This window comes from Strix aluco, chromosome 16 (genome assembly GCF_031877795.1).
Source record: "Strix aluco isolate bStrAlu1 chromosome 16, bStrAlu1.hap1, whole genome shotgun sequence".
Lineage (NCBI taxonomy): Eukaryota > Metazoa > Chordata > Aves > Strigiformes > Strigidae > Strix > Strix aluco.
This window is the reverse complement of record NC_133946.1, coordinates 16,998,429-17,523,100: the sequence shown is the minus strand read 5'-3', so window position 1 is coordinate 17,523,100 and position 524,672 is coordinate 16,998,429. Positions and strand designations below refer to the sequence as shown.

Sequence of the window (524,672 nt, the reverse complement as noted above, 5' to 3'; positions counted from 1 at the left end):
GTTTGGCCTCTCTATGGGTATGCATTAGCTTGTGCTCATGAGTTTCCTTTGGTTTTAGACAGACACCCAGCTCTGAGGACACGGGAAGAGGGAGCAGCCTAAGGCCAGGCGATTACTTATGGGGCTGGGGAGCATCAGCCCCTGGCAGCAGCAAGAAGCCTTTTGTGCTGCTCTCCATCCTTCTCTGCCCACGCACGGCTCAGGCCTTGCTCTGCCAGCATGAACATTAATTTCTCCTGAGGCTTTACGTGGGGCTCACCGCGTGCCTGTGGGTGGCCTGACCACAGCTTGTTCACGAGCCAGGGGAGCTTTCCCACGCCTGCTCCGACAGCTTTTTCAATATACTGCTCAGGCAGGATTGCATGTGAGCAGGGCACAGCTTTGCACAGCAGCAGAGGGCTTCTGCAAATCGAGCTTTTCACTACCCGGAAAAAATCTGAGTTGCTCAGAGAAGTTGTGAAAAGCACAGGTTAAGCAATTTACTGACCCTCTAGAGGGGTTTGGTGGTGAGGAGAGTGGGAATCTTTCAGCCTGCTGGTGTGCTGGCTTGGTTCCAAAATGTTTTGCTGTTTCCTGCCCTATTGACTGTGTGTCTGCTAGTTCCCACTGCCCTCGAATACAACTTCCTCATGCAACAGCCCCTGTGCTGTGCAACTCTGAGTCATACCTGCAGCAAGCTCCTAAAGGAGATGCTGCTGAGCAAGTCCTTCCAAAACCGTCTAAGTTGGCAACTTTGGGTGGACCTTTGCAGCACTGGGGTGGTAGGGAAGCCATCTCCTGCCAAGGTAAAGCTGCATTTCCAAGCTGCAGACATAGGAAATAATTTTTTGAATAAATAGTTCATAGATGTATTTTTTTTAACAAGACGCAGAAGCAATGCGTTTGCAAAAGCAGCTGGCTATAATTCTCTAGAAATGCAGCCAGAGGTGGTAGATGCTCCATGCAGGAGATCTCCGCCAGCACCACTGAAGACAGGTAATATCAGAACCTGCTTTGAATGCGTGGTCAGATCACACATGCCACACAGCTCTCACATGAGGTGTCTGCAGTTCTCTCTTTTAGTAAAATGCTATACTGGGGTAAGAAGAGATTTTTTTTTTCTTAACTGTGTAGTTCCTCTTCTGGGATGGTGAGCAACTGGCAGCGAGTATCAACCCTGCCTGCTGGGAGATGTAGCACTGGGTGGGACGGTGGAGGAGAGCACAGGAGCGAGGAGGGGGAGCCCCAGAGCAGCCTCTGAGGCTGTTTTGGAAAAACACAGGCAGTGCGTATCTTGCAGCTTTGGACCGTAGCTGCCAAACCCGTGACCGGTTGCAGGCCCGCTGGCGAGGCTGCTCCCCTCCCTGCCATGCTGGCCCTCTCACCCCCAGCCCAAACCCAGTGCTGGCTTTAGTCAAACAGTGTTTTGGGGGTCCATCAAACAACTTAATGCCTGGAGTCAATCTGCACATCTACCCCTGCCAGGAGGGCCTTGAGGAAAAAATACCCATCCCTTTATGTGGAAGAGACACAGGGTGGTCGCTCAGCTTGCAAGGAATTGGCACATCTTAGGAGAAATACTTTCAGCTAAGGTGCCCACCCACAGCTAATACCCTCCTGTCCACCAGATGCTATTCCCAAGCGAAAAGGAAAGGTCTTTCCCAGTATTTTTGCCAGGGAGATGCAGATCCCTGCGTCGCTCTCCCTGGAGCCACTGGCAGCGGCTAGCTGGGTTGTTTATGTTCTCCCAAGGCAAAATCCCCCCTCTCTCCCCTCAGCATCACTAAGTGCTATTGTTTAACCCCTGTGTGCACCAGCTTGCTCACGGACGTGCTCGCTTTCTTTTTAGCCCCGTTACATCAGCAATAAGCTATTCCAGTCTTTATTCACCTACTAATGAATTATACATTGATTATACAATAGAAGCTCTCTGCATCGATGGGCTGGGCTCTTGCTCTCCCACATGGCATCTCGCAAAGCTCAGCTAAGCCCAGCTGCAGCTTGGCCCTCTCCAATGCCCGGAGAAAAACGAATGTGCGCTTTTTGGTCTCATGAGCTGCAGAGCCTGAGCTGAGAAGAGGGAGAGTCTGGGCTGGACGAGGAAACCCACTCGGGTTTGCTCTCCCTCTGCCCTAGCTCCGGTGGGATCCGATGCTGTCCTTCCCCACCACCCCCCGCTTCCTCCTTTTCTTTATATAACCTGACCCATCACCATAGATACGTTGACATAAATATTTAAAGATGGCAAAGAGACAGACCACGCAGACCGGAACCATTTGTTGAGTTTATTAGAAACAGAAACTTCAGGCACAGCTACAGGTCTCTGCCTGCCGCATCCCCCAAAAAGGCTGCAAGGCAAACACAACCCCTGGGCTGTCAAGGGGCTTCAGCTGAATTTGCAGAACCGGGCGCAGGGATTTTTGGATGAGCAGGCACCAGCTACTCCCTCCGGGGCACAGAAAAGATATTCTGGAGATGTCCCCTTAGATACATGAATGAGATTCTTAATGCTATTTTTTCTACTCAAAATGAAGACGTCAGCTGGCTTTCCAGGGGTACAGGTGGGCCTCTCCCGAGGCGATGGAGCCGCACCTTCCCACTGCCACAGGCCAGTCCGTGCCCTGCAGCTTGCCCTTGCTCAGCCCCTGCCTTGAAAATCAGTATTGCAGGGTGTTGGCTGCCTAGGAAGTTATTCTTATGCACTCTGGGACTATTAGCCTCCCACAGGATGAATTTCTGAACTTCTTTTCATGCATCTCCAAAATGTCCTATTTAAAGATTTTTGGTGATGCTGCTGTTGGTTTGGGGTTTTTTTAACACCACAGGTAAATTGGAAATCCAGGCTATTTTTGTCATATTTTCCACAGAAAACAAGATGTGGTGGTTAAAAGCTAACTAGGACCTCACCCGCAATATGATGTGCATTTTACTCCCATGGTTTGTCCATCATTTTTGTGCCGGTGTGAGGAGGGCAGGGGCATTGCCACACAAGCCCAAGCCATGCGGCTGGGGTACCACCTCAGCAGCCATCCCGTGGTCCCCAGTGGGCGAGGGACTGCCACCTGCTCTCCCAAATCCCCTGGGCACCCTGGGTGCTAGGTGTTTAGAGCCTGCCTAGATGCTAATCATTTCACACCCTGGTCGACAGCTCTCCAGGCACGCGTATGAGGTGGGGAGGGCGCAGATCCATTGCTTTTTATAAAACACAAGGGGTTTTAAGGTGGAGCTGCTGGGAAGCTGGTGGGCATCTCCCAGGAAGAATCAGGCTTGAAGTCCCAGGGATTGGGTTCACTGAGTCCTGCTGGTAGGGGCCTGTCTGCTAAACCCGGGCAGGGAGGGAGCTCAGCCACACCTGCTCTAACAGACCCTTGTGAGTCATACCCGTACAAGTCAGCTACATCAAAACCCACAGGCATGACACTGACTTTTATAAACAGGTTCACAAAAAACCCCCAACAACCCATGCTCAGCAGACAGAGGAAAAGCACTGTAAGCGCTTCTCCTCTCTTCTGCTTCACTCTGTCTGCAAACCCAACTGCGAAAGCAAATTCAAAGCGGGGCAGGGAGATTTTTTTAATTTGGAGTTCCGGGGCTTTTCTTTTTCTTTGCTGTTGTAGAGTTTACTTTTTACTTTCAGTGATGCAAGGCTTGGGGGGTAGGCAGCTTCTTCACAGACCTGCCTGCAGCTGGCTGCTCGGGAAACAGCTCTGCGTTAGCATGGTGCACTGCTGAGCACTCGAACCCAGCCCGTCCTCCTAAAGAGGGAAGTCATCAGCCCTATTCATAGCGCTTACACTCGATACCGGCATGTGACACTGATACATGAACTGAATTTGTGCAAATTAGTTTTACTTATTTATACCGCAGCATTTTATAAAGAGCTGATAAAGCCACTGAGAGTCTTTGAAATGCAGTTCTGGCACTTTACGGACTGTACAGCAAGTAGTACAGAATGACAAATGAATATACAACATCTGAAATCACACATAATTTAGGAAACAGTATATGTTATCTTGACGCTGTGCCATGGTGGTGTTTTTTTACTTTCTGTACATTAAGGTCAAAGTTTTCAAATGTACCCAGTTGAGCTGCTTAAAAAGAGAAAAATCAAAATAAAACTAAACAAAAATTGGACAAAGCTTGAAATCCTTTTCCACTTCCAAGTTTTGGTGAGGACTTCGGTGGTACAGCCAGATGGGTGAACCCAGTTTAGACCCAGTAGGCTTTAGCTTGTAACTGGGAGCTTCTTGATGGTGGTGCTGTACCCCTGCTCCTCCTGCCAGAGCCACGTCTGTACCTGGGTCCTGGGCAGCACGAGCTCCAACACAGCCTGGAGGAAGGTCCCAGAAACCTGACTGTCTCAGGTCCAAACTAAATTGTTTACTAAAACACTTTTTGGAGGGTATGAAGAGGTTTATTTCTCATATTTCATTTTCCTGCACTTCCCAACATAAGAAAAAAAAAGGCAAAAAGAAAGAAAAGAAAAGCAGCAGTGACAAAAAAAAAAAAAAAAAAGGCAATCCTGAGCTCCCTAGAAGCAGTTTCAATGCCAACTTTGTGTCGGTGGTTGCAGCTGGGGTTGCCTGCTCTCCAGTGCACAAAAGTTGATTTGAGAGTCATTTTCCTTTGTCCCTGGCGGGGCTGCTGCTGCTGAAGGCCTTATCGGTTTGCAGCTGGTTCCTTCCTCTCCCTCGCACAGACTGTCCAAGCAGTGCCTCGAAAAGTTTCTCTGGAAACAGCCACCTAAGTGCACGAGAGGCTCCTTGGTTTGGATAGCCTCCTATCTTCAACCTCCCCTTTTGTTGGGGGGGGGAGGAGGGTATTTTTCTTTTAATATTTATAGCTAGAAAGGATGAAGGTGCAGAATAAAAGATGTTGTGGGATGTTATGATGTAGCAAGTGAGCAGCTTCGAGATCCTGCCATTATCCTTTGGATTGATGAGCAGGAGCCACACAGGATTAAAGCTATTGCTGTAACCAGATGGGTCGTACTGATAATTTGGGATAGTAGTTACATGCATAAATAACCTCATGAACCTCCAGCTTCGTTGGTAAGGCTGGATCAGTGACTGTGGCTTAGAGACAAAGGGTTTATGCATCCATGGCAAGCCCGCAATCAGGGATGTACTCAGCATAAGTAATCGGGGAATGGGGCCAACTTCTATTCATCCCCGGTCCCCACCACCACGAAGCACCGTGGGCTGTGACTGAGGGGCAAAGAAGGGTTGGATGAACACAAGGGAGCCCTGGACCAACTCATCCCCGAGGACAATGGATGATTTTGGAACAAGCTGACTGATTTTCAGCGTACGTTTGTAGGAAATGTGTGCTTAGCTAACAGCACATTCCTGCTTACGGGATGCATGGCAGGGAAGACTCCGAGTGTGAAAAGGTTTGGCTGAGAAGCTGCTCCCTGGAATACTTTCACTAGAGGAAAGTGCCAAGGCAGAAGGAGGGCAGGTTTCCACGTACGACGCTGCAGGCGGGTGCTGAGATCATATCTATCATGGTAAGGTCCTGACCTTTGCTGGAGCTGTTAGCTGCTGCCTTTACCAGAAGTCCTCTTACGCTCTGCCCTGAGAAGAAGTGAATGAGCTTGCTGGAAGCATAAGGTGGGGTGAGAGCAATCTGTATTTCTAGGGATGAGCAAGTGGGCCCAAGGGGGTTTCCACCAAAAGATTGGGAAATGCCATCGTACTTCTGTTGCACAGCTTTAGGGTTTTTTTAACGAAAATTTAACTAAAATTTCTAAGCCGTAATGTGAGGTTTACTTGACCTGCTGACACGTGTGACCCAGATCTCTTTGGTGGGCAGCCCTGAAGACCCCCAGATGCTCATACGACCCAGTAACTGAGTGAAAACATCCTGATGGTTCTGCTGAACTTGGTGCAATTGCTTGCAGTAATAAAGCCACAAGCTTAGGCAAAAAGTGTCTGGCAGATCAGAGCTTAGGCTAAAATAGGAGGGGGAAACGATTGAGGAAATGCTTCTCAGAATTTCAAACTGCAAGTTTTAATGTAAAAATCCTTTTCTCTTTTTCTTTGGGGGGGGAGGGGGGAACCCTCATGGATGCATCCTAAAACTTCTGTATATAGAAATACAAATTCTGCTGCATCCTGCGCCCGTTCACGCGGCTTCTCCCTGCACCCCGGGCTGCCTGGTGAGTTTTAGGGGACAGCAGCGAGGTTTAAGGGGTGGTGGTCAGGTTTAGGAGCAGTTGGTGCTACAGCTCCCCAACACCTGACCCCGTGGCTGCCACTTGTGTGTAGGGAACTAGTTGTTGTGAGCTGCCCCTGGTGGGTAGGAAAAACAGGAGAAGAAGGGGAAAATAAACAAACAAAAGAAAACCACCCTGAAAAAGAAAAAGGAAAGAAAGGAATTAAAAAAAAGGAAAAAATTTTTAAAAAAGGAAGAAAGAAAAAATGAAAAAAAAATAGGAAAAAGAAAAAAGGAAGAAAGAAAAAAGGAAAACAGAAAAAAAGAAAAAATGGGAAAAGGGGAAAGAGAAAAGAAAAAAGGAAAAAAGAAAAAAGGGGTAAGGTAATAGAAAAAAGATAAAGGGAGAAAAGGAAAAAGGGGGAAGGGAAAAAGATAAAAGGAAGAAAGAAAAAAGGAAAAAGTGGGAGAAGAAGAAAGGGGGAAGAGAAAAGAAAAAATAAAAAATAAAAAAGGAGGTAAGATAATAGAAAAAAGATAAAGGGGGAAAAGGAAAAAGGGGGAAGGGAAAAAGATACAAGGAAGAAAGAAAGAAGGAAAAAGGGGGAGAAAAGAAAAAAGGGGGAAGAGAAAAGAAAAAAGAAAAAAGAAAAAAAGGGGGGAGATAATAGAAAAAAAGAGAAAAAAGGAACGGGAAGGAGAAAAGAAAAAGGAAAAAGGAAAAAAGGAGGGGAAGAAAAAGGAAAAATGAAAGAAACGGGGAAAAAAGCAGGCGGGCGCAGGTGGGGGGGCGGGGTGTGCCGACCCCCTCGCGGGGCGGGCCGGGGGCGGGCGGGCGGCGGGGGGCGGGGCGTGTTTCCTCCGCCCGCGCCACCGCCCCAGCCCGGCCGCAGAGACTGGGGAGAGCCGGCGCCGCTGCCATGGGGGTGGAAGGCTGCACCAAGTGCATCAAATACCTCCTCTTCGTCTTCAACTTCATCTTCTGGGTGAGCCCCGGGCAGCGGGGGGGGGGGGGCTGGGGGCGGCTCAGCCACCCCAGCGCTTGAAATATCGGGGCTCCAATATGGCTCGTCCGCTGCGCCTGGCTTTCACCTCTTCCCCCCCCTCCCCAGCATTCAGACTGGCTGCCTTAGGGGTTGCTTTTTGGGGCGGGGAGCTGCTTATCCTTTGCTTTTTTTAATGCATGCATATATATATTTATTTATTTGCACATGTATGTGTGTTTTTTTAATATATAGATAGATATGTATAGAGAGAAATGTTTATCCGCCTCCTTTCCGAGCGGGAGGGCAGGGGGTGCCTTGCCCCTGCGCGGGGGGCAGAGATGGGGTGGGGGGGCTGTCCCCAAGCCCCCTCTCGCCGTGGGTCTGTGCTGGGGAAAGCGGCGTTTCTCCGCCAGCCGAGGAGCGAGGGATGGAGGGAGAGAGGGAGGGAGGGAGGGATGGATGCTGCCAGGCAGAGGGAGAAGAGGTGCTGGCCCAGCCGTCTGCAGGAGAGGAGCCCGAGAGGAGAGGGTGTCCAAAAAATATGGGTGATGGGGGCTGGTTTTGCTGTCGCTGCCCCGGGAGCTGGCAGGGAGCGCTCGGGGCTCGACGGCTCCGGCGCCGTGTCGGGAGCTGGTCTCGACGCCTGCGTTTGGGTCGAGCCCAAACTGGGGGTCGCTGCCTCCTGGGAAGTTATTTTAGGATGTAAATTTTAGCCAGGCTGGAGAGGTTGCCTTCCCTGAGAAAGTTTCTCATGAAATAATCCCTCCAGACATGTGGCTAATTTAGGAAAAAGCGGCATATCCTGGTTTTCCTGCAAACGGGATTTGTCCTGGCTAGAAACACCCTCCGGCAGTGAGGGGCTGGTGTGGCAAGAAACGCTCTCCCAGCTCCTGCACCCTGAAATGTGCCCAAGCAGGCTGCTTTTTTTATTCTTTAAATAGGCTACTTTCCATTCCCCAAAATGCTGTTTTTCCCACAAGCAAGCCCAGCCCCACCCCGTTGAGCAAGGCACCACTGGCTGCGTGGTCAGGATGTGCCCCTTGTCCGACCCCCCGCTTTGTTGACAAGGAATTTGGGGTTTCTCTCAATGTTTGCTTACGGTGGTGGGGAGGGGAGTGATGCCTTCCTGAGCAAACCCTGCCCCAGAGCTGCTCGGCCTGGCTGGAGCCTCGCCTGCCGCCTTCTCCCCAGTGAGGGGGGCACGGTGAAGCTTTTGGGGGGGTCCCCACCTCTGGGAGTGGACGGCTTAACCGCTGCGTGGGAGCGAGCGCTGTCAAAGCCGGCCTGATTTCAGGCCTCTTCGCCTTGTTTCTGGGTATACACTGACCAAGGGGGAGATGACGACAGCGGTGTTAATTGATACCTGATGCGTTGCCAGCTGCTAGATGAATGCGGGACAGTCCTGGGTTTGGTGGTTTTTTTTTTTTTTTTAACCTCTTCCTCCACCCTTAAAATGGCAGGACGGAGGCGGGGAGGCTGTTCTCTGAAGTGTTGTTCCTTCCGAGTTACCACGCTTATCCCGGGGCTTTTTCTTCCCTTCTGGTCCCAATTTCCTGCCATTCTTGTCGCTGAAGCCGCCGGGTGTGGATGCGAGGGAGGAAGGGTCTCCTGGGCGGCAGGAAGGATGCTGGGGGCTCTGCACAGCCACCGCTCCTGAGCTCGCTCACCCCAATCTGCGTTTGCAAAACAGCCTATCTTTTAGAAATGGGCGTTTTGCTTCCAAGAGGAACAGCCAATCTATTTAATTTCCATGTTAGGACTTCTGGTGCCTTGTCCTACCCCTCGGAGGGAGCCTGACGCCCGCTCCCTGCGAGCGCTGGGGGGAGATGCTCCAGCTCCTCCCAAGGAGGGGTGTCTGTGAGCTGGGACCCACCGGCTCCCCAAAACATGTCCCAGTGCTGGGCTCGCCCGCAGCCAGTCCCCTCGGCCCACCTCCTGTGCACATGGGGAGCCTGGGCTTCGTTAGAATTAACGATGCTTTCTGCGAGGCTGGCCAGCTGAAGCATGGTTGAACACCAGGTCTCACGGTTTTTTCAAGCCCTTTTGTGTTGTTTTTCAAACCAGTAGTCGAGGGGAATTTTAGGTTTACCACCAAGCGAACACGGTTAGCAGCCAACCTGGCATCCCCAGCTGGGGAGGGATGCCTCGGTTGCCACTGAAGCGTGAAGGTTCTTTTCACGGGGTGACATTTAAAGGCTGGATGTGGTGCTGAGCACCCTTGCTGCAGGGTGGCCTTGTCAGGACCCCAGGGAGGTGTGAGATGGGGCGCTCGCAGCCCTGTGGTCCTGCCAGCTGGTTAGCATGCAAAAGCAGCTGGGCTCCTCACGCTCATTTGCTTCTCATTTGCCTTGTGCCCAGCCGAGGTCAGGCGCTGGGGATGAAAACAAGCAGCAGGCAGAGCCTGAAGTTTGGCATCGTGCTGCACGGGAGCTTGCTCCAGTGCCTGAGAGGAAGAAAGGAAGCAATTCTCAACCTTAATGGTGTTAACAAATAAGAAAGAAACTCTGATAACTTCAAGTAGCCCTGCTGTCCTGCCGGAGTGTAAATAAGCTGACACCCCTCTAGCTTCCTCCACCTTCCTTCCCCTGGCAGCACAGGGGGAGTTTCACAAAGCTCCTGTGTTGAAAAGCAAAAGGAAAAGGTGGCCCTGCTGCCAGCTCCTCGGGGCACCTCGGCAGCCCTCTCTGTCCAAGATGTTTCAGTTTTATTTTATTTTCTCGGGTTGTTTTTCCTTTGTGCGTGCATTTTTGAGAAGAAGATGCCAGGGTTACGTGCTTGGTCCGGGGTGGCTCTCAAGGAGGGAGCAGCGGCTGCTGCACGGACCGTGTGTACAAATGGGTGCCTGTTCCAGGAGAGAAAGGGTCCCCGCGTGTGTCACAGCAGCATCCACCTACTGAAGCGGTGGAGGAAGCCAGGGGCAGCACCTGGGGACCTCACCCGGTTAGCAAAACACAGGGCTGGTAGGAGAAAAGCTTGTCTGTGCTGCAAACTTGTCCTGCAACCTTGGGGTGGCTGGTGGCAAGGGGATGCTCCGCTTCCCTGCCCTGCGAGAGGGCAGTGGGTAGCAGCACCCGTTACTGGGGAGTTTACTGGTGCAGTGGGCAGTCCCAGCTCACCCCACAGCCCAGAGCGGGGCTGCGCTGGGTGCGTGGTGGTGTGGAACTGCTTCTCCATCCCACTTACAGTAGATGACCCGACTTCAACTGCTCTCCTGAATTATCCAGATGCGATAGCAGGGCTCAGTGCGTGGGGCTGAACTGACCACCATTGCAAAGAGTCCCTGGAGAGGCCAAAGGAAGCCAGAGAGCTATTTTAAAATGTAATTAAAGATAACCAAGGAGAAATTGGCTTGCTCAGAGAAGAATAGCCCAGGTTATTAGCTAATACAGCCTGTGGCAGCCTTCCAGGTCTAGAGCACTGCTGACTGCCCTACCAGAGAGGTGTCTAATTAAAAGGAAGAGCTTGCTCCTAATGCTATTTTCCAGTCACCACATAACTCTTCTCTCTTACTTGTGTTGAGGGGATGTGGTGCAGTTGGGGTGCAAAGGGGAAGAAGGGCAAGAGCAAAGGGAAGGTGGAAGTGAAAGTCTGTCTCGACAGTGGTGATTGGAAGGGCAGAGGTGGAGGGGTTGAGTATTTGCTTGTGCAATGCTGGAAAGTCTGTCGGCTGTCCCTTGGAGTCCAAAAAGCGTGCACAGAGATATTTGGCTTTGGTAATGAGAGGTGATGGTGGAGGGAGGTGGCAGCTCTCTGTGGTGGTGGCCCCACAGTGACAACTCTGCTGAATGCCTTGTGACCCTCTCGATGTGATGATGAGGGTGGCTGGGTACCACTATTCACAGCTTGAACGGAGAATGGAAAAGCCAGTGGTTCATGCGGCACACAGCTCTGAAGCACAGGTTTGAAATAACTCCCTGGACTCACAAAGCAGCTTGTGTTTTGTTTCGGGTGCAGGCTTGCACTGAGCGCTGCTGAAATGCTGTTAGTGGTAGTGGCTAGCAGGCTGCTCTGCTGCGGAGCATGAGGCTCTGGTTGCTGATCTCCCTGGGAATCGCAAAGAGCCTTGTGAGCAGCAAGGATGTGACACTGGCCCAGTATCTTCTTCCACCAACTTTGGGTTTGGTGTCCTGGGACAATGTACAGGCAAGCCTATTTCTGTGTGTGTTCCACCCTCCAGCTATTTAATGCCTGTCTTTGAAGGGCAAGGGAGAGGTTTTCTTAGCAGGCTCAGTACTTGGACCCAAGTTTTCCTGCTGATAGCCCTCTGGGCTGTGCTTCTGGACTCTCTGTCAAGTGAACACAGTCCTACCTATCACCTACAAACATTTTCTGAAGTCTCTGCTTGCAGAAGGTTAAGTGGTCTTTCGAAGGGACGGGTGCTCTGCCCTATGGGGGTACCCGATTGCAGTTGATGGGCTGGGCTACAGTTGCAAGGCAGGAGCATCGACTGGCTGGAGGGAGGATTTCTCCATTTTCCTGAGGTTATTCTATCAACCACTGTAATGCTTATCTCCTGCAAGAGCGTTAACCCATGTATGATGCCTTGAGAAACACTTTGATCCTGTACTGTGCGAGTGCCTTTCACTGTATTATTAAAAAGGGAAAGCGGTTGTATTACCCTTGTAGCTTAATGCTTATGTATGGGGCCAAATTAATTTTAAAGCAATATCTGAAATTATTTTCCTTTCTGCTGATTGAACCCTGCTGGTAGGTGTCAATGTACAGTGATACTTCTATCCGCAGCGGGGATCAGGCTGTGACGGGGGGAGCAGCCTGCAGGCTCCGTGCTCCCGTCAGAGGACCCCGCTCCTGGATTTTGGTGCCGGATTCCCACTCTCCTCCATCCATCAAGCTTTATTTGGCCTCTGGCGCGCTGCTCCTCCAGCAGTGTTCCTCTGGAGCTTGTTTTGAAAAGCTCCGCAGTGTTGTGGGGCTGGTAACTATAGGCACCAGCGGAGAATTTCACCCCGGCCAGCGGCTCTATTAATAGCTGCTGCTGGAAGGTGGCGGCGGCTGCGCTGCTGGGAGCGGAGCAGGGGCTGCAGGCTGCCTCCCGCCGCCTGCCTGCACAGCACCGGGCTCCTCGCAGACGCCCTTTCTGCAATTCCTGGGCAGGCCTTGCCTGCAAACTTTCAGCCTGACCTGTGTCAGCCATCGAGCACAATCGATGCGGAAGGCAGCGGAAAGGCCTCGCCTGCACTTTCCAAGAAGGGCCCTCCCTATCAATCGCTGCGGTTTGCCAATGCCCGCGCCGAGCTCGGCGGAGAAGCTTTTCCATTGTGAGGCTGTCAAACCGCAACCACATTAGTCTGATTTAAGTCACTTCCCCTGCTTACACCCTCCCGAAAAGCCTTGCAGGGGTCCTGACGTGTTGGTGCTCCAGGGCATCAGTGCGGAGGCAATCTGTAGCGCTTCTCACCTCGAAGTTTTACAGGAATTCTTGGCATGAAGTCCCGTCATCATACCATGATAATATCCTGTCATCATAACATTTGGCCACACCTCGAATACTGGGTTCAGTTTTGGGCCCCTCACTCCAAAAAGGCCATTGAATGACTCGAGCGTGTCCAGAGAAGGGCAACAGAGCTGGTGCAGGGTCTGGAGCACAGGTCTGATGGGGAGCGGCTGAGGGAACTGGGGTTGTTTAGTCTGGAGAAGAGGAGGCTGAGGGGAGACCTCATGGCCCTCTACAACTCCCTGAAAGGAGGGTGCAGAGAGCTGGGGATGAGTCTCTTCAACCAAGTAATGAGCCATAAGACAAGAGGGAATGGCCTCAAGTTGCGCCAGGGAAGGTCTAGACTGGATATTAGGAAGCATTTCTTTCCAGAAGGGGTTGTTGGGCGTTGGAATGGGCTGCCCAGGGAGCTGGTGGAGTCCCCATCCCTGGAGGGGTTTAAGAGTAGGGTCGACATAACGCTTACGGATATGGTGTAGTTGGAAACTGTCAGTGCTGGGTTAACGGTTGGATTAGATGATCTTCAAGGTCCTTTCCAACCTAGATGATTCTGTGATTCTGTGAACATGAAGACTGTCGCAGCATCAAACCAAAGTTCCAGGGTTCGTGGGCTGCCGTTCAGCTGCCAGCCCCTTGCTGCACCCCGAGCCCTTTCAGCACTTCTGCAGGATGCATCTATTTGCAGTAGAAAAGAAATTCCACTTCTGCTTTCCAGAAAGCGAGGTGCAGCGCACAGGCAGGCTCGGCACTGCCTGTACACGTGTCTGCCACCAACGGCCACATGCCCGCCTCGGTCCTCAAGGTGGTAGTGCAGAACCTGTAAGAAGGTCCTGGCACGCATCCTGTAAGGGCTGGTATTACCCTTTCAAAGGTAATTTCCATCAAGATATGAATCTCTAGCTCTTTGCTTTTTTCCCCTCACTCACGCTAGGTGCGGTGATAAAATGATGTTTCATTATTTACGCTGCACATAACGTATCTGCTGCTCCACCCAGAGACCTACAGATGATGTGGGAGCAAAGCACTGAACCCCAAATTAGCAATTCATTCCTGGCTGCGTGAGGGGCTGCTTGCATGGCAAGATGCTTCAGCCTTGCCAAACCATTTTGTCCTTCTGTGCCCCGGTTCCCTGTGCCTAACAGGAGGGGGATTTGGTTTTACTCCATCCTGGCTGCTTTGCAGGTTGGGCTGGAGAGGAGCTGTGGGGAGCCCTGGCTGGGCTCCCCAGAGTGGGGTCTGGGTGCTGCCCCCACAAAGGGCGCCGTTCCCAGGCGGTGCAAGGGAAGCTGCAAGCCTGTGCAGCATGAAAACCTGTTAAAAATCCCTAATCATCTACCTGAATCATAAAACAGCTAAAATCCATTAAGCTTTCTTGGCAGCATCCTGCTTCTTGCTAGTAACTGTGGTATTTCACAGGCGTCGAGGCGCGGGCTCTGCCGGCAGCATTTTTGCAGCAAGGTGGGAGCTTCTCCCGGGCCTGGCGCTCGGGCGGGTTGGGGAGCAGCATCCCGGCAGCGGGACCCGCCGTGGCAGCGGGAAGCGGCGCTGCTAAAAATACAACATTGTGAAACTGCTGGCACCTCCGCTTCCCTCCGCCACCGGCTTGAGCCGCAGGATGTCTGCTTCACTTTGACATGCCCAGCAAGCTGCCCTATAGCCAGGACTACTTCCTCCTCCTCTTCCTCCTCCCCGCCAGGAAACCTATTTCAGAGAGGGGCAGGGGGAAGGGAGCAGGAGGAAAAGGGTTGGGGGTGGTGGAAGGGATGGGAGGTGATGCACGTCCTGGCGTACGCCGGTGTCTGGGGGGCAGCAGGCGAAGGTGGGGGCAGCTCGGATATGGGGTGTCCTGCATTAAAGGGGGGAACGGGGCCATTCCTTGCCCCCGTAAATCATGGGATTTTCTTACGGAGGGGAGGAGTGACTAAGCCAAGAAAGATGGGCTTGTTCCTGTGCCCCACAGCTGATCCTGGGAAATTTTAGGGTGAGCAGCATATCAGTCGGTGAGGCTCAATCTGGGGGGAGCCCTGCTACGTGCACGGTGGATGGGGCAGCAAACTAGGGCTGCACACCCACCAGCATCGTGGTGCTCAGACAGTGATACCCCATCACATCGGGTACTGCCCCATCACCTCTCAGGGGGCTGGGGGGCTGCCTTTTTCCTCCCTGAGGCAGCATCCGAGGGGGGCTTCCCCCCACTGTGCCAAGTGGGAACGGCGTCCCTGTGAAAAGCAAGCCTTGGGCAGGCAGGATCCAGCTGGAAAAGTCTGGCTGTCTGTGGAAGAAGCAATAAATCTCTGGAAGCTGGAAAATAGCGGTAAAGAGGAAACTCCGGAGCCTGCTGCTCCACCTCTGCTGTGCTGACAGGATGCACAGGGTGCGATCCCCCCGTCCTGGGGAGCACTAGTGATGCACCTCTGCAAGTGCTGTCGTGCTGGCAGGGGAACGGCCGGCTTGTGGAAAGCAGATCTGAGAGTGATGCAGTGCTGGCGTTGTTGAAGTTGCAGCTTTTACATGACTGCTTTCATGAAAGCAGTCCCCAAAAATTTAAATGGAGACCTGTGCTGGGCACTTGGGGTATATCTGCAACGAGTGACGGCCCCAGTCTTTGAGACATTTCCGTCTGATGAGCTGGGCAGTCAGAGAGCAAGGGGGTAACCTGCATGAGATGGCAGATACCTACAGCCAGGGATATTTAATACATGCGGATATGCAGCCTAGAGATGAGCATGACACTGCCATCAGTGGTTGGAGCTCTTCTGGCTCTACTGTTGGCAAACAGCAGTGGTTGTAGGACGCGAGGGGAAGAGAATACAGAGTTTATATCGGGAACAAGCTATTGTATTAAAAATGAGATTATCCCAGGCAAGGTACAGTGGAAGTCGGGGTTACTGTTGCGAGCTGACAAGGTTTTCTCTCTCTTGTCTTCTTTCCTTTGGGATGAAAGATGCCTTAATTACATTCTGTGCTTCTTGGTGGTGGAAGGATGTATGGTTTTCATGGAAAAAGTTATTCATTGTAGCCTAAACCCTGTTTTCATTAGTAAGCGAATGTCGTTTTCTCCTCAGAAATCCAGCTGCTATTGGATTAAAACTTCCATTCGGAGGTCCTCCGTGCTCTGTTAAAAGAGCAGATGGAGTCAGGCAGCGCGGGAGGGACATGGGGTGTTCCTGGGGTGCATTCAGGATGAAACTGGGACCATCTGGAGATGGTTCAGCTGGCTGCCGTAGGCAGAGCTCACCACTGGGGTGCATTTGATGAGTTGAAGGAGGCTCTATCTCTTCAGCTGATGCTCCCAAATGATTAAGAAAGATCTTGAGGATAGCTTGCAGCCTGCTTTCGGTTCTGTCCGGTGTTTTAGTGCAAATTTGACTGGAAAGCAGCTGCCGCTCCTTGCACGTGTCACCCCAGCCTCGCCGTGGGTGGCAGGGGGTGCTGGGGTGGGTACTGCTGGGCACGGAGGATGGTGTGTGGGGCAGACCCCTCCTTGCAGGGAATAAAACAAACCAGAAAAGACTGCAGCCTTTTCTTCGCCTATCCCAGCCAGCACAGGAACCCAGATCTTCCTTGGGATCTCTTCCACTGAGAGACCTTTACTTTAAGAGTGGCACTGATTAATTTCGGGACATTCTCCTTCTCCTGAGAAGATAAACATGGGTTTCATTAGGCCTTCAGACAATGAACAAGCCATGCCAGGCTGGATTTGGGTAACTTTCTGCAAAGCCACGAGCTGCCTTATTTGGACCTGGATTTGAGCACAGATTGGCTTTTGTGACTTTTCTCCATAGGCAGTGTTCGGAGAACTTTGGGCTCTCCCAAGTGCGAGAGGGATGAGGGGCTGTGCTGGCAGGGAAGTTGCATTAGTTGCTGTGGGAGAAGTGTTAAAAGCTGATTATTCTGGTGGCAAATTGGAGAGAGACTTGTAAAATCTTCCCTCCCTCTCCAGGAAGCTGGTGGGGATTTTCTCCCTCCATTAAGTGGAAAAGCCCTGAGGTCAACTTGCCCTGTGGGTATTGCACAAATTGTGTGGTTTTGCCCCTCTGTAAAAATCTCTTGGCTGGGATTTGCAGAAATGAACAAGGAGGAAAACCACCAGCTTGACCTCTCAAGGGGCAAAGCCAGACTCTCACCAACAGCCTGTCTTGCAGATCCCGGTCCTCGTGTGTTCGCTGAGGCTCTGCTGCACTTGCACAACTGGAGACTTTGCACTTCTACTGAACAAACTCTCTTTTTTTAATGTGACCTTCATGGTGCCTCTCATGCCTGTGGCTGACCTGACCCTTTTGAAAAAAATCATGTTTCTGCTTCTGTACTCTGGTAGTTATCTTCCCTTTTTCAAGATGAGTGGCTTTGAGGATTTAGGATGCTCAAAATTAAATCAGCATTTGAATAGGTGCTTCCAGCCTTTCATAGAAGTGGTATTGAATTCTTAAGGGTTTTTGTTTTTTTTTTTACATGTGTGTTTATTTTTTTCCCCCTTCTCTCTCGTGGTTTTAAATGGAAGGCAGGGGGTCATGGAGAACACAGCAAGTCCTGCTGGAAATTCTCCAACTCAAGTTCCTTTCAGTGACACCTTCCCCGCTGCAGTGCCCTCAATGTGTCCCCGTCCTCCGCTGCCATTCCCAGCCCCTCCCTGAAAGAGAAAACAGTGAGGAAGTCAGTCATAAAACTTGCCATTATTTGGACATGAATATTCCAGTGGTGAGCTGGGATGATGCTCCATCCACAGAACATTTCCTTCCGTGTTTGAAGCGTGTTTTTATCCTTGTCCTGGGGTCTCTGTCACACGTGTGCACGTGTCTGCACGAAGGCTCTGCTCTTCTGCTGGACAACGGCGTGGGCTAGGAGCGGTTTCAGCCTCGTTGGCTCACAGAGCTGCTCAGCTCTGTTGAGCATCTTCGTGGCAGCCTCCAAAAGCGTTTTGGTTGTGCCTTTGCTCTGCTTCAATCCCTGTGTTAGGACATTAAGGAAAGCTGTACGTGCTGGAGGAGCGGGAGAGTGAACCGAGCAGTGGCAGTGATGGTTCCCGTGCTCATGGGACACCTTGCAAGAAGACTAGCTATTAATCAGAGCGATGCTGTGAGGGCAGCTGGTGTGAATCCTTGTCTGTCGCTCCTGATGTGGGACATCCCTGAGACCCACAGGGAGGGGAGTAATGGGATATAACACAAAGATGCTGCTGGAAATGTTACCAGGTCCTACTGACTGTGGTTTGTTAGTCATCTGCATGCTCTTTAAACACTGAGCTTGCTAAATGTCAAGATGTGGACATCATGAAGAGTGTGTTTTGGTGGGGCTGAAGGTGTTTTGGATCCCCTACAAGTGGGTGTGGCAGCAGTTCAAAGCCATGATGTTTCTGCTCTTGTTCTGCATGACTAGCAGTTCTACTGCCTTTTGGGGTTGTGTTGGCTGGACAAGTCTCCCCTGAGGCAGAGCAGCTTTGGGGGTGCAGAAAGCTCTGTCCTGCTAGGTCTGCTCAGACTGGAAGCCTGACCCTGGATGGGAAATAATGTGCATGTGAGGCTGGGGGCAGAGGGAAAAACTGATGGTCTCCCCACTTTCTGAGCTGCAGTCTCCCCATCCTTCCTAGCCAGTTCTCAGCAGATCAAAGAAAACCCAAAACCCTGTTTGTACATCACAGAGAAATGACATGGGGTCATAACAGCCTGTTGGGAAAAGGGAGTAATTGGGGCTGATCTTAACTTCTGTTAAAAAGCTCTCCTAAGAGCCTCGGTCGCACATCTTGTGCTTCTTGTGTAAGGCTGAGCCTTCCATTTTAATAGAGTAATAAAATAACTCTTAGGAAAGAAATCACCTGCAGGAACTGGAAAGGGCTTTGCACATCCCCGGAATGAGGGGTCCTCTCATAAAGCAGGGAAGATCGTGTAGTATGGGGCGCAAAGCCTGTTGAAGGGGTGGGACGATGGTTAGGAAGGATGTTCTTGTATGTGAAAGGAGTAAATCAGAATTTGCAGAAAGGTGAAAAGCAAGCCTTCTGCTCCCACCTGAAAACTGCTGCCCTGGGTCTGGCACGGCCGGAGCAGTGGGTAACGCCTGCTTCCCTCTGCTTTCTCCCCAGCTGGCTGGAGGCATCATCCTGGGAGTGGCCCTGTGGCTCCGGCATGACTCGCAGACAACGAATATCCTCTACCTGCAGCTGGGGGACAAGCAGGCCCCCAACACCTTCTATGTCGGTAAGTAGCTCTGGGGATGCTGGCGTCGCTGCGCGGGGGTGTCGTGCCCCTCGGTGGGCTGCAGCGTGCCCAAAAGCTGGGCGGAAAGCTCCAGGCGAGCAGCAAGGAGGTCAGACTAAAAATACCTCCCACTCCCCCCGTACTCCCCAGAATATCCCCTGCCGTGCCAATCAAAGCATTCATTAAACGTTGGCTGCGGCCCAGGTGCAGAATCCAAAGTCACGGCAGCTAAAAGCGCAAAAAGACGTGTCGCGGCGTAGTGGGTTTTCTCCAGCGCCGTTCTGCGCTGCGGGCTCCCCCGGAGCACATTTGGGAAGACGGGGGACTTCTGGGAAGCGTGTCTTGTTCCCTAGCCAAAGGGATGTTAAAAGTAGCCGACGGAGCGGCTGGCAGTGGAAAGTGAAGCTCAGCAAGCTCGTGACTCATGTTCTCCAGGAGGGGCAGGTGGAGCCTCTGTGTGTTATGGTTAAGCTTAGCATGATTTTTATTAATTTGACAGCACGCTGGCTTGCTGGAAGATGAAAACCCCTATTTTTTTCCCTATTCTCCAATGATCCCTCGCAGACAAGGGGGAGCAACTTGCAGGAGGGGATGGCTTGGAGTGCAGGCTGCCAGGGCTGGGGTGAGGACCCGTCTGATCCGATGTCCTCTTCCCACCTGTAGCTGAAATTACCTTCTGGAAAGGGTTTTCCTTTGGTGTTCCCTGCTTGTCCATGGAACAGCATGCCTGAGCCCTCTCCCTGGCTGTGCCTGGTTACAGTAGATGCTCCTGCTGTACATAGTGGTGGGTTTTCCTCTCTTGCTGTCTCCCCTCTCTTGCCTCACGCCCTGAGCTGTATTTACAGCATTTCCCCTTTGTAGATTTCAATTTTAAAAAGAGAGAAGGGAACCCTTAAGAAGTTAAACTCTCCCCTTCCAGGAACCAGCCCAAACATGTCCTTCCTTCTGGGGCCAACAACCGATGTCTCCCAATTAACACATTTCTCCCAAAACCTGGAGGACCTGGAGCACAGGGGCTGAGTGCTCCCCTCCCACTTGCTGGGCATCTTTGGCTCTTCCACCCCTCTTTGTTTTGTCTTTGTCCTCAGCCTTTGCTATTTAGAAGGCGATGGGGAACAGACTGCAGGTCCCACCACTGCGCTGGCTTTCTGACGCCCATGAATGGCCCATGATTTGAGGCTGGCTGTCTTTTTAAAGTTATATTCAGCAACAGATCAGCCTGGATTCCTTCTGGCGGCTGTAATTTCCATGCAGTAATAACGGCAGAGCATTTCTTTCAGCTGCTGCCTCTCCCAGCCAGCCCTCTGGAGTCTGAAGGCTGGGATTTCTTTTTGCTCTTTCTTTTTTTTCCCTTTTTTTCCCCCCCCTACAACTGATACTCCCTCCTTTTTCTCCTCTGGCATCCAACATACACATGCACACGATGTTCCTGCTTCGGGAGCAGGAACCTCTCTGGAGTTGGCCTCCAGAACTGTTTTTTGTTTTTTTTTTTCCCCTTACAAACCACTTTTTGGTGTCTGGCATGGGGCGCTGGTCCTGGGATTTGTCAGGAGGCTTTTAAAAGCTGGCCAGGCTTTGCTGTGGTGCTGCAGGACAGGAGGAAGCAATAAAAGCTGTTGGGGGAGGAAAACTTGCACCGTGGCGTTTGTACTTAGTGAGGATGGGGAGTAGGAAAGCTTTGGTGTCTCTTGGTTTCCCTCCATGTCCTTTCCCCTGCCCCAAAGTTGGAGCTGTTTTGTTAAAGGCTGTTTTCCCAGGGTGTCTGTGTGTTGTGGGAGAGGAAAAATAATTAGCACAGCTGGTCATTGTGTGGGATTTGATAGCAATGGGGAAGTGGAAGAAGGAGGATGTGGGAAGCCAGGCAGCTACCAAGGTACCAGGTGTGATGTTTATCTGCCTCCAGCCTGCTGCAGGAGCAGGAGGTGAGCAGAAGTCCCTGCTGGCAGCTTCCCCTGCAGCCAGACCAGACTGGACCACTGCAGCAGCCACTCCTGTAGCCCCCACGGGCGTGGGCAACTGTTTCCCTGCTCACCTTGCCAGCCCATGAGGAGGAAGCTCCTGGGGTTGGGGTTTCCTGCAAGCAGCGCCCCCCATCCCCATGCCCCTCCCGGCACTTTGGCACTGCATCCAGCCAATCGTCTTGTGGGCTGCCTGGGGAGGTTGTTAAACGAGCTCTTGTTCACAGGCTTTTCCTCAGCACAGCTCGCAAACCATCTGATCCCCTAACCACTTGTTGCAGTCTTGGCTTTTGTGCTTCCATTTTGGCTGTGGACCCAACGCTCCAGCAAATGGCAAGTTAACTGCTTCAGCACTGTAAAGGCCCCCCCCCCCCACCCCGCAGTGATGGGGACAGCTGGAGCACCATACTTTCAAGTTTTTGTGACTATAAAGGAAAATACTTGCTCTTCATCTGAGCTAGGCTTATAGTCTAATATGCGTTTATTTGCTTTGTTTGTGGTTGAAAAACTAAAATCCTTCTTGCCTGCTGCCCTTGCATAACACTGCATCTGAAGTGCTCTGTGCGTCTGGAGGCTGAGCAAGGCGTTGGTGGCAGGTCAGAAAACATCCCTCAAGAGAGCTAGAGGCATTGATAACTTGGATGCTAACAACTGGTTAACCACTTCTTAAATGTTTATTGACCCTACACATAAAGTACCATTTTTTAAAAAAAAATCAACCTGTGATTAAATGAGTTATGAGAGCCCCTGGGAAAAGGCTGAGCTGGTCCAGCTCTGCAATACCAGTACAAACTGGAGCAGTCTGATCTCTCCACAATAAGTTGGTGCTGCGGTGTCACTGGTTTTAAGAGCCCCTGGGGATCTTGAAGAGGCAAGTGCCTCTGGACTTACTGCTTTTGCCCCATCTTGGAGGGGTGATAGTGAAGATGTGACAGGGGAAAGCCCAGTTCCCCATCCTTCAAGGATTTGGTTATGTGATGCCCAGAGACAGCCGCTGCGGGTGAAATGCTTTCAGCAGGGTGGGGACAAAAGCCTTGGCTCTTGTTGGCCTTAAATCCCCGCCCCCTGGATTTCACATTTACCCCCCTTGCTGGGCCACCTGGGTGCTGGGAGCATCGCCAGGCACTTGTCCCTGCTGCCCGCCCTTCCCGTGCTTTCCCCGAAGCTGCCCGGTGAGGAGTGGAATGTGGCAGCTGGATGGTCTCAGCTCCTCTCTCTCCTGCCGGATCCAAAATAGGAAATCTGCCTCCAGCTGCTCACGGCAAGTGACAGGGTGACACGACCCGTGGCTCTAATTAGCTCGGTGCTGGGAGCGGGGCCAGGCACGAGGAAGAGTGCAAAGGCATCCAGAGCTGGGGTGCGGTTTTCCGTGTAGCTTTGGGGATAAGGAGGGGGTTGGGTTTGCTTCTGTTTAGTTTTTTTGTGTCTTATTAGTAAATCCTCTGCTGGGCAGTGTCTCCTCCCCGGAGCACAGCAGCACCGGCGCTCCTTGGGAGGGGTGGAAGGTTTTGGAGAGGCGTACAGTGGTGGGTGAAACTTGGCCACCGAGCCTGCTGCCACTGCTCCCTTTCCCCGCCGTCCCGCTGGGTATCGCTGCCCCAACAGAAAGGGTTGAGGTTTTTTTTATTTTTTTATTTTTGGATTTTTTCCCTAGCAACCAGGCTGATGAATGTGGATCTAGCTCCCAAGCAGGTCAGGCAGCAAAGCCTGTGGGAGACAAGGCGGGGACAGCAGTGGCTTTGGGCTGATTTTAAGGCCGTGAGCGCGCCTGGGCAGCGGCGTGCGGTGGTGGTGCTGGAGGGGAGCCTGGCTAACAGGAGCGCAGGCTTTCTAACAAGGTGAATCACAGACTCCCTTCGCCATCCTGCTCTGTACAAATACAGTCCAGGATGATGATTTCTGCTCTAGAAATGAGTTCAAGATGCTTTTCACACAGGCTGGGCTGGAAGAAATGGGCCAGAATGCACAAGGGTGCTTTGAAGTCTTTCTCACAAACGAGTATGCATCTGAGTCGAACCGCAATTGCATCTGCACGCTTCTCCTTGAAGCCAGCACAACATCCATCGCTGGCTGGCTTTCCTGGGTGTCCTCAGGATTTTTGGAAGTACTGTCATGAAGCTTCGCTGGCCTCAGGGGGTCTGACCCTTGCAGAGAGGAGGGACTGCCAAGAGGCAGTGCATATGTGGGTAGGGCTCGGGACGCCTGCCTGAGCTTCCCCAGGGCCCGCCTGCTGTCCCTAAGGCCTGGGAGGATGCTTCTGCTGCTCTTGCCGTGGGTCCCAGGTGGGGCCGGCAGTGCTGAGCATCCCAGCACATCATCCAAACGGACTCGAGTTGGCTAAGCAGTCGTGGAGGAGCTGTCCCTTCTATCCATAACAGCATCTTGCTTTCTTCATTAGCCTCTTCAGGACTGCCTTGGCCAAAAAGCAGTGATTTCCAGGGTTTCAGAGAGGTTTTCATTGCAGAGGGGGTTGCGCTCAGCTCCGGTGTGTTGTTGCAAAGGCTCTGGAAGCCAGAAGTGCTACAGGGAGCGTGGTCCTGCTGTGAGCAGTGGGGTGTTCTTGGTTCCTCTTCGTGCTCCCATCCTTGTCCCCATCCCTCCAGAAATATTAAGCATCTTTTAAAGGTGGTGCCAACTTCTGTATATCGTGGGGTTAGACTCAACAGCAAATCTCTTGCTAAATTTGTTGTGAAAGGGCTAGAGAAGAGCCCAAGAGTTGTGGTCTCTAGGTCCTGTAATAAACACTAGCAAAAAAACACCTTCAGTTTTGGCATGAGGTGCTGCAGCAATCCCCGTGGGTACACACAGCTGGTTCAGCGTGGGGTTCTTCTCTCACCCGTTTCTGCTGTACTTTCTCAAGGCTCTGTGTATCGGTGGTTTGCCAGTAGAGACACGAGCTGTGGCCAGGCTTGCATGCTTGGGAGTGGAAACCAAGGTTTGCATTTGGCCTTGAACCGCAGTGAGCAAAACAGATTCTTTAAAAAATATTGTATATATGGATTTTTTTTAAAAAAATAGAAGTACCTGCATTTTTCTCTCTTGGAAATAAACTTATTTACAGTTAAGGGCAATTTAATTATTTAGTCCCTTACAGAAAAAAAAAAAAGCTGAGATTTACTAGATTTGCTGGTTCGAGATTTTCTTCTAATCAATGTCAGATCAACTCCTTCAATAATACTAGAATTCTTTTAAAAATAGTAGTTTTGAGGCAAAAGTCAGTACTTCCCTCTAAGTATCTGGCTTACACCATATATCTGACAATACAAACAATCGTTTTTTGTATTCTTATAGAATTAAATTTCTATTAAAAAAGGAACTTGTATTTAGCTGCAATTCGATCTACCTTCATCGTGACCAACTCCTGCAGTTCATTTACTCTGCAGACTAAAATTGATTATGACTTAAGGCCATAAATTGGTACCATCAATTTATTTTGGGTTCAGATCTATCCAACTACAAATAACGTAGCTGTCCTCCTCCTTTGTCCCCTCCCGTTGGCTCTGCCACCAGGGACCTGTGCCAAAGGTGGCTTCTTGCTCTTCAGAGCTGTTTAAACCCGTCGCTTTGACGGTTTTCCTCTGAAAACCTGACGCGTGCTTAGGCGTGCAAAGCCCACAAGAAATCCTCCAGCGGGATTTGGGCTCTGTCAGTGGGGCAGACCCCAGGGCACGTCAAGATGTCCAGAAGCGGTGTAGGCTGGGGCCGCAGAGGCTGGGCTGGCGTGTTCCAGCCTGTCTCTCCTGTGCTGCGCCACCATCATCCATCCCAGTCCTGGAGATGTGCAGCAAACCTCCTCCCAGCTCTCATGGGTGTGCTGATGTTACAAAACTCCAGTCTTCTTCCAGTGTTTTCTGTGTAGGTAGAAGAGAAGAAATCTGATTGTGGCATCTCTGTGGGGAGTCGTTTTGGGTACAGGTGTGTGCACACAAAGATGTTGTTTGGGGCCTTCTCCACCTCCCCTTTGCTTTCCTTACAGAGGTGTGTCCTTTGCTTCCTTCTTGCCTTGTTCTTGCAGACAAGGGCAGCACGTACAGCCTTTCATCTCCCCGTGTGAGCTACGCAGCCCCAGGAGAGCTCTCCGTGCTTTGTGACACTGTTGCTCCATCTGAAAGTCATTAGCAGCCACAGAGCAGCAATGTTTTTCTTGGAAAAGGGGGTGGAGGGGAACAGAGGGGCTTCCCAGTTATCGTCTTCCAGCAAGCCCTCTCTTTTTCCGCCCCCTCTCTCTCACCCCACTTCCAAGAAAGTGCTCTCGGCTCTGCTGGGCCAATTCCACCAGGCACCTGGACAAAAATACCCAGGAGACCCTCCCTTGCTGGCTGGCTGGTGCAGCCACCCCTTTCCTGCTCCTACCCCATCCTGGAGGGACTTTCCACTCCTTGCCTGTATCTTGCCCCCTTGCAAGGAAGTATGTCATGGTCATTTTTTTGGGTAGGGAGAGGGTGTTCTTCCAGGATCGGTGGTGTGGGTAGGACGGAGTCTCCTTCCCACCACCATCTGCTGGTCCCACCCTGCCCTGCAGCAGGGCGGTGGCGAGCCCCGTGATGTTCAGCATCTCCAGGCCAGGAGCCACAGCTCCCTCGGAGGCTTGCAAAACTCTTGGATGTGAAGAGTCCCCCCACCAGGAGCCTGCCTGCTGGGAGAGTAAACACAAAAATCTCCCTTCCCTCCAGTCTCAGCCCCTTTTTAAAGCACATCCCGCGGGGAGAGCAGGCACGGTTTGGAGAGCTGCCCAGGCTTCCTGGGAAACATGGTGTGATGCTGGGGGGATTCTTTTTTTTTTTCCTTTGTTGTCTTTTGGAAACATTGCCATGGTGACCTGGGGGAAAAGACTGGCTTCCATTAACTTAACGAGTTAAAGCTGCTGGGAGAGGATCAAAATGGGGGGGAGAGGTAGGGCACAGCCAGGAATGCCCATGCCTGGAGCTGCACAGCATCTCTGATGGGGATGGTGGGGCAGGGGAGGAGGGCTGGCCAGAGCTGGCCTGCTCTCTGCTTGTTTTAGAGGGACTCTGCTGTGCTTGTTCCTCCTTTTATTTGTTTTTCATCATGTCCCTTTTTAAAGTTTGTTTTTTCTACTTGTTTTTTTACTCCTCAGCAGGGGCAGGACATGGGTTTTACAACCCTGCAGGCACCAGCTATGCTATAATGCCAGAGCAAGACATTGGATACTGCCTTTTTCTCTCCCTTCCCTGCTTCCAGAACTGAGCATCCTACTTCCCACCTGGCCCAGAGGCACAGGGCCCTCCATGGAGGTATCATCTGCGTGAGCTGGGAGCTAAGCTGGCCTCTTGGCTGCCCTTTTTTATTTCCTATCTAGCACCATCCAGAGAGAAGTGCTCAATTACTATCAGTCCCCTGGGTCTGATGTTCGGGGACTTCCTGTGTGGCTAAAAGCTTTAGGAGGGCCCTGCAGCCCAAAGGATCACGTGCCCTGGTTGTATCAGGGAAGGGGGAATGATGTTTGGTCCTTTGCTGCTGTTTTTTCTGATGCATCACATCCTGATGCTCTTGAGCAAAGAGATCGTATCACAGTTGCTGTTCTTCTGCTGTGAATTCAGACAGGCCCTGAATCTCTCTGTAATGAATCAGAGAATCATTCAGGTTGGAAAAGATCCTTGAGATCATCGAGTCCAACCATCAGCCCTACTCTACAAAGTTCTCCCCTACCCCACATCCCCCAATGTCTCATCTAAATGACCCTTAAACACACCCAGGGATGGTGACTCCACCCCCTCCCTGGGCAGCCTATTCCACTCTCTGACCACTCTTTCTGTCAAAAATTTTTTCCTAATGTCCAGTCTAAACCTCCCCTGTTGCAGTTTAAAGCCGTTCCCTCTTGTTCTATCACTAATTCCCTGTGAGAAGAGACCAGCACCAACCTCTCTACAATGTCCTTTCAGGGAGCTGTAGAGAGTGATGAGGTGTCCCCTCAGCCTTCTCCTCCTCACACTGAACAGTCCCAGCTCCTTCAATCTCTCCTCACAGGATTTATTCTCCAGGCCCTTCCCCAGCTTCATTGCCCTCCTCTGCACTCGCTCTAGCACCTCGAGATCTCTCTCGGATTGAGGTGCCCAAAACTGGACACAACACTGAAGGTGTGGCATGAAGAGGTAAAGCTAAGACTGGTTGGCCCTTTTTTTCTAAAGCTTTCTGTTTTAAGGCTCCATCTCAAAAGGAGATAGAGTACTCCAGGTAATATTGACACCGCTCGTCTCTGCGAGTCCTCCTGTGACTTCCCCAGCTCCAGGATACAGGTCCTGTGGCTCACAGCTTGCTTTCGTGGGTGACTGGTTATGCGTGGCAGCTGTAGCACTCTTGCTTACTGCTGCCTCACCAGAGAACTGTGCCGTAGGGTTAGAAATCACACTGTAGCGTTGCTCAGGGATGTGGAGGCTGTACCTGTTGCTGCAGCTCTGGCTTTTCCCAGGATTATTTACTACTGCTGTTGGAGGGAGCAGTATGACTGTAGGCACTGCATCTTGTGTTTTATACCTCTCTTGTCTTTATTTTTTGTTTATGGCAAGCAGCGTTTCTTGTTTTAAAACCCCTGAGAGAGCTGCAATACAAATGAGCTGGGAAGTGGCATGTGAAAGGCAGATGGAGCCTTGCTGGTGCAGAATTGTGCCAGTTCGGGTGGAGCCCTGGAGCGAATACCCCTTTGGTGAAGAGTTTCTCACCCAGGACAGGCTAACAGGAGTTAATCCCATCTCTGATGCTTACATAGTGAGGAGACTTGTGCTGGGGGCAGTCTCCTCTGACTTTAAGGAGGATGATGTGCCATTCAGGACAGGGATGACAGGTGCCTTGCTCACTGACACGGAGCCCAAAACCACGCTGGCCATCATCCTTGCTGTCTGCCAGGAATGCAAGCTAAGATGTGTCAGGCTGCTTTCTGGGAAGAGGGCTTGGTCATTCCCAGCTGGGCTGTGATTGCCATGAAATAGCCCCCCAACTGCCTGGCACCCAGTCTAGAGGCAGAGACCCCCCCACCAGCCCCATGCCTCGAGGGGAAGGATGGGTGTGGGAAAACAAACACCATCCAAAGCGTGTGGTTGAGCGTTTTGGTTGCCTTCATTTTGCAGCTTTCAGCGTGGCATTTCCATGGAGAAACACCGCTAGCACTATTGTTGCATTAAATATTTTGTTCTTGTTTTTAAATAAACTCTGGAGCAGAGTCCCGCTCTGTTGCCTCCCAGGAGGCTGTAGTGCTCTGGCCCTCAGTAACAAAAGGCAACTCCATAACGGCCATTTGTTTGTGCCTGGGAATGAAGCTGGCCTTTATCCCAAAAGCCTTCCAGGGTTTTTTGTGGTTTTCCGAGTTCAGGCCAGTCGTTGCCACCCTCTCCCCCGCCTGGCTGCACGTTCCTGCTGCTCCCACCCCACCAGTTGCGTCCGCTGGGCTCCGGTCAGGAAGCCACACGTGGTGCGTGTCTTCTTCCCTTCCCTCCTTTACCTTTTGCTGTTTGCTTGCTTGGCAGAGGTGCTGGCTCTGACCAGGAGTTGGCAAAGTGCAAGTGGGGAGAGGAGTGGGAAGCGGCGACCTCGCTTGTCTGTCTCGGGTCTGCACATCCTGTCTGGGGTGGGAGTTCAGCAGGTCGGGTTTGGTTTTGTTTTTTTAAAGCTGCACAAATCCCAGCAAGAAGCAAGGACAGGGGCCTCCAGAAGACTTGTATAAAACTGCAAATGTCTCTGTTCCCTATTAGTCTCTTCCACCAGTTGAGGTTCTCGCTGGACTTTTATCTCCTGGTTTTCAGAGCAAAACTTTCCTAGCTGCCAGTGGCTCCTACGTTTTCCTGATGTTGTCAGTATAAGAAAAACTTTTACAGTGAGAACAAACATTCACTGTAACAATCTGTCCAGGGCCATGGTAGAGTCCCCATCACTGGAGGTTTTCAAGGTATAACTGGACATGGTGCTGGATAGTCTCATCTAGGCTCCCTTTCTCACAGAATGTTGGACCAGATGATCTTTTGAGATCCTTTCCAACCTTGGCTGCTCTATGACTCTGTGATCACCTGGCTATATTTTTTCAGCCTAGAAGTTGCCTTCAGTGTTTATTTTGAACTACTTGAGAGTAAAATCTTCTGTCCATCCGTGGGACTGACCTGGTCATTGAGGTCCCTGCAACATCATGCTTCTTGGTCCCCAGATGTGCTGCCTCTGCCGGGGTGGTTAGCATGAATAGTGACTTCTCAGATGTTGAAATGAGTTGTCCCCAGCCCAGCTTTGTCTTGTCTCTGCCGAGCTAATGAGAGGAGAAGTCAGAAGCTGCTGCACTCAGGGATGAGCAAAGTTGGTTTTCCCAGAGTGATTAGTGATGAAGAGTCTCCAGTGGAACCACCCAAGTAAGACGGAAAAACTTGCCAGTTTGGCTTGAAAACCTAAACCAGCGACATCACTGATACGAGCTGGAGTGGTGAGGGCTGGTTCTTGGGCATTAGCAGATTCTGGTGACAGTAAGCAGACCTTTTTCTGAGAGACCACTACTGCTATGTTGTTCTTCTTAACAGCAGTTATGTAGTATTTGAGAATCTCCATCAGTCTCTCTGGAGCTTGGCAGGCGCCCAGCCAACAGCCTTCATTTTACAGGACACGTTCGTGCCTTCCCATCACCCCCAGCCCCTTCAGGGCCCCTCTGCCCCACACACGCCCCAGCCCACTGCTCGCCACGCTGGCTCTCTGCCCGGCTGCTGCTGCCAGGCCACCTCGCCTCATCCCCAGCCATTGGGATAAAAACACCTAATGCTACTTCAGGCAGGCCCACAAAACTTGAGCTGCTGGCCTGTCCTTTCCAAGAAACTCTCCTGGGATCTTTTTTTTTGCTTGTTTTTCCCTTGTCTTTGCGCCTTCAAGTAAGGAGGTGTCTGCTCCCCACTTGGGGAGCTTCAACAGCCCAGTTGCCTGTTGGTTTTTTGCAGCTGCTGGGTGCTGCTGAAGCCCTTTCAGTACACATCAGGAGGTGCAATTTGCATCTTTTCCCCCTTTTGCTGGCCGCGTTGCCGCAAGGATGTTGGCGTCACTGGCCACAGATGCCGTCAGGTTCTGTGAAGAGGGGCTTCCTGTGGCGGGGTCATCGTGCTCCATTGTGCTGGCGCTTCCCCTGCCGCTGGCTCCCGCCCGCCCGCGGCGACTAAATATAGCGGGGAGGAACAGCGGCCGGAGGGTCCCAGCGCCGGGGCTGCCGGGAGGCCTTTCCCTCGCCACCCCTCGCCGAGTTGGCCCTTGCGTTGGTGCTGGCGTTGGCGTTGTTTGGGTGCTGCTGACTTTTAACGAGGGAAGAAAGAGGAACGAAAGTTCACCCTTTCCCAAGTTTGACGTATCCGCAAGGGGATTTTAAACAAGTTGAGGCTGTTATTATGTATCTGTTTTTTTTAGAGAATGGTTTAACTTGGCTTAGCTCTGCTCTCAGTGCATGCCCTTTAGACTTCGCACTTTAATTATCAGAAGACTGTTTAAAAGCTACAATGATAAGAAAAACCTTAAACATGAGGGGCACGTAGAGCAGTTTTAATGTTGAGCTCTGTTTATACTTTAGTGCTGTTCCTAAAGGGGAGTTGACAAACTGATTAGTAACTATAAAAACATTTTGGCTCAACGCAAAAGAAAACATTTCGTTGAGGGGACGTATCTCCCAAGCGCTAGGAGGATTCGCTGTACTGCTGTTACCTCTGGAATGACCCATGTACGCTTATTCTCGTCCTGATTTTTTCTTTTTACTGTCAGTTAAAAATGGTGACTGCAGTCTTGCCTCATTTCTTTGATTATTTTTTGCGTGTTAAATTTCTTTTGAATGGAAGGTAGAATTCACTTACAAAGCAGTACGACCACAATACTTGAGAATATTAGTCAACCAAAAATGCACTAAATATATGGGTCACACCAGAAGAAAGCTGGTTTTGGAAAAGGAAACAAATTTAACTGAGCTGTAGCATTTGGCTGAGTCATCACCAAGGTCTCGCCAGTCTCATGGTCAGTGAGACAATGGTGATTACTGGGAGCAGCAGACCTGAGCCTTGAGCTAAGCTCTTGTTTCCTGGATGAATAAACTTTCATTCATCTGGTTTCTGAGCCCCCCCTAATGCCTAATTTCCAAGCTTTGAACGTGTTATGGAGTAAGTTGACTGTGCCGATTTAATAAGCTGAAGTAAAAAATGTCTTCCTCTCTGTAGAAGAACCTATAACAAACAAAAGCCAGATTATATTAAATGAGATGCTTAAGCAGAGCTTTTCCCTTCATTTTGTGGCTCATCTGTCCTTAAAATGTTAGCCAGATAAATATTTGTATGATGTTTAATATAAATAAACCATATGCCTTATTGTTTATTTTAAAAGATATGCTGAGTAATCGTTTGCATCTCCTCTGCTTTGTGTAGTATGTACAAAGCATACTACAGCTTTGAGGAGAGCATAGAGCCTTTGCCTTGCCTGCTACATCCTCTGCCTATTACTGCTCCAGCTCTCTGTGTTTCCTCTGATTTTGGGGGTGGTGGGGTTTTTAAAGTTTTGGTGCTAGCAGCTTCAAACACTTTGAGATCTGACTCATGTACCTTGTGTTGTTCTGCTACATCTGCCGCCACCTCTACTCATATCTCCTCGGCCTTCACAGAATCACAGAATCATCTCGGTTGGAAAAGACCTTGAAGATCATCCAGTCCAACCATTAACCTAACATTGACAGTTCCCAACTACACCATATCCTTAAGCACTATGTCAACCCGACTCTTAAACACCTTCAGGAATAGGGACTCCACCACCTCCCTGGCAGCTCATTCCAATGCCTGACAACCCGTTCTGTAAAGAAATGTTTCCTAATATCCAGTCTAAACCTTCCCTGGCGCAGCTTGAGGCCATTACCTCTTGTCCTGTTGCTTGTTCCTTGGTTAAAGAGACTCATCCCCCCTCTCTGCACCCTCCTCTCAGGTAGTTGTAGAGGGCAGTGAGGTCTCCCCTCAGCCTCCTCTTCTCCAGACTAAACCCCCCCAGTTCCCTCAGCCGCTCCCCATCAGACCTGTGCTCCAGACCCTGCACCAGCTTCATTGCCCTTCTCTGGACACGCTCGAGTCATTCAATGGCCTTTTTGTAGTGAGGGGCCCAAAACTGAACACAGTCATCAAGGTGTGGCCCCACCAGTGCCGAGTACAGGGGCAAGATCCCTTCCCTGTCCCTGCTGGCCACGCTATTTCTGATACAAGCCAGGATACCGTTGGCCTTCTTGGCCACCTGGGCACACTGCTGGCTCCTGTTCAGCCAGCCTTAGCCCTACACACCCATGATCAGCTGCCACAGGGACCTGGCCAGGCCAGGCCAGGCGCTGGGATGTTGCCATACGAAGCTCTGCAGTAACACGCCTGCCTCTCACTCTCCCTTGCAGGAATCTACATCCTGATCGCCGTCGGAGCTGTCATGATGTTCGTGGGGTTCCTGGGATGCTACGGCGCTATTCAGGAGTCTCAGTGCCTCCTGGGAACGGTAAGAGGTCCCTGCCTGGCGGCAGCCGGCCATGCCTCTCTTGCTGGAGCCTTTTCTGACGAACGGGGCTGGGAGGACGCGTGAGCACGTAGGTGGGACCTGGCTGAGCTCTGCGGAGGAGCGAGGCCGCGCTGTTTGGCCGCAGGCTCTGCCCAGCCCGCTGGAGCCCCGGCTGAGCTGGCAGGCGTGCCGCCACCTCCCGCTCCTGCCTGGCTGCAGGACAGAGCCTGAAGCCAGGAGCATGGCAGAAGAGGTGCAAACAGCAGGATTTCTCTGTTATGTGTGAACACCCGCCATGCTTTTATCCCCCTCCATGGTCTGGTTGTCTCACCAAGTGCCCACTAAACCCTCTTTCTTACCTGATGTCCCCTACAGCTTCCCCTTTCACCCTGTTTCAAGGCTGCCTGTGGCGATTCCAGTTCTTTTAAGGAATCATCTGCTATTTTTATCTGTTTGGATGAGGAAACAGCAAAGATTTCCCACAATATCTTTGTGAGGATGTCTAGGTACATCCTGGAAAATCAATTACTGAAGTGCTACAGGCGTCCTTGATGTGAGGCAGCAGCTTGGGATTTCTGGCACAGGAGGAGCTTAATTGTATAAACTGTAGCCAACACCAAAAGCCTTTGCCTTGGGGGTAGGGGAGACCCATTGATTTAAAGCATGTTCTCACATGTGATTCAGCTTTAAACTCAATGCAAAAAAAAAAAAAATAGGAGGGGCAAAACATTAAAAAGAAAAAAATTGGAAGTACTTTCCAGTACTTGGCTTCGTTGGGCTGGAAGATTCTCACTCATGGTGTAGTGACCCCTGGGTGTGGACAGAGGGAAATGGAGCTGCTTTCCCTTGCTCTCACAGATGGCTTCACCTCTAGTTGCTTCTGTTTCCCTGTAAGAAGGGGGTGCTTCTCACCAGCTTTTATCTGTATAAAACATATATATCTGAACGTCAGTGGATGAGAGCTGCTGTGGGAGTTTGCATTATCACTGCTGCCGAGAATAGGAGGAGCCCGCACACAAATCCGACAGGGGTGCTTGTAGCAAGGTCTGGCAGCTTTGGATTATTTTTTTTTTTTTGTTAATGCAAGTGATTACAGAACCTGAATTACCCCTTACTCCTTCTTGAAGTTGGAAAGAGGATTAGAAGGGCAGATGGTACAAGTTACCTGAGGCCTGACAGGGAAGCCAGCTGCTTCAGCTGAAATTAGCAGCTCTAGCTGCCGTGCGCTGCCTGTGTTTGCTCACACCTTGGCTGCCAAGAGGAGGCTGGAGACGCCTTGTGATGACGCTTTTCCCTGGCCAAGGCTCCCACCATGCTCCAAGGACATTTCCAGGCAGCCTCCTCAGGGTGTTGCTGGGAAGCAGCTGCTCTCCCCTCTCCTGCAGCCAGCTGATGGAGTGACTATTGGCTTATTGCAAAAGGGGAAAGTACCAGGAGCCTCCACGCTATCATAATCCCGTCCAAAGGTGGCATGGAAGCTGAGCAGCAAGACTTGAGGAAAGCAGAAGGGAGCTGCTTGGCATGGAGCGGGTGCTGCTCCCCGGGAAGGGGCTGGGGCACATCCAAACGCCTGGCTGGGAACACCTCCCTGTTCCCGTAGCGTCCAGCTGTATCTCTGGCGTTCTGCCGTCAGCTTGCAGAACTCAGTCTGCAGGAAATTGTACCTCCAAATCTGAGATAAATGAGCCATCCTTCACTGGAGGGTAACCACTGCAAGAGTGAGCCCTAGTGCCTGACCAGAGAATTACAGTGACCTTGCGCCTGAAGGTTAGGGTGACGTGATTCCTTGAGGGCACGTGGGACCCAGTCCCCCAAAGATGTTCCCGGAGAACCAGGGATACATAGGTGTGTGAAAAACAGTTGGTTGTTCTGGGACGGGGCATGGATGTTGGAAGTCCTTTTCTGCTGTCACGTCAATAGTCCTGTTTCCATTTTGCTGATAACTCTGCTCTTGCACGCGAGAGCATCATTCTGGAAACTCCCGTTCCCTCTGTTGTTGAAGAAAATGTCCTGAATGTTGTCTGGAACAGAGACTGCCTAGGATCCAGGGGCTGTTGTCCAGCCATGATTTTATGTCATCCCCTGACTGCATTCACCTCTTTGCTTCTTTACTTCCACAGCAAGTCTCCCAGTTTGGGGCTTTTCCCAGGAAGAAGTCGCTGAGGGTGATGTTGTCATGGAGGCCTGTCCATGCCTTCCCACTTGACTCTGATGTATGAGCTTTACAGCTTCCCGTTCCCAGTCTAACAGACTGACCATCACAACGTGTTCCTGGGATCTGAACAAAAAGATGGAGGGAGGCTTTGGGGGGATGGTGGGGAAGAGTGCTGGAACTGCACGAACAGGGTGGGACTGTGGGAAAACATCAGTGTTAGTATTTATGCAAAAAACTGCAGTAGCCTTGCAGGGCTGTGGATGCCAAGAGAGCTGGCCATAAATCACACCCTGACGCCCCGCAGCTCTTCAGCAGCTGAAATGTGCTTTTAACCCTGAACTAGCAATTCCCATCCTCGGAGTATCTGGGGCAGAGCAAGAAGCTTGTCTGGAAGGTGCATGAAGAGGAACAATGTGTCTTGTAGTGCCCAGGGCATACTCATCCCTGCCGGTCCCTGTGTGGGAAAGGCTCTGCTAAACCCCGCTCAGCCATCCCAGGGGAGGTCTGGATGTGGAGTGGCATCCGATGGGTTTTAGGAAAATATGTTGGGGCTAAGTGTGTGTATGAGAGAGAAAATGGTTTGAAGTCAGGCAACACCTTGCTCTGATCTCTTCCGTCAGTAGAAGAGCCGCTCCACACCTCTACCCACCTAATTGCTGCTTTTGTCTGTAGCCAAATACATTAAGTGTCCCTCTCTTGATTTGTCTTTGCAGTTCTTCACTTGCTTGGTGATCCTGTTTGCCTGCGAAGTTGCGGCTGGAATTTGGGGATTTGTCAACAAAGACCAAGTAAGACAACTCTTAAACCTTCATTTGTGGAAGTGGGAGGCTGGGACAGAACTGCAGCAGATCCCAGCATGTTTTGCTTGCGAGCTGCTCCCAGACTAAGTCACGGGGGCTTGGATTAGCTGTGTGGCCTGGACAGGTCACCTAACTCCCCTTGGCTGGACTGATGAAGTTTAAATGTGAGCACTTGATAGTAGCAGCTGCCTCTTACGGTATATAGTGCAATGTCTGCAATAAAAATAGCCCCGTCTCACTTGGGTCTCCTCCTTGCTCCCAAACAGTCACAGTGTGAGCTGATTCATGTATGAAGTCGTGAAGAAAAGCAATCTGCATGGCCGAGGTGCCAAAGGGCAAGGGGCGAGCCCAGCCGCGGGGCCCTGAAGGGAGGGAATACCCTGTGGGGAGAGCCTGCGTCTGTGTTAACGGGATTGCTTCGTGCTGCCTGCTCTTTGCCAGTATCGTATAACCCACTTCGGGCTGTTCATCTGCCAGGACTGAGCTTGCTGCTGATCAATATGCTGTGCACACATAAGGGGCAGAAGTCGTGTCTGTCCCAGGCACCTGCTAGGGACTGCTGGGATGAGGTCCTTTGGCTGGAAGGGGTCAGATAAATGGTAGGACTGAAAATTGCAGCTTTTCACCTTCCCTTTCTCCTCATCTTCCCTTTGCTATGGTCACCTCTGCTCACACACATGCAGAGTTTGGTCTCAAAGAGCAAAGCTATGAGTGTATGGGAACCGTGGCCACGCTGCAGCAAGCAGTGGGCTGGGTGTTGATCACTCAGCCATCAAGGGTTTGGAGGAGAGAAGGGGACTGCTTGTGCTCAAAGCCAACGTTAGACTCTGGCAGAGTAGGAAATGTGTTTACTTTACTAAGAGACGTAAGCCAGCTGTGTAAGTAGGTGGTGGCCTGCTCAGCTTTCACATGCATGTAGGCCACAGATGACCAGCTCAGCCCTGAATGGGAACACCCTTGTAGTCACCCACCAGAGAGAGCGTGACTTCACCGGAACAAACTCTTCCGTGGCTAAACATATTATTATACAGGCAGGGTGCTGTTTCCTAGCAACTTTGGTGAGCTAATTAACTTTTGCAGAGGGGCTGTGCCTCCTGTAGATGTTAGTTTGTGAATCCTAGAGTCCAAGATGTGTGACTGAACTGACAGCAAAAAAAGTGAAGCTTGAGTAAGGAGGGACCCCATGGCTGTTGCTTTCTGTGCTGGGGAGAAGGTGCTTGGCCATCAGAGCATAAAGATGAGAAATTTAGGATCTGCCAATACAAGAGCGATGACCTCATCCGCTAAAATTAATTTTGCCGTTTAAAATGAATGGTGGCAGTCTGTTGGCCTCAGCTGCTTTTGCAGCCTTGATGATGAGTAGGCTGTTTGGGAGTCCCAGTTTACAAGGCGGGCGGCTTGCTGCTCCCTGCCTTGGTCAGGAGCCACGCAGGCTGGGATGATCCCAGGCACCAAGAGCTGCTCCCCACGGGGATTCTGATCCCCCGGGGTTTGCAGACCCTTGCAGGGGCAGTCGTCTCCTGTCACACGGGCACAGGATGCTCTTCCACGAAACTGGAGGCAGTCTCTCCCTCAGCTTGGCTTCTTGGAGATGCTTTAGTTACAGGATGGGGAGGCGAGAAGTAGGATTTTTTTTTTTTTCCATGTACCAGACTCAAATGGCTTGATCAGAGAACATCGCCCTCCAAAGCAAACTTTTTTGAGCAGTGACAGAAATGTTGGGATAATTGATTGAAATCACACTCCTTCTTGCTGCAGTTTCTTTTTTCGTGTGCTAATCCAGCCTGTGCTGCCAAGAGCAGATGTTCTGAAAAGCTTTTTCCCTTTCATACTTGCTCGTGGTTTTTTTTTGCTTCTCTTGCATGTCTTCCTTTCATCTATCTCTCACAAATTATTGAAGGGTGTTAGATGAGAAGCCACAAGGCCAGCTTCCCTGAAAATGAGGGTTTTTTCATTGTGGAGCAGACCCCCATGGGTGGCTGCAGTTTACCAGCCCAGGTGGCAGGGTTAGAGTACAGATAAGACTTTTCATAGAACCATTTTCAGGATGGGGGTGCCCCTCCAGGTGGGGACCCAGCCAGAGTTTGACATCCACCTAAAAGCACCTCAGCTTCCTGACCCAAACGAGCTGCCTCACTAGGCTTTAGTGTGCAATGTCTCCCCGATTCCTGCCATCTGCTCCAAGCCAGGCAGTGAGCCGAGGTGCCTGTACCTACAGATGGCCTTGCTTGAGCACCCCACCTCCTCCAGACTCCCCCAGCATGTCCTGCCCCTGCAGCCTCGGTGGGAAATGAGTTGCCTGTGTGCTTTGTCTCCGTGTGTGGGGTGGTTCAGAACAAGCCATTTCTGCATTCCTGAGCCTGACAGCAAATCCCCGTGGGCTGAAGGCTATCGCAGATCTTGTGGTGCATCCTCCGAGCCCTGGCCATCTCTGCCTGCTACAGAGAGCTGGCTGGAACCTGGTAGCTGGTGGATGAAGTTCTTAATATTTGCTATGGCTGGAGGGACTTGAGCCCTATGAAAGCCAGGCCTTTTTTCACACACCTGTGCAAATAAACAGGGTCCAAATCTATTTAAAAACTGCTCATCTACCTGCAAGTGCCATTAGAGGGAACCTGTCCCCTTCAGGCACATCTGCTGGCCGGTTTTCCTCCTTCTCCTCTGGCTGAAAGGGAGTTTTTCCTTTGTCTTTCCTAGATAGCCAAAGATGTGAAGCAGTTCTATGATCAAGCGTTTCAACAAGCGCTCATGGCAGATTCGGAGACGAACAACGGGAAAGCTGTAGTGAAGACCTTTCATGAAACGGTAAGACAGCAGCAGTCTCGCTGCACGCTCTGCTTAGGCTACGTGCAGTTGGCCAAAGCACCCGCTGGTGGATAGGATCCTGCGTGCTGCAGACTACACCCCGTTAACTTCTGCATGCGGTTTGTCAGGGGGGAAGTGGTGAGGAGCATAGATTGATCCTCCCCACCGAGGCAGAGGCAATAAGTTGAACTATAAGTCCTCAGGCAGGGACTGAAGGCAACGCTGAATTTTTTCATGTTTAGGAGTGAACTGGATCAAATGTGTTCTCAGCACTGGGATTTTGCTGCCTGCTTTCCAAGTTCTATGTAGAAATCTCCTCCCTATAGGAGTTTAGTGCAGCCAGAGGAAATGAGAATGTGGGAGTTAAGAGAATTAGAAGTGGGGGTCAGGAAAATGAATGGGAAAAGCAGGGTCTAAAGCAGATGGTGCTACATTCAGGTCTTAGCCTTTCAAGTTTGCTGTTGTTACACGCCAAGAAACAGAGTTGTACCCTCTTCAACATTCTGTCCTTCGCACTGTGCTGGGAAATCTGGCCCCAGCTCTAATGAAGTTGCTTTTCATTTACCTCAGCACCCCTGATTAAGTAAAATTCAGTGGAAGAAAAATGTTGCTCTGAGGAACTAATCCTGATACTTCCTCTGCTCGGCAGGAAACAAAATCTCTGGAGAGAGATGGGTTCACTCTCTTCCAGGATACCAGTGCCAGACCTGTCTGGGATTACTGTAGGAAGAAGCTGCATTGCATGGAAAGAAAATCTGAATTTGGAGAGTTACTCCCCTTCCCTTGTTTCCCCCTCCACGATGCCTCCTCGGTCTTGGGTGGCTTCAGGGATGTTTAATGATGGGGAGAGCCTTACATGAGTGTTTGCTGTCTGCTAACACTAGTTTTTTGTTGGGTTTTTTTTTCTTCTCTCTGTGTAGCTGGACTGCTGTGGTCCCGATAATGCAATAGGAGCTATCACTCCCCTGTGGAGAGATGACCTCTGCCCAAAGAAGGACACCATCCTGAAAAACCTTATTGAGGTAGGCATGGCTGCTCTTTGCTCAGCGCAGCTCCTGCGAGGAAACTTGGCTGCCAGGGAAATTTGGGGATTTATTGGGAATTAGATATAGGGTGGAGATTTCATTTATTTGGGGATGGTGTAAAGGGATGTCGGAGGTTCCCATCAGTTCTTCCATTGCTCTTACTGCTTGAGAGGGCTGGCAGGAGCAGAGGGGTGAAGTCTGGTGGGAAGTCCTAGAGGCGGGACCCAGGAAGGCCAGCAGGACTGGGGGGAAGCAGACCTGCCTTTCTGGGTGTCAGGGGCGGGCGAGGGGAAAGCAGGCTCTCTGACCGGTGTGCTTCTCTGCTTCAGTTCTCGAACTGCCACAAAAAAATCGATGAGCTGTTCTCTGGGAAGCTGTACCTGATCGGTATTGCTGCCATTGTGGTCGCTGTGATCATGGTAAGCGTGACTACACGGTGCCCTGCTCTTGTGGGATGGGGGAAAGCTGCCTCGAGGTGACCTGGTTCTGTTCCAGCTGGGCTGGATCCGTCCCTCTCCTCGGGATGCCCCTGGGGCTCAGCATGCAGTGCCAGTCCCCTGCACCCCAGCTGCTCTGGGATGTGGCGAGACTGAGGGCTTCGCCATCCCCCTGGGGGGTGGGATGTTAGGACAGGTGCCCGGCAAAGCAGGAGCTCCTGCAACCCCAGCCAGAAGGGCAGAGCACCATCGAGCCTCCTCGCTGCCTCCAAAACCACTCGTTTCTTGGGCCGCCGTGTTTCGTTGCTGGGGTCTGCAGTGGGAAGGGATTTGCTTTCTTTGCCACAGTGGGTTTGCTCCCCACAAGCGGTGGGTGGTGTGGACCAGTAAGCCAGTGCCTGCGCGAAGGCTGGGCGTAGTGCCAGAGGGGTCTTGAAGTGTTTGCTGTGTAGCTGGCAGCCGGGAGGCCTGCAGCATGCACCACTGCTGCCAGCAGGAGAGGGGAGAACGTCATCTTACCTCGAATTGGCCAACTCCTAATGAAAACGGCAGTGCAGACACAGCATCTCTGCCCTTATCTCTAGCATGAGAGTGTTTATGTGGAGCGGGGGACCTCGGGATGTGGGGGAGTTCCAGCATCGTGCTGGTCAGTGCCTCACTGGTGCCTCTGTGTCTCCTGACAGATCTTCGAAATGATCCTGAGCATGGTGCTGTGCTGTGGCATAAGGAACAGCTCCGTCTACTGAGCTGTGAGAGCCGGTGAGGGGAAGGGGGGGAGCAGGGCGGACGGCGCTAGAGGGAACCCCAAGTGCCACCAAGTGACCAGGAGACATTTCAACAAAAGACAAAGAAAACTATGTATATAAATACTTCCAATATTACCGTACAGTACTTATCATTTTTATTTTGAAGTACTTTTTTTTTTTTAATAAATAAAACTTTCCCGTATCCTTGTGGCTGAGTTAGTTACACATCAGTTTTGTGTGATGGGGAAAGCTGCTGTAGCAGGAGATCGAGTCCTTCCTCCCCCTTCCCCACCCCCGTAACTCAGAAATAACGTTGGTGGAAGATGTACAGAGGAGAAGGCTGAAGCCTGTTAGCAGAAAACTTTGCCTTGGTTTTTACTCTCTTTTTCAACACTGACTTTTTTTATATACGTAATTGGATGCTGAAGCAGGATTTAGCATTTTTGTTCATTTGTACTCATCTTTTCCTACCACCACCCCAACTCCCTGGCGTTCCCGAGCTGTCCGTAGGGAAGCCTGGCTGACTGCCCGAAGCCTGGGAGAGGAGAGGAGAGGAAACGGCCCCCGTCGCCTGGGTGCGATGTGTCCCGCGGGAAACACAGGCACGTTGTTCCTCTCTGACCTGTTTGCATCGCTAGGTCAATCTTTAACAGAAGTCATGCTTACATTTTTTTTTATTCTCTGAAGAGTGGGGATGTTTTGGGCTTTTTGTGGTTTTTTTTCTTGGGGCTATAACTTTATAAATTCACTCATTTCCATTGATTGGTTACATTAAAGGGTCAGTGGCTGGGGGTTAATTTTAGTCCCAGTTTTTCAAATATAACGAGTTGAAAATTAAGTCACTTTCCTAACCTCCTTCAGTGTTTCTTTATGGACGTATGTTTTTGGGAGAGTCTAGTTCTGTACTAAATTTCCACTGTTAAGCTAATGCTTTCATACAAATGCTCTTGGAAACAAGAAGAAAACTTTTAAAAAAAAAAATGTCCTTAACCTTAGAAATCCTGCATTTATGTATTGCAGGATGACACTTGGGGGTTCCCAGCCATACGCATACATGTTTAAAATTTCATCTTTGCATCACTCTCTTGTTCAATGAAATTTTCCTTACTTACAGCATATTGTCACACACTGTAACGTTGCTGGGAAATTGTCATAACCTGATTTTGAAAAAAACCCCAACGTAGTTTATTTTTAAGACCTTCCACTTCCAGTTATATCGACAGCAGGAGATCAGCTTATCAAAGCAAGGGAATTCAGGATTTTAGATCACACCAGTTGAAACACTTTCTTGTGACCTGGTAAGCTTTGATTGCTAATTTGATGTATGTGGCTTTTGTTGTATGCCACTCCGTTACCATGTAGATAGACGGGGAGAGTGACCCAGGAGCTATGTAATAAAATCAGAGTGTCTCTAAAAAGATGATCTATATGTATAGTTCTATAGATATATATTTTTAAGCAAAGCATTTTCCTTAGCCATACAGGCACTTGAGCTAAAAATTATAGTATCTCTCAGCTCTTTGCCACCTTGAAGCAGGTAAGGGGAGGAGTTGAAACTAGTGATCACCTTCCCCACTTCAGGAATATTTTTGTTTCTTAAAGTATTTCACTTTCCCCCTTCATTGCAACGAAGAGCTTCAGATCAGATAGGGAGGGAGACACGTGATCATTTTAAACTAGCACCTTGTCCACTGCACATGGCTGCTGTGGCCTTTGCCACTACAGGGTGGGAGATTCCTGCACTGGGGCAAACTGATCCATTCGGAAGCTTTTCCTCCCTTCCACTCCCCCCTTTCCTCTTCCTGTCTTTTAGTATATAGGGCCTTTAAAAAGTATATAGGTAAATATATATATATCAAGTTGTGCTGGGTAAGAGGAGGAAGTGCTTCAACAGAACTTTGGATTGAGGGGTTGGACAAGAAAAGATTCAGCCTTAGAAATAGCCTTAAAGCAACACTGCCCTGAATGTCCACGTTGTGCACATGGAGAACGAGGCGAGGTTTTGCTGTAGGTAACCCCTTCCCCTGCTCCCCAGCATAGCTCCTTCAGGTCACCTACTCTGTTGTGTGGCTATATGTATATGCATCAACCAAGCATGTGTGTTTACATATATGTGCATCGGGATTGTTCGCATACAGAATGGATGTGTAACTTGCCGCCTTTTTTGTTGACTGTTGATAAATGTGTATAAATATGCCATTAAGCATTTCAATTCTGTTTTCTTTCCTTATACCGTATTTTTGATATTGTTCAGTATTCAGTTGATGCTGTGTATGTCGCTGGAGCTCTGTTTGAAGACGGACTGGGTCTCAGTGTGGGTCAGGGGTGTCCTTGGACATCATAGCTGTAGGGGTCTGGGTTGTCCCAGGCAGGAGCAATTGGGAGAAAGTGGTAGTTGGAGAGGGAGTCTGAGAGCTGTGGGAGGAAGGAGAGCAGGACACTTGCTCAGGCCACGTCCCTCACGGGCTGCAATTTGCTCTCTGGCTCATTTCAGAGGTGGCTGGTCACTGTGGGGAGCTCCAGAGGCAGCTCCTTGGGCCACCTCCTGTCCCTGTGGCTGCTGCGGGAGGGGAACAGCCAGTGGCTGGGAGGGTCGTGGGAGGGAGCAGAAGGAATTTTGCAGGGAGAGGGTAATGCTTTCTTTAGAGTTACTAGGTGAGAGTCCCCATGTTCGATGGAATCAGCTGTAGCAGGGAGGGTCCGCCCTGGGAGAGGAGGTACAGAGGAACCATCATGCTTAAGGATGACGAAGTAGCTGAGAAACCCTCACAGAAAAAACTACCCACTTGGGTCTCCTCTAGTCCGGCCTCCTGTGAAGCTGGACCTGAGCTAAAACAACCTAGAGAGGGAGCTGTGAAGGGCTGAGGAGACTCGCCCTGTTGCAAACACTCAGGATCCAAAGGCGACAGGGCTCTCCTGCCAGCTGGTTGGACCCAGAGCTGGCTGAGGTGGAGGGGAAAAACCACTAGGCTGGACCCCTGCCCTGCCTCAGGCCTCTCCTGCATACCTGTGTGTTTGTGTGTGCAGCATGGGGCCTGTCCTGCTCCCCTCCGCACCCCAAAAACCAAACAAAGGTTGAAACTGTGGGCTGTAAACACAAACCCCTCCCTCTCCAGGGAAGCATCCTCCTGGAGCTAGTGACAGCTGAGAAAATGGCTGTGAGCTGAGGCAGGGGGGCAGAGGGAGGCTGGCGGGGAAGAGGGGAGTCAACCGTCCAGATCTAAGTTCTAAGACCACATCGAAAGGTCAAACAGAGCCGCTGACAGCTTAACTGAATGCTCAGGATTTTTTCATATTGTGGAGCATGCCACAAAGCAGTGTGTTTAACTTCTTTCTGCCTTTTTTTTTTAAAGAAATGAAACAAAAATCAATTTAATAAACGTTTCTCATAGTGTGCATAGTGTGATGAACTGCTGCAGTTTTACAACCAGTTAACCTTAACACCAGGATGCTTTGTGAACCAGGCTTCAACAGCATGGGTTCTTCCAGCCTCGGGGAGGGGGCTGCAGGCAGGCTGGGGACGCATCCAGAATGGTGCAGAGGGAAGGCACAAGGTTACTTGCCAGCAGTGGTGGCTGCTGCAGTTGTGCCCCCCCTCAAGGGAAGGGGGGCACAGCTGTGAGGGAGCTGATGTGGATTGCAAATTAGGGTGACTGTGCTGAAATTCAGTGACAGTACTGCGCACACCCAAAGGGGCTTCTCCTAAAGTGACCGAAAATGCCCCAGAATGCCCTCTGCTGCCATCTGGCCAGGGACTGATCTGATTTTTACGGATGGTCTGGTAATGCCACTGTTGCTGCCATCGCCTGCCCCTCCGCACCATCTGGGGACAGCCTGGCTGAGAGTGAGGGGGGAGGCCAAGTGCTGTGATCCCACAACTGCCTGCCTTCCTCTGCCCTGTCTTGGATTTCTCACTGTGTTTGAGGCAGGAATGTCCCACGGCAGCCACCAGCCATCGCCCGTGCCGGGACGGAGAGGGAGGGAACGCCGGGTGAGGGGGAGCCGTGTTCAGCTGCCGCAAAGAAAGGCAAGCCCTGTTCCCAGCGGCTGTGCCCGTGCTACGAGATCATGCCCATCTGTTGTTCTTTCACTTGTTTACCTGAATGTTAATGGAGTCGGACATAATGACTTCTGGAAAGAAAAAAAAAAGAAGTTATATTTAAAAACAATAAAAAAAAAAGAAACAAAGCAAACCCCCTTGTTAGTGGATTTTTAATGATGTGTTGTCAGATCTTGTTTCTTTCCATCGCATACAGATTTCTGCCACGTCTTCCAAGGGAACAAGCTTGTCTCGTTCTTGTATTCAAACAGAATTCAGGCTGCAAGGAATGCAGTCCTTAGCTGACCCTCTAGGTGGTTTCCCATGAATGTGATGCTCTTTGATTCATGCCTTAAAACATTTGGATTGTGGTGCTGTATTGTTGCTCCAGATGGGGATAAAATTATTCCTGCCTCTGGAGCTAGGATTAAGCTGATGTGAGTCACTCTCAGACTCAGGCTGGTGTTCAACAGCGGGAGAAATGATAGTGGAAACTCACTGGCAAAGCACAGTGTGTATTTGGCATCCAGGGTGTGTGCCTTGGGACCTCAGCCTGGAAGCACAGCCCGGATCTTAAACCCTCCCTGGCTAAATGCAGTCCCCTCTGCGCCTCGGGGCTGAGTATTAACACTGACAAGCTCAGAACAGATGAGTTGTATGTGATGCTGGGAGAGGACTGGGCAAACCAGGCCCCTTTAAGGGGCTGTTAACTGAAGATACAGGTTATTCTTGGAAAACAGCAGTCCTGCTGTGTAGGAGCATGTGAGGCCACATGGATAAACCACTGCGAGGGGAAGGGAGGGGTGGGTGGAACGCTTGCAGCCCGCTTGTTCTCATATTGCACCGACAACCCTGGCTTATGCTTCTCCAAAACGTTTTTCTCCAGAGGCTTGAAGGACTTGGAAAGTCACTGGAGACCTTACTGTGGACTTCTGATGCCTAGGAATATGACTGTGGAATCTTTTTTTGGTGAAACAAGGATTCACAAAATAAAAATACAAGTGTGAATTTTTCTAAACTAGACCAAGCTGGGATTTTTTCCAGTGGAATTCTTTTCCTCCCCCCTCCCAAACTGTTTTTTTTTTAAAAAAACAAACACTCCAGACTGTTTCTAACAAGAAGTTTTGGAGGTATTTTTTTGCTCTATTTCGTAAGCCTCTTCTGAGCTGTTTGTGTTGTAAGTAGCCACGTGCCTAATTGTTTCCTACTAAGGCTAAGCTGTGACTAACATGTATAAATTGCTTTTGTCCATTCCCTGATAAGAGGTTGTCTAAGCTCTAACCAAGATTTGCAACATTCCCACAGGAGGGAAAAAACCCAGCCAGCTCTCCCATGCAAGAGCTGTTTATGGCAGAGGTTTGTGTAGAGGAAAGCACCGGCGCTGCTGGCTCCCAGCCGCAGCCTCCCTCTGCTGCCAGCTCCGCCTGCCAGGCTCACTGATGAAGGATGTGTGAGATAGCGGCTGTGCTCACATTCCTGCTCCCAACCGCTGTTTCCTTTGCTGGATATGGCAGCCTGGCCCTTCCAGTTAGGGGAGAGGAGAGAGATTCGGCTCCAGGGCAAGCTGCTGACAACAGAGGAGACTGTTCTGAAAGAAAAGGTGAATGTTTCAACAGACTCATTTACTGGCCAGGCCATGGTAGGGCCGGGAAGCTACGGCTGTGCCAGAGAGGAGGCGAGAGTGGAAATACAGCCTCCAGCGAGGGAACATCTGCCATCAGCGGGTGCTGAAGGGGAGAGGGAAACAACTACCTGACCAGCTCTTGGTGAAGTCATAAAGACACAGGCTAGAAACCCCAGATCCCGTACGTACCACGCTTGCGGCTGAACTAGCAGCTCAGTGTTAGTCGGTGTATTTGTGTCTGGCCACTCCTCTCTGTTTCAGCCTGGCGAGCATCAGATCACCTGGCACGGGGCATAACCTCAGCAGGAGGGCACAGAGCTCTGGCTGCTGACGCAGGCAGACTGGCGCTTTCACTGCAGAGCCCAGGGACCTGGAGGAAAGAAAAAACGCCTCCCAGCCACTAAAACTGCTGCGTAACTGAGCCTTTCTCACCGGTTTCGATGACCCAGCTCAAGTGCCAGTGGTTGCAAGTAACATTTCTAATTAGTGTTTAATCACACCTTTTCCTTTCAAAGAAAAAACCAAGGTGTTTCTTGGCCCCTCTTTGCTAGGGCATTCCCTCATGTTAGAAGAGGTGTTGGTGTTAGGCCAGGCGAGACGGGGCACACACAACACCCTGTCTGCCCACTGCCAGTAAACTAGTAAGATTTCATCAGGCAAGGGTTAGTGGTGTTAAACACAAAGCTCTGTGTTGGATACAAAGTTGTGTTGGTTAATGAAGCTCCTACAGGTCATGTTCTAACAAGAGGTATGGGGACTTTCAGGGTTTTGTGGTTTGGGTTTTTTTTTTCCTTAATGGTAACTTCAAGGCCCTCAGCTGGTTCCAATGACCTCTTTCAGCCCTTCACTGCTGCTGTTAGCATCAGGCACACTGGGGTCAATGATAGGAAAGAAAAAAAACAAAGCAAGAATTAGGAGAAGGGCTTTTTTAGTACAAGTATTCTGTAGCTAAATCAAAATGAACAGAGACCCCCTATTGGTTTTGTTTCTTTTTAAAATTTTAATTTCAGAGAGTATTAATTTTGCTCTTAAATGACTTCAGTTCCCTCCCACACCTGCAGTGTCTCTAACAGCAATAACATTATTGTGAAGAATCAAGTTGATAAAGACCTTCATAGCTCGCCTGCTTTAAAACTCACTCCAAAGGAACTAATTTTACGTAGTTACCTTGGGGAAAAAAAGCACCAACATGGGTAAACAGCACTGGAATAAATCAAACCTGCTTGCAGGTGAGCCAGGACCAAATGAAAGTATAAAGTAAAACAGGTAAGAGAAGCTCGGTGTAGAAGAGAGGCAGCGCCAAGCACTGAATCCTGGAAACACCCCACGGGGGATTTCAAGGTCATCTTCAGGTTTTTCTTCCTGCAAATGGGAGAGGGCAACTCAATTTGTTTCCTTCAGCCTGTACCCATTCTGGCTTGGTGTGACTGCCTCCTCCCAGCAGAGAAGGATGTGGCAGGCACTACCGTGGTTTTGCTTTTTGCCTGCAGGAAAATACTCTTTTTCCCTCCCCACCTCCCCTCAGGAGCTCCAGCACAGCTGCGGGTGGCCATACCAGACTAACTTCCATGCTCCTTCCGGATGCAGGAGATGGTAAAAACGCATCCGAACACTCTGTCTGGCTTGCAGGATCTGGGTGGCTGCTAGGGAATCGCTTTCCTGTAGCCACGTGGAGAGGGGCCAGCAGGCGCAGAAGCCGCAGGAGCCTGCCAGTGAGCAGCAGAAACAGTCACCGGACAGGGGCCAAACGACAGATTTATTTGCAAGAAAGGAGCATGAGGCACCCAGCAACAGGGATGAGACTGGTATGCGTTTGCAAACCCTGCTCCCCCACGTGGGGACGCACTGGCTTCCTGCAGACACATGGGGCCATCTCTGCGAAGCAGCTGGCCCCTCGCAGCCCGGATGCGGCCCGCTCCCTTGGACCACGTTCCGTGCTGCAGCTCAGATCTGCCTTCCAGCCCCCCACTCCTCCTCAAGCCATTTTAGTTCATGCCAGCGAGGGGAAAACGCTTTACCAGCTGTTCGTCTTCAAAGTCTGACTCATTATTTTTATTTCAGCTGTCGCCAAGCAATAGTGAAAATCCCAACACACCAGCACATCCACCGCTGCAAACTGTCTTGTCCTCAGCCACCAGAGAAAAAACAGCTCGTCTCCAGTTCTCCGCAGTGTGCGATACATCTTCTGCAAAAGGACAGGAAGGAGGGAAAGGGTACAGTCGGCTTCTGAAGGTGACCTTGGTCATCAGCATACACGGCATCCAGGCAAAAAACCTTGTAGCCTCTGGAAATGGAGGAATGGCGCTTGAGCCTGAGGGTCCCCCCACCTACAGGTGATGGAGGTGGTGCTGCCCAGGCCCTCTTCTGCCCCTCTGAGCCCCCAATCTAGCACTGATTCAGGGTTCAGAGCCGTTGTTTGCACCAGTCTATGGCGTACCCTGCTTGTCTCCAGCCTTACGAAAACTGGACATGTCACCGTTCACTCCACATCCTTTTCTTGCCTGCTCCTTACCACCCTCAGAGGCTCACGCCTGGTGCGTCCCCGACGCCCTGGACAGTGTTACACAGCACTGGTAGCCTTCACCCATGGTTTACTCTTGGCTCCCTTTGCCTGTTTACTCCCCTCCTCCTCATACCTGTTCCTGCTCGCCTACCAGAAGACTCATGTTTTCCTTTCTTCCTCCCTCCAGCTGGGAACCCATTTGAACGCCTGTGACTGTACTGCTATATGTGTATACATTAAAAAAACAGGATCACCAAATGGGGAAACACCTCTAGAGCTGCTGTTTTAAAACTACAGCATGACTCCAGCCAGATGGAAGACATTTTGCACTAACCTCATCATTGCTACCAAATGTATTCCAAACGCAGCCCTTGTTGTATAAATTGCCGTAGTTAGCAACACTCCAGCAGGAGAAAGTATATATTTAAAAACTGACAATGCAAATGAAGTGGCTGCAGTTTATATTATGGGTGACTCACAGTGAGGCCCCACTTGAAGGGATCCAGCGAAGTCTCCTCGGCCGTGGCCGCAGCCTTACCCCTGGCACACCCATCTGCAAAGCGACCGGTGATGCTGCAGGGTTGGGGTGCTGTGGGGGGAAAATTAAAGTGTCACTAAAATCAGACAAAGTGGGGCTACATGGTAATTTCTTTTTTTTTTTTTTTTTTTTGCAAAACAATGGTATAGGTGAGCCTTGTTTATACTCGAGGGCTATAGCAAATCCCTCGGAGCAGGGTGATCCGGGAAAGGCGTGACCTGTAGAAGCTCAGGCCCTTTGCAGGCATTAATTTAATTTAAGGATGAAGTGCCAGGGCCAGGCAAGGCAGTAAGAGCCCGAGCCAGGGAAAGGGGGGAAACCAGCCCTGCAGATTGCTGGGCCACGGGCTGGCACAGCAAAATTTGCCTTTTCTTTTTTCCTTAAGGTAAACAAGCTAAATATTTAAGCCACTTGGGAAATGTATTTCCACTGAAAATTTTAACTTTTTTGCTGAAAGAAGGGGAAAAGAAGTAATCCAGCATCTTCGGCCAACACCAATAAAACATTTTCAGACAGAATTCTGCTTCTTGACACACACACAAAAAATGTTCTTCTGGGACAGAAAATGGAAACTTTTTTTTTTTATGGATTGTGGTTTTATGCCCCAAGTGACTTGGGGTTTTCTGCTTATAAAATACATAAAAATTAAAGGCAAAAAAAAAAAGAACAAAACAAAAACAGGCTTCCTCTTAAGTTTTTATTGTGGCCAAACCCTGCTTTTCTGATGAGGATAAAAAAGCTCTGCTTGACATGTTTTTTTTCCAGACTGTTCAGGGAGGCAGCGCTGTGCCAGCCCCCTCAGGGCGCCAGGCAGCCCCAGGGGCGGCCGTCGTGCCTCAGCCACCCGCCGGCCGACCCTCCGCCGCCGCCAGCACCACAGGCTCCGCGGTGAGCACCCGCCTCGCCCCGGCGCAGGCGGCAGCGCCAGCGCCTCCTCATCTCCTCAGAGGCTGCAAAATGGCGACCGAGCGGCCGTCGCGGCGCACCCTGGGAGCTGTAATCCCCCCTCACCGCCGCGGCGGCCAGAGCCCAGCCCCGTTTCGCGTCGGGGCCGTGACACCTTCCCCACGCCCCGGCTCTCAAAATGTCCCCCGCCGGGGGAAGGGCGGACAACTACAGCTCCCAGGACGCGAAGGTGAGAGGCGGTGCGGAGAGGGGCAGAGGCCTCCCGCTTCCCGTCGGCCCCCTCGCCGCACCCCCCCCCGCGCCGCGTTGCCTGCTGGGAGCTGTAGTCTCGCCGCCGCGCGCCGCTGCCCCCTGGCGGCGGGCGGGGACTCAGTGTCCCAGCGCGCCCCGCGCCGGGGCCGGCGGCGGGAAAGCGGTTGGGCGGCGTGAGGCGACGCTGGGCCCGCGCCGTGTTGGGGTATGGGGCGCTCCCCCCTCTCTTCCTCCTCTTCCTCCTCCTCCTCCTCCTCCTTTTCCGCCTCCTTCCCCGCCGGTTCGCGCTGTGTGCCTGGAGGTGGCGGGGGGCTGGCGGCCTCCCTGCGCGGTGCGGCGGGCTCCAGGCGCGCCTGTGTCGTGAGGAGAAAGGTGTGGGGTAGAGGAGGGCGGCAGCCCCCGGGGCTCAGAGGCCTGCGGGGGGAGGCGGTGGGTATTTGTATCCACCAGGATCCCGGCCCGGGGAGGAGCTGGGCGCCCAGGAAGGGCGGCCGAGGCCTTGGGCTGCTCCCGTGATGCTGGGTAAGGCCGTGGGCCTGTCGGTTCCCCCTCCCCGGGGTGGGGTGCCCACGGGAGGCGTGAGTCGCGGCCCCGGGGCTGTTGCCCTCCCCCGTGGCGTGGCAGCCTGCGTGAGCACCGACCCGAGGGAGTGTGCTGTGGCCGGCACGGCAGCGCTGGCAGGCCGCAGTGCTGTCCCCGCGATGAGAGCGGACTCGCGGCCGTGGGTCAGGATGACTGGGGTCTCCGTTTACCTCACAGGCTGCACGAAGACCCACAGAGCCTGTTTGAGTGACACCAGGATGGAAGAGTCCAACGGGGACCTTCCCACCCAGAGAGCTGCCATCCTATCCGAGCTGTGCTGTGATCACGTCACCATAACAAACCTGTGAGTCTGGTGTACAGCAAAAGGGTCAGTAAGGGTTTGGCTGCTAGCTGTTAAGGTCAAAACATCTCCTTAAGAGCAAAATTTCTCCTTTCTGTGTAAATTCCCTCAGTCAAGAGATACCCTGATTTGCAGCCTGTGATGAACACACACTGCCATCTAAAAACAGCTGTTTTAGTTATGTGCCTTAATGTCTCTTTTGGGTTGTAGTTGTTAGTTTTTTTGTGTTATAGAACTAAACGGAAGAATGTATGATTTTCAGATGATTACTTCCCATTTAGGGGTTGCACTGAGGGCAGTGTTTTTGAAAGCAGCCATCAGATCCCTTTTGTCAAAGACAGACAGATTTACATGGAACATAGCACTTGGTGTGTTGAATTCTTCAGAAGGTTGTCTGTTTTAATGCCTCATGAAGATCTGGCCTGAACTGTGAATATGACCTTTCTTCGAAAACAGAACTCTGGTATCCATGGTCTTAGTCTTTAGCAGCACTTAGTACTTGCAATGGCTAACTATTATTTTTATATTTTCTTAGCTGCATTTAATACAGTTCATTTAGTAATGGTTTACTGCATATGCAAATTACAGTTTTATTTTTTTAAAACCTCTCTTCTACAGAATAAGATTGGCAATGTGAAGGTGGAGACTGAGTAAATATAGTGATGCCTGCTTGATTAGGCTGTGTGTTGTTCTTTTGCCAAAAACCCAGGAATATCTGCAGATTTTTATACCAACATGACTGTGTCAGATTTAGAACTCGGTTCTGCAGCTTTGGATGATTCAGGGGGAAGGAATTATTTTTAAAGCGCATTTTAAAACTACATTTCCAGTATCTTGATGGAAATGTTTGTTTTCTAGGGTGGAAGTGCTGAGATCTTTGGTGGCTTTAAGTGACCCTCAGGAGGGGAAGCTGACTCAGTCTCAAGAGAAAGTGAGTGACTAACAGACTTTCCATGTCTGTTTACTGCATCATTTCAGAAGAACCTATAATTAGGTAGTTGAGCTTATTCTAATAATATATTAGAACTGCTTGTGTCATTCACGTTTTTGCAGGCTGAACGGAGGTGCGTGTTTGCCGACTCTGTTTCTGATTGCCTGGCAAGCGGTAGTGTGATCATCCACCACCTCAGTTCTGCGAGGGTCCCTTCAAGCAGGTGGCAGGGTGACTCGGGTATTCCAGCCGCTACTGGGAGTCAGGCTTCCAATCACACTGGCCTTTTACCAGCTGAAGGGCCAGCTCCTGCAGGCCCTCAGCTGCACCCTCCCCTTGTTTCAGTGCATGCGTGATTAGTTTTCGTAATCCAGTGGGATTGATTTCTTGAGCTGGCTCGTTTTCTGATTCCAGAATCTAGTAATAACACGAGAGCAGGGAAGGAGCGGAGCTTGTACTTTATGTCACTTGAACACAATCCTGAAACTGTAGCCCTGATGCCTTGATCAGTGATAGTGCCCTTTAGAATAGGCAGAACGTTTGACTGTTGGGACAGGAGGTCCAGTGGCTAATGCAATAAAGGATCATAATGGCCACAAGAAAGCGTGAGAGGTTAGGATGTGTTTCTGTGGATTTACACAGTGTGATAAATGCAGGGTGTAATTTGGAGAGGTCATTGCTGTCTCTTGGAAGATGTCTAAGACAGACAGGGGGTATTCAGATTTGCTCAAAAACGTTATGCTCATCTTTTAGTAACTGGACCTGCTGTAACCTCTAATGAAATTTGGTCTGCAATGCTATTTTTAATTACCTCATAATCTTGTATTGAGTCTTGTGTCAGTCTTTAATGTGCGTTCATTCCTTAAATAATGTTTTTGTTTCAAGCAAAATTGCTTAGGAACCCCTGAAGCACAGCTGCCTGTTGTATCGGAGCAATAATTATTTTGCACGGCACAGAATGATGGTCTCGTACTTGGTTCTCATTTCACAGTTAATTTTTATGCTGCTCTGTGTTGTAGGCACTGAACTGGCTGGGCGTTGGGAACACCGTATTTGCAGCTGTTCCTGGGCCTACATCCAAGACCTCAGTGGAGTGATAGCTCAAAGATGGGAGATCAGGATGCAGGTGAACCCTTCCTGGGGATAGTGGCTGGTGGTGCCACCGACTATGAAGGAGCTCTGCCCTCAGACACAGTGTCGCTCAGCGATTCTGATTCCGATGATTTGGGGTTAGCGGATGAAGCAGAAGTTGATACGATATCTCCTGAGGAGCCGTCTGTAGATGATGGGGATTACAGGTCAGGGGAGACCCCCGACTCTTCAGACAGCAGTCACAGATCTCCCGCCCAGCCGTTCCACCTGAGGGGCATGAGTTCTACGTTCTCTCTCCGTAGCCAGAGCATTTTTGATTGCCTGGAAGAGGCGGCCAAGTTGTCTGTGCCCTCAATGCCTGAAGATAATGTTGTTGATGGGAGGTTCAAGCGTCCGTTGCCTCCAACCCCTGTTTCCAGTAACATGGTTGCAGAAAGCCTGGGAAAGCAAGTCAGACCAGTGCAGGCTCCCAAAACCTCCGGGGCAGTGCCTGACTACGTGGCACACCCGGAGCGCTGGACCAAGTACAGCCTCGATGGCGTTTCAGAGTCTAGTGACAAGACTAACAAGGCCGTGGCCATGGAATTTCTAGAGGGTTTGAAGAAAAGAGGGGAGGAACAAAGCTCAGGTACCCAAGGAAGCTACACCCCATACTTCAACCAGGACCCTTCCAGCTGTGGAGCTGGGAGGATTGTCTTCACCAAACCAGTTAAAAGGAGTGTTGATGGACTGGAAAAGAAAACATCAGCAGGGGAGGATGATAAGAAACACAAGAAAACAGATCTGAAAGGAAAATCTCTGAAGAAGACTGATGACTTGAGGGAGGAAGATGAGGTAGAGCTGGGGCACTTAGATAGTGGAAGTGGAAAGGCAACAGAGGAGGAGGAGTGTGTGATGGCGGGGGACCTGAATGTAGGGGGTAAGCTTAGTGCAAGGCCTCGTGGCACAGGTGAAGAGCCATCGGTGGAAACAGTTGGGTTCCATTGCAGTAAGAAGAAGAGTAGGAAAAATTTCCGACCTAAAGTAGACGATGAAGGGGAGGAGGAAGAGTCCTGAAGGATGGAGCACATTGGAGACACCTAAGGACTTGTATTGTCTTTGGATATGTTTGTTCTTTTCTGACTTTTTTTTTCTGGTCTGGAAACCATGGGATAGCTTTTTGTCTAACAGTTTGCATCATAGCCACCAAGAACATTTTATATGGTTGGAAATTTAGCTGCCTAAAATACACTTCTTGTTTGTGAGAAGTCTGCAAGCACAGGATAGTTGCACCCTATAGATGCAGGAGAGCATGAGGTGTGCTTTGTTTGCCTGGGCTTGCTCTGGAGCTGAAGTAGCCAAACAAAAAGATGTGTTAGCTAAAAGGCTTCAAGGCTTCCTACTAAGCCCCAGGTGTAGAGCTGTTCCCCAATCCTGTGGAATCCTGGAACAAAGATGATGAGCTCATTATGTAGAGATTTTTAAACAATGAAAATAAAACCTAGTATTCCACTAGATGTGATTTCTCCTGGCCCACTCCCAGGGAACAAAACCTTTTTTTTTTTTTTTAAAAAAAAATTTTAATACATCCTTCCTCATTGCCATTGAGAGTGAAGGCACGACAGTGCGCAGTCATGAGTTTGGCGAGCCCAGGTGGAAACTAGCAAACCCAATATTTTTTTCAGGTTAGCTTAATATCTACCTTATTTAGTGTTACATGGTAAAGATTTTAAAAACCACAGTGTTTCCTGTGGAGAGATACAACTCTGGATACATCCCAGTGAAGACATGCTCAGGATGGCTTCAGCCAAGTCCCGCCCCATTGTGTAGGTCAGAACTGGCAAGAGCTTCAGTGAAGTTGGGCAGCAGCTTTTCCTCTTGCTGGTGTGCTGCGATGTGATGGTTCTTGGCCTGCGTGTTTGTATGGCCTTTCCTGGTGGCACTGCTGTGTGTGGATTTGGTGGGAATGAGGTATTTATACCCAAACTGGGTACTTTTTTGTTCTTTGGGATTCAATAAACTTTCAGTTGTTGCTTCAATTTCTTCATCTCTTTGAATGATGCTCATTAATGCAGCTGTAGGAGTTTTAACAAATACTCATTTGATTTGAGAATGGTCTTGAAAATTTTCTAGAATGTTACTCTAAGCTTACTATCTTGTAACTTCTCCCTCAAGTCTTATATTTTAGATTCTAAAATTCACATTTTAAACATTTTCAATCATTTTACAATATATAATCACCTCATGGGATGAATCACCTCATACAATAAATCACATTGTAATGAATGTCAAATAATAGCAGTTTTTCACACAGAATGTTAATAAATTTTATAAATAAGATTAAAAGGTGAAATTCTTTGAATGGTTATATGATTTGAAACTCAAATTAGTTCAGGTCAGTTTGGACTGTCATTTTTTTGCCAGTATTCTAAATTAACCAACCCCAATGTTCGTATTTATAACCATGTAGTGAAAGATTCCTTCTTCAGAATTTGTGACTTTTCTTGCTCAAACAGGGATCGGTGAGGAGGTTACTTCCTCTGGGGGGGTGTCAGCATCTTACCAGTAATTGGCTGGTGGGCCCAAATCATTTGGGTCTTTTGTGTTTGAACAGATGTGTGATTGGGCAGCAGAGGCAGAAGACAATGTAAAATGAGTAATATTGCTCCATCTTTTGAAATTCACCTTTTAATTTTAAAAGCAGAATGTATTTTCTCATGTGTACAGTTTGATGCACATTAATTAATGGGTCATTGCTAAATACATCAGTTGTTGTGGTACATGTGAGTGGGACATAGCAACAATTCCAAGTTTTTGGATATTTTGGGTTCCAATGGATAATTAATGTGCTGATCACCATTAAAATAGTAGCTGCTGCCGAGAGGAGGGCACGCTGGTTGTTAAGAGACGCGTTATTTCCTAACAAAAAACGTGGCTCAGTACAAACTCACTGGTTTTCTGACTGCTGCTTGCTCAGGGTGAAGAGCAGGTCGGGCAGTACCGAAATCCCAATTAGCAGGGAGCACTGAGGGCGGGGGCACAGCTGAATAAACCCTACAGATCCCTATTTTATGAAGACATCGTAGCAAGATTATTATCTATTAATAAAAGACTCCAGTCAGAAAGGTATTTTTATCAGAACTGAGATTTTTTTTTTTTCTTTCAGCCTCTGGTAACAGACAAAGCCTTTGTGCAACCTACATTTACGTTGCACAGAAGCAGTGTTGTATGTGTGAGGAAATTAAGTTCAGTTGAAGCTTAGCAGTGTAAGAAAGACCACAATCCAGTACTTCCCCCTTCTGCTGCTGTTTATATTATTCCAAAGAAATTTCCCTTTAAAGAATGGTAGTAATATTCATTTTATTGGTGTATCTTTTCATACAAAATTCTAATAAAGCCAGCTAGCTTTTGTATGCTAAAAGTGTGCATGCCAGTTTTAAGCAATGAAAAAAATGACAAACAGCCCAAATTCCTAGTTTGTAGGAGAATTCCTGCTACACATTCTTGCTTTAAAGTCTCTAAGTGATTTTTTTTTTTTTTTCCTGAGCTTTGAGAGAGAAAAGTGAAATGAAGTCAGAAAAGCACTTAGGCGTAGATGCGGCGTTCCACGCGGGGTGATACGTAAAGGCAAAGGCTGAGAGCAGTGAGCTGAGAGCTTCTGGCATTGAAACAAAAATCGAGGAGCAGCGGCGGGGGGCCTGGCTGCGGGGGGGCACCTGCTTCGTGTTCGGGAAGTGACCACAAGCCACCGCACCGAGACTGCAGTCCCTGGGGATGAGAGAAGAACCCTCGCTGAGGAACGCCGGTGAAGGAATAGCTGGCGGGAGCCAGCGCGGGAAGAGGACGGTGAGTGCGATCCTTTGAGGGTTGTAAGAGCTCCAGGAACTGTATGGACTGTAATAGTTCAGTGTCCCAGGCCCTTTCCTGTGGAAACTATTCCTTGATTTCCTTCCTAAGCAGCTCAGAAATACGAGCTTGCTTTCTTGGCCAAGGCAGCGCCTTGGTGTTTAGTGTGTAAACGATCACCCTTCAACAGGGAGACGCCCTTGAACAGAGAAATGTGGACGTTAGCAATGATGGTGATGGGATGAGGGAGTGGTGTCTGGAGAACAGAAGACAGATTGTATTTAGAAAATAAGGTGGTAGAATCATCCTGGAGGGGAAAGTTTTTAGCGCTATTTGCAGAATGGAGTTTTGGAGAAAGGAGCAAGTGATACAGGAGCAGGAGGGGAGAAACTCCAAGAAATGGAAGGAGGAAGACCAAGAAATCCTCAGTAGTGTCAAAGGTTGACAGTGCTTGGCGTAAAGGCTTTGAGAACTGGGCCTTAGGCCTTCATAAGATTAGACTTTACAGTACTTCAGTAGGACAAAAGGTTTAATCTGAAGAAATGAGAATAAAACTTAATTATCAATGTATGTGATGTCAGTCTCGGACTGATCTGCACGTTCTTCTCTTTCACTTCTTTCTGGCAAAGGCACTCCTGTGTTGACATTCATCACACCTAATAGGATTGGAAAAGCCATGTACTTGTTTAAAAGCCTCAGGACAAGGGGCACATAATAGTAATTGCTTAAGAAACTTTAAAATCTTGAAAATAATCCACAGTAAAAAGATACTGTAGATTCTACTGTGCGTTTTCTCAGTAAATGATATAAACAGGCTGCTGCTTTATTTTTCAGCTATTTAAGTTTCTGATTTTTATTCAGTTACAGTATTAAAATGTCTGGAGATCATGCTACAGGATGTTTTTTCTTACTGGAATGTTGATAATGAAGCAATTTACATATGTGTTTTATAAGTTTCTAACAGAATTAAGTCAAGTTTGAGGTTAGTTTGAGTCTGAGAGACTGGAGGTTTTGTCATGTCACGACTTGCTGAGTTTCCAGCCACTTCTTTTTTCCCATGTAGTATGTATATGTTCAGTTTATGGGGTTTGGGGGGCTTTTTGTGTAATAGATAGTAATAGGTGGATACTGCAACAGATCATTAAGAAGAACATCCAAAAACTTTATTGTGTTGGACATCCTGTGGTGGCTGAGAAATTGTCTGTTTCTGTCTCTAATGTTTTAAACTCCAAAGAGTGGAGCCCTGGGACACAAGACAAGATTCTTAACTGACAGAAATAGTTGCAGCTCTGAAGGCAAATGAGCTGTGTTGATTAAAACAATGTAGGAGGCTTGCTCAATTTTAATTTTATTTTTAATGATTATTGTTATCCATGTTAAATGTTTTGGTAATACTTTGGTAGTACTGTCTCATTGACTCAGGAAATCCTCAAGACAATTCTGTCAAGAAACCCTGTGGCAAATAGATACTTATTTCCATGCTTAAAGTTGGGTGAGATCATTCTAACTCACACTAAGCAACAGTCCTTTCCCCAAAGCTTTTAAATATATTTTGCAAAAGGTGATTTTTTCATTCTGAAGTATGAATATTCTGTTCCTTGTAGCTCTAGGTACCTCCTTATGTGGCTCTTTTCCAATATTTTTTTTTTCCTCGCATTTTTTTAAACTAAACAAAAATTAAACTAAAATTGTTCAGCTGTATTAATTAGCTTTTCCATGATTGTTTTCAATACTTACATGTATAGTTTGGAGCTGGTTGGTTGCACAAGAGGTTGGTTTTGGTTAAAACCTCTGCCATTGAGGAGATAACAGCTGTACAGTAGCAAATCTACAAAATAGGTAGTGATTTCTGCATCAGCTAATTTTTGTAGTACTTTATCCATTGTTAAATTTGCAAGAAAGATAATCTAGGCAGCAGGCTGAAGCAGCATCAGAGATATCACTTTTTTTTTTTTTTTAAGATATAGTTGAACTCTTAGAGGAAGATTTGTATTAAATACCTTCCTTTTTTGTGAGTATATTGCATTATCTCAAGCTGGCACAAACTTATTAAAGCATTTCTTGTGTGTTCCTGTTGGACCTGTATTTGGTGTCAACATTGTTCATTGACATGGTGTCAACATTGTTCATTGAATAGCAGGACTTTATTCAGGAAGCCATAAAATGGATAAGAAAGGGGAGGGAAACTGCAATGGGAGTATTAAGATAAGGAACTTCAGTGCAGCCAAAATTACACTGGAGAGTTCTAGGGACAAAGAAAATAACAGTTGTGCTACATAGCACGTGGTAATGCTGAGCGTTTTCAGACTGTTTAAAAAAATGTTTGTTTATATTTCAAGGGTTTGTCAGCAAAAGCTCAAGATAGGGTTTCCTTCTATTATTTGTGTTTCACATTTGTATGTTAGACACTTCCCTTTGAGATGTTGGTATCTGGTATCTGAGAAAATTAGAAAAACTGATGTCCAAAAGGATCTAGAAGTCTGGGTCAGGTCAGACAGAATATGGGTATTTTCACAGTTGACAATTTAAAGAAAAGGTTGGGAGAAGGAAGAGAACGGAGAGGGGAAGAGGAAGCATTTGCTTCCAGAAGCATCCTTAATGAAGGATATAGACACTTGTCAAGTAGACTAACACAGAGAGCAAAAAATGCTCTATTCCCCTTTCTCCCTTCTGGAGGTCTTTATGTTTCTTTACATATGTTTATCACCACAGAGAAAACGATAAGGAAAGTGAAACTGTACTAGAGATCCATTTCTCTCTCCCTTTATCCCTAAACAGGGTCTGCCAAACCACCATGAAATGAGAGAAACACGGTGAAATCCTAAAGCTGATATAAATGCCTATAAATCTATTACTTACCTGGGCTTCCATAACTTTAAAACGCTTTTCTTGTTCTTTCAATCCACTAAAATATTTAGACAAATTATCGACCCTGTGGAAACAAAGCAGACGTGCTGAGCAAAAAGCAAAGGCCTCAGGAGAAATCCTAAAGCACAAACCCCACGGAATTTACTGGAGCCAGGGCCCTTCGCCAGCAGTTCTGTGCTGCTGAGACATCCCACAGCCCCCGAAAAGTTTTGTCCTTTTGAGGTGTTCCCACGAGTGTTTATTGAACAGAGCAGCACTTCTGGAACACTCGCAGTCACACAGATCACAGCAGCTGTGCAGCTTCTGGTGGGGGGCACTCAGCCCCAGCTGCTGGGGAAGTCAAGGAGAGCAGAAAGGAGCCTTAGGTCCAGCTCTGCCATGTATGTCCCACCTGTACCAAATGGAAACTGATCCTGCTGTGGGAAATGAAGCCACAATATTTTCCATCAACACAGGGGAGATGAGCCACTTAAAATTTATACAAGGTTTAATTTTTGGAAACTGGCTTGACATTCAAATCCCTTTCGCCATGCAGTCCAAAGGGACCGTGTAGAGAACTTCCATACAGCGCCTCCAAATCACTGTCATGTCCACATGCTGCATCCTTCACCTCTTCTCCCAGCAGTTCCTTATTCTTAGCATCTGATTCCCCGTAGGCTACTCAAATCCCTCTCTGCTTTGTCCTAACTACTGTTTCACAGTTTCCCTCTAACAGGTTATATTCCATTCAGGTTTATGTGAAAAAGCTGCTGCTGGGTGGCTCTCATGCATTTTGGGGTTGGTTCAATGCAAAGTTCAAAGAATCTCTTTCTGCGGGTTTCATAAGATTTCAAATACACACCACTACCACCTAAGAGCAAAGATAAAAAGCCTCGGGTTTAGTGGTGTTCATCTGAACCTCTTCCAGTCTCTTTCTGGCTCTGCTATACCTGACACTGTGAAGCCAGACTGATCCTTAATTTTCCCCTCCAAGCAGTGTCTTCATCTACAATGTACCATCTTTAAAGCTTTCTAGCTTTAAGGCTAGAAAGAATATAATTGTGGCCTTTGGAAGCAATTACACACATATTTATTGCTTTGATCTCAACAATTGAGCTCTCATTTCTAGGGTTTGTCAGCGATATGCTTATGAGAATAAAGTTTAAACCAACATAATAATTCTAAATTATTATAAATTGAGAGTCTGTGTAGATTATAATTCTAAATTATTATAAATTGAGAGTCTATGTAGATTAGAGGGAGAAGAGTATTTTCCAAGAACATACTCAAGTATGCTGTTCTGGCCTCCAGCTATTCTATGAGCCAGGCAGATGGAGGTTTGGTTTGAAAGACACCACAGAAAGAAAACAGACAGCACAAGAGCATTTCCACGGAACTTTCTTACGATAACTTTCACACCCATTGCGCCTCTATTTGAAGTCAGTTTTATCATAACAGGAAACAGCTGAAGCAGGTGTTAAAAGCTTCTTTAAAGAATGGTTTGGTGTCTGGCTTTTAGTACTGCCTTAGATGTTACTGTTTTCCCTGCATAGAACTACTTTGTGTCTCACTTAAAGGAGTAAACATCTGAATAATGATGTCAGACTTTTTCTTTAGAATACTAAACCAATTTATGTGATATTCCTACTGGGGAGATATTTTAGAGAAGTATTTAAATGGAGTGTCAGTTAATTAAATACAGTTTTAGAGCCAGTATCATTAACACATTCTTGTGGAAAACTAGTCTCATGCCATAAAGCCATAAATAGTTGTTCTTCTGCACCTGTAGGCTGGGGGTAATCCAAGATATCTTAAACTTCCATTCAAAAGTCTAAGCCATTCAAAAGTCTAATGCAAAAGTCTGTGTTGTATCCCTACAGGGGATGGAAGTACATGCACTGCAGTATAGCAAAGGAACTATTCTTCCATCATTTCTTCATGAATATGATTTTCAGTGAACTTGACTGCAGATTTGGCTGGACCTTACAGGTCTGTAATTGTACATACTTCAAGAGTGCCAGAAACTCTTCTAATATTGTAGTGATGCTGGCTTCTCACATTTTTTCATGGACTGTGTATTTCCTAACTGCAGTCTAGTTAGGCTCTTCATATAAGCTTTACAAGCATCTGAATGTTCATCTCATTTAAAGCTGAAGACTTGCAAGGTGCACTTATTGTGGGTCAGAATAACATACTTGTTAGATGTGGCCTTCAGCCTTTCTTCACTGCTTGCTTTTCTTTCTTGTTCAAGGTTTACAAGGTAATTTTCTTTTTGTACCAACTCCCATGTTATGATTTTTTGATCCAGGCCAACTGGAAGATCTCTTTCTGTAGGAAAAAAAAATTAAGAATTATATTTTACTCCCTTTTCTCTTATACTAGTAGTGGAAGGCTGCTATGCTAAAGAAGAATGAAGTCTTGCCATTGCAGGCCCTTTGCCATTACAGGAGCGTCATGTTATGAAAATGCAGTGTAAAATGAGGAGTAAATAGGCTTATTATCAGACACTATTAAACTAGATGGGCCAAGTTTGCCATCACTAGAGAAAGCCCCCAAATACCTTCTGAAATTAGCTGAACTTCATCTGCCTTTTTAAATATAACTTTTAAGGGACCACCATTTCTCTAAGCGCGCTCACTTTCTGTCCGTGTCTGTACTGGGAAATTCCACTGATCCTAGTAGATTTTTAGACTTGGTATATATTTTCAGGGTTGTCCATACTTAATGATTACTAAAATTCAGGAGTGAATTAAATAACTATTCATTAAACCTATCCATTATTACCTCTTCAGAAATCAAATCCCTTTAACCAGTTTTATTTTGATACCTTTGTTGTAATAACTATGGTGCATAAAGAAATGCATTGTGGGAAACTGTTTATAGTAGAGGCTATATTATAAGCCTCAATTTTTCATTTGTACTCTCCTGGAACTCTTTGTTAAAAATAAATAGTGACTCTTATCTTAAGGAAATCTTAATTGCTCTTCTGTTTTGCCTATGCAGCGTATCCTAGGTAGTGTCAGGGTCTCCAGTTGCTAGATGTTTGTTAACAACTCACCCAGATGTTCTTTTTTATGTTCCATTTTGTTGAAGATTCTTCTGAGAACCAGAGTGATGTGGTTAATAATGATAAATGGTGGTGCTAAGGCAGGCCGGCCATGATATTCAACAATCAGGTTGTAGCGCTGAATTTTCCAGAAGATGTCTGCATTGCCCTGAACAACTTGAAAAGTGTAACTGTAATTGAGGGGGGGAAAAAAAGTATATAACTGTTTTTACTGCAACAAGCGAAAGCTTATTACAAAATTTAGCCCCATATTTACTTTAAAAAAGGAACAGCAAGCTCAGCAAGTAGTGTTAATGTAATCTAAAATTTGTGTAAATTCTTAGATATTAAAATAATTGTAGTTTCAGTTTTCAAATGTTAAAAAATACATTAGATTTTTTTTTTTAAAAAAAAAGGTAATTCCACTTCACTCAGGCAAGACCAGCGAACATGCCATGTCAGTTCTTCAACCAAATGAATTATTATTAGCTGTGCTGACATCGAGCATTTCCCCTGTGGGCAGATTATCCACTGTTAACTCTGCCAAGTTTACAGCTGCTTTGCACCTGCAAACTTGTGCTGCAGCACAGCCAGGGATCCAGACCCTTTCACGCATGTTTAATCGAATGTTTAGCAGTAAAAAAAGCTGCTTTTCTTCTTGTCTTTAATGTGGCTAGAGTAAGGATGATGAGAATTTAAGAACTGTATGATCACAGAAGTCTACTTATCAATCCCCAAATAATATTAATTTGGAAAATTACTAGTGTATTGCAAAATGAACAGCCAGCAGCAATGTAGTAAATGTGGGCATTCAGTTAAACCTTTGCAGCCTCTGTCTTGATAGTTACTGAAATGGCTCTTACCTGAACATAGCAATCAGGAGATTCATAAGGAGAACATTGGTGACTAGTAGGAAGATGACCAACAGAAGTATGACGAGCCAGTTGGCATAGCTGTTAGGACATGATGGTGGGTTCTCCTGCAGAATCTGCAGTGGATTGAATGTACAGTTCCTGGGATGCATTCGTGATGCTGCAAAGGAAGATAGAGAAATAAAAGAATAGTTTTGACAAATCCTACTGCCACATTTTCTTCTTAGAGTGGAGACAAGAGCTTTGCATTTTGGTGAGCAAAATCTCTGACTCAACAAATGGCAAAAGTTACAAATTGTTCCCAAGGTTTGAAGTAATGCATTTCATAGCTATTTCAATGCAAATAAAAACTGAATTAATATCTCTAAACATGTCTTTTTTTTTTAAGAACTAGTGACATGGATGGATGTACCTTTAGTGTTAAGATACAAATCAAGGACAATGATGATACTGATTACTAAAATGAGATTTAATCTTGGCTGCGTATAAACAGCAGCATAATTTTGTTCTGAATATTTTACAATCATTAGAAGATTAAACCCAATATTGTGGTAGTATTTTTGTACTGCCCTTGTTGACTACTAGCAGGACCATAAGTACAAGACTCTCTTAACCCTAAAAGGACAGTTCTTTGACTGCTTGAGCTACTGAGCTAATTCTTGCAGTCGAAAGATCATTTATGTGAACTAATATCCAATATCTTAATTTTGTGAAAACGTAATCATGTTGTGTACATGAAGAGACATTGCTTTAATGTGCACGAGGTTTGCAACCCTAGGACAATGCAGACCTGAGACCTTGGCTGCTCGTTCAGGGGCAACATGGCTGTCACAGCTGGCTTTTTAGTAACGTTCAGCAAAGGGGGGCTGTATTCTTTTTAGCCTAGTTGTGAGGTCCGAAGTCAAACCAACTTTGAGTATTTAGCAGTTGTGTTCCCCCACATACTTGTCTTCGCAGTCTTCATGGTGGTATGCATGTTAGAGGAGAAAACTCAGTAAAAGCTGGGAATGGGGTTCCTCATTCTAAATTTAAACTACTTTGTACATCTGAACTTGCAGTCAAGATTAGTAAGAATGGTTCTACTGCATCAAACTAGAGGTCTAGCCTTGTTTCCTGTCTCCAGCTATGAATTAAATCCACAGATTAAGACTAGCATAATGATTATTTACTTTTTTTGTTCTCCATTTTTTCACTAATAACTCTTTCCCCTACTGCCACGGATAACCCCACGATCATAATCCTTAGAGCATGCAGTTGTATCAAAGCTCACCACAGCTGGGACTGCTTTCACCAAGTGCATTACCTTACATTTATCTACACTGAATTTCATTTGATGATTTAGCACTCACGAGGCTCCTCTGCAACTCTTAGGTGTCAGCTTTAGTCTTTACTACCCAGTAATGTAGTTTTGTCAGCAAATTTTGTCCCCCTCATTACCCATCTCCTTTTCTGAATGTTTCATAAAGATGTCAAACAGAATAAGCCCCAGAGAGCCCCAGAACAAATGACTCCCTTCTGGAAGTTGCCTGTGTAATTAATTCTTTTTTTCTCTGTTTCTCAACCAGTTATTTGTCCAGGTGACGATACCCTTTGGAGTCTCAATGGAGAGAAACAAACATTTCTAGGGAATGCTACATCTGACCTATTTCCAAATGAGATTAATCCTATTCCAGAAATATTCATTTCTCTCCAATTACTTTAATGGAAATAAGAGTGACTGGTTGCGCTGTGCATGCTCACACCATAGGCAATTAAAGTTAAGTACTTTTTTGGCTTTTCTAAGACATATGCCTTTTCTTATTAAGCAGAGTGAACATGAAGGAATGCTTACTGGTTTGCTTCTGTCTACGGGATTTTTTTGTTCCATCTATATTACATCAAGTTTGAATCCTACTTCAATATTACCACTGACATTTAGCACTGTTATTCTGGCTAAATGCTACGGCTTTACTTCAGACTTCTTTGGGAGATGACCTATTCTGTATTTTACCTGCTTACCTATCAAAAATGTTGCCTTTGAACTTTTAGGCCCAAGTATTTCTGTGTCTTGTTATTATTTTTATGTTGTTTTGTTTGAAATGTTGCACATATGCAATTACAAGCTTTATTTGATTTGGGCAGCTTTACCTCCAGAGTCAACAAATGCTCTAGAGGAATATTTATTCTAAAACATAAGTGTTTGCTTATGGGCAGAGCTGTACTGCTTTAACACTGTCACGTTAAAACTACTGCCAAAATGTATGGAGATGCTATTATTTCAGTTTACACAGGGTTATCTGGGTCTAGGTTAAACTGAATGGAAATGGATTGAAGTGAAAGAAGGTATGCCAGCCTTTAAAATTGCAAATCCTTGTGTGAATATTTCAGAGAGCTTGTCTAAATAGGGCCAACCCTTATGCTCTACTGTAATTCCACAATGCACATTAGCAAATAGTAGTAATATCGTAGTAATGTGAAAGCTTTGGTCTGCAGGACAAAGATGAAAAAAAAAAACCAAAAACAAAAAACCAAACAATACTGGGAAGGAATTCTATGCTCTAATCAGAAGTGTGCATTCAAAAATGGCCAAGTTAGGGGAGGAAAGAAATTTCCTCACTGTCTATTTCGTCCAGTGGAATCTGGCCAAATATCTGAAGGTAGGGACGATAAAGCACCCTTCTGAATATCCATTCCACTCGGCTGTCATCGGGATGAAGTAGAGCTTGAGTTGTCACACCATAGGCAATGAGCCACACACTCAAGAAAAATAGAAAGAAGAAAACATCCTTCATCTAAAAAAGAGAGAGGGAGGGGAGAAAAGGAGGAGAGGTGACTGTAATAGCATAGTCAAAGAACGGTAGTCTTTCTACATGAAAATTGCTCAGATAATTCTGTTTCTTTACAAGCTCGTTTAAGTTAAAGGAAGTGGAATAGGATACAGTTCCATGCACAGAATTCCTCTTCTGACCTTGCTGCTGTTATATTGTTCTTGGCCTGTAATGAGCATTTTTCTTTGGTAGTTCATTTAGACAAAGGCATGTTTTAAATCAAAACCTTGCTTTTCAATCATGTAACATTTAAAAATGAAACACATTCTATCTTTTAAGTGAATCTCATGTACCTTCCAAATGCAGATTTTCTGTGAGATCCATCGACTGCTTTACTGTGAATTACAAGATTGCTGCTGCAGCAGTGAATCCTGGTAACAGTCAGTGCTCATTGATGAATACTGAACCACTGATACAGCAGACACTGAAGGCTGCAAGGATCAGGTAGCTTCTGTCTTGGGTTTTCAAGCTAAGTAATGCATCTGAGGGATTGTTTTCAGGACTTCCTGCTTTTAAACATTGTGTTTCTCTACAGAAGCAGAAGTAATCAAATCCTAAAACACTTACTTAAAATCTAATATGTATTTCAAGTGCATTAATTTTTCCCTGGTGGAAGAGGAACACTTCATCCTCTTCCCATCTAATCTGACAGAGTTCATTAGGGACTGTAGATTCATTTCAATTAGATTATTGGATTGTGCAGTTACCCCAAAGCATAGGCATTTCAGACCTCCAGGATGTTACTTGGAGTTCTATTAAGAAACACAGTATCTCAGTCAGGCAAGACATACCTGATGTCTCTCAGACTTTCACCAATCTGTTTTGTTTTCTGGATGATTTAAAATTTAGCAATGCTGCAGGACAGTAATGGTGTCATAGTTAAGAGAGAACGGTGGCAAGTCTAGAAATATTTTTTTCCAACCTGCAGTCCCTCTGTGAACAGGCATTGCTCTGGCATTGAACTGCCATTTTAGCAGCTACCAGACTTGTTTCAACAATTCTGTAGCAAGGTTAAAAAGGAGAAAGACAATAAGAGACCATCTTGGATTGCTTCTCTGTTTAAGTAAGGGAAATGGTCTGGCTTGAACCCACTTGATGAACCTTTCAAGAAGGTATCATTCACCGAAGTAACTTTCACTGTTCCTTCATTTGATGTAGGGTTCAACACTGAACTACCAATGCTAAGGCAATATGTTGGCTTGGATGGGGGGAAGATGAAAGGTCCCATTTTATGGTTTTGTCTAGGCTGCTGTTTATGTTCTTATTTGCATCTTCTTAATCTGTGTGTTATCTCACATGACTTCAGATGCCAACATAGGAGACACATCCCTGTATTTGTTCAAGGCCCTGGTTTAGCTTGGTATGCAGCAAGGAAGGGTTAGGAGTGGAGCTGTAGGTCTGACTTGTTCTCTTACAATAAAAGTCTGCTAATGCTATAAGCTAGATAATGTTCAAGAACAAATATTTATTTGCCATCTACCCTTTTGCTACTCCAGGCAAATGTCATGTTAGAGTTCCAGTTATTGCATTTGTAGACAAATCCAAATAGCTTGGTAGTTATGTTTATTCAATGTATAGGCTTGTTTAGACTTTAGGGCTTTTACTGAGCTCTGCTGTGAGTCACAAATCAAATATTTGTAGATTCTATAATAGCACCTACACTTAGATGAACTCCTATTAATCAGTTACCATGAGCTAATTGGCCTAGAGGATTAACATGCCTAAATAAAACGCTACTTCAACATAGCAATGCATACCCAAGCACAGTAACCGTAGTCCTAATGTCTCATTTCCTGCAGGAGAGTGGTAATAAATAAAAATCTTTTATCAACATCTTCCAACATATGCTCACAGAGTACTAATATGGTTTCATTGTAACTTGGACAAGAACAAGTAAGAATAACTCCTGTGGGAAACTTGAACTGTCCTTTTCCACAGATTTTTTTTTTCACGCTTCTTGCAAATAACATAATCTATGTCCCCAAGCAGAGCAGAGTCGTTCAGTAAATGCCCTGCCCTTCTGTAAATGGCTCATTGTCTGTCTGGGGTCTTTGCTCTGCATGCACACAGCTTATAAAGTGGGAGGAATAGCAGTAAATCAAAGACACTCTATTCTTCATTTACCAGATCTGAGGATAAATGATTAGGTAAGGTACAAGGATAAGTAAATTGGGACCAACTTGTTAAACTACAGAGCTCTTCGGAAGGATCTATTTCAAACTCATTGCATCTAATATTCATGCCAAATAAGTGAATATATGCAAAATGACAAGCCTTAAAAATATAAAAATAAAGATAGGTTATAAACTGATTTCCTTTGTAAAGAGAAGATTTCCTACTCTCCATTTTTTTGAAAGCACAAATATTGATCTGAGAGAGTCTGCACACTTACCATCCTTTCCACAATTATGATCTTTGGTCCAAGTTGTTTGTGAATTGCAAAAATATGTATAAGTCTAAGTGTAAACACCATAAAATCAATGGCAAGTATTGTTCGGCCAGCTTGAAAAGTCGAGTTCAGCATCCTGCAGAATACATGAAATGAAATATCAGATCTCAACAAGTACTGCTGAGAAGTATTTTCTCAAATATTACACTCAGTTTCCAGGCATAGCCTAGTTAGAAAAAGGCAAGTGCTTCAGGGCTGTGGTTGCATAAGCCTGTAAGAGGAACGTAATGTCTGTACATCAATGAGAAATAGTCAAAAGATGGAGGGACACTGTATTCTCTGTCTTGGCTTCAATGAGATTTATTTAAAAAAAAAAAAAAAAGATATTATACATTGAGTAAAGTGATTGCCAAAACAGAGCTTTTATGTTCACGTGTTTGAATATACCAATATGACTTTCTGTGGGCTCTGGAGCAACTCCTATGATTCCACAGAATTTTAGAGGCTTTCATTGCAGAAACATGTCTCAAATCTTGTAAAAGTAAATGTCACACCTGTCCTCATGTGCACATGAGACTCTCCTGTCAGTTGACATACACAGCCCTTGCTACTGAGCCTGACTACATCACATGGAACAGACATATACCTGCAGGTGACCCCAATTATGAAGAGGAATATGGTCACCATATCACATTTATTCCAGTTATCCTCCACATACAGTTTAATTTTTTTCATTAAATTTGTGTCTTCATCTGTATAGAAACTCTGAAAAAGAGAAATAATCATTGGTATCGATCTGTTTGCAGTTTCACTATTTCATTGTGAGTTTTAACATAATACCTGTTTCCTTTTTCTCTTCCATTGCAAAAAGCAAAAAGAAATTCCTTGTGTAATAGGAAAAAATGCTTGAAAACAAGCTCGTTTTACTGCCTTAAAACACAAAAGTTGGATGAAAAAGAAAAAAAAAATATTTTTGTTCTTGTGATATTAGCCTTAAGAATTTTTGAGGCCTGATTTAAGATTTTGTCAGCATTCAGGCTGTTGAACAATACAAGACCTTCCAGTCAAAGTTCAGTTTCTAGACACTGCTAGCTAAACAGCACGAACAGATTTGCCATCTGTATACTGGAATTGTCAGTGAGTGCACATTTGATTATCTAGGCAAAAGGTTGGGTGTCTTAATTGGGTTTTAGCCTGGTACTCTTCATGTTTTACAGGTTTATAATGAAATGTTCTTTGATCCAAATATTTTCCACGTCCTCCTCTGGTTATGGCCTTGCTGCGTAATTTCAAATAAATTGTAACAAACTGGGACCCCTCACTGTTCCTATTGCTTAAATAATGAACACCTAATTGTTCCTCTAGAGTAAATGTTTATAACTGCTTTTTTGTGTCTAAAGAGGACAGCTTTATGCACCCACAGTTGGCAACACACTAGCACCATTGTTCACACATTATTTCAGTTCTTGAGCTGAGGACATTCCAAAGCCAGTAACTGAGAGAGTAATAGAGAAGAAGGGTTTTTTTTGTTTTGGGTTTTTTTAGGAAAAGCAAACCAAAAAGACATCTGCTAATGTTTTGAGTTGAGAAGTATATTAGGAAAAACACAAATAATCTGAATTAATTTACTTGTTTTTTTAAGCAGTCCCCAGTGGGGAAGAATCTCTTAAAATGATGTAGAGTTGTCTGCTGTGTTTCCAGGTGTAGAATATAACTTCCAACTTACTTTATTTGTGGTGGGAGGACTGAGTTCTGGGGAATGAAATCAGAGAGACACTTTGCAAAGTGAAGGACACCTGAATCTTAGCTGCTTGCTTGACTTAGCTACAGCTGGAGCAGGATGGAAAAACAGAGGTGGAGCTACAGGTTGATATGGTGGAGGAGGAGCTTGCCCTGGGGGAGAGAGAGGTGGGGTGCTCTGGATAAGGTAAGTTCTGTATTGCTATTCTGTGCAAAATGACACTGGAAATCTTTGTACAGTTATACAGGTTGTAAATCTATTCAAAATATTGCTTCAAGTTTTACTGTGTTATTACTAAGACGTTGTAGGTTACTGACCTGTCGGATTTCTTCCAAGACCAAGGTAAAAACCCAGAAGTAAAGTACAATTTCTTTAGCAGATGGACCCTCAGGTGGAGGTGGCTTGAAGTCCAGTAAAAGGACATAAGTAAATAGAAACAAAAAAGCAAAGTACATTATAACATTCCCCATAAATACAGTTACAGGGGCACTCCAGAATTTTCTCCACCGAGTAAACATGAATGCCGCCCACGCTGTGTTTTCAGAAGGGTTCTGCTTTTCCAATTTACCATTTCCTCTGCAAAACAAGAAGAATATAGGCTTGATGACGACTTCATAAAATTAGTTCATGGGAACTCAGTGTTATTCTATATAAAGCTTCTTGTAAGATAGTAACAGGCAGATGCTGGGGGTGGCAGGGAGGAAGGCTATAGAAGTCAGAGCAATCGCATTACCATAGCAGAAATAAGTCAAAAAGAAGGTTTCAAAAAACAAAGTCACATCAGACTTAAATGCATATTCTTGTTATTTCAGTTTTGTTGTGTTAATTTGATTTGTAACTTCATTGTGTTCCTGCATGTAGTACAAACACACAGGGAGAGGGAGAAGTGGGCTAATTGCTTTTCATCCTCCTAAACAAGAGGAAAGAAAAGCAAATGGCCAATGCAGGTTGCGAGTCAGTTCTCAATTATTTTGGCTCTAAAAAACTCTTGTAGTGTTTGCATGCAGAAGTTCTTGTTGCTGCTGTGGCTTTAGGCAATTCCTTTTTTTTTGACCCAGTCTCTAAAGTGCTGGATCACGCTAAGCATTGTTTTTCTTGACGACCCTTACTGAAGTCTTAGAGAACTAGTGAAGGAATACTTTAGACCTTGACACAACTGTAAGTGCTGGTATCTTGCCCTTTACAACTAAATTAGAATAAATTGCAGAAAAAGTAACATAGATACCTTTTAGTAGAAAAGGTTGACCTCATAAATTATTTATTAAGGTAGTCTTTGACTATTGTGGAATTACACAAGTATTTTGGTAACTGAAGGGAAATTTGACCTGTACATCTACAGTTGTTTTTGCTGTGTTTTGAAACATGAAGTGCTATCTACTGGCAATGGAAATTATCCTGTGCAGAAAATGCGAGTTCCCTGTATTTGATAGCAATCTGGTCTTAGTGTGAGGTTTTGTTTCCACATAAATTGCTCTCCTGTGTAAACTAGGGATGTTATTGGATCTTTAATTTTGCAATTCTGACTCTGAGAGGTGTGATCTGTAACAAGGGATGTGCACACTAGGGTATGTTTTTGATTTCACCTGACAAAAAATAAACAATGACTCTTCACTGTTTTTTTAATTTCCCCTGACATTCTTGCTAATTATTAAATACATTTGTTACAAGGAAAAGTTCTTCCTCACGGCCAGTCTTTTCTATGTGCCTGATTCTGTACGACCTCTCATCTTATGACATCATAAGATACGTTCCCATGGTAACAGGCTAATATCATAAACGGATAATTGCAGCTTTACTGTAAGATGCTGAAATAGATCTGGGAGGGAGAGAGCCTCTTTGTTAAAATAAATTGCTAAGATAATGGCAATTGGAATGCACAATGTAATGACCAAACCACGCTTCACTCAGGATATGGAAGTGCTTTATGACATTGCTTACAAATAGCTCCCAAGAGGCAGATGCTTTTACACCTGTTTTATAGGTTAGGGAGGGAGAGAGAAGAACTAATGATTTTCTCCAATACACTGGCAGTTAAATGCCAGAGGTAAAAATAGAACCTAATAACTCTGACTTGGTCCAGCACTTCATACTAAGGATGATGCTTCCTCACTACTGTTTTTCATGTATTTCTGAAGTTCTCTTTAAATTATTGAAAACACATGCTTAATACAAGTGGCTATTTAGCACTATTTAGCCATTAAGAGGACTTTGTACTAATCAAAATTGTTCCTGTCCTGACTTAAGCCCTTGTGGCCTCTCAGGTTTTGGTGATGAGTGTGTGGCAAAGGTATAGGGTGGGACACAGAAGTTCTGAATCACAGATCTATGAATGACCACAAGCAACTGACAAAATCATTGTGCTCAGTTACTCATTTGTGTAACACTCCCTCTAACTCATGTCTGTGTTGTACTTTGGGTTCCTCAGGGCCCATCTTTAAAAATATAAATGAGGAACACTGGTATGGTGAGAAGCTGACTTAATATAAAATTCCCAGGTGCTGATTTTTGCAAGTTGCTGCCTTTGTAGGAAAGTATGTAGTGATGCACTCAAATAATGTAAGGTTTTGCTGAGAACCTTCTTTCTGCTCAGCTCGGTAATCTGATAGGGGCTTAGTTCCTAAATCCAGTGTATATCAGCCATCACAAGCTGAAGGGAATCTCAGGAAATGCTTTCTGATTCCCCGGGTATTAAGCAGATTCCTTGTTCTGTAGCAATTACCTGCTCAGAACAAGTAAAGTTGTGTCTCCTTAAAACAGTGATATATCCCTGTTTATTTTCTATATTCCTTTTAGAAAGCAACAACAGCAGTAATCAGAGGGCACAGCACTTTCTGAGGAGCAATGACTTTCTTGGTCCTTCAACTGCTCCTTAGATCATTAGCTGGTCACTAATCTACAAGAAGTGTCCTGTTCTTTGATTTTTGTCACAAAAGTTATATTAACGAATGGTTTTAAACTTACCGATCTTCTTCCTTGGAAAAAAACAGAGTCCTCTCTGTATCTAAACTGTCCAGCTCTCTAAATGGCTCTGATTCATTCTTTGATTGTTTTTCCTCACTGTAAGGAAATAAACTCATTAGTTGAAAGATGATGGTTAGCAATTTTCCACTACTAAACTGGCATTCTTACAGATCCGCTAGCATGGACTTCTCTTGGACTTGCTCCACAGAGAATCTATCAAATGATGCATAATCATTACCTCTGCAAATTCTGTTTATATGTAAGGAGAAGGCTGAAGTCACCCACAAGATTCAGAGAAGTGATAATTGGCATGCTTCACAAAAATGGAGCAGGATGCTCAGTTTCCTCAAATTAATTAGGAGTTGAGCAGAAATAAACCCCTCAGTCAGTCCTAGAAGCCAATACCCCAATGCTCTGTTCCTGGTTACTCTTACTAGCAATTGAGAGAAAATGCCAGAAGCAGTAGGGAACATGGTGTCAACTCTTGCATTTCCAGGGAAAGGAGGCAAAAAATGTCCTCCACAGAACAAATTTGGAAAGGCTCTCTTTGATTATGAATCATAATTTAAACCTTTCCATTAAAACTTTGCCAAAATGTCACATTAGATTACCTGAATTTGTGAATCTGGCAGCCACTATGACAAGTAGGTCATCTTTAGTGATACCGACAGAAGGAGAGTCTTAAGTCAGCAGTGCCAAACAAGTTTTCCTCTTGCTTTTAAGCAATTTAGCAGTTAAGAAACATACATTTCATAATAGGATGTCATTCTATAATGCCAATTCTGTTGATTTATATATGATTCTCACAATATTAGGAGGTTTTCTTAAAGTTTCAGTTCCTGGATTCTTATGGCTGTCTGAGCATCTTGGCTGCTTTTTTTTCTTTTCTTTTCTGTTTGTTTGGTTTGGTTTGTTTGGTTTTGTTTTGTGTTGTTTGGTTTTTTTTTTTTTTAAGAAAACCTAAGATTCTAACCATCTTCACTGTGACAAAAAGCTGAAAACTGCAAACTCCAAAGCTATGCCTGCAGAAGACTAACAGAGACCTCATAAGATGTTGAATTTGAAAATCTTAATTGATTTCATGTCAGTCCTGTGTTTTTAAGCTTGACTTACAGTTATCAAGGTTTGTGGCTGATAATGCTGCTTTATGATGGCTATTTTTCTAGATAAGATGCTGAGGTTTGAACCAGGCATCTCCAAATCTAGAAGCAGATGGTGCTACACCTGGAGATATTCTACACATTACTGTGTAGAAACTGGAGCTGACAGAATTCCAACAGGCTTTCCTGTGGACTGTGCAAAATAGAAGTGATCTTTATGAAACCGTGGCATTGATCTTTTAAGTATTAGAATAGGCACTAGCACAGGACACACAAATCGCTCAGTCCCATAGAAAACTGATTTGGTTAATAGTGGTGCAGTCCTTCTGCTGACACTCTGAGGCAATATTACCGTTTTTATCATGTAGATGAGAAATTTTGAGTCTGGATATTTTTTATGGCTATTTTTCATCCCTTACTTATCTCTCGCACCCAAATAGTTATGTTTGTACCTGAATGCTATTAAATTTGTGTAGATTAGGAAAGGACACCAGAATCCACAGATTAGCTTCAGGATTTGTGTGCTTGTAGACATGTCTCCCCACCATATTTTTGTCAAGAAGGCCTGAAAGTCAAGAAAATAAGAGGTGGCTTTAACATCACAAAAACATACATGCAGATGAAGTGCACCTATGTTCTGTGGCTTCTAAGGCAGTGAATGTTCCGGAAACCTAAAGAGCAGGCACACCTTCAGAGCAAATAGGTGCTCTGGGCATCCTTCTGCAGATGTTGTTGAGTATGCAAAGAGTTATGAAGAGGACAGTGGAAAGAACAGCAAGTCAAGCGGAATTAAGCAACATCTGTAGTACTAAGAAAGTGCAAGTCAGGCACTGGGAGCTAAAAGCACTATCACTCTTAATTTAGCTTTGTATATATGGAGAGAACTCAGGTTGTGAGGACAAAGCTGAACAGTAATTTGATTTAACTTTTATCAGTGAGCTCTTCCTTGAATCTGAACAAGGAGTTACCTCACATCTTAGAGCAGCTTCGTTATGCCTCAGGCAAAAGTGCTTTCCTGATGCTTCTCTGTGAGCAAGGAAGGAAGAAAAAGCACAGGATGGATTAGGGGCTAAACCTCCTCCTCAGCGCACTGGTCTGCGGCCCAACTGGATGAAAGGGAGGGGAAGGGGGAAACTGTGTTGTTTTGTCAAGGATGCGGTATAACGCCCTCTTCGTATGGTGCTAGGGAGAGGGAAGAGTTCCCTCTGAAGAATGCCTCTTAGGGGAATACATTTCATGGGGTCGTTCAGTTACTGTGTTATCTTCTTTTGTGTCTACCATCATGCTGAAAGGCCCCAGGGCTAGAGGTGGTGAGGGAAGGGTCTGTCAAACTTACCTGGACACCGTCATGTGCAAAGAAAGACTTTGCATCCGCTTCTGTCGCCAGCTGAAGGCAGGTGGTTTTGTTCCAGTACTGGTTTTTCCTCACCAACAGAGCAAATGCTCTCTCCTCGCTGTTGTGGTAGCATTCACTAAACAGTTCTGCCAAATGAAGGAAACGTAGACAAACAGATGTTGTGATTTAAGAGAAAAAAAATTTTAAAAAGAATGTAAGGCAAGAGTGATCTGTGTAGGGCACAGCATGGTGGCAGCAAAGCCTGAGCACTGCCAGATGCTCCTTGCTGCACCAGAGACTTCTGCAAGGCTGAAGGAGTTGAAAAGAGCCTAAGAGTGCTAAAAGGAGATGGGAGGAGAGAGGAATGGTGCTGGACACAAGAATAAATTGCTATGGCTTTATGCATGTGTGTACATGCATTGGGGCAGAGGCCAGATGAAATAGATTTGCCTTGGTGAAAAAAAAATCAGTGTAATTTTAACATTCCCACTATTTGCAGGAAGGTATGGGTAAATCTCTTGATACCTTCCTCTCTCCTCTTTCTATCTGCATGCTCCTTTCTCAGTCTGGGACCTCTGACAGGTTTGGGTTCTGGGTTTTTTTCTTATTGCTGTTTGATCTGAGGAGAACTTTTCTTTCTCAGTTCCTCTACAGACAGTATAAGAAACTTCTTGGAAACATGTCAGTATTTGTTATAGTCCTTCATCTGTAGCTGCCTCATGTAGAGCTTTAGACAATATCAAACAAAACTGTATCTCTTGGGTGATCCTCTTACACTTTGAAGGGTGAGTTGTCACGCTGCCCCCACTCTCCTGAATAGACTAAACAAAAGCAGCAGCTCAGCTTTGCCTTGTAGCCAACTAATTCTTGGTTTTAAGACATAGCTATTTCATATAAAATAATATTAGACTTGGTAGTGTGTTGTGTAGTACTTCTGTTTCCAGAAAAGCTGGTCCTGGAGCTCAGAAACTAGGAAAAACAGTCAAAAAGTCAAGGTTTTCTCATTAGACAAGATCTGACTTCTTGTGTCTGTTTCATTCTGCTGATTCACTTGGTTATTGCAGTACCTTTCCTAGGTCAGCCTACACCTTGTTACACTGTGAGGGCTGGGGAAAGGATCAAGTTCACTTAAAACAAGCTGATATAGACTTCTTTTGCAGTTGATGCAGTATTTATCTTTCTTAAAGAATGTTCACTCTACTTAATATTGGCAGTGTTATCCGGGCCAGAAATTAAAATTGAGGATCTGATCTAATACTTACCAAAGCCAAGGAGTAGACTTCTGTGTATTGGATTAGGCCTTGTAATTCCATGACTTAATTACTCGAGCCCTGTGATTATATGAGAACCTGACTTTTATTTTTTTGTAAATAATAATGGTCCTGTGAGAAGAGGGGAAAATGTGATCTGTGTGTAAATAATGTAGCAATGGCTGCATGAGCCTTCGGCTGCTTGATGTGCTAGCTCTAAGAGGAAAGAGCCTGCGTTTCTGTGTGGCATACTTTAAAGCCCTCTGTTCTCAGCAGAGCTACCTTTAGGTACAGATTAGACTGAAGGCAGATCAGCAGAGAAGTTTGTGTGCAGATGTCTGGTTTTAAACCAGGCAAAGGGGAGAGAGCTTGGCATTCCGGCATTGCAGATGCCTGAATTCTTACTGCTGTAGGGAGGGGCGGCTTGTTCGCTGCGAAACCAGTCTGAGCCTCACTGCAGTTTTGCAGTGCAGTTAGCCCTCTTCTGGGTGAGGTAATCTTGAATTATTTTTAGCAGCAGAGACAAACCTTAAAACTTGTTGCTCTAGTGGCCCTTACAGAGCAAGCTTGATATTGCAGAAAAAACAGGCTGCTGTGAGCCTGGAAGTGTTTTGTTTATCTTGCCCATCGCTGTAACACACCTTGTACTAAGATCAGATACTGAAAATACCAATATGCAGGAGGGCAGTAATTTCTTCCATGCATCCCAGGGGCCAGTCTTGGAACACTCATTTTTCCAAAATGATTGGGTTTTAAGTCCTTCTGTGGTATTTGAATGTTTGGGACTGCCTGTGCTGCAAAGCTGTTAAATTATTCATGACAGTTGACCTTTTACAACTGAAACAGTATTTTTTTCACTTGCTTGCCTTCCAATGGCAGTTACTTCTTAAATTTTTGATGCTGTTAAAAAGGTGCTGTTGCTTACCAACAGCAAGCTGCTCATACTTGGCCTCTTTCATTATACGAGCTACTTCAGTCTCCGTCTCCAGGCGGGACATCTCTTTCAGGATCTTGCAGGCTGCCAGAGCTGAAGCTACACCCTCCTGACCCTGTGGGATTGAAAGAGGTGCTGCTGTTACCATACACTGGAGGGCATTTCTGAACTGGGGAGAGTTCACTAAGGAACACTTCTAACAAAAAAAAATAAAAATAATTCATGCATGTCTCCCCTTCAAAGAATCTTCCCTCAAATAGACTTGGAAGTCCAAAATGTCAATTGAAACTACAGTTTTGGTGATATTTGAGAATTGAAAATCACATATTGATAGTTCTTGTGCCTTATCAGGCTGGAGACTTCTGGGTTTGATTGACCTTAGAGGGGTAACCTGTTTTGGGGTAGCAGTCAAAGACTTAAAGGCGAACAATGCGTTATGGAAATAGAGCAAAACAGTCTCACAGTGCCAAGATACCTCAAACATGGCTGTGCTGAGACCCTGCATAAGGGCGCCTGGGAAAGGAGAGAGCACAGCTGGCAGAGGCACAACAGTGGTATACAGTAGAGAAACATGCCCTCTGGTAAGAGGGCTCCATAGACACAAGGCCCTGCAAGGTGCAGATGTGTCTGCACGCACACACACACACCCCCCCTGGCTGAAGGGTGCCAGATGCAGCCGTCTGGAAGCTCAGGGATGGAGCCCAATAGCTGTGTCTGGCTCTGTGGAGGGAGGAAAGCTGTGGCACTGCACTCCAGATGCAAGACACAGGGCCTCGGTTGTGGGGGATTGTAAAACAGGAGCCAATTATGCCAGCTTGAAGCTCAGCCTTTGAGAGTGTGATGCTGTTGTCACTTAAGCTGAAGATGCTCGATTGCACCGTCATGCTAGAACCCAAACAATTGACCTATTGTAGAAGGAACAAAACCTGAGACTGAGAGTGGTGATTCATCAGCAGCAAGGAAGAGGAGGGCCAACTCTGCAGCTGAAGTTAATCAGCAGTGTTTGAGGCTGTGCCGATGTACACGGGCTGCTGCTCTGCCCTCCCTCCCTGTCAGGCCCTCTGGCCCTGGCTGGCATGAGCCACACGGAGATGAAAGACCCTATAAATGCCACATCTCGTATTTTAGAAACAAACTTATCTGTCATCTGAGCTGCCAGGCTGAGCAAAAAACATCTCGTATACTTGAAATATGCCGATATTTCACCTGAAGCAGCTACAGCTCAAAGCTTACCATAGCCCAGAAATAGTTTGCCATCTTGTGCCGGTTTTGAAGTACTGCCCATACAAACAAATCCCTCCAAGGATTTTCACTTTTCTGGTTCATATCCAAGTGCCCAGGTAATCGCTTTGTATTCATTTCATCCTGAAATATGGTTTGTACAAATTAAAACCTGCTTTGCAGTCTCATTCCATGCAAATGACGTGATCTAAGCTGCTCTTGGCCTTGCTGGCTACTTCATATTCTTTGATTTTTCTTCTTCTTTTCGGTAGGACTGAGAGGCAATTAGTTCATTCTGTACTGAATCAAAGGACCCTTGTGTTCCCAATATAACTCAATATGTGTGAGAACGTTCTGGATGAAACCATGACTCCATTGAAGTCAATGGTAAAGCTCTCATTGACTTTCAGGGTTTCACTGCTGGTGTGTAATATCATACAAGACAAACCTGTGATTAACTAATCTGAGCTTGCTTTCAGTTATACTGGATTCTGCTCAACTGCTGCAGAGGACATGGTTTCAGAGAAAAGGGAACAAAAGGCATTTTATTTCAACAGAAATAAATCTCGCCAAGGCCCTGTACATGACAAGAATAGAGTACGTCAATACCCTCTTTTTACTCTTTCCTTTGAGAAACCTCTCCCTCATGCAGGGATTATTTTAAGTAGAACACTGTCTATTCCTTTAGCATTTGATAAAAAACTCTCCAGAGGAAGTATGGCAACTTAGGTCAAGTTGTGAGTTTTAAGTATATTTAAAAACTGCCTTTACATCTCTTGTGTTAATTAGAAGCAGCCAGAGTGGATTTTTTTTCTTTTTTAATAAAACAACTTTTTGTGAGATTATATTTTTTTAATCGCTTAAATGATGGGATTCTGTTCAAATTTATTTTAATGACATTTTTTGGGGGTGTTGGTGGTTTGGTTTTTTTCCTTCAGTTTGTCATGAGCTATTTAATCACCTGAATTGCATTGAAATCCTTGCAGGAGACACAGATATCCCGAAAGTCTCATCAGTCTTTGTAACCACTAGTTCTTAACTTGAAATAAGGCACACAATTTAGCAGCAGTGACACCGGTATCCCAGTACAGCTCTTTCTGTTGCCAGTGATAATGGGATTGAGCCGCTGGTGGCAGCCACGGGAAGAAGCTTTTAAAGGAACAAAGCTAGCAGGCAGTGTGATCTGGTATCTGAATTGGGCCTTATTTACAGCACTTGGCTTTAGCTCACTTACTGCCAAAGCCCACAAAGGTAAATGAGATTCGGAGGCAAATTTTTGCTTCTGTAAAATTTGTAAGTCTGGAGTCTGCTTAATGACTTCACAGGCATTCCCCCAAATTGTCTGTCCTTGTGAACAAAGAAATCCTGACTAGATTCAAACTTAGCTTTTTGTACTGCTAATTCATTTAGCTAGGCTTTATTGGAGCAAAAGTGATTGAAGCTCTTGAGTGAGAATTTTTTTTTAGTTGATTTTTTTTTTTTTTTAGTTTAAACAGTTTTAAGATGAAATTAGAACCTGGCAAATATCAAAAGGTTTAATTGTTTAGTTTGTCTAAAACTCTGATCTTAACAAAATTTCTCTATACCTCTCTGTTTTGAAATCGTGTGTCCAAACTTATTTCCCATGTTCTTGCAAGAACTTTGGTACTCATGAGTTTCAACGTTAAATATTCTGTCAAAATGCTGATATATCTATTGCACAATTGTGGACAGTGCACCACAGACCCTCCACAGTGGTACCCACCAGATGTTACCCTTGCCATGTGTTGGCCAGGGTGCTTGCCAGGGCCACTTCACACAGTCGTTCTTATTTCTTGCTGTGTGTTATGTCACTCACAAGACTATAATGATCTAAAGGTAGATATCATGTACTGCGCATTATTGAATATCCAATCTACTCCTACACACTATAAATCTGGGAATAGTTTTACAGACAAAGATTACCATTTTCAGACCTAGGGTGGAAAATGTCCATCACCTGCTTGTCTTTCTCCTAGAAAATATTGTCTTTCAAGTACTTCTGCTTGAAGTTCTCTATGAGAAATGCAGACTGCTATTTTTGTCTAATTACTCCATAGCAAACGTAAATCTATCTCTTCATATTCCCCATGTATCTTTCATTGAATCTGTTCTTACGCATGTGAGGCTAATAACATCAACAGACTCTTCTCCACGTGCAAGGTGCTAGAACGAGGAATGGTCTGTGGAAGCTGGGCTAGAAGAGTGCAAGGTACAGGGCCCTCTGTGGATCCTGAAACAGGCCATATCTTAGCACTAGTTCAAGGAACAGTAAAACCTTGCATAAAACCCCACATGCGGAGGGGGAGAATCACAACCTTAGAAATTCCTTTCTTTTCCTTTTTAATTTTGAAATTAAAAAGATCAAACCATTTTATCTGTAATAATAATGAGCTGAAAAAAGGAATAAGAAATTGAAGTGACTGTTTCTCTCCTCTTCCCTTCCTTGCCCCACCTCCAACAGCTAGACCAAGTTAAAATTGTTTAAATTCTAAATTGGAGGGGAGCAGGACTATGATGGAAGGTTGTAACTCACAGATTTCTTCTTCCCTCCATGTCTGAGGTCTTGATAGAAGCCTTTGCATGCATCATGGAGAAAATCCTTGAGGACTCTAGAGACCTCACTGAGAGTGAAGAGTGGGCACATCTCCTTCTCCTGATGCTGTTGACCAGTGGGTCCTGACAAGGTCAGCTTGCTTTCTTCATGTTTCTTCAGTAGAAGTTCATAAAGGAGACATTTCTGAGAAATGGAACAGTAGAGTCTCTGCAGACGACTATATGTCAGGAATTCAGATATGTTAGCCCCATTGTCAATAAATAATTTTACGAATTCTGGTTTGTCATTGACCAGAGCATCCATCATCACTTCCTCCAGGTCACAGGACTAGATTGAAGGGAAAAAGAAAAGAAGTTTTGGAGGCTGATCATAGATGGATGAGATGGGAAGTAAGATTTCATATGAGGACATGCACATTTTATCTTCTGCCAGGTCAACAGTAGGTACAATGAGAGAGAGCTAGAACTCTTTTCATTTCTCTGTGACAAAATGTCTGTGTAAGCATTACTGTTAAAATGTCAGCACAAATAGAATATTGTAGGAGAGGAGTTGTGGTGATGTTAGGCACCCACCGCACTGGGTATTTATACAGCAGTTGGAAACAGGGACATTCTTCCTACCATCTTCTAATGGTAATATCTGCATGCTTCTTTTGCTTTGTAAGCTCAGGTTTGTTTGCTTTGAAGGTTTGTACAGAAGGAGGGAAGATTCTTGCCCCCAAAGAGCTCAAGAAAGAGGCTGTAACCACCAAATTATTCCTCTATCTTTAGCCATTATCATGTAGGGGACCAGAAAGATAAACAGCCTGAGGAAGAATACTACCACTGCCCAATCTCTTAGTGGAGAACACAGGTAGTGTTAAAAACTGAAGCCTTCTCTCAGGATGTTTCAGTGTCCTGTATGCATTGGATTATACACCGATTGTCCTCTAAGGCAATAAAACCTGGTACCTTCCACTCCACGTCACCATTGAATATTTCACTTTTTGCTATGTCCACTCTATTCCAGGCCACTGCCAGCTTCAGTTCATCCAGATACTCCTGAGCCTCCTGACTGTGACTTTTACAGGCTGGCAAAAATAGGAAAGGCAAATAGACTCAGTACTTTACACTTGTTATGTTTAATTCAATATAGTATTAGTAATTTGATTAGCAATATAAGCTCTCTTTCAGCTGTCACAGATCTGTGGGCTGCTTAACCAGGAACTCTTCACAGCATTGGTTTTTTCCTAACTTAAGAAATACTAATATGAAAAAATATTAATTTTTGCTAGCTGAATTCTTTATTAAAGCATTAAGTTTAAAATGTCTGTAGGATTTTAAGATGGACCCTGGCCTGCAGAAAGCGGGGGACAGGACTGGATGTTGTTTTTGTCTTGTTTCATTTAGCACATTAGAAATGTCTTTTTTTTCCTCATGCTAAATTTAAGCTAACACAAACAATTAAGTTAGCACAAACTAAAATGGGTGGCAGAGCAAGTAATGTCTTCCTTCAGAAGATACAGTGAAGATTTCTTATAGGAGAAATGGATTGTTTCTGGAACTAAGGCAGTTCAGGTCTACTTGTGTTTTTTTCTTGGGTTTTGTTTTTTTTTTTTTTTAATAGCTTGTAACTGGAATAACTGCTCCAGTGCATTTCAGTTCTTCTATAACCTCTACTACTAAGACAAGCAAGTAGTGAAATAAAGGAATGTTTAAAATAGTACTATACAATAGCATGAGTTTAAAAAGCAAACACTAGTTTAAAGCAAGGTTACAAGAGCTATGGTAATTCTCACAGTTAATTTGTCAAACAAGAACTCTGCATCAGAACTGAAATCTGATCCAATGGCCAACTGAACTGGACAGGAAGGAAATACATTTATGGCATAGAAGTCAAGACAAGCATTACGCTGTGCTGTGTTTATTGTTCTTACCTTTTACTAAAGCTTTTAAAATGACCGTGTCTAGTTCTTCTGAACCATCCTGCTCAAAGTTGTGCAGAGTTAGAAGATGTTGGTGTGAAACAATGTTCCGAATCTATTGGGAGTTGAAACAAAAATCATTTTATGCATTGTCCTACTGCTGTATTTTAATGCCTAAGAGCCCAGTGGAGATCACCCATACACTATTTCCCAAAAACTTATATTCTAATTATAAACTGAAGTTTGGCAAGAAGACAAACATTAGTTTCTCATATATAAATAAGTCCTAAGGCAAGGAGGGACTTACTGCCTTTTCTAAAATCACCCAGCAGGACAAGAGGAACAGAACTTAGATATCCTGAGAATGAGAGCAGTGCTTTAATTAAAAGATCCTTCCTTAACTCACATTCTTATTTGACTCATAGTCATGCTGTGACCAGCATACCACTAGTTTTGTTTTACCTCTTCCTGCTTTGACATTTAAGTTTTGCTCTCAGAGCTGTTTATTTAAAAGCATAGTCTCTAAATCTTCTTTGAGTAAAAGTTATCAAATATTGATATATACAGTACTCTTCTGCTTCTCTATTTATTGAGTTTTCTTTCTCGCAGCACAGTTGCACTGAGACTTTGTGAGCATCCGGCAATATTGCTTCTAGATGCCCTTCCATCCCCTTGTGTTAGTGATCTGGCAAAGTTCTCTCTAATGGAATTAATATGTGAAATTCTTAAAGCTAAGGATTATGGCAGGGACTGCAAAGAAGTAGTAGTGTGTCAGGTTGAGTGGACTTGATTTATCGCTGAGGCACACAGTGCTCTTCAATCTTTACATAAAGACAATCTCAAAGTGGTTTTTTGTTTCTTAAACACTTCTGCATAGTGGTTTAAGCCCAGCAAGTGTGCCTCAAAACAAAGAGTAAGGAAAATATGTGAATCTGGTTTGTCTTTCTTTTTTAAGAACACACATAACTGACAATAGATGGGAGAGTTTCTAAACACCCTTCATTCTTTTTAATTTATTCATGCTTATCCCCAATTAGGTTTCCATTTAACAGCTGTGGATCATGAATTAGGTCTCTTCTGTCACAGCTGCACAAGCTCCACAGCTGTGGAATATAAATAATGCTTCATGTCCTCCAGAAGGACTGTGGGGTTCCTGGGTGCTGGCTGTTACTTGAGGAAATAATTGAGGAAGGACAGAGCCCTAAGTGTTCAGCTGAATCACTAAGACAAAGTAGTTTGTATGATCAACTGAGCACTTGATTTTAATGTTAGAGAGGTATGCTATGACACTAGTGTCAGAGCACTGGAGTACCCAAAACTTCTGGGTAGCTTCTTGTCAAACCTGTACTGAATGGACTACCGATGCTAGAAATGGTAGGAGAGAACTTGTGAACATGATGCATGTGATTATCAAACATAAGAGCTCACTGTTGCTGTCCACTGGAGAATGTCCTTCCACAAGAAGCTTTCTGCAGGGAACTTCTCCTTAAATTGCTTTTCAACAGCTTCTGGCATGATAAGCTGTGGGTCATTCATGAATGCAGCTAAGATGTCAGCTGTACCTCCAGACCCTGCTAAGATAAGCCAGGGAGCAGAATTTTCCAAACCGCTGCAAATTCTCTGTAGTTTAAAAAAGTACATTTTTAGAGTTCATATATGGAAAGAAAATCTTATTCAAAAGAAGGATTTCTTGCAAATTAGGTATAAATATGTACCTAAACCAGATTCACTATGGAGTCCATCCAGACTCTGCTAAGCTATCAGGATTTTGCTGGCTCTGTAGCAGGTCATCCATGTATAGACCCCTGACTATACTTCTTTTCATGATGCATCTGCTGAGTAGCTAAGCATCCTGACTTCCCCTCCCCACCCACCGCCCCCGCCCCACCACCCCCCCCCCCCCCCAGCAGTTTGTGTTTCAGCATGGTCAAGTGCAGGAGGAGCACTATACAGAAATTCTCATCAGGCTCTTCTGGCTGCTAAACCTGGTGATATGTTCTGAAAATCAGGAATTTGCCTGTGGGGGTACAACATTGGGCCACAGGAAAAAAAACACTAAAGCATGGAAACTACAAGAGTTAAAGGCTGATGATTCTCTTACTTGTGCAATTAAAATGAGTCAGGCAGGTTGCTGAGACAGAAAAGCAGAGGCCATGGCATCATAACTGCAACAATGACTATTTGCTGCCAATCTGTTTCTTACTCTGGAGTTATGCAAGAAGCTAATGAGACTCTAAGAATCTAACAACTGATTTGCTTGTTGCATAGGTTGTGGGGGTTTTTTTTAGTTTTTTTTTTAACAACTGTTGTAGCCCTTGGTGTGCATTATCCAATTTGTATTTAAGAAACTGACATTCTAAAAAAGTGCAATCAGTTATCCGTTCCCAGCACCTGTAAATTTAGGGCAGCTCTAGCCAGTCACCTTTGGTCTCCAAGTCACTTTGTTCTTTAAAACTTTGAAAAGGGTTTATAGGTTGTGCTATGTGATTTTTTTTTTTTTTTTTTTTTTAACACCCAAGATACAGAACGCACTGCCGTATTTAGCTTCTAGAAGGAAAGCTCAAGAGGTGACATAGTCCTAGTTTAAACAGCGAGATTTCTAATAGCAGTGTGTGTTTTAGTCCAGCTGACAAAGATATGACAAGATACAGAGACTGGAAACTGAAACTAGAAAACATCACCAGAAATGAGTCGTCATTCTGAAAGAGGTTGCTAGCTTGTGTGGCAGAGTGTCATCACTTGGAAACCTTAAATTATGGTTAAATGTCTCTCTAAAGGTAGAGTATTCCTTTTCACTTGAGATTATATAAAAAAAAAAGTGCCACATGGACCTACAGGCTGCTACAAAGTAGCAAAATAAAATAGCCAGTAGAAGTAAAATAGAAATCAAAGAGTATCTCCTAGTTAACAGGTTCTTTAAGTTGTAGAACTACTTGGGAAAAAATGAAAACGGACCCTTCACTGAAGAAGATACATGATTGCTAGCAGACAACTCACTAGCCTTCTATCCTACAATGTATTTTTGCTCAGTGGAACTAGACACTATAGTTTTAAATGGCCTATCTAGCAAACCTGGTCCTGTATTTCCTCTGAGCTCTGTGACAGAGGCAGTTGTCTCACTGCTGCTGGACAGCATTGAATGATGAATCTTTTCTTTGGTATGTGATCTCAAGTAATAGCACAGAATTTCTATTTTGCTAGATCTAGAGCTGGCTTCTGCAGGTTTCTTTTGGTTGTGGATTCCTTCTTCCCACTGTACGAGCTGGCAATGGAAGCTTTCATGATCAGCTGGTGCCTATTCAAAAGGAAGTATTTCTCCCAAACAAATACTGGCAAATTTAATATTAACAGAATTCAGTTCTTAATGGTGTGTATATCTGAATTTTGACTTTATGTAAAGTGCTAATACACGTATTTGTCATGCAGCCGAATTTTCCATAAATTACTTAGCACCAGTTGATTCTTCTAAAGTTGCAAACAGCTGCTTACCTCAAGTGTGCCTGGTCCTCCATTTACCAGTAAGCAAAGCACAGGGATCTCAATGCTACCTGTTCCTGTGAAACAGATGGTTTAATTTTTTAAAATTCACAGCTTTCTCAAAACCACTGTGTTTTTGCCAACCCCTTGAAAATACTTCTCCTGTTATGTGCTGTTCTGGTAGGTACCAAAACGTGAGCCTGCAGATGGCAGGCAACTGCAGAAGCAAGGGGCAAAGGAAGAAAATAACCCTGTGGCCTGGCAGATGGGGTCCTAGTCTAAGAGTCAGGACAAAGACACCTTTGCCTCAGATGTCTTGTGTGATCCCTGACAAGCAGTTCAGTCTGTTCTTACCTCAGTACACCTCAGCTGCAAAACAGGGATATTGGCACTTCTGTCATAGCATTGTTGACTTTTTTAAGTCATGTATTTACTGCAAGGTGATCAGATAGTGGAGTAAACGAGCTGCACGAGGGTTCAAGACAAGATTGTTAGGTTTTCAGAGAGGCAGCTACCGTTATTTATATTAAGATACAGTTAGAAGTGAACAGCTGTCAGTTTGTCCCAGGTGTTATGCATGTGCCTAGCAGATGTGGCAAGATGTAGTGAAATCCAGGAGAAAAGCCTGATAAAAGGAGGATTTAATATGAAGAGGCTGACTGTGTAGACCAGCTAGGGTGACATGAGTCAGATATGAGTTGATAGGAACCATAAACTCTTTACTCTGCTTAAACAGCTTAAACTTTCATTCAGCACAGTCTAATGTGGTGACTATTAATAACATAATCTTATACATTTAAAAGAAATGCTAATGAAATATTTAACATGTCACGGCAGCAGGGGAAGAAATGATGTAGGCATCCCTGTCCTCAGCCATCCTCCCACAGGGGACGCTTATTTCTAGATGGTTTATACTGTAAATGCTGAACTCTGTAATCCAAAAGTGACTACAGATTGGCCTGAAAGAGCTCAATCAGAGCAGCAGCATCATGAGATGAATGCCTCTTTCACTTGGAAGATAAAAGGCATTTGGTTCAAAGAATTTTTTGATGTTTCCCTTTGTAGATCTCCCAGAGCAGAGATTGCCACTTACTGCTTGTTGGACCTGCTGTGGGATGATTAGAGATAAGGTAGAACTGAGCTGTAGCCAGGACATGCTTGGCAAGTAACTTCATTTGTTTTAGTGAATGGCATGGCATTGCCATACCTCTATAAGGTGATGTTCTAGTTTGAAGAGTGACCTCTGTGACTACAGGTCCCTCAGGATGTGTTTATGGCTTCAGATATACTTTATTTACCGTAGATTTAGATAAAATTTAGCTGGGGGTGGGGGTGGGCAGGGATTCTGACTTTATGCTGGAAAGGTGGGAAGGCCTTAATGGCGAAGAATATTCAGCATTTCAAAAATTTTCTCTGAATGACTTCTAGATATTTTTTAAAATAGGGAAATTCTGCATGACCTTATTAAAGTGTTTTCCTTCAGTAAAGCCACAAAGATTTGCTCAGTTTGAATATAAATGAGCTTAAATGAACGACATTGGTTTTGTTTATAGAAGATACCACTGAATTCAGTATGTTCCAGTGAAATATTTGTCAAATGAATCAGCATTTTTTTGACAGAAAATTGTTCCACTGAGATTTGTTCAATCAGATCTGGTTTGCAAGCAGAAAGAGGCTGCTTTCTAATTCTCGGCCTCAGCCTACCATTGCAGTCCACCTCTGGTCTTTCCTATCTGAGTCACCAGATAACCATTCTGTGGGTGCGTTCATGCTCTCAAGTACATCTGTGAAACTATACTATGGGCTACGTAATTGAATATTCCACTGATGCATACAAGTGCAAGTAAGTGAGCTCTCCCTTCTGTTTCAGCTGCGCTAGCACTGCAGGTATTGCAGAAACAAAGGGAAGGTAAAAGTAATTGTATTAGCAATACAACTGAATTCTTTCCACAAATAGCAGTAGGAGGCCTGCCCAATACTCGGTTCTCATTATAAACAAAGGTCATGTAGATTTAGATGACCATTAGATGCTACGTTGTTTACCCAGGATAAGATTTTTATCCTGAAATAAATACGGCTTAAAATATTTCAGAGGGCTTTGGAACAAGTCTTTTCTTCCAGCGTGGGAGCAATTCAAGACCCTGTGTGCAAGAGGGGATAAAAGTATACAACAATGAACATCCATCTCTTAGAGCCACTGGTTAAGGCACTCAAATCTGGATTTGTTTTCCATTTGTTGTGTTTCAAGGAAATTTGAGCTATGCTTTGAAGATCAGCTTTGAGCTATGTTTAAGGAGATGTGAAAAAGTCAGGATTTTTGGTTGAAAGAGCAGGTTTCTCAACCTCAGAAGTCACCTTAGTTCTGCCTCTTATATAATGACAAATGTGTTTACTTGATCTTGCCTATGTAGATTATTGTCCAGTTTGAGAACTGGATTTGCCTTTGATAAGGCCAGGGGCCCAGAAGTATCACTGTAACATCAGTATTACTCAAGTTAGCATGCTTATACAGAGTCACCTTACCACCATATCCAGTACGCTGTTCTGAAATATGCTTTTCCAAGGTGAGACGTAGCTTAGTGGTTCCGTCTGGCTCATCTGGTGTTATGTGATCCACCAAAATAAAATGGGAATGGTTGTGGTCCAGGGAATATGGTGGGCCTTGGATATTATCATCTGATTGGTAGTGTACAAGACTCTCATTCTGGAGAGAGGAGGAAAGATGTTAGTGTTCTCTACAAAACACAGTCCACGTTTTTATGTGCTTCATCTCCATTTTTGTGTTGTCTGCACCATGACATAGCACACCACCTTTGGGACACTTGAATAGACTCTCTTTGAAAAGGGTAGAGAAGGACAACGTGTTCCTCCCGAACGGTGCCAGACTTGACAGGACTGAAAGCTGAAGTTCCTGAAGGTTCCCTTCTGGGCTCTGCAAAATATAGTGACATCAGTCATCATCTCTGGAACGTAGGCATTCATTCTGAGGTTTTGGAAATGTTTGTTGGATAAATAGAAAAGGACCATGAGACCTGATAATTGTGGATGGAGCTGTAATGTCCTGGAGGACTAAAGTCTCAGCCAGTATAAACAGGGGCAAAGCTGTTCATTTCAGTAGCGTTTTGCCCATATTTAGCCCAGTAGATAAGTTAGCCTGCTATATGTCCATATCAATTTAAATGCAGCTTTATTTCATTGACAGGGTTATCTGAGGTCTAATGGTTATTCTCAGTTTGGAAATTGCATTCTAAAAGAGTGAGTGACAGGTAGATTTTAGAAAGTGTGATCTTATTTTGGGTGAGGGGCGTTGTATCTTGAAATTATTTATGAATGAATTTTTGCATAAAATCACTATCTGTGTAAAACAGAATCCCCATTATAGTCTTTTGTTCTAAGGATTGTGCTACATATGGTCATCCAGACACACATTTTTTCAAGCTCCCCTTACTTCCTTAATAAATCTTTCTTACTGTTGTACATCCACTTTGATCATTCCTAGCTGTAAGCCAGGCTGTAAATGCCTGGTTATTCTTTTTCATCTTCATAATCACTGTCCTGTTGCAAGTAAACCAGATTAAAACAATTGTTTAAAATCTGCATTTCCTTCTATCGTGCTTCTCTTCCAACTCCTGCAGCCTTTGAGTTGATGAACAAAACTCAGAGCGTCAGCTTGGCTGTTGGGCCTGTGTATTGCATTTTCCTCTCACTAATTTCGTGGACACAGACAGGTGTTAAAGCCTTTCCAGACACAGCAGTGTAACTAGGCAAGTAACCTAGCTGTCATTAAGGTATGGCAGAGAGATTTATGTTCTGGTTTTTAAGAGCCAGATCTTATGTAGAGCCTTTCTTAATCTCAGCTTTTGGCAGTGCATGCTAAGAAGAGCAGGTGCCCAGTGGAATCCTGGGGGAATTCCAACCCAGGGGTTATCCAGGTTCTTCTCCACAGCTAAGGCTGACGGTGGTGAGGCAGTGAACGTCACCAGGAGCTCATAGCAGTACTACTAATGCATTAAAAAAAAAATTAAAAAACCCAGAGGACAAGCTCCTTCATGCTGCGGGTAGAAGAGTTGAGCACACTGCATAGCATTCCCCTAAGTGGCTTTCTGAAATGAAGCTGCATACAGTCCAACTGGAGAAATCTCCTTCAAAGCAAGGTGAAAAAGGCTATAATCAGGTGCGTTCCTATGGCTTCTTTCCCTGTCAGCCACTCTGGGAGGAGTAGAAACATTAGAGGCTGTTCCAGGAAAAAATGCAGTAAATCTGCACGTCATTCACAAACAGCAAGTGCAACAAATTTTCTTTACCTCCCCTCTATCTGTATCAAGAAAGCTTCTTGACACAATTAATTTGCCTTCCAATTTTGTTTTGACAGAGGGCGTGCCTATCTTCTGCTGCCATGTAACATTAAGCCTGCTCGCCAAGGATCTGGCCTTTGGTTAGGACCCGGAGGCACAACAACGAATTGAAAAAGGCCCGTGGGGATTTTCCTATTTACTCTCTGAAAATGTGGAAGCGATCTTTCAATGTTTAAAGCATACCATTAACACAGAAGAGATGGGAGGGATCCACTGATACCAGGGCTTGTTTTTCTCCTTGCTAATGTGGATTGTTAGCTCTGTTTTATACAACAAGCTGCTTGTGTTAGTGCCAAGTATAAAAGAACTGGGTTTAGATCAACATCCCTGTCTGTAGTTCCTTTGTCCTAAAGTTACTGACTAAAATCCAGAATGTCTTTGGGTGGAAGCAGTGCCAGAAGTCATAGGGTCAGGAACACTCTACACAAAATATTCCTTGACAAAGATTTTGGGTTTTAGTTTAGGGGGAGAAAAAGTAATGCATAAAAAGACCAGTGCACTTGTTTTGTAGCTGCTAGTTGGGAAAGATCCAGATGCATTTTGGTCACTTAGCCTGGGAGGGAGGTAAAATAGTTTGCATTTGCCAAAACAACAAAATGCAGTGAACTGAATTCTTTCCCCTGAGATCTTTTCAGACAAGGTCAGCCACACAAATAGGTTCAAGTCTTCCAGCTAAAGAGTCCCACCTGGTACACAGGTGGACAGAGCACACACGTAGCTGTCCTCAGCAAAAAGGATGGAAAAAGGGGAATCCCAATGACAATAAATAGCTGATATGGGCTGGCAGTCTCTCAGTTGCTAGCTGGTACTTGCTAGCCTATCTGAGAGAAGAACTAGGTGTGAGTTCGAAGGGCTGTGTTTGTCACTTGTTTCTTAGCTTCTGCAGGGAAGTAAAATAGCACAGGGGAACTGTCATTCACTGTCATTACACACCTACTTTACTGTTATAATATTTTCCTTAGGAAAGACTCTATATCCAGTGACAAGGAAGTCATGCCATAATTTTTTTTTTTCTCTACCTCCAGGTCAATTAAGCATCAACTTGTCCTGACGTTTTCAAGCAACTGTTCTGTTGGGTGAGGTTTTTTACTCGGTGGTTGGTTTGGGTTGGTTTTTTTTTCCCCCCAAGAACTTTGATTGCTTTGACCTGAATGCCAAAGTCCCCAGAGCTCCCAATAAGTAGTCAAAATGCATGGCCAGCATTTTTGGCCTGGTGTGTTGAGCAAGTTTTTGCATATTAGACACCAATTCAATGACTACTTAAGAAAACTTGGGCTTGAAATATTTATGGCTTGTGTTCCATACTAGAAAAATATACTTTTTACAGTACTTATGAAATAGCTTGGAGTAAGCGCTTCTGGCAGTAAGCGGACGAGAGAAAAAAAATATTAAAGGTACTTATGATGCCTGATTTTTTTTCCTGACGTTCGTCCTTACTCTGGTCGCTGAGCTGATGTCCAATGCTGTCACCTGCTGGATATTTTCAGAATTGCTGCCAAGTATACTGAGTGCACAGCACACAGAAACGTTAGGGTCTAACAATTCGTCCAGCTCTTTATTTCTGTTTCCCCCCAAACACACTTTAAACCCCACTTTTGTTTTTAAGTTAGATCAACGTTGTTCTGACTACTACTTCCAAATTTTGTAAAGGGGCAGCTTACTTCTGAACGGTCCCGTCTCATGAGTAGAATAAGCAAAAAATACCTTTGTGTCGTCCAGAATTTGTCTGTGCTGAATTTTTCTGAGTGAAGTTATTCCTATGGCAATCACTTTTACTCTGGATGAAGTACTAGCCAGTGCATGATCTCGGACTGCTTGCACTAAGTATCTTGTTATTCCTACACGTAAAGCACTGGTAAAAATCCAGGCACCTGAAATTATTTTTAAAAAATAGTTAGATAATTTTTTTTTTATAATTGAACATGTTTGTGTGTCAAGTAACATTGCTTGCACTACTGGATTTAAGGTTTTTTTATATAGATAAACTGTAGACAGGTCTTGATGGACTGTAACTTTTAGAATTAAAATACATACAAAGTATGTAAGACTTTAATAAGGAAAACAAGAAGAAATTATATGCCCAAGCAAATGTGCTTCATATGTGTGATGCAGCGTTGCCATCTTTACCCTGATGTCAATACACCCATCAAGAATGCTGTGTCTAGTCAGAAGTCACCTACTGCCTAAATATGAGCAGAAACATCCCTATAGCAAGCAGGTCTGATTGTTGCACAAGGAAGAGCAAAGGGATGGGGTGGAGGAAGTTGTTGGCTTGAACTGAGGACTAAACAGTCCCGTGCAATCACCTGGTAGTGGAAGAGCTGGGGCATAACCTGCCTAATCTGGTGTTCTCTTTCTCTTGTTCTTGTGTGTGCTGGAGAGTGAAGTCTTCAGGAGAGCAGGATTTACAGCAGTATTATTATGTTGACAAAGAATGTGGAGAACCCTAGGTAAACAGCGAACCAACCTTTTTCAAATATGTAACGTAAAGGAACTAGAGATCTTGATGCTGTCCAGTCTTAAGTATAGAAGGCAGCTGGAGCTAGAGAATATCTGTGTGGTCCATAAGTACCAAAAAGAGCTTCGGTACTGGGCTGTTTGATTACACAAAGCAAAACTGTTACAATCTTGTCTGAACCAGTGAAGCTAAACCAAGAGCTTGCAGTGAAATGCTTACAGGTATTTTCACTTCGTTTTGCAGGTATTTTTATAAAGTTAAGGGGAAAAAAAAAAGACATCTTAAATGAAAGCCACTTCCATTCATATTCCCAGACACTGATTGGTTTGGTTTTGTTTTTAAATGCTTTTCACTAATCTTGTCATTCATGTGAACAGGCAGGGAGAAAGCAAGCTGTGACTTATTTTGTGTTATAAATTACCATGGCTTTCTGGTTTAAACTTGAGTCTAGTCATAGTCTAACAAAGTGTGTTCCACTCTTAAATTTGAAGAAAACTATTTTCAAAAAATAAAAACTATTGTAACATGATTTTGACTGGTAGCTAAAAGGTGAGAATGGAGAAAACAAGAATTCTAAGTTTTGACCTAAATTCACTCTTCTTATCAAATTGCTATTCTCTCTTAAGAATTGTTTTTTGCTATGGCATCAAAGAGGAACAGTGTATTTGATCCCATCTCATGCTATCTTTCTAGTGTCATCTCTGAGGGAATAACATCAGGTAAGTTTATACTTCAGGAATGGTTGCCTAAAGTAATTTGGTTTGAAATAACTTATTTTTGCTGTTTCTAATACAGTAACTTTCATTTTCAAAGCTATTTAAATACAGGTTGTAGGCTGCATTCAGCAACGCCTTGAACTTCCAAAAATAATTATGTGAGCAGGCCCACTGACATTAAAAGATCACCGGATGCTAGGTGCCAGCAGGGATATAAATTCCTTCTTTAAAGCCTAAAGCACTAACCTGTGCTTTGAGCTGCCTTTGTAAGTCCTTTTTTTAAGGTGTCCCGTAGCCAAGGCTTCATCTGGAAATTTTCTTCTTCCCCTACTAAAGAGACGACCAAATTGGGAGCAGGTAGCTTCCATTTGTTGAGCATAACTTCGAATATAATTCCAGGATGAACGGTACTTGGGACCTTAATAAACTTCAAAAGACAAACAAAAAAACCACTGAATAATAATGGGACAGTAGGATACAGTAGATACATTATTCATGGTGAACGCAGAGGGAAATTTATCATCAACTTTGGTTACTTAAGAAAAAATTATTTGAGCAAGACCTGACAGAGAACTAAATACTAGGATGAATTTAGCAGGCTTCTGTATAACTGCCATCTCCCTAACTGGCTCGGTTCCATGGGTGAATTTTATGTTGCAGACTGACATATTGTGCTCTCCTTTTAATGTTGCTATTCCTCTTGAACTGCCTTCAGTTCCACGGCAGTCTGGCAAAGCCAATAAATTTCTTGGGTGTTTCTTGTTTCTGCACTAGCTGAAACATTTACCTGATTTCATGTGTCTGTTTTTGAGGACGTGTTACCTGAATCTATGGCTTCTATCCTGTTCCGTATATATTTTGGCTTTGTGCTTAAGACTTTATGATGAAACAAAATCTTAAGGTGGATTTCTGATCCTAGGAATTCCTTCTGCTCTAGCACTAATGTATGCAAGGGACTAGTGAGGAGGTGGGTCTGTTCATGTACATCCTTCTCTGCATATTAGCAGAATAGAGATAGAGAACTTTAAGGAGAGTCTTGAAATGGCTCAAAAGTATGTTTAAAATGTTGAAATTCATAGTGATTAATTCCTGGTAGAAAGAAGTTAAAAGAGGGAAATGTAAAATGAAGGAAGCTGGGCACATAATTGATTTTTTTTTTTTTTTTTTTTTAAAAAGGAAGAAGTGATCAACTGTACTTGTAGCATGTCAGTGCAAGTCAAGTGATTGACTTCTGTGTATTATTAGGCCTTATTTTAAATCATATTCATGCTCAGGAAGGTATGGTCCCTACTTTGAGTACAACATGGTGCCTTGCACTGTGGCACATTGACCCTCACTATTACAGCCTCTACAATTAATGCTAAGAAGTAACAGCTGAACAACAGCAATGCTGTTAAAGGGTTAGAACTGCTCAGTGCTGTACCTTTCCACGTTTCTTCCCAGAAGCTGTGAAGTCTATTTCTCCTATGCAGTATGGCAGTTCCCTTTTGAAAGCTTCCTCTTTGTCGCTGCTGCAGAGCTTGGTTTCCATTTCCTCCATTGAATTTGTAAGGTGATCACCAGTAGACCAATGCGGTCACTGAGATGACAGAAAACTGGAAAATGAGAAGTTGTTTAAACTGGAGAGGCCACAAAATCCATTAATTTATATCTAGCTGAGTTTTTAGTCAAATATTTTACTCTTTTACTATTAAGTTTATAAGGTTCAGCTAAAATTAGAGGTGTTTGTACCAGATACTGGATGTTATATACAAGAGGAGGCAGATTCCACACCAAAGCTAGGTACCAAAGCTGGTTATAAAAAGGCATGAAGGAGTAAGGTGCTCTCGACTCTCTTTCAGCAGACAGAAAGCTGAGCTGCAAGGTGCAAGATCCTGTAATCTGTCCAAAGTCACACAGGATGTCTCATAGCCCAAAGGTGACCCTAATTCTACAAGAGAGAAAGAGGAGCCTTGGCCACAAACTATTGCAAGCAAGAGTAGAGCTGTGTCAGTGAGTACCTGAGTCACGGTTTCTTGATGTCGTTATGCATCATGTTACTATGACTTATCCAACATGAACACTAAATAACTGAGTGATGACATTGCATTCATCTGAGGATGCTTTAGGAGAGGTTTACTCTCTGTTTGCTGTAGGAATTGGCTATTTACTCATAAGCCAAAGTATTTAAGGCCAGGCTGTACTCCACAAGAACATACAGTTCAAAAAGACAGGTGGTTTTCTCTGTACATGGCTACAGGAATGACGAGTAATCTGCCCAAGAGCAAAGGTCACATAACAAGAGTTGTTCTTCTACATTATATGAGACACTGAAAAGGTCTGCTTGCTTTTCCTACGTTGTGATTTGAAAAATAGATTTCAACTCGTATGCCTTCTTTTGTTTCTTTTCAAAACAAAAGCAATTAAATAGCTCTCTCCCCTCTGCCTTCATCTGCATATTCAAGTGCATATTCAGTCCTTTAAAAAACCCTTGTGATAGTAAGCCAGCAATGGCAATCAACCCTGCATTAACCTTTATTCCCTAGTCTAAGAGATTTGCTGTGGATTTAAAAGCGGGTCAAACTAGCAGGTCTGTGATGGGTCTCTTGGGATGCTCCAGCAGAGGGAGCAAGCCCTCCGGCTCTTCCTCTGCGCTGGGAAGTCTCTCGGGAGCCTGTTTGGGAGTTGCCCTCTTCTCCGATCTGCCTCTGAAAAGGACCCTCTCGTAATTTGTTTCTCCTACAGCTATTCCACACCTCTGCAGCCAGCCCCCAAACTTCTATCAGAGATCAAAGCTTTAAAGACGCTGTTATTCTTCTCCCTGCATGCTAGTCAGTTCTAGAGAGAATTAAGTGTTTATTCTGAACACTAGGATATCAGGCTAGTCCAGTTAGGAGTCTTAGCTAAAAGAACTTCTTTTGAACCATCAATAATGGTAGTCACAGCAAAGCCCACCTTTTTCTTTGAGTCCGTTTTTCCACTGGAGATATGCAGCTTTATCTCCTAAGAGCATAGAAGACAGTATTCTGGGGGGAAAAAAAAAGTTAACAGAGTCATAATAACACATTTTGACTATTCTAAAGTACAGAAATCATTTCCTGGAACTTGCTGGCAGAACAAAGGATTTTTAATTAGAAAAAAGTATTCAGAACTGAATTTCCAGGGTACATTTAGTCACCATTCATCACTGTCATAGATAGTACATGTTTATTTGTATTGACAGACAAGCAACGAACTTGAATAGGTAACAATTTATGAAGTAATGTGATGGATAATTTGGCCTCATAGGTAGGCCCCAAGTGATTAATTTTAAGTCTACTTCTAGATCCTAGCTTGCAAAATTTGATCATGTGGTTATCCATGACTTCTCTTTGGGAATAAAGACACTGAGCTGCTGAGATTTATAAGGAATATTCTTGCATTTGGATAATTATTTTTTTTCCAGAAATAGCACATTATTTGATTTTCAGTTTAGGAATTCTGGTTCTCAATGGTAGTGAACAACACTGAAGGAGACAGAAATAGATAAGATGCAGAAACAGAAGCTTTGATCACGAGCTTTTATAAGACTGGAAAGTAAAGAAGGCAGCTATTAACTGGCACTGCACAGGGCACTACTTTTCTCCATGGTTTTATCAAGCAGGCTCTGAACCATGATATTAGAGACTGAGAGCTTGTTTTGGGGAAGTATTACTTCATCTTTCCGTCCCGTTCTTATACCACTTCTTCAGCGTCCCTGCAGGCCGTCATCTGTGATGGGATACAGAGCTAAATGGAATTTGTTATGATCTTCTACAGCTGTTCTTGCGTTCATATTCCAAGCCAGGAATTCCAGCATCAAGAGCAGAAAAGTGGTGCTGACAGAATGGCAAAACAAGTCCAGAAATTATGCAGGATTCTGAATGTTATCCATGCAAGAATATAGTGTAGCCCTATAAGGATCTGAGAATCTACACTAGATGAGAACCTGGACTGTTATGGAGTGGTATCTCCTAAGTTTCTCCATGCAGCTTTCAGGAGCTTTTACAGACAAAACCAATGAGTAATGCGAAGTAGCTTGCTTTTTCTGTTGTTTTGTTTTTAGTGAGATTTGACACTTGGACATTTTTTCTTGCTTTATTTTCTACCTGTTGCTTGACTTCCAAGGAATAAATACTGTGGCTTTCAGTATGATTGCAGTAATGTATAGGTGCAGATGTTCCATGTCAGTTCAAGGTTCCACCCAGTGGTGCTAACGGAGCAAGGAAATGTTGCTTTGGTATTTAAAGGGGTGGGGAAGAAGATTTAAAAGTCTGCTCTATAGATATGATGCAAGTGGAAAAAAACCAAAACCAGGAGTTCCTTATATTATGAATGTTTCAAAACCACCAGAAAAAAAACGGCTGCATAAGATTTGCAGAGGTGGTTCTTAAGCATAAAGGCTGACCACATTACATGTTTCCTTACCTCCTTCTACAGCTGTCTCAGCTACTGCAGCATAAGCCCTCGCTGTTAGGGGCAGAATCGCTGCACGGAGCCGTTCACATACCGCGCATCGCCTTGCCACTACCCGGCGCTGCAGTGCAGCGTCACCTCACACCCATCGGTCCTCACACCCATCGGTCCGCACCCGCACGCAGACTGTGGTATGTCCCCAGGATTTGAATACAGATTCAGAAGAGGATGTAGTCAGCTCAACAATCTAGAAGGAAATGACAAAGACTTCTGTTCTTAAAAAGCGTGTGGACATCTCGCCCAATGTCCTCTAACAAGCAAAGTAAGCGTGTATTAACAAACTGTGTAATAGAATTACACTTTTCTGGAGTGCCTTTCTCCTGGGTTTAATTCAGTCTCGTTCTGCTTGGTTCCAGCTTTCACGCAAGTCTCTAGTGGTTTCAAGGGCTGTTGCTTTGAGACTTCAGGCTGTACTAGATTGCAAGTGTGTCAGGTCACAGTAATTGGGTCAAATCTTTGTGGTCAAAGTCATGACATTCCACTGCAGTCAGCTTAACTACGGTCAGGTTGCATCACTGTAACATCATAGAGTATTGTTTAATTGCAAGGGCCTGGAATAAGTCTGTGCCTTGGGAAAGAACAGGCAGATAGCCTAAAGAGGAGCATGGTCTAAGCACTTTTTGGATGAGAGGAAAGGTAGGGAGGAAAGCAAAAGAAAGACAAAAGGCTATAACACAGCTGGAGGAAAAAACAGTGGGGGATGACCAGTACTTTGCAACTTTCTCCATTTCCATATACTATTTTCAGTTAAGCTTTGTAGAAGATTCCAACTTTCTTTTAATCCCAGTATCTAGAGATTTTCCCCTCCATTATCTGTGAGAGTGCCATTGTATTAAATTTGATGAAAAGATTACTTAAAGGCAAGCAATCAGAAATACTTAAGGGGTGTGGGGGGGAAGCCACAAAAATCTTGTCTGCCCCAGTGTGTGCATTCATATGTTAAATTTTGTGTACATATGTGTGTGTATATATATATATATCAAGCAATCTTACTTTAGTTCTGGTTCAGACTTAAGTACAGATTTTTCTATCTAGGCTGCTGCTACATATTTAAGTTTGTAGGTCAAACTCTGTCCTAGATGTTCCCATTGACTATAAATACAAACATCTATGGAAAGAATGTACTTCTAATGATTACCAGATTTGAAATATAACCTAGAAAACTATTTCTAACTAGCAAAGCAAGTTAAGACAATTATGAGGAAAAGACAATTGCCAGTTCCACCTACATCTGGAAATGTGAGTCAATGTCATTTACATTAGGGATGGCCTGATTAACTCATTCCAGGTGTCAGCCAGTCTCATGAATCACTATTTCTTTAACCTCATAAACGGGAGCTGTTAGAATTGTACCATTGTACAACCAGTGCTTGTGATGCTGGAGTTTGCAGGTCCTAATGCTGTTTAGTGCATTTTGATTAGTCCTAACTTCTTATTTGGGCTTTCTAGATTTCTGGAATGTAGGAAATTGTCAGGAAGGTATAACTTCAGGGGGACAGTTGTGATGGCTGTAGGGAAACTCCTCAAGGGGAATCTGTGCAGAGATTCTTTCCTGAAGGATTTATCCAGAAAAAGTGATGAGATCAGAACCCCACAGAGAAACATTCTGACCCCTATGTACGGCCCTTTCTGGACCATTCTCCCTCTTGTCTCTGCTTCCTTACCACTCCTCTGCTGCGCCTTCTCTCCCCAGCCTCCTTTTCCCCTAAAACTTCTCTTGCCATTTCCCCCAGCTTTCCACAGGCTCTTTCCAGCTATTGTCACTGTCCTTAGCCCACTGTGAATGTGCAGCTTCCTCCTTGTGCAGTAACAAACGACAGATTCACCTCCAGATGGGTGACAAGAACGTGGGTCTGTTCCATCCTTTCTTTAGATTTTAACCAGGGTTAGGCTGTGTCCAGGGAAGGAAGAGAGGTCAAATTTGAGCCTTTCAAACATATCTTGTGAAAATGGGCCCAGTCAGGGGATGGCTTGACCTCAATTGTTGTCTTCGTGGGTAATGGTTCGATAAAGAGTAGGCGTATGGTAGTCATTAGCTCTCAGGACTTAGCAGTGTAAGAATTCTCCTTCATACTAGTATGCTGATTGGCAGGCTGGGACACACCCTGACTTTTAATCACTATCAGATTCCTCCACCCACTCAAGGAGTACATTTGAATATGTAGGTGAAATGATTAAATATAGTAATACAGTAGGCCCAGTATTGCTGATGTTAAATCAGTCACAAAGGCCCCCCCTTAGCTTCAGTGGCAGATGGAGCAAATCCATTGGTTTATAAACTTTTAAAGGATGCTTTCATGAGGAGCAGAAGACCACCAATTATTGTGCCCTTACTGGTGCAGGGTGAGCTAGCAATCCTAATGAAAAGTGAGCCTTACCCATCGGTCAGAAAAAGAGGGAGCTCAGTGATGATGCAAGTGAATAGTAAGGGGGAAACTGCAACTGAGACAAATACAATGAACTTCACTCGAGCAGGATCAGCTTCCAACACATGTAACGGGATACCATGGGCTAAAGTGCAGCCCTGCTGGAAAGGATCTGAGGGTTACAGGCAGAGCAAACATCAGTGAGCAATGCTGTGCTGCTCTTGCGAGAGACCAGTGCTGTATAAGACAGCATAAACAGGATTGTCTGCATGAAGTAGCTCAGCTGTTCGTCAGAACAGCTTTAGCTGCAATAGTCTGTTTGGGTTTGGGTGCCAGGTTTCAGCGGAATTACAGACCAGCTGGAGAAGGTTTGAGCAGGAGCAACAACAAGAACAGACAGAGACTTTGCACTAAAAGAGAATGAAAGCTTAAGCAAATTAGAATTGTGTAACCAAAAGCAGAGAAGACTGCAGGAAGGGAAAATGAGAATCTAATAGCCTACCAGTGCACAAGGGTGATAGGAAAGATGTGTTCTTTATATTCGTGGCGAGGACAGCAATTAACGGGCTCAAGGGAAGAATGATAACAAGGCTGCCCAGGGATTCAATAGTAGCCACACTTGGAGAAATACTTCCTTAGAAAGAATGAAACCCTTAAACCACTGGTTAGGGAGCAAGTAAAGCCACCAGGCCGCAGTCCTCCATTGTGATGGAGTCTGTATGTTGTGACCCAAAGAACTTGACCTTAACCTGCCTGTTATCACAACCCTAAGAGATGGGTATGTGTCTGCAGCTCTGATCCTCAAGATACCATATGCTTATGTAACTTTACTAATGGAAATGCTCCTACTGACTTCAGTGCAAGTACTCGCTCAAGGAAAATTGCATCAGTGAGTTTACTGGGCCAGTGCCAGCAACAGTGTAATGGAATTATTTGCTTCCAATAGTAGCCACGTTTTCATTCCTGTCTGGAATTAAAACATAATAAATATGAAGAACAAAACAGATGCAGGGCATCAGTATAAAGAAAACCAGAGAAGTGAAGGGCAGAGTAAAGGCTGCAAAATTGATACTCAATTTCCGTGTGTGGTCCAAAGATGAATTGGATGGACTCTAACTGGTGTGTATGTTTAAGTGTGAAGAAATAAAACCAGTATTTTAATCAAGGGTAAATGCAATGGAGAAGGGGAGGTATGAGAAGGCATTAATTAGAATCCAGGAAGGGAAAAATATCTAAATGTGCTGTGGGAATATAAACATATGATGTGAGACAAAAAGAAGTACTTGTTAGGGAAAATAAACTTATACATATCTGTGTGAGAGACTGTGTACGCATCTACGTGCCATTATACCTGTTACCTTGCTTATATTTATGTTGCAGCTGTGGAAAATGTTTGTCAGGAATTAGCACATTCAAATTCTGGTAATGATGCCTGAAACGTTTCTGCATTACAGCCTAATGACAAATCTGCTATGATTGCCAAGGAATTGCTAAATAAAGCATAAAGACCTAGGGATGGTGAAATCCACCAGTAGAAATCATGGCCAGCTGTCCTGCATAGGGCTTTGTCATGTCTGTAGCAAATAAATATTTGAGAATTGCATGAATAGAAAAAGGGAACAAAAGAAATGTGACTGTCATGACAAGTGCAGCTTGAACTGTAGTACACTACGCTTCTCTCGGATCAGACAGGAGGGCTCAGAACAGTCATTAACTGCCAGAGGTGAGAGCTGGAGGGATGCAACGAGTACACAGCAAATAACCTATGGGAAGGTTTCTCCACACTTCAACTAGGACAGAGAGAGAGGATAGTTGAGGCTGACAGCAACCTTGGGAATGTGTTCACTAACTGGAGATTTTATGAGCTTGCAGACACAGGGCCAGACAGGGGCAAACATTAATAGAAACAAGGAACTTGAAGCAAAATCATGCAAAGAAGTGAAGCATAGGAGTGGCCTAGTAAAACAGAAGTTTGGGTTAAATTTCCAGTTGTGTTTATGTGAATTGTGGCCCCACTAGAAGCTTTCAAAAACATCAGTGTTGTCAGTTTACTTTCTAGAACAGCAGTTGTTATAGAATGTTATTTCAAGTAATTCCTCTTTACTGTATCTCTGCATAGTCAATAATCAAAACAGAGGAGGAAAAAAATTTATTTTAAAAACCTGATCAAAACCAGCAAGCTATAAAAAGATGTGTGGGAAGAGAGCCTTGTTACTGATCCAGCATAGACTTTGTTTTAACATTTCTAGGGTATGGCTCTGGAGCCTGATGCCTCCTGTAATTGCCAGGACCCAGGCATGCAAGGCAAATCGAGTATTTGCAGGAGCCTTCCCATTAGTTTCTAGGAGAGGGGATTGTGCTTTGGTTTGGGTAGGGTTAGCACCAAGCCTTTAACAAATGAATGTGCAAAATGCTAATGCAAATATAGGTACTTTGTCTTTTTTGTTTCTGTCTTCATCTGCTTAACACAGTAAAGAACACCAGAGGTTATTTGAATACTGTAATTTTAGTGAGTTTGCAGAAATTTGCATACGGATGTCAGCCAGTGAATTTCACAGAAGTGGATTTATTCTGGGGAGAAAACCTGAGAGGGTGGAGAGGCAATAAAAGGCAAATGTAGACATCAGGGAAGTAAACAATGGAAGGAGCAGATAGAACAGATGAGAGAAAACACAGAGCAACCCTGCTCGATTCAGATAAAGGAATTGGCTGTGCTTACATAGCACATTGTATATGGGGTGTGGGGGGAGGCCAACACTAGCTTCAAATACTCCTGGACCTTCACTGCTCCGTTCCCACAGCATGGCATGCCACTTTGAAGCTGTGCCAACACAACTCTTGTGTGGCCTCCCAGTGAATCAGACTGAGTTCACTTAAAAAGAACTCATTTTTGCCAAGTCATTTTTCAGCAAAATCAGTTCACTAATGTGGTATACAGCATGACACGCAGACTCCTGAAAATAATGTACTGCGAAACCACAGCCATAGTTCATGCTGAAAGAAAATATAAGAACGTGGGAATAGTTCCAATTCAAAACAAGTGCTTCAGGAATGGCAATGTTCAGAGAAGGCAGACAAAACCATACCTGAAAATATTAGTTGAAGCTGGATTGTACATGGACACTGGCAAATGAGTACTACTGATAGCAGAAGTATTAGAAAATAAAAAGGACCAGCCCTTGGGAACTAGAAAGGCTTGAAATAGTCTAGTGCGGTTTTGCTCAGATCAGCTAGTATTTTTCATTCATTAAGATCTTAATAGATCATACTTGTAGAATCTGCAAAAATTCACAAATGTTTCTCTTGATGCCAATAGCTGACTTCACAAAGTTAGCCCCTAGCATTAAGCTAAGTACCAATCTTTACAAATTCTACAAGCTATGCTAAAATAATCTTTACCTCTTTTCACGTTTGTCATGTGTACAATTTTTTTTTTTCAATTTCATGCCTGTAGACATGCATTCTTTTATAGAAAAGAGCAATTTTTACAGGGGGGGGGGGAAAAAACCCTTCCCTGTGTTTCCTTGTGGGACCACTTTCATAATCTATAAAAGCTTGTTCAGTGCTTTAGGCAAATTTTGAAAGCTCAAAGGGGAAGTATATTCAAAACCAATAATCTCTTTTGCATAAACCATATATAAGGTGTACTTTGAGAATTCCAGACCTTAGGAAAATAATTTAGTCTGTTTTCTTAAATATAATGAAACTGCAGAAACAATTTTGAACTTAGTGCATTGTGCAGGAACGGTAGTGGCAAAATTGTTCATCGACTGTTCTAAGCTTTTCCCTGGATAAGAAATGAATCTCTATTTTTCCATTAACTACAAAACTGAAGTTGCATTTGGATGTGGTTGTGAATGTCAGGAAGCCTCAGGCTTAAGCACCTGAGTTCACTGGGCCGTGTTGCACATCTAGAAATCAGATCCATTGAATGCACAATGATGTATTTTTTTAAAATGATTTTTTAGAAATTTGGATCTCTTGCATAAAGCAAGCCCTGCAAACCCTAGATTTTAAATATATGCCTATCACCCACTACAAGGAAGCCCGTCCTTTCTTTTTTTCCTCTGGATAGCATTAATTTTTAACCCACACTTGCAGCAAATCATAGCCAATTTGCTCTTGGGCACTCTTCCTTAGGTTACTTATCAGATGGGTTCTGATCGGATCCAAATGAACGAGGAGATTATAAAAAAACTGCAAGGCACAGAAGAAAGTGTCTGAACGTGGCACATATATGAAAATAGTTGACCTAAGGTTGTTAAGGACTGCTTCAGTGTATAGGAGAAAGAGGGACCTCTCACTTATTCTTATATGTTTGGGATACTCTGGAACATCTCTGCCTGCAGATGGACAAGAGGCACGTACTGGCATAGGATTCCAAGTCTGTCAAGTTCACTGTGTACTAAAATTCCCAGTTGCTTCCCCATATGCATGTGCTTTCCCTAGGTCTATATCAGTTCTGCTGGCAGGTGTACTCATGGCCAGTTATAAGCAGGAGCTAAATCTTCAAACGTGGTGAATTCTGTGCTTGACGAGGTTAACATGCTGTAAGAGAGAAATAGAATAACAGGTGCTTCCCTTCACTTGATGTTTATACACATTCAAAGTGTTGCCCTGATCAGTTGTTTTCCTGCTTGCAACCTCTGCTTTTTATTGAGAGGAAACTTGGAGGTGGAGGAATGAACAAGAATATTTATAGAAATTCCCTGCCATCTCTAAAGTTATGTTCCATAACTGACCAAACTGATTTGTAAATCATAGGTCAATCTTACTCTTCTCAGATGGCTGTAAGGAAGCTATATGCTAGGGTTAGGGTTGGGGTTAGGGGTTAGGGTTAGGAGAGAACAGTGAACACTTGAAAGAGGAAAACAGAGTCACCCAGTGTACGGTTATGTTAGCGTACATTCATGTCCTAAACTAATGGGGCTGGTAGAAGAATCCCATAGAGTAGAAACCTAGAGTGTGGGAGAGTAGAAGTCACGGGTTCACCTCTGTACTTCGCTGTCTCAGAAAGAGCTGTATCGTAGACAACTGCCTGACTGTAGTAGTTCTGCAGTCTGCTAATATCAGGCCAAAACAGTTGCCAAGGTTCAGCTAGACACAAGAGTCTATGAAGATTCAAAGGGTTATTCCTAGTGCAAGCTAAAAGGTTGTCTAAATAGTGGAGAGTGCAATAGTAGAACATTGCTGACGTCTAATTGCAGAACAGGATAAATACAGTAAGTTGGCTACTATTTATGTAAGAAAACCAAAGCACTGAACACAAAAAACACTACAGAAAGCAGTCTATAACCTAGACAAAGCACACCAACAAGTAGTTGGTGAAATTCCTGATACAGAAAATGTGGAAGTTTTACATATACTTCATATTCAAAAGGAAGAAAGAGTAGCAATGCCTGTTTTATATCACTGCTGATTACTCACAGATGATGAAGTGGAAAGAAAATGTGAGGTTTTGATTTCCTCTTGGTTGAATCACAAGCATCTCTTAATACACAGATAGTGATCCTACCTGTTGGCTGTCCTTTGCAACAGGTGTGACCATCCATCTGCAGGGCTGAAGCTGTGTTGAGTGGCTACTGTTACCAGTGCTGTCTGCTGCTGCTCCCTCTTCCTATTTGGGAAGAGGAAGATGTTACCAGATTACTTGGCACCCTATGAAAATAAAAGTAAACGTTGCTGGTGTATAATGACACTGATAGCTTTTCTCTGGGATGAAAATAAGCCCTGTGAAACAGGTGGAGATGCAAATAATAAGCATTTCTCTGCGGCAGCAGTGGAGCATAGTTATCAGAAACAACCAGAAGGAATGGACTTCAGCGGTGAATGTATTTTCTAAATTAATTTTTCAAATTATTGCAATAACTTAGATGTTGAGTAACTGTATCAGTAACTAATCCTTCATTCCCTTTGAGAAGAGTCACATGCTTTCCCCAGCTACAGAAATCTTCAACAAATTTCCCAGAGCACGTGTCTGCAGTCTAAGTGCTCTCTTAATGATTTAGGTTTCCAAACAAACACTGTCCGCTTATCTTCACTGTAACTTCAAATTTTGGTGCACGCCATGTCAGCCTTAAAAGTGAATTTGTTTAAGGGATTTATTCTGTATTTAGAGTACAAATGTTGTATCTCCATGCTTCCTTAGGTAACTTGCCTGTGGGGCTTTCTTGATATATAACAGACCTCATTTGGTATAAATTATTGCAGCTTAGTTGACTGCTGGGAATCAAAGCTACTTTGAAGAAGCCAAAGATATGCCCAAGCTTTTCAACTTTTTCATGATCACAGTAATGTGTTTCTTCAAATATTTTTGTCCTTCACTATCAAAATAAGTGGTATGATTCCTATATGTTTGTACTGGGGCTTTCAGTTTTTTGGCATGTTGATGTATGCCATAAGTATTCAGTGTCCTCAATACAGATTTTGCTATTTTCATAGGCTTTAAATTCACCTTTCTTCTGCAAGCCTGGATTCCTTTGTGCTTTGTTTCTAAAATCTTTAGAAAATGTATCTCTGACATCCCTTTGATTAGAATATAAAATGACATAAAACAGTCAGATATCTAAATTCTATCTATTCAAGAGAACAGCAGATTTTATTTCTCTCATGATGACCTGTATAACTACTGTGGATTGCTTTAAAATTTTCTTTATATGTTCATATGTCACTATTTTTTAACTATCCATGTTTCTGCTAATCCTCATATTTCTATGAATATAATTGTATTAAATTCCATTGCATCACAGTCATAAAAAGTCCTTTATCTTTGATCTTTGTTACAATGGTGACTGTTGCTTTAAGTATGAAAACCTGAATTAAGCGGGACCTTAATCAAGAAATGTTCTCTGAAAGCTGAACCGGATTGGAATGTATGGTTGAAGGCACTGGCTATATCTGTCTGGATTTGTCAGAAAGCACTGGGTGCTGAGACTGTGAAAGTCATAGACCAAGTAGAAGTTCTCCTCTGCTTAGCTTAATCTACAATTAAGGAACAACACTGGGTCTGAGGCTAAACTCTTCATGTACCAGGCCCTGAGTAAGACCATCTCAGTCCCTCCTGCACTATTCTTCTGCAAGTGTCTTCTCTGTTGAAATCCTCTATGTTTTTATCTTTCTAACTACTATTTAAACTGCAGTATTCTGTCAGGCAAACCTTTTTTTGTATGTTCTCCCTTCTGCTCAAAGCAGGATGTGTTTATTATTAACCTGTTTCCTAGACAGTTTCATTACCTTTTCTGGAGAGTTGTAGTAAGGCTTGCTGGCCACTCTGGCCAGTCATCACACCCATGCATCTGTCTCCCTTCCTGGTAGCTTTCCAGCCTTCACGTCAATCTGCTAAGAGGGAAATGATCTTCAGTATGAAGATTCATAACTGATGACTATCTTACAGATCACTGAGATTAAAAGTTTTGTAAGCTGCTGAATGCACCTGCTATGCTGCAAATACATGACGCTGTTTATTCAGCTCTTCCCACTGTCTTGCTCATGCTGCCAGTGTATGTGCAATGACTTATTACTTACATTCCTTTGTCTTATAAGGTGAAACTTTTATCTGAATGTTCTTTGAGTTGAACTGCGTCTTCTAAGATAACATTTGAGTTGCTGCATCCTCAACAGATTCCCATTTCTGCCCCTTTGATTATTAAACCGAGACATTGATGGGTCATGTTTGTTTTTTTCTTTGGACAGTGGTTGGCCTGTAACTTAAAAGATCAGTGTTATTGGTGGCAACTAAGTCTGTATCTGTCTGGCTATGTCCGTTTCTGTGTGTGTTCATGTGGTGAAGTTTCACAGCAATGGCAAATGCAAGGAAGAGGAAAAATCTCTGCATGTTTTCAGCAACAGTTAAAACATTCAAGTTTGTGTTTCCATTCAAAACACAATGTCTCGATTTAAAATCCCAATGTTAGTTCTGTCTGCACACCAGAACTTTGTACGGTGTTCCAAAGCACCTTTACCTTTATACTGACTAATCCTGTTTCTCCTCTTCCCCAGCAAATCCAGGTGCTTAACATGCAACCACGTTTATCATCACAGCTACAAAGGAGGACAGTGCTATTATCCCATTTACAAATTAAGAACCTGAGGCACAAATAAGAACAATGACACACCAGAGGTCACACAGGAAGTCTGTGGGAGAACTGGGAGCTGAACTCCGGTCATTCAAGTCTGAGGTTAGAGACTGGAACTTTCCTCTGATGGAGGACTGAAAATACTTTCTTAAATTCAATATACTTACAGGAATTTGGTGCTCTCTTTGATAATTTCTTATTATTTATTATGCAAATCTGGGTAATGTATCAAGTTAAAGCGCAGCCTATTTTTGTTTTCTTTTCTTCCTTTTGCATTGACAGCTACCCATCAAACTACTAAGTTTATTAGGGGTTAATTTTCACGTATCATTGCTTGTAATGGTAAATGTCAAATATTATGCTATTGTCTTTCAAGTATTTGCCTAGGTTATTAACAGAATTCAAATCACAGACATGTTTTCAATGGGAAACATAGGCCAAGCTATCAGCCTTTTTCTTAGAAAATACTCTCATGTTCTCTACCCTGTCACCAGCATTTTGGGAGCCCTGAACTACTGGTGCAGGAGAGACCATTGTTTTACAAGTATTGTAAAGACATTCATCTGCTGTTAAGCAGAATCTACATCATGTAAAAACTGGACAGGAGAGCCCTTTATTTTGAAAAGACCCTGCAGAGACCATGTAAGTCAGTACAGAAAAGACACTGGGGCCAGATCACCAGCTGCATCAAATTACCATATTATGACTCAGTTTATAGCAGACAAGTAAATGAGTTGTATTTTGGGTTTTGTTGCATTAAAAGAAGTCACTGAATCACCATCCCTTTAGAGTATCAGGTCTCCTGCATTCAAAAATAGGATGATTTCTATAAGCTTTGTCCTATTTCTTCCCTAGCTTAAAATGTAACACTTCAATGAACAATTCTGTTGGTGCCATTTATGTGATTGCAATGAGGCAGCTCGTCCCACTGAGGACCAGTTAGGCTGTGACCAGCTACCTCTGCACTAGTGTCTGAGTAATACTAAATGGCTGCAGATGAAAGTGGGGACAGCGGTACAGTAAGCAGAGCTCCACGGGTGAAAGAGGAAAAAAAGAAAAAGGAGCTAGAAGCTCCTCTGAGCAGTGAAGGGGAGGTCTAGGGAAGTTCCCTTCAGCAACAGTGTTCCTGTACCAGGCACGGGGAGAAAATAACAGCAAGCAGCTGATACTGAGTTTTCAGTCTTTGTAGATGTTTCTGGGATCTTGAGATAAACAGCCCTGGCTCTTATTACAGCAGAATGAGAGGAACTGGGGGAGCAGTGAGAAGCGGTGTTGCTTAAGATGTCATCTCTGTACAACTGTATTTTTAGTATGTCTACACTTCTTGTCATCTGTCAAGGCATTTTAACTAGCATGACAAATTCTAGCCTAGAGCTCACATGGAGATTTGCCTGTTAGTCACGTAGGTATCTCCAGTTGAAAAAACTAGCAACAAATGACTGTCTACTACAAATTTTGTCTTTCCTTAGCCTATAATTTAGAATGACAGTTTGTTGGGTTCTGAAAAACTCTGAATTTTAAATGCAAGCTTACTCCTCAGAGAGTATCTCAAATTCTCTTTAAAAAGATATGTATGCTAAAAAGAGGTTTACATATCAGATTATTCAATCAATTGTCATATCTGAACAAGACAGACTTCTCAAGTAAAACTGTGTCAGAGGACATTCTGATAATAAGTTATTACCTCTCATTGTCTTAACACAGACCTGTAAAAGGAGAAACCAAAACCAACTGTGACTGTGGTTGAATGGCAAAGTTGAGCAGGCTTGCAAGCAGTAACGCATAATTTTCTAACTATGAAACATCTTCCTTAGTCTTAAAGTGCCAATTATTTTCTTTTTCTTGATGTGAAAAATCTTTTTATTTCACTTTCAGTTTATTTAGAAGGAGGAATTATCAATGTTAAAAAAGGAATTTATATCTATTATGAGCAATATCTACCAAAAAAAAGACAGAACACCTGTAGCCTGTTAAGCCAGAACAGATAAACTTGATACTTTAGCCACTAGAGGGACCTCCAGGAATAGAATATACAAAAACATTTTAAAGGCTATTTTTAAGTATTAGATGTCTTTAAAGAAAAACAAAAGAAGCTCTACAGGTCAACGAATTGTCGTTTGTTTATAATGAGCTCTGAAATAATAGGAAATATGAATTAACTAATCTCATAGATTTTGTCAAGAAAAAGCAACAACTTTTCTCCTGGTGGGATGTGAATTTGGAGGGTTGTTTTGTCCTCATTGAATTAGTGAGATTAGCACATCTGCTTTCAAGAGACTTGTAATTTAGCAGTAAGGTTATGTGTTGCTCTTCTGAGGTGTACAAAGCAAATACAGTTATTCTCTTTTCAGAGTTTCTGAGAAGAATAAGATTTGGATGTGGTACAGACAGTCTGAAATCAATAAGCTTAGTTTCTCACTGAATTAAATTTTAACGGAGCCCTCAACTTATTTCAAATTTTAACAGCAGTTTAATAGCCCGATCAACAAATGTTGGTGCCTCACCATGCATGCAAGTGCTTTCTAAAATGTAGTTATGCTACCACTTGGATGTCTGGATTTGTAATTAGCAATCAATCAGGGAGATGACAAGGGCACTCTAATGTTCCCTTTTATACTTCTGCAGAACTGCGGTGGAGGTTGAGGTGTTCTTCACACACAAAGTTTTGAGGCTCTGCAGAGCACAAATTCTGCAAGCTTTAGCTTTGGCATAGCTACTGTAGAACATGAAATCCTGCTAATATAAGCGACTGTGCTAAGACACTGAAGATGAGGACACAAAGACAAGAATTGCAATTAACCCAATTAGCAAAAGGTCAGAGATGGGACTAGAATTTGACATTAAATCACAATTATGGAACAGGTTAAAAGAAGTTTTTGCAAGACCTTAAATTATGTTGCATTGTTTAGCTTTACCTGTTAGAATGGTACTAGCAAAATGAAAACTCTTATTTTGTGAGCTGAAAGCAACCTGAAATTCCAGTTTGGCAGAGCTGATTGTTGCACAGTCTCCTGTGGTCTATGCACCGAGTTTTATAGTTTCCACTTTGTTTTCATTGGGAGGTTACTTACTGAGAAAAGGTGTAGTGGCGGGGAGGAGACACTGCTAGTACCTTTTCTACTATTCTTTGTTGGTTTTTTGTTTGGGGCATTAGAAAGCTCTTTGATGAATTATTGTGGCAGAAGCAAAAATTTTTCAGAGTTAGCATTATATTCCTTGCATTGCATGTGTGTAACCGCCCACTGAAGTCTTCTAGTGAACTACCTACAATTAAGACACATTCGACCGCAGTTATGCTTAACTGGCAGACTGATGACTCCTGACATCAAAAGTGGGTTGCCAAGTGGGCCCTGCTGAAGAAGAATGATTATCTATCCCATGTCATTCCATACGTGTGAAGTAGGATATTATACGTTACAGATTAACATGGTCACAGGCAGGAAGTGTTCCTTGACCAGGAAGAGATTTAGTGATAACTAGTGATTTCTTTCTCAGCTGCTAAGAGTGAAACCCTTCCTGAAATACCAGAACATCCTTTATTAAGCACCGTCCCCTCCATAAGTAACTATGGAGCAAAAATTAGGGGGGGAAATTTCAGAATTTCAAAAGTTCAGTTAATTTATTTGGAACTTATTCAGCAGTGTTATTTGATACTGATTTTAGTCTAACGAAGAGGGGGTTTTGACTAATGCAAGGACGAGAATTTTCTTTTGATGCAAGAAGATGATGTAACAATCTCTTTATTTGAAGAATGCCATTAGTCAGTCTGCCCTCAGATACCTTTGCATGTGGAAGAATACGCACACTGTATCCCGCATGGCATTCTGTGAGTAATCAAATGCCTGTTGAGTCTTACATGCTTCTGAGGTTAAAATATACCACATCTGCCTTAACGATGAAAATGAGCGTTGCAGCATTCTGTCAGCTTCTTCAGTTTTCTCTTTTGTAGTGATACTCAGAAGAATCATTTTTCAATTACGAAAACTGCTGAATGAATAACCACATCAAAGAGCTGGGGAGGATGGGACACCATGAGCAACTGCCGAAACCGACTGGAGAGAATACATATGCATAATCCATATGGGTGCATAAGTGTGTCTGGCAGTCAGAGATCATAACTGAGATCTCCTAAAGGCATCCCCTCTTAGTTTTATCAGGCTTTCAAAAGTTTTAGATTTTTATTTTCCCTGCTGACACTCCATTCAAGATTTGCAAGTAGGTTGGGAGCAGGAAAAAAGTGTTGAGAGGGACGTACAAGATGTGATGCACCAAAGCAGTTCAGCTACATTTCTAACTCCACCTTTTTCTCCTTACTGCCAGTGAGCCCTTCAAGGGCTCTCCCCTTAAGTCCTGCTTCTAAACAAGTAAACATCTAGGACCTGAATTCTTGAGAATCACTTATACCTGGAAGCTTTTGGTCAACCAGCAACAATAGCAAATAGAACAGGCTAACACTGTAGAAAAAAATTATATCTTGATTGACATAAACCAAAATTCTAGTTGGCAGGTACTGGCCTTTCATATAAATGAATGTTCATTAAGAAGAAAAGTTAAGAATCTACCAAGTATTGTTGCAGATATACGCTTGCTCAGTCTTACTTGGAAGGGTTTTTACTTTTATTTTTTGGACACTCTTTTTGTTGAAGGCAAAGAATAGAAATATTGTTGGAACTAGCAGGACTAATCCTATGGACAAATAGCAAATTTTTTTTTTCCACCTTGCAATATTCAAATTTAAGTTGCAGAGCAGTTAAGCATTTAAACATATGCATAACTTTGAAGACATGAAAACAAAACAAAAAAATGGTTTGTGTGCCATAAGTCTAAATATATGCTCAGAACCTTTCTTGAAACTTTGCTCTAGGACTTAAAACCTGAGCGTTGGTAGACAATAACATTCTTTCCCAGAACAGCACCAATATGCTTAAAAAACCATGAAACAATGTAAAAAGAGATTATAAACACAGACATAACCATGCAGTAAGATAACATTCAAACAGATAACGTTAATCAGGATTGTCAGCTGCTGGACTGGATATCCTCCAAACTCCAGATATCTGGTGCATGCTACTATCTTCTGCAATGTTACTTCTCCCTGCTGACCAGATTCCTAAACTTACTGCATCCACAGTTAAAAATAACCCAACAACAAAGAGGGGGGACAATTAAAAGCCAGTTTAAACTTTCTGAATAGAAAGTTATCTGCTGTTTTCTCTCTGCCCCATTTGTCTTAAAAGCGACTGCCAGAAGAGCAGACTGCATAAACACCTTTTGACAGTGATTAGTCTTTTTATGAAATGATTCATTAATGTGATCTCTGACTTACTATTGATCAACTGCTAACTTCTTAGATTGCTCCTGCTTGGTTAATTTGTTTCAAGAGGAGGAACATGGGTTTTATTTTGGTTTTCCAAGTCCTATTCTGTAGATAGTTAATGTGCCACTGAAGGCAGCATTTCAGAATAGACGAGGCTGTATTGCCCTCTTGAGTGTAGGGTCCGGGACATACTTTGCCCACCAACTAGGCTGCTGTAATCTCTGTAGTTCTTAAGGATGAACATCTCTGTCATTCTGTGCAGCACCTGTCCTAATTACCAGCATGGTATGGTACTGTGGTGCTTTTTGAATGAACGGCCAAGGTGTCACCTTCCCTAGATATTCTTACCCGGGTACTTCTTGATGGTGCTACTGCTTTTGCTGACTCAGAGAAAGCCTAGACAGCAATGGTTAATAGATGCCTGAATTGCAGGTAGAGCAATGACACAGTAACGGTGGATCTTCCTGATCAAGGAAACTGGAATGAATTCACTTGAAGGAAAAAGTGAGCTGAAGTAACCTGAGGATTCTCTCTAGCCATAACAGCTATGGCACCACAAGGCACTAGTGGAGAAGGTCAAAGTTATTGCTGCACATTATAGGAATTTTATCTTAATGGTCAGGCTTCTGGGGCGTACTGTAGTTTCAAATGCTTTACACTCTCTGTATCTGGAGTTTCTATGGGTGTGTTACCTAAGTTGTTTGGCTAGCAATGTCCGTCATCAGGGAAAATCTGCTGGATTTATACATAAGCAGCATGAATGTATTCAAGAGTCTGTAACAAAGATTTTGCTTAAATTTAAAACCTAAAGTTAAACTGGCATAAAAGCACAACAGTTGTATATTAATAGATTGCGATCAATTAAAAAGAATGGTAAATAAGATCACCAAGGTGTCCAATGGAAAATGTGTACAGGTACTCAGAAAACTGTTCTTGATTGCAACTTGATGAATGAATGAAAAGATATATGTCTCCCTGTCTCCCCACTGAAATGGCTAAGCCATAGTCTTCCCGGGATTTAAAAACCAAAGCAAACTCTTTCTCCTCTTTCCTTGCCTCTTCTTTGAATCATAAGGCTGAGGTGTACTTGTTCAACATGCTATTGTTGTGTTTTCAAGCTTTTCCTTGTGTCTAAGGTCTAGGTTGTTTTGCAGCTTTTAACAGGAATATTTTTAAAGTAGTGTCATGCCTCTGTGAACTGAATTTTTAAATTGATAGACAATATTTCAAAAGTTATTGGCATACAGTAATTGCTATATGAAAGTATATAAACAATCTAGGACTTTATTCTCAGTTCAGTACTGAGTTGCATTTATCTTCATCACTGGCTGTATTTCTAAAACGATCTACTGACAATTAAACTGTAGATTCTCCAGGAAATGGAATGCAATAAAATATTTGCTCTAATTCAAGAAAAATAATCCAAAAATTAAGAGAAACCAAGTCTCTCTTTCCTCTCCTTGAAGAAAGTTCTTTAACATGTCCCTTATTATAGCTGGGCAGAAGTGGCATTTAAAAATAAACCAAACAAAAACCATCCCCCAAAGTAATCTAACAGCAAACAAGACTATTTTCAAGCCAGTGGAGAACTGGTGCAACCTGTAATTGTAAGTGTTAAAAGGCTTTCAGAAGACAGGGAACACTCAGATACTTACTGTTTGTTGAGTCTTACCTTCCACAGGGAAGTAATCACGTAAAAGATCAAGGTGTCTCTTTATAACTGGCTGCAGCAATTCCAGCTTGTAAACATTCAGCAGGACACTAGGGCAGGTACAAAGTGAAAATATAGCATGTAATGAGCATGTCTGACAATGCATGCATCATATAGGTCATAATTTGGTACAGGATAACAGAAACACAGCCTCAAGCTGGTACAAACATTTCTGATCTACTACAGCCCAATGGTGGGATTGTCAGAAATGCTTTATTACTCCTGCTCTGATTAAATTACTAGAATTGAGAGCTTTACCATCGCTTCATTGGTGTATTATCATCATACTTTAGAGACTTATGATGTCTCATTTCTAGAATCAAAATCCTCTTAAAGACACAAAGATTTAAAACAGCACTGGCAAACTGTGAAATAACAAATATCAGGGTTGTATTCATTTTGCTACAGTTTTGTAAATACTCAAAGTAAACTAACTTATTGTTCTAAGAAACAATTCAGTGTAGTGCTTCCACCTTAATATTAAAAACCTATATCCTCTTTATCCAACAGATTTTCCTTCTCTCTTCACTGCCAAAGCCTAGCTACCTGGCTCCATAAACATATTTTAACGCTCATCTGCTTGCTCTTCCCATTTTTAGCTCTTCCATGTACACACCGTACTCTCTGGATTTTTTTCTCTTCTTCCATTTAACTCTTCTGTTGTTTTGTAAAATTAACATGATTAATATCAAGGCATGGCTACTTATGAAGGGGAAAAACAGGAACTGCCATTACCATGTTAAAGTATTCATCCTGAAAATGTTGCAAATTATAATACAGTTTTGGTAAATTGATATATCTGAAAGATAATTATTCCCTGGATTCTCATCACTAAGTAGTCATCTATTTGACACTTAAATAAGCATGCTCTTGCCTTCACCTGTGCCAGACAGATGTTTTAGCATCAGTAACATGAACTAGCCAGGAATCACCTAACAAAATGATTTTTACTATATAAAATAAGTGTCATCATCCATCAGTAACACATTGAAAAAGTGGATTTTGATTAATACCTTGACTCCAGGGAAAAGATGTTTAGATATTGCCTAAATACTGATTTTAAATATTTTAAGATTCCTTTGTTTGTGATGATTCTTTGAAAGATTTGGCCAAGGTTAGAGGTCCAAACCAAAACCTTATAAAAATATTTCTGACTTTATATTAGGCTATGGAATATATTTCTGACTTGTTTTGCAATGAGAAAATTATTGAAACAAACTTTGGTTGCTTGGAACAGTTTCTCATTGAACTCCGAGGATCAAATTTATTTCCTAACAATTTTCCTCCCTGCTTAGCTATTTAAGTACATAATACTTCTCTAGCTTTTGTTTTGGAAGGAAACTGTGTAAGTAATACAGAAATCCCATTTTTTTGGGGTTAGATATATTGGGGTTTCTATTCTGTTTTGTTAATCGGTGGATAAAGAACATAATGCTATGATATTTTTTTAAAGACTTTGAAGACACTTTTTGAAGAACAACACAATGTACATATGAACATATAGCCTCTTGTTTTGCTGAACTCTGTAAATTGTTTTGCAGCTGGCTCCACGATATGGTCCTGTATAACCCAGACTGTAAATTGGTCTTTAAAACACTTACATAAAGAAACACATTTCTTTAATATCAAGACTTTATCAGGTTAGTCCTCAGTGAGCCTTCAAGAGTAGCAATGACATTCTTCCATTAGTCATTTTTCTTGCAGGCTTATTCTAAGAACAGTTTCTCAAAATAGAGAAACCTGGCTCTATTTTGACCAGATGCCAGAAAAGTTTCCTTTGAAATGCTGTTTTTATTAAGCCAGTTTGTTCTTGCTCTGGTGGAGGCGGGAAAAGCCTGGTCAGTACGTTGTTGGTTGAGAAACAAGTTTTGCAAATTCTCTTTTTAACACTTCTGGTTTTGTATTCCTAAGAAGGAGCCAGATCCTTCACAGGTGTAAATTAGTACTTTATAAGAGCCTACAAGTCTTGCTTGTTTACACTAGTGAAGGATCTTGCCCAGTTCCCCTACCACAGTGCAGTCTGACATTTGAATGGAACTGCAATTAGCAGTGTTGTTTTTGTCTAACTTTATTTAGCACCTTATCTTCAACATTCTTGTCCGAGTACCAGTATCAACCATGAACTCAACATAGCTCTTGTTAGTTCTGTTCTATTTTGGGCTAGAAGGAAAAAACCCCAGCACTCTAGATCAAAGAGCACCCTGCTCTTTCCCTCTGGGAATAGAAATTGTTAACTAATTGGTGCTAAAAAAGACTTCATTACCATGACAAATAACCGTGGTTCGCATCTAAGTCAGTCATAACTTACTCCACAGGAGTTATCCAAGCTCTCAAACACATGCATCCTTCCACAGAGACATAATGTTTTTGGTGTTGGTTAGAGACCTAAAGATGCACGTCTGCAGAATTGTGTTTATTGCGTTCTACAGTTTGCCCAATTACGCAGCTATTTGCTCCCTCATGTTACAGTAACACCAGAGTCTGCAAGGCCTGGTGGCCAGGCCCTTACTCTCCTTACTCCCATTAAGAGCTGCCTCCTGGAGGATCCCAAGACTGGCAGAGCTCTGCTGCTCCCAGGCGCTGAAATTCTGTAAAAACGGACGGAGCAGCAGGCCCCGAAGGCTCTGGAGGTCCTAAATCTGAGGTGTAAGGGCTTATACCCCAGGAGCTCAAGCCACCGACAGGCCACAGGCCGGGGAAACGCTTCCTGATACACTGTCCCTCCCCACAGATGCCGAGTGGGCTGAGAAGGCGGGAAAGCCTGCTGGGCTTCTGGGGAGCTGCGGGCTTCCCCCTGGCCCCCAGCCCTCAGCTCCTGCAGAGGGCTGGGCCTCGCACAGCTCAGAGGCCACCGCCACGTCGGTGACAAGGGGACAGGTGACACAGGTGTAGCGGCCGGCAATGAGGGGATCGGCCCGACACGCAGAGGGGGCCCGGAGGCGGGTGCAGCCCCCGAGGCGCGGGCCGGGGCTGAGGGGCCGCCCCGGCTCCCTCGCTGAGGCCGCCGCGCAGCGCCTCTCGGCGGGCGGCACCGGGACACCGGGACGCCGGGCCGGGCCCGCCCCCACCGCCGCTTCCCCTCACCTTTCCCGGCCAGGAGCCGCCCCCGCGGGGGCCGGGCCAGCGGCGGCGGCGGGAGAGGGCGCCCGGCGCCGGCCCGCAGCTCCCCCGGGCAGCGCAGCTCCGGCACCGCCGCGCCGCCCGGCCTCCCCGAGCTGCCCCAGCCATGTCCTCCAGCTCCCCGCCGGGCGAGCCGAAAAGCCGGAGCCTGGGCCGGCTGTCGCTGCCCAGGAAAGGCAGCATGACGCCCGGCAAGAAGCCCTCGGCGCTGGAGCTGGCCGAGAGCACCCCCAACGCCCACTACGCCCCGCTCTCCGCCGCCCAGGGCGGGCAGCCGCCGGCGGGCACCAGCCCGGAGCCGGAGCGGGAGCGGCCGCTGCGCCTGAGGAGCGAGGTGGTGGTGGTGAACGCCGACTGCCCGCGGCCCCCCGTCAGCCTCGACCCCCGCGTCTCCATCTACAGCCTCCGCAAGCCTCTGCTGAGCCGCAGCAGCGTCCAGGGCAGGGTCTACAACTTCTTGGAGCGGCCCACGGGCTGGAAGTGCTTCGTCTACCACTTCACCGTGTGAGTACCCGCCGCCCCGCTCCCCGCCGGGCCCACCTGCTCCGCGCCGGGCTCCCGTTACGGCCGCTCGTCCCGTCAGCCGAGCCGCGGCTGCCCGGAGCGGGGAAACCGTCTCCCGACGCGGCCATCGGTGCGAGGGGTTCTCAGGGCTCCCCGCCGAGCCTCAAGCGTGAGGTGCCCGCTGCCGCCGCGCCCCCTCCCCGCCGCCCCTCGCAGGGCTCGTCCTGGCCGTGGGGCGGGAGAGCGGCGGCCCCGGGTCCCCTCAGCCGCGGAGCTTCCCAGACCAGCCCTCAGGACTTGGGCGTCTTGCAGGTTACACTCTTCTGAGGGTTGTTTTCCCTCACAGGTGTGAAGCAAAACAAACAAGTAACACTCTGGGGGAAAGTTTCTCTTATTTTAAACAGAAATGCAGTGTTTCAGTTCACGTGTATCTATCAGGTAGAGCAGGAGCTGGCTTCAGGCAATTTTCTTCAGAAAGTTACCTTGGGAGTTGAAATAAATCGTTCACTCTGAGCGTGGAAAAGAAGTTGGTAACAGCGTCGCCCATTCTTTAGTAATTTTTAATGCAGTGACTCCTGATTTTCCAGCTCACTGCACAGCATCTATTCCTGCCTGCATAGGTGTGTTATCAGCGGTGCAGCCCTGTTGGAGGAGAACCAGAGACAGGTGACGCTCCTTTTCCTTGCCTCTTTTACTGCTCTAACTCTGTGCACTGCCAGGTACGACTGCCGTCGCTGTTATTTTTAGATAGAAAGGACAACGACCACGTTTGGAGGATGTTGAAGCCGCTTAGCTGCAGGCAAATTGAAAACTGCTTTAGGCATAATATTCGCTATGGAGTGCAGCACCCACCCTGAGCCAGCGCGGGGTAGGTCTGTGGTGTACAAGGATCTTACCAAATCCTTCCGTGAGAAATGGGTGCTTTTTAATTGAGATGTTGCAGAAGGCTTGCATGACCCCTGAGCAATTTGCATATGTTAAATGTAGGTAATAGGGTCAGGCAGAATCGTGGTGTCTGCTTATTGTATGTGTGCACAAACACACGTGTATGTGTATATATACACTGCATATACATACGCTTATTACAACAGCTAGAGGTAAAGACATTTTAAAGACACCATAAAGAAAAGATTTCGATAAAAATCAGTTTTTATGATCTAATTATTATATTCTGATTTTAAACTCTAATTCTAAGTAACTACTATTTTAAGTCAATTCAAATGTGGAATAAAAGCACACAATCCTGAGGATTCTGTAGTCTTTAGGTAGTCAGGTAAGTGGTACCAACTTTATTTTAGTGGAGGGAAAACAGCTGTCATCTGAATGTATTTAATTGGGAGATGACTGTGCAGCTGCTGGGGTAATTGTGGGCTCCATTCTCTTTGGCATTATGATAATACCATTAGATGACAAAACAGCTAATGGCCATAATTATGAAGTGTCTAATAGTTGTGGTTGAACAATGTAAAACACTTTCAGGAATAGGAGTTCCTTTTTTTTTTTTTCTCTAAAAAGGAGTTTTAGACAGCTACTTTTTATGACTTCTGACCTCTTTCAGGTGTCTGAAATTATGTACAGAAGGGACAGTAAATTGTGTTCAGAATCTTAACTAATCTTCTCTAAATTGTAACAGTGGGCCTAGGAAAATCTTGGAAAAAAACCTGTTAGATCCCTTTATCTACCTAAGATTCTAGCCTGAATTTTAACCTTTTTTTTTTTGCAAGTATTAGCAGTGTGGATTAATCCTATCTGTGCAAGAATTAAGATTTTGCAATTCTGCTTTAGGAAAGAGATTGTAATATGTACGGGAAGTCATTGCCTGTCTCTCCCCGCAATACACAGTTATCCATGGTGTAAGCCTTACCCAGTGTTTCCCCTCTTTTCAGAAGAGCTCTTCTGATGCAACGGTGAATGACAGTGGCAGTAAATATTCTCAAGCCTCTTACTAAGCACTGTGCAAATTCCTTCTCTTAAGACTCTAAAGAGACAGAAGAGGATACTAATGCCCTCATTTGTTTCTTGCAAGGCAATGTGCAACTACCATGTGTGTATTTGTAGGCAGCCTCACTCTGATTTCCACCAGCAGAGGGAATTGTACTGTCCTCAGCCATCCCTGCTTCTCCTTGTTTCTGTGGCAGATAAGCCTGTGCTTCTTGTGCCCGGTATGTTTTAGGTTACTGATCTTTGGTCCATACCTCTCCAACTCCCTTGCTTTCTGAGCTCCCAGAGCAACTTCCTGGGATGCTTGCTTTCTACTGCATCAAGGAATGCGCTCACTGAGTACAGCCCCTGCCAGCCAGATCCTGAGCATTGGTAAGTAATAATGGTCGCTACAAAGCAGAAGTTTGTTACTAAAATCAACTAAAAGCAAACAGCTTGTCCGATCCAGAGAAACTGCTGTGTCTGAGCCCCTGCTCTGGAGGAGGCATGGGACCTGATTTTTGCAGGTGGTTTGCTAGCTTTTTGCAAGCAGTTGGTTACAAATGATGAGTTGCAGAGCAAAAAAGGACTCCGAGTTATAAAACACCCACCCCACTCCCCCCCATGATGCACGTACTTCTCTCTCACTGGAGGAAGTAACCCGTTTATTTTGCTGTCATCGTACAAACAGACGTTCGCAGAGAGCTAAGCTGGGTTTTACATTGTGATGTGCAAGGGCCGTGATGGTTGTGTCTCCTGCCAAAATGACTTCAAGAGGCTGATGTCACTTGCCTGTTGCCTCTTTGTGACTCCCTCTGCTGGCTACCTCCTGCTTTATGCTGGGGGCTTTCAGCTGCCTGGGAGGTCTCAGTCGCGATCTCCAAGGTTCAGAGGGGAAGGAAAGGGAACAGGAGTGGTGTTAAATCAGGGCATAAAGACCAAAGCTGAGTGGAGGGTCCTGGCCGAGATGTAGCCCAAGGATGGGAGCAATGAGCACTGTGGGCATCTTCATTTTCTGTCTATTGCACTGCTGTACCTTGTGCAGAGCGTGTGGCTGTGTTCTTAATTATACGCTGAAATGATTTAACTTTAGAAACAACTCCTGGAGCAGTCAATGTAACTTGTTCTGGACCTGTGTCTCTAGTTGGTTGTTGAAACACTGTTTATCAAGTGATAAGAGCTACATCTACCGATTGCCTGTCACACCCTTTTCCTGCTCAGGAATCTTAGTGGTATCTAGAATACTAATAGCTAAGAACCAGTAATTCAGAACTGATGTTCCTCAGTTTTATATTATAATGTTTAGAAAAGGGAAGCTTTAATGCACAGTTTCTATATTGGTATGTTTGTTTCATATTTAGATTGCTGGACGTTTTGGTGTGCAGCAAAGCCCCTCGTGTACCCCTTGATCTAAAGGATGGAATCCGGTTGTCTTGCGCAGCAGTGGAGGTTTGCTGTACTAGATCAGGCCAATGACCTGTTTACTTCTGAATTGTTATTTCTTTCAAAAGGCATCTGAAACACCTGTTTTAATCTTCCAGGATAATTTGATATCACAGCTGCTGATTAAATAAATTGAACTCTGCACAGGTCTTTTCTAAGATTTGTCTTACTTTCTCAGACCAAAGAACAGAAACATCTCAAGTGAGCAGAATAAGACATGAATTATTGTAACTCATTTCTACCAGATTTTTATAGGCTATGGACATAGTCTCTAAGGGGAGGAGGAATGGGGAATTGGCTATTAATTTACTACTCAAAAATACTGCCTAAAAATACTAGTGGAGATGATAGAAACTTTTATTTCAGCCACATGACTTGGTTTGATGTTGTATTAAATTTCATTTAAATATATGAATTGTATAATATATGTCCACTTAATTCTACCAGTGCAAGTAAATTGTGCTCAATAGCTGAAGATTTATATGTGTGGCTTCTGCAGACGCAACTGGTGCTGGCTTGGAAACTTGAATTTTGCAAGCAAGTGTGATGTGGCTGTATGGATGGTAATGTCCTGCCAGAGCCACCAAACCCCCCTTGGCTGTCAGAGGTGAGGCAATGACCGAGTGCCACTGTTCTCAATGACCTTCGGAGCTAGGGCATCTTATCACACTTATCATAGTAGTGCACCTTGGGATAGTGGCTTTGAGAGGTGAAATGTTCTGTAGCCTTAACAAATCAAGTTTTCAGGTTGTGTGAAGAGAGGTGGTGGGACAAAAGAAGCCTAAAGTCTGTCCTCACAGTGGCCCGCTGATGTCCTGAGACTCTGTCCCAGTGTTGGAAATGACTGTAAAGAATAAGTGAAGTCTCCAGATATTTTAAAAAATTATTTTAGATTTTAATTGCATGAGGGAAGAGCTTCTTCTTACCCTCTTTAAGTAGTTCAAAATAAAACATCTTAAAATGTGCCTGAAGAAACTTAAGCTGTGAGCTTTCTGGTGATTTCTCTTGTTCTCAGTATGGCAAATAATGACTTCTGGCAATGTACACTGCCTGTTGACTCCTCATGTTCTTTGAAGTGTTGGCCCTTACCAGAGGGAACAATTCGGAAACCGATGGAGCATTGGTCTGTTCCGGTATGGCAGCTCTCCTTTGTTGCCATGCAAGATAATCAGCTTCTATCTTATCTTTGCATGCGTGTACCTGGTTCAATTTACTTTTTGCCTTTGTATACGTTTGGTTTAATCAGCAATGATTGTCACTGAGTTTGTTCAAATCCCAAGATGTTTACATAAGCTTTGACTGGCTGGTGGTTGAGATTTGGGAGACTGGTCTCTAGAAACAGGCAGACTCTCAGACGTGTGGCTGCATGTGTACGCGTGCAAAGATAAGAAGTAAGGGTAGATAGAATATTCCAGTTGTGTCTGTATCAGGACTTACAGTAATCAATTGTTAAAGGCAATGCAGTGTTTACACAGTGCTGTTTATGTACAATACTGTGAGGAAGAAACATAACTCCAACTTAAAATCCCATTTTTCTCATGTTTCCAAATGTATTGTAAGCATACTTCCAAACCTCCCAGTTCATACTCAGTGTGTAAACTGTTGAGGAGGGAAAAAAAATCCATAAAGTAATTAGCTTGTGTATGTGCTCACACATGACTAAGTTTTCTTTCAGGCTCAGTAAACTGAATAAAAAAAGGGGCAAAACATAAAGTACTATGATTTAGGCATGAACACTGGGATGTTTAGAGATTTTTGTGGCTTTTCTAAGTGGAAAGAAAGAAAAATAATTTGATCATGGTCATATTTTTTCTGCTGCAGTCACTTGCAGGAAGACCCTGGTTTAGCACTTTTTTGTCAAATTGCCCCTCTCATTTTGGCATATTGGAGAGGGAGATTATGCTTCTTGTCACGCAAAGGCTGATGTGAAGTTTGTTTTTTTTTCTACATGACTTTTGTGTATGAGCTCCAGTTGCTTGCAACTAGCATTTAGTATTTGTATTACTGGAGCCTGGTACTCCCATCCCTTTGTGCTAGATACAGTTGTAATAATAGGAATCTGCTGCTTTGTCACTTTGTGTTTTCAAGAGCATGGTGTGCTACAGCTGTGAAGTGGCTTATATAGATCTTTGATGTTGCAGACATGCTCAAGGACTACAGCAGAGGAAAATGAGGTGCAAACAAGGTGATATTTGTAGCTTTTTTCTCTCTCTCTTTTTTGTTCTCTCCCCCCCACTTCAGCCCTACTCCACATCCCCTAGTGTTTTGATTTGCAGCAGAGTGGACATCTTTGCAGCCTAGCACTGTGTATCTATTAATATGCTTGGTAACAATTTTATCTGAGAGAAAAAGGGATTGGAAAGACAACTTTACATATTGCCTGAGAAGAGGGAAGACCTTTTGCCTGTAGCCGGTCGTACATGTAAGACAGTGTGCTAATGTTTAGGAGTTGCTGTTACAGGGTCAGCCCTGTTTGCTGACCAGCCAGATATTGAAGTTTTGAGTCTTGGCAGATTTTGGATACAGGTGAGGTGGAGAAGTGACTTAAAGGTTTTGCTGCTCCCTCCTGCCCTGCTGCATGCCACGGTGTAGCCCCTTGGCTACAACGTCGCACGAAGGTGCTTCTTTGGGACTTGTGTGATTGAGATAGTATTTGGGTTGGCCAGCGTACAGCTTTCCACTCTTGCCTTGTGCCATATTCCCAATCTGTAAGTTGACAGTAGTTTCCTTTTTGCTGAGGACTGCCTGGCTGTCTCGTGACTGAGACCAATCCAAGTCTGTGCCAAGAGGACCTCAGGAGTCACAGTGCAATTACAGGTCAGGCGGGGTCCCCATTCCTCTCTCCCAGTGGGACAGTAGAAGTTATCAGGATAAGAAACACAGATACTAATGACTGCATAATGGACTAAAAATAAAAAAAAAAAATAAAATCCAAGTTTACTTAGTAATTGATGGTCATCAGAAAGAAAAGCAGTGTCATAAACCAGATCCCCTCAATGTCAACCACTAGAAGTTCATGCCTGGAAGCCACTTTGACTAAACCACCATCTTTGCATCATTTGTTGCATTAAATCATGGCTGCATAAAAATGATTTTGGAAACGTATTTTGATTGTTGAAGGGGAAGAAGGTGAAAAGGTGAATATCTTCTAACTAAAACACCTTTTGAAGGCCCACAGTATCTCTAGCAGTAATTACAAAAATTCAGTTTCTGTTCTGAAATGCGTAGTGTGATATGGTCGGCTACTTGAAAAAAACTTATTGAGTGTCTTGACCTGTGGTCTGCAGGCAGACACAGAAGCTGCAGGAGGGGAGGGAGTTCTGTGGGGGCAAAAAAGACCTTGTAGTTGTACTGATGTTTAGGTTTTTGAGTAATTGATGGCAGCAGAAGGCTGTAAACTTCTGAACGCTAATGCTCAGTGGAGACAGGTCACGTGCAGTGGAGAAACAACTCTGTGGAATGCACACAAAGAAGTTATAAATGTATTAAATTTGGTCAGGCTTTTCTAGGGGTAGGCCTTCTCTCTTTTCCTATTGTCCTTCCAGTATAACATTTCAAGTCCTTCTTTGGTGTTTACTTTCCTCCAGGAAAAGAATTATTCTAACTTTAAAAGTTGCGCATGAATGATCTTAAGAAAACCAGTAAGTGCAGTATTCACATTTCTGTATATCTGTCAAATGGTTGGTTGGACAATTCTGGCACACTTTCTTGCCCTGGCTCATCAAGTGCCAGGGAAAAAACATGCAAGGCTGTGTAGATAGGCCTCTTTCAAAACTTTCATTGCAGCTGAATCAAGGCTAGAGTTGAGATTCAATTGCAGTGAACTAATTAGGCTGAGCTCCAAATAAATGCCTGGGCGCTGGATGTATTACAGACAACGGTGCCAACATATGCTGTAGGGAACTATGCACAGGCACAGTGCTTTGCTGACTTTAAACTTGGCAGTAGCTCATTAATTTTGTGTGTTAATAGATTGTTTAATGTGCATTAGTGGCTGAACACAAAAGCTGGGAATACTTGCTCATTCAGTTCCAGATGGAAAATAGTGTCTTGTTGGGGGCAAGGTGTTTTCTGCCTGCCACCAAGAGGTCCAACACAAGTTTCAAATGCGTTGGAAAGTTGCCAGTTGCAAATAAGCCTGATGAGTAGGCTGAGTTACAGAAAAAGAATGTGTAGATTAGTGCATTTTTAGGTAAGGTACTAGCTCTCCTCATACAGTCATGCTTCGTCTGGCACAATGGCCTGTGAGAACCATTATAATACCAGTAATGATAATGGGGGAGCACATGTATTTGCAAGCTTCTGCTATGGTAGAAGCTACCGTATTTTACCTCCTACTAGAAAGATGATACATATGTATAGATATACGTATTTTTAATAACAGAGGGAGTGTTCAGTGCTTTAGTAATCAAACGACATTGATTTTACTGTATGTTTTTTGACAGTGATTTTTTTCTTTTTTTTTTTACTAGGAAATTATAAAGCTGCTCTAAATCAAGTAGTTTTCTTTGGCCACCAGTTTGTGCACACCTGGAGGACTAGAAAGGTGCTTGGTGTGAACTTTTCCCTTGTCTGGCATGATCAATTTTTGAGGACACATGGGTTTTCATCTTCCTATTTTCCTTATTTCATGGTTCAGAGTAGTAAAGTAATAGCTGTTTTCTATGTTCAAGGAGCTGTAAGAAATTACAGAACACAAAGCAGGGCCTGGGTAAGTGTGTAGGTATAGTGGAAGTACTTTTTTAAAAAAAAAAAAAAAAAACCAAAAACACCAAACCCTACACAACCCAAAAACAACAACAGCAAAAACCCCACAAAAATAAAAGTACTGTCCCACATTTCTTAAATGGAAGTTTCCTCCCTTAACACCCACACTTTAGTACAGAAAACTTAGAACCTGGAAAAATTACAATAAAATATAGGCAGTCACAAGGGAAGCCAATGATTTCTTAAAGCTTAGGACAACCACTATGACAAAACCAAGTTTTTTCTCTGAACTGCTTTACTGTCAGGACTACCAGTGGTGTAAGTTAATGAACACACAATTTTCTCAAAACTGGCTGAATCCTTTTTGAGTTTAAGAAAAGAATGTGTCTGTGTGTGGGACTTTATTCAAGGAATACATCAAACACTAAAACTATAGCCTTGGAATTTTATCCTTTTAAACTACTGAAAATAGGAAATTATACTGCAGATTGTTAGGTGGCCTTTAGATGTTCCTAGCAATGTGCCTAGAGTAGGTCTTTTTAGTTTTTCTTATATGTTCTTCACAATCAATGTGATGTGTTAATATTTAATGAAAAATGTCAACCAAAGCCAAAATAAACCTAGGACAGGGTTTCTGCATCCTTTTAAGTTTCTTCTGCTGCTGCATATATTGATCCTGATCTTTGAATTTCATATTAAAGTTTTCAATAGGAACATAAATCTCACATGTTTTGCTAATGCCAATGGACTTATGTCATTTGACAATACAATGTTGTCATATTTGTAATGGAAAACTGGAACATTTTACTCCTAACTATAGAATTCCTTTTCTTTTGTGTGACTCTTTCTGCTGGGGTTATTTGAAAAGTAGATGCTTTGTTATATAACTTGACTAGTGCTTACTTCAAATGAGAAATATACTATTCTTAGTGAACTAAGAACTTGAAATAGTAAAAAAATCTTTATCTTTGTTTATCCTAACAGGTTGTGCTCTTGTTTATCATCTGTTAGCATTACTCTAACACACCCTGGAAAAAATAAAGCATACATTGTCTTTTGCAATAATAGGAAAGTATAATACATTTGTTGAAGTAATCTGATTTGATTCTGCAAGAAATGATCATCGTGTGTTTAACTTCATTATGCTAATAGATACCTGCTTTCCTGTGGGAGCAACTAGTAAGGACAAAGCAGTAAAGACAAAAACTTATACACATCTCTACAATTAGGGCAATTAAAATTACTTGCCAGACATTCATCATAGAATTATGGAATAATAGAATGGTTTGGGTTGGAAGGGTCCTTAAAGTTCACCCAATTCCACCCCCTCTGCCATGGGCAGGGACACCTTCCACTAGCCCAGGTTGCTCACAGCCCCGTCCAACCTGGCCTTGAACCCTTCCAGGAGGGGGCAGCCACAGCTTCTCTGGGCAACCTGTGCCAGGGCCTCATCACCCTCACAGGGAAGAATTTCTTCCTTATATCTAATCTAAATCTACCCTCTTTCAATTTAAAACCATTACCTCTCCTCCTATCACTACAAGCCCTTGTAAAAGAGTCCCTCCCCAGCTTTCCTGTAGCCCCTCTAAGTACTGGGAGGCCAGTCTAAGGTCTCCCCAGAGCCTTCTCTTCTCCAGTTGAACACCCCCAACTCTCTCAGCCTGTCCTCACAGGGGAGGTGCTTCAGCCCCCCGATCATCTTCGTGGCCTCCTCTGGACCCGCTCGAGCAGGTCCGTGTCCTTCTGATGTTGGGGGCCCCAGAGCTGGACTCAGCACTGCAGGGGGGGTCTGATGAGAGTGGAGCAGAGGGGGAGAATCCCCTCCCTTGAGGGGCCACCCTTCTCTTGATGCAGCCCAGGACACTGTTGGCTTTCTGGGCTGTGAGTGCACATTGCTGGTTTATAGTCAGTTTTCCAGCCCCTAATACCCCCAAGTCCTTCTCCTTGGGGCTGCTCTCAATCCATTCATCCCCCAACCAGTATTTGTGTTTGGGATTGCCCCAACCCACGTGCAGGACCTTGCACTTGGCCTTGTTGAACTCCGTGAGGTTCACACAATCCCACCTCTCCAGCCTGTGCAGGTCCCTCTGGATGGCACATCCCTTCCTTCCAGTGTGTGACTGCACCACACAGCTTGGTGTTGTCAGTGAACTTGCTGAGGGTGCCTCGATCCCACTGTCCATGTCACCAGCAAATATGGTAAACAGTGTTGGTCCCAACTCAGACCCCTGAGGAGCAGCACTCGTCACTGCTCTCCATTTGGACATCGAGACATCGACTGCAACTCTTTGAGTGTGACCATCCAGCCAACTCCTTATCCACTGAGTGGTCCATCTGTCAATCCATGTCTCTCCAATTTAAGAGACAAGGATGTTGTGTGGGACAGTGTCAAATGCTTCGCACAAGTCCAGGTAGATGATATCAGTTGCTCTTCCCTTATCTACCAACACTGTAACCCTATCGTAGAAGGCCACCAAATTCATCAGGGGTGATTTGCCCTTAGTGAAGCCATGTTGGCTGTTGCCAATCACCTCCTTATTTTCCATGTGCCCTAGCATACCTTCCAGAAGGAGCTGCTTCATGATCTCGCTGGGCACAGAGGTGAGATTGACTGGCCTGTAGTTCCCCGGGTCTTGCTTTTTTACCTTTTTAAAAATGGGGGTTATGTTTCCCTTTTTTCCAGTCAGTGAGACCTTCACTGGACTGCCACGACTTCCCAAAGATGATGGATAGTGGCTTAGCCGCTTCATCCACCAGTTCTCTTGGGATCCACCAATGCATCTCATCAGGTCCCATGGACTTGTGCACCTTCAGGTGCCTTAGATGGTCTTGAACCTGATCTTCTCCTACAGTGGGTGGTTCTTCATTCTCCCAGTCCCTGCTTTGCCTTCTGCATCTTGGGTGGTGTGGCTGGAGCTCTTGCCATTGAAGATTCAGGCAAAAAAGTCATTGAGTACCTCAGCCTTCTCCATATCCTGGGTAACCAGGTCTCCCGTTTCTTTCTGGAGAGGCCCTGCATTTTCCCTAGTCTTCCTTTTATCACCGACATACCTATAGAAGCTTTTCTTGTTGCCCTCAGTGTCCCTGGCCAGATTTAATTCTATCAGGGCCTTCCTGACCTGATCCCTGGCTGCTCGGACTGTTTCTCTATATCCCTTCCAGGCTGCCTGTCTTTGTTTCTGCCCTCTGTAGGTTTCCTTTTTGTGTCTGAGCTTGTCCAGAAGCTCTTTGTTCATCCATGCAGCTTCCTGACATTTTTGCCTGACTTCTTCTTTTCTCAGGATGCATTGCACCTGAGCTTAGAGGTAGTGATTGTTCACAGGATGTGTAGAACTCAGTTAAAATTATTTTATTTAAAGTAAGTTGGGTTTTTTTCCTGAAAGACTAAACATTTTACAGTGCTAATTCTGTATGAACTTTTACTGTGTCCATATAGCTGTGGTCTCTTGCCTGTAGTAAGTATGTTAAATTACATAATGTGTATACCCAGGTTTTTCACCATCTTACCGGTAGTTTTGTTGTAGATTTCTAAAAATAAATGGTTCTCCTTCTGTCCCTACTTGCACGTGTTCTAGACTGGGCAAGAACACAGACTTGTCCCCGCTGTTTAGACAAGAGTGGTCACACTTGCAATAAGCTGCTCACTGTTGGGAGGAGTCTTGAACTGGCCCAAGAAGGTTGTGCTAGCCTGGATATGTGTCACTCTAGTGCTCAGAAGTCACTAGCCTCCTCTGCAAAGGTACTCCCTGAAGTTTGGGGATACATTTAACTTTTTTCAATTTTTAACACTCTATTTTTTATTGCGGTGTTAATATTATATAATCTTATATAGGTTGGATAGGGAAGAAAAATGGGTCACAGTTTGGGAACAGAATGTAAATAATCCATCAGGTTACTTCCCTGGATTATCTCCAAAGACACTAGGTTTAACAGCAGAGTCATGGTACTGGTGGCAAAGATGACAGAACCCTTGCTCATCCCTAGTACAACAAAGGCTGCAGTCTTTGTAGTGAAAGTATCTTCCTTCTACAAGTAAGGAATTACCTTTAGAGAATATGTTTGTTTCTGCAGCACCTATCCCCTTCCCAGGGAAACTGCATTGTCTGAAAATGGGCTGGAATTGGCTAGACTCTTCTTTTTCACAGTAACCCTTGAGGGCACCACAGTCCAACTAAGACCTGAAGTAAATGTGCCTCATCCCCTGTAAGGATGTTGACAAGTAGAGCAAAGTAGAATTGATGCAGGAAATAGTTGCTGCTGCTAATCTCATTTTTACACCCTTCAGATGCCTCTGCCCAATTATCTGTGCAGGGCAATGGAGATAGGGGACAGAGACAAAGGGAAAGATCTTCCATCCTGTGGCTTCAAAAAAAGAGAATACCCTGTACTGATCGTGTTAAGAATCAGCAGTGTTTGTATTCTGTAGAACAAAGGCTTTATCTGTCCTTTACAGGCTTTGGCAAATAGTTGTTAATTTTTTTTTCCTAATATTCTTCCTAAGTAGATCTAGTTGAGATTATTTGATTTGTTTGTTTTTCACTCCTGTTTTAGAAGACACTGAAATGTGGTCAAACCTGACAGTGAGTAAAAAAATGTGTATTTCTTTATCTGTAGTGTGAGTAAACTTCATGTGATTGTATGCTGTTATCTTATCCATGACCCAGAAAGTATTGATAATGGATTATCTCAGCACTTCACACAAAATAAACCTGCTTACTTGATGTTTTCTATGTCAACAGATCATCCAGCATCCTAGTGCTAAACAGTCTGAGCTCCCTGCTTCAGCAGTATGTAAAGTATGACTGGCACAGATCTGAGTCTTACATGGTCATGTTGGTTGTATGCCTTGGTATACATTCAGAACAGCTCTTTGTAGCTTTTATTTACTATCATGACGTGATCTTACATGGATAACTATGTATTTGAACCATAAAAATGAGAAAAATGTTAAAGAATGAAGGAGAAAACAAGGCTTTAAGATTCTACAGGTTTTGCAGCAAATGCAAGGCTGTAGCTGTACCATGTTAATACCCTTCTTAGGCATGTGAATTGCTTGTTGCACTCTGATTGTCAAACACTAAGGTTATCTCTTGATTACTTCTGTGGCAGGTTTTTTTTTGTGTGCTTTAATATGAAATATTATGAAGTCATCAAGTCTTACTGTAAAGTGAGACCGAGAAATTGAGCAGACGATGAAAATGTGATTTATGGGAAGAGCATAATCTCTAGAAATTTTCAGTGGATAGTATCTGTATGAGTAAAGGGACACTAGCTTTTATCTCATATATAAAATAGTGTAGATAACATTCAAGCAGGTTTGATAGTAGCTGTTAGCCTCTGCTGAGGTGGTCTCCTTTTTCTGAGAAAAGTTTTATATCAAATGCCTTTCTCTTCAAAAAAACAACATTCATTTCAGGAAACCTGCGTGTGGTCGGTGTTTGTCATTATTGAAATAATGCATGCAAAGGCCATGTGATTCTTGAGGGATTTTGCTGGAAACTACCTACAAGTAATCGAACTATTTCTAAGCACTTGTAGGAAATCAGTCTGTTAGGTTATACAATGTATGTTAGCAGTCAACATGGACTGGTCAAAACCCAATGATCTATTTAATTTCGGACTGTGATGGAGTAAAAGGGGTTGTGGCTAGAGGAAAACTAGATGTTGCCATATACATCTTTTATAAGATTCTTGATAATTCCCTTGTTTGATTATGAACATGTTTTGTTGATGAAAACGATATTGTGTGGATAGGTCTTTAAAGCATATTCTGAATTTCTTTTGTTACATGGAAGGGATAGTGGAGCAATGAACTGCATTGCCTGGAAAGGCTGTAGGATCTATCTCTGGAAGGCTTTAAATGCAGGCTAGATGAATATTTATCAGGGTTCATCCAGGTGTAGCTGATCCTTCTGTGGGACAGGTGTCCAGGATTTTGCATTCGCACTGTGAAAGGAATATACCCAGTTTCTGGGAGCTGAGCTATTTCTTAACCTGTGACGCTTGTGTTTGCCTTGTGTGTGTAAGGTGGAGGGTTGCTGCTTTTTCTGCCCCCAGCCTTTCTTTTTCTTCCCCTGAAGTACCTTTGCTTCTTTCATGTTAGTTCAGTCCAAAATCCAATATGAGTTTCTTGAGAACGGGTTTGTTAAACATGCTGCGTTCTCTGCTGTTGGTGGCATCTCTGCAGGTAATCTTTGGGTGTTTGTGCTACGTGTGATGGCCAGATTCCTTTGATTCTGGGGGCTTTAGCTGCATGGATGCATGAAGATCTGTTCTGTTCAGGTGCTGCTTCTACTGATCCTTCCAGTGTGCTTACAGGAAGATGGGAGTCACGTTTTAAGACTCTTCAATGCATTGCTGCTGTGCACTGCTCCTTTTCCATCCACGTTGTTCTGTTCTGCTGTTGAAACTGGCAAAGATCTTTGGGATGAAACATTACGTGTTGTAGATTGTTAGTTGAATCCACCATATCTGAGTTTACAAGCTGATTCAACAGTGAGTGGGTGATGGAGACCTAGCAGGCTGTGGTGGGTAGGTGGCTCTTCTCACATAGTTAAGTGACAGGTGTATCAGGGTTTCAAAGGAAATGTCCCTTTTCTGTTTACTCTCTAGGGATCATAATCCTTAGCAGTGACAGCCTTGTTGCTGAAGCAAAGATCTTGAGTACTTTGGGTATCTCTTGGGAAGTGGACCTATACCTTGGTCTCACCATGGAGAAGTTTAGAGAGCATCTTGAATGTTAGAGCTCTCCTCCATCTGGTAGCATGCATGAAGCTGGGTCTACATTGTTCACTACTTTTTTTCTGCTTTGTTTTTTCTCCTGTCTGAAAGTAGTTTCCCATCTTTTTGAGAATGCCTATTTTATTATCCTTGATAGCAAATACCAAATGCCTGGATCTTGGACAGAGTTACCAGAAATAATTTGATGCATTTCTGTCATTCTCCAGAGTGCTTCTCCCTCTTTTTCTTTTCTTTTTTTTTTTTTTTTTTTCCTCATGTGTGTGTGTTGTGTTTACTCCTTTCTGGTACCCCTCTTTTGTAAGAGATGGACTCACAACTGAGCATGCTGTTGAATAGATTCTCCTATATCTCAGGGTTGGTGGGTTTTGTTGCAAAAAATTTCTAGTTTTGGCATGAAAGGAGGTGTCAACTCATCTAGGACTTAAGAGAGCTAAATGACCTCATCCACAAGTGATGGGTGATAGCCATGTCCTTGAAGATCCATTAGAAGGGCATTCTGTGTCTCTCAGCCTTTCAGTCTCGTTTTACCAGCAGGTGATTTTGTGGACAGTACTTGTTTCCTCATAGCATGTGACTATTTTTGAGGCTCTTTTAGGCTTTCTGTTAGTCCATGAGTCACCTCTACGGTATTAACCATAGCGCTTGTGTCCCTGAAATTCAGCAGGTTAATGGGATCATTAAGACAGGTTACCCAGCATCAAGAGTTGTGTTGTAATAGGTGATGAAGTGCCAAAATCGCCCTGTCCCTTGCTCAGTCACTCGGGTTGACTGACAGGACCTTTGACTCAGTAGTGGCTGGTCCTTCTCCAGCCGAGGTGTACCTGTGTGCAGGACTTGCTTAACCAGGTACTGCCTGGTTGTCACAGGTATGTGGTGGCATGAGCTTGTATGATGCTCTATGGCAGATAAACTCAGGCCTTCTCAAACAATCCTCAAGGTTGTTTGTGTGAAGCTGAAAAGGATCAAAGAATATAGTAATCTCTCTGCAGGATCTGAGTTAATGCAGTATGTTAAGATCTTTCACAATACTGCAGAAATGGAGTATCCTTCTGTTGTCAAAATTCACCAGAATTCCACATACCTGATTATCTTAATGTCTCCTTTTTTGTGACCTGTCAAACGGTGACCTGGAGCAGTGTCCTTACCTTTAAGTTTTGTGCCGTTGCACCTAGGTTTAGAGCTTGCGTGGTACTTCACTGAGTGGTTCTGCGGTTATTGTTGATGTGAAGGACTCTGAGTTTTGCCTAGGGGTAGGACCCAGTATGTGGAAGTTGCAAGTTGCAAGTCGTTATCAGGAGCCATTTCTAACAATGGGTAGTAAAGGTATCTAGTGTCAGCTGAAGACTGCTGAGATGCTGAAATTCTAGTGTCCACTCTCTTTCCCACTTTCCCAGAAGAATTTGTTTGCACTGAATTCTGTACTTGATAGGGAGTTGAAAGGAAAGATAAACCTCTCATCAGACATACTTGTGTCCTGAGTAGAGGCAATGCCACATGGGCTCACTTGCCAAACACGACAAAGCTGCAGTGTTACTCAGCTTATGGTGGGGTGCCTGTATATCTACAGTGGTTGGACTGTACATGTAATTTATGTATTTCTAAGAGCTCTGATTACTGCTTAGTAACCTCTTTTCCTTTCCGTGTAAATTCTGGGGGAAAAAAAAAATCCCCAAATGCATGTTCTAAGTATTTTTAAAAATGTTTTGTTCTGATTTTAAAAAAAATATTAAAAAGTAAGAATATTAATTGGATTTTAACTTTGCAATTCCTCCTCCCCACACTGAAACTTTATAGATATTTTTAACTAGTGCTTGCCTATGTTGAATTGATAATTTTATCAATGAAAACTTAGGATAGCAAAGGCAAAAATGTCATCCAAACACTTACTAAAAGAAAAAAGTCTGTTGCCATGGCTGAATCAAGAAATACTAATGGATTTTTGCTCTGGTTCTTTGTCAGGTAAACTTCTGATGTGCAGTAAGCTACACGATGTTACAGATTGTGTGTTTATATGTGCACCTAGGTGTGCACATGTGTACAGAACTCTCTGTGTTACCAAGCACTTTGCAAAAATCGTTGTAATGGAGATTGAGGCCATCATTCTGTCGTCTTCTACAAATGGGAACTCCAGGCATAAGATTAAACTCAAGTTTTATCCTCTTTGGTAGTTCAACTGATCTCAAATATGTAAAAAATTATTTAGTTATACCTCCTGTTTGTTTTTATCAATTGTATCTCCTCTGTTAAAAGTGATATTTTTATGAGCCCCTCATGTTTCAATTGCCACCTGTTTAGAAGAAAAAGAATCAATACAGCTTCATTTAAAATTGTTTATTTAATGATCCAAAATTCAGTAATAGGGAGCTTGATCCAATCCATCAACTGCCACTAGCTGTGAGGTGTACTGACTGCACCTGGCTTCAGGACAAACGCACTTTCAGAAGGAAGGGAGAAAAGCAGTCTTGCCATGTTAGGAAAGTAACAGCCATGGCTGTTTGGTTTCTTCCACCCCCCATAACAAATGCAATCTGATGATGCTTCTGTCTGGTTGCTCAAAGGAAGAGCTCTGTGTTCATTGGAACTGCAGTCTCTCACACCCCATCTCTTTGTTAAGCAGACTTCATTCTCATTGTCCTTTGTATATGGTGCCTCTTTTTGCCTGATCCGCCCCCTCCCCCCACCCCCCAGTGCTCAAACCATGTGGTGTGTAGAAGAGATTCTGTATTCTGCAGAATTTGAGCCAGCAGTGGCGGTGAAATACCACAGCCATGGGAAAATTGTGCGAGTTTCGGACAGGAACTGAAGGCAGAAATTCAATCAATTGGAGTAAAGTGCCCCATAGGTGGCAAATGATTAACCAGAATAAAATTTGGCTGCACCACTGAGATTAGCACCTACCTTGTAAAATAAAACTAGTATTATAGGGCATGTCTTTTAAAAGGTATTTAGTAATTGAGCTCTGCTTTGAGTAAGTGGTTTTCCTATACAGTTTGGAGACGCCATGGTGGTGAAAGCAGTTTCTTCACTTTTCCCTGTTCTTCCATTTATGTTACAACAAACGTAGGGAAGAATGAAGTGTTCTTTATAGGATACTTTGCAGGGAAACTGTCGCTATGCAGTGCGAGGAAGATAAATAACCTGGGAAAGCCAGACAATGTATGCTTTCATTCCCAGAGTGTAAACATGACTTCTTTATATTAATGAGCTGAAATAAGTTTTGAATACATTCAGTGAAATGGAGAAACATAGCCTGGACACTAAGAAATAAGGATTGCCTGTAAATTTACTACTTCTTCACAGCTCCTCTGAGTCAGCTTTACTGGCTGCTTCATACCACTTTGTTTGCAGAAGAGAAGAGGAAGAGACTAGCTCTATCAACACCCCATGGACCTGAATGAAACAATGAGATTTACTGGCTGTAGTTTCTCTCCACTTCATATCTCTAAGAAATTTGATGGTTTTAAAAGATGTCTCCACTCTCCTAGACATAAATGTGGATTATAATTGAGCCGTGACTGCTAGATCAGGCTGGATAAAGCTATGTTAAGCATGAAGGTAGAGGGAACATATATGCAAACCCTGCACTTGTGCCAACTGGCAGGGCGTGAGTTGATTCTGGCCCAAAAGCTAGATAGCCACAACAGTGTAGGATTGTGCCTGCGCTACCAGAGCCTCTGAGAGGCAGGGCTTATCGGCATAGGTAGGTGCTAACAATTCTAGCTGGTGTTGGGACTAAAGTTGGCACTGAGCCTGGCAGAGGTAGTGACCACGCCTAACTGGGTAGGCATTGCCACTATGTGCTGTAGCATAATCCTCTAGGGCAGGGATCTTCACGCCCTGTATGTCTTTACAGCGTCTAGTACTGTGGCAATATTCGTGGCTCTAAGGTAAAGTGACAATACAAATAGGTGGCCAGTCTGCACTGCTGAGTTCACCCTGCCCTGAGAGTGCACTAGTACCTTAGAGCACTTTGCTTTCAGTACCCCAGAGTATGTGTTAATGCAGTGGCATCAGGGACTGACCAACAGCTGTATCATAGATAATGTTTGATCCTTCTTCCTCCCTGACCCACAAGTTAAAGTGAAGTTGTAGGCTGTTTGTTCTAGCTGTAGTGAATAGCGCAATCTGACTGCTCTCTCCCCTGACATCCAGGTCTAAAGCTGTTATCAGCACTGCTGTGGCTCTGTGAAATCACAGTGGTGTTTGATTTAGGGGGAATTGGCACCTCTCTGACAAGTGCTGGAATGTCCCAGTCTGTCCTTGGGGTGCTGTTGGCATCTTTCACAGCAATAAACTCCCAGTCAACAGTCTTGATCATGGGCAAACACCGGTCAAGTGCACAAAAGCTCTTATCTCCTGTTAGGCCATGCATTCATAAAAAGCAAAGTCATAAAAACCTTCAGTAGCTGGCAATTCCAGAGCTTACTGTTAGACTTGAAAAGAAGTCCTGAAAAACACAGGCTTCTTATCAATTTTAATTGCTGGGCAGTGGAAAGTTGCCGTTTATTTAACGTCATCTGGTATTAGCAACTCTGTTTTACACTGAGTGTTAGAGACATGTTTCTGGCAAGCAATATTGTGCTGAATGTAAAATGAAATCCAATGGAAATACTTGTCTTCAGGAAGAACTCAGGTTGAACAATTGAATTCAACAGGTGAAACAATGCAAAATGAAGTCTTAAGAAAAGATTGATGGGAGGTGCGTAGTGCAGTGTTAAGATGTTAAAGTTTAGACAGTTGGTTTTTTGAACTACAGATGCTGCTTTATTGTAATTACTTTGCATTGCTGCTGATACTAAGTTCTGTATTACCTAATCTTTTTAGATTGCATTTTTAAACATTGCATTAATGCTTATGCATTTATGTAAAAACAGAAACTTCAAAGTTAATGTTCACTGAATGGTCCTAGATTCATGCCACACACTTCAAACCAAAGTTCATGCCACCTTTAGGGGACTGGGCCAGAGATAAAGTCACTTTGAATAGCTGCATCAACATCTGTAGATGGTTTTGCCTGTGAGAGATGTCTTTACTTTTTTTTTAAGTCATCTTGCTGGATTTGAGCAGGCATCAAATTCCACATGGGTCTACAACTGGATCAGTAGAAACTGGCAGATGTGCAGGTTTTTGAAATGCCAAGCAAACATTTTAAATGCAATTAAAAGTGCATTTGAGCTACTTTTAAACAAAATAGTAATAAGAAAACCCCTTGGATTTTAGTTTGAGAATTACTCTGGAACACTAACTTTCAAAGAAGAAGCTGATATGAAAAAAATGTGTACTTTATGGCAGCTGCCAAGGAGCAGATTGACAGCAGTTAGTTAGTCAGGAGTAGCTGCGATGGAAGTCACTTCTCTGATCTCAGCTCTACCCCTGAAATAGCAGCTGTGTCCCAGAGTAATCAGTGTGGTATGTAGGTGGGATTTTCACACACGGCTAGGGAAGATATGTTGGAATGTCCCCCGCTGACTTGAAATGCGTTCACTCATTCTGTGTAGCAGCTTTGCACGTCTTTAAGTGAGACTTGACCAGAAATAACCAATTCTAGGAGTTCAAGTGTGGCTGCTGCTTGTGTTTAATGCTTCCTCCTTTTCACTGGGATGGTCAAGGAGGCTGGTTGTTTTGATGGGCAATTTGTTTGTGACTGTCAGTTGTCAGAAGACATGTAGACTAATTGGGGAAGGGGAAGAAAATAATGTGTAGAACAGCCCTGCTGGCACCTAAAAGAAGTGATAACAAGGGCATCTTTCTTTTGGTGCCACACGTGTACATGTAGAGAATAGATGCGGTTACCTCTCCTACAAATGCGTATGCCTGTTAACGTGCTGTTCCATGTCTGGTGTTTGAAGTAGCATATAAACATAATTTCTCTATTTCCTTTCTTTGTATGTATATCTGTCTTAATTTGAAATTCTTCTTTTTCCTTCAGAATTTTTGTTTCTCCTTTTTTTGTGTGTGTGTATGTGTCTCAAGTTCTTTGGACTCTTGGGAGAGCAGTTGTATATTAGATTAGAAAAAGCAGCAATGAGAAGCTAGAGCAGTTGTTTACGTACTGTGTTAAACTCTGTCCATGCTTAAAGTGGAAGGAAACTGCTTTTCCTTGTGACTGCCAGTTGCCAGGAGTTTAGTGTTGTGTTGTGGTGGGTTTTGTGTGGGTTGTTTTTTTTTTTTTCCTTCCCTCCTGCATGAGGAATTTCATAGTTGAAACTGCCTTGGCTTATGAAATGCTGAACTGTTGATGTCTCTAGTCAGTTTGTTGAGAGGAATGCTCCTACTGCAATAATACATAGGCAAGCTATTGCTGGCTGACTACCTGTGTGTGATTAAACAGAAGCGGGAGGTGGAATCAGTCAGTTTTCCAGTGCTCACCAGTTCAAGTCTGTTAGTTCAGAGGACCCTGGCAGCATTACTGTGCTGTTGCCTTTGCTTAAATGGGTAGGAGGTGTGTATTTTTTCACTTTTCATCTTGATTTTTCCTCTACTGTTTCCTTGTATATTTGTTAGCTTCTATTTTTCTAACGTGAAGTAGCAAATGTTTACCTTCGAGCAAAATCTGTCTAAGCATTCTCAATTCTAGCCGGGGAATGGATTTGCATTTTTGTTTGGAGCAAGCAGTTCCTGTTACTCATGAAATGGGCGTGGCTTTTTAATAAAGACACCGGATCTCTGCTATGTAATTACCATAAAATAACCAGTACAGCAATTCTGTAGTGTCAACAGCTTGAAAACCAAATGCTTGTGTCGAAATAAACTCTGAAATTCAAACTTTAATGCTTAATACATGCACTGTTTCTAGGTTGGAAAACCTCTCCCTAACCCAGTATGTAATACAAATGCATCTACATACCCAGTCTTGTTAGCCAGGATTTCAAGGAATGGGATTTCATGCTGGGATTTCAAGGAATAGGAGCTCTGCAGAAGGTATGCTACATGTAGCTATGGATATCTGAATGCATATTCTGAAGGTTAATTGGCTGAGTGTAGGCACCTTTTGAAAGGCACCAAGTCTTCACCTTCTCAGGCCTGCGCTGATATTAGATGTTCTGTAATCTGTTTTGACCACAGCTGATCTTTTAAGCAACGTTGCTGTCAGGTTGCCTTTTTTTTAAATGTGTGTGTAGTGTTTCCCACCAAACCACACAGCTTCATGGTAGAGATTGCTAGGTGTTAGGGCAATGCAAACAATAAATAATAGGGATCATGCTGGAGTCTTCTGATGAAGTGTAGCGTGGGACAGCCTCCGCAATAATTTTTCCTTTTTTGCTAGCCTCAAGCATGGCTATCTTCTCTAAGGCTGGGACACAGCCTGGTCAAAACAGAGTGCAGTGCATGGATTGAAAGGTGCCGTAAGTGACCAGAGGACATTAGTGGCAGATGTTTATGAAAGTGGCCTTGCCTGGAGCCAGCCCAGTGACCTGAAGCCTGCATCCTGGGCAATGGGGAGCCTTGCAGCCCAGCCAGCTGGATGGGGGTTTCAGGCTACTGAATAACTCAGACTGAGTTCTGCCAGGCAGTTGTGCATGACAATCTATTTTGCTTTCTGTGTTTTTTTAAAATATTTTTTTTTTCCCCTTTGTGATAACTTGTATCTCAGTTTTAGTTCTCCTGTGTAGGTGGGACTCTTGCTGATTTCAGTGTGATACAGTATTTGAAATGTTGAGTATTTTTTTAAAAAAAGTAATCAAAAACCACTGTATAAGTGTTCATTCAGAGAGTACTCAAATGTACTTTACCCTCTGATGGGATGCACTCTCATTTGTTTTCCATCTTCTTGACCTGTGGGTCTTCCACATGGGCCTGCCAAAGGCATGTTTCCTATGATTGCGTGATACATACCTTAGGAGAAACAAGGGGAGATAGAAAGCCAAGGAGAAATGCAGAGTGAAGAAGAGGCAGAGGTTTGTCTAATATAGCTAAAGCAGTGAAGTTAAACAGATCAGTTTTTGATGTGGTGGCAAGGTTAACCCAACAGGAAGGTTATTAAGTCTAGATATCCTTGTTTGAAGAGCACTTCAAGCTCTCTCAAACGTTGTTGGCCAGATAACTGTGGTAACACACTGGCGGGATACTTGTTTAATCCTGTTCCTTTACCATCCCAATATGTTTCCACAGCGTAGAAAGCCTGTTCTAGTGTGTGGCTAGAGGCTGAGGCAGAGGTGTAATAGCTTGGGGAGCCTCCTTGGTGTTTGCTGAATAGAGCTACCACACCTGAAGACTGTCTGCATTCTTTTATAATCCTCTAGGTCTTGAGCCATTTAAAAGCTGTGATTTCAGGTGTGTGACAGATGCTTTTATGAATCCACTATTACTATGTGGTTTTCATGCAGCTGGCAGGAGCCGTCTCTCTGGTAGGTCTAAAGTTTCAGTAAAGAAGAGCTCCCAAAAATCAAACTAACCCCTCCTCCAAGAAAAAATATTCCTCCAGGGTTAAACTTAAAGAAGCCTAGAACCCATCATTAATTTTTGCTTATGCATTCTCTCATATCTCTTTTAAAATATCTGTGTCCTTGTAGTACTGTGACTGTTTATTTACTTGGTGGTTGGGTATTGTGTATATACTGCTGTTACACTGCTATAAGGTGTCTGCATTGTCTGTGCCAGCATGGGTAGGCGTATGGCTAACTTCTTGCTGGCTGGCATAGAGTTTTGTTAACTCAAGTTGAATTTAGTGTTGTGAATTTCTGTGCTACCTGGCAAACAGATTTGCATATGCATGCAACTTTCAACTAATTGCAGTGAAACTCTTAATAAGGTTGATCATCATCTTCCCCTCTCTCCCGTTACACGCCTTTGAAAACATCCTAAGCTAAAATACACCTTGTCTTCAATGCTGCACTTTCATTGCTGCTTAGACAACACGGCTCTGCTGGCAATTAGAAGGATCTGTGCACTTAGGAGTTTGGAAAAAATCCATCCTGAATAACTTAAAAATAAACAAACCCAAAATATTGAAGAAAAAACTCAAAACAACAACAAGCCAAACCCATAAAAAACTCATCTTTGTATTCACTGCTCAGCATTACAGGTGATACAGGAAAGTAACTACATTTTATGTATACTAAATATTTATAATATTCTGATATTACCACATACTGATTTTTTTCTTGCCAGGCTGCACTGGGACTCAAATCATTACTGTTGTTGATTTAAATCTTGACAGTTAAGATGTTGAAAGTTACCTATCATTGCATAATCTTCAGGCTTAATTTATTTTTCTCATCTGTTTGGGGTGGTGGCAAAGAATTATGCTTAAATCTAGTTTCAGGATCTACAATAGCTGAGGTGACAAAGTTGAAGGGATGAAGAAAACTTATATTAAAATAATCTAGGCTGAATACCTGTGGTTTGTATTCTTCAGGTACTTAGAACTAGAACACCCTATTGAGTCTCTTCTAAAGACAGTCTTGCTGGTGGTGAAAACTGAGTCAAAATGCTGGAAAGTATTTTTGGTTTTATTTCTCTAAGGTAACATAAAACCTGCAAAACTAACTTACGTTTGGCCTACATTTTGTTCTCTATTTTCAGTGTCCATTTTTCTTTTTGGGGAGGATACTTTGGAAGAGAAAAGGGAAGGCCAGTAGAAATGCTAGCAGCCCGCGTCTTGTGGTTGGACTGCCAAGAAAAATAGGCTCAGTTCAAGCAATTATGAACTATTTCCTATATTAATGAAACAAGTGACACTTGTAAAAGGAGGATTAAAAAAAAAAAAACCAACCCAAAACTCCCCAAACTGTTTCATTAGATGGCTGAAATTATAAGGTAATAGAAGTATATCTTAAGAACAGATAAATGAGAAATTAATTAGTACTTAATGATTAAAACCCTAATTTGGAGTAAGAAACTTTTTTCTTCACCACTGTCAATTTAACCTCAAAATAAATGCATGTTAATGGTTGAAAATTCAGAGGAAAATTGTTCAACAGCATGAATAAAGTGGAAATCTTCCTTAGGTAAGTTGTACCCACTTGTGTTCCTCTCTGAAGAACTTTGAGTATGCATTCAAGTTAAACTATTGTATCTTTCAGCTAATGAACAAAAACCACCAAAAACCCATCCTCAAGAAAAACTATAGAAAGAACTTTTCTAGGTTTTTGGGGTTTCTTTAATATATTTGGGTCAGTTTGAGATGATACCACAGACAATTAGTTCCTCATAGCTTCTTGAAAGAAGCAGGATGTTAAAGGTACTCTTCCCAAGGCTACTTTAATGTTCAAGTCCCTTGTTATGCCTTTTGTTCTGTGATCCCTAGAAGAGGACTTGATGGCATGTAGAAATTCCACCAGTCCCTAGCAAATATTGTGGTGTTGCTTTTTCAGTCCCCTACCTGCATCTTTTTTGCATTTTTGTTTCTTTTCTTAGACTGAGTTCCTCAGAGGAGAGAGTATCTTTCTGTTCTGGGTGTGCTTGTAGGATGTCTAGCTCAGTGGAGTCCCTGTGTTTCCTTATTGTCCTCTGTAGTTGCAGATAATTTATCATAGTTTCTAAGTGTCTTTTCAAATGAAAGCAACAACAAGATGGTGAATTGGAAAAGCAGCTACATGAGAAATTAATAAACTCCTTCAAAAAGATTTTGCTTTCTTCTGCTTGGTTTGGCATATCTGTTGTTCAGAATAACCTGTTTATGACACCTTTTGTTTAACAAGTGTTATACAGAAATGACAACCAAGAGTAGCCTTCATTATCCATCTTGTGTTAAACACAATATTCCAGGAATGAGGAAAAAATGCAGTGCATGCAGGTAACAGTCACACATTGAAAGTTTCAGATGTCCTTTTTCTGCTTTTTGCTGTGGTGGCTTCTAGGGGCATTGACTGTTTGCACCTCTGTAGTTTTCTTAAAATAAATCAGGCAAAAGGTGTCTAAGAACACTTAGAGCTGGCTGCCATTTCTGGCAAAGCAGACTGTATTAATAAGCTTGGCACTCATCTTTTTATGGGTGTATTTTATTGTTTCTACATGTGCATTTGATTACTCAGAAGACCTTTAGTTTCCTGCCCTCTCAAGGTGGAAAACTACAACAGTTATAACCATCAGTGTGATCTGACAGGCAAACAGTGACCTTGAACATGTTGGATTTGCTTCGTTGCCTTATTTGGGAACTGCTGGTAAAAAGCCATTCAGATAAAACTTAAGTTTGAAAGCGGCACCTTAGTAACAGCAGCTTAGTGGTCTAGGGGAAACGATGTTACGAGCTGCGCTTTAAATATTTACGGTTAATGAGTTAATGTTACAAATCTTTTGCAGAAGAAACAAAGGCTGTTTGCGTCAAGAGTTTCCATGTTGTGTATTTAAATGGCGTTAGGAAGAACTGGTGTGTGTGAACAATAGCACATGATGATAGGACAGGTTGTTCATTTGGTGTGTGCTCCTCTAAACTGGATTGTTATTGAGTGCTGTCAACGTACCTGGGAGGAACAAATATGAGTGGCATTCTGCAAATGGATGTGCTCTTGCATTACACTGCTCTGTGGGCTGGGAGGGGTTTTTTTGTTCCCTTTGCCCCCTAAAAGTATGGTGTGCCCTTAGCTATTTGCATCTGCAAACCTAAGAGCCTACTACAGCTGCCAGTATCCAGGGGGGTAATCTATGGTTGCTGGCTTTTTCAGTTTGTGACCATGGTGTGTCTCTGTGTACTTGAGCCAGTTCTTCTCTGAGCCACTGTGTGTGCGGTGTCTTTGCAACTGCTTGATTCTGTAAAAGAACTCACTTTGAACTGATGGATTCAGTTGAGCATTTGGTTATCTATTTCACCTCAAATCAAAAGTGCAGTGAAGTTAGTTTACTTTGAGAGACTGAATAAACAGCAGCATATGAAAGAGCCCAAACTAATTATTTTTGATTGACTGAAAGTTCCATCAATTCCCCAGATATACTGGGTATTGTTTCCAGAGATACCAGACAATGAACAGTTGAGGGCAGCCCCTTGGACTATATCTGCATTTTTTTAACCTGAAGACTTTCTAACTCTAAAAATTGCTGTCAGAGAGCTAATTAAAATTCAAACCACACTGCAAACCTCCAAACATACCCGCATTGAACATTCTCTTTCTGAAAATTTCTGCTTCTCTCTTTATTTTTAAAATTACCGAAAGTGGGCCTTGAAAAATATTTTCAATTTGTCACTTTTCCACACTTGCTTGTTCCCTTTGCAGCAATGACAGAGCAGGTGAAAAAGAGGAAAAGAGTGAGTTTAGAAGACTAGAAAATGGGGGAGGGAGAAAAGAAAATTATCACCAATGATTTCCCCCTAAAGTCATGATAGAGACAGTATTTGATCTCACAGCTTTTTGGAAAATGCCCCGAATCTCTTGGTTAGGATTTGGTCACAGTGTATGGTGGGGCATCTCAAAACAGGGCAGAGAGTCCCTGGAAGCCTACCATTTAAGACCATTTGATAACTTCCGCTGCTGTTTGAGTGTGTGTTTGAATGTACCAGGCTGATCTTCTCTGGAAGAATAACTGGTAGTTAGGAAATTCTTGATGCAATTTTTTTAACCCCTGCATGCTACCTGACAAGTCTGTCTGGTTTACCCTGAAGGCACTTTGTGAGGCCTGCTGGTGAAACCTGGGTGAAGACTCCCCATTTTCTTAGGTCTGAAGTGAGGTTTAATTTTTAAGCGTACTTTTTTTTTTTTCACTTAAACTTCACTGTAGCAGCTGTTATAATGGGTTGCCATCAACAAATGATGCTTTTCTTAAGAAAAATATCAAACCATTTCCTCCAAAATTAATGCTTTTTTTTCTTTTTCTGGTCCCTATGAAGACTGACAAATACTGTTTCACACAGGAAGAACAGGGGAGTGACTATCACTTCCTGCTGTATTTGTGTTGGGCTTCTGGACAAAGGCAGAAGCACCGATGGCTTTATTCTTATACTAAATCTTATGGACTCATTCATGCAAGGATTCCTCTGCTGGTGGAAACAAAAGTCACTTTTCCAACTCCCAAAACCTATGGGAAAAGATAGTTAGGATTTTGTGGGACTCTACTAGCATCATCAGTCTTGCACCATGAATCCTCTGCATCTTTCATGCTAAAAAAGGTTAGAAATTGCAAAATGCCAGCAGGCTTTTTCCAGGTAGAGAGTCTTCCTGATTGCATGCTGGCTGATAAGTTACTTGTAGTATTCCTCCAAACTTCTGATTTGAAGGGAGTAGCTGTTAATCTTTCTCCCTGATTTCTGGGTTCATGGAGTTCTGTTGTTCACCATATCACTCCCAGAGATATGAAACAACAGGATTTAATCCTTTTGGAAATAAGTAGATTAAGTGGAATTGGTTGGAGAAGGATGAGAAGGGGGCTGGCTGTATTAGCGTGGAAAATTTTTACCTCTCACTTAAATCTGCCTCTCAACTATATCGAACCAGAGAAGGATGTCTGAGTCTATTCTGAGTCAAAGCCCAGGAAACTTGTGAATCTTTTTTACTTGGATTTCTTTAGAAAGTATGCTGTGAACTTTATATCCTGAAGAGTCAATTTCCAGATGGTTTCAGGCAGATGCCTCCTGTGATGCAAGGGATTTCCTTTTTCCTGATTGCTCCGTTGTTGGCTTCTTGCCCTTGTATCTGTGGCTCAGTGGATATAGCTTTTGAGGGTGAACTTCCAGTAGAGTTGAATGAGAGTGCTTATAGTTTGTGGCAGTCTTAGGTACAACAGGACACTGAAAATAGTGATGTAGGTTGTGACTTTTTCAGCTCTAGCTGTTGCATAGAGAAAAGTCTCTGCTGTATTCTCTTTTGGCTATTTTGAAGATGTGTGCAACATTTACCTTTCTCCAGTTGTCAGGGGACTCTTTAGCCCGCTTCTATTACCCTCAGAGCGACAAATCACAGTGACATAGTCCATCTCTCTTGGCACCCTCAGACACAATGTGTCTGGTCCCATGGCCTTGTGCAGACTGAGTTTTGTCAAGCCATCCCTAACTCAATCTTGATTTGTTCCTGGTAGTTTATCTCCTCTTTGACCCTTGCATCTAAGCAGAGAGGTCAGAGAGACCTTGCTGGTGGAGACTGAGGCAACGAGGGCATTTAGTGCTTTAGCTTCATCTGTCTGCTGCCACTAAATCACCCGCTCCATTCAGCAATAAGCTTGCATTTCCCTTGTTTAGTCTTTTACTGCTAATGTAGCAACAGAAGCTCTGCTGGATGCCCTTGACATTGCATCCAAGTGTCAACTCCAGCCAAGCTTTGGGAGCCTGTGGCACCTGGTGTTCACAAGCTGTCTCCTGTCCAAGTAGTAACTGAGCCTGACCCTGTCTAGTTTCCAAGATGGGTGATATCAAGTGTGTTCAGGGTGGTGTGACAATAGACCACAAGAGATAAAACTAAGAACGTTCTGTGATTTCGGAGGGAAAGATAATCCCTCAGCTTCTAAAGGAAATGTGATATAAAATGTAAGTGTGTGCTTGCATATGGGTATGCTGTGGTTTCTTTCAGGCTCTGTGCAGTTCCAGCAACCAAGCTGTCTTTCACCTTCTAACACTGGAGACATGTAGCTGCGGAAACGTAAATTTTGACTTGGGACACTGATCCCTAAACACTGGTTCATGGAACTGAGACAAGTTGACTTTAACATAATTTGAACTATGATTTTAGAGGTATACAGTAATTTCCTATAAAGCTTAATCTTTGATGGAACAAATGGTATGGTTGAAGTCTTTAATCCTGCTTTCCTTCTATCCTTAAACACACAACAAATCTAAGCCTTAAACTTCATTCTGAGTCAAGACAAGACAGTGGCTAATTATTCTGTACTGGTACTGTGTGATGTAACAACTTTGAATGCTGTATCATCACACACTGAAATGATTGCACGTCAGCCACTCTCTCCTTCTCTCTATATGATGTGCACAAATACTGGTAAATCTGTCCTTGTACTACTTTGGCTTTGGATTAGAGATGGCTTTATTGCTGACTTGGGGAAAATACCTGAAGTGAAGTCAGTGCTTTAGCTTCTCTCCTTCTTTGTTCCCCTTCTCCCAAAATAAAACCAGAAAACCCAAATCTTCCTGTCATTTACTTGAAGGAAAACACCTTTCATATTTCACACCTGCCCTTGACTTCTTGTGTACCTGATACAGCTTTGAAGATCTTGGCACTCTGTACCTCTTTGGGCTTGACCACTGCTCAGATGCTCATTCCTTATTGCGTGGTCCCACAACCTGTTGTGGTGTTAACAAGGCCAGGAAGAAGTACTGGAATATTTGTCCATCATAACACTTGAAAGGTCACATCGGTTTAAAAAAAGCCAATGAAAACCCCAATGGATGTTGGCTGCCTTATCATAGGTAGAAATTAATTTATCCCAATAGAAAATGCTCATGCAAGGACTTGTCTTGCTGCAGAGACTGAGCGGTGCAAAGGGATCTGTGTCTGTGCCCACTGCTGTGGTGTGACTTTTCATCTCTGTGTAAGTGGAGATCTCTTCTGCATGTGGAAAATTAAGGCACCCTTGGTATTTGGGAGTTTAATGGAATGGAAAAGGCTTCTTCAGAGAATGGTGTGTTTCAGCCCTTTGCTAGCTAAATCTCAAAATACTTAGTAAGCAAAAATCACCTGGCTTCAGTGCTACACAGTTGTCTTTCCAAATATTAATAAAAACCACTGATTCTTCCCTAAGGCTCGGGCTTGTAACATGGGGTTTTATCTTCAACATGGGTTCTTAAGTCCTTGCATACAACTATGCCTTGAGCATTTTCTGGTATAAGATGCAAGGAGAGATATAGCATTCTGTGGCCCTTTTGGCACACAAAGCTCATCGAAGTTAATATCCTCTCCTATTTGAGTTAATACTCTTATCTTTGACAAGGGTAGCCTTGCTCTGCTTGTAAACATACATGATGCTGCTATAAAGCATCTTTTAATCAGTTGTTTTTGCCCTTTCACTGTTGTCTTAGCATTACCAGTGATCTCTCTCTTTCAATGACTTGTATATAAGCTATATGACTTTGGTTTTTAAGGCCTTTGGCTTATCCACTCTGTATCATTTTCTCAGTGTCATAAGGCCAGTTTAGGGACTCTTAACCAACTTTTGCTTTCTGGTTTCATTCCTTTGAGTGAAATTATCAAGCAAACACTTCTTCCCCATGCTTACAAGCAACTCTCTGTAAGCCTCCTCCAAAAGATAAAAATTTCTTACTATTTAAACACCTCTTCCTAGCTGTCATGATGTAGTTAAGCAGTTTCTGATGGGAGACCACAGACTGTGGTACGTTGTGGGGAGAGTCAGTAGTGTTTATTGTAGGAAAGGAAAATACAGAGATGAATGTTAAAAGTGAGGGTGGAAACCTTTGGTGTGGCCAAAGCAGTTTCAGTCCTTATGTCCCCACATCTTCCATCCCTCCACCCCAGGCAGGATGTCTCCCCTTTGCTGAGGGGGAATGCAGGGATTGTCCTGCCCTAGAAGACAAGGAGGAGAGGGTGCCAGGGGTGCAGAAGGATTGGGTCGGGGTCTGTCTTGGGGGTGGTCCCAGTTCTTCAGGCTTCCCCCCTTGACATTACTGACCAGCCAAGTGCTCAGTGTTGGGTACGGCAGTGGGTGGGGGGTAGATGGCTGGCACGCTGGGGGCTGTACTGGACTTGTTGGGATGCAGCCGCCTTTGTCCCTGCTGAGCTGGCAAGAAACATCTGCAGTGTCTGTGCCCAGGCTTGGTGGTGGCTGCGCTGGAATTGACAAATGGCTGGGGGATGCTGACTTCAGTGTAAGCCACAGGGCAAAGACAGGGGGCTGCCCTCTCCCTGCCTGCTGTTTCTTTGGTGTGAAGCGCTGGCCCAGCCAGCATGTGGAAATCTCACTGTGTGAAACTCAGAAGCCAGGTCCTTGGGGACCTATCTTCAGCTCTGCATTAGACTTGCTATATGACCTTGTACAAGCCACTTAATCTCTCTGCTGTTCATTTTTCTTTGCTAGCAAATGAAGACAATGATTGCTACATAGGTCACTGCAGTGGAAGTTTGCATGCACTTAGGAAATAGCTAGCATCCTTCCCCCCCAGTGTTAACCTGACCAAAGTATGTGCTCTGTGCCTGCAAACCTGCAATATACAGTATGCAGTATGCTTTTGGTAAAGGTCAGTCTGTAAGAGCAAGGGAACCGCCTGAGATAAGGGAGTATACTGGGGTAGAAGTTATGCAGAACTTCAGTTTCTTGGCTTGCACCATATCTTTGAAGTATCAGACTTTAATGTATGACTAGTTGATAGATGGCAAGTAAGAAGATGGTGGAATTTTAGGAAAAAGTAGAGTAAGAGAACTAGACACTACTGAATTTCTTTAAAATACTAAGTAGGGAAGGCGATGGAATGGGAGATTTCTTAATGTAAGTTATTTCACCTAGAACTAAACCTATCTTGTCACAGTATATATTGCAAAGCATGGAAAAGATGGCCATCCTTAATTTATGTTAATTGCTTTGATAGCTCTGAGGTTCTCTATAATCATTAGTGTGCAGATAGAGAGGTGAGCTGTAAATAGCTATGAATAGGTTTTTTCACTTTTCATGAACTACAGGCTGATTATTAAGGTGAAAACAAAATTCTCTTCTAAAAGCCTTCTCATGGTGCAGCAATAATACAAGTGGTGGTGTCTATAACATAAACAGGAATACCAGGCTGAGTAAACATTAAAAACCTCCCCAAACAAACACACCCCCCCCAGCAAAACAAAAGCACCTTTCCAAGACTTCTAAAAGCTCTTTATGGGTGATGTTTTAGCTGGTTCAGTGCTGCAGTTGCCTCTGCACAGTGTTCTTGTTTACCCTGTGACAGACTTGTCTGCCTAAAGGATCTATAGGTGATGAGCCAGACAATATGTTAGCATCTGCTGCTCTTTATCCCACTGTCATGTAAAAAAAAAAAAAAAAAAAGAAAAATTGGAACCTTCTCTCTTTTTAATCTTTTGATTTTCTTAGACAGCAAGTTCATTAATCAGCACAGCTGCACTGGGGCGAAGCGTGCCTTCCTGAACACAGAGGAAGGCCAGTTTAGTTTTCAGCTGTGATTAATGAAACAAATTTTCCAAGGGAATAGATTTAAAGAAGACATTTTCATGAGACCTAAAAGTCCCATTTCAGAATGCAGTAATTTTTAACCAGAATGCATTGCTTTTGAGCATGTGCCTTTTAGATGTTCTTGCAGGAGAAACCATTCCTAAGTTTCTTAAAATGGCTTTGACACATCTAACCTTGGAAGTGTGTGAGTAATGACATGTAATGAAATATCTGCAGTACCCTCTTTCTGACCCAATATTACTGGAAAACGACTGCCTAAAATACTTTCTACAATGATTTGAAGTTTTTTAATCACAATGGAAGAAGCTTTTGAAAAGCTGTGCAGCACTGTAACCATGTGATTTTTGTCACGTTGATATTTAATGGCTTATGAAGGGCAGGATCAGGATATCCACTGAAAAACATTTCAATATAAAAGCATTTGTCTCAAAACTTACTGTAGATAATTCTAATTTTTCTCTGAAATGTAAGATTTCCATTTTTGGGGAAAAAAGGGAGGGGAAAAGGCTTTTTAGTTACAATTAATGGTTTGTCTTTCGTTGCCTAAGCCAAAAAGAGGAAGGATGGTAAATAGAAACAATGTGCTTAGAAAATTTAAGTTAAAAAAATACATGTCCATTTAAGCAATCATAACTTTTGACCAGATTTAGTTTTGTATATGTTTGTTCTTAGAAAATAAATGCATGAATAAAATAAAGCTTTCACTCAGTTTAATAAAATGAGGGTGCCTTCTCAAAAGCATCAGTACCAGCAGACCAAACTGGAGTTGGGACTTCAGCTTGCGCATGCAGTGTATACAGAAAACTACTGGAAATGTCACTCCTTGTCCATGGTATATCTGAGAAAACTTGCTGCTGCTTTGGGGCCATCTGCTGGAGTCTTCCCTCAGGAGCCTCTTTTCTCCCATGCCTGGTACTCCAGACAGACTTTGTCTCTTCTCTGAACCTCTTTTTCCCCAACTCTTATGAATGCTCAACTTCTGATGCTATCCATCCTCAAACTGTTCCTGTGCTCCCATCTCTTAATCATGATGGGGAACAGCAACAATTTACCTAACAATTTACCCTTATGTAAAGGAGTCAGTCATGAAAAAAAAAAATCTCTTTCGAACAGGTGATTTTTATCGGTTAAAAAAGAGCCTGTTTCTGGAAGTCATCTTTACTGTGGGAGTGATAATACTATTTTAACTTCTGCTTAAGTGGCTAAGGTAAATGAGAAACATGTTTCTGTACCGACGAGCAAGGCACAAAAACTTCATGGATCACTTATAAAAGTTCAGGGATAAAGAAGCTTTTTCACTGTTCAGAATAATCGGGGTTTTTTATTAAAGTCTATTGCTGAGGGACTTCATGGCTTCACTGCTCAAACAAATACTTTGTTTACTGATGTGCCCCACATATTTCTTTATCTGCAATGCTAGGTTTTTCTGAGCTCAAATGAAGGTCTGGAGCCAGATTTCTACCTTTTACTATAAAATACTGTTCTCCCATAAATCTGTGTCAGAGATGAACAATGTGAAATTGCCCCGTCCTTCCCAATTAGGAATTCACATCAACAGAATTTGTTAGGATATCTCACAATAGCATGACTTTCTCTTGGTATTTGTTGGCTAATGGGGAACAGTATTATAAAAGGAAATCTGGAAATGTGAAGTTCATAAATTATAAATTAGTTGTCCTTAGATTCTTTTTTTGAGACCAGTTGTAATAACTCTCTAAAGGTGATTATTTTATGGGGAAGACACCTTGGGCACGGGAAACTGGTATTTATTTATTTGCTTATATTTTTAATGGTTGTGGCCCTTTGAGCAGCAGATATTCAAAATCTGTGTCACCATCTACTATATTTATTTAAGAAATATTAAGGAAAATACAAATAATATATAAAATTTAAAAGCCAGAGGCTTTCACTGGTATCCAGTTTCTGGCACTCAGTGTTGCTTCATGTGGTAGTCACATGCAGACTCCTAGGGTAGGAATCTGCCCAGGCAATTACTTGGAGAAGAGAAAAATGAGTACATAGACTTAAGAATGCTCCCTTCCACTTTTTTTTTTTTTTTTTTAATTAAGCATATCCTGTCGGCTGGTCAAGAAATTAATTCTGCTCCATCAGATTATGAAACAAATGTTATGTGCCGTGCACATTAGAGATACTTTGTTATTTTCCCAAATCTGCTGCCAAAGACTTTCCAAGCAGAACAATGCTTTTGTTTGTACTGACGAAGGTGAAACTGCATAGAAAAGTATTCTCCAATGGCACAGGTGCCATTTCAATAAAGTCTCTAATCAAACCATGTCCGTCCTTCAGGTTTACGCCGTACTGCTGACTTCTCTTCTAACGTTGTTTGGCATTACTGGTGTTCCTCAGCCTTCTGCAGCTTTTGAAGTGCTTTGTGTCTAAAACCAATATTAATTATGCAGGTTGGGTTTTGACATTGATAAACAGAAAGAGTAACCCCTCTGTCTGCAATTGGTCCTGTGGACTTCAAGGAGATGAGGCATGGTACTATTTAAGCTTTAAAAATAAAAAAAAATGTCTTCATGGTCTGGCCTGGATGAAATTCTGAACTCTATAGGACTTAGGCTGTTGTGAAAAAATTCCATTAAAAATGAAGTTGTGCTTCAATCTGGGAAAGGCTGTTGCTAAAATCATTTTGAAATAAGAAGTAAATATTTCATTAAAGCTGCAGTTTGAAAAGAAAAGACATCTATTTTTGCCCTTTGTAGTTTTTTTTCTTTCCCTTGTGACTTTCAAGGTGACTAGTATGTCCTGAATATTATAATTTTAACCTCTTTCTAGTTGTTCTACAATTTATCGATTAGCATGGAATAAGGATCCTGAATCTTCTACTTGACTTTGTAGTTTATTAAGTTCACTAGAAATTGAGTGGTCAAAAGCAATTAGGATATGTAACTGGAACTACATGTTCAAAAGGGCTCAGTGCTTTAAGTTGAAAATCTATTCAAGAGAATCATGGCTGAGGTCCTGGTTGGTGAATGTACATAGAAATCTGATCCGTACATGGAAGAATTTTATGCATTACTTGATGCATGTGAATTGTAATGGCTTAATTATGATGTGCTTCCAGAAGTGCATTCAAAACATTAGACTGCTTCTAATAGCTTCCATTATAACCATACAAATCTTTGTTTGTTAAAAAACAAAACAAAAAGTTCAATGTTCTTGATAGGTGATTCTGTGGTAACGCGTTTTTCTCTTCAGCTTTCATCCCTGCTTTTTTCCCCTCAGTGCATTGCCACCAGAATCCGCAGGATGTAGTTCTAAACAATAAATTCCCACGATTGAAAACTAAACAAGTAGAATTGATACCATGAAGCAAGTGGCTACCAAAGAGTATCTTGAACACTGTGACTGGCAGCCAGCTATGCACATGGCAAGATATGCATCACATAGGTGGGTGAACTTGACCCTGCAGTTCTCTTAGGGTTTTGGATGCTGCTGCAATGTTGTTAATACTTTTAAAAAATGTCTACTAGTTTAGGGCCAAGAATAGTATCTTAAAGCATACTTTTGCCATGAGGTCATATCTTACTCAAATGGATGTTCTTAATATGTTGGCAGATCATATCAATACCTTTTACTGACACTTTCTAAACATACACTTGAAATGACAGCTTAATCTCAAGGGCAGTGAACTTTGACAGAAAATCATCATTTTATATTTCTGGGTAGTTTAGCCATGAAATGGTGACTTTCTAGACAGAGCTCTTGAAGGTCTGCCTCTCAGAAGCTTGCACCCTCGTACTTAGTTTTATGTATTACAAATTTATGGTTATGATTATTATTAATTGCAGAGGACCACATATAAAGCTAAGTACATACTTAGAAATATTGCTTTATAAAGAAATATGCAGGAATTGAAATAATATGCACTATGGTTTAATGCCCTAATACTTCTGGTATTTATAAAGCTTAAATGAGGTAGAATTCTTCTGAGTTCTACATTTGAGTAATTTAATATATTTGACATCTTAATGTTGCAGATGTACTGCATGCTTTCCTCCATGCAATTGAAACAAGTTCATATTTAAACTTCTATGTACGTCAGGTCTTGCAATGTTAACAATTAACTGGAATTTCATTTAAGTCAATGTGCCAAAGAATTCAAATACTTTTTTGCTTTTTTCTGACTTGTATTGCTCTGTCTTCAGAGATACATTCCATGGTGTTGGCAAGCACTTGCTATGTGTAGTTTGAAAGCCTTAGCAAGAACTGTATTAGAAATTATTTTATGTCTGTGTTAACATTGGAATAGTAGACTACGCAGTGGGCTGTCTCCCATGCACTGCACCCTTGCTTCCTCATATGGTCTTGCGATGATATATTGTGAGAAATATTGGAAGATCTTAATAATCCTAAACTTATTTTCATAGCTAAGCTCCCCTGCTGTTTCGAATGAAGATTTATTTTTGAGCTGGAATCTGCCCTGAGTGAAGCCCAAATTCAGCAAGCATTTATCAAGTGCTCAGTGTCCAGTTGAATTCAGATGAGACTAACTACACGTTAAAGGATAGTGTCAAGTCGTAGCCTTAAAATTATATGATTTAGGAACAATTCTTTTTAAGTTCAGGGAGACAGAATAGCATAACAAAGTTCAGAAAGAGTTTCCATCCAAGATTTTTTTTGTGCTGTTCTTTTGATTGTTTTGCAGGTAGTACGATGGCTAGCCCAAGCAGCTGGTCTACATGAGTGTGCAGGCCTTTTCCACTGCTGTGGAGGTCGCAGGACTAGCAGCAAAAGTTGGGAATCTGAAGAAAACATAAAAAATATCCATTAGAATTCTGAGTCTGAGGTCTCATTTACAACTGAAAAATAATATTTATACATATAGCGAGATATTTGCCGGCTCCCTATGGAGATAAGTTGGTGTTGTACACCTGACTTTAAAGGGACTGTGCTAGCTTTCCCCTCCTAAGGCTGTGGCCCATTTTCAGATGTGCCACAGAATGTTACCATCTCTCTGGTCTTCCTTCCATTAATGGATTTTGGTAAATCCTTGCTCCTGAAGTTACCTGACTGAGAATTTAAGGTTTTGCTACAAAATAAATAGGGTTTCTGCAGCATCAAAAGACAGCTCCCAGAAATGTGTAGATGCCTCATGTTTTTTAGAGTGGAAGCATGCGGTTTGGGCAGCTGAAGTTGGCAATGCCATTAGGTATACATGTGCTGATTTATTTTTCTTGTATAGTGTTACAGTAAGTATGCTTCTAATTGGTGCTGGTTGGGGAAAACAGTCTAAATGAATATACTAATATTTATAATATAAAATATGCATTTTATAACTGAACTTTCTGATAATTATAGTGGGCAAGTCTTTTAAAATTCCAACTGTAGAAAAGTTGTGGAAGAGGAAAAGTAAAGCGCATGTCTGGCAGCTTCAGTGGTGAGGCCATTACTGTGAGCACAGTAGGGTTATGTGTCCAGTTAATAGTTGATTTTTTTTTTTTTTTTTTTAAATGTTATGTGGAGCCACTGTATTCCTGAATAGAAGCTGTTCCGGTAAGGTTCAGTGCATTAAGCATCTCACACCTTTTATTACTTCATCTTAACTTCTCTTACAAGAAAGTTCTTTGGTAGTTGAGTGTATAAGTTTGAAGTCCTGTTTTGAAACTTAAGTATTTTGGGCACTAAATCACCTTCTAATGTCACGTGGATGAAGGCCTCAGAACTGATTATAATTTTCTCAAACAATTTTCTTTTAATGTTACTTTATTTATTTTGGGACAGATGATTTTTTTTCTTTCTTAATTTTATTGCTTTCCTTTAGTATCCTGAATTTAATCCATTTTTTTTCTGTTCAGTACATTGGCTGGTGGGTATGGCTGGAAGAGACAGATAAACTGAAAGTCAAGTAAGTCTTCCATTTAATGCTTGAGACCTTGTCTAATTTTCTTCCACCTTCATTGGTTCATTTTGAAAGATGCTACTTTTCTCTGTGAATCTGGGTTCACTCATGTACTCAGCTTGCTACTGTACACCACAGCCACTGCCATAGATTGACAAGCAGATGATTGCTATTGGAGGAATGCTACTGATATACTGGAGTATTAAGTTTCTTATAATTTTGTACTGAACTTTAGATTTTTTCATATGCTGATACTGCCAACCTGCTCTTGAATTAGAAATGATTAGTGGTGGCAATTAACAAAAACAGTTGACCCAGGTCATGCCATTTTTGCACTTTCAGGAAAATACTTTTTTCTTTGATACAGCCAAACTTGTTTTGCTTCAGTTTCATCTGTGGGTGATTGTATTATCACTGATTCTTGTATTATCACTCATAAAGTGTATGGTATTAACAAATATGCCAGTGTCTGTGGGGATGTTGTGTAGATTTGCAAGATTATTTTCTGAAAGAATAAAATCAATTTATAGATCAAAGTATTGAATGGTTTTAGTGCAAGTTCAAATGATACAGGAGAATTTTTAGCCCAGTGATAGACAATTGGAATTTCCACGAAAAGCTAAGTTGACTGCTGGAATGATGGAAATAATTATCCTCATTCTTTTCAGCCTGGAAAACTGCCTGTTGTGTGATGAGGGCACAAAGCTAAAGCTCTTTAAGCATAGCATGGATTGTATTTTGGGAATTTAATCTATTTAGGATTTTTTGAGGAAAAGGAGTATTGAGCATTTCTGTATTTCATGATACATATTTATAGAGATTTTTGTATTTACAGAAAGATTCTGTTGCTGTAAATGTAAAAGCTGCCTGTCACTTCCTAGACTCTTTTCATTCTTTTCCTGCAGGGGCACTTGAAATTTCCATCATGCTTAAAGCAAGCTAAGAAAGTCAAGTTGCCGTAGCTTCCAAGCATTCCGTCTTTCCTTCAGCAAACACTTTCTCCTTCTCGGGAAATGAAAATACGTTTATCTGCTGAATTCGTGTGTTTTCACCTTAGGAATGTTAACCTATCATGTAGTTTCTCTTCCTTGTTTCTAAGCTGTGATGGATTAAGGGTGACATGTTTCTCCCCCCAGCGCCGCTAGAAATGTGCAGCAGAGAACTGAATGTGGAAAAGCTCAAAAGAAGGTGGCAATACTGACTTCTGGGAAAGCATCTGTCAGCTGTGCCTTTAGATAATTAAAGCAGAGGATCATAATGGAAACGGTGGTGAGAGTACTTATCCCAGCTTCAGATCTTTCTCACGGTCTTCATCTTACTTGCCAGCACTGATGAAAGTGTCTTTCAGACAGAGTTGTTTCAGGAGAATGGAGCGCAAAAAGGCGTTTGGGGGATCAGGTGAAGGGGGTAGGCCAGAGTTTGCTCAGGTCTGGTATCAGTTTTGTGATAGTTGTAATAAATCAAATTAAGGATGTATCCAGGTCAGTAACTCAAGGTATGATTACTTCTTCCCCCCTTTGTATATTTATCTATCTGTGTTTTTTTAAGTCCCTGTCACTGTTTCACTCTCTTCAGAACTACAGATAAAGGATGCTGTCAAAAATGTCAGTGGTGTTTTCGTGTTGTGGAGGGTTTTTAGTGAGCCAATAGTGTGGGTGTTCTTTATAGAACATACAGAAACATAAGTCCTGATTTGTACTACAATAAAATTAGTAAACAAGTTTATGTGCACTAATAAATCAGTTGTACAGCATTGTGGGATAGTGCCTCACCCCTTAGGTGTTGAGTCAATGTTCCTTTCTTCCGCCTTGCTTTACTTCTTTGGGGTAGGATAGCATTCTTACTTGGCTACCTGCAATATCCAGAAGCTGGTTACTAAGCAAGCATTTCTGTGAGCTGAGAAGCTGACCAAGTCTAGTTTTTCTGCAGTATTATAAGATATGCATATGCTTTAGAAGGCTTAATACAGTGTCCTTTGATCTTTAATTGGAGAGGGAAAGTGATTTGTAGCAGTACTGCTGGGATGAAAGTAAACAGGAAAAAACCCCAAACAAACAAGAGGGCTAATACATGCAGCTCTTGAAAATGCTCTGTCAGATGAAGCTATTAAAATAGTGTCCAGTCAGCCCAAACAAGGGAAGCCATTATAAGTAAATATTATCGCTGGTTTCAAGAAATACTGTGTATTTAAGGAAAGTAATTTCAGATTTGTTTTGCTTTTTTAAAAAAAAAGTACAGTATTTTGTTTAGAAAGATTTATTTAGGTTTGGTAAGAGCAAAGCAGAGCAATAGTCTAGGCTTGGCAATTTTTCAGAAGCTGGGTTTTACAAAGTCTGAGAGCTTTTAATATTTGGATACTAAATTATTTTAAACTTTGCTGCCTTGAGTCTTCAGTTACAAGAAAAGTGGAATAATGATGTAGTGAGCCCTCAGACTGACTGTATAAAACTGCACCTAGAAAAGAAGTTTTACTGGTATTGTGGCAGTCAGTCTCTAGAACATACCTCTCTCCTATCTTTTTTCCCCTCGTTAAAATGAAAACTTACCCAGAACTGGCTGATAAAAAGGAAAGTCCTCTATGGCAATAAGAACAAGCCGTTTGCTTTCAGCGATGGTGTGCAACTGATGTATTGTCCTAAGGCCCTGTTTGCAACTCATGTTTGTACTTGGGCAGACCTGAATGTGGAATTGAGAGGATGAGGACAGCACACAGGGCTATGCTGGTTTCCTAATGGTATTTTAGAGTGACAAAAAGGACAAGATATTCCAGGCAAAATAAGCTGTGAAAATTACATTTTCTCTCCTGCTTTGTAGTGTTTCATCAAACCACAAGAATAAGAGAAAGTCTTTCATTGTTTTACAGTGTTATTCATTGTACTTTTCTAGTCTTTGCTAAGCCTGAGGTGCATGTGAAAAGAACTGCAAAAATTCTTTCCATTTGTAGTATTGGGTGACATCCTTACCCCACCGTGCATGTGTGCTTACTCCTTCCATGGCTGTCATGTTGCTATGTTGGGGTTTTGTGTTAATGGTGAGGCACATTGGAAGCTCATTATGAACCATCTGAGGAGCCCTGATGAATCTTCTGCAGTCCAGTGGTTCACATCTCTTGGGTCATGCACTTGTTTTAAATGTAGCGTATACTTTTTCCAGTTTCTTCCCCAGTACCTACCAACATTTTCCTGTTCAACCATGCCTGTTCTTAGAGGAACCAACACCTCATTGCAGAATGCAATACCACTGCTTTTTGTGAGCAGTTAACCTTTACTCTTGAAGCATCTTGACGTCTGGTTTGCATTTCTATTGCAATCATAGCCTTTGCCAAGGTCTGAAAGGCCTTTCCTGCAATAATTGTGGTTCTGTATCCTAAATGACTTTTGATTCATTGTGTGCTTTGTGCTTTGGTATACTGCCCATAATTTAAATTATTTTTACAGACTCTAATCTCCCAGAAGAGCCATGTAAATGTGATAGAAGCCTTGCTTATTTAGCTGTAGAGCTAACCAGTTTTTCTTAGTGTCAAATTATCCTGTATTGTATATGATCTTTCTTGTACAATAAAACTGCTTTCTCCCATGGGAGCTAGAAGACAGTATTTCTTTGACAAGGAGTCAAGGAGCTGGTTAAAAATTATGCCATTGTTTCCTTCAGGAAGCACCAACTATACTTTGCCTTACAGCTGGAACAAATACATATTAACAGGAAGCTCCGTCTGATAGCCCTAAGCTAACACAAACAGAGCATTCGCACTTTGTCTGTTGAAGGCTTTTTGATGGTAAGTGACAACGGAGAATAGTCATCTGTCTACTAGCTTGACCTGTGTAGGACATAAGAGCGGAAGCGCGTGTTGTACAGGAAACTGTTGTAGCCCATTCCTGGAGGGAATCATGCTTCTGTGCAGGAATGCAAGTGTACTTCCCCTTCTGCTGGGCATCCTCATGCCGCAGAGAGGCTGGAAGATGGGAAGGGGCTGTACCCCTCCTTCCTTCCCCTGCCTCAAAAACAAAACAGAAGAAGATAAGACAAATCCTTAGAGGAAAACCATGCAAAGAGCCTGCGTGGCCAGAGATTTAAACCTTCACCTTTCTTTTTTTGTTATCAGGACTAAGGAACTTTTTTTTTTTTTTTTAATTTGTTTCATCTTCATCTATGGTTTGTATAGGTTGCTGGTCTCTTCTAACTCCTTGCTACAGTTTTTATTACTTTTTTCTTCCTACTTTGCCCTATTTAATGGATCTAGACCCAAATTAAAATTTATGTATTTTTGGAAGTTAAACAATTCTCTCCTAAGGAAGTTTGCTGAACTGGTTAGATAGCACAGCTAATGCAGTAGTTATGCAATTTTCACTCAAAGATTAGACAGTTCACAGCCATACTCTGGAAGAAAAATACATGTGTTAATAAAAATTTCAAAGTTGGCCAAAGGTATGGGCAAAGATGAATTGAAGTACAGGGCTCCCTCATTCTAATCATGTACCTTCACCACACCATTCTCTTAAAAACAAACACATTTTTTTTTAATGGAGGAAGTGAGAGAGGACTTCTGATGTCCACCACTTGCATAACTGAATGCTCATTTAGCCTTCTATCCTAGACTGGCACCGTGTACCGGTAGTTCATAGTCCTGGCAGCATTAGTGTCTGTCCAGTGTTCAGTTCAGACTTGCTGAAGAGTTCAAGATGAGACCTATGCATACAGCATATTTATGTGTGTGAATTTCATTAAGGATGAAAGTTTTCTCTGCATGGTGAAATCCTGTTTCTTTTTCAGAAAACAACCCTGAGTTTCTCACTTTTATAAGCACCAGTTGACACTATACCTTGATCCCATAAAATAAATTGCCATCCTGTATTAGCTTCCTGGTAATGCTGTTTATGATCTAGAGTCCTTACCTCTCTCTTAGTGTCTGCTGTCCTCCATTTGACAAGTTCTACCTGTTCTCCTTCTAACTTCCACCTTTTATTAGAATTTTTTTCTCAAGCAATCCCAAAATGCCTTGAATGAAAGAACATGAAAGACCTGGTGCCTAGCTGCAGTAAGAAATAACTTGATATGGATTATTATGAATGTTTACTTAGTTGCACTGTGAAAATGACTGTGCAGTACTGTGTGAGGTGGTTAGGGATTTATGTTGCCGTGTAGTAATATAAATCTGTTCAGGTTTTTCATCAGGTCCTGATGAAAATTAAGTAAGAAATGATGCCTGGAACAGGACAGAATATGTGACAAAGTAAAAGACTGATTCCCTGTCTTCAGTGGGTGTCTTTCCTGAAGTTTTCTATCTAAATCCTCATTGCAGTAACTCTTTGTTGCCTGGAAAGCTGTGTGAAAATGTCCTTTTATACCATTGACCTTTGTGTTCACAAGCTGAAAAGTAAGTGTCAGTACTGTAAGCCATGGAGATGAAAGATGAAATAATGATGCTGTCATAGTTTTAATGAACTAACATGAACTGGATATGCAGCAGCATTATAGTTTTCAAATTGATGATCAAGATAAGAATCTGCTCATATTTAATCTGCAAACTCATGTCATTCATTCTCAATGTCATCTTTCCAGTTCTTCTAAAGCTGTATGCTTAGAGGAGATTAAACTTTGTATTACTTTGTTTACCTGTGAAACCTATCACAGTTAAAAGCTAAATGGCAAAAAAGATATTTACTCTGTAAAAACAAAACCAAAAAACAGGGTTGGTGAGGAAGTTGCATGGTTGATCCTGCATGTGACTGGACAAAGCTGTACATTCAAAGACAGACAATCCAGTTGCCCAAAAGTGAAGTGCAGACAGAGGTTCAAGAAGGAGGCTTAGGTAGAATGTTACCAAAGACATAGAAGGACCCAGAAGACATATTTTTTTATTTACAGACTATTTCTTTTTTAGTTTCAGTCACTTTCTCCAGTAGACAGAGAGGATGAACTACAACTAACCATTGACCTCATGCCAAAAAAAAAAAGAGGACAGATCCAGCAGTTATAAGCTAAAATACTATTCCCTGTATGCAAGGGTACTGATAGTTGGATACCTTCAAGATTGATAGCTGTAATGAATAAAAGTAGTTTGAAAGTAAAGAGCAGACTTAAGCCAGCTCTTACATGACATTGAATAAGGAAAAACCGGCTGTCTTCCTGGAGGGTTAGAACTCAAGTTAGATTTATATAAATTGAACTGAACTTTGCATCTCCCTTCTCATCTATTAAATGTTTTTGAGGTTTCAGCTTAATTTAGGGCCTAATGCCAACCTTTTCTACGTTCATGGAAAGACTCCCACTGAGTGTAAGAAACACTGCAAGAAGAAATAAAACCTACCCACATTTTAATACAGGTTTCAATGGTGATGGCTGCATGTGCATGAGACTATATTAATCTGGTGAGTAAGTACTTCCAGCTTGTCTCGTGCACCTGTTTTTTTTTTAAATGTTCCTGGTCATATCACTGGACATATTTTATAAACCTTTATCAGTTCTCCTACCTGTGACATTTACTAAATGAGCATTGTTATCTCTCAGTAAGTGGCTAATTGTTCCTTTGATCATTCCACACATTGCTTCAAGCCACAAAAAAGACATGCTAATGTTCTAAACCCATAGTTAAACGCAGAAAAAAAGTGGCAGTTCAGGGCTGGCGGCTGCAAAGTACTGATAGCTACCTGTAATGTGTCAGGTTTCTGCAGCTGTCACTAAGGTCAGTGAAAAAGCCTAAAGTCTGGAGCTGTTCTGAAAGTTGAAATATATCCTAGAATAGTCAGAAACTATTAAATCCCCTTTTAGCTCTTAATACGTTCCCTATATGTTTCCTATATATTGCAAAATATAGGGCATATACTAGCTGGTCATGTTTACTTGTCAGCTGTATGATTCTTTCCTGGAAATATGACTTCTCAAACTTCTTTGAGACAAAAAAGTATCTAAATCATCTGGCTGACTTCGTGGAGTAAGCCAAATTTTATTGATTCTGGCTTTGCCCACATAATGCATCCGTGCACACGCTGTCTCATGTATCTCTATATACACCTGTGCCTATGTATGTGCTTTTCTTTTTAACAAGTAGCATAGCATAGACACACATTTCAAGTCTGTATACAGGCCTGGATGTGCGTGGGCTCAAAGTGTTACTGGAGGGTGCACGCTGACGTTGTTTCATACGTGCTGAGATAGCTCCACTTCTGGGTATGACTCCACCAGCTATGCAGTGCCTGTAAAATCTGACCTGAAAAAGACAACCACAGGAACTGGCTTCTAGTAAAACAGTGCTGGCTGGTGAGAGGAAACGAGTCGCCTTGTAATAGTCTACTGAAAATGGAGTCCATGAAAGAAAACATCTGCTGCTTTGTAAGCGTTAGTGTCCATGCTGCTTTAATAGTGGTTTCATGATTTCATATCCAGAAGTACAGAGATGTTCAGATGCTTGTAAAATTCGTGGTGTTTAAAGAAACATAGCACTGTTAGATACGAGTTAACCACAAAGCTAAGTCTTTTTGAGTGCATCTGCTGATGCAGCATCTGTGATTTATCTAGGTGCAGGCAGATGCTACTTTGTAACCTGGGACAGGCAGTATGAAAGGCTTCACACACTGTCGCCTCATCTCTGGTGTTTGCTTGGCCCCACAATCTGAGAGTTAGATCAGAGCTGATGAAAGCCTGAACTCATCACTCTGCTTCCTTACTTGAAGATGATCATATTTACGCATAGAGGGTAAACAAGCAGCGGGTTTCAAGAGATAAAAGATAGGTGGTTTTCAAGAGACTAAGCCTTTTCTGACTGCTAAAGTTAAAGAAATTTCAGTGTTCTGCTGTCTGTCTCTCCTGTAGAGGAAAAAGGTATTATACTGGAGTCATTAGGGCAGATACAATGGTGCGTGTTTGTTCTGCTACCCCATACACAACTGGGGAAACCAGCGCAGGACTGTATGCTTAGCAGAGTGTTCCAGAGTGGCTGATGCTACCGGTTAAACCATTCATCCATCTTAGATCTTTAAGTCCCTGAGTGGTATTATATGGGAGCAAAGGTAGTTTTAAATTTTTACTCTGAGGAGGAGAAGCAAGGCCGGCTAAGAAACATGCTTTTCCACTTGTTATGTTACAATAAAGCAGCTTAGCTACCACCCAGTGAAGAGAAAAGGACTGTTTGTGAAGTCTAATAAATGTTTTGGGATTAGCATGTACACTGGATAGCCCACATTCAGTTTGCCTAATCTAAATGTCCACCTTTAGAGTCTTCACCCGCTCAACAATTGAAACAACTAAAAGTTTTGCATGGTAACTTGTTTCATATGGGATATAAATTGCTCCCTGAAGGTGTCCAGTCTTTCCACCAACAACAGAGCTTTGATGTGCAGGTGAGGCTTAGTTTGTCTGAAACAAAGCTCTCAATTCAGCTATCTGCAATTATGTGATTGATTAGGGTAGGGCTGATACATCTGCCCACTAGTAATTTCTCTAATGCTTCTTATTGTAAGGTTGGTTTCAATTGCCCTGTAGTTTGTCTGATATTAGCTGGTTGGATGAACAGCTTACATGCTTGGCATCTGTATCAAGGTGAGTACTTTTTTGGAAAAATGTAGTAATAGTGACCACAGTAAGCCAATATTAAGAGTGATAAGGTTATTTTGGGCATGTGAAGATTGTAACGTTTGCTTTGAAAAAATACACCAATTTGGGGGCTTTGAAATTTTATCTTCTGTTGTCAGGGTTTTGTATCTTTGATTTTCTGGAATCTGAAAATTCACACAAGTTCAGTTACGTTCTAAATACTTGGGGAAAAAAAAATCACAGCTCTCACATACATAGTGGAAGCTTTCTGAGGCTTCACAGTTATATTTCCCCAGGATGATTTTCACATAGAGCAAATTCAAGTTTGAGGCAGAGTCTGTCCTTGCAACTCTTGTTCCTAACTGTTTTACTCCTGTGGACTTGTCTGCTGTCAACAAGTGAAAGTAGGCAGTAACTGAGAATCTGTGCTCCACTTTTGGCTGAAGGAGAGGGGAGGTAGCTGTCAAAAAAAGAAAAAAAGTGGCAAACTTTTCCGGTTTTCCTTTTTCCTGGTGCCTCACTCCCTTCTTATGCTTCAGAAGTGGAGGAGGAAGCCACTAGTACTGAAACAAAAACAGGGTAAGAGCTGAGTGTTGGAAGGAAAAAATCAGCAAGCTAATGCCAGAGGAGGACCATATGTTTTTTTTTTCTCTCTTAATTTTGCACCCTCTGTTCCTTACGTGCAGCTGATCTAGTCTCAGAAGCGAAATCGTGATGCCGGTGTGATAGGGTTAGTAGCTCAGCTGTGCTGCTCCACGGGCAGGGTTGTACTAGGGGGGTGTGGCCATCTGTCTAATGCTGAACAAACAGATGAGAAGCAGCAATATCTGACTGAACATCTTTGTTTCGCTTGGGGTAATGTGTATTTGTGGGTATGAAGGTGTCTCATGCTTCAGCCTGGAAAGAGCACAACAATAAATTTCAAGAGTTTTTCTGGGAGTGAAAAAAAGAAAGAAATTAGCAAGACTGCAATGGATCCATGTGCATGAAACCCCATAAAAGTAGATAGTAACAAGCAAAGAGGTTTGTCAAACGATTTACCCTAAGTTTATCTTCCTGTCACTTAGGCACACAAACTTTCATCTTTAATCCTTTTTAGGTTCTCTTTGGTTGTATTTGTTTAGGAAAAGTACAGAAATGGGATTATCTTTGTTTTGGTGCCCTCTTGTGGTTTCACATATTGGCCGAGTTACACTTTTAAGAAGCCTGCTACTAATATGGGATATAATAAGTATTGTTACCGCTCAGGGTGTATTCAGACAGCTTACACCATCCCATGCAATTCGTTGTTTGCTTTGAACTGGTATGTTGGACTTTTTATCCAGACACCCTTAGCTACCTCTGTGTAACTGAACCCATTTATGTTCACCCTATCACGCGTATTGGTTTTACGTGATTGTGGGAGTATTGCAGAGAGAAGGGCTGGACACTTGGGGAACATTTATGTTATGTTTCAAATGACTGGCTCATCTTTAAATTCCCCTGTCTTGTCTGCACACTGTTTAAGAATGACCAAAGTTAGAGATACAAGGTGAAAGGAGATTTGAGATAAATCAGAAACACCCACATATTTATACTTTGGCTAGGAGAAGTATATTTTTGTGTATGTGTGTCAATATGTGATAATCTCTATCCTATTAACATCAGTTCATTATCACTTACTAATTTGATTTTTGTACCTAATTACCTATGAACTTCCTCTCCATGATTTTGTAATGTGTTTACAGTATCACTTGTGTGCGCATTGGACTCACATGCGCTGTATTTTGAAGGGATCGTTGGGCAGCCGAGCTTATAGTGTCAATCTTGACACACTTTTGTTTTTTTGAGTGCTTGGCCTTTCAAAAGATTCACCCAGTGAAGTTCTCACTTATGTGAAAAAAGATAAAGGCTCTGGGTGACTTCAGCTGAGCCATGCCAGTTTGCAGCCACTGATGTCCAGTTTTAATATTTCTCCTCTTGAGTTTAGTTTTATTCATTATGTGAATTGGTTTTTGTTGTTTTTCTGAGGAAAAAACCCAACTGATGAACTTTTTTAGAGATCTGTAAAGAGGGGGATGATTTAGTTACTGGATTTTGCAGCAAATTTCTGTCAAGTGCAAAGGATTGGTGTTGCTTGTCTCAACAGAATTGTGAAAAATAACCCTAGCAACTAGGTCTCTGTTTAATAAGTGACTGGTTTAAGTCGTCTTCATTGCTCATGTCATGTTTTAAAAAGAAACATGCAGTTGTTTGGGAATGGGAAGCTGCATGTGCCTAGTGTGTAGTGGGTAGCATCCAGTTTGGGTCTTAAATATTTTGTTTCCCAAATGCATTATGTTCCCTTAAAGCAAGCAGCAGTCCTGTGGGATGGTGAGCACAGCTGAAGCTGCTCAGGGAAGGGTTTGAGGGCAGAGGCTGTGGGGCTGGGCAGCCTTGCTCTCCAGCTGTGGGAAGAGGCCTGCTGAGGACCATGGGTGGTTGAGTTGAGTTTGCTGCAACTCCCTGGCTGGCCCCAATCTTACCTTGGGAACCAGGATCCCCTCCCTAAGGACTCACTTGGGCAGGGAGGACCAGGGAACAAACAAATATTCCCACTTTTTCTCTGATAGTTGCTTTCAAATTTTGTTTTATTTAAAAATGGAGTCAGTGTTTCAGATACCAAATGTCAGATTTTATTTATCTGTGGCCTTTTGGGGTTTGGTTATAAAAGACAGTGTGGGTAGAGCCTGTTAAGCTCTGGCTTAGTTGGGATTTCTTTTTGCAGTTCATTAGAATTGGGAACAGCAAAAAGGCAAATATTTGAAACATGTTGGGGGTGTGTGTGTGGGGGGGTGTGGTGGTGATTCAGCTGTAGTAGCCCTTACAATGGGAAAGAACAAGGAATGCTGTTTTCCTGAGGGTCTAGGAAACAGCAAGTCTTGAAGGTAGGCTAAAGCTAATGTTATTGCACGGTTTCATTTGATAATGTCCTACCCAAAAGCTGAAGAGAAATAAACTATTCAACATGAAGCAGGATCACTCAAAAGTTACCAGCTGTGTTTTAAGATGATCCAATACCAACGACATTTCGCTGTGTACAGATGATTTGTAACAGCATAATTATCTGTCCTCCGTTTAGGTTCTTAATAGACTACATTACATTTTTTTTTTTCTTCTAATTTACAGCTTCCTTATTGTGCTGATATGCCTTATCTTCAGTGTGCTTTCTACAATTGAACAGTATGCAGCCCTTGCTACAGGGACGTTATTTTGGATGGTACGTATGTGGATGTTAATGTGATTGATGCATGTTTGTTCTTAATGTGCAAATTCTGATCTCCTGAGCTAATACCACGTCAAGCAGAATGTTCCTTATGGTTTAATTGACAAAAGGCTTTTCTGGCTTTCCATAATGAGTTTGTAAAGCCACAGAAACACCAAAAGTCGTGGTAGCACAAACCCCAAGTCTTACCCTGTATGGCCTATACAGAGGGCATCTGTGTTGTGTCCAACACACATGGCTGTTTTAATTAAGCTTGAATCCCTCATATTGCTCAGGTTAATCCATTTTTCAGCCATACTGAAGACCAGACACCTGACCGTAGGTGGGGAAAAAAGTAAGTGGAAGTCTTTTCTTTTAGTTGATGTCAGATCCAGCTTTCTTTCACAAGTTTAAAACTCTTGTATTTTAATTGACTTTAGAGTTAAGACAACTTGCTCCACCTGTCCTCACACACTTTCCCTTCAGTAGAGTAAACATAGTTTCCTTATGTTTATAGTACACTAGTGCTGCAACAGATATGTATCAAGAAATGTTCCAAGAGTATTACTGTCCCACCAGCTTAGCTTTCATTGAAGAGAGAAGTTTTGGAGAGTCATGATTTTAAACATACCTCAGTGGTGGGGTACCCTCTGCTAAATCATTGATTGCTCTTCATTTGTAAATAAATGACCATTACTTACTTGTGAAAGCACTGTCACTGTATTGAGAAAATGCTGACTAGCAATTTAAAAGTCTGTTCAAAATAGTTCTTGTAGCAGTGTACCGGTAGTATCATTGTTATGCGTGGTATCATTATTAACATGGAAAAGTTCACTTAAAACTCCTATCAATTGTAATAAACTTTGTCAATATCTATTCAATATGCTAAGGTTTTATACTTAATATATGTACTGTAAGAAAAAGAATATAGTATATTAAATTTAGTGTCAATCACACTATTTCTATTTAAGGTATCTTCATGTCTGGTATATTATTTTTAACTAACTTGTAAGGTATTTGAACTCCTAGGTGCAACATTATAACTAGTTGCCAGCTAAGAGAGTCTATACATGTATTTCTGCATCCAGTACCTTTTCTGTTTTATGGTTTGGGGTTTTCTTTTTGTACAGATTTAAGTTGTTTGTGTTTTTGGATACTTCTCCCAATTTCTGGGATGCATTTCAGTTGTGATATCTCACTCATCTTTGCAATATATCATAATTTTTTTACATATGTGTGGTTTCAATGAAATAACTTCTAGTGACAACATAACCAGTGATGTTCTATTTTTTTTCCCCTCCCATGAAATCGTGGAACTCATTTTGTGTGTTCATACTGTGTGCAGCATGTATTGTCTGTATGTGTGTAATACATTCAGTGTAATATGTATGCAGTGCGTTCAGGATTACATACAAAGTAGTGCATCAAATATAAGGCTGAGATAGTGGTGCCAAATGTGCAGTGTCATGCTTTGAAATATTGCCTACTTGAGATTTGTGGACTTCTTGTATTCTGGGGGCAGGAGGCTTTGACCAGGCAGCCATAGGTCTGGAAATGCAAGAAATAACTATATCATGCTGAATGTCTGGGAATGGGTGCTCTGAGTTAGCATGTGGGTGTGCTGAGCTGAACAGCCCCATGGAGCAAGTCTGATTAGGTGAGTTTAGTGCATGGGCACTGTAAATCTGATTCGTCTTGAAAATGAGATGGAATACCAATAAAAGCACATGTGTGTGTTATCTGCAAACTACTGTGGTTACAGAATCCCTTCTACAGCCCACTTGTAGGTTGCGTGGCATTGAAGATGCATGTTGGGAAAAGTACAGAATCTGTTCCTCCTGACTGAAAAACTATTCAAACAAGACCCTTGAAAACACTCACAATTAAGAGCTATACTGCTATATTTCCTCCATGTAGCCAAAGTATTTTGCCTTGATAACTGTGAAAGACCTAAGCACCTACACAACTTCAGTGGATAGTCTTTTTAAAACCAGGGAGACTGGTCACATTAAAGTTACAGGTGGAAGCTGAGTGTGCCCTTTTTCATGAACAAGATTTTAGTGCTTCAATAATATAGTCATACAAGATATTACAATTATATGAAAATAAGAGCTAAAAAGGTTGTTGAGTTTATATGTATATATTTCCTTTTTATTCTGGAGCTACTTGTTTCATAATATCCCTTCCAACTAACAGAGGAGGAAATAGAAGGTATTATCAGTAATTTTAAAGCATTTTAAAATGCTTCTGTTTTTCATAACAATAAGAAAAATGCAAGTTTAACACTGGAAAAATAAATAAGGGAAAGTTCATATGTGTTCCAAGTGGTGTTCCAATTTTAGACAAAAAGCTTACAATTAGCTGTTGAATCTTTCTCTACTTGTCACCACACTTCACAAAGCAAAGAGCCTTGATGAAAGCTATACCTAAATGCAGTTGTAATGGGAGATTAGGAGAGAATTGGCCTTTTGTTAGTTTCCAGAATGCAGTGAAAACTGTTTAAATTTGCATGTGTTTATTTTACTTTTTTTTCACTAGATGGTGCTGTTGGAGGGGGTTTGACTCCAGTTACTCGTTGGCACTTGCCCAGCATGAGCTGGAGTCAGAGCCAAGACTGTGAAAGGATCATCATTTCGAAGGGTATATGTACACTTGGCCCATTTAAAATAGTGGTGCGGGAGAGCTTTTGCCATGACTCATAAAGAGAATGTGGTATATCTGTGTAAAAATTGATTTTGAGACTACAATATTTAAACTATGGAAAGAAGTAATTCAGAGATGTATGTTCCCAGAGAGGCCATATTTTTCTTTTATTTTCATAAGCAAGGATTTTATGGTGCCAGAACACAGCAGAATGCTGTTATCTCAGCATGATCTAAGAAAATCCAAGTGCCTGATCCAAGGGGATTAAATATTCTGCTGAACCAAGGGATATTTAGTGTGCCTGAAAAAGCTATTTTCTGGTAGGAATCTCATTTCAATATTGATTCCAACAAAAAAAAAAAAAAAAAGGAAGGGTATGTTTTTATGATGAAAGTATAAGTTCTTTCCAGCTTTCTGTTTTCTGAGTTCCTTTTCTACTTTAGCATACTTCTTACCAAAGAGATTAAAAAAATTTTAAACATTAAAAATACTATCAATTAAGATAACTACCCAAAACTATTACCTTTTTAACATTTATGTTATTGGCATTGAAATTATTCGAACAGTTAAGAGAAGGTGGCACAGAGTTTAGGCCTATGAGAAATCTAGATTTTATTTCTTTTTTTAATATAATCTTTTGTTTTGAGTATAAGCCTTGGGTTTTGTTTGCTGGAGTGTTTTGTGGGTCTTGTGGGGAAGAAAGAGAAGAATACCTACAGCTTTTGATTCTGAAGATGGTCTTTACAGAGAAAAAATGGTTCAAATAGTTCAAAGTGGTCCCAGCATTTTCTTTTCTCATTGTCTTCCTTGGTTAAGAAGGCCAAGACACAGACTTCGGACATGGACATTGGTGTGTTTTCATCCTTTTGAAAAATTAAATGGGATTAATGTCTGTGATAGCTCTACAGACTGATCTAGTCTACAGACTCTCTCTAAAGAACAGCTGTAGCTGAGAAAGTGAAAAAATCTGTCTTTGCAACCTCAGCAATGTCCCCTGGTCTGACCCAGAGGGAGGTCAGCTGGTGTAGAAGACGTGTGGTGGACTCATGCTCTTTACTCCTTTTCCTTTGCTGGACCTGCAGCTAGACCTGTCCGGGAATCACTCACTGCAGCATTTCCTTTCTGTCAGTCCACCGATAGCTGAAGTTGAGAACCCCAGCTTTCATTTAAAGTCAGCTTCTCTACATTTAGATTGTAGTAAAAAGGCCGTATGTGAGTGGTTCAAAGGCTCAGGAAACACAAACAGAAATGAAAATCGCCCTCCCCCCTTTTAGTTGGGTGACAATATAGTTAGTAGCTGGGACAAGGAGCTTCCTCTGAATCTGAATCCAGGTGTCTCTTGCCGTGCTTCAGTCTGGTTCTGATGTGTGTAGCTGAGCTGTGCTGGCAGATAATGTGAGTGTTTCTAATCTGCTTCATTGAAAAATCAGCTGTGTTGGTTTGAAATGCTGCTGGTAGTAACATCTTCACTTGTTCCAGCTGTTCGCAAAGCCATCCCTTGTCAACTCCCCTGGTCTGTATAGGAGAATTATGTGTTTAATGTAAACACGATGTTAAAGGGATTTAATTGGGTTCAGAAGGTTGCATGAACATGCTTTTAATCCAGCTTAAATTCTGCTTTATGTCCATTATGAACAGGTCTGAGGGAGCCAAATCAGATGCTTCTAAAGTGTAAATAAGAATGTCTGTTAGGGACAGCTGAAGCAATTTAATGAAATAGGCTTTAAAAAAAAAAAAAAAGGCAAACCTGTTGTTATGGTTTGGTGTAGATGAGATCTGAGCTGAGGAGGAATGCCAGGAAGGAAGGAAGAGGTGATATGGAAGGAAAGTATGCCAAGACCAGTAAGGGAAAGAGGAGCTACTTTTTGTTTTCACGTGTGCTAAAAATCGAACACTTGTAGAAGGCAGCTATACTTTCCCCTTAAAATCTGTAGAGGGCAGCATTGGACCACTCTGTGTCTGTCTGGGACGGCTGGATTCAGACCTTGGATGGTGTCCTGAAGTAGGTAAAAATATCTTTTGGAAGAAGGGAACTATTAATAAAGAGATGGTTTTTCACATGGACTTGGGGAATTTTATATGAGTAATCAACAAAAATAATTCTGGGAGAGAGGGGTGGAAGAAAAGGACTGTGTAAATGTTGCTGCCACAGACAACTCTGGCCACTTCGTGGTTGTAGCCACAAAATTCATGCTGTTTGGCCTACCTGATTTCTCATCATGTGGATGGCTAGAAAAAAGTGAGAACAATTAAAGCTTTCAGTGAAATGAATTGGACAGGTATTTACTTGGAGGAGAAAGAAAAAGATACTAAACTTGTTAAGATTTCCAGTATGTTATGTCCTTCCGGGTATGCTCTTGCTATTGTCTTAGATGTTTCCTTTGCAGTGGGGAAAAAAAAAGTTGCTTATTTGGCTAAACTTCTCTAAAATTACCACCAAAAATTTATTTAAGATGTATGTGATAAAAATCACTGCTTATTCTTATAGAAAAGAAAATTCTTTTTACATGTTTTGCTACATGTTCTTCTAGCAGGTTCAAAAGTTCTCGATTTGAATTCTTATTTTAGTCTGCTAGGCTGGAATGTGTATTTGGTAAAGATCAGCTTGGATGCAGAAAATTGGTTACTTCCTAAGAACTATGAAAAAAAAATATTAATCCCTCTTCTTGGGTTTCTCTACCTGGAGTTCTGTGGTGGCATACCTGAACACTGCTCTTTAAAATAAAAGTCTGCAACTACATCACCGTGAGCAGAGGAGTTGGATTTAACATTGATCCCCACAGTACGTTGGGATGAGATGCTATGAAGCACTAAGCATTTATCGGGGCTCAAACTCTGAAGACTAAAACAGGCTCTGGGATGAGCGACCTTCCTCCAACTCAGGGTGGAGCTGGTGACAGATTGCAGGCCAGCACAAGCCACTGGTGCTAGACTGGTGCTGGCTGCTCGTTGGCCCACATGGTCTGACGTGGTGATCTCCCTCACTGGCAGCGTGGGGTGTTGGCCAAAGGCTGAGATGAGCACAGTGCCAGGTTGCCCGTTTACACTGAGCAAGCTTCCCAGCTTTTCAGATATGAACTATAGTAGTGTGACAGTTTTCAGAGAACATTGCTTTTATATTGTATGCAGCATTTTGAAAAATAGCAGGATATGTGCTTCAGAGTTGTTAGTAGTTCACCTGTTCTCAGGAGCTTGTGTTTGCTTTCATAAGTCACATAGTGTTTTGTTTCTTTACTTTTTAGTACTTTTTTAGTTTTTTAGCATTCCAATAAATTCTGTTCAAAGGTGCATCTAAGAAAATCCCATCACTGAAAAAAGAATGTTTCATTCACTTTCATCAGACTATCTACTTAAGGCTTACATTTTGAATAAACTTTTCTGGGGTGTAAATCCACGTCAAACTCAGAGTATTTGCTTGGTATACTCTAAAAGAAACATGATAAACCTATTTTCTGTGAAATGATACACGTTTTTCACTATTTAATATTTTAGTAAACAAGCAGGGTAATACAAATTCCATCTTGGAAAAAATTTAAACCTGTGAAATATTGGTTCATAGTAGAGCCAAGCAGTGAAAAGAAAGATTTTTAAATTTAGGGTTTATCTGGATTAGTGTGTAATGTTTGCAGTGACAGGTGTTTCCTTTATGCTTTGCCCAAATGTCTGGAAAGTAGTTTGTCATTAAGTGCTACATTCAGTGTGTATCTCAATTTCAGTATAACTGGAGGGTCTATGGCTTTGTTAGGTCCTTTTTTTCACATCTGACCTCAGCCAGCTGGAGTCTATTGTTTTAAGCGTAATGTAACAGCTGACATAACATAACGGATATCAAGCTGAAAAACTGAAACAGTGCAGTGAACTGGTGCAGAGAGGGGGGAAAGGGAGAAGTTGGGAAGGAGGGACAGGGGCAAAACTAGCTTCATGATTCAAAGTGGAAGCTTGCTAGCTTGTTTTCCCGGGGGGAATTAGCTAGGAAATAATGGGATGAGTCTGTTGAAGTTCTATTTGCAATTGATTACATATGATAGACTACCGAGCCAGACTTGAGTTTGCCAGCTGTCACTAGCTGGTGGCTCTTGAATGGCTTTAAGTGGCCCTTGGTAGGCAAAACTGGAATAAACTCCGCAGGTGTGGTGTAATTGTAGTGCAGAAGAGCAGTGAGTGGCAATGCCTTAGAAGAAAGGAGGTTCCAGGAGTTAGTAGAGAGAAAACAACTTAAACAAATTGAATGCAGTAAGAATTTTATTTTGCGATGTTGGATTAAGTGGGTTCAATTAACTGACTAACAAGAGCAACTGGACTTCTTCGTGGCTTTCTTTTTCTTGGCAGTTTCTAATGTAAGCTTCTATGAGTTCATTCTTTTAAAAACTTCATTATTTCATTTCTCGACTTCCGTGTTTGATGGTAGGAAAGCGCATCTCGGCATTGAGCGCTTACTGCTCTTGGAAGGGAAAGGAGTAAATGAACATCCTGTTAGAAACTTGCCACGCCGTGAAAAAAAGTGACAAATATCTAACTTTGTGCACAAAGAAGCAACAAGAAGGTATAGAGATCACCCTGTTATTTCTTCATATGTATCTGTGTATGCTTCTTTACGTATATATATTTCTATATATAGAACATATTTCTATTTTTAGCAATGATTAGAAAAAATACCTCTAGCTGGATTTCATTTGTATTGAGTAGAGCCTCTGGCAACTCCACCCTACTGTAAGTTTATTCCATGGTTTTAGGAGAGGGGGGAAAAAAAGTCAAGACTCTGTATGCTGGCTTTTTTAATGTATATGGGTATAGGCAGCCAAATTAGGTTCTACATTTGTAAGTGAAGTTTTTATGGCAGCAGACTTGCAATTGTGCAGTATGTATAACTTTGTGCATGTGAGTAGTCATCATGACTTCAGCAGAGCTTCCTGTGTGCATAAATATTAACAGGATCAGGGTGTAATAGGAAAGGTTTCTTGAACAGTGTCTGTTTGTACTTAGGGATAACCCAGGAAGCACGAGAGTTTGATTTATGTAACTACAAGCTGTATTTACCTCATATTTAACGTTTTACATTTATTTTTCTCTAATTTACTTTTATTTTGGTAGTATGAAAAATGTCAGTATGACTGAAACATCAGTTCTGTTGGACTTGTCTTGCACAGAGAGCTTCTGGGATTGTTCCTGTTGTAATATGGGGCCCATTCCTATTTTATCTCAACAATCAGAAAGGTCTTGTGAAAGAGTTTATTAGAGCTGTTGATTCAGTGGCTAGTAATACATAGCATGGGCATTTACAATTTATCTCAGCTTATAAAATAAAGTAATTTTGTTGTAAAGCTTAGAACTTGGTGGTTGTACTGAGCTGCTGGAGAAGTCTTGACAGCCCGGAGAGCTGCTGCGTACTGGATTTTTTGTTCTGCGTTCCTGGCATGTCCTGTGCCTTGGCTGCCAACAAGGATGGGTGCCCCTGTGCCCTGGTAGTGACAGCATTAGAGCCTGTGCAACAGAGTAAGCTGTGTGGGTTTCTCTGAGTTGCCTCTAGGGACCAAACGTTGGGACAGATGTCCTAGAACTTCTGCACTGCTCAGCTATCTGAATTGTTCATTGATTTCAGGGACCTGTACCTCAGTGCATTGTTTACATCAGGTATTTCCACCCAACCCATCGAACATGAACATATTTTTAAAATGATGGGGAGTCAAGAATTGTTATTAGCTCTCAGAAACAGCAGGACTTTGAAGAACTAAATAACCAAAATGCATGTTTTCACACCCAGTCTGTGGAAGCAAGCTATGTACTGCCTCACTTTGATGGTTTCCCTTATGCTAATGATGCTGAGGCTGACCCTTTTTTCTTCCAGTATGCTCGTAACATCCTTATTAAGGTACTTTTAAGAAACACTCCTTTTCACTGTTGTTTCTGTCAGCTTGACAGTATGTGTTTACTCGTGGAATGCATGCAAAAGGAGTTGATCTACTCGTCCTTTACCCCTCTGCAGCTGTGCCCCAGATCAAGGTGAGAAAGGATGTTTGCTGTAGAGGTAATCTGACCATTCCGTGGTTCCCTGCAGCAGGGTGGGTACAATGTATTTAGATGTTGTTTTGGCTGCAATGTTGCAGAACAGTTTTAAATCAGAATATGTGCGTATGATGACTGACCTCTGTCTGGCCGACAGGCAGGGAGCTTGACAGCTACCTTCTAGGAGCTGCTCCAAGTCATTGATTTAGTACATGAAACTCGGAACGAGTTACACTTAGTGGCCAGGGCAGGGGAAAAGGGAGGAGAGAAAATTAAATATTTACTAATCTTATTTCTGTAATGCCTTACAAACACGAATGTACTTAACCTTGCAGCATTCTTGGGAGGTGAGTATTAGCAGTTTTATGAGTAAAATCGGGTGACCCATAGCTTTTCCACCCTAACTTGGATTTGTGAGATAAATCCTTCAGAGAACCCAGGCTGCACTTTCAAGAATGGGTTTCAGCCCGCATATACTGGCACTGCCACCTGAAGAAATGGCCCTGCTGCTCCGTTCCTTGTGCCAACACAATCATTTGTGCAGCTATGTTGTAAACTGCCTTGGAGAACCCAGATGGGCTCACACTAACCTTTTTTTTGGCCAGATGAGATTGCTTCTTTTGGCAGCAGTGCTGGCTTAAAGTGTTTATGGAACTCTAGAGTAAGATTTGTTAGCTTTTGATAGTTAAAAGTGTGATGGAAACTTTATCTGCAACACAATTTATAAGCAAACTTGCATGCTATCCTTCTGAGAAAGGATATTATTGTTGTTTACATTACAGCCCATTCAGAGGGCCCTGTCTGTAAGCTCAAGTACAACACCTAGTAGAGCAGGGGCCCACATGCTCTGAAAGATAGATCCTACCCTCATAGACCTTGCAGCCTAAACAGTCGAGGTGGTGAAAAGGTGAGCAGAAGGAAGTGTGAGTAGCCCCTTGCGCAGCCAGGCACTGAAGCAGAGAAAGAACGTAACTTACAGAAGTCCCAGCTTTGTCCTGCTCCGTGCGTTCAGGTTCAGTGATGGGCCTCAGCAATCATAACACTGAAAAGAGAAATATATTTAATTTCTTGTCTCGTTTCTTAGTTTAGAACTTTGAAAGATTTTTTTATATGAAAGCTGAGATTTTGGCCCTTATTTTACATACTTAGCTCTGTTTGTGCCTCTCTTGTATGGCTTTGACTGACTAATGAATTAAGTAGCATTTTATGTTTACTTTGCATCTGGTTTGCTGCAGCACAGCAGGATATCAGCCTGACAGCTGATTGAGACCAACTTGACTGAAATTAATTTTATCCTACAGGTCTAGGCATGCCTACTACAATCCAGAGCCAGTTATTGAGCTCGAATTGGCAGCTAGGCTGTCTCTACAAACAAAAGCTGTTTTGTTCAAACTCGGCTAGAACAGACAGGGTGTAGATAGGGTTGCAGAAGCATGTCTCTCTGGAAAAGCTTAAGAAGCAGTCATCTGCTAGCTCCTCGCTGCTGCCCCTCCACAGGTTTTACTCTTCCCAGAATTGGATTGTACTGCATTTGCTTTCATAGTCTGCTGCAGTGTCTAGCTGCCCCAGAAAGCTTTGTTTACCCCCAAAGATGGTTAAAACTAATTTGGTTAGATCGAAGAGGGCTAGGAGCACTTCCACAATGGGTTACCATTGTTCAGCTTTGTGGGAGGTAATCTCCAAGATGAGAGGTGCAGTAATGAGGGGTTGGGTGTGGTAATATCTTCAATCTCGTACTGTCTTTGAAGTGATCATGAGCACGTGGTTACATGCATCAGTATAGCCTAGTCCCATCGGGTATAATTGTACTATTATGTCATCGTTATTATTAATACAATAACAGGCACATTTGGGTTTGAATTACTGCAACTATTTTGATAAAAAGAAAAAAAACTACAACCAAGCCCCAACCCCCCCATATCTCTACACAGAATACCAGTACTAAATGTGTGTGTAGACTAGTCCTGAGATAGCAACTTACCTTATAGATTCCTAGCTTGTGTGTGTGTGTATCTATATGTATATATGTAAAAAAACATGCTTGGGTATGAGCAGGATTTTTCAGATATAATGACATGCCTTTTCATACTTGCAGTTTAGGATCCAGCTCATTAGTGAAACAGTTAAGTATTTAGCCACTATGAGTCATATGCCCTTTTAAAGCAGAGTTAAAAAGGATGTAAAGAAAAAATTTTTCTCTTACTCCCAATTCTGAACTGAAAGCTTAGTGAGTTGCTATCTCAACCACAAGGGAAAAAAAATGCAAGAAAATTAGGGGCCGTATACTGACTGTATTGAAGTCAAACTTTTGATGGGTATGTGCTTACAAATACATTTGTGATACAGTGGGTAAGGTGGAGGGAATAGAGCTGGGATCGTGTAGACCTTGAAAGCAGAACAAAGTTTGCAGCAGTAATCAAAATGGGTAACTGTTTGTAAGTGGAGACCTATTTTTATATTTTGTTAACAGAACTAGGAAACTCCATGTTTAAACGTTGGAAAAATGCTTTCAAGTAGTGAAGCTATAACATGAAATTTCCTTTTTTTTTTTCCTTAATTGATTATGTCAGGTTAATGGCCAATGAGAGTCAGAGGTGAGAAGCTCAGCCATGCATCAAGTCACACAAAAATGCGCACTGTGGCCATTCTGTCAAATGACAAATCCCAAAACAAACAGGCAGCCTGTCAATCTTTACTTTCTCAAGGTCAACAAACACTGGTTCTGAAACACTAGTGAAGCCATTAAGAGAAAGCTGTTTCAGGAGTTGATTCCACTTTTGGAAAGCATCTGAACTCTTGGTTTCTAAGTGTTCAGACACAAGGGACCATTAGGTTTCATGTCCCAGGCAGCCTCATTTGTTTCATAGCTTATGTGCCAGGATGTTTCTCTCTTTAAAACCAAATCATAACTGCGTAGATATGCAGATGAGCTCTGTGATCTCTATCTAAATTGCTGATTTCTTCTAATTTTGTGTCTTCAATTAGCTTTAATTTGGAAAGAAGAGACTAGTGTTTGTAAATACATAGGGTAAGGCTTTTTCTTTTGGTCCTTCTCTCACTGCAGTGTTGCTGCGCTCTTTGCTAGGGAGAGGGAGTCAATCGATGCTAATTCAGGCAAATATCTTCTGGCACTTTAAATCTCCATTAAGTAGAGTCAGGTAACAGGGGCCTAGATTTTAATGTCCTTTTAGTAGAAGAACTCCTCAGCGCTATGGTTCTTGAGATTTACTGCAAATGTGTAATTACTGCTACTGGGATCTGGTAGGGTGATCATCTGGGAAGTAGCAGATGAGGAGTGGGAGATTGTGCTGCTATCCCTTTTTGAGCATGGAATGGCATAAAAATGCAGGACAGCATCATGAATAGTCTTAGTGTTAGATGGCCATTTGTCATGAAGAGAATGAAGAGATAACCAGGAGAAATCTCTTCTTTCTGATGACTGTTACCTGACTCTGAGTTGTCTGCTCCTTGAAGCAGCTCTCCCTTTCTCCTTGCTCTTAAATTTGGTGTGACATTGACAAAGTTGCTGATAGGCATTTCTTTTTTCTTAATATTTAAAGGAGATGTTGAGCTAGAGCTTTTTCACTTAGAAAAAACGTTGCTTTAGAGAGCTGGAGCAAGATGATGGAGACTGTCAGTGAAAGGTGTAAGACTTTGAGGAAGAAATGCTAAGTGGCTTGGATGAGGGATGAAGCACGTGATCAGGTACTTCTTGCCATTTCCATTTTTCTCTCACCACTTGGAACAGGGACTTCTTGAGAATTATAATTCCTTAATGAATTGCAGATGTCACTCATCATGGAACTGTATCTTCTGTCATTCTTTCCCTAACTTGAATTTCTAAATCCTTACCAACTGAAGCAGCCTACAAGGCACAGAGAATTCAAACACACAGAAAGCCAATGTCAATTAAAATCCAGGGGGACTTCTGCCCTTTTTGAGTTCCAAGTGACTTGTGTTGCCTTTCTGAATGTACATCTAGGCTTTCATGCACAGTATCACTTTGCTGTCATGTCAGCTTTTAAAAATTAAAATGTCTTTTAATCACTTTTCTATAAATATTAATCCCAGCTTCTATCCCAAGAGGCTTCAGGACCAAAAGAATTGTGAACATTTTAAAAGAAAAATGAAAATTGAATTAATGTGGGGCAATCTTTAAAACTGCTACTGTTTTCCTTGTTTATGCTTAGGCTTGGATGTAAGGCTGAAAACAAACAGTAAAATCTTGGAAAAGATTTTTGTTTCTCTCTTTTAATTTTGTTTTATTTCCCAGTAAGATAGCTTACATGTGCCGTGGGACCAGGAGGAAAAACAATGGCATCTGACTAACCAGCATAGCGGAAGTGATCTACAGAATAAAGAAGGCTTTCTATTTGTAATCTCTTAGGTTTTTATTCATCTCAGTTCATAACACAGGAAATCAATAATTTTCAGTTGCTATGGTGTAGTATTAGGTCAAAATCAAACAGTCCTTTTAACAAATGAGCTTACTGTAATGTTCCTGGCAGTAAGGCTAAAGTTTCAAAGCAATGTGCTTTTTACTTTGATTTATTTATTGTCAGTAGCTTGTCAGGCCTTTGTTTGAATTAGGAGCCATTGTGGGCAGCCAGGAATTGAACTTTATGTAATATAATCTATCTGTCACTTAGTATCAGTTCCCTAATAATGATGCTAACACGTTCAGACTTCAGCATCTGGACCTCACACTTGAGTTTTCAGCCACTAGGTGTAGGGTCTAATGTTTCAGTCCCTCCATGTTGTATTGAGTTTGTGGGGCGAGGTTTTGGTATGGGGGGGCTGCAGGGGTGGCTTCTGTGAGAAGCTGCTGGGAGCTTCCCCCATGTCCGATGGAGCCAAGGTCAGATGGCTCCAAGTCAGACCCGACACTGGCCAAGGCCGAGCCCATCAGTGACGGTGGTAGCGCCTCTGGGATAACGTATTTAAGAAGGGGAAAAAAGCCCCCCAAAACTGTACAACTTCAGCCGGAGAGAGGAGTGAGACTATGTGAGGTAATTGGTGAATGGCCTCCCTCTGTCCTTATCTCGACCCACGAGCCTTTTGTTATATTTTCTCTCCCCTGTCCAGCTGAGGAGGGGAGTGATGGAGCAGCTTTAGTGGGCACCAGGCATCCAGCCAGGGCCAGCCCACCACACATGTAATTCCTTCCCAGCTATTGCCCATCTGTGTATGGCTGTCCCACTTCCCTGGGGGTCAGTCACCAGTGCTGCCAATGTCACCAGACAAGCCTTTTCCTGAGAGAGAAATTATTTTTAACTGTATCACTTGTTAAACTGTACTAGACTACTAGATTCATTGTCTTCACCTCAAAAGCCAGAAAATTCATAATAAAGCAGAAAGCTGTGGCATTATGCTTGAGCATGTCTTTGGGGTGAATATATAGCATTTTGTTTCATGGGCCAATTCTAAAAGAGTGGTTTTTCAGTCTCCTTTAACATTTTACAGAGTGAAGGTGAATGTTTCCATAGAATGATAAGGTGTGTTTGCAGGAAAGACTAAGAACAAGTGTTAAGTCTACAGCTGGGTTCTCAGCCTCTCTGACAAAGTCAGTTCTTGAAAGAAAAATCTGTAATAGTTAATGTACTAAACACTATTAAAATTTGCCACCTGCCTTCTACCCCCTCTAGTACCTTTAAGGCTGTCAGGCTCTTCTGGGAATGTGTCTGTAGGTATTCCATGCCTTCCTAGCTGGGGAGGACCTTGGAGGAAGGCAGGCAAGCCTGTCCTTGAGCAAGAGAAAAATTCACAAATCTCCACCCTGGGCTTCCTGTGAGCTTCCAAGAACGTGCTTCTGTGACTGCTGCTGCTGTTTCGTATGCTACTTGTGGTGCCTGGGAATTGGCTACAAATGAGGGCCCCTTTGTGCTTTGGGCCCAAACATAATATGGAGACTTAAATATTGAAGAATAAAAGCAGTAGGTGGGCTGGACTGGAGGACATTCTTCCCCGGATCTGTGCTTTGTTCTGTAGGTAGCAAAGTACCTGTTAGCACTAATGACAGAGGTCTGGACTATCAAATAAATAGGGTATCTTTTCTCATATGCTGTCCCTCTGTTTTTTTCCGTGAATTGGCTTCGTGTCTCAGGTTCAGAAGTTGGAAAGCGTGACTAGAGCCAGTGAGGAGGAAGCTCAGCCTGGAGCAGTACCTCTTCTGTCTCTTGAGCAAGTAGCAGGGAGGGAATTAAACCTCCCTCAAAACATCTGGCTGAGCTGAGCTGTGCCAGTTATCCACCCCCAAGGGAATATGACTGACTCCTAGGGTGAGGCCAGATCAAAAGGAAGGTGCAGGGAAACGGAAACAGGGGCGAAAAAGGATGCCAAAATGTTTAAAATATAGCTGCTGCATCTGTCCAGTGGTCTAGCTCCTGTTTGTGGAATAAATTTCATGAAAGATGCACTTATTTATGTTAGCCTGTGATATGTAGGTGTAGACCAACTGGCATGTTTTAAGAGGTTAGGAAAGAAAAGAAAAAAAGACCAAACTATTTTGCTTGCACTTTTTGCTTTAAGGTAATTTAGTCTAAAAATCTTTGAAGTAAAATAAACGTTGTATTTTAAGTAGCTGAAGGCATTTACTATGTTTGCAAAGGCCTTTGCTCTTTGCAGTCTGGTTTGAGGAGATTTGTTTTTGTCTAGAAGAAACAAAAATATTTGCAAGCTTGCTTTTGACTCCTAGATTGCCAGGACTCGTGTGTGAAGTGGAATTCTACAAAACATCATTTTAATAAGAGTGCAAAGGAGAGATACACTGCTGGTGAAGTGATCTAGAACAGCTACATTAAAGTCTGTCTTTCAGTGGCTGCTTTCAGGAAGGATGGGTTGTATTTGTTTTGACTTCCTTCCCTGTAGTGCTGCTGGCAGGGTTGGCACTAACAGGGGGCTTAATGTAGGTGCTGTTCAGAGAGTTGCCCTTGGGAGCCTAAACAGGTAACTGCAGCTGTGGGTCCGGAACTGTCCCTGAAAGTCTCCTGTGTGTTTGTCAACACCTGAAATTTAGAGCACCTTTCCAAATTTCAAAATGTTCAGTGGCCCTGCGCTGTGAAATCTGTGTTCATCTGGTGTAATTAATTCAGCTGGCAGGGACAGATTTATTATCAGCAATGGAAACCCTGTGGAACGTGACAAACCTTGAAGTCAAATGAAAAGTGGAATTTTCAGCTGCATTTTGCTTTGATCTTCCCTGCCAGCTGCACCATGAATATATGCACCACCATATATGGGCCAGACCTAAAAATACACTTGTAAGCCCAAAATGTCAATGCGTGCAGCACTGTCGTTAAGATTTCTTAGATACAAAGGTTTCACTTGTAATTTTAAAATGGTGAGCCACAGATGCTTATTCCCTCGTCACACATGGATGGGATTTTAGGTTCAGGTTTGGTAGCTACCTGTTATATTTTTCAGTGCACTTGAAATCAAATTGTAGCCTTTTGTAGAGCTTTGGGATTCAAAGAAGTATCCCTCTGATACAGAGTAGCATTACTGCCAATTCAGAGTAAAGAAATAGGTTTACATCTTTTTTACACAATAAATGTGTAAAAAGGCTGTCCTATAACCTAGTGATTTGGTGTAAATGTTAATCTTTGCCCTTCAGTTTAAGTGTATGTGCACAGACAGACTGCTTATCTATGAATGTGCTTTGTTAAATCACACATGATTCTTATTCTGCAGTCGTTGTGTTAGTGAACCCTACAGTTTAGAAAGAACAGTTAAGAGCAACTGAGAACATTGAGAATAGAAGAATATTATTCTTATGCTAAGCAGTGTGTCAGAATCAATGACCATTATGAAACAAAAAATGATGGCAATTAATTACTGGTGTATTGGGGTTGTGGGGCAAAGTCTTGGTATTGGGGGGGCTGCAGGGGTGGCTTCTGTGAGAAGCTGCTGGGAGCTTCCCCCATGTCCGATGGAGCCAAGGCTGGATGGCTCCAAGTCAGACCCAACGCTGGCCAAGGCCGAGCCCATCAGTGACGGTGGTAGTGCCTCTGGGATAACGTATTTAAGAAGGGGAAAAAAGCCCCCCAAAACTGTACAACTTCAGCCGGAGAGAGGAGTGAGACTATGTGAGAGCAACAGCCCTGCAGACACCAAGGTCCATGCAGGAGGAGGGGGAGGAGGTGCCCAGGGCTGGAGCAGAGATTCCCCTGCAGCCCCTGGTGCAGCCCCTGGTGAGTCAGGCTGTGCCCTGCACCCAGGGAGGCCCACAGGGGAGCAGAGACCCACCTGCAGCCCGGGGAGGGCCCCATGCCGGAGCAGGGGGATGTGCCCGAAGGAGGCTGTGACCGGGTGGGAAGCCCACGCTGGAGCAGGCTCCTGGCAGAAGCTGTGGCCCCGTGGAAAGAGGAGCCCATGCTGTAGCAGGTTTGCTGTCAGGACTTGTGACCCCACAGGGGACCCACGCTGGAGCAGTTCAGGAGGAGCTACAGCCTGTGGGAAGGACTCACGTTGGAGAAGTTCATGGAGGACTGTCTCCTGTGGGAGGGACCCCACGCTGGAGCAGGGGAAGAGTGTGAGGAGTGCCCCCCCTTCACCGCTCAGAGGGAGGAGGTAGAGAAATTGGGACTAAAGTTAAGCCCGGAAAGAAGGGAGGGTTGGGGGAACGTGTTTCAAGATTTGGTTTTATTTCTCATTACCCTACTTTGATTTGATTGGTAGTACATTAAGTTAATATCCCCAAGTCGAGTCTGTTTTGCCCGTGACGGTAACTGGTGAATGGCCTCCCCCTGTCCTTATCTCGACCCATGAGCCTTTTCTTATATTCTCTCTCCCCTGTCCAGCTGAGGAGGGGAATGATGGAGCAGCTTTGGTGGGCACCGGGCATCCAGCCAGGGCCAGCCCACTGCACTGGTTATGTAATAAAGTCAGAAAACACCTTGAAGTGTGAGAATGTGATTAAACAGATAAACACACCAGGTTAAAAAATAAACAAACAAACCCCTCCCAAAAGACTTGACCTCAAGAAAACAAGCCACACAGTAGTCAATGAAATCTACTCTGTGAAATGCTTAATTTTCTGGTTATCAAAATACTGAAATAAAACTCTGCGATAGCAACAGATGTGCATGAATTTCTCTACTGTCTTCTGAAATATTTATAAGGAAAGCTACTTAAATTCTGCTTTTGCAACTAAATCTTTTGAAAAAGAAAAAACATAGGAAAGGTTTGTGTACATGACAGAATTTTGCTTGCTTATGCTGTTAGAGCTTGATTTTGTTCTTTGGATATACAGTTATGTTTAAAAGCTACATTCTTCTGGCATCTGCCCAGGTTATGTTCTTCAGAACTCTAAATTAGAGTATGGGCTAAAATAAGCAGTAGTAGGAATTAAACAAATACGGCACAGTCAAAGCAAACGCTTTGATCAAGTATCGTTGACAAATGTACTGTTATGGAAAGCTTTAAATAATGTGTTTTATTTCTGTCTTCCTGTAGTGCATGGCATTAGATGAATCAAAACAGGTTATATTCTGAAAGTTACATATCTATTTGTTATAGAAATTGATATGATTAATCAAGAATTATAGTAGTGCAGTGTGCATGTCTTTTAGTAAGTGCATTTAAAATCACATTTGGCAATAAATACATCATTTAGTTATATAACCAACCATTAGTTTAAGAAAAAAGAGAAATGATGATGATGTGTAACCTCTCGTATGTCTATTGAACATAGCTACTTATTCCTCTTTGGATAGAGATTTCAGCTTTTGATAGTGTTTATACTGTCTCAAGCACCTGTACATTGCAGCCTTCTGGAGGGAAATATTAAAGACTTGGAGTTACAAGAGCCTTGTACTGTGGTTGTTCTCTTGGTGTTGGTGGGATACTGTCATGTTGCTTGCCACTTCTTTTGCAGTTGTAGGGTCTGCAGTGATTATGATTCAAAACACTGTCCCTTTTTGACAGAGAAAGGCAGAACTTTTGATTTTAGACATGGAGAGGCCTTTGCCATGATATAAATATGTTAAGGAGCTTTCTTGTGCCAAAAACTTAAAGCTATGATCTGCTAGATACAAACCACTTGATAAATTAGCATGAAAAGTGAGATAGCAGTAGCAGCTTTTTCAATATATGTTGCACCACAGAACATAATGCCTAAAAATGAAGAACCTCTCTCCCTGAATTTTTTTAGGTGTTCAAAATCTAAGCTACATAAATGTTGAGAAGCAACGGTAAGATGTTGTGTTGCACTGCGATGGCTCTGTCTGACAAAGAAACCTTTGAGCCAGCATCTCTGACATCGTTTCTGTTGAATTTAGTATCAACAGATGCAAAAATTCACCTGCCCATCCCCCTGGGTGTGAGTTGTTCCCATAAGGGGTGAGAGACAGTCATCTGCAGTGGCTCCTTTGCTCCTGCAGTTTTTCACAGTCTGAATCATTGGTTTAAACTTTTGTTGGTCTCAGATTAACTTAATACAATAGAATGAGAATTTTATGGCCTGCTGAAGAGCTGGCATGCACTCACTTCTTTTATCCCTGCTGTTGGATCTGGCAGAAAATCAGCACTTTACCTCACTGTGGTACTGCAAAGCTCTTTTTTGGTTTGGGTGGGTTTTTTATTTGTACTTCATTGCTTTCAGGAACCCAAGTGCTGCTTCTGCATAAGGCTCAAGTATGAACACGCACTATCTAACCTGAGGCTGAGATGTCAAACTTAGACTCCCCGCATGTTTCTTGAGGTGCCCCTCTCCTCCACAGATTTATGGATGGTGGAGTCATGGGCTCTCCAGCTAAGAGCAGAAAGTGAGGTGGGATGAACGCAGGCCCAGTTGCATTTCTGAAATGAAATATAAGCTTCTAAAATCTTAAAAAAGCATGGGTGAATCTTTCTGATGTAGGTGAAGAAGTGTCAGCTGACAGATGTCCTGTCACCATCATCTTTCTGGCACAGTTTATGCTTGAAGAATCCAGCTTTTTTTACAGGTGTGCAAATTTTGTTTCTAGTGCTTACATTGCTTTGAAAGATATGATAGGGGTTAGTAAACCACTGAAACACTTGTGGAGCCTTTGTCTCAGGATATAATGCATATTTATAGTTGTTGTTTAGCTGTATCAACTGACAATGTGCCTTGTGATGCACCCCCTGATTTCAGGGTCCTGTGTGTCCTTAGGAGAGCTAATGAGCTTGCTTGTTTTTCTGATTTAAACAAAGTCTTTATGCTTTCAAAGCAAGGAGAAGCAAAAAATTTGATACCTCATTCTCTTTTGTTGGATGCAGTTATATTTTCTTAAAAATACACAGTTCTGTACTGCTGTTGCAGTACAATGTTTGTGTTGTGCACTTTGAAAGAATGGTAGGGATGGTTGTGATATAAAGTCCAAATACCATTTCATCATTTGATTTTTTTTCTAGCAAAATTGTTTTAAAAATAAAACAAAAAGCATCGCTTTACTTCAGTGGAGTATAAGTTCCCTGATCATCTCTGGAAAGACTAGAATTCTTTAGAGTTTAAGTGAACTCCCCCGCCAGAGTGGAAGCCAGCTCCATGGTCTTGTTGCAGCAGTGTTGTACCTGGGTATTCTTTGAAAGCATTTATTAGCATGATGCAGACTCACTGCTCTCACTTCTTTATTGCTTTACATTTTATCAGAGCTTAACTGGTCTTTAGACTCAAGCATCCGTAATCCTTTGCTGTGGCCGGGCTGTAAGAGTAAGTACCTAAATTTAATGAACAAACTTACCATGAAGTGGAAATTGCCAGATACATAAGGTCTAGGGAGGTTGAGTTTAAATGCAGAAAGCAGTAAGATGTAATTGCCTAGAAGATCTGAAAGGAAATCTGATTGCAGTGGTTGATTTAGAGAGAAAACACTGATTTTCACTGAGGTACTTTATCCAGCTTTTACTTATCCTACATGTCACCATAGAATTGTTGTGGTCTATAACTGCAGCACTGGGGGGGAAAAAAAAATTCTTTGTGGATAATGCCCCATATATAAGCCCCTGCGTGCCTAGAAGTTCTTCATTACAGCCCTGTCACTCTGTGCAAGCCACAGGGTGGCTGTTGAATTGATTGCTCCAACCTGTGAAACGTTCCTCTTACAGTGCCCAGCTCTGGAGACTGTCTCTGCTTCTTGCTATGGAAGTTTTCCTCCCTTGTAATTTTAAATGTGAAAAAACGTCCAGCCCTGTTCTTCAGTATAGTGCAAAGGAAAGTGTTGGTGGAGATCTTGCAGGCAGTGTGAGGCTTTGGGTTTTTTTCCCCCTCAGCTCACTTTGGAGGACTAGCAATGGCTGCCCCCTCATCTATAGCTCCTTTGCTCTCCTAACTCCTTGCTTCACCTTTACCAACAGGTTAATGCCTTTCACCTTCACCCTTGTCTGGTACCTGAGGGGGACTCAAAAAAACCTCCTCCAAATGTCTGGTGATGCTGACTGGCAGGATTGCTGTAAAAGGAAAGCGAGGAGGAGCCTGACTGCTTTCTCTGTGTGCTGCTCCAGGCTGAGCATGCCCTCATTGTTCTTTCTGGATGTGCTGATTCAGCATTGCAATGGTGTGTAATATATACAAAATATGAGTGGCTACATATGTCAGATTAAAAAGTAAACAGGTCAGAGTGTGTCCTCTGATGTGTGTGTATAGCTCACTGACATCAGCAGGAGCTACATACATCTGAAAGCAAATTCAGCCTGTGTGATAAGTGGAAAAAAAGTGAGCCTTAAGCAAAAGGAGCAGAGGCTGTATATCATACATTTAAGTGAACATCACTTGTAGCTGTCTTAATATATACCCTACTTCCATTGTATATCTAACCTTAGTGATTAGCGCCTGTTAGGTATAAAATGTGGTGACAAGCTGTACCTTTCTGTAGTTCCTTAAAAGTTACAAATAGGCATGACTGAGTAGCTGAAGGACATTGAATTAAACATGCTTGAATTAATAGGGTAATGATTGGTGCTGCTCAGAGCTATAAGGTAAACACTAGCTAGAGCTCTGTGCTATGTGGCAACCAGATCAAGCCATGGGGTTGCTGGAAGTATTCTGAAATGACTCAACTTTGTTGTTAAGTGAGAGAGATAATCCTAAGAAAGCTCTCTGTGTAGGCTCCCTGTGCAGTTAACGTTTTAAACCCCCCTTTGGCTTGTTGTTATGACTTCAAAGATACTCTAAAGCCTTTGTTAAATTGATCATTAACTTTGCAATGTTATAATTAGACATTTGAACTTGGCTGCATTCAAAAAGAAAACACAAGAATGAAAATCCTAACCGGTGTTGTTTCTCTGCAGCTCGTCAGCATGGTCAGAGATGGATTAAAGTTCCACAGGAGTTAAAAAGCAATGGGAATTGAAGGCATTAACCAGCCTTGCAGGAAGGATAGGGAGCCATTAATCCACAAAGTTTTTCTTTGAAAGTATGGAGGGAGAATGATGTCAGGAACCTGAAATGGGTTACTGCTGGAGATTTAGATTTAAGCTCATAAAACCATTTAGATGGGAATGTTGGGCTAGAAGCCTGAGTTGGGGAAGCCTTAGGTCTCCAGCCCAGCAATCGAACATGTTGTACCAAGCGGTTGTGTGCTGCCGCCGGCGTGTTAGGAGTCTGTAAAACCAGCGGAGAAAGCCCCGTAAGGAGGCTTTAAACAATAGCAACGAGCCCAGGCGGCGGTGAAGAAGTTTCAGGGTTGGACACTGTCATTTATGAGTTTATGAGGTCCAGGGCTGGGAGAAGCTCAGCCCTACGTCTCCCACTTTCTTTCCTCAGTCTCTCCTGATGGAGTACAAGTCGAGACAACAGCTGGTAGCTACTACACGCCCGGCTGCATAGTGGATGGGAAAACCCATCTCCATAGTAACAGAGAAGGCATTGCATGTGCTGCTCCTGCTTGATCTGGGGAGTAGCTGGCTGAAGACATCTGGTCAGTGTAGCCAATTCTCAGGGGAAATTAGCTCATTTCATCTGATAGTAACCACAGAAACTTTTGACTTAGTTTAATAGTATGATGCTGAACATGAGATAGAACTGACTGGTTCAGCAGTTTCAAAAGTCAAAGATTATATAACTACTTTTAGATAAATATTTTTTTAAGGAGGGCTATTGCTTGTGCTCATTCCCCTACCTTCTGCTCTTCCCCATGGTGATGTTTCTGTCTAATATGATGGTGATTCTTCAGTGTGGGGTGGGTTTTAGGAGTTTAAAGGCAGCTTTCTCTTTGTAAATATTTATTTCTTTTGCTTACATGAGCTCTTTTTATTATACAGTGAACCCTCTAAGCCTTTCATCTTAGTGGAGCTCAATATAGTGTGAGATACTGTCTGTGTTAACATACTATGGCTTGTACACTAGAAAGTTCACTCCCCACCCCCAAAATCTTGAATCAATTAACTCTTAACTATTTTCAAAAGAAATGGTCTGAACAGCTCATATAGCTACAAATAAACCTCAAAATAACTGGTGAATATGTCTAAAAGTCTTGAGCTATTTAACATCAATGAAATCAATTACAGATCATATTTTTGAGTACAATTTCAGGAAAAATTGATTTTTGCAGAACAAATTCTGGGTACAATATGCAGAGACTATTGAGGATATGGTGGTTGGGCATGCTGTTGTTTTTTTTTTTTTTCTGTTTGCCATAAAATTTATCAGCTCATACTATGCTGTGTAACATTCAGAAATTTGGAAGGAATTGAAGAATGGAACCTTTTTTTCAATTTGCATGTGAGGACATCACTATGTATTTTTCATATGCCAGTAAATGAATGTAGTGGACAATAGCTTTTCTGTAAGCATAATGCATGCAGAAGAGTGTCTTATAAGAGACCCAAGAGCAACATCCTAAATGTGTGGGGCCCAAATAAATGCTTGATCTTACACACACACACCCCCCTCCCCCCTCCTGACACCTACTCCTGGTTGTAAATATTTGCACTCAGTGGGTTGTTGTGACCGTCATGAACTAGAAAATGAAAATGCACGGACAGGCATAAGCCTGAACCGTGTGTCTCCCTTTATGGAAGACCAGTAGAGCTGTCAATCTTTGAGAAGCCCTGCCCATGATTTCTGTTTGAGCATGTGTGGTTGAACAAGAGAAGTGTGTTCAGCTCTGCTGGACAACAGTAATAAATGATTATATGGAGAATAATTGCTGCTAGCTGCCATAGTTCTGAAGAAAGATCAGGGATATCTAAAGGTCTTAACAGAAATCTGAGAAATGCTTATAATAAACGAAGGGGCCTGAGCTTCCTAAAACTAGTCAGACGAGTGCAGCAGATGTTCGAGGGCCCCAGGTGGATTATAAAGATGTTAATAAACCAGATGAGCTGAAATCAGTTAATGAAAGAAGTTTAATCAATCTGAGTTGATTCAAGAAGTGACTACATGATGAATACATGCTCCTCACTGAACGAAGATTCATTGGTTTGCTTTCTCTGCTGAGCTCATGCTCTGATGTATCAATAGTTACATCTCTCTGTGGAGTCACACCATTGAAACTAGGTGTCAGATTTTTTCCCCAAATGGTACTCTTTCTACCTCGAAATGGTCACGTAACAATGTGAAGGGTGGTGGGAGAGAGGACATGGAGGAAGTCTTTCTTGTTTTACTCTTAAATTCATATTGAGTTTCATGGCAAGTGAACTGTCTTTGAAACTGAAAAATAAACATCTTGGTTTCATAGTTTTAAAAAATTTCTTTCTGAAAGTGATTTGCATTTAGTCACTTTTTTTTGGTAAACATAGGTTACAGAAATCAATAGGAAAAATTCTACTTAATCATAGAAAAATTATATATATATTATAGAAAACCTTATGATGACAGGGGGCTTCAGGGGTCTTGAGTTGGACAGTTGTTTGCCTTTCTAGTTTTGCTTGTGTGTTTGTTTGTTTGTATGAGGCTGAATGACTTTGGTTGAAATTTGCAATGTCTTCCTGAGAAAAATTAGAGAACCCTAATGAGTGTGATTATTAACATGAAATCTTTCCTCTTGGGGTGTAGAGGGGGTATTTCTTTTCTGCTGGGCTCCTTATTTTCACAACACTTGCAGGAAGTTTAAATCTCCTCTGACATGCCTGACCTTCTGATCTGTCCACATCGACTGGTGGATTTGGGAGTTTTGAGAGGGAAACTGGAGGTAGACAAGGTAATCACGTGGACCTCTCTAGGGAGACCAGCCCAAAAATAGAAACCCCTCATAAACCTCTCTTTCAAGTGAGAACTGATAGTAAATTTCCTCTGCTGTTTATACCATTGCTCCAAGCTGAGAATACTTTATTGGATAATTAAAAGCAGTTCTTCTAGGCTGACTCTGATTTTTTTTTTGCAGCTTTTAGCTGTCTAAAAGTTAGGTTAGGTAGTATAAGCAAATCACATAGGCTTTCCCTTCACAGAAAAGGATAGGTCCTGCTGAAAGTGTAGTTTATTACATCTTAAGGTGCCTAGGACACTTCAGATGAATTTCCCTTTGTATGTGCCTGTTTCTCACCATTAATTATAGAAAAAGCCATGCATGTTTACCCTATAAACTCAAGTACTTGAGTTTTCATTATCTGTGAAGTCACTTTCTAGCCAGGCAGTTAATATTAACTTAGTTAATCAGTATTAATACTAATCTTCTTTGTATAATTGTTTTGTAGTTATGAACATGCTTGGAATACATCACATCTGGTCATGGAGGTTTTTAACAGCTTAGCTGGTATTTGGAATATGGTACAATTACATTTCTGATGCCTGGATACATGCTGGCTTTTGTTTGTGTTTTCCTTTCAAGAAGCATAAATTAGTGATTATATGGCTCAGAATTTAGATATATGTAGGGTAAGGGTGTAATCTTCCCTTTCTTCCCTTTTCAGCAGATAGATTTAACTGTGCTTGTCTGTTACGGATTGCAGCTTGTTTCAAGGGTCATCCCATTGACTTGGATGGGAATATTCAAAAATAAAGTGATATACAGTGGAAGAGGTGTCAGAAATCAGCTCTGTGTGATGTAGCACGGGCAGCTTAGTGTTAAAGCCCCGAACCGAAGTCTAATCCTGTGATCCAGATGAAACAAAATGTCAGAAGTGTTCTTCCTGCCAAAACTCTGAATAGCTTCTTTTATCATCCAGTCCTATGATTGTGTTGGCTCACAGGCAGAGTTGCACAATGTACTAAGCAGTGGTAAGAGGTACAACCTGAGCAAAAGAGAAGCTTCTCAGCTCTCGAAAAGGAATAAATAATTCATTGGGGTTCCTTTGAGCCTGAATTCTGACTGACTTATCTTTGTATTTATTTTAACAGTAAAACAAGTTGAACGTTGAAAAAAATCCTGCTTTCCTTGCTTTAAAGAGTAGAAAGAACCACATAACATAAAGTTAAAAGGAACTCCTTGAATGTTGTTAAGGATTCCAAAAGTAGTCTTTAATTGCTGCCAAAACTAATGCGGCTGGAATTTCCATGGAAAACATCAGTGCCGTAGTCAGTTAGTATACAAATACCTCCAGTTTGCAATAGATTCTCCACCCCTGCCCCCAAGCTTGTCCACCCTGTTCTCCCTGATAAAAAACCGTATCCGTGTTCAACACTATGCTTAAGATTGCAACAGCCAAACACGACTTCTCATCGCCATACGAGGAGACATGTGGTGGTAACTCCTTGGTGTTGCCCTGAGAACTGATTGCTTATTCTACAACCACCATTGTTTGCTATCTTTTTAAACATAAAAAATAATCAAATTCGTTGAAGAGATAATTCCCACAGCCTACAACTGATTCACGAAGTGTTTAAAAAGGAGGGCTTTTGTAGTGTTTTTCAGAGTGATTTAATACCCAAGATGAACACATTTCATGTCTTCATAGCATGAAATATTCATTACTATTACTCAGAAGGTGTGAAACCACATATAGTATTACCAGAGAGTTTCTACCACTTCTTGAGTACCGTAAAGCATGCTGTTTAAATAGGCACAATGTTTCTGGCTTATACAGTATGCCACTTGGGACAAGTAATATGGTTCATGATAACAGAATTCTCTGATGTAACATGCTAGGGGCAGATTTCTAATGAGGAAAGCTTTACTGATGGACTTATTAAAACATGCATTCATGTCATCAGTTTCGGTATCCCAAGTGCAATAGCTTATAAATATTCAAATAGCCAGTTATGGGACACAGCTGTACCATACTTTCATGTTTAGTAGGTTTCTTTGGCCATCCAGCAGATGAGGAAATGCACGTTGTACACAAAGCAGTCCCTTATGTGCTTTTCTAGCATAATGTAATTGTTATTAATTACACCCTGAACAGTACTAGCAATTGACACTTCTGCTCAAAGTTAAATGTGCAATGTGTTATGTGTTCAGGAAAGGGGAAACACAAGGTTGTCATTAAAGCCATTTTTAGCAGAGCTGGAAATGGGACACAGATCCAAGCGTGGCAGACTCACTTGTTTCATCCACTGAGAAGGAACTCACCAAATGGGTGAGTTGGGTTTTGCTGTCTTGCTCCCTTTGGCAGAGGAGGACAGGCCTCTGACCCTGGGTTCCATGGTTTAGCCATCTTCACTGATGCTCTAAGAAAACTGGAAAACTATCCAAACTGAACTGCAGTTTAAGTAGCCTTTTCCTCCTGTAAGATATGTAAAGCTGGCTAAAAACTTTGACATTTGGTAATTTCTACAAGTCTTGGCCACTTGAGATACTATTTCTTTTGTAAAACCATTAAAAAAGAATGTAACGCAAATTCTTTATGTGCACTGTTTGTGTGTCAGTATTTGGTTGTTGTGCACCAGGACTCCCTTTTGCCCCCCCCCTTAGTCCTAGAAAAGAACTTAGCCTCCTGATTATTTATTTTGCATACTGAGAAAATCTGCTTTAAAAGAACATTTTACAGTTGAAAGAACATTATCACCTCTCAGTAATGACATGATGCAAAAAAGTCACACATTTCAGTTTGTCACAGTGTTGGCTTCCACACTGGGTTAGTAAATATTAAGGTTGAGTAGCTTTAAAGCAAGGAGTCACCTTTCTTTAATGTAACCTCTTGCTTCATTTCTGTTAAGACAACTGGTACAAATGTCAGTTCTTACTAGTTCCTCTGCTGCTGAACAAATAACTTTTTGGGTGGGATGAGCATCTTTGGTTCCAGTGGGTAATCTTAGCTCTCTGGTTTGACAGTAAGACCCTTGGTATCCAGACTAGACTTAACATTTTTTTTTGTTAATATCACATCTAACACAATGGGATCGTGAGAGGCTTAAGCCAGACAAACATACCAAAACCAACTTTTAGTGAGTATCAAGAACTTCAGAGAAGGTGTAAAGAGAAGGCTAAAAAATTGGATGATCTTTTGCCATTTAAAGATGTGCTTTATCACATAAGGTATAGGAAAAATGTTTGGAAACAGGGCATTTCCAAAGATGTGTTTAGTTTAATTACTAATTTAAGCAACAGTAAATCTCAGATCAAAGAGAAGGGCTTAGAAAATTCAGCTATTCCCAGAAAAAAATCATACTATGAATCACCTGGAAGTACAGCTCACATAAAGAGGGGATAGGCCTCAAGCTTTAGAAAAATGAGTGCAATTGTACTGCATCATATGAAGTCTGGCTCCACTGGTACCAGTTGGATTTTCTGATCTGTTAATGCATTTAAAATGCATAACTAGTGCTTTGGTTGTTCTAATAATGTATATTTTCAAGTGGACTCTAAATCTGTCCTGCATTGCCCAATGTTTCAGCACAGAAGAGGCTCATCTGTCTCTAAACCATGCTCCTTGTGCCCCTTCCTTTAAGTTGCAATTGTTTTTCTCTCTTCAAGTACCACTCCACAGAGGGGATTCTTCTGGTCGGGTGGCTTTTGCTTGCTACATCAGCTGCCTGCTAGCCTATGTACTGTCGCTGAGCCTTTAGTTTATTCTTGACATGTCCTAGGCATTGCTTTTATAAGGTCTCTCCTTTTCCAAAGAGTTTTGGAGTACAGTGTTGCTGAATTCTGCCAAATATCAGTTTGGTTTTTTTTTTTTTTTTTGTTAAATTCATTCCATATAATGCCTATTAGTTTCCTGAGGTATTTGATGTCTTGAAGCTCAGAGCAGCTGCCACTGAGGAGGCCGTGGCTTTTTTAAGAATTTTTTTCTTCCAGCAATGAATAGTGCACTTGTCCTTTATTTGTAAAGGGAGCAGGGGAAAGGTGATAGTGAGTGAAGGGAGTTTCACAGAGCTGGAGTTCTCCTTTCGTAACTTTGAATTCTGCAAAGAGCTGCCTCTGTTGCACCATTTATTTATGTTGGACCCAAAACTGATAGAAACATGAATCCAAGTAAAAATATAAGTCTTTGCACATAACGGTAGCTTGGTTAATGGGGTATGCAACTTCAGAGAGATCTGGCTTATATCTTCATTTTGCAAATGTAGGTTTAGTTTGGTCCGTTTGGAACATTATCAAAGCTCTAGGGAGAGTTTGCACTGAGTTAATCATGTGCTTTGGTTGGTATAAATTAACTTCCCATTTTGGTATGCTATAATCCTGATGCGCTGAATGATAGCCACAACTGTTTAATGCTTGCTGATTGGAACGAGCGCAGGAAATTGGCACGAGGAGGAAACTACTTGCCTTCAGTATGTGAAATGTATTTGCCACTTAGCTGAAAATGCTGACTTTGTTGCCTTCGGTTAGGTTTATTTTGCATGTCAAATAATTCTCCTCTCCTCCTTCACAAATTTTAGAGGCAACTGTAAAATGCTGACTGAATGGGCTGTGTACATATGGCATCTGAGAGGTTTTTATTAGCTTAAACTAGCACATGTGTTTTCCTGTGAGGAGTATTAAGTGCCTGGACTACAGGTTTAGTGTGTGACTGTTTTTGCAGCTGTGTGGAAGAGCATGATGCGTATTCCCTGGAGCAGGCCCGGGAGAGAGCTCAAGTATGTTGAGGCAAAAGCAGGTTGTGTTTATGGGAATGTCAAACAGAAATACGGCACTTGAACTCTTATCAACGCTGAGCCTGATACTGGTAACTGAGCAGCAGTTGCCCAGGTGTGTGAAAGGAATGCCCCACTTCCAACCGCGCGGGATTTTGCTTCTGAACTTGACAGCTCTATCCTGCAATGCTCTCCTGCCAGTCTGGAAAAAATGAAGATGTTATTTTTCCCTTTGTTATCTGGACGTGGTTGAAACCAGAGTTAGACCATTTGAAATTTAGTTCTTGTTATTGAACTACCTGAAAGGAGGTTGCAGAGAGCTGGGGATGAGTCTCTTTAACGAAGTAACAAGCGATAGAACAAGAGGTAGTGGCCTCAAGTTGTGCCAGGGAAGGTTTAGACTAGATATTAGGAAGTATTTCTTTACAGAACGGGTTGTTGGGCATTGGAATGGGTGGAGTTCAGAACTGTCAATGTTAGGTTAATGGTTGGACTAGGTGATCTTCAGGGTCTTTTCCAACCTATATGATTCTGTGAAGGGCATGGTCATTGCTCTGTCCAGAAATCTTACTTTTGGAGGATGAATGTGAAAACATTCTGCTTCTAGAAAAAGAGGATATCATGAGTATATGTGGAAGTAGAGGTAATGTCCTACTTTTGGTGACCTCTCACTCTTCTGGAAATGTCACTTGCAGAGAACATATCATCCCAGAGAGGGTCCCATAAAGCTGAAAACCACATAGAGGAGCTGGAAGGGTACAGATGAAAATCCTGAAGCAAGACTGCACACAGTATAATTTTGTACATTTTGTACAATTTTGTACAATTTCTGTACTCCTTCTTGGAGGGAGTGCAGGGCTGGGGGGAGATGTCTTGTCTGCACAAGGGAGATAACAAGTTCAAACTTCATCAGAAAGAGTTCCTCTACCTGCTTTTGCAGGAGCAAGTTGTTGAAGTAGCTCATAATAGCTCATGAGATTTAGATGTTGAGGGCCTCATGATGTCACTGTGCATATCCAGCTATACTTCCATCCGCAGTGCTACTATCTCATTGTCTTCGAGCATTTTCTAGGAGAGGGTGGTGAGAGTACTGAGTTTCTTGGATTTGGAATGGAGTTGAAGACTGCACGCCGTTTGCTCCAAGCTGCATGAGAAACCTGCAGCTGATAGCAAGTCAAGCTTTGATCTTCCTTATCTTTTCAGTCTTCCTGACTCCTGCCTACCCAGGGAATGAAGACAGGCATTGCTACAGCTTGCGGGCATGTTTTCTCTTTGGGTTCTGGATAGTGCCCTTAAGTTGAGAAATCTTTGTAGGTCAGAATGTCTGGGCTGTGGGTAAGGTTGAAATGATGCACGTGCAGTGCTGTCAACTTTAGAGGAGTGAGATACTCAAAGGTCAGGTTTACTGCAGAGTGGGGATGTAGATATCCTTGGTCAATTGGTGACTGTACAGGGGAGAGAAGCAACAAAAAAGGAAAATTAATTTCATTAAAGCTTATTTTCTTTTTGTCCTTGTTTTGCAAGTTTCTAGAGAAAATAAATGTAGTTCCTAAATTTTCTACTTTATAATAAAAAAAATTCCCTTTCATGCCTTAAATCTACACGATTCTGCAGACACACATCTTGTGTTTAAAAACTCTATACATTAAAAAAAGAAAAAACCATGAAAATTTAAATATAAAATGAAACCTGGCTGCAGTTTATGTAAAATATGACTCTGTTGAAAAACACCATTTTTCAAGAGCAAGTACTGATTTAATGTAAAAGATAATTGAAAACTAGAGGTTTCTAGCTTCCCACCCTTACCAGTCTGTTTCCTCTTTTCTTCTGCCATTTTCTAAGAGAGTAAGAGATGGGTAAGGAGGAAAAATGAATATTCAGAGAAGGGTTAAAATTATTTTCTGCTTTTCAAAACCAGTGGTACAGAAATCCTTTTTCATCGATAATCTTTCTGTTTTAAAACTTATTATTGCTTCCTGGCTGCTATCACAGTGTGGCCTCAAATAAAAAAAAAAAAAAAAAAAAAAAAAAAGTGCATTAGTATGTCTGAAACTGCTAGATTTCAAGTTGTTTGCTGTTACCAAACTGTACAGCAGGTGACAAGAGCTTGGCCATTACATCTTAAAAATGCCATCTACCATTACCTTCCCTTTTAAGTATACAAAGTGAAGTTATTGCAGGTTAAGCTGGGCAGATAATGGCCAGATTCTTCCTTTGTGTGGCTCTGCTTTCAGGTAAGAGATATTGTGCAATATTTATTTTCTCTCAGAAAGGAATAGTGTTGTAACAGTGATAGTCTAAGGGTATAAGAGAAACATGGTTTGCTGGAAGACACAATAGCTTTTATTGCCCTGTCATTTATAGCTGGAAAAAAACAGGCATACAGTTGATTTATGAGGTCCTCTAAAAAATTCAGTGTTACCTGGGGAGCAAAGGGAAGACCTAAGAACTGCTCAATGTAGGACACAGTGGATATGAAGTAGCTTTTTAAAAAATGAGTGAGGAAGATTAGTTAATAAAAAGCTTGCAACAAGATACTTGACAGGATAAAAATAATCAGATCAGGGAAAGTAACCACTGTGTGAATAGTGTTAATACGAAAAGTTCTCTGTAACATGAAAATATAGACTACTTGGCTTAGACTGATTTTTTTAATAGTCTGTAACAGTTTGTTTCTACTCATCTTAGCATATTGTCTGTACTAACGAATGAGTGAGTATCCATCTCTCTGAACTGTGCGTATGTGTGCTTAATCTTAAGTAGGTGCATAGTTCTTTTGAATTCAGTGAGATATGAAATCAAGCATATGCTGGGTAGAAGCCAGAGCATTTTTTACTTTGAAGGAGACGATCCTGTATGAATTACTTCTAGAGACTTTTATGAAGCCCTGAAGAAGAGGTTCATCTGAAATAAACACAAAGGAAGTGTGGTTTTTTAATCCCACCAGTGTTAGCATGTTGACACTTCATTTCTCTTGCTACATACACAGGGTTTAAAATCTAATTCTTGAGCATACTTTGTGATGGGGGAGAACTCCACATTAAAACAAATATTGTAAACTAAATGTGCAAACCCAGTTTAATTTACTTCCGTAAATTCCTGGTGGATATCATCAACAACTAAGTTCAAAAGCTAAAGACAGCTGCGTCATGAAGAGACTTGTGCAGGGGTGACGGTGTGGAAAGTTGTTCTAATGCAGCCGTGCTCTGAGACCATGCCTTCACGTGCAGGGTTACACCACTGACATCTGAGGCCTTTTGTAGTTGGTGGAAAAATTTCAACTGCCTGCGTTTGGATTTGGCTGAAACCTCTAGTGAGAAGAGAGCTAAGAAAATCAATTAAAGGCTTTTTAAATGCACCTAAGGGAGTTAGGTGCCGGACTCCTATTGAAATTCAATAGGATTTAGTTGCTTGGAGCCTTTGGAAAATCTCAATCTAAAACTGCAGGCCTGCAGTATTCTTTACTGGTCCCAGTGCTATTGTTCTGTGCTCTCAGCACCGATTAAGAGAAAACAGAAAAGCTTCAGCACAATCAGCTGTTCTAACTGTCTCCTAGTAAGTGTCCCGTTTTTTCAGGACATGAACACTTACGTAAATATTATTTCATCTTAATTAAAAACATTAATAAAGGGACTTTAATGATGTTCAGTAACTTCTTAGGATTAATTATGGGCCTCTGAAGATAGAAATGTGATACTAATATCATGCTTTTTGTTTTCTATTGCCTGTTTAATATTTGGTGCCAAATATGCTAGATAAAGAATTTTAGCAAATGATACCAGCCTTTTTGAAAGAAAGGAACACCAAGTGTTCTGGCCTTAAACATTTTTAAAAAAACTTATCATTATTGTTTTTCACTTGAAATGATGCAGTTTACAAGATCTGTGGAAGGGAGGGGTATAAGTAGCGGGGGGGGAATCCTCAATCCTAAATAGCACTTTTGGCGCTTGCTGTTGCTCCGTAAGTGTTTATATGTATGAAAAAACATTTATTTTTTTTTTTTGATCTGTACTTCATCAAGTTGAGATTTTTATGTTATTGGGCTTGGTGTCTTTGTCTGTTTGCCTAGGCCATCTGATTCTGCTGTTCTGTGTATCTTGGAAAACACAGTACAGCTTTCAGGCAAAAATCCTGCCTTTCTCAACAGAACAAAGAGGGGCCTCTCTATACAAAGTGAGTGAGATTAGAAGAAACAGTTGCCTTCACTGCTGTTAATTTGCATACCCTGCTCGGGCCACAGACAAGTGCTGTCTGAAGCATTTTGTGAGCCCTCATGTGTCAGGTGAACAGTGTGCTGTGGACTTCAGCTCTCTCTGAACTAACGTGTAGCCTGGGTGGTTTGGTTTTTGCATCTTACCCTTCTCTGAGTGCAAATGTAACCTGTTGCTCTGCATGAGAGACATGTTCCTGATTTTTTTGACCTTTCAATGGCTGTAGAGGGTGTGCTGCATCCCTGCCTGTGAAGATGCTGAGCCTGTTTCTCTGTTGCCCACTCCAGCTCCAACAGCCCTTGGCTGATGGCAAGTGCCCCATTGTCACTTTGCATTAGCATCAGCAGATCTATTGTCCCCTCTCTTGGCTCCTTCAGAGACCTCCTTGTCACAGCTTCTGAACATAACTTCTGGCAGTGTCCTCGCTCCACTGCTGCCTGAGCCTGCAAAGAGGTTACTGTTCCACTTTACTGTTGGCACACTAGTGTTGCCTTGCCTTACAAATAGGTATCGGTGCAAGTAGTGCCACAGGAATCTTATAGCTGGGGTAATGCTGGTTGGCATGCAGTCCCTATAGAAGCTATAGGAGAGCTTATTTCCTTGTTTAAAGGAATTCATGGCAACTTTATCATCCTTGAAGCTAGAATCTGAAAGAAGCCAGATTTGAAAGAATCATGAAAATAATGTAGTTGATCCCTCCAATGAGGATAATGTAACAGAGCTTGTGATATGGCAGAGGTGGGTAGGAGTCGTATTCCCAGTAAAACGTTGGGGTGGCAGGAAATTCTTACAGTAGAAGTGTGTGCTTATGAGGCTTAAAGTCATTCCACTCAAGTGCCTCTAGTTTCCCTGTGCTTGTTACCTCCCTTTCCTCTTAGGGCAGCCACCTCTATGGAAGATGGAATAAACTGTACATTATCTTTGATTTTTGGTCTTTAGTTAGCCCATTAGAATAACATAGTGCTATGCTTTGCCTCCTTGCTCCTAGAACATGTATCTTACCTCTCTTATGTTTATGGAGTTCCCTAAAAAAGTCTAGACTCAGAGTAGAAATGTTCTTGTTCATAATAGGTTTCAGATGACCTCATCTAGTCCTCCCACATCAAATGGCTGCATGAACTTCTGTAATGCTCCATGACCAGTTACAGCTTTGAGGTCTACAGGCAGAGCTGCAGGCAATATATTCTCTATGCAGATGCTTTCTCAGCCTCCAGAAACAATTTCTTTATCTGTTAAGTAGCTGTTGTTATGGTGTCATGATCCATTCTATGTCAGGGTTTTGTTGTGGTTTTCTTTTCCCCAAGCTATTAATCTGTCTAATTGCTTAAAAACATCTCCTTCAGCTAAGTTTAGGGACTCTGTTCTTCCTTTTGGAGTTGCTACTGCACTTTATCTCACAGTGTGGATGTTGGATGCCTCCCAACGTTGGATTGTAGCTATTCCAATCTGGTGGGGGTGGAGTAGTAATGGAAGGGCTTTTCAAGATGCATTTATTAGCAAAATAAATATAGTATTTGCTAATCAGCTAATTAGCAAAATAAATATACTAAAGTGCTAATATACTTGTGTGTATTTGTTTTCATAGATCTGACTCTCCAGTCACACAGCTGAAGAAGTCTTGTTCCTCCTTCAATTCAGTCACAGTCCTTTTCATTAGTAACTTTTCCCTGTTGTCTTCTGATGGAAGGAACTTGCTTGTTCTTTTGCCTTATGGCATCCTGAAGTTTGTCAAGGCAATAGTTAAAGTGTCCTTACCAATAGCAGGTCCAGTTCTTCGGTGTAAGTCAAACCTAATACATGGGCTTTTCATTACAGCTGCTCTTTGAGCCCTTCTCTGTGTGGGCTTATTATGAAACTGTGATTAATCCACAGGAACTGTGGAGATATGGGCTGTAATGACAGATAGTATGGGTATGTTTGTCAGGGGACTGTGTTTTTATGGATCCTGCCTAAGTTCCTTCATCAGGTGATGAGAGCTGTACTTTAGCCAGGTGATTAAATTATGACATATCTGTCTCAGGCTGAGGATTATTTTTATGTTTTGTTGGCTCTTTCATTATACTTCAAACAATTCCCAAAGCTGTCCATGTAGTGCGTGATCAACTCAAAAGGAACTTCTGTTCCCCTTCTAAAACCATGAAGGTGAGTAGTGAGACGCACTGAAAAATCTGTCGTGAGACTTCTGGAATGGATCCCACATGCTGACCCTACTCCTGCACCAATGCACCAGTGAGGACTCAGGCTCCTTTACTGGTCTTTATGAGAAATATTTAATTTCCAGGCATCTGCTGAATGACTGCCTGGAGACCTATTGTAGTTTCGCCAAGCACTGTACCACAGTAGAAATGCCCAAGGCTTATTACACTAGTTTTGTCTACCTGTTCCTTTTAGTTGAAAGTTGTGAATTTACATGCGAGAAGTTGCTCGTAGCTGGAGAGTTACCGACACCAGTAGAGTTCTTCAAGAAGAGCAATCTACGTGTGTATCTCACAGTCATCTTCTCTACTTTTCATCCAGAGTTGATCTGGTACTTGGCTGTGTTGGGATTATGTGGCTGAGAAGGCATGAAGATGGTGTTAAGCATATGCCTGGGCTGAGCAGGAAGGATGGCAGAAGTGAGGGTACCATGTACAAATCAATAATTAAAAGGAAAAAAAGTCTCTCCTCTTAAGCAAGAGGGCTCCTGGATGCCCACAGTATGAAGCTACATGATTGTCCCATCTCTAGACGGCTCTTTTTACCATGTCAGTATAAGTTTTTTCTCTCTGTTGTATTTTTGTTTTCACCCTGTAGAAAGGGTTGAGTGGGCCCTTGCACAGTGCGGTTCTTGCATGTCTGTAACTTTAACCAGGAAAACTCCTCCACTGAGCTTTAATCCCTACTCCCACTAGTGTTTTGCAGGCAGTTATTTTCTCTATATTTTAATTTTTCTCTTGTGCTGAATGTTGCTTTGTTTCTTCTTTCACTCATTCTTTACATCCTGTCTGTCTGCTCAGTCCTTTATCCCTTCATTTTCCTGTATCAGCTTCTCAAAGCCATGTTTCAGTCTAGCTGATTCATTGAGAGAAGTGCAAACTTTCATACAGTGCACTTAAGAGGTAGGTGTTAATCAGGCAATTAGGAGAAAGTGTCGAAGAAACAGTGGACCAAATGAACCTGTAGTGCAACTCAGGTGTGAGGCCAGGGTAACTCCTATTTAATGGAATTAGCCCTAGTTACTACCAGCATAAATGAACTAAGGATCAGGTTGGCCTCCTAGTTAATGTAAAGTTTCATGTTAAGCTGTTAATTGGGAAAATATGGGCAATAGTTTAGTAGCTCAGGAAGGCATAATTTTCTAATGTAATTTTTCCTTGTCTGCAAGTTTCTGGCTGCTAATACAAGTGTGTACCAACAGACATTCGTCAGCCTCCCCCACCCCCAGGAGACTACTTATTAGACTTATGCATCGCAAGATATTAAAAACACTTTTGTCTGTCACATAGCCACGGGCAGGGGAGGGGGAATTTGCCAGTTGCTAATGGATACCTGGAGTTTTTGTGTATGACCATGAAGAACAGCTTGTGCACTTTCACCCCCGATGTTCCCTGAATAACTTGGGTCTCATTTAGGTCAATAAGCCTTTATCAAAACGTCAGGAGTGAAAAATGTGTCTTGGTGTAAGCCGACTGGTCGTTCCCTCCAGTCACCGGAGTCTATAGGACAATCAATGTTCTCTAAGCTTGTCTGCATGTCACGCAAAGAGCTGGATGACAGTAACCATTGACTGCGTGTCTGTCGCATTGTCTTTGGGACAGCCCCCATTTGCATACTTGCCGGTGTGCCTGTTAGCCAATGAACCATGCAGGGCCTTTAAAAAACATACGCACACAACTCCGATGCAAATTTCCTACGCAGAGAATACACGCTTCTTTAAAGCACAATCCAGGCTTTCACTTTCTACCTTCTTGCTATAAAACTGAAACTGTGATCCTGACAAGGCCACGGTGCCTGGTCAGAGTGCTGTTTGTGGTTTCATTGTGCTAAAACATTAACTTTTCTCAAGGTTTTTCTTTGCCTACCAAGCTAATTTTTTTGTTGTTCTTTTGCTCTTGGGGATATCTGAACAGTATTATCTGTGCTATCACATATGATGTGAGGCCATAATCCCTTCCTCAAATGAGTTATTTTGAATGAAGGACAGTTTTTGCTCCCTGTATGGTTGCTATTGTCTTTTGTTGAGGGAGTTTCCTCCGTGGTAGTGATGAAAGGAGATGTAGTAACCTTCTGCATACAGAAGAGTACTTGGATATTAGAGTTTATTGACCATGTCTGTGAAATGAATGCAATCACCTGCTCAGAAAAGGTGGCCTCTGGTGCTTTATTTTGCTGTGACAATTCAACAGCACCTCATGTAAAGCAGGGCTCATAATTTTACCATTCACTGTAGGTTCATAAATGACATTGTCCAATTTCACTTAAAGGCAGAGTTTCATTGTGTTTAAAGCTTCTCTCATAAGGCACAGGCTTTCCTTAAAGTGTCTGCCCCAGATGCTGTTTAGATTTATGATGTTCGTTATGACTTTATTTTACTGAAGAATATTCAATAATAGTCCAATTTAAAAAAAAAAAAAAAAAAGGTGAAGGGTTCTGGTGGATCCTTTCAGAATGAGGCTGTAGAAGAAAATCTTGGCTGGGTCAAAGGGTCTGAACTTCGTATTTGTTACAACCAATGATCTGGACAGTTTCATTATATCTTGAAAATCCAACAAGTGACTATAAACAATTGTGATAGCTGTTCTGCTCTATCTGACATCTTGCACGGGTTATGAGATTGTCCAAACTAAGAGAAAGGTTCCTGGCTAATGTTCTCCTGCCTTTTCTAGAAGTGTCTCAGAGTCAAACTTCGTGTAGTGCCCCGAGATGAACAGTTTGTTATGCCATCAGGAGACTGGCGTTTCAGAGCCACAAAAAGATTACAGTGAAGTCAACTGATTCGTAAATTTTTCCTGCTCTTTTTACTGTATACAGACCTATTATTTTACTCTGTATTCAGGGCAATGTCCCAAGCATTTTTGAAGCTAATAATATGACTCCTATTCATCTTGACTGGACTAGGGTTGTATCCTGAGCATTTCAGTTAATTTAGAAAATAGCCATAGGTACCATCTTGAGTCCTGTTTGCCCATCTGTTATGAAAAACAGCAGTGAACCCTGCAGAAATGTGAGGGGCCTGGATAAAATGTTCCGCAGCATGTTGTCTTCCCTGCAGTTCCTCTTTATATTAAATGACACTGTGAAATAAGCAGCTCGTTCTCTTAATCTGCATTATCCTATGTGACTGTGATGCCTTAGGACTGGTTTCTCTGCGTTACTCCTTCCATACATCATCGTGATTTGTGTGGTTTCAATTACAAGCCACTGTTACCATTCCATTTAGTAGATTTTGCTAGTGGCTCTGATAGAGAATGTGACCAGTTATTATTCAGGTTGGCCAATGAGGCTGTATTGCAGCTCCCTGATACTCGAGGCAACTCTGCTGAGTATGCCGTGCTCAACCAGTCTGCAGAAAACCAAGATTTTTCTGTGCATTGACCGAGTTCCAAATACAGCATAGCTGTAGCTCTGCCTAATCAACACGAATGTCAGATGGCTTTGACATCTATCACTTTGAAGGCATTTCCAAAGTCATACCTTAGTGTAGGTCTGTGGTTAACACGTAGCTTGCTAGCAGCCGTGCTTCAGGACTAGATCTCTGTCTCTGCTGAGGTCTCTAATTGTTGACAAGAGGCTGGGAAAGGTGGGCTTGAGAGTTTTTAGTGCACCTGGAGACTGACATACTGGTAGTGGGTACTAGCAATCTTTCTTCAGTCCATGTGAGATTAAAGGAAGACTGAAAAAGTATAAATAAGTGGGAGGTTAAGCTGATACAGTAAATGGAATGTGAAACACACCTCTTCCCGAAATGAAATACGCTAGCAAAATACTCATCTTCTGAAAACAGACTCTGCTTGTTTTCTTTGGCTCCCGCAGGAAACCTTTTGTTTGAATTAGACCAAGTGAATTGCACAGAATGGTTTTCAGTTTTAGTACGTGTAGACAAGCCAAACTGCATGCAATTAAAGTATTTAAACTTGCTCTTAATCTTTTCTTTCTTTATTCTTAAAAGTTTTTCTATGTTACTTTAGATCATTTTGGTATAGTTGACGTTTTTTTCACCTTCCAAATGTTACATTTTAGCATTTTCTAATACATTCTGAAAAAAGAGGAAAGACATACAGTAGAGAATTAATCTAGTTCCCTGTCTGTTTCTTTCAGGAAATTGTATTAGTGGTATTCTTTGGAACAGAATATGTGGTTCGGTTATGGTCAGCAGGATGCCGCAGTAAATATGTTGGAATATGGGGAAGGCTTCGTTTCGCTAGGAAACCTATTTCAATCATTGGTGAGTATGCACAGCTTGCAAAGTTGACGTAAACAATGAGTAAAACTTGTCCTTGAAAGTTTTGAGAAGTGGAATTTCTGCAGTAGTTGAAGCCAAGTTAGAGCAAGAGCTCTTGTCATTAGCATTAATGTAGATCTGAATTTCCTTTCAGGAATCCATGGCACTGTCATCTGAGAACAAATGTAGCTTGGTTTGTTTTTCCAGAAGAGCAGAGTGTTTTCTTTTCACAAGTGATCTGAAGCTTTGCCAGAATTAAGTCTTGGCCATAGTCCTGTCTCCTGTGACCTCAGGCTCCCAGACACTGTACAATAGCTACAACTGTATTTTTTTAAAGATACCGAAAGGCCTTTTTTTTAACTCAGCAGCCATTTGAATAATTATGAGTTTATTTTGCACTCTAATTGAGCTACGTACTGCATGGTGGAGCATGATAGATAGTTGCTTTGTGTATCTATTGGATTAAAATTTCAGTGATGCGTTTGGAACTGGGTACCTGACTTCCCTTCCCACTGCAGTTGGCTTCCTACCATGACTTCAGTGTTCTTAGAAATTACATCCATATGTTCCATATATGTCACAAACCATTTTTTTTTTTGAAAGCTTGTCATGCATTTAACAATTTCACTGGAAAAAAAAAATCCAAAATTAATCTGTATTTTGTTAGCCAATATTGAGAGAACTATGTAAAGACCCTTGCCCTGAAGCACTTAAAATATAAGTGGGATTAAACAAACCAGATTTTGGAAGAGGAGTATTGTTATGGAAGCATAGTAATTCTTGTCCCGTGACACAGTTTTCTCCCACTACTCGGAAATATTATTTGTTGTTGAGTAGAGGATATAGTTTTTCATAAACTATCTAAATTTTGTTGAATATAAAATACAAAATTTTGTATCTGGGTATTTTTACAATCATAAAATACTTTAGCTTCTCTGTGCATATATATATAAATAACAACTGTATCACAGGTGTGACTGCAGCTATAAACTGGCATTGACTATATCTTTACACTCTGTTCACAATCCATTTCTCTTGAGACCTAGAACACTAGGGGTTCTGAAACATCATCCAATTTATCTCAGCTTGGAAAGCAAAACAAAATTCCACTTTCTCAGATATGTATCAAGAACTATTTAATTCTCCAAAATACAGAGTTCCTTTCCAAAATTAACTAGGCCTGAGGCACAGGGATTTAGAGTACCATCCTAGGATAATGACTAACTTAAAGTAAATTACACTTATACACTAATTCCAATTTTTCTCTCACTTTTAGACCTGGACAGATGAAATAATAGTAAGGCAATTTCCATATATGAACTAAACCCCAAAACCTCTGTCAGTGAATAAAATACTGTCTAAAACAACAGAGAAAATAAGATACACAGAAGAGATAATAGGTAGAAACTGCTGAAATTCCTTATGCGTTACAGCTAATCAGGATTCCTGGGTGCAGAGGCTGCCTTGCCATAACTCAATATCGCTCGCCATTCATCTAGAATGTGGCCATCCTGGAGCCATCCCAGTAAAACCTTTCTATCATATCACAATTATATTTTCTTTATATGTTACAGTAGAGGTCTTGTGATATACAAACAAAAAATCTTAATTTGGGGTGACTGTTCAAATTGTTAAAGTAATATTGGCATTGGTTCTAGTAACAGTCTTGCAGAAGTATTGGAAGATGCTGCTAACTAATTTTTTTCAATTGACTTTTATTTTCCAGATTTAATTGTAGTCGTTGCTTCCATGATAGTTCTTTGTGTGGGTTCTAAAGGTCAAGTCTTTGCAACCTCAGCTATCAGGTAATTATATGCAATAAAAGAAGATAGTGCTGTCTGAGTAAGGTGGGGTTTTTATTTTCTTTTTTTTACCTCCTGTTTCAGTTCTTGCAGGAGAAAATGAGTCACTGCTCAGAGCCATGTAACAGAGCAGATCACCAATCATGTATGGGTGTGAAACAGTGATCCCATTGAGTGTAGGGGAAATGAAATTTTGTGTGTTGTCTGGTGGTAATGCCTTTATGTCTGGTGAAGACAGAGGTACACATAACTCAGTCCCCTTTGCCCAGCTAGGTGGATTCTACCCAAATCCTGGTTTAGTTTCTAGGCTCAGTTTTATCACATCGCTTTCATGGGTCATGTCTCTGATGTCTTCAAGCTGCTTCTTTGTAAAATGCCTGAGGTTAGTGGTGAATTCCTAATGGACTGAATCCACCTTGTGCTCAGGAGGGTCATGTCACTTGGCTTTCTTAAATGAGAGGGTACACGGCAGAGTACTGTGCTCTGCACACTAGCTGCAGTGATGCTCTAGGATTGCAGTGACTTTCATAAAAAGAATATTTTAAAATATTATTGGACCATCTAGTTCAAATTACCTCTGAAATTCCTAAAGGTGAGGAGGGAATTCAGATCTTTAGTTAGCTGTTTTTCTATGTTGTTTCCCATCCTGGCAAGCAGGTCATGTATGAGTTGATGAATGATTTCTAGAGCATTCACAGTTTGTGTCCAAAATTCCTGAATCCTTGAGTTATCCTTACTAGCCATATGTACAAAGGTCTGTCCTTCTCTTGTGCAATCTCCCCACGCTCTCTTCATAACAAACAAGATGAAAGATGGGTGAATGGAGTGAAAAGAGACAGGCTGCTAAGTCCAACATAAAATACTATGTCTCTCCTGAAACAGTCCCTTGGAAGAGACAGACTTCCCCTCTCCGCCTCTATTTCTTCTCTTTTATCTTTAGTCTCCTCATTTATATAAAACTTGTGTTCCAGGGGCATCCGTTTTCTGCAGATTTTACGAATGCTGCATGTTGACCGTCAGGGTGGTACATGGAGGCTGCTGGGATCAGTAGTGTTCATACACAGACAAGTAAGTTTGAGTACTCTGAGGAATGGCATAATAATTGATGCAGAAGTCCTTATATACAGAACAGCGTGTATGCAGACATGCTGATGATGTCAAATATATTTAGTGTGGAGGCAGGCAGTCATTTATTTTAACCAAGTATGGTTCTTCTGCCTTGTTCAAGGGACAGAAAGTTCCTAAAAGATTAAAAATATGCACCTCCACTTTGGCAAACTTTTGACTTGTAGTTGGAAATAACCAGAGAAAATGAGACTTCTGAAAAGTAGTCTGAATATTTCGAAAAATATGTTTCTAAATTCCAAAGTTGTTTTGAATGTCTGAAAAAAAATTACCCAACTACTTTTTGGTGACCAAAAGGTTAATGAGTCACACTTTCAAGTGAGGAGGTTGTTTTGACTCTGTGTTTGACGTGTGCGTGCTGGGCCAAGTCATCAGCTATGGTGTAAATTCTTTCACCATTGAGCTCAGTGGATTTTTTGTTAATTTGCACAGCTGAGAGTCAGTGTCAATGTTTATTAATTGCTGAAATTACATTCTTCTGTTCCAATTATCTTTTAAAAAACATCAGTGGTAGGTAATTTAAGTGTCTCAATAATGCCGTTATTTTCATTCTCTTTGCAGGAACTGATAACCACACTCTACATTGGATTTCTGGGCCTGATTTTTTCCTCTTATTTTGTGTACCTGGCTGAAAAAGATGCTGTAAATGATTCTGGAGAAACAGAGTTTGGCAGCTATGCAGATGCCCTGTGGTGGGGAGTAGTAAGTATAGCAATTTCACATGTACTAAAAGTAGTTAACACCTTCAGATGTGGAGTAAAATTCAAGCAAGCATGGAGTAAGAACAGCAGTTTGAAATGACCTCTTACTGCTTCAGTACACTTTCTGGTTTTGTAATTCTGTGGAACTGAGAAAATACTATAGATGATCAGTAGTTTTATTTGGTGTTTATAGTCTTATGTGATCAAATTATGTATACAAGATGTAGAAACATTCTTATTTCTTTATCCTGTCTTCCCTTCTGGTATAGTGATTATTTCTTGCTACATTTCTCATGGTAGGGTTCACCCTTCTAAGGCAGCAAGAGTCTTGCTACATCAGGGCTAGGTTTTGGGGGATTTTTGTGTGTGTGTTTGGGGGTGTTTTTTGGTCCCTTTTTTTTTTTTTTTTTGGATAGATACATATGGTTTGCAATTCAGCCTGGGGCAGTAATTCCCTGTTTATTCAGAACGGACTAATTTCAGAGCAAGGAGCATCTGAAATACTTAAGAAATCCAGGCACAGGACTGTTTTAAAGTGGTTATATTGCTTTGGAACCAACTTGGTATCCTTATGTGGCATTTGTCTGTGCTATGTCAACATACCATCTTGCTCAGAGATTTCTCAGGTTTCCCTAAGGTGCTGGCACTCTTTGGTGTAGATGTATCTTTAGTTCTGCTACTAGAGGTCATCTTTCTTGCTGTTGATAGTGACAGTTGTGTCTCTATTTTTGTTTATTATGCATACTTACTAGTTTGGCAGCTCTATCCTGGGATTATATTTTAGTAAACGTTTTAATTGTTTCTGCTAGTAACAATTCCCACTTCCTTTTCTTGCATGATATGCAAATATTAGGTTGGCTGCTCTGTTCTGGGATTTTCCGTCCGTAATTGTTTCCCTTTCCTTTTCCTATTACAGTTCAAAGAAAGGTACTTTCTGGAAGCTGTTTTTCCTTATCATTAGCATTCAAGCAATGACTTGTTTTTATCTGCTTTAATTGTATGTAGCTTAATAAAACAAACGATCATCATTAAGTACTACAGATCTTTAAAACGTATAGGCATCGCTAATGATTCCATGCTTGCATTTTCAAAATGTTCTGATCTTTTAGAGTCCTCTCTTTGCTTTTTTAAATCAAAAGGCATTGTTTCTTTTTTCATTAAAAATGAAACTACTGGTAAGTCTTATGTACAAGAACTGTAGGACTAACACCTCTGTTTCACTAATAAAATGTATTTGTTAAGAAATATTTGTAATAAACATCTGTGTGTGTGTGCTTGTATAGTCTTCTCTCTACAAACAGTACCACTTGCTGTTTCAGGAAGGAAAGATCTATCGATGAGCAAGTCTATTGCAGGTCTCCTGGTGCTGAAATGCATATGTAGCCTTTTTTGAATACAACAGGTTTTGTTTAGGTTGCTACTAAGATCTGCTGCAGAATTAGTCTTGCTGTCTGCCGTGTTAAATACAGCCTCTCTTAGGATCAGAAAACTTGCTGCGTAGCACAAGGAAGTGGCTTTCTGGCAAGTAGCCTTTTCAATGCTTTCAAGTCATCACGGCATTTTTATTTTCCAGTGCAGCGGTCAGATGACTCGGTAATTAACAGTGGCAGATGTAGCTGCGTTTAAAAACACATGCTGTCATTGGCGTTGGCATTAAAAATTGAGTATGTGACAGACCAGATTGGCTTACTGAAAATACAGGAAAACCTTCCACGGAAGCAATACGATCTGTCAGGATGTTGAAATATTCTCCTTTCAGGGAATTTTTGCTCATTTAATAGGCATACCAGTTATTTTGTCTTTCTAATTGCAATAAACTTATTTAATCAGTAAGTTTAATTATGATAATATTCTTTCTCTGTTATAACGTCTATTACATTGCAGCATGCAACCTGAAATGTGAGACTGCATTCAATGAACCCATAATGTAATTTCTTTAATATTAAAAATAGAATTCAATGTCCTTGTTCTGCTCTAAATGCAGATGCTATATTTCTGCTAACTCCTCAAAGGTTTTAGCAAAGCAAAACTGAAATGGATTCAGGTCCAGCCATTTCTGGTGTTTTGATACTGTAATATTCTTCTTGCTTTGTACTAGGAAAAAGCCTTGTAAAGTTAGGACAATAACTAGGACATCATTAAGTATTGGGATGCTTCCTAATGAAGGTCTCAAACTCATACAAAAACCCTCTCAAAATGTTAGGTCTCAAAAGTTTTGGTTATGTTTTAGCCAGAATTTTCAGAATCGCTTGAACACCACAAATACTGGCCACTGAAAACCAGTCTCAGTCTGTTTTGAACTGACACGCAGAAGAGGGTAATTCACAACTCCTGTCTCAAACACCATCTTAGATACGTGATCTGTCTGGCAACATAGCTGATCTCCCTTCTCTGAAAGTGCACTTACCTTAGGTAGTAGAGAATACTTCTAAAAAAAGAGTGCTTGATGACATTTTCACACCCCCTTTCTCACTCTTCAACATCGACCTTCTTTTCTTATCTCAGCATATGTCTACACTGCTAAACAAGTTCTTTGGGTAGCAGCAATAGAGTATGTAGCACAGCATAAAGTAAACCATATAAAAGGTCGGTGTTGCCACAACTAAACTGCATCTGGGATTGGGTACTTTTATATTACTGTGCTTTGCTGACTATAGACATACCCATAGGGTACATAACTTTTAATTAAATGTTCGTCATTGTCATTGTTGTTATTTATAAATCTATATTGCTTTTCCATTTCCATATGTAAATTTGGCCTCCTGGGCTTTATTTGAATTTCCTTGAGAACTCTGGGCTGTAGCTATTTACCATTCCAGTTTATGGGCTTCTTGAAGAAACCTAAGGTTACCTTGTGGCATAAAGATTTGTCTGTATTATTGCTGGGTTTGAATGCAGTGAATGTCGTACAGATAATTCTGTCAGTGGTTGTATATCTGTATGTCTTTCAAAAGACAAATTTAATATTTGCGAGTAAAATACAAGTAACATGATGCATATCTCAGCTCCCCAGTGCCAGTATTCAGAATTACTCTGCTTATGTTGTCCTTCATGTCCAGACTAACAGTCTTAAAGACCTAGTATAGATTCTGGACAATAAAAACAAGAATTAAAACCAAAAAAGCTAAAAAAATAAAAAATAAGATCTCACCGAATCTGTCAGAGATGACCACCTTCAGGGAGCATTATTGTCTTACTGTCTCTGTTTCTTTGTTTGGGTTTTGTTCGTATTTGTTGTTTCCCCCCACCCCTCCTTAAATGCAGTCATGCCTCGGGCAGACTGAGGGGAGCTCTCCTTTTGATATCCACCGAGTGATCCACAGTTTCCAACCTTCACATCTGAACAAACATCCTCCAGGAAAACCATTATGCAGATTGTGCTAACTGTCACTTTGATCACGAACTCTATTTGCCACAAACAATTATTGAATATAGCCATGCATGGATATTACACTGTGCCCGTTCCTTTGAGTTGGATTGAGCAATTGTCTGCAAGTACCAGCTTTAGTTAAGAGTTTCTCATTCCTTCAACTCACCGATATATGCTTTCTCACCAAGGACCAAATTCAACAAAACGTTGGTAAGTTTGCTTACTTGTAAGCATACATAAACCCATGTTGCTATTTAGTGAAGCCTATCAGTATGTGCTTAATGTAAACTGAAAATCAAAACTGTGGGAAAGCTATGCTGCAAAGTTGCAGGAAATGCCACTTTAAACTACACGTGCATAGAACTTTTGCTAAATTAGAACAGATCTGATTTAATTTATAAATAGTTGAACATAAATATTGAAAAATTGCTACATAAAAGGGATTTTGTGTTATTCAGAACCCTTTTTTCCCCCCTTCTAAATTAAAAAAGCTGTTGAGGACTGTACACAATGTTAGACAGAAGGCAACACTTCATTTTTATTCTTTTTGTGGTTTACAAGTCAAGAATACCGACTACAGGCCTGTTATATTCTTTTTTTTTTTTTTTTTTGTGTCTCCCCTAATTTTTAGGATGAGAAGTGTTTGGGTTTTTTGAGAGGGGAGTTGGTTATTTTAAGAATTTTTGGAGTGGGGGTTGGAAGATGTAAGGGTTAGTATTTTTAAATGCTTTTTGCATGCAATCTCTGCATCTTGCCGTTGCCTTCTCATCTCTGAGCTTTAACTCCATGAGCAGTTCCAACTACATTTTGTTCTCATAATAAAGATCTGTGGGGTAGATGTGGAGAAACCTTTTAAAATTCCTACTTAAAAAGTACAGATGTAGATATTCTCTCTGTATCTAGGGAACACTCTCGGGACTTATTTTCTTAATTCCCAAATCTTTAAACCTCTATCAAAAGATAGCAAGGAGCTAGGGAAAAAGTTATGTCTAGAAGAATCCTGAAATTTTCAACAGTTATTTTCCATTGGATGAGAAAAAAAGTATTTCAAAATACAGAACATCTTCTAGGTCAGGATCTAGAAAAAATAATTATAATTAAGCAATTTAGATTTCATTTATATCTCAATAATTAGCACAAATTGTGCCTCTCTTGAATTGGGTCTGTGGGAGGCTAAGACTAACTTCGCTCTGATTTTCCTGTGTCATATGGCTAGAATTATCCTATAGGAAGATGTCTTAAAGCTTTCCTCCTAAGATATTTGGCTACCTTGTACATACCTAAGCATTCTTTTTTCCCCTTGTTGTACCTAGATAATGCTGTTTCTTTTCAGTATAATTACTATGTTTTGTGAGGTGTGATATAGTACTAACACTGAATGGAAATGAAATAGCTGCAGGATTTCCACAAACAGTTCAGAAGCTGTGGTCAAACTATCTGCACATGTTGATAGCTTTCCCCAGCCCTTCCTTCAACATCACACTCAGATATAGGTACTGCTTCAAGTGGCTCCTTTTCTGACATTTTTTTGTACAGAACTGGTCTGTTGAGCAAGGTCTAGATAAGAGAAACTCCTCTACTGTAGATTAAGACCTATATGTGCTTGAGCTGGACATGGGTGAGATCAAGTCCAACCGGCAGAGCTGGCGGTTGACTTTGCCAGCAGCGGGACTGCTGGTGGCCAGCAGGCCTCCACCATTCCCCTTCATCTGATCAGTGAGCAGAGAAGGGCTGGCATGCTGCAGCCTCCCACAGAAGGTGGGGGTTGCTGCACTGTAAAATCTAAACAGCTGACGATGGATGAATTATCAGGCCAGGATACAAAGCTGCTGGATCTCCTATGAATTTTATTGCTTGTGTCCATGTATATGTTTATTACTGAGTTCAAATCTAAAATTATCTGTTCACTTCAAGTAAAAATTATCATAATAATGATTAAATGAAAAAAATGATCAAATAACCATCTTCTTGGGAGGTTTTAAGTCTTTTTGCTGGACTATGTTTCTCTAATTCAGTTACTTCTGTATTTTGGTAGGGGTGCTTGTAGGGGGGGAAAAATGCTCAGATGAACCCCAACACTTTGCATATACTAATAATGAACAATTCTCCCTATTTTTATATAAGTTTATGTCCTGTATCCTGTCATCCTTGAGAACTACTACCAGGATAATCCAGGGGCTGAATAGACTATTTTACAAGAACAAGTGAAAACAGCTTTTATTTGTGAGGCTAAACATACTGAGAAAGGGATTCAGCAGCCTTTGGAGCGTGCTGTGATGCAGGTGTGTGTACTGCAGGAGTGAGGCAACAGAAGAGGGGAGGGGGATAAACTGAGACCGTGAAATGGTGGAACAGAAAAACAAGGCTGGAAACCCATCTTTCAGAGATGAAGACAAGAGCCTACAAGAATGTCTGGTACCATGAAAAGCATGAGGTTCTTGAAAAACATCCTAACAGGAACTATGAGGGGAAAGCCAATTCATTTTCAGATGTTGCATTTTCGAGAGCTAGTGAATGAGATGACCTAATGTGGCTGGCTTGAACTAGCCAGAAACTAGAAATAGCAACCAGAAAAGCCCCTCAACCCTTGTATTCTTACTGACTTGGTTAAAGCTGCTGTAGTCCCTTTTTTCATTACACAGAACAGACTTTCCAAATTTAGGTGACCTCAAGACTCCAACTTATTTTTAATCAGTTTAGTTGTTTGGGGTTTTTTTAAGACTAGTTTTCTAGTTTTATCTTTGAGATCTCAGAAGCAGAGATGTTTAGCTTGGGCCACCTTTGATTAGGAGGTTTAGAGTGGCCAGTAATTTGGTCGGAACTAATGGATGGCTGAAAATGACATCTTGAGGAGGTATTAAATTAAGATCCAAAAGTAATGGCTAGGCAGCACTGAGGATCTGTTATTTGAGAGCCATAACACTGAAGTTAATATATTGTTTGTTGTGTTTGCAATTGGATGTGTAGTTCCATTTCATTTCATATCCTAAGTTATTAGAAGTGTTTCGGTGTCCTTCAGATCTGGTTGTGTCTCAGTTATGTACTTCAACTGCATCGAAAGTGATGGTGTGAGCCTGCAGTGATAACTTGTATGAAAATGACTTTGAAATTTTAAGAAGAAAAAGAATCCAAACATCTCTTTAAAATGTTTGTAATAGTAGTGACCAGGAAGTCCTTTTTTCAGCTTTGGATTACATTTTTAATTCCAGTATTTCAAACAATTTGTGTCCTGTAGACCATAGTCTCTTAACTTGTTCATCTGAAGGATATAACTTGAATCTTCTCAGAGTGCTGCAACGAGGTGATTGGGAGCAGAATGGAATTCCTGTTGTGTGAATCTGTTCTTACCTCTAACATCCTTATACGCACAAGGAAGAAAAAGATTGTCATTTGGAAAAGAATTCAAAATATCAGAAGATCACTAGGGTTGGGGTTTTTTTAGCTTTACACAGATTGCATACTTCACAGTAAAATAAAAGCGTGAGTGTCTAATCTGTTTGCGCTTGTGTTGCATGGATTTCAGCAACTTGGAAAGATTCTACTTTATGTTCAACTTGCCCGAGTGCAGTTGACTGAATAAGACATCAAGCAGAGAAGGGCTTCTCATGTGTTTGCTACACTTAGGCATACAGGAGAGCATTCAAACCATTTTGCAATTTACTATATTTCAACTGCAAAGAAGTCAGGGAGCTGGTCGATGTTTGTGGTATATTGCTGATGTTGTTCTTGGGTTCCTTGATTTAATCAGGGTGGGTATTGCGAGTGGTTCAGCAAATTCTGAGTGGTATTTGGTATGCAGAACAATACCTAGTGCGATTGATTTTGAAGTTGCAGTGCTGCAAATTTAGAAACAAGGTAGTTATTTCCCTTATTTGCTTTAATGCTTGGCTTTTTTAATCTTTTAGCTTATGTTTGCTCCCTCAGTCCTGTGTTGTCTGCCTTTTTAATACCTCCGAATCACATGTTCTTGTATTTTGTAGCTGTTTAACTGTCCAAATTTTTACAAGGCACACAGCAAGGATTCCATCAATGGAGCATGGTTATTCACCTGATTTGTTTGCTGGGCTCACTTTAGCCTGATAGCCTTGAATAAAATCCCTTCCCTATTCAGTGCTGATGAACATTACTATTTCTTCTTGCTGGGTGAATATTTGCTTCGTATTTCCTCTTTCATTGATGCATATTTAATAGGAACAAGATTAGTCTTAATACCAAAGCCTGTGGTGATGTACATCAGATCAAAGTTCTGAAATAGTCAATGGATGAATATGATTTTGTTCCTAATTAAAACAATTAGTTTTACATGCTGCTTTTCAATGAAAACTTAATGTGTGAGCTCTTGTATCAATTTAATTTCATTATGCCAACATATTTACTATGCTAGAGTAGAAGTTGAGTCAGTGTTTCCATTATAAGATCTTATTTTACAACTGTAAAATTAGTATTGTACTCTTTAGGGGGTTATAATCTGCCTGTAAAAAATCATTTAGGGCAGAAACTTGGCACGGAGGGTTTCAACAGCATATATCTTGGGGAATAAAGAAAATGTAATTTTGGAATACAATGCATTTGTAGATGGATTAGAGTTATGAGGGCAGAGAATAATGTTAACTGAAAGACACACTTTGATCTGCAACCCAATTTCCAAAATGTTTTTTTTAAAGAACTTCTGAACAAACAGCACAGAAAATACTTTTCTTGTGTCACTGATGCTTCGTATAGACCAATTCAGAAGGGATGGTTGGGAGGGTGGTGGGAAAGGGGAGACACATACTGCTTAGTTGTGTATGAATTTTTCTTCACTTCAGTCAGCTCAAAAGCACCCATTTCTTTTCACATTTTTAGTTAGTGTGTATATTTCAACATGATGTTAAGATTGAAACACAGAATAGTTGATAAAACTTTTCAATGACAAGTATTTGTAAATATTTTAAAAACTGAGACATAAAACCGCTATCTTCTCTCGTAATCTTTTTATGTATGAAGGTATTGGAGGCCGTCGCTTTTCCCATAATTATATTTCCTTTTTTATACCATATTTTTTGAACAGGAATTTGTAAGAAGAATTTAGGATTTTTTTTTTTTTTTAAACTGACCCTCTTGTGTAGGTAAGGAAATAATGTCATCCTTTCAGTTCTGCATCAGACCCTGAATTAAGGTGGTATTTCAACAACAATTTCAATAATACAGGCAAAGGTACTTTGGTACTTAACTCACCTTACTAATTCTTAAAATACTTTTGTAGGATGTGAAACAGTTTTGGAAATAAGTCACATTTTAAAAACTTGTATTAAAAATTAAATGCTAATACTTGAATATTTTGAGTATTGGCAACTTGCAATAAACTTTTAACATCACCACCTCAAGCAGCTAGAGCTGTCCCTTTGTCGTGTGTTTGACAGACACGTAATGATGTTGCTTAGAAGGTGGCCAGTTTGAGTAGGGATGGCTTGCTTCATGTGTTTCCGAGGTACAGCTCAGGTTGGAACTTACATCCCCAGCATTTCCCTCAGGTGTCTCATCTTTTAGTAGAAATGGACAATTATTAAAGTGGCTGACAGCTGTACTTTTCCTGAAGCGCTTGTCATGACCTTTTATTTCCCCAAACCCAGGTTCTCCATCCTTCACCTCCTTAACAAACATCTTGCCTCTATAAATCTGCCCTTCCCTTCTCCCCTAGAGGTGTGGGCATTGCCTGCGGTTCTGCAGGCGTGGGGTATTATGCATTACAGCAGGCAGGTGAGCCAGGGACAACTGCAGGACGAGGTGGGGATGGCCTCTGTATATTGTTGCCTGGGACTAACACCCTCTGTGTCCTGGGCAGCAGAAGCCTGTACTGTCAGAAGATAATCTGAAGAGCCAGCAGTTGAGGTGTGCTTCAACTGTTTGAGAGCCATATGTGGTTTCACATGCTCTGATTGGGTTAGCTTTCTTCAAAGTCACAGATAAAAATCTCTCTAATTTCCAAATTCAGCAATAGCTTGTGACATAGGTGAATTTAAATTGCTCTCAGATGCCAAATGTATCCTTCTGCTTCAAACAAATCCATTCTTTCCTTGAGCTCATGCAAATAATGACTTATTAAGCCTTGTTATGCTACATCACTGTGGTGGTAATTTTTACTACCCAAACTGAACAGATGTTTCCTGCATGTGTGCATTAAATTATCTGTTCTTGCTCTTGATGTATTATATGAATTAGTGATTCATTAGACTATGTTTTCAGGATCCTTACTGCATGGAAACTTTTCAGCTTCTTTTGCTATTTATACCAATATTATGCTCTAGAATTCTTCATGTCTGACCCCATTCATAGTCCATGGTTACAGTATTTATATGCCCTTTCTATACAACAGCCCTGTAATGCTCTCAGCAACCATGTCCTGCCCATAAAGAAATTCAGCAGTTCAGAACTGTTGTCAGCCTCCCCCTAAGGAAAGTGTATGACACGTGCAGGCAACCCATATCCCAATAACTTCATACGCTGTAAAGTTGCCTCAGCCATGAAGACTTAAATTAATGGTTTTACTTTACAAGATTTTAAACATGTATTTTATTGTAATTCAATTTCCTCTCCCTTTTTCCATCTATTATAGATGGGGAAGCAAACCTGGAGAGTTACCTTCATTAACGTCACACAGACTGTCATGGGGAGAGTTAGGAATGCAACTAATATTTCTTTAAAATAAATAAAAAAGGAAGAAAGAACAACCCCAAACTGCCGCATTAATACTTGCTGTAATGCTCTGTGTGTTTCTCTTCACAGGTGACTGTTACAACTATTGGCTATGGGGATAAAGTGCCTCAGACCTGGATAGGAAAGACCATTGCATCTTGTTTTTCAGTATTTGCAATTTCATTTTTTGCACTACCTGCGGTAGGTTATCTTGTGCTTTTGCTGGCAATTTTGCTGGTGTTGACTTATTAGTCGTCAGAGGAAACTTTTGTTATTGATTCTTTAACTTTTCATTTAACCTGATGTTCTGAAAGCTTTGTATTAAACTTTTATATGTGGTTAAAATATACGTAGCTTGTAGAAGCGAAAGAGATTTGGTATATATTTGAGAAAGAGCTGTTTAATTCAAAACACTTTTTCTGTCCATCTCAGAAGTGTAAAGGGAATTATTTCTCATGCTAATTATTTCTGGACTCAGTGACTTACTGATGTTTTGGCTTTTTAAGGCATTCACTCAGAGTTTACTCAACTGATTAGGTCCAGGGTGAACTGTAGAGTTTTTGTACATATCATTCTTGAAGCAAAGCTGCCGAAAAAGTGTCACTGGCAGAGAGACAATAAGCAGTCAGGGACACTGATGCAGATCTTTGCCGAATTAGCATCTGTCCATGGCCAAAGTCCCATTTTTAGAAGTGACCTAGGGCTGAGCTTTTAAAGGTGTTATGGCACTTTGTTTGCACTGAAAACAGGTTCCCAAGTACTTTCTAACAAGAAAAAAAGGCACTTGAGTACCAAGGGTAAAATGAAAATCAGTGAAACCTGGACTGTGGTTTGAAAACCCAAAATGTTCAGTGCCAAGGGTAGTTAAGGGTATTTTTTTCACAAGTTTAGCAACACACCTGAATTGTGCTGTTAAAATGTTTGCACAAAGTGAAGTGTGCTGTTAAAATGTTTCTTTTTCAGCAAGTTTTTCAGTTCAGTGACATGAACAGTTTTGTTAGCAGATGTTAGTGTAGTTGTGACAGGGAAGTGGTGGGGTTAAGTACAGGATGGATAAGAATACTTTTAAGCCAGTACTGTCACAAAAATTCTTCACGTCATATAATAACTATTAAAAATCTAGTGGCTTTTTAAAATCAGATGCTTACTGTAAAGGTACACAACCTTTTGCAGAGGAGGGTAATTAAGTGTCGTTTTTCAGACTCTCCAACATCAGTTTGCCTTTAAAGCATATACTTCACCCCTCCTTATTCTAATCTCTTTCACACTTATTCCTATTTTAGAAGAGAGATCTGGTAAATGAAATGATCTATAAGAAAAATGCCAAAAGCTGCTATTTTGACTGAAGAGTTGGTTGGTTTTTTTTCCTCAGACTTGAATGCCAGCAAAGATATTTTATAAATAATTGTGTAGCAGCCGCACATTCACAGCAATGTTTTTATGTTTACCTGTCAGATTTCCCTAGCGTTAGTAGAAGGAAAACAACAAACACCCCTTTACCAGTGTGATTTTATTTACTAAATTAAGTTGTTGTGAGTTGGCCCAAGGGGGAAATTTAGGGTTTGAAGCTCTAGCAGTAAATAGTTGATAAGCATAGTAGCTATTGCACGCTGCCTTGTTGCTGTTTTAAATAAGGGGGAGCTGGCTGAGATCAGTCAAAAGTAATTGTTGTGGCTAAACACAACTGGTACAGGTACTGGATGTAGCAATGATCCTTCGTTTCCCAAATAAGTGATGTTTTGCATCATTAGCTCTTTGATCTTCACTGAATGAACATAATAGGAAGGGCCTTTCCTGTTCCTTTCAAAACACTTGCTGATTAATATAGTTCTTATAGGTTGAGCCAAGATCACTGGCTGCTCTCAGATATTGACTACTATATGTAGAAAATTAATGATGCTTTTGTTGAGTAGATCTAGCCATGTAAGCTCATTCTTAGCTGTGTTACTAAAACCTCTGTTAAATATGATTATAGCTATGGAAATGATTATATAAATTACTTGCTCTATACTTAATTTTTGATCCAATAGTTATACTGCATTTGGAGGCTATTTCGGGTTGTACACCATACAGTGCCATTAGTCCATGTCCCTTGTCCTGAGAGCAAATTAGATGGCCTCACTGAAGTCCTGACCATTTTGTAATATTCCTTTTCCTCTTCTTTGTCCTACCCTCCCAGCATGGGTTAACATATGGAAATAGAAATTACCATACTACAGTTAAAGGGTCTTTCTTGTGACGTGAATCATGCCATGCCAAAGCTCTATTGCTCATAAAAATGAAGTTAAGCACATCGGGTTAATATTTCTCCCTATTCTGTCGTTCCCTTTCACAAGCATTTACGAGGCTTTTAGAGGGTATTGAAATATCATTTCTGCTCGTTCTTTAGCTTTTGAGTCCAGCTGACTTAAATAAGCTTTGGATCAGGGCATGATAGCATTCATAGTTTGTTTCAACAAGTAATACTAACTGAGTCTAAAAACTTAACAGTATTAAGTCATTTCCTCTAAATAATTAGCTGGGTTTTATGATGCTGAATAGAAGTTTATTAATACAACATAATTTCACAAGCTTATGTGTGCTTTTTTCCCCCCTTAAAAAAAATTAAATCTGTGTTTTCTTTCTTCCCACAGGGAATTCTTGGTTCAGGCTTTGCCCTAAAGGTACAACAGAAACAGAGACAGAAACATTTCAACCGTCAGATTCCAGCTGCCGCCTCTCTCATACAGGTACCAAGTTCCTGCATTTTGTGTACTATCGTTTCTTTCCATTTATAGTTTTTTTTCAAAACTGTTGGCAGTATTTCCATGCCTGATTCCCATTAAAAATTGTAGAGGAGCACAGATGGCAGTCTTTTAAATGGTTTTGGAAATCTCACCTTTGATGTAAACTAATGAGCAGAAAAGTTCTCTCCCAAATCAGTGTAAACTGTTTAATTCAGCTGGTTAAAATCAAAACCGAAGGCTATCCTGTACTTATTGAACAATTTACCTGGGGAAAACGTTATGAAATACTATGTTTGCAGTAGTGAAAAACAGGAGGCTCAATGCAAATTGTACTTTTAAAAAATACATTGTTGCTTGTAAAGACAAATGTCAGGTATGCTTCATTCTCCTTGTGACAAATAAATTCTTAAAAATTTCAAATTTAGGAGAATTAAGTCAGAATGTTAAATAGGAAAATCTTATCTGAAATTTTCACCTCCAGGACAGGTGGCTGGAAGCCAGTGAGATTCTGCAAAATCAGTCTTTTTGTGTAGGATAACATACAGGCCAAAAAATTTTGATCCCCTCTGTTGAAAATACAGTTGCAGTTCAGTGTCAGTAAGGTCAATGAGATTTTATCCTTTACTTCAGTGGAGCCAGCATTTCACTGTGGAGAAGTATTAATATTGTTTGATTCCAGGCTTTTTCAGCTTTTCCTCCCCCCCTCCGTATCTGCATGGAGCTTTAGAAGCACAGGGATCACATTTTAAAAGAAATCTAGATGTACACCTAAACTGTATCATTTTTGCATTCTCCTATGACTTATTTCTCTAGCTTCATGAGTGAATGTGGATTTCCAGGTCAGGCTCTTTATGGAAACAGTAGCTAACTGTAAAGTTTATGCTTGAAACTAAACAGTCCCAGAGTTAATGTGAAAAAGGTTTAAATTTAGGGCTCTGGTTATAGCCAGAGATTAGCCAAAAATCTTCAGACTCGGTGTGTTTCGTTTGGATTGCATGGTCAGAAAAAGGTATGGTTTTGCACAGAATGGATTTTTAGTGTTCCCACTGATTCTTTTGGGAAATCAACCCCAAATTATTGAGAAGTCTGAAACTGCGTGTCCAGAATGTTTTACTTGGCTCCATCTGAAATGTTAAGGAGCAGTGGAGGGATAGACAGTGAGTTGCTGACTACCTGTTCTTAATAGTGGTAATTATGATTTACTAATAGTCTTGGACTTCTAAAGGCCCAATCTAATTTATTTACTCTACAAATAACTTACAAAAACATGATTTTTAAACCAAGAAGTTTATGAAATAAGTAGAAGACAAGACACAGCTGAGATGAGTGATACTTTTTTCTTGTATTCCTTCTTGTTTTCCTCTAGAGGCCAGTTGTTTCTTCCAGTATCCTACTAACCATGGTGGGAATTATATGGTGATTGTCTGATCCTTTACTTTCCAACTGCTGTCTGTTTTTCTCTGTCATTCTGTCTTGCTTTGTTTCTTTCATCTAGTGTTTTCTGGCCTTTCCCACTTCAGATTTTATGTATGTATGTGTGTGTCCTTTTTTCATGTAGTGAGTGAGGATCTGCCTTTTTAATTTGGGGACTAATTATTAATCAACTCTGATGATATATCTACACATTTAAGAGAGAATGCAGTAGTGTTTTATCTCTGGTTGGTCTTGTTTCCTAGCCCTGCTTTTCCTCCTTTTTGTCTTAGAACATAGTACTTTAATCATTGGTGGTTGGCAGGAGGGAGGGTTGGGTTTGGGTTTTGGCTTCTGGCTAACCATTGGTGCCGTTCCCTCATGCTCTCAGTCTTATTTCTTTGTATGAATATAGCCCTACTGACCACATCACAGTTGCTTTTTTTTCTGATAGTACTCTTGTGAGTCAGGGAAGATGATTTTTGTTTTCCGAGTAGGAGCCTGAAGCACAGGATGCAATAGGCAAAATGCTCAAAGTCAGGGAGGAAAACTGGAGCAGAGCAAGAAATTCAACTCCAATCTTTTGAGTCCAGTCTAGAATTCTGTCTTCTTATTTGTTTGTTGCTAATGAGAGCAAAAGTTGCACTTGAAAAGACTCATCTTCCTTTCTGGTTTGCCCAGTTCTGGTTTCTGTTTACCAAATAAGGATTCTAAACTATGCTGATTTTGTTTCCAGTGGGGAAATTCAAATACTATTAAATAAAGAATGACTAATGTGCTACTTGGAAGTTACTTTGTAGTACAAATAGCTACAAATCTGATTACATTTATTGTTCTGTTGCTTAAAACATTTGTTCTAGACTGCATGGAGATGCTATGCAGCAGAAAACCCAGACTCTTCTACATGGAAAATATACATTCGAAAACCTGCCAGAAATTATCATTTGCTGTCACCTAGTCCAAAACCGAAGAAATCAGTGATGGTACCAGTAATTAGCATTTCCTATTACAGTAATTTAAAATTTTTAAATTAAATTTAATTTGTTTACTCTCTAGACACTATTTGTTGTGTTTGTTTTACAGATTATTACTTGGTTTCAGAGTTTTATTTTCATTTCAGTTTTGAGATTTTCAGTATACAAACATTTTAAACTATAACTTAATTTGCTTCAGTTCCCAAGCTTGACTTTTTTAATAGGTCTAATGGGTTTGGAAAAGAGGAATAATGAGCTAACTCAGGCACATCAACCAGTAGCTTACTGTTGTTGTTTGGAAAACTATAAGCAAAGGAAAAATATAAATTACTATTTTCAAAACTGTAACTTTTAATTGGTTTAAAAAAGAAACAAAACTGCTGCTGCTCTCAGCTGTTAATTTTGTGGTTTTCCAAGCTTCTGTGGTGAAGACATCTTGTGCCTATATGCGGTACTATTTTCATATCAACTGATTCCATAAGTTAAGAATTTTTTTGTTTAAAAAACTTTGTCAGAATCTTTAAATTACATAATACTTCATCCTTGCTATTGTAAGAGTATTGCACAGTAATCTCAAACTGGAAGACAAGGATGTTGTGCAAAAATCTTCCCTAATATCCAAGGTTCATCTGAGTTCAGTAGCAATATATCCATTTGCTTTTTGCTGAATGATTTATTGCATCCGTAAAATGGTAAAGATATTCTAGAATAGTCTGATTTATGTAAAGTGTCACAGAGCTAGCAGATTTTTTTACTGCAGGCAAGGGATTTGCTAATGACAATGTGCAGAATTCTAGTGATTAGCCAGTTTTGGTGGGATGGTGGGCAGTCTGACTGAGAAACGCAGTGTAGCATCATGAAAATGTAATTGGTCAGGCACTCTTTTGACTGGTTACAGCTCATTGGGGACTGCCTTATTATTGAAGACATTACTGAAGAGACAACTAAATGTGGCTTGGTTTGAGTAATTTAATGTATGTGTATTTTTAGGTTAAAAAGAAGAAATTTAAGTTAGACAAGGACAATGGGCCTTCTTCTCCAGATAGGATGTTAACTGTTCCACACATCACTTACGACCATGTGACGGAGGACAGGAAACCTGATTTCAGTTTTGAACCATATGAAAATTCTGGTAAGAAATTCCATTATGAAATGCCAGTAACTGCAATGGCTTCTATTAGTGATTTACACATAGGTCATCTTTAGCATCTGTAGGAGACAGGATGAGGACAGAACAAGCTCTTGTCGTTCTAAAGCAAGAATACTTTGCTTTTTGACTTTGGTCTCCGGCTTGTCTGGATGTGATTCAGCCATTCCTTTAATGAGCGTGCTCCACTGCAGACAAACTGAGATTATTTGTCATTTCTGCCTGCCAGAAGAGCTACTGCCTCTGAGGCTGGCACATACATTCCCCAATTCTGCAACTGATTGAAACTGTAGGGATTAGTTCTTTGCTTTTCTATGTGAAATTTACCCAAGATGTGTTACTATTGTGCTTGTACCTCAACCAAAAGCGATTGACATGTCTTGGCTGCACTAAACATAGTCTGCTACATGAAACCATCGTGTGCTCCTGCCATCTGCTCAGTGGAGTAGGCTGTGAATCAAATTTTGAAAGCAGAAGTACTTAAGATAAATGTGGATCCATCTGTATTAACTGTCACTGTACAAAATGGTACAGTATGAGGGAAAAGAAGAAAGGACTTTGATAGTCACCTTATAATTAATAGCTTAGTTATAGTTGCTTTAGCTGTAATGAAGTTCCAAAATAACTCTGAATTTACAATGTGGCTTTTTTACAAATGTACTTTTATTAGAAGGTTTTAATGTGTATTGCTCAAATTTTGGCAGCAAGAATGAGGTTTAATTTTTAAGGTGTGTTTTATTGATTATAGATACCTTAAGTACTTACGTGTTTTTCTCCTCAAAAATTTGGCTGACCTGATTAAATTTAATGACCTTTAAAGTAAGATAGCAACGTGGGCTGGCACCAGGCATATTATAATTCAAGCAGAAGGTCTCACCTTCCATGTACTTTTTTGGTATGCTTCTGTCTTGTCTTGTTCTGTAATATCCATGCTTTTCCACTCTTTCTTGGCCTCTTAAGGAATGATTGTGAATTGCATCTGGTGGTGGAAATGACAGAGCTGTTAAAAGGTGGAAGAGTACTAAGTTTAGTCTGTGTCTCAGGCTTTGAGTACAGATACCTTTCTTCAAAACAATCCAACGAATGAACTGTACAAATGCTTAGATTTGTAAACTCCCACCTTTTATCACTAAGTTTCTGAGTTGATTAAAGGACAATATGATTTGCAGGCAGCCTACTGCTGCCACTTCAAAAATCAGCTCTATAGCTTTCAATAAAAGGACTTTCTCTAATTTCTTCTGACACTTATCCTTTTTCTTTTTTATCTGTGCTCTGCTCTCTCTAAACTGTTACAAGTATACAGGACAAACAGGAATGTTAAAATTGCTTGGTAAGTTGAGGAAAATAATTCTAACTGTGGCATGCCAGCTTCTGACAATGTAATGTTTGCGGTGCTATTCATGTGTGTCTAGTGCCATATAGTTTCTAAAAAATCTTTTGCAGCCAAGGAGATCTAGACAGACAAAATGTACATTCTCACACTTGTACTCACAGTTGCACCCACAGTTTCAATACAAAGAGAAAAGTGATCACTCATTTATATAAATAGTTGATCTCTGTTGTTTTTATAATTGAGAAAAATTTCTTGTGTCTATGTAACCAAGGATAGAAAAGGATAATCTACATATAAATAAAGTATAATTCACCCAGTAGTTTAGTTATCTGAACATACAGCTGAGAACTTCTAAACAAATAGATTGGCATGGAAAAAAATTTCCAGATTTGACCTCTAATATTGTGAATTCTGAAGTACATGCATGTGTTCCTGTAAAAATGCTCTGTAGATATTTGTGAACAGATGGGGACCCATAAATTAAATAATTTATTTTACTGTTTGTCTGGATTCTGTGATCACTTAAGCAGCCACGCAGTCCTGTGATGTTTCTAATGTGCTTGCTTAGGCGCTTTCTTAACAATTGAGTGTTCCCCAAAGACTCTAGGATTAGAGGTAGGTCTGGGCAAAAAAACTCTGTTTTAGTGAGAGTGCTGTGAGCCACCTGTAAGTTGTCTGCTCTGCATCCACTAAAGACAATAGAGGCTTCTTTTCAGTGATTGAGTGCAAGGATGCTCAAGCTTGGATTAAATTGTCTGAAAACACAAGATTCGGTTTCTCCTCTGAACCCACATGGAACACAGATGCAAATAAGGTGGTAAAATAGCAGAAAACAAAATGAATCTCCTTGAGTCCCGCTGACCGATCCTTGATTTGGCCGTTTTCCAATTTGTACTTTTCTCCTGAATTCCGAGTAGTGTATCTCCATTGGGGGTGAGCATGGTGGAACAAGTCTGGGAGAGCAGCAAAAGCCATGAAGTCACCCGTTTTACATAAACAAGAAATTCATTCTGGGGAAATATCAGAGGAGCTTTGCCATCCGCCATAGGTTCAGTTTCTATTTCCTAGCCAGGCAGCATGAGCTTGGTGGACCTGAGAGGTTACCTATCACTGTTCTCACAGTGACTGAAGGAAATAGAGGAGAGTGTATTTGTACTTACTGTGAATAAGATTAGCTACACAGAAAACTGAAGCTGCTAAGTCAAAAACTCAGAAACAAGAAATCAGGAAGTACAAGAATAAAGGGTGCTCATTCAGTTTTGATTTGGTATTCAGAAAGCCCCTGATCACATGTCTGTATTCTGCTTTCCCATATTCAGTAAATTTTGGTTCTCTCTTTGGGCTGCCCACTTATATTCAAGTCTTCACACTCCTGGATCCCCCATCTAGCTTCCCTGCCAGTATCCTTGGGCAACCAGAGATTGCCACCTCCTTTTCTGCCCTCCTCCTTTCTGCTGGCATCATCAGTTCAGCAAAGACCCAAGAGCCATGGCTGGAGCATGCCTGGCACTGACAGAACACTTGCAAAATGAGTGTTTTTTCAGGTTTTTTTAACTCCTATTTTGAGGGTTTTCCTCTTTGGGTAAGAGTAAGGCAACACTCCTGAAAAGTATCACTGTGTCCCAGTGTGTGAGTCCGCAGGCATGTCTTAATGAAATAGTTATTAAAAGGTTAATGCTGCTATTCAGAAGAACTAAACATAGCATGAACGTTATGTTTTGCTGAGTCTCTCATCACTGACTCCTCTTGCTTGCCTGAAACTTTTTCCCAAGAAATTCAGCTTAAGGCAGGCACTTAGCTTAAATAGTTGAAGTGGACAGCTTCAAGTGCTATTTATGGGATGTGTCAGGCAGCTTCGAACATGGGTGGCAGCGTGAGTCTGTCCATCTGACAGCACTGCAGTCTGACCAGAGGCTAGCTACACCATGAGCGGTATGAACGAGAGCAAGAGGGGTCTCACCTGTATGAGACTGTACATTTTGGAAAGGGAAACACTTGAGGAAACCCTAAAGTCAGGAAGGAAGGGACTAACATATAGACTACTTCCCTCAAAATGGGACTGGCTTGTAGGGAGAAATATCTTGCAGCAGATTACACTGCCAGGAAGAATGGGTTTGAAGAGGCAATGATGCCTTCCCTCGTGGTGATTTTAATATTCTGCTAACATGTAATGCACACTACAAGAGTTTCATACAAACTGTTTCCACAGTGTTTTTTGTTTTGTTTTTAAACATGTCAGGTACAGCATACTGTATTTTAGATATGTCTGCATCTCCTCAGCTGCCTGTCTTGGAGCCTTCTTTCTTTCCCTCCCTCTCACCCCCCCACCCCCCATCTCTTTATTTTATGTGCATCTTTACTCTGACTCAGATTGTCAGCGCTCCTGGCCATCCTTTTCCACAGACCAGCAGTCTTCCAGCGCTCCTTCCTCTCCAGGTAATGCTCATAATATTTCATTGCTCCATCACCTTTGTTAATTACTAAATCTTTGCAATGCTCTGTCTGGAGTGGCCTGCTGTGGCACAGAAAGTTATAGTGCTGTTTTTTAAAGAAAGCAGAGTCATGTCAGTAGAATTTCGAGTTTGGAAAGCTGTTCAGGTTGTAAATCACAAATATTTAAATAAAAAAAGGAAATTTTCTGCAGAACGGAGGTATTTTCTAAACGCATTAATTAAAATTCAGGTTTTCCAGGAAAAATGCTCTAAAGTGTTTTAAATTTTTTGTCTGTGCTTGCAAAAGACAAATTGTAAAATGATTTGTGTCTTACTAGCCAAATACTACCAGAAAAGCATCTGCGTACATGTCATATTGTATATAAAAATGTTGTGTTGGTAATATAGAGAACCCATCAGTAATTTCTTGTTATTGTGTTTATAATCCTTGATTGAAAGGTCATAGAATCATAGAATGGTTTGGGTTGGAAGGCACCTTTAAAGGTCATCTAGACCAACCCCCCTGCAGTGAGCAGGGACATCTTCAACTAGATCAGGTTGCTCAGAGCCCCGTCCAGCCTGGCCTTGAATGTTTCCAGATAGTTCAGATTTCTGTTTTAAAGCAGGGCTTATTATATTGTGGAGAGTGTATTTTCTGCCCTTTCAAAGTAGTACTCGGCTCAGCATTATCAGTTGGATAGTCACGCCTGTTACCATAGTTGCTGCTGCTACCCATCAAAATTAGAGAAAATAAAGCTCTGGGACCCCTGAATTATAGTAAATGTCCCTTCCTACACCTGTTTCTTGTTTATTTTCACTCATTGTTATGCATTCAAAATGAGTTTCTAAGGCTTCCTTTTTTTCCCTTTAGGCTACTTATTTAGAAATCTAGTGTCTTTTTTTTAACATACTTTTTTTTTTTTAACACTGCTTTGTGAGAAAGACTCCTCCAAAGTCAAATGGTTATGAATTTATTTTCATAAATAAATATGCTGTGGCAGCATATGGTCCCTGGTGCTGTGCCTGAGCCTTGTTTCAAGGCACTTTGTGGCAGGGAAGTTCTCGTTAATGCCGTGGTCGTTTCCTGGTCCCTCCTCTCTCTGTGCGAGCAGGTTGCACGGTGATGTTTTGGAGTGGTTCCTCCTTCATGTTGGAAGCAGCAACATACATTTAAGAATGAGACCATATAGAGCAGAGGGCTGCACTGGTCACCAGAACAGACTGATCTTGTTTATGATCTTCTTAGAAATTTTTAAAATAAAAAGAGGGAGGGAGAATACAATCTTGGCCTCATATTAAGCAGCTCTTCATCTCTCTATTCTCAGATAACAGCACTTTCAGACAGGCTGAGGTACAGTCTTGACTTCTTTTTTCCTTTTTCATTGTGCCACTCCTTGTCTCCCCTCCCGTGAAACTGAAAAGCAGTAACTGCGAGTGATCCAAGAATAGCTGTTTTATGTAAATCCACTTGTGTACGGTGTGTATTAGATCTCTCATAAGCACAGTGAGTGTTCAGCAAACACTTTACATGGTTTTAGGTTCAGCAGTTTATCACTTGGCATCAGGAAAACTAAAAAGTCTGTGAGTCCTCCTTTGCTAGAAACTGGGAAAGTTTCATTTCTATCTTGTAGAAATGAAGACAGTGAAAATTAGTGAAAGCCCAAAGGAGTCTGTTTTAAACACAGGTCTCTGCATATCTGAATCTGGAATTATTTTGCTTGTTTCACAGCCACTATCTTGGATGATGGCTACAGCAAAGTGATTAAATAACATGATATTAAAACTGAAAATAGGAAGCTAATATTTGCTAAAACTTGGTATAGAATTTTCATTTTTAAGCGCTGCAAGTGGCTTCTGCTTTTAATAATTTTATCTCTTTTTTTTTCACTGTGATTTCAGAGGTCTTCCTCTCCTATTACAATTCCTGGAGAGCAGACTTTCCCATTGTAATTTTGAATGGCCATGTGCCTGATGGTGTAATAACATTTTCTCTTCTGATTATTTGTGAAAGTTCAAATCCATTTGTGCCATTTGAAGATATCTACTTACTTGTGTAACACGGTTGCGTTTTAAAAAAAAATTGTTTCCTGATATCCCTACTTCTATTCTCATTAAATTCAGCTACATTTAAGTTAGCTATTTCTGCTGTATGCCTTTAGCTTTCATGTTGCATTTTGGCAGGGCATTATTTACTGTTATATTCTAAAGTACATAATACAGTAGAAACTTCATAAATTGCAACATCATAATTATTTTGTTGAATGATCCAGCCAGTTGCACAGATAAAGATTTCTGTGGAGGTTTCACAATATACCTATGATTTCTATGGAATTTTATTACTTGTTTTTATTCTCTATAAAACTAATTTACAGTCATGTATAAATACAATAGTGGTTTTATTTATATGCAAATTTTGTGGCTTCTCTGACAAATGTTAGGACTATGCTGGTAAAAGAGCTTACAGTTATTAATGTTAGAGTCTGGCAGAATTTAGGAGCCTGACTTTAAAAATAAAATCTGTAATACTATGTGTAATTTCTTGGATGCATGGAAGTGTTGGCATACAAGTAACTTTGCCACTAAATACTTTCAATATCAGAAGTTTTGTGAAATGGCCTTCCTACTAAGGACCTCATCCTGGATAAACTGAACATCTTGCCACCTGTCTCGTGTCTGGGCTCAAAGACGAGGAGGCATCCTCGTGCCTGAGTGTGAGAGGGATTGGGAACCAGTAAACTGGCTCAGAGAGCGCGTGACAGGAGCTGACTGCGCACCATGAAAACACATAGGCTCCTTTGTCGATCTAGGCCTGGTTTCTTCATCTTAGTCAAGTAATTACACCCCAGAAACTGGTATTATAAACTAAAACATGAAGTAGAGATGATATAAAAAGGAACTAATCTTGTCGTTAAATTGCACCCATGCACTGTTGCTGTAGAGCCGTGGTCCATGGTATGGCTGAGTATTGTACAAGTGTTATAATGCATGAAGCTGCTTGTGGTATAGATACTCTACATTCTAGTGTATAAGGAGTATGAACAAAAAAAAAAAAGTCGAAATTCTTCAGATAGAAGAGTTAAAGTTTTCATGAACTCTGTGGTATATGCAATTTTTTTGTAGTAACTTCTGTTTTTAATATTCTGTTAAACTGTACAGTATTTCAGAGATCCAAAGGAGTGGTAGACCTTTCTTGAAAAAGCTGAATGCTATTGCTTTGACTGTTATCTGCATGTTTCCTCACAGTGAAAAAAAGTCCGACGTTTTTAGATGTGAACACAGGACCCTTCATCAGGACCAACAGCTTTGCCGATGAGCTTGACCTGGAGGGTGAGACACTGTTGACCCCAATAACTCACATCTCACAGTAAGTCAAGGCTGTTGAATTGCGCATTAGTTGACTTAGACAAGAGAAGCCAATTCAGGTGGGAGGAGCTGAAATATGGAGCTGATAGGGCTATCTCAGATATTTGCGTCAAACTCTTTTTTACCTTGAAGTTGGTGTATATTGTTCTGAGTGCCAGTAAATCTTCGTGTTGACCTAAAGAAAAGTTCACTTGGCTGTGACACAAGGCTTTACTTTTTAGCTAATGTCTCTGGGCAGCTGGTGGTTGATAGCCTCAAGATTTTCATGTGGAGACAATGTGTGGGAGTAGTTGCCTGTTGAGAATTATATTAATCCCTCCACCATTTTCCAGTGGAATAGCTGTAAAGTGCAAATTTTTAAATGCTACATATATGAGATACCAGCCTTTCCATTTCAGCAGCGCCTTCTCTAATGGTCAAATGATGATCTGCAATGGAAGAAAATATCTGTTTTGATCTTTATTACTGCCTTGTGATATATAAAAATTATCTGAAACAGGCCTGTAATTTTTCTGTTTTTTCCTTTTGAAAAGAAGATTTTCCACATGTCTTTTATGCTAAAATGTTATCTCCAGGTTCTCAGATTATTCTAAAAAATTGAGAATTGCAAAAGATTTTGATTCAAATGCCTTTAAAAAAAAATCTGTCATTGTTTAATTCAAACTCCTGACAAATGCTTATTATTTACCATAGTAGATGTGTGACAGTTTGTCCTCCAGGAGAGGAATGAGACATTTTTTTCCCCTCCTATTCGTAGAAATCTGAGGATTTCTGCAGTGAAACCACAGATGAAAATTCTTGGCATACTTGTATTTCTGAGGTACAAACCATGCAGAAATGCCTGCTGCCAATTTTCAGGCCTTCTTCCTATATAGTATAAATAGTAGAGACACACGAACATACTTTTTATAGACACTTTAGAAGGGCATTTTTTTAAAAAAGTAGGTTTGGTGGGGAGTGTTCCCTGCCCGCAAACTAAAGGACTTGCATTTTCAGCTGAATCACCTAAATGCGTATATATTTGTATGCCAAGGATTTAGGAGACTTGTATTCTGGAAGATTTCTTAGTGGTTCAAGCAGGAGGAGGAAGTCATAAATTTCCTCAAGCCTTAGACAAGAACAACAGAGCAGCAAAACCAGATCTAGAAGTTTCCTTTGCGTAGCTTTTTTTAAACTTTAATTTACCACAACATTGCAGGCTTTCTTTAAGTGAAATAAGCTTTGGTGCTAGGAGTTTTCATTATCCTTTTTGGATCTGGGAATGATTTAGTTATTTCTCATTGTCACCTTCATTGATACATAATAAGGCGCTCCATCAGTTTTAAGTTCAATTTGTGTAGCAGCTGAGGTTTTTTTTTTCCTCTGAACTACTTGGGGGAGACCTTAAGATATAGGTAATGTATATCAGCTGAAGAACCTGACCAAATTAACACCCTAGTCTTTTAGTAACTTAACTCTTTTACTTCATTAATTTTTGGTTTAATTCATTAATTTTTGGCCACAAACATGGCCCCATATATGGCTTGAATTGAGTCTCTGCTGGGGTGGAAGAAAATGGAATGCTTCTTTTAAGACTTTGGTTTTAGATTCAGAAGTGGATAAATAGGATTAAATGCAAAACTGGATAAAGTATTAATTGAAATGTGTCTCTTGGAAGCGTGGGTGCCCAAATGTTGTACAGCATGAGAACTGTTCACTTAGAAGTACATTTACTTTGTATGCAGTTTATTAAAAGGCCTGAAACAATGCCACATCAGCCTATAGATATAAGGGTTTGGCAAAAAGTTAGTGAAAACCCTGTGTTTTGTAATGTCAGTTGGAGTATTGGCATTCAGGTAACAGATATTCACAAATACTTTGAATGCAGAATATTCTAACATTTGTTTTACTGTTGGGTTGTGCATTCTGCCTGCATTTGAGGCGGTTGAAAAGCGAGCTGCTGTGCTGTGTTTCACTGGGTACTCGTGTTGCTGGGCGCTGAAGACAAATGCTGCTTCTTCATTCTTCATTTCAAAGTCCTAGGGAACAAATATTTATGAGCTGGTTGCCAATGTTAGTAAGACCTGCATATTAGACATGTGGGCATAGAATTAAGGATCAAATTTAGAATTGTGCAATAGGTATATCTCTGTGTGCAAAGGCACGTACTAATTTGCAGTAAAGCGGTTAGTCATTTCAGATCCGTGTGTGTTTTTAATTCAGGCTTGAAAGTGATGCTATGCCTGAGAGAATCTAGGATGAATTATTTTGTTCTGATGTCCCCGGTTGTGAAGCATTTTATTTCCTTAAAGCCATCATATATACAGTATGATAGCTTCAGATTTGTTGATAAGGAAATAAGCAGCCATATGCAAGTCTGAACCCAAGTACTTAACAAAAATACAGCACCAGCTATGAAAACAAATTAGTATGGAAAAGTCAAATTAAGTGCAAATATGTCTAGTTTCAGGTCTTAAAAGCAATTCATACTCTATCAGAGGAACAGAAGCATGAAGACAGTTTCAGAAGTGGAAGCGTAATATAAAACATTAGATCTAAGGATGCTTGGATTTGGGATTCATAGAACTATTTCCTGGTCAATTATATATTTATTGCAACATATGAATTAGTTTATCCATAAATCACAGACAGGTGACTCCAAAATAAACATTAATTTTTGAAAGTCATAAATACTTGAGTAAATATTACACAGTTAATTGGAGACATTGCAACTGGAAGGTGACTTTTAGTTGACAGTATGAAAAATATTTCTTTTTGACAGGTAGTGTAAATCTGGCAAAAGTATGGGGTACCTACTGTGTTACTGACAGGCAAACACTTGGCATCGTTGTGGCTTAAAAAAAAAGAATGAAGCTAAGTTTGTTTCCTCACTTGCATTAAGTCATGGAAGGAAAATGCCATCTTTCAGCCCTTATGACAAACAGCTTTAGGCTTCTAGGCCTAAAGACCTTGTTTATGCAAAAATTATTCTCTTTTTATAAATGTAGTTGTATAGTCTCACTGAATTTAATAGGACTGGTTTTGTGTCTAATAATAAAAGTGCAGGTGTGGGTTTTTTGGCATGACACGCTTCTGGCTGTATTTTAAATCTGTTTTGAAATAAATACTGTACTAAATGTAGCCCTATTTCTGTGGAATTAGAAATGGGAAATCTTTCATGTGGAAAGATTACTGTACCACTTAATCATGTGTCACTACCAATTTGAGGAAACAAAAATAATAGAAGCACTTTGAGACCTGATGTTTGAACAGGAAAGTGATTAAAATGTCATAGAAAAAACAGATCTGCAGCAGATGCATGGAGAGATATAGAATAAGATAGCAGTGTGTGGAAGAGTGACGGCACTCTTCCTGCTACGTGAGAAGTCTTATAAGCAGAAGATGCAGATTCAAGCAGAGCAAGCTGCGTAATTAGCTGTTATGGATCTCACCTATAAAATAACTGGAACAGTTTGAAGAATGCGGTACACAGTGTGTTGTTTGAGATAAGACTTGGCTCTTCGGTGGTTTGTTTAATGATTGTTGTGGTCTGTTCAATGATTGTCATGGTCTGTCTGTTGTAAAAGTGAAATAGGAAACTAGGCTGTAGCAATACCTCACCTCTCCTTTGGACTTCTCACTGTTTTCTCTCTAATCAGTGCGTCCGGCATTGTCTCCTGTTCCCTGTTTCACTTCATTGGATCTTCTGTTCTAGTTGTCTTTTAAAGCAGTGGAAAATCAATGCTACTTGTAGCTGAGCCTCAGCTACCAAGAGGTTCTTTCCCTGTGTTCGTGTAATTGTTTAATTTCAGCACCTTTTTTAACTTTACATTTGGCATTAGCTGAAGTAGCAAAAGACATTAACTGAGCTTCTAAGCATACGAGTGGGAGAGAGAGGGAGAAGTAGGGGATGGAATTGAGCTGAAAAAGGGAGAGCAGAAAATAATGAAGAACCCTCAATCTGGTATATCTTTATATAAATATTTCTCACCTCTTTAAAGAAGTTTAAAAAGAGCTCTGCGTTCTCTGTGAATCTTTCAGAAATGCTACCGAATCAAAAACAAGTTCATGTCTGTTATTTCTACAGTTTGCCATTCTGGGGGTTCAGCAGCTCATTACAGTGCTTTGTTTAATCAGTTCTGGTGTATAAATGTTTGGTATTTATGTCTGCTTCTTAACAAGAGTTATTTTTTTAGGGAAATACTATGTCTAAATGTATTGTAAATTTACTGCAGAAATTGAAACATAAATCGAAGGTCATCTCTGGATACTGTATTTAAACTCTTTATATATAAAAAGTAGCTCGTTTTTTCACAAAGTTTAAAGAAACTGGGGAGACCTCTTGAACAACTCATACCTAGTTCTGTCACCTTGAGTATCATACTAAACGAGTACTTGCTGTCATAAGACTGTGTAAACCAATATATTCTCTGACTATGCAAATTGCTGGCAGAATTCTTGATCTTTAAATTGTGGGTATGGTATTACTTCACATACATCTTTCTCTAATTTTTTGGGGAAGAATTACCATGGATCCAGCTGACATCAGGGAATGTATTTCTTGTTGAAAGCAGTTGCTAATGTTGCACAGTTGTGATCCTGTTACTGTCTGTATGGTCAAAGTAAGAATAATTCTTGATGTTTTAATGACTCTTCCGCACACGTTCATGTACCTCTTTATTGGGATGATTAAAATATATTTCATTAGTTAAGGATTGGTTTTGTCAGTATACATATAAAATAATTTTTCAATGAAGGTTTTCTTGCAACAGCATACTGCTGTGATCTTAGATTTAATGTAGTAGGCTTACACTAAAATAAAGCATTAGATTAAAAACAAAAAACACTTTCTTTTTGTTATTAAGTATAATTCTGTCCTGAAAAAATTCTGTGTTGTGACATCAGCTTTATCTTCTCTACTCTCTCTGTCAGTGTCTCAGATGTGGTAGAGGGCCTGTTAGGCACTGTATTAGGAGTAAATGGGAGGCTCCAGTGATGGAGGTGTTTGTAAATATAAACCCTTCTTTGTTAAACAACGTGATAGAATAATTAAGCAAACAAATTTAGTGCTTTTTAATAATTTCCAGATTAAGAGGCAATGATAACAGATGGATCTTTCTGAATGGTTGAAATGAATGCTTTTGAACACTTAGAAATATAACTGAAATAATCGAAATAAAGTGTGCTGGTAAACACCAAGTGCAGTGTCCATGGTGCTGCAGTTACCACTAGCTTTCCTTGGAAGTCATATTTGCTTTCTTTTTCTTTTAAGATTTTTTATTAAGTGCTCTGTGTTTTAATTACCAGCATAAAATCTGTTGGCATGAGATATAACCACATTGCCTAGAACAAACAGTGCTGAATGTGTTTTATAACTGTCTCTTTTCTGTTGGATTATCAGTGAGTGGAATCCCTATTTGCTCTGATTTGCTAGCTCATATTGTAAAAGATTCCTGCTTTTATCTTCCTCTTCTATACCAAAATGACCCTCTGAAGTCTGAGCAAATATTTCTTTTTTCACTCTCGAGTGGCCAGATGTAACGGCTGACTTCTGCTGTCACAAGAATTCTCTCTGAACCGCTGCTAACAATATTTAAACCGTGATTTGCATGGGGCCTGTTTTATCATTAATGACAGGGCATGTTAGAAGAATGGCAGTGATAGCAACTGTATGTAAGAACATGCTTGAGTTAAGACCAGAGCTTAATGTTCAAACATCACTGGTCACTGTTATGTGCTGTCATTCCAGTCATTAACTTGCACCAGGAAAGTCTTCAGTACTTGCTGTACGCTGGGCAGCATCCCTTTTTCATTCGGCACATTCCGGTGTGTCGTCAAACTCCCTTACGAATGCTGCTTACAATCTCTGCTGATTTAATAGTTTGCTAAAAAAGGGGAAGGACTGTTTCCTTGAGTTATTCCTTTTGGTGTGGAAAAGTATCATTATATCCTGTGCTTTCGTTATAAATTGACCGTAAACTTGGCCATAGAAGTCAACCCTAGAACACTGGGTGTATCAGGAATCTGATTTTTCTCATCTATTCAGCTGCTTTGAGCCACTTGAGGATATGAAGTGTCCCTAAAGCTGGTTTAACAAACAGTCAGGAAAGTTGCTTTTTCAGAAGGAAACTCCAGAACAGTGGTAAACAAGACACTGTGATGATTTCAGTGTCATCATCCTATTCTGGTTTCTCACTGCAGGTTGCATGGGAGGGAAAAAGAGCTGTGGCAATCCAGTCCTAAACATGGCTAATCCCTTAAGTAAGCAATGATCAACGCAGTATAGTCATCGAAAAGGACTCAGAGTCTCAGATTTGAGTTAAGAAATTATTAGTTTATTAGGTAGTCCTGGTTTTAGGGAGCTGCGAAGCTTGTCTCCAGCTCAAGAGCCAGGCGGTTGTAGTAGAGCAGGACATTAAGCAAACTTCTCTCTTGAACACTGAAAGGCAAACGGGTATTTAAGTTCATCATACTTTATAAGAACTGTATTTCTGGCTTATGGCTGTTGATACCAGCTAGAAGCACTGCCAAAATAGCGACAGCATCCCACTGTAGCAATGAGCTAACAGTACAGCGTCGTGCATTTTTGTGTGCAGCTGCACTGATTCAAAATTACTGTAAAATCTTCCCCTGCCCCTGAAGAGTACTGTGGCCACTGTATGCTGAGACAAATGTGATACCGTGTTTCCAGGTGCTATTGCATCTGTCTGTCTGTATATACTTAATCTGTCATCCTGCACCTGGATCGGAAGCTCTTTGAGTTGTTGTTGGATAATATGGAATAGGTGGGATCCCAGCACGTGGACTGTTTCTGTGTTCTGCATCCGATGTCTGCTACCGAGTTGGCTAAAGCTGACTCATTGTGTCTTCCATGACACAGTCAGTTGTTTATAATCTTTGTTTTTATAGATGGATTACCTGAGATGTGCTGAAGACTTGGGCAGATCTCCACAGTCTTTTATTTCACCCTCAACACTGTAGCAACTGAGCTGCTTCCGACAGTGCAATAAGTAATGTGGCTAACATCTGTCCCATGTGGTTACTTGTTTCTTTTATCTTTAGGGAGAAGTTCTTGTGTACTGTGGTGTGGGTGGTTGCTTTTTTCGTAGATTAGATAGAACGTGTAGTTTACATCTATAGATCTGAAGATCAGAAGGGATAATTAGATCATCTCCTTTGATCTTGTAAAAGGCAGGCTGTAGCACTCTGCCGAGTTGAATGCAGCATTGCTGTGCTGCATTCCTAATATTAGCAAAAACACAATGAAAGAATTGTATTTCACAAACTTAGAGAGTGAACAGGTGAAAAATTCAGGCAGCAACCTAGAGGTTGCAATTTCATCTCTCCTTTTATTTTATTTTAACTTTCTATCTATTTATTTATTGGAGAGGGAAGTACTATCATATACCGGTGCTGCTATTTGCCAGAAGGTATTACTGGACAAATATGTTCTGTGTTAGTGGTTACAAGCCTTTATGAACTAATATTGTCATGATCTTTTCTCCCTTACTACAAATTGTTACTGATATATTCAAGTACAGCGTAAAATTACTCTTTGGCTATTTTATGTTACTGACATAGTATAAAAGTAATGTGTTGACTTTTCCTAGTGTACAAACCGTCTAGGCAGAAGCTAAGATAGCTTAGCTATTTCTTTTGTGTTGCAGATGAACGTTGCATTCCTTGGTCTCCAAGTGCTGGTTTACATCTTGATTGATGTTAAGTAATTAAACCAGACTCCAGCTGCTTAGTGATTCAGAAGTACAGGGCTCCTATGCTATAAAAACAACAAGCAACTCCCCACTTACTAACTTTATCATTGTTTACTTTGGGCACCATGCAGAATAATAAGTGCAAAAACTTTTTTTTTTGTTGGGGAGGGGGCAATGAAAAGCAATAAAAATGTCCCTCTTCTATCTAGCATTTTAAAAAGTTAAATTTATGATCACTTGAGTTAACTCCAGAATGAAAATCCAAAGCATAAATAAACACTTTCTTTCTGTTACGAGGACGGAGGATGGCTTTACTTTTTCTTTAGATGTGGTAGATATACCAGAAGAAGTTAAAAACTTGAGTAGTTTATAATGTGCACGCTTCTTTTGTTGGGAGTTATTTTATCTGGTAAACAGGATAGAAATTTTGTTTAATGGTTTATTAATTATATGACAAATAATAATTTTCTACTAATGTGGTAACAAACCATTCATTATGAAGCTGTAAAATTTCACACTTTAAATAGCAGTTAAATTAGCATACTTCAGAATCTAAAGGCAGCGTTATGCCCACACATGCTGCAATATACTATGCTAAATCAGTGTACATACCTGTACTTGACATCACAGCTCCCCAGCAGGAGCCCACCTGACACCAGTACAAGGTTGTAGGAATGCCTGTCAAGGTCGATATGTGCCAAGCAAGAGAATAGTTGACTGCTGAGATTTGTTGCATGTGCAGGTACAAAGCAGTAAATGAGCTGTTTTAGCAAAATTCTAATTCTAATCTCGGTCAAAATGTTAGCATTTGTAAACATTTTTTTTACTGAAATGATGGCTGTGGATGTGAGTGTAGTTACAGATATCTGTGGCTGTGTTTGGGGCAGAGCTGGAAACCAACACCACATAACAAGCAAATAGTTTGTCTAATGTATTTTTGACCTAATCATCTAATTCCAGACTCAACTGTCAATCCAGGCATGAAATATTATGGTATTAAAAAGTAAAGCACGTGTGACTAAAGGGACCTTTGTATTTTAATACTTGGATAACATTTAATTTCTAATAAGGTCTTGTGAGAGCATCTTTTGTAGTAAAGTGCATTACATTGGAAAAATGGAAATCAACAGCTGGTTTAAATATTGCTGAATAGTGCAACAGGACAGCAGTGCTGAAAGAAAATACTGTTTTGTAACAGTATTAACACACAGGGAAACAATTCCAAAAGGTGTAAATGGGTTAGTTTGCCTCCTGTAATACTATAATTGTTCAGGAAATTGCATGCTGTGGGTAAAAATGATCTGAAAATTGCTCAAACATATTATCGATACAAGTTCATTTTACCTATTAACTTAATTCCATAGTGTTTTACAAAGGTAAATGTTGCACTTGCAGGTTTTTTTCACAAGTAAATGCTGCTCCCCATATGACCAGGACCCAGTTCAGAATTAATGTAGTAGTTTCCTCTTGCTGTACTTCTCTGGGAATCCTTTTATAGCATTGACACATTAAGGAGTTTCTTCTGCAGCTGCTGTTTCTGATCACTATTGATGATTTTTTTTTTTTTCCAAAGTTAAAAACGTGGTCAAGTATGCTTAACACCCTACTGATGTAGCAAAGCTTACCTCGATGGCAAAATTCCTTGAAACATTTCCCAAATCAAAGGCAGAGCTGTGAAGCAGGGAACTCTACGCATCATCTCGGATGCTGCATGCGTGAAGTGCAGCAGGCCTGGCCTTGGGGGCTTGCCCTGGACAGAGAGCCTGTGGGACGTCAGGGAGCTGGGGACTGAAATTTATTTTCTTCATATGACTCCAAGGACTGAAAATAGCTGTGATTTCACTCAGTGTCTCAGGGACTTTCTGTCATTCCCATGTGTAGAACTATGTTTGTTTTACCCACTGCAGGAAGTTAAACTGGGAAAAGCTAAAGCATTTTGATTGTGTTGCAGACAAAATACCTTAAATACCTTACAGTAGTTGTCAGCCTGTTAGCAGAGTAAAGCGAAGCACCTGACCTGTTGCTCATGGTTGTGTTTTGGTCTGTGTTTTTCTCAGGTTCCTGTATCACACCCATCTCTGTGGTTACTGAGTGCCTCTTGGGATAAAAGTAAATACAGAACCTAGTCATCGCTATGTCCGGTTCATCCTCTGCGTCTGTTTGTCCCAAGGAGTGTGTTTGTGTTCATTTTTTTCTCTTTTTGTCCACATGCGAAACGCATATAAATATATAAATATATATATATATATATATAAAAAAAAAATGTCAAAAGGGAAATGGGGCAGAAAGTGGTATCTGTTGTTGTCAGTCTGTTGCCTTGTCCTTTTGGTCAGGGGCCTGCCCCACAACCAAGTCCCACCTCCTGTGCAGCCAAGTGTCGTTGGTATGGGAATGTCACTGTTCCTGAAAAGGGGAGTTATTTGGAGTGGTGGGCATCCCAGGGACTTGATCTTTTAGAAATTGGGGCCCGTATGAATTAGAGCCTTGAAAATAAAGGCAGGGGATGTTCAGTGCGACACGATGTCCTGCGGAGAGCCAACGAAGTGAGCAGAGCACAGCAGAAGCAACACTCATTATGTGATTCTTGGTTTACGAGAGGTTGTCATGCTGTGTTTTGTAGGTGCAGTGGTTTTTTTAGGGATGACATTTCAGGCAGGCCAGATTCATAATACGGGCTGTGTATGAATGGAAAATACCAGGGGATGCCAAAAATGTTTTATGGTCACTACAAAAGTTTATTTTACGTGCAGGAATATGAAGGGCTGTGAACAGAGAGCTGGATCTCCTGAGATACAGCGTTTGGAAATTACTTGTTTGTCTACATCTGGCAGCAAGTTCACTTTGACAAAACCTTTAACATACAGGCAGTGAAACTTATTTGAATCATCCCCATGATTCTTTTTTTTTCCCTATAGCTGCAGCTATTACTCTGAAAAGCAGTTGAATCTTTGTAGCATTTTTTTTTTAAATCAATACCTATTTAGACAGTGACTAGAATTTGAGAACGGATCATAGACACCAAAGTCATACTAGTGCTGCTGAAAATTTGACCCCCGTATGTATGGGATCTGATTTTTTTTAAAAAAAATAAAAGCAAACAAAAAATTGTGAACAGCTTTTTTTTTTTTTTTTAGGGTATTATCATAGAAATAAGTAATATTTAAAGATTATTTCCTCATCTTTACTTAATGAGAGAACCCTAAAATATCACAACATTCCTTAATATTGTGTAAAGAAAAGTACTAATTGAGATCTGGGACAACCAGTTTATACTCACGTTTCCCATACAGCCTATGTTAGTGTTTAAAAAACATTCTGCAGTAAGAGTGGGATCCAGAAGTGCTTGAACTGAGCATAAGTCTTATCAAGTTGTAGGTTTGGTATGGTGGACTTCAGAGGCGTTAGGCAGTGGTGAATGTTTTGAAAATCCTCACAACCCATTCTTTTAAAGTTGATTTTAACACAGAACGGAAGCTTGTCTTGGGCTGCCCCACAGGTGGTGGGACATGCAGGGCAGCACCAGAGCGGTGCGAGATGTCCGTTTTTCTTTTGTTAGCAATGTGAACTGGCAGCAGTGCTTAGGTGACCATGGTTGGGGTTGAAAAACCAAAAAACAAGCTTTGTATGAAGCATTTGTTGTTCATGTAGGCCTGCAGTCTGGGGTCAAATTCCCTCCGTTGTTGAATGTGAAGTGTTCAAGAGTTTTGTGTTGGGAGCATAGGGAGGTTGCAGAGGTGAAATGCATCCTTTTCTTCTCTGGTCCTACCTAAAGCCCAGGATGCTGAGCTGCCACACGCGTGTGCTTTCATTGTATTGGTTTCCAGAAACCCTCCTCTGGATTTCAGGTCCTGCTGTTGTTGGCAGTATGCATACAAACGACAAAAATGGGTCCTGTCTGGAGATGTTATGCTGTACCTGTTCCTTTTGAAAAGGGTCTGAGACAGAAAGCTCTGTGTGAAAGCACTACTCTTATCTTAGCACTTTATTGAGGAAAATTTGGCAAACTGGGATTAATAGACTGTATCATGGGCTGTTGTTCTTCTGTACTCATCTGTGTTCAGAAAAAAATCACACTCTGATACTGAGAAATTCTGGTTCAGCAGCACAAACATTAATTTCTCCTCTTTCTTCTCTTTCCACCCTGTATTCTTAGCTATTTTTCAAGCTGTGCAACATTTAATGGTTCTTATCATTACCTATTCCATAGAATAAATAAATATGCAGGGGAAATAGGAAGTCAGGTGCATAATTAAACAGATGTTATATAACTTCATCCACGTTCCAGCTGTGATAAATACACTAAAAAGTTGAAATGCCAGTCATTATTCTTCTTGTTGTTTAATTGCTTAGTAATTAATGTTTAAATTTTAACTCAAAATGAGAAATTTATTTAGAGGGAAAGATAAAGATTTGCGCATGTGCTTAGTCCTAGAGGGTTTGCACTGTGCTTGCTGGTGTATGTGGAGCCTATGCTGAGAACTGTGTACGTGGAAAGTACTAGACAAGAAATAGCTGTGTTTGAGTCCTAAAATGGCTGCTGGGATAATGAATAATGGAGGGATGCAACCACAGTGTATTTGTTCTTTAGCGAATTTAGTAAGTGTTCTCAGTCCATCTGCTTTTTATTTTAGAAACCTAATTCAGTCCTGTCTGTGTAAAATTTTCAGATGCTCATTTGGAATGCATTCATATCCACACCCTTTGTTACACTCTAGAATCTTGATCTTTTACTTTTTTTTTTTTTTTTTTTTTTTTTTCAAAAAAGGCTATTTGCAGTCTTCCTTTTTTTTCAGGCCACCCACATGGGGGCACCTGCCAGGTCTTCAGGGGTACTTCCTTTACTCTGCAGGACTCTGAGGTTTTCTGTAAGTGTGTGTGCTATGTCTCATCCATTCATCATTATTACATCTTAATGTAGGTCTCAGGTTTGCTAAATTACGTTAAATCACTTCCATATTGAAACACGTGAATAATTTTAAATCAGTGTGTGCTGCAAACAGCAGGATCAGATTATTAGAGCTCTTAATTGTTTCTGTCTTCTTGTCTGAAGGCTTTTGGTCTTTTACTGTAAATTATGAACTGGCAAGTAATGTATACTATAGGCCTTGCAGCATTACCACCAATGGCGTGTTTGAGACACGGTACATCTAGGAACTCCCTTTTTCTGAGACAAGTATGGTTTAAAGGTATGAACTTCTCAAAAAGCAGTTCAATATAGATCATACCTAACGGAGCTGTAATCATTATAGTTTGCAGATCCCCCGAGAGAAGAGTGAATTATTAGAAATATTTGGATGGCAGGAACCTGTCATTTGTTAATGACTTTTTTATGTATGCAAGGTGTCCCTGTGTCAGAAAGAACTGAAAGAGGGGAGAAAGAAAAAAAAAAAAAAAAAAGAGAGAAAGGGAGGGAAGGATAAAAGCAAGCCAAGAGCCTGAAGTCTGGGAATATTCACATCTGAATTGCAAGTTTTTGAGTTCAGTTCCTCTCTGATAAAGCAGAGCGTTTGTGTAGAATGCAGAACATATAAAAGATGCAGTAGAGAAATGAGATTGATAGCTATATGGAGTTACATGTGATGGAGAAAACATTGAAAGTGTATGTGACAGTAGTGACACATCTAGTACAGAGACTGAAAAAAAGAGAAATATAAGAGTTTTGATAGTAGGAAAGCAAAATTAGTTGGAAAGCTGTACCTTAATTTCTGTCTTACCTTTGTACTTCCTCTAGTCAGCTCACTGAAAGGCCAGAGCTTTACAAATGCCTAAATGAATTTTTTTTGTGAGAGGGTTGGAGAGGAGGGACAGGTCTTGAAGGTGCTGTGGTGAAGCAGATGGGTTGTGGGAGAAGGAGAGAGGAGGAAAGAGAGTAGCTGAAGGATGTAAGCCTCAATGAACAGGAAGGATAGTCATATCAGCAGTGACAGGAGGAAATGAGCTGAGGATATGGGAGGAAAATTGGCTGATCTTGGTGATACTGTTGGATGCATTTGTGCTTGGAATGTGATGCCTTAATTCTGTTGGCATTGGTGTAATTTGCAGACCCAGATTATTAACGTTGGCTTGATGGCTTCATATTTTTCAGATATTAAATCTGTGATGCTGCATTCTAGACACCTTAGTTAGTACTTGATAGTCCTTTAGGAGCTGTGTGGATATGGATATGTGTTCAGAAGAAGCAACTTCCAGGAAATTAACTTTTCACATTTTCCTCCTACATTTCTATCCAAAAACTTTCAGTATTCTGATACAGAACTGTGAGCTCTGCTGTGAACAATACTGATCTTTTAGAATATGCTGCTTGTTTCCATCAGTTCAACTCAGTTCTTATCTGCTTAGTTCCAATTCTTCACTTTTTCCCCTCAGTGTTTCCCTTTTCCAAGGTTCAGTGGAACACCTTGGCTTGACGTTTCTCTCCCTGTGCCAGTGCTTTGTCCTGCCTCCAGACTTCTATGTAGAGAAGATGTTGGAGTTCTGCAGATAGGAAATGATTTCTTTCTTCCCTGCCGTCACTCCTAACTCATGTGTGTGCTCACACAGGGCATGTGCCAGTCAGACAGAGAGATGGCTGCTTCCTTCGAAGAAAGGAGGGGAGTCCCTGGTGGCTCCACAAACTTTAGAGAGCACCAAAGGAAAACTGAAGGGGAGACCCGTGAGCTGAAGCCAGTGCTGAAGGCCTAAGGGCAAGCAGTCTGGTAGTTTGGATAACAATTCATGTAACAGTGCTTTTTGTTTTAGCTTTGTCAAAAACCTATAGATGGGTGAAATGGACAAAAATGAGGCATTTTCTATGGCTGTATTGTGGCCTGAGTTTTTGAGGGGGAAAAATTCTAGTTCGGTCTTCTGACTCACTTTTTATGTTGCTTTTCAAAGATTGTCTTGCTCAGCCAAAAAGCCTCTCATTTATTTATTTATTTGTTTGTTTGTTTATTTAAATTTCCTTTACCCTAGTCATAAAGGCAGGAACCCAGTTCTTCCCTTGGTTCTCGATGGCAAACATCTTATCTTGCTCTGACTGCCTGTTATCTGCCAGTATCATCGACAGGCTCTCATTGACCCTCTTGGCTTTAAAAAAAAAGGGGGGGCAAAAAATAGCATAAAAATCTGCCCACATTTCCTTGATGGCAGTGCTCTCGCATCTGGCCTGAGTCCAGAGCCTTGTTTAGCACTTCTCAGGTGCCACACAGGTTACGGATGCCTCCATAAACCCTACGTACCTATTTTGGCCCCTTATATGCTAAAGGACAGGTCATAATATTTCATAACACATTTGAAATAATTTCTAAGTTTCCAAACACATGCATAGTGTGTGAATATATGTAAATTATGCACAGGAACAAATTCTTGTTAAAAAAGAATTACAGCCTTTATGAGTCCCTCAGAACTTGCAAACTGCATGTGTTCAGCAAAGGTGGTGTTTTGTTTGAGCAAATAATTTCAAATGTAAGCACGTATCCTGTATATGTCTATGTGCCCACTTGAAGCTCTGATGTCCTTTGTGAATTTTCCCCTTGTAGTATAGTATGTGGCACGTGCTGGCACAGGCTTCTGTAATTCAGAGCTACTAGTGAATTACACTGTATGTCTAACTTGGTGCAGTTAGCTAACAATCTTGCTGTATGATTTCATATAATTAATTTGATAATTGACCTATAGGAAAAGTAGGGATTATGTAAAGAAAACAGCCTTTGAAAGGAAAACTGCTTTTTCCTTTCTTTTGTTGTTAATAATCACTCCGTGTATCACTCTGGAAATACGTATTGCTATTTTCCAAATTGCTTTCTGTCATTCATAGCTTACATTTTGTTTTGTTATAGTTTCAAGAACTGTAGAGCTCTAGTTTCATACTCAAGAAAGTACTTCAATTCTTTTTTTTTTTAATATTAAGAAGAGAGAAGTTAGAGATCTTGTAAGAAATCCCACTGCTAAAGGAAGGGGATCTAGTTTGACACAAGGGGGCAGTCATGTTATATATGAAATTATGTCTACTTTTGGGTTATTCAACCATGGGTTAATAGTCAACTGGATGACAAAATTAGTGTTGTAGGGTGTCATGAGTGCAGTCTTATATTTGAGCAGGATTCACTGATGCTCCAAGTAGAATGGTTGCCAGAATTTTAGGAAAGATTTATTTCTAATCTTTTTTTGAAGGAAAAAAAAAAGTCTGTGTGTATATCATAAACTGTTTTGTTCTTAAAGGTTAAATATATATATGTATGTGTGCATATGATAATAAGTGTTAGATGAAATGACTGCAGTACTTTCCACACTTGTCACCTACAGGCATCTCACTCAAGTGTTAATATCACCTCAAGGCTGGGAAATAAGAGGAAATCTAAATGTAATATATCTTTTAAAAACTCTGGATACAAAGGATTTTAGTTGGAAAGTGGACTTGGTTTAAAGATTGTTGATTCTTCGAGAGGGATTGAGTAGGAGATCTCTCCAAATTTATTTTGGACAGGGAGATAGGACAGCACTCAAGAAGCCTCATTTCCCTCTTCGCATCCCTGCTCATTGCATTCCTGGGAAGGCCAGTTGGGTGATGTTCAATACAACTAGTGAAGACTCAGTACAGTTGCTGTGTCCAGTGCTTCTTGGGAAGCTTTAACATTTAAAGTTGACAGATAGTGATATTTTTTACCTGGTTTTTACCTGTTTTTTGTTTGAAAGATCCAACTACTCTCAACATGAAAGTGAATCTGCTTGATTTGCCTTGTAGGTGAGGCTGCATGAGCACAGCTCCAGAACTATAGTTTTAAAGTAAAGTGATTTTAATCCTAATCTGTCATGACACATCATGAACAAGTCTTGCAGCGTAGGTCTCAAACATAGCCTTGCATATAAGTTTCAAACATAGGTCCCTGGTGAGAATAGGTCTCAGAGGAGAATGTAGGGAGGAAAAATAGTTAGCAGTTTAGCATGTTATCTAACTCTTAAATTTGGAACCTGTTTCTTATTAAGAGAGATCACATATTTAAAAGCTGGTAGACCAGATCATTAGTTGTTTTATTATTCTGCTGCTGAATAAGGCTACCTATATTCTGTCACTTTAGCATGTCAGAAATCTCCCTGGTTTCTGAAGACTATTGATATAAGGAGGAAAAACCCTTGTAAGATGAGACAAAATGTTATAAATAGTGCTGGAACCACTGAGCCTTCAGCTAGACATAAACAGGGTGTAAGTGACTCACATGGGTGATAATCCTAAAGTTTATGTTGCCATCTCATAGTGCGTCTCGCTTGAGGTCATTATTGCAGAATGTGAGCTTTCACTTGGAAAACTATGGTACTTTGGAAGTTGTGCTTTTTTTTTTTTTAACGGCTTCTTTATCATGGCTTTGTTACATATATTTTTGGGGGCTAAGTATTAGTTTCATCATGTATGGCATAGTTTGTTGTCATGAAAGTAAAAAAAGATTCAGATGATTTCTCCTTCATGAGTTCCCTTACTTTAACCTCCTTAGCCAGGTAAGATCAACAAAAAAAGAAATAACACAGATGCGCATGCACTGCTGCATAAATCATCAGGTTTTCTGCAAGGACGCAAGGCCAATGTGATCCTGTTGTCTGCATGTCACCACTCACCAACCCCCAGACAGCTTTTGAACATGTTGTCCGGTTTTACCTTAATTTCACAGCAGTTAAGTCTAAGTGATACTCAATTTCATAAAATAAGCAATTGTGTTGGAGAGGAGGAAGATGGTTCCTCCGCTGAAGCGAACGGTTTTAGTCTGCAGAGCTTCTTACTGTTAGATGAGGCACAATTGCACAGGGAGCCACGAGAAACCGAGTTTTATATATTCTCCTGTGCACGCAACTCTTTCTTCTTTTAGGGAGAGGATGAGATGACAGCTAAACTTGAAAGTTGGGAAATGCCTGTAACTTAGTGAGTGGGTATACGTGTGCACACCACATGAGCAATGGAATTGTTAGGGAAAATTGCTGCGATAGGGTCTTTTCTCAACTATGTTTACACTTCTTGTAGTAAGCCAGTATCTTTACAGCTGTTAAATGGTTGACACCTGGGGACAACCCCTGTCCCCCCCATAATTTTTCCGTTCTTCTTGACAAGTAGGTTCAGACTGATCTCATGCCACGCTTCGATGGATGTTTCAATTCAGGGAATGAATATTTCATTCTCAGTCAAAGCCTAACTAGTGAGATTACGCTAACCTTGAACTAGGTATTTTCACTTCCAGCATCTATCTGCTCCCAGTGTGAAATTGTGTATATTCTAATCCATGTTATAGAGGGAAAAGAAGATCTAATAGCTCTGTTTGGGACAGATGGGGAGAAAGATACTGCAGCAGTTCTTTGACAATATAAGGCTTAGAGTATCAGTCAAAGTAATTCACTTTCCTGACAGCAGTATGTTTTACTTATCTCCATGAAAGGACAAAACAAGTGAGGTGTACATGCCAAAAATATCAATATTCTCTGATAGGGCTCAAAGAATTTTCTTTTTCTTGAAATTACATCTCATAAGGACTGTGTAGGAGTCCATCACCGACTTTTCTCCAATACTTATTCCTCTAAGCTCTTGCTTCTTAATCCCATTTTTGATGCATTCATGAGTGGGAAAGTGCTGCTGCATTATGGGCAGGGAAGTAAGCTATAGAGTGTGCTAATTATTCTTGGTTAATTCAAAGTAGGTGAATATGTTCTTATGGGCCTTACTATAAGATTTTTAAACTACAGTTTTTTACCAACTGGAAATGAAGTTAAAGGTTTGTTCATCAGCTTGTCATGGGAGTTGGCAAATCCGTGGATAAATCAGTGGCTGGATGCCTTTGTCCTTTTGTCCCTTCTTTTCACTGGAAAGACAAAGTATATAATTTCATAATCTGTCTTGTGGATTTAAATGATTTAAAAAAAATACCTTTTTCTCTTGTAAATCTTTGCCATAGGATAAAAGTTGTCAATATCTGAAGGATGAAATTCAAAGTGGTAGCATATATATTTTCGGAAGTTCAGTTTTAACTTTGGGCAGAGGCTCATTTATAATCCCCGTTGGACAATGCGTTTGTTCTCTTCGACAGTTGAATAAGGGGAAAAGACATGTTGAAAAATGTGTTCCTGTCCTCTTTTTCTGTGTGCTTTTCTCTACATCTGTGCTTAGCAGAATCCCTCAGGGTATCCTGGATTGTATTTACCAGGAAGAAAGAATACCTGACTAGACTAGCATTGCTCCTCATGATTATGGTGTCATCAATTAACTTATATGACTCAAAAGTGAAGCTTGCCAGTCATTTTAAAGCTTTGGATAATGAAACTCAGGAAGTTTGTTCCTACGGCAAATTTCTTCAACCTTTGTTTAAAATAGTATAAAATAACTTCCTTTAATTGTGGAAATATACTGTTGGCAAAAGGCAAGGGCAAACTATAACTCTTTAAACATTAGAAAACCTGAGTCCATCATATCTGACAGGTTAGAACTGGTTTCTCTTACATCCAATAGTAGACAAATAGCAATAGTGTAATAATTAAAACTTAATACATGTAGTCATAAGCTATTATAATTAATTGTGACTATTGCAGCTTCTAAGTTTTGCTTTTCTTATCTTTGAGAGTGGGATTTTTTTTTTTTTCCCCCTCCTTAAAGAAGGGGAAATGCCTCAGCGCTTTTGAAGGGCTGGTAGGACAGCTTGACAGTTATGTAAGCAGCTGTCTGCAGAAATTCATTAAACGTCTGATTGTTCATAGCCATGTCTGACCCTTGGTGCTCATGCTGAGCTTTCCCCCTGCCAGCTACCTTCTCGTCTCTGGTTGATATTGTGGATATTCATTTACAGGGATGCAGACTTCACCAGTCTTCCTCACAGTAAACTATGCCATGATCCCCTTAACTTTATAGGCAGGGGTTCACGTTTTTATGTGAAATGAAAAAGGAATTTGGTCTTTAAATGGTGTGGCTTCACAGAAGAATGAATGTGGTCTCATATACATACTTGCTTCTTACTACTTTTCTGCTTAATTGTTTGAGGCTCTTCCATTTTCCTAGGTGACCTTCTAAGAGATCCAAAAAGTGGGGGCTTTTTAATGTCCAACTGTACCTGGTACTAATTTTGAAAGTACTGGCGTTTACTGGCCTACTATGCATGCACCCCACCATGTCAATGAGGGAATCATGTGCAATTCTAACATTAAAGGAAAGCATAGATTTTTAGTTTTTCAAGGGGCACTCAACAACTCCTATATTTGGAATTCATGACCTTACATCTTCTGCTTATTCTGTTCAGTGTTATATCACTTCATCCATCTCCTGTATTCAGATTTTTAATTTTTCAACATCATTGTTCCATTTACTTTTCTTATTTAAAGAAATTTCACCAAGGTTTCTAAAACGGATCTCACAGCTCATGTATTTCTTCATTCTACCTACACGATGATGCCATTTATAGCCAAAAGAATCTTAAGATCAGTGTGGGATTCCTTCTAGCTTCTGTTAAGGTTGTGAACAGTTTGTTTTTGCAGGTTTTTTTCCCCACTTTTTAAAGCTAAGAGGTGACAGGACTAAATCAGGCCAAGGCTGAAGCCACTAGACTTAGCAGGGTTAGTCAATAACCAGAAGATATGCTTGAGCTGGAAGTTTTGGGAAACATTTTCTTAGACCAAGGTATGGTGGAACTAAAAGGATTGTTCTAAGGTTACAGAAAGCTGTCAGACAGTGCTTTCTGCCTTTTCTGCCCTAGTAGCTGCACTGATAATTTTTTTTATTGCTACAACTAAATATTGTGGCACGTATTTTATCAGACAGTAATTGTGGTATTGACCATCCCACGCTTCCCACAAAATACCAAACACACTCAGCTGAGTTGGTAAATAAGCCAAAGGAAGAATACACAACTTTTGGGGGCAGCTGTCTTGTGAACATGTAGACCCTGATTTAGGTATTTGGTTAAGCATGCACTTTGAGTGCTTTCTGAGTCTTAATAGCTTCAATGGAGGTAACGTTTTGTTTAACATACAGCATGTGCCTGCATGTGTTACTGAATCCAATCCAGCTGAATAAAAGATCAGGGATTAGAACCGAGATTCTCCAATTCTCTTGTTTGGACTGTGTCTGCCAACTATGAGCCAGGTTGAGTAATCATAGCACTGCCAGCCTTGAAAAGGTCATAAATTGTGAGGTAGGCCCTGCTGAATCACAAGACTTAAAGGAAATACTGGCATCTCTTTTTAACCTTTTGTTTTCTTAACACTTAGGCTACACATAGTTTCAAGCCCTTCTGTAAAGCTAGAAATACACTTAAAAAATTGAAGATGTTCCCAGAAATCCTTGCAGTTTCAGTCCTTCACGTTTTCTCTTGAATTATTTCTCTGAATCTCTGTATCACCTCTCTCACACACACATACATCCTATGTCTTTGTTTCCTTTCATCACCCAGAGAGAGGGGACTGGATCAGTTGATGACTTTGAAGAGGGAGGAGGGTTCTGGTGTCCTGAAGGATTCTCATCTATGCACAAAATAGACTAAGGGGTAGTGAAGAAACTGAGGCACAGATTAAAAGGAAACATTTAATATTTCACTAGTTAAAACAACTTTTACTATGATTTTGTGTCTGCTTTGGCTGGTACACTGCTAGAATTTTAAATCTAGAATGTTTGAGAGCTTGACCTGTAAGAAATATGTCAAGAATCAATAGTGCCTAGTATATCTAGGTAAAAGGCTTTCATTTTTACAATGGTGTAGTGGGAATATGCAGCAGAAGTCAAGGAAGAAATCAGCACTTTGGTGCTTTGAGCTGGGGGAAACGAGAGAGCATCTGAGCCGTGTCGAGCAGAGGCCTCAGCCTGGTGTATGTCCAGTGAGGACACTCCACCCTAACGGAACGCTGTGGGGGTGTGTGTGTATAAATGTGTGTGTATGTTCATTTACAAACTCATTAATTCAAGTGAGCACTTCCCTTTTTCTACACCATTTATTCTTCTCTGCTTTTAAGCTGATTTGTGTTCCTTAATTGGTCTTGTACTTTTGGCAGCTGAGGTGCCTTTTGTGCAAGGAAACCTGATTCCATTTTCTGTCTAATCTATGACTTGTTTTGCATTTTGTTAATATTATGAACAGATTCTCTGCAGTGACCTATTCTCACCTCCTCCCCCCAGCATTTTATATCTCTGAGGTTTTCTGCCAATATCCATTTTCTTTAATCAAAGAATTAGCTCAAAGAACTCAGCTGCCAATGCAAGCAATAGGAGATGTATACTTTGTACAGTTGTCATAAATTGTGATTAATTTATTGACAATTACTACTTAAAATCTCTTCAACTGCATGCATTCTCACAAACATGTACATTTTGTCATTGGGATGTATAAAATGCATTTCTGGAAACCGGAGCAAATGTGTTTGTGAACTCAACCAAAGGTAGGCAGCGGGTAGCTCGTTTCCCGCCCAAATCCCGAGGTTTGCTCTGCATTCCACTGCTGTGCCGTGTGTTTGTCGTCCGAGCACAGACACATGTTCAGTCTAGCAGCTCCTCTTTCAGCCAGTGTTTGAGCAGCGGTTAAAAGAAGATGCACTCATGTGGAAAATCCTGGCAGCAGGCACCCTGGATTGTGTTACGGCAGCTGTCCTCAATGGGAAGGCATTGATGTTTACAGTGTGTGTTTTTCCATGGAATTTTGTTTGCCTGCCGTATATATACAACACAGGTTATTCTTCTCTGTGTGTTGTGTTTTTCAGTGCTTTGTACAAAAAGTATTTTCTGTGGTAATATTTATATATTAAATGGGAATGCAGATGTAAGGCAGACACTGGCTTGAAAACATTCACAATTAAGAAGTCTGATATGTAGTAATTTAGATAAATCAACATCTTTGAAACAATGAAAAAAGGGGGGGAGAAAAAAACCTTACTGATCTGAAACACGCGAACTTGCTTCAGCATACATATTGAAAAATCTCTGGAAGAATAAGCAATGCTTTCTAAAGAACCTATTTATCAGCACATTAGTTAGTAAATTCTTTTTCAAATATAAGTTATTTTTTTCTTTACATGGAGCCTTGAGGTGGTGTTATAATCTGAATTGCTAATGGTTTAACTGTCCGTAACAATGTTGGATGTCTTGATATATGATGAAAAACCCTTTTTGCATTATTTATCCCAACATATCAATGTAACATGGTATCACTTTTTCCATAGCTATTTTTAGTGAAGTCGTCATTTTAGCACCTAGGCCATAATTGGCACAAGTATATGATGATGTCACTCCTTCTGCCTCTGTCATACTTCCATTTATTTGGGGGGGAGGAAATTTTTTCTTGTTTTATTTTTCACTTACTGAGGTCACGCCAGTGGAATTCAATGGGCCTTGCATTGTTTTCCAAAGCCATAGTTCAGCAAAACGCTTTGACATGCTTGCTCAAAGTGGATATTAGGCAGCTAATGGCTTTGGGTAGAATTTAAGCACTATCTTAAGTGCTTTTTGGAGCGTCAAGTGATTTGTATCTTATGGATAAGCTACAAATACAAAATGCATAAGAAAATTTTTTTCCCCTGGGCTCACGCCTGTAACAAGTTGGATATGAATTAAGTCAAAAGCCCTTTCCCCATCTGTGCAACCCCTGGATCATTGCAAGATCTGCCCATCCTAACAGCACCATTGTGCAACGCAGAGAGCTGTGAAAAAAGAAGAGAGAGCCTCAAGGCAATCAGACCCTAATCCTTTTGGATACCTTGTGGATAAAAGGAGCAGCATAACGCATGTGTGATATTGAACGGCCATCCCAAACCTTGTGTATTCTACCTGAATATGTTTCTCTGATCTCAAGAAACGTCTCCCTTTGGGTTGGATCACTTGCTGTTTTGCCATTGTGATAGGATGGAGATGGAAAGTTGAAGTCAAGTAGTCTGGCCACTCTTTGGCAATTGCATGCCCTGAAAAAATGGCAGAACAAAGTTTTAAGTAGCATTTGGATAAACATGTGCAGTACTAGACATGCAGTTGTCTTAGGTTTACAGAAAGAAGTGTGTTTGTGTACAGGTCAGCCAGCCTCCAGAACCTTCTCAGAGATATACAAAATCACACCCCGAGGCTTGCAGTCTGGCATAATTAAGGAACATCGGCAAAAAAACTCCCAAACGTAACACACAATTTGTGAAATAGCGTGCTTTGACTTTTTAGAAAAAGTCAGTGTTCAGTACTGGGACTTTAGTCCATATGCCGAGGCAGTGCATGGGAACCCATCGCTGTGTTTCACAGTGGGACAGCCTCTACCTGTACCACGAGGAGCTTGAGTTTCCATCATTTCCTAGCTTCTGTCTTCATATGCTGGGAAAAAGCCCCAACTTTTAATTGTACACAAAACTGTATTTTCAATTAAAAGACTGCGTAGCAATGTGAAGCCTTCACATCTAGTCCAAGCTTTTATCAAAGACACATATGTCAGCGGGAGGCTCTTACTGCAGTGTGTCTGCAACAAAACCCAAAACAGCATGAAAAGTGGAAGGTGTACAGGGCTGCAGTCCAGACAGTCTTCCTTAGGCATCAAAAATATCTTATTTTCACTAGTACCTCACACAGTCAAGCAGTCACGGTTTCAGCCAAGTCTTCCTTCTCTTTGATCTTTATGCTGCCTGCTATTATAAGATACTGAATTATCACCTCTTCCCTCAGGCTGTCTCAGAAGTTTACAGATGCAAACTTTCAAATCAAACAGTTTATGTTGAGCTGGTTTCCCCTTACTCCCTACCGTTGCCAAAGCAAAGTTCACAAAAGAGAAAAACAGTAGTGCAAAACACTTAATAAATTATCACCCATTTCTTTTTAAAATCTTTCCCAAAATAATGTTGTTTACTCTTTAATATGGAGCTATGATGAAAGAAAAATCACTTTGCAGCTTGCATTTTGGGTAGGGCTTTTGTATATTGGCACTGCTATAACCGTAATGATTGTTTCTAAAGAATTCACGATAATTAATTGGTGTGTTTATGTTTTTGTTTCTGTGCATATGTGGCTGTACCTTGTGCCATCAGCTTTGGCTGAAGCACTAACCCAACAATAGGAACTTTGTGTAGGAAAACAGACCTATGTGGAATTGCATATTGACATTTTCACCAAATTACTTCCTTTTTTTTCCTTCTTTCAGTACAATTATTAAAGATGTAACCACAGAGCCGCTTTTACAAAGTGCAGATCCACACTGCTGTCAGTTTTAATTGCATTTCTCGAGCATGTTGTGGCCTTGAAAGTGATTTTACAGTTTGGGAGTTTAGTAGAAAAATGTAAGAACCTTTTAATTTTATTTTCAGGGGGAAAAATTGCCTCCTTTTCCATTCCTTTGTCTGTGATTTGAAGCAAACTAAAGTAATAGCTTGGAAGCTTTTTAATTTCCCAAATGTGTCTTCCATTACCAATGACACTTCTAAACTTTGTTGCTAAACCTTCTAATATTTAAGGTTCTGTGAGTGTAGGCAACTGTCAAGGAAGCTGCATAATTTGGCAGTGAAGTCATGCCTGATTCACTGACCATTATTTATTATACAATGATTTCTGCAGTTCCTAAAGATGATAATCCTGGTGGTAAATGTTGATGGAAAGTCAGCAGTCTTGGGACAGGAATGAGATGATCAGTGTCACATACTAGAGTGAAATCTGGTAGAAGGCATTCCATTGAGAAATACTGTACTTAACACAGACTGCCTTTCCAAAAAATTGCCTTAAAGAGCTTTTAAATATTTTTTTACCAATTAATTCTAAAAAAAAGTGTGAAATTTGTAATTCCTTTTTGTTGCTTCCCCATTGGTGGATACGTTTTTGACTGTCTTTGTTTTTCCCTCCTCTCCTCAGCTTTTCTTACTTAGGTTCATTAATGTAATTTAATTAAAAGATGCTCAGGAAATTCCGAGTGTGTGGTGCAGGTGGCTGGTACGGGCTTCCCACCCTCAGCTTCTCAGTATCTCAGTAGTGTTACATGTGTATTCCTGCCCTTGAACTCTTCTGAGCTGGCAGTCAGTGGCTCTAAGTACAGTCAGTGGCTCCAAATACAGGTGACAACCTGTATTGTGGCTCTGAGAAGATGACAAATGGCAGCTGGAGACTGGTTTGGGAACAACTGCATTTATTTTCATTTGAAACATAATCTGTGCCTCCTCCCCCTCTCCTTCCCCCAGTGTTTTGAATAGAACACTCAGGGAAGGGAAGGAGAAAAGAAAAGTTTGGCTGACACTTGTTTACCTTGGGTTTAGTTCAACAGCATCAGTGGCCTCGCAGCTCGGGCAGCCCTGGAGGTTGGTAGCTCGGTGCTGCAAGGCAGTGATGGGTATTTTGCAGGCTGCACAAAAATGGCCACGGCAGTGCAGGCAACATTTAAATTCATATTCAGTGATAGCATTCCTTTGTTGTGAGATAGGAGGTGGGTAGTTCCTGGCTTCATGGAAGTCAGCGGGGATTTTGCCAGAAATTTGAGCAGACCTTAGATTTTATCCACAGTTTTCAGTGTTTTGTTTTCAGTATTTGTCCCAAACTGTAACCTTATGTGCTGGGGCTGTCTTTAGTAGCTGCTTCGTACAGTGTGTGGATGGCATAATCAAAACTTAGTGCTTGTCTGAGGGCCTTGGACTCTGCTGCAGTAGACATGGTGCTAATCTAAACAGGATCTGTGTGCTTGTGATTACGTTTTTTAAACTGACCTGAAAGCAATGTACTGTGAATTACTTCAGTACCAAAGCTGGAACTGAAGTTGAACGCACCAGAAAACAGCCCAACAGCTGTCATGAGATAATGAATGGTGCTACAAGAAGGGAGAGGGCTGATTAGTGGGGCAGAAGGGCAGGTAAGCATGATGGATGTGTTTCTTAGAAACCAGTCTGCAGAAAGCTGGATATAAAGATACAGACCAAAATAAAAAGCTTCATATACTCTCCTTAGGGACATTAGAAACATCTAACACATCCAGTTTTCTGAATCAATACTTGGCATGGTGTAATTCCATGCTGGGCAGACACATGCTTTGGAGTGCATAGAAGCATCAGAACAGGGCAGTTCAAAGATAAAAGTCTCTATTCAACAAAGCATGAATAAAGTAAATTAGGAACATATATGAACTAAGAAATGAAGGACAGGTTTTATTCTTAGTAACTCTGCCAGTACCAGTTTGCCACAGCTTATTTCCAATTTACAGCAGTCATAGTTTCATTTGTTCTCATGATACCTAAACAGTATTCTAAGATAATAAAAGATTTAAATTTAGTTTTGGGGGTGGGTTTTTTGGGGTTTTTTTAATTTGGTTTTTTTTTTAAAAAAAAAAAAGCTTTTTTATAGGAGATACTTGGTAAATGATACATGCCTGCTGAACACAGTTACATGAAAAGTTTGCACTGCAGTACTGGCCATGCACAGAGTGTTCACTCCAGCTGCTAAGCAGTCAAGAGCTTTCTAGCACTTGAGAATGAAGATGTAAAATTAAACTCTAATTGAAGAAATTTAATATAACCATCCATTTGGAATATGTGTAACAGATAACCCAGATAATGATGAAAAGGAACTTATTTTTAACCTTTTAACTAAAATCTTAACTTAGCAAATGTTAGAGTAAGATTTTAAGAGAAATGTGATTGAAACTTTCCTTAAGAACTATAGAATTAAAGCCTCAGGATAGGAAATTGTGACTGATGCCCTTGGCTAATTTTAAGGATAATACCTGCTTTTACTATCCTTTTATGTTCTGCTAGTGAAAAATATTGTACAGATTACCGAAGCACTTTAAAATCAGAAGGAGCTGACAGCAAAGCCAAAAACTGTCCTGGACTATTTTACTGTTCGCTTTGATGAACAATGTTTGATGCTTACCATTTGTTTTGTAGTAGAATTATATTTTGTGGCCTCAGGCAGAGAACTGTACCTGAACTGTTTTACTGTTTCTTTCCTCTGAGTATGAAAGAATTGTTGAGTCACCTGTGCCTCTTATGGTGCCTGAACTTTTTCTACATCTGCAAGAGCTTTTCAAAGCAGTATCCTCAAGTAAAGTAGGAATGGACTTTATTTTGGAAATCTTATTTCTATGAAAAGGTTTTCTCTGTGGTGTCTTTACATACTTTTTGCTAGTATTTACCACCATCATGCTTTCTGGGTAAATTTCTCAAGTGGTATGTACATTTTGTTGGACATATAGGTATATGCTTAAGGTTAAGCACGTTACAAATCGTATCCTTACTGAGCAAACAACTCACACATCTCCTTAAATCTAAAGTTAGTGGGATTGTTGATATGCTTAGAATTAAGCACATCTTTGAATATTTTTCTGATTTGAGACTTTAGTCCTTCGAACTAGTATTTTAGTCAGTTCTGCAAGCAGAATGGAAAAAATGATTTGTTTCTGTAAATGTCTTATAACCGTGGTATACCCTTCTGCATGAAGAAGATTGATGAACAGTATGTACCTGGTTTGGTAGAGTTTAAGAATGTTTTTATTGCAAAGGAGAAACCAGGTTGGTTAGGTTTTGTGGTTTTTGTTGTTGTTTTGAAAAGATAAAAATTCAGGTTTAATTCAAATGCTGACTTGAAATCAACCAAAATATGTCTGTGATGCTTGTGAAATAGTTACCTTCTGATGGTTATTCTAAACTAGTGCACTGCTAGTTTGCAGTCTGAGCAGTGCAGAAATAGTGCCCTGACCGTTGAATTGAAGACAAGCAAATCAAAGCCGCTTTTCCTGTCACACATACTTTGTTAATCCTACTACAAGAGACCAAGCAGAGACACAGTAGGTGTTAAGAATTGCTGAAAAGTTCAAAGTGTGCGTACTCGGTAGGATGCAGTGACTCCAGGGTGCACAGGCTTTGAAAGGGTGATATTGCAGCCTTGCAGAAAGGCTCTGTTCCTTTTGGACTGGCTAAAAGGTACTGTTCTATTTGGTAGGAAGAAGGCTGTGGAAAGCTGCAAGGGAATGACTGGTAGCCAATGTGTGTGGGGGGTCCTGAATACTTTATTATAACATATTCCACTGCAATCACATGATGAACAATTCACACATCACAGAAATCAAAGAAGGAAGAAAACCAGTTAGGTCATCTTGGCTAATACTCTTGCCAATGCAGGACTGTGTTCTCCTGTATTTTCCTCTGGTGTTAGATTGCCCATTTTTATCTGACTCAAGTGATGATGCATTCCCTAAGATACTTTCACAGTCTAATAGATTTTACTGTTAGGAAATTTTCTGTTGCTCTGTAAACTAAATTTAACTTTGTTTAAATTCAGATCATTACTGTGAGACAAATCTCCAGGAACTTAAGCTAAGTAATTCCCATCGCTGTCCTTGGCAGTTTACACCGTTCAGGTACCTGTAAGTCTAATAATTGTGCTATTAAAGAAACAATGCTACTGCAGAAAATTTTTCACTGGGAGAAAAAACAAACAAACCAAAACCCAAAATACCAGTTAAGTGTTCATCAACCTGGTGTTTTTCCATTTTAACTATGTAAAAGTTCGTGATGAAATTCGACCTTGTGTTTATAACAGCACTCATGGCTCAGCTCTGTAGCCTATGCCATATATTTGGTTTAAAGGTAACAGTGTACACAGTGACAGAGATACAGAAGACATATGAAGCTGCAGGCAGATGTGATTTGGTGGCTTGGTTTGTGGTTTGGTTTTCTGGGTGGTTTTTTTTTTGGGATCACACATTGGACTGTTTAGTTTTGACCCAGATGTTAAAAGGAATTGTAGCCCCTTTACAATAGCCTGGTAACTTAAAAGAGCCATAAAACTGACTGTTTGGCATATTCCCGGTTTAGGAAGATCTACATAGACTCTGTAGCATCTCTGGCCTGTAGGTACAGAAGAAGTGTAGAAACAAGGGGTGAAACAAACAGTTGCTACTGCTATCAACTCAGTGGGAATCCAGCAGATATCCTCAAACCATCAGCCTTGCCTCCTAGCTGTATCTAGGACACAGGGATACAAGGGCAAAGAGACCAAAGTGCAGTTCCCAAACTGTGTTAGGTTCAACCCCTGGCTGCAGGAGAATGTGAAATGATTCTGTGAGGTCTGACAGATCTCAAAGACACAGATCTAAAGCGATAGACACAAGGATAGGATTCACAGTGCTTGGATTAGCCCCCATGAATGAGTCTTATTTGCCTGTGCAAATTGCATGGACAGACGGCTGGCGCTGGCCTGGTGGCTCAGCTTTTGGAGGTACCCTTTTGCACTGTGTGGCATGACTGTGAGCAGATAAAGGTGTCTGCAGTCGTATTTCATAGCTGCTTTCTAGGAGAACTCCTCCAAAGTTTTAATACTCTTGAAACCACATCTCTGGCTTACTTTGGCTGTGGATAGTCTTTTTTAAATATATCCCTCTGTGCCTAATACAGACCCAGCATTGTGCTTCCCTGGTAGAGAAGGGAGAGGTGATTATTGTGGAGTCAGGAAGAGAGAATTAGGGCCTGATAAGAGCCCCAGAGATGGAAGGCCAATTGGTAGTGTGTCCCTACTGCCTCGCCTCTGCTTACTGGTTGAAATGGCTCATCTTAATTAGAAGCTTCCTGGCAGCTGTGGATAACCTTCAAGGTTGTACTGCCTCATTTCTATTACCTTTGGCTCTTTAGTCTGTTATAAACAATGTGTCTCATTACAAAATGAAAAGCTTTGTCTTCCAAAATTAGACTTATTAAAAGTTTATGCTCCATATTCTGAAGTGTCTTTGGCTGAACCTTTTCCTTTCCTTTTTGCTATGTGTTTATCCAGCACTTCTTGTGGAATCATTGTGCTTGATTTAGATACTTGACTTCGCAAGAGCTGATTTATACACATGCTTTACATACATTATCTTTAGATGGAAAAAAGTCAGCTCAGAAAGCTTCTTGCAACTGATCCGTAAGTAGAACATTGTGGGATTGCTGGAATGTACTACATCTGAGACACTACGGTTGATTGAGGTGCTCTGTTGTTTCTTTGGGAAGAGTAAGGTTGAATCAGCATTGCAATTAAATATAGTCCATAGAGTGAATAGACTGTGGACCTTGTCTTTTCAAGGTGGCATTTGTTATCGTAGTCCCTGAAAGCACTGCTGTAGTTAACCCTTATATTTATAGCCTTGTAGCTTGACCATAGAAATTTGCCCTCAGCAAGAACTTGGCACACAGACTGCTGTTAGCATAGGAGTCTAAGTTATGTGTGTATTATCTTCTCCTTTTTAAATCTAATTCATTTTAATTAGAGATGGGCTTGTGCTGCAGAATTTGGATCCAAATCTTAAACTCTCCTCCTCCAGGTTTAAAGGATGTATAGACTTGACACTTTTGTTTAAATTCAGCTGGCAACAGTTAGGCAGTGTGGTAGTGTCAGATCCTTTTACTATTTTCTAACAAAGAACAACATTTTTGTCAGCCGTGTCCTTTCTTCCATTTAGAATGATGTCTTCAGAAATGCTCAATTTAGTTTTGAGTATTGTATTTTGGAAAAAAAATCAAATGGCTTCTAGGTTTTGTTCTGTTTGGAAGAGAATAAAAAGTTGGAAGGCTGATGTCACAACCTGGTTTGACTTCCTGGAAAAACACTAGTCTGTACTGATCATGTTAATAGCTCCCTAACTCCTGGTCTGGGTAATGGCTTTTAGCTCTGGGTATCTCTGGAAGTGAGGTCAGGCTTTGCAGGAAGATTGCAGAGCCATGGTTTGTGTATGCAGGGAGAAGACACGAAAGGGCAAAGCTCAGTTAGAGTTGAAACCAGCCAGTGTTGTGTCAGACAACAAGAAGGGCTTTTTTAGGTACGTTAATAGCAAGAGGAGGTCTAAGGAAAACATTACACCAATACGTGTTGAAGTTGGTCACCTGACTAATAGGGATGAAGAAAAAGCAGAGGCATTCAATATGTTTTTTGCCTCAGTCTTTAATAATACTGATAGACCTTGGGCTGCTCGGTCCCCTGAGTCAGAGGACCACGAGTGTGGGAACAGTGACTTTCCATTTATGGACACTGAAATTGTAAGGGACCAGCTGCATCAGCTGAATGTTCACAATTCCGTGGGGCCTGATGGGATTCATCCCAAAGAACTGAAGGAGCTGGTGGATGTTACGGCAGGACCCCTCTTGATCATCTACCAAAGGTCTTGGGAGTCCGGGGAGGTCCCTGCTGACTGGAAGCCAGCCAGTGGTATTCCAGTTTACATGAAGGGCATGAGGGAAGACCCAGGAAACTGCAGACCTGTTGGAAACTGTTTCCTCTGTTCCTGGAAAAACTATGGAGAAGATAGTACTGTGTTCTGTTGAAAGGCATTTAAAGAATAATGCAATCATGAGTCACAGACAACGTGGGTTCACAAAGGGAAATTCCTGTTTAACTAATTTGATAACCTCCTATGATAAGATCACCCACCTGGTGGAGGAAGAGGAAGCAATGAATGTAGTTCTTCTGGATTTTAGTGAGGCTTTTGATACTGTCCCTCACAGCACCCTTCTGGACAAATTGTCCAACTGTGGGATGAGTGGGTTCACAGTGTGCTGGGTGAAGAACTGACTGAAGGGCAGAGCTCCAAGGGTTGCAGTGAATGGAGCTCCACCTGTCTGGTGACCACCAGCAGCGTTCCTCAGGGCTCAATTCTAGGGCCAGTGCTGTTCAATATATTTATCAATGATCTGGATGCAGGAGTTGAATGCACCATTAGCACGTTTGCTGATGACACCAACCTGGGGGGTGCTGTTGACTCTCTTGAGGGACAGGAGGCCTTGCAGAGGGTCTAGATAGATTGGAGCATTGGGCAATGGTCAGTGGCATGAAATGTAACAAGTCCAAATGCCAGATTCTGCATTTAGGACAGAGTAACGCCGGGCACAGTGTAACTTGGGAGAGAGTGGCTGGAGAGCAGCCCTGCAGGAAGGGATCTGGGGGTGCTGGTCAGCAGCAGGCTCACTGTGAGCCAGCAGTGTGCCCTGGTAGCCAGGAGGGCAAAGCACATCCTGGTGTGCATCCAACACAGCATGACCAGCTGGTCACAAGAGGTGACTGTCCCACTGTGTTCAGCATGGTGCAGCCTCACTTGAGTGCCATGGGCAGTTCTGGGCCCCACAGTTTAAGAAAGATGTGAAGGTCCTTGAATGTGTCCAGAGGAAGCCAACAAAGCTGGTGACAGGGCTGGAAGGCATGTCCTGCGAGGAGCAGCTGAGGGCTTTGGGGTTGTCTAGCTTGGAGAAAAGGAGGCTGAGGGACAACCTCCTTGCTCTCTGCAGCTTCCTGAGAAGGGGAGGTGGAGAGGGCGGTACTGGGCTCTTCTCCCTGGGAGCCAGTGATAGGACTCATGGGAATCATTCAGAGCTGTGCCAGGGGAGGTTTAGACTGGACATTAGGCAGCATTTCTTTACCAAGGGGATGGTCAATCACTTCAACAGGCTTCCTAGAGAGGTGATTAATGCCCTAAGCCTGTCAGTGTTTGAGGCGTTTGGACAATGCCCTCAGTAATTCGCCTTAACTTCTGGTCAGCCCTGAAGTGGTCAGGCAGTTGGACTAGATGATCGTTGTAGGTCCCTTCCAACTGAAATAGTCCTATTCTATTCTCTATTCTATTCTCTATTCTATTCTCTATTCTATTCTCTATTCTGTTCTATCTCAAGTAAATTCCTAGGAACAAACACTTTTCAAGGGCAGAGGAACGATCCAGCAATCCGTGTCTTAGAAAGCTAGTGCTGCAAGCATCCCCATCAGTTGCACATATCCCTCCCAGGTTTCCCCTGGCTGTTCTGAACTCTGAATTCTACTTACATCTGTCAGAGGTGATGTGTCAGTAAAGCAGGGAAATGCAAGTTTAGCAAGTGTATAGGCTCATGCTTCCTTCTTACACAACCAGGATAAAACCTGGGTGAATTATATATCTGAAAACCATTGAGCTCTTCAGAGCAACCCCTCAAGAGTCCTGGGTGTGAGATGGATTTTTTTAAGCCAAACAAGCTTTTCAAGCCTCCTTTGGCCTGAGTGTTGCCTTGCAATGGTGTAATGACCTGCTTGCCTCAAGAGGATATTCCTCATCTAAATCTCTCATATACCTCTTGTCTGTGTGTTTATGCATGGAATTTCCAGGCTGGAATCTCTTTTAGCTTCTGACCAAAGAATTTCTCCAAGGTAGTGGCACTGTCACAGTAGCAGTCCTCTTGCTATTTTGAGGGGGATCCCTCAGTGCACTGAGGCTGCTCTGCCCCAGCTTTCCAGGTGTTCCTGAATTCCTGATACAGAATAAATGCTCAAGGCGACGTTAATGGTAACAATTGACTTGGATGTTGAAATACAAAAAGGCTTGGATGAAATCAGACTGAATTTGTAAGCAGACACAAATCTGTCTCCCAGTTTATTACAGCATAATCTAAACTTTTTCTAAGTAGTAGCATTAAGTATATATGAAAGTGCGTGACAGACATTTAGCGAAGCATATACTCATGTTTTTAGCAAGGGAGTAAAAGATATGGTCAGAACATGTCTGCCCTGGAATCAGAAATTAGAAATCCTTATTCACGCTCTGTAAATCAGGGCTGACGTTTGTCACCAGCCCTGGTTCTCAGCTGCATTTTCTACATGTGGATGTGCAGAACTAATAAAGAAACAGTGCTTACACTTTTCCACTATTAGTTGAAAGGTGTCAGTCTCTCCTTTTATTCTCAGTTGGTGCATTTAATGAACTTGTGTTGGTTCCAATCATCAGACTTCCAAATACAGAAGTTTTCAAGTATTAGTCTATCTGAGTGTTGTATACAGGGATTGTGAAGCATATGAATCACAGGATGGTTTGGGTTGGAAGGGCCCTTAAAGATCACCCAGTTCCATCCCCCTGCCATGGGCAGGGACACCTTCCACTAGCCCAGGTTGCTCACAGCCCCGTCCAACCTGGCCTTGAACCCTTCCAGGGAGGGGGCAGCCACAGCTTCTCTGGGCAACCTGTGCCAGGGCCTCACCACCCTCACAGGGAAGAATTTCTTCCTTATATCTAATCTAAATTTACCCTCTTTCAATTTAAAACATTACCCCTCATCCTGTCCCTACACTCAGGGAGATAGAGTCCCTCCCCAGCTTTCCTGTAGCCCCTTTAAGTACTGGGAGGCTGCTCTAAGGTCTCCCCAGAGCCTTCTCTTCTCCAGCTGAACACCCCCAACTCTCTCAGCCTGTTCTCACAGGGGAGGTGCTCCAGCCCCCTGATCATCTTCGTGGCCTCCTCTGGACCCGCTCGAGCAGGTCCGTGTCCTTCTGATGTTGGTGCCCCCAGAGCTGGACCCAGCACTGCAGGGGGGGTCTGGTGAGAGCAGAGTAGAGGGGGCGAATCCCCTCCCTCAAGGGGCCACACTGCTCTTGATGCAGCCCAGGACACGGTTGGCTTTCTGGGCTGCAAGCACACGTTGCTGGCTCACAGTCACATTTTCCATCCCCTAATACCCCCAAGTCCTTCTCCTTGGGGCTGCTTTCAATCCACTCCTTGCCCAGCCTGTAGCTGTGCTTGGGATTGCCCTGACCCATGTGCTGGAGGGTGTTACATATGTTACCCATATGAGGGGGGTGTTGCAGATAGTCAGTCCTTTCATCCTTCCCTCCCTGTGGGGAGGACCAGGGTAAGGGTAAAACTTTTTTTTTTTTTTTTTAATTTAACATGACTTGTAACCATTAAAAAGAAACTAATTTAACTTTCAGGCTTTGGCAAAAGTTTGTATAGCTTCTTATTTCATTCCCTGTGGTTGTTTTTTCTAGGCAGCCAACTCCAGTGGGATGCATAATATTTAGTACTTCAAAAGCGAGTATGAATATTTATCTTCCCATGCCCCACCTCTTCAGGTATCCTCAGCAGAGCATATGCACCTTCTTTATCTTCTTGGTTTGAATCTCCATCCTCTTGAGAGGAACAATTACATGTTTGTCCATATCTACTCCTTCCTTTAATTCTTTTAAAAAATGCTCTAAATGTTAGCTGGGGTGCAGAGATACTTGCTGATAATGTGATGGAGAACTGCTTGCATCTGGAGCAGCTGACTAGTCATTGGGTGATAGCCTATTGCTAGATACTTTGTTTTGCCTGTATGGTTTTAAAAATAGGGAAGTATTACAGAAAATATAAAAGGTATGTTTTTTTAGAATATTTAAAAAAAATAATTAAAAAAATAATCTGTGAATGGGAAATTGCAGTATTACTTTTCGTATATAACTTGTTTATTTGTTTAACCAGTAAATCACCTGCTTAGAAAGTGTCTTGGTTTCATCTTAGGACTTTCAGTTGCTGAAGTATTCAAACCCTGTTTCAGGCAATGGCAAAGTAGTCTGTCTGTTGTAGCACTTCACCTACTGCATCCATCAAGGGTCATTACATTTGCTGAACTGACCAGTAAGTAACTGACACAGTTCTGGAGTTCAACACTGCTTATTTCTCATTAAGGCATCATTATCCCATTGTCCTTCCTTCCCTGTGCACTGACTGCACCGAGTCTAGCTGGTTCAGTATTAGAAGATTAATAATCACAGCTGGAACCTGAAAGGGGTTTCTTTGGCATACTAAGCCATTCTAGAAGTGCTTTATTCATGGAATATGGCAGTGGTGGTCTTAGTCAGGAGGCCAATAATAGCGGTTTAAATCTGGCATAAATCAGCGGTGTGCTTATTCACTAAACCCAGACTGACTTCTCATCCTATGCCTTTCCTGTTCTGCATTCATAAATATCTTCATTTTATAGACTCTTCACTCTGTGCACTAAGTCTCCATACTCATTCCAGATTACTTTGGAACTGGAGATAGTTTAAAGAAAAAACTTTTCACTTAAATAATTTTAGTGATAAGGTCTGTGTTTAATCTCTTATTCCTGCCTTTGCTTCCTGTCCATGCAAATAGTGTTAGGACTTTGTACAAAACAAAAGAGGACAAAAATTACTAATATCCTGTGCATTGAATATATCTTATATTTTTAATTACTGTATAATTGCTCAATTGCTGTATAAAGGGCAGTCTTCCATAGATGTCCAGCCCAGCTTTTAGGTCATGGCAGTTGGTTGCTGTGGTTATGTGACTGGAATGTTGTACATTTATGTGTTTTGGTGTGGCCAAACACTTCAGAGTGGAGAAATCTGAGGAAATTAAGAGACTGCTTTCCCGTGATTCATGTTAAAGAAGAAAAGATTGCAAGTGCATACAGAGTCAAGTGTCTCCTAAATATTTTGGGTTTGTGTTATCATTTTATTGCTGAAGGGTTTTAGATTAATTTTGCAAAATTAAGTGATCACTTTGATATGAGTGGTTACTCTCAAAGTCACATTCCAAACCTGTTCACTCATGCATAGTACAAGCACAGGGTTTCTTGCCATACGTTCTCTTTCATACATACTCAGTCCATTCATACTAGATATAGCAGGGTGATCGGCACATGACATGAGAAAATACTTTAGCTGCACGTGCCTCTTACACTGGGAATACATCCTATTACCAGCAAAATCAGGACTGAACCAGAGGGACTGCTGAGACTGTGCAGGATGGCACCATGGTGATGGAGCTGCAGTTGTTCCCTGTGTGTGAACCTTTCTCAGAGCTGTTTTGTGTTGGCTCTCCAAAGTATGTGATGTATCACAGAATTTTGGATCACATTAAAATTTCAGGGTGTTGTTGTTTGAGCCCAGAGGACAACTGAGCACCACGCAACTGCTCACTCACCCCTTCCCCCCCAGGAATGGGGAGGAGAAAATAAAGTAAAAGGCTCAGGAATCCAGATAAGGACAGGAAGGAATGACTCATCCATTATGGTCATGGGCAAAAGACAGGCTCATTAGGAGAAGAATAGGAATATTGATTTAATTCAAACACTTAACAACACCACCACCACTTAACAGACAGTAGGATAGTGAGAAGCATTACCACATCTTAAAAACACCTTCCCACCTCCCCTTCTTCCCAGGCTCAGCTTTGCTCCTGATTTCTCTGCCTTCTCCCCGCCCTGAGCAGTGCAGGGGGCAGGGAATGGGGGTCAGTCCCACTGCTCCTTCCTCATCAGGGAGAGGACTCTTTACACTCTTCCCCTGCTCCAGCGTGGGCTCCCTCTCATGGGAGACAGTCCTCCACGAACTTTCTCCGGTGTGAGTCCTTTCCACAGACTGCAGCTCTTCATGAACTGCTCCAGCGTGGGTCCCTCCCGCATATTGCAGTCCTCCCAGCACCGAACTACAGCAGCAGCAATTTCTTCCCACAGAATCCTGGCCTTCTTCGGGTGCAGTCACCTGCTCTGACATGGGGTCCTCCACAGGCTCCTGTTCGACAGCTGCTCCACTGTGGACCCCCATGAGTGCAGGGGGGCGGCCCTGCCATCTCACCATGGGATACAGGGGAGTCTCTGCACCGGCACATCTTCCCTCCGTCCTCCTCTTTTCTCCTACTGACCTCGGTGTTTGCATAGGTGTCATCCTTGCAACTCCAACTCCTCTTCTCAGGTTCCCCTTCTTAAATACATGATCACAGAGGCACAGCCACTGTTCCTAATTGGCTGGGCCTTAGTGTAGAGGTGGGTCTGACTTGGAGCCAGGGGAGCTTCAAGAAGCTTCTCACAAAGGGTCACGGCTGTAGCCCCCTCTCCCTGTACCAAAACCCCCCACCACACACAGACTCAACACACAGGGTCAGGAATATGCATCTCTGAAATACAACCTTGTCAGTGTAGTTTAGTGCCATCTGCAGAGCTGTGAAGATTGCCCCATCATTTGTGTGGGTCTTCACTATCATGTATTATCCAGCCGTCTGTGGGTCAATCCAAAGCACTGATTAAACTTTACTTTCAGGTGATAGAAAATTATCAGAAAACATGTGATTGCTAAATTAGGAGAAACTAAACCCTCCTTGTATCATGTTCACAAAATCCAGGCTGATTCATTCAAAGCTGGGGAAATAATCCAGATTTAAATCAATGTGACAAAAAAATGCATTTGGCCCTATGTGTATAGGCACAGATCAACCAAACCAGTAATACCGTGCTTGCAACACACACTTGTAACATAAAATGATCAGTTGTAAAATGTGTTATTTTTGGAACATGAGGTAGATTAAAGTGGTTAATGGCTTATTATTCTAGCTCTTGCTTCAACAATATGACCAAGAAGGTTAATGACATATTGTTTGCACAGTGCTGTACTCTACTCGTGTCCATAGCTAATATGTATTTTCATGAACATCGCAAGCAGCTTTTCTGCTGTGGCTATAAATCACGTTGTTTCCTTGACATTTTCCGTGTTAATAGTTGAAAGGTGTACAAAAATAACAACCAGTTTGTTCATTGGTTTGAGTTTGTGCATGTCTCCATTGAGCCACCAGTTGTGTTTGAATGGTGTCTAGGTAAGGTTACAGAAGGGACCAAAAATTCCTTAAGCTGTGATCTGTGGGCAACTGATGTTGGTTGGCGAAAGAGCAGAAAAGATTTGTCAATGGTTACGTTGGCTCCTGGGTTACAGGATGTGCTCTGTCGACTTCTCCATTTTGGGTGCTCTGCTTGGGCGAATAAGTACTTGATTTCACTTGCTGGTGAAGTCAGAGCTCTTAGCCAGCTTCTTTTTTGGTGTACTGCTACTGTTTTGGACACAGATGAAGCTTATCCTCTGTGTAACGGGCATAGCTCTCTTAGAGTCAATAGCTGAGTAAATTTAGGTGAAGATCTGTATTGCTGGCTTTCCTGTCAAACCACTGCCTTCTCACTGTGTATTATGTGCTCTTGTAGGGTGGTAGTGGAACTCCTGTTAAATGTCTAATCATTTAGTTAAAATTTTTTTTTTAAAAAATCATCTGTAGAAAAACAAGTAGCTAAAAGAACAAGTAGCTAGCTTAGAAAAAGTGTGACCTTCAACTGCTATTTCACATGTTACTGTCACACGAAGGAATTGGAGCATTTTTGGAGGAAGAGGGCAGACAGGAGAAGAGCAGTTCCAGTGCTCACCAAGAAGAGTTATCTGCATGACAAATTAAATGTGGTAGCAATGAGGAGTTTTGGCCAGGTTTAGTAACAAATGCTAGTTTTGGCATGTCCACAATACCACCATGCTGCATAAAGTGCCTGTATGTTTGAATTCTATACATTTCTGTAAAGGTGATAGTTGAATCAAACTGTATATACTAAATAATGCAAACAGGGTCCCTGTGACCAAAGATGACTGGTCTTGAATTTGTAATAGAGGGATAATGTTAAGGGTATTTTTGTGTTACCTGTTCTTGTCAGTCATCTTTTTTTACCAGAATGCAGGGTGCTCTTTTATTTATGTATTTCGTGCTACCCTGACTATCATAGCATGTATTTCTCTTTAGTTTCAAAATATAATATCAAGTGCATTTGGACTTGTGTGCCTTATACATACATAAATATTTATTAACTGAGTTCAGTCTTCCTGCGCACAAAGAATCAACATTTTTGCATTTGTATAGAGGTAATCCAAAAGCTTAAAACTATATGTAGGGTTAGCCAAAAAAGAGGCACCTGGAGCTGTGGTACATGGAATAGTCCAAAACACAAAAATCCCTTTACAGTGTTTTATTTATCTGATCAACAGAGAGCAGTGTGTAGACAGTGTTCAGTGTCTTATCAACTCATTGTGCTTGAGTCTCACTGGATAGCAAAAGCTTGTGTTAAAATAGTTGTCTTTTTTTTCCTTTTAAAGACACCTTTCTTTCTTCACCCCCAGCAGGGAAGTAACGCAAATTCATTACTAGCAATGTTGCTTTAAAGCAATATGTACTAAAATAAATATTAAGAGACTAAATTTTAGTAATTATAACATTAATAAATCTTGCTCTTAGAACTTCAGTGTAAAGCATCTTCGTTACCGCAGCATCTGTGCTTTTGTCAGAGCGAGCTGTTCACCAGCTCTCTCTAGTATTATTTTTACTTTTCCTAACACTGAGTGAATGTTGACTTTAAATATTACAGAGAAAAGCAAAAAAACCGCACTGAAGATGTGTGACTTTGTTTCCACTGTGAAGGACAGCTTATTCTTAGGCTGTACTTTTTATGTAATTCCCCCAAAATGCTGACAGAGATGTTAGCGAATTTTAAAGCCATTGTGAGCCTGAGTTGGCAGTACAGGGCCTTGGGTCTATATAAGGGAAAGAAGTAATCTGTATTGTATGTTCAGTGTATCTCCTCCAGATTGTAACTACATCTAGTTTGTGGTGGTTTTACTTTTCAGACAGCTGTTCTTGGTGTACAGCCGAACAGTACAATCTCATGTTCATTACCCGTTTGACGGAGGGGACTTGGGTCAAGCAGTGTTCACTCCATACCCACAGAAGTATTTACAGTTTTGACAATAGCTTGTTTTACCATACCGGAATGTCGTCAATATTCTTTTACCTGTTGTTTTCTTGAGGGGGTTTATTTGTTATTTATTTGGGGACACAAATTCATGATGGTGACTAGCAAACCAGACTTGAATGGAGTGCCTTTTAGCTGTGTTGCAAGGTTCCTCTGTGTTTTAGTGTCTTGTGTATAACCCCTGTTCCCCATTAAGTGAAAACTGCTAAATCATATTGAATTGAAAGGGAGAAATGGTGACAGTGAACCGTTCACCCATGTTCTATCAAGGTGATTTTTCCTTCTTGCTCATTGGCACTGGATGCATATTAAAAATCCTGGAAGAGACTGTGCAGATGAGCTTTTCAGAAAAATAAATTTTATTCAGATTCTCCCAGTGAAAGCCCCTAAAATTAATTACAATTTATTTTGGTCCTAATAGTCATGAATTTACATTCAAACAAACAGAAATTACCCTCTGCACTGTGTTTTTTATTTTGCAGAAAAGAGATGCCAACTAGACACTACTGGGAATACTTTTATCCCCAAGGTCTATATTAATCCTTTTGTGCTAAAAGACACATTTCTGAAAAATTTATCATAAACCTGCCATGCTGTTGTCTCATTGTTCCTTCCGTGGTGTGAGCAGTTCTGGGACTTCTGCCAGCATTGTTCCTTCCATTTAAATAGGAAATTTGCTACGAAGGGTCTGGTTCTCGGATGAATAGTGCAGTGCTTGTTCAACCTGACTTGGGCGATTCATAACCCAAATGGGCGATGCCATGCAAAGTAGGAGTAGCCAGTATTTGGCCTGTCAGGTTTACTGATGTTATATTTGCAAGTATAATTTTAATTGTATGCGTACATAAGAAGGGGGAAGGGCTGATCATTTTAAATAGGAGTCAGATCTTTGAAATACTGTTTGTGTTGCTTAATAAGTTCTACAAATAATTAGGTAAAAACTGAATGAGTCCAAGGCTTCAATTTATAGCTTTTTTTTAATCAGAAAATGTTACAGCATTAGTTCTGCTGTCCTTGTTTCTGAGACCGAATAACTGAGAAATATTTGTACGTACTGGGAGAGGGTCTTGAATCTCTTAAACTGGCAGTGTGTTCTAAATGTGTGTTGAACACCTCCCTCAGAACTGTGTCCATTCTAGAGAGTTTCATCTATGAAACATTTGTTTCAATTGGTAAGCTAAAAATAGTGTTCCTTCAAAGGAATTTGTGTACAGCAGAAAAAAGTCAGTTTGCAGATTTTTTTTTTCTTAAGTGCTTTGCAATTTTAGTTAGGGGTTTTTTTATATATACAACTAATGGCTTGAATGCATTACTCGTGTCTGTGGTTTCACTTAAAATACAGTTCTGTTTTAGCTCTGAGTATTCTGGAGAATAGCAAGAATAATTTGATAACACTATTCCCTTATGAAAGCATTTAAAGTATAGTAAGTGTTTCCATTTCAGGCCTGTGGAGTACTGTCTGGTTAAATTATATGGTGGACTTGAATGCATCATTTATGAGCTTCTTGATCCAAAGTTTGACAGCTATTCTAAAATTATACCAAATTTGAGATTATTTTTTAATATGTGCTAGAATCTATCTGCAACATAGCTGATAAGCTATCTTAAGAAATTGTGATAGCATTTGTATATAAAAATAAATTATTCCGTTCATTACAGTAACCAAGTTAAAATTATATCAATAAGAATGTTTCTAATAGTAACTAAATCTTATACACATCAACATGAAGCTCAACACAAGTAACAGGGAAAATAATAAGAATTCTTTCAACTTTCAGTTCATGGGGTCATTGAAGGTTTTATGATCAAGGTGCAGTTATCACTTTAGAGACCTAGGATACTTCTGGATCAGGCTACTGTATTCCCTAATATCAAAAGCAGGACACAAAATAGGTGTGTTGGGAGAGGCAGCACTTCTGTTTGAGCAGTAGCTACATGCATGAGGCTCTAAGCCACTGCATTTCTGCCAACTCTCTTGCAGTAGACCTCCCTCCTTAAGCTAGACCTCCTTCCACTGCAGAGCTCCTGTCCTCCTCTGTCTTGTCCTAGAGGATCTACAAGCCCTGAACTGTACCCTTTCCTTTCATCCCTCTTACCACAAAACTATTTATTCTCTCATTCCTCATCAAATCACCCCGGTCTGCCTCAGATCTCTGGACTTTTCCTGTCTCTCTGCCCCACGCTTCTCATGAAAGTTGGTTGTTGTTACCATCACCTGTTGTGTTGTCCCTGTAGCACTGACTTCTAGACCCAGCAATCAAAATACCTGTTGCCACTGGCACCGTGTTCTGCTGGAGTCCACCCCTGTGCTGGCCATCAGTGCAGTTCCCAGAGCTTGCTCTTTATTTCTGACTAGGATTCCAGAAGCCTGGAAAGGAGCTGCCTTTGCTGAAATCTGTGGACATACAGTAGCACTACTCCTGATAGAGGTGGAGGATCTGACTTGGAAAGAGTGGGATCCTTCAGGGAAACTAGAGGATCTTTTACCCTGTGTGGACCTCTTAACAAAAATAATTTCCTCTCAATTTCTCTGTTTCTTATTAGATCCTAATATGGATAATATATATGGGTCGGTTTTTTGTTGAAAGTGGCTGATTTAAAGTTATTGTATAATGAAGAAATATAAAAAGGACATCACTTCACTACCTGTCGAATGATTTGATTTCTAAATGAATATGTATACTGTCAATATTACAAACTCATCCAGGAACCTAAAAGACAAGGGTTGTTTCTTTGCTTCTGTGTTATTGCTGGTGATAAATAAGAAATTATAACTAGGACCTTATTTTGATGCACCACAATACAGTTCCAGACAGCCTGCAATAAAGTGAATATAAGTTATGATCAATAAAACCTATCACAGTAATAATTATTACTGTAAGCTTGTAATATTTGTTAAGTTACAGAATCAGCAGAAGGTCTTATCATCTCTTTAAGGGATATAAGAGTATGGCCCCATTGTAACTGCCCTCTGTGTGTTGGTTTTGGAGTCAGTATTTTGTTCTTGGTTTTGTCCAGCTTTCTTCCAAATTCTTTAATTAGTGGGCATCACTTCCTGGTAAGGCTACAGGAAAAGCTCAGGTCATGCTTAGGCCACTGCCGAATCTATGAGCTAGTGTCTTCCAAGAAAAACATTGTAAATCGTATTTTGAAAAGGAAATGTTATTAGACACACAGTTAATTGAATTGGATTAGCTATGCATCAGCTCTTCAGTCTGAAAGATTCACTTTCCTGCATTTCTTCTGGATAGAGATAAACCAGAGTGGTTGATTGAATTCAGTCTTCCATAAAGACTGATGTATCTTTGTATCAGCAGTAGCGAGGTAAGACGTTGCGTCTGAAACTGGCAATGCTGATTTTGATAGGCTTACCTGCGTTTTACTTCAGAGGTTATCCGCTTTCATCAGCAATTGTCAAGTTCTTAACACGGCTGGAAGCATAACTGAAATCCCAGTTAGTTGTTGCCCTTAGCATTATTCACCCAGCTGCGTAACTCCCATGGGTGTTGGCAGAAGCTGAAGATACTCCGCTGGATGTAGGCAGCATCTGCAAGTTCGGATACAGCAGCCCTGGTTCAACAAAGCTTAAGGAGATTCTTAAATCCTGATTCAACAAAGCTTAAGGATGTTCTTAAATCATGTTGAAGGAGAGACTGTAGCATTTAAATTAAGTGCAAGCTTAAATACTTTTCTGAAAGTGGAAGGGTCTAGAAAAAATGTAGAGTAGGTCAGCTACAGTAGGATGTTACAGGATGCTCTTAAGTACAAGACACTAGTTTCAAGCACTTCCAAGTTGTGCTCATAAGCTAGGAGTTCTGCCATTAGTAAAACAATAAATAATTTTCAAGGGACCGTAAATTGGGTAGGAAGCATTTGATTTATCTTAAGAACAAAATACAATGCAGTAAGTCCTATGCTTAAAAATAAATAAATATTTATGTAGTGTAAATAATTTCTTGACACACAAATCACTTGCTATTGTGTTATGTGTTTCTTTCACTTTATAATTTAGGCTAAACCAATTTCCCTGTTAGATATTGTGTATTAGCTATTGGCTTTTTTAATTGTTCTAAAATTTAAGTCACTTTTAATGATCTGCTTAAGATAAACAGCTTGGCCTCTTCGTTATTGTCGTGGTTTAAACCTGCCTGGGAGCCAAACACCACACAGCCGCTTGCTCACCCTTCCCTGCCCAGGGGATGGGGGGGTAAGTTGGAGGGGTAAAGAGACTCATAGGTTGAGATAAAAACAATTTAAGAATTGAAATAAAATAGTAGTAATAGTAGAAAATACAAATGAGTAATGCACAATGTGATTGCTCACCACCCACTGACAGATGTCCAGCCCGTTCCCAGCTAGTGATCCCAGAGAAGAGAAGATCCTGAAATCTCAATCCCAGCAGTGAGAGGGCTTCCCAGCCAACCTCCTCTATACACTGAGTGTAACACTGTAGGATATGGAATAGTCCCTTGGCCAATCTGAGTCCAATACTCTGGCTGTGCTCCCTCCCAGCTTCTTGTGCCCCTGCACATGGGCAGGGCACGAGAGGTTGAAAAGTCTTTGATTTCTTAGCATCAACTGAAAATACCAGTATATTATCAACATTCTTCTCATACCAAATCCCATACTGAATCCAGAACACAGCACTATTCTAGCTAGTAAGAAGAAAAATTAGCTCTATCCCAGCAGAAACTAGGACAGTATCCACCCCTTATTCCATACCATTTAGGTTATGGCCAGGTTCCATTTTTTGATGTATACACACAGATGTCATTCCCATAGTCTGTGGGCCATCCCTCCAAAATACGTAGTGAGTTCATTTAGTCCATAGCTTTGAGTTCCATCTGTCATGACAGTCTATCAGGGCAGGAGGGGTGGTGCAGAGGTGGCCAGTCGGTAGAGCGGGCGACCTTGGGCGCAGCAGGAGGATGGCGTGCAGTCTCTACTGCGTTTGCAGCTCGTAGCTGACCTATCTGGCGTGGTCCATGTTCACAGTCTGCAAGCTGAAGGCGTCGATCTCGAGGAAGTTGCTGGGCACCAGTTGTTGAAAGTAGTCTTGACTTCTTCAAAGTTCATTTTTCATTAACCTGGGTGATTCTTAATATAATAATATATATGAACCAAAGTGATGATGATATGCAATGACAGCGTTATTTAGCAGTTATGCAGCCAGCCGTATTTCCAGATCAGTAGCACATATTTTGATCATTGAATGATTGTATGAAAACACTTGGAGGGTTTAACATTCTGGGGGATCCCTGTGAAATTAACTACAGAAATTAAAACACATTTTTCTGACACACTGCCTATTCAGAAAGAAAAAGCTTTTAGAGTAAATAAATGTAGATTTGTTTAACCCCTATTTCCCAGCTTCTTGCTAAACAATTCAATAGAAAAAAAGTATTATTTTTATCTTTAAATTTGTTGAAGTCGTCATTCTATTTAGAGTTAGACAAGCCTGAGGTCTAAAGTTACATGAATTTGGTCAAACTGACCCTGAATTCTTGACTGTAAACACCATAAATCTTCCCTGCAATAATTAGTTTCACATTGTAAAGGCCATGCTGTGAAGGGTAATCCCTCATGCAACAAGTTAAGTTTCTAATTTGTTTTCCATAGCACAATGAAATCCAAAAGCTTTCACCATGTTTCTAGTGAGTCATTTATCAGCTTCATAATAAAGCATAGAAGGGACATTGCAGATCATCTGCAACAGAAACTCAAGTTGTGTTATAGCAAGAGTAGGCAACCGTGCCCTAGGGCTACAGTGTTCAGTGTGGTTTTTGGGGTTTTTTTTTTTTTTTTGCTTTAATCATTCACCTTGGTTTATAAAATTTTAAACTTAAAAATCTATCCAAAAAGTAATCAAAGTCTGTAAACTGAGCCCAGAGATTGAGTTTCTCTATTAATTTTCACACAGAGAGTATATCAAACAGAGCTCAGTAACATGCCAGCCTTGTACTTCTCCATTGAAATACAACTTTGCAGTGTTGCAGAAGGCTTTACCAATGCAGGAAAACATCAACACTGTGACTCAGCTAGTACAGAGGGTGCTGTCTTTCATTCTATCATGTCATTTTTCAGAATCAGTCTGTTACAGTTTTTCTGAGTCTAGAGTGTAGAATTTTCCATATCTATGCTTTATAGAGTAATAAAATATTTAGCATAATTCCTCTTCAAGTAGGTTTCAGTAATTGGTTTGACAGCAGTAGCATATATCTCTAGAGTAGACATTTGAACTGCAGCTTTTAAATCACTGCTAAACTCAGTAATGTTCTTTATCCCATCTTGATTCCAGTGAGACCGTTTTTAGTTTTTTCCAGTATTTCAGGTTCATCTGGGGTTTGGGTTTTCTTGGGGGGGTGGTGGTGTAAAAAACACTTTTTTGTGTTTTGTTTCTTTTTTAAGAAAGTTGATTTGAGGGGGAAATGTATGAGATATTTTTGACTCAAGTGAGTGTCACTCTAAACATCATTTTGCTTCTATGGTGAAGCAAGTCATTTCAGCCAAGTAGCTAAAAGAAGTCAGCAAAAGACAGCGTTAGTCATGACATACCTTTTTTAGGACAATTTGCTTAGCTCAAAAAATATCTGCCTTTCTGCTTCAGCACATGTGAATCAAGAATTCCACACCCCAGTCCTTTTCTGTCACCCTTGGAGTTTAGCTTGACGTACGACAGCGTGTCAAAAACATGTACAGGAGAATCCTGTGAATGCCAGGAGCACAACTGTGTAGATCATCTTTACAGTGAATGGTGACTTGCTCTATTCTGAGTTTCATTCAGGCACAGGGCCCATCTCTAAACATGCACCTCTGTACCAGATGCTCTGCTAAAAAATATACTGTCCTGACTTAATACGTGTTAGGGATTATTAAAGCACTAAATGGGTTATTAAAGGTTATGCTTCACCTGCTTCCTCCCTTCCCCGCAATTTTCAAAGAAACTGTGTGACTAAAACCTGTATCATGAAACAGTAAAAGGGAAAAAATAAGCAAACAAAAAGAGAAACAGCCAAGTTGGACAAGGTGAAGTATCCAGAGACAGTATACTTGACAAATGCTTTGTGGATTTTAGCGGAGAATCTGGGAGCAGGCTGTTCTCTAGTGTAGCAGACCTTCCTTTGATGGCATTCTAGCTCAAGAGCTTTGTTTCTTGCTCAGGTGGCTTGTCTGAGAAAAGAGATTCTGCCTAACAGTAACCCGATGTCAGTGACCATTATTTTCTTAACAGTTGTCTTTTCAAAATAGATGTAAATCTATAGAAATGGTGCTGTCTGGTGAGGCACAGTGTTGAGGAAGTTGTTGGGCTCATGAGTTGGAGCTGAAGGGGCCATATATTTGTATATTTGTGATACACAGAGGCTGTTGTAGTCTCAGTGGCTACATGGGGGGATGTAGAAGGGCTGGGGTCCAGTGCAAAAGCTCCTTTAGGACTGAACACTGATGATTAGCAGTTTGATTTATGCACCAATTTCAGTGCTTTTGAGAATCAGGACTTAATTAGTAGGACAGCTGCTTAATGACGTTTATCATCAACATTCAGTGTATACTGAATCCAGAGCACATACTCTTGTTGTTTTGCAGGTCTCATCACTGAGCACCGTCCATGTATTATCAGCTTTATCTTGCATTAATATGGTGACCCTAGCAGGAAGAGTTCTTTCAAAAATAACAAAGTGTATCAATAACAAATCCAGACTTAAAATTCAAGATCTTTTAAAGTCCATTTAAGACTTCCCCCAAATTACACTTTCTTACTGCAACTGTTGAACATCTACAAGTCCTGCTGACTTCCACTGGAGGTCTGTAGTAGATCCCAGGTGTCTCCATTTGTGCATCTGCAATTAAGGGCTATAAACCAAAAATTGTGTTAAAATGTTGTGTTCAGTGCTGCAGAGGTAAAGAGGGAATTGAGTTTTCTTGGATTAATATATACCCTTGCCTCAAGGATAAGGCTTTCCCTTCCTCAGTAATTCCCTGCCTCATTCAGTAGATAATACTGAATAAGCCTTGTGAGTTCATGCACGGTCAAGGATTGTTCATCCCTATGTCCTTCCTGCTGCAAGTATTATGTAGGGTGGACCAGTATAGCTGTTAAGTGTTGAACCCCTAATATTTGGGGTAATATGAGCTAAACGATTCTGGTTAACTCACAGCAGGCAGTGCTCTACAGTTATTTGACTATACAGTGATCTTATTTCTAGTGATGTTTATCAGCTTATTGTGAGTATAGGCCCTGCTGAACATTAGGCTGTTTCTTTCAAGCTTCTCTGATGTCTCTACATTCTTCGTAACAGGATCAGATAGGCTTATTAGCTTAGGTACAGCACTATGACTCTCAACCTTTTACGAGCTGTAACCCACACCAACTTGTCATCTCCCATTCATCCTTGTGTTCCATGAGGACTCAGTGCTCAGGCTGCACCTTCAAATTCCTTCCTCAGTAGTCAGAAAGCCTAGAGATGTTGTCCCTTAGTATCTGTATATATGTTCTTCAGAAGCTTTGAAATTTGGGGATGTATTATTTGAAAAAGTACTGAAATCATTATGAAATATACATTCCATATTGAAAAAGCCCTGAAGAATATAATCCCATTGTCTTAGTCTGAGGTCTAGACTTCTCAGTACGAAGGTCTCTTTAGAAGCTTGGTCAGGACTTTCCAGGAAATAATATTCCTTTTCCTCCTGGCAATGATGATAATCCCCTGCTGTTCACAGAATGTCATTTAAATTACTTAGAGGCTTTTGGCTTGCTTGTGGATGACTCTTGATGAAGATTGGCTTCAGCTAGAGATTTGGGAAAATTTTCACAGGAAAGTTCAATCATTAGAACTAGTCAGCAATTTGTTGTGAATTTGTGAGAGGTGAGAGTTGTCAAAAAAGAAATCTGGCTCATCTTCAAAAAAGCTTTTACAACACAGTCTGTTTTGATCTGTGGCTGAACTCAAAAAAATTGAGGAAAAAAAAAAAGATCTGAGATAGTTAAAATGTCCCTGTTGACATTTTTTTAAAATAAAAAGATCTTTCATGTTCAGGCAACACTTTGTAATGAAGTACAAGCTAACCTATCTTGGAATTTGAAAATCAACTTTTAAAGTGCTTTGATTGACCAAAACTGGAGCATTGTTACATTTTTATTTGAAAATTCTTTTTTGATTTTTTTTTTTTTCCTTCCCCTGTCTTCCGGGATGGGAACAATTTCTGAAATCATATATGTTTTCACAGAACAAAAAGACTCTCTCTCACTCAGCTCTTGAATCTGTTTGCTAGCTGAGGATCTGCCCCGTACACTTCTGTGAGCCCCTTGAAGTGTTAACCTGATATTCTGTTGAAGTGTGGGTTGGCGGTATCACTTTCAAAGGAAGCAGAGATGTGGGGTCACATTCTGATGTCCATGCTCACGCTGAAGTAGAGCCTTGTGCTGCCTAGAAGTCACGCTGATTTCACAGAAACTATTCCTGAAAGAAAGTCTTCATCAGCATAAAGAGATAGCAAAATTTTTACAAATCCTTACATACAAATGGTACTTACCATGTGTTTGGACAAGGTGCAGGAGTAGTCACTGATACTACGCTGCTTTATTTTAAGGATCAAAAGCTGCAAGAAAATGTATTCTCTCTCTCCACTCCCTGCTCAGCTGCACATGCTTTTTTTTTTTTTTTTTTTTAATGTTGTTACTTTGGTAAGAGAACATATGTTGCATTTGAAAGGTTTAGTTTATGTGGCATTTAACATTATATTGACTTTCAAATCATTGCAAACAGGGGCTTATCTTCTGGCTTCAACGGCAAATACGTATTCTGACACGTTAGCGGATGTTTTAAAAAAATTCTGATTTGCAGGGGATCTGTTTCAGCTGTGTTTTTACTCTAGTTCTTTAGGGAGTAGTCCTCTTCTGAACAGAGGACAGTGGGCCAAGTGGAGGCTTAGAACTGGTAGTTTTGTGTATGTTTTACATGCCACTGACTCACAAAACCTTGCTGAAATTCAGCAGGCTTGTCATTTAAGGAAAGCTGGCATAACTGAACTTGGGAAATTTTACGATAACTTTTTGGATATTGAGCTTTTTATGCATTGATATATTTTGGGTTCTTAAAATCAGATGGACTGTGATTTGCTAAAATCTTGCTCAAAGCCTGTCTTTATAGTATGACTTAGTTCACCTTATGCTATGAATGTAATATTTTTTGGAAGTATAGCTGGAAAAATTGAATATACTGTTGTACGTCAGCTGTTTATAATCAAAGAAATATGTTTAAAAGAGTTCGAGGACCTTTATAAACTATGCATGCATATTACTTTTGGAATTGCTTTATTACATTCAGTTATGGCTGCCATTGCTTTGGGTAACTATTCAAATCCATTGTTATGAATTAATTACAACCATAATATAGCCTTTTGATATGTTTAACTTCATTTACATCAGCTAATCAAAGGCGCATGCGTGTTATCCTGCCACAGAACATGGAATAATTAATTTTTAATGTTCTGTTTATTTCTCTAGTGCATTTTTTTTGCTAAAAATAGAATGCAAACTGTTTAAAAACTGAAGAGATTTGATTGGACATCAAATGTATTTGTGTGCTCTTTGCAGCAAGAACAACTAGTGAAATATTTGAAATAAATTGGCAGGGAAGTGGACTTCTGGTCCATGCACTTTAACTCCCTTGGGAGTGTGCTGTTCATTTGTTAATACACACAACACATCATTTGTATGGAAGATGCCAATTCCTGCTGTGTTTCTCTGTTTTTCTTTCATTTGCATGCAAACATGCAGCACTTGAGTTCTACAAATTTAACTGCTGTGATCCATGGGAAAATTTGCTGCATTTGCATGCATAAATATGCAGGGTTTCTAACAGGAAAAATTCATATTTAAATCTCTGTGTTTGTGTACATCTGTATGTACTCAGCTAACGTAAATATGTACATGAAAAAAAAAAAGCCAGGATGGATGTAACATGCATTTCTTGCATATCTGATGCTTAGCTCTGTGCTAAGTGTGCTCTGTGGGGATAGAAAGCTCGTTTGAAAACATTCTCAAACAGTTAACATTGCTGCTGCTATTTTTATCCAAAACTCTACTGCATTTATTTTTTTGGGCTGTTTTTCTAACAGGGCAGTAATCAGTCCCGTGTGGTTTATACAATGAACTGAACTGTACGCACCTCTTGCCTGTTTGTCAGCCAGAAATAGGAGAGCTGTGTTTGTAGGTGTTAGGACTAAACCTGAAGAATATACGGAGAAAATCAACCAGTAGCCATGTTCTTTTAATAATAGCTAGAAAAAGCAACCAAAACTGAAGAGACTTGCAGAGTGAACTGCTATTAAAAGCACAAATGGATATCAGCTAGCCATGAATGAACTGAGGCTGGAAAAGGGAGAAAAAATCTGCCTACAGGAAAGTGAGGTTCTGGAGTTTCCCTCCAACAGGAATTTGAACAGCAGGAAACAAACTCTTGAATCAATTGATGGAGGAGTTCTGTGATGTGGTTGCTGAAACCATAGAAATGCAGGTGGTCCTTCCCTCTGGTGGGTGCTTTATCAGATTGAGGGACACTGCACCCTGTGTATCACCTATGCTTCCCCAAAAGGTTCAAATGGAAGTAGAAATCAAGATGAGCCTTCCTGTTGGTAACATATGGTGGGATTAGCATTTCTTAAAGTAACAAAGATGGGAACAAAATGTTTAAAGGAAAAATTTTTACTCTTTTTAAATGTATGCATCCTTCTTATAGAAGGCTTACCATCCCCTCACCCAATTGTAGGCTTAGCTCCAGCCACCACAGCAGAAAGCTAAAAGTCTGCTCCCATCCTCTGAACATCTCACTCTGTCCTCACCTTCCTCACCCCACAGTTCTTTTTTAAAATGGCAATTGTTGCTTTCTCTTCCAGTGCAAAGCATACCAAATCCAAAACCATATCTGATTCCTGCTATTAATCCCGTTGTATTGCTATTAATCCCAGCATTGAGACTGACATAAACTAATGACTACAGAGTAGCTCCAGGCCTATCATATCATTTAAAAATCAAGTCAGGTATGAGACAAATGGATATAAACGTAATAGTTTGAGTGTAAGACCCCCAATTTAAGTTTTTATGTCAGAATAGTATTTTAAAGGCATCAAAACTATTTTTTTTAAGTAATTTAATTCCAAAATTTTCTATTCTGGATCACTTTGTGGTGAGTTTTTTCCTAGGTAACTTTTATTTGTTTATATTCTTTCTTTTCTCCAGTTTTATTATTGGGTTATGAAATGGTGGTATTTCTTTGTTCTTAGCTATTTATCCCAAATATTATGTTTTGTCATCTATGCAACAAGTTCAGATGATGTATATAAACAAGTCGGTCAGTTTAAGCTTTAAAAAGGAAAAAGAACAACATATGAAAGCAAAATACATTCCCCTTCAGCAGTGTCCCAGTGAATGCTGGTGTACCACCCAGGCTTAAAGAACTGCCTTGCTTATGAAAGCAAAGGCAACACAGAATCAGACAATGGTTCAATTTCATGCCTCATTTCAGACATCGTTAAACATATTTGGTTTCACCTCATCTTCATCATGATCCCAAAAAGAGACAGGAGCCCTGATTAATGTATATTGCAGCAAAAGAGGAAGAGGGGAAACTTCATAAATAATTTTTTTCCTGATTTCTTTGTCTGCTGTTATGCCACTTTTTATTCCTACTTTTTTTGAGATTATTCTTTCCTTGTGTTTCTTCCTCCATTGCTGCAGAGGACATAATGCAGTTATTAAACCCCTGGCAAAAATCAGCTCAGCTTTGCAAAACTGCCATGGTCGTTTTTTCTACATATTACTGTTCTCAGGAGAATTTCTGCACTGCCTGACCAACACCTTGGTGCTATTCCTCTTTACTGTGTTTTACAAAAGGGTTGAAGACCCCAAATAGAGTAACTGTTGAATTTTGTTTACTTTATTCTCCAGTATAGAAGAAAATATTAGCACCCTGCTTTATGAGCTCTCTTTATTGTTCTTTCCCTGTACGTGTTTATAGCCAGTGGCCAAGGAGATGAAAACCTGTTTATACCACTCTGGTGCTGTTGAACTCAGGGGGAAATGTCTGCTGGCTACACTGGAGGCTGAATTTTCCCTCTGTAGGTATTAGATGTGAGAAAGCCAGGACTTCATTTTCCCCATCATCCTTCCTTTAGGAAGGTTCAGGTACAGCAGGATCCAGGATGAAGCTACTCTGTCACCATATTAGATCCAAATTAGTGATCTATAGGGTATGGTGGCAGGTCTCAGAAGGTGGCTGGCATGATGATAGCAGCTGCTGTAGAGATTTGTGAGCATTTGTGTAGTATTTAGTTGTATGTTAAAATAAAATTGGCAAGATGGAGGAAGGTAACAGAGAATGAAAAAACACCTTTCTGGATCTTGCTCATCAGTGTGGGATGTTGGCGTTATCTGACTGCCAGAAGCATGCTTGCTTTCTGCTAAGCCACTTCCATCGGTGCTTCAGATGTGTTTACGTCCATGAAGCAGAAGGGTTGGGGGCCAGTGGGAGCTCTTATCTGGGTGGGCAGGAAGCCATGTGCTGGGACAGGCAGAGCTTGCAAACAGCTCTCACAGTGTTGCTTGTAGCCCCTCAGCTGCCAAGGGACCCGCGTAGGAAATAAATTGTACCTGAAGGAGTAATAAAATGTTGGTACCAGGTACTGTCTGTGTAAGCTACTCTGAATCATCAAAAAGGCAGTGCTCCAAAGAGTAAGAGAGGCTTTGTAGTTGTTAGAAATGGGCTTCTTAATTGCTGGACGTAAAACTTGAGAATTTTGGTTTGACTTCCCTGTAGTTTCGTTCACTCTGATGTTTGTTCCCTTTCCCTTTTCTCTCTCCTGGCTCTGCTCATTTCATGTCTTTCTCCTTCTGCTGAACATTGGCTCCCTTTCCTGCACCTTTATTGGCACACTTTTTATTTCTTGGTCTGTCCCTTTCCCCACGCAGTGACCACGCTCCACGTGCTGGATTAGTGCCTGCTGTGTCCCAGTGCAATCTTGTCCATTGGAACCTCATTCATGTGCACTGCAAATGAAACCTTGGAGGCCAGTGGCGCTGGCACACAGAAGAGTGAAATACTAACCCAGGTGAAGTTTTGACCTTCGTTATTTAAAGGAGGTACTGCTAATTCAGTATCACCTCTACCTGCAGGTTTTTCCAATAAAATGTTTTGATGTGGCTGTTGAATTTTGAAACCTTTGAAGAAATTTTAATTTTAAGCTAGTTACATGATAGCAAGCTGTTGAACTGAACTTAGCTTTTGTTTATGCAAAATCCAGATGAATGAGAGAGACAGGGTCTTCTCTAAGGGACATTGTATCTAATATCAAAAACATAAGCTAACCTTGATGATTTACATAAATGCTACAATATGTGATTTAAATGAAAGTTAGCATTTCATATTTTAAGTGCAACCTCTTGCCTCTATCATGTGGAGATTCGAAGCAAGTCTTGCAAAAATTCCTCAGCTCAGCAAGCTCACTCTTAAGCTAACAGCTAATACAGTGCAGAGATCAAAAGAGCTGGTTCAGTTTTTTTTGGAACCTGCACATTGAGATAAGATCTACATGAGACCAAGCTGAATATTTTTCATGTTACATCTGTGGTTTACCAGAAGTGACAGTATCACATAATTAGTGATGTAACGTTTGAAACATTTAGTAAAGTCGCATGTGGATCTAATCTTTATGCCTAGTGGAGATGTTATATATTTGTATAGACTGTAACTTCTTTTCTGTTATGTCTTTATAGCTCATAGTTGATTGGAATGATGTCTATTATACTAACTTTATGCCTAAGGGTAAAACTTATCGGACGTAAATGAACTAATATCTCTTGAATTCTGGTTGATTTTGCAGCAAAGCTAATATTTGTTACCTGCTAAATCACATACCTAACTCAAGTAGTCCATTTCTTAATCTCTTAAAATTTAAATAGCAATATGTGGTCTTTTATTGGTAATGATTGTTATAAGACATAACGGCTATCATTATGATATAATATTGTATGATAATTAACTAGCAAAATCTGAAGGCTCATGATTGAAAATGAGTTAATTGCATTTGTAATGGTTTTTCCTTACTTTAGTTTCATGCTGTAGATACCCTGTGGCACATTCTGAAAGTGCCTGGCTTTGTATTAAGAACAGTAATTTTGTGCAGACCTTTCTGGGTAATTTCCGGGTTTCACTGCATGGCCAGAATGGGTCATGACTCACCAGGAGAGATTCCTCTGTATTGTGATAGAGGAGGGAAGCACCTTCTGCGTGCTGTGGGCAGCTTCCCATGCTTCAGTGCTCACTGGGGCACGATGGGAATAACAAGAGCAGTATTTCTTTATGTATGTTCTTCTGCAAAACACGTCCTTCCTAAGTGGAAAGAGTGTTTCTTTCCTAAACTGTCTCTGGAGCTCCTGACAGTGACAGAGGGCTTGATGAGAGTGCCCTCATCTCTGGCACTGCGGAGTGCAGGTGCATTGACTCTTAATTCAGTGTGTGCAACGGACCAGTGACTTGGGTTTGATCTTTTTATTTGTTCAGATTTTTCTTAGATGTTCTCTTTCCACTTCCATATATAGTGGTTGCATGCCTTGCATATATTCTCGCTTCGACAATATCCAGTGTTTTTGTTTCTTCTAGTTAGGATAAGATTTGGTTGGTTGTAATACTACTGCCATTAAGAAACAGTGGCAACTTTCAATTGTCTGTTTGAAGAAGTGGAAGTAATGCATATTTTTTTGGAAAGTGCTTTTGATCTACTGATTGAAAGCTCTGTATTAGAGGTAAGAAACAGCAACATTTACTGTTAGCTATCATCAGTTCTGCCAAACTAACGGACATTTGCCAAGCAGCAACCGCTCACTTGGTACTTTACATGGATCTATCAGCGTGCTTCCTTCCACGGCAGCATCAGGAACACAGGCCTCTTATTCTGATTCACTGTTTGCTTAACACATTTATCTCTGTGTGTGTTTGTGTGTAAAATCAAAGAAAGGGGTACGCCAAATTCTCCTTCCATTTCTCGTTACAATAAACATTTAAACTACTGGAAAAGTATCGATAGGGTCGGCTGTTTGAAGCTGGCTGTGGTGTGAAACACGTGAACAATTCTCAAGGTTGGATTTCTGCTGTTTCTTGAGAGAAGGCCACGCTGTGTCTTAGTCAACCATAGTTAGGGGAAATATTTGTTTGACTCTTTTTGTAGGTGTCTGTTGAAAGTGCTGGCAGGTTCCTTGCCCTTATCTTGCTGTATTTTTCCCCCCAAGCAGTGTGGTATACCATGTACAATCAATTCTCAGTCATTCTGGCAATAACTGAACAAATTTTAAGATGTGTTTCATAGTCTTAAGTTGTCATATATATGCAGTAACAAAAGATGACAAAAGACTTAGTTGCTCAACTTTCTCTAATGACTTCTTGTTGCAAATGAGCACTGTCAAAGTGGCTGTAATGTTTACTGCTATAGCACTTTCTTTTCTAATGAATGTTGTGACATTCAGTGGGGACTGCTGTGTAATAGATGTTTGCATGCCCTGGCCCTTAGTTTCTTGCATCAGCTAATGAGAGTATTTTATATGTGCAAGCATCTGAAATTTAACCATAGTGTGTGACTAATACTTAATAATAAGTCTAGATATAATCAGTAAAATATCAGCAGAATTGCGTGCAAGCAAGTTTGGGTTAAATAACCCATTTTATTTTTAATTTATTGTAGTTACATGGCTACAGGCCAGAGCATACACACTCCAAGTTTTGATCCACTGAGATGTACATGATAAAAATTAAAGGATTTTTTTGTAATTCAGAAGTTCAGAAAGACTTTTTTATAAGGGCACTTAACCTATGGAATGATCTCCCCAAAGCGGTCTTTGAAATCATTGTGCTTAGAGGCTTATAAAATTGAACACTATAAAAAGCTCGTGGATAATATATGTTGAACGTTGGCTTAGAGATAGACAAAAGAGCTTGAATAATTTCATTTCCCCCCCTATTACTTTTTCAGCAAGTTGCTGCCAGTTTCTGTCTGTGGCTGTGTAAAGGTACCTGGAGTCACTGAATCCTTTACTGCTTGAGAAATTCCAGGTAGTACAGAATGCTAGCAAAGCAGAGACTTCTGGTCTATGGGGGGGGGGGGGGGGGGGGGGGGAGAAAAGGCATGATTAGATACCTTGTATACTTCTGCAACCTGTGATTTTGGGCTGGCAGGCTCAGAGGAAGAGAGAGAAAGAGCAGACAGAGTCTTAGGCTGATGGAGCAGCTAGCAAGCAAGCATCAGTGTTAGCTGAGGGGGGTTTGTACCGGGATGTATAGCAAGTCATATTTCCATGCTCTTTAATTAAGCAGGGTAACACAGCCTGTTGGTTCTTACTGTGGTTTCCAGCTCTGGTTTTAGTTATCTAGGGCTTTATGATCTTCTCTCCGTGTAAGTAAGCTAACAATAAAATACTTTATTTTGAGCAGCAGCATGGAGCCTAAAACAGGGGCTGAGTTTCAGTCTGCTTTTGCACCTCTAGGACAGGGCAGCAGTGTGAGTGCTCAGTCAAGGACACTGCCAGGGACATTTTTCATTCCCTCACAAGTGCCAAAGTTGGAGTGTTACTAGGCTTGTCACATTCTCTAGCATGCTGAGTTACATGCAAAGAGCAGATATTTCTAAAGTACTGCATTCATGGTTCATTTGGATGAGCAGGCATTTCTAATTTGGCACCAGCCTAATGAAAAGATGCATTCCATTCCAGATTCCAGCAGCTGCAGACTTCATTGACTCCAAAGATAATGCCTTTAATTTTGGCCGTGGAACTCGAGTGATACTTCAGCTAACTGCTTCAAAATCCAGTGGTTGTTTTACTTAGAGGAAAAATAGTGAAATAAAATAGCTACACTTTGAATTCACCCTTATGTTAGTTTTTGTTTGATTTACTGGTAAATTATACTCTAGCAGATTAAGTAAGAATTTATGGCATGTTTTATATGCAAAAAAACCCAACCCCAACAAACCCAAAGCATGTCTGACAGAAGAGGTAATGCAGAGGGCTCTGATTTAATATATAAATGCTAAGCAGTTTTGCTAGTAGTAGGAGTGAGTTGTGTGCTTTCGTTTCTGCATTTCTTTGGATTCCGAAGGGGAGAATGAAGGGTAGCAGCTGAGGTGGAAACTTAATTTTGTTATATATTGGGAGGTAACTACAGTGAATGATATGCGTAGCCTTGTATGTTTAAGAATAAAGGTAAAATTTGGACCTGGAATTAGATTCGAAGTTAGAAGAAATATTTCATGTATACATTACACTCTGGCATTCCTTCTCTTTCAATGTTCTTTATAAATAATTTACATTGCCTTCTTCCAAACTGATAGATGAAGCCTGTTCCTGAAATAAATGTTCTTTTCCTAATTTAAATACAGGGCAGAGGAGTTCCCACTTGTGACAGTTTGATGCATTTACCTGCTGCTTCTTTTGCTTGCTCTCTTCATTTTGACCTAAAAATCAGTGTTGAACTTACTTGAGTAGATTAAGTTGAGAGATAAATCCATTAGACTTCTGCTGATATCTAAAATTTAATCAATTGACACCTAATTTTTAGAGATATGAACATGGCAATAGGACAGGTTGTCCTTGCCCTGCTAATTTCAGTTTACTGTGCCAGAAAGACCTTTCACACTCATAAGAAAGTCATGCCTGCTCATGAGGCAGGGAAAAGGCAGGGACTTTAAAAAAGGAGGAAGAGCAGTATCAACATGACACTATTAACTTCTTCAACCGATTTTTACAGATCTGGCTTTCCTGCACATTTCACTTGAACTTTGAAAGTTGTGTATTTAACAAAATTGTGTTCCTTTCTATGTTTATGCACTTTTCTACTGACAATAGATGTTTTCAAGTTTTTTAATAATATTTTCTGAGAACAATATTAAAAAGTTTGTCCATTATAGAGGTGAGTGCAATACATTGATAGAGGGGCACGTTGCACAGAGCATTCCTTCCTGAAAGCCTCGGAACAAGCCTTGGTGGTGTTGGAAGTGGAAGGAGAAGGGACATGTTTTGGTGGGGTGGAGTGTTGAGAACAGGCTGTACCATCAACTTTTCCATGCAATGAAGTGAGAATGGGTGTTTTTTTCCTGGATGTAGTAGGATGAGAGGTGAGGTAGTAAGCTACTCTTAGGCTGATGGAGAAGAATCATAAAAGATCAGAGCAAACAATATGAGAAACATCTGGTGTTGCCAACTGTTGCGGTAGGGTGACCTATTTGGGTGTTCAAAGTGTAGAATTTGGAAATATTACCTAGAGCTGCTCACAAGATAAACGAGAGAGGCAGTGATTTCCAACCTGGAGAGTAGTGTCAGGTAATTAAACTTCTCTGTAGATATAAAAATAAACTGACTGCTAAAAGTTGTTTCTTCCTGACACATTTAGGATTCATATATGGCTGGCTCTTAAATCAACTTACTTGGGCTTTTTTAATACCAATGTATGAATTTGACGATGAACACACAGGTTTGAGATCCTTACCTGAAAAAATTTGATATGGAGATTTTTTTTCTTTTCTTTTTTAGGATGATAGGTGTTATTTCTTTCAGTTGTATTCCATTTGTACAATTAGCATGTTTTATTTCATGACAAGCCAGACTTCTGTGATAGATGAGCTTTCGCTAGTAGAATGGGCATAGCAAATATAGAAAATTATTTTTTCTGTGTGTTTTTTTTGAGGTTTTGCTTTCAATCCTGCTTTCACTCAAGTTACCAAAATAGGGAGCTTCATTTTTCTTTTTTTTCCCTCAGGCTTAGCAAAGCATCCTTTGGCTTGGGCACTAGTGTGCCACAGTGGCCTGTGAAAGTTTTTAAGTCAAAATTGCCTAACGCTGACTGTTTTTCTGAATACTGCCGTAAGAAAATCTTGGCAGTTTATTCAGATATTATCTCTTGGAATTTACTCAAAGCCCAAGTTGAGGAGGTAGTTCTGATTTATAATTACGAGGCGGATAATCTAAATTCATCTCTGTTTTTATAGGCATCCATTCAGAGTAAGCACTCTGGACTGGAAAAAAAACCAACAAATCATAAATGTAAAATCCAGACCCATATCTCAGAAGTGGAGAGCTATAAATGTACTTTCTAAAACGCAGAAATGGCAGTTCTACTAAAAACCATGTTGAGCATCTCTGGTAGAGAATAGATTTCATTAAACTGCAAAAGATTTTGTTAGTTTTTTGGTTAAAAAAAGCCTCGTAAACCATTAAGCTGCATCCTTTTTGGATTCAGTGGCAATAATGACTGAGTAAAAGATCTGGTATATGAGGTGTTTTATACTAAGCATGGATCTAACAGCATTTTGAAATTAGCAGTGCGTTAATGGAACTTTGTACTGCAGAAGTCTATTTTAAATGAATACCTAGACTGAATAAGTAAATATAGGCTTGCATTTTGTAGAAATCCCCCCAGTTAATCCTTTATCTTCTGTTTGCTCAGCTTTTAGAAAGCTTGTATTAAGTCACAGTGATAGCTAGAAAAAATGAGTACTATACTTGTTGCTTGACACTTTCTTTATGTGATTCCTCCTAAAATCGTGCTTATAATGCCATCACATTTTCCCCAATATCTTCTTGTGTAAGCTTAGTTAACCTTTTGGAAACACCAACACTGTTTACAGATTTCATAACGAAACGTTGCACATGTGGCTTTTATAAAATTTTTACACTCATTTTTTAGTATTAGGATAATGCTAGGGTAAAAAGTTAAACACTGATATTCCAGTTCCCCAGGGGAGTGTTCACTGCTTTTTATCTCGTCTCTATTACTGAATTCTTTTGTGATCTGAACTCTTTTAAATATAAAACACTCCCATTTTCTGGAGGTGGAATGTGAGATCTAAAGATCTGAATTTGAAAAAGGTTGACATTAATAGTTGCAGCTGAAATCAGTGGAGGCTGTACTTGACTCTATCAACTGTCATGTGATGCTAACTGCAATTAATTCTTCAATTTCACGACCCAAAATGCAGATATACTGTAAGGAAATACTGAAAAAGACGCTGCAAAGCCATGCAAGGGACTCAGCATAGATGTTCAGTGGGCCCTGGTGCTGGCTCCAGTAAAATCAGCAGTTGTCCTCGGGTTGATCAGGTCATTGAAACTGAGAAGTACCTTCGTTTTGAAAAATCCAACTTTTACACATGTAAAGTTAGTTGATGTTTTTGGCCATAATCATACTGCCTTTCTAGTTTTGATCTGCAAAGTGAGAGTGTTGTCATACCAGTCAGCTGCCAGGAGTGTTCTGAAGCTAAATGTATTGATATTTTAAAAGTATTTATATTCACTCATGGAAAGGACCTTGAGGTAATTAATCATTCTGTATTCATCATAAGGGTTGGAGAGTGTGAGGCAAATAAAGAAGAGGTCTCACAATTCATGAGTAGGAGAAAACAAAATGCTTATAGAATGAGTGGTCCCCTCTGTGAACTCAGGTTTCCAGGGCCGTTGCACAAAAGCTGTGAGTGAACATTTAGTTAAAAGTCTGGATGGTAATGCTAAAGGAAAGAGGACTAGTGCTATGTGCTTTTCAGCTTCTGAGTGCACGTCTTGGCTATAAGAGATTATATATAATAACCCTCTATGCATATACTTTTCTAGCACTTTTTTCACTGTGTAGTAAACCTCAGTAAAAAAACAGTAGTTATTTTCAATTTCAGATAAAAAATTATGACAATGACATTGTTAGGTTTCTTCTGTTAACTATTCCCTTCTGAGACTCTCTCTGATTAAAGTATATTTAAGGCAAGCCATGGGCACATGTTAATTCTCAGCTGTAAGCACATGCTTTTACACAAAATTAGTATAAAGTTACAAAAATTTTTAGGAATGTACATTTGTTTTAGTTAATACAAAGCAATGATCCAGTTAGATGAGACACTAGCACTGTCATACTGGTTTTATTACATAGGGCATTATAGGTGAATGTAAAAGATGTAATTTTGTAGTTCACATCTTCACATGGTCATGGAAAATGTCACTAAAAATGCCGGCTGGAGTCAAGCACAGTTTGCAGGAGTTTCAGGGGTGCTCTGAAGTGCATCTGCTTTACCTCTAATATTCCAGCAAGAGGTCTTTCCTCACCACAGGCTTCCAGCAACACGCAGCTGGGTTGTGGTTTTGTGATATGGTCTATTGGGTGCTGTAGGACTATCAAAATCCATTTTCACTTCTTACCACTTTGGATTTGAACTTTGGATTCCAGAGGTAAAAGCCTAGAGGTCACTAACGCAGTAGTCCAGCCAGGCCAAACATGTTACTATTAAGTCCAATAATTACAGGTATTTGTGAAAATTTTTCAGTAATAAATACATTCTTTGACATATTTATGCCTTGCTGAAAATGTGATTTTTAGCATGTGCTGTGATTGATTACACGGTAGTGAGTCTCTTACAAGATGAACAAATTCTTTATTTTATTACCTGAAACAAAACAGAATGTCTCTCCAAATGTTAATTCAGCAGTTGGTCATATTAGTTCCATCTCAGGAAAACCAAATCCCAATTACTTTCAGTTGTCCCTAGTACCTCATAAAGAGCTGGCTTTTTTGTGCACGGTCAGTTTGCAAGAATAAATGCCATCCTTAAAGATTTGTTTGTTCAGAAAACAAAATATGCCAAAGCATTTACTTAATCTCAAAAAGAATTGTAGTTGAGTGACTATATAATTGTACTTGTTCAGCTCTCATTTAACAATGAACATTGAATTTAGAAAGATTTTTTTTTTTTTTCCTTGAACTGAAAGCAACAGAAGCAGCAGCACTACGTATACTAGAAAGTGCCTTGTGTTAATTGTGATACCAGAGATAACGTGGTTGGGGATAACTGAGCTGATCTTCAGTTTTTGCAAGTACTTGTCTACACATGGAATTATTTAGAAACAGCAATTCTTGAATAACTCCATGTGCTGACATTCTTGTTTCTGTTTAGCTTAACGCACTCTGATGGGCTAAATTAAACAGAAATAAGGCAACCTTATTCTGGAATAAGTGTGTCTACACATGGAGTTATTCAGGAATAGCTGTTCTTGAGCAGTCATTACTAAATAATTCCATGTGTAGACAGTCCTTTAATCTAGCAAGTTCTTAAGTCATTTCTGAAAACATGACTTAGTTTCCTGTGTTATTAAGGGACAATCTAAATATTTTTGTCAGAAGTATTATTTTGGAAAAAATTATTTAAGTCTCAGCTGGTCTTGGAAGTTGTAAGCTAGATAAGGGGTATCTTTTTTTTTTTTTTTCAGGTAATATGCAAAACAAGAAAAATGTACAGCAGAATAGCAATTCTCAATACAACTCCTCAAATGGAGAGACTAGTCTGAACAGTTCTAGAGTATCTTTAGTAAGAAAGTGGCTTGAGAGAGGTGATTATTGGGGGTTTTTTTTTGCCTATCACTTCTGCATCTGATTGTATTTAAAAGTTAAGACAAGAAATTTTAAGTTTCATCAGTGACAGAATAATATTGTAAATGATATTGTTTGCCTTACAGTTAAAACTTGGTTTTTATAATGAGGGGATTTTTTCTCTGTATTAAGTAGGTACATGGAAATTCATTACAATCAGGAGTTTCAGGACAGTGAAACTCAGCGCTTACATTCTACTTAACTACAAACTGTGTCTTAATGCATTTATCCAATTCACTTGTATAAGTTACCAGTGGAAATCAGCATAGCTCGTAGCAGCTTGGCTATTTGAAGAGGTGTGTTATTGCCTTGAAAATGGCTTATAAGAAGATTCAGAATTCAAAACACATGTTTTGAGAAACCATCAGATAATCTGTTCTTATTAGAAATGAATGAGCCTCAATAACAAAATGTTTAGAATTTCTCTATAAAGACATTTTCTGTAAAGAATGAAAGGTGCGCTATAGTAATTGGTAAGAAGTTCAGACTGTGTTAAGTTTTAGTAAACAATAGCACATTCTGGGTCAGTGTTATTTTTTATTCACAAATATAAATATACAGCATGGTATACTATTGTTAATTCAGAGCAGTGAAACAAATATGCACGATTCGGATGGCAGAGGGATGCTTAAACAAGCCCCAAATGTGTATGGCACATGAGTACTCATATAGGCCTAGTATTGCATTAATAGTGATGGTGCTGGTGGGACAAGCTGTCGCTTCCTGTAGTGAATTTTCTTACGATGTAAGTAAACAAAAGATGCATGCTCTATTTTTTGGTTTCTTTCTCTGGCATACAAATCGCCTATTTTCTGTGTGCACACAAAAATGTAGATTTTGCTGCGTTGTTTTCTCCCACTCACATGAATCACATTCTTAACTAGAGGCAGCCAAACTAGCCTTCAATGTAAGTCTTTCTCCTAAATACCAACATTCAAAAATTATCCTGCCATGAGCTCATAGCTGACTTAATTAAAACAAGGCTAATGTGGAGCAGAATTGTACCTGATTCGCCTGTCAGTATCTAATTCTTTTCTCTCTTTATCATAATGTAGCTGGCTAAGAAGAATTTGACCGCAGTTTTTTTCCCATAAACTCAAGTGAACTTCAGCAAGATCAAGACATACAGGCAGTATTATTGCAAAGTCATAAATGGGATTTCTGTAGATTCTCCAAATAGTTTTTTGCAGACTACCAATAGACTCCTTACTAGGCTGAGGTAATTCAACGTAGGAGACTTGATGAATAAACAGTAAGGCTGTTGCTGTGCTAATGTTTAGGCACTGTTCTTCTATATGTTACTGTATAACCACGAACTCTCAAATCAGCAGTGGGAAGGGACTTCCAAAAAATCACATGCTACTTCTCATGGGACACTGAGTGGGTACAACATTAGGCCGCAGTACCTCTGATACCCAGCTCTTGTTCAACAGCCTTGGAGTTGTTTAAAATCATGGTAAGTTTATTTCCCCACATGAAGGAGCCTGCAAATCTCATAAAACTGGAATTTTGGTTCCAGAGCCAACAGGCTTCTGTTAGGAGTCTCTCAGTTATACCTCTGTCAAATGTGTATTGATCACAGCTGTCCTACTGCAGGCTGGTTTTTGGGTGTTGCCAGACTCACTCATCAATAGACCTACACTTGGTAGGTCTATTGATCAGGTTGCTTCCAGTCTCTGTGAAAGAGCAAGTCAGTGAAAGAACAAGTGAGGAAAATGAAAGAAAAAATGCTCTGTTTTTACAGTGAGAAGGCAGTGCTACCTTTCTACCTTCTAGGGAAAGATGCTTCTCTGCTTGGGGAACTGCTTTGTATCCCTTCTTTTTGTCATGGTGCTTCCTGAGAGGCAGACCTCAGAGCTTTCACCCTTTTTCAAGCTAGAGATGTTAAGATCTGCAATTAAACGTCTGTTTAGATTTGGGCTGTATCCTTTTCTGTTTGTGCACAGGTCTCATAAAATGTCCACGCAGCTCTTCCAGACCCAGTGGAAGACATCTACCAAGTGCCCTTATAATAAACAGGATTACATGTGATTTAGTGTAGTCCATGAGGGAAAAATGTCTGTTACGCCCCACGTCAGGATTTTGTTGGAGGTAATCTCATGCTTTCACATACTCATTTTCAATCCAGAGATGTTCAAAACGCTGTTTTGCATTAGCCCAGATACCAGTACTGGTTTAGAGGCATTCAACCTGAAAATTTGCCGCAGCATCCCTTTTCTGCCTCAGGTGAACCAGCAAATTGCGGTTCAGTGTTTGCTTTGGGGTTGCACAGGTTTTTCGATTTAATACTGTGCTCTGGGGCCCCTTTGGGTGAGGTAGTGTTCTGGGCCATCTGTAGCTGCCATTCTGTTGGAGTAATGTGCTGTTTCTCTGAAACCTTAGAGAAGAAAGGGACCAAGAATCGGTGAAAAGTTTCTTGTGGGTTCATGCTTCCTGCTTAGTTCTCTCTGTCAAAGTCAGTGCTACATTTGCTAGATTATTTTTTCTTAATGTGAAGTGGGGAACAATCCCACCTACATTCCAGGGGTTTTTTTTCAGTTGGGAAAGCTTGTTAAAAAGAAACTGAAGTATATAGGTGTATGTGCAGATATACGTGCATTTTGTTAGCGTGTCAGACTGACCCAACCTTTCTGTGTAAACAGGGTTAATGAACCTTGCAAGGCGCAGGATTAACAAAAAGAAAAAGGAACTCAGGAGTAGTGAAAATGACCTCAACAATAACTGGGGAAATGGTTTGCTCTCCAAGTATGTCCATTTGGCAGCACTTGTGGGCAAGCAACATGATGTTTCCTCTCTTTTTTTTCTTCATTTCATTCCTTGTCCCATTCTTTTCACTCTGCCAGCTATTCAAGAAATGGACTTTATTCATCTGCACAAAAGGCACAGTTTACAGATGCCTCCTGGTCCTTTAAGGTTATTCATTCCAGGGCAATGCAAAACTAAAAGACACGTTGCAAGTTTAGCATCTTGGGGTCATCAGTGAATGTATATGGTGACTATAGCTAGAACGGGTGAAAACAGGTTAAGACCACTACTGCTGTTAAGTGATTTTTTCTTGCATAGATCTTGTGGGCAATCAGTGTGACAAGTTGCAGTATGAGCATACAAAAAGCGAGACTGTAATCTTTAATAATAATGGAAATACACGTCTGTGAATTGTGGTGCTGTGAGTTTACATATTATACAAAAATTAAAGCGCATTGCTATTTTAAAAAGAACACTATTATCCTATCCCTACCCCTGTTCTCCCTGCCCCCTATGTTTTACATTTTCTTTCCTCTAAAAGAAACCCTTTCTGATTAAGGATCATGTTGAAAACTCAGCAGTTTTTAATCCAGCTCTCTGCAGGCTGCAGTTCATGCTTCATTTAACTGATCGGTTCCACTGCTACATTACTAGACAAAATCACCAGTTTGAAGAGAGAAGCAATTATAGTAAGTCATAAAAATGGAAGACCCCACATTTTAAGAAACGAAATCCAGTTTAAAAACTCTCCAGTTCTCATACAGATGATTTGGAGGGTGTTTTTATACATGACCAAATGAAGAGCACACTTTTCAGTGTTTTGCTACACTTTGTATAATGAATCCTGATCAAAACATGAAGTACGTGCTTAGCTGTTCAGCAGAGACTGTTAAAAAGATTATTCTGCGTGCTTTGAAATAACAGTATGGATACATGTGAAAAAGTTTCAGCAGAGTAATGCGTAAATGCTGGTGTGAACTACGAGTGTCAGACTTGAACAGTAATTGTTAACGTGAATCTTGAGGTTAGCATAAACAGGGCTTCAAATCAGCAAAACTGGTGCTTGTTATTTTGTGGGGTTGCTGGAATATAACTGCAAACAGATGCGTTGTCAGGGACAACACGTAACACGCTGAGAGGAGATGCTGTTGGAAAACAAATTTCATGTCCTGCTAGCAAAAACCGAAAGGTGTGGAGCCCTAAATACTCCCATGAACTAATGCATAGGATTTGTTTAACCTGTTGGTTTTATCATGCCATAACCTTGGAGGAGTCCTTGCTGGTTTGTATTCTTGACCTGAATCCTCACAGGTTCAATCCAGTTGCAACATGTGCTTTGAAGGATCAGAAAGCAGCATCTCCATCTTTAAAGAAATGTTGCCTAAGTGACAGACCCGTTTGACTGCCTGTCCTCTCTGTGTCTGGATGTATATAGGAATGCACATGCATTTGTGTAAAAACCATGGTAAGCTTTTATTTACACTGTGTAATAATTTTTTTTTACTTTTTGCTTTATTCATACTGTTTTTCATATGAACAGTTGTGATGACAAGTTCCGATTAGCTCTTCCTTTAGCACAATACTGTTCAAATGTGAAACAACATTTGCCAGTGCAAGTTTTCTCCATCCTCCCCTCAGTCACATTTTTCTGTGCTGTTTCAATTTCTGTTCTTCATCAATCCTTCTAAGACTACTGACAAGACTCTTGGACTAGAGCACCTTATTACAGCTGAAAGTATAGCAATTCAGGATGTCTTTTGCAACAGACACCTCAAGTTTGGACGTTTGAAATATTGGGCATTTCTTATTAAAATATAAATCCACTGTATATTTGCTCAGCGTTTAAACGTTTATGCTCCTCTTTTGAATAAGGAAGATACTATTCTCTTGCTAGAACTTACCTTGATACCGTAGATATTTAGGGCATTGTGCAATGGTTTAGTTACATGAATCCAGTAGTTGCTAATCACATGGAAAAATCCACATCAACCGTTTTCACAGTTGTTATTTGCAGATGCTATGGTGCTGGGCACGCTACAAAAACAGGAGCATGATAGAAGTTGGGAAGTTGATCAGATAGCCCTGCCTCTGAAGGCTTTTCATGGTGTCAGATTATATTCTCCAGCATGTCAGCCCCATGAGAATCTATTGTGACAATGCAAAAAATCCAGCTGTTTTGAGAAGTTTACTTGGTGCCCTACAGGTGAAAAATACGTTACACTATTAGAAGCATTTATGGCAAATATTCCTAAAACAATGTGACAACTTGTGGGGCTTTACAGCCTGGGACCAGCAACACAAGATCATGACATTTGTCTTGTGAGAACAGATTGATTTATGTGAGCTTTACCTGCCTAGATGAAGCAAATTTACTCCCAAGTTATACCACTTTATAAGGCATATCCATTTCTTACAGGGGCAAAGATATATATATATTTTTATTACTTTTGTACTGAACTGATGCTCAAGTGAGCAGATTGCTTTTTTTTTTTCCCCCCCAAATAATCCCACAGTAACAAAATAATATAAGATGACAGGCCATATGACTTAGCTGTATGTTAGTCATTAGAACAAAAGACCTAAGGATGAGATGTTTTCAGGAAGACAGAAATTGGGCACACACTTAAAGAAAATTCTCTTCAGTAAGCAGCACACGATATCCAGAATAAGGTTGAGTAATTTGTCTGAGTTGTTCTTAAATGGTTTGAAAAATAAAAGCTTTCTCTCTTCTTGGTAAGAACACACTAACTGAAGCTGAATGGGATATACTGATGTATTGAATGCGTGTTGCTACAGGTAGTGTGTCAGGCTCAGTGACTTGGAGATCTCTGAAAGCACAAGGATTTGTTTGGATGTTTTTATGTTTTCACACTGTAGGTAGGTGATAGCATGACACAGTTGATTGGGCAGATTCTGCGTTAGCATATAGCATTTCCTTTAATAGTAGCACTACAGTCAAGGAGAGATTACTACTAAATCCAGGAAATATCATTTGGCCATCTAACTAATCCCCATATTTCTGGAGTCAGAGGGAGAAAATACTATGGGTTTGGTTTTGTTTTCATTTGGGGTTTTTTTATTATTTATAAAAAGATACCTTAGGTTAATCCATTTTGAATGTCAAGAGGATAAATCTGACAGGAGTCAGAAGAGCTCCAGTGGGACTAGCACTACAAGTTACAAAACAGCTAACATCATCCAAGACTAATTTCTTTCCCCTGTTTGTCCTACTGTGGAGGGAGAGTTAAAAGGCAATTCTTGGGGAGTTGAAAGGCTCCATAATAGGGCTCCTCTCTCTAAGGGAGTAAAACTGCTTTGTGGCCTTTGTCTTCAGGCTGCTAATAAACCATCCCATGCTGTGAAGCTTTGAGTTCACTCTTAATTCAACTTCAGTTCAGCTTCCATCAGCTTTGGTTTCCCTGTCTTTGTGAGTTGTTTTTTTCTTAAATACATGGTGTATCTAACTCGCATTTGAGCTTTTTCATTCATTGACTGAGTTTATTAAATGTATCAGCTTCGTAACACCCTGCTTGGAAATTTTTGTCAAAGCATAGGAATCACCAGAAGCATTTTAGTAGCTGTTTTGATGGTTACTGCTGTCTTTCTGTCTGTCTCTCTGAGTCCACATCTCTCTCCCTCTTAAAGCATCTTACATTTACCCATATGAATCTGTGTCAGATCTTCTGGGCTGTTCATGAGGACACATTTTTCTGTGTAGCTGGGGTTTGGCTGATGTGACTCCTTCCCCCCCAGTCCCCAATTATGTGACTGATCATTTATTAACGTGTTTGTCTGCCTGTTGTTTCTGCCCCTGCTTTTCCAGATGAGACCAAAATATAGTACCTGGACTTGTAAATGCCAAGTAATTTGCACTTGGCAAATTACAGATTTGGGAAGAGATGGTATGGGGGGGGGATGTTCAGTTAATTTTGCGATCCATGAGGTCTGACACGGGGAGCAGCTGCAATGGGCCAGTTGCAGCCCTGCCAGCCCAGCAAGGTGCTGTTTACTGCCTTTGTACCTAGGCAGAGCTTAGAGAATGATGGGGGGAAGAGGGGGGATTGCCCGCCTTCTGGTGGGAAACAATCACATGCCTGTGATGGTGGCCAGGGCTTGGTCCATGTGGGCAGCTCTGTTTCAGGGCTCAGTAATAGAGGTGGTGTTGTCTGTGCCCTCTGCTTCTTAACCCTTAAACTGCCACTCTTGTAGGATGGCCAGCACTGAGTGATCTGGGAGCAGCAGACGCACACAGTCAGGGCACCTTGACTTCAGAACAGCTGTCCTGGCAAATACTGGTACGACTGTGTCTAGAGCCAGAAGGAACTCTTAAAATAAAATTAAAAAGGATAAAACAAAGGTTCCAGAAAACTTACTTTGTTTGGAGTTTTACTCTAAACACTCACCTAATCGTTTAAATGTCCCTGCAAGTCACATCCTTTTCAAGTGAGCTTAGTTGCAGTTTATTTTAGAAGTCATTTGAAATGAGGTGGTGGTGCTGCAATTCTCACTGAGCGTTGGTTGCATTTGTGCAGGCGCCTTTCCAACGTTAACAACACAGGAAAGTAGGTGAGGGTAGTATGGGGTAGCGTGTTACTTAGAGAACAAGGGAAAGGTCTCATGTAGGAGCAGGTTAGGCTGGATGAAGTATGAAGTACCATCTATTTAGTAGTGAGCTGGAGAAAAATCCTGTTATTAAAAGGTTGGGTATTCTTCACTAAAATGACAGAAAATTGGTAATTGGTCTCAAATATCTAGTTTGTGACCTTCTAAGAAGTTTGCAGGGAGGGCAGGGAAGCTGGATAGTCCAGGGGTTTCAATCTAATTGGTCTTCTCATTTACTTTTCAAGAAATAGACCTATTTTCTCTGTCTTGGGTTTGATGGGTGTATGAACCTATAAGCACTCTGTGGGTTTCTGTTTTCATATCATATGTGATCAGCTCTTGCCAAGTAAAAAAGCTGGGAGTCTGATGGATATCTGCTACTGTCTTCTCAAAATTAGAAGAAATCAAAACAGCATGAAAATTAAGCATACAGTTGGAAGTCAGAAGTTATGTGTCTTTATGAAAGTATGAAAAGCAGGTTATTTCTTCTCATTAACTTTAAGGTAAGTGAACTAGTCTTATGCTAGGTATTGGAGAATTTAGTCACACAAATTTAGCTTTGTTTCTGACTGAGTACTGCTTTCCAATCTATAGCTACGCAGATGTGGGACTAGCACACACATTTACCTCGAAGGATGAACGCTTTGCTGTGTCATAGATATGTTAGGAATTGTTATTTCCAGAGTGTTGTGTGTATGGTCTGCAGAATGGTTTGGGTTTTTTTGGTTCTTGGTTTGCAGCTTAATTCTTATCCAAAACTTAACAAATCAAAATGCACTTCAGTTCCATTTCAGGAGGTGAGATTCAGGTAAAATTTGTTGTGCTGCTAATGGATGGAAAAAAAGCCAAGTACTCCGAAAAGTGGAGGCCCAAATGAGAAGGAGTAGTAGAGAATTCAGGGGTTGGGAAAAGGAGGTAAGACAAAAAAGGTAGATCAAGGGAGGGAAAAATGGAAAGGAAAAAAGAGGGCACACAACGTAACAGATGGAAGATTAGATTGAGAGTCCTTCATGCTTAGAAAGAATTGAGATGCAGAAAGGGAAATAACATTAAAAAAAAAACACAGAAGGAGTCGTATGAAAAAAGCACATAGCCTGAAACTAAATACTGTACTTTTATGTCAATTTGAGAGATTTTTTTGAAAATGGTAGCATAAAAAGTGTAATTCTGTGCAATATCAGAATTTTTTTTAAAATTTATTTCTGCGTTGTGAAAAACCTGAGCTTCTTTATTACTGGCTGATATTTCTAAAAGATTTTTTTCCTGCAAACCTTAGTTAATAAAACCTAAGAGTAGTTTGAGGGAGAGGAAATACTGTATTTTAAAATGTTACTATCTGCCACATTCCTACCACCACTCTTTGTTTTTAGGACTGAAAATCAAACTGACCTTCGCCAGCTACTCTAATGCAGCTGAGAACACATGTTGAGAGGGCAAAGGCTTGCACACGTAAATGTGATTTTGTACCCTTAGTTCATGCCAAAAGAAAGTACAATTATTCTCTACTCAAAAGTCTCAGTGGGAACCCTGGCCATTGTCAGATGGGTGCTTTGTGCACATCTGCTGCATTGCCCAATGCTTGACTTGACTGCTCACCCTTTCATTGAGGATAAACAAGGAAATAGAAACTCCTGCTTGTGTAACTAAAAGGATATGAAAGGGTATGTCCTCATTCGAAGCATTCTAGCAAAGAGTAGCCTGGCTTGGAACAAACACAGAGGAACAAAATATATCCGTATTTTACCAGGTCAGACTGCTACTTCACACATATAGCTGTGGTACCATGGATAAATAATTATTCTTAACACTTTTTAAAATGTGTATATCCAAGCTCTGAAGTATACAAGTAGATCTCTAAACAAACATGTCAAGTGTGATTAGTGTTTTGTGCAAACGGACTGTCATACACTCCTTTCTGTCCGTATCTGTCTCCTATTTAAGTTGCATTCAATAAGAAAGTGTCAAATATCAGAAAAGCAATTTTCCAAGTTTCAGTTTATTCATGCAAAATGGGGAATAACCAACACATTTAAAAGCACTTAGGATTTCTTGTTCTTAAGAGAACTTACTTTTTTTCTCCCAGAAATTGGCATTCCAGTAGATGCAAGTGATGTTACTTAGATATCTATCTGTTCTGTGACTGTATTCCTGGAGTAATATTTCTGACCAGAATTGTTTGTTACATAATTGTTTTGACCCAAGAATAACTGTAGATGTAAAATTGGTGTAATTGTTTATGCCTTCAAAACAGTGCTCACGGAAAAAGGACAAAACTAACTTGAGTAAAAAAAAAAAAAAAATCCAAGACCAGAGAGTAGCAGAACGTTTCGGTAAGGTTGACAAATGATGTTCTGACAGGCTCGTGCAATCATTCCAATGTGGTTTAAAGTTGTAGGAGCCTGCAGCAAGCCTGCAAGCTGACAGCCTCTCACCTTCACAGTTTTAAATGCAAACCTTCTTTTCTGATCAGACATCTTGGATAGTCTACGCAAACCTCAACAAAGCCCCTGGAACAGAGTGAAGTTTATATGCTACATAAAATAAACCATCATGCAGGAGAAAAGTTACAGAGCACCTTCAGAAAAATTTCTCAGTTTCTTAACTAGACAAAAGGGAGGTCAGTGCACAAGTAGGAACCGAGGGCACCTCAAACAAACCTCGGTTAGGACTTTGCAAGATGAAAGGTAAGCAGATACCCTGCCAATAGCTTGTGTAAGAAAGGGGCAGGCCTGTGTATGACACATGCTGTCAGCAGGCTCCCTTTGTATTTTTGAGTGCTGCTACACCCTTTCACTTAAACCCCCCTACTTGCCCTCAGGATAGCTCCCACCACCCTCTGACATGGTCATTCCTTACCTAGAGCATCCTTTTGCCCACTGTTTCAAGAGATCCCCCATTCTTGGCAGCCAGTGTCCTGCAATCTGCAATCCTGCAGAAGCATTCAGTCACACTAAAGTGCATGGGCTTTGACCCTTTCATGTGATTATACTGATGCTAATGAGTGACTTAGCATTGTGCATAAAGCATGTATGCTTTGTGAATAAAGCATGCGTGCTGTTTTCCCTTAAGAATGAACTTTGTTCCGTATTTTTCATACCCTGCTACTTTAATTCCTTCAAAAGGAAGGAAGGCATCGTACTCCCACTGCTGCCAGCTGCCAGCATCGTTCAGCTTCCTTCTGGGGTCAGGCTCTTTGCCCCTGCTGCTATATACAGAGAGGCCTCTATGACAGTCCATTTGCACACAACACTAATGCCTCCCAATTTAGGCAAGTGGCAAGCCCATCTACTTCTATAAACTCAAGACTTGGTACTTTAAGAACTATATTTAACAATGTCCCTGCAGAAAATAGCAAGGAATATAGAGTTATAGCAAGGTGCTCTTTGTATGCAGGGATTAACCTTTCAGACACTGGCAAAATACTTTCAAAACAGATACCTCATTTTAACAAATAGCTTTCTGTGAGCTGCAGCCAATCATCCTCATGGAAATCTCTTCAGATTTTTAAAAGCAAGACTCAAATCAGGTTTTACACTTTAGAGAATTTAATAGCAGTCTTGGTGGCTTTGTAGAAGGTGACTACTGGGAGAGATTCAAGTGTCAACACCTACTACCATTTTAGGTGACCTAACATCTTGTCTGATCTACAACTACCTCTCCAGAAGGGCATGGGTCTGATGTCATATCTGCCAACCCCATGCAGGTGTCTTGGATACTATAGAAGTGCCTAAAATAGCACTACATGCCTCTGGGCTTGCATCTAAATCCCATGCTGCTTAAGCTCCTGCTCCGATGTGTAGGAAAAGGCACTATGCTACTTCATGTCTCATTATTGGGTGAAGCATTAAGTGAAATTTTGACAGCTTACAACCTTTTAAATGTCAGAGGTGGTTTTCAACAGACTCAGAGCTAAATGCTGTGTCCGGTATTTCAGCTTAAAAGTATCACCTTAAATCACTCCTTTGGTCAATGTGTTCCTTCTGTAGGGTTTTAATCCTGTTAGCCTTCCTTGCTTCAGCAGCAGGTACTGTGTCAATCAGCAAATGTTCTCAAATGTTCGGAATATCTTCATATGCATGTATAAATGCAGATAGGGTTTATAAAATATTTTTTTATGGTGGTTTTGTAGTAACAAAAATGATCCTTGCTGTGAGAGGCTGCAGTCTGTACGACTACTTGATGCATCACCCAGCCATGGACCGCCTGTAGCATCCAGTGCGTGGCTGGAACTCGGGAACTGCCGTGTGCTGAGTTCAGACAATGAGACAACAGCTAAATAGTTGCTGCTTTACCTGACTGTGACCAACTTGATCTGGATTGATCCCAAAACTATTGGCATTGTTTCTTTTATCTTTCTTCTGAGATAAGTCTGCTCACTTGGCAATTCCAAAAATAGAAACTCATTCAGTGATCAAGTTGTGCCTCTAATAGCTTGTTTCTCACAATTTAGAGAAGCCTGATAAGAATGAGAGAAAAGTAGCTGATTACCTCAAATCATGTTTCTTCATGGCACAAAGTGTCAAGCATGATTGCGTGCAAGGTGTGTCTTAATGGATTCACTGTTGTGCAGTTTTGAACTCCTCTAGTGGCAACATATGTTAGTTGCTGTGAACCTTCAGAGCAAAATATTTCTCAGCTGTTGGGGAGGAATGAAAACAAACATAAAGACCTCATTGCCATCATGGGAACTGGATGATACAATGTCTTTTGAATGAGGTTCTTTACTTAAAATCTTGCTGGATTTAGTGGCTGGCTGAGGCAAATATTTCCATACAAATACAGTGGTAAAAAACCCAAGGATCCTCAGCCCAGACTCTGACTTTTAGTCCAGACTTTTATGCTCAGTTTTATGTAGATAACAGGTAGTAGATAAGAAAAAGATTTTAAGGTTTGAGAATGAGGGCTCAAAAAAGAAAAACAGCGTAGTAAGTTCTTGGCAGGGCAGTGTAGCGTATGTGTAAGGATATGAAGAAGCCAGTGAGAAAGCATCAGAGCTCCAAGTGCCCTTATTCACTGTCTCAACTACATGAGGCGCATGGTGGTTTTGTTTTGTTATAAATATTGGCTTGGGTTAGCTAACGGAGGCAACTGATACTTTTTCCTGAAGACTGGATTCATTTTCAGTTTTGTTTGACACATTTGGACTAATCAACCCCAATGACATCATGGACATCAAATTGCGTTGGCCTACATCCTAAAAATGATCCTGTTGGAAACTTCCAGCTAAATATTCATCAGTGGAAAATGCAGTCGCGGCAAAAGCAAAACTTCATGTGAGATCGTGATAAGGTTAAGGGTTTTTCTGTCAGAAAACTTACAATATTCTATATGAGATGTCTCCCATCCTACCCGAGAGCCTTTTAGATTGGATAGTTTGTTACTTATTTTGTACAGTGTTTTGCTGACCCACAGCATTCAGTTCCCTCCTCATCCTTAGAAGGAGGAGAAAACCAAGATTTTGACATCATCGGAGACTATTGGATTTGCATGTCAGTATTACAGTCCTTCTCATGAAAGAGGGAGTTTGCCATGCCTTGTTTTATGGATTCTCAAAAGGATGCTGGACAACTTTTAGCGGAAAGGCTGCTATCACCTCACTCAGTTTTCTAAGGCACAAAAGAAAGATTAGCAAGAAACTGATGGAGTTGGGGCTGGAGGCTCTCTTGTGAACAGTGAATGTGGGAAGGAGAGGACTTTTTTTTGTTTTCTCTTTTAAATTTAGAGAGCTTTAAAAGTTTAAAGTGACTTCTGAAGAAATAGTTATGTCCTGTTGAGCTGTTACTTCTGTTAGCCAAAATCAAATGCAGGAGCTGCCAAAACCAGAAGTGTGACGGTGTGTTCTTAACAGGTTCCTTTCTTTTACAGAATACTCCATTTCCACGCCTTATTTTTCCTTAACATAGCAACAGCTCGTCTTTAAGATTTGTCTAACAGAGCTTACCTCCTATTGGTTATAGGCCATAGCTTTATATTGTTTTCATCAATGAATACCACTGTCAACAGAACAGAATTATTGTTGGTCACTGTGTCTTTTGTTTGTTGCACTGTCTATTTGATGCTCATTTATGTAATTTTTTTTTCTAAGCAACTCACCCTTATTTGCACTTTGCATCTCGCCCTCTTTTTTCTTTTTACATTGTGATCAGTGTACTATGTATAGCACATCCAAAAATGACACTCGTTTTTCATGCCCACAGTACAGCATATGTGGTCAGGTTGATAAACTGAAAAAAGCTGAATCCCAAAACCATCCTTTGGAAAGAAAACTAACTGGGAGGGGTACAGTCCTAGTCAGCCCACTCCTCTGTGGAGTCTGTTCAACGACTGCAAGACAAGGATTTGGTTGTTGAGTAGTAGCACAAAACCGTTAAATAAACTTGTCTTTCAGTTGCATAAAAATGTCCATCCCTAAGCATACAGGACATATTGCAGAAATGGAGTACTATATGAACTGTGTTCTAATGGGAAGTTTGTTCTTCCGTGGCTTAAACCTAGGTCTTCGAGAATTTCTCAAATTATTTTATTTCCGTGGGAAAGTATGGGGAACTGCAAACAATTTTACATTCTGTTGCTACAGGTGGATGGACTAAATAGCTATTGAAGGGATTTTGCTAGTGTTACCTCAGGAAAAGATATTTCTGAAAGAAAGCTAATTAAGTTTTTGTGCAGTTGGCCTCCAGCTACCCTTGAGCACAAAAAAATAACATGACATTGTGAGGGGCTGTTACCTGAGGGTTACTGATGTAGACAAACTTTTCAAGAAGAAAACTCAGCGAAATCAAGATATCTGGATTTTATTGCAATAAAATGGAACTATCTTCATGGTCTTGCATCAGTTTGAAGTATGTTCTTGGAATGATGTTAGGGACTAGTTAGTTATATTCTCCCCTTTTCATGCTGGATTGGAGTGCTAAAGCATGCAGAAGTTGGCTTGAGAGGAGGAAGCTGTGTTGGTGCTCTCTTAGGGTTAGTCCCTGGCTTATGCCTGGGAGCCAGGCAGGGCTGGTGGGAAGGCAGCCTTTTGTGCTATGTCCTGCTGTGACCCGTGTCCTTCAAAGTGCGCTGAGGCCAGGGCAGTTGGTATCTTTTATATGAGGTGAGACACTTTTAACACAGTGGAGGGCAGAGCTGGGCTGCTCGCTAATACATGTCAGCTGCCCGTAGCCCCAAGGACAGTACTGAAGCCAGCATTAATGGGAAATATCCCTTTACCTGCTGGAAAACACATCATTTTGTCTGGTTGAGATGAATAAAAGTAGCAGGAAGATTCACTAGTTTGGGTATTCTACCTCTTCAAACTGATGCAAGCCTTACTAATACAGAGTTATTCCTTCTTACTTATTTTGTATTGCATAGATGTAAAAAAAAGCTCCTCAATGCAGAATAATGAAAAGACAGAGGAACAGAATTATTACTTATAAAAATAACTCTTTGGAAGTACTTGGCATTGACGTTCATGTGATCCTATTCAGGTCTACAGAAAAAACTGTAGATGGAAGCAGTATTACACCAATGTTCCCTTAATGGAAAAATCAAAGTGCAGCAACAGTTACAACATAATTGCTTTTTTTACAATTTACAATTACAACAAGAATTTTTGAGTGGCAGTTACAAAAACTGTAAGTTAAATGTGATGTGTTTGAATTACCAATTTTTGCATTGTGTAGAAGAGGTTGACTTGTACTTTTAGAGGGATAGAAGAATATAGCATGTTGAGCTGACATGGAAACAGATATCAATAAAAAGAGCTTGGAATTACAGAATCAGTATTTTTAAAAACCCAAGGAGCATAAATGCTTATGCTTTAAGGAATACTAATTAGCAGACGACTGTTGAGCCTTGGAGTATACAAGTTCTTGGGAAATGTTTTGTCAAAACTGCCTCGAAATTGGATGTCTTTCTTTGAAGCATCTGGCCCTGCCTACCCTGCAGACTAGTTTGATCCAGAATCACATTCCTCTTTCTGAAAGTAAAAGCCTGTTCATTGCTAACAAGATGAAAACATATTTACAAATATAGTAAAATGAAATAACTTGGTATATTGATAAAATAATATTGTTAGTTGCTGATACTGTTAATCAGAGCAATTCTAAAAATCTGACTTTATAGAAATGGGATTATGGTTCCATATAACAGATGTGAAGAGCAGAACCAAAGATACTTTGTCTAATGTAGCCTTTTAGTTGCTGGGATTTTTTTTTTTTGCACATTTGCTTCAATCTTCCTAGACCTTTTCAAATAGCTTTATGTAACATTTAATCACTAAAATAAGATTCATTGAATAAGGATATAGTTGCTGATATTTAAATCTAATCTGTTATTACACCGAAACTTTTCTGAAGTCAGAGTTTGAACTCTCAAGAAGTGTTTGTTTGATCTTGGAGAAGATATCCCAGTGATTAATGTTAACGATAAGGTGTTGATTGGGGCTTGGGAGAACCTATTCATAGAAACAATAGACTATTATACTCTACTTTAACTACCATATAACAATATTTAAGCTTTACTCCATAGAAACAATAGTCTTATTTATACATCCCTGTCTGCCTCTAAACCAGCATTACAGTTTCTGGCTTCCTATTAGATTGAAAGCGCCCATTAACATTTTCAGCGCTTGAAGAGTTCAGTTCTATACCAAGGTGCAGAAAAAAGCAAGTGGAATTTTTCAGCCTGGCTGTCATCTGAATCTTACAGTAAAAAAGCTGAGCCCTGGAACTGCTAGCTGTATTTCGCAATTCATCTGAGCGTTGTACTAAGATTTGATAGGCTAAACACATCACAGGCTAAACGCTCCTTCTTTTTGAGCCAGACTGCACAAACCCTCTTTCAGCATTTCATACTGTTGCCAAGGATAAGAGCACCAGGTGCACCAGCTTTCTTACCAATACCAAAGTCATCCAAGAAGATCAAATTTACTAGACTCCAAAATAACTAGAATATCTGCTCTTCTTAAAGGCGAAGATTTGGTCCCAGAAGCCTAACAGTCAGAAGTTTTGAATAGTAACTTCATGTTATTGTTGTTACGCTGTTTTACATTGTTGAAGTTGAGCTGTGCGCTGAAGAGCTTGCAGGTTATGGGAATACTTAGACACTGAATGTATGAAGTGAGCAGAGCACAGATTTATTGTCTTCATGCTTCTTCTATTTAAGAATAAAGAAGCAAGCTGGAAACCCTTCCTTCCCCAGCTAGCATGTCAATCGTTATAATTTAGCAAAACTGATTTTCAAGAAGTGAAAATGTAATCTACTCGTAGAGTTGGGGAGAAAAATGAAATTACCACAGGGATGATGCAGAACCTACACCTGAAACTCTGTTACCTCGGATCTTGGCATTTAGTTCTGGAAAGAGAGATCTTTCTACTTGAACTAAAGTGGTGTCCATTTGCTTATGCATAACAAATTATTAATACTCATTTTAAGCCAAATCCAAACCTACTACTTTTTGCTTTGTTAACACACTTGTGTAAGCTGATACATAAACAAAATATTAGCGGTGATAGTGTCATTTCATTAGTAATGAATTTTTGCACGCTCAGATCACCTGGCACTATATTAAAATTAGACATGAGTACACAATTATGTCTTTAAATAGCCCACGCGCTTAGTCCTGCGTTGATCTCGTCTTTGCACAGAGGTACGCCCTTGGAGAGAGGGAAGATGATTCTTCATGCCGTGTAAAAAATACACATAAAAATTAAATGGTGTGAGTGATTTAGACTACAGTAATAATTCGAATTATGTAATTTCAGTGTTTTTCATCTGATACTAGTCACTTTAAAATGACAATAATATGGTGCACCAACCACAATAGTTTTCTTTTTCTTTTCATGCAACACACGTACCAAGCTCTAGAGGGTTCATCAGGGACCACTTTCTGTACAGTGGAAGTTGAGCTACATCCAGCTCATTTTTAAAGTAAACCTTGGTTCTAAATAGCCTTTTTCTGTTTATTAGTACGGCTTATCTTTTAAAACAGACTCTGCAGAGAGAAGGAAGGAAATTATCCTTATGAACTGGAAGAAGCCTTTAGTTTGGAGAAGATGCACAAGAGATTCTATTAGCTATCAAGGCCTGTGATTTTGGTTGCTACCAAGGCTTATGGAGGTCACTGAGCTCAAGGAACATGAAAATTAGGGTCTAGCATAAATACTAACCTGTTTGAAGGATGAGAGGAGGCTTTCAGTATAGCATGAAGGACTGAAACTCAGACCTAGGATCGGAATGACAGACTGTAGCAAACTGCAGGCACTGTGGAAGCAGAGAAAGACCATATAACCACAGACCTACTGAAGGTGGATGGGGAAACAAGGGATAGGCATTGTCATGACAGTGGGACGGGAAAGCTGCAAATCCAGGCAAATTGTATGTATTTTCTTCTTTGAAGCAATTGATTGGGTTTTTGAGGGGAAAAACCTAGTATGAATGGAGACGAGAGAAAATAACAAAGACAACAGACTTGTGTTTGCTCAAGTGTAGATTGTGTTTTGAGCAGCTTTGTATCATGATTTGTGGGTGTGGGGTGAGAGGGAGGACTACCAAGAAAGGGCATTGTTACAGTGGAATCTAACTCGAAAGAAGAGGATTGTTTTCTGTATGCCAAAAAATGGCAGCTGGACAAAAAAGAAAAGAAAATGTAAATAAGGGCGGACCTTTATGTATGTATATATTTGAATTTATTAGCTGCCAACGTTGTCAAACAGGAATGGAATTTGATGCTTTATATTCCTAGTTATATGTATTTCACTCCTACTGGAATTCCTCTGAAAGATGGTTTGTTTGAATGTTGGCCTGGTTTAATGTTTGTTTGTTTTCAGAAAGCAGAGCATACATTCAAAGAAGACAAGATATTTCTTCTAGAAGAGAGAGTAAACATCCTAACAGTATCCCTAACCGATGTTACCTTAATGAATGCTAGAGCCTCATGGAGACTCCAGTCTGTCAGGTCAAATTGTTTAAATGTACATTTTGGAAATAACATAGATTTTTACATTTAGGTAAGAGATCAAAATCCTGTCCTACTACCACAACTTTACAGAAAGCAGTAGTTGATGCTATTTCTTTCCATGTGCAGCTGGATCACCTTGGATCTGTTTAATAAGAACTCTGTTAAATCCATACTTCTGAAGTCTCAGTCAGGCTTTATAAAGTCATGATACGAAGGCTGCCCTTCATGGCTTTACTTGGTACATCTTTCTCCTTCCACTGCGAAACTCTCCTTTGGGAGTTGAGGAGGTTAGGATGCCTTTCTGCAGATCTCAATTCCTGCAAAGACGTGTCATGCTATAACTCACACAGAGGAGCTTTCACAACCAGGAACACACTGTGGAACATGTTCAAAGTTGCATGGAGTTCCACCTAATACCACCTTAAATATTTTCTGAGTCATTTTATGTATTCTTCATCCAGGAGTACATTTTATTGTACTCTTACCCTTTACACTTCTTTCTCGCTTCTATACTTTCCTGCATTTAAAAAAGTGATTAATTAGTGGATGGTTTTGGATGCAGTAATTCCGCATCTAAAGATTCTCTTCTCAAAGGTTTTTTTGACCAAAGAACTGCACTGCAATCAAACTGATTCTTTGCGCATTGCAGTATTTTATAACAATGTGGAATTATCTCCTTAAATCCACTCAGATGTCCTGCATTCAGGTTTCACTGAACTCAGGTTGTCCCTTGCATATCTGATCTATCATTACTTGGGCACCTGTAAGACAGATCGCATCCACTGCCCCATTTTATTTTATTTTAGGTTGTTTGCTTGTATTAGAACGGATAGATGAGATACTTAGGGCCATTGTATGTTGGCTTTTGGGGGCTGGGGTACGCAAATCTTTTTTTGACTTTTAACACGTGCTTCCTGTTGGTCATTTTTGCTGTGTATGATCCATCACTGTCTTTTTCTTAGAACATATTTCAAAGGTGTTGGAGTGATGTGCTCATTTCCTGTCTTTTTAAGTTCAGGCACATTCTTTTTTATCTTGGGAACTTCATTTAGTAACCGAGGGTCTCTTAAGATCCCACAATGAAAAGCTCCACCACATTTTCTTGCTAAAGAGGTGGTGTGGGGATGACATCATTCATCTGTGCTAGACACTGACTCACAGGCATTTGACCCGAGGGTGGAACCCAGTAACAGGGGTTAACATGAAGTCATCTGTGGTTGCACAATGCATTTCACAGTTGTTCTCCCTCTCCTTTTTTAAGCCATCTAAATAATTGCAGAGTGCACAACATAATGAAGTACAGCAATAAGGGCAAACATTGCTTTTGGGGCTCCTCCAGGGCGCTTTGTAGACCACAGTGAAAAAGAGTAGGACAAATTTTGTGATAGAGTATCGGATTTTGCATTTGGATGTAAAACATAGCTTTGTCCACTAGCCAGAGAATGGAAAATAAATTTGTCTTAAAACTGTATAGCATACAACCTGTTGCATTAATTTTCACTGTGAAATACTAGACCTGTTTTTAGATTTGTAGGACGGTATCATATTTTTAATATGATTCCTTGGAGACACTGCTGACTTATTAGGATCTAAGCCATGTTTTGATTTGTTCTTTGTTTTTTCCCTGACCTTTTTTCACTATGTTTTCAGTTTGTCCACAGTTGCTGTTTTAGAATTTTTTGCTTCATGTTCTGGCACAGGGTCTGGTCTCGTTCTTGTGAAATACAGCCTGAGCATGCACTTAGGGATGAAAGTCACCGGTGATGTAACTTGAAAGAATATCTGTAATATTAAGAGCTTTAGAAAGAGAATTACCTGTTGGGGTCTCCAGTTTCTTACACTGTTTGAAACTTGGCAGAATTTGTCATGCAATAATATTTTGGGACATTAGAAAACCTAAGGCTTTCCCTTGTTAAATCAATGGACCAGCGATTACTTTCTGCTTTTATTAACACTGAGCAGGAGCATGACCGTTCCTCCTCGGGGACCACAGGAAAACACGCCCGTTCTGTCCAGCAGACGTTGGGACTGTTTCACTAGATTAGCTGGGGCGTGTGGCTGCTCCTTCCCACCTGCAACTACCTCAGGGAGCCCGGCTGACCTGCCTGGAGGTAACGCCAGCAGGAGGATGATTGCTCAGGACTGACTGTTTCCAGCATCTCCCTTTTAGTTAGCTAGACCTGATTTGATGTAGGGTCTTTTTATCCTCTTATGAGAAATATGCTTTTCACTGCTTCAAAAGCAGTGGAGAGTGTTAAACACACAGTTTATTTTTGTCTACTGGTGAGTGCTGTGTAAGTATTATAATCAAAAGAGAAACAGTTGGAACAAAACACAAACTTCCAACATTAGATTCTGGAAATCTTCTGAGTCTTGTAAGCAACTTTACATTTGAGTATAACATGGTTTAATATAGCACTTTAAATACTTTTCTAGATGGTATATAATTATTTACCTAGCACTTTCCATTTCAAGTCTCTGAAATTTAGCTTATAAATAGGCAAGACAAGTGGGAATTTACGTTTGGTAATTTGCAGATTCTATTATAGAACATCTTGTAAGAATGAATGAATTATTAAAGTTAGGGTTGTTACTGAGGAAGAGTGATAACATATGTCTAATTCTGAAAAATACTCTTTTTCTGAAAACGATCTAATGGTTTACAGGGAACAAGGCTAGAGTGTCCTGTCCCCCCCCCCCCGCTGAATTTTAAGAGACTTGTAGATCACTGCTGTGTCCTATTTTTAATTAGAAAATATGTTAAGTATTTCACGTCATACCTCATATGGGCAGATATATTTTATTAAACTTCTGGAGAAAATTAACAACATAGGGCTTGCTTAAGAAAGTTCTCCCTGTGTAAATGCAGTGTAGCCTGCTTGTCTCCACTCAGCTGATTCAGCAAAAGTTGAAGCATGTACTTGCTTTTGTATACACGTTTGGCCTTTAATAGGCTTCTTAATTGAGGGCCTTTGTCCTTGATGGCTGATTTCTGGTTGAGTAAAGGACAGAAAATCTGGTTCTTGAAAAAGATATGAATAGGTGGAACGTGCTTCTGCTGCCTAACTTCTTACTGAAGGCTGATGTGAAGTCTTAGAGTTTGTTAGACAGGTGCCCACTTCAGTGGTACATAAACATTTTTCTGTAAAATTAACAGAAATGTTATTTGGAACAGAACAGTGTAAAATCTCTTTGGCTCTTAGAGGTGATCTAAACTTGAAAATATAACTTGGCAAAAATATTTTGAGTATTGAACTTCATCATAAAGTAAGGAGAAAGTAGTCTCTTTTTTCAACAGGCATTGTTGAGTTCTGATGCAAATTCCATGCAAATTACTGACCTTGGAAACACCACGGGGGCAATCTTTACGTAGGCATGAACAATTTCTGCAATGTACTAAGGCATAAGTAGTCTTGGTTTTGACAGCAGACATACAAGAGTTTTTTCAGGTTACATGTTTCTGGAGCAAATGCATTTATTAAAGTCATTGCACAAAAATCTGCTTTACAGTTATTCTTCACTAACCTTTTCCCAGGAGATTGTCTATCATTATTCCAAGGTACTTGGTTATTTTCTGAATTAACTTTTGTCTGTGCACTAGAGGATGCAACTTCTGTATGATTTGGTTAAGGTGGCTTGAGCTGGATCTTTGAAAGTAACAGAGGTGTGTGTTCAGTGATCACATGAAATGAGAAATATCTGTACCTATAGGCATGCAGACAACTTCTAAACATTCTTTGCCCTTCACCACCTTAGATGATGTACTTAGCATCCTGCTTTTTGTCATAAAAATACGCATTTAGAAATGAGTATAATTAATCAAACTGTTATTCAAACTATTCCATTTTAAAGCACGTATGCACTGTGATTTTTTTTTTTACTCTCATGCACACACACACCCCACCAATGTTATGATTTAAGTATATTCATAGACATTCTTTTTGTTGATTAAATTGCTTATCTCTACTGATCTAGTGAAAAGTGGAAACATTTGCTTTTGGAATTATAGTCACACTTACCTACACGGTCTTCTCTCAAGGAAGCACAGTGACAAGCTGGCCTTTATTTGTAGCAGATGGTAAATTTGCTGGGTTTCACTAGGGGGGGGAAAAAGGGGGGGGGGGGGGAGGGGAGGAAATACACTGAATAAAAAAATACGTATTTTTTCAGATTGAGGAACTGGACACCTTGTCATCTGCAAAGCACTTTTTTTTTCCCTCCAACAAGAAAACATCCAACAGAATAAGGACAGAAATTTTGTTTGCATTTCTTTGCTTCTGTGTGAAGAAAACACAAATTGTAGTCCGTATCCTCCAAACATTTTGGGTTTGGTTTGGTGTTGTTTTTCAGATTTCATCTTGGAATTCTGTATTATTAAACTATAAGTTTATAAAGGAGAGTCTGTCAGAGTCTTAACTGCAGTGGTGCTCCTAGTGCTACTGCAATTTTATATGTGTTTCATTATATGTTGTACATAATTTCAATATATGATGTACACATTCCTGAACATTAAGTATATCCTATGAAATAATGGCACCTCATAAAAAGGGATCATTTTCATACTAATGATATACTTAAGCTGTTCAGAAACTAACTGAACTCGCAACTTATTTCCTGAGGCAGGATTTGGGGATATATTTAATTTAAATGGGGCAGCCATAGTGAGTTATGAATTGTGAAATGACCGCTATGTTTACCGCTTAAGAGGTGCAAAATTGTTAATTGATACATGAAGTCTCCCTTACCAAGTAAATTCTCACAGGGTGCATGCCTGTATTCTCAACAGTTAGATCCAAAAAATGATCTGCACATGTTTAGAAACTTTGTAACATTGTCTGCTGAAAACTTTGCTCAGCCGTTTAAGAAGTAAGGCAGGTTCTTCCATTTTAAGTGGCTCAGATTCACTCATCATTGAAAACTTCTTTACCTCCTTGCCTTTCCTTCCAATAATGGAAACAGGAGGAGGGGAAGAATTCCTACCAAAAGTTAAAGATCACAAAAGGCTGGAGATGCATCCTCTCTACTGCTCCACAGCCATGTGTCATTTGTTGCTTGCTCTTCTTTTTCCTCCCACCCTGTGTTTGTACTGTTAAGGTGTCTTTAGACACTGCATGTTGAAATTTTAAATATAGGAAACAGTGTCTCAAAACAAACAAAAGAAGGAGGCTTCTGTTACCATTGACCAGCTCTGTTATCACACATGCAGGTTTCAGAGCCTTTAACTTCTATATTCTGTCTGGGACAGAAAATTAAATCTCAGCTTCTGCTCAGGCCTTCCAGTTCTTATGATTTTATTGAAATTTTTCACAACTTTTGATTCTTTTTTGTTGTTGTTTTCCCTAGAGACCTAATTCTGAAACCAGGGGTCACTAGGAATATCTTAGTGTTTGTTTCGTAAAAAACTTTTCACTACAAATAGCTTGGAGGAAGGTCAGAAAATAAGTGCAAGTTGCCAGGTTTCCTCTCTCACATCACTGTCAAAACTGCGGCTTAAAAAAAAACCCTGCAAGTGTCATCACACTTAGGGAAAGGATAAAAATGAGGATTTCTTCTTCTGAGAGTTTTCCCTCAATTTTTACTTACTGAATCTGCAGTGACTGGAGGTAAAAGAGCTTGATGTGAGACCAAATTATTTGTTTGCCCTTTTCCATGCACTTGAAGCATTGTTTTTTTCATAACTGCCATGTAATTTATGGGACTGTGGAAGAGAGTAAGATAATCCTTTTCTCTGAGATAGTGTATCTTGAAGAACTTGTGTCTTTATGTGAAAGAATAATGGCCAAGAAATGAGACTTACGTTGTTGCACCCTTGAGCTAATATAATGAAATTTGAAATAAATGACAGTGAAATAATGTTAAATCAAGGAAATTCTCAGTGACAGTTAAACCTAAGCCATTAGTCATGTGTGCTCTAGTGATTGTTTTAAATATCATTTACATTCATCAGAGTATGAATTTCCTGGGGGGGGTTTGTTGTGGTTTGGTTTTTTTGAATCAATACTCTGTGAATTGGTACTCTTCAGGAAGATGCAGTTCTTGTACTCCACTTCCAAGTGACTGAGGTGTATGTGTGGTTGATATATACCTTATATTTTTAAGAGGGTAATATCTCTTCTGCTCTGCCATCCACGTGTTTAAGGGTTCCAAGATAAGGCAAGAAGTGAGTTCTCTTGTGCTCTGCAGGATTCCTAGCTGCTTTAAATGACAGTTTTAAATTGGTGCCTCTGCTTTCATTTTACTGTGTTCCTTTCCATCATCCATTTCAGCAGTGAAACTTGACTTGGTGTGTATTGCAGTCTAATAATGACTTGCCTTAGGAGCTGTCTGGCCTTGTGCCATGAGCAATCAAAGTGTCATTACTCGATCGTAATATGTAAGTTGCCATATCTCATTGCAGCGATAAGGAAATTTCAGAGGGTGAGGAAGGAGGAGGAATAGGAACATACAGTGAGAGAGAAGATGTGCCCTGGAAGAGAAGTAACTGTATTGGTTTAGGAATTAGGCATATGTTCTTCACATTGGACAAAAATAGTTCATAATAGTTTGGAAAGTTTAACATGTTTAATTTATCAAGTTGAGTTGAGATAGTTAAGATAAGAAAGGAGGCTTTTGTTTTCAGAAGTGCTACGTGCTCCTCACAGCCCAAACCTTTGAGCAGAGCCAGTATTAGGAGGATGGTCCAGCCCCAGGTAATGGATTGCCATACTGACTGGTCACTGCCTCCTTTAGCCTGAGTGCTACAGTCAGAGAACAAAAGTGAAGACTGAACTGTCGTGCAGAGTCACTCGATAGCTGATTGCATCTGAGAAATACCAGAGAAAACTTAGGAACCTGGCTTGCTTAAGTGGTTTTGTAAATCCTATCTGGCTGTCTAATTCTGCATCCATAAGCATGCAATTACTCTTATTTTTAATGTAGCTGTCAGACTACCAATTTATTTCACAGACCATCACACAACATGTCTGTTTCACACTTTAAGAAGAAATATATGGGTAAGTAGATCTCTGTAACTCATGCAAACATTGTTTTTATCTTTTGCTTAAGTAGAAGGGCTTCACACAGCAGTAGATGAGGATACAAGGCCAGAAGGATAGAATAAGATTTCTCAGAAACTCCATTAACTAACATCATGCGCATTGAGTTAATGGAATCTTGTCGTCACCTGTAAAATTTCTGTCAGCAAACATCTGGGTTAGATTGAACTTCCCAATAAACTGTGTTAAAATTGACAGAGCACAAAAGGGTTTGTATGTGAAACGCTGAGACGAGAGCTCTAAGAATCGTGGTGTTCTCCAGACTGTCATCTCAAAGAATTAAAATATCCTCAAGAGGGAGATGGGCTCTTTCTGTAGAACTGGACTTGACTTTGGCAATTCTGTGTGTTTAAAAAAAAAATAATTCTAAATAAAATCAAATCACTGCAAAAATGTCAAAGCCTTGACTTTGGCACAAGATAAGGGAATGGAATTTTGTCTTTATTTTCCATGAGCATCTACATCACGCTGAATATAGCATGCTGAATCCATGCAGAGTGGTGTCAGTGTGAATGTAGGCCTAGATTAAAAAGCAGTTAATCTGCTTGGACTTTTTCCATGCTATAAACTTGTTGCTGGTGTACAAGTTGTGAATGGATTGTTGGTCCTGGCTCTCACTTAGGTAGAACAATGGTATTGCAGTTAAGTGATGTCAGGGCACAGACCTATAGACAAATTACAAGGGGTTATTTTTCACAAGGAACAATTGCCCTGCTCTATTGTATTTTGTTGTATTTTTATGGCCATAAATAATTGTCAAGAAAGACAGGAAATTCCGTTAAAATGTAAGAAAAAGCATTTTCACTTATGAGGATGCTCAAACACTGGCGGAGGTTGCTCAGGCTGGTTATGGAGTCTCCCTCCTTGGAGATATTGAAAACCTGACTAGACATGACCCTGAGCAACCTGCTTCAGTGAACCCTGCTTTAAGCAGCTAAGGGTGGACCAGAAAATCTCCACAGGTCCCTTCCAACCTCAACTATTCTGTGATTCCATGAAAAAGTATACTTCAGACTTCATTTCTCAAGCATTTTCTTTTAGCACTTTTATATACCATGAAGTTAGTTGAGGATCTTCACTGTTAAACCTCTGCTGTTTCTGTATCGCTGGTTTTGTGATGTTGTCTTCCTAGTGATTAAGTAGTTGTGTGTCTGCCTCCCATCACTGCTGTCATGGAGACAGAGGACTGGCTTACTGGGATTGGGAACAGCACTGGGGTTTAGGGGGAGGGCACAGTCTCTGGAGAGGACTGGGTAGTGACACTGGAGTGGCACTGAAACATCAAGAGGATGTGAGGTGTTAATCCAGTACTATGGCCAAAATTACTTGTGAAATGGAAACATTCAAATTCCATTGAAGTAAAATTCAGTATTTAAACATGAGTGATGTTTTGCTCAGGAAAATGCTTTTTATCAGCAAAGAAGGGACATAATAGAGAGTGAATGAGGTGTGAGGTCTTGTGGGCTTTTCTGATAAAAATGGATACATTCGTTAGCCTTTAAAATAAGCTTCTGGTTATTGTTTGTTGCATTTGCCCTACTTCAGGTAATGATATGCTCTACATTAATTTTTGAAAAGTCTAAAGTGTTTACATGAGATGTGCCGTTTGTTGATAAAGGAAGGAAGTAAAAGGTTTTGGTGCTTTGGGGGTGCATAATCCTGATACGGTGCAAACCTGATTTCCAGCCTTATTTTGCTGAAACGAACAAGCCTGTCCTTTTGGCAGCAATGCTGCTTTGTCTGAAGGCATGAATCCCTTTTTTCCTTCAAATTTGACTGTTCTGACAGATGTATTACAAGGGCTGTACATGTTAACCTCTGCTACTTTGGGGGTGTTATATTAATTTTCAAAATCATGTGTTTCAAAATTATTAATTTCCTCCTTTTAAACACGTTCAGTTATCTTGTTCCACCTTGCTATGTTTCAGTTTTACCTAATTTTCCTGCCGTAGCATTTCTGAGTGTCTGACTCTCAGTTTCTCCACTGTGCATTCACTTTACTCCTGCAGTGGTGGTCCCTGTCTCTTATCCCGCAGAGATGAGAGGACGTGGGAATTAATTCCTCACTGCCCACCACAGTCATCTGGAAGTCTTTGTTCTTGCCAACAGAATTTTCTAAAAATACCTTTCTTTACATTGAATCCTTGTCTTTCCAGCTAGTTTTCTCCCTCAGTTTTGACTACTAATGGATTTCATTTCTGTAAATCATCTTGGCTCATTGATCCTCTATTGAAAAGTTTTGCATACTGGGGGTGCAGACCTGATGCCTCCTGCTCCCTCTGGGCAGGCTGGGGAATAGTTTATGTAGAATATCGACCCGATAGGGTCTGCCACTTGTTAATGAATGCAGAAATTTTCTCTTCTTTGCACCCAGTAAGCCAGAGATAATTATCCCTCCTTATTTCAGTCATTTCCAGTTTACCACATTTGAAAAACAGGTATCTTAACAGTGAGTTTGAAAAAAACATTTCTAACACTTTTAAAACTGTTACTTCAGTAAAAGAGAACCAAGCAGGTGGGTAGCAATTGCGACTATCAATGTTGCTTTCTTTAAAATGCTTTTAGTCAAATGAGATGTGAACAGCTTCTGTCTCTCCATTCCCTCCAGAGCAGGAACAGTCTTTTCCAGCTTTATTGTATGTGAGGCAGGGGTCCCGAATGGGAGCGGTGTCCTTGCAGAACAGTGTGACTGCTTGGAGACCAAACCTTCAGAGCCTGCTGGGAAAACCCCAAAAAAAGAAAACCAAATCCAGGTAGTGTGCCAGCTGGAAAAGGACTTAGAATAGAACAGAGCATGGCCACTGAGGGTGAAGCAGGAAAATCAGCCATAGCAGCTCCTGCACAAGCTGTCAAGCTGAGGCTTTTGCCACCTGTATTTTGTAGTGTTTGGGAGATGGGGGGCTGCGGTTCTCAGAGATGATGGCTGGGGCCAGGCTGTTTTCTCCAGCCCCACTATTTATCTATGTATTTACTTTAACATGCCAGTATTTAAAACTCAGTGTAGTTGGTTTTTATTTTGCAAATACCAGGCCAGGAAGACCAGAAGTTAAACCAACAGCAGCTGTCTGTTGTAGGACCAGGAGATATAAACATGCCTGTGTACAGAGCCCTGCAAGCCGCTTTTGCCCTCCTCCCCCACACATACTTTTTTTCAGCTCATTGAATGTCATTTGTGCCTGTACATGGAACAGGTGTCTCTTGTGAACTCCTTAAATAAACCGAATTTTAAAAAAAGATACTGATGTCAGTTTACACAGGTGCAGACATCATTCAGGAGAATGCTATTTGCACACAAACACACTACTGTTTACTGTCTGCGCTGCAATCAGAGCAGTGCCAGAAGGGCACTGAAGCAAGATGGAGCACGGTTTGCTTTGCTGCTGCTGCTGTCGATTGATGTGAACTTTCATAAAGTTCCGTCTCGGTGGGCAGCGAGTCCTTTTTGCTCCTTGAAGCATTAAAAAGTGCTCTTTCAAAGAGTGACTCAGAGGAAAGCAGAAGCCGTTACTAATCATGATATGTGAAATGGAATAGAAAATGTGTCTGTGTGACTCTTCTTGGTTTTGCTTGGTAGCTTAGCAGGAACTTTGTATTTCATCTTGTTTGTTTTTTTTTTCTCCCCGCCCTGTATTACAGCTTATCCAGGGCAGCCCATGCCAGGAACGATTCAGTGAACTTGCAGCATCTGTCAATGTGTGACAATGCCCACGGGTTATCTTTGAGACAGCTCTACCAATGCTGAAAAAACCACCTATTGCAGATGGCCCATGAGCAAAGGAGCACCGAGGTGCGTTATCATCCCACCTTCTCAGCCCCCTTGAGCTGATCAGAAACTTGTCCAGTCCCCAGAATAGCCATGAGCACAGCACGTGCATTAAAACAGGGCGAGCAAGTAGGAGCAAAGCTGGCTGTATATAAATCACACTCTGGGCTATCACAGTGCAAGATATCTTTATTAATTCAGCTTCAGAGAATTTAATTTTCATCAGATTCCCCAGCAGTGCTTATGGGCTGCATAGCTGCCCGAAGCCCACAGCGGCTGAAGCTGCAGGATCCCCACCCACCCTGGTATCTTTGTGGTACCAGACCAGTCTGCCACATGCTGTCTGTGGTATGTATGCAAGGAAAAAGAACTGAATGTGTCCAAGATATCTTGTTCATCACATACTTAAATAAGAGCAACAGTAGGATTCCCAGCATGAACCTTTTCTTTTGTATATATATATTTCAACTTCTGAGTGAAGGACGTCCACAGAAATGACAGACGTTTCTCTGGCAAGAAAGCCCACAAGCTCTTAATATCAGCTAGTGCCTATTAATTAGGCTTTCTGACAAAAGGCATGCTTGCCACACCCTTTTACATGCATTGGCCTGTGTAATTTTTTCCCTAAGTAGAGCTTTTAGGTATATTTCTTCCATTGAAAATAGTGCATTAAAAAAAAAACTCAAACTTTTACAAAAGCAAATTAAGAACAGATGTAGCTAAGCAATACTTTTTAACCCAGGAGTAATAAATGTTTGGAATGGACTGCTGTGAAGGTTATTAAGACTAAAACACTGGGGTCATTCAAATAAGAGTTGAGAGCATCCAAGGGGATGGAATTGGAGTAGAAAAGAAGTGGATAACTGAACATTATCCACTGTGTTCTTGATGATGCATAACACCCTGTGCACTTGTTTTATGTTGTATGACCTGAAAATCTATCTGCATTGGTTAAACATATACGAAGGATTATGCCTTGGTAAAAGCTATGGAAAGTTGATTATAATAACAAATGCCAACAAGCTAGTCTCTGGACTACATCACTTGGGAAAAGTTGCCTCAGAAGAAGAGCTGTTTGACTGTATTCCTTCTCTGATCTCATGGAGGACATAGATGTGACAGCTTGAAATGTTTAAAAACATTTAAATTTTATACTGACTGTGGTTACTGTGGAGAGATTTAATACACTGTGAGGAACAGTGAATTTTGAGGAAAAAGTAATATTCTAAGTGTGGTTTAAGTCCGTATTGAACAGATCATCGTAAAGATAGGAAGTAGAGACTTGTGATGTTCACAATTGATGAAAATAAACATCAAGAAAAGCACTGCACTCTGTGCTTGTATCTGGTATCCCAGGATTATTATCAGACGTTTGTCTAATCAAACAGCTGGGCAAGCCACTGCGTATGAACGCTGCAGCAGGCTGACACGTTACACCTACGTCTCTCTTGACTTTGCCAAGTCTACGCCTATAACTTCATTGTAATTTTTTTTTTTCTGCTTGGTCAGTTCCATCAAGCAGGTGGGTGTTTAGTATTATTTCTATAGATAGTACATTTATTTTGTATGTATAGAACTTCAGAGAGACCCATTTCAAAACACTAGTGCTTAGCAGATTGATGTCATATATATCGTGACATGTGCTGGTTCTCCTTCCTAAATGCACAAAAAATGGTTGGCTATGAAGTGGCATCCACAAATCTGAAGCTGGAAACAAAAGCTTGGATTTCATCTTTTCTGGGCATGTGGCATGTTGCAAGATGTGTTTTAATCTGGTAGATAAGTAATACAGCTTAGTGTTCAGATTCATGTCTAGAGTTATTGCCTATGACTTTATAAACAGAGAGAGAATGACAAAATGAGGAACACAGTGGCTTAACTTGGTAAATCCTCAGGATGTTTTCAAATTTTTTTTAGAGGGCTTAATTTTATACTGTGAAAGATAGAAAAAACTGGAGACAAACAATTTACCTGTTGTACTGACTTCTCAAAAGTAACAAAATTTACTAATTACTTGTCCAGGGCTTTCAGTTATCCAGCTTATAAATAGCATTCTGAGCATTAATTAAGCCTCATGGCACTGTGAATCTGATGTCTCCTTTTATCCCCATTTTAAAGACAGTGAGGCACTGAGAACCCAGACATGATCTGCTCTCCTCTTCTCTAATTGTCCTCCTAGCTGGGCCTACATACAGTAGAAGAAATTAAGCAAATATTTCTTTGAGCCTGAACAGTGGTCACTTGAGAACATGACATTTGCTTTCTAAGTTGTGCGCTATTCTGTATGTGCGTGTTGAGAGTACCTGACATGGATCTAAATACTTACGATGCTTAGAAACACTAAACAGCTTTTTCACTGCAAACATCATTTATCAAAGCTGTAATAAGGGCAACTTGCACAAATGACTTGAATACAATGGAAAGTCTGTAAGCTTCCACCGCCTCGGTGAAGTTGTTTCTAAAGTTGTTATAAAACAAAGGGTAGCTTTCCCTTTTATTGTCTTGCAAGGATCTCGTTGACTACTACAGACCTGAACTTTAACCTTGTAGGCTATTGTTCTTACCAAATTATAAAATATTTATGAGTGGCTAAAAGACACAGCTTTTTTTGTTTTCTTATAAGATTCTCACAGCAGAGTGAAGTGATCAAATTTTTATCCTAAATCATGAGGGTTTATGACGTGAGGCGTTCTGCAGCTAATGGTTGCACTTGTAAAAATAACAAAGGAAAAGCAGTAAAGAACAAGGTTTGCAAATCACACGAGGCCTCATCAAGCAGTGAGTATCTTTGGAGGTGACTTTTAGTAATGAGAGAAGTCAGAGTGCCTTGACAACTGGCTGCCTTTGTGTTCCTGTTACAGGACAGTCCGATGCCCGTATATTAGACAGACCTTTGTTAGCCCAGCTCTCTCAAACGTACCTTCCCCTTGTGCCTCAGCCCTGGTAAAAACAAAGGCTATGTGACATGACCTCTTTTCCTGTGCACATTTTAGCCTGGAGCCATTGGTCCAGCCTGTCTTAACTGATGACAGTCTTCCAGGTGCTGTTCTGATCTTAATCTTCTGGCTGAACCATAGGCCTAACATGGTAAGCTATAAATCTCCCTAGGTCACCGAGAAGTCTGCTGGTGTCATTTCTAATTGACCTCAGGGAAAAGAGACCAGCTTAGTTCATAATTTCCTAGGTTTACAGATTCACAGGCTGGCATTTCCAAAGCAGTGCTCGTGACTTTTCAGTAATAAATTACACTGAAAAGCCTACAGCTACAATAATTTATGATCTTTCTGCTGCTCTTATAACACATGCTAATTGGAGGAAAAAATTATTTATAGAAAATTTTCAGTGGAGTATTGGGAGAAAAAAATTGCATTGGAAAGCCAATGTTTTCTACTGAGTAAATTCTTTTGTGTAAACATATTTAGAATTTTCTCCGCAGTAGTAAAAAGAAATAGACTGTGGTATTGGAGGAAAAAGCCAGCAGTTGCAGAATGGTACACTTTGCAGTATATTTCATGGCGCAAATTGCTGAATAGCACTGTGTTTGGATGCTGTGGGTTGAGCTGGGGGGCTGGATCTTTGGTTGCACAGATCTGCCCAGCTCTAACAGTTCTTGTAAGCAGTGGTAGAGCTACCTCAGCTAAGAGGTTGCTCTCTAGGTGTAATAATGTGAAAGGATACAAGGAAATACTTAAACATCCAAAAGAAAAGAAGTTCTTGGTCAGTTTTACATGAACTGGCCTTTTGACAGAATAAGAAAACATTTTGCTCAATCCGTTACCATCCTTGAAATATAATCAGGAGTTAGGAACTGATTCAAAGCTCATTGAAAGATTCCCGATGACCTCGCTGTCAGCAAAACAAAGAGTTGTTTAATTGCTAAATATTATTTTAGTTGTATCACTCAGAATGAGAATGCAATTAATCTCAATTAAGGTGGAGTTTATTAGCACAAATTTGCTATTAAAATCCTTTAATACACGTCTTCCCTTCTGTTTCTTCTACCAACATTTTGAATATGCATGCATTTAAAATTAGTTAAATGTTATTTTGATGTGGAATAACCCAATGTTGTACTCCTTTAAATCTGAACAACAATTTCATACTTAGTCACAATTCCTTGAATTCCTGGAAAAATTTCAAAAGTATTAGCTCTGATTCCTATCAAACTAGATTTTCAGCTAACACTGCATAATGAACATCTTTCTTTTTGCCCATTTTCCAGTGGTATTCTGGGTTCAGTTACTGCTTCAGAGCTAATCCACAATTACATTATTTTATAATCTTTCCCAAATCCTTTGGAAACTTTTCCAGAAGGCTTCTTGGGAAAGCTGTGCTGTGTAGACATTTCAAAAGTGAAACAAAAGAATTTTCTACCCATTTTTGAAGAATGAAATACTATGCATAAACATGGCACTTTTACCTATTAAGTAAGAGTGAAGCAATTTGGAAAGCTGCCTTTTAACTGTTCTGGTTTTCAATATCAGCTTTATGATATCTTTAAAAAGTAATTTAGCACCTTTCAAAAATACAGCACTAATTTCCTGATAGACAAATGAACTTTACTATTAGGTTTGTTTTGGGAAGAATGATTCATTTATTCAGTTCACTGCTACTGACTGGTTTTAATTTGTTATTGATTCCTTACGGATTGTCCAAGTCACAAGCTATTTCTTAAGAGTTGTGCCACTATTTAACTTGGCATTTCTGACCCAAGCTTAGCTCATACACGAAGCTGTGGATCTAAGACACTTATATTAATCAGCATTCAGTCTAGTCTCATACTTGTGGATTACATTTATATTCCAACAATGTTACGGGAATGGTCTAAGCAAAGCAAAAAAATAAACACACTGAGCCAGGGAAAAATAAATTTCATCTGTCAGCCATCTTTCTGCTCTGTATGGTCACCTTTCTTTTAACCAGTTAATTCTGTAACAAGCTTGTTTCAGAGAAACGTGCATGAGGACAAGTCATGATGACCCCTGGGGCAGGGAGCGTGGTGTGGCAGAGCACATACATGAGAATGTGGATCCATGTCACGCTCTGAAGTAAACATCTGGTTCCTTCCCAATTCTGCTCAGAGGGTTGTTGTAACCTCTCCATGCAATTTGATTTTTTTCAGAGTTAATTTCCTATAGTAATTGCTGCAAATACCTTCTTAATGTTAATACACTTAGAGTATGCTTTTATCTGAAAGACACAGAAGTTTATCCTACGGAGTTTTATAGCCCATGTGAAACCCTTGGTTATATCTACCCAAACTGTTTTCCTATTATGTTCTCTGACACCTGGATGTTGAATATTAATTAGCAATACAGGAAGTAATTAGGAAGATTGTAGCCAGTCACGTGCCATAACTGTCCCTTAATTTAAAATTTAGTAAGGCGATTTAGCAAATTAACATCATGAAAAGAAAATGTGGTCCAGTCACATGCAGAAACACTAGTAGAGGTTGAGAAATAATATGGACCTTAACTAGCACAATCAACAGTTAACTCCAAATATATAACAAGGAAAAGGCTCTAGGAGTCAAGTTACTTACGGCTGTTTTCCAGCTAAGAAGGCTGTTCCTCATTCCTTGATGTTTGATGATTCTCATACATGTGTATGTAGGAATGACCCACACATCCTTACCACCACCAACTCCAGCGCTCCCTCTCCAATAACTTATGCTTCTGGTTCTTCTGAATTTAGACCATTTCAAAGGTATTAAGACACCAGAGTAAGTGTATATTTAGTTGGATTACCAAAAATAGTCAATCTGTTTAGGTTCTTGGCTTGCTTAGAAACAGGTAATTGTAGGCAGCTTTGTCCCCTACCCCCCACAAGCTGGAATCTACCTCCTGGAGACTGACATGCCATGAATCCCAGGAGCCTCGTCTGACAGTGCAGCTTAAGTGGTTTGCTGTGGCTAAATCCAGTTAGAAAGAAAAAGGTGCGTTCTCATGAAAAGCAGAGGTGAGCGTTGGGTTAAATCACCGATGCTGCTATTTAGTGCTGTCAGGGAATGCTTCAAGAAGGACCTGAGTTCCCATGTAATTCTGGTGACAAGATCATTTTCCTACGGTTAAAAAGGGAGAGAGTTGCTGGTAACCTCCTCATTGTGTCTTACTTTTCACCCAAACCCACTTCAGTTGTGTGGGTTGAATTCAGGCTACAGACCTCGAAGCTTTGCATCATCGCTCTTAACGTGCTTGACTGTGCAGATGAGAACACCTGTGCTGGCATATGAGCACATGCATGGCTGTGCAGATGAGAACACCTATGCTGGCATATGAGCACATGCATGGCTGTGCAGATGAGAACACCTATGCTGGCATATGAGCACATGCATGCACGGCCAGCTGGAGGTCTGACCCCTCCTCTTGCAAGATTTAAGGACTGAGATGAAAATTCCCTCTAAGGAGTAAACGTAATGACATTTTGATCCCTTGAGAAATGCTGTTGTAACCCTGCCTAGATTCTCACACTGTTTGGATTTTATTTTTAGCTCTGGCATTCTTGAAGATTAATAAGCATAATGTTGCTGAAATTATTCTGCCAGTGTAATGTTACCTGAACAGAGTGTTACGTAGTTGAGTAATGAAGCTGAAATGATGGCTTAGGGAGAAGCACGTGCTACAAATTGCACAATGCTTTAGAAAAAGGCCTATTTCGGTTTTGTTCTGCCAGTGGGCTTTTGATTTGTTGCTGTTTCAAAACACTTGCTAGCTAGTGAACCACAGATAAGTGCATAACAAAAATTGCACGGAGTGTTTCTGAGCAGTGGGACAGAACAGGGAAGTACAATAGAGAGGTAAATTACGAATGCACTTCTCAGTTCATTACCAGACCTACCTCTGTAGCACAAAAGCAGAAAAATACTGTTTATCTCAAGTTCAGAACACTGAATTCTAATTTTTATGAGGGCTTTTAGTGAGTAAGTATATCAACCTGCAGTAATTCCATTGAAGCTACTGGAGTCACTTTAAAAGAAAACTTCAAACTCTAATGTCTACTGCAGAAACTGGTGAACATCCATTCATCACAGGGTTTTTTTAATATCTAATAATGTGTGCCAAAAAAAAAGGAAAAATATCTTTGTGCACGCATTGACTAATTTGGTGAAATTTTATATTTATTCCTATCTACTGTTTTGTATGATATAAAAATGGTCTCAATTTTCCACTGCCTTTATTCTTAATAAGTCATGTGAGATTTTTCATTACTGTAGTGCATAGGTACACCTGAAAAAAAAAAAAAAAAAAGAAAATCTGGTTGTGTAAAACTGAACCTGCCAATTATTTCTGAGAAACTTAACACAAGAGACTTGTTTGTAAATGTTATGAATGGTACTCAATGAAAACTTTGTTTGATTTCAGTTATGTTTAGTATAATTTGTTCTGCTCTAGGGCATCCTGCGAATAGGAGATTGTACGCAAATGAATACTGAGTGAAGCAAAGATCATTAAGAGAGGAACTGGGGGGGAACCACACATGCTGGACACAATTATGTGTGTGTGTTATATTATGCTATCTTGGACACATCAGCACTGACTGCTTTGTTCCTTAGAATGACCTTTGATCAAGAGAGACTGCATGTGTCTTTGGTCATTCCCACATCCTAGGCTACTGTAGATGAAGGGAATTTCTGTGGTGTCTTAACTATAATCTCACTGGGAGCTGCCTCATTGTGTGCAAACACTCTGGTAGATGTCTGCCTTGTTGGGAGTTTACAATTGGAGGAAAGGATGGTGGCATTACCTCAAGCATACTAGGCATTGTGCCAGTGTAACTGAGCAGATGGTGACCTGTGGGTCATGGGACTATATTTCTGAGATAGATGGGAAAGGAAATTCTACAGTTTGCAGACCAGATGGAGAGTTCTCACAGAGCTAGCTACAAGGAGTGTATCTACACATGTGTGTGTGTAACAGAATGTCGAATCAGAGTAAAATAGCAAATGGATATTATTAAATGTAGGAAGAAAAACTTACCAATGGCTTTCACGCAAGAGGACGTCACGTAATAAAGGTATTTTACGTGGCTGTTAAATGCAGCATTCACAAGTTTCCTGCTAGTTTCCGTACTTCACTCTTTCATCACGTAGCATTTGAATCACTTCTATATAAAATATCTGTAATTAAAAAGCCCTATTGTTCTCATTCCAAAAAGATAAGTGGTTTACTTTCTCTCTAGTATTCATTTTATCCAGATTTTTCAAGTAGGGTTTATTTCCAGATAATTTTTTTTTTTTTTTTACAAAGAGGGTACCAGGTGCAAAGTTTCTTTACCTAAAATGATATTCTCTGTCTGCCAGACTTGCCTCCTTTCTCCCATTATTATTTCTTGAAGGCTTTTGGGGGCTCTTAGTTGTGTCACTTGTAGGACGCTTGCAAAGCAAAGCAGATATTTCTCAAGCTCTGGCTGCCAAACGTCAATATTTGTGTAGTTTTAATCTGCAGGTTACTTGGACTTTGAAAAAATTACTGCTCTATTGTTCTGAAAATACAAAAAGTATTTGATCTGTGGAAGTATATACTTCACTAGAAGGACTACTAAGAGCCTGACAGATTTTGTGTGTCGTGAAATAATATATGCAACACTAAAACAAGGAAGAGAGGGGTTTCTTTTTCTAAGAAGCTTCCTTTGATTCTCTTTTAATGAATCCATGTGCCAGTACATAATCCATAAGCCATTCCAGGAAGGAAAATTCAGTTGTAGGGTCTCTTTCTCAGGATGGCAATTGAATATAAATCAATGAAAAGAACTCCTCCTGGTTTCTCTGCAATGATTGTGGCTACAGGAAGGGGCAGTTATTGTGCATTGTTCGGAGTAAAAAAAATGAAATCTTGAGCTCTTTTTGCTTTGTGATTTGTTTTCCACCTTGAATTTAACTTTTAAATAAAACAGTTCAAGAGGAGCCCATGCAACCCTTTAAAGAATGAAGAGCATAAAAGTAATAAATATCTTCAGATACATAAACTATCGGATAGGCCATAAAGGTCTGGTTGCTGTTATATTTCATCCTCAATCTAAACAAATGAGGTAAGTGCAGATAGTATTAACTGTGCTTTCAAGTCAGTAAAAAGTATATACAATAAAGGAACTGCAAGAACAGTGTTTGCAATGGGAACTAATGAAAGATATTGTCTAGAGAATTTCATGTTTCCTTTGGTTTCCATGAAGGGCAGTATTCACTCAGAACTGGATATACTAACATCTTTTATTTGAAGAACTCAACAATAATTTTTCATCATTGTTTTCATTTTTCTCCTGAATTTTTATGGTATTTAACCCTGTCCCTCAAAGTTAGCTCAGTGCCCTTTAAACTCAATACAGGGGTTAAAAGCTTTATGGGCAGTTGTAGAACTGGAGTCATCTCCATTCAATTTTGTTTGTACTGAGCAAAGTTGGGAAAAGGAAGAGGGAAATTTAGTTTTGTTCTTCCCATGTGAGTGCTTTAAATACCCAGCAAGCAGTAGGAGTCGATACTGCCTTTTCAAAGCCAAGGTCTGGGCAAGGTTTCATCAGTAGCCTTTGGAGAAGTCTGCCTGAGAATCTGTAGATGCCTACCTGTGGGACAATATCAGGACATACTGGCACATTCCATGTGGCAGACTTTTAGGCGTGTAGGTGATGTTTATGGGCAGAAACTTTGGTATCTAAGTGGTTACATTCCTCTGAGGTAAGAAAACATGTCACTATTTGAGATCAAGATGCTTAAAGAGGTGTTAGGTACCTGTCTCTTTGTGCCTGTGTCTCTAATCCCAAGGCCCCAAGTAGTGAAGCACATGCCTAACTTTTAAGCAGGAGTGATCTCATTAATTTAAATGGGGCTACTGGTGTACTTCGAAGTTAGACATATGTTAAAATGCTTGGTTGAACTGGGGCCCAGATTTCTACTTTTATGGAAAACTCACATGTGCAAACTGTAATAGCATAATTAATCTCTTTTCATGAAGTGTTGGGTTTAATAATTTTATTTAGGGCTTATTGTGCATCATGCTTTTCTTCTTCAAGGCCTTTTACAGACATCAATGCAGGGATTTAAATTGGGTGTATGATTGTGGGAATTGTGCAGTCTTATGTCTGACTTTGCAATTCCATACCTCCATGTTCTTGGCAGGAGGCTCTTGCCATGCAGCTGGGCTGGCTGAACCAGGCACTTTGGCTCTGTCACCACTTAGCACCTTGGCAAATTATCTCCCAGGTGGAATTCTGGAGGCAGTGAGTGGTTTCTAAAGCCTCTTCCAGATCCAGATTTTCAAGCTAATGACTTCATTCACCACTGAGTGAAGCAGAGGTGGTGATGTAGGCTGCATTTGGCATGCTTGGCTCTTATCCCTTCCTTCTTTTCACCACAAGCTACTCAGAAGTGGGAGAAGGACCAGAAATGTACATGGGCCAAAGTTACATTTAAGATACAGCCATAATTCTTGTTGGCTTCAGAAACACTTGACGTATGTGATCAGATCTCAGTGCTGCCTGTATACTAACTCATCAGAGCCTTTATGTCAAAGTGTAAGATCTCAGCATCTGATGATGGAGGGCTAATTCCAAGCATTCTCTTGCTTCTGAGGCATGAGAAGCATTTAGGGTACAGTGATACTGACTGTTGATTTAATCCACAATGCTGCCATGCAGAGTATTTTACTGTACAGAAGGCCTGGATTGCAGAGATCCTTCAAGGGCTGGAGGCAGCCCAGTTGTTCTGCAGTTTGGTTCGCTTGCCTGCTGGGAGTGAACTTTCTCATTCTTCCGTATATATGATGAGGTCCGACCTTGCTATTGGTGTGACCTTGGTTTTCTCTCTGTAAATCTCAGTAGTAGCAGCTAGGTTGGAGAGTCTAGCATTTTTTTATTTTATTTTTTTTTTCCAGGAAGAAAAATTCCTTAAAAGATTTTTGTTTTACACAGTGTTTTCACCAAAAGGGCTCCTCCTACTGTTGCAATTTCCTTTTCAAAGGCACGTGCTCAAGTTATTTACTTCTGTCCCTTTCAGAGTAAAAATCGACATCAGTTCATGTAGCCAAAGAGAAATTACTGTCTTTTCCCATTTTCCTGTTCCCGACAGGAAAGAGATAAGTTGTGTTTTACAGAAAAGGAACCCTTTCTATGTGGGTGACTTCTTAAAATGCTTGGGTGGATTGCTGTCTGTGACACTGGCCTCCTTACTGAGTTGTGGTTCTGTTGGAAGATACAGAACTCAGCTGAAATATGGAGGAAGCACTCTTTTCTGCCCAGCAGTCTCCATAGGTGACGACACTGCCCAGTCCTGCTTTTTCTCTTCACCTTTCCTGGAGGTAAATAAGATGTTTAACTGGTGCCATGATCAAGTGAACACATTTCAAACCCATGAAATTAATCAAAATATCATATGAGGGAAGGGGGTAATTAGAGTGCTGCACTTTCAAACAGGCTGATCCTGTAAAAAGATGAACTCCAGGTTATAGAAGGTCTTGGGTTGAATGGTGTGCTAGCGTTCATCGCTAATGTGTGTGCCGCTGCACTGTGCTTAAGGGATATACGTGGGAACTCCTGAAAGATCCTCTTCACATAACTAATAAGCCACTATAAATTCTTTAAAGGATCACACCCTTTAAATAAAAGTATTGCCTCATTAGGAATATCAGAAAATAGAGAGTCTGAACAGAGATGAAAATGGAGCTTGTGACTTAACAGTTGAAATGCAAATCTAATTAGTCTGGTATTTTAAAGTATTAACAGGGAGCCATAAAAAAGATGGATTGGAATGAAGAAATTTGTTGTAAAGAAAATACCGGATAGTGACAAAAGCCCAATTTATTAACACTCCATGATGTGTTAATGAAACAATGAAAAGGGCATTAATTACTTTACTAGTACTTATTTTGCACCGTTGCCCAACGTAATTGGTTTATTGACCTCTCTTTAATCCTGAATAGTTCTAAAAAATTAATTTCAGTGGTGAAAATTAAGATCTGTGAAGGAATGTAGGCCTATTTGTTCTGTCCTATCTTACCTTGAGTATAAATGTTACATTGCTTCAAACATATCTGACTATATGTGGAGGGTAGGATATCTGTATGTTCTCTGTGTCCTAGATCTGTGTATGCAGGTACTAGTTTTCAATCAGTGCCAGATATATCTATTTTTTTAAAGAAGTGGCTATAATAAGATGTATTTGGTACGCTCTTCTATTCTCAGTTTAATTCCAAGTATTAAATTAAATGTCACCAAGAAATGGATGTATGGAAGTGACTGGAATAACTTCAGATTCAAATTTGGGATGTGCAAAAATAATGTAGGTTTTTTTTTTTTTCTTCTGGGAAAATTTTAGCAGGTGTAAGATTTTTAGAATGCTTCTGCGTTTGAGGAAGAGCTGAACAAACTATTTCCGCTTATTTACACTGATAAATTGTATCAGCCTTGAAGCACTGAGGTGTTTCACAAAGCTGACCTTGAGGGACCACTCACCCAGATATTACATACCCAGATGGGTATTTCTGAGCAACTAGGTTGTGTGATTGCTGTAGTATTCTGTTTTCCTATTGTTTATCTGTGTATTGCTTAGCAATTTGAAGAAGGATGTTTTTATTTTACTAAGTTTACCATAAGAATCTTGTTTGTTTCTTTGTCATTGTCATAACGAGCAAGCACGTGGACTTTAATGACTGTATCTTTGGGATATCAGTCTTCATATGCCCCCAAAAGATAGATGATGAATGGCAAACAGGTGATTTTGGCTTCTGTTTTGTTTGGAATACATTAAGGACAGAAAAGTTAATCTAAGTGGCTGAAACTTCTGTGGAAATCAATGTAATTACAGTAGACAAGTGGTCAAAGAATGCCCTGTTAATATGTCTGAGTAGGAAGGCAGTTGTTATGATGCAGTGTAACGCTGCTGTATGCAAGGTTATAGTTTGATCTAGAAAGTCAGTAAAATTCAGTATACTGACACCTTCAGCTACAGAAAAAGCAGCAATATTACCATTTTTGAATATTGTTTTTTCTGGAATATTTTGCACTGAAAATAGGACGCTTTATTCAGGCTGTTTTAAGCTTGTTTCCTCAAAGAAATGAACGATATAACCAAGTCTCTATCAAGTAAGTCTATTCATGTGCTCGAATATCTCCCTGAATGGTTTTCCCTTGACTCCCACAGCTCTTAGTTGTCTTTCTCTGCTCCCTCGTTTCTCGCCCCATTTCCCTGCCTTTTGTTCCTGTGGCTGGGCATTGGGCTCCCGCCCCACCTGCGGATGGGACAGCATCATCTCCTTCCCTCTCTCCTTCCAGTATAACCTCCAGTATAACTTCCTTCAATAACCATTCTTACTCTACCTTCATCGGGAGACTCCTGCCTTCAGGCATGTGTTTACTTTTTCTGGCTTACAGTATCCATATAAAAGAGCGATGGAACTTTATCATGACAAGTATGAACAGTCCTCACTCTGTCAAGGTTTATAACGTTCAGCTGGTTGGAAGACCTGCCTAAATTTAATGTGTAATCCATAAGTGTTCAAATACATTCAGTTAAAAGATGAGGTTGACTGGACTGCAAAATCTCAGATGCTGCTAGGTTTGGAGAACCTTGTCATATATGTTTTACTTCATTTACTTTAGTTGTTTAGAGAAAAGTATCAGAAGGTACTTAGTGCTTCAGGTCTCTCGGGGTGTATTTGCTGACCAGGATCCTGTCTGCATTAGTTGAATATCTTAATGAGGTACTTTGTTATAAATCTGTAGTACATAAAGTATATAATCTTGTAATGGGAAAGAATTAAGTCTACTTACATATTTGAAAAGTTACAAGAGAAAAAATTGTTTTCTTGCATTATTTGGTGAGATGAGTGGCAGGAACTGCCTGTTATATTTGCTTGGGGTTTTGTTACTCAGTCATTTAAATATTAAATTGACATTTAACATTAAATTGAAACTGTGATCAGTCTTTCTTAACTCCTGGGGGGGGAAGGTTAAAACTTTCAAAGCTAGAGTAACATTTTTTGAATGTGTGAGCTTTAGTTCTTCACGATAGTAGCTGTTAACTCCATATGCCTTCTCTCTGGCTTCTGTCATGCAGGGAGCTTTAGAAAGAGACAATCAATTTTGTTTTCTATTTAACCCGAACACTGGGCAGACTATTTAGCTGTGTTCTTCATGTATCCTTTCCTAAAGGATAGAGAAGACTTTATGAAGAAATGCTGTTTTTCATGTAAGTAAATTGGTGTCATGTTTCGGAGTAGCTAAGCACTAAATTTTCCTAGTGAGTATTCCTCCAGAAACATTCACACACTGCATTTTATTGTCAACAGGAGGTAAGCTATTCTTGAACAGTATTAAAAATAAAAAGTGGTTTCAGGTTGGGTTTTTGGGGGTGGGGCAGGAAGTGTAAGTAATAGTGTTAGATGCAGAATTTCCACCCTGTGTGTAAGGGATGCAGTGAATTAAGGTTTTTTTAATATGCCTAACTCTTCAAATTGGCACTACAGCATCAGAACATGACTGGTGTTCCTACAGCCTGCTGTATTCCTCCCCCAGATCCCTGGTGAAAGCAGTGCGTGTTACTGCATTAATGGTTTTTTCGTTTGGGTTTTTTTTTTTTTCATGTTTAGCTCAGCTGGTTGTTGGAGGCAGCCTTTTCTGTGCAGAAATTTTTAGAGCATAATAAAGCTTTTATTCGTAAGGAGGGAACCTGATGTTTACTTTTTTTGGCAGAATTCACCACTAACCAGTAAATCTAAAGTAAAAGCAGACACGTACAGATATTGAAGTGCCTCCTATACCCACTATGTCTGGGTGCCTGGGGAGATTGGTTGTATCATGAGTGAAGGTAGTTGGCTTCAATTTGGACTGAGTTGCTCAGAAGTCGCTCCCGTGTGATGCTGACAAGGGATCTATGTGATGTTAGTGCCGTTTGCAAGGTGACGGGTGCTCTTACTTAACTAGCTCACGGGTGCATACGCACCCCTGCACCAACCACTTGACAGAGAAGCTGAGGCCAAAATACACAGAGAAACTGGCCTAATTTTCCCTTAAAATGTGTTTCTCAGAAACAATAAGAGGACAAAGAAAGAATTAATTAAGTAAACAGTAGAATTCCTGTTCTCACTATGCAAAAGAAGCACTTTCTTTAGTGCTGTGAATCAACACCCGTTTCAAAAAACATCACCACTGAAGAACGGAAGAATACCCAGTGGACTTCAAAGCAGAGATACACCTAACTCTAAATAAATAAATAGAACCAGTTCATGGCCATAGGAATGTTTAAAATCTTGACTTGAACTTTGCAGATCTCAGTATCTAAGTAAGACCCAGAATTTTGAAGTGTTTGCAATCCAGACACTTGTTCTACTGTTAATTTTTACATATGCAATTTTGGGCTTATTGGTATAAATTCGGAGGATAATGTGGTCTTCTTTAGTTCAAAGCCTTTTTACCATTTAGAAATCTGGTTAAGAAAAATGTCTTACCATGCACATCTTATTATCCAAAGAGAAATTTCTCTCAGTGATATTCTTCAGCATTTTGTCTTCTCTGTTCGCTCACAAAATTAGCATCTCCGAGTCTACTGATTTCTGCTCCCTGCCCTGCCTGGGTACTGACACCCTTCTGCTGTCCTGGCTCTGAAAACATTCCACAGTACTTCAGACCAAAATAATATAATACTTTTATATTAGTGAGTACATCACAGCACATCCCCACCTCACTTGGAACCATTGGTTTCATAACGTCTTTTAAAGAGATTCGAAGACCCAACAAAGTGAAGAATTTTCTCTCCATTAATGAGTTTAGTGGTGGCTAAGCTTGTTATGAAGACTTTTAGATGATTTTGTAAATAGTAAGGCTTTAAAAGGAAAATGTCTACAAAGCTGTTCTAGATTCCATCCAACAAAGAGACTGTATCGTTCGTTTCAAAATGTTAATGTTTTTTGTCTCTTCGCCTTCATTTTGATCAAGCAATCCCATATAAGTCATCTTAGTGCAGCCATTATTTATAGCTAATAATCTCCTTTAGCTGCCAAACCGAAACTAGATCTCCTTCACTCTTGAGCTGAAAGCGCTTTTCTTTCTACAATGTGCTGGAAATGTGCCAATTTACCAGTTCCATTAACTTAATGAGGTCTGACAGCCTGCAGCAAATTTTCTCATAATCTCTCTTGGACTTAAATTTGGTGCTGCACAAACAAGGAGTATGACCAAGTAGTTGCTTTTTAACTCTATATATTCTAAGCAAAATTCCTTACACATCTTAAATACAAAGCAGGCTTGGGTCTTTCTTTTTTTGTGGGCAGTTTTTTAATCATGCAGCAATTATTAAATTTACCGATTAATTTACTTTTTAATCTTAACAATCATCTGAATGCTGTATTTGTGTTAAACATCAGTATTAAAACTTCAAGTGATTTAAGTGCAAGTGATTTCAAGTGTAAGTACTGTTGGTGGTGGGAGAAAGATGGTATTTATTTATTTTTATAATACACCTGAATAGTTATATGAGCTGTGAGGTTATGTCATGATTTTCACAGACTAATAAATAATCACTCTTATAAGGTCAACAGTAGTTTTAATGCAAGGTTAATCCTTAGCTTCTGTTTCCTAATACTTCCAGTGATTACTGTTCACTAAAGGCTGTAGTATGTTACTAAATTCACAAGAAACAGAATTACTTGGCAAATTAAGCTGGATAAAAAGTAAAATCTTGCTTTCTCCTCCTTGAATTCTACCTTCCTACCAGTGACATCGATGTGCTGAAGGCAAAGCTGAAAAAACAGTATTATTACCCATTGCAAGAATAGTGGCTTGTTGTTGGTATTTTTTTAGTACATCAGATTTCCATAAATCTGGTAAACCACTTTAAATTTAAAAGCATGGCACTGTAATAGAAAATTGCTAGTGACATGCTGCACTTTGAAAATGAGCTTGTAACAAAGGTTTGATCTGAATTTAAAATTGCCAGGGGTATTTCCCTTCGCTGTATTCATGCTTCTGCTGTGAAGTTTTTACTCACACCAGCATTTCCCAAGAAGCTGTAAATTTTGTCTTGAAGTGCTTTGGACATTACAAGACCTCAGTACGTGGAGTAGGTTTATCAGAGGAATCTTAAATTTGAAAATAGGTGACAAAGTGCCTCAAATATAAATATGCCATCTCACACTGGCTCTCTATCTGGAGAGTCTCCTTGCGTGGGCTTTGTGTATTTTGTATTTTATCACTATATTTGTAAGTATTAACTTCACTATATAAATATTACCTGCCTGAATATTTGTACAGTCCACAGTCTTTCGGTTGACATCAAGTTCTGCAAAATTAATGTGTTAGTCCTCTGTTTAATCTGTTTTTTTTCCTAAAACAGTCTTTCAGCGAGTGGTTTCCAGTTTAGAAGAGGGAAAAACACCTTAGGCCTCACCTTTACAAAATTTGACAGGGGTGCTTCACATCGCATGAGGTACTGCTCAGTGCACTCAGTGGAAGCGTTCATATATTCATAGCAACGTGGAACTGCAACTGCAAGATTTTTTAGTTAAATGAGAATGTCTTCTGTTTCTGACTCCTGGAGAGAGTCTTTCTGATATAAACGCATCCATTTTTTGTGGATGCAGACTCCATGGGAAACTTGAATGCCTGTTGATATTTAGGTAACAAAGCAGTCCAAATGAGTTGAAGTTAAAAATTCAACATACATATACAACATTGTATGGAATGAGTATTAACATCTTGCTCTTCATACTGGGAGCCATGTTTTAAAGGAGAGAGAAGGGAAGTCACCTGTATGCAACCCCTCAGCTTTAATCCTGCTTTTCCTCAGCCAGTGCTAAATGCATAGCTAAAAGATCGTCTGGGACATGTTTTTCTATCCTTAACGTGGGTCAACTCCCATGACTTTTTATGACCAGTCTCATCATGTCTATTTTGGGTCATTTTATCAGTTCAAGTCCCAGCTCCTCAAGACAATTGATTTGTGATTTCCCATGAACAAGTAGTTGAAAGAAAACATTGAGTTTCCCCTAATGCTTTAAATGCTGGAAACGCTTCCCTTTCCCTTTCCCTTTTTTCTTTATTTCTTTAAGAGGAAATAAATCACATAGTTTGGAGCCCCATGCATGTTTGATTCCAACATGCTGACAGTATGGTTATTTACAAAAGTTTTTAATTTTATGTTCCTCAGTCTTCCCAGCATTTTTTTTTTTCCTCTCAGACAAGATCTTTCTTGACTCCCTGACCATGCTTGGTTGAGCTTATCGTCAGAGTTAAACACTATTGTATGTTTTGTTGCTGTTGTGATGCCTCACGCTTCCTTAAGCAAGTGCATTGCACAGTCTGGGGAAGAGGAGATTTTAGGGGTGTGGAGGGAGGTGGAGGGGCTTTGCATCCTTCTGAACATTCTGGCAGCAAGGCTGGCTGTTTCTTGCTATATTTTGAAAAATATTCTGTCAAATTCTTGTATTAACTCAGCTTTGTGTTGTATTAACTCAGCTGAATACAAGTTGCCTGAAGTGACTGCAGATAACATGAAATATTAAAAGAATGAAAACATTCTTCTGGACACGTATCCTTGAGGCAGGCAGGTACTGTTAAGTCTTCATGAACATCAACATAGCAAGAGCATGTGGCCTAACAGTGTTTAATGTCACCTATGTATCAGTCAATTCTGCTTTGGACTAATGAATTTAGACTATACCATTCATTTATTTTTAACATCAGCAAGTGTAGTTCCTGCCAATGACCCTGTTTTTATAAAACCAGTCATTTTTAGAAAATGCATTGATTTCTTGCATGGAACAACAAATTTAAAGGAAAAGCTGTATAATTGCAAAGCTTAGTTAAGAAAACTACATTAAATACAAAAAGTGAGCAATGGAAGTGAAATGTGAATAGAGGGGTTAGGTGGAGAGAAAATCGGCGGCTATAGAGAAATCTGAACTCTCTGTTTTAATACAGATTTTGCATTCTTGTTTTGTCACTGCGCTATAAATGGACACACAAATGTCGCCATTCACTGGCACAGGAAAAGGTAGGAGAGCTGGAACTGAGAAAAGTTGTTGTACAGGCAGGTTTGAGAGCAGATGAAGTGGTGCACTTGGCTGTTGCGCTTTGGCCCTAACCATAAACCAGGGCTTTCTTCCTGTGCAGACCACTGCTTGTTCTTTGTGCCTTTATAAGCAGAGATGCCTGAATATATTACAGCTGAATATTGATATATATCTGATCATAAATTGGGAAATTACCTGTTTTATGTTTGTGCGTGTACAATGTTTTCATTGCACTTTAATTCATTGTGCTTGTAGGAAATGTTGGGCTAGAAAAATGTTAGTTCACCAGTATATACCTCCCTCTTTTTTCCCCTCATGTTCTCATCCTTGACTGGTATTTCAAAAAAAAAGCAAGGTATTCAAATAATTTCATGGGACTTTGCACCAGGCTTCCTATATAACCTTGGGCAAGTTACTTAATATACCACATTTTGACAGGGGTCTTGGGAAAGGTAGTTATGTGAAGGAAGAAAGTATTTAATTATGTTTTCTCAACTGAGAGATCTCCATAATAAATCTACCAAACAAGTGAGGCACAGCAACTTCTAAGTGTTTTTTAATGGGATGAAATTATCCTCACCAGCAGATCTGAGTATTTCTAAGAAACTGCACTTTGACTTTTTAGAGACAACCTCAGCAGATGTTCAGGCAGCTATCCAGGTATCTAAAGATAATAGAAGGAATTCCAACCCACTGACGTCAATAGCAAAACTTTTATTAACTTCGGCAGGCCAAGGTTTTACCCTGTCACAAATCAGTGCTAACCCTTGTGAAGGAACAGCTCTCTGCAAATGGAGGAAGATGAGAAATAGTTTTAGAGCACATCCTCTTATGACCTCTTTGCCTTTGGTGCAAATGAACGCTTAACTTCAGGATGTGTGAGAAAAACAAAGCATAAATGCTGTTCTTGACATTCCCTTGGTTTTCACTAGCAGGTGATTACACATTTGATACTTCCTGAACACTGACCTGAGCACTGGCAATGCCAGCATCTATGTTGTCATTTTTCCTGTTTAAAGATAGATACCACCATGCTGGATATCTTTCCTGAACTTCCAAGAACTATTCAATCTTCTCTAAGCACATTTTTTTAATAAAAAATTCATTACTATCGTCAATTGTTTGAAGTCTTGAGAAAAGAGAGTATATACTTGTTGAATTCAGAAAAAAACTATGTGCTTTCAGGTCAAAAGTTCTCATGTTCAGTCCTCATTGCCAGTTATCTACTTAGGTGAGAGTACATTACAGAAATCAAACAATTATATGTTATTATATAATCCACATGTTTTATTTAAGGTTGTCTTAGTAACCGAGTAACATGTATTAGTTACACATAATAGGGCAGATTTTTTATTCCAGTGGATTCATACCAGTTATTTTTGCTATCTCACTTAAATTCTCTGAACTGCCACTGACTGAACAGGGTACTTAGACTTCTGTCTTTTGGGCCTTTGAGTTACATGTATATCTGCTTTCTTTTAAGTGCAAAGCACCTTGAAGCTTATGCATTGGTCCTGCATATAAAATCCTTGCAAGAATCAACAAACTTGAAAGGGCCTGACCTCTTTTACAGGATACAGCATTTCCTCCATTTTGTATTCCACTTCTTTTTTCCTTCAAAGCAACTGCTTTAATATTCTCCTTACCTGAAAAAAAAAAAAAAAAAAGTAGTGAACTAAACCTGTAGTTCAGTAGAAGCACTCAACAGTAATCAAGCAAAAAAATATATATATATTTATATAGATACACAGGGGAAGAAAATGAAGCTGTTTTTCTGTTAAAACTGTAAGGATTGTGCTACTGCTACTGCTAAATCATTCTGTGGTGCACTGTTTAACATGAAAGGAAGTGAGATTCAATTTTTTATCTAGAAGTTCATGTTTATGAAATTCAAAATAATAAAAAACTATCTTTTGAAAACCAGATAGGGGGTTTTTTAGCCTTATTAGGTATACTTATTTCGTAAGAAGTCACTATGGCAAAGGACTGTCCAGATACAATTTGGACACAGTGTAATTTTGATGCAGCTATAATTACTTAAGAAATGCCCTTTACTGTAATTGAAGATGAACTTTTACAGTGCCTTGCTTTAATAATTTCAAGTAATAGGATAAAAACAAGCTTTGGAACAGCACTTTGTACTACAAAACGCTGTCTTTAACATGTTAGCACTTTAAATTTTATCTGAATGTGAATCTGAAGCTGCAAGTATTGTTTAAGGACCCTGCAGTTGCCATTCAGTAATATACATCGTAAGAGCATTCACTTCAGCCCAGATTCAGAAAACATTCTAATACAAAAAATTATTTCTGATTTTATTTGGCCTTTATTTTAGGCCTGACTGCAACCAAATAATTGAGCTTGATATTAATGTGTCCTTGGGAAGCAGCAGCGAGAGGTGTCAGTACAGGTTGCTGTGTAGGATAAAACATTTCAGGACATCCTATAGCACTGGAGAGAAAAGGAACTACATGAAAAAAAAACAGTACAAATTCAATTTAGTCACCTAATTATACAAATACAAATAATTTTTTTGTTGTTCCTCCATTTTATCTGGTTTATGTATATGTACACACAACCAACATGTAAATGCTGTTCAAAAGAGAACAATATTTAAACTTAGAAAACAGAGAGGAAAGTATACTTAGGTATATTTAGACTTGAACTTAAACCTAAGAAGAGGCCATCTGGTTACAGGACAAACAATACTAATTTGATAATCCATCCTAGAGAGCAATGTCATCTTAGTCTTCTCAATAAAATTAGTAGTGGATAAACATTCAGAGATTTGAGTAAAGATTGCCTCATACAGAGTCTCTCAGACTCATCTGAATCTCATGAGTTTTCAAACTGGGTCATGAAGGTCTTGTGGGAAAAGAGTTTGAGCTGATTTTTTGTTTGTTTGTTTTTTCCTGCTTCCAATTCAGACTGGAAATTCTGTGAAAATGTTCTTTATTGTGGCATTTCACCATGGTGCTTTAGGTCTTGGCTTGCAAACAGAAAAAATAGTATGAAGAAAAGATATTTAAGCCTTTTAAAATGTGAAAAGTCCGAGAGTTTTCCAAAGACCAAGCCATTTGTTTCTGGTTTGGTCTGAGATTAAGTGAAATGATTTCTGATTCAATTAAAGACCAGACTTTTATAGGTATAAGGCAACTCTGAGACAGATGTGTAATCAGTAGGATTTGCCTAAGTGTTTTGTAGTTAGTTGTCTGTGGGCATCTTTAGGAATTTATTTAGTATGTTCAAAAAAATCCAGTGTTACTAAGAAGTCCTAGAGGCTGAAATTCTCAGTTACTTGCAAAAAGCACATTTGCCTTGCGTGTTAAGCCCTGCTGTTCTTAAGAGATGTGGCTTTTCATAGGTCTCACCCTGGTGCTGCTACGGGGACAAGCATGCCCACGGGACGAGCAGCAGCCACAGCTCCACAGAGCTGCTCGCCAAGAGCCATCAGGCCTGGCCTCTGAAACGCACAACGGAGGCCCTGTGCCGTGCACGCTGTCATCAGGCGTTTTCTGCCCACGAGGAGCTGGCTGTGCCTGGCTCTGCCTTTTTGCGTAAGCCAGCAAACACACACAGATTTTTAACAGCTTCCCGTTACGGTACTCCGGGGTGGAGTCTCTCCGCCTGTAGTCACCTACTCCATTACCCAAACTTGTTTGCAATTTGTCTGGTTTTGGTTGAATTTTAAGCAAGATTTGTTTTTCCTTGCATTCTGACCAGGCTGTGGGTTCGTATTTAAAACAGCATTAATGATGTGACATTAACTCTTATGATAACCTGGTAGCTGTTTACTGTAGGATATTTAATAGGATTTTTAAATGGAATTCAAGATACATGAATTGTTCATCAGCAAATCTCCAGGAAAATCAATACAAACTCAGAAGTGCTGGGAGAAAAGGCAACTTTGATTTTCTTCTAATGCTTGTTCTTTCTTCTCTATTCTAAAAGCCTTGCAAGTCTTGAGTAATAAAAATATGTAGGAGAAAAGAAAGCGGGGGAGGAATATCCCATGGACTTGCACTTTTAAATGTGGAGAAGCCTAGATCGTTGTAATTGCCCGTTTGCACAAATACCTGTAGTGTTATTCAGGCTCTCATTAAGGTCTCAGTAGATTAATCCAGTGAGAATATGCTTTCATAAACTGCAAGGAGAGGAAAAGAATATGAATTAAAAGGCATATGAGGGAGAAGAGCAAGTATCACCTCAGAGCCTGGCTTAGCTGAAACTGCACCATCCACGAGCAGAATACACTTGGCTTGCTTCCTCTTTCCGTAGAAGCCAGGGAGGAAAGCAGTGTTAAACCTGCACAGAAAGCCCTTCAATGGACTTGGTAAGGCCAGGCCTACTTCGGCATCATTTCAAAATTCCTAATTGTCTTTCAGTCCCCAAAGTGACCTGGGTTGTAATAATAAAGACTGAAATTAAAGACTGGAATAATGTAAACTGTCAAGTCAACTCTCTACTCTTTGAGGATAGCATTGTACATTAGTACCTTCAGTGCCGATAAAAACTCTGTGACGCCCTAGAATACAATTTAAACTAATTTTGTTTCAGTGTTCTTTCATACAGTTAGCCTACTCCCCTCTCTGCTCTTGGTCTGTGCAGAACTCATGGATATAAGGCATATACAAGGTGTAAAAGTAGCTGGTAGAAAAGTACCACTGATGTTCAATGCACTTTTTCATATTTCGCATTTCCCCACTTTCTCAGAAGATTTTTAGTGAGGGATCACTGCTGATGTCTATTGAAAGTCTCCTCATTAATCATGATTTTGACTTCCCATCACCTTAAAATACCTTCTTGATTCTGCTGTTTTCAAAATCAAACTATTCTCCAGTCTTTGTCTGCGATTTGCATTAACTTACTTGCCTGGATTAAATAAATGCTTTCATATGTATATATTACTATGTATATTAGCTTATATAAATGGATATTTTAATGAAGTAATCATTCAAAACTGGAAATAACGTATGGTCTTGTACAACCAGTGTATCTACACAGTGCTTACTAGGAAGTGCTAATGTGTTTTGGCAAGTCCTTTTTACTCCAAAAACACCTGGTCTCACAAAAGTTTGAATGAGCATGTTTTTGCTTGGTTTTAGGGCATCCCTATCATTGGTTTAACACAGAAAGCACAGTTGCAAGACTAATAACTACACTGAAAGCCTAATTTTGCCATGTTGCTATTTAGCATTTGTGCTAATCAAAATATGAGGAGTATATTCTCTGAATTGTGTCCCATTGTGAAGAGATGCTATGCAGCCAGAGAGTAAGGAGAAATAGAAAAAAGTTGTCCTGCAGTATTATTTGGAAGGAAGGAAATGGGGAAACGTGTTTGCATGATTATTGGGCAATGGCATGCAGAGTGAAGATGCCCCTGAGGTTTGATAGCTAGGATCACAGTAGGCTGTGAAGGACTGTGAAAATAAGGGTAACTTACGACTGATAAAACAGAGAGGAGGAACCACAGGACAGATGCAGAAAACCTAAGGGTAAAAGGGAGAAAAAGGTAATTGGGAAGTGTAGGAAAGTCAGATGACTAAAGTGAAGGAAGGCAGCTAGAGAAGAGAGCTGGCTCACAGTGGTATGGAAAGGAGAGCCTGAGGCAGTGCTCTTTTAAATAAGACTTTCAGGATTGCCTCTCTAATTAAATAAGTGGAGCTCTGATTTGAACCAGCTGAGGGTTTGGTTAACTGCTTCTGATTCTACCTCTTTTGCAGGTACACTTGAGAGTGGGTGTTTCTGGGGGATCTTGCATCAAAAAAAAAAAAAAAAAAAAAAAAGGAAATTATCACAGTAGTCTTAATGCCAAGCAAGATATCTCTCTGCTTTCCTAAGTAATGTTTCCTCTGTGTTTTGTGGTATGACCTGAGGTGGGAATTCCCTGATTCTTGGACAGGTATAACACAAATGGTACCCTCCTTGATTCCACTACTAGTGTGTTCCCTCAAATTACTGTCCATCCTGGACTGTAATCACTCTTCTGGATGTTGGTAGCTTAGTTTTCATTTCCATTTAACTGTGCTGATACTGCCAAGAGAAACGCATGGTCATGTTAGTTCTCTGAGTACTGGATTCCTTGACTGTATTGATAGCACTGAAAAAAATATTTCTAGAATAAATAGAGCCCACCTAAAACTGTCCAGGATCAAGAGACTCATATCTGCTACGCTGAGTGTAGTTGAGCTCATGTTCAGCACTTACCGAGAAAATGTTGCTTTGCAGAAATGTGTTGCAAAACTGTAAAGTTACGAATTAGGCTGATATTTTTAAGAAAGTACTCGACTGTAAATCATTCTGTAAACATCTTCACGTATTTACGCAATGAGATAGGAATATTAAGCAGAACATTTTTTTCTATGTAACAGAACTTAAGTTGAAAGGTACAACAGGCTTGTTAACAGTTTCTGAATTGAGAGGGAGAAAGTAATTAAAACACATGCTGTTTTCCATATCTAACTTACTAGAGAGTAATTCCAGGCCAAAAAATACGTTGTTGAGCTGTGCCTGTGCTTTGAAGCCACAGAAAGAAATGGAGTTCACATACCAGAGTAGTTAGTCCCAGCCAGTTTCTGTCTCCAGCATATCAGCTCATAAAATTTCCCCTGTCTTTTTGCAATCACAGTAACACAGCATATTCTTTAACTATTAGATTGAACAGGAGAACTCATATGTTTCAGGTCAGATTTTCCACACAAAAGATAGAACCTAGTTAGTAAGTGTGTATCTAGAATTCTTCTCAATATATAATCTACATTTTGCTATCTTCAATTTTTTCTTGTATGTACAAATTTTTCAAGTTTCTACTGATCCCTCGACATGCTAAGCAAGTGCGTAAGTTTAGGCATGTGTTCTCCCCTTGACTTCAATAAGTCTACTCATGCACCTGCTTTGGTGAGATGGGGACTTCAAAGCAACTGGATACATTAAGGCAGGGACTTTTGCGCAGGATGTGCATTAAAGGATTTCTCTAGCTAGTAATTTTGAACACATAATTCTGTAGATGTGATACAGCCCGTATTTTTAGTGGTTTTCAAGCTGCAAAGTGCCTCTTCCTTCATACTCATACAATTTGTACATCTGGTTACGTATGGAATAGGTCAGATTGTCAGTTATTTAGGTACCTCATGAGATTTGTCAGAACTGTGTATCCCATCCTAATTAGATGGGCTGATAGACATCTTTGGACGTCCCAGTGGGGACATCCATAGGTGTTTGTATGCAAATATCATCTTGGATTCACAAGAGACAAAGATGAGATCTGGATCTGAGCATCTGCAGGACTAAAGTGAAGCACGGGAGGTTGTATTTGAAATTGGACTGTGGCTTTAAACAGCTGTACTTATAACAGGATGAAGGTGAAGCAGATGAGGGTCTAATCTTAAATTTTCCACCAAGTATGAGTTTGTGAAAAAAATCAGTCTTCGGTTTGAAATTATTTCCAAAAAAAAAGTTGTGGTGACTATTATGGTTCTTGAGATTTACTAACACACGATTTGACATATCAAATGTTGATCATAAGAGAGGGTTGTGCTAATAACATAAACTCTCTCTTACACTCTGTGTTTTCCCCAAATCTTTCCTTGCAAGTACAATTACATAAAACAATTTTAGCAAGCTGTTTCTAAAGTGCTCATATTTTGTTAGGTTGTCTCTCTGATTTCACAGAATTTTGTAAATTTAGCACAAAGTTTTAGCCATGTGTATATTTTGGATGCTCCCACAACATGCCCAGTAGCTAAGAGTAAACTCATTTTCATGCTGTGTTCTTCTAATTTTGTCGGGTAGCTATTTCTTTGCTTGAAAAAGGCTTAGGTCTCCATCATTGCCACTTTAGAGACATTTTTCCTATGAATTACAACCTTTTTAGTGAAGTACAGAAACATCCTAGCTTTTCATCAGGAGACATGGACAAAAGTACCACTTCACTGAACTGCAGCCAATAAACGGACAGAGGTTGGATTACCACGGTCAAATACTGTGTGTGCAGATGAGTGATCTTGCAGTAAGCTTAAAATTCTTTCCTCTTCTCCTTTCAACTGTCCTGGGTTGGTTGGTTTGGGGTTTGCTCTAAAATATTACATTGGTGTAGAGATTTAACATGATGTACCATCATACTTTATCTCAATCCGAGCCCGTTTCTGTTTTTAATCAAACCGTTGTGTCACATACATGAGTGAATTTCTGGAAGTATTGGAACTCTGACCCTGACAAGGTATAGACTAATGCCTCTGGCAATGCTGATATTCCAGTCCATTCTTTTACACTGTGGCTTTTTATTTAAAAACAAACAAACAAAAAAGGCTGTGTCTTAGGATTCAAGTTTGAAAAGGCTTGATGGGTTTGGGGTTTTTTTTGTCCAGTGAGCCATGAGAGAGGTTAAAATGATAGAGCCGTAGTTAGGGATCTTAAAAGACAATAAATAAATGCTCTTTATATCCTCTTAATGCTCTTACATATTTCTGAAGAGAAATTACCACTAATGTGTTAGTATTCGTTCTCCTATTGCCTGATTAAGGAGTTTATAACCTTACGGTGAGATGACAGGCTGCTAGTTACTTCTTTCTCAGTGAAATATAGCCTGATATTCAAAACCAGAGGCCTGTGTTTGCCAGGTCTTGCTCTATAAGAGAGATCCTAATCTCAGCAAGATAAACTGCTTAAATAAAAGTTGATGAAAGAACAGTCCGAATAGTGGATTATGCACTAACAGTTTTACAGTGCTTTGCTTTAGGACAATTCTGTGCTTGTGTCCTTAGGGAAGTCAGTCGAAGAGCTGAAGTTTTTGGTTTACAGAATTGTATTCATCTTGATTTTTACCAAGTTAATTTCTGTTCAGTACTTGTATATTCATTTTCGTTTTGTACTGGGAAGAAATTATGGGGAAAGGGTTAAGAGCATGCTTGCTCTTCATCTGTTTTAAATCCATAAATGTGAGCCCCTGTGCTGTTTCCAGGTTTCAGATTACGCTCTGTGATTTATAGGAAAAGGCTGTTCTCCACAAGTTGAAATCCCATGTGTTTCCCCACCATTGTAAAATAACAAATCCTTGAGAATGCTTCCAGTTGCAAAAATTGCAGTTTTGAACTACATTTGTAACTGCTTTTTTTCCTGAAATGATGGCATTGACATGGGAAGCGATGTCCCCTTGTCCTAGTGCTGTCTGTTCAAGGTTTGCCATGCTTTTCATTGCAGCTTACACAAACTATAGCAACACCCTTACGTTTATCATCTTCTATCACTTTATTTTTGGAGGATACACCCACTAAAAAGTGCAGCTGTGAGCAGACACTTATATCATTCTGCATAAGTTACATCCAGAGCCCCTACAGAGATGGCACGGTGACCTAACAGTCCATCAGCTTCCAGTCCCTTCTAGTGTCTCATGGTGTAAATCAGCACAGAGTTTGGCCTCGTGTTTTTCAGTTGATTTCTGTGGCAGTGATGGGATTTTTTGGATACAGTATGATTTGAGAATATAGTGCTTAGAAACAGCTTCACAGCAGCAACTTCCATCTTCTCTTTTTCTTTATTAAATGGCAGGAGAATTTGCCAGTCATCTCTGTAGTTGAAAACAACATGGAAAATGTTAGGGTTTCTGAAATAGTATTATCACTGATTTTGGTAATGTAAATATTGCTATTCAGGTCAATGGCCTTTTTCTTTCAGATACTTTTTCCCCCTGTAATTCCTGTCTCTGCAACAGGAGAGCTGCTTTATTTTGTCAGTCACAACTGTGTAATGACTTTCATTTGTGTTGAACAGCTGAGATCGTCTCTCAATTTACCTGCATCACCTTGGTAAAATAGCCTGAACTTGTGAGGGTGTATGAGTGAACCTAACCTCTTGCCTATGATTGGTTTTACAAAGAAAAAACAACTTTTTCTCTATTCACCACTATTTAAAAATACACATATTACAGAGATGTGGGAAAAAAATGGAGGAGGTTCTGTCTACAGTCGTTGTGTGAGGTTAAATAAGTAGCAATGCAGTATTGTTTTGACCTTCCATGGATCTCCTATGAACTGTGTCAGTAGTTGACCTAATAAAAGCTTATTTCTTTTGTCTCAAAAGGTTAAATGGGATGTTATTAGTAGTATTACGTGATGAGTCTTAATTAAGATGTGGGCTACAGGATATATTAAATTAGCAAGTTAAACTACTATGTAGAGTGGAAACAAATAATCGAGAATTCTTAATGAGTTGAAGATAATTTTGATGCTTTTATGTCTCATACTCAGCATTAAATATTTTTGTGTACAAGTTGTATCTGATGTGTATTGTGGCCAATGCAATTTAAGCCAAATATTTCTATTTTGCAGTGAGTTTGCAGTGGTCTTGTAACTCCCTATGACAAATACAACAAAGAGCTACCGCGTAGTGTTAACAACTTCTTGAGCATAATGAAGTAGTGTAACATCAGCTGGTTTAATATTCAAAGGTTATTGTAAGTTTAATAGGCCAGCAGTAAAGAGGCAAGTAACCATAGGCAATATGGTTATTTCTTCCTAGTATCACTGATGTAGCCCTGCATTTCCTTGTATAATTCAGAGCCATGAATGACAAGCTATACAAAAAATATTTTTTTAATCTGAAAAGATTGCTTTTAACCAGATGCTGCAAAATAATAATATCCATGGCTTTCTGTGTGCACTGAACTACAGCTCTGTTGTGTTCTGTCTTCAGCTTTAGAAAAGTTTAATATGTCAGGCTATGTCTGTAAGACAGTGCTATACGTTATTATTTACTTATCTGTGATCTCATTTGTGTCTAGTTACTTTCAGATTGCTTGGCCTTGAAACCATGTAAAAAAGCAACTGCTTTCTGACTCAACAAGATTCAGAGAGTGAAGAGCTGAAGAAAGCTTCACTGGGGTTTGATATGGGTATCAATATCAATTGGTATTTGATAATGATATCACCAAAGTTGGGGAACAATAGCCAGTTCTGACAAAATGGGAGCTGTTTTTTATATTTTTCCTGTTTTGTCTACAGGGTATTTCAGTCCCTTCCAAAAATAATTTTGTCTTCCTTTTTTTCCCCGCCCCCCCATGTCCTGTGTGCAACTCTTCATACCTTGATAACAGACATCCGTAAAAATAGAATTGTGAAAATATACAGCAAAGGTGATTTAGGATGTACAAGAAATCTCATGCACTTGCCTGATTTAAGCACAAACTTTTATAGTAAGGGTTATGTTCTTAGCTAGCATCATTGTGGGCAGACCACAAAGGAAATCTCTGACTCTGCATCTGTTTGTCCCAGCATGCTATTAGTTCTGAAAGTGTATGCACGATCTTTATTATAGCTACAGCAATTTGTCTGGGTTCTAGACAATACTATGTGTTGGACTGTTTCCCCCAAGAGATGTTGAACAAATTTGAGCGTTGAACTCCAAAATCCTATGCTGTTTAGCTCTTGTGGATCGCCTTCTGCTTAGTTGGAAACCATTTTTTTTTTTCATTTGTCAAGGTATGCTGAGGAATAGAAGGACAACTGGGAATGGAGTAGAGAGCCAGCATGCTTGAAAACTTTGCTTTTAATGGTGTGTTTCCTGCCTTATCCTGTGTCTGCTCTCTCAGTATCACATAAATGTTTTGCAGAAAGCTGTTCTTGAAAATACAGTTGTAAAATGACCCACCTTGAGTTACAGCAATATAGTTGTCGTGCAGCCGTATAGATATTAGAGTTTGTACTTCCCGTGAGTCGTGCAGCCAAGCCCCTTGTGAGACTAGTGTTCCCTATCAGAAAAACAGCTTCCAAAAACTTCTGCGCTTTGTGCCACCTCTTGCTGATCCACCATGGCAGTCGTTATTTTTACCTGTGCTAACTGAAGGTCAGGAGAGCAATGGTTCTTCCCCTTCTCTGGCCTGCATTTAAATATTCATTTCAGATCACCTTGATAGGAGCATGTTTTAAAGGGCCAGACTGATGAGCTGTATTTCCCAGAGTTGCTCTGAGTCTCAAATGGCTGTTAGTGCCTGAAACGAGTCAAGTCACTTGAGCTTGTTTTCCCCTTTCCATACAAACCCCAGCTGCCCTTGGACACCTCTCCCAGCACACCTGTGCAGAGCTCAGGACTCTTTCTGAACTGCCGGCTGCGGCCGATGAGGATTGCCCGTGGCTGCGTGACGGCTCCCAGCGCAGGAGCAAAGCCCCGGAGCTGTGCTGACGCCGGCGTGTGTGCCTGTCTCCAGCCGTACATCCACCAGTGTCACACCTCTGCTGAGGGCTGGAGAGATCCCATCACGCTCCGAGCTGGGATTGCTGAACTACCCACCCCTTGGGGAGGCTGCAGCTCTCCGACAGCTTCCCCCAGTTACATACCATGCTCCAATGGCATGACTATGAAAAACCTGCCCGATTTTTTTCCCTTTTAAAACATTTCTTATAATAGTAGACTATTTTTATTATTAACTGAAGATATTAAAACATCAAAATCCTCCAAAGGCAATGTTATTTTTTAAACTTGTTCTTTTTTGCATGTCTCTTAAAAATCCACAAACCAAGCTCAATCAGACTATCTGTAGAGAAAAGAGGATTGCTATAACTACGTGAAAGGAGTTCTGAGTTAAGCCCATGACTTTTGAGAAGAGAGACATGAAAGCTGCTGTAAAATAAAATACAAACCCATTAAAAGATGACTGTGGATTTAAAATTACATACTTTAAATTAAAAAAAGGCCAGCCACAGATAGTTGGGAGAATACATAGTGGAGGGAGGAGCTTACAAATGTTAATTCAGCTTAAACTAATTCCCCTGGGGCTATCTTCACATTCAGTAAATAATAACCAAGATGTTTACTGGCTGAAGGGTTCACCAAAAGAGTGAATTGGACATTACTCTTACAGAGTATTCTTGCAGAGCATTTTTTAAGTTTATAATCACTAATACTCATGGGAGGTCAGCCCCTGCATTCCCCTAGGTAGGGAACAGAAATTACATTGAGACACATGCATTTAAATCAAAGCAGCTCATGTTTTTTAAAATTAAACACTTGAAATGTGCTATTCAACAGAAATTATTAATCAAGTGTCTTCATAGAGATTGTTTGCTGCTGGCATTGAATTATTCAGTGCTTAGATGAACAAATGCATTTGATGAAATCTTACCTGTTCATGACCAGTTTGCAAGCGTGAATAAGAGTTCAGTACGCAGAGATCTTTTGTAACCAGACTACTTGTTCATCAATAATTACTAAAAATGCCTTTAACTTCTAATTCCAAAGAAGTTTTTTAAATCTAGCTTACCTGCTATTTGTGATTCTCCTTATTCTACGTGTATCTATTATTTCTGTATTCCTATTGCATTTAAACCTGTGAAGACCCTAGAAGTGAGGACTGGGGGATAGCTGAATTAGTTTCATTTGTCTTGTCACTAGTTACTCTCATGAATGGATGGGAAGTGCAGAGGGCAAGGTCTAGTAAAGAATGTTTGTCCATTAAGAATGTTATGGGAGCCTTTATGTAAATACTAAGCTTGGCTGAAGCCCATTTAATAAAACTTCAGTTTTGTAACTGGTTTGCTCTTCAAGTGTCGTCATACTTTTCTAACACTTCTGGGCAGCTTTTACTGGTTTGTCCTTAAGATGGTTTTTGTGAGTCATTTATGGGCCAGGGTATATTTTGTGACCCCCTGATAAACGTATCATAATGATGGCAAACAACAGTTGCCAAGCTCTAGCAACACATTAAAGGAAAAGCTGCGTAGTCCACATTATTTGAAATAATCAGTGATTCCAATTTTGTTCCTGGGTACAGAGATCAAGCATTTCCTATTACAAAATACACAGCAATGCAACCTAATCCCTTCCAATTTATCACATCTAAAATGTTGCCCATTATCAACTGTAATGGACAGGGAATGACAGAATGTGTGAAAAGACGAGAATAACCTTGAGCCACAGCAAATTCTATACCAAAAGCGCCTGCAGGACTAATGATGAAAGATTTCATTAGACTTAAATGCACTAATGAAATGGCTTAATGTAGTTACTCTGAGTCTCGTCCACCAGATTCTGTGACAAGGAACGCTTTTCAGTGCCTGGATGGAAAAAACATTTCAGTTCACATGCACAACATATTATTAAAATCTGATGTGTTAAAGATAAAGTTCAAGTCTAAATAATGATTAGTGCCAAAAATTTCAGACTTCTTTCTTAATATTTTAGCTCTGTCCTAAGTCAGAAATTTAAGATGACTGCAGAGAATTTAAATATGTTTGAAAACTGAGCTTGACTTCAAATCAGTGTTAGGTTTACTGAGAAATGGGCATTTTGTAAAAGATATTATAGATCTGTGGGTCTCTCCTACTGAGTTTTCATTCTTGTTAAACTCATTCTGAATAGACAGCACTGACCTTTTAACTCCGATAATATCAGCGTCCATGTACGTTGGGAGGTCTGTGCCAGATAATAAAATGTTCTATAAATGAACAAAAAGGCAAGTGTTATAAATAGGAAATTAGCACCACCTTTCCTCTGTCTTGTTGCTTTAATATTTCTGTTAACACTAAACCAATATGTAGAACACCTTCCTGAGATGAAAAGGGGAACAAAGTTCTAACAGCATTATTAAGGATTTCATAACAAATTCAGCAGCTTTGTAAGGACAATAAATATTTCTATCTAATTACTAATTGGTTTTCCTTTCTTGTTCTTTAATGAAAGAACTGTATTTCAGAATAGGTACTAATCTTGTAAAACTTCATTTTTAAAAAAAAAAGGGTTTCTTTTTCTTGAAACTTAAACCAACCAAACCAAACAACTGCTTACTTCCTTTTTTGTAAAGCCACCTGTTTTTTTAACCAAAAATCTTAGCCTTGTTCCCAGAAACCATTCTTCTGGAGTGGCCCTGCAGGTCAGGGGTGCTGGCTGAAGCCAGTGACATTCACTGTCGCTGTCGGTGAGTATAGGACTGAGGAATGAGCCACACCTTGGAAAACCTATTGAGATTTTGGCTGGCTGTGTTGTGAAAAGTGAATAATACTGCAGTCAAATGTACAGATTGCTCCATTACAATAGTTTGGGGCATTTATAAATGTATAACAACTTTCCAACCAAATGAGAACATCTGTAAAATTACCTGAAGTTCTTCAGCATGCTGGTTTTCCAAATTACATGAAATATCAGACCAGATTTGGGTTGGACTAATGAAGAGATCCAGTTTCTTCCAAATGACTTGTTGTAGGTTAAGTATCCTAACAAAAAGGAGGCAGGAAAAACTAATGATTTCTAGACATTTTATTCTGTCAGGTTTTCTTTTGTAATGTGGGTGTTCAATCCATTGTATGTTGTTGCCCAGAGTTTTTTTATCCTCATTTCTTACACTTTGAGGAGTGCCTGCATCCACAACAGGTTACTTTTTCAGTGCACAAATAAAGCAGACCTGGTTTATACCTACAGATAATGAAGGTTTGTATGAATCTATTGACCCTATTACCACCTGGATGGTTTTCTGTTATTGATCATAGAATCACAGAATGGTTTGGGCTGGAAGGGCCCTTAAAGATCACCCAGTTCCACCCACCCTGCCATGGGCAGGGCCACCTTCCACTAGCCCAGGTTGCTCACAGCCCCGTCCAACCTGGCCTTGAACCCTTCCAGGGAGGGGGCAGCCACAGCTTCTCTGGGCAACCTGTGCCAGGGCCTCACCACCCTCACAGGGAAGAAATTCTTCCTTATATCTAATCTAAATCTACCCTATTTTCAATTTAAAACCATTACCCCTTGTCCTGTCACTATACTCAGGGAGATAGAGTCCCTCCCCAGCTTTCCTGTAGCCCCTTTCAGTACTGGGAGGCCGCTCTAAGGTCTCCCCAGAGCCTTCTCTTCTCCAGCTGAACACCCCCAACTCTCTCAGCCTGTTCTCACAGGGGAGGTGCTCCAGCCCCCCCTGATCATCTTCGTGGCCTCCTCTGGACCCGCTCGAGCAGGTCTGTGTCCTTCTGATGTTGGAGGCCCCAGAGCTGGACCCAGCACTGCAGGTGGGGTCTGGTGAGAGTGGAGCAGAGGGGGAGAATCCCCTCCCTCGAGGGGCCACACTTCTCTTGATGCAGTCCAGGACACTGTTGGCTTTCTGGGCTGCAAGTGCACGTTGCTGGCTCACAGTCAGTTTTCCATCCTCCAACACACCCAAGTCCTTCTCCTTGGGGCTGCTCTCAATCCACTCATCCCCCAGCCTTTATTTGTGCTTGGGATTGCCCCAACCCATGTGCAGGACCTTGCACTTGGCCTTGTTGAACTTCATGAGATTGGCACGGTCCCACCTCTCCAGCCTGTCCAGGTCCCTCTGGATGACACATCCCTTCCCTCCAGCATGTGACTGCACCACACAGCTTGGCATGGTCAGCAAACTCGCTGAGGGTGCCTCGATCCCACTGTCCATGTCGTCAACAAAGATGTTAAACAGCGCTGGTCCCAACTCCGACGCTTGAGGAACAGCACTTGTCACTGCTCTCCGCTTGATGAGTTGTTACATCCTTCTTCCTTCTGGATCATTCCTGTGGGCTCTGACAATGTTACGGCTTCATAGACAGCTTCAGGACCTAATTCTATGAGTTTCAGTCCATGGGAAATGTCATGTAGTATGTGCCATGTTCAAGGTGATCTTGATGTCCTGTTCATATTGAGAAAGAAAATTACTGGTAGCCAGTGGAAGCTATTGGCAATTTTTCTTTGGAAAGGCACAGGCTGAGATGTTGTCTAGTATCAGAAACAGTAATATTTAGCTTGATTTTATGGGCTTGCAAACTACTTCAAGTTTATTCTTGAAGGCAATATGCTGATGGTTATTTGGGTGATTGGCAAGTCCCTTTGGATGTCCATTATTATGAGATTAATAGGTATGATGTGCGTAAGGCTCAAAGCCTGATGAACGCTTAGAAGAGGAAAACAGCTTCGTTAACAAAAGGGCAAAACCTTTGTCTGCTGACTCGGTTGCTAACGCGCTTATCAAACAAGCTTTCTCCTGAAGTTAGGCAAAACCAAATGTGTAAAAATGAGGGATTTCAGTTGCAAGAGAGCTTAGCTTAGCTACACTGAAGCGGGCGGGCTCTCCGGAGTATCCCAGCGGGCCCCGAACGCCCTGTCCGTAGGGGCTGTGGGAGTGCGACTGCCGCCGGCGGCTCGCTCTGCACGGCAGTGCTTCGCCAAAGGGCACCTCCTGCTCACTGCGGGGGTGCAGGCACAGCCAGGCTGTGTTGCTGCTGTCTGTAAGCACTCTCAGATGATGTCATTTCCCGCCACGCTCCTAAAAAAAATACCCAGTATTCACGAAACTCTTGCTCTGAGGACGGTAATGTATTGGGTGGCTATCTGGCATCTAAATATGCTGTGTGTCCCCTGAGGTTGCAGACAGACATTCTGTAACCAGAATTCAGAGATGTCACAAGTGGCTGAACAAACAAATATCACCAGTTAATGGTTAAACTCTCAATTTACTAAAGCATTTGTTACCGGTTTGCAAAAGAGATCAAACAACTGTGAATCATAACCTTGGCTACTAATTAAATCCTTTATTCCCTTCCCTCATCGCAGAAGCATTTAATCTTGGGGAATCAGGACAGCCTGTTGTGCAGAATTAGATTCTACAGCATAAGCAGAAACAAGCTTACTGTAGGGCTTCCTGCTGGAGCTGGAAATGGGAAGGAATAAAATGAGAATATTAGCTTTCCCTCCTGGCATAGAAGTTCATGTTAGCACTGAACAGTGATTGCTGTAAAATAGCTGCATTGGAAAATCATTTTGGTGGTATAGTTTTGTGTGTCACCGAATGGCAAATATCACTTTTATTATCCATCTGCCTTGCTTACAGATGAGACTTGTCATCTAGATAGAGAATGAGGGATTTGGTGTGCTTTACTGGTGACCGTCTGTCCCAAAGAAAAATATTTTACTCAGAAATAATGGACTGTGAAGAACACTCTAGAGGAAATGAGGCATAAACCAAAATACTACAAGCAGTTTTATTGCGATTAAAATTTATTTCTCTTTGTCATAAGATGTTTTTGTGTGCATTTATATATAGGATGTATAGGTGCGTGCCAGTTACCCTTTCACACCTTTGATATTTAATAGCAAATTAAGCAGCACTTATCTTTTTGGCACCCATCTGTGTGAAGCAGTACTTAAAAACCCAAACCACTTTATTTCCTTCAGTTTTTGGGGAAGTTGTCCTTGTCCCTAGCAGCAGAGGGATGTAGCAAGGGCTCACAGAACAGGGATACCATGAACTAGCATAGGCTAACTCCATTCACCGGGACTCGATCCAAACAGGCACCATCCCGGTTAGGGGGAGCAAATTTCCATTTTTATAACATGAACCACGATCTTGCAGTCAGATCTGCAAGAGCAGAGACCTGGAGAGAGAGTCTGAGACATCTCAGTAAGGTGTTAAGAGGGAAGGGCCTCCCTGTACAGATCCAACTGCAGATTCACAGATTGGTGCATAATTATTGACACACAGTCACTTTATATAAATGCACTTACAGTCTTAGCAATGTCTAGACCTGTGGTGACAAGGTGTACGTTATTAGTTTAAAATCAACTGTATTTTACACTGTATCCGGAGAAAGTAATCTTTTCTGTCATTGCTAAGTCTGAACAATTTTTGTAACAGAAAGAAACCACCTGAGAGGCAGTAGCTACAAGTAGGAAATGAGAGCTTTTTTTGGTTCTGTTTTTGGCTTTGCAGAAAGCTATTTTCCCACTAAAAAGTGGAAGTTTTCAGAAAGGGAACTCCCCAGCTACACTTGCCATGCTGTTCAGGGGACAGATATCCCCCGTTTGTACATGCAAAACTTCTGTTTGCTGGGAGAAATTTGTTCTGAGGAAATATGTGAATACGCACTAAAATTTCAGGGTATATTTAACTGAAGAGACTTGGGTGATACCATGCTATGTCATACCAAAGACCCAAACCTGTACAAAACTTAAATATGACTTTTCCATCCCATAGGGAGTATGAATGCTGTCAGGTTCAGTCCAGACAGAAAGCACTGCCTAGTGATGTCTCAGTATGTCTGTCTGTCAGTATTGCTAATAATAATTTTATAAAGATAAAACATTTGGAGTATCTAACTCTGCTTTAACTGCTGCTTCCCCAAAGCCATCACTAGAAGTCTGTTTGAGATGAGAGTTAGAAATACTAGATGTTCATGCGTTTAAAAAGGAACTAAAGATTGTGCAATGATGTCATTCAAGCGCATCTTGACAAGAGTAATAGAATGAGCAAGTAGAATAAATCATTGGCACAGCTTAAATGTTTGATTTGATATTTTAATGTTAAGAAAAAAATACATAATTTTTGTAAGCTTTGGAAAATGTAAAAGATCTATTGTCTCTTAATGAACTGTTTAAAAAATAATGTCAGATACTATGAAAATCTGTTACTTTAGAGTACAAAGAGCAAATGATTCTTTTTTAATTCTGTTTTCCGTTCATATGCATGTACATGAAGAGGGAGATATATTTGTTTGAAGACCTTCCAGATTATTTTATCTTTATAGATATACTTACAGTTCGGTTTTGGGGATACACGAGTATGTAGATGTTGCATCCAGCTACCACAAGGTTATTTGGATTGTTCAGCAGGCAACAACTCAAATCTTTAAAGTTTTTTTTTCTAATATGTTTTGAAAAACAAATTAGTGTAAATGAAGTAACATATTATACAGGACTTAAGTGGGAGAAAAAAAAAGTCCAAAAACCCCCCCAAAAACCCCGCAGGCTGGATTTCTAGAGTGACTGTGTATAAAAGCTGTGCATGGCTGAATATGCAGAAACTTGCTAGCGAGTTTTTTTGTGGAAATGAAACTGGGAAGGATGGCTGGAGGTTTGCTTAGACATAGGAGGAGGTTATGTGGACACCTCTTTTTACTGCGAAATGTACGCAAAGCTAGCATAGGTCAGATAAACCCCTGGATTTTTATAGCCTTCTTGAAAGGTGGGGAAGGTCAACATAGTAGTGTGTTGTGCTCCCAGACTGAATCGCAACTACTTACATTACACATTCACATGTTAGTGAAGCATTGACTGCAGACTGTTATATTTATTGTCTGGATGGAGATGCTCTTTCACCCCACTCATCTTCCTCGTTTTTCCCACAGGCTGCGAGAACACCACCGCGCCGCAATTAAGGTGATTCGTAGGATGCAGTATTTTGTGGCAAAGAAAAAGTTTCAGGTGAGTTGTGAATAGAAAGCTCCTTTTCTAAATAAACCCTTTTATTCTCCTGATTCATTGTTTCTTTTAGAAACTTAAATGAATTGTGTTAGTCTCTCTTCAGTAATGGTGAGCTACACCCACTATTCTCTCCCCCCTTCAATAGGGTGGTTGTTTAACAGCAGGCTAGTCAACTGTGGATGCACTGGAAATGGGCTAAACTCCTGAAATGCAGTCTGAATTAAAATGTTATTTTCTGCTAATGGACTTGACCCTTAACCCCGTGTTATCGCTGTCTCTTTCTTGCAGTGCAAACATTCTCATATGTCTCCATTAATTCTGAGCTGTATGTTACTGTCGTGCCGAGTCAGTAGGATTAGAGATTAAAATACTACCTCAGCCTTGTTTCTGTCTCTTATTCAATGATAATGAAGTCCTGATAAGAAACCAGGGTGGAAATTTGTTAGTGTATTGGAAGGTTTCTCCTTCCTTTTCCCTTCTCCCCTCTGCATAGGTAGGAGACCTCCTTCCCAGTTCGTGAGCTATCGGTTCTCTTTACTCCTCTAGCCCTCACTGACATACATTTCCTGTGTGCTACTTCACTTGCTGTGATATTGAGATACTGTAAATATTTAACATTAGCTAATTAACCTTGTTGCCTGGTCTGAATAAAAAAATTCTGACGGCAAAATTTTTAAGACTGTGGTTTCTAAATCAGTTTCATTAATCCAGTAAAAACATGTGTCAACAGCCTTCAGCTTGATTTAAACCAGGTGACTATATATATTCAAAAAATATGTTACTTAAAATTAATTGATAAGGGACAATCTCTGGAAAACAGGCTTCACAACTGAAAACGCACAGAGAGGGGCTTAACTGCCCACATCTATTTTCATATACAACCTCACCAGAACTGCTTACAACAGACTGAAGAGCTTTCCTGCCTTTAATCTAGACCACACCCCACCCCCCCCCCCCATAAAGGGAGGGTGTCCTTTTTCCTTCAGATTTGACGGGTGCAAAGTTTAGGGTCAAAAAGATGATGATGCAATGATGGCCACCAACAGTCCAGGAGATCATTGTTTCTGTAAGGCGATGCTTGCTGCAATTTCAAAACCATGATTCTGACTTTGTCTCTGAAATTTAGAAGCACTGCCTGAATTCTTTAGCAATTTCTATTTTGATATTTTTAGTTTTACTAAAATTCATGAGCTAATTTATGGTTAATGTTGCCTGAGCTTTTCAGAAATTGGTTTCAGTTAGGTATAATGTATTCAGACTGTCACCATTCAGGCTGAAATCTCCCCTGTCCAGCATTTTCTTGGAAAAGAGTGCTTTCAGAAAGTTTCTGCTAGCACATTTCACCTGTTATTTTTACTAGACTAAAATTAGAAAGGCACAATGTCTGGACTGCTTGAAAATAATTTTTATAGTCATTTTGTTGAGACTCTCCTTAACACTTGCTGGGCAGCACCTGTAACTTGGCAAGGGATGTGGCCCGTTCCAGTGATGTGCCCACTGCTGTTCTGTGAAAAACTGCCTAAATGTGGCCAGTTCCATTAAATTTTAATTTATTCTCATTCTAAAATCTGATTGTGATCCTTTGCTCCGTGGTAATTACTGAATCATTGCTCTCATAAATTTAGATCATAAAATATTTGCCATGGAATTAACTAAACTGCTTAGAAACAAGAAATCTACACATTATATATCTACCTCCCAAGTGGTATTTGTCAAAAACAGATTTTGAAAATGCCTGAACACTGTGTGCAACATTATCCACCTGGCAAATACACGAAACTCCCCTGCGGCAGATGATTTGATAGAAGCTGAAAAGCATTTGACTGAATAGAATGGGACTATTCAGTTCATACTTAAACTTGTTTGTACTCAGTATCCCGGTTGCTAATCTGACTTCTCAGTTGTACTCTCACTTTCACATCTGCAAAAGACCTGGTCTTGGCCATCTACAAAATCCCTTAACAAGGTTGTCTCTCATCCTTCTTTAGTAGTCTTTCTTCTTCCTGAGCTATCAATATTAGCTGTTACTAAAGAACTAAAAATGTCAGTTAGGCTGAGGTGAAACGTATCTCAAGTCACTTCTGCGTACAAGTGATATGTTGCTGTTTCTGTCAGAAGCAGAATCTCCCAATAGGAATGTATTGGGGATATCTGATACTTCTCCATAATTTCTGAATACAAGGTTATGACCAAGTTTAAAAATTTGGAGAGCACTAAAGGTACAGTTTTCAAAAGCACCTAAGTAACTTAATGCACAAAGTCACCTTGAAATTCAAGCCACAAGGTGCTTTTGAAAATCTCTCCTGTAATTAAGAGATAACCACTATCATTATTCTTTCCTCAAAAGTATGTTGTCAATCTGCTTTGTTCTATTGTATGCACCTAAAATAGTCATAAGAAATTAAAAAGTTTAAACATGTGCCAAGTAATGACTATACAGTTTCTAACAACCAGTCCAATGCAATATCTGAAATGAACGTAAAGCAGAAGATGCATTTTAAAAATGTATCTTTCAGCATTTAAGAGATCTGCATAGCTCTTTTCTGGTAGATACTTGCCTTTTAAGATTTTTGTGTTTATGTGAAATGTATCTTCCAAAAAGAAAATTCAGATTTTTTTTTTCTATAACTATTGAAAAAACCCCAAATTTCATTTGAAGGCCATTGGACTATGAGTCATGCTTCAAATTAGATGGAACATAAGTAATTGCAAGGTCAGCACTTAAAAGGAGTATTTTTTAGAGATTCCTCAAGCTTTTGAGGAGGGGAAGCATGGGAAGAAGGAGAGGAAGAGGAAGATTTTGCAAAATAGGTCCCAGCATGAACCCAGCATGGTTCTTAAACTATACCAGCTGTTTGCAGGATACACCTGTATGCCTAAATTTGCCTAGATATGTTTTTTTAAGAGCTCAATTAATAACAGGGGGTGATGGCACCACAAAGACAAAAGTCAGTTAGAAAGCAGAGCTTTCCTGTTTAAAAAAATTAAAGAAAATAAATAAAGAGAAGCTAAACAGGGATACAAAGAAATTTTAAAGGACTTGAAAAGCAATTCTTTGTGAAACGTCACACTTGGACATCATTTCCTCTTTAAAAGAAGGGGAGAAATTTATGTTCTATTTTAAAGTCCAGGTTTGAATATAGTCCATATGATCATGTCCATGTAAGAACCCAGCATAATATTATAAAGAATTAATACCTTTTTTATGGATGTGTTTATGCTCTTGTAAAGTCTGTAGGACTGTTCCAAATGGTGTAGGAAAGATCATATTCGACTAGTAGTCAATGCAAGTCCTGTGCGCCAGTTAAGGTGAATGGCTCATGGTTAAGGAAGGATTCTGTAGATTATAGGGAAAACTACTTAGAAATTAATGGTTTTCTAGGCTTTTTTCACCCCACCTACCAAAAACTAATTTCATGTATTAGTTATAAATCAGATGTCTTTGGCATAGTCTAACCTTACAACTGCATTTCAGAAAGGAAATTACCATGTTTGGTTATTCCATTAGCTGAATTCATGAGTAAATAACCTTTGTCTTCCAATTAAGAAAGTTTCTAAATGTCTTAAGCCTTACACACATGGATACAACTGTGATATCCATCACAGATCCAGAGACCAGGGATTTGATCTGATTTCCCATTGTCACTTTGAAATCTTTTAATTCTCTTTCCATGTCAATTCTTCCTGTTGAGTAAATCAGGTCCCTTCTAAAATATGTTTTTAACTTGTGCTATGTTTTTCACCATGGCAAATATTCTATACATAGCGTAAACTAAAAATACAAGTTGCAGTTCCACTGATGATGTAACTGTTGCCTGGTTTGTTACAATTTCACTGGCAAATCTTGCATTTATAGTCTTATAATTCATCATCTCTATGTAACTCATTTGTCATGGTATGAATCATGAATTGTGTGTGTAATCTTTTCTAATCTCCATACTGGTGTGTACCAAACAATGTAGTTCAGAGTGTTCTGTGCTACAAAGGATGTTCTACCCATTTTATTTGACTGTTACTTGGTTACATTTCCCAGAATTTCCCCTTGCACGGATTCCCCTCTCCCTTTCCCGGGTCTGCCTCCCTGCACATGCAGTTGCTAGGGAACAGCAATGGCCAGTGGTGCACATTTAATATTTGGCATTGGCTTGTGTGCCTTTTGAAAACTTTCATATATGATGGGGGAAATTTTAACTCATTTAAGGAGATTTTTGCCATGAATATTGGTTAATTAGCCAAGGGATGAAATTAAAGAAGAGAAGTAGGTAAGAAGAGCTTTGGGGCTGGCTTCTACTTTTGTTTCTTCGATAGTCATCCATTGCCTGCTGCGGGTTTTTTCCTTTTACAAACCTAACATGTTGTCAACATCAAGAGTATTTTCTCCTAAAAGATCAGCTTTCAGTATGAAGTAACTACAGAAAAATCAGCACTAACTATTAAATACCTTATCCTACTCAGAAATTAAGCTTCATTCATAAATTCTATTTCCTCCATGTTTTCAGTTCTTGTTTTAAAGAGAAAGAAGGAGCCCAGTAAATGAAAAACAGGCACGGTCATACCTACTCTTTCTACTGTCAGACACCTGCATCAAAGTACAAGGATGGCAGGAGAAAGCTTTGCATCTTTGTTCTTACCGAACAACTTTTCTGAACCTGGAGTTTTCAAGCTGATCTTGCAGATTTCTCTCTTGCGTATTTACAGTACAAAAATAATCCAAGAATCCATTTTTTTTATATCATCATGTTTACAGTACTAGTCTATGGAAAGACTTATGGGCTCATGCCATTGTTGAATCATATTTCTTTCTTTGTGGATGTTACTTATGATTTATATGTGTGTAAGCAGTCGGGGTTCTTGGGAATTCTTCTGTGTGCTCTTTGGTTAGATTGAAGCAATTTCCATTCCCGTTTAGCCTTCCATTAGAGAGTATCTTACATTCACCCAGGGTTTGCAGTTGGCTTTGGGGAATCTGGCAGACTGAAATATTATTTGTTTGATGAAGTGGTATTATTAATGATTATTAAAGTAATGATTCCTGAAACGTGGGAGCTGTCTCCCAGGCAGGTGCAGAGACTACATGAAGGTGCCACAGCCTGGTTTTTATACTGTATCCGGTTTTCCTTTGGTTTAAAAAAGAAGGTATTTGTATCGTGGGATTGAGAAAAACCTGCAGCATGTGAAATAAGGTTAAGCAGTGCAGAGACATTTCCTGCTTTTGAGGTACAGATGACAAAATATTTCTGATATCTCAAATGGGATACAAATTCTGGTATGTTAGAAGCTACCACTGTAAACTCTTTTCCTTGTTCTCAAAAGATGCAAGAAAGGAAAAGTTGTAACTCAGTGTTACCAATGTTTTTACCAAACTTTGAAAATTATCTAGAGTATCTATAACGAATGAGTCAAATGTGGAATCATAGAATGGTTTGGGTTGGAAGAGACCTTTAAAGGTCATCTAGACCAACCCCCCTGCCGTGAGCAGGGACATCTTCAACTAGAACAAGTTGCTCAAAGCCCCGTCCAACCTGGCCTTGAATGTTACCAGGAATGAGGCATCTGCAACCTCTCTGGACAACCTGTTCCAGTGTTTCACCACCCTCATCATAAAACAGTTGTTCCTTATATCTGTCTGAATCTACCCTCCTTTAGTTTAAAAGTGTGGGAGTGCCAGCTCTGCACAGCTGTGGGAGATTCAATATGCTAAGAGTCAAATCATGTGTTACTGGTAAATAATTAAGAGGCAAGTGGGCATTGGCCTGTCAGCCCTGCACAGCTGTGGGAGATTCAATACTTAAGAGCCAAATCGACATCAGCAAAGGAGCTTGGTTTGGGGAGCTCAGTGAAGGTGGAAAGCTCTGCTTGAGAGAACTCTGCTTGGTGAGCCAGGCAGGAGCTCTGTCCTGTGCTGGCTTGGAGAAGCAGCAAGGCTTGGAGGAGAAGCAGGCCTTGGAAGAAGGATAAGTTAGCTTGATGAAAGTATGGAACTGTTTTTGGGAGAGAGGGTTGATGACTGTCTAGTTGCTGATTTGCTTATCATGAAGTAAGAGCTAAGGTAGCAAGAGCATAAGTATGAACCATTGTAATAATAAAGGACTTTCCTTCTGCACTTCAATGGAGAGTCTGTGCCTCAATTGCCATGTAAAACCATTACTCCCTGTCTTATTGCTACAGGCCCTACTAAAAAGTCTGTCCCCATCTTCCTTATAAACCTGCTTATGCATTGAAAGGCTGCTCTAAGGTCTCCCCAGAGCCTTCTCTTCTCCAGCTGAACACCCCCAACTCTCTCAGCCTGTCCTCACAGGGGAGCTGCTCCAGCCCCTGATCATCTTTGTGGCCTCCTCTGGACCCACTCGAGCAGGTCCGTGTCCTTCTGATGTTGGTGCCCCCGGAGCGGGACACAGCACTGCAGGGGGGGTCTGGTGAGAGCAGAGTAGAGGGGGAGAATCCCCTCCCTGGACCTGCTTGGCTTATCATTTATTGTTACTGTATTGTTTGAGTGATTTGATTAGCATCTTTAAGAAAAAGTTTTTTACAAAATGGTAAATTCAGGTGTTTCTGTTCAGTCTAATGTGTGAAGTTTACACCGTACTCTTTTTCTCTACTGTTTCCTCTTTTCTGTTGTGTTAGAGCTTCATTGCTGCTTCTCTATGTATCTCTGGCACTGATTGGACTCTGGTTTCTAGATGTAGGATTAAGATATTTTTAATTTGTGACTGCGCTTCGACAAGTTTATTCACTTGCTTTCCAGTTAGTCTTGGTCTTTATTGGTTAAAATTATGGTCTTTATCTTTAATACTACACAAAAGTGTTTATATTACTAATAGGTCAGATCAAGGCTTTCCCATGTATGAAGTGCAAATTACAGACACAGGGCTTTCTCCCTCATCATTCCTTGCACCAATATTTTCCCAGTTTTTCCCAGTAGATTTGAAAGCTCAGCCAGTCTTTCTGGAAGACAAGATCAGTCATGCACCTTCAGCCAGGACTCTGCTTTAACCTTCCCATGGGAAGAGCTGAACTGAGAACTCCAGCTGTCCTGCTGCTGACTAAGAATGAGGGCTTGCCTGTGTGAAAGACCTCTTTACTGTCTGGTGGCTGAGGAGTATGAACCTTGTTTCCAGAAGAAACTCAAGTGATCACAAACTTCTGAGCAAAGTGCCAGATATACTTTTTTGGCCTCAAGTTTGGTGGATAATCTCTTGAAAGGCAGGTAGACCTGCAGTAACAAAAAGGTGGATGAAATCAGAACTGTCATAATTATTCCACAAAGAATGCATGATCATGGCAACAATCAAAATATCTCAAATGTTTAAACAGTGTTAAAAGGGGTTAAAAGAACTTACTGTTCACTCTTGAAAAAAATCTACGTTACTGTAGACCATTCTTACATCCTTGTGGCTTAAAGGCATGTTTTCTGCTTTTTATTTCACAGCAAGCTAGAAAACCCTATGATGTCCGAGATGTTATTGAGCAATATTCACAGGGCCACCTCAACCTGATGGTGCGAATCAAGGAGTTACAGAGGAGGTATGTCAATAAAGTTGTGTCCATATCTTTAAACACCAGCACAGGGATGTTTGTAAATGTTTGTCAGTGATTGGGCCTGGGGATGAAAAACTGACAGGGTCACAGGTGCTGTATTGGTAGGACTGTGCAAAGTTAGGGAATATAAAATGGCATTCAAGTAAAGCTTTCTTTTCGGGAAGAGGAAGGAAAAGGCAAAGAGCTTAAAATCCGATGATCAACTTTGACTATACACTGTAATCCCTATATGTTAGGGGCTGTATTATGCATATAGTGTGAAATACTGTCACCTGCTCTGGTAGAATTGCACTTAGGAGCAAACTAAGAGATGACAGATAGATACAACAAGCTGCGGAAGAACAAGGAAAAGAGGAAACAATGTTGTTCACATGGAAAAGTGATGGGCACAGTAAAACTTTACAGTCGTTGAAGAAGCTAAAGACCAATCCAAGTCTAATCCCATTTTGTTATTATTTTTTATCTTCAAGCTGTTCTTAGCCCAAAACAACAGCTTCACTTACAGTAGAAACCAGAACTATTTGAACTTCACTTTGCTTGTTTGTGAAGAGTTCTCCTTGTTCCAGCTAGAGAAAGTGAAGATGCTGGTTCAGGCTGATAAAAACTAAAAATTATTCTTTTTGTTTTATAGGTTGGACCAATCCATAGGGAAGCCATCTCTTTTTATTTCCGTCTCAGGTAAGTTAAACTGATGAAGATATAATTAATGGAGAATACTTGTTAAAATACTTTTTATTTTGTTGCCAAACTTCTAAACAGTGCCAACCAGTGTGGTCTGGAGTTTAGGTATCCACAATAATATTTAGTCATGAACACCTTTAAAATAGGGTTGTTCTTATTTAGATATTTAAAACACCTACTTTCACTGAAGTTTTCAAAATGTTGGCTCTCATCTCTCTGAGACTAACCATATTTTCTTTAAAATGGTGTGCTGTGATTACAGAGTTTCTATGAAATCAGTAATATTCACATAAAGCTTTGATATCTTTGAAAAGAGAATGGAAAAGGAGCACAAAGTACTAAGTTTGTTTGCAACCAGTTTGGCTAATGAAAACTCTCCATTAATGTAATTTTCAAACTCATTTCTTTATAGTTTATAGGGGGAAAAATAGATAAAATGTTATCAAATGCATTGTTCGAGTTGGCTGTAGAGTCTTTTGCATAGCGGCAGATTGTTTTTAATGGCAATTAAAACATTAACTAAGTTGGGAACAGCTTTGTTCTCCCAGGTTAAAGTATAAAACTGAGGTTGAAAGTGCCTTAAACTTAAGGGCTATTAAAAGCCATGGCGTGGGCTACTGCTATAAAAAGGAACAAAAAGCTGCTTTTAAGGAATAAAACTACCAGCTTGGCAAAGGTGTTCAGTTACACTGCGTTGGTGGGCTAGTTAAACACACCCTGTTGTGGCTTGCTGCTATTTTGTTATACCACCATATATTAATTTGAAAATGTTTCTTGTTCCACAGAAAAAAACAAAGATCGAGGGAATAACACGATTGGTGCCAGGCTGAACAGAGTGGAGGACAAGGTAAGCCTCAGACTGGCAGTGAATGAGGACATGGTCTGTGATCGAACAGTGCTTGTTTCATAGGATGTGGGGAAAAATTCAGCTTAAAATAGAGTTAAATGCCTGGCTTTTCCTGGTGATGAAGCGTAATTTTTGTGGTAATTGCATTTTCGGTTCGTTCTTGTCATTTTAACAGAATAAGAAAAAAAACAAACTTTAATTGATTTCAGTCTCTTTGGGACTCGCTTGGGTTTTTGATTTTTAATTGTATATATTACACATGTCTCAATGCTCTACTTCCTTCCTCCACAATAGATAAAAGACTCTGTTCCTTTAATACCTCAGTGTGTTACGGTCCCTGAGATTTCCCTTTGATCGTTGCTCTGTTGTTTATATAACTCCACCTACAATTCCTTAGAGAGGGCGATAGCAAACCTTGTTCTGTCCTGGTTTTCATTCCTTATGACAAATGGAGTTTCTCCTTCCAAGTGACGTGAAGTCAGAAAAAAATCAGACTTGTTCTATAATCACAAATTAACAATTAAGTGCTTTGTGACCCTTTATTTCAATGCTGGCTGTGCTTGAAAATCAGGTGACAGGTAGAGGCTATATCATTGTTGAAAAACATAGGTTTGCTCATATTAAGGAAAGAAAGAGTTAAGAGAAATGCTTTGGATCCTTTACTGATCTCTTACAGTGGTTTGATGAGGGGGTGAAAGAATTTCTTTACCTGAGTATTATTTCACTCATGTATCTGAACTGTTCATTCGATATTAAGGAATGAAAGTTTTTCTTGGGGGAAAAGAGCTTTCAGAGTGTTTCTTCCATAACTGGAAGTATGTTATAACCTAATGAAGGATTTGTTCTGAAGAAATATCCAGCGAATAGTCTGGAAAGCCAAAAGAGGTGTGAGCAACGCATCCCAAAGGATGCAAACAGAGCACCCTGGTCTGTACTGATTCACTTGTGACATAGCCAATCTTTACACATTTCTCCTGAAATACTCAAACTTGAATGATAGTACTCAGAACTGTACTTCAATCTACTGGAAATAAATGGCCTTTTAAAGGGAACAGGTGTTTTTTGGGTTTTCGGTGACCAACAGAAAGGGTGAAGTAGAAGACAGGAAGGTACAGTGCATTTTACACAAAGAAGAATCACTGTGCAGTGCTCGTTCAGATCTGTGGTTGGCAAGTGTTTTTACACATGTAAGCCCTTTCCAGAAATTCTGGATTACATTTATTTATTTTCTCTTCAGTAAGGTCAACTAAAAGTGTGGAACACTAAAAAATGTCTTGTGACTTATGACAAAGAGCAATGACTTTTCAGTTTGGACAAATAATTCTCAAATGACAGCTAAAATAGCTTCTCAGGGCTATTTGTAAAATCTCCAACGAGCCTGGGAAAGCTTTGGTGTTGTACTGGCTCAGAGATAAGCTCTTTTGGGGTTATTGATTACTCTTTTTACATCCTTACAAATAAGTACACCGTGAATTTAGAGTGACTGTTGGTTTATGTCTTGTAATGGGACTGTAAAACACTCCCTGTTTAATTTTAGTATAGCTGGGTTAAAATTTAGCCTTGTTTTAAGTAACAGACCCTTCTTTCTTTGCAGTTGCATGAGGTCATCTGTGGTTTCAGAGTTGTATGTTATCTGCCCTATACAGCTAGTCCTATCTGCAGGAATTTTATCTGAAAGTAGCTGAAAGGCTAAAAATAGAGAATTTCGGTTGGACTCGGCAAACAGTGGTATACATGACAACACACTGGCAACACTGAAATCACATTTTTGCTGCAGCTGCAGATGGTGACCAAAGCTAGTTTTTTAGTGTTTTTGCTTTCAGAGACTGGCCTTTGCTTTCCTGTAAAGTACGTGGTATGCTTTCAGCATACAGTTAAATCCTTCCTGAGCTGAGCACTACATAAAGGATATCTGTATCAGTTTGTTTGTAAGGTGACTATATATTTTAAACAGTTACATGCCATTTGGTTTGTGAATTAGTTTTGAATCTTGGACTTCTGAAGGAGAGGTTTTCAGTGCTGCAGGCTAGTGTTAGCATCTAACCACCTTTTGTGCATTTGAAAAATCTCCCTTAAGTCATTTTAAAATGAGACATAGCCTTCTGAAATTATTTGGATGCTCCTGCTACAGCAAGAAGTTACATGGTACTTCCCACACCCCAGGAATAAGCTGAGTTCTTCTAATAGATCTTTCTCAATGATCATCAGTATGCTCCTTGCAGCAGAAGGCTGGTGTATGGTTGTCAGAAAATCTGCCTTAAAGCAGAAAGAGAAGAAACCCTGAACTTTGTTTTTTTTTTTTTTTTTAAAACTTTTGGGTGCTTCTGCTTATGGGTGTCTGCTGTCAGCACAGGATCTGCTACTTGCACATCACAGAGGCAGAATCCAATTTTATGTGTGTTCCTATAGGCTTTTGTAAAGGTAGATTTTTAACTCGATAAGTGTTTACAAATAAAGATAATTCTGTCTTCAGGAGTATTTGATCTCTGGGACATCATGTCACTCTTGCAAAGCTCTTGTACTTGTGGCCCAAGTAAACATCTTCTAGAGATGTATGGCCGGTAGTACAGAGGGGATGGCATGTGAGAGGGACATGTTAAAAATAAAATGCTTAGAGTCAAACAGCAGTGTATTGTCAGGAATTATGATACTTTACGGCATAAATCTGAATTTCCAAGTATTGAAATCAGCAAAAAAATTGTGTTTTCTTCTTTTAAATTTAAGAACATACTCATTTGAGGCGGAGGGTCCTGTAGAGTCTGTTCAACTTGTGCACTGAGTGAAACTTTGACCTTGTAATATATACAGTTAGTGATAATGTAAAGATTGTTTCCTAATATGCAAAAGCCAAGGGGATGAATCATGCTTGCAGGAACCTTCCCGCAGATTCCTTCCCGTAGAATTTTGTAATTTTGGCAAGCAACTGAAAAGATGGGTTTATAAATGTAAGTAGAAACTGCACAACCCGATAGGTCTTTGTGAAAAGAAATCACAATCCAACATGTAATCACATCATATTTTGACTTTGCCATTGTTCTCTGTTGCTTATAAAGCTGAGGGTAGCAAATGCTCTGTCCTTCTGAAGGTGCGTTGCCGTGGCTGAGGGCAGGCAGCGGCAGCACCCGCCGTGTCCACCCCAGCTCCGTCGGGACACCGGCCAGCAGCGGTCCAGAAGGCACGTCGCTGCAGTGGTGCTGTGCCCAGGCTGAGCTCACAAACCCCGCTGAGTAGCAATGGTCCAAGTGTGTGCATGGAGATACACCCCCTTGGAGAATGGTGTTGAGCCAGATTACAGCAGCAAATCGATTTATTTGCGGTGACCAGCCTTCTCTTTTTATCCTGAAACATCTGTGCATGACTGTTCAGCCTACCCTCAAGAAACCTGGCCACTGCTGGCTTGGTACCAAACTCAAAATCAAACCCAGTTTTCCCAGATAGGTGCAGCTGTGTGTGCGCAGCGCCGTTAATCCGCATGCAGAGAGCGCTACGTGCCACTGCTTTCGTTCTGGGGGTGCCCAGAGCTGGGGCCAGGAACAAGCCCACAGTGCACTCAAGCACTTGCATGTGCTACATCTTCTCTTTTCATTTCACCGCTTTTAGTTTGGCTATAAATGACCATAATGCTAACTTTTTAGAATAAATGAATCTGTTCTTTTTTTAACCTTTTGTCAACCATTAATTTAGATGTAACAGGCGCAGCTTGCACTTTTCAGATAATCAGCTGGCCTTGTTGCTTGGCTGCCCTAAGATAATTCAGTGTTAAATATGAGCACTGCACAAAATCGTCTAGAATATACAGTGAGGGCTAAAACTGGCAGTCCCTGGACTCTCAACAGGCTGTTGTGGCTACAGACCAGACTGCCCCAGATGTCAGTAGGTCCTGCCTACGGACATCCCAGAGTAGGATAACAGAACCCAGGCTTACAAAAAGTTTTAAAAACCGTTCTGAGCAGTAGACATTATGCTGTATTCTCTGTTAAATTGTTTTAAAAATAGGACTTAACTTTCTGCAATGATTTGGACGCTTCAAAAATTGCCTTTTAAGAATAGCTATAGCAATCCAAAGCAGTTTTCTGGATGTCCCTTCTATATCCTCAGAATTATTCCTGTATCTGACAGTAAGTACAGTGTTAATATCAGTATTGCCAAGGTCACAACTAAAATCTTACAATAGTCTTTTTCAGTTATATGGAACATCAGGAGTAATGCTACCTACTGCTAAAATTGTAGAGATTTAAACGGAGATTTCTGTTTATACAGAAGTATGTAGTAGTGAGGCATGTGACATGACACCTTTTAATGTGAATCCAACAATTCTGCAAGGCAATATTCATTCCAAGCATATGCACATTTTGCATACTTACAGATGAAAATGTAAACTCTTGTATTCTGACTAGTACTAACCCAAAGAGCAACAGGCAGAACTTCAAACATGCAGTGCAGCACTGAACAGAGAATCATTTCACGTTTTCAGATTTACTTTAAAAGCAGATAGCACCACCTTTTAAATGAAATAAAAACAAATCTATCGTGTGAAAGCATCTACCTAAAATAGATGAGGCTGTGCTGCTTGGGTTGCCTACTGAAAATCTGAACTGATCTTCAAAACCAAAACTGAAAGGAAGTTCCCTTTGCACAGTTCGTTTGAGTTCTGGTTATGGTGATTTGGTTTTCTGTCTTTCATCTACAGTGTCTTTGATTGTTGAATGTATAGATCCCATGTTCAGTAAAATTACACGGATATGATAAATACTTGATAAGTTTTTCACTGTGAGTGCCGAGTATGGGACTTTTAAAGAGAAATAAGTGCAAAGGCTTTATCTGAGGTGGCTTTCAAAAAGTGGTGGAGACCTGTATGTTACAACATTTATATATGTGGTATGACATTTTCTTCTGGCTAAATAATTTTCTGTAATTGTTTCACCAGAGCACTGATTGTATCCATACGTGTATTAGGAACCCTGTTAAACACGGTCCAGATGAACAGAATGACCATTGATAAGTCTAGGTGCAGTTTCTGATTTTACTCTTGCTCTTTCCTACTCTTGCTCTTTCCTGCTCTTGCTTTCTAATCAACTAATAGTTCCCCATTGCAAAAAGTGTCATATCTAACTTACTTCTCTTGTTGATTTGCTCAGAAATGTATGAACTTGAGTTATATATATTGCAGAGGAATGTCACTGTAAGGTTAATAAATTTGCTATTTTATTGTATCAGAAGGTAAATTGTAATCATGTCACTTCTAATAACGAACTCCCAGCCCATCCAACACAGAAAGGTTTAGGACATGCTCCAGACCCCGTTAAAGCTGGTAGGAGTCTTTCCTTTGACCTGGCAGACTGTGAAGCAGGCCTTTTCATCAAAACATAAGGTAGCCTCGACAAGCCAACATTTCAGCCTTCCTTCATCAGGGTAGGCAGAAGCATTAACATTTATCAAACTTGTATGCCTTTGAGAGGATTTTTTCTTTTGGTTGTTTTGATACAGTTTTGTTCAGTAACACAGACAGCATTTCTGTCATAAATGGAAGTATAGCTCTGTACATCCATGTGTCTCGTTACTGGACGCTCCATGTTTACCATTTAACATTTCACTTGGAAAAGTATTATCTCATCTACCTCTTCCTAGGTTCACAAATACCAGGTTTCATGCTGACAGCTTGTTCACCTAAAAGATTTCTTCCTGTGTGGCCAGTCTTCCAATTTTGTGTGAAATATCTGCATTATCTGTCATAGGATCAAACTTTGGTGGGTTTTTTGTCTATTTTTAATGGCATTCTGTGCCTGTGGGAACAGTTACTGTGCTTCCTGGTGTAACATAGCAATTGGGGCAAACTCAAAGGCCTTGACCAGTGATGGCCTTCTTGCACATCAGTATGCAATGGACAGGGACATTTGGCTTTATTTTTAATTGAATAATAATGCTGAAAAATTGATAGTAAAAGACTGACAAAAAACCATCTGACTCTCTGGTCAGTGCTGGAAAGCACAGTTAGAGCCATGAGTCATCAGTTGGAAGAGATGGCTTCGGAAAGTGTCTGGCACAGTAATATTCAGCACTTCGCAGGCTGAACATGCCCTAGGCAGCTCAGGTATTAATATTGGCAGCTTCTGCAATAGCTGTGTGAGGATTTGCCTTCCTGATACCTAGAAACAGAACTAAAAAACTGTGGGTTTGGATGGAAATTTTAAGAGATATGGGAAATCAATAAAAATCAAAGAACCACCGCCAAGCAGTTACTCATCTTGTATGTAGTTCTTGCAATAATGCAGAAGTAATAACCTGGGGGATGTGGAGGAATATTAAGAGGCATATGGAAGATTAAGTATCCCTATTAATTTAATCCTTAGTCTTTTTCCAGATGCTGAAGTACAAGCATACGGAAGCAATTTCGGTGCTGAACTTTGTGATGGAGGATGCCCGTTTTCTATAAATTGGACTACAACTAAGCACATCCTTCATCAATCTAGGTCATTAGGCAGCTTTACAATTTTAATAGCTTTTCTCTCACCAATCTGATAATATTTCGGTGGGTAAACAATGAAAAAGTGCAGCTTTTCATTTCCAGTGTCCCATGCTTCCCATCTCCCCGGCTACAGTAAAATACAATTATCAGGTATACATGGTAAAATTGAAAACAAAAAATAATTACTTGTAGGATTCACTGCTGCCAGAAGCTTTGGTAGCCAGAATAGAAGCAAACTGAGAGAGAGATCAGGCAAAGTCATGGAGAAGGGTTCACTTGAGGATTATTAAACAGGATGTCTCTATGTAAACTCCAGTTTAGCAAGTACTTTAATCAGTAGTCAATGATGAGTTGGTTAAAAAAAGGAGAAATATAATTTTATGTATATGTACTTTCTTACAGTCTTTTTTAAGACTCTGCTACAAGCCTTGCACCAGAAACAAGATAACCGGGGCAGATAAACTTTGGTCTTGTTCCACATAGCCCTTTTTATGCTAGGCTGTTACACACAGCTGCTTGCTACTGGATTTGGTCACCCATACAGCCCCAAGCAGCTGAACGTTGCCATACAGTGTCTTAGACCTGATCTGTTTATGAAGGCCATGTGAGCAGACACCCAGGCGTCTTTAGAGGACATTCATGAGGGGTTTTGCAGCACCATACCTTGAAGACTTTGGAATAGCCTTCACTTCCATCCAGTTGTTAGCACTAATTTTATCTGTTTGAAGCTCATTAGATCCTATGGCAGCACAAATGAAAAACAATCAATTTTTGCATTAATTTTGAAATTGTTTAATATACAGAGTGTTAAGTACTATCTATAAGTACTATCTGTAGTATATTACCTAGGTGCAGTAGCTTAGATATGGTTACAGACCTGGCCCACAGAGTGTGTTACAAGCCATTGTGATGTTTTGTGGTCTGTTTCTGAAGTGTCAGCTCTTGGATCAGAGGAAATGTGATTATATCAAAAAAACCAAATCTAGCATGGAATATAAATAGCCACAGATGGTGAGGATACTGCAGCTCATTAGCTTACTTGCAGGAAATGAGAGTATACACTTCCTCAACACTGTAAAATAAAGTTAAGCAAGACAAAATATTATCTTTATTCTAAAGAAGAGTGACTGAAGATAGTTCAAGCTAGCACACAGTTGCTGTGCTAGTATTCAAAAGCAAGGACCAGAGCTTAATATATATTATATATACTTCTCTAAAAGTAAAAAGGTAGAAGTGAAATACTGCTAAAGAGAAGACTTCCTGTTTAAGTGAGTTTCTATAGATTTTACCCCAAATTTCCAGTACGTCTGGATGCAGACAGTAGTTGGGAAGCATGATGCTGAAGGCACAGTGTAAACCCTTACAAATACAAAGTGTTATATAGAATTTTTTTTAATATCTCATTGATTTCTTTCCTATTTGGGATCTGATTAATGACTTGATTTCTTAACACCAGCAACAGCTGCATGCTTGCTATCTGCATAGCTGTCTATTTGCTTATTAAAAGCAGAAATCGTGGAAGAATTTTAGGTAACACGCAGTATATCCTATTAAATCTAGGAATTTGGGGGGGGAAATGGAGGAATGAAATAAGTAGTTACCAGTTGATAGTCTTTTCAACAATCTTCAGATTAGTTGCTTATCTGGCAATCAGCTGTTTGTGTTTATATTTGAGTAGGTATGCAAGTGGATGTAAGGTCTGCAAATTGAGATGACTCAATATTTTATTAAACCACATAAAGCCTGCTTTGTCTGGCAGTCAAAGATAAACCCAAGCACAATTTGAAACGTGGCCTCCATCATTCTTGTGCATAGACTGTTTACATTTGATGTGGAATGGAAATGCATGGTGAATATGCCGAGAGAGAATGTGGAACAGTTGTATGGACTAAATACCCTGTAGAGCAGATCAGAGAAAAAGAATTTAAGTGAACAACACGTGTGCACAGCGTGCTACACAGAAGACTGTTATTTGTCTTTCTAATAGGTTAAAGGAAAAGAAATGACCGTAAGATCATCTCTGCATTTCGTTTTGTGTGTGTGTGTTGCAGATGAGCAAGCAAAAAACATTCTAACATAAATGGCAAATTTTGGTTTTGTTACTCTAGGACGGACCTTTACTGAAGTTAGATGCATCAAAGTTGAAATTGTTCCTTGTCAAAGATTTGTTTTTAGAGTGATCTCACTGGAATTAAAATATTTTATTTCCATTTGCAGTTGAGTATCAGGGAGGAAAAGTGCCTGGAATTGAAAGGACTCTATTCAGGCTGCAGTCTTTCCAGGTTGGAATCTATTCAGCTCTTGGAAAAGATTCAGAGTAAAGGAAGGTATACTCCCTGTCTTACACAAAGTCCATACCTTCTGTCACCCTATCTGCTCTCCCTGCTCTCCCCAAAACTTGCGAAACAGAAATGATCCAGTGCTGCTTAGATTGCAGGAAAAGAAATAGGAGAAGGAGCCTTTGCTGTCTGACTCCTGCTTAGGGCTGTGGGAGTCAGAGGGAAGATAAGAAGTCACTGAAAGTAGAATATGAACACCTGGTTCAAAATACCCTCCTAGAGCTCCGGAAACCAAGATGGCAAATATAGTTTCCTCCAATCCTTCTCTGTTCCTGCATCCTGCTCGCTGGGGTTGTGACAAAAGCATGATTCATCTTTCAATAAGACAATCAAGATTTGCATTACTTCTGTAAAATTCTAGAACAAACATGATTACAACAACTTTTTACATGTCTTCAAAGTATCCCAGTGTTTCAGCAGTTAGCACGGGGCTGTGAACCTGTGTCACAGGTTCCCCTTCTACCTGAAGTAACTGATGCTACACATGGTAGCTCCAGCGCTCCGCCAGCAGCCCAGCCTGGCAGAGTGTGGTTGCCCTTGTATGCCATGGGCGGGATACTCTGATGCACTGCCTCCCTTTAGGATAGACCTTCATTGTGGCAGCTTCGTAAACGTGTTTGTCATAGCACAAGAGCTCCTGCTCTGACAGATTAAACACACAAAAGAGAGAAAGGAAGGGAAAAAAACCCCATTGTTTCCCTCTTTTACAGCTAAGGTACAGGAAGTGACTTGCCCAAGGTACCACAGTGGCAGCTGTGGCACCACCAGGAATTGAAGTTAAGCCGTGTCTGGGACTTGACCACAAATCAGCATTCCTTTTTGTTACTGTGTTTAAAAGCCCCTCTAGTTTTGAATAGTTATATTGGCCAGTGCAGTGTTCAACATAATCATAGCCCATTAATACTAAAACCATCCAGTACTTGAGAACAGCATATATAAACATATAAACCACCCCAACCCAGCCAATATAAATGTACTGGGACTATTTTAGACAGTAGATTTTAAATCATCTAGAAATTAATCTAACAACATCATTTTGTAGCCCAGGAGCCTAGGGATGGAGAGGACTGAACGTATTTACATGACACAAAAACTGTCCTATGTATAGATAATTATGCATGTAATATTTAAAGCTTATCAAATGATATTAAATGCTATATTTGCACAGTCAAGCAGAGAGGAATATTCAAGTGAGTTCAAATATTCATCTAAGTTTCTATTTTAAAAGTCTTGGATCCAGCGATGCTCGCTATTGACCCTTCTGTGACATCTGTTAATCTTGGGTTTATTTCAATTTCTTTCTCTCTCTTTTTTTAAACAGATGACTCCACTTAAATCAACGCTTGGTTTCCATTAGACAGATAGAAGGTGATTCACTTAGTAACATGTGCATCTTTATCTAGTTAAGTCCTAATAGCCTTAATATATCAAGGAAGCTGGTGTGATTAACAGCACTAAAGGCTTTGTCAGACACTTCACCTAATAAATACTGCCCTTTGTCCAGCCATAGAAAAAGAGTGAATAAGTGCATTGTGTTTCCAAACTGAAAATGTGTACAGCCTTATAAATATTCTAAAATTATCCCTATAAAAAAATATATGTTGACAATAGAAGTTACATTTACATACATGTCTGTGTTTGCACATGTCTACCAATCCAAGTGTGGGTTGGCTCCTTGCCCTGCCTGGGCTGTCCTTTTTCTGTTTTATCATTTCATGATGGAGCCACCATTCGTGTGTGATTTTCTTCCTGTTCACTTGAGCTCTGTGCAGATTATTTGACAGTTCTTTGTCTCTGGTTGTCATAGCTTATCTGTCCCGGGGTAGTTTGCTATGTGAATATTAGTTGTGCCACTCTAGATAATGTTGGCAAAAAGACATCTGACTTGGCTTGATTATTATATATGATCATCCTGCCAAATGAGGCAGTCAAAACAAAAACCCCCGAGAGTAAAATATATTCAAAATGTCAGCTTGAATGGAGGTGGGGTCCTTGCTTCATCACAGCTGAAGTTTTCTGGAAACTTTCCAGTTGTGCCACCAGTGTCTGTGACTGCATGCTGCAGCCGTCAGGGTACTGAAGGAAGCCTTTATTCCGCTACTCCCAAGTTTCTAGAGAGTTTCAACCAGAGGAGTTTTACAGGAGAACACCTTAGAAAGGAAATGGGCAGGGATAATTTTTGCTACTTCTCAAAAAGAAACTGACTGAGCCATAATCATGGATCCTCTACCTCTGTGTTTGCTTCATGTTACGTAAGGGAGTTTTGGACAAGCTTTAAGGTCGGATAATCAGTCCCACAGTGATGTTGCCATAAACTCTCAGCAGAATTTTGCTAGCAGAAGTGACTGGGGAGGAAAGGTGCAAAGGAGCAGTGGTTTCTGCTACAGCACAAACTTCATACTCTTCCATCTAACACAATGCACTGCAGGCCCACGGGCCCAGGGATCCATCTCACAGCACTCAGGTGGCACTGCCTCCATGCATGGCTTATTAGCTTGGGCATGATGCTTTGCAAAGGTCCAGCTGTTTCTGGTTTTGGCACAGGCAGCACTGGTTCAGCTATTTTTGCAGCACGCTCTTGATTGTAGCTGACTTAACACGACGCTCACAATGAATGGGTCATTCATAGGCTGCTCCAAGATAGTGGTTGACAAAGCTGGTTTTGAATCTGAGCCCTTGAATCTCTGTGCAGAGGAATTTCTGAATCTCATGGCAGCTAGAAAAAAGGGCAGTGGAAAGTCATTTCCTTTGCATGGAGAAAGGGGAGGAGGAGGAGGATCAGTTAATGGCGCTTCTCTGATTTTGATGACTACAGGATTGGCATCTTTGCTTTCCACTGCTGGTGCAAAGGCTGCGAGATGAGAGGAGGAAAGCAGCAGCCTTTACAACTTTGTTTCTGTTGTATGACATATCTGAAGGTGTAATTAAATTAGGGCACAAGCAAATTCATTAAATACATCAGTGATGTCTACATTTATATTATTATTCGAAGAGCTGCATGTTAGAGGATTGTGAATTATACTGTGAAACAAAGCTCTAGAAACAATTGACCTTAATTTTTCCACACTGAAGTTCCCCATCTGTACACTCCCCACACCCTTCCTGAGAGAGGTCTGTGAAGAGCTGTGAAGCAAATAAGTGTTAAACTGATAAGCGCAGCAGAAAAACTTAAAGAAAAATTAATTGTTCTGTCTTTAGAGGCAGAGAGATGCTCTCAGGGAGTTGAAGTCTTTGGACTTAGGGCCTCTTTGCAGTGCAGAAGCATTATAATGTAATGAAATTAGTCCAGCCCCCACTTGATAATAATTTAAGTTTTCTCTCCAGCTGCCCTGTATTTCTCCACAGCTTGGACTTGTATCATAGCCTTGAATAAGCATCTTCACCCCGCTCAGCTTCTGCTCCTGAGTAAAGCCTGGGGTGCTCATCTGGACTGTAAGATCTCTGAGCTCCAGCCTTGTTGTGTGGGACTTTTCCATTTCCAAGTGGTGCTGGAATTTGGATATTATCAATGCCAAACAGTAAAACAGTATTCTAGCCCAGATTTGTGTATTATAGATGCTTAAGCTTTTAAACATAAAATAAAAACAATGTAAATACAACAGTAACAAATCAAAACATAGTTATTTTCTATACTAGATAAATAACTAGTAGATAGCTAGTGGTACTTAGTAAAGAACTTTAGAAATTGGCATAGAAAAATGTGGATTCATCCATTTTTCTAGTACGATTGTAGTGAGAGGAAAAAAAAAGGAAACCAGTTACCAAGTTGAATTATTAGAGGTAAATTGGATTAAATGTAAGTCCAGAAAAATGCAATTGCTACATATATAGTACTATTTCAAAAATTTTGTGTGATGTTTTGATCACTGTTACTTCTGGAGGAAGCTATTGCTAACTTTGGAAAAGGCAGGCAGGATAAATTTAAACTGAGATTCCTTCTGGTACAAAACTCTTACAAGTCTGTTATTAATTCACAATAAAAGTGAGTATTTTGAGTGGTTTAGATGACTTCCTTAACAACATATAAGTATTTCTTCAGAGTAAATTGATATCTGCACAGTAGGGTACATGGTGATCACACTCTGAAGTGTGATTTTTTTAGGCCACAGGTGGAAAAATGTAGGAACACTACCAACATTTTAGCCAGCAAAACATCCAGGAAGCCCTTGGAAGACACATCAGTTTAAGAGACAGCTCGATACCTTTTTTAAATGATCTAAGAAAGCTAATGCAAATCGAAGGTAGTATGAAGGTAGGGGCAGAGATTGATTTAATTAGAGGTTTAATTAAGGATGAAATTGTATTAGCTAAGCTGAGCTGGCAATTATCGGGCAATAACTCATGGAACAGGGATCTTCTCTCCTTCCTCTATTGTTTCTGTATCGTCCTCTCACCACTGAATAGCTCTCCCTCGCACGAGGCTGAGGGAGATGGGGCCAGAGCGTGGCTCCTTGCTGTGCTGGTGAGGACTAGCATTGAATCCTGTGACATCTGTGAGCTTGCAGCAGCTTGAACCTTGCTTCTAACCTGGATCCCAGAGCAGCTGGAGGGCATTGTAAAAAAAAAAATTAAAAAAAAATTAAGTGTCAACAAATAAAAATTCCTTTCCCGTTTCAAAAAAAATGGTCTGGTAAAGTGTCAGAGCGCATCCAAAAGCTCCTTCGGAGTTGTCCTGATTCTCAGCAGAAGGTAGAAGGTAATGTTGGAAGCATGCAAGCTCTCTGGCAGGACGATGTGTGTGCTCGTACGTACAGACTGCCGTTTACCTCTAGCATGCCTTGAGCTCAGAGAATTGTAAGCTTTTCTGACCCCTGTTTTAAACCCAAAAGAAGCAGAAGTCCTTTTACAATGCAAAACCCCATTTTCTTCTGCTTTACCATAGCAAATCCCCCTCTCCATTGAAACTACGAAGTTTGCACTCCATAGTAAATAATAATGAAGATTATTGTAAAAGACTCAGGTTATTTCCGCCCTCCTCCTAAGCATTCTTTCATATCATCATAGGTTTGTTTTGTACTGAAATGAAGCTGTGAGATACACACACTGAACAGAAATCAAAGTTGTGCTTTCATCGCAGTCCTGAAGCTAATCGGTTGGCTTGCTGCTGCAGGCATCTGCAGGCACCTTGTACTATAGTACAGTAGTGTTATGCCTTTGGAGGCCCAGCCATTTTAAATCATAATAGTGACACAGTGTGCATGCTTTCTTTCAAAGAGCCTGGGCAAGCCATGCTGTGTTGATTTTCTTGGCACACTGTGTACCTATAATTTTGTCTTATATTTTGTAATGTAGGTATCTGGGCATAGAATCAAAAAGCTCCGCTGAATATATAAGAATTTTTTTTAAAAAGAAAAGCCCAACAACAAACACATTCTTTGCTTTTAGATTGATAATATTCCTTGAACAGCTATAGATGTTTAAGAACAAAAAGTTACTGGGGAAAAAAAAGGAAAAAGAAACATTATGATTGTGGGGGATGTTTTGAGGCTTTTTTGCAAGACTGTCCAGGTGTTTTGTTAGTGAACTTTTCTACCATGATTTTGGTCCTCTGCTAGTATGCTTACAGTGACTGGGTTACGCAGGACTGCTAGAATAAGTAATAATATTTCATGAAAAACCTGACCTGACTCGAGAAGAATCGCCTAATGGAGGCAGTTTATTCTGTGTCGATTTCCATCGTTCGTGCTGTGGAAGGAAGCAAAGTCACAATAGGAGGATCTAGTTCTGTTGCTCGCCATTTCATCTCCCAGTAGCCTGGTTTTCAGAGCTGGCAGCAGCCGCTGTGGGTGCTCAGCATCACTTTAAAAATCAGCCCCTACCTCTCCTCTGGAAATGGCTACAGTGCCACCTTGCCTGCAACCGGCTGGAGAGACACCTGCTTCACAAGGAGGACACTGAGCATCAGAAGAGCTAAACCCACTCTTGCTAATCTCTATGAAAACAGAAAGAGTTCAACAAGGTTCTCAAACAATCTGTAATTTGGCATAGTGTTGTAATTAGCCTTATGATGATAGCATGAAATGGATAAGCATGGATAGCTGTATCAGGGCCCATTCAAGTGCAAACAGGAGACCTGAGTTCAACTGGAAGGTAACTAAGAGAGACCTTTCTGTTCCTGTTTTCTATTGATTGTACAAAATTGGTAAATGCTACCTGTGCTACTAGGGATGAGGCTGAAGAAGAGTATCTCCTGCTAATACGCTTTGCTTTTCCTATATAGGTACAGGAAAATGCCCAAGCCTGAATATAAAGAAAAAAAGCAGGTGAGGGGGAGTTGACTAATGAGTTTTTATTTGCATATTTTTGCTAGAGATCCATCAGTGTAGTACTGGAGTATTACAAATGAGAACTTCTTGTGCATGCATTGTTTGGTCACCCTTAGCTATTTCCTATTCATCGATAATCAACTACTCTAAAACACCATAATGGAAGAGGCTGCTGTGATCAAAAGTTTCCAGATTTTCTCAGTGAGTTTTTATACTCCACTGTGAGAAGAGGGTTTTTCCCCACAGTAGGGAACAGTACGTTGCATCCATTTTTTTCTCATCTTCCTTTTCACCTCAGATTTGTCCATTCCCTATGACTGCTGATGGTGATGCTTTCCCTAAGCGTTCAGATTTGACTGTTTCTGTCGAAGACTTTCTTATTTACCAGAGGCAAGAAGAAGAGGATAGCTTGATTTTGGTTCATGGTAGTCTGTAGACCTAAAGCCCTTCTAAAAGTGTGTTCTGTTTCCAGACAAGAGGATTTGATTTCAGAAAATTGGTCTCCGTAGCTAGTTGTAGGGAGGCAGATTGGTTAAAGTTTACAACCTCTTTTTGTTTGGCCTCTGGAACAGTGCCACAGAGTCTCAAGTTTCCTGTATAAAGGGAGATCTGTATTTGGTCAGAAGGTAACCAGGCAAGGTACATGAAGGCTGCAGGGTGAATGGCTCTTTCAACAATGAAATCAGTTTGGGGTCTTTAAGATCCCAGCAGTGCCTTGTCTCAAGACAGTATTGAGCAGGCGAAATTCCTGAAAACTTCAGGGGGGCAAAATAAACACGCTTGAACAAACCAAAACTTCAGAAAATACTAAACAGGAAGAAATTTCCTGCAAACCTGATGATCCTTATGAAGTTCCTTGGCTCTCGGGGAAGCAGGAGAGATGAGGGCTACCCACATCTTCATTTCCTTCTCAGCGAGTTCTGCGTGCTTTGGTTGTTCACATGCATACACATGGGGAATGTGTATCTCATGGAAAATACCTTGATGCACTATTGTTCCAGGAGTAAATGCACCAATGCACCTTAAATCTGAGGATTAAGGATCTTAAGTAGTTATTCCTGCAAACAGGATTCACCTTGCTCCCATCTTCTGAAACTGAAGGTGTCACTCTACAATTACTAAATCACATTTATATGTTACTCCAGGGTACAGAAGCTTTGCCTCAGGGAGAATAAAAGACAGGAAGAAAAGAGACATGCTCTTAGAAATATTGCATTCAAATAACAACTTATAGTTGCATTGGGAGATATGCAATAGTGAAACTCTGTGTTTTTGTAATCATGTTTTCCTGTTTTCATCAAATTAGTGAGGTAATGCATCTCCTGCTTTGCTCATTTATCTGTTGGTGCATTGTGGCTTTTCAGTAACTTTCCAGTTGCATGATATTTAATGCTTTCCTTGCAGTAATTTGCAGAATAAATTGCATCACAAAGAAAACAAAATGCTAGGAATCTGATTTTGGCGATCTTTCCACATGGTTTGGAGAAGTTTGCAAATTGTCTCGATGTGTGTATGCTCACCCTTGAATATCAGCAAGCTAACTCTGCTGGCACCGTTGTCTAAACTTTGCCCTTTACAGTATGCATCTTTAAAATATTAGAAAGCTTGATGTCTCACTGTGGCTGAGCACCTTCATCTCTTCCACTATCAGTTGCTACTCAGAAAACATCACCAAATTAATGATGGTTTATTCAGCAAACTCATGAAAGCCCCAATATTTTTGGAGTATTTGTGGGACCTTGGTTTTGGTAAAACCACGAGGCTGGGGCCTGAATTAATTTCATGCAATTTTAGACATGTGAAACTGTAGCACTAACATCCCTTTCCAGGCAGCTGAGAGAGACTTTATCCTCAAGACGGGTTCTGCAGGGTAGGTGGGGGAACCCAAGGCTGCTGCAATGCGCAGTGCTGGGCTGCAGTTGCCCCATGATTCTGTGAAGATTAGAACCCACGTGTCTTTGCAAGGTCCTGGCAATCTCTTGCTTTTGCTCGTATGACAAGTTGGTCCATTCTGAGCTGGATTTTTGCAGGGATATCCATAGATTGTAGGTCCTGCAAAGAAAGCTTTCCAGCAGTAAGCATTTCTTGTGCTCTTTTTCTCTCTCAATTCCTGATTTTCTTAAAGTATATCTGATACAAAGGTGTTCGAATATTTGTCTTTTTGCTGGATAAGTGCTAGCCATCAGGGAGAGAGTGTTGTGTTTTTCCTGATAGTGACTGGTGCCTGTTTTGTTCTGGTTTTTATGGAATACTAATTATTCTTTGTTCTCTGCTTAAGCTAAGCAAGAAATAGGTATAAAGTCTACTTCACTAAGTGTGTGAGGTGATGCCAAGCAGTGTCAAATAGTCCTCTTCTGGCAACAATGGGCTGTTGTTCAGTATCCTCACACAGGTTAACCGCAGAGTTGCTCCTGAGAATCCTTCTGATTTATGATGACATTGCTGGCAACAACCGAAAGCTCTCTAGCAGTGCTTTCCACAGTGCTGTGTCAGCAGTTTCTTATATATACACACACACACGCTCTTAATATACATATTTATAGCAGAGAATTCTGACCCAATTCTAATATTCATCCTGTTTTTCTTTGCACTTAAGTGATGTTTATTCAGCAATAATGTATCTACCTCCATCTCTAGTTGCAAGTTTAGTGTCCGTACCAATTACAAAACTGTGCTTGTCAGAACAGCCCTGGGAAATTAATTATATTGATCTTGTGTTGCATATGCCTTGCTAGGAGGAATTCCTTGGGAGGGGAAGAGGCAAGTAATTTGGTTTCTGGGATGATACCACTTGTCGCAATAAAGCACATAAAATGTTATCAGACGGGCAGCTCTGAATTCACATACACAAGAATTACAATACAATTAAAAATTTATTTTGTCATCAGAACAGTGTTTCTGCTATGTTTGAAAGATAAGTCCTTTCCAAATTAAAAAAAAAAAAAAGCCTTTCATCTACATATAACAGAATTTGCATTAAAATATTTGTATCCTGTAGTATCATTCTTGATACCCTCTTTCTACCTTTCCCTCCATCCCCCAGGAATTAAAGAAGCTCATCTTTGCCTTGGCTTGTGTATAGTTTGTGCTCCATCTATTTCTTATTCCTGGTCTCTTGTTGGACAAAAATCCACATAAAAACTACACAAATGTGGAACTCTCATGAGACTTGTATCTTCAACCTCTAGCTGAAGGTTTGGGGGTTTGGGGTTTTTTCTGACTAATTTTGGTAGGTCCTCCAGTCTTTTTTTTTTTGTCTAGACCAAGACCAAACTACAGTGTTGTCTGTTCTGAGGCAGTAGCATCATGTAATCCTAGTCCCTGAGCTACAGACGTTGTGCCAATATTGAGCTACAGACTGTAATATAACAATTTCTAGAAGGCAGCCTGTGGGCTGTCTGCTCAGGTCCAGTCAAGATCTGGACAGTCACATAGTTCAGGCTTTTAGTCCTTTCTTCCATCTTGTGAATGCATAAATAAAAAGAAGTCAAAGTACATAAACCACTTTATTATTATTATTATTATCTTGGTATTTTATTGTTTCTTGTAAGCTGTCGGTGCAGAGTCATAAGGTTAATGATAAAAGGTGGCCAACAGCAGGGACACATGCACATGATGACAAGTGGGACAGAGGGCATTGGTAAGGTATTCCTGCTCTTGACAGAGAAGTATGGGGATACCCAGACTACACCATGTTTAGGTCCAAATTCTTCCTTCGGGAATACCACATGCAGGCACCACAAACCTGACTTTTTCTTCTGTTATGTCACTTTCTGCTATGATGTTGTCCAGCACCTCAATAGACTTTTCAAGGAAATAATTTAATACAGCCTATTGAAGAAACATTTCCTTCTTAATTTTGCAAAGGGGATTACGGTTAATATCTAGAAGTGCCTAGATTTAGGGTTTTCTCTTTCTCCGAAAGAAAATTCTTTTGCTGGATAAGAAAAGCCCTCTAATAGATTGATTATCATTCTGCCTCTCTGTTTGGATAGGGGGTTATTTTGAATAACTTGCTTGACACAGTAGCATTTGGAAGAAGAGCTATTGAGTTCTCATGTTGTGGAAGTAGTCTTGGTCACAAATACATTAAATGCAACTTAATAGCTTCAGTAATGAGAATACAGTAACGTTCTTACATAGGTCTGTGATGTACCTCAGAATACAGCAGGAGCAGATGTAAGCTGTAGGGACTATAGGGAATGAGGAGAATTTCTGCAATAAAGGTTGTGTTAAGAACTGGACCATCTCATTTACAGAATCAATATATTTGCAAGATAATATGGCTATGCATATCCCTAAATATGGTAGAGAAAACTAAACAAAAAAGGAAAACAAAATTAAAGAGGCATCTACAATTTTTGCAGTGGATAAAGCAGGATATGACAAGTAACATGTTCTTTCTAAGTCCCGGCTGTTTAATTCCCTGAATGCTGTCCATCCGGGGTGCTAGTGAGACAGAGAAAGCATGTGGAAAAAAAATAAAACACAAGCATGCAGTGAAATTGTTACTTATTAAGTTTTCAGAAATTTGACAGAATGAAGGAGAAGGTTCATTAAACACAACCATATGTTTTTGTGATGTCTCATCAACTGGGCTGGAGACTCCTCTACCAAACACACATACTTCTATTGCCTACATGAATAAAGCAGCTTAATAAACCATATTCGTTTACTCTCCACTCCACAGACCAGCCGCAGGGCCGGACACACCACGCACTTGTTTGCTGTTCCTTGCTGTTCTCAGGGACTGGTGAGCCTTGGTAACTCTGGTTTCCATTCAAGGCTCCAACAGGCCGTGGCGTTTTGATGGATGCAGACTTTTCTTCCTATTTTCTGCCAGATCTTATGTCTTCTACTGTGTACTCCTCAATGACTTTTTTTTTTTTCTTCTGAGGCCTGGAAGTTGATTTCCTTTACTGTCTCCAGCCTTCACTCATGTTTATCATCTCATTTCCCCACTGTTCCCAGGCTCACCTATGCCATAACTTTTTTCCAGGTGCTTCCCATTCCATCCTTATATGTGTTTTTTCTCTTGTTTGCATTCATATCTGAGTTCTTTTTCTGTGTTGTCTTGGCTCAGACAGGATTAACTGGCAATGCTAGGAAAGTCTCTTGCACTGAGTTGTAGTGATCTCAGTGTTGGCATAACCCACACCAGACCTGAGTATCAGGCGAAGTGGAAGTCCTGGGGTTTTGCTGCTCGGGAACATGGGCTAACAAACTGCTACGGGATATTTGCTGCTGGCATCTCTGTACTGGGAAGGTAAAACCTGCTATTTTCCAGACAGTAATACTGTGGTTTTCACATGATTAGCAAGAAAGCACATCCTTTGTCCAAAATACTGTCTTATCAGAATTAAGGTTTCTGCTTCAGAAGATGGAGTGCCAGAGCTTTCCTAAAAAGTCTTCTCTTTTTTATAACATAAATTCATTTTTCCTTGACATCACCCTTAGAAAAGGCAATTAATTTGTCTGAAATTTCCCAAAGACTTTGAGGCAGATATTCAACATTAAAAAAATCAGGCCCAAGGGTTGTACTTTGGCAGATTTACTGAATAGTTATCATCTAACAGGAAGCATGGGATAGACTATACAACTGCTAACATATTAGTTACAACTGTTCTTATTACCTGAGTGAACATATGACCCATTTTACAATTCTAAATATACATTTTGATGATGATGATAAAACCTTTTACAACTGAGCATGTGTCAAGTGCTAACTGAACGAAGAAATGCGATGCCCTCTTAAGGATTTGATTTTATGACTGTAGACAGTGAGTTTTCTTGTCAGTGTTCTAAAGCCTGTAATAACTCCTTCTGCCAAAAAAACAGCATTGGTGATCCAGTATTATTTGTCAGTGAGCAAGCAATTTGCTGCACTGGGTAAATAGGGCTATAATTCTAGGAAAGCTCAAAAATTAGGAAGATTTAGTGAAATTAAAAAATAGTTCTGTGTTAAAAGTGTGCATGTGCATGCATATACATGTCTACCTAAGTGTTAATTTGGGTTTTGTAGAGATTTTGAAACTGTAGGATAAATAAATAACCAAATATCTATAGCTGCAGGTACCTTGAATCTGTCAGGGTCCTCTTGGAATGTGTCAGGCAGCACATCTTTGTCGTAAGCGCAGCAGACTATACGCAGGGTGACTCCAGGTCCCTGTGCCTCCTTGTAAGCAGCCAGATAGCATCTTCAAAGGAGGGTGAGCTGAAGTGGAATTAAAAAGCAAAGGGGAATCCAGGAGATAAAGGAGATAAAGGCAAACTTGCACTACTGTTGTGGGTACCTTTACAACAGTTCATCTGAGTAAAATTGCCAGGCTCTTTCCTCGGTGTTAAATTAATGACGATGTTGCAATACACCGGCGCTCAGCCATTTCATAGATTGTTTTCACTCTACCTTCCTGTGTGTAAGTCTCATTAATGTCAATAGGGCTACAAGCCTGCTAGAGAAAAGGGCAGTAAGTTTCTAGAGCTGGCCCTGAAAAGCACCAGGAACTGACCAGCAATAGCTGTATTTAACCGTTAATCTAAGGGAGAGATGCTCTTCTTTCCATACTTCCCTGAAACGGAAAAATAAAATGCACATGAACGACAAAACAGAGGTAAACAGTAGTAGATATTAGGATAACACAGAATTGCTTGGCGTTTGCTTGTGAGTCTGGCCAAACCACAAGTGAACAATTACACACTGGTTTAATTACGCTGCTTTAACCCACCGGACTCTGCTGACCTTCCCTGTAGCAGGTTGTGTTCTCCAGAAGGGCTACCTTAAGTTGCAGCACATTTCAAGGTTATTTGCTTGTTGCAAAAACACTTTGTTTGAAAAAGACTATTCCCAAATTTTATGTTGCACACTTGGCTTTAATTCATCAAGGTACTTAAGTACATGCCATGTATAAATGATTACTGTCCACTTCAGTTGAAAGTACTGTTGCTTCAGATTTATATTCTGCTTAAGTAGCTTGTTGAACAAAGGTCCTCATTTGTAGTTAGGTTTCTTTTTTTTCCCCCTAACTTTAAAAACAACTGTGACTTTACTGTTTTTAAGAAGCTTCCAGCTTTGACAAGGAGAGTTGAATCACGACAGCCATGGCCTTTTGTCTCTGTATGTATAAATCCTGCTTAGTGTGTGAAAGCAGAGGAATCCAACCACATGCCCTAAAATCCACGTATGGCTAGAAATTTTTAACTTCCTTATCTCTGGGGATAAGGACTAGACAATTTGCCAGGACAAAAACTTCAGATTCCTAAAGATCAGAACACTGCGGTGAAATCAGGGCTAAACAACTTCAGAAGCTCGCTTTATGTGCCAATAAGTTACATATTATAGTGTTGACTGCTGAAAAGCAGCAGAGTCCCATGTGTCCCATTCATTTATGCAGGACTCATGAGATTTTCTTCCTGCCCTTTACTCCTTTTCACCAGTCAGCACTGTTGTATAGTATTTAGGAAGTCACTGATAAATCTCACATGGCAGTAAAGATTAGTGGAAACAGGGTATGATTAGAGCTGGAAGTGCTTTTGAGACATCTGCAAGGTAGGTCCATGTATAATTTCTCTCTTATTTTATGCAACGAAAAAGTCTTATCACATCTTAGTCATAGGAACAGATCCTTCGTAGTGAAAATAACTGTGAAGTCTGCTTAGAAAGAAATTGGTTACAAAAATAAGAGAGTTGCTGCTTCTTGGGTGTGCAAAGAGGATTAATGAGTTTGCAGCATCAGGAAAGCCCAGAAGACATGCATGGGAGCTCATTTCCCATGGTATTTTTCACAGTAAATCAACTCGGAGCCAAATGTAGGCATCTCCTGGTGTGCCACAGGCAGCAAACCTTGAGATTAGCTGGATGTTTCCCAGCAGCCTGCTAGGTGCCTATGGCTGCTGGGATGCAGCACCCACTCCTCTCGGCGCTGCTACATTTGGCTGGTTAAAACAGCTCAAAACATGGCCTGTGGCATCCCCAGTCTGAGTCACTTGTCTCTCACCACACGTTTCATAGGGAGCCTAAATACCGAGCTCAAATCGCAGACTACCTATGTAAGGGCTGTGGGTTCTGACACTAGGTTTGGCAAGGCTCAAGCCTACCTTCAGACCTAGTCTTTGTTATATGGGTGCATCAAATCCCCGTCTATGTAATAAGCGATGGGATATTTTCTTCCTTCTGCTTATTGCTTTCTTTGTTTATTTTAGACAAAAAGTTCTTTGCAGGTGGCTCAACAGCATTCAGGTCGTGGATGACAACACTCTTTGTTCTGCTGCCAGTGTAGCTGATGATACATATAAACGCATCACAGAACAGGTAGTTAGGCATTGGAATGGGCTGCCCAGGGAGGTGGTGGAGTCCCCATCCCTGGAGGTGTTTAGGGTTGACATAACACTGAGGGATCTGGTGTAGTTGGGATCTGTCAGTGCTGGGTTAACGCTTGGACTAGATGGTCTTCAAGGTCCTTTCCAGCCGAGATGATTCTGTGTGAATACTAGAAGAGAGAGGCCAAAAACCTAAATAAGTTTCCATATTCCTACCATTAGTGAGCTGAATCTGCTGGCGGCCTTGTGCAGAGGTCTGAGAAAAAGTGCAAGGCATAGAGTGTGGCTTTGGGAAGCATCCCCAAAGCACAGGTTAAAGGGGATGTGCCCAAAGGAGAGGAGGAGAACCCAGGCTGACTGAGATGCTGGGGAAGGAGCTGAAATGGGAGAAGGTGTCGACACTGCAGGGAAGCTCGCAAAGTCCAGGGAAGACTTAATGTCATAGTATTATTTTTTTTTCAAATGCATTAATCAACACATTTGAACTGAAGTTTCATATTCTCCAAAATATGCCCATTTTGGGCATTTGGTGGTTTTGTTTCTGTTTTCCTGTCTCACTTCATTCTTGCTGCCTGCTGGTCTCTGAATTAAATGTCACCTGCTTAAAGAGAAACCTGGGTCATGGTGCACCCATCAGAGTCACCACAACTGTTATCAAATTTGTGGAACTGTTGTAGAATTAAGTTGTTTGGTTAAATGCAATCAGTGTAACTTTACAGAAATTATGGAAAAAAAAAAAACCCGTAAGTGAAATCGTTGTGAACTTTACATTTGAACCACAAAATTCATTATTTTATAATGAATTCACTATTTTACTGAAAATATGAGGTTCCTTCAGCAGCTTCTTCAAAAAGATACACGCCACAAAGCCTTGGAAGACTAAAAAATAAGAACAATAATAATTACTGATATGAAGCAGGAAATTCTGCATTTAATGTGATTATATCAATAGCTGCTGCTTCTTCCTAAGCCAAACATGACATCTCTTTCCATTGTTTTCCAATGAAAGCACTCATCTGTGTGCTTGTACATAATCTGGCACTTCTCCCGGCTGTTCTCTGGATAATGTCTTGGGGTTTTTTTCTAAACAGAGTAATTACTTGTCCATCAAGAATAGTTTGTTAAATAAATACTGAGGAGGAGCTATGACACTTGAGTATTTTCCACTGAATATTGTTACATGTACATTTTCATAGCACAAGGTCTGATCTTCTATAGATGACTTACAGTTGAAAGAGAAAAATGCGAGAGACAGTACAACTAATTTACTAACTGCTGACAAAGTATCCAGGTATGCAGGGAATGGGAGTTACTTCAGGAAGGGAGAATTTCCATTTTTACAGGGTGGCTCCAAGGGCAGTGCTTCTGCCGTCTTCCCCTCCCTGCAGTCACTTTGATTTAAAGGAACTGAAGTATAGCCATGATTGCTTTGAGCCCCACTTCAGTTCACATCAAAGTGGGTGGAAAAACTGCCAATTAACTTTAAGGTTGTAGGATCATGACCTCACGTCTAAGATCAGAAATAGGATCACAAGTAGCAAGTTAGACAATGTTACACTTCAGGACAGTAGCACCTATAGAGGCAGTAAATTTCAGTGACCTGTATTCTGCTCTGAGGAGAACTGAACACTGATTGTAAATGCGTATGTAATTATGCTTGGGAGAAATCTCATTACTTTTTTCATAATTTTAAATTATTTTTACATTTGCTTTCAAAAGCTATTTGAGAATTTTGTGCAAGAAAGTTTCAGTATGGTACATTCCCTTTATCAGGAAAAAATTATTTTTGTAAAAGTACATTTTGCAATGTATATTTTACAAAATTATTATTTTGTGAGAGTACATTTTGGCTGAAGTGCTTAAGTTTCATTTGAGGAATCAGTCTAAAGTTCTGATGACCAGGCAACGCCGCCTGCTGCTTAAGTGCTGTTTAAAACGTCTCCAGAGGTTGGCTAAGCTTGTACTGGCATGTGCAGGTGAGCTACTGCATTATCTAATTGCAGTTTGGAAGACACATCTTCATTCTCCCACCTCATCCCGTTCCCTGCTGGACTACAACCCTATAAAGTTCTGTGCTTCGGGACTTCTGGGGTGTAGGGCTGGTTGGTGGGGTGCATTAAGAGGAACGTCTTTCAGCGAAAGAGTCGGTCTGTCTGGAAGGGTGGCAGGGGTCGACCGCCTGAACTGCTTCTGCCATGGGACAGCTCTGCTGCTCCAGGTGCATGTCATGTAAGGTCCTGCCAGTCTCAGAAATAGTATTTTGGCAATGTCTGGTTTACTCATTCAAAAAGGAGTTTGTATTCATGTACTGTGGCACTTTGTGTTTTGTACTGAGGTACACTCTGACCATAAGATAAAAGCATTGATAGTCTTCTTACCTCTGGGAATCGTCTTGAGTGAACTCATGGGCGTTTTTGTGCAAGCCTGAGAGCTGCAAGAGTTAGCGGCTGCGTTTTCAAAGTCTTATGCTGCTGTCTTGACTACAAGCTGCTTTTACTAGAGAAGGTGCAACACCGCTTGAAAAGTATTGGTTTCTTTAGTGATGTGCAGCGCTAACATCAAAAAGTCCCTCACTTGGGCTTGATGTGCTTTTCATTAATCTTCTTGAGGGTCAAATGGTGCCAGAGTGGGTCCCAGACGCACAGAGCAGAGAACAGAGGAACTCTATCAAGTTTACATGACACAGAAACACTTTCTGCATATGGCTTTGCACAGAATACTCACTTTGAAATGTTTTTCCTCACATAAAAATCACTGGGTTTTTTTTCAAAGTGCAATGACTTCTAAGGAGCTGTGTGATTTATTGTTTGTCCTGTACTTTTCCTTTGCTTTATAGAATATTTCATTAGCAAAGGTCCTTCTGTTACTGTGCCTTTTGAAACAAGTTCAGGATCCCTCTGACAGCTGCCATTTTTTATACCCTGATACCATTACCTGCAGCAAATCTCCACTGCTCGAGCTTGCTTTTCTCTGATCATACTCAGTCACGGAAGGCGGTGGAGTCTCCCAGCCTATTCTTTGCCTTGTCTGCTTTTTTTTTTTTGAGGAAGCCAGATGGTGCATGCCACATGTAATTTGTGTCAAAACTAGTTAATACTGAACTGCCGCAGCATTTTTTTTTGTATATGGTGGATCTGATCTCATAACAGTTGATGTATTTCACAGCTGTTTTGGTTAAAGGACAGTAAGTGCGCTCTGAGCAAAAGAAGCAGGTACTCAGTCACAGAGACTCAATACAGTAAGACAGCTCTATCTTATGCTATCACTATACAAACGGTGTTTACCTCAGTATGGTTAACATCAATTTATTTCTGTAATACCAATGTGGATTGTTTTCCTGAGGGGATGCTACTTCTCTCCCCCTCTGGCACCTCAGTAGATGTTTAGTATCTGCATTGTCATCTGGTTAGCAACAGCACAGGCATAAAAGAGATTTGTTTCCATCAAACAAAATCTATGAAATTAAGCTCTGTTTTCATGAAGTCTATTATTTGGGTCCATAGCATGATGATGACAACTAATTCCAGTGCAGCTGAAAAGATAACTTTAAAAGACAATGAACCCCAACAAAGGCAAAAGCTTGTGTGGAGTACGTGGTTGGCTTCGTGGCAGAAGCTGCGTAAAGGAACAGTATATTCATACATGACGGCATCCTTTTCAGAGGGAAAAGGCAGGAAGATTAAATAGAGTGGATGTTATAACGTGTTTAATGTACTAAAGTAGGCTCCTCGCCTCAGTAGCAAATACTTTGATGAGAAGAATTTGAGATAATTTCAGATGACAGAAGGTGAAATGTTCATGGCAGAGACTACAAAGCAGCAACGTTTCTTTTGCAGGTGCTTGAGCATCAGTGTTTATTATTCATATATCACAGGAAAATCCATTTTGGTAACGTAAATAACTGATTGTATGTTCACAAAAGCAACGTAATGTTACAAAATCAAGATGTCGATGGTAGCATTGCTCTGTGGTACATCTGACATACATTCCAGTCTGAATGGAGGTATTGACATTTTTTCATTTCAGTCTTATCCATACTCTATTAGATGAACCGTATTAGAATTTTTTGTGCAAAGTTACATCATCTCAATTATATAAAAGGTTAAGAGCCTGTAGAGTTATATTGGGCTGCTGTATATTTAAAACATTATTCGACCAGTATCTGTGTTATAGGTGAATACAGTACATTAATTGCTCTTGCAAGATGCCAATGATTTCTTGTCTCTGATTATGGAAGAAGTGCTTTTTTTCCCTGCCTAATCTGTTTCCAGAAAAAAAACAGTCCAGTTATATCTGTTCTGTGCAGCTGGTCACAGAAGTTGTGATGGGACTAAAAAACCCCACACATGTCAACCAATGTGATAGCCCTGTTTCACTGGTGGAATAGACTCTGGTATCGTTTGGGAGGTGATGGCAGGCTGCTGCCATCCTTCTAAAACTTACTATTTAAAAAGGTGTGTTACCAGCCTAAAAGAGGAAAAAAAAATCACAGTATTTATTGCTCACTACTGTTTATAAAAATAGGACCTTGAACAGTCAGTGTGTGTTTGAACTTTGATTTGCAGAAATTTCCTGGCAGTTTTGTTCAACCAAAGAACTATTTAAGCTGGATGTATGATGCCTTCTGGATTCGGCTGTGATACCATGAAATATCAGGAGTCACTACATAAATGATTCAAAGTGAAATGAAGTAAATGAACAAAACACCAGAGTAGACTTTAATGTCTATGTAAAACTTATAAAACACTCCATTGGAGGCGGGCAGTTACATCTAACGTGGGTACCTTTTGCAGATAGCTATGTTTATCTGCATATATTTTTATAAAGTAGATATATATAAATCATATATACACATGTATATATTTATTTCAAGAATTGAATTGAGAACATTTGTGAGGGATGAAATTAGATCTTGCTTCCAAAAAATCCATTTTTAAATCTTACAGCTTTGTTATGGTAGTATGTTTTATGTTACATGAATTACGTCCTTTAATGTGAATATCTGGAAGATACATTCACCATCGGATTTAACTTGCATTTTGGAATGTCCACAGAAAAAGGATCAGCGGAGCAGTAATAAAAACCAGGCATTTAGTAAATTTTTTTCTGACACATCTGTGAGCAGTAAAGAGACACAGGGTTTTACCAGCCCTGAACATTCAATCATAAGTGAAACTTTACAACTGCAGTAACAACAGCACTGTGAAAACATTCACTGAACTGCCACAAACTCTCTACTTACTACTGAAATCCTTAGATAAATATTGAATGAAATTTCTTATTGCAAGGCATGGCAAAGGAAAACAAACACACTTTCATATCCACTTTTTTCGCCTCAGAGGTACATCAGGTGACACGGAGGCATGCTAATTGAAGTTGATTTTTAAAGGCTTGATTTCCAGCCTCTGAGTTGCTACAGGTGCATCTCTCTTGTGGTTAATGGGAATGAAGGACTGAGGTCATCAACATAGCAAAAGAAAACATCATGAATATACAAAATCTGTATATGTGGCCACATACGGCTTCTGTATTTTTCTCTTTAGCTTAGCATCTCACAAACAGTGACAAGTTAATTTAAAGACTGGGGTCTGGTTTGTGTTGTGACAGTATTAGAAAAGGATGTTTAAGAGAGGCATTAAAAGATGCAGACATTCCCTTAGTTTGTAAAGCTTCAGTTCTGCATGCCTAAATGGAGCTTTCACTTCATGGTGTGAGGAATGCTGTATTATTTATCTTTGGGTGGATTTTATTTTCTGTTTGGGTAGTTTTTTTCTGTTTAATCACATTCTCTGAAAATATTTTTGGTATTTCAGAATTGCAGTAAATTTTTATCTGACATGGGATGAAAATAACATTACAAAAAAGAAAACGCTGTATTGCAATATCAATGTGAAAAGATCTCCTGGGTTTTTGGGTGTGTTAATACTAGCTGAACCTGCAGAATCGAATCCGGAGTGACTCTGCCTGTGGAATGGTTTCTGTGTTCTTCTGCCTTTGTCCTTGGGAAAGCCAAAGTATAAGAAAATTACCAGAATGTTGATTCTGTGCCCAGAACGCTTAAATTCACTTAATGCCAGGAAAATCAAATATGTGCATCAGCAGTTGGTCAGATGGTAAAGCAGTTAGCTGTTTTTACCAGTGAGATGTGCCGCAGAGAGTGCATTTTATGCAGATCTTTGGACAATATCCATTCACATACAGTGTGTGAAGTCTGGGGTGGAGGGTTTTTTAACACAGGTACTATGAGGCTGGAAGCCCAAGGTCATACAATGGCAAAAAAATATGTTGGGTCAGAAATAAAAAGGCAATAAAGGTCCTTTCAGTACCTAAAGGGGGCCTACAAGAAAGCTGAAGAGGGACTTTTTACAAGGGCATGGGGTAATGGCTTTAAACTGAAAGAGGGAAGATTTGGATTAGATAGAAGGAAGAAATTCTTCCCTGTGAGGGTGGTGAGACACTGGCACAGGTTGCCCAGAGAAGCTGTGGCTGCCCCCTCCCTGGAAGGGCTCAAGGCCAGGTTGGACGGGGCTTTGGGCAACCTGGGCTAGTGGAACGTGTCCCTGTCCATTCTGTGATTCTCATCTTCAAGGTCCTTTCCAACCTAGGCGATTCTGTGATTATGGCTCAGATTTCCAAACAAGTCAAAGGGGCTTCTTAATGGCCCCCTGAAAGTGGGAGCATGTAGGAGGGTTGGGGTTCTGAGCATCACCTCACAGGCTCTGATGGGTATCTTCATTTTGCATAGGAAGTGCCACCTCTAAGTTCAGAATGAAGCACTGGCCTCCACAAAATTCAACCTCCCCTAGCACTCGTCAGAAAGCCTCTGGCACGCATCCACGTTGGGCAAGCCTGGGCATGTTGCAGAAGAGAAAGCGCTGCTCGTTCAGGTGGGCCACAGCAAACTGATCACTGACTGCAGTGATCATACTTGTCCCCGTGGCAATATCATGGAGCTCACATGGCATGTCAGGTCAGCCTGCTGCTTGCTTTCTGGAGTGATGCTGCTTGTAGCAAGGACTAGAAGTGACTAGAAGTAGGAATGCTAGAAGCCATGTCAGCCTGCTTTCTGAGGGAGGAGTATCTCAACGTGAGGTCCTTAAGTATCTCTGGGTCGTTTTGAAGCTCCTGCCTTAGGACATCAAAGTTGTATACCTTGCATTGTTTACTTCAGGAGTAGACAAGTAATGTGTATGCTAGAAACTGAGTTAAACTGACACTTTTTCTGCCTTTAGCAGCAAGTGTTGCAAAGTGGGCCCGAAACTCTACGCGTGCCTGAGAGCTGCCATATGTATGTGGACAATGCATTCACAAAAATGCACACATCCACAGGAGTGGGCTCAGTATTTATTATCATAGCAGGGGTAAAGACAGAAGGTGGTACCGGTTGAGTCCAAACCAGATGCTGCTAAATGAATGAGCAAGACCCAGTGACCAGGCAGGGGTGGTTGGGCTCTTCTCACCCAAGGGTATGCTTTGGTTCTTTCATTTCTGTACTCTGTCCTCCAACCTAGTCCCTGGTTTTCACACTCTTACTTTTCCTTAGCAAACATGATTTTTCACAGCTCTGGAATAAGTGAATTATACAGCCGGTAGTTTCTTTGGCATCCTCCCTCTCTGCAGCATACAGTCACCAGCCCCTAGATCGGGTTCTGAGTGTAGGGTTCCCTGCCTCCTGGGTTGTTCCTGCTCATCCTGCACTCAAAGGATATAGCAGTCAATCGAGTAAAATTATAATGATTTGAAAAGGAATTTTGCATTAACGTTAAGGAAAAATGAAGACCCTGAAGTGAGGTTATGTTTCGTTTAGTTTGGATGAAGACAGCAACTCTATGATGTATTTTTGTTAACATTTCCATATTAAGTCTGTTGGAGTATCAGGCTAATTTTGAAGATTTGTAAGCAATTATGTGGCGATGATAGCGTAAGGAAAATGTGTGATTATACTTCTCTGGTCAATAAAGGGAGGGGATGCACTTTTCTGTTTGGTTTCCAGGTGGATCAGGGAGAAATAATTGCTGTGTTGCTCAAATTAGAAATCAGAACGGTTGTTTTGGTTTGTTTAACCTCAGCTACGCCCAGCATGTCCTCGCAGTCACCTCCCCGCCTGCTTATGAATAATAGCTCATGTCACGTCCCGCTCAGACGAGGGGGACAAGTGACTCAGATTCGCAAATCCCCAATGGAGCGGACAACAAGTCTCCAAGTCTAAACATTTATTAACTACTCACAATGTACTAATTGAACACACGATAGTTGGCTAAGTATATAGCAAGTTGTGGCAAGCAATATAATATGCCTTGCATTTCTTAATAGGAAAGGGAAAAGAGGGAGATAGAGGGAATGGGGAAATACAGATCACCGGTCTGGGTTTCTGCGCTGATCCTGCCGACGAGGGTTCCGAGAGGCACAGGAGACATCCGTCTTTTTCACTGGCATCCGTCTTCTTCGCTTCACTGCACTCTCTCTCCTCGGGGCCGCGCCACCCCCCCCACCCCCCCTTCTTGATTTATACCCGCTTTCCTTGGGTCCATCCCCTAGGTCGACCCACATACCTACGTATCCCATGTACGGGGAGGGGTGAGGTGTTTCATGGGATGATGTAATTAGCATGATCATGTTAGCCCTCGTTAGCATATTGAGGGGTGTTAACTTTAATATGCATTTCGTGGATAATGAAGCAAAGGTCATTCACCGGACAGATGGCCCTTGAAGTTTTGGCCAGGTGCACCAGAGCAGAGCCGTCCTGTCTTCACAGGGCTCCCTCCTCCAGTCCCATCTTGTGTTATTCGGGCAGCCTTATCAGCTTCGACCTCCACAGAATGCACCCTGTGACTCATAGTTTTGTCTTGCGAGTGTTTGAGGCATTTCTTCGATCAGCCTCAACTTTTGCTTTCTCAGGCTGTTTTTCTTAGTTTCTCACAGGCCTGGTTTCTCGTCTCTCACAGCTCATCAAAGAGCCAACTGACCGCTATTTTATTCTGAATTCTTAAATATAGTGCACAATTAGTAACATCAAAGCGACCACTCAAGAAACCAAGGCTAGCCCTACCAACCACATGGAGAGGTTGTGTTTCTGTTAAATCTAGCTACAGGTAATGATGCTGAGTTTGGTCCAGTGAGGATCCTTCAGCTCACAACTTCTCTGACCAGAATAATCTTTAGTTCTGAAAGATTTTTAATTTACCTGAGTGATCCTTGCATATTACTGAAGAAAGTCATTTTTATTCACTGATATCCTAGCTTGAATCAGTTTTTTAAATGGAAAAAAAGGTGCATTATTCTGTACTTTTAGCAATCTTGTTTTCTCTTAAAGAAAAGCCCTGCTGTGCACCATGCCAAGCGTGTCTTTAAGGGTCTTCAGATTCTACTGAAATCAGAAGGAACAAGGGGAGTTAGTCCTGTCATTAACTTGGGATTGTCAATAGTAGTGTAGGTTTTCAGAGCAGATGCACAGCACCAAAGTCCTAGGCAAATGTTGGTTTTGTCAGCAGGCAGCTGCGGTGCCACCTTCCCACCCCAAGGCTTGCTTGAACCCCACAGGGCATCAGGCTGGGTGACGTCCATGAGGTGGTATTCCAGCACTGGCTTTGTGGGGGAGTCTCTCGGAGAATAACCTCCCTTTTTTTTCAGTTTACCTGTCTGTGCAACCAAGACAATGATACTTCCCTTGCTTCCAAAAGCACATTTTTATCTACAAGTGGAAAGAGCTACCAAAAAAAAAAGCTAAATACCTGCTGCTGTTCATTCTTTTTAAGCTAGCTCTAAAACTATGCCACTACATTCATCAGCAGTTCTGAGCTTTTGAAGGCAAGGCCGTTTTACGTTATTGTAATAGTGAAGAGTGGTTTTGTAGTGTGTGAATGACTTTTAGTTTTTGATTAAGAGTAGATGGGTGCTGACATCTGTTAATGTTTACTGAGAACATAAAAATGAAAGAGACTAAATATTTTGTAGCACTGCACCTACATTTGGCGATAGCAAGCCAAAAAGAAACTTCCCAGCTGGTGTGTAATGCTCATCGAGTCCAGGCTGGTTTTAGACTTCTCTGGAGATCTGGCAGTTGGAGCTCTAGGAATATTCAGAAATACCCAGTATGTGTTCTCCAAAAATTTTTAGATAAACAGGTACATATTGTAGAAGTTTGGCAAAAAGCAATACAGTGGCAGTACAAAAAAACTGCTTTAGGCTATGTGGATTTTCTAATGCACAAGAACCATGCTTTAGAAACTTGGGCTTCAGTAATGCATGACAAAGCCATTGTCAGCCCGAGCTGATCAGACGTCACTGGCAAAATTCCTGTTTAATTCTACTAACAAAAATAGATCTCAGAGCTGAACACATAAAAATTCAGGCTTACTTTGGAAAAGCACTATAAAAAGTACTTAATATAAAGTACTATGTATTTACTGATCTATCACTGTTTCTCTTTCAAATCTCTGCCTTCCTGTTTCTTCCACGCTTCGGTGTCCCCAGGAACCAGAAAAATCATAAAACCAACTCAAAAATATGTTAAAGCTGCACCTTTTTCTCCTGGCATGGTCATTTCTAGACTCCCTTGCCAATGCAGTTTGCTATTTGATTTGGACGTTTCTCCATGACCTAGATTTTCTGGTTCGGCAAACACTAAAAAGGAGGGAAAACCCATCAAAATATAAAGATACACCAGGTTTACCCACTTGTCTTGGGAATGTTCTTCCAGGCCAGATGGTAGCTTGGGAGAGGAAGGGCTCCAAGGAGAAGGCCCAGACCCAGTGGTCCTCCAGCCTCTGGTGTGGACATGGAAACTAAACCCTTGTATAACAAGTTTTGCTACTTTTCTGAAATTTTGAATTTAAAAGGGGATTTTTATAGAAGGGAACTTTCTCACTCTTTACCTGCAGTTCCTTCCAGCTTCCCTTAGCAAAGGTTTAAGGTAGGATGGAGTGCCAGAAGACTGTGACAGACACCAAACCAGTGCTTTTAAGTATATAAAGGAAAAATTAAAGGCACCTGGCTTGAGTGGAGAGGAGTGGGGGAAAAAAGAGAGGTGGTAGATTTACAGAGTAAATGCAGCCCTACAGAAGTGACCTAAATATAGAAGAGCATTTCATATTGCCTTTTTATAAACCTTGTGAAGTTTTGAAGGTACTGAAATACTGAAGTGTTTATTTTTTTTAAACTTCTGTTTGCTCGAGTTCAGCCCATCCTTTTCTGCATGCTGAGTCTGCGCAGAGAAGAGCTGCCACCTTGGAGAGGGTGCTTGGCCAAGCCAGCCCCTGCCCCGTAACTGTGAGCTGTCATTCCACCCAGGGGCCGTAATCGCAGGAAATAAAATCAACAGGAACGTTACACGAGTGTGTGTACATACCAGTCCTCCAAGTGACTTATTTATAGTCTGAGCCTTAATGTCTGTTCATTAAAATCTCACAGAAGTCGTTGTCCCCCCGCCCTTCAAGCTATAAAAGTCTACTTAATACACTCTTTCTCAGAAATCAGCAGCTCTCCAGACCCTGTTACACTATGCAAGTTATGACAAGAACTCAGCCTCATGCTCCCGTAGCTTGAGCTTTGGCATTATTAGTTTCCCCAACATCACTGCTGGGGATCGGGGCGCAGCTCGGGGGCATTGTTTGTTTTCCATGTAAGAAAATACAGTAGCATTTCATAAAACAGATCGAGCCAGGGCGGCCCAGGGACGGGTTATTGGCCGAGCTGCGCAGCGCAGGCTGGAGCATCGTTAGCCAAAGCACATAATACATCACTGTCCTCTTTCACAGCCAGTGAAACTTGAGGAGCAAAAGGCAAAGGATTTTAAAACGCTATACTTGATTTTTGGTAGCTCTGGTCTAAAGAAAGTAAAATGGGTTTTGAAAGGACTGGGAAGATAAAGAGGCAAAAATGGCTCTTGATTCAGATTTTAAATTATTCAAGCAAGTAGCTCTTGTTCTTGTCGGACACGTACTGAGAGATACTTAGGTACCTAAATGCTGTTGAAGTCAGTGGGAGTGGAACACTTAAATACCTTTCAGAGGTTAGTGTTAGAGTTCAAGGATTTCAGAGACATTCACCTCACCTTGATGGAGCAAATCTTGTGGAAGCTTTTGTCTTGAGGACAGATGTAGTGATGTGCCTCTCTGCTCCTTCCGTTACCCCACTCCACACCTGTACCTGGCACCTGCCAAAGCTGCACAGGCAGCAAGTTGGGAAGGGACACTGGGCTGGTGCTCCCTCTTGGGATCCCAAACTGGGATGTTCCCTCAGGAATTTGCAGCCAGGAAATGTAACACCATGAAACACCATCACCTGCTACTTTGCCTTTCCTTGAAAGAGCAGCATATACAAATTATTTTTTTTTTTTATGTGAAAGCAGGCCAAAATGTTACTATATGCACAACAAAAACCTCAGTTTATGTATAGGGAGGATTTTTACTTGACTCTCAGTTTATTAATAAAATCATTCTCATTTTTTTGGTAACACTGACAGGTCGTACATTTCAAGTGGGACAAAAATATCTGTAATGTTGTCTAGGTGGCTCCCTTTTATGTTAGTTGCAATCCATACTCAAGCATCCTTCCAAGATTTTTCAAGCTTCTAAATGCCTACAAGAGTTGCTATTAGTTTAGCACAGTGCTCTGCCAGCCATCTGTTGTGGTTTATATCATTAAATATCAGTAGGGGCTATGTATTACAGAATAGGGAGAAAAGCTCTGACATAGTAAAACACATCTCCCAGAGGAAATGATGGAGAGCCAGAGGCTACATCTTTTTGGACATTTAAAACAGTTCAGACTGAAGTGTAGGAGCTTGTACCACAGGGCATTTTTGCAATCCTGTCTATGAAACCACAAAGGTCTAAAGTCTTCCCAGTTCTTGGGGGGCAGAAATCAGGATAATGTCTGTAGACCTTTAAGAGTAAGCTACCTCTTTGTGACTTTAGAGCACAATAATTTCCCATAATAAATTTACATTGCAAATGAAATTACTTGAAATATGTGTCTCCAGGAGAAGTAGAAGGAATATACCTTATAGGTATTTGCATTTCAATAGCACCTGAAATATGTGTTGCAGGTCTTCTGTTTGCATCTGGCTCTCTTGGATAATCAGAAGCCCAATGCCCAGAGGAATTGCTTTTGAAGGGAATAGTTCACGGCTGGGTCATGAGATTCTAACAGTTTCACAGGGACTGACTGATGGAAGAATTGCAGTCAGTTTGGGCTTGTGGAGTAGCACTGCATGTTTATGTCTCTGAATGGTCTGTTCTTTTCTGTTTTACCCCAAGGAAATACATCCTGATGGTTTTCTCTTAAACAGCATTAGCATCTGACTTTGCAAATACCACTTTATTTCTTCCACTACAGTGCATATGCATGCTTTAGTGGGGTCTGTCCAGTCTTCCCAACTTCCTCAGCTGGAACAGGCAGAGCAGGTAAGGAACAATTAACAGCGAAGTACAGTACAAAACACCTTTAGCAATTTGCAGTTACCCACAGTATCCACCAGGCCAGACTTCTGCATTCAGCTGTGACAGTGTCCTGCAGGAACAAAGGAATAGCCTAGTATGCAGAAAAGGATGGTTAAGGTGATAGCCTTGGAAATTATACTTCTGCAATTCACTGCAGTTCCTAAAGATGTGTTGAGACAAAGAACTGTGGATTGCCAGCGGGCATGTTCGTACACAAAGATAAAGAGAATTTTGTTCAGACATGCCTAAGCTCCTTCTGATAACGACATATTTAAATCTAGTGAGTGTGCTCTATGCCCGTATCACACATGGTATTTCATATTGAGAAACATTGTTGATACGATTTTTTTTTTAAAAAAAAAGTGACCAGAAACAAGTGGGAGTCCAGACCTTCAGTCCCAATCCTTCTTGTCTCATCACAAATCACGTCATGGCTTGTTTTTTGTGAAGGCAGTGTTTCTGAAAGTAATAGCTAAAAATGTCAATTTCATTTACTAATACCTGGCCAAAGTATATATAAATCTTTTAATACCAAGTATTTAAAAATATTAGCCTTCTATTTGATTTTTAGCAACTGACATTTAATTATTAGATGCACAGTGTGCTCAGAAACACTATATAGTACCTATTTCTAAGACTTTCCTCAACATAGCAGGACAAACGTTACAGTGCACAGATTAACTCAGAAAATGCTGTGCTTCATCGCTCGGTGTCATCCATTACTACTTATTATCTGTCTTTATTTTGTTCCTGTACTTGGTTGCTTCACAGATTCCTTTACTTTGTCCTCATTAGTACCCACAAACACATCCTTCGTGAACGTCGCCAGTGTTCTTTGTTATCAAACACAGATGTGAAGAAACCACTGAGATTTTCTTGATTCTTTTTCAGTCATTGGAAATTTCTTTGTTGTTCTCTTTGGTCCCAGTCCAACACTGTAGGAGTTGGCGATTGTCTTTCCACCAACTTCATTGGGATTTGGATCTTGTCTTTAATATTTCCACTAAATTCATTTTATTTTCAATCTTCAAGCATGTCTCAAAGTTATTTTATTTTAAAGTTCATTATGATTTGCTGTTTGACCTTCATGGATTTTATATATTTTTGAACACCATCTTTATATTCCATCAATTACTTCTTGTAAAATTCAAACCTTGTTGCAGTCCTTTGCCCATGCGCTCACTCTCTGCTCTCTCACTCTTTTTCAGAACTGTTTTCACTCAGCTAACAATAAACTACTTATCATCAGTCCTTATGGGGGTTTAGTTTTAGGTTTCACTCTCCAGAAGGATATATGTTCCTCCCAAGCCAGCTCCGCCACCTCTTTCAACTTCAGCAAAACTTGTCTACTGCACCTCTTTGCCAGTCAACATTGCAATTTCTTTCGTTAAAATAGATTTAATTTAATCAGATCATGCCATGTATTCACAATAATTTCAGACAGTGAACCTGAGAGCCTTATGAAATATTGGTCTTGTTTTCCACACCTTGCTTGATCATCACCTCATTTATTGGTTGTAACACTGCAGCACAGGAAGGGCTGCATCCAAGATCTGCACTTGGTTGTGTTGGACTGATGCACACACACACAGGGAAGGAGCAGCCCGAACCAGACAGGACAGAGACAGTGAGAGAGCTAAAGTAAAGCTCCCTTTCAGACATCTGAAGTGACTGGATAGCAGTTCAAAATAAAATCTTTACCAGTCCACCTTCCTTTCCCAGGTTAAAGTGCGGGGGGGGGGGTGGGTGGGGGGGGGGTGGTCCTCCCCATGTGTGTGTTTGGGGTTTTGGTTGTTTTTTCTAAAATAAGAGGCTTTGGCTTTCTTTTCTAGTATTGCAAAACTGAATTTAACCTTTCAAATCTCAAGCCTAAAGGCTGCTATCACTTACCACCTCTCAGTGCTAGCATGTAGCTTTTGCTGATTGAATATGCATTCAAGCTTCTGAACTAGACTCCTAGCAATATAAAAATCACCTTTCTTCATGTACCACTGTGGCGTTAGGAGAGATCAGTCATACTGGTGCCTTTGCAAATGTCCCTCCTAAATCCTTCTGCCACCATTATCCTCTAATTTTCACATCTGCAGTTTTTCTGCTGTCTTAGCAATTTTATTTGACTCAAGACTAGTTAATGGTTATTAAAGCAGGACCTAATCAACCCAGTTAATTTCAGTAAAACTGTTCTTCCAAGGTCCTCCTTTCAGCAACTTTAACAAACCTTCTTGTTGGTTTGTTACTGTTTTCGACTAATTTCAACTATTTTTTTTTAGCTAAATTTTTTGCTAAATAATTGAAAAGAAATCTGATAGTTCAGAACCTCAGTAAAGGGAAATACACCCAGGTTATATAGATATACTTCTGCGTTGTTCAAAAGCCAGACATCAGCAGTGCCCAAGAGCAGATGCAGAGCAAGAGTGGAGGGACAGATGCAGCCTCTGATGGTAACAGCAGGGAAAGGTTATTGCCCTACCTGACTCATGTCAAATAATGTCATTCATTCATGTTAGGAGGGATTGGCAAATGCATTACTTTGTTGGGTTTGGATGGATTTTTTTGTTTGGTTTGTTTTGAAGGACCTGGAAAGGAGCTGGGATGTTACACAGGAACTGAAAGTACAGGCAGTGCCAGTACCATGGCAGGATGTAGAAAAATGGGAGCAAAGTCTGGTGTGAGATAGCTAGGATCTGCCTAAGAACTTGCACCTAGAGGAGAAATGACTGCCAGCAGCTTGGTGTCAGAGGAGAAAAAAAACTGGCCTTGTTCCCAATTCCAGTGGATACAGCACAAAAACTACCATGATGGTTTGCAGTTGTTTGTACTGCTAATGCTGTCCTTAGTAAGAGGAAAAGCTGTGGCAAAGGAAGTATCCACTCACTCTTCCATCCCGTGGTTAGGATGAATCAGCGAAGCCCTAAGGGGGGATTTGAGTGCCGTTACCCAGGCTTTCTCTGCCCTGCGTAGAAACAGCAAATTATTTCATTCTCCGGTGCTTTCGGCCCTGCATCTTCCTTGAGCAGAAAATTAATACAAAAATGGAAAGTAGTTTGCCATTAACATGGCAGTGATTATCCGAGAGCCAGACTCGGCATCCATTGAAGTCAAAGGAAAAAAAAAAATTCCATCTACTTCCAAGGGCTTTGGCTCAAGGCCTAGGAGAACCTCTTCAAATTTCTGAGGATTGCTAGGCTACTGAAAAATAATGTTCGTACAGTGCTTCAGTGTACATATGTTGCTTTGATTATTTCATGAATATCACGTGCTTTGATGTTGGAGGCTACATAAAGACCGCCAGAAAAGATCTGTTAACTAATGACTGTGTTTATGCTGTAGTAGGCAAATGCTGAAACTGAATTTGGCCTTTTTCCCCTGGGACCGAATCCAAATAAATGTCATGAAGTAACTGCACAAACAGCACTCACTGGAAAAAAAAGGTCTTTGTTTCACTAATAAGCTCTTTTAAGGAACAATGGATACAGTTTCTCAGTTTTCTTTACATCTGACAAAATAAAGCAGGCAAGAATTCTATTTTAAGGCCGTTTGAATGAAAGCAATGAAAATTGGTTTGCTTAACAAAGGTAACTTGACTAACTGTTTGTTGTGGTTAGGAAGATGTGAGAACCCCTATGAATGTTTCTGGATTCCTGAGACAAATTCGTGGCTGAGGAGTTTTGCTTGTCTGGTGAGGGCAGTTGGCTTCCAGCACAGGGTTTATGTGGGGCAGATTTCACAGACCAAAATACACCCAAGAGTCGCAAAGTAGTTGGAGGATGCTGATGTTCAGGAATCCACAAGAATGTATATTTTGGAGAGGAGTTACACTGTCATTTAGTTTGATTTGATGCTTGTTGAATGACAGGTTGGGTAGCTGTTTTCTGTGATTCCTGAGTAGCTTTCAGTGTCTGTACTTTCAGGACAAATGCTCTTTTAGCTCAATGTCTTGGAGCCAGGTTCCTCCTGAACTCAGGCTAACTCTACATGCATTACATACTGGAGGGACTGCTAGTTTCCGAGACGTGGACAGACTTCTCCAAATCCAGCCATGTCACCAGAAGTTACTGCCTTTAGCTACTCACTGCTCTTCCCCTGTCAAAGGCTGCTGCCCTCTCCATCTACTCACACAGCAAGTTGTGTAGGAGCTCCCTCATTTGTTTTAAGCAAAATCAACTCCATTTGTTTTGCTAGTCGTTGGTCTGCACCAAGATAACAGGCTCAGCCTGAAGCTGGGCCTTGTAGGAAGTGTTCATACAAACTGTTCAATGAGCACATCAGTGGGGGTGATCCTTAATGAGGAGAGCAGGGAATGGTGCTGAGCAGCTGAGAGTAGTAACCTCTTCCAACTCACAGCAGGGTCCCAAAGAGGACATCTGTTCATGGCTTCTGTCTACAGCTCCTTTGTAGGTCTGACCAAAATGCTTCTGGCAAAAAAGCAATTCCTACTAGGGAGGAAAAAAAAAAAAAAAAAAGAGTGGTTTAAACATTTTTCTGCAGGGAAATGTTAATTTGAAAGAAATTCCAACAAAAAGTTAAATGGTGCCTCTAGTGAAGGAAGTGAGGGTTTTCTACGGAGTTCAGTGGAGTCAGGATTTCACACAAAAATACGTTTCAGGATTTCTCACAGAAAACTGCTTCTGAATTGCAGATTTCAATTAGCAGATTCACATTTTTTTCATGAAAAAAAACTGGTTTCTCCACCACGTCTAACAGCTACCACTGTACTGCTACAAAAAAAACAGGAGCACGTTTTGCTCCCACTCACCCCTGTAAAGAGTTCAACACCAAATTCTCCCTGTAGGATTTGACCCTAGCTATTTAAATGGTAAACTACCTCAAAATGGATGGGCCCGACTGTAGCCACCAGTCCCAGCCTGCAATCTGTAGCAGAGGAAAACCTCATTTCCACGCAACTCACCTGCTGTAAAGTGCAGAGAACAAGATGTTTACTGCCTGTTTTCTGTGGCATGGGAGACCGACCCTTGCCATCAACTCAGAGGCACTCAGTTTGCTGCCCGCTGCTTTCACTCCGGCTAGCACTTAGTGCTTCAGAGCACTACAGCCCTGGCGTGGATTCACAAATGCGTTACCTAAATGCTTTATATTTCTTAAAATGACTGCATTACAGTGGGGCAGAATTTATATTTTGCTGTTTGTGTTCAGATCAGAGTATTGTCATTTCTGATTTCTTTGTCCTGTAAATATGTATTAAACAAAACGACTTGTAGCATACTCATAGTTTGACATTAAATTTGAATAAATACCTCTCAGCAGATATTCTATGCTAAATAATTTGTTGATCTGTTGGTGTAAGACTTTTATCAAGGAAGTTTCAAACAATATGGAGTAGATCCCCCCCAGAACTGTAGAACTTATCCACAATTACCCCTGTGTGTTGCTTAAAAAACATTTTCAGAGCAAATTGCGTATTGCATATTTAGAGTACAGCATTTCTTATTCAAACAGGTGAAAAGCATAGACCTTAATGAAGGCATAAATCCTTGGTGTTTAATCTTTCTAGAGAAATGCAGGAGTGTTTGTGGAGGGAGGAAATTATGAAAAAATCAGTAACTACTGAAAAAATGCAGAATATCTCAATATTGCCATTTATATATACAGTCAGAAGCTGTTTGCTTAATAGTAAAGAATACAAGGAACTGACCTTTATGTCCTCCCCCACAGATTTCAGTAAATAGTAGTCTCAGAGTGAAATTGTCTTCAGTGTTAACTGTGAAACCATGCTATGATGCCATAGTCATAAAGATGCTTCCAACTTCAGTATAGCAGTGCAGAATAAGCAAGAAATATCTTATAAATAGGGCCTGTTAAAAGAGGAAGGAGCATAATTTAGGGATTGGTATATAAATAAGTTGTAACTCTTTTTCTGAATCTATATTGCTTTTCCTAAATGTACTAAAACTGTAAAGTAATATCAGTGGAAAATTGTAGCAGAATGATTTGTTTTCATAGTTCATTTATAGTTAATTTCCTGTACTAGTAGTACAGGGAAAATGATTTAGCAGCAAGTCTAGTGTGAATTCCTTACAAGAAACCAAAAGATAAATAGCTTACTCCCTACTGCCTTAAAGGTTTGAGAGTGTGGATAAACTGAATTAATAAAATCTTAGGAGTCTTTGTGTGCTCCAGTATGGAAAGCATGAAAAGTATTCCTCCACTGTGCAGTTTATTTTCTGTACATGTTCTCCAAGAAGGCAGCCTAGAGATAATACAGGACAAGTTACCTTCAGCTTTGAAAATCGCAATCTGCTTTCAAATTCTCTCCAGGCCCAGCAGCAGAAGGCTGTGGGCTTCCTACCACTGCCTGGGGGAAAAACTGAAGGTGCCCCTGCACAGCGAAGACATTTGGCAATCAGATGAATGCAGGAAGGGCTATTTGCGGTGCTCTTTCCTTTCCTACAGAAGTACATGGTGTTGTCCTCCATAGACATGAGCTCTGCTGTGCTAACTCATCCTCCTAATTTCTTCTATGGGATAGAAGGATATTTGTTTGGGGGTCCCTCATGTATCTGAGTGCTTGACTGCTGTTACACGAAGATAGTGCTGGGCTTTCTTTGCCCGTCACTCAGCACTAGTGTGCTGGCAGTATCCATTTGAGGGAAGGAAGAGAAGCAGGAAGGGGATGGACTTCTCAGCAGAACTTGGCAGGATTTTTATTTTGGTGTAATTTGACCCTTGCTCAAAAGAAACATGTTAAAATACATATATAGGGATAGTAGGGTATATATAAATACTCTACTAAAATATATATAGGTAGAGTGTAATAGACACAACATATCCCACTCTTTTCTCACTGGCAGACTAATTAGACTAGCAAGTACATATTAATGTTCATGGTTGCTCCCCACTCTTCCTGCCCTCCAGCTGTCTGAATAATAATTTGTATTTCCTCCCAAACCTCTTCTAATAAAAGATCTAAACCTCACTGGTTCTGAGCTACTTTTACTAGAGAGGACTGGATTGAACCTGCTGACCAGCTGCTGTTATAGCTTTGAAAATCAAATAAATTCATCTCCCACTCATTTGCTTTCATCAGTTACATGTGAGATACAGTACAAATGGGATGGTCTCAATTATGAAGATCAGAGGAGTTACACAGTTAAGCCTGCTCCTCCACTTCATTGATATCAAAAAATAAAATACACGTTATGCTTTCTTAACTAGTTCACAAAGATTTTCTATACTGGAATACATAAATGTGAGTTTAAATACTCAAAACATGAAGCAAGGAAATGCATCACTGTGATAAGCTACTAAAACTTTGTTGTTCATTTTGCAGAGGATAACCTTGGTTCTTCTCTATTGGGTATTAAACCAGAGGCTCATTATTGACTAACAAAATGCAGTTGAAGCTATTGATAAACCAAGATGTGAACTGATAACAGAACCCTTGCCATTTGGGTCCGTTCAGCTTTGTCCACCTGCAAAAGAAGGATGCCTTAATACTGAAGTACATTAAGGGATGTTATTTGTTTTCTTGCTGAGGTGGATATTGACCATCAATCTAAGACAGGAGTTCAGTACTTGCCATCTGATTACAAAGTTGTTATGGAAGGAAAAGGCTGAATGTTGAGTTAAGCTAAGTGACAATTAACTGTGTTTCCTAGTGATATTTTCAGACATGGCGATTTGAGTTATTAGCATCCAGGTTCATTGTGTAACTGTTAAGGAGATGTTGGCTTCACTCTGGAAGGTGCTGAGAGCTTTAGCTGAGCAGCTGACAGTTTTCATAGTACTACATTTGTACTTCTATAGCACTTCTGGAAAAACTGCCCTTGAATGGAGTAGGATCGGGTACAGGTTCGGGTGTTGTTCATGTTCTTCACAGGCAGAGATGTGTGAGAAGGTCAGTGAGACTCAGTGTGTGGCTGGATGGGAACAGAAGTTAAGTGGGGAACTTGCTTGTGTACCTGCTTTGATGAACTGGTGTCGGAGTATTTAGTGTCTTCAGCCATATGTAAGGTCTTATTAAAATTACACAAGTAGTTAAGACTGTGAGGATGAAGAAGTTTGTAGTGAATGTGCAAATCATAAACACTGGCTGCTTCCTGGTACAAAAACAGATGGCACTAATATCTGTAAGTTAATTGAAATAAATTACTGATGACTTAGTAGTGAAGGTCAAGGAAACAGGCAGGTTTGGATTATCCAGCAGCTGGAGAAGGTTATCTTATTTGCACTGTTTCTACACATAACTGTAAAATGACTACCGCTGAAGTCCATAACAGCCCTGTTTATTTATTTTAGGAGTGTAAAACTGATATTTATATTGTAGTAGGAAACAATATTTTAATGACTTCCCAGCCAGAGAATAGTGTAAGAGCACATACAGGAGCCACCACTCACAGGGATGAGAGTGACCTGTTTGAAATGCTGTGCATGGATTGCCAGAGGGGTTTGACAAGATCCCTGCAGAAAGACTCTTAAATCATCTCAGAATGGTCTCATGGATCACCCACAGATTTGAAAGATGGGAAGCAACGGCTGTGAGTAAATGGCTAGGGAGATAGTGGTGTATTCCCAGGGGGGTCTGGCCTGAAGCTTGAGCTGTTCAATGTATTCATAAATGCTCTGCACAACAGTGAGCTGATCGTACTTGCTAGTGATCCAAGATTATTCCAGCTAACGGCATTTAAAACTAATTGTGTGGAGTTGCATGATACTGAGTGACTGGCAGATGAAATTCAGTGTAATTAAATACAAATCAGTGTATACAGAGAGAAACATTCTTGCTATAGACAAGGCTTGCTCTGAATTAGCTGTTACCACTCAGGGAAGAGATGAGGAGTCCCTGTAGATGAAAACTTCCATTCACTCCCCAGATGCAAAGCAGAGACGTGGCACAAGGGCACAAGCCCTGCTTTATCAAGTGTTTGAGTATCTGCTCTGCAGACAGATCAGGGCTCTGAGCTGCGGTGCCTGTACTGGCAGGGAAATAAAGGTCCCTGGAGTGGTACAGTTCTCCCTTCTGCCTACTTTGCTGTAAGACCAACAACTTCACCTAGAGGGGGCAGTTAGGGGTAGTATCTTCTTGTATCACCATAGCAAGACTTGTCAGCAACCTCTGTCCAAAAGCATTTTGATGAGATGTAGGATTTGCAGTGCTTGAGTCCATTTAGGTAATGGTACGTGGGCTCCTGAGCACGTCTTGTTATTTTAGATTATACATTTTTATATAGTTAACTTTCAGATACCAGTTTTATTTTAAGATATACGTTAGTTGACAAATACATTTTACATGTGCACCACATACCTTTCCATTATTTGTGTATTAAACAGATGATGGTGGACTGAAGTGTCGCAAGAGATGCTCTTACTGAGCCAGGGCCCAGAGCAGCAAGCCTAGATCCTGCAGTGTATCCAGCACTATCCCTTGTCTCATGCTGGAACACCTCTTACTTAAATATTTCTATTTAAATCTGATTTTTTGTGTAGCTGTAACCAAGAGCCCCTGGTGTCCTACCTGCTTTTTTGTGTAATACCATTCTACCAGCTAAATACTCCCCTTGCAACCCCACCTAGCTCTGCTCTCACTTTCTCTCCTTGCTTGTGCTTTTCTAAGCATCAGTTTAGCCCTCTGGCAACGCTAAGTTTGGTAAGAATTGAAATGGTCCTTGTGTGTATGTGCATGTGGGTACATGTAGGTGTGGAGGGGAAAGGGGGCACGAGTTTATTCTCTTAACAGAAGCAGCATTTGGACATTCCTGGGGGTTTTCTTCAGGCATGCAGGACATGATCAGGTCCATAGCTAGTAGCTACTGGAGTTTATAACATTGCTGGTGTGTTTATAGTATAGTGTGGAAGGTGCTATATAAATATCAATTACTCTGTTAGTATAGTAATTAGTTTTTATACCCGACATTCATTTTATGCTCTTCATAAGAAAATGCAAGCAATGCAGACTACCTTAACCTTCAAACATCTAAATGTGGTTCATTCCAAGGGTTAACTGTACTTGTAGTTTACTGTATTAGTCCCAGTTGTATTTGACATAAAAATGTTTTTATAGCACAACCAAATACCAGCATATTTGCGGTTGCAGTCAGATGTTTTTAACTATATTGGATATAACCCACAATGGTTTCAGAAGATATTTCCATTGTTTTAGCCAGATTTAGTGAGGCTGGATTAAGCTATGGCACACCAAGCCCAGTGGTGTTTACATATGTAAGTATCAGTCTTAAAGGGCAAAGAATATGATGTTCCATAAACCTTTATACAGAAATAAATACCTCGCAGCAAAAATGTTTTTCCAAGATCAGTTACTATTTCAACTATAATGACCTGCTTGGAGAAGGTCAGGGGCCAAATTCTTCTCTCATTTACACTGGCGTAAATCCACAGTAACGTAAGTGTAGGATTTGGGCTCAGGAGTGTAATACTTCGGAGTTAATTTTCCCCTGACCCACAACATTTTAATGCAATCTGTTCTGTTTGAGCTGTTAATTTAGCAAACTATTCCATGGATAAGATCCTGATAAACTACGTAACACGAGAAATTAATTCAGTTGGAGCTTCTGGGCAGAATGTAGTCCTGGGCAGCGCTTGTTTTAATTATCTCTTTCTAAAAACAAAACTGTGCCATGTTGCTCTGCCAAAAGGCTTGTTCAGGTTGGAGATGTTACTGTTTAAACTGAATATATATATATGTCAGTAATGTATCAAAGTTCTGATCCAACTTTACAAGTGTACCAGGCCCCAGAAATCCTTAACCCCTAACTGCCAGTGCAAATGCAAACACCCTTCTGCCTCTGTCCATCTTCTGAATGGGTTGAACCAAAGCTCCAGTTCATGTATGTTCCTAATTTTTACAGTTCAGTTCCAGTTTTAAACTTTATGGACTCTTCCCATGTCATCTTTAACTTTTGATTGCATTTAGTATTTGTGATCTTTACTGCTAGCAGTGACCAGCTCACTAATGAAAGATGATTTAGTACCAATTTAAACATCAAAAACTATTGTCATAGATATTATGTAAATATGAAGGATAATTTTTTAAAGCTGCAAACCTGACTTCTGCGTGTGCAGTGCAAATCTGGTGTGTGTACACAAGGCAATCCACATTGCTCTTGAAAAAAAAAAGAAAAAAAATCTTTTTTTGCTTAAAATAGTAAGTTGTTTAGCATAGCTGAACTCAAAACCTGATTAACAGATCCTGTGTTATCAGCATCCCTTGTAGCAACCGGCTACCTGGGACTCTGGACCCCCCACAAATTTATATAGGCCAGGCTACACATACACAGAAAATGAAGGGCCAAAATATTCCAAGGAGCCTATAAACTCCTCGGCATATCTTCTAACCATAGCTCTTTTGCAACTCCATCCCATAGCCATTAATATGACACTGCTCAGGAACCTGAGTTGGGAACCTCCTTCCAGATTTCAGATGTTTCGAGCTTCTAGTAACACACATCTGTAACTCTTGTGTAGCCCAGCCATCTCCTAACATTTCACCTCTCAGGTGCCAGCACTTACATCGCGAACACGAAGGCAGCCAACTGATCGTTTGAAGTGCAAAATCATGTTAAGCTATTATCTCACCTCGAAGATTTTCACACTGTGCATTTATATGAACTCATATTGTTATCCTGGGCAGTGGGGAAGATGATAGTCAGAAGGCCAAGTTTTGCCAGTGTTTGACATGGAGTAATACAGATCTGGTTGAATTTCCCTGCTCAACCATGCAGTGTGTTAGTAGATAGCTTCTATATTAAAACCTGATGTGGTTTTGGATATGCATTGGATTAGTTTCTCTCAAATAACTGTTCCTGTCTAATTTGAACATTACACAAATACAGTAACAAGTGAGAGGACTTTTATTGTAGTTTTAATTCAACACAGAGCACAATATATATAACCATTGAAAACAGAACCACAACTTGACAGGCTCAGATCTGGCTCTCCCCTAATCCTGCGGGCTCTGTGCAAAACCCTAATGGAAAAATACCCAGGAAAGGATGGGATGAGATGAAATCAAACTCTCTACAGTTCTTTGGAGATGCTGCTGTGTTTGGAGAGGACCTTGGGTGAAGGGAGTACCTAGTCAAAAGCTTGTCCCTGAGACTCTTTAGGGAAACGGGACTTTTGCTGTTAGTATCCAAAGCTCCATGTTGAAAGCTGCCTTCTTTTCACAGCTTCCCACCTCCCATCCTGGAAGCAGTACTTATTTCAGAGCCCTGCTGCTGTTTCATGTTCATGTAACTGTGCAAAAGGAAGGGGACTCTGAAAGTTTATGGTGGTGTTTGCTACGCTAAGCACCAGATGGATTTCTATCCAGATGTTCTAACAGCTGCTGAAAAGGCACAATGTAGAAAATTATTACTTCCCAGTTACACATGGCGTTCCTACATGTAGAAAAGACACGGAAAGGCACTGGTAGAGTTAGGTAAAAGGAAGCACATGCTTTACTTGCCTCATTTCTCACCTACCGTGAGAAACTTGGGGCTTTTTTTCTTGTTCTTCTTCTGGCCACTGTGGATTACAGAGTTCTCTATTTCTTGTTTTCCGATCCCCTATTCTCAAGCCCAGGTTTGAGCTCAGACATGGCAGGTTTTAACTCGGGCATGGCAGGGAACGCTGCATGTGGAACCAGCTTCTGCATTTCCTTCAGACTCATTTCCATGTGCTGTTTTGCAAAATGTGCCAGTCACACTTTCATGCCTTTGATTTCTGTTACTCCCACTTTGTGAAAAACTGCAAAGCACAGATCAGGAGATCCAAATGTAAGTCAATTAAGTTGATGAAAAAATTCCTCTAACTTCAGTTAGACCAGAATTTTTTTACCCCTTTCGCAAAAGAAATGATGGCAAGATCATGCAAGTGTTAGCATCTACCACCAAAGGCCCAATGCTACAAAGCACTTGGCAGTGACATATTCCCAAAGAGCTGCAAGGGGTCTCCTGGTCCCCACCCAGCTGAGCCCATGTACCATCCCTCACTGTTGCCTTCCATGGGAAATGTTCTGGTTTCATGCATGTGCATCTGAGGAGAGAATCTAATGATTCCCATCTCAAAAAAATACAGCCAGCTGGCCCGTTCCAAAGTTGGCTGTCTAAGACGGCATCCTTGCATGCATCCCAGCATGCTGAGCAGCACTAGCAATTTTCCTCTCTAGTCGGAGAGATTGCTCACAGAATAAGGTGCTTGAGGTAGAATTAAAAGCTCTGGGAAAGGCTACTTTACCATGGTATGGGCTAGAGAAAGTTGATACTGGAGGTGTCTCCTTTCTGGAAAGGAAAATATTTAAGGAATGTGTTTTTAGCTGCTAACTAGATGCAAGCTGTATGTGGAATGGGCATGAGAATAGAACTTGGTTACATTTTGCAGTGTGTGTTTTTGAAGCAGGTCCTTGTAATCAAATAGGTTCAGATATATAGTATTTTCTTTTTCCTTTTGCGGGGGGAGCAGGAGGAATAGTTTCTCTTTTCTCTAGGATCCAGTCAGCATCAGGACCCCATTGTATTAGGAGTTACTTAAAGGTGCAGAAGGCAGCTATCCTGCCTGAAGAAGCTCAAAGCCCATGGCACACAGAAAGCTGTTGTACGTGTAAGAGAAAAAGTCTGCTCTGTCAGCACGATGGCCTTTTGCTTTCAGAGTAAGCACTTGTGTTTTGGAAGTAGTCTGAACAAATAAGCCATTACTATTGTTTTTAACCAAATATTCAGCTACAAACACACCACTAGGTTAAAATCTCTGTGTATATTTTGTATTTTTAATTTTTCCCCCTCAAAATAAGTAAGAATTAGCAACTGTACTTAAAATGTATTCTGTTCAATGTGTGCTGTAATTACTGTTGTTTCCCATCACATCAGGTTTTTTTTAAAAAAACCCAACCATTCCAGTGAGAATTCAGTCTCTTTAGCAGTTGATGTATTTCTCTCTTGCTCCATTAGGAAGCTGATCCAGCTTCAGTTTCTGAATGTCCTAGTAGTGTCAGTGCACACGTCCTCTGTCAAGTTCAATTAAGAATAGCTCAGATAGTAGTTGAGTATTTTTCCATAGCAAATCATAACTTCTTCACCTTCTCAAAACTTCTGCAGATGTTTCTATGACGGAATATCAGTCTGCATTTGGGCATCATTCCCTCATTAATGTAAAATAGTGTGACTGTGTCTTCTTTTACATGAGCAGCTTTGTTCCGTTTGCTATTATTCGAGGTTCATTTTAGAGTGTGCATACGCTCAGATTTCCCATCTCGCAGCACAGCTGGCTATACCCAAGAGTGTGCAGTCTTGAGTTTACAACTAACACTGCTGAGGGGGATAGTGCACAGATGAGGGAAAAGGAAGGGATGCAGTAGTAACCTTTATAATGTGACGATCATGGATTTATTTTATTTAGACATATATCTCGGTAGCTTGGTCAGAGTAATAAGGGAAGGGTATTGCTGTGTTGCAGTTAAGGGGTAATTACGCTGTTTCCAGTGTGTAATTACAACTTATTTATGAACTGCCAGACCTAACCAATTTGCTTACTGAGACGCCTTTGGCAGAAGTGGTCACGCATGTATTGTCAGGTATATTAACTTCTGCTTGTACAATGTAATTATTCTGGGCTCTGTACTCTATTTTCTGGTTATAGGTGTTAATAAGTATTGATGTGAAAAAGCAAAACTTCACTGTAGATGAGCTGAGTTCAGGCTCAGCTCTGTGCAGGAGGACGTTAACAGCTGGCAAATGATAATATGTCTCCTGGATTCTTCCATCATAGAAATTACCCCGCATCGTGTTTGGCACGATGTGCTTCCTGCTGTGCACTGCTACCGCATGCCTTCTGCTTTTGGGAAGGGATGCCCAAGCCCTGCTTGACTGGGGGCTGCTACAGATCCCTAGGCACCAGCTCCTGGGGGATCCTGCTGTTCCCAGCCTAATGAGTCTGATCCAAGTAGGCAGGATATAGAAGCAGACAAAGCCTTTTACAGAAAGACTAATGGTAAAATGTTGATTTTAGGGAACAACCAAAATGACATGTGGGGCCTGATCTTCAAATCTGTGGAAACCTGTGGAAGCCCTTTACTTTCATGCACAGAAAAGACCTATGCAATGTGTAGTTCTCTCAGATTTAAAAAAAAAAAGACAAACCTCAAAACCCTGTCTGCACGTTCTGGCAACAGTCCATTTACAAGGCCTTTGACCATTTAGCCCCAGTTAAGACCTCTTTGAAATCACTGTCTAATTTCCCATTGCCTGGATTTCCTCTGAGTCCCCAATCTCAGCCGTTGATGGAAGATATGGTAAATAATGCTGGACACTTGAAAAACATAGATTAATTGTATGAAAACATCATACAGGTTGAGATTGTGTTTGGTGTTATTTACTGATACAGGACAGCATTACCGGTGGAATTTGTACATCCTATACTCTAGCATACTCATTCATTTGGCACTCCTTAATGGAAAACATGGAGCAATTATATGCAGACAATGCTGTAATGGAAAATAATTGAAGACAGCCACAGTTTGGGTTTTTGTTTTGTTTTTTTTTTAAACAATGCATGCCAGGTCCTGCATGCAAGCATCCTTTTTTTTTCCCCCCCAGCATAAATGCAGCCAACACTTGAACCGCATACGAAACCACAGTTCTGGGGCTCTAACTTCACAGCCAGCTAGAAATGACCAAAACAACATCTGCTACAGTTAGAATTTGAAAGTACTTTTTCACTTTGTTGAGTTGCTTTCTCTGCTCAAATCACCCTCAGTAGTTAATGTTTTGTAACTGTTTTATTTGAGTAAATAGAAAACTTGATCGTTTTCTGAATTTCAGCAAAGGATCTGTGTGAAAATCCATCACGCAAAAATGGATAAAGTATATGTGTGTGTAAATCTGTGTGTATGTAGAATCTGAAGCATTTCTTGTTATGTCTTCCACAGTGCTATAACAGTTCAAGCAAGCTCCTTTTAAGTCAGCATGCATTTAAAGTTCCCTTCTTTTTATGGTTTTAAACATCGGTGTTTACCTCTGCATAAGTGAAGCTGTCAACGCAGTGCTTCTAATATTAATGTGACATATATGCCTATTCTTGTTGCTCTTGTTATTATTAATAGTAATCATAATATTTGAATTATGGTAGTACCTCAAGGCCCAGCCCTCTTAAAAAGTTTTTACAAAAAAGAGTAAAGAGAGGGTCCTGTCCCAGACAAAAGATCAGCTGGTAAGCAGGCATGGACAGGAGGAACAGTGAGCTCAGGAGAGAGCTGAACTGAAGGTGATGATGCCACAGGTGTCAGAAGAATCAGAAGTAATAAAGTTTGATTGATTTGGAGAGACAAATGCATGTGAATGCTCTTGCACATGTTATAGCAATGTGGCTGAACTGCTGGTGCTTGTATTGACCTCAGCTCAGTATCTCAGGCTTTTCAGTCAGGGCCAAGAAGAATTTAAGTAGATCAGCAGCTTGTAGGAGTCTTGTACATCCTCTTCTTGACTGGCAGTGGGAGCAGAGAGGATGAGTCTTAACTCTTTATATATTGGCTTAACAAGGAGTTACATTGATCCCCTGCTAAAGATCAGATCTTGTATGCCTTACTGCAGTAACTGATACTGGATTGTTAGTAATCCCCCTACGAGTACAGAGGACAAGTGCACTCTTCGCAGCCAGAGCGTGCTGCAGTGTTGCTGCTGACATTGCAGCTCCTTCCCGGCTCCAGCCCTGGGGTCCCCACTCCCTGCAGCACCCAGCAACCCACCCTTGCATGGGACTTCCCTCCACTCCCTTGGAAAGATTGTGTTTCGAGGGCTTATTCAAAGAAGCTCCTGCAGGTCAGGTTTGGGTTTACCAACCTGAAATCAAAAAGGACTGGTTTAATGGATCAGCTTCAGGCTTGAAGCATGCAGTGTTGAATTCAAATCAGATGTAACTGGGGATATACTATATGCAAGTAAATCTGTGTGAGTGACTAAGTTAGTGTTGATTTGTACATCAGAGGCAGAAAACAAGGAAATGCAACCAGCATAAAGACATAAGATGAAACAGCCCCGTCTGACTCTATTTCTGAATATACTGGGCCTTAGCCAATGTGACTACAAAACATGTTCTTGGACATCACTTTGCTTGCTTTTACAAGACACATTTGCAGTGTCTTCCCAGTAAACTTGGTCCACAGAAGCCCGGAAACCATGAGGCTGACATAAAAAGTGAGCAAAACGTGGCTTCTTATGTGTTTTACTAATCACATTTCCTAATCGCATAAATACACATGTTACAGTGGAACAGAAATGAACTCATGGATCAGCAGTGGTACATGACGCTTAGTGGTGCTCTTTAGCATCAGAGAAGCGAAGGTTTGAGTGGAGAGATGTTCTTTATGAGGATTTTTTTTTCTAGGAGTTGGTTCACATGACTACAAAGCTAGAAAGACTCCATCTTCTAAAGAGTTGGTGGATATAAACAAGTAGATTCTTCGAAAGCAAAAATGGGGATTTTCTTAACATATTTATTTCAAGAGTGGCAAATTGTTACACATGTGAAGTAGTTTATTTTATACTGGAATTTATATTGTGTAATGTTTTTACTCAGTTTATGCAGACAACTCTCTTGGATATTTTGCAAACTGTGCTGATACTGGTAGCCTTGTTCACAGAAGAAGAGCATTCACGTTTGTGTACATCAGCCTCTCCTCCTGTATCTTAGCCATCCAGGAAAGCACTCGGTCATCTTGCAGGGTCTTGTGTGGTGACTTTCATGCTCATGTTGTTATGAGAAGGTTAAGAACCTGTTCTTCTTCCAGGTACGAAAAATACAGATTTGTATCAGAACCAGAGCAGTCAAAGACCTCTTCTGGTATAAAGAAGGGCCTTAGTAGAAGTAGCCGTTGGTGTAGTTTTTCTACCTGTTTTCCATAGCTTAAAGCTGTATGTTCCCATGAACTACTCTAGGAAGTAGCTTCAGCATTGTAAACTGTTGCATGAAGAGTAAAACATCCATTAAGTTATGGCTATGGGAATGGAGTGACAGAGTAGAAAGCAAAGAGCAGAAAACAGAGCTGAGACATACTAGATTTTCTTTCTTGTACTAAGTCATTCATTGTGGTGTTGGAAAAGTTGTCACATTGGAAAAATTTCTGTGTCTTTTTCCTTATTGATAAAATAGGAGTAGTTCCATTGGTGAGCTCAGAAATTGTGGAAAAGGTACAATATGAAAGACTTTGATGGGAAGTGCTGTGTGACCACTATGCCTTACTGCTGCTGATCCTTTTCTTTAAGCATGTAAAGAATACTCATGTGGACATGTTTTAATTATTTGACCATGATTGATAGTATTATTCAACAAATCTATCTGCTCTTCATTGTCATGAGATTATATGAATTGTGATCAAGCAGGCATTAAGAAAGCCTCAAGTACTAGCATTGCTGTGTATTGGTGGAAATGAAGGCAGGAAATCCAACCTCTTACAGTGACAGATTAATAAATTACAGTATAATTCTGAGCTGGTGAATTTATGGATTGTTTCTTTCTCTTCAGAAGCTGAGTTGCACCCAACTATTGAAGGGAAAAATGCAGCTTTGTCATGCCTGTCTAACTGGCACAGATCCAACGTGCTAATGATGCAGTTTCAAATTCTGCATAAGCCAAAGATGCAAACAAGAAAAGATGGGTTATGGTAGAAGGTTTTGGAAGTAGTTGTATGTGGAAACTGATCACAGTTTGCAGCTGACTCAGAAGTGCTATGTCCATCTGTCCTCCTCACCGGAGTGATAATGGCAGCAATTAGTGAGTTGCCAACATGGCAAGTAACAGCCTCCCTGGTGGCATTGGCTTTGATTGATTTTATGCAGCAGTGAGAGGCTCCATGTTTCATGCCCAGAGACTCCATATCCAGGATCAGAGGTTATGGGGATGGGAGGGCAGAAGCAGTATGATGTCTTCATTACTGAAAGGAAAAAAGCCAAATATGCTGAACACCAGTGCTGCTCCCCCAACTGCCATTGGCATCAGCTCCTGAGACAGAGGGTTGCCAAGTCTCTTGGCCACTATCTGCTGTTCTGGCAATCGGAGCCATCACGAAAGAGGGGAAAAAAAAAAAGATTAAAGGAATAATAGGAGTGACGAAGTAAGGCAATTTTAGTGTCTGGTTCTCCAGCTATTATCAACTCACTGTGAACAGCAATGACTTCAGCACTCTGACAGGATTATTTATGGATTAGACTCTTACAAGATAGCTTGGGAGTACATCGGTTGCCATTAAACAAATATACATATGGATATTTGTATGTATATATAGCCAAATTACCTGGGGGGTGCGTGGGATTTCCCGAATATATAGAATAGGAAATCTCTCTGCAGTTATCATGAGATTATAGCTGAATACAACAACGTCTCCGTGATGTCTAGGTGTACCTCTGTGCTCATTAGGGTGAAGCTAGCATCTTTCTTCAGTTTTCTCTGCTAGTTCTTTCCACAGTACAAGGCAATGGCTCTAACCTACAGCTGCCTGAAGATTTTTTTTCTCTGTCCTTCCCCTACCTTGTTATTCAGCCCTTCTCAAGGTTCTTGAGGACATATATGTGATGGGTGAAACCTGCAGGAACTGGTGTTTTGAGAGCCTGACTTACATCTGTGATATCCATTTCCCTTCCTCCAAGAAACAACTTGAATCCTGAATCTGCCCAACCGCTGAAAAAAGACCCTACTCTCACTCCCTAAAAATAAGGCATTAACACTTCTGAAGGTCTCTTTAGCAGTGTAATAAGCTTGGTACATTTCAGGCCTGGAAATTATTTGCAGAATTTTTATGGGAAGCCAAATACATCAATAAATACATTGGAAATACCTACTGGGACGGCAGATTGTAGGGAAACTAGAGCGCTGAGCTTCAGAATTACAAAAATATTTTGAACAGAGCAAATGATGAATGGGATGCCCTGTTACGCAGTTCAAGCTAAAGCATACATTTATATGAGCTCATTTAATATGTTATCATTTAATACAATATGGTTAAAATAACCAAGTAAATAATTTTGCTTTATATAAGTGAAAGTGCTCTGTGTTCTTTTCACAATCATGTTACCAGAGCACATTATACGTTGTTGATATAAATGACTAAAGGAAAAAAAATCTTGAAGAGATTCAAGTGCTAAAGTTATCTTTCTAAATTTTCTACATTATTTTAATTTAAAAGGAAAGTACTTTTTATTTTTCCTGTTAACATTTTCCCCTTACTAAAAAGAAACTAAAATGAGATTATTTCTCTCTCTTTCCCCTCCAGCCCCGCCTCCTTTCTTTTTTCCCTCACCTTCCTTCTGATGTAAAGGAAAATGTAGTGGAGAATAAACAGCGCTCTCACTTTTTTAGGGCCCCCCCTTCAAAAAGTCAGCCTTATCTGGTTGCACTTTCTTTGGCTTCATGCTGAAAAGTGAGCGTGTGTTCTTTCAGCACCCGACACGGGCCAGGGAAAGGGCTGGTTTTTCTGGAAGGGTTTTCTTCCTGACTTGCCTGTAGCAGGATCCAGCCGCTGTCCCCAGGGAGCCTTGTGTGAGGGGACCTGGGGGACAGACTGTGTCCCCCGGGACACGCGTTAGGCTGAGCTCACCCAGACCCTTGGGACTGATGGGCGGCCAAGAGTGGGGCTTGAGCCAGGCAGCTCCTCAGGGATATCTCTAAGCACTGCAGGACCTTTCCCATCTCCTCTGTGAGTGGAGCGATATGGTGTGTTTAAACATCTGAAGTGCCCTGTGTCATAATGAAAGCAGAAGCGTCCAGACAAAATGGAGTTGGTTTTGTGGCTGGTGCTGTTTTCAAATTAGAAAAACAGTCAAAGGCTGTCGGATAAGATGTGCATGTCAAAAGGCAATAAAGAAAACAACTGGTCTTAAAAGCTAATCGCCATGCACCATTGTGATTGGGACCGAAAAATGTTAGCTAATATTTTAAATGTGAGTGAAGGGTCAACAGATGAACCGTATTGTAAACATACATGTCAGCAGGAGAGCAGGGTTGAAGATAAAATTAGAACCATGTGCTTCTCCATTTCTCATAAGGCACAGAGGTCATGACCCCAACGGCTTAAAAGTCCCTCAACAGGGAAAAATATAATAATGTCATATGTCACGCAGGGAGATGCTGTGCTTATTAATTTTGTAAGGTACGTACAATTGCTAAGAATAATGTTTTGTACTGTGAAGGAGAGAGTCTCTTTTAAGAACATCTGTTTTTTATCAAATAAAACTACTCTTGAATCAGGTCTTAACACAATACATGGAAATACAGTTAGAACTTACAATGAACTGTAACTAATCCCACAAACTGAAGAATCAGCACAAATCACTAAATATGATATTTAGAGAAAATGAATACAGTCATCTGATAAACTTTGGAACTGCCTCGTTACTGCTATTTATTCAGTCATTAAAGAGCTGTACCCAAGTTAGCATCTACTCTGTATCCACCCTAATACCTGAGGAAGCTACAGGCTTTTTCTTTCCTTTTTCTTTCCCCATTAATAAATTCTAAGCATTTCTTTCCATGGTGCAATTACGTGGTCATTGTGCTGGTTTTTAAGTTAGAAAGGGGGGCACAGAGGAAGGTCTGACCACTGCACCCAACCCAATCCCCCTCAACTAAAGAGCAGGATGTTGAGCACCAGGTGGTACTTTGAAGGAGAAGGCACCGTTGTATATATGGCGGCTCCATGGATGGTTTAGTGGTGGCAATGGCAGCGTGCTGTTACAGAGAGGTAAACCCTCATATCGCCGACCCAGAGCTTCACCAAGTTCTCATGCCCAAGAAACGTATATGTACGCTGCAGAAATCATTCAGGAGTGATACTTTCCTGGAATACCAGACATTAATGGGTCTTCTCTCGTAAAATAAAAAAAAAGAAAAGGTGTTTTTTCACATTTACTATGCATCTGCTCTTATACAACAGTGTCCTCTAGAGGAATGAATATGGGATGGAGAGTAAAAGGTCTGGAGTTCTGATCTTCGCTTTGGGTGATTTTTCATGTCTTGGTAGGAAAATGTCTCTGTTGCTTTCTCCTAACACTAAAATGAAATGTACCTCTTTCAAAGCATATCTCTGAATATAAACTAGCTGCAGCTTTTCTGGTTCTTCGAAGATCCAGAAGGTGTATTTTTGTAGTAGAGGCACATCACAAAATGCCAGGGTCCTCCTGGTCTTTCCATTCCTCAGGGTACTGCAGTTCCAAACTCATTGTCTTCTCTTCCCAAGCCAGACTTCTCTTCCCCTTTTCTACTTCCTACCACTTGTATTTCTTGCCTGCCAGAGAGCTGTCTGTTTTATCTCCCTTTATGTGCATTTCAAAGCTGAGGCCCTGAAATGTCTGGGATGAAAACTGCCCTCAGAGGGGCCAAAGTGAGGAAGGAACTGAATGTTCTACTTAATTCAGATGAATCCATGCTAAACCTGTTTTCAGCTGTTTTCTCAAATGCAATTATTGAATGCCAAAAAGACTTGTGTGTTGACTTTTTTCCAATCCCTGTGTTCATGGATATGCAGGTCTTTTATAAGAGTTTGTAATGGTATTCAGGAACATTGGGCTGGAAAGAACCACCTTCTGCCTTTAAGGCTAACCTCCCACAGTTGCAACCATGAGAGAGATGCCCCATTCAGGAGTGCACAGACCTTCCGTTCCTGCAATCATAGCAGGCAAAATACTTCTTATTAGCCTTTAAAAATACCGAGTTATAGTGGAAGGTCAAAAGCCATGCTATAATGTGCCATAGGAACATAGCAGGAGAGATCAAGGGCATTGCAAAACAAGATTGTGTGCGAAATACAACTCCCAGGTGACAAAAAAGCTGACTAATAACCTTTGCTTCTGAGGAAGGAGGGAAACCCCGTAGGGTACCTGCCAGTGTGACCTGAAGGAAAAAAATCTGTGCTGTTTCGTGAGTGTCAGTGGGACGTGCCAACTAGACACTGAAGGGAATGTAATGGTATGAACCATGAGTGTGTCTGCATCTCTTACTGCCAGTCTCCAAGTGTTCAGCAGTGGGAGGGAAATATCAGAAACAAGGGCAGGAGGGTGAATATTTCTTGGCCACCACAAGGTGAGAGCTTGAAGTTAATTTGGTATAAATACACTACAGAGATACACTCCCCTTTCAAACTCCCTTGTATGTACCAATACACTGGATACCTGCAGATGTGCATCAGAAACATATTTTCTGGGATTTTTCTCTATAAATTAGTCCCTTCCGTAATCCCCTCAAAATCCATCTGAAAGCCACTTAGTCACCACGAGCCACATGTGGAAGCAGCTTACAGAATTTCACTCTTCAGACAGCTAAAAACCTTCTTCTAGCTTTAACTACACTTACTCATGAACAGTTTATTGCAATTTGATCTTATGCTCTACAGACATAGTTATATAGGGCCATGATATCTTTTCTCTGCCTTTGTTTTATGAGGCTGAACAAGCCAACTTCTCCTATTTTCCTATCGGAGGATGTGTTCTCTCTCCTTTAATAATCTCTGTGATCCTTCTTTGAAACATGATTTCTTCTAAAATGTTGTGATCGTCCTTAAGATATTTAGAAAAAGGGTATCTGGGAAAGTTGAGACCATGAATGTTCAGTAGGTTGTGTGTGTGCATGTGTTAAAACATGTAAATGATGAACTCTCATGTATATGTACATGTGTATTTTAAAATTACAGTATCAAGGTTCAGGATCTTGCCAAGCTGTTACCCTGGCACTTGGGCTGGACAGATCTCTTGGAGTCCCCATTTTCTCAGTTTAAGTAACAAGATGGAAGATGCAGCACAAAGTCAATCAAAGCAGATCTAAATACAATAAACAATAACCACCTCCTCTTCTCTTCTGAGAATTGTGTAACCTGACCTGGTTATGTATTTAGAAAGTTGGTATGTGCCCCTACACGTATGGCTTCCAGCTTAAAGAAACCCTAGAACCAGGCATGTTGTTATCATGTCACTTTTCATGCTCCAGTCATCCTAAGGGATTTCATAAATCATAAGGATCTTAGTAATATTTTAAACATTGTCAAAAACACTAAACTCTCTCTGTCATGCCATTCTAATTTTAATTTTCCTTATTTAAGCCTCTTATAAATGCATACGGCTTAAATGCTCATATAGCTGTCAGTACTTTCCCCTGGTTTCATTACCTGCAAATTCTTGATAGAAAGCTGTGCACTGAAACTACTATGTTGTGGAAGACTTAAAATGGTATTTTGGATGACTTCTCCTGGGTCACCTTGTTAAGGCAGACAGCACTTACTTAAGTTACCAGTCCTGTATTTTAGTAAACATCACCATATTCTGTTCTCTATGCACTTAAAGGCTATCCAAAATCTGGGCCTGATTCTACAGTCACATCTGCACGAGCCTAGATGTACACATATGCAGAGCATCATTAACTCTAGCAGTGCTTTGAGCAACCAACAGTTCTATAATCTTGATTAAATTTAATAGCCAAAAGAAGAGGCTAACCACGAATCAGTGACGGTGAAATATAAACCTTGCCCACCCCACAGAAATAAGAGGGCTCTGTGTTCTCATACCCTACCCCAATCATACTTAGATCTGTTTGAAAGCCAAACCAAATTGTAAATGAATCCAAAACCAAACCACAAATTGGCTTCTGGCACTTTAGATGCTTTTATTTAGGTGCCACCCAGTTACGGAGGCTCCACAAAACCAAACTGGTGTTATTATCATCATTTATTCTACTTCTAAGACTGCTTCTGGCACCATCTAGGGCAATTTGAAGCATAATTAACAGAGTGAAAGGCAAGGAAATTTTGTTTGAAAATGATCTATTGTTGTGATCCCATAGCTTCTCTTTCCTGAATAACGCATCAAACTTTTTCATTAGAAAACCATTTCTTCTTCTTCTGACTCTCTTCAGGTTTTTTCCTTAGACGCCAGTCTGCAAAATTTTCTTATGTTCAACCTCATCCACATAAGCTTTGATAATGAAATTTGGGGAGAATAAGAAAATGTATTTTTGATTTCAGAAAAATGAGTATGTCCTCATAGTTTTTTGGATGGCTGTCACAAAAATGGCTCTGCTTTGAAAGTCCAGGTTTGTGTCTTTCACTGCTGGGTTTAAGATGCTCCAGTTAAAGAACTACCAAAAGCCAGATTCTTGTAGATGCTAGAAAGTTGTGTTGGTGAATGTTCATGTAATGGGGAAGGGAAAGGATGAGCACTGCAAGCTTCCTGGGCATGCAGTTCCAGATGAGGTGTAAAGGTTTGGATTGTTGCTGCTGGGAGCCGTGATGTTTTAACTTGGGCGTTGACTCCCTGTTGCCTCCCTCTGAGCTCCAGGTCTGTAGGAACCACTGCCTTAGCTGAGGCAATTCATTATTGCTAGCAGCTTATCCCTGCTCCCATTGGGCTTTGGACAACATGCTTCACTTCTAAACTGGAAAAGGCTATGCCCACAGCCTCCAAAGGTTGTTGACTTTTGGCCTGTTGACTGTGATATGGCATGGTGTGGCAGTGCAGCTGGAATGGAGACAGAGCAATGATAAGTGAGATTCTGGTTTCATCAGAGTCAACAGCAGAACCTTATTCACTGCAGAGGGGCAAAGGTTTCAACCCAGAGGGAGGATGATTCATCTTGACTCTTTGGGTATTTTACTCTAAGTGTTGACCTCTGATCTGTAAGTCTAGACTCAATGGTCAGGGGAGGGAAAAAGGCATATCTAGGGCATGATGCATCTCATCCTAAAATAGACATTTAAAGTAAATTGCATGGAGTACAACTGATCTGCCCATTTCTGTCAGCTGACTATAAAAAGCATCAGTATGACTAGCTCTAAAACACACATCTACGTTGATACCTACAGAAAGATCATCTGCTGGAGAGGACTCAAATGACATGAAAAAAAGTCCCACCATGGTGTTTAGGTAGAAAGACACCCTATCAGTGTTGTTACGTTATGCACTACAGTACATATAGCGATACTCAGCAGCATTCCTCCATGTGAGACTCAGGAGTGACTCAGGGATCAGGATTGTTTGTTCATGGTTCCTAACCCCTCCATTTGCACACTCCCCTGTGCCTGTGAGGGGGAGGAGATGGGAAGGAGGAAGGCGTGTTGAATTGGTCTTTGTGCTTCTTCCTTTGTTTCTAGCTGTTTGTTTTCATTTAACACTTATTTTTGTGCTTCCCCATTTTCAAATGACTGTAATTTAATATTGCACCTTCCACTAAAGAGGGCTATTCCCTCACTCAATTCAAAATAAATGAATGACAAAGAATCAATAATCTATATGTAATGTGCAGGAGAGCTGTAAAGTTGTACTGGAATATCTATTTGGACGTTCACTTTCAGCAGTTTTTAAGCAATTGCTTTTAGGTGCCGTCATTTTACAGTGATGTGCTTTTGTACAAGATCTCATGGCTCATGATAATAGTGTTGTTCACGTTTCTCATTTTGTTTTGCTCAGCTTTTTAGAAACTTTATTTTTTCCGTGTGTGAGATGAAAAGTTGATACTAGTTTACCATCCCCAAGGCTTTAGAAGAGATCAGGGTATTTCAGTGATGTGATGCCTGTGGATGCAGAGAGACACTTTGCTGTTAACCTGGTTGTCCCCAGTTTTTGAGACTTTCTGGTTCAGGAGAAGTGCTTGTCACAGCACCATCAGGTGCCCTTCAAGTTCTACCTCTGATTTCTCTCATGTTTCTTCATGTGAGGCATCTCCATTAAAAAAAAAAAACCAAACTTTTAGTTCTGAGATCTCTTATGGCATGATGGAGGAAGATGCCTGTTCTGTCTGCTCTTCATGGCATCATTTGGGGGGATATTGCCAGATTCAGCATACTTAAAGCCTGTTCACAGCAGTTGTGCTGCTAGAATTTGCTCTGCAAAAGCAAGCTGACATAAAAGAATTTTTTTAAGTAAACAAAGGAGCGATTTAATTTTTACCATGCATATGAAAATATAGTTTGCAACAGAATTTTTGCTTGCTCTGTGCATTTTCAAAAGCTCAAGGCTGCTGTATTTCTAGTACACTGCACCCAGGCTTCGTTGCTGGTAAGTACAGAGATTATTTTCTGGGTTTCATTTTCAAACCATAGTGAAACCGAAAAAGCAATGAGGGCTGGATGTGAGTGCAAATTATGAAGACCAGAAAATACTCCCGGCAGACAGATCTCTCTATGGCAGAACTGATGGTTCACAGCACTTGGTAGATACTTAGTACTACTACAAAACAAACACTGGGATTAATCATAAGAAAAGTCCGCAGGTTGAAAACCTTGAATGAGCAACTGTAAAAGGGTTTTCAGAACCGCTTCAGTCTGTTGATGTATCTCGCCATAAAATCTTTCCATATTCATATTTGTTTTTTGGCTGAAGAAGTTAAACAGTGGTCTGGCTGCTAGTACAAAGTGTTCTGTCTCCCTTCCCCTCCTGCCTTCCTGTATTGCCATGGCTCCAAAGTGAGGGAGGAGTCCGGAGACTGAGCAGAATCAAATGCAGGTGGGGATTATGTGCTAACCAGCCAAGACAAACAGCCCTCATGCTGTCTTCTATCTTTTTTTCTTTTTTTTTTTTTTTCTTCCTTCCCCTGAACTGTCCTACATTTGAGACTATCAGCCTGTTTGTAGCTGCTGATGCATGCAGCGGTACCGATTGCTGCAGCATTGCATCTGCCTGCCGCAGGCAGACACGCACTCTTGTTTCTTTTATATTCCCTTCTCCCCCCCAACCCCCAACCTTTTTCCCCCAACGGTTCAGTTTTAAAAGGAAAAAAAAAAAAAAAAGAAAAAAAAATTAATGCAGTGAATAATAGATCTGTGCAAAAAGCCCAGTAACAAAGCCAGGAGAAACTTGGCCAGCTTTCAGCTTTGTTACAGTCTCAAAGCTCAGTCCAGGTGTGTGGAAAATTTTGCGACTGTTCTCCAGACTGCTCAGCAAAACTGGGCCTTCTTGCTCTCAGGCTGGAGCTGATTTCTGGTTTCACATGGCAACATGAGGAAAATCCAGCTCCCACGTGGTTTGTGGGTCAAAACCGCAAGCTGAAACCGAGGGACACCTAACCCTCAGCCCACAAACCCAACCAAAGCAAAAGATTTACACAAAGGCTGTGTCCCACAGTGCTGAATTTGACAGATCACTAATAGTTTTCCCTTTAAGCCTCAATTTTTGATTATAAAAATCTGACTATTAAATTTTTTGCCAGAAAATTATACTGAAATTTTGCACCTGAGATACAGTCAATGTGTCTTACCTCATCCAAAGACATACAGTGGAAAAGTTATACTGTAGTAGGAGAAACTAAAACTAATCTCATCTTCTGTAGGCTAATTTGTTCCTTTAGGCAACATTTTGCTGCCTGATCTTTCTTTTGGGTGCAGCTCTGTCCCTGCAAAGTCTGCCTCTCCAATTATTGAGTATAACCACACACTGCAGAAAGTAGTTTCCTTGGGTGCCAACAACAGTGGACGCAGAAGCACAGCTCCTGGAGTGGTGTGTGTGCATGTACCAACCCTGCAGTCATTTCTTATATGCTATAACATAAATGTCAGCTAGTCCCCTGGGTGTTCTCAAGGTGACTGCTGTTGGAGAAACTTGCCATGCTTTAGCACGAAGGATGGTTGTTCTTTACTCCTTTGTTGCCTTCTTAAATTTGAAATGCAAGTCATAAATTCTGAAAATATAAAATCCATACTGGCAGCTTCCTTGTTTCAGTGGCACAGGACGGAAATAGAGTTGCTCAGACGTGGGCTATGAGTGGTCCCTCCCATCTAACATCCTGCCCACCCATCCTCTCCCTGCTCCCACTCAGAGGAGCTCTGCACAGCTCCCTGCCAGCTCACCATGGTATCTCATTCACTCCCCAAACAAGATTACATGAAGCTGAGGATCACCTTAGAGAAACAGAAGGCATTATCAGGTTGTGTTTTTTTTTCCTCTGCTCCTCGAAAAGCCTCACAGGCTTCCTTGTCATCAGCTAGGAAAAAAAGCCACCTGCCATCGTTACGTATTCATTGAGAGGTGATAGAGGATTTAACTTCTGTGGGTGCAGAGGAAAGCTTCTGCCAGCACTGAATCAACACCCAGCTCCCGTGTCAGCAAGAAACCACTCCCCAAAGCCAGCACCCGCAATCTGCTCAACATTTCTTGCTCAACTCGGATCCCAGCTGCCTTTAGGGTTGCAGGCAATTACGGAATATGGTAGTTCCTCCCCTTTTTCTCTTAGCTGCATAGCGATTTATAGATCAAAATCTGTATCTTTAACGTTTCGGTCCGTGAAATACTGCTCAATGCACAACCAGTCATTTTCTGCGTTACTAGAGGTATCCAGGTGCTTTAAAAGTGCATCCCAAGTGGAGCACAGGGTGAACACCCACCCTGAAAGGGCAGCAGTTGCACTACATGTGTGGCAGTGTCCTCACACAAAGAGAAGGGTCTTCCTGCCTTCTAGCCAAGAGCCAAAGCCAGTCCTTTTTGATCCTTCTGCTTCAGGAATGTCTAGTGATAGCCTAATAGGCTGCAAGGATTGCAACACTAACTAGCAAAGAGTGGAAGAAAAAAAATACTGTTAACCGAGTGAGCCAAAGATTCTTCTGTAAGATCTTGTTGTTGCTTTCGCCACGCTCAGTGGCATGTTAGGATGGGCAGTCAAGTGTATGGTGACATGGAGACATAAACTTCCCAACGAGAGCTGCTACCAGTACCCATCACTGTTTACTCCAATAATTTTTAAGGATGGTTATCAAGACTTTTTTTAAGTGCTTTCTTTTTTTTTTGCTTATCATATCCTGGGTTAATACAGTTGTTCTAAATGTTGTTTAACTTTGTTCTGCTTGCCCAATTTGGGAGAATTTAACTTGTCAGACTTTATTATAGTGAAGATCCTCTTTCTTGCTTCACAATTTAGTGCAGTAGGATTGCAAAAGCTCTAGGGGAAACGAGCGATGAAAACACTCCTAAGGATATTATGAATTTGAATTTTGTTTGCTTTTTGTTTTTAACAAAACCTAATGTCAATTTGAATGCTAAATTACTTGATATTGTTTGGTTTTAAAAAATCAATGGTAATACTGCAGTGTAGGTCTCACTGGCTGCCTTAGCTCAGAGCAGGAATGCACTTTCAAAGCAATCATCTGACAATCCCCATTTATTATGGTTTTGTTTTTGTTGAGAGCAGTCTCAGAACATGAGCCAGTTATGAATGAAATCAAACTGCACATATACTCCAGGAGTACACTTAGCACACTCCCAGCCCAGGGACATTCCCTCTGCGGGTCAGGACCAGAACTAGTTGGGAGCAACCCCACCTTCAGCAGCGTGCGGAGGTGATGCTGGCTCTGCCACACCAGCCGCTCTGCCGCAGAGATCTCCCTCGCCTGCACTGACTCGCTTGCTGGTGCAGAGACAGCTGCTCATTCCCAAACTCAGAAAACTCTCTTCCCTTATCTTTTATTCTGCACCAACTGGGAATGACCAGTCTGAAGGGTAGGAGGGAGAGGGTGCACCTATCCATGACTTGTTTTGTGATTATGCTTTAATTAGTAGTTATTCTTAGCTAACAAAGATAACTCTGTGATTAGACCCCTTGGACTCAGCTGGCCTAGATTCAGCTTCTAATCTTATATATATATATATTCCTGCATTATTTTAGGCAAAGCTATGCAGTCATACAGCCTGGACTCATTCCATACAAGTTTACGCTCCTGTCACCTAAAGTACTGTAGAAATAGGGACAGCCAGAGTGTGTCACATTGGCCACACTGGGAATCTAAACCAATTCCACTTCTGACATAAAGCACTTCTGAGTAGGATGAGTCCAGGCCTTAGTGTCATCATGCCTCAGGTCCCTATTTATCATGAGACATGAGAGGAGATGTATTGATCAGAAGGGAAACCCACCTAGCTGACTGTCCTGCCTGCAGCAGCGAACAGCATGGAAGAGCAAACCTACAGTGAAACATTTGAACTACATTTCATTAGAACACATGGAATTTCTCATGAGATTATGGGAAAGCAGTTGTTAATTGGTCTCTACTAAAATTCTTGTGAAAAATCGTTACTTTTGTCAGCCTGGGTAGAACACATGTATCAGGGAATACAGTGGACACCATTGCAGTTCAGTAGTTGTGGCCTCCCGTCAGATTACAGTTTGGTTATTCCACATGAAAAATAATGCCTTCATTGTAAGACAGTTCTTTTAACCTTTGAAAGATGGAAACTTTACGCACACGCTGCTGCATCTGCTGAGTATTTTTATGAACACATGATACAAAAGGGCTTAAAATGCACTTGGCCTCTCTAGTGAACCTGGTATAAGAGCAGAACACCAGAGGGAAAAGGGTGCCTCAGCCTTTGGCCAGCTGAATTTATATGGAATTTGGGGTCTACTGGAAGCACACGTTTTCTCTAGTCCTCAGTGTCAGTGTATTTTAATGTAACGTTCTGCATAAAGCCTCTCTGATGTGAAAATCCCCCTTTGCACAACACTTTGTTACTGCACACCCCGTGTCCTGGGATCGATTGTGTCCTTGGGGAGTACAGCAATGATGACGCCCGTCTTTGCTGTGCTGGTGAACTTCTCCTGGTATCTTTGTAGGAAAAAATACACAGGGTAGTTACAGAGTGGTGAGTTGCGTTAAAGTTCTTGGAGGCTCAGCAAGTGATTTAATGGTCACAGCTGTTTGTTTGCAGAGGGGGTTTGGACAAGTAAAAATATACTGACCTGCGATCTGAGACCTACTCCTAGCTCTGCAAGCTCTTCCTATGTGACCCTGGGCAAATCACTTCTCTGCTTTTCCTCCCTTCTTTATCTGTCTTGTCTATTTAGTCTCTCAGGAAGCTCTTAAGAGCCGAGACTGTATCTTATTCTCTGTTTGTACAGTGCCTAACATAACAGGGCCCCAGGCTTCCTGAAGTCCCAAAGATGCTGTTGCAATACAAGTCGTAAATGTTAAAGAGGTGTAAGAATCTGGCCCAGCTCACCACCATCACCATCTGTTTTTCTATGACAAATTAGTAGTATGAAAGCACGCAGCTGAGTGATTAGAGCTGTGACCGTTCGCTAGACTCCCTAGGTTCTGCTCCTGGGTTTGGCACCGCCACGCTTTGTAACAAGAGCTGTTTAAAAATTTTCCAGCAACATGCTGTTGGGTTTTCTTCCTTAGAGAGTGTCAAATTAGTAAAAACTGAAAATAAGGAGGGAAAAAAAAAAAAATCAAGAGCATGCCAGTTTCAACAAAGCTTTAATGGGAAGATGATTCAGGGGCCCAGGTTGGAATTCTTAGAAAACCAGAAAGCGAGCGACCTCCTCTTCTCACCTATTCTAGAGGAGCCAGTAGTGTTCACGTGCACTGGAGGAGGCTATGACTGAAATCTTTGCTCCAGCAAAAGTTTTGCATGAAGAGGAGGTTGTGGGATTTGGTAGTGTCATGGCAGCTGGGGCCATCGCCTGGAGTGTGAAAGGCTGGTTCTTGGTTTGAATGGCCCAGAGCACTGATGTGGGCCTGGCTTTCCTCCCTTCCTGATAACTTCCTCACCACAAGACTCTGCTGTCCCAGGGAGGAAGAAGTTGAGACTGTCTCTGTGACTTTACAGTCACAGGTTTGCAAGGTTTTGAGGTTGTCCTCAGTGGAAAAGGAAAAATAAAAAATATTTTGTTTTGAACAGATAGGGAAGCCATTTTCTACCCAGCTCCTTGTGAAAGCAGCTTCATTTCGTCTTGTCTCCATGTGTCCTCTAGTAAGTGGGTACACTGGTGCTTTTAAATAACTTCTGTAACGCACTTTGTGACGTTTGACCACCATTATCACTTCTCCTTTGGGGATGATACTTGTCATGGAAGAAAAATTAGCTCTATCCCAGCTGAAACCAGGACAGTACTTCATCTGATCCACCTAGAAGTGTGGAAAGGCAGCTTTAAATAGGTGGTCTGTACCCTGGTGCTTGGGCATTGCACGGAGCAGCCTTCAGGCAGTTGTCATCTAACCTCAGCTGCAGCATCAGCTAAGGAACTTTTTGCTCCACAAATAAGCACTAGCTTTTTGGTCGTGCTTCCTCCACACCTTCACACCATCCCTATAGTGATATAACCAGCTGTGACAACTTTTTCCACCACCCAGGACTCTCCTGGAGAAAGGGAATCCTCTGGCTGGGCAGGGAATGCAAGCAGCAAGCAAGTATGCACCACTGCTCCACGATTTAACTCTGTCAGGATGAAATAGTCTTAAATCTTAGTAATTTGATTAATTCTTTGCACTGGAAATTTTAAAATATACCCTGCTTTAAGTCAGAGTGTTCTTGGCTTTCTTTTAGTAATTCCCCGTTATTTGTTGGATATCATGTCATCCAAAGGGCTTAAACAAATAGATCATAGAGAGTCTACATTTAGCCATAAAACTACCATGTTTGAGCTTCTGTCTAACATACTAGATGAGGCAATGACTGGTGATGATGCTTGTTGTGTTAATCAAGCCATTGAATTACTAAATTATTTCAATGTTTTTATTCTACTTTTCTTGGAAGAGGCTCCTTGACAAGCAGGTGTTTCTTTCCAAGATCGTAATCAGTGCAGAAACATAGGGTAGCTTGGAGCTGTCACATTTCCACCAAAAGTATTTCATTACTATTATGTTTATGTCTATGTCCAGTTAATGAGATTTCTATAGATCATGAGACCCACTTAGTATGTCCTTAACCCCATAATGCTAGGAAACGGTACCCTCGACTGTCAGACTGATTTCCCTCGTGAGGGTTATAATGTTAAAATTTCCTTTCCAAAAGTAAGAGCCGTATGTTGCCACATGGAACTGCCATCGGTTGCTTGAATGAGTCAGTGCCGTGAATTTTATGACAACTGGAATGACTACTGTGGTTGAAATGAAACTTTTCGACTTCAGGTGTTGCAATCACAAAGGGGGCTAGTGTCTGAAGTGAAGTGGAGCATGCCGGTGCAGAAGTGAGCTCATTTCCTAGCTCGGATCTGTCTTTTCTTCAAAAGCAGAATGAAGGGGGCTTTGCATCTGTTCCTCCTTGCCTAGAGGAAAACACGCTTATTAACTCTTTGACAAAAGACTTGGAAACCTTGAGCTCCAATGATGCCCAAGTCACTTTAGCCACTGAATCTTGCAAGATGCAGTTTAATAAAACCTGCCACTACTGCAAAGATCTGCAGGGAGAGAGAAGAAGAAAATTTATTCGTGGGAGAAATATAGCTCCCTTTATTTGCATTATTATCAAACTGAGATATTTCAGGATGACGCAAAGATGGGAGAGTGGTTTGTTTTGGTTTTTAGTTTGATTTTTATCTCTCCAGGCTCAGGCAATTTTATGAGCCTGTAGCTGTAACTCCAGGAAGAAACAGGTGAAATGAAAAGCAACTTGTCAAGTAATGTAAAGTTAACAGAGCACTGTTTTTCCAGCCCCAAAGCAGGAATCTTGAGAGACAGCTAAACTGGAAAGAAATTCTCTAAAATAAGTTACAGTGCCTGTCTGTTGTCGTATAATTGACTGTTGTTATATATTCATATGAGGTGTAGGAAAGCATTTGGTATGTTTTTGCCAATAAAAGAATTAATGATGTAGATGCCCATTTTCCAGTAATTAATTCCAACTACTTCTGCCCTGGTATGTTTATAAGGTTTAGCTGAACTTCCAAGCAAGGAGGAGAAGTTTAGCACAAAACGTGACTGAAGGAAAGTCAGTTTTATCCAAGGGTTTGCTTTGGCTGTTGGTTTGTGACATCTAACATGATGGGTTTGGTAGTGGTTTTGTTACATGAAGATGATTCAGTACTGAGATGGGCTATTTGACATCAGAAACTCAACTCACTTGTACTGACTGATCAGTTGCCAAATCCAGCTTTCTGCAGAATCCAAAAATCAAAGGAAGCATGAAAAGGGAACCCAATTTTTAAAAATCCCTGTAAACACATAACCTTGAGACTTTTCCACAATAAGTAGACACAAACTTTAAGAGCCCACTCTTAAAATTGTATTTCTTCATGTATTTCAGGCCATTTTGTGTCCCTTCCCCTCTCTCACCCCCCAGTCTCTCTCATAGTCTAACATTCAAGGTGTCTACAATGCCAAAAACAAGTCTATTGTTGGTTTGTGCATGTCATAGCTCTTAATCTGAGGGCCATGAACTCAGCAAGTGTTTCTCTTCTAACATAAGAGGATGGAAAGAGGTAAGAACTTGTATCGTCTCTGAAGTGAGCTTTGTGGAGCCATGCCAGTGTTCTGCTAAACAGAGGTCTGCATTGCAAAAATGTATTCCTGCAGGTAATTTTGTGATTAGGGGGAAGACCAGAGATTGATGGATTATGGGTCTGACTCAAAATTCATTGAAGTCAAAGAAGAGATCTTCAATGATTTTAATAAATGCTATTTTAAAAGTATGAATTGGTGATAAGCCAATACTTGGGTTTGAACTCTCTCAGAATTTAGGAAACGGTTGAGATACAATGTAATTAAGAGCTATGAGTGAAGTTTGACTCTAGAGCCCTAACTTCAAGAAATTTCTGTGTTGCTCAACTCCGGAATTTGGTTTAGAGTCTCTGATGTAAAAATGATGCCCAGGTCACTTTAGGCACTGAATCTTGCAAGATGCAGTTTAATAAAACCTGCCACTACTGCAAAGATCTGCAGGGAGAGAGAAGAAGAAAATTTATTCGTGGGAGAAATATAGCTCCCTTTATTTGCATTTTTATCAAACTGAGATATTTCAGGATGACGCAAAGATGGGAGAGTGGTTTGGATGAGGTTTTACAGTGCTAAGTCCTAATTTTACAGTAGGAATTTAAAGGATGCATCACAATTAATTTCTTTCAGGTGAAAAAGGGATAGGAACACCAATTGTCTATAGGTTGAATTTCTCAGTTAACATGGTATATAATTTATGCGAATTGTCCATATGAATTGCCAACTCTTGTTACATAAGGCAGATAAAATTAGTATATCTTATGCAAACTATGGTGTGTTTCCCACTGGTGGTCTCACCATGTAAGTAGTCATGCAGAGTTTCAAAGCTTCATCTACCGTTCTAGTGCTAATTTTTCATGTGAGCAATAGTAGCTGATGTGACTGAAAATGCAATCTTGTAAAAGTAACAGAGGTTAGTCTCCATTTTAAAACAAGTTCCGCCCATCAAGAAGTTGTACAGGTTTTATTATAAGTGATACTATTCACTTTTTTGATGTAATTTGGGTTTATTGATGACACAGCTTTACGCTCTTGAAAGTTGAATAGGTTGTTCTCCAATTTGTCTTGACAAATCATTCACTTTTCTTTATACGCCTTTGCCAGTAATCTAGACCGCTCATATAAGCATTGTTCCAGAGGTGCTGAGTTGTGTTATATCCAGAATAAATTCATACTGTACCAAGTAGAAGCCACCACATTTTTATTTGATGGATGAATCTTTCAGTGTCCTCAGCAGTGTGAAGAGAAAATAATTCCCAACAGCATGGACTATGCAACATTTGAAAGTGTAGGTTTGCTAATATATGTTAAACATACATAATACTTACTAGTGTATATAAAATGAAGATACGCAAGATCTCTGTGGAAGTTTTTGTTAAGCTTTTTGAGTATGTTGAACAACAAGTGCTTATTAGAAATGAAAAGGAAGGCTTTATGCTAGTTTGTAAAATTTGGTTGGATGAAGTTTGTTCTACGTTTCAGAAGCACCATGTTTGGGATTTTTAATAGCCGTGCAGCTGTCTCAAGTAATTGGTTTTGATTATTGGGGTTTTCTAAGTATGAAAACTATAAATTTTGTAATTTTTGAATGTAAAATAGATATTTCTTAAAACATACACTGTATGCTGACACAAATATTTGTTAAAACGAGCCTTTAAAGGCTAACACTAACTCACTGTCATGCATTAAATCCAGTCTTTCTTATGGAATATGCTGTACTGAGACACAAGTACAGATTATTCCAAAGCCTGTACTTAACCTGACACAAAGCACAAACTGTGAAGAAGATGGTGACATTTTATTCAGTGCTCCAAATCTTTTTCAACTGAGCTTCCAAGTTGCTAGACAGCACCTATGCCATTTCCTATTAAAATCCAATTCACTATGAGGAATCCGTGGGTGATTCTTTCATGCTTTCATCTGTCTTTGTCATAGCTATCACAAACTGGATAAACTAAAGACGATGAAAATTTTATTTTTCTTCCTACTTCTTCTTGTCAGTGCTAACATAAATCAACTTCACTGTAAGAAAAAAAAACAAAACATAAGAAAAGTAAATACAGCTGTAATTGTAAACATTTGTAACATGAGTTATGGACATGGGATGCCAGAATTTGTAATCTTTAAGGAGTATATTTTTATAGTACAGAACTTAATACTGCAAAACTGAGCAACAGCATAGAAACTCATGCGACTTTTCTTCAATGATGTTAAAAGCATACTCAACCTATCCCTTTTCAAGCAAGACAGAGTAACTTTTAAAAAACTTGATACTTTTTTAAAAATGTTTTGATTTTGTTGATTTGTGAGGACATAGGTATTTACCTGCTGCAAGCTGCTGAAAATCCAGCCTAAAATCTCTAGCATTTTGTTTTCAGTTGGATCACACCATATTCATTTTTGTTGTTAATTAATATTAAGACTTGTTTAGGCTGTTGCCATAGAAATTTCAGTTATTACAACATTATTTTATCTGATGTTAAAAGAAACAATTTCACCCTGTCTTTATTCATGAAAGTATCTGTTGCTGTTTCCAAGTCCACAGCTTTGATGTTTCATTCTTCTCTTTTCATCCTTCAAACTCCTTCACCATCATACTGAGTATATGGCACTTACATTCATTTTCAAGACTTTTCGTGATCTATGTCCTTTCTGTCTGTCACCTTGCCTTTGCATCATTGCTCACACCAGCTTGCATCACCAACTTCCTAGATCATTAGAGCAGACCATTTGTACTTCATCTCATATATATATATCTCTGCTCAGAGTCAGTCTCCATAAATACTTTAAAGGTATTCTGCTTTTTCAGATCTTTCTGTAAAACTGGTGCCAGTATAAACTGCCTGTTGTGCTGCCTATGATGTCCTTGTTGTCCCCCATCTATTTGTTGCACTGTATGACACTTGGACTAGAAGACATAGGAAACAGGAACTGTCTTTCCCCTTGTTCTCTTTCCTTTTTTAATATGGAGTCTACCCCACCTGAAGCACTGATCTGACTAGTCTTTGCTGGAACTATGATAATAAATACATAATACAGATTATCTTAATGGTTGTTACTGTTCATGCAGGTGGTATAAGTGTGTAAAAGACTCCTGCAGTGTACATTCACACTGCATTTCTGCACAGCACTTTTTCTGTGGCTTCTTAAGCTTCTTCAGGTTTACTCTTGTTGCAAACAGGCCCACTAACTCCCAAGGAAGATTGGGGGTCATTGCATTCATAGGAAACAAAGTTCAAAAGAGGGCTAGGTTAGACATTGACACATAGATTTCATACTTGTGAAATTAACTTTTAAGAAAAGATTTGAAATGGAAAATGTTTGTCACTGCAAGCATCTTGTAATTATTCACTTATGATTGAGAAGGGATTTTCCTCTGTGTCTTTTAACTAAGATGAAAGTAAATCTACCTTTGGTTTGAGCTATCATGTAGAACCAGAACAATTTCTGAACTTGCCTTTCTGTCCTTTAGAAATTATATACACTGTCGTATGGGCCTGTTACCTTGCTTAAGGTATGTAGTCACTGCAATGTTTTCTGCCAACATGGTGGTTTCAGATAATTTTCGTTTTCTTTTCCAAGTATTTTAAGGACACAATTCAATTGCCACTGACTTCATTGGAAGCTGGATCAGACCCTATAAAACGGTCCATTAAGGGTTCTTTGATAAAAGGAAAAATAAATTTACTGTCAGGCAAGTTGAAGATGTAAGTGGAAGGGACAGCTGGCTCAGGCTTGTAGGAGGTTATTGCCTTCTGTATGATTTCAGGAAAAGATTAGCTGGAGGCTATTACTTATCTGAATAACTCCCTTCATGAAGTCTAGCCATTAGCTATGTGAGCAGGGAACTTACAGTGTTATTTCCCACTGTTGTAATTAGTTAATGCAAAAATTTACACTAAGCACTAGTTTACAAAGTGGCTTGTTCGTGACACGTAAGTATGTCGAAGGCGGTATTTGGTGTGAAATACATGAGCGTTGTTTGGGGTAGTATACAGTATATAAGCCTCAGGACTCAGCCCCTATATCAGTCACTTCTCTGCTTCTGGAGTAACAGCATTTTCTGACGCTCTTGTTCTATGCCATGATTAAACAGGAATCTGTTTACTGAAGGATTTCTACAGCTGTAAAACTAAGCAGAACACATGTCCAGAGAAGTGAACAGCACGTCATAAATAAAGAACAGTTTATTCGCAGTCTCTTCAGCAGCTGATGAACCTATCAGGCACAGGAGGGCTTTCAGAACAGGAAACTTCTGTGAAGGACAGAAGCTAGTTTGGGATCAGTGATTTGTCATTGCATGTTGTGTGAAAACAGCAGTGTGCTGACATATCTGCAGAGCTCGGTATATGAAGCTGTTGTACAATTTGCCCCAGAAAACTAAGTATAAAAAAATATTGATCTCTAGTTGAGTTCTGCTGGCCTCTGAATCGCATCTAGGTAAGAGAGAAGTCTGCTGGCCCAAACGATGTCCAGGAGGGAGGTCTGGTCTGAAGCCAGGACCCTGGGTTGCGTGTGGAAACAAAAGCAATGTTCCCTGCCCTCAGGAAATGTTTGTCAGCTGCATGCTAACTGACCTGCTCATTGGATCAGCGTAAGGGGATGGGGACATTATTCGTCTCCCTTGTCCTTTACAGAAGTTGTGAGGAGGAAGCTGGTATCAGCAGCAGTACAAACTTAGGCATTCCTCTGGCTCTGTCAGTGCCAAAGATTCATGTTATCATCGCCGTCTGTGTTTGTGGAGAAAGATCTGTGTGAATCAGATGTCCAAAAAAAACCCCTGAAGTTGTTTGTGGCTATGCCTTAAGGCCATGAAAATTTTTCTAGGTTTTTGGTGTTTTTTTTCTGAGTTGGGAGAGGGAAAAAAAAAAAAAGGCACATTAAAATGGTTAGTAATTTTGAAGAAAAATAAAGTAAAACCTTTCAAAAGGAATGTGTGAGTTTCTAGATGTCCCCAGACTATCGAGACATACTTTGTAAAGGAAGAATGTATCAAGTTTCTTCATGATGTGGTAGATAAGTTCATCTACATGAGCCCCTATCTCAGCCTGCCTATTTTTCCTTAAGTTACTAATCCATAAAAGTGACTGATTAATTTGATTAGGACTGGTGAGAGAAGTAGCCTTTAGACATATTTTCCTCCCTACCACAGGAGGAAAGCTGAAGACTACCTCATACCTGGTTTTAACCATGTAGAAAGGCAAAACTCTGTCCTTGAGGTAGAGAGGAGGGAAAGTCTAAACATTTTACTTTTCAAAGTTACTACAAGCAAGTTTGACTGTGCTCGTGATAAAGTCCAGTCAATTCAAGCCTCTCCTGTGTATTTTAGCAGAGTCCATCAATCCAGAACTATGTGTCCAAGGTTCAGCTGAACATAAGCTCTGCTGCTGACACCTGAGCTAGGGAAAACTGCACTGAGACTCCAAACTCCTGTACGTGTTAAGGCTCATCGGGGAAGAAAACTTGAGTCAATACTGCCTAGCCTTGGGTTCAGACAAGCACTCCAAAGGTAAAAAGTGCTGTTAGGAAACAAGCTATCCTGCCTTTCTGAGGGGCATTACTCACCTGGACCAGAGAGACAGAGTAACACACATGCTGTGACTTTTCATTTTAAACAGTGAGACAGTGCAGCCTGACAGAGGCTTTGTGAAATGATGATGCGTGTTGCATAAACAGCTTATTATTGGCTGCACAACTATTTAATCTAGAAAATACCCTTTTCCCAAGGTGACTGTAGTTTTTCCTCTGATTGTTCATTCCCATTTGTTTCTTCTGGTATGTTCTTAAAGAGAACAGAAACCTGGTCTAACAAATTAGCCTAGCATAGCAGGATCCAGATTAGTGGCATGGGTACCTTGGAATTTAGGTATGTATTCTTTTCTCTGAAAAATGGCTGAAGTAGTGTATGAACAAATTCAGGGCTTGTTATAAAAGGATTAGGTCCAGCTCTTTTCTAGAACAAACTTGAACAAAGACCAATCTATTTTGTTCATCTTTCATAAAAAGATTAAGCAGACTGATTTATTATGTATTACAGTAGTCACACAGTAGAAAATTCTTTCCAAAGCAAAGGCACTTTTTTTATTCAATTAAAAAAAAAAAAAAGACATTTGTAAACAGGAATGGACAGGAACTGCTACGTTCCAAGGCTGATCCAGTGTGAACACGTTACTCTTCATTTTGAAGGTGGTTGGCAACTTTTTGGCAGGAATATTATTTATTTAATTAATTAGTGTGGAAAGAACCATTTGGCTTGTCCTTGCAATCAAGAGCTTTTGTCTGTTGGATGCTCCATCGCTTCTTACATACCATTTTTGCAACCTACTCCCTTTTCACTTATGCATGATGCTTTTCCTTCAATTTTGTGAACCAAGTTGAATCAGCAGCAAGCTCGCTCTCTCAGATGCTCCAGCAGATCCCATGGTTTTATTGCTAAGCCATTAAGAGATTTTTTTTTTTTCAATTAAAACTTCTCTAGGCTGATTTTTGGCCAGCAGCAGCTTACCCAGCTCATAAGTTTCAGACTCTGGATGGAAGAGAACCTCCAAATAAGCACTGGCCCTCCCCCCTGGAAGCCCCACAGTCCATCCATTTTGAACACAACAGCCTGGTCAGCAGAGATTGTCAGATATACTGGGACACTCCATCAGTTCAATGTGGAGACAGAAGCCCTTTTGGGAAGTACCTGGTGGTGGTGTAGGGGAGAATTATAGCGACAAGATTTTTGTCAAACGTTAGAAAATCTAAATAAAATGTGCATAGTAAATGTGTTCATCTCCACTGAGGTATGGGAGGGTCTTTTCTTCAAGAGTTATCTCATTCCTAATGGGCATCAGGAGCAGAGAAGAGTGCTCAGAGGGTAGGCACAGCAAGCAGAAGGAAATCATTATGTTGGTTTTTTTCTTATCAGTTCTGCAACTTAAAACTACCCTGAAGAGACATGTTTCAACAGAGCTCTTCACACTGCCAAACAAAAGAGCTTTTCTCTCTTCCTTCCCCCCTCACCCTCCCCCCAGTTTGGATGTATGGCTGGAGAAAAATGATTGCAGGCATTGTCTGGCAACAACAACCGCAGAGTCTCTTCTGGAAACATGTTGGGTCAGGTTCATGAGCGCACACAGAAAGAAAGAGAGAAGGGGGGGGGGGAAGAAAGCTCCCTGGCCAGATAAATAACTCACTTTTGGAAGATGCTTCACCAGTGTTCCTGCTGTTATATAACAGCCTCAGCCAAGATCCAGCTATTTCATATTTGCTTAAGCAAGAGAGTCATACAGGGAAAACATTACTGTGCTATGTTAGTTGTTCAGTCATTGGTACTGCGAGAGGTGATATGCTAATAAAAGTATGCAGTAACAAGCATTTAAAATGTGATGTCTTATTAGTTTTGCAGTAAATACAGGGAAGATACTAACAACTCATTTCTGCTCTTAATTTAATTCATGTTGTGAACATGAAAATGAGGACAGAATTCATTTCTCAGTGGCTGGATCCTCTCACTGACCCTATGCTTGTTTGCATTTAAACAAAAGAAACTAAATTTCTGCCCATGCATTGCTGGAAAGAAAATGTCTATAGTTTTGTCTGGGTATCATGACAAAGGGGTTTAATGGAACTTAAAGAAGTAATTTGAGTATAAAATGGGGAGCTGATTAGAGCAGTAAAATAATCAAATGTTAAAAGGAGCAAATACAGTGTAACGGCTAAAAGCCCAGGAGTGGGAATCAGGCCAGCTGGGGTTCTGCTTCCATTCAAGCATGCTGCGCAACTCTGAGTAAGTCAATAAACCTTGCAGTGCTTCAGTTCGACCATCTGTAGAATGGGAATAATAAAAATATTATTCCCTGTCTCCCCAAACTGTGGTGAGCCATTGAGATGAGTATTGAGTCAGAGTGCTGTGAGTTGAGAAAAGACAGATTTAAACTTTCCCAAAGTTCAGAAGTTTGCTTCCAGTTCATTTCTATTTGGGAGGTTCAACTCCACCTTTGCAATTGTAAATCTGTTCTCCTCCCACCTCTATAGCTGGTAGGCATCTGTTGGCCTCATGTGAACACTCAGCAGTTGAGACACATTGATGTCCACGACTGTGTCGTTATGAGTCAAAGGAGTATGTTGCACTTTGGGAACTGTGGCAACAGGGAAGAGCGTGCACAGTTGAGAGTGAAAAATTGACGTGAAAGTAGTTAAATTCTTTACATACTTCAGAGCGATCTCTCTAAAAAAATCCATTCAAGATCCTACTAACCCAAATCTCATGAGCCCACGCTGTATATTTTTAATTGTGACAGCATCTTTCTTCATCAGGTTGTTCTGCAGCTCTCAGGAGTGTGCTCCAGAGCCCAGGCATTACCAAGACGTACCTTTGTGCTTACCTCTCTCCACCCTGAGAAATACTGTTGAAGCAGATGAGGAATATTCTCAGTGCACATAGTTGTTCACATCCATAAGTCTTGGTTGGGGCTTAAGCATGCGCAATAAAGGGACAGTTGGGACGCATGAAATACTGTACAGTTTAGCCTTGCTAAATTATCTTTGAATTGTTTCTAGCTATAAATTGTTTTTCCTGTTAATTTTCATCTCTGATTCTGGGTTGTAGTTAGAAACAGAAGTGCTGAAATACAAATCCAGGCTTCCTGGTGTATTTAGCTCAACATTGGAGTCTCCAGGGGTTGAGATAAGTTCCAGAGATGATTCCAACAGTTTGTTTGCTCACTGAAAGTAATTTCCAGTTCTCCGAGTAGTTCAGAAGGTGAAACAATCAATTAAATACACTCATGTGCATGTACACATGCAGAGAGTATCCCCGAGGTGGTTAATGGGGCAAAATCTTTAAAAGGCACCAGGAGCCCAGTTCAGTAAAGCTGCAAAGACCGCAGCAGTTTGGACATCCAGTCTCTTCATAGGCTACAACTGAAATTTCTCACATCTTTTGTATGTTACGTGCAAGCCAAAAAGAAAGCAAAAGAGCAGCACAATTATTTTGTCAGAGTAAAACGTACATTTTCTCAGAATATAAATTCTTTCGTTTTGCACTCAAAAGTAATTGTAAAAAGAAATATACACATGCAAAATGTTTTACTTTTTCCTGCTTTTGGTTAGCAGTGAGATTTTTTTCACACAGCCCTCACTAAAAGTCTGCCGTATGGGAAGGACTTACAGTGTGTTGTAAACAGCAGGTTCAAATCAAGGCTAAACCAGTCCTCTCGGTCCAGCCAAAGCCACAGGGTGCTCAAAACTCCAATCTATTGCAGTACTGGAAACAAACTACCGTGCAGTAAATTGTAAATTTTTTCATGTTGCTGCTCTTATATGAATTCATTTTCTTTCAGCTACAAAATAGGGTGAAAAATCTGAGACAAAACAAAAGAAGGAAGAAAAAATCTTTTCAGTTACAGAATGACCCTTTTCATGGTCTTAAGTTCACAATGCTGAAAAATAGTAAATTTAAAGAAATCTTAAACAAACTACTAATTTGAGAAGATTGTTTCTTTACATGCCCTAAAATTATTTACTTCTTGACATTTATTTTATTTTACATTAGGCAAGATGGCAGCTTGAGCCCTGAAAATCATCTTGTTTTAGCCACCTCAAAGCAATTTTAAAGTTCTGAAGTGACTTTTAAAAGTTCTGTCTTTTCTGATTGAATGCTATGAGATTTAATCCTGGTCTGTACATGCCTGTTCTGTAACACTCAGTAAAATCTTTGGGAATTCTCCACGTAGTAAGTTTCCCATGAAGTTCTGAAAGCAGAGTTTTGCCTTTCTTATCTCATTGTCAAATGATTAAATATTCTTTTTTTAAATAAATAAATAAATTTAAAGCAGTAGGACTTTATCGCTCAGTCATCTGCTTGCCACTGAATTTAGGAAATATTAAGGCTCACGGTTTACTCGAAGACGTTATCTTTTCTGCTTTAGATTGACAAGACTTAACTATCATCTGATTGACTGTTTGTTTTCCAGTGTATGCCTTGGTCACTGACAGAGCTCCATGCATCCTGTGTATTACAGTGGCAGGACTCCAAGGCAGTATTTGGCTATCAGTTTATTCACTAGATTTTTCATTCAAAATCCCTCTTGAGCTTTTCAGTATGGCTCAAATAAATTATTAGTTGGCTTAGAGTGCTGGCTGTAAATGTTTGGGCCTTTATTTGTGCATTAAAAAAGGCCTGGGAACTGTTTCAGGGAAAGTATTATTAACAAATTCTATGTGATAAAAATCTACTATTTGTTTTGGTTTTCAACCAGGATTTTTTATTTTGGGGGAAAGGCAGGGAGGAGGTTGGTGGCAAGGAGAACCATTCATATCAGAAACAATGTCATAATTACACAGAGAGCCTGTCTAGAAAACAGGATTTTAAAAATTGTATAGAAACCTCTATAGCCAAAGAGAGAAATCCCTATGGATGGCAGAGGAGGGTCTCCAGCAGCTGAGTTGGTACAAGGGTCCTATCAGAAGCAGAGGTAAAGGTTTCGTTAAGAAAGCATTTCAGACAGGCAGCAGGCACACCCTGATTTCCAGGAAATAAGTGTTATCCTTATTAATGCCTTGAATACAAATCAAGGTGCAAGCATTCCTGGGAAGTGGACAGAACATGCTGGAGTCATGACAGAACATGCAAGGTTCTTCAAAGGCCAGTGCCCGCCGTGTTTTCCAGAATTGCCCTGTGCAACTGGGTTTTCCACACAGCAGTCCTCAGCATCTTCCTTTTCTGTGTTACATTCCCTCTGCGCAGTGTTTCTGGTGGTCTGTTAGTCTCATCAGGTGTGGTGGTGAGTCTCTGTTGGTATTGCCGCTTGCATCATGGAGCTCAGTGTTACCCCGTGCAGCTTACAGATCTCACTGCTTTTCTTCTTGAGACATATTCTTGGTAAACCCGAGTTTGATACAGTCCTCAAGAGACAACTGGGACTGAGATTTTTGACCCATGTCTCATAAAACCACATGACCAGCTCTTACTGTTTTCTTTCCCCTCTGTATTTTCCTTGGTAATCAGATCAATGTGTACAAGACTGGCTTGACAAATTGGGCTATAGGATCAAGATGGTTTCTTGTATCACCGAAACTGAACAACACCAGAGTTTAATGGAAAATTTTCACCTCTAATAATTGGATGGATTTATATTTTCCATCCATTTCCACAACTAAAAGTCTTGGAGAGAATTTTTTGTCAAAACTTGAAAAAGTAGACTAGCGTTGACACAAATTGACCATTCAGATTGAAGCACCTCCAGGGCCAGCCCTGACCTAAATGCTCCTGGGGCTAATCCTAAAGTAAATATGTTGTTGATAAAAAGTAATTATTCTCGACTGTGCTTCTGCTTCTTTTAAAGTCAATGGCAAAGGTCTCACTGGCTTTTAGAGGACACCCATCCTATCGTATTTTCACACAGTGATCCCAAAACACAGTCTGCTTTGGAAGGCTCCCAGGCAGGACTTGCTACCTGCTCACGTTGGGCAAAGCTGGAGATGGAAAGGTGCACTTCAGCTGTCCGAGGACCATACAGAGGTTTTCGGTAGTCCTGCTGCTTTGCAGCGTTAGCAGTTGCAGTACTGTATAGGGAAAAACAATTTGCCTCTCCAGGGACTTCTGCTGGAAAGAGCTAGTTAGAGCCACTTACAGAAACAGGAAATTCTGCCGTTTTGTAAATGATTTTAAAACTGATAGCCCTCATGACAGGCAGTTCTTCAGAGGTTTGCTCCAAGGCGCCTCCCCAATGAGCAGCACTTGTGTTAACATCTCGGGAGGGCAACCTAGTGGCAAGTAAGGACTGAGAAATGGTCAGGTTTTGTCAGGGAGAGGGGATGATTTTCAAAAAGTAGGAAGTTCTAACTGCCTTATTTTAGATAGAGCTAGCAAAAATTAGCCTTTTGGGAAAAAATAGAACTCCCATTAGAAATCTCTGTGTTGTCACATGTGAACAAGGCTACTTGGAAAACACTTTCAGTCAAACCTTCTCGTAATCATTGATTTAGACTGTTTCATTGTGATCACCATTTTAATCCAAGGACACTGAAAGGCTGCACTTAGTCTGTTTTGTTGCCTTTTTATTCCTTTTAGGCCCTTTGGGATAGTGATAGGTTTTTTTACTATTTTAATGAAATGTTTCAGTACTATCAACATTCATTATGAAGCTAAATCCATTTATGTGTTTCCAAATTAAAAGAGTTTGCAATTTCCACTCCTTGAAATATCTCAATATTTTGAGAGGTCAAAAAAATTGTGATATGCCATAATTTCCCATGCAACAGAAACTGTTTACTGACCAAGGCAAGTAATGACAGTCCTCTCTTCTGTAAATTAAGCAAAAGTGTGGTATTGAAGCCAAGTAATGAAGCATAGTTTGTCTGCCATGTAAATGTATTTTGGGATTTATTATGTGTACTCACCTGCTTGTTCTTGGGTATTGGGAGTGCTTTGGAGCCTTACCAAAACTTTATAAGACATTTCCCACTATAAGACATTGTTTTAGCTGTGTGCAACTTTAACCATCTGACCTGAAGTTTTCCATTTTGGACATCTCAGACTAAAATTTTTGGGTATGTTTCAGCTGAAAAGCTTCAGCCATTCCAAGAAGAAAGTTAGGAAGAGACACATAATTTTTGCCCATATTACTGTGATTATTTTTAAATCCTGTAAGTGTTTTGAGGTGCTCTCCTACATTCATACTTTGGAATGAAGACTTGAAATTTCTCTGGAAGTTGTCCTAGTTTCAGGTATATTTATTTTAAAAACCCAAATAAACCAACTAACAACAAAACAAAACCTTGACTTTTTATTAGGTGAAAGTCTCTAAAATCACACATTCTTAGGGTAGAGGGGGGAGTGAAGGGAGAGGTGCTGATCTCCTCTCTCTGGTGACCAGTGATAGGACATGAGGAAATGGAATGAAGCTGCGTCAGGGGAAGCTCAGGCTGGACATTAGGAAAAGGCTCTTTGCTGAGAGGGTGGTTAGTCCCTGGCACAGGCTCCCCCGGGGGGTGGTCACGGCACCAACCCTGTCAGAGTTCAAGGACTGTCTGGATGATGCTTTTAGTCATATGGTTTAGTTTTAAGTAGCCCTGCAAGGAGCTACCTGGACTCAATGATCCTTATATGTCCCTTCCAACCTGAGATATTATATGATTCTATATAACAATTTAAAAAAATAAGTAAAGCTACTTGATTTTCAGAAGGAAACTACTTCTGAAGTAGAAAACTACTTGGATTTTTTTTCTGAAGACAAAAGTCTTCTGAAGACAAAGTAATATAATAGTTCTTTACTAAAACATGTATAACGACTCTTTTTTTCCTTTTCTTTTTTTTAAATAAAATGTGTGAACTGCAGGTCAGATGTTTAGAGAAACCCATTAAGTGATTATTTACTTTTTTCCTGAAGCACAGCACAGTTTGTTGTTTCTGTGGCTGCTTGCACAGAGGACTCTGCAGAGAAATAGCAGAATCCAGACTTCCTTTACCAAATAGAAAATCCAAATATTTCCTAAGTTTGATTTTTCTAAAGCTTCAAGAAGCAAAGCCACAAGTAACTATTGCTATGTGAACATATGTATTCTTGCAAGATGTTAGAGGCATGTTGTTCCCTCCTGTGCTTAGGCCCTGTATGACCAAAGGCTGAATGTGGCTCTGATGTCTCAGCTTATAAATACAAATTTGAGTCCAATCTTGTATCTAGTAAGCATAGGGTTAAAGAAGGAAGACGAAGTTGATTTGAACTTGAAAATTTTGGTTCAATTCCTAGCTTTTGCCCCAGATATTTTTTCTGTGAGTGCAGGCAAGACATTTAATCCCTCCGTATCTCAGTTCCATATGTATAAAACAGGAATGAAAATACGATCTTTGTCCCACCCCTTTTTTTATCTCATCTATTTAGATCATGCATTTTTCAAGGCAAGGGCTGTTTCTCTGAGTGTGTGTGTGTGTGTGGACAACTCGTAGCCCATCAGGGCTCTGATCTCAGATGAGGCCCCTAAGTGCTATTAGTGTGTAGTAGTAATAATAATAGTAATAATAGCAATAATAAGAAGAACAACAGATGGAGTTCAAATTGTGACAGATAGCTCTAAGCCATTACACATTCAGGAGTATGAAATACAGTCGAGCCCAAGACAGCTATTTTCATCAGAGACAAAAGTTAAGAGTTTGGCAGGGCGACTGAATTTAGCGTTATGTAAGCTGGGCTTTGCAACTTCAAACCCTGGTTTTATTTATGGGGGGGTTTTTTTCCATCTCCATAAAGTTTGGTCTGCCACTGGCACTGTTTTAGAGCTGGCTCATTGTGGGATCTACCCTGCTGCAAACAACGGTTGGAAATCTGAAAAGGTTTCTTTAATTAACTGAAAACCAGAGTCCATAGTCTGCTTGATATGAAAAATAGACCAAATTATAGTGGTATTCATAGCCTGCTGGAATGGTTGGTTGTTTTGGAAAAAAAATGTTTTTAAAGGAGGCTTGCCAAGAAACTGTTCTCTCAGGAAATGATAAATGGCAGTTTGGAGACTTGAGTGGCCTGTACTGTATGTATGTGTCTTGGTAACTGCTGACTCAATCGTGTGTGCTCCTGATGGCTCCCACATTCGCAGCACAGGGAATTTACAGTCCTGATTCACAAACTCATTACTGTCCTGGAGTTCGGGACTTTTGCGCATGGCCTTGGGGTTGTTTTATCTGAAAACAATGCAAACACATTTCTTTAAATTACACTTCAGATAACCTTTTGGTTATTGTTACTTTTACAGTGTATGCTAAAAACCTTGCAATTTCTTTTCCAAAACTATAGTTTCTCTGAATATACCCTGACAGGTTTGGTGTTTTCTATTTGGTTTGGGTGTGGTTTTTTTTTCTTTTATAGTATGTTTTATATGAAGTTGAGAAGTTTTAGGAAATTTAAATAACAGAAGAATGAAGACGTGGCTAGAATTTGCATGACAGGATTGGTTTTTAACAAAGTAAAAGAAAACACTGTCTCTGTGCACTGAAGAAAGATTTGCTTTAAACAAAGCACCATTTAGTCATATGAGTCTTTTGCAGTGATATGTGCTATTTACTGTATACTGTTACTATAGGGGATATGTGTGTGCAAGTGAACAAGCCTTTGAGTGTACTTTTCTGAGTGCTAACAGTGATCCATGTTTTCAGGTCATTTATATTACCTTAATCCTATTGACATCAATAAGTTTACTCTTCATTTACTCTGGGGTGAAAAAGAAGCAATTGGAACTATTATATATTTTAGGAGACGTTGCAAAATATTTTCCATTCCTGAGTCACGGTGGAGGGAGAGAGAGAGGTTCATGGCATACACAGAGCTCAAGGGATTGTTTTTTTTCTGATGTTGCCTAATGAATCTCACTGAAAAGGGTTACATAAATGGTAGAAAAACTTTGCATCTACATGTCCATGAAAATTTATACTGTGTGCTTGTAAACTACAAGATGAAGTGTGGATTAAAGAGCTCGGAGATAGTTTGATAGAAAATTAATTGATTCATTGCCTTTAGCTTGAATGTTAGAGATCCTAGGCACCTTATGGAGAATTTGTGTATTTGGTCATTTGCATCCAAGAAAACCCTTTTAGCATTCACATAGGAGGTATTTGTGAAAATGCTGAACGCTTCAAAGATCCTTTCTCTCCCCTTGCTCCATTATTTTTCTGCCCTTACTCCTGTTCTTTGCTGGTTCTGAACTAATGCTTCTCCTGCTCCCCTTTTACTTCCCCTGTGGCATGGCACTGCGTCATGGAGTGGCTGTAAACAGCTGGGCGGAGAACCCTGCCAGTGCCATCAGTGCTTCTTGCCTTTGGTAGGAAGGGTGTGACTTTTATATTGAGGACAACATGATGCCTTGGAGTGTATTGAAGGAAGCACCTACCTAAAGTAACTTTCCACTCTGTGAGAAATTTGCTGATGGGTTTTACGTGCAGTCTGACAGATTAGGAGAAGAGGAATGTGAAATGCAGGTACCTCGGCCCCTCTGACCAGTTAGATGCTGGTTTTCAGATTATAGACCATTGATTCTTCAAGTTTTGCATACTGAGCTAAGGGAGTTACCAGCACTGATTAGCATCAGTGTGAGCAGGGACTGTCTGGGGAGAACTGCAGATAACTTCCACTGGGGAACTACATCAGTGAAAAAAATGTATGCTGACCTTGGTATTTGAGTTCCAGCATAATTTTAGGTACGTAAATAGCACGATGAATCACAAAGAGAATAAAATTAATTATTTGTCATTTCTTAGATGCTTACAAGTTTTGCTGGGTCAGGTATTGGTATACAGTAGAGATGGAAAAAAATGTCATTTACATGAAAGTCAGAAGAACATATGCTTAAATCTTAAAATAATGCTAAACTTCAGATTTCAACAACAGTATCTGATTACTCTCTTAATCTTCTCTATTCGTTCAAATGTTCCGGAGTGTCTTCTTGTGCCCAGCAATGATGTATTAGAGTCTTTCACCCTTAGAGACTTCAGAGTGTGAGTATATTCCAGAGTTGCCTAGTTTTGCAGCATCAGAATGACTGCTCTAGAAATATAATGATGTCTGTCTCCTGGGGTGGCTGATTTAAAACCTTTGGCATGAGCAATGACCCCTGAGTGAGTGAAGGGCGTAATTAGTACAGGTGTTCACTGTACTAACAAAAGCATTTTTAGGTTCTGGGACTGTCTGCAAAGATTTAGTTCATGTCGTTTTCTACACATGGCAAACTTCTTTGTCCAGCACGGATATACAAGCCCTAAATTAACTGTAGAGTTATAAATAGACCATAGTTACAATGTGTAAGGAGAGAAACCTCACTTTGGCTTCTTGTATTGTGCAATCACTGTTACAGAAAGTTATAGACTATGTGTTTCACAGGTGGATCTTCCCAAATACATGGACCTTCCTCACTGAAAAGCTCACTGAGAGTCAAGAGCACTCAGGGAGTAAGGGAAGTGTTGAGCACCTTACAGCACTGCGTTGAAAACAGATTTGACAAAGTTTGACCTGTGTGAAATATTCATATAGAAAAGTTTCCCTGGAAAGTGACACATTCCTATGTGTCAGTTGTATGTGGAGAAATGCTGTGATTTAAACAAGCTTCTTTAGCCAGAGGCTTATTTTGCTATTGTACTAGATGCAATGTTGTGCTGCAGCAGGGGAGGAGAAAAAAAAAAAAAGACAAAGAATCAAGATAAAGTGATATTTGTGATGATGTGTCTGTATGTCTGCACATCATCTGCAGACTGTGGATTTATTAGTTTTTCAGTCAGTAAAAGTGTTCTATAAATAATGCATATCAGAGCTGGTCACACATGGTCTTCTCCCTTGCACATGTACGCTGCAAGTACTGTCTGAGCCAGAGAGGAATAAGTGCAACCAGACCTTCTCTGTAAATCAGCTTTTAAAAGTCAGTGTCAGACACTTGCATTGTCACGACAATCCATGTCCCATCTAGAAAGATGCATCGGTGTGGTTATTGCGGGGGTTTCAGGCAGTGTGGGTGCTGTTCCTGACTCAGCCATCATTTTCTGCAGGACTTGAGATGAATCATTTCACCTTCTGTTGTTTCCATTTCCTCAGCCATGAGTACTGGGGATCATAAAGCATTTTGAGGCTTGGAGGTCAGAAATTAAAAGAGAAGCGCTTGGTATTTTTATCATTTTTATTATTCCCACTGTTGTTCGGCATCTATCTTAAAACTTCGATATAATTTCAGAAGATCATTTATTGATTTGAAAAGACTGTTGCTTGAATATATAAATCAACAACGCAGGTACTATAAAGTAAAAAGGAGCAACTTACACCTGAAAGGGACTGTGATGCTTGAGACTGAATTAAACTCCTTTCACATTTCAGAGCAGATGTGTCACAGATAAAATTGTTAGCTGAATCACATAAACCCACCCATGAAAGTGTCCTAATTAATTCAGAATGATGTTAGCATTTTAATCTGTAAGGTCCTTCGTAGGTGCTATCTGACAACCTTTTTTCAAAGCTTGCATGAATAGGGGTGAATGAATTTCTCCAGATTAGCTGATTACTCTCTCTGTTGGATGGGGGGGAAGATACTACTTAGCAAAAGAGATTAGCAGAAGAAAGAAAATAAATAACTTCACAGTAACCTCTTTCACTCTTTCAAGGAAAATATGCAAAGGGAAAATAAGAAATGCTTGCAGGTAAACCAGTTTGTGTGGTGATACTCAGATCTTCCAAGTAAAGCACAGTCTGGCTTCTATGAACACAAATGATCAATCTCCAGGAGGAGCAGGCTGCAGCTTGCTTCAGGAAGGAGGGTGCTGATTCTCTGGTGTTCCTTTCCCAGAATGCCACTGTCAATGAAGTTCTTCCTGACTGATGCCTAAGACAAGCTTGGTCCTTGTGTGGAGGACCATTCTTTAGATGACAATCAAAGTGATGTCTCTCATCCTTTAGCAGTCTTTGTCTGTCTTAGTGTTGGGTAGCTTCTTTCTGCCACCATGATGTTCTCCTATGCTTTTGTCATATCGCTGCTCTTTGCTCCTACCTGTAAGTGCTGTGGACTGTTACCATGTGCTGTGAAACAGATGCTGCTTCCCATCACAGAGAAGCTACATTTTATTATTGATTTAACAGGGGCTAGTGCAGCCCTTAATAGCAGGGGCCAAAGGGGAGAGATCCAGCTACATATTCATGCTCCTCCTTTGTGCAATTTATAACAGTTCTGCTCGGAGGTGGGATTGGAGAAGGGAAATGTCACAAAGCTTTATGTGCATGACTGTCACCACCTCTGCCTGAAGGATCTTCCAGTATTTCATCATGTCTAGATTATATGTATTGTTTATCTTGTGTAGAAGCCTCCTCTATCATAGGATAAAATTACAAAGTCCAAATCCTTTTTGTTTCGAACAGTAATGATCATGATTATCTTAAGAATGAACAATCCAGGCTACTGCTTATGAACCAGAAGAATAGCAAGAGGTGGATGCACATCTAATATCTGGAGCTGGGCAGATCATTTAGTCTTCAAGCCTGTCATGATGATTAATCAGCTAGGAAAGACTGTGAGCCTTTTTCTTCCACCACTGAGCAGTTTCTTACACCACCGAGCAGTTGCTTACACTGCCAATAGATCCACTTTTTGAGTCATGATGTATCAGTCCAAATAAATGCCCAGCCTGGCTATATTCCTAGAAGAAGTTATTGACAAAGAAAAGCACTAAGGATTTTTTGTTATCTTTGTCATCCATTAAATTTTTCAAACACGTTATTTTATCAGAAACATTTGTTTACTTTTGAAGTCATTATAGCTTAAAATGGTATGGAGAAGAGCCCTGATATTTTAACTGACTCAAAACCAGAGGGAAACCTGCAATGGAACCATTTTGGAAAGTTAGCCCATGCAAAACTTGTTACTGGCAGCAGCCAATCTGTCTCCTAGTTTTCAAACCCCCAAAGTGTTAGGAAATTGGCTTAAAGCCATAGGGTTGTATTTCAGCAAAAAAAAAAAAAAAAAAAAAAAAAAGGAAACAGTTATCAGAGTCTTTAAAAATCTAGTTTCTGAGACCTTGATGTACATGGACCTGTTTTCAAGATTTCCTCTGCAATAATGCTGGTTAGAAACTAACTCTGGAAATTGAAGCTGGTATTCTTACAGAGCTGGTTGGCTTCAGAACTTGGAATTTAAAGAAAAATGTCTAAAACTACAAAATGCATAGGAAAATAATCACTTCATTTCCCCCAAATTCAACTGGCAGATCTGTTGAACTCCTGCAGGCATGGTAATGACTTTGTATGACCCATGAAATTTGACTGAAAACCCTTCTTCATTAGCAGTTGGTTGCCTTTGTTGTAGTTTTGCTCCTGGTATCCATAAGATCTACTAGTTTGCCTTTATGAATAATACCATGACAGCCAACAAGCAGTTTCTTTTCCTTTTAAACATGGGTTTCCACTGGTAAATATATTACGTTCTAGTTCTCTCATTGGTTATTTGTTGGTTTGTGGCTGATTGTATCTGCCTCCCCTTTTTGAAGCAGTCAGTAAACTAATGAAATGCTGTTTTGGAGTGTCCAAGGCAACTTGATTTTAGAGGGTGCTGAGCACTTGCATCTTCTCTGGATTTCAGTGGTTTTGCTGGGTGCTTACATTTCTACAAAATGAAAGCATTTTTATTTTTAGAGTATTCTGAAGGAGATATTTCCAAGAATATGATTTCAGCAGAATCAAATGGCGGTTGGAAAGGCTGGGGGAGTAGAGTGGGCTCGCAGACTTTTTATCACCAATAAATTTCACCTCTGATCTCTGTGCAGCCCCTGGGAATGAAAAGTGCCTTTGGAATTGTGTGTGGTTTTCTTTCGTTCCACTGAGCTTTCCCACTGAAATTTTCTGTCTTGAATCTGTGTCTTTGTAAAGCTTAATGCAACGGCAAAAGAAGAGGCCGCCTCCTTTCTGAGGAGCAGACTCAAGCATACAAGAATACAGCCCTGATTTTGTGTGTTCAGAATGGGTGCAAACTTGCCACCTTATTTATCACCAGGATTTCTAACCTTCAAATGCTATGGCCCATAAATGACTTCTCCATAATAATATTTATCAATGTATTTCTGGTCTAATTATTCATGCTGAGCTTGTTCTCTAAAAATTTCTCTTGAAAGAATCTTTTTAAAGATTTTTCTTTTGAAAACAAATTCATGACCACATCAAACAGAGATTCATGTTGCCATTGGTTTAATTACCAGCAGCCCTCAGGGAATCTCAAAACTCACTGTTGTTGTAATTGCTTCTCTCCCTTTCTCTCCCCCCTCCTTTTCTCCTTCCATTTTTGATTGCTGCAGAAGTCATCGTGTGGTTATTAATTTTTTAAGCTCGTTTTAGGTACAAAGGAGTTTATGTCTTTTTTTGCCCATATAGTAACTATCAAATCATAAATAATGAGTAGATTATGGATGCTAAAAAAGGAACTGGCCAAAAATCTTTTTTTTTTTTTTTTTTTAAAAAACAGTTGAAGTCATATTGGTTTTTAACATTTTAAGCAAAAAGCAGATAGTGGTGCCCTTCCCTACTCATGCCATGCCATAAGATCAGATCCATAACCTGTGGGTGTGTCTCCCTTTCTATTCCAACCAGTGCACCTAGTGTGGCTTTATTCCCTTTGAAAAGCAGTATGGATGCCTCATTGGGGTGAAGTGGGAAACATAACATAAGCAATGCTGACCTAACTCAATGTGATACATGGCATATTTGCTTTAAAAAGAGCAGCAGTCTCAAATCTGTTTTGAATTAGAAAAAGTGTTTGAGAGAAAGAAAGGAAAAAGGGAACTGTTTCGTAGCAGGCATCTGAAAAATAACAGTTTGGAGGAAGGAGGAAAAATTTTCAGGCAAAACCTAACAGTTAAAGCTGAAAAATGTATTTCTAACACTGGGGATTATGAGTGTATATCTTATTCTTTGGGGTTTTTTTAAATAAAATCTTGGCAACTTAAGTGCATACTATGATGATCCAGAACAAGAACAGCTACTCAACAGTGAAATTATCAGCAGTACTCCAGCAAGAGGTTATTAGTCATAGTCCCAGTATCATACAAGAGCCAGAGCCAAGGATTCAAGAAGCAAAACATTCCCCTTTGGAGAGAGGTCAAGATTAGTCACTTTTGTTTTCTATAATTGGTAAGGGTGGTAGGGGGGTTTGGTTTGGGGTTTATTTTGTTGGGGAGAAGACTTTGGGACATATTTTGATGCTAGTCGGGTCTTTTACTTTTTTAACCCTAAAGTGTTGTAAACATGCCACTGTTCCACACTGGAAATGGGAATCTACAGCTAGGAGAAAGCTGTTGTCTGATAGCCAAACTTCTGACAACAAAAATATGGAGTGATATTCAGAGGCTGCACTGCTGTGATTAAACCAGCAGAAAGAGTCCTCGCGAGGCTAGTACCACAGGGAGTTTTCTTCACATCTGTGGAACTGAAGCATCTGAAATATAAGTGCCTGTTAGCTAAACAGTCTTTCTTTCCTCTGTAGGTAGGTACCAGGGTGCTCAACCAGAAGGACCCAATGCAGGAATGTTTTGCTGAAAAAGAATGTGACTGAGAATGAGAAAGCCATCAGTTTTCCAACCTTCTGTCTCATTAAAAAACAGAAAAGTGCTTTGAAGGGTTTTTTTGAGATCTGAAGATCTGCCCAGGACAGGGGAAAAGAATGTTAAGGTTTTGTTAGAGCTCCTCCTTCCAAGTTGAAGTTAAAGATGTTTAGCATATCTGAAGGCGGGCCGTTAACTTTACTGCTTCAGTTTTCCCCACGTTGTGCTAGCAGTAACAGTACATATCTACTGCAGTGTCTTACTGTATAGGTACACAAAGGTTCACACAGTGCTTTGGGTATAAGATGTGCTAATGACCACCATTTATTCTATAACTATATCCAAACTATTGCATAAAGATAAGGGCCTTTTTTTCATGTTTTTTTGGTCAATACTTCCCTTATATGTCTTGTTATCTCAAGCCTGTTTGACATCCTCCATAAGACTGGGTTTCAATTTAAGCATAATTTGGGAAGCTGCTTATGATGATGGTGCTAGATGGATGTCCAGTGATATTTGTGGATACATAAACATCTCATATTTTTGGTATCACTGATTCACTTGTAAGGAAAGAATCCTCTCTTCTTGCCAACTTGTGTCTTATTTTTAAGTGAAGATGGAAGACAGTTATGTCTGGTCAAAAAGGTATTATTTCCTGAAGTTGGGGCTATAGTAAATGAAGATAAGAAAATTCTTGAAAAATCCAGAGTATTCAGTTAATAAGATAGGGGGATTTTATCTTGTTTAGTAGCTTCTGGTAGAAGTTATATTTAGAGACAAGACCCTACACTTTATTTCCCTGGCTTCATGCAAGGAGAGAAAAACATTCCAAGCTCCCTTGCTCGTCTACTGATACTCTGTTAGTTTAGAGGAAAGGGTTAAAAAAATAAGTATCTGACCTTTGTAATATTTTAGAGAAAAAAATGCTGTATCCTGAGGCAGTGCTGGGCCAAAGACTGTAGATTTTGGACACTGTCCTAACTTGAAAATTTCCATGTGTTTTAAGTCTTGTCTCATTTATCTACAACAAGAGTCAACCACAGATTTTAATTGCTTGGCTATAGCCCTCTGGATGCCAGATAGATCTGCAAGCATTGCGCACGTCCGGGCATACACTCAGTACTGCGAGGCCAGCAGGACTGGCCTGGGAGCTTGGAGAGCCATGAGCAAGCAGAGGGGCTTCGCAGCCCAAATCCGCACCTAGAGCTAAAGAAAGATTCTCAGGAAGAGTTGATTTCCAATGCTTTGGGTGTTTTAAATAAGCCAAATATTTTTGCAAGAAGTTGTTAATAGCAGCAACAAAAGCGCTGAACTGAGGCCACTTCTCAAATAGCAGCCATGTCTAGTCTCTGCTTCTTACCATCCCCTCCAGCCACATCCATCATGGTCCTCATTTCTGTCTTGACTAGCAGCATTTTAGGTCACCCCTTTCCAACTTTTTTTACCCTCAGGCCTTTCTGAATCCTCTCCACTTCTAAAATAAGCACTGCCTCAAAAGCTTTCCACCTTTTGAGGTCCTGCACTCAATAACAGTCCATGGCCAAGTGTATTTCACTCTCCCATAACTTAATTCTCCTATTTGCCAGTGTCCTACCAACACTGTTAGAAGGAGAGGTATATATTCATCTTACCTTGCTTCCTTTAGTCAAGCAGCAAGTTAAAGCCAGATAATTTTATGAAAGTGACATGTAAAAGCCAAATCAACTTGTGTGTTTGTAACTTCTGATTTCTATTTATTTCTCATAATTTTTAAGATCTTAAAGGAATTGCTTGCTTATATAAGCACAGCATCTTGACACTTGTTTGTTTGTAGGTCTCATTTAATACTTCTCTCGTACCTAAAGTTATGCCTGCTGCTGATGTGCAGCATTTATTCGTGTAAGGATTACGTACATGAGTTGTGTGTAAGTGGCTGGAAATAGTCAGGGATGGCTGTCAAGGTTTTATCGTGTAACATCATCTTCAGCTACTGCTGTGTCTGAAGGTTGTATCTTCATTTTCATTTGGGGAAATATGGCAGTATCATAACAGGCAGTTATCAAAACATGGTGCCAATATTCTGTGTTTGGTAACATATATGCTGTATTTTATACTATATTATTCATTTAATCACATATTACTGAAGTGGCTTTTTTCATAGCAGTTTTCCAGTTTCTGACCTATCAGAATATGTCTCTTACTATTGTTGGTTTCAAATAGAATTCAAGGGAGACGTCTAATCTGAAAAATTACATTATGGTTGTAATCTACACTCTTCTAGGAATCATGAGAATCCACATGAAAGAAATGGAGCTGAGTGTATAGTTAACCCAAGATGTCATATTTCTAGAAACTTTGAGGAAGTGTTTAGAAAAAGATGTTTTTCTTAGGGGAAGAGAACATTTGGAAAGGAGAAATAATTCTCTGCAGTGCACTTGTTTATCAACATTGCTTTCACAATTCTAGTGGAAAGAAATAATGCATACATCAACCCTGTCTTTCTCCCATGTCCTATAGCTTGAGCATCTGGTACCCTAGAGCTTGTGCTGCACAATCAGGACAAAATTCTTCAAACAAAAATTACTTTAAAGTGCCACAAGTGTTATAATCAGTAATCAAATGGCCACATGCTGGTGTTACCAGTTTGTTTTACTTCCCAACATAATTAAGGAAAATGTGTGACAAAACTGAGTTTCTATTCAGTGCATTAGGAGTTTACTATGCCAAGTCAAGCCCTTTTTAATAGCAGTTCACTGTTATCAAGGTAACTTCTGGATAATCAGAGCCAGCAACTGAATTATAAATCCTGGTTGTTTCTGAGCTCTAACCCTGACTCAGCAACTCAGAAGTTTCTTCCCATTCCTAGGTCATTGCCTTCTGTTGAAAGCACAAGCGGCACACCCTGATTAATGGTGAATTATCAGCAGCCATTTAAGGGTTACTACTACAAAAAATAAGGGGTTTTTTTACACTTTTGAGAAGTGTAGGAGAAGCAGTTTACTATAAAAATACAGAGTAAGATGAGACCAACAACAGTCTCAGTTTACTGAAAAAACAGAACAATTTTTAGTATCTCAAAACAAAGAAGAGATTGGCACTGGTAGCTTTATGCAAGAGAGCTGATTCTAGGACACACTGTGTAGCAAGTGCCTTTCTTTCCAAAGAAGCTTTTTGTCTTAAAGTTATCCATTTTATTTCTCAGTTAAGACAGTGGTTACAGTGTTCATATAACATTTTCATTGACTGGAAAGTGACTTGTCACATGCAACTACCAAAACCTGTTAATTTTGTTCCTCAGAAGCTCAGCTTTTATATTTTTCTAACAATGAGTAATCTTGTAGTACAGGAGAGTGTTTTCTCACTGGCTCTACTTCCTCTGTCCTTCCCCCAGACACCACACACATACTCCCTTCTTTGGCCAACACTCAAGAGAAAGTACAGACTGTCTGGAGAACAAATCTTCCTTCACGCAGATTACATTCCCCTATAAACACCTAGCGACGGGTATATAACCTCCAGTGAGACTGCTGCCTAACCTCTGGCAACAAAATAAACAAACCGAAGCCAGAAGCTCTGATAAGGGGATTCTCAAGAATCTGAAATCTTGGGTACTGTAAATGGAAGGAAGACTCTTCACGTGATTTTTGAAGAATCATGTGCCTGAAGAAAGAAACTTTCTTTAATAATACTGAAATTGTTAGTCTCTCCTGCTACTAGTATAGAGAAATATTTAAAATAAATCCTCTATGAAGATTCCCATACCTATCCTTGAGCTTCTCTAGAAAACCACTCCTAACACTGTATTTGTTCCTGTACACAGGGCTCTCAAAACTAAAGCATTAACTTTTAGAAATACTGAGATACCAAAATGTGTAGTGACTTAGCAAGAAGAGGAGCCAGGGAAGCTGCACTTTGAAGCTTCCTCGGATATTCTCAAGAACTTAAATATGATGGATCCCACCAAAGAAAAACATGATTTATAACCACACCTTCACTTGCAGAATACACTCGTCGTTTTCTTAAGTACCGCTTGATACTGATACCTTTCTTCATATTGTTGCCATTAACAGGTATCGTAAGTTCTGGAATGTTTTTTGCCTCTTACCTTTTCATCAACCGAGTCATTAGTGTGCCTGACGATGATTTTGTTAAAAGGACATTTTGTGTGTTTTCCTGAAATATAAAGCTAGCTTATTACTGAGTATAGTATTGAATAGTGAACACATTAGGGATTCTATACAACAACACTTAAAAGCATGCACAGATGAAGAAAGCATCATTTTCTTTCCCTGAAACAGCTTTAATCAACAGCATTAATCAACCTTGATCCCTCCAGATCATGGAGCAGCACTTGGCACAACATTACAGTAATTTGTGGTCTTTGTGGCCTAAATTATGCCAAACTCCAAATTTTGTCCTTCAGCTTCCCCACTACCCTGAATATCCATGGCTGAAAATACCGTTCCCCTCAGCTCCATAATTCCATCTGTCCTTGCCCCTTCCCGGTAAAGCCCTGTAATTAGTTTGGGGAGTGTGTCTCCAGAGTGCTGCTCTTTAGTTCTTCATTATAGGGGTGTGTAAAGAAGACTCTCCTCTAGATGTCCTTGGAGCCACTCAGGCTTCTTTGGATTTTTTATTAAAAAAAAAAAAAAAACAAGGAAAGAAATTCATTGTTACATTTTATGTTCTGAATCGTACCATGAATTTCTTATGAATGCTTAAAATTACAGGGCATTTAAGATTAATATAAAGTGAAGATCTGTGGTATTTTAATAGATAAATTGCTCATTATTCTGTTCTCTCATCACAAGAACAGTCTCTCTCTTGTTCACTAGCACCTCCTGGAATGCCTTTAATACCTTTATAAAATTTGGCATGTCACTATATCCAGTTGTAGAGGATTGCTGCTCCTGAAAACATGACCTCAGAGAGGACTTTCTGGTTCATAGGAACTACGTCATCACCATTAGTCTATTGAGTGGGGGGTCAGAGTAGTCATGTGCCTCTGTGACTTTGTAGGGAGAGCAAAACTCTGTTGTGTAACGTAGCTACATTTCTCCATGATGTGCCATTTAAGATTTGTGCTCTAATCTTTCAGCCTTTGTGAAGAACTATTTGGGTTGGGTTCTTTTCTCAGTGCACTGCGTGGATGGGATTGTTTTATTCATTTTTAAGAACTAGGTTCAAAACTTGTTTAAATCTGCTTCTCTCCATCTGTGCTTAATCTATGATCCTTGGATCTTTTTTTAAAAAAAAAAACTTATCTCGGAGGATGGAAAAATCTTGGTTTTATACAGTATTTCATTAAGAGTTAGAAATAACTGTGGTGTGTAATTTCTGAAGAGTTTCAAACACTGCTTCCTCTCCCCAACAACTATAAAATGCAAAGGAAATTATTTGCATATAAAGAATTTGATCATCCAAACATCATGCTTCTAATGAAACATAAATCAGCTAGAAAGAGCTTACTTAGTTTTTCCTAAAAGAAACAAATCAGTCTGAGTTATTTTTCTGTGTAATTAACACTGTTTGCTGTTTTAAGTAGAGGGATCAGAGTTGTCCAAAGCAGTTAAGATTATAGCAACATCAGCAGTTTTTCTGTTTGCTTGACTTTTATTCATTCTGGCATCATAGCTAATTTCTAATCAAGTAAATGTGTTTGAAAATACGATTCAGGGGAGATGATACACTCTGCCATGCTAAGTACATAAAGCTACTTTAATAAAAAGGGTATTGCACATGATGACATTTTTCTAGTGGGTATAATTATCACTGCAGCAAACAAGTGAATGATGTGTTTCAGGATGTGTTTGGACGAGGACAGGCAGACTGGGCATGCTAATAAGCAAGGCCATTCACCATCAAGCCTCTTATTCTTGTACATCAGAGGCCTGTGATGACAGTAGAAGTTGCCTTCTGGTAGCTTTCACTTCTCTCTAAAATGTCTCATACTTTAAGCAGACACCCCTTTGGCAGAACCGAGGATGGGGGCCCATCGTCCCATTGCCATCTCAATGTCATCTTTTCTGATCCAGCCCCAAGAAGCATGAGCAGAGCAGTGTACAGAAATCCAGACTGCTCCTTCTCTGGTAATATCCAAAGAATATGTTACTATTTGGGATTGATGATTCAGTCCAAAATCGATCCAGAGCCCGCTGAAGTCACTGGAAGTCTGTGATTGCCAAAAACTACCACTGACTTCAGCATGTCTTGGAGCAAGCCCTTCACGGGCGCTGAACTCCCTGGGAAATGGCTTGCTTTATTGGAAAGCAAAACTGATTAAACAACAATTAAACACAAGCAGTTATCTGGACCTCCCTCCGCAAAAGCTTTGTGGCTTTAGAGCCCTATCCCTATAAGCAGGAACATGGAAGACGAAGGCCTTTACTTTTTATCTCATATGGCTCAGCTCAATAGCAATTAGCTTCTGCCTCTGCTTCTGTGGGCCTCCTGCACTCCACAGCTGCAGCAGCCAAACCTTGTTCCCTAGGAAAAATTAGACAATTATCTCTGGGAATTTATTTCCCAGCAAGATTATTCACATGTCACTTCTCTCCAGTACTTCATCACCAAGATGCACAGCTGTTGAAGGAGTATCCAGATCTCAGTCCAATCTACTGTCATGTTCAATAGCTCATCACTGCAAGAGTTTCATAAATGTACATTTTCCAGATATATCTTCAGTCTGTGTTTCCTCTGGTAATCCCTGCTTGGAATCACAAATTAAGAAATAGATATCTATAAAAATCCCCTAGTTAGTTTAGAATAATTAGCAAAAAGACATTTCTTGTTAGAGGAAAAGTTGTCCTTTGGACTCTGAAGATAGCTGTTTGTCTGCAGTCTTCCACTACGGACCTTCCAGCGCAGCTGTCTCAGAAAGCAAGTGATACCTGAGCAGTGGGGGCTGTAGGAATGAGGTATTTTTGCAGGCTTCCCTAGCACTGATTTGTACTGTCACGCTTGGAGCATCATGAGTTTGCCATCTACGATGGGCACCATTTGGGCAAAGCATGCTTTTTTTTTAAGGGAGTGAACAAATAGTGATGAAATGAAAACCTGATGATCTGCTCAATTTTCCATCTGTATTTCCTTCTAGAAATCTTGAACTTATATGTTCTTCAGCTTCCTCATTTGAAGAATCTCATCTTTCAACAGCCATTTCCATCCAGAATTACTAGTGTTTCATGTACCATCTAGGGTGCTTTGCCTAATGTTTTCAAAACCAGCTGCAAAGTATAAATCTCTGGCACCTCATATTTTTAAATCACTGTATCTGCTTCCCTACCAGTTGTACAAAGTGTTTGGAAAAAAAGAAAAAAAAAAAAGCATTTTCTCTAAGGTGGAAAAACATTTTAGTCTCTGCTGAAATCCTCCAGGTTTGTTGATGTTCTGCTCAGCCTTACTGTCTTTTACTATCCTGTGTGATACTTGGATGATAGCCAGGCACATATAAATTGCTCCCACTCATGCTCTCTCTGGCGGTTTTATGTGCCTTTCACTACTTTCTAGCAGATATTTTAAGCAGCAATTTATTCCTATCACATTTTTTCTGCTTACTTTCTTTTCCCTTTTTAAAATGTATTACATCTTTTTGCCTAGAATTTACTTAGTGTTTTAGGATCCCTGTGGATCGATGGGTCAGAGACTACAATGGCAAAATCGAGGCTTTCTTGTTATGCTTGCAGAAGGCAGTAGGAAGCCAGAAGGCAGACTCTTACTGCCCAGTTTCAATGCTTGCCATGCCAAGGGGCAGAGAGCGTGCAGGACTTTGAAGCTGGAAGTCCCCATCTTCCCCTTGGGACATCTCGCTCAGTACACTGGAGCCAGCGCGGAGAGGAGGATTCCCATGCCAGATAAAAGGGGTGATAAAGGTTACTTCTTGACTGGAAGATGCAAGAAACCTGAGACTGAATCTGTGGTGCTCCTAGAAACATTTCATTCTTGATTTTCCTCTGAGTACCAAAAATGTACACAGAATAGAGTCTAAATTTTGGATAAATCCATAACCTAGGTTCTATTCAGTATCCTGGTTTTTCATTATATTTTCTCCTAAAGATTAGAGCAGAAAAGGCAAAAAAGAAGCACTAAGTAATTTAAGGAGTTTCTGTCTGTAGGCAGAAGAAAATGAGCATTATGGATTCAGGCTGAACCTTCCCTTGCAGCCCCCCAGTTGAAAAATCAGCTTTCACCCGACTTAGAAGAGTCTCTGGCTTGCTGTGAATCATGTCATTCAAACAGCAGTCCTAGTGAAGGCTGTGTCACTGGGGGAATGAGAGCATAAAACCAAATCATGCCTCACTCCCAGCCCTGGCCACAGAGCCCAGCTGCTATATACTCACAGCAGCAAAAATATCTGTGGGCATTTTGTGGCCCGAGCTGGTAATTGGGCCCAAATGTAACAAAAAGCATCAGTCAGTCCTATCTTAGAGTTGATTAGATCACTGCAAGTAGAGCATATTGATATTATTAAGGCATGTAAGCATGTTAGAAGTTTATCATGTTTTCAGAAAAAAATATGGACACAATAATAACAAAAAAACCACAGAAACTCAGTTCTGGGACTTCTTTCTCTATCCGAGCACATGTCTTCAAAAGCCCATTTGTCATGTGTTCATCCAGGTATAAAATAAGTGTCAAAGCACATACCAGAGGTGAGTATTAACAGGCCTGTCCTCATCCAACTCTGACTTATTGCATTAAATTTCTAATGCTCTGTTTGTTGAGCTGTGAATCTGTGGTGTCTTCGTAGAGGTTCTTGTGATCCTAATTAAGAAAACTGTCATTTTAATATTGCATTTGTATCACATGGTTTGTTGCAATTTTCTCACCTGCTGCTGCTAAACAAACCTTCCCTTTGATTTGTAGGTTACACAAATGGACCAGAAACTGAACCTCATTACAGATATGCTGCATCATCTGGTTTCCCATCAGCAGGGAGATCAAGGGAACAACAGATCATCTCAGAGAGGCAACAGTGTCAATTCGGATCTTTTCCTCCCTAATAACACCCTGCCGACCTACGAGCAACTGACAGTACCAAGAAGAAACGAAGACGATATATCCTGATCTGGTATAAGTCTGGGTTGGGTTCTTCCCACCTTTATCCTTTAAATGGGACTGAATGTTGAGAACCTGGAAGGAATTAAGTTCATCAGCTATCCAAGAAAACACACAACAACTGTATCTATACCACTGGTCTCAAATACACTCTTCTAAAGCCCCTCACAACAGCCAAAGGATTGCCAGGCTGTCTTCTACCAGGCAAAACTTACTGAAGCTCCATGTTGATTTTGTTCATGAACAAATGATCACAACCCATTATTTCTCAGAAAGACCAAAATCATGTAAAGAGAGGCAAAACATCAAGGATTTAGAGCTCCTTTAATAATAATAATAGTAATAATAATATTCTAATAATACTTGAACTTAGATGGAAAAAGTGCATTCTGTTTATGAATCTGCAGATAGCAATATATTTCTACTACTAAGGTTTTTAAAACAAACTGGGATAACTTATGTTGTTTTTATTGTATAAACATACACTAACATTCTAGAGAAAGGCAAACCACATACTGAATGATTTTCTCTTTCTGTTTTATTTTAACTTTGCTACATAGTTATCAGATAATGACCAGATTTTTTAAACCTGTTTTTCTTCAGGGAGGAACTACTCCTTAATCTGGAACAATACTATTTATAGTGGAAAGTGCTATAGATTTTTTAAGATATCAGTTTTTCATGGGAGACAATAAAGTATTACATAGAAAAAATGATTCTGCTTTCTAGAAAATTGTTGCCAAAGAATTTATGTATAAATAGAAAACACCGTGGTCTGAATGTACTTGTCCTGAAATAGCTTTTTAAAAAGAAAGCCCACTACTTCTTAAACCTACTGGTTTTTAGCTTACAGTTGCCAAAAATAGTACAGAAGGCTGACGTGACTGAACTTGCTGGTCAAGTGCTTGAGCTGGCCACTTACTGAGCATCCATAATCCTTGCAGGAATCGAGGCCCCAGTTCAGGAAAGCATCTCTTAGCCAGACAGCATCTATGACAATTGGAATAGTTTCCTGAATAACGTCTTGAGAAATTCTACTCCCTACAAGAGTCATTTGGTACTGAAAAGTGCTAGCTCTGATTTAGAGGACCGAGGGCCTCAGCTACAACCCAGGGAGCTGAACCGCATTACCCCACATGGTAGGTGCAATAAAGCCAGCAGTGTTTGGCTCAGTGTGATTTTTCACACACACACACACACCGTGAGCAGGATTTGGGCTTTGATTACTAAGGTTGAAATTCCACCCTTGTGGATAGTCAGCACCTGTACCAGTCAGCCCTGCTTTGAATGTGGAACATTTTTAAAGCTGACAGAGTGTCAGGAAAAGCTATTTAGCCCAATGTGGTGGTGGTGGTGGTAGCCCATACCTCTGGCAAAGGAGGGAGATGTAGACAGATTTATCAGCTCTTGCATTTTGAGCATCATACACATCCAGTGCACCCTATTCCCCTCACTGCAAAGCCTGTACCCCACGGTGGTCTCTCTCCCTCTCCTGGAAAACTGATGCCCTAAAGCCTCATAATTTTGCACAGCAGTTAACCACTCTTTAAAATCTTTGAGCAGTCTGAAATACTGATGTGTAATGAACTGAGATTGCAGGGAACCTTCTTATAGTGCTGCTCATATTCCGGGCTTTCTTTTCAACATTTCATCTCTTTCACTTGGACTGCAGAGAAAAGTATACTGTATCTAACTTTACAGATTATCTTACAATTATCCAGCCTTGCTGCTGTACAGTAGATAAATGTTAAGGGTGTAGAAATTTAATTTACAGGCACAAACAGGAATTGTATCTGGGCATTATGTTTTATAGAAATCAAATTATTGTCATGATTTTGAACATTTTTTAAATGAGATTCACTATGTAATTTCAGGTTATCAATCAGCCTGTTAATTTCCTAATAAAATACAGGACAAGAATGCTATGTCTTTTGGTTATTCTAAAATCTAGCCACTTGATACACACAGGAAAGCTGTTGTCTTGGCTTTTCTTTTTCCTCTTAGCCCACTGTGCAGTGTACGGATGCCTGATTTGCAATGTAGGACTAGAAACCTTCTGCTGATTCTTTACTAGAGAAATAAAAGAAAAACAGGACTTAATCAGCTGGGGTGGCTTTGGGGAGAAAGGTGTGTCTTGTAGCCCTTGCTGAAAGCAGCCAAGTCTATGCATTTCTAGGGGCATTGTTAACCAGAAAATGCTTCCATTCTTACCTATTTGTTCCTAAGACCACGCCTACATTTTCTGTTTGGCAGCTAATGTCAGATAACAGTCTGGCATAGCAAACATTTCATGTGAAAGGTAATTTCCCTTTCTTGATGTGTCAGCTGGTCTATATCCATCCAAAAATCACTGTTACCAGAATCCTGGGAATAAGCAGGTTATACAGATTCTCAAGGCTGGTGGCAAGTTGTGGCAAGGTCAGTGATTCCTCACCTGGGTCCAGCTGATCCATTCAGAAAGAGCACCAGCTCTGAGACCTGCTACTTCAAATCTGATAATTCACCTCACCGTAAGAAAAAGATGATCTGTTTTCCCAGTTGAAGGGGGATGTCATAAAATAAGCCATGCAAGTTTGCCATGCAGCTGCCTGGAGCTAGCCATCCCCAAGTGCTCACCGGAGACAGGTCTGACCTCTCTACTTGGAGAACCAGACTGGATTTATCTTGCCTGCTGGGGCTTCATAACTCGATGACTTCTCCTGGAAGTAGGTACCTTGGCATCTTTCTTTCACAGAGCATTGTAGAACAGCAGGAGCAGGGAAGGTGAGCTGAAGAGTTCAACAACTGGACCATCCTGCAATAACCAGCATGTGGTGAGTATGTGTTTCTGCTGAAACCTTATCTGCTGGTGTCTGCTGGTCATCCAAACTGTCCAGAGTGGGGTTTTTTAAGTGGGTAGGAAATGTTTGTAAATAGCTTGAAGGGAAGCAAAGCAAACTGTAAGGTAGGCAAAGTCTTGACTTTATAATTTTCAACCCCGTTTTTGTAAACTGTGTAAAAGGTATCTGAGGCTGCAGAAAGGAGTCTCTTGGAGCAGCTCAATAGCAGTTTGCATTTCAAGACTAGTGTAAGCTAGGCCTGGACTCCCATCCCTGCCTGAAAAAATAATGGTCAGCTAAAAGAAGTCATCTAGAAAAATGTGAGCTGGCTCAGCTTCCCCAGCCTACCAGGGTCTGGGTGCTATACCAGATACAAAAGGCAGTGAATAGGAGAGGAGGAGAAACCTGGGGCTGCCCAGCTGAAGGTGGTGATGAAAGCTCACCCTGTCTCAGTCTGCAGCAGAGGCAGATGACCGGGCAAGTTTGCAAAAAAAAAAAAAAAAAAGATTAATGGGAGGAAGGGTGGAATGTGTGCAAGGGAGGAGGTTTAGGAGATGAGCAAAAGCGTGGGCTCCTGGTTAGGGGCCTGTGTTGGGATTCAAGAGACAGAAGCACTGTGCCTGGCATCAGCATTAATCTACAGTGTCACCTCAGGGCGAGTCGAGTCTTTTCACCTGTTTGGCCACATCTGTTGCCCCCTCTCCTTCACTCAGCCCACTTGTCTCTTTAAACCACAGATTCCTTGGGACGGGGATGGCTCCTTTCTGTATGTTTGCTCAGTGCCTAGCACAAAGGGACCTGCACTCTGGGGACTTGAGGTACCACTCTCATATAAATAATTACTCAGGAAGTAAAAGCCACCCTGGAGCCTTGCTATATGCAAAACCTTTATTATTCTGAGCCCAAAGAGTTTCAGAGTTGGAAGTGCCTGCTGCCAAACTGACAATTAGAGGATGTTGGGTTTTAGATCCCCTTTGACATAGTATCTTATAAAAGAAGACCAGAAGTTCGGCCATCACTCGTTTTCACTCTTGTACATTAAAGCAGATTTGTTTCAAATAATGCAGTGGGCCAGCACTACACTCAAATACTAGCTGAGGCAGAAATCAGCAGATTAAATAGTCATTTTACTGCAGCAAGTTAAGGGCTGTCGTTGCTAGCAGACACCTCTGGACTGATTTATCACCCGTCAGTTCTGAGGAAGGTGGAAATATTCCAGGGCGCTGGGCTGAAAAGGTCTGGGCAAGAGACAGATTGCTTTTTGAAGTATAAAAAAGTAAAATACAGGAAGATTTTCTTTTCTTGGATTTTAAAGGGAAAAAAGTAAAAACAGTTTTAAGCTAATCCTCATGTACTCTGCTGAGATAGGTATTACTGTTCTCATTTTACTGATGGGGTGGTGGTTTGGGAAGAGGAGGGGCATTGAGAAGAAAAGGAAAAAGATTAAAGGTCTGATGCAATGCCCATTTATGTCCTACTCCTGTGAAAATGTATTTGTGTGTTTCATTTATGCACAGGAGTTGGGCTATTGCCTGCAGTGGGACTACTCAGTCCATGCAGGTCAATGTAAGCCTTTGCAAGTTCAAAATGTGTAGTAAAGACGCCTTTCCATGGTCTTTCAGTGGAAGCTGGGCTCAGTTGTGTATACAGCATTGCTTTCCTCATGGTCCCAGAGCCCTGTGAATTCACAAGTTTCTGTTTCCCATTTCTGTTTTCAAAACATCAGTTTACAATACACTTGCATGCCACTTGCATTTTCAAGCCGCAACAATTAGAGGTATTTCTTTCCACTTCAGCAATGTGAATTTCCTTACCTACCACACTTGAACACACGCAATGCAATATTTCTGCACACAGAGCAAAGGCTTTTCAAATGCCCTGCAATTTCATTTTAAATAGTCTGTGTAACATTTTGCATCCTGGGCTCCCTGAGCAGCGGCAGCTGTGATGAAGGTGAATGAAAGGCAGTGAGTTGCTACACCAGTGCAATGTGAGGGTGACACTTAGCTACATTCCAAGAAGGATTCACTCCCTTGCAATAACCGAAAGTTGTGGAGTTCAAATTGAAAATAGCGAGTAATTCTTTGAACGCTAGCTTTTTTTCTGTCTTGTCCATGGGCTGACTCTGATGTCTAAGAAGTGCAAATTTCAGCTGAAGCTTTTTTTTTTTTGTGTTTGCGATGTAGAGCAGGTTTGTTTTCTGTGTCATTTCTCTGGTGCCCAACAAGATTAACATTCACACTCAGCCTTTCCTCGGCAAGGTCGTTGATACCGAACCCCTCTCTCTTCTGTCTTAGTGCCTTTTTTCACAAAACTTATAACAACTTAATTATTTTGTAGACCTCTACCCTTCTATCAAGTTCAGTTGAACAAGGCTGACAGGTTCAAAAGTTATTAGGGGGAGGCAAAACAAACACAGTGTGAGCGCATTAACCTCGTTTCCACAGGAACTAAGCTAAAAGTCCGCTCTCCGTGCCCAAACCCAGAGGTCTGGAAGAGATGCAACCCCTCACGCTGGAGCAGAAGACACCCTCTAACTCCTGGGGTGGAGACTTGCAGAAGACATGTTCTTGGGAGTTGGTGGCTCCTGCAAGGCTTGGTGCACCTTGCCTTTGGGTCAGCTGTTGAAAGATGCTGAAAAATTGCATTTTTCTTATATTGCTCCCAGTGACAGTGACCTAAAAGCTAATACAACAAAACGCTTGGCGCCACAACAAAGAAAACGCAGGTGCCGGATAGGCGTATTATGAAACACGTCCATGCGTGTTATTGTAATACGGCGTGGTGTCCGGTGAAAAGATGTCTACATCACTGGCGAGGGAGTGCTGCTGGGGAAGGGCTGGCCCGAAAGAAACGGCATTGTCCAAGTTCACAACGCTCCTGCATGGGCTGGCAACTGCTGCCTGTGGGGAGAGGCTTCCCGGGGGCCTGACATGAGGCATTATGCTCTCTGCCCATGGATTTGCACCTAAGAAGAACTGATATATAAAGCCGGTCTTGAAACCATCTTGGAGCTGTGTTTGCTTCAGAGCTAGCATTGCTCTGGCGAGCTGCCCAGGGATTTAGGCTCAGTTAATCCAAGCTTGGCTCTCCGTGGCAGACACCCGTGAAACAAAGGAAATAAAGCTTCCACGACCCCGTCGAGTTGCTGGTCAATCATTTGGCCAGGTGCAGAAAGTGGGCTAGGCAGCCTTCAGCAAGCTCTCTGGGATCAGAGAGGGGCAAATCCCCGGCAGGGGTGAGCAGACGAATCTTTAGAGATTTTCTTGCCATAATTTCCCAAGTCTGGGAGCGTCACATTCTGAGCCCCCGGTGCCTGTGTGTTTCACACAACCTTTAAAGCCAGCTGTGCTGAAACGCATCAGGGCTGCTCTCATGCTGGCAGTCTTATAGGGAAATAAAAAGTAAGAAGCCACGAAGGAAAATAAATTCTGTTTTCAGTTCTGCTGTATGTATCCTTAGGAGCATATTGATCATTAATTTGTAAAGATTAATACGTTAGATAGAGTTGTTACAAGCACTACCAGTGCTGTAAGAATGATAAGCACGTATGAAGTATTAGGATTACAAGCAGCTTGTGAGATGCTATCGTCTGCAACTGTTGTTTAAGCATTGCCTAACAATTTGTTAGTCCTAATGATTGCCTAATAGGGTTATTAACTGAGCTGTCTATAAATGGAACCTAAACGTAAATGTGATCCAGATTTTACTCTTTTTGCATCCTTAGCCCTTATTCTGCATGTTAATCTTCTGCTTTGATTCCGTCCCTTTTCCTTGATTTCCCTGGGGATTTCCTTCTAAGTGTTAATTGAGACACTGGATGCAGGTTTGATGGGCAGAGGGATATGTGCACTTCAGATCACTTTTGGGAACCGTCAGGTAAGAGTTACCCAAGGACTGATCGCAATTGCATGAGGGAGTTTTCTGCAAGCCGCAACATCTTTTTAATCACAGTTTGTCTTTTAAAATCTGAATGACAGAAGATGTGCTTACCCAGCTGAAACCCTCCTCTGCCCGTGCTGCAGGAGCTGCGGACTCACAGCTAGCACAACATGTGCTGACTTGCAGCCATTATAGAGCAGATTTTAAATAACGCGTTTGCTTAAGTGGTTGCAAATGTTTCTCTGTCATTTCAGTCGGCGATCAAGCAAGTATTTGATTTTCCATTTATTTTCCCTCCTGTGCTGTGAGGTGGGGGGATCCTCAGCAGTCACAGGACAAAAACCAGAAGCAGGGGAACAGAAAGGTGCACCAGAAGACAGGTCCTGTCAGTAAACAAAAAGTACTGCCCCAGGCACCCACGTTTCAGTCCCTGTTTCTTGCAACCTGAGCATTGCTTTTACTACCCTGTCTTGATCTTCTTGCACCCAAGTGCTAAGCCTTAATACACCTTGAAAATACCCTGAAGTGTCCTGAACCTTAATTTCCATCTGGTTCTCCCACTCCCATGAGCTGATCTGGGGCTCAATCCAAAGCTGGCAGAAGGCTTTCGGCTGGCTCCGATGGCACTTGGGACGGGCCCCCGGGAATGTTTCCTGGTGCCTGCACCTCGCAGGCGCATTAGTCACTGCTCCTTGGCATCGCACAGCCTGTGATTAACATTTCCTTCCTACGCCAGTGCTTCAGCCGCTTCGACTCTGACTTTTTGTTTTCCTCCTTCCCCCCTTCCCGGCCGAAGGGGAGAACAATTCCTGGAAAAGAAAAATGCTCTTTCCCCCACGTTGCCGAAACCTTCACAGGGAGCTTTGGGGAGGAGAGAGGAGACTTTGGAGAACATATGGCTAAAAGCGTTTGGGGGTTTTCAGATGGTAAATGACCGATGAGGTCTCAAAGGGGTTTTATTTATAAATGATAGACTCCTGAGAGAGAAATAATTGCTGCTCTCCCAGGCGTAAAAAAGCAATTCACCTGACATAAAACCCAGGGATAAAATTAGCTAAATGAAAGCTAGATATGGCAACTGTATTAAGCTTTTTTTTTTTTCCCCCTGCTGAATGGTGAATCATTTTAATTTTGTTTTCCCCTCCTTTCTTGGAAGGAGAAAAAAAAAGCCAAAGCCAAAGCAGTGCCTTGGGTCTGAAAGAACAGATGGTGCCCTGGGCGGCCCTCCGGAGCGCTCTGCGGCGTGCATTCCTCCACTGCGCCGCTCAGATAACTGAGTTATACAGCACACGACCATCTGGTGTATGACACATCTTGTGTCCCCCGGACAATGCCCTAGCAAACCTCTTCAGGGGAGAGGTTAGTTTCTAGGGTAACAGCAGCATGTGCAGCTCCAGGCCTTATTGAGATTCAGGGCTCCTCACTTGTCCCTATTCTTCTCCTCCCTATTGTTGTCACTTGAGCTTTTGCTGCTTGGTTACTCCGAGACTGACAATATCCATCAGTATTTTGTCCCCGGCCCAGAAACCATTGTCTCCAAATTTTGTTTCATTATTTATGTTTTCAATATCCAATGGTTGGCTGAAGCATCTGCTGTAGAGTGATAAGGCAAGTGCCTATTGAGGAGAACTGTGCTGCTGCCTGACAACGATAGTTTGAATTATTTAGGTTGTGGTTGGACAAGCCTTTGCAAAAGCCAGGATATCCTCGAAGCACTGAGGTGACTTTATTTATTTGTCTGCTTCATTTTTTTTAGGTGCTTGCATCTTTTAATCCAGACCAAAAAAAAAACCAAAAAAACTTAAAGCCTCCATAGATAAGTCAGCTCTTGAAGAAGTAGGTCTCTTGACTGGAGGTCTCTGGATTTTTCCTGGCTGGGAACTATTTGGAAAAAAAAAAAGAAAAGGGGCTTTCGCCTTTTTGTATTTCTAAGGGGTTTCTTCTGAGGTTACTTTGTTTTTTGAGTGCTGATATTCTCCGCTTATTTAAAGAGCCAAGGTCTGAACTATAACCATGATCAAACACAGAGGCTATGTACTCTGAAATTCAGTTTTAGCAGCCTAAATCAGAAAGTTTCATCATCAAGCAGAAGTAGTAGATGTTTTCTCGACCAATAGAAGACATATGTCCCACCGAATCCTTCACTCTGTAACAGAACAATTACATCAGCAGTGTTACCTTCCTCAGATATCTGCAATTGTCGCAGCCAGCCAAAATCCCCCCAGATTCTTCTTATATCTGCATGGAGTAGACTTTTCATTCAATGGAGTTGAAAATACTTGTTTAAAAAATTAAAACATCAAGCATGAGTTTTAAATGAGTAAGTATTAAAAGCGTACAACTAAGGAAATAACAGTGATGTCTAAGCACAAATGTGCTGAACTGCAGGCCTCAGTCAAGGTGTGAGTAACTTTAAAATATTGCATCGTATCTCGGGTTAAGGTCAAGTATTAGAGAACCAGCAATACCAGTTAAGAGCTTCTGTATCTATGTATCAGATAATAATAACAACGTGTATATATAGATATCATGGTAAGTTTACTGTAATGTCATCTGATTCATTATTTTCACTCATAACTTTCTGGAGATTTTATTTTCAAAGTAACACTTGCAAAATATAGATATATGGCCTAAAGGCAATTTTAAAAAAGATTTGTCTAAAAAGCTTCAGTTCCTCACTATGAGGAGAAGAGGAAAAAAAAAAATAGGGTTTTCCCAGCAAGAAACCTTTGTTTTGTAGACCTCAGAGCTGGTGGCACAAAATGACAAAGAGATGGAACCCTGAGCCAGAAGACTGGTTTTAAATATTCTAATGAAATTCAGTTTTGAGTCACAGCATGTTTTGCCCCTGACCTGTTCATTAGGTATGGCATGGCAGTAAGTGTATTTACTTTATCACATGCTTGAGATGGCATGTGATCGCAGAAGTAGAGACCACACTATGTGCATATGCAAGAGGAGATAGAGCTGATTGTGGACAAGGCTTGCTTAGCTGTGTTTTGCTTGGCAGCTTTCAATAGCAAGAAGGGGCTGGAAATATCCCAGCTTTGTTATAGATTCAGAGAGAGTTCCTATTTTTCTAACTCTTCAAAGTTATCAGCAATTTGCTCTGCCAGAACCTCTGTGTTATCTTTGTAGGTGCAAAGCCCTCTGGCCAGACCAGCAGAACGGGACCAGCTGGGAAGGTCCAGGCAAAGCACCAGAGCTTGTGGTGTTTGTGAGGGCACAAGAAATGTCCATACATGGGTATCACATAGACTGGAAACTGGGTCTCAGTCGTGCAACCCTTCTCCCCATCCCACAGCCCTCCCTACCTCCCCTCTTCCAACCTCAGAGATGGGGCGCTGCAGCCCTGAGGCCCCTCAGCATCTCTCCAGCTTCAGACCATGAGAACAACAGAAAGTGAACCAGAGCAGGCAGTTCCATCCTGCAAAAGGTACTCTTGGTCTCAGAATAGTACCAGGTGAGGTATTTCTTTAGAAATTGTGGAAGCTGCATCTGGCACTGAGCCTTCAGCTGGAGTGCTGTGTAGTAGTCTGGTTACTCGAGCTGGATGAGTCTTTCCTGAAAGTGGCATGGAGCAGAAGAAGGGTAACGAGAGCGGTCAGAGGAATTGAGAGCCTGTGTTAGAAGTTTCTCTGTCAGACCTAGCAAAGCAAAAGGCTAAGGTTGCTCTCCATAAGTATACAGGAAGGAGAAGTGCTGTTTCACCCAATGTTACCGCAAGAATATGTAAGTTTTCCTCAAATACATTCCTGAAGGTTTCTAAACATCAGAGAAGGGGCTTCCTGCGACAGCACCCCAATGTAAATATGGGGGGCAAAAACTTCCAGCTTTAAGATGTCACTTGATTAATTTGTGAAAGAGATCATAGGCTATGACTGCCTGCAAAGGCAGGGAACTGGTCCACGTCACGCAGGACATCCCTGCTGCTCCAGTATTTTGTAGGTTTTAAGGGCAGAAGAGCCCATTAGACCATCTGATCTCTGTACGACACAGGCCAGTGACTCTTTGCTGAGCTCAGCAATTTGTCTGACTTAAGCGTTATCTTACAAAAAGTCATTCAGTCTTGACATGAAGACACCAAGATCCACTTCTTTCCCTGAGGTTTGTCAGAGCCTTAATCCCCCTGTTATCAAAATGGACAGCTTTTCTTGTTTTGGTCTGAATTTATTCACCAGCATCTTTGATTCTTTTTAGGCTTTCCACAGACAAACCAAAAAGCCTTCTAGCATAGGAAATGATCCTGCCTGAGCAAAGATTGCAATAAGCCTGATCTCTGAGCAAAAACTAGCATAAATACACTATCTGATCCAGAAAAGTTTACGTTTTTAGCCATTCCTTCTATGCTGTACCTTCCGTGTTTCGACATCCTTCTGACATTATACCTTGGTATTTTAGAAGCTTGTCTGAAAGTGCTAAAATTGCATCGGTGCCTTGTTGCAGCAGAATCGGTGGTAAGGCTTTGGGATCCCTAAATATTCTTCATGTGCATTGTGGGGGCAGAGGAAGGGAGGGGCAGGTAGAAAAGGAGATACTGCAGTATCTCTAGACATGCCAGCTGCACAGGTTATCTGCAGGCAGGGACCAGAGGACCTCAGTATTTGAAATCATTTTTAAAATACTTAGGAAAGGAAAATATGCAGGACAATAAGACACAGAGATGGACTCCTGAATGAGGACGGGTCTCCCTACACCCTTTTAAAGAAAAATAAAATGAGATCTGTGCTTTTTTTTTTTTTGTTTTACTGGCCAGAGCATAGTGCTGTCTAATGGGCAAGACTGGCCCTGCTGTATAATATGGGCAATCCCCTGTCCTGTGCTGATCCAAGTTTTTTTAACGAGTGTCAGTCAGACTGGCATAAGCTTCATCATCTGAGGAAGTGAGTAGAGTGTATATGGATGTATGTGTGCGTGTGTAGTTCCCATCACCAGAGAAGGATGGGTTATATATAACTATATACAATTGTTGATCATTATTTAGAGAAATGTGAAGCCACACAGGCAGAGGCACAAGTGATACATGCAGTATGGAAAGACGTCACAGAACTCACTTCATTTCTAGAAGAAATTATCGCCTGCAGGCTCAGCCTAGAAGGCTTTGTCCAAAGGATCTCTTTTTATTTCTCTTGTGGAAAAAAGGAGTTGCCGTTTTCTTGCCTCTGATAAATCCAGGGTGAGGAATGTAAAGCAAGCAGATAGTGCATTTAGCAATATCCCTGCCTTTACTGCCCTGTCACTTCAGGGCAGCTAATTAGAAGCAAATAGGGGCAAAAAGAGTTGTGATCGTAAAGCTAAGCACAAGGGGTCTCCATCTGTGAAAGCAGAGGCTGCTTATGGGGACAGTCTTAGCTGAATCAGGAGGGAATTACCATCTCTCCCATTTTACAGAGAGGAAGGACAAGCCACAGAAGGATAAAGCTTTGCTCCATTACATGAAGAGGCAATCATTTTTGCTAGGTATGTACTAAGACACCTCTCTACTTTATGAGGGCCACACTTGACCACACTGCTATGCCTTTGTCCAGACCTCCAAGACCCAGATGAAGCCAACCAGTTGTTCATAACATCTGCTTCTGTTGAGAGCACAGCAAATGGCTTCTTAGCAAAGAGATTTCTCTTTGGAAAGGATCACTGAAGAGTCAGAAAGGCAAATTAAATTAGAAGCATAAAGCAGAGTGCCATGAGCAGAGGGCAGAAGAATAAGCTGCCATTCACGTGTGAAGCAGATCACTTGCTAAGAAGTCAAATGTACTCAGTTTTTTCAGGAACATCTGAATATTTTTATACTTAAAAAAAATAGTGGCACAGTCTGCTTAGAGGAAAAAGCAAAACAAAACAAGTTGGGCCATGAGACATGATGCGATTTGCATCTAAATACGTTTTAGAGATAAGAACGTGCTCAGAGGAAAACACAGTATTGCCAGTTCACGAGACTTACTTTCTGGTATCTTTGTGGGAACCAAATGAATTGCAAAACATCTGCAAGGTCCAAAGTGTCAATTATGCCTTTATGTACATGGAGGAAATGTCACATGATGGAGGCAGTCATTGGACATGGTCAATTGTAGGGTTTTATCCTCTGCTTAGCCTTAAAGCCTCGCTCAACAGTCAGGTTAGACAATGGCACTGTCAGAACGGGAGATGGATCAGTTTGGCCACTCAGAGGAGTTGCTTATCAGCACAGAAAGTGTCCCCAGCCTCAGACAGCGCTGACATTTCGTTTGCAAAGCCTGGCTCAGGGCTGCTTCGAACAAGTATGCTTCCAGATTTGCGCATCTAGAAGCAGCCAAACGAAAAACCGAACACAAAGCACAGATACCAGCTAGGATTTGCAAAAGTAATCATGCAAATGAAGTAGGTTTCCAAAGTTTCCCTTAGACCAGATCTGTGTTTCTTAATCAGATTTCTTCTCCACATGTTTTTAAAAAAATGGCAACTTTGCAGACGCATCTTACAGGAACATATAAAAGGAGGTTGTGCATCATTCAAGGACCGTAGGAGCTGCCAAACCAGAAGAATGGTTTTGAAAGGCCCATATGTGTGACTGCGAATGCCAAATATCTTCATTTTAATGGCTTGCGTGTTACAGTTTATATTGAGCACTTCAACAAGTCCCAACAATATTCTTTCCGGATTTGCAAACTTGCATTGCTTCTCCAGGAAACTTTTAAATCCAGCAACATTTGTAATATATACAATTTGTGTATGTTAGACTGCAGTCAACGTCTGCAGCAAAACGGCATCTATAGTCTGTCAAATTGCACAGAAACGCCACTGGCACCATTTCCAGCTGCGCTCCGGGCTGGGGTCCAATCTCCAGTTTCCACCATCTTTCATCACTCTCTAGCCAACGCTAGCAGCATGCCAGCCAACACGCTTAGGTCCTTCAAAGCCCACACAGGTAGGTGACATTTTTGTGGCAGTTAATGAAGGACATTTCTGCAGAACCATCAGAGAATGCTGCAAAACTTGATAGTTTCTCCAAAGTCCTCTTTCTAGGTTTGTGGAAAGAAAACCAACAGCCTGAACTGCATCAGCCTTGTCACCTCCACAGCTGCAACCAGTATCCTCTTACTCTTTCAGTAAGAGTACTTAAAGTTCTCTCATGCAGATTATTGGCATTGGTACGTGCTGTTGGACTTCATACAGATCCCCTCAAATCAAGGGAGGTTTGGATTGGGCTTGTAATCGTTATTATATTTAAATATTATATTATTGCGTCACTGTGGATGCTCTTGTAAAGTCTGATATCTGCATGACTGGGCGAACACATCTGGATTCATTCTGAGCGGGTGTCCCACCAAATGAGATGCCATTCATGAGATACAAGCCAGGCAGGGTAAGAAAATGAGCAGGAAAGGGGAGAAAGGGGTAGACAGAGGGAGGAAATGTTTGATAACTAGTAACTAACTCTTTATGACTGTGTGCGCTTCTGCTGTCGGACTATGGTATTGTTGGCATTGACACTGTATAACACAGCCTTATAAGGTAGAGGGAAAAAACAGGAGCCCAAATGATGTCATTTGTAAACAGTCTGGTGCATCCTTTGGGTTTGTTTTTTTTCCTCATTAGTGGTCTCCACATCATGCCAGTCCAAGTGATCACACGTGGCATCTCCCAGCGGTACTGTGAGCTCATGACAATACCAATGTTAACCATTCTGAGGCCAGTCAGAATACTAGGATTACCCAACTAACATGCTTGTGACACAAGCCCTCAGCTTCACTGCATGCTGCATCCCCCAGCAGTCTCTGCTCAATCGCCTGGACCTCCTCCTGCTGCACATCCAGTGCTGATACTGCAAGCTCTCCAGGAAACTGGAGGAGAATACGCAGAGTAAATCACTGAATTTTGTACCAAAACCACTGGCAGAGATTGTAAACGATTTTATTCTTTCTTTTCATGTAGAGCTCGCAGAAATCCTCTTGAAGAATTTTGTTGCTGCCAGACCAAAAGCAATCCAGGAAGCCTGGTACAGAGTTTGAGACCAACTTGTCTCAGCGTAAGTGGAGCCGGATTACAACACGTCCGGAAACAGCCGCTGGCTGGTGTGGAAATGGAGCCAAGGCAGGGCATTCACTTAAAAATAACTCCTTAGGGTTGAAGTAAAAATATGGGTCACAGAATTCTGGATCTGTACGATCCAGGCAAGGAGGCAAACGAGCAGAAAGTGAGATGCGCAGAACAAGTGTCTTCAGTTGCTTTAGAAAGTGTGCAGCCAAACCTGTAAATTATACATTAAGAATAAAATCTGTTCTGAATTGTAGAAGCCTTCACATTGTTTTAACTTAGATTTTTGCATTTAACATAGCTATGTTTACCAGTGCAGTACCAGCTGGAGTTTGGGAGAGGAGTTCAGGCCCCCATCGCAACAGCAGCAGTCCCACTGCCCGCTCGCTGCATCCTCCCGCCCTTGGCCTGCAGAGGTGATTAAGTGCTTGCTCTGTCTAAAATGCTGGTCAAAAGCCTGACTTTAATTAATATACCCAAAAAATGAGAATGACAGTTTTGCTCTGGTTGTGGCTAGTTCTCGTAACCAACAAGTTACGACAAGGTAACTCATACACCTAAAGAAGAAAAACAACCGAAAAAGGGATGGGACTTGCTCTGTTGTGGTAGTGCAAGTTGCCTAGTAACCAAAATGAAGGTATTTATTTAAAGTTGTTGGATAAGCCTACCAATACAGGTATTCCAGGAAAGGATGGAGTTTGTTTCACAGTTCCAGGAATGGAAAGGAATTTTATGAAGTGAGCAGAAGCGCATCACGTGCACTGTGAGATAAACCCACTGGACAGATCTGAAATGTAGCACAGATTGGGATGGTTTACATCAACGTGAGTTTGGCTCCGTCTTTTGTAGGGAAGCACAAGAGAAGAGAGATCATTCTAGCAGTAAAATTACTTGAAGAGAAGATTCCTGGAAACTGTTTTTAGGTCTGAATTTTTGAGCAACAGTTTCATTGTGCCAGTGAAGCTTGTGTAAGTAACAGCTCTGCAGAAGAGAACATTTAATACAGTGTAAAATCCAGCAGCCGATGGTGAATGGCTCAGGCTCCAGTCTGCAAAACCTGTCTATAGAAAAACAGTAATTGTCAGGAGGGGTCAGACTGTTGTCCATCATCTCTGCAGTAGACAATGGCTTATATTCAGGGAAAAAAAAAACATACAGAACTCTATAGTTTCTAACTGGAGAATAAGCTATCCATAAGAATGTCTTACTTCTGTGTTGGTTAATGTCCTTTCACATGTTCAGGAGAATTATCTGCCTACTGAACTGTAACTTAAAATAGAAGTGTTCAGTCTCTCCTCTTCTAAGCTCTTGTCATCAGAAAAAGAGCACGAAAAAGCATTTTATGGACTAATACTGGTTTGGGTTCTTGAGAAGTTGCTGAGTAATCAATAGGAGTAGAATTCCTTCAAAGCCAGTTGTGCATGGGAAAATGCAGGTTTATCAGGAGAACAATTTGTATTTCTTCAAAATGTTATGTGGGGCGGGGTTCCTGTCCTCCACACAGGGTGAGGGTGATGCCAATGGCTCCTCTCAGCAGCTTCTGACATTTTTTTTTCCCTGAAGAGCCTTTGCTTAACATATTTTATAAATCTAAATACAAAAGATGGACTTTCTGTTACATGCTTATCTCGAACACTGGGCCCTACCTATAGCAAAACGTGTTGTCTTTTACTAAGCATACTGAGAAAATGCCAGATATGAGGACTATCCAGATGGTAGTTTCCTCTGGACTTATTTGAGAGTAGTATTGGTGACACTTCCAGCTTTACCCTGCCTCAAAGGTTAGGATAGAAAGCTACGAACCCATCAGTAGTTCCTATTAGATAGCGTGCTGTCTGTAACACAAAAAGAACTGTTTCTCTTCCAGCTGCTTCGTGCCTCCTCTCTGACACATTCACTGATCACAGGTAAAATAAAAAGGCATTTTCTACTATTATCACAATGAGGATTCATTGAGATTTTATAAATGTACTGTTCCTCCAGGCCTGATGTACTTGCTGCTGGAGTTGGTGAAAATACTCTAAGGGTATTCAGTGGGAGCTGAGCCAGGCTTAGCGTTCTTCTGGTTACACAAATCATAGGGTGAAGGTCAATATCTCCCAGGAAACCAGCCTGCCACACCAGTTCACTGCTAGATATCATGCTACAGCTTGAAATGAATGGTATTTAGGCTACAAACAGGGAAGACACAGCTGCTTAAAATGGCAGCATTGCCATTACTCATTAGCAATGATCATCTGGTGATCTGTTTTCTGAGAGTCACAACTTCTGAACCCATAGGACTACCTGAAAGACTTAGGGTTTTTGCTACAAAAATGAGCTTCTTAGCTCTCTATTTGGGCAGGGGGTGGGGGGAGCTAGGAAGTGTGATCAGATTGCAAAACATCCTGAAAGCCAGCAAAACCTGATTTGTATGCACCTGGCACATAACTGACTTCAGCTTGCAGCCTCTGAGAGCTGCTGTGCCCTTTGCTAGATCCAGGATGCTCACAGGTGTGGGATGGCCAGGAATTTGGGAAGCAGGAGTAGTCCCATGAATAAAGATTCCCTTCTCCCTGTTGATCCTTTGCTGACCCTGCTTACCTAGTTCCTTCTGCAGGGAGCCTTGGAAAAGATCGTCCTAGGTGAGTAGTACCACCGAGCTTTCCCAAGGAGGATGGAGGGACACCTATCTAGGGGGTGGTGTTACTGCTTTAATCTTTCTGTATTTACCTATATGGAGTCTACAAAACACCTCATCAGCTCCTTTTTCTGTTAAACACAAGTAAGGAAAGTTTAGGATGGTATTTTCCTTGTGGTGTATTTTGGAGTTGTTAGCAAAGTAGGTTTGCCCCTGTCGAGAAACCTGCTCCGTGCTGTTTATCAGGCAAAGATCAAGAGCAGAAAACACAGGCTGAGCTGTTAAAAAAAGCCCTACCATCTCTCTTGTTATACTCAGATGCACAGCTACAGTTTAACCAGCTATACTGTGTGGGGGAATCATGCAATATGCCGTTTGGTAGGCGTACAAATGCCACAAGCTGCTACCAGTGGAGAAACATTTCAGGCGTTAGGGTCTCAGTGGTTCCCCAGCTGAGGGTGACTGTCCTCCAGGAAAGAGCCAAGGCAGATCAGATTGGGCTAGTTTTTTAGAGCCCGCTTCTTCACAGCGCAATGACTTGATCCCCAGCCTATCCATCTGTGTGCTCCTTCTCCAGCTCAGGGCTTTGTTTACCCTGGGGCTGCTGCCTATTCCACAGCCCCATTCGCCGCAATTCCATTTGCTTATTTTTCCTCCCTTTCCATATTCAACAGCACAAAACCAAGTTAAGTTTTCCATACCTAATCAGCAATGTTAGGTCCCTGTGTTTCAATGAACCTAGCCTGAACCCTCCTGAAGATGGATTTTGGCAAGAACAAAACACCAGCCAGCTGAAAATCAGGACCAGCTGAGATCCTCCTGATGAGGCATCCAAATTTTCCAAACACAGTCACAATCCTGCCCTTTAGTTCTTCACCACTTTGATTAAACCTTTTTTTCTCTATATACCTAGTGTTGGCCTTGCTAGTTGTCTTATATTTTTTTAGATCTGTTTTTTAGGTCAAAATCAGCTTTTGTTAGAATTTGAGCTTTATCTCCCCTGTTTGAATACTCCTCCCATCCATTTTTTTGTCCATTTGCTAGTCTGGGATGTTGTACCTTTTGTTACCTCTTCCTTTTACTAAATACTGCTCTTAGAAATACTGCATTTGATTTTGTATAATGGTAGATTTTGCTCCTGGAACAACTCTGCCACCTTTCTTTGGCCAAATTACATGTACATCAGTTCTTATTAATGAAACATTATCTAATATGACGCTTGCAGTATTTACAATCTATCCAAAAATCAACATTTAAATTTTAACATCACTCACCTGGCTATTGTGAAAAAGCATTATCTTCATTTTAAAATCACTTCAGGTGTTTTTTTTGTGCAATAAAATTAAAACTGTACATACTCATCTTAAAAAAAAAAAAAATCATCAAGGTTACTCATAATATTCTCTGTGTTATCACTAGAGATTTAAACGTACCACATACTCTGCGGCCAATTAAAACACTCACTGCTCTGTGATTTCTATCCTAATTGTAGCAGTCAGATTGGAGTCTGGGTTTGGAGGGTTTGAGATGGGTGGAGCAAGTGGGAAGTGAGATGGCCAGAAGGGCAAAAATTTCTCTGTTTATTCCTGCATGAAAAATAGGAATATGTTTCAGTGAAACAGAATAAAACTTTAAGAAACCAAAGCTCCTAGCCCAACCACATGGATAAACATCTTAAATATCAAATGAGTCAGAACTTTTTTATTATTGCCTTCCTTGGTCTGAGAAGACAGACAAAACTGTCGAGGTTTTGAAAGTGCACCTGAGGATCTCAACTGGTAATTTTAAAGCCAATGCAATTTTCTCCCTTTATCTCAAAGACGGGGTAATTCCAAAGTGCTGCATTAAAAAGGTAATATTAGATACAAACTGTTCTAGTGCCAAACATCTTGGGTGAAAAGTCCAACTGTTGTGAGAACAGGAGCAGTACAAACATTTAAATTTTCTGACTCTGGTATCATTAGCTCTCCCCCTTAGCACCTTGTAGCTGTTATTAAAATCTGCTGCGTTCAGCTCAGCACTGACCCTGGAGCTGTAGCTCAAGTGACTTTAACCCTTGGTGAGCGGCTCTGGACAGGTGTCTCCATCCCCAAATACACTCGATTATTTGTTGCCCTTTTTCACCTGATACTCTTTTGTTTCCCTTGTAACCAGACACAGAAGGGTTGTCTTGGCAGCCCAGCTCAGCTGCTCTGGAGTTGCAGCTTCACTTCTTGCTCAATGTTAAGGCCTCCTCAACAGGAGCAGAAGTGGGGCTCCACACGCACCTCCTCACCCAGAAACACGGCAGCACAGGGGAAAACGTACCGTAGTGCCTCTGCTTGTCTTCCCCCTTGCTCCCTTTGGGCTTAGTGCTCCCAAGTGGGAGGTGAGATAGCAGTGAGATGTGGTGTGAGCTTAACGTGTGTTTTGCTCTGCTCTCCTTTTCGAGGTGAATGCTTGGGGGGAACGCGTTTGTGTGAGCTGATTGCTGTGTAGACTTTGGAAAAGGGCTCAAACTAGTTTTTCTCTAGAATGTCTAGTTACAGGGGGGGGCCATGCACCGAGACTCCCATCCTCTCCCACCTTTGGGTGCCATGGTCCCACCCAGAGCAGCACCCCAGGGATGTTAACCCTTCCCCAGAAAAAATTTACTGCGTGCTCTTTTATTTTTTTTTTTTTAATTTTTTTTTTTAGTGCAGTATTCGCCGCTCAGCAGAGCGGCTGGGGGCCCTTGGGGAGGGAAAGTCATCTTTCCCCCCACCCCCCCGGCTGCGCGGAGGGGGCGCGCAAGGGGCGCGCAGGGGCCGCGCGCTGCCGCGGCGGGGCCAGCAGAGGGAGCGCACGCGACGCGGTGCTGTTGCGGCCCCGGCCCCGCTCCCGGAGGGGTTGGGTCTGTTTGGGGAAAACGAAGGTATTTCCGAAACCGCCACGTTTTGCCCTTTCCCCACCCCGGCCGGAGGCTGCGCCGATGTGGTTTTTCCATCGTTGTGCGCTGACACGTGCTGTGCGCAGCTCCTGCCGCGGGGCTCGCCCCTCGCGCTAGGAATTGCAAGGCTTCGCGTTGTCCTTCTCTGCTTTAACCATACCGCAACGCCCAGGAATAGCCCCTTCCCTGTCTAGGCAGACGCTGTTTCTGGGACTGCCATCTCCAGGACGCCGCTGATGCTCGAAGCGTGGTGACCGTCACCTCTGCAGTCACTGGTAACATCTCTGCCGGCAGGTGCGGGAGCTGTCACGCTCCGGTGGGGTACAGGGCCCAGAGAGCACTAACAACTGCCCTCAGTCCTGAACTCTAGTGGCCCTTGATGCAGGACTGGTTTGAATAAGTCTTTTGCATGAAAATGATCAAAATTTAAAAAGAAAACCAGGTCAAAACTCATGAAAAGACTTATGCATCGAAAAAAACTGATTTATAGACAAAATCCAGCCCAAAGAGCCTGCGATCTGAGACCCCAGACTCACAAACCAGTGCTTGCTGGGGAACTGCACCTGCACAGAAATCCTCTGACTTCAGGGGAGCCTGCACAGATCATTTTGCAGGAGTAGACCTGAAGTCAGCAACACAGATAAGTGATGTGACATCAGTTTGTCCATTGCCCTTGATTATATTCTTAGCCCATCCTTATGCCCTTGCTAATCTTTATTTTCTATGTACACTGAGGGAAAATGGTTACTCCAGATGTCTCTAAGCTCCTCTCAAAAGCCATTATCTGGCAGGTCTCTCTAGAGGACTGTGCTAACTGTGGGAGAGTTGGTAGTGGATATATACTACTTATCCTCTATTTTGATGCTTCTACCAGTGGAAGATCTAGAGTTGTCTAATACACTTTCAAGTAAATCACCAAGACAAGCAATAACAAGGATGATGGGGAAGGAAAAAAGCAAATGTCGGAAGGACCTGGTTATTTTTGAGAGGGCTTAAGAGTAGTCAAGCTTGGATCTGCAGAGCTTTTTTATTTTTCTTTTTTTTCTTTCCCCTCCTGACAAGCCCAAAACAGTCCCTGCCCCATGAGTGCTTCCTGCTCACTAGTTCTGTGTTCTTACTGCCTTTCTCTGACCTCTCTCAGACTTTGCTTGCAGCTGCGAAGGTTCCCCTCCATCCAGGCTGGAAGTCTGTGGGTTGTTCCATTCCCAGCCTCCACCTGCACCTTCTGAATTTGGAGGAAGGAGGCAATTGAAAGGAGGGGAAAAGAATGGTTTCTGAACTGCAGAAGCCCAAGGTGCTTCATGAGGCAGAAATAGCTTCTAACACAGATATTTCTTCTGCCACTTCTCATTTCTGAGTGTGGTCCCATCAGAAGAAGTTTGAGGGAAGCCACGTAGAGGGGGAAAGGAAAGAGCTTGTGTTGCTGCTTCACCTCCTGTGCACCCCCAGAAAACTGGAACTCTGGAGGCTGACACGGAGGAGTCTACGACTGGCAGTGCAGGTCCTGCTGCTGTGCCATCCTGGGTTATATTCTCCTGGTGCAGCTGAAGCATTTCGTACACCCAGCCAGGAGTCACTGGTGTTCCCAGCTGCCCTCCATGTTGTGGCTGGGGCCAGCAACACAAGAGGAATTGCAGCAGCAATGGAAACTTGTTCCACCGAGATACATATATTAATCTCCTGTCCTAATGCACCAGAAAGGTAAAAGGATGTATGCTGGGATTTCTAGACTGTACTAAGGCTGGAGGGGGAAAAACAACCCAAAACATTTGCGGCTAACTCCAATCCATATTCTTATACTTTAGAGTTTGCCAGTAGACAGGGCTGCCTGAGGACACATGGTGGGCAATTACTTAAAGCAATGGACCACTCAAGGCAGCAAACTGGCCTGCAGCCTGTTTTGCCTACGCCAGAGCACCGTGGCCGCTGTGGTCAAGGCTGGGCTACGGGAGCAGGCATCAAGGCAGAGCATTGCCTTGCAGAGGGTAGCACTGCAGGCTTCTGAGCTTGGCCAGCTTCCCATCAGGGAGCAAACTGTGTTGGCTCATTTGGGCACCGTCGGTGGAGCAGCAAAACCCAGGCTTGCCTGTACTGACCAAGATCTTCCAGCTGGCTCTGCTTGTAGCCTGTTGCTTAACGCAGGTAGAACAGTGAAGCACACAAAATCAGATACAGAAATGCACACATACACACATGCAGATATAAATACATACCATCTATGCACCAAACATAAACAAAATAGCCTCTTGTGTATATTTGAGCATTTCTGCACATCTTTGTTGGAAAACTTCCCAGCCTTTTTTTCTTTTCACTACAGAGGATACAGATTTACCTCTGCCTAAATTTCCAAACAACACATATGCCAGATTTGCTTTACCACCTCCTAAAGATCCCACAATTTAATAAGATGTAGGAATTTGTCATTCTGTTTGTAATAAGTCTTCAAGACACCCAACTTATTGTAGGCTATAGTACTGGTACCTTACCTAAGAGATGGGTCTGTGGCAGCTCAGACAGCTGCTTTTTTTTCCTGGTTGCTGGTACAGGTTTTTTTAATCCTATTTATATCTGACATAAATTATGCTAATGGTGCAGCACTCTGATCCGTGTTTGATACCAGTGGTTGTTGCTAGCACATCAGTTGCAGAGGAGCTAAGCCATCACCTTCAATTAGATGGTCCACTTGCCCAGGGGTGCTGCTGTTTTGTTCAATAACCCTTACAATGTTTTTTTTCTAATCATTGTATACTTTTTCCTGTTCCTTCAGAGCTCTTTCATGAACCCAAATCTTTATTTTCAAGCATCCTATTATGTGCCCTTGCTATTGTACCTAGCTTTTCTCTCCCTCAAGAGTGAAACTCAACCTTAACAGCTAATAAAGTCTTTTGCGTGGCTACAGAACATTAACAGGAGGTAAACACGAGGCAAAGATGCAAAGTTAGTTAGCATGCCACCCGCATGACCAGGATCTATCCAGCTGTGGAGTGCTCTATTTTACAGAAAGTAGCATCCGCTCTGCTTAAAATACACCTTGAGGGTAGAGCAGGGACTGTAACACATTTGTACCCCGGTGCTGAACCGCGCGCCAGCCCCAGATGTTGCAAAGAGGGATGGTGGCTGCTAACAGTTTCAAGTGCGGCGCAGAAAGAACCTAAGAAAGAGGGGAAAAAAGCAGGAAAGAGCTTGTGCTTGGATGTCTAGGGCCATCTGCCACCGCAAAAGTACAATACTGGATTCTTGAAATGTAAAAATAGATCTCAAAAGAGACATGTTTTAATGAACTGAACACAAAGAAACATGGTCGAAATAAACTGAAAACAGAAGCAAGGTTCAAGGATCTGTTTGTTAAATGAACACCCAAAGCCAGAATATGTTTTTAGTGCTGGAGAATGCTGGCTGTCTGGTTTCTGCTAAAGCCTCTGGTCTCTCTTTGGGATGCATGTGGGAGAAGGAGGGGGTGAATGGCAGCCCTTGTTTGTCCTCTCTTGAGGAATCTAATTATGTATCAATTGATTTCAAAGCCTGGAATAGTAACTCTCTAGAAAACACTCGCTCGGAGACATTGTTCCAATTTTCGCCTGTTCATAATTTATTCACCTCCGGTTTCAATGAGAAGGGCGCTCCCTCATACTGATTCGCCCCCCGCAAGTTGCACAGAAAATCACAAGTTTGTGGACTTTTAAAAAAACAAAACCAAACAAAACGCGCACACACAGAGCGGCGAGGCGAGGGGAAGGCGCCTGGGCAAGCGGGAAGGAACAAAATGCAGCTCCTCCATCATCCCAGGGCTCACGCACGCCGCTGTGGCGGGCAGCCCCGCCATGCCCAGCTGGGAGCCGAGTTTATTCCCTCGCCCCTCGCCGCCAGCGCAGCCTGGAAACAACCTGGGGGGCGAGGGGAGCTGTGCACCCCAGAGCAGTATTGCCCCTCCATGGCACCGCAGCACCCTGAGCGACAGAGGTGCGAGGGGCAGGCTGCTGCTACTCTCCTGGTGCTCAGTGTGCAGGAAAACCAAAAATGCTTTGGTAGCCCACCCTCCAGCCCTGGGGCCACCCTACCTGCCCAGGCCAGCCTGGCTGGTGGCCATCCTGGGGCTGCACTGGGGGCTCCCACCAGCCTCCAGCCACCCCAGAGCGGCCACCATGGAGATTCACCCGTGGTTCACCCACACCAGACAGTGTGGGGGGTGACCAGGCCCCCAGGCTGTGTATGTGTATTTGGGGTGGGGGTCCCCCAAAGGCCCGGCTGTTTGCTTGCAGGGGGAGGCGCGTGGTGCCCGGTGTCCAGCACCGCTGCCTCGCCCCCACCCAGGGCAGGGTAACGGCCCCCAGCAGGGCAACCCCTCCCCCAGGGGCTGAGGGTCCCCCACCAAAAAAAAAAAAAAAAAGAAAAAAAGCAACGGCAGCGGGTTGGGCGGCTTGAATCCATCCCTCCCCCTGCCCGAAAGCAGCCGAGCCACGAGTCTCCTGTCATTCAGCCTTCTGCCCGGCTGATCACTGTGAAAAGAGCCGCCCCGGTGACAGAAACACATGAATATTGACGGCAAACAAACCCCGGGGGAGCGGCACCTGGGGGGCTGCGAGCCGGCCCCCCCTCGGCCGGCGGGGGAGGGCGCTCACCTGCCGCACACGCACGGCCATGTGCCCCCCCCCCGCCCCGAGAGAGGGTCTCCGCTCGGCTTGGCAAAGCCCAGCCTAGGCAAGGCATGGGGGGGTCCGGCTGGCTGCAGCCCCCCCGGGCCGGCCCTCCCCCGTGTACCTGCCGCAGGCCGGGGAGGCGGCAGCTGAGTCTATATAGCTGGTGGGTTATAATGGGGCTGTCCCCCGGGGGGGAGGACCATAAAAGAAACACGTTTCATTTACAAGTTTCCCCCAGCTGGCCCCCGACTTTAGTCCTTATTCCCTCTCTGGAGAGGGGATAGGGGGAGACGGCTTCCCCCCCCCCCCCCCCCCCCTTTTCATGTATCTACCCCAGGCCAAAATCTTTGCTTTCACTTCAAAATCCTCAAGCTTTCCCAGTTTAAAGGCAAGAGTCATGGGGGAGGGGGGGGTAGGAGACAAAAGCTCTAACCCTCACAGTTTTCCATTTCTTTTTGGGCCATAGCATCTCTCATTATCGCTTTCCTCTCTCCCATCCTCGGGGGGAAAAAAAAAAAAAAAAAAAAAAAAAGGTATTAATATTTGCTTTAGAAATATACTTTCAAACAACTCTATGCCCCCCTGGATCTAAATAAACAGCATCGGGAAGCTAACATATCACCAAATGCCCCCCCCCCCTTTTTACTTTTTCCTCGCCTATTGTTTAGTGCTAGGGCTATAAATAACGTTTCGTTTGGGTTTTATGGACGAGACACGTTTCTAAGGTGCCCCCCCCCACCCGTTATAGCGTCAGAGCGGGGTGTAGGGCCGGGGGTGCCGCGGGGGTGCCCCCCCCCCCCCCGCCAAGCCCCTATTAACCGCCTATTACAGGGGGTGGGGGCAGGGAAGGTGCAGATTTAAATGGCCTTCCCCCCCCCCCCCCCCCCCCCCGGTTCAAACGCAGACAATTTTGATGAGTGGGTTTTTGTCCGGATGGTTTGTAATGGTGCCTGTTTTGGGGTGTCCCGGGGGGTCCGGGAAGCTTTAATTCGCTCACAAAGGCTCATTTGCAGGTCAATGCCATGGCACACTCGCCTCTCCCCTTTGCCTAAATCTCCTTTTGTTCCCCATCGCCTGCTCCTCATGCCAGATGGCCGCGGAAAATGCTAATTTTCTCTCTCTCTCCCCCCCCCTTTTTTTTTGCATTTAATTGCGGCCCTTTGCAGATGGGGGCTGCGGAGTGTGTGCTTCATTCAAATGAGTTTGCTTTTTGGTTTCCAGGCACGTTTCTAAAAGTCCGATCTGAGTCAGGCAGGGATTAGTTTGACAGGGAAGTGATCAGATTAAAATCCGTGCATGAGCTCGGCCTCCTCGCTCCCTCCCTTTAAAGCTCTCCTCCTTCCCCGCCTTGCCCGTCGCTTTCCTCTCAGGAAAAAGGCAAATCCTTCTCTTTCCTCAGCTGGTGTGAGCGATTTGGGGTGGGAGGCAGGGTGGATTTAGCCTGAATCCAGGCAGGATTCAAGGGAAAATTCATCTTCTTGGGGCAATGGGAAAATAAGCTTCCCTTTAGCTAGCATCCTGCCACCAGTAGGGTCATAAAGCTGGCTATGGTGTGAAGATAACTGTTTTCTCTCTTTTTAAAACTTCCTTTTGATAAGGCAAGTGTTGGTGTTGATGGGAAGAGGGGAGCAGATGCCACCATAGGTCAGGGTATCTGAGGGTGGGGATGGGGACAGGGCGGTACGGAAGGGCAGTGGTGGGCAGCTGCCGGCACCGCAGCATGCAAAACCCCCCGGGGGGACCTGGCCACCTCCAAATGTGTGGTGCAGAGGGCAGAGCCACCAAAACCGCTGGGGAAAAGATGCTGAGAGGTGTGCCCTCCTCCTCGGGTGTCTCCAGGGTCTCACTCAGTTTTAGTAGGATGAGCTTGTCCCCAAATGGGGTCTTGTGGCCTTTGAAATGTCTTAAAAGTGGTCGCACTTAAATGCTTCCTCTCAACAAGGAAAAAAGTGTCAAAAGAGCAAAAGTGGGGTTCTTCCCCTCTTTAAAGACAACTAGACAATGCTTGCAGCAATTGCACGGGATGAAACCCAGACTCCTTTTTGCCTCCTTTTTATCGGGGTGTGAGCTAACGTGTCTCTCTGCATGTTGGCAATCGGCTGCTGCAGCTCAGCTGCGCCGGGGTAACATGGGGCAGAGCCATGGGCTCGGGGTCCCCCTCCTCGTAGGTATTTAAGCACCCCACTCAAGGCTTTGTAACTTGACGGGGAGGAGAGGATGCTGTGCTCCTCTTCTTCACCCAATGTCAGGATGATCTTGCCCCTGGGGTGGGAGGTGTGGGTTTGGCTCCTGGATTTTCAGCTCGAGGGAGGGTTGTTCAAGGCAAGACAGCCGGGTAGGCATCCCAGCTGCTGTGCTGCTAACACAGCAAGCACAACCCTCAATTCCTTTCCCCTCAACCATATTTTTAATGCACTTCTGCATTTTGGGTGGCACTGGGTTTGGAAGTGTGCTCTACAGCAAATCCCTCAGCGGTAGGAAAGGCCCAAGGACCTGTCCCAGTTGTGGATGGGGCTGGACATGAGTTAGGCACCACCAGGCTTTTCAGCTGGACCAGGGCTGGCCCCTGGGGGCGAGCACAGGCAGAGCTGTAGGATGGCTTGTAGTGAAAGTGGAGGTGACACCTTCAAGCAGCAGCAGTAGCTGGGCAAGGGAGAGTTGCAATCTGGGCTCACAGAGGTACACGGCCCTCTTAAAAAATGCTAAAAGCCTCTTCCCATGATGGAGAAGTGGGAAAACTATATGAATGTCAGAAAAGTCTTTAAAACTATTGAACAGTGTAGAGAGACAAACTTATCAGGCAGTTTATCATCTTCAGTCACAAATCTACACTGTATGGTTTGGTTTGTTAGAGCAAGATGGTGATATTTTCTTGCTGACTTTGGAGCATATTAAGCCAACTGCTTCACCTGAGTTCTCCTTAGTTTCTGCCTTAATTAAAGCCAGCCTGCAAACACTGACCCAGGTGTTTGCATGCTGGCAAAGTGCTGGCACAGGCACCTGGATCCATGTCTGCAGGCTGGGAGAGCGGCTCTGGAGCCACAGTTGGCTGTCAGGTAGTACAAAATGTGTTTTTACATATATGTATATGCACATACATTTATAAACTTTTGGATTTTGAATAGTCTGTTGTGATTTTTGGAACTTAAGAAAAACACCCATTAAAAAAATCATCACCCATTGTGATTTGATTGTGCCCTAAGAGAGAAACTAGAGGCTTCAGCTTTGGGAGTTGTGGGTGGGAAGGAATGAAGTGATGCCTTTGCCTACCAGGTAGGACTCTGAACTGGGGATGGGGGGCGGGGGGGGATGCATGCAGTCCACTTTTTGCCTCTCTCACTGCTGGGGCCTCACAGCTCTGGATTGAATTGATCTGTTAAAAATGAACCCTTGTATTACACTGGATATTAGGGCTTAATGACTCATTGTGAATAAGGTCTAATGTGGAAACATCCATTCCCTTTGGGATAGCTAGCGAAAATAAAAGCAAAATTACAGTAGACAAAGATTTAACCCTAGTATCTCTTAAATCTTTAGTAACTATTTCTCTCTCTCTCTAAGATTCAGGGAGGGGAGGGGCAAATCCCATATATTCTGGATTTTTGTTTAAATTAGGTTTGTTTCTCTAAGAATTCAAGAACATTTATTTGCTTAAAGGCTTGCCAGTAAAAAGGCCCCAGGTCTAATCCCCTTTCTGCTACACACCAATGAAACTTAGGAAACTCTTTGACTATTGACTTTTTCACGTGGAAACTGATCTGCTGAAAGTGAAAAGAAACCATTTCTTGGAGGGGGGGAAGAAAAACCTCTGTGAAACTCTGTTTTGAAGAAGTTGTCGTCCTTGGCCTGTGGAGTAGCAGCAGAAGCAAAGGCTTTTTGATCCTCAGATTTGTAAACTTGTAGACATAATAATGCCATTTCTCTAGTGTTAGCAGGTGTCCTGTCTGGAAGTTGCTGCCTCAGCCTCCAGCAGAGCTGGGAATTAGAAAATTGTCTGTCTTTCCTGAACCGTGAAGTGCTGCTCTTAAATAAAGGCCAGGTCAGATGTTAAAGGGACATTCTTGTCTCCTGAAGCCGAAATAATCTACAGTCACGTCGAGAAATGAAGGCATCCTCCTCCCAAAATGGTCAATCTCTTTATCTCCCATTATAGTCCGCAGGGTCAAGAAAAAACCCCTTCCATGCTGACATTTTGCAATATTTCTCCTCAGCCTGTAATTATCCTGGTTCTGTATAGCCGAATTTCAGGGAAATATGATAACTGGGGAAGTTTTATTCTTTTCCTTTTTTGTTTTTCTCCCCCCCCCCCCCCCCGTTGTTCTTCCTTGGCAGAACAGTTTAGTGAACACAGATCAAGCTTCAAATATAAATTCTGTATTTTCTCTCTGCCGTTAATAGCTCTCAAATGAAATTAAGAAATTTTTTTTAATTTAATATGGTTAAAGAGAATTTTTGCCCCAAGTCCTCAAAATCCTGCAGACAGGCACAAAACCGAAACCAACAAACATATCTTTTAATTTGCAGCTAATTCCCTCTGATAAGGTGTCTTTGTGCCTGTGTTTTATGGGTGTTTGGTAACAGTGATTATTATGGAAATTATCCCCAACTCTCCTGCTGTATCCCCCTGCAGAGGTGGCTACTGCTGCTTAGAGCTGTACTGTCCTGTGCTACACACCTGGTAGCAAACGAAAACTGATGCTTTTCTTTTATTTATGCTTTAGAAAAGCTGTGCCTCAGAGGAGCGCCCCAGCTCAGGAGTTGTGCTGACGGGGAGAAGGGGTGTCCCCCCCTCTCCCCCCGGCTGTGCCCTACTGCTCCCTGCTCTTGTCCCCAGGTGCTGGAGGGGGGATGTGAAATTTGGCAGGGGGGTGGGCTTTGTGTCAGAGAGGTGCCTTTTGCCATCCCAGCACAAATTAAACACGTGTGTTCCTCCGATGCTGCCAAACCCCTGCAACACCCCGTAACCTGCTGTGCTCCCTGGGCTCCTCGCCCGCATGGCACGGGACAGCGATCCCACCTGGCAGCCGGTGGAGAGGAGGGGTCTGGCAGTGTGGAGGTGGTTTTGGGTACCACCGCACCCTCTCCATCAGCTCTCTGAGCAGAAAAGCCTGGTCGTAGCAGCTTCCAAAAGGTTTGGTCTTGGCACAAAAGGCAGGCTTCCTCCTTTGGAGGGATGCACATCCAGACTCCCTTGGTTAGCAGGATGAATAAACAGGTTTGGCCTAACGATGTGCAGAAGAAAATGGAGAACCAGGTGCCGATACTTCCAGTCTAAGTTTACTCATCTGGGTGACAGCAAAACCTAAAAAAAAAAAAGATCCAAAGCTTTTTGGACCACCAGCCACCAGATGGGATGTTGTACAGCACCAGCAAAACTGAAGCTATGTTAACTAGAGCCACGTTTGAAAATGTCTTGAATGAAGGTCCTAGGAAAAGCAGGCTTTACTAAACCAATTACCCTTGGATGTATGAAAACAACCTAATTCATGCCCATTGTTTTCCAGAGAAAATTGCTGTAGACCTCAGGTCCCAGTATGTCTCAAGCTGCTTAATGTGACCCAAACAGGGACTTTTCCTCAGTATTTTCATGTAAAAACAGATGCGATGGTGAGGTGTATTCTTGGGGGAGGGTGGTTTTGGTTTCATCTGAAAAACTCTTCTCTTTCCCTGACTTCATAGCCAGGCACAGCAGTGATTTCCTAGGCTTGCTGTGATGGCGAGGGTGGTGGAGACCACGGTCCAGTGTCGAGGTGCCGCACCTGCAGCAGTTAGGAGGTCATCCTTCTTCCCCTCCTGGAGAGTCAGCAGGTTGACGGTGGGACCGATGGGTGACAGGCAAGGGAAGAAAGATGTGGTGAGGTGAAAAGATTTGTCAGAGCTCAGGCAGTGATTTCTGTTAGTTTAGGGGCTTGGAAAAAAAAAAAAAATCATGTTTTTCAGGTTCCTGTTCTAGGTTACATCCAAGAAATACTCTGGTGTTTGTGCAGAGCAGGCAAGGATGAGGGAAGACGGGGCCTTGGCTCTGCCCCCTTGTGTCTGTGCACGATGATAAAATCTTTTAATTAAATGATCGCATTGAGTGCACAGAGTGAACGGTGCTCGCTTAATGAGCAGTTGCTCAATTTTGTTTTTCTCGCCGTTCAATGGACGGTGCTATGTCTTACTAACTGTGCACTATTCAAACCCTGCTCAAAGACATTATTAATTTCCCCGCTGGATTTATACGGTGCTGCTCATGGTAGTATCTGAGAGCTTTCCAGACATTTATGGATTAAAATATAAACAGTGAGTGTTATTATCCCCGTTTAATGATGGGGAGCCAACATAAAAAGAGATGAGAGCTAATAATTAATTCAGAGTACTGGTCCAAGGTACCCCACAGCCATCCCCTTCCAAGCTCTGGGCTTCATCTGGCTGAAAACACATGTGTAGCCCGGTGTGTGGTGACCCTGACTGCAGCTGTGGATGCTGAGTGCCTTCTCAAGTCAGACCCAAGTGTCTCCTATCAGATGCCCAACAAAGGTGGGCACAATTAAGTGGCTGCTCATGAAAACTTCAAGCACCTCGCCCAGGACTGCCCAAAGCCTCTGTTGCAGGAACAGGTCAGGAGGAGCCAACCATCCTTTGAAGAATAAAAACCTGCATCCAACTGTTAGCATTGGATTAAGCATGAAAGCATCTTGCAGGCCCTTGCTTTACTCTCTCAGCTTCTCTGGCATGAGTTTACCCAGCAATTTTCTCTTTGCCGCACGGCCCAGATTCATACTGCAAGAGAAAGTGCTGCATGAAGCGGGTAGCCTGTGTCCTGGGGGAAGAAATAGCATGCATGCCTGTGAAAATGCACCATGAGCGAAGGGTCTGGGCTGAAATCGTACAGACAGCTCATGCACCTCTGAAGTTTGAGTGTTGCCTTCTCAATCCTCATTCTGTGTGTAATACAAGTGTAGTGCGTGTGTGAGAGAGCATCAAGTATGCTAAAGCAAATCTGGTAGGGGAGAGTGAGTAATCCTGGGGTGACGTGAAGCCTAGTGACTCCTCAGCAGGACTGGGGCACTGACCGGGGCCACAGGTATAAAAAATATCAGATTATCGTTAGCACCCCTCTGTAGATGAGTTGAGGGGAGGGATGGGATGTTACTGGGTGTTTGCTGGCAGCAGAGCTGTGTTGGAGCCAGGCAGCCTCTGAAGGAATGCACAAAATATATATACAAATTAATATATAATGCAGAATATAGACGCCGTGGCCTGTTCCCTTCTCTCCCTCCCCGTGCGCACACCAGCAGAGTTTGGTACCCTCTGCCCAGCTTCTTCCAGCATACCCCAGCCTCAGCTGTGCTTCTGCTCCACCCGTGCCCTGTTATCCCCATCTGTTTTCTGGTGCTGCCCCCCATCCCTGCCTCCTGTTCCTCTCCCTGCATCCCCATCCCCATCCTACAGATTGGGACCCTGTGACACAACGGATGCAGACATGAGGCTGCATAACCACCACTGGCCAACGGTTTTCCTGGAGCAGAGGCTTGGCTATGCAAATCAGGGAAAGTTGCTCCAAAATTTAGTTTGTTCTGTGTTTAAAAGAGTTGAGCTATTTTTTTTGCCTCATAGGAGGGCCTGCCTCAGGGCTTTTACATTCTATACAACTCATCTGTTTAGCATCTTTCTTTCTCCCTTTTTCCCCCCAAATCTGTCCCAACAAAAGTCTCTTGGAAATATATGACTAAAAATCTCCCTTGGTTTAAAAATCGAACAAACCAAAACTTTAACTTCTTTTCATTGGGAATTTCACCAGTGACACCAAAAGAGATTGTGTGATCTTTAGTATTAGATGCTGTGTGATGGTAGAGAAGATACTTGATTCTCCTCCTTTCTCCATGAGTCAGAATAACAGATATAATCCCATCCTTTCATCTTACGAAAAGACTTTTGGTTTGTGTTTTGGCCTGCTTTGTTGCAAAAACGCTTGTCAAGAAGAACATATCTGAGAGGGTACAGGCTAGTGGAGGGGAAGGCATTGGAAAACCATTGTGAGTTTATTCTGTAGCAATAGGTGACAAGGTAGCTAAAAAAAAAATCCAGCTCCCTGATTAATTAATTTATACTCCCTGATTAATTATTTTTATATATATGTGTGTGTTTGTACATACGCATGCACTATTTCTCTTCATATATTTTTCTCTGTTTAAACATGGGCAATTCGATTTCCATCTCCCCACATGCAGCCTTTGCACGGATCTCCCCATGTAGCCATCCTATCAAGCTATCACAACTCGTTGCAAATGAATTGGGTGTTTAGTGAATTTATTTCCATACCCAAACATAGGAAATTATTCTTTAAAAATGATGGGTTTTTCCCCATCCTGTTACCTACACCTCCTGCTCATTAGCGACAAATATTTGCTCAAGAAGTGGAAAGCAGCTTTTTGTTTATTTTAAGTGATAATAGAACAAGTTTTGGCCCAGAAAGAAAAGTTGCAGCTAGGAAGGAAAATGATTTCCAGTGTCAACCATATGTTGCATTCATCTAACTGAAGTGGCTTAATTGCTGGTAGATGTTGTTGTGCTCATAAAGATAGCGCTACCTTTTTTGCCAAGATTGTTTGCTGATAATTGCATTTCCTAAAAAAAAAAAAAAAAAAATAAATAAATCTGAAAGACTTTCTCCCACCAAGCTTCCCTTCCAGTCTTCCTGCAGTGCCCTTTCCCTTTAGGTACCAGAATTCACATCGAGAGATGCTTGTATGAAACAAATCTCTGGAGCTCCGGCAACTTTAACGCTTCCATCTCGGTCTCTCTCGGGGCAGGGGGGAACTGCAGTAGCTGTGCCCCTAACACACGGCTCTGCTTCTCAGGAGACGGAGCGGTGGTGATTTGGGGTAGATTATTCCCCTAATTGCGTAGCTGGCTTCAGCCTGGGATTAAGGCGGCTCAAATAACGACCTGACTTTTTGTAGCTGTAATGAGTGACAAGCTCGGTCCTTCAAGACCCCCGATATTTTGAATCCTTTCCAAAAATATTCCTGTCCTCAAATCCAAAGTGGAATTTGGGATTTACCGCAAAGGGGTAAGTGGGTTGGCGGTAACAACCGGCAGCCTCCCTCTGCTTCTGCCTATGCATTCTCATGATAAAGGGCACTTTAAAGCCCCTCTGACAATGAATGAGTCCTAGTTAAATATTTCAAGAACTTCTTTACATGGTTTCCTCTGATGCATGTACTGTTGAGACATCTGTCTTCCGTACTAATAAAGTAGTCTAGATTTAAAATGAACTTCATTGGATTGCTTTGAAACTATAGGCACATATGGTTCATAATTAGCTGGATATCTCTTATAGTTAAATGATTTTTTTTTTCTCTCTCTCTCTCTCTGTCGCCCATTCGCATCAATAATAGAAGCAAACAAAGTTCCAATTGTTCCCTGTTGCGGGACATTATGTGCCTGAATAAATGGATGTTGGCTGTGTCTACATGGATTTGCCATATGGCTACAAAGGCCGAAAGAATAGGGGCAGTGTGCTTTGTGCCGGGGCGAGGAGGGCCGGCCGGGCTGGGTGGGGCAGGGCGGGGGGCAGCCGCACACCTTCCCCCCCGGGCCCTCACGGCGAGCAGAGCCCAGGGGGCTGCGGGACGCTGGAAACCCGACAGCTCCTCTCGGGCGATGCCTGAGAGCTGGAATTATTTGCTTTCATAAAGAGCCCCGTGCCTAAATTCTGGCTGGGGTGAGAGCTCTCCTCCCGAGCCGGACTGGGCACACCTCGGGGCAGGCGGCGGCTCCTCCGGCCGAGGTATTCGGGAGCTCGGAGCAGGGATCTTTCATTGCAGAAAGTCCTATTATTAGTTGGGGGCTGGGACAATGGAGGTCCCAAAGGCACCTGCTTTCATGAAAGCGAAAGAAAAGCCCATAAATCCTGGAGGATCCAGCTGCCTCACTCCGGGTATTGTTGGCTTTCATAAGGAAAGGGAAAAGCTATTTTTCTTTTCAAAGGGGGGGAAAATCGTATTGAGTCAGCAGCCACTGATGCGGGTGCGTAAAATAATCCCGTTCTGATTAAGCGATCACGGAGCTGGAGGTAATCAATGTTACTTTTACAGCCAGGAGCGTTTGGCGGCTGTGACGGGGCGGGGGGGGGGGGGGGGGGGGCGGCAGAGAGGAGCGCTGCAGGGGCCGGGGGAAGATGATGCGGATAAACCCTGAGCCTTATTCACCCTGAGCCTTAGTCTCTTGGCTCCCTCCCCCCTCCGTGAAAGAGCATCGTTGCACAGCTCATAGGGCCGCTGGGGAGTGATGTCCTCGTCCCCCCGCACCCGCTGGGTCCCGCATGGGGGTGCAGCACTCCACAGAGGTGACAGGGTGGGGAGTGGGGTCTGAAAGGGACAACTCCGTCACCTCTGGGACCCTCATCCCCCTCCCGCATCCCTGCTCCCCAGCTGTATTCTCCGGCACCGCGGTCCTTGCACCAACTGCAGCTGGGACCAGACGTGGTCTGTGCCCCCCTCCCTGGGCAGCGCAGGGTTTGGGACCCCGAGCGGGGTGCGTGCCCTGACCCCCCCAGGCCTGCGTGTAGATCCCGGGGCTTTAACCTGCTCCCGGGCCCAGGGGATGGGGTGCCCCCCCCCCAAACTGCCAGCCCTGCCACCAAAGCGTTAATGCCAAAATGCTGGGTATTTTGTCTGTTGGGAGGGTTTATTTTGTCTGTTTGTTGTTTTTCGTGTTTTCCCTCGTTTATGGCCAGCTGGAATTGCTGCCTTTCCCGGCACTGTTGTGCCTTTGCCCTGTAAATCATTGTTGGCCTTGGGCAAGAGGTACCAGGAAGTGTTTCCCTGCCGTAGCCACGGCTTCGAGCTCCGGGGAGGGGGGGGGGGGCTTTGCACCGCCCCCCCCCAGGGCAGGGCCGTACCCCCAGTGCTGAGTCCACCGAGGGCACCGTGGGGCTGTGGTCACCCCCCCGGCCGTCTCTAAGCGTGGAAGACAGCGGCCCCCGCCCCGCTGCACCCACAACACAGCCTCGAGGGGGGGCAGATACAGCTTTGGTTAACAAAAAGAGGGAAACGATTAAAAATAAATGAAGAATCATAAAACGTGCTGAAAAGCCGAATTCAGCATGCGTGCTCCCCTCACACTCGGTTAACTCCAGCAGTACTCTAAACCACTTATTTTTAAGTGAAAACCCGCTCCTTTGCCCTCCGAATTGCACACAAGCTGGGAGCCGCGGAGGGGGGGAGCGCGGTCCCTGCGGCGGGGTCCTGCTCCGAGCCCCCCCCGCCCCTCGAAAGGCGCCGAGCTGGGCTCGGCTCCACCGCCCGACCCTCCGGGGGCTCCCCCCCTCCCCCGAGGGCGCCTGCACAGCACACATCAAGCAGCCTTGCAGGGGTTTCCTGGCTTTCTTTTATTTATTTATTATTATTGAAGTTGTGGCATTATTTGCAATGGCAGTGGTACAGACCGGCTCAGGAACCATTGAAACAGATTTGTCTTCAAGTAAAGTCTAAAAAATATTTTGAACCATAGCTACATCTTGTGAATGCAAAAAAAAAAAATCCCACTATAAAAATAAATTTACATTTTGTAAATAACAAAAGCAAATATAGTGCCCTTTGGCTTAACCAAAAGAAAAAAAAAAAAGACTATTGGATGTCAAAGTTATCCACATTTCTGACATAAATAGAAAATATAAGTTAGTATAACTCTTAAAAAAGTTTTGTACAAATATACACTTGCTTTTTTCATTTTTTCCTTTTTCCTTTTTTTTTCCTCCTTTTTGCACTGAGAGCTCAGCAGAGATTAAACATTTCATATAAATGACTTTTAAAGCTTTACACTTCTGGCCAGTGTACTCACATTAGGCATAATACATTTCTATACAGAACGTAATACATTGCACAGTTGTACGTTAACACTGCTCCGGCCGCGGCCGGCGGGCAGGCGCTCCGGCTCCGCTCCGGTTCCGCTCCGGCTCCGGCTCCCGCTCCCGGTCCCGGTGGGCGCGGGGGGGCCCGGCTCGCCTCGCCGCCCGCCCCGGCCCCCCGCGCCTCCGGGGCGCCGTGCCTCCGGGGGCGACGCGCCTCTCCCGTGGGTGCCGTAGTGCAAAAGTCTGGGGAGGAACAAAAAGCAGGAGAAAAAAAAAATAATCAGAAGAGGAAAAAAAAAAATAAAAAAAGGTGAGGGGGGAGCGGGGGGGGGGTGGTAGTAAATAAAAGCGACGCAACAAGGGGCCGGACGCCCCCGCCCGCCCCCGGGACGCGCCTCACCTGGCTCACCGGAGCCGCTTGCGGGGGGTCTGCTCAGCCGGCACGGCGGCGGGGGGCGGCGGGCAGCCGGCGGGGCGCTCCGCCGCCGCCTTGGGCTCCGCCGGCCTTTTCCTCCTCGCGAAGAAATCTGGATGGGGGACGGAGAGGGAGGCGGGGGGGTCCGTCAGCCGCTGCGGCGGGACGCCCCGCACCCCCCCTCGCGCCCCCCGCGCCCCCACGCACCTGTGATGCGGGCCGTCGGGCCCCTCCGGCGGAGCCTCATGCCGAGGCGGCGGGGCGCGGCGCGGTTCTCCCGGCTCAGGCGCCCCGCGGGCCCCTTGCCGCCGGCGGCGGGGGGGGGCGGCGACGGGGAGGGGGGCGTCCGGCGGAGCGGGACGCGGCGCCGCCCCACCTGCAGCGTCTCCCGGTAGAACGCGGGCACGGCGCCGCCCTCCACCTCCTCCCAGCGCAGGCGGCCGGGCCCCGGCAGCGGCGTGTCGGTGTGGAAGTTGTAGTCCCAGCGGCGCTGGTCGTCCTCCCCCATCTCCCGCAGGCGGCTCCGCAGCTCCCGGCCCAGCTCCTCGTGGTCCACCGGCCCGAAGAGGCTCCTGCAGACGGGGCTGCGGCCGTGCCCGGCCAGGGCTGGCGGGGCCGAGAGGCGCTCCAGGGCGGCGGCGCCGGAGAGGTGCACGTTGGACATCGCCGCCGGGGAGGACGCGGGGTGGGTGGGTGCGGTGGGTGCCCCCCCACCGCTCCTCGCCTCCCGTCCCGTCAGCGCTCCGGCCGGCCCTGCCTCCCGCCTCTGAGCCCCTGCCCCCGGCCGCCTGGCTTTTAAACCCCGCTCCCCGCGAGTGCGAGCAAAACAACCATTAGCATAATAGTATTTCCCGGCCACCGGCCCGCCGCGATTGGCGGGGACCCCCCCGCCGCCCCCCGGCCCCCGGCGGCAGCCCTCCTGCCCGCGCCCTCCATTGGCTGCGCCGGGCAGCGCCGCGCCGCCGCCGGCCGCATTGGCCCGGCCCGGCCCCGCCGCGGCCCGGGGGGGCGGCCCCGGCGCTGGCCCGGCCCCGGGGGGCGGCCGCGGCGCTCCCCGCCCGCCGCCGGCCCCGCTCCCTTTGTCTGCCGGCGGCCGCGGCTCCGCCGCCGCTTCCTCCCCGGCGACTCTCGGGGTGGGGTGTTCCCCCTCCGTGTTGCCTTTTCGGGGGGAGGGGGGGGGGGCGTGTGTGCGATTATTATTTTTATTATTTTTTTTTCCCCAGGGGTGTCGCCGGCAGGTTTTTTCAGCGTCCGCGGGGCGCGGGGCTTTGGGGCGGGCGGGTGGAAGCAAACAGGATCGTTTCTGGCTCGGGGTTTTTTATTACGCTGCTGCAAAACAAAGCGAGATGCAGATTTCAAAACAAGCTGAAGGCTATTTTTAAAAACAGGGCTTCTCAGCTGCATGGAAGTAATAAGTTGCAGCCTTGCTGAATAGAAATACATGAAAACCACAGCATTTTCCTCTCCTAACTTTAAAACCCACATAATACGTGTTTGTTCACTGCAGATGAACTAATCTCGCTATTGTGTTGCCAGGGATCAGCTGGCTTGTGCTTTACATTTTCTGCAGGTCACTGCAATCATTGCCTTTTGTTGTTTTGGGATGGAGGAGTATGAAAGGAAAGGGAGGGGGAGCATAATCGACACGGTGCTAAAACTGGACCCAGAACATCATCGTAATTTTGATGCGCGCCTCGGAGCCTTGTAACCACAGTGAGCTTTTCATCTGCAAACACCAAGGGGAAAGATGGATCTTTAGCACTCTTTGCGCATTTGGGGACACCCTGGCTCTCTGTGTACCTACAGCTCTTGCCGTTGGGAAACTCGAACCCTTGAGCAAAGACAACTTGGATGTTTTATTCCCTAGAGGGAATAAATTAATTTTAATTCCTAGGGTGGTGCTGGCTGTGCAGAGACTGCCAAGGTGCCAGTTTACTGCAGGGCTGGAGAGGTCACAGCTCAAGGCCCCGTAGAGTAATTGTGACCGCAGGCAGGTGTCAGCTTCAAGGAGAGCGGCAATAGTCTTTGCACCCATAGAAAGCCCTTCTTTTCCCCTAGCTGAGCCGAAATAAGTCCTCTTCCTCCATGCTGGTTCCACAGCCAGCCCGTCGTGTCTGTGACGGAGCAGCCCTCCAGCACTGCCGAGGGCACTTGCTCCTGCCCTTGCCATGCCGGCGAGGAGCCTGGGGTGGCTGGGACGGCTCCCGCAGGCTCCCAGGTCCTGCACCTTCCGTGGTGCTCCCAAAGACCGGCCGCACCAGGAGACACCAGCAGCACCCATGGTTTTGGACCGATGGACCCGGCGGTGGCCGCAGCTGGTGCAGAGAGGAGGTTGCAGCCTGTCTCACTGCACAGGAAGGGTCTTTCCATGCTCGGGCTGATGAGCAACGAGATGCCACGGTAGGTTTGATCTCCTGAAATCATTCTCTGACCTCTGTGGGGGCAGGTGGGCTGCTCAGCAGGAAAGGTCTGTAGCTCTGCGGTTGAGAGAAGACGACGCAGCAAATGTCTTCAGGGTGCAGATCCCCCGCTTGCAGGTGTAGAGTCACGCCTGGCAGAAGACTTTGCCGACCGATGGTACAGACAGATGACTCTCATTTCACAAACAGCAGGTATTTTAGGATCTATGAAGGCCTTTTTTTTTAAAGATACCTGTTTAGATGTGGTGTTCTCAGCAGTTATTCTTGGTCTCCTGGCCCAAAGGGTATCATTCAGGAGCAGGTCCCAAGAAGGCTCTCCTGGTTCCTCATCACTAAAAGCACATCATCTTAAAAAGCAGGAGGTGGGCATCAGTGAGCAAGGGTTCAGCCAGGGAGAGAGGGATGGGTCCCCAGCCCGGCTGGGACGGTTGGGGAGTGTGTGGAACATGGCACAGTGTTCAGCTGGGACTTCTCTCAGCAGCCATCAGACGTACCTCTCAGGATGTAGGCTGGGGTGGTTTTAGAAATAAATGTGCTATGCGGAGAAAATGCCTCAAGTTCCCCGAGAAACCTGCTGAAAAAGTGCCCTCTATTCAAGACGCGAGCCAAATGGCAATGGCCGGGTCCCCGCAGACAGGGGCTCTTTGTGAGGAGCCCTCACGAACCTGCTGCCGTCCTCGCCCAGCGCCGGGAGAGGCCAGCGGCCGCCTTTCCTGTTTTCTGCCTCCTTGGTTTTATACATTCCTGCGACGCAAGCTGAGCGAGCAAACTTCCCTGCTATTTGCAAGATGTGGGTGTGCCCTCTGCAAAATCCACATCGTGGTCCTTCCAAACCGTTTTCAGAGGTTAGCCAATATTTACGCAGTGCTTGAGGGATGCTAGCAACTACAGTTTGAACGGGGAAGTATTTTCAAGGTTGCCTCGTGTTTGAGGCCGCTTCTCCTTCCAGCTCACCTACCTGGGAGGTAAAGCAGCTCGAGTCTGAGGTTACCACCTCTCTTTCTCAGTTCGTCTTCCTCACTGCCAATGCTCTGCATCTCTGACTTTTTTTTTTTTGTCCCATTATACACTTAAAGCTGGTGGTGATAGTCCTGGGGACTTTCCACTCACAGTCGCCAGTTCTAGCAGTGTCTGTGCTTCTCTTCTGTGTGGAGATAGAGAGCATCCAGCCCGTTTGAGGAGGAAATACTGTCTGCAGGGAGAGATGTTTTTAATTTAGTGAATCCGTGAACTCTAAGGCCAGAGGGGTATGTTACGATCCTCTAAACCAGCAGTTTGCCTAGCATGAGCCACAAAATCTTACCCAAGAGCTCCCACCACCAAGCCCATTAGCTTCTTTAGAAATTCCTGCTCCAGAACACTGAGCAGAGTAATTACCGCTATGGTTAGAACAATGCCCCATAAGAATGAAACATTTTTGCCCAAACTATCCAAGTCATATCTGCTTATGTCAGAAAAAACAATGACTTTAACTAGCATGTATTCCTGCTGCCTGCTCTGTTTCGAAAGGGTGAGGGGAGGGATGGCAAACTCCTTTATGGCTTGTGCATCATTGCAAAGGGATTGCAATTGCAGGAGGTTTATTGCCTTTGACTATTCCTGTTTGGAAGGAGTCCAGGTTGACTGTCAGAGCCAGGGCTGCGTCTGATGGCTTGGCAGATACAGGAAGAGAGGTCCTTACACTGTAAACAGAGCAAGGAGTAACTGAGGAAATTTGGTAAGGAGTTGTGAAAGTAACAAAAGAGAGAGCCTCAGCGCTGCCCTTCTAATGGGGCTGTTGCAGAGCTCCAGGTTAACTTCAGAAAAGAGGGTCTGGTGAAACGTTTATATATGGAGGTGAACGGGTCCCCATGACATGGTGCCACAGAGGAGCACTCCTCTGTCTTCTGGAGAGTCTCAGGGTGAACGTCTCCTGCAGGAATTGTCCTCAGTGTGCTGCCGGACAAGCAAACCCGTTGTTGGGCCCCTGCAGCTTGAAGGTTTGTGCTTTGCTCCCTTCTCACTTCCTTTAATACACCGTTATTGTATACGCTCAACAATGTTTAACTCGGGATTCTTCAAATGCTGTGCAATCCTCAAGTGATTGCTCCATTTCAGAACATGTTATATTCCATAATTGCTTTAGCAGAGACACAGACCAGTAAACATCGGTACTTTATCTCCCGTGCACTTCTCTTTTACTACGCGTGTGATCACAAGCAATTTGCAGTTTTGCATTTATACCAGTGGCAATTTTGCTTGGTATTGCTTAAATAAACCAATTGCAATTAAAGTTGAAGTTAGCACAGACTGCCCAAACTTCTTGTTGAGGCTTTTTCACCAGCAAAACAACGCTTCGAATTATTCAAGCTGGTGCACATTCAAAATTTTCCATTTCTTGACATGGTCATAAAAAGTCAAAGTATTAGATTTATAGCTAGGGAAAACCACACTAGTTCAGGGGTTAAAATGGGAAAAGATAATCTGA

General features: G+C 41.4%; 5 protein-coding genes across 15 annotated transcripts; 3 read left to right on the top strand and 2 right to left on the bottom strand.

Annotated features, from left to right (window-relative positions):
- Positions 1 to 6,836: 6,836 nt before the first annotated feature.
- CD81 (CD81 molecule) lies at positions 6,837 to 44,358 on the top strand. Its single transcript, XM_074841705.1, has 8 exons — positions 6,837 to 7,121; positions 18,653 to 18,767; positions 32,100 to 32,197; positions 35,066 to 35,140; positions 37,850 to 37,957; positions 38,878 to 38,979; positions 39,312 to 39,401; positions 40,103 to 44,358. Exons 1-8 carry the CDS (start codon positions 7,056 to 7,058, stop codon positions 40,163 to 40,165), a joined length of 717 nt encoding a protein of 238 aa, XP_074697806.1. The 5' UTR covers positions 6,837 to 7,055; the 3' UTR covers positions 40,166 to 44,358.
- A 5,785-nt stretch (positions 44,359 to 50,143) lies between these two features.
- TSSC4 (tumor suppressing subtransferable candidate 4) lies at positions 50,144 to 54,951 on the top strand. Of its 6 annotated transcripts, none has more exons than XM_074842226.1 (4): positions 50,144 to 50,232; positions 50,787 to 50,913; positions 51,769 to 51,841; positions 52,861 to 54,951. In XM_074842226.1, exon 4 carries the CDS (start codon positions 52,949 to 52,951, stop codon positions 53,987 to 53,989), a length of 1,041 nt encoding a protein of 346 aa, XP_074698327.1. In that variant the 5' UTR covers positions 50,144 to 50,232; positions 50,787 to 50,913; positions 51,769 to 51,841; positions 52,861 to 52,948; the 3' UTR covers positions 53,990 to 54,951. The 6 variants fall into 6 exon arrangements, with proteins under 6 accessions (XP_074698327.1, XP_074698330.1, XP_074698326.1 ...); XM_074842229.1 differs by having other exon boundaries at positions 50,787 to 50,937; XM_074842225.1 differs by lacking the exon at positions 51,769 to 51,841.
- A 2,067-nt stretch (positions 54,952 to 57,018) lies between these two features.
- On the bottom strand, positions 57,019 to 108,916 carry TRPM5 (transient receptor potential cation channel subfamily M member 5). Its single transcript, XM_074842386.1, has 27 exons — positions 108,819 to 108,916; positions 107,101 to 107,202; positions 97,681 to 97,751; positions 96,170 to 96,341; positions 94,993 to 95,173; positions 93,277 to 93,443; positions 89,741 to 89,921; positions 87,230 to 87,294; positions 85,169 to 85,360; positions 83,753 to 83,855; positions 82,788 to 82,906; positions 81,817 to 82,164; positions 79,275 to 79,406; positions 78,033 to 78,156; positions 75,858 to 76,003; positions 74,974 to 75,086; positions 73,422 to 73,517; positions 70,778 to 71,036; positions 69,366 to 69,484; positions 68,723 to 68,855; positions 66,120 to 66,294; positions 63,515 to 63,683; positions 62,664 to 62,842; positions 61,801 to 61,933; positions 59,618 to 59,690; positions 58,496 to 58,586; positions 57,019 to 57,414 (listed from the first exon to the last, which is right to left on the bottom strand). Exons 4-27 carry the CDS (start codon positions 96,284 to 96,286, stop codon positions 57,314 to 57,316), a joined length of 3,516 nt encoding a protein of 1,171 aa, XP_074698487.1. The 5' UTR covers positions 96,287 to 96,341; positions 97,681 to 97,751; positions 107,101 to 107,202; positions 108,819 to 108,916; the 3' UTR covers positions 57,019 to 57,313.
- Positions 108,917 to 119,814: 10,898 nt separating this feature from the next.
- On the top strand, positions 119,815 to 484,569 carry KCNQ1 (potassium voltage-gated channel subfamily Q member 1). 6 transcript variants are annotated; one of them, XM_074842350.1, is made up of 18 exons: positions 119,815 to 120,312; positions 170,672 to 170,762; positions 210,756 to 210,882; positions 212,606 to 212,684; positions 213,653 to 213,749; positions 214,368 to 214,508; positions 224,643 to 224,753; positions 227,186 to 227,281; positions 229,549 to 229,671; positions 230,653 to 230,794; positions 232,113 to 232,139; positions 234,513 to 234,578; positions 237,818 to 237,938; positions 370,496 to 370,571; positions 378,001 to 378,095; positions 378,742 to 378,788; positions 379,577 to 379,638; positions 482,458 to 484,569. In XM_074842350.1, exons 1-18 carry the CDS (start codon positions 119,915 to 119,917, stop codon positions 482,656 to 482,658), a joined length of 2,100 nt encoding a protein of 699 aa, XP_074698451.1. In that variant the 5' UTR covers positions 119,815 to 119,914; the 3' UTR covers positions 482,659 to 484,569. The 6 variants fall into 6 exon arrangements, with proteins under 6 accessions (XP_074698451.1, XP_074698450.1, XP_074698452.1 ...); XM_074842349.1 differs by having other exon boundaries at positions 229,549 to 229,677; XM_074842351.1 differs by lacking the exon at positions 232,113 to 232,139 and having other exon boundaries at positions 229,549 to 229,677.
- Positions 484,570 to 518,889: 34,320 nt separating this feature from the next.
- CDKN1C (cyclin dependent kinase inhibitor 1C) lies at positions 518,890 to 520,550 on the bottom strand. The gene is made up of 3 exons (XM_074841930.1): positions 519,993 to 520,550; positions 519,771 to 519,897; positions 518,890 to 519,613 (listed from the first exon to the last, which is right to left on the bottom strand). The coding sequence occupies exons 1-2, from the start codon at positions 520,447 to 520,449 to the stop codon at positions 519,776 to 519,778; spliced, it is 579 nt and encodes a 192-aa protein (XP_074698031.1). The 5' UTR covers positions 520,450 to 520,550; the 3' UTR covers positions 518,890 to 519,613; positions 519,771 to 519,775.
- Between the last annotated feature and the right edge of the window lie 4,122 nt (positions 520,551 to 524,672).

What these genes read in the sequence shown, in the direction of transcription:
- CD81 (XM_074841705.1), top strand. Translation starts at nt 7,056, where the DNA reads ATGGGGGTGGAAGGCTGCACCAAGTGCATCAAATACCTCCTCTTCGTC. An exon ending in GATTTGTCAACAAAGACCAA is followed by an intron (nt 35,141 to 37,849) that starts GTAAGACAACTC and finishes TGTCTTTCCTAG; the next exon opens with ATAGCCAAAGATGTGAAGCA. An exon ending in TTGTGGTCGCTGTGATCATG is followed by an intron (nt 39,402 to 40,102) that starts GTAAGCGTGACT and finishes GTCTCCTGACAG; the next exon opens with ATCTTCGAAATGATCCTGAG.
- TSSC4 (XM_074842225.1), top strand. Translation starts at nt 52,949, where the DNA reads ATGGGAGATCAGGATGCAGGTGAACCCTTCCTGGGGATAGTGGCTGGT.
- TRPM5 (XM_074842386.1), bottom strand. Translation starts at nt 96,286, where the DNA reads ATGGAGGAAATGGAAACCAAGCTCTGCAGCAGCGACAAAGAGGAAGCT. An exon ending in CTGGGAAGAAACGTGGAAAG is followed by an intron (nt 95,174 to 96,169) that starts GTACAGCACTGA and finishes TGTCTTTTGAAG; the next exon opens with TTTATTAAGGTCCCAAGTAC. An exon ending in ACATAAAAAAGAACATCTGG is followed by an intron (nt 61,934 to 62,663) that starts GTGAGTTGTTAA and finishes TTTTTCCTACAG; the next exon opens with AAAGAGATCTTCCAGTTGGC.
- KCNQ1 (XM_074842349.1), top strand. Translation starts at nt 119,915, where the DNA reads ATGTCCTCCAGCTCCCCGCCGGGCGAGCCGAAAAGCCGGAGCCTGGGC. An exon ending in TAGTGTTCATACACAGACAA is followed by an intron (nt 213,750 to 214,367) that starts GTAAGTTTGAGT and finishes TTCTCTTTGCAG; the next exon opens with GAACTGATAACCACACTCTA. An exon ending in CCAATAACTCACATCTCACA is followed by an intron (nt 237,939 to 370,495) that starts GTAAGTCAAGGC and finishes TTTTTCCCACAG; the next exon opens with GCTGCGAGAACACCACCGCG.
- CDKN1C (XM_074841930.1), bottom strand. Translation starts at nt 520,449, where the DNA reads ATGTCCAACGTGCACCTCTCCGGCGCCGCCGCCCTGGAGCGCCTCTCG. An exon ending in CCCGACGGCCCGCATCACAG is followed by an intron (nt 519,898 to 519,992) that starts GTGCGTGGGGGC and finishes TCCCCCATCCAG; the next exon opens with ATTTCTTCGCGAGGAGGAAA.